The sequence below is a fragment of the Felis catus genome, chromosome C2, assembly GCF_018350175.1.
Source record: "Felis catus isolate Fca126 chromosome C2, F.catus_Fca126_mat1.0, whole genome shotgun sequence".
In the NCBI taxonomy this organism is placed as follows: Eukaryota; Metazoa; Chordata; class Mammalia; order Carnivora; family Felidae; genus Felis; species Felis catus.
The window spans coordinates 142,943,857-143,516,642 of NC_058376.1; the positions used below are offsets into that span (position 1 = coordinate 142,943,857).

General features: G+C 40.7%; 3 protein-coding genes, 3 long non-coding RNA genes, 1 other non-coding gene and 1 pseudogene across 48 annotated transcripts; 5 read left to right on the forward strand and 3 right to left on the reverse strand.

Annotated features, from left to right (window-relative positions):
• Positions 1–1,358: 1,358 nt before the first annotated feature.
• Positions 1,359–34,279, forward strand: LOC101086839 (zinc finger protein OZF-like). Its single transcript, XM_045037334.1, has 2 exons — positions 1,359–1,977; positions 34,175–34,279. Exons 1-2 carry the CDS (start codon positions 1,483–1,485, stop codon positions 34,277–34,279), a joined length of 600 nt encoding a protein of 199 aa, XP_044893269.1. The 5' UTR covers positions 1,359–1,482.
• Positions 34,280–74,358: 40,079 nt separating this feature from the next.
• On the reverse strand, positions 74,359–305,294 carry NEK10 (NIMA related kinase 10). Of its 21 annotated transcripts, XM_019810797.3 has the most exons (39): positions 304,201–305,289; positions 290,276–290,618; positions 286,935–287,045; positions 286,653–286,713; positions 280,925–281,055; positions 279,305–279,403; positions 270,303–270,387; positions 262,168–262,209; positions 260,775–260,853; positions 259,594–259,661; positions 257,843–257,922; positions 256,365–256,451; positions 253,442–253,666; positions 250,131–250,270; positions 247,824–247,885; positions 245,504–245,581; positions 243,621–243,685; positions 239,720–239,822; positions 239,481–239,609; positions 238,773–238,910; positions 235,265–235,310; positions 232,431–232,552; positions 232,191–232,293; positions 210,447–210,522; positions 169,452–169,581; positions 168,838–168,908; positions 157,417–157,630; positions 140,635–140,818; positions 140,441–140,527; positions 138,680–138,734; positions 127,970–128,007; positions 127,730–127,870; positions 109,014–109,043; positions 107,053–107,153; positions 97,044–97,154; positions 86,626–86,734; positions 84,642–84,694; positions 84,497–84,552; positions 74,359–80,407 (listed from the first exon to the last, which is right to left on the reverse strand). In XM_019810797.3, exons 3-39 carry the CDS (start codon positions 287,006–287,008, stop codon positions 80,359–80,361), a joined length of 3,522 nt encoding a protein of 1,173 aa, XP_019666356.3. In that variant the 5' UTR covers positions 287,009–287,045; positions 290,276–290,618; positions 304,201–305,289; the 3' UTR covers positions 74,359–80,358. The 21 variants fall into 21 exon arrangements, with proteins under 21 accessions (XP_019666356.3, XP_003992228.3, XP_044893641.1 ...); XM_003992179.6 differs by lacking the exon at positions 290,276–290,618 and having other exon boundaries at positions 304,201–305,288; XM_045037706.1 differs by lacking the exons at positions 290,276–290,618; positions 304,201–305,289 and adding an exon at positions 304,008–304,145.
• Positions 93,447–95,317, forward strand: LOC109491553. Its single transcript, XR_002144982.3, has 2 exons — positions 93,447–93,787; positions 94,950–95,317. It is a non-coding gene; the product is annotated as an uncharacterized LOC109491553 (long non-coding RNA).
• On the forward strand, positions 174,573–174,679 carry LOC111556419. The gene has a single exon (XR_002735900.2). It is a non-coding gene; the product is annotated as a U6 spliceosomal RNA (small nuclear RNA).
• On the reverse strand, positions 217,910–232,466 carry LOC109491551 (annotated as a pseudogene).
• LOC109491552 lies at positions 251,863–279,264 on the forward strand. 2 transcript variants are annotated; one of them, XR_002144980.3, is made up of 6 exons: positions 251,863–252,021; positions 255,424–255,652; positions 261,955–262,069; positions 273,468–273,704; positions 276,194–276,284; positions 276,670–279,264. It is a non-coding gene; the product is annotated as an uncharacterized LOC109491552 (long non-coding RNA). The 2 variants fall into 2 exon arrangements; XR_002144979.3 differs by lacking the exon at positions 261,955–262,069 and having other exon boundaries at positions 251,864–252,021.
• Positions 305,295–306,109: 815 nt separating the features above from the next.
• Positions 306,110–417,263, reverse strand: SLC4A7 (solute carrier family 4 member 7). Of its 21 annotated transcripts, none has more exons than XM_045037717.1 (27): positions 416,955–417,263; positions 375,076–375,157; positions 370,690–370,836; positions 364,050–364,188; positions 363,317–363,477; positions 361,697–361,846; positions 358,717–359,085; positions 352,704–352,819; positions 351,458–351,517; positions 350,562–350,719; positions 348,865–348,952; positions 346,975–347,121; positions 343,202–343,308; positions 340,839–341,013; positions 337,120–337,253; positions 335,699–335,944; positions 333,932–334,037; positions 331,654–331,815; positions 331,151–331,264; positions 328,102–328,263; positions 327,667–327,918; positions 324,259–324,327; positions 322,789–322,962; positions 317,853–317,984; positions 315,268–315,365; positions 312,253–312,360; positions 306,110–310,416 (listed from the first exon to the last, which is right to left on the reverse strand). In XM_045037717.1, exons 1-27 carry the CDS (start codon positions 417,000–417,002, stop codon positions 310,335–310,337), a joined length of 3,786 nt encoding a protein of 1,261 aa, XP_044893652.1. In that variant the 5' UTR covers positions 417,003–417,263; the 3' UTR covers positions 306,110–310,334. The 21 variants fall into 21 exon arrangements, with proteins under 21 accessions (XP_044893652.1, XP_044893649.1, XP_044893651.1 ...); XM_045037714.1 differs by having other exon boundaries at positions 361,658–361,846; XM_045037716.1 differs by lacking the exon at positions 416,955–417,263 and adding an exon at positions 412,328–412,386 and having other exon boundaries at positions 361,658–361,846.
• Positions 417,264–470,131: 52,868 nt separating this feature from the next.
• LOC102901468 lies at positions 470,132–478,704 on the forward strand. Its single transcript, XR_002745484.2, has 3 exons — positions 470,132–471,367; positions 474,969–475,148; positions 477,278–478,704. It is a non-coding gene; the product is annotated as an uncharacterized LOC102901468 (long non-coding RNA).
• The last annotated feature ends 94,082 nt before the right edge of the window (positions 478,705–572,786 follow it).

The following is a 572,786-nucleotide window of genomic DNA, read 5'->3' on the forward strand; positions in this document are numbered from 1 at the left end:
ATGTTTTGTCCCCCTCCCTGTCTTTATGTTATTTTTGCTTCCCTTCCCTTATATTCATCTGTTTTGTATCTTAAAGTCCTCATATGAGTGAAGTCATATGAGATTTGTCTTTTTATGACTGACTAATTTTGCTTAGCATAATACCCTCTAGTTCCATCCACATAGTTGCAAATGGCAAGATTTCATTCTTTTTGATTGCCGAGTAATCCTCTGTTGTATATATGTATATACCACATCTTCTTTATCCATTCATCTGTCGATAGACATTTGGGCTCTTTCATACTTTGGATATTGTTGATAGCGCTTAAAGCATACATACTTTTAATACATACCATGGTATTTATCTGAGGGGCAATCTGAATGAAATTTACCTTGTTCAGTCAGAATAATTGCTGTAAGCTTTATGATAAAAATCAGAAGAAAATGGCCTATGAGAGAGTCCGGCCCCTGGGTCCACGTGTTGCGAAAGTAGGAGGGCCGTTTCCTTGTGCATCCCTGGAAACTGCACCTTCTTCATCATTCAGAAGGCCGGGAGGCCCCAGGGCTCAGCCTGAGTTCTAGGGTGGTACTTTGGCCCCCAGCATTAATATTCTAGTGCTGTGTCATTTCCCCAATAGCAGGTTATAAACCGACTACACCATACGTGATCCTCTGTTGGAACAAGAAGACAAACTCTGGATGGTGGAGAACAAAGTGGAAAGAAAGTTTGTTCAGAAGAAGCCTGAGAAAACGATGAGCAGATAGAGAGGCAACAAGACTGGGGAGGCAAGTTGCATCCATCTCCAGTAAAGTACAGACTGAGGAAAAAAAGCAGTGAACTAAGAAAATTGGAAAGACACTTCCTCTGGTCTCATACCTTATATCTTTAAGGAAACACCTTTTTCAACTTACCTGGAAAGAGTTTGAAACACAATTTAGACTTAATCATGAGGGAAGTTGTGTAGGGGAGAATCATCAATTTAATTAGGAAATCCTTCCTCTGCTTGCTCCTTATGCTAATAACCCCCTTTAAATGTAAATCAGTGGGGAAATGTCTTCAGTTAAAACCATTTGAACCCATAGAAAACCCCTATGAAATTACTGAATGTGGCAAACTTTCACTCACATGTCACACCTCATTAAATGTGGAAGTCAGGCTTAAGAGAGACCCTGTACTAAGGAAGACTGAAGAGCCTTTAGCTAGATGACACATCTCTGAGCAGAAGAAAATGTTCACTGGAGAGAAACCAGTGAATACAACAAAACTTCGCTGGTTCTTAGAAAATTTGGACAGAAAGCTTTTAAATGTACTGAGTATGATAAAGTTTTCTGTCAAACGTCTCTCGAACTTTACCCCTTCCTCTGCATTTGAAAGGTCATACACACAGAATCCTTACAAATGTTAAGAAATATGGAAATCCCTTCAGCCAAAAGTAAATCCTAATTCATCAAAAAATTCATACTGGAGAGAAACCTTGTGAATGTGGGAAAGTTTCCATTCAGATGTCACACTTCAGTCAGCAGAAAACTTGTAGTGGGGAAAACCCCTTTGCCTGTAAGGTATGTGGGAAAGTCTTCAGCCACAAATCAAATCTTACTGAGCATGAACATTTTCATAATAGAGAGAAACCTTTTGAACGTAACGAATGTGGAAAAGCCTTTAGCCAGAAGCAATATGTTATTAAACGTCAGAACACCCACACTGGAGAGAAGCTTTTTGAATGTAATGAGTGTGGAAAATCCTTCAGCCTGAAGGAAAACCTTCTCACCCATCAGAAAATTCACACTGGGGAGATACCTTTTGAGTGTAAGGATTGTGGGAAAGCTTTCATTCAGAAGTCAAACCTCATCAGACACCAGAGAACTCACACGGGCGAGAAGCCTTTTGTATGTAAGGAATGTGGAAAAACCTGCAGTGGCAAATCTAACCTTACCGAGCATGAGAAGATTCATATTGGAGAGAAACCCTTTAAATGTAGTGAATGTGGGGGCGCCTGGGTGGCTCAGTCGGTTAAGCGTCCGACTTCAGCTCAGGTCACGACCTCACAGTCTGTGAGTTCGAGCCCCACGTTGGGCTCCGCGCTGACAGCTTGGAGCCTGGAGCCTGCTTCCGATTCTGTGTCTCCCTCTCTCTCTGCCCCTCCCCTGCTCACACTCTGTCTCTCTCTCTCAAAAATAAATAAACATTAAAAAAAATTTTTTAAAAAATGTAGTGAATGTGGAACAGCTTTTGGGCAGAAGAAGTACCTCATAAAACATCAAAACATTCACACTGGAGAGAAACCCTATGAATGTAATGAACGTGGAAAAGCCTTCTCTCAACGAACATCACTTATTGTATATGTGGGAATTCATTCAGGTGATAAACCTTACGAATGCAATGTATGCGGAAAAGCCTTCTCTCAAAGTTCATCTCTTACTGTGCATGTGAGAAGCCATACAGGTGAGAAACCCTATGGTTGTAAAGAATGTGGGACAGCTTTCTCTCAATTCTCAACCCTTGCTCTGCATTTGAGAATACACACAGGTAAGAAGCCTTATCAATGTAGTGAATGTGGGAAAGCTTGTAGCCAGAAGTCATACCATATCAGACACCAGAAAATTCATACTCATTAAAAACCCTATAAATACCTTAAAAATTGGAAAGTGTCATCAGGAGTTTAAACCTCATAGCACATCAGAAATGATCATCCTGAAAGAAGGTATCACAAATGAGGAAAACAAAAGCTAAAGACTTACTGGACACCATGGAATTTATCCTGAAGAGAAAGACATTTATATGATAAAAATCCTGCCCCCCCCCCAAAAAAAGCTGATGGCCTAGGTAATGCTGAAACTTTAGACACATTTCCACCAAACATGCTTCTTCTTGCTGTCTGCATTTATCTGGAGATCTTCACCAATGCAATCAAAAAATAAGTTTTAAGTATTGGAAAGGAAGAGACTTTTATGGTATTGATTTAGTAGAACAGAAGAGATTCTGGAAACACCTATGCATCCATTAAAATTTAGAATATGATAGAAATGGCAATAGGAGGTGAGAAGATAATGGGACTATGTAAAAAGTGATTTGGAGGTAATTTGTTCCCCAAAGAAAAAACAGACCATGAACTGTAAACAGAGGTAAGAGCCAAGAGGATAAAAACAAGAATAGAAGCTGTATACAGAAACGGTTATGACCTTCGGAGTAGGGAGACATCCCTTATAACGAGCTCAAAAATCCTCTGAATTTGTATGCTTAGGAAATATGTACCAGTGTGCTTCCTGTGGCATGATTTGTAGTTAGCCGTAAGTTGGAAACGACTTAAAGGCCCATCGGGAACAAAACGGAAAATACTTATGATGGAATACTGTATATCTGTAAAATTTAACAAATGAGATCTGTATGCATTACAGAGAAAGATCTCAAAAGTCATGTTGAAGGGGGAAAATGAAGTTGCAGAATAACACATATATTACAAAGCATTTCTGTAAATTTTAACTAAAACTTTACTCACGAAATTCAGTACTTTGTATTGGTAATTGATACATATATGTATGTATGTTTTTAAAATGTTTTTGAAATGGATTGGAAGGATACAGACCGAACTCTTGATAGTGGTTGCTTGTGAAGAGTGGAGCAGGGAAGGGGGTGAGGGTGGGAGGGATGGGATGGGGACTGTTTAAAGGGGGGGGGTGTTCATTTTTATATATAAATATCCATTTCTTTTAAGAACTAAAGACTGCAAGTAAATATCTCAAAATACTGGATAATTCTGATTGTGGTATATGGATATCTTGTCTTATTTTTTGTACTTTTCTGTATGTTTAAATTTTCTCAAAATTAGTAAGAATGGGGGTGAGGATGGGAACACGGTACCTATAGAAATCATGTTCTAATAGATTCATTCCCAATCAAGTACTAAACTTTTCATAGAAAATATTTCTAGAATTTTATCAATGATGAGTGGATGGACTTGCTCTCTATGTAATATGAAATTATCTATTTTATTAAAATTAAAAATGATCATATAATCCAAAAAAATGGCCTATGAGAACCATATTCAGATGTACAGTTGGCCCTTGATCACACAAAATAAAACATGACTGCTGGCCTCCAGAGATCTTCTCTGGTTCAGTCTACAGATGCAAGGCTGAAAATAGAGCTGTGTAGAGGCTAAGTGTTGGGGAAGGTCATAGAAAAGATGTGACCACACATCGACCCATGAACAGGACCCAGGCCATCAGAAGCTCCTCACTCCCTCTTCTGTCCTTGAAATGTGGGTTCTGTTTGCCTTTCCTACTCTCAGAGGCTGCTCCAAGGATGTAAGATATAGCCATGAAATGGGGTGTGGTGTTGAGAACACCTTCACGATGTACATGAACATGACTGAACCCAGTTAAGGCCTTTATGCAAACTTTAAAGGTTTGGCAGGCAGGTGTAGGGATCCCCTGTTTTGCTGTTGCCCAAGACAACATCATATGTAAGTTCCCTTTGCTTATTAAACCTGCCACCTACCCACCTGGAGTGGTCTGCCTTTTTCTTGGGGCTCTCCCTGCCCTCCACGCACAGGAGCTGGTTTCAGATTGTACTCAGGTAGCTCCCAAGGAGGTTACGGACCAACACTAAGGAGGGAGAGATTACAAGGAGGAAAAAAGAAGACAACAATTTGGAAACTGTGCTCAAGATGGCTTCTTGTCAACTCTTGCTGTTGTCAACTTCTGTGGGGGAAAAATGAGTTTTTAGGATATACTGCACACGCTACAAACCCCACTGGAGGGATGTCCTCCACGCCGGGACCAAAGGGCTGAATCAAGCAACTCCAGGTGCAAGAGATTATTAAAAAGATGTTCCCGCTTTTCCGAATGCTCTCATGGCAATTCCAGAACTACATCAACACTTTTTTTTCAGCATTTTGGGGGGTCTGATACTTCTCCAACCAGTTAGAGAAACATTTTTCAAACCCTAATCACATATGTGAGGGCCAAAGGGATGTTTTCTGGATACATGGCCATACATAGGAATTTTAAAAATGTATAAATATTTTATAGTCAAGCTGCAGAGCAAGAAGCAAAAAGACCAATATACCTTGGAAAAGCATTTAGCTTTATTTATAATTTAAAAAAATGGAAATGGAGACATTAGGATAGCCTCTTTCTCATAAAATTGGTAAAAAAATAAAAATACCAGTGATGGTGAGGATCATAGACAATGGTCATATTCATACAGCCCTGAGAGGGCAAAGTGGTACAATCTGTCTGGGGAGAGATGTGGAATTTGGCACTATTTATCAAATGCTTAAAAAATTCACGTACTCTTTGGATTCCAAATTCCATTTCTATGAAATGAATGTATCCTAAGAAAATAATTAAGGATGCATACAAGCATTGAGCTTCAAGAATATTCAGCACAGTATTTTTTTTTATAATAGCAGAAAGGCAGAACCTACGTTTTTAAAATTTACCAGTTCAGCAAAATATTGTAGATCCATATAATGGGATATGATTTTGTCCTTGAAAATTACACTGCAGATTTTTTTTACTGATATATACATGTTATATATATATATTATACACACACACACACACACACACACACACACACATATATATACTTGTAACACTTTTTTTTTTATACTTTTTTTTTTCAACGTTTATTTATTTTTGGGACAGAGAGAGACAGAGCATGAACGGGGGAGGGGCAGAGAGAGAGGGAGACACAGAATCGGAAACAGGCTCCAGGCTCTGAGCCATCAGCCCAGAGCCCGACACGGGGCTCAAACTCACGGACCGCGAGATCGTGACCTGGCTGAAGTCGGACGCTTAACCGACTGCGCCACCCAGGCGCCCCATGTAACATTTTTTTTAATGTGTATTTATTTTTGAGAGAGACAGAGAAAGCATGAGCAGGGGAGGAGCAGAGGGAGAGAGGGAGACACAGAACCCGAAGCAGGCTCCAGGCTCTGAGCTGTCGGCCCAGAGCCCAATGCAGGGCTGGAACTCACAAACCATGAAATTGTGACCTGAGTCAAAGCTGGACGCCTAACTGACAGAGCCACCTGGGTGCCCCTGTAGCATATTTTTTATTAAAAAAATGAGTTAAGAAATTATGACTTGGGGCACCTAGGTGGCTCCGTCAGTCAAGCATCTGACTCTTGATTTTGGCTCAGCTCATGGTCTTACAGTTAGTGGCATTGAACTCCACTGCACTGACAGTGTGGAGCCTATTTGGGATTCTCTCTTTCTCTCTCTCCTTCTCTCTCTACCCATCCCCTGCTCATTTACTTTGCGGGAGAGAGCGATCTCTCTCCCGCAAAATAAATAAATAAACATTTTTAAAAATTATGACTTTATTATGGTAAAACCCAGTGTAAAAGGTAAAAATGTGCACGAGGTTCTGCGGGGAACTCAGGAACACCTGGCTTTTGCCCTGACAAGTTTCCCTATTCCTTTCAGCTTTTCCAAAGAAGAGAAATACAAGGAACAGATTCAAATAGCAAACAGAGTAGTAGTTTCTTAGCTGCATCAGTGCCTGAGATGTCCATGAGACTTCTCAGTTAAAAGTAAACTGGGAACCTATGTGGGGCTCCTGTCTCCCACCACAGCCCAAAGCAGGGATTTCACCAAGACATGCATACAGAGAGTAAGAGGAGCCAATGAAAGGAAACTACCAGGGAACCACCTTTTAATTACAGTGAAGAGGCCCTTTAGTAGACATGGCCCCATGATTACTGTAGAATTTCATCAGTAAAATTACCATCCCTAGGGTGGAGGATTAGGGAGGGAGGTGGGTATGGAGATGGGATAAAAGACAGACCCAGAGCCACAACATCCTGTCCCTATGACATTGTTTCAATAATCTTCTGCTGCATAACAAGCCACTCCAAAGTGCAATCGCTGAAAACAATGACACTATTTCTCCCAATTCTGTGGGTTGACGGGGCTCTGATGTGTGGCTCTGCCCCACGCAGTGTAGCTGAGCTTACTCAGGCGGAGGCATTCAGCTAAGAGCTCAGCTGGTGCCAGAAACTCCAAGATGACCTCTCGTCCTCCAGGGTCTCGCTCCTCATTCGGCAGTGTTTGCCCGAACCTCTTAATGCACAGTGACTGACTTTAAAGAAAAGATTTTAGGAAAACAAACCCTGTTCTAAAAATGTGCCTGGGATTAGTTTTAGCCGGGTATGACATTCAGACAGAAATGATGGTCATGAAGGAAGAAGTTTAACAACATCCCTAGAAACAAGGGCAGGCGGAAGAGTGGTGGCTTGGTGTGTGATTTGGATAAAAAAGATTAGAAGTTGTGGACTCTGGATTGGTTGGTTGGTGCATCAAAGGTACACTTGCACGAGCCTGGAAGCTCAGTTGGTTAAGCGTCCGATTTCGGCTCAGGTCATGATCTCACGGTTGGCGAGTATGAGCCCCGAGGAGGGCTCTGCGCTGACATTGTAAAGCCTGTTTTGGATCCTCTCTCTCTCCCCTCCCCTGCTCTCTCTCTCTTTCTCTCTCTCTCTCTCTCCCTCTCTCTCAAAAATAAATAATGAAAACAAACATTTTTTTTAAAAAAGGTACACTTGCAGGGAAGTCATTTACTATCTCCAGATATTAGAGAGCCTGGGAGGGACCATGTCTCCAGGACAAAAGTCCCAAACTAAGAATAGGGAAATTAGAAAGTACAGTCTGTACAAGCCCCACAGGCAAGCTCTTGCCAAGCTTCTGCTTGCATCATGCTTGCTAGGATCCCACTGACAAAAGCAAATCACGTGATCAAGGCTATAGGAGAGGACGAAACAAGGGCACAGACATGGGAGATATTGCCCATTGAGGGCCATCACTGTAACAGCTACTGCATCAATACTTACAAATGAAAGGCGATTTGCCATGGTCAACAATGGTCACCCTTGGAGTCTAGACGTGTGTACTGTTTTGTCCTTTTAGCTAATTTTGTCCTTTTCACCTTATGGATTTTCCTATGTTCAACAATGAATATGCATTATTTTTGTAATAAGAGCAAAGCCAAAATTAATGAACAAAATAAATACTACTGTCTTACATAAGTTTTCCCAGAAGCAGAACCGAAGATGAGGATCCTTATGCCAAGCGGTTTAGTACCCCACCCCAAGAAAACCAACCACAAGGGGCTGAGAAGTGCAGGCTAGGGCAGGCAAAGGAGCTGAGCAACAATGTGATCTCAGCTGAAGAGCACTCGCAGCCCGAGACCACAAGGAGCTCTGCAGGATGAAAGTGCCATGGGTCTGTCTCTCCATGAAGCAAAGGGTCAGGCTTCGGTACTCCATTCCAGTGCATCAGCAGCCGTGGCTGCCCTTTGGCAGGAAGGCATAATCTCTTAGGCATCTCCTAGAAATATAGATCCCACCGGGTTGACAAGTCACAGCAGAAGGATGCTGCTGTCAGTCCTTATCAGGAAAGCCCAAAGAGGCTGAGGGACAGGTGCACTCACTCCATAAATGGGACCCAAACATCTACCATCACTACTCCAGCCTATTCCAAAGGGTTGCCTCTATAATGCCTCCATAACTGCCTCTAGCCACTGCCATATACTCCATATATGCTATCTAAACAGAAAGTAGATATCAAGTAATATATATCAGGTAAGTGAATGATAGATACGTGAAACACAGCATTTCCCTGTTATGTATATACCATGTATCCTTAAAGATGGCTTCAGAAAGTGGAAATTTAGAGAGTATACCAGGATATTATCGATAAAATATCTCTTTGAATAGCTCTGTAATTGTGATGATGAGGCAGATTTTGCTACACTTTCCAAAAAAAAGAAAAAATCTCCTCTGGGCTAAAATCATGCATGAGAAGTTTCAAGGGGGAAGGATCATTTTTTCTAAAGGTTACAGGCCTAAATTATAAACTCAAGTCAATAAGTTAGACGTCTAAAAATTCTAAAAATAGAGGCGGATAATAAGAGTGCTTTCTCAACCAAAACCACAACCTTCCCTCTGCTGCGCTCAGAGAAAGCAGCAGAAACTAATCTTTCTCCCCAAGTGGAAAAACGGGTAATAGAAATCCACCAGATGCCTTGAATTCTATGCACTGACAATGTATTTCCATCAATCTCATTTATTTTTGTCTGAAGTCTTATTTTCAGGTCATTACATTCAAACACCGAATCAGGCCATATTCACCAAGGTGCTCTGGGAGAAGGAAATGCCTTTTATTAGCAGGCACGCTTATTTTCTGGGTTTTACCATCAATGATGACAAGCTTCCACTGAAGAAGGGAGAGATGATGGCTCATAGAATCTTAAGCAAGCAATTTGATAGAGGTTCTCAGAAACATGGAGAAGTCTTAGGTATCTCTGTTAGGTGAAATATGGACAGGACAGAGAAGGCCTGGTCAAAAGGGTTCCAACTTCACCAAATGGAGAGATGGACAAAAAAATAAATAAAATAAAACAAAATAAAAGAAAGAAAGAAAGAAAGAAAGAAAGAAAGAAAGAAAGAAAGAAAGAAAGAAAGAAAGAAAATTAAAAAAAATAAAAATAAATAAAATAAAATAAAGTAAAATAAAATAAAATAAATGAGGGTTCTAGAACTATAGTGGTCCAAGTGAGATGGGGTTGGAAGCCAAAGTCCTGCCCACTTGGCTTCTTCCCAAGCCCTACCTGTCTTCAACAACTAACCTATATGATTGGTCAGAAAGAAACTGGAAGCCTGGAAAGAAAAAAAAGAAAGAAAGAAAATGCACACAGCTATACAGCCAGTTAGAGAGACAGCGAAAACTGCAATCCAGAAATATCAGGACCTTTCAATATCATTGTTAAACCTTTGATTAAATATAAGTTTATTCTTTTCAATATAGGTGATAACGTTTTAGACTTTTTAATAATTTTTTCGTATAAAGAAATGCACAGAACAATAGATAAATAAATCCTTTAACAGATTGTTTCTTGTTTGAACTTTGGATAATTCAACTGCCCTCATTCTTCTCATGTAAGATTTTCAGGGGGGCATACATCCAGCAAACTCAGTTTCCTGTTTTCAAGCTTCCAATTCTTGCTCAATCTCCCCTCCCTCATTCTTTTTTTTCCTTCTCCTTCTTTCCCTCAATCCCCTCCTCCTCCTCACACAATTAAAAGCTTGACAGATCAGTCCCTTCCCTTTATCACAGGGGCTCACCACAAGCCATCTGGTCCTGTGATTGCCAGGAAGGGCTGATGACATCTCTGGGAGATTCTGCAGGATAGCAGCAGTCTTTTGAAGATGCCACCTGCTCTTTCTATGCCTGGGAAGTTGAAGGAGATAGCACCACACGCTGACACTCCCTCTCCCTGAGAAGCTGGCTTTAGAAGAGGGGTGAGATCAGCAGGGGTCCCCTGATGGCGGCCTGCAAGCTGACTTCCCCCCAGGCAGGGGGCAAGCAAAAGAGAGTATTCTAAGTCCTGGGGGCTCCTCCCCTGGGTGTTTCCCATCATCCAGCTGGCAGGATGCAGCAGCTGCCAATGGACAGGAACAGCGTATTCTAGTTTCTGCTCCAAAACCAGAAGTTTCAAGCCAGTTCTAGTTATTTCACTTAGAATTCATTGGGTGAAATCCCATGAAATTGCCCATATCTGACTGCTCTTTTTTTTTTTTGAAAAAAAAAATTTTTTTAATGTTTGTTTGTTTTTGAGAGAGAGAGACAGAGCACGAGCAGGGGAGGGGCAGAGAGAGGGAGACACAGAATCCCAAGCAGGCTCCAGGCTCTGAGCTGTCAGCACAGAGCCCGACACGGGGCTCGAACCCACAAACCGTGAGATCATGACCTGAGCCGAAGTCGGCAGCTTAACTGACTTGAAACACCCAGGCGCCCCCAACTGCTTTGACTTACAAAATGGTCAAAGCTAATCTCATGTGGGTCTACCTAATCTATCCTGTATGGTATCTCCGAATGACAAGGAAATCATGGCAGAGAAAGAAAATCTTTGGGAGGCCTCCACTCATCATTTTGACTCCCTCACTCCCCTGCTCAGAAATATTCATTGTATCACTATTAACTCCACGATAAAGTTCACACATATCACAGTGGCGAGCAAAGCCCTCTGCAAGTCCTCAGTCTACCTATCAGTAGTATTCATTCCTACTTACCAGCTCCCACCCCCCCTTTTCTCTCCACCTTTTTAAACCTTTCTTTTCCTCCACCTCTTGAAGTTTCAATGAAAAGTCATAGAAGATTGCAGAAAGTTTCCAACTTTTCTCTCACTCATTTGCACATTCAGTTTAACTCGTTAGTCTTCCTTAAAGCAAATGATAACAGAAGACATAAGAACTATAATCAAAGTATGATGAAGCTGCTATTTGCTTCCAGAACCGAATATTCATTTAAAAGTGACATCACAAATTTAGGGGTGTCTGGGTGGCTCAGTTGGTTAAGCGTCCGACTCATGGTTTCAGCTCAGGTCATGATCTCACAGTTCGTGGGTTCCAGCCCCGCGTCCGGCTCTGTGCTGACAGCGTAGAGCCTGCTTGTGATCCTCTCTCTCCCTCTGTCTCTGTTCCTCCCCTGCCTGTGATCCCTCTCTCTCTCTCTTTCTCTCTCTCTCAAGATAAAGAAATAAACTTAAAAAAAATAAATAAATAAAATTGAAAAGACCATTTTGAGTTTCTGTTCAAATAGTAATACATTACTTGTTCTTCAACCAGTAAAATGCGAGATGTGACAGAAATAAATTTCGGTCAAGCACGTGCTTCTATGGGGTTGAGGAAACGGATGTGCATTTTCCAGGGTTACCATCACACGGAATCCCTGGGAGGAAAGAAAAAAACATGTTTGCCCAGTACCTTAGGTGAGGCACTCATGGTGGATCTTCCTCCAGGAGTTCCTTGGGGGATTGGTTTCACAGAAAATTGGTGTTTTTGGCATGGTGTCCTTCCATAATCGTGAAGAACTATCTGAATCATGAGCAAGACACTACTGACCCCCTTGCTAATACTCACGCTATGAGGTTACTGAGGCTGGTTGGGAACTGCAAACATGTCCACTACAGAGGCCCAGTGTCCTTGACTGGATCTCTTCCCAGAGCTTCTACGGACCACATTCCCTACGTCATACTCTGACCCTTACAATGGGCATGATTTTCTGGGCACATGATATATTTTCAGGGATGTTCAGAGAGGTTGAATCCAGGATTGATGAAAGCCTGTTTTCGTTTGGATTCCCCTATGCGCATGGGTCATGGCCCCCAAGACATAGATTCAAGTGCAAGTACTTTATCTGGGGGGTGATCCCAACAAACACCTGGAGGGGTGTGGAGAAATGAGACAGGTAAGGGAAAGAGCCAGAAAGTGTTCAATGTCAACGAATGTACCCCATGGGTAAATGGAGCTTAAATTGCTGAGGAACTCTGGGAGCAGTGTAGAACATGCTTCAGAGTTATCCCACTGGAGGGGCGCAAGGGAAATGGAATTTATACACCTACTCCCTCAGTCATCTGGGGAGAGCTGCTGAGAGAAATTGGGGAAATGGGAGATTCCACCGGCCTTCTGGCCACCTGGCAGAGAAAGACATGAAGCAAAATATCTGCTGGCAGTTGGAAGTTAAGGGGATGAGGGACAGGAGTTGACGGAGAGGTACTGACAGTGTCTGCTACAGAGCTAAAACTCAATTAAGGGAAAAAGAAAAGCAAATGCATCAGGAAAAACAAAGTGAGAAAGATGCTAATCGGTAAAAAAACAAACAAACAAAAAAACCGGTGTCAGAGAGTCTTAGAAGGCTACTCAATCCATTCCTAATTTCCAACCAAAGCCACCCATAAATTATACTGAAATGGTACTTGTGGAAAAAGAGGCACTATCCTCCAAGTCCTGGGTGAATATTTGAGGCTCCATCCCAAACCTTTCCAGTTAACTTCCCCACCGTCCAATTCACACCTGTTGTCTTTAGGTAGACCATCTCCTTACTGCCCAGTGGGCTCACGACGGGCTCACTGTGACCATCATACCTTTGCTCATGCTGCCCAGCCTGCCTGGACTTGTCTCCACATCATGAGAAGCTCCCTATTTTTAAGACCTAACTCGAACCTTCCTCTGCACAATGAGGTCCTACCAACACTGATTGCTCCCTTGTCCGCTTCCTTGCTCATTGCTGTGGTAGGCAGAATAATGGCCCCAAAGAAGTCCACACCCTGATTCTTAACATCGGTGAATATGTTACTTTACTTGGCTGAAGGGACTTTGTAGATGTGATTAACTTCAGGATTTTGAGATGGGGAGATAATTTTGGATTATCCAAGTGGACCCAATGTATAATCAAAAGATACCTTAAATGATAGAAGAGTCAGAGTCAAACAAAACAAAACAAAACAAAACAAAACAAAACAAAAGACAAAAAACAAAACCTGAGTATGTGACCCTATTTGGAAATAGGGTCATGGAACCTAAATTTATGTGACTGGTGTGCTTTTAAGAAAAGTAAAGATATACAAGAAGAAGGCCATTTGATGATGGAGGCAGAGATTAAAAGGATGCATGTAAAAAACAAGTAATGCCAAGGATTGTTGCCAATTCTAGAAGCTGAGAGATAGCTATGGAACAAATTGTCCCCACAGCCTTCAGGGAAAGCTTGGCCTTACCCAATGCCTTAATTTTGGACTCCTAGTCTCCAGAATTATGACAGAATGCACTTCTATTGTTTTAATTCACTTAGTTTGTACTTTAGTTAATAGTAGCTTTAGGAAACAAATCCACAACATTGTAGGTTTCCTATAAAGATTAAATGTAATAGTAGGTATAAAGTCCGTAGACCATACCTTTGTCATATTGGAATATTGGAGAAATGAATAAAGTACTGCACCAAAGATAGCCAAGGGGACTAAAACAAGCTCCGGTCTCCAGCTTAGAGACCCTCTTCTTGGTTCTTCTTGCCTTGTTTGCCAGGCGGCCAAAAACCCGCCACAGATATGGAAGCTGACAACTATCAATTACCCTTCCCCCTTCATTCGGAGCTCAGATCTTTGGAGAAACGGTCTCTGAGCCCGCCGGTGTTAAATAAATCTCGGATCCACCAAGATCTCCGAGTGCCACTGGTTTTTCCGCCAGGGTTCCAGCCTGGTTCCATAACAGGAAGTGTTAAATAACAGTAAGTAATCATCATTGCTTCATATTTACTAGCCTTATTATCATTAATTTTTAAAAACGTGGTTGAGTGACTACTGACACACTCTCTTAAGCATCTCATGTGCAGAGATCACATCTTATGCTTCCTCACTGATAATAAATCTTTAAAAATTTTTCAGTTTTGACTTTTAATATGATAGACATACCGAACTATAGCTCACATAACAGAGGCTCTTAAGGATCCTCAATAATTTAAAAAACTGTAAGAAGTCCTGCGAGCAAAATGCTTGAGAAATTCTGGAAGCGAGTCTTTAAAATTAGAGGCTTTATTTATCTTTAATTATTCAGGCAACTGGTCTTCACTCAATATATAGTCTTTGCACAAAATTGATAGCGCCAGCCATCTGGGAGGTTGGATTTGGATAGTGATAGTGCAAAAATTATTTTACGCTTTTTTTTAATGCTAATTTATTTTTGAGAGAGAGAGAGTGCAAGTGGAGGGAGAGACAGAGAGAGAGGGAGACAGAGGATCTGAAACAGGCTCCCTGCTGAGAGCAGCAAACCCGATCCAAGCAACAGTTTTGCTTTAGCCTTTCTAAACCTCATATTACCATCTCTTCGGCAAGAGATGTTTTGCCCTTAATTTCAGTGGTGTTGATAATGACGATGATGATGGCTTATTGACCCAGAAGGTATTGTATTTTGCATCGTATTTTTTTTCAATCACTTTTCCATCCTGTGACACTAGGAAGATTCTGTAATTTTATGATCACTTTCAGTTATTATAAGCTTAGATGTAGGACAGTTCAGTGTCTCCAGCTTAATCAGACATCTAATCTGTTTTCCTCTTTATGGAATATTCCCTTCATGCTCCACTCTCTTTGCTTAGGATTCTCTCTCCTATTCCACAGAGAAAAACCACAACACATCTCATTAGGCTAAAGAACTTTCTCAAATGTAAAGGTTTCTTTTTCCCTACCCTAGTCTTTTGATTTTTTTTATTCGTGTCTAATTTATTCACTGCTGGATCCCAGGCACTTATTACAGTACCTGTTACAGGATAGGTGCTCAATAGATATTTACTGAATCTGTAATTGATTGAGTATCCTAGACCAGGAAAGAGGTGGGACTGGCTCCGTTGCCCACACTTAGTAAGCCCTAGAAGGAATGTCAGGCCACCAATTCCTTTGCAGCTTCATTTGGATTATGGGGATAGAACCACCATCCCCCCGTATTATTTTACATCTTTCTCCTCAGGCTTTGGTTCTAGTTTCTAATCCTGGGGAAAATCAGGATTACTATTCTATTGCAATAATCCACTTAAAACAGCAACTCCTACTATTTACTCAGCACTACTGTGTCCCAGGCATTTTTCATACATTACCTTCATTTCTTACCAACGCTCTTGCGAGACAAGGATTATACTCTCCATTCTCAAATGAAGAAACTGAGTCAAGAGAATTTAGGAAATGCGTTCAAGGCCACAGCTAGGGAGTAGTAGAGCTGAGAAATTGGGAAAATCATGTCTCAACCTTTGGTGAGTCATTAGTTCTCAAAGTGATTACATGTGGAAATGAAAAGGGCCCTGTAAATTAATGAATAATTTAAGTGCACATTTTTATCCATACTTTTCATTTTATTTTATTCCTCTGCAGAGCCTTAATAACCATCTTACTTGTCCTAAAAAATAACACCAAATAAATTAATGAATATAAATAAGCTTCAATACTTCTGAAACACAACTATATTTGTATTTTCTGTCTCTCTCTCTTTCTCTCTCTCCCTCACTCTCTCCTTCTCTCCTATTCTCTCTCTCCCTCTCCCTCTTTCCTTCTCTTTCAGTTGAGAAGGATTAGTTTAAACATAATCTATGGTTCATGAAACGTGACCATCATTTATTCATCCATAGCCCTCTTTCAGTATTATATTTATTACTTTCTAAATATTATCTAATATAACACCTACAAAACCACCATCTAATAATGTAAAACCTACAACAGCATCTGTAACCAGTATCTACTTATATGTTTGTGCTCCTTCTATATCTCAACACCCTATCATATTTCAACTCTCAAAATAGTAACTCCATCCTGAACCTGTGATCATCACTCCCTTGCTTTTTGTTTCTTGTTTTTGGCTACATTCTCCAACAATAAAATGAAACAGAATACATTTTTCTACTTATGTGGTGGGTCCTTAAAACAATGAATTCACTGACCTACTAAATAACTATTTCCAGCCTTTCCTTTTCTGAAACCATACTGTTCTTTAAGAGTTAGAAGCAACCTTGGGGTGGGGTGGGGAGGGTGGGTGGGGCGGGATGGAATAAGAGTTAGAAGCAACCAAACTTTAAAATATCCAGTTAGGGCCGCCTGGATGGCTCAGTCAGTTAAGCATCCAACTTGGGGCCAGTTCGTGATCTTGCGGTTCGTGAGTTCGAGCCCCACATTGGGCTCTCTGCTGATAGGTCAGAGCCTGGAGCCTGCTTTGTATTCTGTGTCTCCCTCTCTCTCTGTCCCTCCCCCACTCATGCACTGTCTCTGTCTCTCAATATAATCAATAAACATTAAAAAGATAACAAAACTTCAAGTAAATTTTAAAACATAATAAAAATAAAATAAAATAACATATCCAGCTAGTCTTCCATAAAAGAAAAAGAATCACCATAATCTAGGCTTGAAATCTTAACATTATCTCTGTCTTCAACCTCTCCCTCACCTCCAAATTCTATTTTGACTCTTTATTAATATACGTTTTAGCCTTGGAGCAACCTAACTTGAATTTGGTGTCCCAATTCTACCGGGCTGCAGATTATTCTTTGGAGGAATCTTCTTAAGTGTCCAATTCTCTAGGTAAGAACAAAACTGCAAAGACACAGTCTTTGCAGAGAATAACAGGAAGCCATTTGGTTTCCATAAACAAAACCTTCTGAAGGAACACACCAAACGGGTCACCTGTGTGGGACAAAAGAACAATTGGACACACCTAATAGCCCCAGGGCAGAAACCAAAACAACCACACCCTTCAAGTGATCAGGTCCTTCAAGATTATGCATACAAAAAAGCAACTATGTAAGGAACCAGTTTCCTTCATATCCCAGGGTCACAGCGGTAAACACATTGATAACTGATAAATTGCTTGATAACCTACCTAAATAATAAACACCCTACTAATAGTAATCCTTTTCAGAATCCTGGGGCAATTGCATCTGTAGGGGAACAACCATGATTGGAAATGAGTAACCCTTAATGATTAAGAATGAAATAAAATTTAATTAAATTATTTCTAGGTGGTGGAGCGCTGGTTTAGACAGAGCACTCCTGAAGGCTAACACTCATTCTCAGGAGTACTGTCTTCAGTCAGTTTCCCTAAGTGGAGAAGTGGAGTCTGAGAGGGGTATTTGGCTGCAAACAATTAACTGAGGAAGTATTCTTAAGGGAAAAATGTTAAGACAGTGAGGGAAGCAGAACAAGAAAGGGAATGGATTGAAGCATGGGATTCAGTAAAGTCAAACTTGGCTGGACCAGTTCCACCACCAGGCAGGGGAGGGCTCTAGACCAGAGCATACAGGGCATCTCAGCAATGTCCCTGGCTGACAATCAAGCTAATTAACATATCCATCACCTCACACTGTGGTGTGTGTGTGTGTGTGTGTGTGTGTGTGTGTGTGTGTGTGTGTTGAGAACAATTTGGATCAACTCTCAGCAGATTTCAAGTACAGAAGGCAGGATCATGAACTAAAGTCACCATGCTCTACATTAGATCTCCAGAATTTATTAATCCCACATAACTGAAACTTTGTACCCTTGGATCAGCATCTCCCCATTTCCCCCATTCCTTAGCCAGTGGAGACTACCATTCTAGTCTCTGCTTCTGTGAGTTCAACTTCTTTAGATTCTACATATAAGTGAGATTATGTAGTATTTTTTAAATCTTTATTTATTTTTGAGAAAGAGACAGAGTGTGAGCAGGGGAGGAACAGAGAGAGAGGGAGACACAGAATCCGAAGCAGGCTCCAGGCCTTGAGCTGTCAGCACAGAGCCCGACATGGAGCTCGAACTCACAAACTGTGAGATCATGACCTGAGCCAGACGTTCACCGGAGCCTGAGCCACCCAGGCGTCCTTGAGATTATGTAGTATTATGTGCATGTCTTATTTTACTTAGCATAATGTACTTCAGGTTTATCGGTGTTGTTAAAAATGGCAGGACATCCTGAATACTATCCCTGTGTGTGTGTGTGTGTGTGTGTGTGTGTGTGTGTGTGTGTGTGTAGATAGATAGATAGATCTATATACTTCACATGTTATTATCCACTCATCTTCAACAGATATTTAGGTTGTTTCCATACCTTGGCTATTGTGAATAATGCTGCAGTAAACATGGGAGTGTGTGGAAAAAGAAATCCTTGTACACTATTGGTAGGTATGAAAATTGGGGTAGTCATTGTGGAAAACAGTATGGAGTTTCCTTTTAAAACATAAGAAAAAGGATAACACTCTTTTAAAAGTGCTCAACATTTGATCCAGCATTTCCACGTCTCAGAGTTTGCCCTCAAGAAGCAATTAAGAATGAGCAAAGATTGAGCCACAAGATTTATACATTAGTATTGTTTATAATGAAAGAAAAAAAAACCAAACAAACAACTTGGAAAAGTCTAAAGCCCAATCAGAGGGGACTTATTAACTAAATTGTAGTTCACTCACTTAAAGGAACACTAAAAATGGCCATTAAATGTTGTAGAGAAATATGAATTCACTTTAACGAATGATATTTAAGTTAATTTTTCAAAGTAAGTTACAAAAAAGAACAGCATGATATAATATCAGTTTTCTAAAAGAAATTGATAACATACAATAACTAATATATTGGCAAACCACGTACACCACACATATATAATATGTAATGTTACATTATTCACTAGACACCTGGGTGGACCAATAGCTCAGTAACTAGAGGTAGGTAGTAAGTACTAGGTAGTAGGTAGTAGGTAGGCAGGTAGTAGTAGGTCGATAGCTAGACAGCAAGCTAGAGAGCCTGGAAGGAAGTGTAGCAGAATTCTGATATTTTCTGGGATGCTGGAATGAATTACATGCCATAGTAATCTTTACCTTTTTGCTTACCTGTATTTTCTAAAATGAACTTATTTTACTTTTATAAAAAACATGTAGTGGTGAAAAATACACATTTCTTATAAGATATGTCTATCAATTATGAAGGTAGTCCTAAAAGATTGGCCCCACGATAGCCACAACTCAGCGAAGCTGCTCCTTCGAGTTACCGTCCCTAGTAGCTGTAGTTACCACAGACTTACTTATACAGCCTGTGTTGAGACTTCTCTGCACTTGGTCCCTTCCAACTCACCGCTTATGGATCTTAGAGCCTTGGTAAAGCCTGTAACTTCCCCACTCTTCTCTTTTGTTTATATACGCAAGGATTGTTCTCTCCAAATATGCCCCAGGCCATTTTGCTAATTTGCTACACTGTCCTCAACTTCCAGGTAACTTGACACAAAAGCACATCAGAACTCTTTCAAGTGGCAGTAGCCAAGGCTGGAGGACCCATGTTGTAGGCAATAAATTTCCCTTTCTCAGGGCTTCTTTCAATACCTCCTGCCCTACGCTTGTACCCCAATGTTTATAGCAGCACTCTCAACAATAGCCAAATTATGGAAAGAGCCTAAATGTCCATCAACTGATGAATGGATAAAGAAATTGTGGTTTATATACACAATGGAATACTACATGGCAATGAGAAAGAATGAAATATGGCCTTTTGTAGCAACGTGGATGGAACTGGAGAGTGTTATGTTAAGTGAAGTAAGTCATACAGAGAAAGACAGAGACCATAAGTTTTCACGCTTATGTGGATCCTGAGAAACTTAACAGAAGTCTATGGGGGGGGGGGGGAGGAAAAAAATAAAAAAAGGTTAGCGAGGGAGAGAGCCAAAGCATAAGAGACTCTTAAAAACTGAGAACAAACTGAGGGTTGATGGGGGGTGGGAGGGAGGGGAGGGTGGGTGACGGGTATGGAGGAGGGCACCTTTTGGGATGAGCACTGGGTGTTGTATGGAAACCAACTTGACAATAAATTTCATATTTAAAAAAAATACCTCCTGCCCTAGAAACTCCGCATGTTTACATTTCTGAATGGTACCATGTTGTGGGAAATGCTATATCATGATCTGATTGGCAATAGCCCTCATGAGGAAGAGTTATTCAACTCATGATAGATTTGCAGCAGATGTGAAAGAAAAGGAAAGGTCTGTTTTTTTAAGTACGTCAGCTATCATGAGATCATGTTTTTAAAACTATTAATAAGGAGAATATGGCATTCAAAGCATTAAAACATTGAGGTATCCTGGCATTCATGAAATTAAATCCATATGGTTATGATATAGTACTAAATTCCATTTGCAGCTATTTTATTAGGATTTTCAAATCAATATTTGTGAGATTAATCACTTCTTTTCTTGCTACCCTATTCAAGATACTTTTTTTTCTGTTTTCTGTTTAATCAGTGACTATTAATTTATGGGAAAAAATGGAAGGCTCTTTGTTTTAGGTCATAGAAGCAAAGACTGCAACAAAGATTCTGTGCAACCTATTTATTGAGCGATTTCTTCCAGAAGAAACCAGTGAGGCAAGGACGGAAGAAGATAGGGCAAAGGAAGAAGAAGTCATGCCACAGCCTCTATCTAATCCCACGGGGAGCTCCAGCATGTAAATGGTGTCACAGAGCTGTGCCACTTGAGGCAAGGGGTTAGGGTTTCTCCCTTCACCATAGTGTGCCATTTGCTGCAGGGTCCTCCAGAGAAATGAGCAGAACCTCTCAGGTATTTCTGGGTGAGTTGGCTGCCAGAGGCAGGGGGAGTTCTCCTGTGCAGAGTGCAAGTGTGAGGCGTTAGCAGTCAACAGTCACAGCAGCTCATGAATGAGTATTCTGGACACATCAGATCAAAGTGGAATACCAAAAGCATCTACTAAGTGTCTTTACTTTTCTGTGCTCTGGAATATTTGAGACATACTCAAAATAATCTGTCACTTAAGGGACTGAAGAATTTATTAACGGAAAAAGTATGAGATAAGTATTTATTGAGTGGAAAATCCTTTGACCACATTCCCAGTTGGGTCCCTGACAACTGGTCTACTTAGATTTTCTGTTTCTTCCAAAGTCAGCTTTGGTAATTTGTATTTTCTTTAGACAACCATTACTTCACTCAGGTTTTAAAAATGTTTATCACAAAGTTACACAATGTAAATTACCATAATTCTTTTGATTTGTTTCTTTAGTTGGGCCAATCTTCAAGTTATGGTGGCTGCAGTATGGCCCCTCTCCTTCTGATAATTTCTGTCCACTAAATTGAGGAAATGTCTGCTCTCTTTGGGGATGACTTTTTGATCCCGGAGAAAGTGTCTACTTCATTCCACTTCTGGAATTCATTTCTAAGTCCTGTTGTTTTCCTTTCCAATTCTCCTATATTCATTCTGGGTAAAGTGAGCAGAAAAGAAATGCCGTCTCCCTGAGGCTTGATTAGCAATGATGCTTGCATGTCAATGTGTAACAAAATGGACTGTATCCACTGTTCCAGTGTTTACTGTAATTCTCTTTTTTCCCAAGGCCTCAATTAGGCTGAAACTGGAGTGAATTAACAGCCTTCTTATTGTGCTCAGAAACCTCCTAAGGCTTTATTAAAAGAGGCAATGGCTTTATACTGTGTCAACTTATCTAAGCTGGAACATTTCCCCAAATACCCTGCCTGTGTGGTTCTAGGTTAGGATTGGCCACAGAGAAATTTCATTGAGATTTGAGAAGTGGAACTGTATCCACAGCAATTTTGTTAAGCTCTGAAGGTAGGTGTGTGGCTGGGTACTGATGCAGCTCATACACATTTCACTGGTCTGGCTTCTCTGGGTTCTACCAGATCTCCTCCTTCAGCTTCTCGCTAGTCTTGGACCACGTGTGTTTTCATCTCCATGGGGGGAGGGGGCTCAACATGAACATCTTCAGTAGGCCACCGTCTTCACTGGAATTATAGGAAGCGAGGGACAGACACGGCTACCAGCTCATCCTCGCAGGTTTCATTTTGCCCTTGGTCTCCACCACTACATTCAGTCTTCCCTTCTCAACTGTCTGCCCAGGACCAGACACAAAGGCACCCAGCTCCACCTAGAGCTCTTAATCAGCTTCCTAGACTAGTTAAGGTCTAATTCTATAGAATTTAGGGTGGGTATTTTCTTCTGCTTGGTCCCTGACTGATACAAACGATCAAGCTCATTAGCCTGGCTCCTCCTTACTGTAAGTTTAATTTTTGTCTGCAAACTACCTTAGAGCTCCTGAAAATATACTTATTCAGGGTAAATCCATAAATTTGTCAGCTGCTGAGCCCCACAGTGGACGTACTCTATCTAGGTTTAAGCTGAGATCTCCTTGCTATAAATATGGTTTCAACTAAAACCCACCACAGTGCAATGCAGGTATTATTCTTCAACTTTACAGATAGAAAAAACAAGGCTCAGAGGTTATGTATTTGGCTTAAAGTGACACAGCTGATAGGTAACAGAGCAGGGATTTACACTCAGGTCCAACCTGAATCTAGGCAGGAGCTATATCTTTCATGTATGTGCCAAATCAGTCAAGACAGAGCTAAGGCAAGGCAATCAAGGACAAAAATCCAGAAGTCCACTGGCCATAATTTCCCCTCTTCAGTTTACTTCTTTGAAGCTTCAGTGTCCTCTATCCTGCCTTTCCTCCCAAACCCTAACATTTTCCTGTAAGTGGTGTGAGCCTTAAAAATACCTTACATGGGCAGGCAACCAGGGTTTGGGCCATGCAGCCCTCTAGTTTCAGACACTTCTTGCCCCAAAGGGTATTAACTGGAAGTTCTATTCACCATTTTTCAACTCCACACAAGTTCCAATTGGCTCCTTGGCCCTTGTTCGTGGATTTTAAGTCATGCCTCCCTAATGTGACTTTTTGAGTGCTATACAGTTTTAGTACAGAAGGTGATTTTAAAGATAATTTTATATGAAACCTCCTTTTACAGGTGAGAATACTGAACTCAGAGAAGGAAAGTGACTCTTTCAAGATCACATCTTGTGATTTGCAGTTAATATTGAGGGGAAACCCATTGTCTCTGATTAGAAGCTAAGGGAAATGCCAAGGGCTACAGCCATGGACGTGACACGGGTTTAGCACCGTAAAAGCTAGATTATCCTACAAACTTCTGCAAAGGAGAACATCAAATGCCTTCGAGCCTTTTATACTGACTGAACAGAACATTTTGTTGTTGCCATACTTGGTTTAATCCCTCTGCCTCTAATACCCACAAGCAGTCCATTTTTTTTTTCCAGTGTCACAGCCAGCTGTGCTCTAACATTGCAACAAATTAAAAAGCAATTACCTCAATAATGGGTTAGTTGCTGAGTTTAATCACTCTGAAAAAGTACTTGGCTTTTCCATTTATGGAATAATAAAATGTTGCATTTCTGTGTGGTCCATCATTCAGAAGTCCATAAGAAGATCATGCTTTGGTGGTATAGACAGACATTAACAACAGAAAAGGAGAGGATGGATGGATGGAGCCCCAGTATCTACAAGAGGGAAGGAAGGCTGGTGACCAACAATATTCAGGGAGTTGATTTTACACTTACCTAGGTAAGAAGTAACAACAAACAAAGTGTATCTCATACCTTCAGTAGACAAAATCAAACGAATAAGATATAATCAGTATTTTTATAATCCATAGCCTCATCCTCTCTCTTTCCATCCACTAGGTTTTGTCCAATTTCTCCATTTCTTCCTAACTGTAGTGAAATTCCCTTCTAATTCTATTGAACTGCACCTTAAGCAGAAACTCCCTCACTCATTCTGTAGCTTTCTTAGAATCAGCCGACCTAGGCTGGGCTCAGCACTGCTCTACAAGTATCTCATCCTTTTCTCTGGACTAGTAATGAGTCCAAACATGTTCTTATGGAGAAGGCAGAGGCCCAAGAACAAAAGAAAAATGAATCTGCTTGAGACCTAGCCTTGGTCTGGACATCAGCATTTCTATTACATTTTATCGACCAAAGCAAGTCACGTGGCCAATCCCAAAGTCAAGAGGCAGAGTAGCACTCTTTGCCAACATCAGGAGGACACTGCAAAGTAACATGGCAAAGGACATGGATAAAGGGTGAGGTAAATAATTGGGACCAATAACACAAGCTATCACAGCAGGGTTTTCAGCATCCTATCCTAGAATCCCTTCCATTCTGTTCCTGGTGGTCTAAGAGGGAGATTCTTCATTCTCAAACCCACTCCACTGACTCTTTTTCTCTCTAGATCGCTCTGTTTTTAGTTGCCATTCTATCTTCTTTCCCTTCTCCCAAAGTAGCCTCATCTAATACTCCCAGAGGGAAAAGCCAACTTCATGAGACTGCCCCTGAAAACTCAAGTTCAAAGTATCTTGAGAGTTCATTTTTGATTCATTAACTAGAAGGAATAGGGATGTGTTTAGCTTTAAGTCTGGGCTTTTAATCTCTCTCCATCTTACCAGCCCTGCTTCTCTCTGTGTGGTTTTATTCTTTACACAGCCTCCTTCCATGTAGTAGGCAAGATGGCTGCTAGGAGCTCCAAAATAACATTCTCCAAGCCCAACACTCCTTCTTCCAAAGTGTACACATTAACCCTGGCAACATCTCTAATTAGCTCTGTTTGGGTCACTTGCTTATGCTTGTATCAATCACTGCAGCTAGGATAAAGGAATGATCTTATCAGCAAATCCTGATCATGTGCCCACCCTTGCAAAGAGTGGTAGGGGGCTTGTTACTATGACATCAACAGGACCATATGGCATGGGAGAGGGATTATTCATATGAGCCAAGAGAAGGATATTAGGAAAGTAAGCTGGCTAAACAAAAACTCTAGCTGGTGTGGTACATTAAAACTAGAGACTGAATAGAGCCTTGTTTGGGTTTATATCGTCCTTATTCTAAGTATAATGGGCTTTGCAGGATGGCTGCTATTAATGTGAGGAATAACCCCCTGTTTCCCAGTTCCTGTATCTACTTACCTACTTTTGCACACATGAAAACTTTCATTATGTAATTGGGAGAAGATAAAGGACACTATGAGAGAAGAAGAATTTAAGAAGAAAAACAATGATAAGTGGGATGAATATATAGAAATCTGTTAACCACTGGTTTCTTTTCATTGACTTTAGAGTCCCTTTTGTGAAAGGAGTTATTAAAGGGAAGTGCATCAAAGAGGACTTTTGATATTCTGGGTTTAAAGAGTTCTTTGGGGTCCAACTCAAGTGGAACAACTTTAGAAAGTATTACTCTTTTGTTCATTTAAAATCATTTTTACTGAGAAATAAAATGACATACATCACTGTATAAGTGTAGGGCATACAGCGTGATGGCTCGATTTACATATATAGTGAATTGATTACCAAAATAGATTCAGCTAACAAACATATTTTCATATGGACACAATAAAAAGAAAAAAAATGTTCTCCTCGTGATAACACCTCATAGGATTTACTCTCTTAAAAACCTCCCTATATGCCATCTAGCAATGTTTGCCATAGTCAACATGTTGTACCTTATATCCCTCACTTATTTGTCTTATAAGTGCAAATTTGTACCTGTTGACCAACTTTCTACAGTCCCCCCAACCTGCCCCATTTCTACTAAGTCTGATCTCTTTTTCTAGGAGTTTCTTTTCTCTTTTTCTTTCTTTTTTTTTTTAGATTCCACATATAAGTGAGATCATACAGTTTTTATCTTTAGTTCACTGTTTCTGATAATATAAACAAAAAGAGAAATAGAGAATGAAATTTAAAAACATTAACTGTATAATCCAAGTAATCCCAAATATCTTATTTAAGGTAACGTCATTACAAACCAAAAAGTATACATTTGGAAAAGAAAAGAACTTTTCCCTACATGTTTATTCTGTCATTTATTAGTTAATGACAGATTATATTTTTATATTCTTTAATGTATGTCTATATCAAATAGTGAGGTCAGATGTAAATATAGCCATAATAAAAGCAGCAAAGCTTTTTTTTTCTTCCCCAAACCCAAAATAAAACCAGAGTACCTAAATAGCAATATGAAAATCTACAAACAACATCTACAACAAAACTAAGTGGCAAGGTATCCCTTAAATACAACCAGGAAAACAAAGAAAAACAAAGAATGACAAGCCCAGTAGCAAAGACTATCCCTAGCACCCAGGTTGTTGACCAGACACAGAAATGTACAAAATGAGCCTAGAAAGTCCTACTGCAGAGTAAGGAAGATATCAAAGACTAGAGGGTTCACATGGAAACAGATTTGTGAACCAAACTGAAGAAGCTCCCACTGGCCAAATTTGGTACAGAGTGGGCTTCAGTAAAGATAAGAATTGCAAACTTATCAAATCATGTATTAATAATGATATAAAAATTGGTTGCTTTCAAAGGATTACAGAAACAAATTCATTGTTTTAAAAACTGACAAATAGGGGCATCTGGGTGGCTCAGTCTGTTAAGGGTCTGACTCTTGATTTTGGCTCAAGTCATGATCCAAGGGTCATGGGCTCATCAGACTTTGCACTGAGCATGGAGCCTACTTGAGATTCTCTCTCTCTCTCTCTCTCTCTCTCTCTCTCTCCCTGCCTTGCTCACATGTTCTCTTGTTCTCTCTCTTTCTAAAAAAAAAAAAAAGAAAAACTGGCAAATAAAGGGAGAAAATCAAGCATCTATTCTGTCATTCCTATGTGAACTGTACCACTAAGTGACCTCTACAACTCACAAATGGATCTAAGTATCAGCTCCTGCTAAAAGAAGAAATGATGCACCTCCTGATAAAAGAATACATTACCTAGAGTCTGGCCAAAGGGAGTGAAGCTGAGTCTGGTAAAACTTCATTTTATTTGCAGGAAATACACAGTTGAACTTCACCATCATTATACAATCCATAAAACCCACACTGTGCAAAACTCTACCAGTTAAATGGCCTAGGTTTTTTAGCAGATAAAATGCAAAGAAAACAAAAAGATAGAAGGAGAATCCTTAGATTAAAAAAATTTTTTTTTTAAGTTCTTAAACGTGAGCAAATTTAAACTATTATATCAAGGGATAAACATTTGAGAGATGAAACCATAAAGAAATGCAAGAAAGTTGTAATTCAAAAGTTAAGATGGTGCTTATTTTTTGGAAAGAGGGAAGGCCTAGAGTTGCACATGGATGCTTCCTGGGGTGCTAGCGACACTTTCTTTGTTGACCTGGGTAGTGATTTCACGGGTGTTTCCTTTATAATATTTTGATGACTTGTACATTTGTTTTCTGTGGTTGCCCTTCTATTTCTTTTATTTCTTTTTTGTTTTGTTTTATTTTTTTCAATGTTTATTTATTTTATTTTGAGAGACAGAGAGAGGCAGGGGAAAGGGGTGGAGAGAGGGAGAGAGAGAGAATCTCAAGGTGGCTCCGAGCTGTCAGTGCAGAGCCTGACGCAGGGCTTGATCTTACAAACCATTAGATCATGACCCGAGCTGAAATCAAGAGTCAGTCAGTCAGTCAACTTCCTGAGCCACCCAAGTGCCCTTTAAAATATAAATGGCAAATTACGAAACAATGAAGGGCAAAAAATAGAAGTGGGAAATAGTATGGTAAGCTTACCTTAAATTCAAGGCCATCTTTTAATTGGAACACCAAAGCCAATCACCCTGGGGCAAAAAAAAAAAGGAGACAGAATGTCACTCATGGACAAAGTTGAGACCCTAGAGATAACAAAGTGTCAGAGCAGATGCTACTGTCCAGAATCTACAACTTCCACCAGGCAAAACATGCTGACATTCTAGTCCCTAGACGAACAGAGAAAGTAATCATAAAAATGCTTTTAAAAATAAATTATCAATGAATGGAATCAAGGGGTTGAGGGGATTCGCAACTATAGATATCATATTCATAAAATGGGAAATAGAATCCACTAAATGCAAATGTACTTTGTTACCAACTTTTCTGGACTGCATTTTATCAGTCCTGAAGCCTTTGTCGTATACTTCCCTCTCATAGCAAACAATAGTGACTCCCTAGTAAGCCACTGAGTAACCTAGGAGCACCTGGGTGGCTCAGTTGGCTAAGCGTCCAACTCTTGGTTTCAGTTCAGGTCATGCTCTCACAATTCATGGGTTTGAGCCCCCCATCAGGTTCTGTGCTGACAGTATGGAGCCTGCTTGGAATGATTCTCTCTCTCCCTCTCTCTCAGTCCCTCTCCAGCTCTCTTTCTCTCTCTCTCTCTCAAAATAAATAAATAAACATTTAAAAAATTATAAACTGAGTCACCGAAATTGGCAATTCAATTTGTCTATTTTGAGACCCTCCAGGTTAGAAGGGGCTTATACATGATTCTTTCTTTTTTTAATTGAAATACATTTGACATACAATATTGTGTAAATTTATGGTGTACAAGATGTTGATCTGATACATTTACATATTGTAATAAAATTGCCATTTAGTGATAGCACCACTATCATGTGACAAAATCATCAGTTCTTTTTTGGAGTTATTCTTCATACTAAATCAGACAAAAGGAATGTAACTTGAGTTCTTGACACAGTGGGGTCTACCTTGACATTTCCAAAAGCAGAAGATGAAAAGCTTAGACCTGGATAATTGTGAGAGACTGAATTAGTGCACTAATTCTTCACCTATCTTTGTACCCACATCTTTTGCCAAGTCAATGAGGGGTTCCTCCTACTAGAGGTATTCTTCTACTTTCTCTCCCTCTCTTCATGTTGGCCTTAACCAAGAGAATGGCCAAGAAGTGTGCCATTTTCCATATGTTATGCTTCTCTAATTTTTCCTTCTCCTTTAATTCCTGACTGCAGACTAAAAGAGAGGACGAGGAGATCCAAGCTTTAGCAATAAAATTCATATATAAAATTCAGTTATCTATACATTGCAGCCTTCATCCCTGGCCTCCTACCTTTTATTTCTTTTCTCTCTTCCCAACTATGTGATTTTATGATTTGATCCCTCACGTGGCCTGCATGAGTGGAGTACATGCACTCCCCACATTGTCTTTTGCCTCTATTCCTAGATAAGGGTTGGAAGTGGGGTGGAGGGAAGGAAGAAAAGGGGGAAGAAAAACTTGTCACTGTTCGTGTTCCATTTTAAACTGCATCCCACCTACAACCTATTTTGTCATTTCGGAACCATCACTCTCACCTATGATTCATTTCTGCATGTTTTGTTATTCCCAATTTCGCAATCTCAAGACACTACAAAGAAATATGCCAGGCGATAAAGAAGATTCTCATAAGGAGAAAATGGATGCTGTCTTCCCCAACCCAACACATTACAAGGTAGTGAGATTGCCAACAATCCTCCTGGAGGCAAACAAACTGTCGCAAGAAGACATCCTCAAAGACTCCCTTTCATCCTGTGAATCAGGATGAAATGACAGATGCCTCGCATTCATCCTGGGAGTGTGGGGTTCTTCCCCAGAGAGGAACCACCGGCCATACAGGGCTGGATGACCAAGCATCACCACCACAAAAGAGAAAGAGTGGCCATGACAATGCTGCCACCTTCCACTGGAAATTTCTCTCCTCCCCTCTTTCTGGCTGGGTTACAGCCTTGTAGCTGCCATGGCTGGAGTTCACATGTCTGATGCTCCAGGGCAGTGAAATCTCATGAGTGGAATATTCCGTATCTTTGATGCAGGGAATTTTTTTGGATGATTACCTTTTCCAAACTGTGAACAAAAATTTGCATGACTACATCAGCGCTCCTAGGGATTGCCAAAGAGCCATTATAAGCCAATGTCTTTAAATCTGCCATTCAATTACCCCAGAAACATCTTCTGAGGGAATGAAGCTAAACATTGAGTGTGCGCTATTTACCATGTACTTACATACCTTACCTTTTATTCAATTCTCATAACATCCCGATAAAACACGTATTTTTATTTCCATTCTACTGATGAGGAGGATTAAGGGTCAAGGAGATTCAGTTACATTATTTAAGGTTATATAGTTTCTAAAAGGTGAAACTACTTGTGGGAAGAACAAGACAGCTCACCAATTGCACAGAGCTGTTGTGAAGAGAAGACGCACTATTTTAATATTCTTAAAGTTTATTTATTTTTGAGAGAAAGAGAGACAGAGCGCAAGTGGAAGAGAGGCAGAGAGAGAGGGAGACACAGAATCTGAAGTAGGCTCCAATCTCTAAGCTTTCAGCACAAGAGCCTGATGCAAGGCTCGAACTCGTGAACTGTGAGACCATGACCTGAGCCAAAGTCAGACACTTGACCTACTGAGCCACTCAGGCACCCCAAGAGAAGATGCATTATTTTATATGATGTCACATGGTGCTTAGGTATATAAGAAATGCTCATGCCCTCCTCCTTATCCCTCAGTGCTCTACTCATTCACCCATTCATTTATTCTTTCAACAAACTCATACTGAGTGCCTTCTCTGTCAGAGACTGTGCCAAGCACTGGGAGGTCCAACCCTCGAAAACAGATACAGAGATAAAAATGGGCTCGTCCTCAGATTACACACAATATGCTCGGTCCACTTGGCAGGAAGCCTCTTGATTAATAGGAATTTCACTCTTGTTCAAGTTACCAGATTAGACCCAAGATGGAGTCATTCATGCCAAGCTCCACATTAGCAAACCAAACTTAACAAATTTCTGTGCTCAGATCTTCCAGAAAAGGAAGGCCTGTTTAATCCAATCAGTACTTGCCTGCTAGCACAATTTACCTAATCTAGCTGCTAGACCTCCCTTTGCTCCATGTAAGGAAAGAAATTTCACTTTAACCAATCAGCAAATGCCCAGTATGACTCTCTTGTTCTTGCCCTCTGTGGTCTATCACTTTGTTAAGGTCTTTGAAGCTCCTTTCTATCTGCTAGGTTAAATGCTGCCTGATTCATGAATCACTGAATAAAAGCCTATCAGATCAGTAAGTTGTCTGCGGAAATTTTTCTTTTAGCACTCTAAATACTAACTGCATCATCTGCCAGACCATTTTATCACTGGGGATTCCTGATCACCCCCAACGTGGGTGCCAAGCCCCACTTTGTTTCCTTAGGCATCCACAGGCTCTGTTTCCTCCTGGGGAGAAGGTTGATGTGTTTTTTCGTAGGGAAATAGGTGGGCTCCAATCAAAGTCTCCACAGTTATCAGTTTATTATGTCATACTGACTTGGAAACTTTAATTTAAATTCACCTCTTGTCTACAATAATGCTGATGGGATTCAATCAAGCCAGATATTAGATCAAATCACAAGCTTGCTAACTTCTTAATTAGCAATTTGTGGCCACTGTGTATATAGAAGTCAAACCCTAATGACAACCATTTAAATTTCACTTTGCCTTACTCATTTTTAAGTGTTTAGGTCTTTTTGTTTTTACCTCCATGGCAAATTCTGCTGAAGCCCAGCATGGCTCTGAACCAAAAGGCTGATTTCAGCTACTCAGTTTATACTGCCCACATCCAGCATGGGGCTATACTCAAGTTCCATGCTCTCTTCAAAGTCTAAGATGCAGCCTCTGACCCAATGCCACTCTATCACAGTCTTGGGCCCGTAGAAAGCTCTTATTCATTTGTTCATTCATTCATTCAGTCAGTCAGTCAGTCAGTCAGTCACTCAGTCAATGAACAAGCCTTTCAGTGCATCCACTTGTCAGCTCTGTGCTAGGCTGTGAGTGTAGAAAGGATATACCTCTGCCCTCAAGGAATGTTCAATATAGGGAGGCAGAAGTCAACAGGCACTGGCCATTCAATGTGACAGGAACTACAGTAGGGAAAGTAAGGTGCTATAAGGACATGTAAGAGAGGGAGCTGACCCAACGGGGAGAGCAGAGTAGGCTTTCCCAAGGAAGTGACATTCCAATCCTGAAGGAAAATTTAGGATTAATCAGATAAGTGTTTGGAGAGGAAGAGACACCTGAGTGAAAATGGGGAACGGGATGAAATGTTTCAGGCAAAGGAAGATGTATACATGAAAGCTTCAAAGATAAAAAAGAGAATGGTACTCTGTAAAAATTTTTAAAAAAGAAAAGTTCAATATTTTTTAATAGAAGATAGCTCATAAGAGGAGAGTGGACAGGATAATTTTAGAAGGAAAGAAGACTTATTCAGATCTCCTTGCTTCATGTGAAGGAATTTGGACTTAATTATGAGCCAGGATCTCACCATAGAGCATGCTAAAATATCAATGTTTTTCCATATTCTACTTTTGGAAGCCTGGTTCAGTGCCCTCTGTCCATATGTCTAAAGCCAGTTCAGACAGTGGAGATTATTTCTAAAGATTTCAATTGAGGTCTTTATTAACCCCCTCTGGTAAAATTATAACTGTTATCCCTGCCTCCACCCCTCTGTATTCCATTACAATGATGTCTCCACCATCAAAGAGCTATACATTATGGTGGGGTGGATTAGACATGTGTTCTGTGTAACTCTTATGAGCCCAGATACATATGTGGTCCGGTTTCGGGATAGTGCCATGATTAAAGAAACAGAGTGAAGCAATTAAGTCAAAGTGTTTCTTGACTTAAACACTAAAACTAAACTTTCTCAAATACTGAGAACAAGATCTGAAGAGATCTTGTCTGTGCCAACAGATCTTCATTTTTCCAGATATCTAAGCCAAGCCTGGAGTAATTCTTGACTCCTCTTTTTCTCCTTATCCCACATCAGATCCACTGGCAAATCTTGTCAGCTCTACCTACATAAGTTATTCAGAATTTCAACCACTCCTCCCAACCTTGGTCCAAGCTACCATTATGTATCACCCAGATTATTGCAGTAGCCTCCTGACTAATCTCCACACCCGCCATCCTCACTGTACTGCAATCTATTCTCAGCACAGCAGCCAGAGTAAATCCTCTATGATGGAAGTCAGGTCAAGCTCCCCCTCTGAGCAAACTTTCCACCGGTGTCCCGTTTTAATGTCCTAGAGACCTCCCCCTTCCGTTCTTTCTTACCATTATTCATCGTCAAGCCATACTGTCCACTTCACTGTTCTTAATACACATACCACACTCCTGCCTCAGGGCCTTTTGGACTTTCTGTCTTGTTTGCTCAAAATACTCCCCCCCCTCCAGGTATAGACAGAGAGAAATCATTCTTTCAGGTATGCGCTCACATGTCAGTATATTGGTAAATACTACCTTGACCATTGTATGTAGAGTGGTATTTCTACCATAACTTCATCACGGAAGCCCTTATTGTTTTAATGTTATTTGTAGGGACCAAGGGCAATCTCCTTTAAAATGTGCCACTTTGGCATATTGAATATTTTAAATAAAAGTAACTTAAGAAACAGCCAATACAAAAAGAACACTCTGACTGCCTCCCTATCTTTGTTTCCAGAAAGTGAGAAATAAATCTGCCATGCGAAAGGCACTCTCCCTGTACCAGGGACGAAGAAGAGAGCCTTATGACCAAAGATAAGAAATAGAGAGCTGAGAAGGCTGTATAAACTCCTTATAACTTTTTACTAATTCACTGCCCCAGCACAAATTTTGTTTAGAATTCCTTACAAATAGACATTCCCTTTAAAGTTAAGTTTTCTTTGTCCCGCGAATTCCTCACAGATATGTTGTCTCCTTTGTTTAAAAAAAGTATAAAAATGGCCTGCCTTGGTCATTTCTTCGGGTCTTAATTTCATTATTGGGCTTCCATGTGTACATAAAAGAACTTTGGATTTTTTTCTACTGGAAAAACCTTATAACAGAGGAAGAATCTTACATAGAGGAAAATTTCTTCCTCCCCCACATACTTATTTTACTATATATATATATATATATATATATATATATATATATATATATGTGTGTGTGTGTGTGTGTGTGTTGCCATCTCTTAGAACTTCGTGAGGACAAGAACTTTGTTTTACTCACCACTATCACCTATGTCTGGATAAATGCTGGAAACATGGCTTAACAAAAATCCACAGAATAAATGAATGTGGTCCCCTGACCAGCAGCAGCATCCCTAGGGAACTAATAAGAAATACAAATATTCAAGCTGCACCCCAAACCTACTAAGTCCAACTCTGACGGTGAAGGCCAGGAATCTATATTCAATAATCTTCCAGGCAATTCTAATGCACAGAAAGTTTGAAAACCACTGCTCTTGCTAATACCTTCTACCTCCTACATACAGATAATGAAGTCTGAAAAGGCGAAATTACTTCCTGGGGTGGGAGCCCTGGATTACAACTACAAGTGTGTGATTCCCGAGACTGCCCACATAATCACGGCATTGTGATGGTTGCGTACAAGGTTACCTTCCTCTCGGAGAAATTTTTATATTCCCCTCATTGGAATATTTCCTACTCTGAAGACACAGTATGCACTTCCAAACAGTTGCCAGAATGAGGCAGAGACTAAGACCATGTCAGAAGCGAGCTCCCTGGAGGCACAATTATTTCTTAGAACTCCTGTCTGCCTCAAAGACGTGCTTTGCATTTTCAACCCGGGCAGCGGAAAGTCAAAGTCGCCACCTGCCTGCTCCTCCCGGACACCTATCTGGGCTCCTCTCATCACCAAACAAGCGCAAACACCACTGCCTCCTGGAAATTGGTTTTTAAGAGAAATGAATAAAAGGAGCTCTGTGAACTTGAAAGGCTTCAGCGGCAAAGCAGACCTCCGGCTTCGATGGTCTGCTCCTGTCTCGGCTGTCAGCCGGAAATGCTAACAGCTAGTCCAGGGAGAAGTCGCTGCTGAGATGTGCTGCAAAAGTACTCCGGGAAAAGCCAGAAGCCTCTCCTGCGGTCTGTGGCCTCCCAGCTGCCAGTGGTCAGCATGGCGTATCCCTTTAAGGTGCTTTCTGACAGCTTAATCCCCCTCATCTCCCCACTGCCCATCTCCCAGCCACCCTCTCCACATTTGCCTCCAGCCTTAGGCTATGCTCCTGTGGAATTTTAGTGAGAGGAGGCAGCCTAATGCGGAGCGGCCTCTCCCTGGAGATTCAAGAACCAGCAGGACAAATAAAGTTCAAGTTCTACCCTGTTGCTCTCACACAAGCCACCTGCTTCATTTCCTCCTTCAAATTCAGTCTCGCTTGGGATGTTTTCTGTCACATCAGGCAATCTCCTAAGGTGTAAAAATGCCGAGAAGAAATTGGCTGCATAGACCCAAGAATCTAATATCTTTTATTTAGCTAAATGCTAAGGCTGCCGCCTAGCAAATCAGGAGCGGAGAAGGCAGGTGGGGGTGCTGCTTGCCTCGACTATCGTCAGGCCTCAGCTAGAAGTGGCAAAGGTGTCTGCTCTTCAGCACTGAGCATCATGGCTGTCGACTCAGCCTCTGTTCCTGGGAGTGTGTCCACAAGAAAAACCTGTGACAACAGCCAGGGAAGCCTCGGCACAGCTAAACGTGCCGTTCCGGGTCCTGGAGGCACGTAGGAAAATGTCCATTGACCCAGGAACATGCATCCTGCAACCACTGGGTCTCAACCAAAGCAGCACCACGACTGCCTTTTGCCATGGAGAGTTTCTCGAAAATCAGCCACATAAGACATGGAATGAAACGAAATGAAATACATTAGTTAACATAAATTGTGTGCCAAACACTTTAAATATCTTACCTTTAATGCCACACTCTTCCGTTTCCTGAGAGGCTGAGGCACGTAAGCAAATGAGCATTACCTTGAACACTCACAGATTTGCTTTAACATTTTTTTAATGTTTATTTATTTTTGAGAGGGAGAGAGAGAGACAGAGGGCAAGAGGGGCGCAGAGACAGAGGGAGACACAGATTCTGAGTCAGGCTCCAGGCTCTGGGCTGTCAGCACAGAGCCCGACATGGGGCTCGAACCCATGAACCGGGAGATCATGACCGGAGTCAAAGCCGGACGCTTAACCAACTGAGCCACCCAGGCACCCCCAGATTTGCTTTTAAATGTTACCTCCAAAGCTTACTCATGCTATTACCTTGAGCAACTCAGTTAAAGTTACCGGCCCTCCATTTCCGGGGTGCCAAAGGGGCCACTGTGAGCAATGGATGGTTGGCATCTGACTGCAAACTGCAATCCCCTGGGGAGCTCCTAAAATACCAAGGCCTTGATCTGCAATGTGGCTCAGACACGGGGATTAGTGGCAAACTTTCCCAGGCGATTCTCACACAGTAGAGCTGAAGTACCACTGATTATAAGACATGAGATTATGGACGTCAGACCCTGACAGCTGCTTAATAAATGCGTCCACAACCGTGTTCACTGCTCATCGTCCCTTGAAGCAGAGAAAAGGCCCAGAAGGAGAGCAGAAACGCTCTAATTGTCTGACCATCTGACATGCAGTGTATTCACATCCAGGCAGAAACATTGACATTAAAACTGCTGGCTGCATGGGCTTGGAGGATTATCTGTAGATTTACGTTTTTTTCTAGGTCATCCGCCATATCCCGTGACAGGCAACTTGGCAGTGACTATCTTTAGCAGGAGAGCGTGTTATTGGACTTCAAGGTGATGTCAGTGAGATAACCATGAAGGATGATATACATGTAAGGAATTATTATTAGACCCAGTAAGGAACTGGGGACATGAATTTTCCCCTTGTGGGAATGCTGCAAATTCATGCCTCTCAAATTAGATATTGAATTAGCTTAAGCAATAAGAAGTTTAAATCCAGCCATGGTAACTCCTTATCTCCCAGCTGATATCATCCAATTACACTATTCTTCAGGTTGAGATAACTTCTCCCTAATTATAGAATCCTAATAGGGTTTGAAATATTATTCCTGCTCTGACGGATGACACCTGAAATTCTTCATTTTCTGTTCCAGCCTACACCAGTTCTCAATCCCTGGCTTCTCAGTTCTCCATCAAATGTAATACGCATTTTGAAAAACAAAACAAACCAAACAAACAAAAAAGCAGGTAACCTGAACATCACGGCATTGTGCTAACCCAAGGTCTCCCTAACTGCATGGCTCTCAAACAGAGAGACAAATACACTGGCAACGGTAACCAGGAATGAGAAACAAACTTAGTTTTCAAAACCCAGCTGTGAACAGGCTGAGCCAAAGAAAGCATTAGTCATACATTAACTTGAAAGTGCATTATTTAAACTGCACTTTGGTAATGTCCGATGGGTTTGTGATTTTTTTAATCGGATGAACTAACTTATGTTTGGTAATTGAAAGTAGATTTACATTCTAGTTCTCTGGGACAACATCTCTGCATTGACTATGCCCCAGCTTGGCTCGCTCCACAGATCACGCCCCAGGCCCATGTGTGTCTATATGGTAACAGACAAGGAGGTGGGATGCAAAGCGAATACAGATAGAAGATGAATCTTGAAGATGGATGGGCCAAAAGTGAAGGGCCTCACGGTGGCTCCGTGAACCAGGGTAATGCGAAACATGTCCATCTGAGAGCAGACCAGGAGAGAAAGCCCAGCCAGGGAGGGACTAGATGGTAAATGGGAATTCAGCCTGGTTCAAGGAGGCATAAATGAGTTGAAATGGACAATCATGTGGAGAAATCCTAGAAGAATACTAGCAGTAAGGGCACAGAGGCACACACAAGAGCCCATAATAAATTCTACCCAGTGCCTGCAGAATTAAGGAATGAATCATGTCTTCCCAATGGACATTTACCTCTCTTCTTCCCTCTTCTGGTAATCATAGCTCAGGAAGGATTGGGAACGGAACACACTGGGACTTCAGCAGCAAGGAATTTATGAACACACATGCCAGGACTAAATGGGAAAGGTCAGAGAAGATAGGCACAGCCCCCCAAAAGGCAGGTCCAGGAGAGTCAGTTGATTCATAATAAAAATAATATTCACAATAATAGGTGACATGCATCGATGCTGTGCTTACTACATTACATGCTTTATTCTCATTTAGAACTACCAATAACTCTACTTATAAAGTTAAGATTCTTTTGGCCAAGGGTGCCTGGGTGGCTCATTAAGCATTGGACTTTGACTCAGGTCATGATCTCACGGTTCATGATTTTGAGTCCTACATTGGCTGAGCTCAAGACCCACTTTGGGTAAAACAAGAGCCCTGCTTTGGGTGAACTCTGCTCCTCTCTCTCCCTCTCCCTCTCCCTCTCTCTCTCTCTCTCTCTCTCTCTCCCCCTGGCTCACTTGTGCCCTCTCTCTCTCTCTCTCTCTCAAAAAAGATCCATTTAGCTAAAAGAAATAAAACCTCTTACTCAAATGGACTTACCTAGGAAGTAAATCTATTCTCTCTATAAGAGGGAATCCAGTGGAAAGGAGACTTCAGGATTGGGTTGATCCCTGTGCTTCAACCGTGTCATGCAAGAAATAGGTGTCTACCCGTGTCCATGCTCTTATATCCTCAGTGTTGGTTGCATCACCAGAGGGTAGCAAGATGGCTACAGCAGCTTCAGGTTGTCACATCCAATATCCAGACAGAAAAGTGACTCTCCTCGTGGCTCTCAGGAGTCAGGGAACTGGCCACCAGCAGATTTCCCCTCAATTCTCCATGAACGTAACTAGGACATGTGCCCATTCATGAAGCCAGTGTTACAAAGCTCCCTTTCCCTGAGGATCAACGGAGGAAGGATGGAGACCAGAACAAAGCTGCAGTTCAGTTAGAAAGAGACAACGAAACCGTGCCTCCTACATTGAAACTGCTGTTATCCTCTGAAAGAGAAAATGAAGCCCAAGGAAAATTTAATAACCTTCCCAAGGTCACAAAGCTATCCAGAGGAAGAAGCAAGAAATATTCCAGGGAAGTCCGACTTCAAAGCCCGTACTTCAGACTTTTAGCCATACTGCTGTGTCGATGAGAGAGAGAAGAGGAAAGTTGAAGCCGAAAGAAACTACTCATGGATATCTGTCAGTAGTGTGGGAAAGCCAACACGTAATGCCCTAGAGTTTTTCAGCATTTGGTCCCTGGTCATCCGGATTCGAGCCAGTAGCTGGTCAAAGGGAGCACATCCAACCTCTTCAAATAATTGGGCAAAACGTGAGGCAGAGTATTAGCATTCCAGACATGTTCACAGGCTGAGACTCTGCAGGAGGACAGGGTAAGCTACCAGGGAGAGAGCCAGCACCCAGGGCCTCAAGATTGAGTCCAGGCCCTACTAGAACTGAAGGGAGCCTGAGGTGAGGTAGGACCTGGCTCAGGCAGGGGGTGAGGCTGCTGGACCAAGCACCCAGGGAGCTGGAAGCTGGCTGGAGCAGGCAGGAACTGATTCGAGTTTCACAGCCATAGCCAGTGTTAAAACCAGCAAAGTGGGGGAATCCACAGTCTGGAATGGACCTTGCAATCCCTTGGCACTTATGAAGTCCACAAGAAGCAACAGGCCCCACCTCCCATGGTGTCAGCCTCTAATAAGAGACAACCTATTAAATAGGTAAAACATCTACGATTGGAGTAATGGAAACAGAAGTAAGAAATAATGATGATGAGGTCAATGCAGGATTCTTTTCTCCCCAGCAGAAAGGCTGAGAATCGCTCAAACTGTATCCTGTATCTCAATGAAAGACACAAAGGCTTCCTTTAAGAATATGTTGGAGACTAACTAGAATCATCCTTGAAAACCACAGACAATATATTTATTCCACCTCAGGCCCCAGGTGGTTTCTGAATATGCTTTTTTTCTTACTGCTTCTCTCAGCTGTGAGGACCCTCCTCAAATTCTCTCTGTTCCTGGGTAGGAGATGTCTGAATGACCCACCTTAAAGCAACTTCTGAAGAGACAAAGGCAAAGACCCAAGGCTGCTTTCCAAGAATACTATTCCTATAAAAAAGGTTTTCATATTTCTCTTCTTGGGTAAAATCATTTATATTCAAATCACAGCAAAGCAGCATATGAAATGGGAAGTTGAGCGAGAGTCTGGCTAACTTAAGGTAACAAGGGTCCCAATTTCTATTCAATTACGTGGATCATTTGCAAACATCAGGGTGGGTGGGAAGTGATCTCTAAATGCTCTATGTAGTGCGTAGTTTTAAATTAACCAATGCATGATGCTCCTGCGGTCCATTCACTGCTGTCCTGTCCCCACTGTACACACAGCAACAAGGACTTCCTGTTCTATATGCTGCCCTCGGGGTAGGTTTGCCACAGCAAAAATGCAGAGAAAAAGAAAGGAAGGCTGCACAGCCTTGAATTTCAAAACGCACTTCTGAGGTCCTTGGCAAAGATAGTTGATTTTAAAAGAAAGGCTTTCTTCACAAGAACCTGGCTATTTTGAGTAGCAAAAGAAAAAAATGCTGTATGATCAATAATAGATTTGAGGATGAAGAGCTGTCTACCCCTATTCCATTAGAGGATCAGGAAGAGATCTGTGGGTGGGGTGGGGACACATGGAGGGTTGCATGGAGAGGCTTGAAGGGACAACATAACTAGTAACACAGTTGGTGTCACAAGATTCCTCAGAATCGGGCTGCAAGGAACACAGGTGCAGCACCAGGGAGCTCTCAGAAGTTGAGTCAGTGTTTATAGACCCTCTGATTGCCAGTGGAGAATGTTCTATACTGTTGCCTCTACCATCGCTAACTGTCTTCAGGTCATCAGTAAACAACATTCACCCACAGTGGCCAGTGAGCCTGTGGGTTCTCCAGCGAGAGTGATATCATTCGACCCTTCCCCAAATTACTACATGGGTCAGTTGACCCTTGTCAATGGTCCAGGGCAACCAGAAGCCCCATGGGTCTAAGGATAGAGGCTGGATGCCTAGAAAGTTGCTGATGGTGAAGATGGAAACACTAAAGTAGAAGAAGAGACTTGTTTGAGATCTTCCCCTTAAGGCCCTCCAATAGTGCAAGTGCCTGCCTTTCTTCATCTCCAACAGAGTTGGCTTACAGCATTGACCTATCTAGGTCAAGTTCACAGTATCACTTATAAACCCAAAATGTATTAACAATCTCTTAATAATGTCATAATAACTTCCTTCAGCTAATACATAATGATTTCCTTCAGCTAAGTGCTCACAGGATTTGACCTGAAGGACTGAGACTCCTGTTCCAGCACAAGAGGCAGGATGGAGACCCAACTTTCCAAAAGAAATCCTTATGGAGCTCAGCAGGCCACAGCCTTGGAAACTTCTTTTGAACTCTGGAGGCCTTGCCTGTCAGTGAGACAATACTGTCACCTCATAGCCTCAGCTTCCTCCTCTGTAAAATTAAGGGAATGAGGCAGATAGTCTCTACAATCACAGATTCTATAATTTCCAGAGTCCTTGGCTGGACTCCAACAGAAATCTTTCATTTTTTTCATTCCTGTCTCCAAGACTAAAAGCTGTAAAGCTAACAGGAAATCAACAACAGCAACAAAATCAAGAAATGCAGAGAAAAAGAAAACCACATCCATTCAAACAGCCTGATTCCTCCATCGGTCACTATTAAAGATGCTGCCAACAACTAGAGTGCCATTGACATTGGGTTTCCTTATCGCCTTGGAGACCCTGCCATCCTCTACCTAATTGATGGGCCCTATGAGAAACAGAGAAAACAGGAATATAAACTAGAGAGGAACTTTCTTTGCCAAGTTGTCACTGTAGGGTTGACAGATGAGCTTTCTTCTTGAATGTAGGCTATGCCTCAAATGTGAGATGAGCTTTTACTTCTGACTCCCTTTAGTTTGGTGCTCGTCTATGGTTTCTTGTGACTCTGGCAAATGATAGGACACCCCTAGGGTTTCTAAAGCCAGAGGTCATAAACAGGCTACCTGTGGACATGCTTTACATGCTAAATAGCCCACCTGGAGCCCCAGCATTTTTTTTTAATCGCTTGTAATTTATTTATTTATTTTTATTTTTTATTTTTTTTAATTTACATCCAAATTAGCTAGCATATAGTGCAAAACTGATTTCAGGAGTAGATTCCTTGGTGCCCCTTACCCATTTAGCCCATCCCCCTTCCCACAACCCCTCCAGTAACCCTCAGTTTGTTCTCCAACCTTAAAAGTCTCTCATGTTTTGTCCCCCTCCCTGTTTTTATATTATTTTTGTTTCCCTTCCCTTATGTTCATCTGTTTTGCCTCTTAAAGTCCTCATATGAGTGAAGTCATATGATTTTTGTTTTTCTCTGACTAATTTCACTTAGCATAATACCCCCCAGTTCCATCCACGTAGTTGCAAATAGCAAGATTTCATTCTTTTTGATTGCCAAGTAATACTCCATTGTATATATATACCACATCTTTATCCATTCATCCATTGACGGACATTTGGGCTCTTTCCATACTTTGGCTATTGTTGATAGTGCTGCTATAAACATGGGAGTGCATGTGTCCCTTCCAAACAGCACGTCTGTATCCCTTGGATAAATGCCTAGTAGTGCAAGTGCTGGGTCATAGGGTAGTTCTATTTTTAGTTTTTTGAGGAAACTTCATACTGTTTTCCAGAGTGGCTGCACCAGCTTGCATTGCCCCCAACAATGCAAAAGAGATCCTCCTTCTCAGCGTCCTCGCCAATATCTGTTGTTGCCTGAGTTATTAATGCTAGCCATTCTGACAGGTGTCAGGTGGTATCTCATTGTGGTTTTGATTTGTATTTCCCTGACAATGAGTGATGTTGAGCATTTTTTCATGTGTCGGTTGGCCATCTGGATGTCTTCTTTGGAGAAGTATCTATTCATGTCTTTTTCCCATTTCTTCACTGGATTATTTGTCTTCTGGGTGTTGAGTTTGATAAGTTCTTTATGGATTTTGGATACTAACCCTTTATCTGATATGTCATTTGCAAATGTCTTCTCCCATTCTGTTGGTTGCCTTTTAGTTTTGCTGATTATTTCCTTCTTTGTGCAGAAGCTTTTTATTTTGATGAGGTCCCAGTAGTTCATTTTTGCTTTTGTTTCCCTTGCCTCCAGAGGGAACTTGCTGCAGCCAAGATCAAAGAGGTTTTTGCCTGCTTTCTCCTGTAGGATTTTGATGGCTTCCTGTCTTATATTTATGTCTTTCATCCATTTTGAGTTTATTTTTGTGTATGGTGTAAGAAAGTGGCCCAGGTTCTTTCTTCTGCATGTCGCTGTCCAGTTTCCGCAGCACCACTTGCTGAAGAGACTGTCTTTTTTCCATTAGGTATTCTTTCCTGCTTTGTCAAAGATTAGTTGGCCATACATTTGTGGGTCCATTTATGGGTTCTCTATTCTGTTCCATTGATCAGTGTCTGTTCTTGTGGCAGTGCCATGCTGTTTTGATGATTACAGCTTTGTTGTATAGCTTGAAGTCTGAGATTTGATGCCTCCTGCTTTGGTTTTCTTTTTCAAGATCGCTTTGGCTATTTGGGGTCTTTTCTGGTTCCATACAAATTTTAGGATTATCTGTTCTAGCTCTGTGGTGTTATTTTGATAGGTATTGCATTGAATATGTAGATTGCTTTGGGTAGTATCAACATTTTAACAATATTTGTTCTTCATATCCAGGAGCATGGAATCTTTTTCCATTTTTTTTGTCTCTTCTTCAATTTCTTTCATAAGCTTTCTATAGTTTTCAGTGTATAGATTTTTCACCCTTTGGTTAGATTTATTCCTAGGTATTTTATGGTTTTTTGTACAACTGTAAATGGGATCGATTCCTTGATTTCTCTTTCTGTTGCTACATTGTTGGTGTATAGGAATGCAACAGAGTACTGTGCATTGATTTTATATCCTGCAACTTTGCTGAATTCATGAATCAATTCTAGCAGTTTTTTGGTGGACCCTTTAGGGTTTTCCATATAAAGTACCATGTCATCTGCGAAGAGTGAAAGTTTGACCCCCCCTCCTGGCCAATTGGGATGCCTTTTATTTCTTTGTGTTGTCTGATTGCAGAGGCTAAGACTTCCAATACCATGTTGAATAACAGTGGTGAGAGTGAACATCCCTGTCTTATTCCTGACCTTAGGGGGAAAGCTCTCAGTTTGTCCCCATTGAGGATGATATTAGCGTTGGCTCATTCATATGTGGCTTTTATGATCTCGAGCTATGCTCCTTCTATCCCTTCTTTCTTAAGGGTTTTTATCAAGAAAGGATGCTCTATTTTGTCAAATGCTTTCTCTGCATCTATTGAGAGGATCATATGGTTCTTGTCCTTTCTTTTATTGATGTGATGAATCACGTTAATTGTTTTGCGGATATTGAGCCAGCCCTGCATCCCAGGTATAAATCCCACTTGGTCGTGGTGAATAATTTTTTTAATGTATTTTTGGACCCAGTTGGCTAATATCTTGTGGAGGATTTTGGTATCCATGTTCATTAGGGAAATTGGTCTATAGTTCTCCTTTTTAGTGGGGTCTCTGTCTGGTTTTGGAATCAAGGAAATGCTGACTTCATAGGAAGAGTTTGGAAGTTTTCCTTCCATTTCTATTTTTTGGAACAGCTTCAAGAGAATAGGTGTTAACTCTTCCTTAAATGTTTGGTAGAATTGTCCTGGAAAGCCATCTGGCCCTGGACTATTGTTTTTGGCACATTTTTGATTACTAATTCGATTTCTTTACTGGTTATGGGTCTGTTCAAATTTTCTATTTCTTCCTGTTTCAGTTTTGGTAGTGTATATGTTTCTAGGAATTTGTCCATTTCTTCCAGAGTGCCCATTTTATTGGCATATAATTGCTCATAATATTCTCTTATTATTGTTTGTATTTCTGCTGTGTTGGTTGTGATCTCTCCTCTTTCATTTTTGATTTTATTTATTTGAGTCCTTTCCTATTTCTTTTTGATCAAACTGGCTAATGGTTTATCAATTTTGTTAATTCTTTCAAAGAACCAGCTTCTGGCTTAATTGATCTGTTCTGCTATTTTTTGTTTTTTGTTTTGTTTTGTTTGGTTTGGTTTCTATAGCATTACTTTCTGCTCTAATCTTTATTATTTCCTGTCTTCTGCTGGTTTTGCGTCTTATTTGCTATTCTTTTTCCAGCTCTTTAAAGCATAAGGGTAGGTTGTGTATCTGAGATCTTTCTTCCTTCTCTAGGAAGGCCTGGGTTGCTATATACTTCCCTCTCATGACTGCCTTTGCTGCATCCCAGGGGTTTTGGGTTGTGGTGTTATCATTTTCATTGACTTCCATCTACTTTTTAATTTCCTCTTTAACTTCTTGGTTAGCCCATTCATTCTTTAGTAGGATGTTCTTCAGTCTCCAAGTATTTGTTACCTTTCCAATTTTTTTTTTTTGTAGTTGATTTTGAGTTTCATAGCATTGTGGTCTGAAAATATGCACGGTATGATCTCGATCTCTTTGTACTCACTTAGGGCTGAATTGTGTCCCAGTATATGGTCTATTCTGGAGAATGTTCCATGTGCACTGGAGAAGAATGTATATTCTGCTGCTTTAGGATGAAATGTTCTGAATATATCTGTTAAGTCCATCTGGTCCAGTGTGTCATTCAAAGCCATTGTTTCTTTGTTGATTTTTTGATTAGATGATTGGTCCATTGCTGTAAGTGGGGTATTGAAGTCTCCTACTATTATGGTATTACTGTCGATGAGTTTCTTTACGTTTGTGATTAATTGATTTATATACTTGGGTACTCTCACATTTGGCGCATAAATGTTTACAATTGTTAGGTCTTCTTGGTGGATATACCCTTTAATTATGATATAATGCCCTTCTGCATCTCTTGATACAGTATTTTAAAGTCTAATTGTCTGATATAAGTATGGCCACTCCGGCTTTCTTTTGTTGACCATTAGCATGATAGATGGTTGGTTCTCCATCCCCTTATTTTCAATCTGAAGGTGTCTTTAGGTCTAAAGTGGGTCTCTTGTAAACAGCATATAGATGGATCTTGTTTTCTTATTCATTCTGTTACTCTATGTCTTTTGACTGGAGCATTGAGTCCATCGACATTTAGAGTGAGTACTGAATGATATGAATTTATTGCCATTATGATGCTTGTTGAGTTGGAGTTTCTGGTGATATTCTCTGGTCCTTTCTAATATTTGTTGCTTTTGGTATTTATTTATTCATTTATTTCTGTATATATTTGTTTTTTCATCTTTTCTGCCCTCAGGGAGTCCCCCTTAAAATTTCTTGCAGGGCTGGTTTAGTGGTCACAAACTCCTTTAATTTTTGTTTGTCTGGGAAACTTTTTATCTCTCCTTTTTTGAATGACAGCATTGCTGGATAAAGAATTCTTGGCTGCATATTTTTCTGATTCAGCACATTGAATATATCCTGCCACTCCTTTCTGGCCTGCCAAGTTTCTGTGGATAGTTTTGCTGCAAATCTGATCTGTCTTCCCTTGTAGGCTAGGGACTTTTTTTCCCTTGCTGCTTTCATGATTCTCTCCTTTCCTGAGTATTTTGTGGATTTGACTATGATATGCCTTGTTGATGGTCGGTTTTTGTTTAATTTAATGGGGTCCTCTGTGTTTCCTGGATTTTGATTTCTGTGTCTTTCCCCAGGTTAGGAAAGTTTTCTGCTGTGATTTGCTCACATAACCCTTCTACCTCTATTTCTGTCTCTTCCTTTTCTGGGACCCCAATGTTTCTGATGTTGTTCCTTTTTAATGAGTCACTGATTTCTCTAGTTCTTAAATCGTGCTCTTTGCCTTAATCTCTCTCTTTTTTTCTGCTTCATTGTTCTCTATAAGTTTGTCCTCCATATCACTGATTCTCTGTTCTGTCTCATCCATCATTGCTGCCATGGCATTCATCAGTGATTGCAGCTCAGTTATAGCATTTTTTCTTTCATTCTATTTTTTACTTCTTTTAACTCTGCAGAAAGGGATTCTAATCTATTTTCAACTCCAGCTAGTATTATTATCCTGATTGTAAATTCTGGTTCAGACTTCTTGCTTGTATCTGTGTTGGTTAAATCTCTGGCTGTTGTTTCTTCATGCTCTTTCTTTTGGGGTGAATTCCTTTGTTTTGTCATTTTGCAGGGAGGAAGGGAATTAATGAGGTAGAAAAATTAAAATTAAAAAAATATTATAATTAAAAATACACACACACACAAAACTAATAAATGATGCTAAATCCTAGGTGTGTTTTGGTCTGGCTGTTGAAAGTGGTTTGACAGATTACAGAAAAAAAAGAGGGGGGAATGAAATTGTTTGAGAATTTGAAAAAATGAATACACTGAAGTAGACTAAAATGAGATGATGGGAGTAAAATAGAATTTGAAAAAATTTACCCAAAAATAAAGAATATAGTAGGAAAAAATTAAAGAAAAATAATTTTATTAGTTTTTTTTAATGTTTAGTTAGTTTTGAGCGAGACAGAGACAGAATGCAAGTGGGTTAGGGGGAGAGAGAGGGAGGCATAGAATCCAAAGCAGGCTCCAGGCTTCGAGTTGTCAGCAAAGAGCCTGATGCGAGGCTCCAACTCACAAGCTGTGAGATCATGACCTGGGCCAAATTCAGACACTCAACCGACTGAGCCACCCAAGCTCCCCAAGAAAAATATTTTTAATAAAAATTAAAAATAAAAATGATTTTTTTCTTTCTGTATTCAAGAAAAAGGAAAGCAACAAAAAAGAGAAAAAGAAGAAAATAAAGAAGGAAATTGTTTGAAAATTTGAAAAAGTGAATATACTGTAGTAGACTAAAATAAAATGATGGATGTAAAATAGAATTTGAAAAAATTTACACAAAAGCAAAAAATATAGTAAAAAAAATTAAAGAAAAATATTTTTAATAGAAATTGAAAGTAAAAATTAAGTTTTTCTCTTTAAGCATTCAAGAAAAAGAAAAGAAATGAAAAAGAGAGAAAAGTAAAACAAATAAGAAAAAAAGGAAATCGTTTGAAAATTTGAAAAGGTGAATACACTGAAGTAGACTAAAATAAAAAGATAGAAGTAAGATAGAACTTGAAACAATTTACACAAAAGTAAAAATATAGTAAAAAAATTAAAGACAAATATTTTTAATAAAAGTTGAAAATAAAAATGAATGTTTTCTCTTTCTGTATTCGAGAAAAGGAAAAGAATTGTAAAAGAGGAAAGAAAAAAGAAAAAAAAAGAAAGAAAATTGAATAGATGAACCTGCTAACAGGTTGAAGTAGGACTGAAATTGCTTCATTTTCCCCTAGAAGTCAGACTATGAAGCACTTTATAGTCCATAAAGTAAGCAGGCGGTGAGAGGTGTCTTCTTGAAGAGCGAGGTTGGCTCAGTTGGGTGGGGCTCAGTGTAATGGCTCTGCTCTCCACTAGATGGCGCTGCTGGCCTACTGGGGCGGAGCATTGCGGCGCTGGTAGGTGCATATGCAGCCGTTAAAATGGCGTCACCCAGCCACCCAGGCTGTTCTCCTGGGTCAGCAATCGCGCACCCGTCCTCTGTCTTCTGCTTTCATCCACTCCCCGCTCTTTCACTCTCTGTGACCAGGCCCCAGGCAGTACCTCTCTCCCGAGTTTTGTCTCAGATGTGGCTGTTTTCCCTGGTGCCTTACTTCTGAAGGACTGTGGCTTCGACCTGTTCCGCCCCTCTGCGGGAGGGTCTCACCGAGCAGTGGCCGAATGAGCAAGGGCCCAATGCCAGCCGAACCCAGGAACGCTTGCTGGACCTGCTGCTGCCGGTGCCCCGAGACTACGGCCAGGTGCCACCCGCCCCAAAAAAAGTTCACGAGACGGTGTAGCAGCAGCGTTTCAGGGATTATGGAAAATCACAACACACATCTGGCACCAGGCTTCACCTTTAAGGACCTTGTTCCAGCACCAATGAATGTGGCCGCCTTCTGGGGTCTGCTGAGACCAGGTGGCTTCAACAGTCTCTACCAAATGTCCTTCCAGCAGTGAAACCGCTTTTCCCCGTGTGGCCTGAGAACCTCCCGGACCCCACTCTGCTCCTGGGGATTCGCCCTTCCCACCAGAGCACCACCAGGTATGGAGCCGCGGAGTTGCAGCCTTTGCGCTCCCCTTGTTTACAGTCTTAATGGAGTTTAAACCCTCTCCTTTCTCCTTTCTCCCTTTTTAGTTTAGTCCCTGCGGCTGTTTCCAATTTTCCACTTTCTCTCCAGCTGCTTGGGGGATGGGTGCTTTCCCCCGTATTCTTCCCACCCCCACCTCCAGCTCCGTCCTCTCTCCGCCCTTAAAAGCACCTCCCTTCCCGCGGCTTCTCGCTCCCCAAGTTCACCTCTCCGTGCCGCCTACCTGCTGAATTCTGTGGTTCAGGTTGTGCAGATTGTTGGGTTAATCCTCCAACCAGTTTTCTAGGTGTGCAGGATGGTTCAGTGTTGGTCTGGCTGTATTTCACGGACGCGAGACACACTAAGAACTTCCATGCTCTTCCGCCATCTTGGCTCCTCCCCCTCAGTATTTTTTTTTTAAATTAATTGCCAAAGCTTGCAAAAGAGAACAGGATCTGGCAATTTCACTGGGGCCCAATAGCAGCTTGCCCTTTTTGAGTACGTGGCTCCATTCTCCTCTGTCTCTACCCTGCTCACTTGCTGCTTGCCCTTGTAGGCATTTGAGTTTGTACATCCTGTCATGAAATCACACCTACAGAACAAAACCCATCTCCTCCAGAGTCCTAGAGGGTTCTAGACACTCACAAAATATGGTTGCTCAGATTCCTGGAAAGTTCTGCAGCTTCTCCATGATTGAGACAAAACTTCATTTAAGTGGGACTTGAAGCTCTTGGCACAGGAATGGTTGCAAATTTGTGCTCAGATTCCTCAAAATATTTGGTAAAAAGAAGCTCAATGGAGAGTGAAGCAAAGATTCCAAGACTTCCCTGTGAAGACTAGTCTCCAACCTTCTGTGATCTCTCATCCCCACTTTCTCCACAACCCTCCATCCAACTTGCTTTACATATCCACAGATTGTAGCTGATTACACTGTATTGTAATTATTTGATTAAAAATTAATCAACTATGCTAACCCCGGGGGCTTCTCCAAAGGAAGAATACCCTGAATCCTAAACACTTAGCCTAGGGCTCGGCACATAATAAGTGCTCAAGAATTGGGTCCTCGGGGCGCCTGGGTGGCTCAGTCGGTTAAGCGGCCGACTTCAGCCAGGTCACGATCTCGCGGTCCGTGAGTTCGAGCCCCGCGTCAGGCTCTGGGCTGATGGCTCAGAGCCTGGAGCCTGCTTCCAATTCTGTGTCTCCCTCTCTCTCTGCCCCTCCCCGTTCATGCTCTGTCTCTCTCTGTCTCAAAAATAAATTAAAAACGTTAAAAAAAAAAAAAGAATTGGGTCCTCAAACTGTCTAGGAGCTGCTTAGGCAGTTGTTCTAGTCATTGCCAAACCTTGAGGAGAGTCCAAGGACAGGACTCCATTGTACCGGGTCTTATGGCATCCACAGGACCGATGACAGCCAAATGATAGGCCTACTCATTCATGACCAGACTCTCCCAAGTCTCTCTGCCTAGTGTTTGAAGTCAATGATGACCACATTGGACATGAGTAACCCCCAAAGTTCTAGAAAAATCTATAAGTGGAGTAGGAAGAGATTACATAAAGATGTACTATTTTCTACTACAATGGGTAAGTAAGAGCTCAAGGGGGAAATGTGTGAAATAAACAATATGTAGCTAGATTTGTAGCCCAACATGATGAAGCAGCTAGAACCCCTTATGTGAATGTTCTCTCAGCATGGAACATACCTCTTTCTTGCCCCTTCCTGGGAGGAATGACACGGGGTCCAAGCTTCTTCCCAAAGGAGAGTGAAGAGAAGGCCTTTGTGGTGCAGTCGACTTGCTCCTTCCCATTAGAAATCTGAAACTGAGGGCTCCAGGTAAGGCCATTTTGCCTGGGCTTGGGGCAGTATTTCAGCTGAAGGGAAGTGTCAGGAGAACATAGAGTCGTAAGGCCCTCCCGACAGGAATCGGGGCCCATTCAGGACATTCAAACTGTGATGTGGGCCTGGTTTACCCTCGAATATATGGCTTTGGGTCTCTGCTTCCGCTCAGGGTCGCCTGGCAGCTCTGTGATCTCTAAAATGGATAAAGGAGAGGAGGAAGGAAGACAATCCATGTTTATTGCCCTCAACGTGTACCAGACACACCAGGATAGAGTGTTGTGCAGACTGTAATTCAAAGAGACCTTCTGGGGGTGCCTGGGTGGCTCAGTCAGTTAAGCACCAGATTCTTGATTTTGTCTCAGGTCATGATCTCACTGTTGTCAGACTGAACCCCGAGACCGGCTCTGTGCTGGGAATGGAACCTGCCTCGGATTCTCTCTCTCCTCTCTCTTCACCTCTCCCTGCTCACGGGTACTCTCTCTGTCTCTCTAAAACAACAACAAAAACAAAACCAAAGAGCGTTTCTGCCCTTCCCCTGCTTTAGGACTTTGACAAGCTTGGCTCAGGGGGTGGGGTGGGAGTACCTCTATCTGTTTCTCACTGTCCTCCCAAAACTAGCCAGCCAGGGAGAGAGAATTAGGGAAAGGGCAGCCGTATGGGGTCTTCTTGTGACCAGGCTTCAGGACCAGGTGATTCATTCTCATATCAATTATCATGAATCATGAATATGATACAATAAAAGTTTAGGCACTTGAATACAACAGTGAACAAAATAGACCTAAATCCCTGCCCTGGTAGAGCTTTCATTCCAGCAGGATCTGTGTCTCGGGATCTCTGGATTCTCAGAGGCTCTTGCTTCTGAGGCCACCACTTTAGGTGGGCAGTATATCTCCTCTTGCTACCTGCTTCCATGCCACATCAGCATCTGAAGGGAGGTCACCGGTATCTGGGGGGGAGAAGCTGGAGTGGCACGCTTTGAAAAATGAGCTCTGACCCGCTCCCTTTGCCCCAAATGCACGCAGCCTTCCTCTTTGTCTTGTGCTTCATGCTTCCTCCAGGAAAAGTGTCCCAGTCATTTCTCTTCACTTCAGGTGCTTGCTAGGAGGACGTTACATCCCAGGCCAAGGGGTATGCACCACGCTCCTGGAGAGGGTCCCTTGGTGTTCTGTCACTTGGCTTGAGGTGGGGGAGCGCCCTTCTGGTGCCTGAGTGGAGAGGAGACAATGCCACAGCTCGCCACTTTCTTCAAGGCGTACTCCTCTCAGGCCCTTTTAACTTTCACCTGTCACAGACTTCTTATCCGTGCTGACCCATCCTAACCACATGTGGCTCACTGAGCACCGGAAATGTGACTAGTTCAAACTGAGATACGCCATGAATGTAAAATTCAAACCCGATTTAGAAGACTTCGTTTCTAAGTGACAAAAAAACCAAAACAAACAAACAACCAGTAAAATATCTTCGTAATAACTTTTATATTGAATACATGTTGAAATGATCCTATTTGGGGAATAATATTGGATCAAATAAAATATATCATTAAAATGAGGTTTTTAAACTTTTTCAGCTGACTACTGGAAAACTTAAAATTACATAGGTAGCTCACGGGATATCTCTACTGGGTAGCATGCTTTGGGTGAATGATCTGGCTACTGGAGAGCTGGTTTCAGTCTCTTAGCCTGTCTTGCACGGATGGCCTTGCCCCTCAACAGAGAAGGTCCAGTATATGATGTCTAGTGTATTGTTCTAGGCCTCTGGGAGCCTAGAAATGCATTTCACACATTCGTTTCTCTGGAGAGAGGTGCAACAGCTTTCATCAGCTGCTTTAGGGGTCTGTCATGCTGTCTCTGGAAAAAAAAAAAAGTTAAGACTTCTCATTTAATATAATCCTAATGTATTCCAGGGACTAATGCATCACTGAGCATTGAAACCAGAAAATAAGAGAAACACATGCAGCTCCTTGGTCTGTAAGGCCAGTGGAATTCACAAGAGCTTGAAGAAAGGCAACTAAGCCTTGCCTGACATCCATATATAGCCTCCAGGACTGGAACTCTGTTTTTTCCTCTCATTGGGTGTATTTCAGAGTTTACAATCTTGGGATGCTAGGTTTCATTTCTTTTTTTTAATTATACTTTGTTGCATTTTTCCCACTAAAGTAGTCTACCTACAAATCCAAAAGACAGAGAAGTAGAAAAGGGAGGTAGGGGGGAATAGCAGTATCTATGGCCCTTGGAGTTAATTTTGGGGATCTTTCTCTTGGTTTCTATGAAAACTTGAGTAGAACAATTGATCTCTCTGAGCCTTTTTCCACCCATCTGTTAAATGTGGATAGCCAGGCTACATCAGATAATGTTTTTGAGAATTAAGAGAAATAATTAATTGGACGAACTTTCAAGATGTTATTTTCCTCATTCTGATCTCATCAACCACCACAAACACTGGTGATATTTTTGTATATTTCCTTCCAAATAATTTTCCAATAAATAAAAATGCGATGGTAATGAACAGAATACAGATACGACTTTTTGGCATGCTTTTTAAATTTCTAATTTGATAATTTTAGACTTAAAAAAAAATCACAAAAATTGTAGAGTTCCTATATACCATGCATCGAACTTTCCCTATTGTCAACATCTTACATAACCATAGCACAATTATAAAAATAATAAATTAACATTTGCACAATACTTTTAACTAAACCACAGATTTTATTTGGATTTCACAAGGCTTTTAACTAATGTCCCTTTTGCTTGTTTATCTCAGGATCCAATCTAGGATCCCACACTGCAAGTTGTTACCATGTTTCCTTAGTTTCCTTCAAATTGGTAATAGTTCTTCAGCAGCCCTTCTTTGTCATGAGCTTGACACTTTTGAAGAATACAGATCAGTTGATTAATCGTTTGGTAGAATATCCTTCAGTCTGGGTTTGCTTGGTGCTTTCTCATTATTAAAGTTATGCATTTGGGGCAAGAATACTGCGTAAGTGATAATGCCCTCCTCAATTGCATCAAAGTCTCATTACTGGTGACACCAACCTTGATAAAGTTATCACTATTTACTAAGCAATTGATACATGTCGTGGGGGGCAGATACTTTGAGACTATGAAAATGTTCTGTCTTTCCTCAGTCTTCTTTCAATCATTTTAACAACCAGCAGTGGATCTTTACTTTCCTGCAACAATCACCACTACGATGTTCTAATGACGATTACCTATTTTCTTCATTCTTTCTACATTTCTTTGTTGCAATGATTCTATAAAGGGGAGAGCTGCCTCTTCTCCCATATTTGTTCACTCAATATTATTTTATCTCTATGGACTCAGGGATCTTCATTTTATTATCTACCCTTGTTAATTATTGTTCAAATTGTTTCAGCTTTGGACATTGGGAGTTTGTTTCCTTTGGCTAAGCATGGCCTTTTAACATGTCCTCACCCTTTTTTGAACACTATCTTACTCCAGACTCCTGTTGTAGCCCACCCCCCTCCCCCAGGGGTTAAGGTATTTTATTTTGTTTTGTTTTCTGTTCTCTTGCCCCAGCTACAATGGGCTTTTACCAGTGACCTGGGGCAATGATTTCTGTTCCTCTCCCTCAAGATTAAGGATTTTATTCCATGTTGGAGAAAATAGGAAGGGAGCAGGGTCCTGGAGGAGTTTTGTGTCTCTCCTACAGCAGCTGCGTTTAGTCTCCCCTAGGTCTGCACCAGATGGAGGTTTTCTTGGGAACCTTCCATGTCTTCGCTGTGAACACCTGGTACGTTTGGAGAAAAGCCTGCAAGGGCTCCCTGTGTCTGCAACCCCTACAAGCTTCTTATTCTCCCACCAGCCCAGGCTCAGCTTCCACCATTTTGTCGACTATTCCAGATGAAATCCTGCAGGTGCCTGTCTCACGTCAGATTTTTAGGTATGTTGATTGCCTTGTGACTTAGCTATCTGGCAGGTTCCGGAAAAGCCAGGGTCTGCTATTCTACAACAATGCCTGCATTCTCGTTGCAGGGGTGGGCGTGATGTTCTTCCCCACTCCATTCCCAGTGGAAACTGGAGACCCAGCATGACTAAGGGCTTACACCCATTCTTGTTTGCACGTTTCCTTCCTCTCTGGGTCAGGGACCTGTCCTCATTAGCCTAAGCTTCCTGCTTTGGTAATCATCCCACAAACACGCACAGTTCCCCAAGAGCTATTAGGCAGAACTTTCTGTAATTATAAATTTGGTTAACCTTGGGACCCCTCTGTGATTCTTCAATGACTGCTTCTTGTTATGCCAGCCGAAGTCCAGGGAATCTAAGCATCACACTGTTAGCTCTCAGAGGAGGTGTTGGTGCAAACGGGGGCTGGAAGGAAAGCGCTAATGCATCCACCATGCTGGGATCAAGCAGGAGGCCGAGGAGGGGACGTCCATCCAAAATACTTGAGTTAGATATGTGACAGGTGCACACTAAGCAAGGGCCCATGTGGATTAGGATGGCATGGGTCTTGCCTCCTCCACCTCACAGTCTAACACGCAAACAAATAATCGCAAGGAATTGTGATAAATGCTGCACCAAAGGTGAAAATAGGAAGGAAAGCAATTACTACCCCCCACCCCCACCCCCAGGGAGTTCTCAGAAAGCCAGAGGGGAGGGAAAGCAGAACCTGAGGTAAAGATACAAAGGTTAGGTAATTTTGAAGGTGACTCCAAGAAACAGGTGAAGGGGAACGAGAGGGAAGGTGAGGTGATAAGGGACATGTTACAAGGTCAATTCTGCTGGAGAACCTCGGTGACTGTGTGCAGTATGCACCTGGCGTTATTCTGCCCCCAGAGCAATTGTGCTGGATACTGGTGACAGCTGCTGAGTCTGGGGACGGGGACAGAGACACCAGGTTAGCTTCCCTGTGCTGCCAGCCAATCTGGCCCATAGGCAGGATGGACTCTGTGGCCAGAGAGTGCTCTCAGGCAGAGTCACAGTGATCGGCTGTTGGAAGGCAGGTGGACATACACCAAAAAGAAAAAAAAAAAAAGGTGCTGAGGGGACACAGGAGGGCTGCTGACAGCCTTGGCTGTACGACGTGGCATTTGAATTGAACCTTGAAGGATGATGAGTAGCTCCAAAGGGAGGAAAACCCCCATGGGCGAGATGGAATGGGGGCAGCAGATAGTGAGAGACAACTTTGTTACAGTGTGATCAAGAAAATAGTTTAGGGGATACCATCAATGGAAAGGAGGTGGGAAAAACCAGTTGGTGGAGGACTTGGTGTTTACTCTGTGAGCAGCAAGAACCAGCAGAAAAGAGCAGGTGGGGGAGAAATGGAGAGCTGAGGAAATGGGGCATGATGAGGATCTGTTGTGATGTCTCCTCTCTTTCTCTCTCTCTCCCCATCTCTCTCTCTCTCTCTCCCAGACCTACTTCCACATACATTTTCAGATTGCTCTGTGTTGTGTCTTACCCCATTCTAGGGCTTGGATTTCAAAGGAAAATAGGCAAGGTCTGGTCCTGGAGGAGTTGATGTCACTGAGGTTTTCCTCTCCTGCCAACTTGGAAGGTGACCTGGATTTTGTTTCTTTTTTTCCCTTCAGAGGGAGCAGCATGCCTGGCTCAGGGTAGACCCTCGATATAGATTTGTGAGAGAATGAATTAAAGTTTGTCATCGTCCCTCAGCAATCAAGGCTGAAAAAAAAGAGCATCAAGGCCCAAATTTCACTCCCAACTCAGGCATACACTAGTTACAGGGAGATAGTGGATAAGAATAAGAACAGCTAATATTAATTGTTTTAGCATGCACAAGGAACTGTTTTGAGCATTTTACAAAGGTTAAAAGAATTTAAACTTAAAATGCCCTTATAAGTAAGGCATTACTATTCTTACCTTATAGACTTGGAAACTGAGGCAGTGAGAGGTTAAGTGGCTTGCTTAAGTGACAGAGTTGAGATTGGAACTGAAGTAGACTGGATCCAAAACACACACATTTGACTACTGTTTGTACTGCCTTCCTAACAAATGAGACAATGTATGTGATTATGACTTTCCCTGAGGCAAACTATAAAACAAACCCAGTGTCTAGTCGGGCCCTCTCCCACTCAGATGTCTTCTCACCATGGCAGCCCAGGTCCTAGTCCTAGACCTTGACCAACCCGTTAAAATGGATCAACCTTATTTGCCATACCCTTAAGATGCTACTTTCTAAATAAGGATTGCTAATCTAGTAAACCACCTATGCTTTCTCTCTCTCAGCTAATACCCCTGTTTAGACATTTGTCATTGATCTTTCTACCTGGATTGAACCCTAGAGGCCACACAAAATACAACTTTCATTTTACAAATGGGGACACGAAGCTTAGAAAAGTTGAGTGACTTACCAAAGGTCACACAGCAACGAGGCAGTTACTGGAAACTAACTTACTTACTTTCTTTCTTTCTCTCTCTCTCTCTTTCTTTCTTTCCTGAGTTTTTCTCAGTTCAGCATGTTCTTCTCTGCCTTCTCTACCTATCTAGAGCCTACTTCTCTTTGAAGTCCAGCTCAAATCCTACTGTGTCTTCGATGCCTTCTCAAATGTCTTACCAGAATTAACCTTCATCTCTTTGGGCTCCCACTTTATGTCATTCCCACAGCGTGGCAGCTGGTAAGCCGCTTGTGATAATGACAGCTGTTGACTGGGGACTCTTGGGGTAGGTGGGTGGGTGTTGTTAACAGCGTGGTCAGGGAAGGCCCACTCTTGATGCGATGCTTAAGAGAGGTTGGGAGGTAAGCCGTGACCCTAGGAGAGAAGCATTCAGGCAGGAGAACTGTAAGTGCCTAGGATGCAGGTGGCACCTGATGTCACATGTTCAAGGAGACCAGCATAACTGAAGTGGAAAAAGCCAGGCAGGAGAAATGGAGGAAATATGGAGAGGTAGAAAGAGTTCTCATCATTGGAGCTTAGGTCTTTACTCTGAAAGAGATGGAAACCTTTGGGGAATTTTGAGCAAACAAGTGACATGATCCGATTTATTTATTTTTTATAAAATCGCTCTGACTACCATGTGGTCACTCTGGTGGATGGTAGCAGTGGGTGGTGAAAGCCGAAGATCAGTAGAAGCTGTTGCAATAATTCATGTGAGAGATGGCTTGAGCCAGGACAGTAGAGGTGGAAATGATGCTATGGCATCAGATTCTGGATATATTTTGAAAATATAGCCAGTAGGGTTTGGTAAAGGGGGTCAGGATGTGAGAGAAAGAAAAAGGTACAGATTATTAAAAAGGTTTTAGCTTAGGAAACCAAAAGAATGGAAGTGATGTTTACTGAGATGGGAAAGACTTTGAGAGGAGGAAGTATATGACTGGCGGAAAAGCAGGATAACGGCAGGGGAGGGTTCAGGATGCACAGTAAATACTGGCATGGACCTAGTCAGCTGTATACATGAGCTTCAAGCTCAGAGGAGAGGCCCAAGCTAGATGCAAATTCAGGAGTCATCAATATACAGGCTTAGGGGTGGTATGTAAAGCAGGATGTGAGTGTAGAAAGACAAGAGAAGCTTTGCGAGCCCCGGGTGCTCCAACATTTAGAGATGGGGAGAGCAAGGAAGACCAGCTGAGATAGAGAAAGTGAACAAGCAGTTAGAAAATCAGAAGACCATGAAATTCCAGAATCCAGAAGAGAACTTTTCGAGCACGAAAGAGTGATCTACATGGAAGAGTCATTGGAGTTAGCAGCATGGCAGTCAGGGTGGCCTTGACGGGAACAGTTTTGTTGGTGTGATAGAGATGAGTGCCTGAGGGGCGGGAGTTCAGGAAATAATGAGAGGAGAGGAAAGGAAGTAGAAACAGTAACTGTAGACAACTTTCTCAAGAAGCTTTGCCACAAGAGGAACACAAACGATTTGGTAACTGGAGAATGAGTAGAAGAAAAGGACATTTTTTAATATATATTTTTTGAAATGGAAGAAATCATAGCATGTTTATATACATGGGATGATCCAGAAGAAAAGAAAGGCAAATGATGGAGAAGAGGGAGAAGACAGCTTCCTGGAGCAGTGTCTTTGAAGACATGCGAGGAGATGGATGTAGTAGGTAAGGGAGGGGTTGGTTTTGAGAGCAAGGGTACTTTAACCCTGGGAGGAGGATGGAGGGGGAGCGAGAGGCACCGCAAGGCTACATTTGGAGAAGGTGAGATAGTAAGAGGGAGTGAAAGAGCTTCTAGATGCCTAGCGGAAGATAAGTAAGGTGGTCAGACTGAGCGAAGATGGCAGAGGAGGTGCTCAAGTTGTGAAAGAGTGAAAATAAATGATAAGAAGAGTGAAATAAGTAACAATAGGAACAACAGGAGTTTGTGAGAGCAGAGGCCCTAGAACGATATGGCAGTACCCCTCAGTGGCGCTGAGGGCCCTTTCGAGTTTCACGAGACCAGCTAGCAGGACTGTGTGCTTTTCTCTGACCAGCTTCAGTGTCAGCTGTGGAAATGTGTTGTAGGATGACAGTCTGATGTAATCAGGGGAGGGGGCTGCCAGGTAATAAAGTTGGTCGTGAATGTAAGGAAGCAATTGTAATGACGATCCATAGAATCTATACTGGATAGGGAGGGAAATAAGGTTACGAGGGATATAAGAGATGGTAAAAATGTGGCAGGATCAATTGATTATAGCACCAGTGACGTCAAAGAAATGTTGAAAATGGGATGCGCTTCACACTACCCCAAAGTTCAGTGGCCTCAAACAACAATAATTATTCTCACTCATTTGGCTACAGGTCCAGTGGGGGTTGACTAATCCAGGCTGAGTTTGGCTGGGCCTGTCTCCAACCTACAGACTGAGCCAGGTTTGCTTCCTATCTTGCTCATTCTCCTAAGAACAGAAGGCTGTCCAGGACATGTTTTTCTCACAGAAATGGCAAAGCACAAGAGCTGAGTCCCCACCACACAAGTACGACTGCTTGCGACACGTGTGGTTACTATCCATAGACCAAAGTAAGTCATGTGATGGAGCCAGTATCAATGAGGGGGGGAACCACAGTAAAGAGCTTGATCTAATGATATCTCACATCCAACAAACCGGGAGGCTTAGGAAATTACCCATTATTTTTGCATAGGCCTAACTTCTCCTTAGGGTGACTGTTGAAGAAGAAAACATTCCCACTGAAGCCGGACTGAGCTTGAGAACAGCCAGATATTTTTCACGTCTTTGCTCGGCACACAACGTAGTAACTCCTCTGCCCAGTAAGAAATGCTGGACTGACATTCTCTAAGAATGGGATTTGTGAAGACAGGGAAGAAAATGCAACAGAGCACTGGAAACCCGAATCCAGAATATGATGACGTCACGGTCAGGAGGCGATGGGCACAAACAGCAGCATACAGCCATATAGCTTACACACTGCACACCCCCCTGAGTTGCCACTCACAGAGATGCCTATATGAGTGGAGCCTCTGACACTGAGGATGCATTCACAGTGGCCCTGAATATGAGTGGAGTATAAAATGGGAGGCTTGGAGAATCCTGATGTATTTTCACCATCCGTATGGTAGGTCAATTGTGGTTTATACATAAAACTTTTCAATCCATCACTGCATTTGCTCCTTATAACAATCCATTTTAGTGGTGAAAAAAAAAACAGACTTTGGGGTAGGGAGGCAGAGAAACAAAGCTAATAAGTAACAGAGTTGGGATATAATCCAGGTCTGTCTGTTTCTAAAGCCCAGGCACTTATCAATATGCTAGTATCTTCAACAATCTCTCCATATTTCAATGGACATTCACCAACAAACAGCAACAGCTCAACTAGCAAGCAAACAGACCAAATGCCCTGGATGAGCTCCCATCTCAGGACCCCACAGCAGTGAGCCTCAGACATGGAGTAGCTTGGACGGCTTTCCTATCTGCCTGATCACCCACCATCTCTCCTGGGAAGTGGACCGGACAAGGAACCGTATTTGAAGCAATTATAGGGTCAACATGGGGACAGCTGCTGTACTGAATCCCAAATTCCTCACAGCTCAAGATTCCTAATGGACAGTCTATCTGCAAGAATTCAAGGAGAAGCATTTATGTCCTTTAAGTAAACGAAGCCCTTTTTTATAAAAGCAAAAAAAAAAAAAAAAAAAAAAAAAAAAGGAAATGATTCCTCAAGCAATTCCTAATGAAATAGGACTTGTCTCTCTCTGTATTTAGTTTAAAAAAAAAAGTTTCTCTCCAGTCTAAATAAACGTTGACAGCTTCCCAGAAGCTTCCGCAGCCTGTTGAATAAACAGAGAACATTTGAATTAACATTTTGTAGCTCCCTTAGCATACAATAGTTGTTTTTTTTTAACTAAGAATGAAAAACAATTTTAATTTGATGATGTAATCCTTGGCTTCAGCAGCCCATGTTTCTCTATTCTTTCAACTGGGTTCCAGAAGGAAACTCAAGGAAGAAAAGAACAGGACTGAGGTGAATCTGAAACTGCACTTTTCAAATTTTAATGTGCATAAGAATACCCTGGGGATCTTATTATAATTCAGATTATGATTCTATAGGTCTCGATTATGGCATGAAATCCTGCACTTCTAACAAACTCAGATGATGCAATTGGTGCTGGCCCATGGACCACAGTTTGAGTAACGATGGCCTAAAATTTAGACTCTCAAGGATTCAACATGGCTACTCTTCAGGATGAGCCCTTGGTCTTGCCTTTTCCCTCTCTTCAGTGTCATCAAACAAGTGCATGCATATAGGCAGTATCTACCCCCGTCAATGCCATGATATTCTAAAGTCTCAGTGTTGCAAAACTTGGACTCCCCACTCAGATGCCTCTCAATTTGGCATGCTCATTTTCTTTACCACTCCCTATATTTGTTCCTCTCCCTTAGTACCTTGTCATGGCCAATAGCACCACCACTAAATTATTCAAGCCAGACACACATGAGTCCAGATTCTTTCCTTCCCACTTCTTTCTTTATCACTTATGTATCTGGGCATTTTTTAGTAATGAACTTTACAAAGGTGTAACTTACAGTCAATAAAATACACCTATTTAAAGATTACATTCCAATAAGTTTTGACAAATTATAAAATTATATTACCACCACCACAATCAAAACAGAAAAAAATCATCCCTTGAAATAGTTATCCTGTTTCTCTTTGAAGTTAATCAAACCCCACCCCAAACACCAGGTAACCACTGATCTATTTTCTATCACTATGGTACTGCTTTTCCTAGATTTTCCTGTAAATGGAATCATTGCAGTATGTACTCTTTTCTGACTTCTTTCACTTAGCATAATACTTGTGAGATTCATCCATGTTGTTGTATGTATCAGTGGTTTGGTCATTATTATAGCTGTCTAGAATTTCATTTTTATAACACTAGCTCTACTGATAGCCACTGAATGGCTGAGAATTTGCTACTTATTTAGCTATTTCTTTCTGTTGGGTCAGAAAAGAAAAAAGGAATGGAGCTGCTTGCTCCAGGATGAGCCACAGTGCAAGGCTGTCCCACACACAGTAAAAGATCACATACAAAATCACATAGATCACCTACAGAATCCAATCTGTTTGTTTAAATATTTAGTTTTGGGGAGGGACAGAGAGAGGGGAACCGAGGATCTGAAGCAGGCTCTGAGCTGCCAGGCTGCCAGCAGTGAGCCTGATGTGGGGCTCCAGCTCATGAACCGCAAAATCATGACCTGAGCTGAAGTCGGATGCTCAACCCACTGAGCCGCCCCGGTGCCCCTCAAATCGATTTTTTAAAGTGCGATCTTCTGTATTAATATTAGATGCATATGTGTGTGTGTGTGCAGCTGTGTGTAAGTGTATGTGAACACACATGCTTTTAGAGCCATAAAAAGAGACTGACAAATGTAGAGACAGGGAAAATACCCCCCTTTGTATCCTGCTGTCTCCATTAGCCTCCTCCCTCATCATTAGGAAAGATGGCGAACACTCTCCGTGAAATGCCCAGCATACCTCAGGTTACAAGTGGGGTTCTGAGGAACTTGAGGCTTAGATCCAATTCCAGGCAGCAGCATAAACACCACTTCAGACCCTGGCCAAAGTGGAACTGAAACAGAGATAACCTGACTGGTGAGACTCCAGCCATGACAGCCCCTCTCATCCCAGAAGAGGCATGTGTAGATGATAGCCCTTCAAGGTGCGACACAAACCATCCAATGAAACCGCACCAGTATCTCTGAGCTGCCTCCACAAGCTGGCTATTTAAGTGATGGTATTTCTGTGACGATTGCGACGTAGGTTGAGCTGCAGGACAAAACCACTGGCATGGAAAAGGGATGGATCATCTCTCAGTCCCTGTGGCCAGCAATTCCTCGGGCTGCAAATTTAGAGCATAGTAATGGAGTGTCTTGCTACCAAGCTGCATGAGGTGGCCCATGTGGTTTTTCAATCCTCTTGCTTTCTGAGCATAGTTTGTAGTTTTAGCAAGAGAAGCTATGGAAAGAGCAACATCTCCATTTTAGCAATTACTACCTTAGGAAAAGCTCCTCTGTCTACAAATGGAGAAAATATGACAATGGTTACCAAAATCCCTTAAGAGAAAGATTAAAAAATCCTTTAACTTAGTAAATTCCAATCCTCAGCAAGTTTCCTAATGGAAGGTTAAAAAAAAAAAAAAGGCAAATATTAGTGAATATGTTCAGCCCAGTGACGAATGAAATGGGAAAAAATCTAAATGCTGTTTCAAATAGGAAAGAACTTGCATGAACCTCGGAAGAAACAGGCTCAATCAATAGATATGATGATGCAGTGAAATATTGCTTAAATATTAAAAAGTGATGGTGTAGAGCAGGGATCAGGAAAGTTTTTCTGCAAAGCACCAATAGTAAATATTTTAGGCTTTGTGGGCCAGGTTGTATTTTTTGCAAATATCCAACTCTGACACTGTAGTTCAGAAGCAGCCAGAGAAAATACATAAATGAATGAGCGTGGCTGTGTTCCATTACATTTTATTTACAAATTCAGGCAGTGGGCAGGATCTGGCTGTCAGGCTACAGCCTGAAGAAACCTGGTATAGATGAGGGTTTTCTTGACATGTAAATGTGCCACTTATATTGATAAGTGAAAAAAAAAAAAACCTCTCAGGTTAGAAAATGTCCATTATCTTTAAAGAATAATAACAACAATGTATAAGCATTAAAAAAAGCTTTAAATGGCAAGATTATAAGTGTTTTACTTTTTTTCTCTTTGTGTATACTTTTTGTATTCCTTTTTTTTTTTTCCCCTGGGGGAAGAGGGATGTAAATCAGAAAAGGGTGTTCAAACCTAAAAATAAAAAGATAAAATCTTAGAGATACACTGTCCTGATATACAGATAACAGCGGCACTCTGAAAACCTTCCAGCTTTGGCAGCTGTCGTCCAAATCAGAAGCTGAAAATGTCACCTTGTCACCAGACACAGCACCAAGCCAACACGCATTAATGGAACAAGCCTAACCCAAGCCATTTGTAATTCAAGTATGGTTTTTTCAATACATGCTTCCAAATTCAGCCAGAAGGTTCTCCTCAAACTGTATTCTTCCATGAATTTGAAGTGGTGTGACATTGAACGAGTTTTATAACCTGCAGAGTAGAGCCCTAGGATGCCTCTCTCCAGGCTCATCCTGTAATAAAAGTCCATGATTCAGTGACTACATTGAGGGACCATTAGCTGTTCATGGGGAGCAGTTTCAGTCCTTGGATGCTTGTAAAATCTACAATGGTTATAATAGCTAGGACAATGAAACTTTGAGGTCAGATGTGGCCTGCTCAAAAAGTTGATGAATGTTTTGGGTTATCTCCTACAGCCAGCTGAATCATGGTCATGGGATGTGGACAGTTCCACGCATGACCTCAGGTGAGCTCAAGTTAATGGCAGGTTAAACCGAAATGGCTGCACAGGAACTCTAATTTAATCCCCTTGCTATTTAAGTTGGAAATAGAGTCCATTCCAGAGAGAAGAGATGAAATGTAATTTGTACGGGGTTTGGGTTTAAGAGCATAGGCAAAGTTGTTTCAGGTGATGTTTATAGGAAACTTACCATTAAATTTTACTTTAAAAAATATGCCCCCTGGGGTACCTGGGTGGCTCAATTGGTTAAGCGTCCGACTTTGGCTCAGGTCATGATCTCATGGTTCATGTGTTCGAGTCCCACATCGGGCTTTGTGCTGACAGCTCAGAGCCTGAAGCCTGCTTCAGATTCTGTAACTCCCTCTCTCTCTGGCCCTCCCTGCTCATGCAGTGTCTCTCTCTGTCTTTCAGAAAATAAATAAACATTAAAAAAATTTTTTAAATATATGCCCCCAGCTCAACATATCTGAGGAACCAAAGCTCTGTACAGCTCCTGTCTGAGGCGATAGTGCCTGTGGCCTATAGGAATACAGCAAAGGGAGGCATTTGGCTGGCAGGCAAGGAGGTAACCAATACATGAGCAGTCCTCACTTCCAGCAAGTTTCAGTTAAGGGCAAAGTGTTCATTTTGTGAAGAGCCGGAGTTCAGGGGTAGCAATGACAGCCCTAATGCTTCCACCAGTCGCCATTAGCCCCTCTCCAACAGCAGCCTCCTCTTTAGGCCTCTTGGGGACCTCTAATGAGCTCTTTCCAAGGCAAGATTACTATGATCCACAGAGAATGGGCTTTCAACTCACCTCTGTCAAATGGCTTACCTTTTACCTGCTGTGTTCCTCCTTCACAGCAAACTTCCCTACAAACTAGGCTGTGAGCTGAAAAATGAACTTTATGAGGGTTTGCTTTGTCCATCTTATTTGCTTTAACAAAGAAATCAAGCCAGGGGTGCCTGGGTGGTTCAGTCGGTTAGGCGTCCGACTTTGGTTCAGGTCATGATCTCACAGTTTGTGGGTTTGAGCCCCATGTCAGGCTCTGTGCTGACAGCTCAGAGCCTGGAGCCTGCTTCGGATTCTGTGTCTCCCTCTCTCTCTGTCCCTCCCCCACTCACGCTCTGTCTCTCTCTGTTTCTCAAAAATAAACAAATGTGAAAAAAAATCAAGCCAAAAAACAGTAAAAGGGGAAGAAAATAATAAAGATGAAATGTGGGGTGGGGGGGGGGCTCATCTCTAGTGGGATATCTTGGGCACTTTCCATTTTTTACCTGACTTGAGCTTTCGTAAGGTTGTTGGCAATCTACACATGACATGCTATAAATGGGGCATGTAGGTTACTGGTTACAAAAAAAAAAAAAAAAACAATAATTAGGCATCGTGTGTGTGTGCGCGTGTGTGTGTGTGCATGTGACTCTAAAGCCATGCTTATACAGGGGGACCTGGGTGGCGCCCGAGTTTGGCTCAGGTCATGATCCTCACAGGTTTGTGACTTTGAGCCCCACGTTGGGCTCTGTGCTGACAGCTTGGAGTTTGGAGTCTGGAGCCTGCTTCGGATTCTGTCTCTGTCTCTCTCTCTCCCACCATCTCCAGCTTGGGCTCTGTCCATCTCTCTCAAAAATAAATAAACATTAAAAAAAATTTTTAAGTGCATAATATACAGAGCATATGGGAAAACTGTGAGTTCAAAAAGAACAGTCGACAGTCTTAAAAATTCAAGTAATTGAAATGCTAACCTGAAGTTGGCTCTGTTTCCCTTAGGAAGAGACAAGGGAGACACCTCAAAAGCCATAAAACATGGATAAAGGGGAAACACACCAGGAAAGCCTCCATTGGCAAAGGCTTTAGCTTTTGACCCAATAAATGTCACTTATAAATAACTTGCCAACATTATGCTTCTCTTTTCTATCTAAACTAAAACTTCTGTTCAAAACTTTGATTCAGGTTTTCATTCATTTAACATTCAACAAATACTTACTGAGTTTCTATATTCCATATTATTGACTCCCATTCATGAAATGTCTGCAGGTATATCACACAGAAACTTCTTAAAAGCACAGAAGCCCAGGCCCCACCCCAGGCCTACTGAATCAGGACCTACCTTTTAATAAGACCCACAGGTAATTAGTATGCATGTTAAAGTTTTAGAAGCATGGGGAACATTTGTTGTATGAATAAATAAAAGGATGGACAAGCAGCTGACTCACAAAAGCTTCTCAATCAGGATGAGCCAGCTTTGCTGTGTTTACAGAGGGAAAATTCCCCCAGTGCCATAAGTCACATGAACAGGCTTAGCACCAAGCACACTGGAAACTGTGATGCCTGGTACAGAATTGGGCAGCGAAACAGGGAACGTTGGCCCTCTGTAGGCTGAAGGGCTAAAGGATGGTACCCAAATATCATTATCCAAGTTGACATTGAAAACTTGGGCTTGATGTGAATGTCATTATCCAAGGGGTCACTCTGGTGTTTGGTGAGTAGCAGGCTCTGTGTGGGGTTTCAGGTGGTAAATATATTTAGGATTCAGGCAAATGGGTTGGGGTGGAAGGCCAGGCCAGGGCCTGGGTTATAGTCAGGCAGATAACTCCTAAAGAGGGTTAGATGACAAGGCTGACAGAGGGCGTTAAGGGCCCTATCTGACACAAGTGACAGCCAGCAAGAACAATGCAAATCTCAGCAGCTACTGGTTGGGGAAGAGGTTTGGTGTGAATCTAAGCTTGCTGGTAACATACTGGCTGCCCTAGGCGGGACGGGACCAAGGCTCAGAAGGCCTAAACCTACAGGGTCACAAAGGTGCAAGCTAGGAGTACAGTTTGGGAAAAGGCTGAGGCCTGCTCTGGCCCAAAGGAGAAGAGTGGTGGAGAGAAACATGGGCAGCAGCACTGCATAGAAACCAACACACTCCTTTGGAGAACAAAAGAGCTGGGTATTATAGAGGAAATAACAGGTATTACAATAACAGAGCTGGAAACTGACCACAGGGAAGGATATGTCTATTTTTCCTTTTTCGCCGTTCCTACTTTGTCTACTATTACCCAGTGAGCTTTCTGACAAATGAAACACAAGAGCTATGCAGACAATTTTTCCCCAGGCTTCCCAATTCACTTTGATTATATTTCTTCCCTGCTAAAGTCTTTTGCTTAAGAGATGGTTTATCTAAGTGCCTGTGAGCAAACTGAGATGATGGAGTTGTGAGGCAGGAAAAGTTTGGCCAGAAATCTCTGTCAATGGTCAGACACAAATGCCTCCTGGTAAGACTAAGCCAAGTTCATAAACATCTACTTTTTGTCTGCCAAAAATCCAGTCCTCATTTGTCTTAGATTCTTCACTTCCCCGCTATCACTCTTGGATAACTGCTCCTTCCCACTGTCAAATCATGGTGTTCCATGGGCTCCTCTCCTCCGGTCTCCACAGATGGGCATCGAGTTTCCCTAGTCACAGTGATCAGCTCAAGGTCAGACACATGATCCAGGCCAAAGCCAATCAGCATATCCCATTATCCTCTCTTCTCTCAGCTTAAGTACTGAACCTGTTGCCCAAATTGGTCTACTGAGACTTAATTCCACAATTTTTGACAAACTGGTAAAGAAATCTTTCTGAAGGACTAGGAACTAGAAGGACATAATTTAACGTTAGGGGAACCACTGTGGGAAGAGAACCTGTGTGGAAGTAAAATTGGGATGGAGGAGAACAAAACTCAGAAATGAGTGGCCAAAGGTGTCTGGGTAGCTTAGTCGGTTGAGCATCTGACTTCGGCTCAGGTCATGATTTCACTGCTTGTGAGTTTGAGCCCCGCGTCACACTCTGTGCTGACAGCTTGAAGGCTGGAGCCTGCTTTGGATTCCGTGTCTCCATCTCTCTCTGCTTCTTCCCTGCTCTTGCTCTCTCTTTCTCTCTCAAAAATTAATAAACATTAAAAAAAATTTTTTTTTAAATGAGCGTCCAAGAGAGAGAGAAAGAGATTGAGAAAGAGCAAAACAGAGGGTTTTGCTGATACCTTCTGAGCCCTTGAATTTAGCAATGCCTAAAGCTTGTCCTATCCTGTATATTTCAATTAAATAAGCCAATAAGTTCCCTTTTACTCTTTGAACTAGTCGGTATTCTATCTCCTGTATTTAAGAGTTGAACAGGATGCTCAAGTATCAGCAGACCCTTCTGACACTGTCTCGCTGGAAAGGGTGTCTTCGGTGTTGGACATCCTTAAGGAGGCAGTGTTGGCTGGGGTGTTTTAAAAATAAGAAAACTTGTAAACTAGTCAGAAAGGCTATCCTTTAACCTCTGGGAAACTATAGGTTGATAAAACTGTTTTATTTACTTGATGTTTCCATGATTCACACATTATGGAACTATTTCTCATATGATAGCACTTTTAATCCTTATGGGAATACAGTAAGAAAAGCACTATTATCTCACAACATTGAGGTTCACAGCAGTGAAGTCATTCACCTTGGGTCATAGAGCCAGAAAATCTCTTTCACTTCATCTCTGAAAGGAAAACCTTTGGTCTGTTGTCTTTTTCTTTTCTTTTCTTTTTTAACCCACTGACTTTTAAAGACTACCCATTGATTTTTGAGCCTTTTAATTAGCAAGTATTACTTGGGAAACTGACAACAAGTCAAGAGGTTACATGAGCATGATCATCAAAGCACTTTATAGAAAGTTGGGTCCCACTGAAAACATTAAAAAGTGGGTTGAAGGGGCTCCTGGGTGGCTCAGTCAGTTAAGCATTCACCTTTGGCTCAGGTCATAATCTCATGGTTTGTGAGTTCTAGTCCTGAATGGATTGGACAGCGCAGGGCCCGCTTCCAATCCTCTGTCCCTCCTTCTCTCTGCCCCTCCCTGTCTTGTATGCACAGGAGCGCACTCTCTCTCTATCTCTCTCGAAAATAAATAAATATTTTAAAAAGTTGGGTTGGTCTGTGAGTATCCTGAGGTGGCTCAGGCTCCAGCAGTAGAACAATCATTGAAATGCTAGTGTGGTCTGCGTTCGTGCTTTTGTAAAGAATGAATAGATTTTTCCCCCCTATAACTACTTAAGGTATTCATCAGTAAGACATACAAAGCAGACACTAGGACCTAGAAGCAAAATGATACCATTAAATAAGGCATGTAGAGAATTTTTTAAATCTCATAAATGGAGTAATCTTATCTTGATGGTATAAACTAAGGGTTTTACTTGCTGAATTCTGGGATTCTAGGTTTTCTTGTTTTGTTTTGTTTTTTACCACTAGCTATTGGCTTCTTCACTTCCCTGAACCTTGTTTGTTTGTTTTTTCATTTCTACAATAATAATAGTTATAACCTTTTGCACAGTGGCTGTTAACGATGAATAGACATCTGGAAAGTGCTTTGCACAGTGCCTGCTATGCAGTAACCATTCAACCCATCTCTCCTGCCCCAGTACGAAGCACAGACTGTGAATTTTGAGGTGAGGATTTTAGAAATCACTCTCAGAAACTTACTGCTGTTGATAAATCTAGCACCTCTTTAAACTGATCTGATTACTGTTAAGTGAATGAAAGACTTTCTGATTCAGATATTACTGGTCAGCTTTTCATTGGTGTGTTTGGTTTTTTAATCCATGTAATTCGGTAAAAAATTTTAAAATAGAAATGCTAGTTAAAGATGAGGTCAGATTTTTATTTTAAAGTTAGCAATTCACCTCTATTGTTTCCGAGGAAAACAACAAAAACAAAAATCTATTGTGCTATAAATGCTCCTGAGGTTGCTATGGGGTCTACTGGATGAAGTGAGAAAACAAATAATATTTCCATGATACTTCATATCCCTTACAGTAAAAAATACACATTAAAATGTTTTTTAAAAATTAGGAGAAAGTGAAACAGAAGACAAGCTTTCACTAAATAATATCAACAGTATTGACTCTTCAAGTCATTGTGTTAGACTAAAATAGTTTCCTGTTAGACACAGTGTTAAATAGGGTTAGCATTTACCCAACACAGTCCAAATCTACAATAGGAAAAAAGGGAAAAATAATGAAATAGATGAGTAGATAGTTGGAATCATGGCCAACATAATGCTTCAACTGACCACTGAAAATGCTAACCAACAGGAAAAGGATTGGGAAGATTCTGTCCAACTTCTGGAGGGATTGGTGGGGTGGTGTATGTGTGTGTGTGTTTTGTGTGTGTGTGTGTGTGTGTGTGTGTGTGTGTGTCTGTGCACATGCAGACAGGAGGGGGAAGGACTGGTATAGGGAGTAGAAGGGGCCAGGAAAGCGTTCCTAGTGACAGTTCTCCTACTGAATCCTTCAGGAACTGGTAGTGAGTGGTCTTTTCCTCCTATCTGGCGCCCGGTGGGCAAGCAGACCGTGAAGAACCAGTATTTCACTATCGCCCCCTGCCTTTCTGCACCGCTGACTTTGGAAGACCCTTTCCAAACTGGAGCACCTGTTACCAAAATGCTAAGGATGCTACTGTTAAGGCCTAACCACGCAAGTATGAGAGGAACAAAATGGGACATGACCACCTTTGAAGACTGTCATAACAATTTTTTTCCAATGAAAATAGTTCCTAATGTGTCACGGAGAAGAGGTGCTGATAAGCATTTCAACAGAGTAGTTACTTGTTATGTAAGTCATGCTGAAAGCTACATGTTTGTCATCAGAATTCATTTTTTGGAAAGGCAGAAGATACGATCATCTAAGAGGTTCACAGTGGGATTCATAAGCAGAACTTGAAAGCATTTTAAAAATAAATTACCAGATACCAAGATGCTCTTTACCTTGGTTGAGGTTATTTGAAAAAAAAAACAAAACAAAACCAAAAAACAAATATTCTCAAAGGAAAACTGGTGAAGGACATAGAAGAAAACCATCCTTCTCTCTTAGAGACCAAATGAGAATCAGCTAGCCTTTCTTTCTAGACAGCGGTGGATTGCCCCTCTACCCGAGTTATTCTGTGTGTGGAAGACCTCTTACTCTCTGCCTAAGTTTCTCTCTACTTCCTGTGACTCCCTTTGTTGAAATTCTGACCTCATTTGATCTACAATAGAACAACAGAATTGCAGGGGCAGGGGCGGAGAGCGTAGGTGACTCCGTAGGGATGGGAAGGAATGCCTCCAAGCCATTTTAGGAGGCCAGGGAGGTGCCACAGCACTGTAAATCTGTCCTGTCTTCAAGCTGCTAACCCGTGTCATCCTACTGGCAGCCAGAGTACCCACTGGCCCCCTGTAGGGAGAGGAGGCCGGGAGAGTGCAGTCACCACGCCTAGTTTAATTCCTGCTTAGTGGGAATTCTACACTAGGACACCTCACAGTAACACCAACCATATCCTTGGGCACATGTACCTTTGGGAGATTGTCAATCCATGCTCCTCATCACAGAAATATTAAGCTAGTTTTAATTTACCAAGCCATTTATATTCTGCCATTGCCTTGCGTGGTCTTCCCTAGAAGCCTATCCAGAGACATGGGATGGATTTATCAGGAAATGTTGCCGGGAAAACTGATGAGTGGGGAGGTGAAGCAGGGACCGGAAGGAAGCCAGGCTAGGATACTTTACCGGACACAGTGACGCGGAGGGGGACAGGCTCAGTTCTGCCAGAGAAACAGTGAGACAGCGAAGGGCATACCTCAGAGCTGTCCCAGGCGGGGGAGAGGGCGCTGGAGGATTCGTTCCCCTGAGCCTCTCTGTAAGTGGTTAAGGCCAGCCTCTGGAGAATGAAGTTCTGGATGTTACCAGTGCCAGGAGACAAAGCCGGCTCCCGCAACCACAGGACGGTTCCCACCAAAGAGACACAGACGCGGACTGTCGGGAGGAGAAAGCGCACAGGAGGCCACATGCACAGAAATCGTCCAGGGTCTGTGGGTCTGGGCGGACACAGGCTGACATGGCTCCGAGCGCTTATGTCTATTGTGGTGTTTAATTTTTACATCAAGCCTAGGCCCAATAAGCTTTGAAAGTGCAATCTACTGGTACTTCCCTTACACGGACAGGGAAGCTAAGCCTTCAGGAGGTTAAGTCCTTGCTCCGAAGTCATCCAAATAGAAAATCATGGAGCTAGCATTCAAACCCAACTGCTTAATCATGTTTACCTTTTGCCTCGTGTGCAAATAAATTTAGGGAATTTGGGGCTTTAAGTGATTTGTTTCTTGAGCCTTGAACAATTCACAATATGTGTACCTATATCCTCATCGTGAAAATTACAACTGTTTTCCTGCATTATATAAACAACCTTTTTACACGTACCAAAGATGGTTAAAACATCTGCAGCAACACTGCATTGGCTCAAGAGATAAAACCAGTACACGAGCAAAATGAATTCATGCCATTTTGGTCTTTGTATAGTATGGTAGCAAATTAAATCTGCATGATAGGGGCAGCTTCATACAAAGCTTATATAAAGAGCAAAACAAATTATGTGCTCAATCTTGAAGAGGGGTGGAATCTTAAAATTTGGGCGACATTTTCATTTCTTCATTGCTTATGATATATTTTTTTTAAGATCGCAGCTTGTAGCTATATCCAGCTATACTCTATAATTCGCTTCTTTAATTCCTGTTCTCTGCCATAGAAACATAATCACCAAGAACAATCAATTTGTTCCCATTTGGTAAAGAACTGAAATGAGAAAAGCAGATCGCCCCGCACAGAGTTTGAAGGATGTGGTGTTCCCGAAAGCCTCCCTGGCTTCTAGAAGAACAATTTCCATTCCTGCTTCTCATGCCAGTGACTGAGGTTTGTGGGTCTGTTGGCTGGGTTAGATCTGGTCTTCAAATAGCCTGCTGGAGACATCTGAGTCCTGGGATGGGGACTGGAAATGTTCTGGAAGTCAGGTCCTATAGTCTGAGGTCATGTTCACTTCACATAATTCCTCTCCAGGTATGTTGATACTGTGATATTTCATATCCCGTGGCCCCAATTGTCCAGATCTCCCTATATCTGTGCCCTTTAGTGTTGCACTCCGTGGCAGACATACCCCTCAGGTGACCTCAGTGACCCATTTCCTTGTATAATCCCCTCCCTCTGAATGCAGGCTGTGTCTGTGACTTGTTTGTAATAACTAGAATCTGGGAAGGTGACAGGATGTCACTCTCCTAATTTGGTTCTGTTATAAAAACTCTCTTAGTTGACAACGGGGAGAGAAAGAGATCAACTCTGGCCAGCAGAAACGAGCTGCCTGGATGTGAACTGTCTATGGGCAGGGCCGTGGGGCAGGGGACCTCAGGTGACCTCTAGTTGCTGAGGACTGCAGTCCTACAAATACAAGGAACTGAAGTCGGCCAATAATCACATGATCTTGGAAGAGGATCCCAAGGTTTGAGTGACACCCAGCCCCCCTCCCACACTTTGATTCCAGCCTATGAGAGGACCCTGTTTAAAACATGCTCAAACTCCTGACCTACAGAAATTTCAAGACACAGAATTTCTGTTGTTTCTAACTGCTAAGTTGATAGCAATTTTTTCCACGCCAATAAAAACCTGATGTACCTCCCCACGCTAATGTCAGATTTGCCCATGTGATCTGCTTTGGCCAATAGGATTTGGGAAAATCTGATGCAGGTAGAGTCTCGACAAGGGGGTCACTGCTTTCCGCATTGGCTCTTGTTACTGCCGTAAAACACATCTGGACTAGGCTGCCATGGAGGAGAGCTGACCTTTCCCACTGGGTCCATCGGGACCATCCAGAACCAGGCAACCAGTCTGCTGACCAGGCAGGCACGAGGGAGCCCAGCAGAAGTCAGCCAAGCCCAGCTCAGATCAGCAGAACACCCAGCTGACCTACAGACTCACGAGAAATAATAAATGTTGTCATTTTAAGGCACTAAGTTTTGAAGTACTCACTATTCAACATGGGGGACAGCACATAGTTGCCACCAATTAAAGCGGCGGAACATATTTGAGCATAAACGTATATACGATCACCTTTTTGGAACTTTTTTTTTTAATCAAAAGGCTTCTAAGCATAAAGGAGAGATTTAGGAGAGCTGGTGAGGGAAAAGCAATGACCATTTGCTATAAACCCTTGACAAAAGAGAGATTCTTTTTCCATAAGATTGAAAATTCATTTTTAATTTTCTTTAGCATCTTACAGAGCATATTTAAGCAATAGCAAAAATAAAGGCCACTCGCATCTTTTATATAAATCTTTCATAGAGGCATGGCATTTCTCTTCTCTTCCAGGGCCCCCAACTTCGTTACTTCAGAGTCTCAGTACACTCACACCAGAGGTTTTGTTGGAGTTTGGGGAGGACGGAATCATGTGCAGAGAAAGAAGTCCATCATCCTTCTGCCTTCCCTACCACGTACCACCACAGAACTCCGAACATTCCCTCTAACAACGCGGGGCTCCCTGCAGGTAACCTTCTAACAGTCTGCTCTTCCGGTAGGAATGGGAGTGGAGGTAGGGCCAGACAGCAGAGAGGCCTGTGGGTGGGACTGGAACAGAAAAGGACCTGCTCCTAGAAGCTAAGGGGGAAAAAAGCAAATGAAAGGTACTTTCCCATTCTGTGGGCACTGAGGACCTGTGGTGGTCCAGAACACGGAAGCTCCAGGCCACATGACATTAGGGGCTGTACTTTTTCTCAGAGGACAGCTCTGTCCTTTTTGATCGCCACAGACTCACCACTGGGAACAACAGAATACAGGAAGCATTGTAACTCAGTTTTGATCCACTAAATGTCAGTACACAGAATGCACTTAAAAGATGGTCCTTTGGAGTGATTTTTGTTTCCCATTTTGGAAGAGCAACACGATGGCATCTTTCCGTAGCCTGATTATCAACTGGTTTGTTTGCAAACAACTGAAATACCTTGAAATGCTTCTTTCTGATCTAGCCAAGTGTAAATGTATTCAAATCTGCCTGCATTTATCTATAGAACATCCACACATATTTCTGGTAAACTTTATTTTGTCAAACGAAACAGGCCTAAGGCCATGGATGAAAGATGGGGAAGCAAACATGGTACCAGTGGCAGAGGGCAGAACCACAAGACAAAACTGTGTCCCTGAGGAGCCTAATGTCTTCAGAATGCTTCACAGGGACCCTGTCCTAAGGTCTGGACCAACACGTTACTAGGGAGCCTTAGGGGCCCATGTGCTACTCGCTGGGGTTTTCAGCTCACAGGTGACAGTGATCAGTCGATCAGTAACTGCACGTGGGGGAAGACACCTGATCCAGGAGACTCAGAGGCAGGAATCAGTGAAGCATCGGGAACTGCCTGGCCTCCTGCCAACCGCCCGCCATCCTGTGACTGGGCTGCTGGTAGATGCCGGGCTCTGGGACACCCCTTGCCTTCCACTTGCCCTGTGACTTCTCAGTTTTTATTTGTAGATTGTCCTACCTCTTTGAAAGAGTCATCTTTTATCCTTAACAAGTTAGGACTTCACTTCTGAGTACTTCTATTTATATGCCTCCCTCAATGCTATGTGGGGTTCATACAAATACTTCACACATTCCTTCTTGATATAAGGTATCCTTAAACCAGCTCCATTACCTTCCAAATTTACTGAAGTATGAGGTAAACATACTTGTATGAAGGGCAAGGAAAGCTAAAATTTAATAGCCATTCGTAAGCATTCTATTTCTTTCCAGAATTCTGACTCAAGTGGTGCTTGAAACGTAGAACTGAATCACGGATTAAGAATATTATTTTCTAAGTGACCTCTGCAGTCTGACTTACAGGTGCTCAGGCCTTAAAGCTTTGGTTCCTCTTGGTTTGTTATTCTAGTCCAAACCTCTCTCCGCTTGTTTTATGGGACCAGTTCATGACATGTTTGCAGAAACGTCAGCTCATTTTTCATTTGTGAGCTCACCAGATCAATTCCAAGCATCTGTCCAGACTTGCTGATTACCTGGTTTTCTATAAACAACAAAACTTCTATCTCTGTTCAGAGGAAACAAAGGGAAGCTACCCCCAAATGACAGCCTTTAAACAGTCACATATTAGCTGTAATGAATGCACTTCTGCTACCTCTAAATACAACTCCTGGGTACAGAGCAGGGCTTCATAGTATGAAATGGGAAAAAGAGGCCACTTGCTACAGGTTGAGGAATAATATTCAAGCTTCAATTGAGAAGAGAGTTCACTTTTAGGATAAAAATCAATGAATTTTTAAATTTAAAAATCGGTTCATTACTACATATATGTAGTAAAAAAAAAAAAAATCAAACATAGCTCACATCCCAACAATGCTGTTACACTCCTAGGGTGTGTGATCTTCATTTTGAAAACAACTGTTGCCCATGGACCCAGAGGACATGTAAATTTGCAATATCCATCAGTCACTCCGTCAAAATCATAAAATCCTTCCTGTCCCTGTTGCAGATCTCAAAGCAACATCACGGCAGGAATGTAATCAAGCATAACAGTCATATTTACAATATGCAATTTAACTGCAATGACACACACAAGAACCTCTTTATCGCAAAGTTTCCCTGAGACATTTGTGTCTTCCTATCAATATGAAAAATAGCGTCTAAGGGTAAGCAGCACACTTCAGTGGGAAAAATAATCTATCCCAAACCCTGTCCATTTCCGTCAAAGGATACTATCTGGAAGATATAAAGGTACATAAAATATACTTATTATCACATGTAGTTGTTGAACATGAAGAATTTCATGTTTTGATGGAATTTCACCCCCAAGAGACAAGGTCAGTACATGATAGCTGCATCTCCGCGGTGCCGAAGACGTGCTTCACCCTGATTCCTTTGCATTGCCTCTCCAGCTGATTTCTGTATTGTGAATACACACCATAGAAAAAGTGAAAGGCAAACAATAAAAGTACCTTACAAAGAAGTATTTCCCACCTTCCAATAGAAGCCGAAGCCATTTCTAAAGGAATCCCAACATATTTACTGCACATGGTCCCTCGTCATTCCAAAGAAGAGAGAGAAATAGCAATAAAAATATTTTGCGATTCAGCAAATCAACCAGAGGGATGTGGATTCTATGCATATTAATACTGACGGAATTGACTACACATTATTGCCCTCACACATCTTAGATATGAGTGGTGAAAAACTGATGCTCTTGCTGGAATTGCATGTAATCAACTGGTCCTGTATTTGTTTTTGATCATCAAAATTCATGGTATTTAATAAGTCATAGATGGTACCTCTAAGAAGACCTTGACTCCCATTCAGTTCCATCATTTGTGTTAACTTCATAACAGCATTTCTTAATTAGGGTCTGCTTTAGAATGCCCACGCTGTGCACACTGCCCGGTGCCACACAGGTGTCCACATTATACCCAAACAGCCTTTCTCTAGCAAGTTCCTGAAATTCGCCCATGAGCACTGGGTCCACTGTCCACGTTACTATTCCTTAGGGACCTCCAATTACATATCAAATATCTGGAAGAAGACAAGGTTAACAACCGGCAAGCACATGTACCTGCTGCAGTCACTTCCCTGAACATGGAACATTCTGGTTTTAAAAAGCAAATTCAGGTTTCAAGTGCACACGTGCAGAGTTGGTAGATCAAAACACAATTAACTGAGGCATGTGTGTATCCAAAGTGATCTGAAAAGTCTGATTCAGATTCTGTCCTATACAAATATTCAGTGACAGAGAGTTAGATGGGGATTTCATTGCACAACAAATAATTAACAATTATATACAAGAGAAAAAGAAAAAATTTAAATGTAATCAAGAAAAAACTATGAGGCCGATTACACTCAACAACTTCTTTGCACTACAATGCAGTTCAGAGTGAAAACAAAATGATCATTCTTGTTCTTTTGTGACGACAGGGGACTCCTGGTTGGAGAGTTAGAAAGTGAGGGCTTTTGAAAAGGTAACATCACTGTTGGGATGAGACTCCATACCCAAAAGGGATCCCTTCCCAGTGCCTAACTTTCTCTCGGAGGCCTGCCCTTGCACCAGGAGAATGTGGATCCAGTGACTGGTAGTTTAAGAAGGGAATCAAATAAAACACATTCATGACTTTGGCAAAAGAATGCATCTGTCAGCATAGAGGTGACAGGCCTAAAGCTGCTGTTGAACAGGACATCCGTGTGTTTATCTTTGTTAATCCGTCCTGGCTTCTAGAATAATAAATGCCACCTCTATGGTCTAAAAGAAATGGAAACATTTTGCTCCCTTTCTGGTCAATAAGGGCAACTGTATGCATTTGAAAACACCTTTAAATAAATCATTTCTTTTTTTTTTCTTTTTTCTTTTTTTTTACTAAGGTGTGACCTCTGACTACTCTTCTAAATGTTGTTGAGCATATATTATCATTTGAGAAAGAACTTTATTGTTCAAACTTTCACCCACAGCTTGGTTTCTTTCCAGGTGTTGGCTTCTATCACAATTACAATTTATGTCCCTGTAGGCCTGTGCCTCCTACACAGTGAGGAAAGGTGCCCATTCCATACAGGAACAGATATAAAAAATAATAGTGCAAGTTCAAATTCAGTTGGGATGGAAATAAAATTTTACCTGGGTAAGTCAACAAAATCATAGCATTTTAATTTTACACATAAATTTCACATATGGATGGAATTGGTTTGAAGGCTGAAACTGACATTTTTCATTACTGTAATTGCATCTGTTATTTAAAATTACAGTGTATTTGTAATCATTAATTTGGCTTAAAGACAAAGATTCGTTGGCAATTTTCAAAGGCATTAGTTAAAGGAGATTTGGATATCTTTTAAGTTTTGGATGTACAAATTGTAAAAATAGTATGGATTCACATTACGAGATTTTCCATACTATACAAAAGGTTCTTAGGTTTCAGTCACTGTAAAATATATTGAACTAAATCCTGTTCAATGATGCTAAAAATATATCAGTGTAAATAAAGATACCAGAACTCAGTGAGAAGTAAATAAAAAGCAGAATTCCAGCTTTCAGATGACTAATTACATAGAATTAGAATGCCCTTTAAGCAGTTAGAAGTGCAGTCTGACTTGGCAATAAGGGCACGTCTTGGTGATCCACCAGTGAACAGAAGCCAGTTGAAGAGATTTTAGCCCAATAAGAATCTAGAGAATTTTCATCGTAAAGTCTCCCTACAAAGGAACGAAACACTATTTGGCGTTCTGATTTCTTATGTTTTTAGGGATGTCTCGGTGAATAAAGAAGGGACTTAGATTTCGTGATATAGCTTATTTTCATTTCAAATTCTCAAATAATAAAAACTGTAAAACAATGGGGCTAATTTTAGGAAGAAGGGAATTAGAATAAGGAATATTGCATCTCTTTCATAGATTCCATGAAGTCTTCAAAGTGCTCTAAAAACACTATAAGTTTGATTAGCAGCAAAGCATTAGCCTAATCAAAACCTCTCCTCCCTCCCCCCTTCTATATGTATATAGACATTGTACAGCAATATATTCTATTAGTGTAGCTTACATCCGACAATTTGACAGTTATTCCCAGAGGCTGTGCAAGGTTACAAATACTGTCTACTGTCTTCAGACCACTAGCACCCAAGTGGTTAAGAGAGAACCAATCCTTTCCTTAAAACAACAACAACAAAAACAACAATAAAATTCAATCACCTATTTTGAATTTCTTTTAAAATAAAAAAAAATGGGGGAATACAGTGAATCACCCAATATATTATTACTCTGGGGCCTGTAATTTTCTCTCTCTAAAACTATTTTTATACATGGAAGGCTAGATGCCTTTAAACGTAGTTTCGGCAACTCTAAATATAAAATATTCCGTTGAAAAATATGACTTTGTGTGTGTGTGTTTGTTTTGTTTTCTCTTGCTTTTTAATGTGGAGGAAAAGTTCTGTGAGGAGCGAGTTTTCTTCCCACAGATGAATTTTGCAGCATTTTCTCCCAGCAGCACGCCGAGAGCCCTGTCCTCTCGTGCCTGCTGGATGCGAGGAGCAGAGCCTTCCCACACTGCTGCGGCCACGTAACCTAGCACAGGACCTCCAGAAAGAGGCCTTGCAGGTGCCATGGCAGCTCGGTCTTTTCTTTTCCACACCCTTCCAGCAGCTCCCAATCCCTGGGCATCTGGTTGAGCTGAAGTCCAGAACCTGAGCTTCAGTAGGAAAACCAAGTCTGTTCAAAATGCAGGGTTTTCATCTTTTGGTTGGGTGATTCTTGGTCCCCCATGGATAGGAGTGATATCTAGAAGATTCAAAAGTGCAAAGAGTTTGCTGTAGTCACACATATTTGATTTCACACATTCAATTTCAAAAGCAGTAGCTCAGGTGTGTGTGTGTGTGTGTGTGTGTGTGTGTGTGTGTGTGCGTGTGTGTATAAATCACCGTGAAGAAAAGATGATTCTAAAACAAAATAGGATGGGGGATTTTTAGAAAGTCACCTTTTTGCTGAAGTTCAGTGCTAACTGGATCTTTCTCAAATTATAAACTCAATTAGAAATGATAGCCCTTGAGAGAAGAAAATAAACACCCAAAGTAGCTTGTGCTTTTAAACATCTAATTTACATGTTACCGGTTCATTGGGGGAAAAAGCAATGCAAAGCGCAGATTTTTTTTTATCTTGCAAATTTTACTTCTCAATACAGATTGCATTGTGAAAAATGGTGATATGTGCCCCTAAGTATATAAGGATGATATGCTTGCCATTTATTCACTCACAGGATTCAAGCAGTTTTACTCTCACAAACAACAATGATAATATTAAGTCATGCTAAGCTGTCTCCTTCTGGTAAGTAAGCTAAATGTTTATGAATGTAAAATATAATTAATCATACATCCTGCAAATGATGAAGAATACAGTGTGCTTCAGGCTGGCCAAGCCTGTTTTGACCTCGTTTCATTTTCTTTACACTACTTTCTTCCTCTCAACTCATTCTACTTCCTCTTCCTGGAAGCCCAGAAATGAAGGATTCCCCATTTTGCTGAGGGCTCCTTGCTGCTATGTCTCTTTCTGTTACTATTTCCTTTCCCTACCACAGCATTTTGTGCCCAAGACGGTCTTCCTAACCAACTGTCCAAGCAGTCTCCCCTTTATTTAAACAGTTGCAGAAACTGTCCCTAGAGAGAGCTAAGAGATGGATTATGGCTTCATCCTGAGGCTGTCCGTCTGATAATGGTATCTCTCTATCCCTGACTAAATGGTCACTCTATGGCCGAAGCTAAAAGCATGCTATATCTTGGCTTCATGCTTTCACTGCTGACGTAAGTTTGAACTGACTGTCTGAAGTTGTAAACTTCGGTAATACAGAAACTATGTATGCACTTCTCGGGGTGGTGCTTGACCAAGATCACTAGTAACATTCTGCAATGATGATGACAATGGCAATGAGAGCAACAGCAGATCTGGGCAGGTGCTGGTGGCTTTCGGGGAGTTAAAGCAATGTTTCCCACTTCCAACCACATGTGAAAGATTGAAGAAACACTGGGCTAAACAAGGCCAACAGATTTCTTCCTTACAGCACATCTCAGACTCTGTGATATGGTAACGTGTGTCACCATCCTCTGAAAATGGAAAACTGTCCTTTCACAGTTTCCCAGATATGTTTGATCACAAAATTTTATTTTTCAGGGAACATCTATTAGCATCTGTGAGAATATTGGCTAGTCTATGGAACCAATTAAGGGAATACACTCCAGTGACTCTAAATACTAGTACAAAATAAATAGATAAATACATACATACATACTAGTACGTGTCCAGTGATATTTAGCATCCTCCATCCTCTGACTACAGAAAAATCATCACTGACATGGCTGATTTGATTCATATTTGGAATTATGTGTGTTTCCAGCTTGTGAACTATTAGGTGCTTCTAAGTGGAAGCTGACTTTCTGGGTAATTAATTTGGAACACCCATAAACAAGTAGTTTAGGCACAACCAGGGGTTCTTTTTACTAGTAAACTGTGAGGAGTCTTCCCTCAAGGTATACTCTATCATTGTTATTAGAAGATGAAAAGGGAATATCATGGCTGTAAGAATTTTTAAATGGCTGCTTCATTTTACTTTGGAGCATTTTAAGAATATTTTACGTATGTCCTATCCAACGTATGTTGCTTGAACTTGACCATTTAAGTCATGTCTCCATAGTCTATTCACTATTCTGAATAAAACTGTAAATAATTTTTGGTCTTTGTTACTAGGCATCTCATCATCTATTCATCGTAATAACAAAATGTGTGATGTCTTTTAATATAGGAGTGCATCTTTGAAAGTAGAAATAATGTTTGAATTTTTTAAAACTTAGTGACAGAACTTAAAAAGGATAAAAGAGAATTTAAAAATAAGACTACGACTAAATTTTTTAGGGAAAAAAAAGAGCTCTTGTAAGAGCTTCCCAACTTCCTTACACACCTGGTTTTTCATTGACATTTAGTTTATTTTCTGCCAAAGTATGAAGCCATTCATGGCCCGTGATCCTGAGTCTCTGAGAATATGTAGATAAATCATGACAAAAATGACTTTTGCCCCCACTCTAAGCCAAAGGCACTTAATATAATAAGGGGCTAAGAGTCAAGAACAAAGACACTCATTCTATTCATGGAAAGTTGGATGTACTCGACCCAAATTGAAAACGAAAATTCAAAATCTCTCCAAGGAAGGTGGGAGAAGAGTGATTATGAAGATGGTGATTTCTATTAATAATATACCTTTGGAAAATGAGAATTACTCATCATTTCTCTGTAGTTCTAAATCACAACAGAACTAAATCTACAAAGGTTGTATTTTGGAAATATGTTATCAAGCCAAAAGAACAAGCAGTTGAATAAACTTAACTGTGTGATTCATACGAACAACTTGTTGTAATAGGAAAACTAAAAACAAAACAAAACAAAAAGCTGGAGACTGAAATAACCTCAAAAAAGAATCTGATTTCCATATAATAACCTTCGCAGAATGCTCTCGAGGCCTCGTTCTCATACCATGGCTAATACCTTTAGAGATGACTTCTGGAATGATTGATTGATTTTAATATGAAATTTATTGTCAAATTGGTTTCCATACAACACCCAGTGCTCATCCCAATAGTGGAATGATTTAAATAGTGGTCACAAGATAGCTTCACCAGCTGGAAAGGAAGGCAGCTCTTTCAGGCATAAAAGGCCACTTTGAGAGAACAAACTAAAGCAACTTGGAGCCACGCAGAATGTGGATGTGGCTGCTTACGATCAATGTGATGGTCTGTTAGGAGGGGCTCCTTAGAAAAGTCAAGAGGCAACTCGGATGGCAGACACGGTGAGTGCCCACCTCCCCTCATCCACGCCACTTCACGGCGTGCCGGCCTACTTTCCGGCTGCCTGCACCTACGTTTCTTTTCCTGAAGATTTCTCTGGCCTCTGGAGTCTGCTCTGTCCACCTTTACAGAACGCCAGAAATGCCAGGGAACTAACATTCTCTGGGCAAAGGCCGCAAACAATGACGGATGGAAACTGGACGACAAATACCCGGGTTGCCTCAGCCCTTGAGTGGGATAACTGAGGTACATGTTCAGTACCAGCTCTCAGATTTCCCCAGCGGGATCAAGCCCCCATCAGCCACAAGGGTAAATTGCTTCAAAATGAAACCTTTATTGAATTATTTCTTCACTCCCCTACCAGCATTTCCTGGAATTGCCTCTCAAGTAAACTAACTGTAGTCAAACCTTTGTGCCCAACACTGTGCCCAACGGTAAATGACAGGAATCAGAACAGGACAAAAGTCAGAAAATAGTATATTTTTTAAAGCACCAATAGTGGTTATATTAGAAGATAATACATAGCTCCAGTAAACTGAGGTTTCTCACTTATGGTGATCAAGAGGCAATATATAACAAATTCCTTTCCCACCAACATATCTTAAATTCACCAGAAGTGATTCTTTGTTTAGTTGTATTCTCTCCCTCCCTCGCCCCTGCATTCTATACAAATGATGGGTAGATTTCAGTGATGGAAATCTGAGTTTACAGCTCTACTAGAATGGAACAAATGTTTAGTTAAAAAAAAAAAGCTTAGAAATGCCTTTCCATTTCATTATGTTTCTTATTTTTTAGGAGAGTAATTACCACTAAGCTATCACCCTTTCTTTTCAACACAGAAACAGCAGCTGCTTCCATACAAAAGATGGGCAACATATACTCTCCCCATGGTTGTATCTAGTCTAAGCCAAGAGATTTTACAGAAGTATTTAAAATGAAAGTTGAAAAAAAAAATCTCTGGTATCCAGGATAGAGAAATCAGATCTAACACCCAATGATCTCAACTGATTTGTCACATTTGAAAGAAAATTCCAGATCTCACCTGTTAGATTTAAAGTTGTAATAGCCACTTTCTTCTAGGACTTCTTCAATCACAGTCTGGAGTTGAAAAAAAAAAAAAAAATCAGGTTAGTATTGAGTTAAAAGCAACAAAATAAAATTGTTCAAAGGCACTGCAAAAACTTCACCTGCATCTGTTCATACGTTATTCCCTCCTCCAAATCAAAGCTGGTGCACAGACCTGAAATAGATAGATTATGGAAAGTCTGAACTCCGGTTCGTATTTTCTTGATTAGACTTTATTGGCGATTACAACTCAACTGTAGTGAAAACAGGGTGAATTTAGACACGAGGAAGAGGAGTACTTATAAGCACATTCCAAATTGTCTTGCTTCGAATATTCAAACTCTTTGTTTCTCTTCCTTTAATAACTGGCTGCTTTTGGGGCGACCACCACAAAATAATACGCAAATAGTACACAAAGGTATAGGGGCATCTCACAGGGTATAAATCGGGTAATTTAGTTAGAGGGGAGGGTGTGTGTGCACACTAAGGACAGGTGAGGAGTATTCCAAACGCGAACTACTTGATTGGTGAGTGTTCCAATCAAGAAATTCCCCTTAATCTACAAGCAAAACCAGTAAATATGTGCTAAAAAGAAAATGAATTCTTAGAGGGAGGCAGAATACACAGAGACAAGGAATACCTGGCCCTTTCCTATGACTGCCTAAAGGGAAATAGAATACATTTAGTGCCAGAAGGCAAGACTTTCTTGGATGTCTGTTCTAAGGATGATCTCCCAGCACCTCGCCCAACTGAGAGCCACCCGAGGCAACGCTGACCAGCTTCCACTGCAATCAATCAGCACTGGTGTGCTGGGAGGCGCGGGAGCTTCCCTCCACTTAGGGAAGACAAGAGGTGCTGGGTTGACGTTGAAGGGAGGCGTGGGGCTGAGTCTTGGCAGGTCGTCTTCAATGCTCTGCCTCCAGGGGTTCCCAAAGTGCCCGCAGCCTCTGCTGTCTGAGCTGGTGGCCAGCCTGCTGGGACGGGACTCGTCCGCTCCACCTTGGGGTGGCATGTCAAGCTGCCACAGGCCGCCCTGGGGATTTGCACCAGGACTCTCGGTTTCATCAGAGTTGCCGCTGTAAGAAGTCTGGCCCGCAGACTGACTGGCCTGCCCTGGGGGCACTTTTAAAAGCAAAAGACTTTCAACAACAGTTTATCTTGAGCTTATGGGTTTCTCAGGGAGTATTCTAAATGTAATTCTGCCTATGGGTTCGCTTCATCCCAGGGGTCCAAGACTTAAGGAAAGTTTGAGAATTCATATATGAGATGATTTGCCTAAATCGAGGAGTGAGGGCAGAGTGAGTCTCCCTCCCTTTAGCCATAATTCCTATCTATTTCAGAACTCAGTGATGTAACTCTAGTTTATAGGGACTTCAAACTTATTTAGGAACTCTAAAACCTCAGGGTAGCTTGAAAACCTCTTCTGAGAGTTCCATTATCATGAGAAGAATTACATTACGCTGAGCCCCTGCTAATGGCCAAGCACTTTTTATATGTTTACACTGGCCCTCACCATCACCCTAAAGTGCAAGTACCATTTTTACCCCCATTTTACAGGCAAGAAAACCGGGGCTCAAGGGGTCGAATAATTTGCCCAAGGTCAACTACTAAATGGTTAAGCTGAGATTCAAATATAGGTATCCAGGTTTTGAGAATCCACACCTTTCATCCCTAGGCTATGTGGCCTCCCTATGTGAGATTTATGCAAAAAAGAAAAAAATTTAAATATGTCTAATGTGGATTCTGCAGGTAAGTTTCAAATTTTCTCCATTTTAAATATCCAAACTCTTCACTTCTGCTTTTGGGCATTTGATTTTGCATCATCAGATAGCAAGAAGAAATAAAAGGAAATACAATTCACCCACACAGATTCTGCTGTTTGTTTATGGCATTAATAAATGATCAAGGAAGCTGCCACAGCAGGGTACAATAAATCTCAGGGAATTTCTATATTCCTACTGTATATCCTTTCCAACTATTGCCATAGATAATCAAAATAAGCTCTATCTTTCTTTTAAATTGAAGATAATCTTTTAAGGGTAAGCTGTTGATCCAAATAATAGATTTCTTTGTGAAAGCCAGATTTCCGGTGTTGCAGGCCATTACCTGTTGGGTCATCTAGGGACAGGCTGTTTCCACTTGATGAATGACGTAATAAATGGTAATCCACTGTGAAAAAGTTGGGCTCGATTGGTTCTGGAGATCCCTGAGATAACTGGAACAGAAAAGGCAAAGCCACATGTTATCCTGCACTCAGATGCAAATGATAGGAGATCACTTTCCCTACGTCTCCACAAGGAGAATTTAGTGCTGTGGTTTTCAATCCCTTGTAAATAGATAAAGGCACATCATCCTTTCAAAAGAACTTGTAAATTAGAGGCAGGCAAATTATAGCAGAAGCAAGGTAGACAATTCCCTGGTCACATGAAAAAGTAAAAACAACTCTGCACTTTTTAGTTTTATGAGAGCAAGATAAAAACGGATAGAAAAATAATGGCATGGGCTTGGAACATCAAAATGTTATTTGTATCAGGCCTATGAGGAATAACCTCCAGTTATTCAGCAGAACAATATGTTTAGCCCACATCATCATTGTTTTTCATGTATCTCTTTGAACAATGCCTTCTTGCTTGACCAACACAACCAAGTTTCTTAATACATTTTGCTAAATTATTGTTGCTTAATTTTAATCTCCAAATATGAATCCCCAACACTCTAAAGGAGAGAGTCATTCACTAAACGACAGAATTTATTAAGGTTCCAATTATTTAATGGTCTTCTATAAAGCTGAATTTTTTAAGCAGAATTTTAGGCTATAAATATTTCTCAACCTCCTTTCACCTTTAATTCCAACCAGCACTTGGGCTGGCCAAGTTTTCATGCCTGTGTTAATGTAACATATTAAAATGCCAATTCTTATTAATAAACCAGAAACAAATGGCACAATTTAGACTATGCAATAGTAGTTGCCTTGGATTCACATGCTCTGCTCAGGAATTAAAATACACCATTGTTCAATCACTTGAGAAAACTCGCAGTATTCATTAAAATTCAACAACTATGCCTACCCTGTGACCCAGCAATCACACTCTTAGGTATGAACACAAGAGAAATGAAGGACTTCTGTCCATCAAAAGAGGTACACAAGAATGTTCATAGCACCTTTGTTCATAATAACCCCAAACTGGAAAAACCCCAAATGTCTACAGACAGAAGGATGGGTAGATATATTGTGGTGTGCTTATCCAATGGGATTCTGCAAAGCACAAAAAAGAACAAACTATAGATACAAACCGTAACAGGAACAAGCATTGAGCAAAAGAAGCAAAAAGAAAACACAACGTATGACCTCTCGTATATGCATGTTCACAATCTGGCAAAGCTAACCAATGGTGATGAAGGTTAAGATAACAATTACATTGTGGCAGTGGATTTGACCAGGAAAAGGCAAGCAGGAACCTTCTTCAGCACAGGAAATGTTCTACATAGTGATGAGGGTGGTGGTCACATGGGTGAATGTGTAGGTAAAAGTTCATGGAGCTGGCCAGGTACCTCACTGTAGGCATTGTGCACTTTGTACCCTAATGAAAAACATTTTATATGAGCAACTGATAATTATTCCATCTAGTACTTTGGACACTATTAGTACAAATCATTTTTGTGTTTTCTAGTCTCCATGTTGCCAACAAATGTACTGTAGAAAAAACTAAGGTTCCACCCTTTTTTATTCTTGAAAATTTACTTTCTTTACTTCAGTGACAACTGATAAAACTAATAACCCATTTGTAAAGGGACAAGATCATAGGATTGTAACACATCGTAATGCAGGAGGATCAGATAGTCACATGCTTACTAATGCTCTCGTCAGTGCCATTAGGATGCCACAGAGGTAGCCCTGATCGCTCGGCGTTTCTCAGAGCCAAGCTAGTAGCTTGCTCCAACTAAGCTTAATACGTCTTGTAATGCTGCAAATGATTTCCTGGTATTGCCTTCCAAACGACTTCAGATGGGATTGTTTTTCATGTGATTGAGCATAGGAGTAATTTGGCTGCCTGAAGTGCTCATCCTAATTATAGAAGGCTTATTTAAGTCAACTTAATTATTTAGTAAACACCTTGGACTCCTCTTTCCCAGACGGGAAATGTTTAAAGCTGTACAGTGATATATGTGAATTGTGACCCAGAGAGATCAAGAGAGCCATTTTACAATGACAAAGGCAAGTTCTTTTCCTTGATGCAAACCTTGAAGAGAGGAGTACTTGAGATTTCCAGTGCCTTTCACATAAGCAGTGTCCTTTAGCTTAAGAGCTGCACATCCTCAGAGGGATGGGCCCATGGATGAAGGCAAGGGCTGAAATTCGGTTGAATCCCTTTTGTGTGTTTGAATCCCAGATACGTTTATTTTTATTCAAGAAACTTCTCGAAACTTCTTGCAGTTCAGTGTTTCGACCTACATATTCTTTCAGTGTATCGTTTTTGCCCCTCGCTGTGTGTCATGGTCTGAGCAGGTTTTGTAAAATAGAGATGAAAACCATCGAATCCCATATACCAATGGTCTATACCAATAGTTTATCAGCATCAGGCTGGGCAGCATGGAGGACATAGAAATGATGTGGCCTGCAATTCGGGTAATTAGGCTAATATACACGAACAAAACGGTGAAGGAATAAACACTGAAGTGTAAAATGAGGTGGGGAGTTCTAAGCTTCCAAAAAGAAGTATGCTTCAAGAAGACCAGCATGATTTTCAGAAGCTCTGGAGCAGAAACACTGGAGCCAAGTCTTGAAGGATAGATTTGGGTGGATGCAAGGAAGTGAAGCGGACATTCCAGGTGAGTAGAACTTGGGGGCAAAGGCTGGGCACTGCATACTACTAGCAAGGTGAATAAAGGGATGTGACATAAGTCCACATTATAGAGACGTGGGGATCTAGGCTGAAGAGAGGAAGGCAAGTGCCGCTCATTAATTCAGTGGGGATTTTCTACCAACTATTGTGTGCCACACACACAGATCCAAACAATGGAAACAACCAATGGTGGCCAAAAATTCTACCCTGGAGCTTACTGCCTAATTGGGGAGGAATATGTCTGTGAAACAACCACCTGGATATATGGGAAACTGCAACTGTGCTGAATGCATTAAAGGACAGATCTATGGTTCTAGGAGAACAGACAGATTTAAATTAGACGGGAAAGGTTTTCTGGAAAAAACGACACTTCTGCTGAGAGCTGAAAGAATCAGTGAGAATGAGTAAAGGATGGAAAAGGAAGATCTTTAAAGGCAGAAAAACAAGCATTTGCAAAGACTTAGGAGGAAGCTGCGTGGTAGACAGGCCTCAGACAGTGCCTGTGGCTGATGTAATTTCGACCACGAATGGCAAGAGAGTAGGAGATCAAGGTGGAGAGGTGGGCAGGGCTTGGACCAAACAGGACTGTCAATATGGTGGGTAGGATTTGGCAGTTTATGCTAAGAGCCCCTGAACAGTTTTCAGTGTGTAGGGTGTGTGTGTGTGTGTGTGTGTGTGTGTGTGTGGCATGATCAGATTCTGTTTTGAAAGGATCATTCTGGATGCAATGTGCACAGCAGTCTGCATGAGGCTGGTGATGCCAGGGTGGGTGCAGACCCAGAGGAAGGCTCCTGCAAATAATGCCAGCCTAGAAGCTGGGAGCCAGAGTTTACATGGTGAGGCAGGAAACTGGAGGCTATAAAGGTTTTTGAGTATGCCTTAAAAAAAAAAAAAAAAGCTAGTGTTTAGAAACTCTTAGTCCTGCAAGATGGGTTAGAGAACAGGGAGATCATCAGAGAAGCTGTGACACTAACACCAGGGAGAAGTGCTAAGAGCTTGGACTAGGTGTTAGCCAAGAGGAAGATCAAAAACCCTCACTAATAACACTAGTAGTGCCTACAGCCATTTACTGAGGACTTAAACATTCTAGACACATTGGATGTTCTATCTGGTTCTTACATCTACCTCTACGGTGGGCATTATCCCCGTTCCACAGATGGGGACACTGGGAAGGAATGTGCTCAAGGATCATAGCTAGCAAGCGGCAGAAGCAGGGCTAGAACCCAGGGCTGTAACGTCAAGGGGTGAGCAAAACCGCGTTATGTGAAGAAGATCCCGGGTGTTGATGACTCATAGGGCAAAAGAAATAACATGGAGCAGCCGAACATGACTGCAAGGCTTAAAGACTGAGGAAAAGGAAAACATGCTTCCAGCGATGGTGATGCAGATGGAGGGAGGAAGAGGAAGAGTCCGATTCTGGACACACGAGACAGGCAAGAAAATGCTCACCCCGTAGGTGGAATACGGATGCTACCACAGAATGTTCGAAGCAGCGGCCCCTACGACTGGCAGAGGCTCGGAGGTGGCCAGAGTCCTGGGCCATGTGGGCCCTTTTTTGCCTCTTGAGCATTCAGCTTAGAGGGGCACTGCCATCTCTGGCTTGTATGTCCTGTTGGGAAGAATGCTTCTGAAATGACGGAAAAGGGCTCTCCTGCCCTGAACAAACATCGACAGTTCTAAGGAGCAAATGACTGTACACACTTTGGAACTAGAGCCAAGTAAACATTAAAGAGAACAAACTGTGTCCCTGTTACCACCCTTCCTCCCCCCCCCCCCCCCAAACTCAACTGATTTTGAGCCAGGGCTGAGCAATTTTGGCTCGTCATTGTTCAAGTGAGAATATAGTACTTTTGGGGCAGAACCTAAATGAGAAGCAAAAAAAATGTAATCTTCATTAAATTCCCCAAACTATATCTTCTCTTCCATATCATAAAATAAGGGGATCTTTGCTGCAAAACAACTACACAAATTATTTGGAATCTAATGCACTGAGGTAGGACTCCGAAGGAAATGAAACAACATAAATGCAATGAGGTGCCAGAAATGAGAACATTTTTAAGGCACTAAATCACACGTCACTCACCAGCCCTCTCTGATCTTTCTCCCTTCAGATTTCCCTGTCCTCTTTGACTGAATTGTAACATGTTAAGACGGAACATACTGTCTTCTTTTTCGTCTTTTCTAACCTACAGCTCCTCTCTGGTCTTTTTTGTTAGGCTCTTACAGGCCACTCTGTTAACAGACACGTCCAGTATCTGGGCTCACTATTCTCTTACACTTCAGCACTCTCTCGCGGATGCACCTGTATCTTCTCACGGGTGGTCACTTTGCCACCCTCGCCCCTACTTCCCCCGGAAGCGGCCTTGCTGTTTACGTTTCCAACAAAGACTGTGTTTCTGACAAAGAATTCCAAAACTAAAAAAAAAAAGGCTGGAAAATCACCATCCTATGCTATTTACAACCAGGAGCTCATCCTCCCAGGACCTGAAGGTGGGACTGAGGGAGAAGATGAACGGGGCCCCGCCCCGCTGGGCGGGAGAACCCTGCCGTAGGCGCTTCTCCACTTGGTCCAAACAGGTCGGTGTTGGGCGCTGCTGATTTATGATGCCTCCATGGGGCCCTGACAGGGGCTACGCAAAAATAAGGTAATTATTATGTGCATAAGAAGCCATTAATTAAAGCATGAAGAGAGGGGCAACCTGCTAATTGGAAAAGAGCCAGAAACCTGGAGTTTAGGAGTTAGAGACTGCCAGCTACTGAATAAGGTAAGCTTGACCTTGCTGATCTGAGTTGAAGTACAGATTCAGAACCAAACAAATGTGTTCTCCTCTCCTTGCGTTTATTTATTTAAGAAAAAACGTTCTTCTTCTTTTTTTTTTTTTTTTTTTTCTGTAGAATCCCCCAGTCTGGATTTTGCTGATTATCCCCATGGTGTCTTTTAACATGTTCTCTTGTCCCACGTATTTGCTACCCATTTGTAGTATCTGGATGTAGAGCAGGGATTGGCAAACTTCTTTGGCAAAGATCAGGTAGGAAATATTTACAGATTTACAGGTCTTGCAGTCTCTGTCACAGCTACTGTGCCTACAAGGTGAATGCAACCATAGACAATATGTAAGTGAATGCATTGGTTGTGTTCCAATAAAACTTTATGTCCAAAAACAGGCAATACACCAGATTGGCCTGAGGACCACGGTTTGCCCACTTCCAATATACAGGCTTCCTCAGATGCAGATCCAGGTTTTTAGCAAATACACAGCCATTGGGAGGCGTATGCCTGGTGGCCCCTCTTTCTGTGACATTAGCAACCACTGGTAATCATGTCTAGGTCCATTATTTCATTACAGGCTGCAAAATGACAATATTTTTTATTCCTTTAGTTGTTATTAGCTGGAGTACTAGTATAATGAGAAACTTCCCCCTGATCAATTTAATTACCCTGGGATAGAATTCATAAGGGAACCACAGAATAAATGAATAAATGTTTGATTCTTTCCTTTTGCAAATAATTTTCAAAACAATGAGTTGGTTACTTAGCATCCTCCAAAGGTAACCAGTGAGGGATTTCTTATTTTACTATCATGAACTCTTAGATTGAAACTTTACTTAAGGCTTTCCATCCATTGCAGTTATTATCCTTACTGATGCTCTAATTATCCACTAGACAGCCAGCGGGAGCCTCTTTAAGTTGGCTCCTGAGTCCTTTTGACACATCCCCAGTAATCCTTGATGGCATCCTCACTATGCATTCTATTATGTCAAGACATTCCATTCTAATCTCATTCAGCTCCTGTTCTAGCCCTGCAATCACTCTATCTCCTAGGAGCCATGGGTGCTCAGGGAGCTCTCCGCTGCTTGCTTAGTTTCTAGACAATTTAGTGGAAATATTAGGAAATATGTATATATTTATTTATTTATTAATTTTTTTAATGTTTATTTATTATTGACAGAGAGAGACAACATGCGCAAAGGAGGGGCAGAGAGAGGAGGAGACCCAGAATCCGAAGCAGGCTCCAGGCTCTGAGCTGTCAGCACAGAGCCTGACGATGTGGGGCTCGAACCCACAAACCACAAGACCCTGACCTGAGCCGGAGTCAGATGCTTGACCGACTGAGCCACCCAGGTGCCCCGAAATATGGATATTTTTAAAAGAAAAGATTTATCATGAATTCATACTTATTCATATTGGTATTTCCAATTCTACATTATTAACTAGATAATATATAAATATTATCTATATATTATATTGATAATATGTAAATATTATCAATATAAATGTATATTGAATTAATATATTCTATCTTGTTTCTATTTCTTTCTCCCATGCTGAAAATCCTAGTTTCCCCAAACTCTATACAATCACATGCTGTATTCTCCTACAATTTTAGCCAAGATTGAGAAGACCGGACGGAAGATCCGCTGAAGTAAGTCATAAATAAAGAGCTTAGTTTCTTAGAAAAGGGCTTTTCCCACTTCTTCACTCTTTTATATATCCTGCTGGGTCTTAGGCCATTAATCAGAAGGCAGGCACAATCATCCCATAACTGTTCCTCAAGCTGGAGATGTAGAGGCCCTGGATTTCAGAACAGATTTCAGAGGGGAAGGTGGAAATCAAATGCGTTTTATATGCTATCACTGCTTGCTTCTTCCATGGCTCCGATGTAGGTGACTGTGTTAGTAGTCAAAGGCCAATTGGTCCCTCTACCGAGATCACATAGGGGATGAAAAATCCATTTCCGAACAAAAACTGTCACTAACAAAAGATTATACCAGAAAGGGTGAAAAACAGAGGTCACAAAGTTTTCTCATTTGTGTTTAGAGGAGGGCAGGAGGGCTTCTTTTTATATCCATATAAAAATATAAATATTAAATATATCAGCATATATCATATATTATATATATCAATAAATAGACTATATTATACACAACATACTTATCAATATAGAATATACTCTCTATTCAACGATCATACATTAAGCCCCATCATGTGCCAGGCTCTGTGCAAGACCACGGGCAATCAAAGATGGATACGACACACTCACTGCCTTTGGGAGAGACAGAAATGTAAGCCAGATAAAAAGCTCTTTAAACACAACAATGTGAGTAAACTAAAAAAGCACAGAGAAAAGGGAGATTGATTCTGTACAGGGAAAAGTGAGGGAGATTTTTATGGAGGAGCTGGCCTCTCAGTTCAGTGGTGGAGAATAGGAAGTGTATTAATATTCCAGGCAGATTTGTTTAGCGCACAGGAGAGGAGGCCTGCCTCCATGATCAGGAGCGCATACGCCGTGATGGAACGAACCACCACAAGCTTGTAGTGTCAGAGGGGACTATGGCATTCCTCACCGGAGAAATGTGCCTCTAAACAAAGTTGAGAAAAGGGATAAGTCTTTGAGTTCGTCCCCCCCTTCCCCTGCCACCCTGGGCTCCCTGAATGCCCTTGACCACCCCCATTAATCCCTTTGTATTCCCCAGACCAAGGGCAGAAGGTTAAGCGCTCTGAGAGAAGCCTCCACGGTACAGAGGAAGGCCTACAAGGTGGTGGGGTCGGTTTAACAAAAGAGCATCTTTTTTCTGTCTGGACAGAAAAGAAAGCCAGCAAGAAAGGGATGCAAACCAAAAATCTAAGTGACGGAAGAGAGAATACTCTGCTTTAAGGAAGGACATGCACTGGTGGAAAATCTCAACAATGGGGGTGGGGTGGGGGAGGGGAGGGAACCTTCGTGCAAGCCGTGATGCAGGCACTTTGATCTCTTAAAGCTGGGATTTCTGTTAAACTAAATTTGTATACAAAGTGGATTATTCTGCATATCATTTTAATAAGAATATGAAAACCTAGCAACATGTAATGTTTTCATGGGAGACTTGAGGCTCTGTCTTCCTAAAATACATTTATTGGTATTCGTGATGCAATATGTAAATATCATAAAAATAAATATCCACAGTCTCATCCACTTCTGTTTGATCTACTTGAGCTTTGTTTCTTGGCCTCATTTGCCAACACAGCCCATGAAAGAAATTGCGCTCTTGGATCTCTGATGAGGTAGGGTTTATGTTCTGTTTACCTGCTGCCGTGTCTGTTTTTCCATCTCCTGTTTGTGTGTCGGCAGACGCCGCTGATGTAAGGTAACAGAGCAAACACAGACTGTTTGCATTTCGTATCAAAGGGCCCATCATACTGCCTGAATAAGGAGTACATTTATGCTTAAGATTGGATCCATTAAAGGAAAAAGAAACTCTAAAGAAAAAGAGCATTGGCGCCATGATGGTTTCAAAGTTTAAGTGTAGGTAAAACTTTACAAATGTACGTATAAAATTGGAACAGGCCCAAACCGCTAGGGCCTGGGGTCTTTCGGGGACAGGAAAAGGGAAGCTTGTGACCAGCTCCAAGGGCTATATCGAAATGGCTACCGACCAGGACAGAGGGATTTCCTCTTCTCCAGTCGTGCTAATCAGGGATAGACAATTTTCTTTCCATCCGGTTGATTTAACCTTTTTGTGATTTAATATTCGTGGGTATAATTAGAAACATTTACTAACACCCAAGGTCTAGGGGAGAAACTTAAAAATACAGTTGGCTCTTGAACAACATGGGTTTGAGCTACATGGGTCCAAATATGTGGATTTCTCACAGTGCAGTGCTGTAAATGTATTTTCGCCTCCTTATGATTTTATTTCTAGCTTACTTTATTGTAAGAATACAGTATATAATATATAACTTCGAAAATGTGTTTTAATCCACTATTTATGCTATCGGCAAGTCTTTCAACAGTGGGCTATTAGTAATGAAGGTTTGGGAAAGTCACAAGTTATATATGGGTTTTCAACTGTGCAGGAGCAGGTGGTCAGTGTCCCTCCTCCCCAAGGTGGTTGGGGGTCAACAGTGGTTCATTCCACCCTCCTAGGTGATAAAAATCACAGCTTCACCCATTTAAATGACTTCTTTGGGTGGTACAGCTCAATTAAGGGGCTTCCTAGAGAATGTTCTAATAAAATATTACATTCTCTTAAAAAACAGAATTCTTTTTAAAAAGGCTAAAGTATATTTTTAATTAAAGATGTTTAATAACATTTATTCTTTGGAAAACATGTAATCATACTGAAGCAATTTTCTATTCGTCTTCTGAGATGATGGCCCCAGAAATAAAGGTGAGAAAATTAGAGGCAAAGATAACCTTGATTTAGTATCATAAGCAGTGCTGTGGTCTGAATGTTCGTGTCCCCTCAAATTTGTATGTTGAAACCTAACCCCCAAAGTGATGGTATTGACTCATTGTGAGGTAATTCGGTCACGAAGACAGAGCCCTCATGGAAGTGCTCTTATAAAAAAGTTCCCTTATAAAGAGGCCCCAGAGAGTTTCCTTGCCTCAATTGCCACGTGAGGATAGGAGAAGTCAAAAGTCTGCAACTGGGAAGAGGGCTTGTATCAAACATGACTGTGCTGGCACCTTGATATTGGGCAGTCAGTTTCCAGAACTGAGAGCAGTCTCTGCTGTTTATAAGCTCCCCGGTTTATGGTGTCTTTTTTATACAGCTTGGAAGGACCAAAACAAATAACGATAGTATCCTTTAATAGAAGATAGACTTTCAAAAGTACAAAGCAGAGAAGGTATAAAAATTTAACTCTTCCGATGTGTTTTTGTTAGCCAAAGAAGAATTCCCATATGTAGAATACGGTACCTTTTTAATTTCAGATTTCAAATTGCAAGGGTTACTCTGCTGGCTGAAGAGGGATTTCTTGAATCTCTCTATAACCCTTCTTTTCAAATTGTGGTGCAAAGCTGGAGGAAGCTGCATAAAATGAGAAAACAATTATTGTAAGCAAATTGTTAACACTGTACAGACGACTCCTGGAAGCATTTACTGAGGGTCAGTATAACAATACGAATTCAACAGGACTAAATAAGAATATAAATTTGACTCCAAATATCATGACAAGGTGTGATAATTTTTCATTCCGCAATCCAGAAGGAATATATTACTCCTCTCTCTTTCAAAAGGCTGCTTCCATTTATACTATTGTTCCTTCATTTTCTTGGTATTATTTTTCATATAAAACCTAAATTGCACATATAAATTGAATTTTGCAAAGAACAGACTTCACGAGGAAGGATGCATTCTGTCAGATGTTTACGTGCTGTGTCATGCCCAGAATTGTGCTAAACAACCTGACCAAGGTCCTAAAGGATCTGATGCTTTGTGTTTTATGTTTTGTGTTTTGTTTTTGTTTGTTTAGAGAGAGAGTGAGCACGAGCTGGGGAGAGGGGCAGAGGGAGAGAAAAAGAGAATCCTAAGCAGACTCCACCCTCAGTACGGAGCCCATCGCAGGGCTTGATCCCATGACCCTGGGATCCTGACCTGAGCTGACATCAAGAGTCGGATGCTCAACCGACTGAGCCACACAGGCGCTCCTGAAGGATCTGACACTTTGGAACAGGAAGCACATATCTGCACTACGAAGTCAGATGCCTGTCTGTGAGCGCTCCTGATATTCACATAGAGATCAGACTGTAGGGACCAATCTTGTCAAGAAGAAAAGAATGAATTAGTATACATTAGGGCTGTGCCAGGATGAGTTGGATTTAATAACTTAGTAGCAAGTCACTTTGAAATCTCTGAAAATATGGCACTTGGATGAAATTGGAGATTTCAAAACATTGATTTTGTAGAGATCTGCAGGTTGAATTTACACAAGGAAACCAAAGATCCTGAGAAGCACAGAGGGTTGAAGTAAAGTTTGGAAGAAGGATAATAGAGCAAAGAAATAGGGTCAGAATGATAAGTAGTCTCAGAGTGGAAATAACATTTGGTTTGTTTAAAATATGGAGGGGATTTGGAAGGAGAGGAAAAAGAATCATTAAGAAAAGAGATGGCTAAGTGGGAAGGAAGATGTAGTAGTAGGCGCTCTCAAGATTAAAAACAAAATAAAACAAATCCAGCCAACAAAAATACAAGAATAGAATTAAAGATTCAGGCCAAAAGGAGACAAATGTGGCAGTGGCAATTATTTACCCCCCCCCCCCCCGTTCCATTTTTCTATACTCTCTTACTGTTTAGGTTTGGTGCCACGTGACTCCTCTGGCCACTAAAAATGTGTCACTCCGAGGATGTGGCAATTCAAAGACGGCATCCTTCTCCTCCATCCCTGTCTGCCCTGGGCAAGGAGCTTGGCGTCCATCCGTTCCAGATGGCACAACCACAAGATGGAGGAGGGCCACCTGACCCGCCCAAATTTAGCTGAGTGAGAAATAAACCACTGCTGTGCCAAGCAAAGAGATTTCGGGTGTATCTGTTAGTGTAGTGTAACTTACCATATCCTGGCTACAAGGAATGTCCATTCATTCAAGTTACATGAAGCAGGGGAATGTATAAAAGGTAATAGAGAAATGAATGGGGTCAATGGGGGCTCACAACGGCTTCTTACACCCAGAGAAAAACTGTTCATCAGCCCAGACACAGCAGAATGTGGGACCCATTATGAAGCGCTGTAATGCCATAAACAGAAAAACAATGTAATTGAAAAATGTTTTAACAGCACCATCTGTAATTCTAGTCAATCCTTTGATTTTACTTGAGTCAAAGCAGGCTTAATTACAGAGGAACCAAGATTCTGCTGGAGGATCTGAAGTCCTTTAGTATACTCTGGAAGGTTCTGTAAGTTGACAGCATTGAATCCATAATGAGCTCTTTTTATTTCAGACCTAGAGCATTCTTGTACCTTGCTCCAGATGTAATTGAATCACTCTCCTTATCCCCAACAAATGGTCATAATTATTGTCCTTGTACACGGAATGAAAAGGGAAATAAATGTGGACAGAGAGAGAGGGAGAGGGTGAGGGAGAGAGAGAGAGAGAGAGAGAGAGAGAGAGGGAGAGGGTGAGGGAGAGAGAGAGAGAGAGAGAGAGAGAGGGAGAGGGTGAGGGAGAGAGAGAGAGAGGGAGAGAGATTTCTTGGCATTAATAAGCAAATGGTTGGAAGACAGATGAGAAGGAAAATGAGTATAAGTGATAACGTGTGCATGACAGATTAGCAAAAGTAATGAATTTAACTTAAGAGTGGGACCAGACAAAGAAGGGAAGGGTCCTGTGCACACCTTTCTAGCAAGGGGATTGGTTAGAGAGGAGTGGATGGGAGAAGTGCCTGGAGATACCTTTTTGGTTTTGAGAATTCCCTACCCTTACTTACCCACGGGAAGTTGCCACTTCCCTAAATCAAACACCAGAGGGCAGTGTTGGCCCAGGACCGTCTAGTTGTTGCCTTGCACTATTCCAATTGCCAAAGAGCGGCAAGCCTTTTGTGATCCACCTAATTGCACAGCGGACTTTTGAAGGTGTGAAGTACCAGTGGGTCCACAGGTTCCTTTGAAAGAGTCTAACCCCAGCACTGGCAGCTGTCACTACCGGATTGCTAATTCAAATAGTCTTAAAATCCTTGCTATTCATTTAACTTGATAAGCCTCTAATTAACTCAGAATTGCTTTTATTGCTCCTGATTGCTTGAATTAATTCTCATAAAAGCTTTCTTGAATGAGTTAACAGTCGACTTAAGATTCATACACGAGACAGTATTAGAAAACTATTTTACTTATTGGAATAATTATCACGATAGCCAGCACCCCATCTTTAAAATTTTCATGGAAGAATTTAAAATTTTGCACAGAATGATACAGAGTTCAATTGCTGAAGAAGTATACTATACTATATACAAGAACTATAATACTAAGAATAGAATATTAACACCTATGATTCTTATGTGCCAGTGACTATGATTACTCTTTTGTGTGCATTATGTCCCTTTTCTCCCCACAATAAACTTGTAAGGCAGCTACTGTGTTATAAGTAAGGAAATCAGAGCTTCAAGACATTATGTAACATGCATAATGACTGAGTTGGTGCCTCTTTTAACACAACCCTTATCCCAGAGCACACACACCACCACTGGTATTTCTACAGTGTAACACTTTACAAACACTCCACATACATTATTTCCTTCATTGCAATAGTCCCAGAAGCTACCGGAATCTTACTGATGGAGAAACTGATTCTAGAAAAGATGAGTCTCTCAATACCACACATCTAAGAGCTTATTTTTTGTTTTCACCATCCCAAAGTAACAACAGAAAAGATGAAATCTGATCTCTATGTTCTATACCAGAGTCTTGAACTTGCATGATGTAGGGATACTTCTTAAAGATACATTCTCTAGTGTCTCTAAGAATACCTAGTGCACACCAGCAATAATGGAGAGTGCCCCATTTGAAGTGACTTAAATAATATCTTTTCTGTAAAAACAAATTATTTTGATATACTACCGCCTAAAAGGAGATTTCCCTAAATGCTAACAAAAATTCAGAGATCATTATCAAAATAAAGGCACAAAATGTAAGCTTTCTCTTGGAATCCGCGAACCCTGAAAACACGAGTCCACTTGGATGCGTGGCTTTACCCTAAATCCGGTGTAATCTATCCCCCTTGCCATTAGGAACCAGGAGACCCAGATAAGAGACAGTAAGGAGGGTTCCAATTCCATCTACGACTATTGCTGAAAAGAGCAGTTTGTTCCACTGATGACAGCCAGAGTATAACTTCAGCTGAGGGACAGCTGTTCCCAGCCATAGTTTTTGTTCTATCGGCAACAATTGTGGTTGTTAAGATGGCAGTCTGAAGTTGGTCCACCTAACTGCCCGTCTGTGCTCTAGGAGACAGATGTTTGATTTTTAAAAGTTGCTATGTGCTGATTTTCAAAGCATTTCTTTAACCAAGTCATCGGATTCTGAGTACAGAATTAAATCCAAAGCATAAGTTGGCTGCATAGGTCTCAGCTAAGCAACAACACACAAAGACTCGTATTAAAAGGTAACGTATGTACCTTGGTCACCGTATGTGCCCGGAGATGGATTTTGGTTTCCAGCAATGGAAATGAACCACTGATTTTATTCTCAGCTGGCTGTCTTAAGATTACCATCTCAGTTTTGATAAAAGCAGATGTCAAATCAGTGAAGGCAGCGTAAGGATTTTAACATCCTGCCTTTTACAATAGTTGCTTTTAGATGATTTCCAAGATCTGTCTCCATGGAAACTGGATAGGAAAGGCCACCATCAGCCCAGAGTGTCCCCTGTAAGGTTATCTGCGGGTTGTCGGGAAGGGTGAGGTCCTGCAATTCAGGGCAGCTACCACAGGCGTAAGCCCACCACGGAGTCTGACTAGGAAATAAACATGGGGACAAGAAGAGTTGTTTGTTTGTTTGTGTGCTCGTTTGTTGATTCAGATTTACTTTGGAATTAGCAGACAGAGAAGACTGATCTTGGCCTTCCACCTGTAGCAAATAGGAAGGTATCATGTTCAGACTTGTTTTTATCTCCTTCATTTGAAAGGCATTGTCTTGGGCTGGCATGATAAGTTAAAGTTCCCCAAAAGGGAAACATTCCTTCCTATTTGTAATGTCATAAACTTTCAAGTATTCTGGAAATACATTTTAAAAACCGCAATGGTTACATCTGAACTTGTAGCAAGGAATGCCAGCTTGCCAAAAAATATGAAATCATTTGTTATGCTGAAGTGTGAGAGCATAATAATAAGATATTTATAATCATTTCATTCTTGCTTTAACATTACTTTGAAATCCAACAAAGAAATGGAACACATCCATCAAAATGTTTTTTATTATATAAAAATTAGCAAGACAGGCATATGGAAACTATATTTAAATTTCAAAGTATATTTTCTCTCAATTTAGTAGTTAAGCATTGAGGTAATCAATAAGCTATTTAAAGCTATTTCCTTAACACTAAAGAATGCTTCCCCGTATTTCTACATCAGCATTTAAATGGAAATGCATTTTTGAATATAATATCTTTACTCAATAGAGATATGGCAGATTATGTTTTGATTTATTAACCAATTTTCTACATCCCCCTCATATTTCCTTGTACCCCTTCACCCTCTTTCATTTAATCAGGTAGACAGTTCGGTGGGATTGCCTAAGGGAAAGGTTGACAGCAGAAAATGGAGGAAAAAAGTAATCAATTTCAGACTCTTGAGTCTCAAAAGGCTAGTCCTAAGAGTGATTGGAAGGAATAGCAGATTTGGGGGAAAACGTGACAGATAAGAGCCAGGCTAGGGAGAAGCCAAAGGGGAAGCAGTGAGAACTCAGAGGTGGGTAGGTCCCACAGAAGGGAGTCCCTTGCCTAGTCCCCCAGCCCAAGTGTGACAGTTGCCTACTTGTTGCCTCTCGGCTCCAAATTCACCCTTTGGTGCCCTGCATGTGACAGTGGAATTTCTCCCTTGCCAGGATGTTGGGCTCTGTCTGTAGAGAGAGAGCACTCGAGGGATGCTGGAGGAGAACGGTGCTTGACTTTCTGGTCCCAGTGATGCCCCCGCCTTGCCCCAGTCCTGCAGCACTGAGTGGTCAGCAGCCAAGGGGAAACCAGAGTGGTGCTTACCCCTAGACAGTTTCACTGGCACCAATCCTATAGGCAGCTTCCCAGAACGTTCCATGGAGCAGCACCTACCAGTGGGAAGCCTCCTCTGGTCCCATAGAGCGTATTTCCCAGCCCAAGCCCCACGTGCTGATTTCCAGCAAGTTCCATAGCATGACAGCTCAGCATGGATTACTTGCCCTAACCCCCCAGGGGAAGGCTTCCTGCAAATTTCTCTAGCACAGCATCTCAGTGGATTTCTCTGATCTTTCCGATGAGGTCTGGACCTGAGCCCAGGATGGGAGTGTCCTCTTTTCTTCCTTTCTTGGATGCTCTGCCTCAGCCCTATAAATAGTGACTTCCATAGCTGCTCTTCCTATATTCTTTAGATACTCTCTTCCCTTCCTTCTTAAATAATACTGTTACTATTAATAACTTTTAGTAATTCTTTATATTAAATCTTCCCTATTGAAATTACTGTGTGGTTTCTGTCTCCTAACTGGACCCTCACTGATAACAGATTAGGCTCCAGCAAGGTCCCAGAAGAAGGACCCATACAGATGGGAATTGGGACTTGGTTTGATTGTGCCCTTAGAACCGAGCCCAGTGCTGAATTTTGCCACAGGACACGGGACGCTGATAGCCCATGACATGCAGTGGCATCACAAATGATCAAGTATCACCATGATAAAGAGCCAACTGAAGGAAGTGCCCTGGAAGCTTGAGTGGCTGCTGCACTACGAAGTAGGAAGACCACAAGGACTGCGTTGTGGGATGGATTCTTCAAAGTGCATCAGAGCACTTAGGAAAAACAATGACAAGCTTGGGTCCTTGAACTCTTGGCTCACATCATAGTCTGAGCCCCAGAGAGATTCCATGATAGCCCTAAAAGAGCCTGTGATTTTCTTGCTACCATAGCACAGATACGGCTGATAATCAGATACAAATTTAATTGGGCAGGTTGCTAAATTGCAACGTCAGTTGAATGCCTACTTTGCTGAGTTTTTCATGTGAAAGTTAGAAAAAAGAATAGGATCCTAAAACTTGAAATAGGGACACTTTGTTGGATCCAGATAAAACGGACAGTCCTGTCACTCTGAGTCATTATTGCCAGCGGAAGTAGCTTGTCACTCTGTGTCTGAGGAGACCAGCCTTTTGCTTGAAAACTCTACACTAACCTCATCCGGGATAGATGAGGAGTGAGATCTTAAAAAGGAATGCTTATTTCTCCTAAGACCCACAACAATGAGGGTCAAGTCCATCACGTGGGTCATATCTTGACATGATGCAGGGGAACCGGTGCACACTATGACCCGGAAGGAAATAGCTTACCTGTCAGAATTGCAAGACTTTGCTACTTTGTACCAGCAGCAACGCAGGGAACATGTGTAGTAGATTCAAAGGGTTTTAGGCCCAGAAGGGTGAAACACGACACTAAGTCAGGCTGAATTCATTCATACGGGTGCTCTTACTAGAGAGTCCAGATTTAGTGTATTAGTTCCTGCAGCTGAAGGTAACTGCTTACTTGGTTGGCATGCTATACAACTCCAACTCAATGGTGACCTTCGTTTAATGTGGGTAAAATGCCAGAGCTACCCTGACATGTGGAGGAGGGAATCCAAAGGCTTGGGGACCTGCCATTTACCATGTGTGACCTGCACACTCACTCCCCAATTATGTTCAGCAAAAATACTCAGAAGCCACTCCTGTCACTAAGGTATGGAGAAGTACGTTAGAGACGGGAGCACCAGCATCCTTAAAAATCTCTATGGCTGCTTTCCTTTGTAGGCCAGGTACAACACTGAAAATATAGGATCCCAACGGGGATGATGTGATCCCAAAGAAGCAGAGGCCAAGGGACGCCTTTTACCCACCAGTGACAGTTGGAAGCATTTACCAGAAAGGGTGGGAGGAATGCACTGTTAATTAGAGTGCTTTGACCCCAGTGGTCTTTGATGGTGGCTCAGAATACTGGAGTATTCTTTAATCCAAATAACAGAAAAGAAACTCTGGGTCTGGTAGACAAAAATCTGACCTGATTTGCCGTCGCCACAGTGGACAGTCACAGCCTCTCATGCAATTTCTAGACCTAGGTCAATTTAAAGACCCAAAGCCCTTGATTAGGGGGGAATAGCTGGGACTCCTTTAGGAAGGGCCCAGAAACAATGATATAAGTATACACTATACATTTTCCTCCAAGTCTGAGGCCCAAAGAGACCTACAGCCATTTATTATCATAATGCCACCGTCATACACCAACCAGCATGGATTTTTGTTTGTTGGCTTGTTGGCTTGTTTTGTTTGTTTGATTTTGGGGAGAGAGTAAGTGTATTAGCCCAGTGTGACTTACAGTGGGCCCATTCGGTCCACCGACCTGGTGGCATTTCTCTTTAGTCCTCGAACATATAATTGGAATCGCTACGATTGGCAAGTGACAGAGTCATAAGATTGGCTCTCTGGATCTTAGACTGAGTAAATGTTTATATGTTTTGCTCATTGATACGTCACAAATGCATAGAACAGTGGCATCTGATAGTAGGCACCTAATAATTATATGTCAAATGAATGAATGAATGAACAAATGAACTGCATGAGACACGCAATCTTAGACTCCAAAATGCTAGTTACTTTCTCATCCATATGCCTACACGTCATCTACAAAAATTTCTTTTCTTATTAACATTAAGACCTTGGTTAGCTTTGGTAACTTTGTGTATATATGTATACACACACACAAGAAGAATTGACCAAAAACCAAATCAGAAACTATGAGCCTTATTCCAAAGAAAAAAAAGAAGAGGGTAGAAAGAAGAAGAAGAGAACAGAGAAGGAAATAAAAGAGAGAGAGAGGGAAAAAAAGAGCAACGGACTAACATACAAAATGGCAGGACACTTGTCTGTTGGTGTCTGGAACCGGTGGCTGTGCGGGTCTGGAGGCGAGGCCGTCTGGCTTGCCCAGTGTCAGTCTCACTCCATTAGATGCGCAGTTACCAGGCACGGACAGGCGGGGCTTGGTGTAAGGGGGTCCAGCCTCCACTGGACCCGCTGCGCTGTGCCCTGAAGCCCCACCGTGTCGGTGTTGGGGAGAAAATGGTGACACCCAATCTCTCCTCGCCACTGGGCGTCTCAAACCATGCTGCTCAGGCAGCCCTCACAGAGTAGTGGGGGGCAGTCAGCTTGCCCTGCTCCACAGTCTCCCGCACCCCCTAGGCGCTCAGAAGGGATTCAAAACCCAATGTCTTAAGGGATCGCACACCACGCAGACCTGGTTCTGGGGAAATGCCAATCAGCCCTGCTGATAAGGGGCCTTTGGCTGGCACCTGCAGGGTCTTTTGTTCTTGGGGGGGCAGTATACCCTCTTCTCACAGTACTCAGGGAGGGGACCGTTTTCTCCCAGCGCACTCCTGAGATCACTACCTCGACCCAGGGCTGGCTCCCCTCCCCTCCAGGCACACACACACTTAGCGGCTTCAGTCCGGAGAAAGTCATGCACTTTTGGAAACTCTGATCTTCAGCTCCTAAGGCTGTTTGCAAAGTAGAGACTGGCACTCTCCGTATTTCTCATTCTCCAGTCCGTGGTCCAGAGCGCTCTTTCTCTTGTCCTAACACAAAACTGCAATCCACAGCTTCTCTTTCTCTTCCTTTTGTCTCGCCACAGAAGGGGATCCCTCCCTCTGTGCCCACACTGTTTTGTCTCCCCCAATTTGCATACACGCACCACTGTCCCGCCAATCTGTCTCCCTCCATCTGTGGAGATTTTTTCTGTCACTCCGGAGATAGACTTTCTGGGTATTCCAAGTGTTCTGACCTCAATACTGCTGTGTGTGAGGGATAAGGGAAATCCTGGTCCCCCTGCTTCTCCACCATCTTGACTCCTCTGAGAGGTCCTAGTTTTAACCCAGCATCCTCAGGATTCCTCAGTGGGCACTAGTTTTTCTTTCCTGTAGCGAGGCTGTTCAAAACCCAGCCCTGTCCCCACTTTCACCCCCATAATGAAGGGCCATTTGTGTTGAAATTTATTTTTGGTGGGACACGGACAAAAGAGTAGGTTATGAGTCATAGGGGGAAACTGCCATATTTGCTTTTTATACCCTACAACCTTTCCAGCTCTAGCTCTGCCGCTAAGCCAAAGTGTTCCCAAATATATGCAGTTGGAGATAATAAAAATGAGCATTCGTTCCAATTTAAAATTCCACAAAGTAGTTCTTCAACGACATTACCATCAAACTTGTACTTAAGATGATAAGGAAATAAAATGCTAGCATACTGACCTGTGTGATGTAGATGATTTTGTGCAGCTGAATTAAGATCTGCTGAATAGGATCACTGATCTGTCGTACTTTCCTCTGGGACACAGCAATCCCTGCAGATGCTGTGGATGATAAATTCTGCAGTTAGTCAAGATCCTGGTTTTCTCTTTCAAAAATATTTAGTAGAAAATATTAGTAGAACTTGGGGTAAAATTCTGAAAAAATAATTAAGCTAAAATCTTGATCCTACCAATGAGATAATATTCAGAGACCTTGTAACACTTCCATATTTTACAATATGGTATGCACTTCTTCTTTTTACTTATATGACTTCTGAGTAACATAACAGTGTTACCTTTTATAACAATTAAAAATACTCCTGGAAATTTTGCCTGCAATTACACCAGGCTGCCACCAGGAGTCAGTGGTGCTTTGGATACTGTGGCCTTTGAAAAGCTGGGCTTCAGATATGTGCAGTTAACAGACTATCAGGCCTTTACATTTTAAAGTCATTATGCCCTTAATATCATATTTTAAAACTAATTTTAGTAAAACTACTAACACAAACACCGAATAGGCAATCTTACAGAGGAAAAAACACCCAGAAACAAACAAAAAAATACACAATTTGTAATAAGGGTTTAAAGGTTACTGTAACCCTTGATTATTACAAATTATAATGTTCACCTGGATGTTTCTCTAGCTCTAAATAAGACACATTGGTAACTTATCCTGACTTCTCATCATACTGCCACTCCACTTTCACAGTTTGAGGCTGGCTTCGTGTCAAACTGCATATGAGTGGCTTCCCCACCTTCATATATCATAGCCACAAGTAGTCCATTCTTAACTTTAAAACTCTTTAAAGAAATGGCCTTAACCTCTAGATGGGCCAGAAGGCCACCTCTGCCCCCTCTCACCCTCAGGTCCACATTGGAGAAAAAGAAAAACTGAAGAGACACTTCAGATATGTGGATATATATTATCCTCTCCACCTTCCCCAGGTTCCTCCTCCTCTTGCTCTCCCTCCCTCTGACCCATAGCATGATTGCTCCAATAATACTCTTGCCAATTACCCCTTTTAAAAGAAAAGCTCCAAAGTCCCTCTTTTCTTCCCTCCATACGACCTTGAGCCTCTATGAAATTAAATGTGAACATAATCATTGCTTTAGCAATAGCTAAAATTCTGAAAAATGAGTCTTATATAAATGCTTTCTGAGAAAGCTTGCATATTTTACCATAAAATTGTTTTCAAAACATTTGCAGAGAAAATTTAATGTGGTCATTAAAAGATTCAACCTATTTTATTATGAGCATGTGAAAATTTATATTTAGACACAAACACAAAAAAGAAAATAAACAGAACATTTAAAGAAATATTACTTTGTTTACAGGCATCTTTACTGAGTTAGTTGAGAAATTCTTATAAAAAATAATCTAATTGTAGTTTATCTGCATTTAATACCTTGACTAAGTGTTTGAAATTGAAAGGATCTATCTCCCCTAGGCAGTGTGTCTAACTCCTTTAAATCATCAATTACTTGACTATTAAGATGAGGTTTAACAAATTACCCTTAGGGTAAAAGTGTGAAGATAGGTCAGAAAGGTAGCTGTAAAATAGAACACACAAGGCTGGAGGTATCTGCTCCAGCCTACAGAGAGAGCCAAGTTTACATATGTCCTATTATTTTCTACAGTGGTGTTTCCTACAGAAATGATTCTTACAACATAGCTATTTGTTTTTCTAGACCAATACTGAAAACTACAGACCATGTAACGTGGCCAAGAGAAGGTTGTTACGGCAACATTACCTTCACATTTTCTGAAACTGGAGGGTTTGATTTTTTTGATCAACTATGTGCTGACTACTTTATGTTATTGATCTGTGGATATATTTCACAAGTTAAAATCTCACAGCGTGGCAGAGAGTTCTTAGACTGTGATGACATTTCGAGTGGGATATCACACGGGTTTGACTCTACCTTGCCACAAGAATGTGCTCATCTGTGGCCCTAAATACAAAAACAGAAATAGTTAGCTAGAATGCCTGTCTTCTGAACTACTCAGTTATGCAATGCAGCTTAACAATTTTTTCTTAAGACCTTTTGACCTCTGCTCCCTCCAACCCAGTAAATCTTTGACTTTTAAAAATAGTTTAGATTTATTCACCACAAAAATAAAGAATAACACATGCCCGATGTAAAGCAAGCAAAATGAACATAAAAACAACCTAGGCATTACATAAAAGGCTTGAGGTTTCCTGGAACCACCACCCCTCAGCGCCTCTCCAGAGCTGGATCAGCTGTACCTGATATCAGCTTCCAGTTACTTTTCTATCCATTTACATACATAACTGGGTCTTTCACAACAGTATTTTTCAAGGGTGATTGAATCCTGAAAACAGTTTAATGCGTCAAGACCAGCATTTTGATATATGGGATGGAATGAGATGGAATGAAATGGGACAGAATAGAAAAATCTCAGAGTGCATTGAACATAGTAGGTCCACTCAGTTGTGATATAAAACGTGTACTGTGTTGAGGTTCGCTTATTCCCAAAAGAGTCTGAAAGCTACCACTGTAGAAAATCTATAGTATTACTAATGTTTTCTTTCTTTCTTTTCATGTTTTCATGTTTTCATGAAACATGAAACATTTCTTTTCAATGTTTTCATAAATGATGACACCTTATAAGGTTGTGCTACATTTTTTCCCTCATGACTCTGTCTGTCATGGAGATTCTTTTTTCTCAACACACACAGTTCTAGCCCATTCTTTATAACCACTATTATATAGTACTACATGTTCAGCATACATCATAGTTACTTAGCCACTTCTGTCTGGAAGGGAACTTAATTTGCTTTCAGTCTCTCATGATTATAAATGATGTTGCAGCGAGCAAACGTGCGTGAGTACATTGCATAGAAGTACAAAAGGTCTTTTAGGGTAGATAAGCAGAAGTCAAATAGTTAGGCCCTTGGATATACGTGTTTCTTATTTTAACAAATACATATTTGAGTAGCTGAGTCAATTTTCACATTGACCAGAAGAGAATCAATTTTTTCTGCACCTTAATCAACACTACATATTATCAAACTTTTCAATTTCGCCAATCTGACTTTGTTTTATTTTGTGGCTATCTAAATGCTGGTGAGACTATTGGACTTCTTTGGTGAATTTCCTGTTTGTGTCCCATGCTTCTTTTTCTTATTGATTTGTAAATGCTCTTTATATAGACTGAATGCTAATCATTTTATTGTACCTTATATGTTAAGAGCATTTTTATCTAACCTGTTACTGCTTTTCAATTTCCCATCCTTATCACCTAGACTAAAGGTAATTTTTAGTCTTAGCTACCACCAGAACAGTCTCTCAGATACCTGCTGCTTCTGAAACATGGCAAGATTTACTGAAATACTTCAGCTAATCCTGGCAATGAGAACCAATTATTCCTCTGTTTCCACCTGATGAAATCCTCACAAGTTTTTATATTTCCTCGTGCCAAAATATATTTATTTAGCCCTTATTAATTTCAGGAAAACAACATGATAAAAGTTCAAATAGATAATTTTTAAAAATTTTTTATTATTTAAATATTAATAACTACCAAGTTTGTGGCAAATGTTAGCCATATCATTTTGAGTTTTAAAGCGTTCTCTCTCATCTTTCAGATTAGCACACTAAAAATACTTTGCTTCCTAACTATTCATCAAAAAAATGCAACACATATTTACATTGATAACTTTGTCCTGAGTATTTTTATTAAGATAATTTTCTCCTAAAAAATATCACAGAAGTAAGCATATTTCCATATCAGTCATACCTAGTATGCCTATGATTCGTATCTATAGGGTTCCTACTGCAAAAGATAGATAATATTCGGTACCGTTAAAATTTAAATAAAATCAAACTTTAAAATTGATTCCATTTTAATTTCCTTTTACAGTTTTGTTATAATAGTGAATTTAATTAGTGTTTTAAAACTTAGGATGAAACTTTAAAATTCCTTATGAAAGGCAATTAATTTAAAGGTAGCAGAAATTTTTAAAAGTAACTGTACTTGCTAGCTTACTCTGGTGAGAATGACCCCACACAGCAATTTTTCTTTCCTCAGGGGTGGTAAGTAGAAGGACTTGGAGGAAGACTAGTGCATGAACTTGGGCCAGACACTGGGAAGTGTTTTACATATGTAGTTTCATCTAGTCCTTCCAAACTTCTGAAGGGTAGTTGTTCTTATCCCATTTTATAGATACGGAGAGTAAGAGGAAAGAAACTGTCCAATAAGTCCCAGAGCAAGTGAAGGCCGGGGCATGAAATGAGGCGGGCTCTACGACACCACACTGACTCAGTCTACACAGGAGCTGAGGTGCCTCCAGTTCTCTTTCTGACTCATCACTAGGACACTTCCTCTGGTTACCTCAGATCTAAACTTATATTTACGCTCCTTCCCAGGCGTCAAGGACTATTCCTCTTCTTAAAAGGGTCACTGTTTTTAACATGATGTTCTACCTAGACCTTTGAACATTTAATTGATTAGGTATTTTTGGAAAGCATATACATGTAATAAACTGGAAGCATTAGGTCCTTGTAGTCTCTGCAGTGACTCTATCTGTTGTTGTTGTTTTTAATCTCATGGCACATTAAATGGTCAAATTCCGGGCCCTTTCTTGGTGCTTTGAGACTTGGTTTATGCTATATATCCAGTCTACTGAAACTACACTTCATAGCACAAGCCCTGAAACTGTTCATTACTACAAATTGAACAAAAGATGGATTACACTGTATTCTTCCAAGTTAACCAAGATATGGTAAATCTCCCTATTTGTCCGAACTCTCTCTGCTAAGAGTCAGGAATTTTTAAACAACCGGAGAAGAGAACATTTTGGGCAGGAGTTCCCTGAAGAAGCAAAGAATATTTTTGCTCCACGAATGGGACCAAAACATACATCAACTTCTCCGTGTTTGACCAAATGCTTTGTTGAAAGACAACGCAACCTTTTAAGTTTTAGTATAGCGGACAGATTTACTCTCACGTCTTTCCTTAACTGTTGTAAAATGAGACAAAGTAACTCAACTGTAGTCTAAATCTACAAATGCTCAATAATCTACCCCTATGGCCAGCAGTGTAGAAAGCACCAGAAGTTCCACAAAGGGTATGGCACTCACAAAGGCTTCAGGAAAGGTTCACCCAGAGTAACAGGATGGGAGATTGAGAGTTGATGCAAAAGTTTCATTTGAGAAGACCATGGAGAATTAGTAGGCACTCAATAAGCACAGGATATGGATTTGGTGTGCGGGAAGGCATACTTCAGTGGCAGCTTCTGAGTAGAAGAAAGTTTCAGCAAAGGACAGGAATCAGCTAAGCGAGAGCTGCACCTGGAGAGCAGCAAGGTGTCCAGTTTATCTAGTGTGAAGTATGATAAAAAGCTATAGTACTGAGTACAGCTAAAGAGGTAGCCAGGGACTGCATACGATGGTAAGGAGCCATAAGGGAGACTGTGTTTCAGAAAAGGTGATCTCATGAGAAGAAGCCCAGAGCTGAAGTCGGAAGGCCTGATTTGGAATAGCAATGTGATGACCATCTGCCCACGGGGAACAGGAGCCAAGGAGGCTGCTGAAGCTTGGGTCCCAGTCACTGAATGACATCCCACGGAAAGTGAGACGGAAGTGTGGGAGAAGATGACGACTAGCGGGCTCGGGCATGGAATCCTTCCCAACACAGACCAACGGTTCCACAAACAGGTAGAAATGATTAGGAAGAGACTTGACAGTCTGGACCTAGTCGCCCCCCTCCCTCATCCACCCTGTCCCACATCCTCTCACTTCCCCTGGTGAAATTTCCCACAGGACGGCAGGAAGCTGCATCAAAGTCTCAGCACCTTTCACCCTCTGGGTGATCAGGCTTCGTTCACTCCCTTTCACTTGAACCGTCAGAAACAAGCTGTGTAAAGGCCAGCTTTGAATCCCTTCCCTCTAGAATTCTGGCTTAGGGGAACCTGGGTGGCTCAGTGGGTTAAGCGTCTGACTCTTGATTTCAGCTCAGGTCATGATCTCATGGTTCGTGAGATTGAGCCCCACATTGGGCTTTGTGCTAATGGTGTGGAACCTGCTTTGGTTTCTCTGTCTCCCTCTCTCTCTGCCTCTCTCTCTCTCTCTCCTTCTCTGTCTCTCTCTTTCTATGACTAAATAAACAAACATTAAAAAAAAAATAATTCTGGCTTAATCACCTTTACAATAAGCTTCTCGCATCCCGTTCAGGTAATTTGCGCATGTGTGAGGATTAGAGCTTTCCTCACTTCCAAATTTGCTATCCCTTTAGTTACTTTTTCAAACTATAAGATACAATCTCAGGATTTTTAAACTTGATTTTTAAAATCTCAGGATTTTAAACTATATAATACACAAGGAGAATTCACTGCTGCATTATTTCCCACACTTTCTCTTGACTTCATGAGCCTCCTGTCATCAAGCAGCAGAGTGTGAGGCTAGCACTGTCCAAGGTGGGGTGGCCTAGGGCAACCAGGAACAGAGAGAGTACATTTCTGGGCTTTAAAAAGCGGGAGTCTAAGCAGGAGGCAGAGAGATTCAAAAGAATTGTTGCTGAGCAACCTTTCCTTCCCGCTCCTCAAAATAAGTCAAAGCTTCTCGAGGAGAGAGGACAGAAAGACAGAAGAAAAGAAGTCTCAGAAGAGACTCAAATTCCATCTCATTTTAGGCAGTCTGAGTGGTGGCAGGAGGAGGCGAGAGTTAGATGATGGAGCTCTCTTTAAGTTGGGGATTCAAGTGTGGTAGGGCTGGGTGCTCAGATTCCATGGGGAACTCTGAGAGCCCTAGGCATGAGATGTTCCCTGCACCACAGCAAGGGGCAGGTTGGGGCAGGAGAGATAGCTTCCCGGGGTGTCAGAGGCAAAGAGGTCTTGCTGACTTCCCAAGTCTCTAGCCCCAGAGAGGCAGGGAAGGATGGGCTGGCCCTTCCAATCTCGCGAGAAGGTAAGCTGACAAAATGAGAGAGTTTGCCCTATAGAGAACTTGCTGCCAATCTAGGGGACGTGGCCACAGAGGGAACTGTGGACCAGGGACTGGAAGTCAGATAGGGCTGTGCCACTACATTCTCTGGATGCCACATGGAAGTATAACCATACCCAACAATCAGCTCAGACACCGGCACAGGCGGTCTCAAAGCCCCAGTATCATGATGCCAAAAATACCACTCAGGCAAAAACAGAGAGAAGAGCGATCCTCAGTTTGTCCGATTTTAAGCTGACAAAGAAATACCAACATATTGAAACTTGCATTTAGGCTAATGGATTATGTTTTCTAATATGTGGAATGGGGCTCAGTATAAAAAATTAAGCTCAGTGTTGGGAAAATATAGAAAGTTAGATTTTTATTGCTCAATTTGTGGCCTAAAAACAGCATATGCATTCGGTCTAGTCCACACAGGCTGACTTTTTTCCATTGTCTTAGTTATTTCTTACACTATGCTACAACGACCACACAAGTCATGCTTGCTCCCTTTATTTGTCCTGGAGGGAACATTTTTTTAAAGTCAACTCTATTGATATAACCCGCAATTTTCAAGAAGAAAATATTGTGGTGTAAAAATATAGTCTATTTGGCACTATGGATGCAAAGGCTGATCAATCAAACTAAAAAAACAAAACAACACAACACAGAAAGAAAAGATGGGACCCCAACTCCCATTCAATTACCTCAACAAGAATTTATCACAGTCATGAAGAACAGGCAAAATGATCATTGTTTGGTTCTCTGACATCACGCTAGAGCATTTTCTAATAACTCCACTTGATCCTAATCTAATATTGTTGGGAAATGTCCCAGTATATTTAACTAATAATCCACACCAGTAAAGGTACAGGCAGTTTACAGCCTGTAGAGTTCATGATTAACCTGTAGAAATTGATATATTGGTATGACTTTATAGGCTGATCAAGAAGTTAATCACAAAAATATATAGTATTATTTCACCAGTCTTATGCTCAATTTAACAATGTTATTTCAGCTTTTCTTTCTTGACTACTCTATAAATCCCTGTTCTTCAAATGTTCTTGGAACCAGGTCTTTGATTCTCCATCTGGTTCCATCAATAATGGGTTAAATAAAACTAGGACACTTGCTAAAGAATAACTTCAAGCAGAACTATGCTTTTGCATTCCAATGCAGTAAAAAAACAATAAGTAGTTATATACATTTAAAGAAATTAACTAACACCTTGTCTAAAATGTCCCAAATAATCTATGGAACCCATAGTGAGGAATGTCAATTAAGAATGAGTGAGGTCTTGGCTATACAGGAGGGAAGGTGGTTGGCTCAGCTAGTAGAAAGCGTCTCTTGCCTCTTATTAACATTGGCTCCCCTGTCACTAACCACAATATTCAAATTATTTTAAGGGGATTGTAAACACCCTGAAACTATTTTTAAGTTCCATTAAAAAACATTAATAATAGCAGTTTAGAATTTGAGAGCCTTGCCTTTCTCCATTGAATCAATTATTTTGTACACTGCTACAATCCATCCACGCCACACTGAACTCCCATTATTCTTACTATAAAGCTGGTGTAGCTTTCTTCCCCCACCCTTCCACTTAGCCTTCCCCCCAGGGCAGAAACCCCCGGGACACGGTTGTGAGCTACCACTCAATAGCTGATTTGCAATTTGCACTTGGTCTTGGATTCTAGCCATGAATAACTTCTGTGAGACCTGAGTATCTCTTTGGAAAGATTTATCCTACAAAGAACATGAAAAAAATCAACATCTCCAGGAAGCATTCACCTGGGACCTGGTCCATACTCCCTCAGTGTCTCCCTTGGCAAGAAGAACTAGGAAGCAGACCACCACTGGTAAAAGAAACTTGTTGTCTCCCACCCCTTCCCCAATCTTAAATCTAACACTAAAATGTCATTGTTCCCCACTCTTTAAGTTATCATCAGAATATTTATGCAGTTGCTCTCAACAGCATTGCTCTCAAACAATGGCTTATACAGTGGTAGTCTGTATCAGTTACTCAAGAGGTAATTTTCAAGGGCCTGACCTCAGAGGAAGTACTCAAGACATATTCAAACTTTACTAAAGACGCTTACAATTTGGTTGGAAAATCTAACCAATATATCCAAATCCCAACAAACAATATAAAAAAAAGTATCTAATTATATGCCAAATTGTATGGTTTAGACTAGTATTATATAAATTGGATCGAAGTCTGGTGAGCACTTTTTTTTTTTATATGCTAAAGAATTGCCATGCAATAAAATCAGAGAAGGCATGTACTCAAAATCACTTTGGCAGTTGTAAAATTTAGTATTAATTACTTCATGTCAATAACTAACTTGAAAGCAAGCTTCTGAAGGTTGCTCAAAATAAGGACTGGAATATTAAGCCACACTCTCTGGAACATTTGGATGAAATATTGACTACTTAATTTAGATCTGACCTTTATGAACAAAAGACAAGTATAAAAATAGCTTCTCAGTCATCTAGTAAGAAAGCATAATTAAGAGCCCAGAAATCATGATGTGACAATTTCTATTCAGAATGCAGAGCATAAGAATTCCCATACATCAGCTCAGTGCCTGGCTGTTCGCTGCTGAGAAATGGGAAAACTGAGGAAGGGAGGGTGAAATATTAGTGTCAATCCAGTCAAATTAGGCCATATTCTTAGTTGACATTCCATTTGCACTTTAAATTTGGGTTTGACTGGCACTCCCCAGAATTTACATTTGACCCATGCTAACAGCATCCGTATTATTAAAACGTACTCTAGTACTTGACAAAGGATAGATTTCTCACAATAATAAATTGCGGTATAGTTTAATTTTCACAAATATATGATACCATTTTCCCTACCTCAAGAGGAAAGGTCTGTTTTTTATACACAACCTACCACATGCTTCTGCCCCATTCAAAATATCCTGTTGTTTGATTGATAGACAACAGAACTAAATGATTATTTTTAAAGAACTGAGTCTCCTAAGTCATGAGGCACTTGTACAGGATAATTTTACCTAGTAAGTAGATTGGATATGAAACTTTTCCAATTTTCTTTTCTTTCTATTGATTCTATCAAGGAATAAGTTTCAGTGTGGAACAAGTATGTCATCATCACCATTTTTCAGATTAACTAATGTTCTTTCATAACAAAGAAAGCAGACCTCAGGATAAGCAGACAACAATATCTATTTAGAATTTAATAATGTTGTTTTGCTTATATTTCATTATTTTTACAATTGCCATCTATTTATGGTGAGTGATTCTATACTGGTAGCAATAAATTATAGCAATAGTATAAACTCTCCTTTAATTAAATTTGATAAAGTGAATCAAATTAAAGAAACATATATTAGGAAAATAGTAGTACAGATGATACGCAGATATGGCCAAATTTGTGCATTGGTAATCTATCAGTGACTAAGGTTAGGGAAATAAAGCTAAAATATTTAACATGCTAAAAATGTTTGTTCATTCATTCAATCCATGTTAATGAGTATTAATATTTTCATTTATGCAATATAGAAATTCTTTTTTTAATGTGAAATTTATTGTCAAATTGGTTTCCATATAACACCCAGTGCTCATCCCAACAGGTGCCCTCCTCAATGCCCATCACCCACCCTTCCCTCCCTCCCAACCCCATCTACCCTCAGTTTATTCTCAGTTTTTAAGAGTCTCTTATGGCTTGCCTCCCTCCCTCTCTAACTTTTATTTTTCCCCTTCCCCTCCCCCATGCTCTTCTGTCAAGTTTCTCAGGATCCACATAAGAGTGAAAACATATGGTATCTGTCTTTCTCTGTATGACTTATTTCACTTAGCAATACACTCTCCAGTTCCATCCACGTTGCTACAAAAGGCCATATTTCATTCTTTCTCATTGCCACGTAGTATTCCATTGTGTATATAAACAATAATTTCTTTATCCATTCATCAGTTGATGGACATTTAGGATCTTTCCATAATTTGGCTATTGTTGAGAGTGCTGCTATAAACATTGGGGTACAAGTGCCCCTATGCATCAGTACTCCTGTATCCCTTAGGTAAATTCCTAGCAGTGCTATTGCTGGGTCATGAAGTAGATCTATTTTTAATTTTTTGAGGAACCTCCACACTGTTTTCCAGAGCGACTGCACCAGTTGCAATATAGAAATTCTTAAGTTTTCATTTCTTTTGGCAAAGAACATGTATATGTAATGTATATGTACATGTAATATGTATAAAATATGTATATAATAAATTATTTACCCAATCCAGTTAGTATTAAAAGACAGAACAAGAGGACTTTAATAGTGCTAACTTAAAATGGTTCCATGGTTATTTGTTCTACAGGAGTTTGAGGTGCATTAAATACTGCTGTAACACCACAGTATGAACCTAGAAGTTCACATTAGGAGTACCAGATATTTTTCATTGGGGGAGGGGCCAAGATGGCAGAGCAGCATGGAAGTTCTCTGTTTCTCTCATCACTGAAATGTAGCTAGAACAGCACCAAACCATTTTGCACACCTAGAAAACTGAGCTGAGGATTAACACAATAATCCACATAACTTGAGCCACAGAACTTGGCAGGTATACGGTGCACAGAGGTGAACTGGGAAAGAGAGAAGCCACGGAAAGTAGGGAGCTGTTTTTGCAGAGAGAGGACAGAGAAAGTTGGGGGGGGGGGGAGAGTAGAGGAAAAACACTCTCCCTGAAAGTAGCTGGAGAGAAAGAGAAAGAATGGAAACACCCACAAGTGACTGAACAAGAAAGGGAGAAAGGAGAAAGGAGAGGGTTTTAATACCATCAGGACTCTATAAACAGGGGACAGCAGAGTTGGAAATTCCATAGCTCAATACCTGGCAGTGATCTAGTGGGAAGGGTGAATCCCCAGGAGCAGGCAGCAGGGTCAGAGGGGTCTGGCCAGGCACACGGGGAGAAGCGGTTCCCCTGATAGGAGGGCATGTGGTAGAGGCCCTAGGGCCTCCCCACAGGCAAAGGTCCTAGCAGACCCCAGAGAACAGCCACGATTGTTGGTATTGGAACAAAGACACCAGGGTGTGGTGAAATCTGGTGCCAGTTGTGTGTTGTGATTTACCATAATCGCTGCACTGCTGCCACTGTGATCACATGAATTTCTTCTGAGGCAAGCCAGCACCCAGCCACAATCTCTGAGCCCCTGCAGCAGTGTGACTGCATGAATGTTCCCAGGGGCAAGCCGGCATCGGCCACTGCCCAGCGAGACCCTCCTCCAGAGGGTGGGGGAAGGTCCAAGTCGCAGGGCCTTCGGAAGTGAGGGGTTTGGAAACACAGCCCCATTTGAGATCAAATTTGGGAGGAAGGTGCTGCCTAGAAGTCTGACAGCTTGGATGCAGAGAATGTAGAAGCAGGGAGTGGACAGAAACCAGAGCAAAGGAGGGGTGCTCAATTGCCGGTTGGTGAGAACACAGAGTTCTGGTGCTAAGGACTGGGAAGCTGGGTAACACCATTTTCACCTCTCCTGCGCATGTGCATACGTGCACACACAAGACACATAGATCCACCCCAATAAGCTAAGCAGCGCCACCTAGTGGAGAATGGAGCCATTACACCAAGCCCCATCCAACTGCAACAACCAAGTCCTAAAAGCACCAACACAAGTCTCTCCACCTGCTTAGTGTACAGACTATAAAGTGCTGCATAGTTTTACTTTCTAGAGGAAACTCGATGTAATTTTATTCTGTTTGCTGGTGCATCTATTCATTTTTTTCTTTTTCTTATTCTTGGATACAGAAAGAAAAAAATAATATTTTTATTTTCCATTTTTATAAAAAAATTTTAATTTTTTACTATATGTTTTATTTTTTGTAATTTCTAAAATTCTATTTCACTTTCTTCATTTCATTTATTCTATTTTATTGTATACATTTTTTAAAATTTGCAAACATTTTCTTACCTTTTTTTTTTCTTTCCCTTTTTCTCTATGCTATAAAGCTTCCTTCAAAAAGCAGACCAAAACACACCTAGGATCTAGCTTAATTTATTTTCTTTTTGTGTTGTTTTAACTTTTTAATTTTAATTTTTTATTTTATTAATTCTTCTTCTTCCTCCAAAATGACAAAATGTAGGAATTCACTCCAAAAGAAAAAACAGGAAGAAATGACAGCCAGGGACTTAATCAACACAGATACAAGCAAGATATCTGAACTAGAATGTAGAATCATGTTAAAATGAATACTGGCTGGGGTTGAAAAAAGCATAGAATCCCTTTCAGCAGAGATAAAATAAGTAAAATCTAGTTAGGAAAGTGTTAAAAATGCTATAACTGAGCTGATGCCACAGCGGGAAGGATGGATGAAGCAGAGCAGCAAATCAATGATATAGAAGACAAAATTATGGAGAATAATGAAGCAGAAAAAGAGGGAAACTAAGGCAAAAGAGCATGATATAAGAATTAGAGAACTCAGTGACTCATTAAAAAGGAACAACATCTGAATCATAGGAGTCCCAGAAGATGAAGAGAGAGAAAAGGGGGTAGAAGGTTTATGTGAGGAAATCCTAGCAGAAAACTTTCCTAACCTGGGGAAAGACACAGACATCAAAATCCAAGAAGCACAGGGTTCCCATTAGATTCAATAAAAAACGACCATCAACAAGGCATATTATAGTCAAATTCATAAAATATACAGAAAAGGAAATAATTATAAAAGCAGCAAGGGAAAAAAATCCTTAACCTATAAGAGAAGACAGATCAGGTTTTCAGCAGACCTATCCACAGAAACTTGGAGGGCCAGAAAGGAGTGGCAGGATATATTTAACATACTGAATTAGAAAAATAGGCAGCCAAGAATTCTTTATCCAGCAAGGATGTCATTCAAAATTGAAAGAGAGATAAAGAGTTTTCCAGACAAACAAAAACTAAAGGAGTTCGTGACCACTAAACCAGCCCTGCAAGAAATTTTAAGAGGAACTCTCTAAGGGGAGAAAAAAGACCAAAAGCAACAAAGACTAGAAAGAACAAGGGAACACAACCACAAACTCCAACTCCACAATAGCAATAAATTCATATCTATCTTTCTATACTTACTCTAATGTCAATAGACTAAACACTGCAATCAAAAGACACAGGGTAACAGAATGGATAAGAAAACAAGATCCAGCGATACACTATTTACAAGAGACCCATTTTAGAGCTAACGGCACCTTTAGATTGAAAGTAAGAGGATGGAGAACCATCTATCACGCTAATGGTTGCCAAAAGAAAGCTGGAGTAGCCATACTTATATCAGATGATCTAGATTTTAAAATAAAGACTGTAACAAGGAATGAAGGAGGGCATTAGATCATAATTAAGGGGTCTATCCACCAAGAAGATTTAAAAATTGTAAACATTTATGCCCCCCAAGATAGGATAAATCCCAGTGTGGGATTTATTTATGCTCCAAAGGTGGGAGCACCCAAATATATAAAGCAATTAATCACAAACATAAAGAAACTCATTGATAATACTACCATAATAGTAGGGGACTTCAACACCCCACTTACAACAATGGGCAGATCATCTAAGCAGAAAACCAACAAGGACACAATGGCTTTGAATGACACACTGGACTGGATGGACTTAACAGATACATTCAGAACATTTCATCCTAAGCAGCGGAATACACATTCTTCTCCAGTGCACATGGAACGTTCTCCAGAATAGACCGCATACTGGGACACAAATCAGCCCTCAACAAGTACAAAAAGATCAAGATCATACTGTGCATATTTTCAGACCATAACACTATGAAACTTGAAATCAACCACAAGAAAAAATTTGGAAAGACAATGAATACTTGGAGATTAAAGAACATCCTACTAAGAAATGAATGGATTAGCCAAGAAATTAAAGAGGAAATTCAAAAGTACATGGAAGTCAATGAAAATGATAACACCACAGCCTAAAACCTCTGGGATGCAGCAAAGGCAGTCATGAGAGGGAAGTATATATAGCAATCCAGGCTTTCCTAAAGAAGGAAGAAAGGTCTCAGATACAAAACCTAACCTTGCACCTTAAAGTGCTGGAAAAAGAATAGCAAATAAAACCAAAAACTAGCAGAATACAGGAAATAATAAAGATCAGAGCAGAAATCCATGCTATCAAAGCAAAACAAAACAAAACAAAAACAGTAGAACAGATCAGTGAAACCAGAAGCTGGTTCTCTGAACGAATTAACAAAATTGATAAACCCCTAGCCAGTTTGATCAAAAAGAAAAAAGAGGGGCACCTGGGTGGCTCAGTTGGTTAAGCGGCCGACTTCGGCTCAGGTCACGATCTCACGGTCCGTGAGTTCGAGCCCTACGTCGGGCTCTGTTCTGAAGGCTCAGAGCCTGGAGCCTGTTTCAGATTCTGTGTCTCCCTCTCTCTGACCCTCCCCTCTCAAAAATAAATAAATGTTAAAAAAAAAATTAAAAAAAAAAAGAAAAAAGAAAGGACCCAAATAATTAAAATTAAGAATGAAAAAGGAAAGATCACAACCAACACTGCAGAAATACAAACAATAATACGAGAATATTATGAGCAATTATATGCCAATAAATTGGTCAATCTGGAAGAAATGGACAAATTCCTAGAAACATATACACTACAAAAACTGAAACAGGAAGAAATAGAAAATTTGAACAGACCCATTACCAGTAACAAAATTGAATTAGTAATCAACAATCTCCCAAAAAACAAGAGCCCAGGGCCGGATAGCTTTCCAAGGGAATTCTACCAAACATTTAAAGAATTAACACCTATTCTCTTGAAGCTGTTCCAAAAAATAGAAATGGAAGGAAAACTTCCAAACTCTTTCTATAAAGCCAGCATTACCTTGATTACCAAAACCAGACAGAGACCCCACTAAAAAGGAGAGCTATAGACCAATTTCCCTGATGAACATGGATGCAAAAATCCTCAACAAGATATTAGCCAACCAGCTCCATCAATACATTAAAAAAATTATTCACCATGACCAAGTGGGATTTATACCTGGGATGCAAGGCTCATTCAATATCTGCAAAACAATTAATGTGATACATCACACTAATAAAAGAAAGGACAAGAACCACATGATCCTCTCAATAGATGCAGAGAAAGCATTTGACAAAATACAGCATCTTTTCTTGATAAAAACCCTCAAGTAAGTAGGGATAGAAGGATCATACCTCAAGATCATAAAAGCCATATATGAAAGACCACCGCTAATATCATCCTCAATGGGGAAAAACTGAGCGCTTTCCCCCTAAGGTCAGGAACACGACAGGGATGTTCATTCTCACCACTATTATTCAACATAGTATTGGAAGTCTTAGTCTCAGCAATCAGACAACACAAAGAAATAAAAATCATCCAAATTGGCAAGGAGGAAGTCAAAATTCCACTCTTTGCAGATGACATGATACTCTATATGGAAAGATTCCAAAAGATTCCACCAACAAAACTGCTAGAACTGATCCGTGAATTCAGCAAAGTCGCAGCATATAAAATCAATGCACAGAAATTGATTGCATTTCTATACACCAATAATGAAGCAATAGAAAGAGAAATCAAGGAATCAATCCCATTTACAACTGTACCAAAAACCATAAAATACCTGGGAATAAACCTAACCAAAGAAGTAAAAAATCTATACACTGAAAATTATAGAAAGCTTATGAGAGAAAGTGAAGAAGACACACACAAAAAAAATGGAAAAATATTCCATGCTCATGAATCGGAAGAACAAATATTGTTAAAATGTCAATTCTACCCAAAGCAATCTACAAATTCAATGCAATCCCTATCAAAATAACACCAGCATTCTTCACAGAGCTAGAACAAACAATCCTAATTTTTTTATGGAACAGAAAAGGCCCCAAATGGCCAAAGCAATCCTGAAAAAGAAAACCAAAGCTGGAGGCATCACAATTCCAGACTTCAGGATGTATTACAAAGCTGTAACTATCAAGACAGTATGGTACTGATACAAAAATAGACACTCAGATCAATGGAAAGAATAGAGAACCCAGAAACAGACCCACAAATGTATGGCCAAGTAATCTTTGACAAAGCAGGAAAGAGGATCCAATGGAGTAAAGACAGTCTCTTCAGCAAATGGTGCTGGGAAAACTGGACAGTGACATGCAGAATGAACTTGGGCCACTTTCTGACACCACACACAAAAATAAACTCAAAATGGATGAACACACAAAAAACCCCCATAAAACAGGAAGCCATCAAAATCCTACAGGAGAAAGCAGGCAAAAACGTCTTTGACCTCAGCCACAGCAACTTCTTACTCAACACATCTCCAGAGGCAAGGGAAACAAAAGCAAAAATGAACTATTGGGACCTCATCAAGATAAAAAGCTTCAGCACGCTGAAGGAAACAATCAGCAAAACCAAAAAGCAACTGACAGAATGGGAGAAGATACTTGCAAATGACATATCAGATAAAGGGTTAGTATCCAAAATCTATAAAGAATTTATCAAACTCAACACCCAAAAAACAAATAATCCAGTGAAGAAATGGGTAAACGACATGAATAGATACTTTTCCAAAAAAGACATCCAGATGGCTAACAGACACATGAAAAAATGCTCAACACCACTTATCATCAGGGAAATATAAATCAAAATCACAATGAGATACCACCTCATACTAATCAAAATAGCTAAATTAACAACTCAGGCAATGACAGATGTTGGCGAGGATGTGGAGAAAGAGGAACCCTTTGCACTGCTGGTGGAAATGCAAACTGGTGCAGCCACTCTGGAAAACAGTATGGGGGTTCCTCAAAAACTAAAAATAAACTACCCTACGACCCAGCAATTTCACTATTAGGTATTTATTCAAAGGATACAGGTGTGCTGTTTCAAAGGGGCACATGCACCCCGATGTTCATAGCAATGCTATCGACAATAGCCAAGGTACGGAAAGAGCCCAAATGTCCATCTACAGATGAACAGATAAAGAAGATGTGGTGTCACACACACACACACACACACACACACACACACACACACACACACAATGGAGTATTACTCGACAATCAAGAAGAATGAAATCTTGCCATTTGCAACAACATGGGTGGAACTAGAGCATATTATGCTAAACGAATTTAGTCAGTCAGAGAAAGACAAGACCAGAGCTCTAACCCCTGAGCTATGGAGCCTCATCCTGAGAAAGACAAATATCATATGACTTCACTCATATGTAGAATTTAAGATACAAAACAGATGAACGTAAGGGAAGGGAAGCAAAAATAATATAAAAACAGGGAGGTGGACAAAACATAAGAGACTCTTAAATACAGAGAACAAACTGAGGGTTGATGGAGGGGTTGTGGGTGGGAGGATGGGCCAAATGGGCAAGGGACATTAAGGAAGACACTTGTTGGGATGAGCTCTGGGTGTTACATGTAGGGGATGAATCACTGGATTCTACTCCTGAAATCATTATTGCACTATATGCTAACTAACTTGGATGTAAATTAAGAAAACAACAACAAAAAAGGAGTACCAGATAGAAAAGATCATGTTATAATACAGTCACTTGGTACTCTAAAATCATAGTTCTCACCATTTTTTTCTTCCATAGCATATGGAAAATGATGTTTACATTCTAGACAGAGTCCTGGAAGCATACCAGGTTTTGACAAAATTCTTCCCGCCCTGACAACTTTTTCCAGAACATTTAGACAATACAGGCTGTGGCTGCTGGTTGTACATAATGTTCCTTTCATCCAAGCATGTTCCTTTCTATCCAAAAAAGCTAAATCAAACGTTAAGTGAAAATACATTAATACAATCTGCTTTGAAAAAATTAATCATCCACACATTTCAGTGTTTTGCCTATTCTGAGTAACGAATATTTAAGATATAACTTACAACTGCCCAGACCAATAGTGTCTCATGACACCGTGGTCTGAACTTATTTCCCTACTGTTGGAGAGCTCTATTTATGGCACCTTCTCTGGGGTGCCTGGGTGGCTCAGTCAGTTAAGGGGGCAACTCTTGATTTTGGCTCAGGTCATGATCTCCCGGTTTGTGGGATCGACGGTTTCTGCACTGACAGCACAGATCCTGCTTGGGATTCTCTGTCTCCCTCTCTCTCTATCCCTCCCCCACTCATTCTTTCTCTCTCTGTCTGTCTCTCTCTCTCAATATAAATAAAACAAACTTTAAAACAAAAACCAATCACCTTTTCATTCTCTGAGTTAGGCTAGAGACACAGAGAAAACAACTGGAATGGAGCATGACTTGCAGGTGAGGTGAGCTAAGTGGAGGGGGCTGGTACCAGTTGTTTGTGATCTGATAAAGCAAAAATAGTCCAAATTTACCCACAACGCTAAAAAGTATGACTTCTGATGTGTCTACAATATTAATAGAAACGTTGCCCTTTATGGGTGAACTTTTGTATTCACTGACAACACTGTAGTATATTGTTTTAAATAAGAAATATGTCAGTGAACTTTTAAAAACTGGATGGAACAACAGACTGTAAGTCTAAAAAATACAATATATTACATGTAAACTGCTATAATGTGATTAGTTTGTTTAAAGGTCAAGAGATCTGATCAATTTCATGGATATAAAATAAGCCTAAAACTGAGCCAATTCAACATGCCCTTTAGGAAAAGGAATTCCTATTATGAATCAGAACAGAATTGTGAATTGCTTACATAAATACGTGTTCTGCTCTTGCTATTATAAAATCAATCCACAACAATCATTTCAGCTTCACGATTATGTTACGTATGAACTTACCTTATGCCAGACAGCATGGTCAGCATGATAACTATGGACATCTTAATAACAAAACCACTTTTTTTTTTGCATCTATGCTGATGGTGTAAATGGCCCCAGACTGTCAATAACTCTTCCAAAGCAAATTTGATAAATGTGAAGACATGGACTAATGTTACCAAAAATCAATTCCCATCACTTATGTTCACCATAGGTGTTAACTCTACAAAAGAATGTGAGTTAAGGAAGCCAAAATGAAAACAGCATTAAGCAACAATTTCAAATTAACCAAAGTAGTAAATTAGAACTCAAGAGTCATACATGCATACATATGTTAAGAGCACAATTGCTATACTTTTTCCCTGAATTGTCCAGACTTAGCTAACAGTTTTACTACTACTGTTGTACTTTGGTCCTCTTTAATGGAAATTCAAAACATTAAGTGATACACTCACCCTCCCCCCCAAACCATTACTATAAACTTTTATGTTTTAAGAATCCATAATTTTTAAATTATTAACAAAAACAGGATACAGTATTGTTTTAATCAGATACAAATAGAAATAACTAAAAAGGACTATCTATGTCAGAATAAAGGAGCCAGACAAAGATAAATTTCACTCCTTTGTATCATATAGGCATAAAGCTTATAGAAACATGAATATAAAACAGTTACTATTTTTTGCTAGGAGGTATGCATTTTAAGCACAAATAGTTTAACTGGCTAACATCCCCACCAAAGCAGAAGTGTAAATTTTAGAAAAACAGCCTGTAATTATTTCAATCAAATAAGTGAACACAGAAAGCATTTTGATACTGTTAAATTGCCAAACTAATAATGGTGGACAAACAAACCAAATTCTCCTGCCGCTTGTATTAAAATTACCTCCCAAGCATCATTCAGACCCATTCAGTCCCAACTATAATTCTGTGTTCGCCCATCGTGTGCTTGACATCAACTTGATCTAATAAGTACTACCATGATCTCTGAGATTGCGAAGAATCACAGCGGGAAGGCTATGGGACTGCCACCCCGTCACTAACTCGGCCTCTAGCTCCTTAACGTGGGCCCTGAGCATGAGGGGTGGTACTTTCAGAAGCAGGTCAAGAGGCAGCAAAGCTGAAGAAATAAAAGGGGGAAAGATATGAAACTGTAACATAAATCATACTGAATATCAGGGAGGCATGTGTGATTTTGTTACTGCCAACACGAAATTACCTGGTCTTGGTCTGGATCCTATTCCACCAGTGAAGTCCCTGAAAACAGAATTAGGGGCCGTTACGAGGACTCATTCAACTTGGATTTGACTAACATTGACTGAAAGCCTATACCCCACTGTGCTTTACATTGTAAAAATTGAAAGAAGATTATTTTCCCTCAAGATGTTCTTGAGAGCTTAACAAACAGAAGACTAAGCCCATGCAAGCCCACAGCAGACCTGACATTTTACTGGCACATGGAAAAACCCTATCTCATCACAGTGGTTTAGAAACTCTCAGAATGATTAAGCTGGGGAGGGGCAGAGAGAGAGAAGGTCACAGAATCCAAAGCAGATTCCAGGCTCTGAGCTGTCAGCACAGGGCCCGATGAGGGGCTCAAACTTGTGAACTGCAAGATCATGACCTGAGCCGAAGCCGGCCGCTTAACCGACTGTGTCAACCAGGTGCCCCGGGATTTAAATACAAATAAACATGGTTAATAAATCTCTTACACCGACACTTTCATTTTAAGCATAGAATTCTTGATACATAAATGCAACACATACCTTAAGTTACGAAGCAAAACAAAACTGGCACTCATTTACCCACTGACCAGCTGACGTACTAGATTAATGGCAAAATCTTTGCATTTGATGGCAAGTTCCTTCCCTTCCTTTCCCGCTCCTAACTCCCCACCATACCAGCACTCTCCTGATCCCATTATTTTCTCTGTCCCTTTCCCAGCCCACGTTTTCAGAACCTGGAAAAGTCAGTGAAACTTGCCAGACTTGTACAGTTAATACACATCGCCTAGTTGTGGGAGAAGCGGCATGTTTAAAGAAAGAAAATGGGTAGCCCCCGCCCTCAGAAAGAGGGGCATAATCTCAGCAGTGTCCAAAATGGGCAGGATGCCTCCCGGCTGAGGAGCAGACCATCTGTTTCAGCACCTCATACCCTCACATCCATGACATACTTGCTCTATCACAGCAAGTGCCAATGAATAACCCTGCCCCTTAGCCTTCCGGGTGGGTCTAGCACAGCCCAACAGAAATATAATGCAAACCACAGACATAAGTCTAAATCTTCTGGTAGCCACATTTTTAAAAAGTAGAAATAAGTGACATTAATTTTCAGAACATATTTTGTTTAACCTTTATCTTTAAAATATTCTCATTTCAGCATGCACTAAATACAAAACTCATGAGATACTCGACATTCAGTTTTGTATTTAAATCAATATTAAAATGAAATTAAAAATTTCGTTCCTCTGTCACACCAGCTACATTTCAGCTGCTCAAGGGTCACACGTGGCCAGTGGCCTCCATATTCAACAGTGCATTCCAGAGTCACTGTCTTCACAGAAATTACGACTGAGGCTAACAGTCATGCCACATAGCTGCAAAGCCTGTGATACCTCTTGGACTATCCTAAATGGTGAATTAAAATGTAATTTGCAAGGGGCACCTGGGTGGCCCAGTCAGGTAAGCATCCGACTTCGGCTCAGGTCATGATCTCATGGCTCGTGAGTTCGAGCCCTGCGTTGGGGGCTCAGAGCCTGAAGCCTGCTTCAGATTTTGTGTCTCCCTGTCTCTGCCCCTCCCAGCTCATGCTGTCTCTCTCTCTCTCTCTTAAAAATGAATATTTTTTTAAAAATTAGAAAAAATGTAACGTGCAAAAATCTTTTATTCCTAAGGTTACAGGTACTTTTGATAGATCATAACCACTCACAGGTCGAGTTAACTAGATGAATCTTCCAGGTGTCCTGAAGAATCCAAAATTCCAAACATTTTTATATGTTAAAAAAATGGGCTAGTGATATATGTGAAATAGACTATCCTGACAATGCTGAGTTGCTGCCAACTTTGCTACTCCTTAATGTAATTCTAAATTCTTCTTTAGGGGATCTAAATGAACTTTAGGGGATCTTTAAAAATAAACATCACACATTCATTCAACAAATATTGATGAAGTGCCCACTACGTGTAGAAACTGTGCCAGACATTAGAGACGGGATGGTGAAAAGAAACAATCCTTAGCCTTGGAACTTACAAGATTACATAGGTATAGCAGAAAAACTGTTAATTTCTCTGCAAATCATATCATGGATCACAAGAAAGCATACTCATCTGAAATTGCCAAATAGAACAGACTAATTGTAGCCAGAAGGGACAACATTTAACTACACAATCGTTAGGTCCAGATGGACAAAAGATTGAAATTATGCAAAGCCTGAGGGAAGTCTGCCTCTAGGACTGGATTGAATGTTTATGCGCAATAGAACATTATGGCTGCAGATGATGGTTTCCCATGAGAGTGTAAGCTGGAAAACAGGCAGAGATGACTTAACACAAAGAGAACAGTCTAGAAATGTTTTCTGGTGAAAAGGCTTAATATAATGAAGCTTGTGTCCTCTGAAACTTTTAAAATGGGCATTGACTAATAGAACTTCAGGCTGATTAAAACAGAATTGCAGAGAAACGGAAGGTTTCAAAGGATTCCAAAAGGTCATGCCTCCAGCTCTCTTCAGATCCGGGGTGACTTCATCCAGAATTTATAACCTAAAGCAGAAATTGAAGCACTGCATCTGAGTGTTAGCCTACAACTTCCACCCCAAACCAATAACAGGTAAGGTGGAGATTGAAGGTTTAGCTTTGTAATTTTTTAAATCAACTTTCCGCTGAATGAATTCAAGTTCAGAGTAAATTACTGGGATACTTATTGTGTTTAGAGGAGTCCTGGCCGTAAAGAGATGGAGTTCTAGAATTTTATACCTTGTAAAACTGTTTCAAATACTTCTGAACCAAGGAAATATTTTCACACGCATAGGAGGCACATTACATAACTTAATTCAGTGGTGAAAAGTAGTCCATACTATTTGATGTGGGTAAAAAGAAGAAATATTTAACCTTCTGAAATGAGAAGGTTGACTTACAGTACTAAGATAACGCTGTGTGAAGCTACTGCAATCATACCATCTGAACTAACTAGGATTTTACCACTTAGAAGTCTCTTTCTGGTAGTGACATTCATAAACATGTCCTGTGTGAAAACACGGCATTATGCAGGATTGAGTTCTCCTGTTCAATATGGGCTTTTTTTTCACTTATCTATAATGTTAACAGAGGTGGTGTCACTACAGGAAAGGAGAATAGTGCCCCTGTGGCTCTCCATTCCTACTCCAATAACAGCCAGAAACAAACAAGCAATTAGCCAGAAAAGTTTAGAACTGACACAGAAAAGAAATAAAGTGGTCTTACTGATCATTGTTTCTGTGAGGCTGCTTGATTGTGACATTGGCAGATAGGCTAGGTTGATTCTGGCCAGTAGTGATCAAGTATTCAATTTAAGTAAAACAAGATATGGATTATGAAAAGGGCGAGTAGAGAACACCTACAAGTCAAAATAAGCAAGGCTTCTGCTAAAAGGAGGCAAAACCCATAGGTCCTGAGGTTCTACAAGAGTCTTTCTGGTCACATATATGATGCTGGATAGTCTCAAATGTCCACAACCATCTTTTATGTGACTCAAAGACTAACGCCAGGTGCACATCCTTGAGTACAAATTATGCATATCCTGATTTATCAAAGAAGTTGTGAACCAAAGGCATCTCCAAGACCGCAAACATCCAATATCTCAAACCAACCTGCCAACTACACCCTGTTGCCTTGGCAACAGGATGCAAGCAGGCATGGAGAAATCTTGTTGCCTGAGCAACAGAATCTTTAAGAAAAAAATAAAATGGGGACTTATGCTGTGACTATGGCAAAGGCTTGTAGGTTCAAGTCAATAGGTGGGATTTTAGTCCTATTCCAAAGAGAGATATAGAATTTATGCTAAGATAACAGTCATTCATCAATCAATTAACACGTATTTGGGGGCTGGCACCTATGCACAATACACTGCCACCTGGGAAATGCAAAGATGGACCCGGCATTGTCTGGTATGTGCCAGTGTACAATAATAAATATTAATTGAATGAATGAACGAATGTTCTTAAGAAAATCATAATACAATGACCAAAGCTTACTTTGTAGTCAGTGTATATAGTAGTTAGAGAAGTTGAAGGCCCTGTGTGCATTATCAAATTCCACTATACAAGATAATTTATAAATTGAAATAAAAGTTAGAATGCAGTGGATTCTATCTATCTATCTATCTATCTATCTATCTATCTATCTATCTATCTATGTACTGAGACTATAAAATCCAGATAGAAACTGGTAAAAGTCATGCCCATTCTTAATTCCTTCCTAACAAGTAGTAATGGAGGCAGGAATCACTGAAAATGATTAAAATTAGAAATTTCAAGAAAAAGTCCTAATTATTGAATTTGTGTTTTTCTTGACACAGACAGTAATTAATCCAGCTTTTGACTAACTATCAATGTTCGCAAAACATCAAACAATAAGGATAATTACTTAATATGATTATTTCAAAACAGGTAATGTTTTGTGACAGATGACTATAAAGAGTGAATTGCGCTCTTTTACTCTGTGCAATTTCAGAGATGTCCACATCAAAATAAAAGATGATTTCCACAAACACTATCATGCACTTCAACATTTCTCAATATATGTGTGCTGTTCAAATCTCTAAAACTGGGGACTTAAAAATGGTACAACCACTCTGGAAAACAGTTGGGCAGGCTTCTTTAGAAAGTTAAGCACCACCTACCATACGTTCCAGTCATTTCATTTCTAGATATTTACCCAAGATTTTTAAGAGTATGTATCCATATAAAGACACAAATGTTCATCACAGCTTTATCTGTAGCAGCCAAGTACTGGGACTCAAATGTCCAGTAACAGATGAATAGAAAACAAACCATGATATATCCATACAATGGGCTACTACTTAACAATAAAAAAGAATGAACTATTGATAGACTATGAAAACAATATGGACAGATCTCCAAATAATTATGCTGCCTAAAAGAAGCCAGACAAATAAGAGTATGTACTATATAACTCCATTTATATGAAAGTCTAAAATGCTAACTAATCTAGAGTGCAACAAGCAGCTCAATGGTTGCCTAGGGTGGGGAGTGAGGAGAAGTGAGGGTACAAACAGACATGACGACACTTTTACATGGATATGTTCTCTATCTTAATTGTTATTTCACAGGGATATGCATATTCAAAACTTACCAAATTGCACATTTTAAACATGTGCAGCTTATTTTGTGTGAATTATATCTCACTGAAGCTCTTAAAACAAAATAACTTTTCACAGTCTCATTCAAGAAAAGTTATTCAAATAGACCATCACATGACCTGTACATGTGTTAAAAGCAATATATAAAAAATATTCCATTAAGTTCACTTTTGTCTGCCTTCTGTTACTTATGAGACGGAAGCTAAATGTAAGTCAGTTCTAGTTATCTCATGGTTCGACATCTTCAAGAGAGCTAACTGGTTAGCCCTCAGTAGAGTATGAGTTTATCACAACCTAAGCAGCTATTTGGTGACACTCAGATTGATAAGCATTTATAGGAGTGTCCCAAGTGACACTCCTGTTCATGACTCTCCAATAACATGCAAAGAATGAAGATGTAAAATCAAATGTCTATTCTAGTAAGTCAAAAGCCTAAAAGCAAATTGTACTCAGTGAATATACATATAGTGTGAAGGACCTGTTCATCATTAGGAAATGTGGGTCATCTAGAAGCTCCCCATAGTCTACCTGTATAATGTCAAAAATGCTATACTGACATCTCCAGATTTTCTTGGGGTGGGGAGGGGTAGGAGAGCCCTGGGAATGGCTGCTGCCTGGATGGCATCCTACTGAGGGAGATTTCATGTCTGGAGATCTGAGAATGGAGATTTGGAGATTCACTTTCTCTTCATGAATGCTACAGTTCCAGAACTGAGGAATGGGGCTCTCTCCCCTGATATGGAACCTCAGCTTTGACTTTGGCTTCTAGGACTTTCGGTGATTTGGGGATGGGGGAGGAGATACGGGGAGGAATAGGTCAAGAAAAGGAGCCCACAGGAATTATTTGCTGGCTTCATGTCACTTCTGCTCAGTAGTTCATAGAACAAGTATATACTTCTAAGAGTTGAGAACTCATTCTCTCTTGGTCTTGCTATTAGAGTCTGGAAAAAATTTCGTAACTTGATGATGACTTGGCTCACCAGGATGCCTTCCAGTTCTAATATGATGTTTCCTCTCACCAGCCCTGACACCAGTATTTCTCTGAGGAGGCAGAAGCTGTCCCTCTAGTTCCATTTGCCTAGCTCCATTTGAAAGTCTATGGCAAATTATTAGGGAGGTACATTGGTCCTTCAACAGGCAATTGGCTTAAATCTGGTCCCTGATATCTGGGGTGATAGAATCTCAGAATTTATGCTCAAGTTTTCTCTCTGAGCTATTTAGCCAGGACCAAGTTTGAATTCTAAACTCTGTGGCTTTTTCTCAATGGTACCAATTCTGTTGTTTTAAGAGCCAATAAGGATCCCCAAGGGGGAGAGCTGCCCAAGGTCTCACTGTAACTGATCTACTGTTTCATATGTGACACAGAATACCCAAAAATCTCTGCAGGCTTGATTTTCTACTTATTTTTCTTCTACTTTATAGCTCTGCTATCTTCTTTTAGATTCTAACTTCTCATTTAGTAACTAAATATTTTCTATTATGTAGCGTTGCTATTTTCTTTTAGATTCTAACTTCTCATTTAGCTTCTAAATATTTTCTATTATGTAATTTGGCTATCTTCTTTTAGATTCTAACTTCTCATTTAGCTTCTAAATATTTTGCAGAATGGTTTCACATTTCACTTCAGTAAACCAAGAAACCCAGAAAAATCCTAAACAAATGAGATGGCAAATAACTTTACCTTTAATGTCTTTTAATTTAAAGAATTAGAAATACATTTTCAAATTGTCTCCTTTTAATTCAGAGAAGGCCTGGGGGTTACTTGCAAGGACGTCAAAAGTCATTAACTGTCTCTCCTCTTAGTTGGCATGAATCACAGGCTGTCTTTTGTCATTCATCTTCTTCTGAAGTCTGTCCTTGTCTCCCTGTTACACTCAGAGTTCCTTGAGGGAAGACAGCTCGTCTTAAACCGACCTGTGTTCCTGATGGCATGTTACACTGCACCACACACAGCACAGCTTTCAAATGTTACTTTAGCTCACGTCCTATTCACCTATGCACCTTCTGATGCATCAGCCTCAACATCTGCGCCATTTTCCATTTTCCACCTGTTGGCTTGGTCATTAACCTCAAGTTAAAAGGGTTAATGTAATTACACTCTGTAATATCCCTTTTTCGATGAGCTTCAGATTGAACGTCTCCTTTCTGTTGGTTCTAGTTTAGCCAATTCACTATAAAATCTTCAGATAATGACTAGTTTTAAAAGCCAGTTGAAGGGGCGCCTGGGTGGCGCAGTCGGTTAAGCGTCCAACTTCAGCCAGGTCACGATCTCGCGGTCGGTGAGTTCGAGCCCCGCGTCAGGCTCTGGGCTGATGGCTCAGAGCCTGGAGCCTGTTTCCGATTCTGTGTCTCCCTCTCTCTCTGCCCCTCCCCTGTTCATGCTCTGTCTCTCTCTGTCCCAAAAATAAATAAACGTTGAAAAAAAAAATTAAAAAAAAAAATAAAAGCCAGTTCAAGCTCTAAAATATATAGAACCTATGTTTCTTTTGTTTTTGAAGGTTTGGACTTAACTGGGCTCTTTCAAATAAGACAATTTTCCATGAATCCTTTTAGAAAAAAAGACCAGAATTATTTAACAACTTCAAGATGCCTAAATTCATCTGATTGGCAATTCCCATTTTAATATAAAATTCTTTTAATTGGGGAGTTAGACCCATATGTCATGAGGCATTTTTGTACTAAAATACTTGTTTTGCATGTATTTTATACATTTAAGCACATTTATATCATTGAATAAAGTATCCAATAATAGGAGGGAAAAAAAAAGCCTTTTAGGGATGTTCTTAAAAACATAAATAGTCACAAACCCGGTAATGGCTAGATTCCAGAGCGCGCTTGCTAGTTATGTTGTGGGAGAACTCGTTGGACATTTCCCTATGCAAATCAAATACTGTTCCAAGCAGTTGGCTAGATTTCCAGATCAGCTCACAAAAGTCTACTGAACTGGTGATGTGGCTAAGGTAGAAGCCCTGATACCGGAGTTGAGGAGGACATCCTACTCTGTGGTAGCATCAGACCCCCAGCTCTGCAGCCACATCTTCCAACCCTGTCCCCTCTCTTGCTGGGCCAACAAGCAAGAGCTCCCATGGCTCCAGGCTCCTGTGTGTGGCTTCCTTGTCTGTGGAAAGTGGGAGCAGAGGTGGTGGCTTAGGGACAAGAAGCCAGAAGGAAGGCAATTGGAGGGAACTGCAAGCCCAGCAAATTCCTTGGGCGATCCTCTATTTCAAGTCCCAAGTCCTCTAAATCCCCCATTCTGGTTCTCCTGGGGTTCGGGACTGTTTCTCTTTCCCCTGCCCTCTCCTTTACGTCTGACCATCACTTCTCGGCACATCGGCCCACTAAAAAAATGTGTAGGATTCCCTCAATGGCCCTTCCGGTGTTTTATGCACTCTGATAAGTTTTCCTTGGGTTTTTGTCACTAGCAAAACTAGAAATGAATTAGGAAATTAAAAGGCTTCGTGCTAACCCTTCCTGAGCCTTACTTGGAAAAAAAATAAGTAATTAGTGATGCTGTATCTTTGACTAAATAAAAAGTAGTTTTCTACACGAGCCCTCCTTTGCCCCCTAACTGAACCCTTCAGGATTTTGCAAGGCAGCTTCTTCATTCTGAAATTCATCTTCCCAGTGGACAGTAGTTCCATTCTGGCTGCCCAGTACCCACTGTGCTCCCTGCAGCAAGGACCTCCTGATGGAGCTGAGGTCCTCCTCAGCTCTCCCGGCAGCGGTAAATAGGATTCTGATTCAATCCAGGCCAACTGACTCTCTCTAGTAAGACACTGAGTCCTGAGAAAGGTGACACATGGGTGCCAAAAGCAAACTGGGAGATCCTTTATCCCAGCATCAGGGCCTTTCTGATTCTGCCAGCAGTGCCTCCTCCACAGACTTCAGGGGCTCATCTGGCTCTTATTCCTTCCTAAGTTTAGAACCTCTGGGTTTCTAATTACATGAGCACTGCCCTCCCCACCCCCCGCCATAAAGCCTTTTAATGAACCTCTGTTGCATGAGTCAACAAAAGTCAGGTTCATTTGCTGGCATCCAGAAAGCCCAGCTGAGAAAGCACACCATAGCCTTACCCTTTTGCCACATTGCATGCAGCCACGTCCCTAGCCAGGGTCACCCACAGTGCCACAGACCACTGACTGGAATCACCACCTACGCACTTATGCACAGGTAGCCTCAACTGGTGTCTCTGACTCAGAGCTGTCTGGCAGTCCTTCTGCCTGTCTCCACTCAGTTGTCTGCCCATCTTTATATTGGTTCTTCCCAGGTGACCACTCCTCAAATCTAGACCATCTTCACAGCAGTGACCTTGAAAATCATCTAGTAGACAGAAACCACCAAGTATAATCTTCTCTGCTTTTCTAGCTTAATTTTGTCTTTGCCCCCTTTTCTTCAGACACAGAGAAAGAGCTGTCCTTCATCTTTCCCGGACCCACTCTCTAGGCTCAAGCTACTCTGTGCCTGTGTCTTATCAATTCCTTTTCTCTCTTTATCTCTCCTTTCCACTGGCTGCCTCTCCTTAGTACCAGTCACCCTGAAGTCATCCTGATTCTAAAAAGGCCCCTTTTCACCAAAAGTCCCCTACCAGCTAACTACCTCGCTCACTCTTAGCTTTCTTCCCCCCATCACTGCCTCTGTAACTTCTAAACGCACCACAATCCCACTGCTGCCAACCTCACTCAATGCTATGGAAACTGCCCTCATGACAGTCACCAGGGACTTCACTAGGCCAAACCTAATGGTTTCGTTTTAGTTTTAGCCCAAAAGATAACTCTTGCAGAAACTGTTGATTATCCCCAAATAAGTTTCTTTTTCCCTTTGTTTTAAAGGGAAAAACATATTCATCCCCCAAACATATTCATCCCTCCCATAGGAGATGTGCTCCTATGATTACATTCTGGCCAATGGTATGTGAACAGAAGGGATGAGCACAATGTCGGGTCCTGTCCTTTCCACTTCCTGCTGGCTGGGGTGTGGATGTGATGTGGTCCACATTTGCCACATTCGCCATGAGGATGAGCCATATAGCCCACCTGAGGAGGTGGAAAAACAAGATATAAGGAGCCAGGGCTCCAGAGGAGCCCATAAAGCACAACCACCTGCTTTCCTGGTCCACCCCTGAGCTCCGAGAGGCTAACTGCTTAGCTGAAGGTCACAAAGCTAGAATTAAACCCTGACCCAAGCTTAGTACTCTTTTCCTAATGTTTATTTATTTATTTTGAGAGAGAGAGAGCGAGTGAGGGAGAGAGCGGGGGAGGGGCAGAGAGCAAGGGAGACAGAGGATCTGACGTGGGCCCTGCACTGACAGCAGAATCCGATGTGGGGCTCGAACTCAAGAACAGTGAGATCATGACCTGAGCTGAAGTTGGACGCTCAACCAACTGAGCCACATGGGCACCCCTAAGCTTAGTACTCTTTATGGTAGGCTGCTTGGTAAACCGTAATCACTGCTGGGAGGGTGGGCTCTCCACAGCCTCTAGTACCACATGTCCATGGCGATTTCTAGCCATCAGGTTTCACTTTAGCCACCAATAACTCAGCTCTGCAGAGTTCTGGGAGCTCAATGTGTACGTACCTTGTTTGGGATTGTCTTTCTCCTCCCGAGGCACTAAAACTTCTCTTTAAAATGCCTGGAACAAGAACATAAAAATATCTTTATATTTTCCCTCTACAAACCTTTTATTTATTTACCTATTTATTAATTAAAAAAAATGCTCCATCCTATAATATGAGCAATTTTACATACTCGTAAGATGGTCATCATTTATAAAAGCATCAGCTGAAATATAATGTTTCAAATTACTGTTTACTTAATGGGATTGTGCAAGGTCCTTTTTCCAAAGAAAAGGTACTAAAAAGACAACTCTGTTACTAATAGCTAATAAAGGAAAATAAAATATCCATGTCATAATTATCCTAAAGCCCTTGCCAAGACAGCTACAAATTGTCACATGCAAGTTTAAATGTTCAACTTTTCCTCCTTGCTTCCCCACTGACCACTGTTGCTACCCAGAATATAAAAAACTGAATTCATCTCCAAACAGCCAGTAATTAACTTCTTCTAGAATTTGCTACATATGAATGAATATTTTTCCTGTATAACATTCATGTTTTCCCAATCACATTATCAGGATATTATATCTAGCAGGCAGGAATTTGCAGGGAAAAATCAACGTTGGAAACTGAGATCGTTCCAGAAAATCTGGAACACGTAGTCACTATTTTGATGGACAATTAAATTCGGAAAGAAACAAAAAAAAAAAATGAAGCTCAATCCTTAGGGTTTAACTTTGATCCTTAGGGAGATTATTTTAAATCTTCTTTTGAGATTTTCATAGTATACTCCTTAATGAGAGAAATTTATTTGTACTAACTTTATTTCAAAATATTTCTATCCTGGAATGCCTGGGTGGCTCAGTCGGTTGAGAGTCTGACTTCAGCTCAGGTCATCATCTCACAGTTCACGAGTTCGAGTCTTGCGTTAGGCTTTGTGTTGACAGCTCAGAGCCTGGAGACTGCTTCAGATTCTGTCTCCCTTTCTCTCTGCCCCTCCCCTGCTCACACTTTGTGTGTCTCTCTCTCAAAAATAAATAAACATTAAAAAAATTCAAAATATTTCTATCCTAACTAATATGCCTTCAACTTACACTTTTAAAAGAATTATTCTTTCCTCTCCATATTCTATTTTAACTTCTCCTTTCTTTCAGTTTCAGATTTGTTGAATGGATTGAATCCTATCTTTCCTTACAAATTTTATCCAAATATATCTTTTCTTTTCTTTTCCATACCCCATACCCCAGACTATTTACTTTACTGTTTTAAAGTAAGAGGCAAAATTAACATATGGACTGAATTTATATAACATATTTTTCATAGTACTAAACAATTAAAATATTTATTCTACTTTAGTGTTTGAAATTATAATCTATCCCTTACATAACATAAATAAAATCATACAAAACTTAGTCTACTCCAAGACTAACTTCTTCTCCAGGTCTCTAACCCTTAGAGAACAGATTCACAAGAGGTCACTTCCATTATTCCTGTGGTTATTTAGTGTTTCTCCAAATTAGTTATCTCCACTCCGCAGTTACAAGCTGTATTTGCCGGTCGAAATAATAAAACTAACTATTCGTTTGACAGCTAAGGCAACAGCAGACCACAGTGCCGATTGGCCTCTGGGCCTGCCAGAAGGCTAGACAAACCTGTCCTAATTAGCACTGCACCTAGAATATAAACCGCTGCGTTACACATATGATGGCGGTCACCCGACTCCCAAGCGTGATTCCCAAACCGCGACCTACCGGCACCCCTCAAGCCGGCAAAGAAAACTTACTGAATGTAGATTCTTTCACAGGGCTCGAACTGGAGCTGCTGGAGTTGTCCGAAATGTCCAATTCCTCATCTAGCTCTGAGTACATGTCTGCACATGAACAGAAGAGTAACAGAACAAAGAAAGAGAGCAAATGAGCCTTGAAACAGACAACATTGAAGAGCGCATTCACGTGGCCACCACTTCACTAGAAATACCTTTGTCAATATTTTCCAAGTTGAAGGTCTCCTCGGACAGGATTTCATCACAGGCCCTGTCTTCATCCTTACCGCAGGGGGCCTGGAAGCCCTCGGGGGGCAGGTCTGCGCTTTCTGAAAGTTCGCTCTTCAGGCTGGTGCCTCCACTGCTACTGCTACTCAAGCTTGCCTTCTCAAAGGTGTCCTGCGAGGGAAATTCAACGCACAGCTGTCTTTTCTTCCTTCCTCCGCTAGGACCCAATGCTTATTAGAACATACATTAAAATGCGTGCTGAGCATATATATTTGTGCTAACGTACCACCGGTTATTCCATCTGCGCATTTGTGGCTGAATTCACTTAGTCCCTCTCTATAAAAAAATGCATCCCTGCAGGCTACCACGGGACAGACAAGAACAGAGGTGCCAAGATGCTCAATGACAAAGGTCTGTGCGATGCGGCAAAAGAAAATGCAGCGCTAAGGGAAAGATACGTATCAGTTAAGCGGAAATTACTGTCACCTTAACATTTGCCCTCTCAAACAAACATGGGAATAAAAGGTACAGCATAAGGAGAACAGTCAATGGTGTTGTCATAGCACTGGATCGTGACATGTGGTAGCTAGGCTTGTGGTGAGCAAAGCCTAAGGTAGGGAATTGCGGGTGTATACTACACTATCCCGTACTGTGTCTTATACCTGAAATTAATGTGAGCTCACGTGCCAGCTATACTTAGTAAAGTAAAACAATGCTACCAAATCTCAGCACCACAGTGGGCGAGTAGGACTTAGTTTTTTCAAATTTCAGGAAACTCTGCAGCAGTAGTGGATGCCGCCAGGCCATGGAGAGAGAAAGGCGCCGTCCTCTCAAAGGTGCAGAGGCTCCAGTGGTGACCAACACTTGCTCGAGACAGGTCCAAGGGTTTACTTTTGTTTTGTTTTGGATACTCTTTCTGAAATTGAATTGACACCCACAGCCACCAGAGGCAAGTTTCTAAACTCCATGGTGACAGAATTGAAGGTAAAGAAAATCTAAGATCATATGAGCGACGGGTGTTAGAAGTCTGCCTCCGAAAGCTCTCGCGTGTTTCTGTTCCCTAAACAAGACAAAACATGAAAAGAATAGCAAAGACATCTTGTGCAATGCAAACTGTCCCATCAATGTTATCTCTTTTTCCTAAGAGTTTTTTCACGGTACTTTCCTCAAGCTTCCACCAAGATGCTTGGAGATCTTTCTTGCTCTTTCTTGGAGCTAATGTGCAGTTGAAGCGTTTTCATTTTCTTTGTCGAGTCCTCCATCCAGTGACTGCTTTGTGACTCAGCATTGTTCCTTCCTGTTTTTTGGGTCTACTCCTGTCTACTACCTTAGAACCTAAAATGGAAAATGCTTCGGACACCCTTTGGATTGCTCATGTGTTCTCAGAAATCTTCCCCAAGCTTAAGACTCGTAAGGAGCTTCCAATGCCAGCCTCAGTGCTGCTGAAGCTCAGCCCGGACACCAAATTCAGGAGCTTCTTCTAAGGCTCACAACTTTCCTTCCGAACTCACTCAACCCCTTCCGTGTCTTCCTCCTTTTTCTGTCCCAACCCACAGATCCTTCTTCCTCCAACATCTTCAAGTGAAGTCAGAAATGTACACAGAAATAAATTTAGGGCTTTCACATCCTTATGACTTTTTATTAGAAATAAATCATTTACTGCCCTATTCTAAAGCCCACAACTGGATTTACGACCCTGTAGGGACTCTACACCCAAGATGTGTTGCTATCAATGTTTAAAAAATAAAGAGAGAGATAATTTTTGAGTTGACAAAACTCTATTGCATTGATGCAATTCGATGTCGGAATTCATATATCTCGAAAACTGGCAAAACTTCAGCAAAGGCTTTGTTTCTTTTTAGAACAGGCATGGAGAAGACATCAAAGGAAGACATGTTTTCTTCGGACAAATGAAGAGTGAAGAGAAGCTGTGAGTCCTGACACAGGTATCCCAGACTTGAGGAGTTTTGACTTGTAACCAATACCAAAGAACCAGGAACCAGATGGCTTGCAAATCAAGTCATTTGCAACCAGTAAAATTGCATCCGTAAGTAATTGGGTGTTTGCTCAACTTCTGAAAAAGGGGAATTCACATACTGAGAGAGATGCTTTTTCAAACTCTGTAAGAGGGGAAGCAATAAAGCGATAAAGCAATGTAGAATGTATAGTTTGTTTTAGTTTGAAAAAAAACCCCTCTGTTTCTGTAATCTCCTGCAGCAGTTTTGCTTCAAAAAAATCTATATAGTTCTTGAACTTGACATAAAAGATACGTCACTGTAGACACATTTTTCCCAAATGTGATTTCCAGACTTTTTCCTTGTGAATATTTGAGTACCCAACTCATTGCCAACTCACCCCTTGAAGAACTGGAGGCTATTTTAGTCCCTTTTGAATCCCTCCATGCCTTGCACGATGCTTTACACATAGCAAATGCTTAATAAGTAGTTGCTGTATTGAGACAGAAGGGAGAAAAGGGCCAGGGAAGTAGGTGAACTCCCCTACATGATAAGTAGGTTTTGTAACGTCTGTGTTTGTTTTCTGTTTGTTTGTTTTTTGTTTTTGTTTATCTTGCCTGTTTATCCAGAATCCTGGGTCAGAATCCATCGTGCTGTTTCTCTAAGAGCTGAAGAGACTATCTGGTGATACACCAATGAATAAGAGTGAATGCTTCCTTTCCTTTTTCCCCTTTGCATGTTTGAGAAGTTGTAAAGCTCGATTCATCTGTATTAGAGATGGCTGGCCCGGCAATGACAATCCGGCTCCTCTGTAACCCAGCAGGCCCTGGCTAAAGGCAGAAATGGTTAACTGTTTTTAACCTGAGAGTTGAGGCCATTAAGATGTTTTTGAAAGTTGCCTCCAGCAAGTACATAAACCTATTAAAGGGAGCTGGGGGGAGCAGGGAGGTGCAGCCTTGGGGGATGCAATTTGGCTGCTGTCATCTTTTTTACTTTTTGATTACTTAAGATTTTTCTAGGAATAGAAGAGGGAGTTAACTACATTTTTTTTTGGCATCTACATATCTCCCAGGAACGGATGGACACATTCTGTGCATCAATATGGCAGCAAGAAGAAGACAATGCAAATGAGACAATAAAATTATCACTGATATGGAAATCATCACCATTACTGGAGACACTTCCTGTCACAGTGCTGTTATAGGCACAATTATGTTTAGCTCGGTTTTGCTCATTATAATGTAATTTTTTATGTGTGCAGCACATTATAATACATTTTCAGTTGAATAGCAGTTCTAACAGTAACAGCCTGACATTGCCTAAATTAACTGCAACAGTAGGGAAAGAATTAAGAGAGCTATTTTATTAAAACTAGTGCAATTTTTTAAATTACCCAGAATGTTTTCTAAGGAGAGAGAAAAGCAAGAAATAAATATAAAACATAACACTAACTATATCCTATAGATGCTTTACTTTAGCACGATAAAGAATGTACTATTTCTTTTGTTCTAAAATAGTCACTCTATTTGAGCTATGTCTTTGCCTAGATTCTCCTATTTGTTTAGTTAATAACCATGACCTTAGACACATAAGTTCAGGGCTACCCACGGCTTGACAGCAATTCACCTGGCTGAGGTGATCTCTTTTTAATGGCAAACCACGTTCTATGCTTTTCATGGAGGATGGCACAAAGAAAGTCTAAATAGGAGACAGATCATTACCGCATATTATTGCGCATAAGTTCTTTCCCTTAATTTCAAAGTATTAAAAAAATCAGTCAGTGTGATCGAGAGGGCTGAAGGGGCCACACAGACCCAGGCCATAGCTGAGTGGACTGGCCACTTCAGCAGGTGTGGTGAGAGGCTCCTGTCCAGGACCTCACTCTGGGACACTTGGTTTTGCCATCACGGAGAGGTGGGCTGCAGGAGCAAGCTTGGAGCCTGGTCCCTTCCTACGGCAGCTGAGGATCTTTTAGCTTCAAAGTTGTTTGGTGGATACCCCTGTCTATTTTGTTTATGAAATCCTGAAGTATTTCCCTGCTCTTGTGTTCCACATATCAAGTAGAAGAGCAATACGTTCAAATTAAACCAGAAAAACCGGTGTGTAAGGTGCTGGAAATAACTAAATTTACAAATATTATATAATAAAGGAAAAATATTATCTTCAAGTTCAGATATTAATTATTTTTTATTTTGGACTTCTTAAAAATATTCATACAAAGCTAAATGTTTGGCTTTAATATAATTAAATGCATATAATTATGATCCTACTATTATCATGACATTCTCTTAATTAGAACTTCTTAAGAGCACAAGAACATACTAACGAACTATCACCAAACTAAGTAAATTAGAGAATGAATTAATTATAACAATTCAGTATAAAGTTCCACTATCAAATTTACCATGCTTGATAAAGTTTCACTGCCACCCCATAATTAATCTAGTATCAGTAATAGGTTCTCTGTGTTTTCTAATTCAAAGACAGGTTTTCTTTTTTTTTTAATTTTTTTTTCAACTTTTTTATTTATTTTTGGGACAGAGAGAGAGAGAGAGAGAGCATGAACGGGGGAGGGGCAGAGAGAGAGGGAGACACAGAATCGGAAGCAGGCTCCAGGCTCCAAGCCATCAGCCCAGAGCCTGACGTGGGGCTCGAACTCACAGACCGCGAGATCATGACCTGGGCTGAAGTCGGACGCTTAACCGACTGCGCCACCCAGGCGCCCCAAAGACAGGTTTTCTAGAAGTAATACTACTAATAAGGAAGAAGAGAAGAACAGTGCTATAGTCTGAAGGCATCTCTTATTAAAAATACCGAAGATTTAGTCTACATCAACATTTACTGACCACCCTTTTGTTTCAAAACTGCACATTACCAAAGGAAAAGAACTGAATGTATGTGTGAAAACTTCTGAAATCATTTCAAAGGAGGCCAAAAGCAGGTAATTCCATTTGACATATAGAAGAAGTCATGCACAGAGAATCAGCAAGTGGTCAAGTTTTAAGACATTCTAATTCGGATTGCTCAAAAACGAGAAATGCGGTTGAAAACCAGCACTGCTTACGGCATGAACACAGTATGGAATTAGACATGGGTGGTATCAGTATGAGTGAATTAGAATACAAATTAGAATTCTACTTACTGTTTCATTTTTAATATGGAATTACACAAAGAAATGTCTACCTCTTGTCAAAGCACACACTTAGTACCTGACATCAAAATACCAAACTGATTAAGTGCCAGTAAACAAAGAGTTAAAAATCAAGGAGAAGAGGGGCGCCTGGGTGGCGCAGTCGGTTAAGCGTCCGACTTCAGCCAGGTCACGATCTCGCGGTCCGTGAGTTCGAGCCCTGTGTCAGGCTCTGGGCTGATGGCTCAGAGCCTGGAGCCTGTTTCCGATTCTGTGTCTCCCTGTCTCTCTGCCCCTCACCCGTTCATGCTCTGTCTCTCTCTGTCCCCAAAATAAATAAACGTTGAAAAAAAAATTTTTTTTTAAAAATCAAGGAGAAGAATCACCATCATCTGTTACCAATCTCCCTGCTTCCGTTCTTAGCTTTCAGTAGTCAACTGGTACACAGCAACAGCTATATCATTTTAAAACATTATGTCACCCTTTGCTCAAAACGCACATCATTCAAGTCTATACCATGGACCACACCAGCCTTATCTCCTCCTCTCACCCCCTGCTTCACTCAATTCCAGCCACACAGGCCTCCTCGCTTGCCCCTTGAATTTGGCAGGTATGCCCCGCCTCCAAATATTTGGATTTGCTGTTCCCTCTGACATCAATGTTGTGCCTCCAGATATTTGCAAAGTTCACCCTTCTAATGTATTCAGGTTTCTGCTCAAACGTCATGTAGTTATAGAGCCTTTTCCTGACATCCCTATTTAAAATAGCCTGTCTTCGCACATCTACCAATCACTATCACTTTGATTTCTCACATTTTTGTCCATAGTACTTAAATGTATATTAATTTATTTATTATTTGTCTTTCTTTACTACGAAGATGGAGTTCTTTCACTATTCCGCTTACTGATAAAACACCAGGCTAGAATATTCCCCAGAGGAGAATAGATGCTCAATAAATTTTGATAAACAAATGAAATAAAAGACCGATTCTTCAAAGTACTGCAAAACTCTTCCCCATATTAAAACAGAAAGTAGAAATGAAAATAGCAGCATTAATAGTGTAGAGGAGGGCCTGGACGTGGCAATTTTGGAGACAGCTCTGGTTATAGAGGAGGAAGAGAAGGAAGTGGTGGTGGAGGACCTGGATATGGCAGCCTGGCAGGGGAGGGGTGGCTATGGAGGTGATTATGACAAGTGTGGAGGAGGAAATTACGGAAATGGAAATTACAATGATTTTGGAAATTATAACCAGCAACTTTCTAACCGTGGTCCCATGAAAAGTGGAAACCGTGGTGTTGTCAGGAACATGGGGGGACCATAGGGTGGAGGAAACTCTGGGCCTGGAGGCAGTAGAGGAAGTGGGGATATGGAGGGAGAAGCTGATATTGGGCTTCGTTGTGTAAATAGGAGAGGATGAGAGCCCAGAGGTAATGGAACAGTTTCAGGCTGTCAAAATAATAACGTTAAGGAAACTCTTATCTAAGTCATGCATAAATCTGCAGTGATATAGCAGAAGATACCAGAGCAGATGCAGAGAGCCATTTTGTGAATGCGCTGGATAATTTAATAACTTTACCTGGCTATGGAGGAAGGGGTTGGGGAAAAAATGCCTTCGGGACAGTTTCTGAGCTTTTCAATTGTTATTTCTTTCTAGTGGTTTTGTAAGTGTAGAAGCATTCCTTCTTTGATAATGTTAAACTTGTAGGTTTCAGGTAACATGTGAAACCTTTTTAAAGATTTTCCTCAAAGTTTCAAAAGCTATTAGCCAGGATCATGGTGTAATAAGACACAATGTTTTTCTTTAAAAAAAATTTAAGTGCATGTGTAGAGTTAAGAAGCTGTTGTACATTTATGATTTAATAAAATAATTCTAAAGGAAAACAAAATAGCAACATTATTTTTTTGAAGAAATCGACAAACTGATTCTAAAATTAATAAGTAAATATAACAGATCTAGAATGGCCAAATCAAATTTGACAAAGAAGAGCTAAATTGGAGCACTTATACAACCTAATTTCCAGACTTCTTAAAAAGCCAAAATAATCATGACTGTGTTGTATTGGCTGAAGAACAGATACACAGATTAATGCAACAGAACAGAGTTCAGAAATAAATCCACATATATAGTGTCAAACGATTTTCAAAAAAGACATGTAGTAAAGTCAGTGAGGAAGGATTAGGCATTTTAAGAAATGATGCTGGGGAAACTGGGCACCCATAAGGAAAAAAAATAAATTTCAATCTCTTCATTATTCTATGCATGAAGTTAAATCAAAATGGATCACGGACCTAAACATAAAATCTATAACCAGAAAGAATTTAAAAAACAAAAAAAACAGCCTATTTTTGCAATCTTCAGAGAGGCCACAATTTCTTTAACAGGATGCAAAAAGCACTAGCAACAATGAAAAACTAAATAAGTAAACAGGACTTGAACAAAATTAAAATTTAACAAAATTTCTGCTCATCAAAAAAATATCATTAAAACAGTCAAGTCATAGATTAGGAAAAACATTTGCAATACATATACATACATACATACAATACATAGTCATATATAGACTACTTAAAGAACTCCTAAAGTCAACAAAACAGACCTTCAGTAAAATAATGGCCAAAGATTCGAACAGATACTTCACACACACACACACACACACACACACACACACAGAGATATATAATTGATCAATAAGGAAATGTAAAAGTGTTCAACAGCCTTGGCTATCAAGAAAATGCAAACTAAAACCACAGAGAGGTACCCTTTTATTCCCAACACAATGGCTAAAGTCTAAAAGACTGAAAATACCAAATGTTTACAAGAATGTGGAACAGGTGAGCAAACCTCATATATTACTTCTAAAAATGCTAACCAGTACAATTTTGAAAAACTGCTTAGTAGTTTCTTTTAAAGTTAAACATACATCTACCTTATGACCCGGAAATTCTACTCCTAGGTATTTGTCGAAGAGAAATGAAAGTATCTCCATAAGAAGACTTATATAAGAAAATTCAGAGCAGTCTTATATAAAACCCCAAATCTGGAAACGACGTGGTGTTCATCAACAGGAGAACAAAATATGATACATTCATACAACATAATACTATCCAGCAACATAAATAACTGCCAAACACAACATCATGGATGAATCTCACAGACATTAGGTCATGTGAAAGAAACCAGATGCTAAAGCGTACATACTCTGCGATTTATATGAAGTCACACGATAGGGAAAAGTAATCCATAGTGTCAGAAATCATGGCAGTCTGTCCACGGGCAGGGAACTGCACGGCAAGGGGCATGAGGGAAATTTCTGAGGGGATGTAAATGTCGCGAGTCTGGTTTCAGGTGCAAGTTGACCTTGTGTCAAAAGTCATTAAACTAAGTGTAAATTATACTATATGTAAATTATATCTCAATAAACAAGGGGGGAGTTATGGTGTGGATGTAAGAATTGTGTGTATATTTGTCTGGGAGCCTAAAAGGCATTGCTTTATTTTTTTAACCCGTAACAAGTATAGAACATTTCCAAAACAAGTCATGATTTTTCCCGATAGTTCTTTCACTGCATCATTATTTGTTGCCTTTTCACAGCCTTGGGGGAAATTCAGCCAACAATTAACCAGACAATAAAAGCAAAGATGTTCACAAAAATATTGTCCTTTTAAAATACATCATTTTCTACATGGCTTAATTTAATCTCTTAGCAGAGGATTGCAGACACACGCCTTTAGTGGCGTACTCAGCAATTGTAAATGACATATGGTATAATAAAAATAAAACAACTCAGATAAATAAATAGCACAACGGTTTTTTAAATTTGCACTACGAAAATGAGAATCGGGTGCTCGCGTATCTGTTCAATTCTCAAGTGGTCAACTTTAAAGATATTTGAGAATTTAAGATAAACATCCAATGCCTCTTGATAAAATTTGCTAAGAACATATAGATATTGTATTAGAAAACTACAATAAGAATCCCAGAGTAAAGAAGTGAAATTATGAAGGGACTGTGGATTTAGAAATTAATCTATGCTGACAAGCACTCTACTAGCTGTTTCCCACACAAGGTAGATGGAATTTAGTACAATAATTATGTGTGCCATATGTCAGCAGTTTGACAATATGAGACGATCACATAAATCTTTTGTAATTCACCGAAAGTTTAGAGTAAATTTCTAGGACTCACTACAGGAACATTTACTCATCTTTTTTATTTTTTTTTAATGTTTATTCATTTTTGAGAGATAGTCAGTGTGGGTGAGGGAGGGGCACAGGGAGAGGGAGACACAGAATCCGAAGCAGGCTCCAGGCTCTGAGCTGTCAGCACAGAGCTCAATGCAGGACTCGAACTCATGAACTGTGAGATCATGATCTGAGCCAAACTCAGATGCTTAACCCACTGAGCCACCCAGGCACCCTAGGAACATTGACTCATCTTAAGCATGAGATAATTTATCAAGACCAAGTGTGATTTTTGAAAGATCATCTTGGTAGATACATAGAGGATGGTTAAGGGAGGGAGATGATTCTAGATAACTTGAGTAGAATGGATTCAATCATTTGGAAGGTCTTCAAAGCTGAGGCTTCTTTGCGATGAAAAAGAAATTCTCTCTGTGGACAGCAGTTTCAGTCCATGTCCAAGAGTTTCAACTTGCCCTTCCTGCCAGCCTACCCTGTGGATTATGGACTTACCTAGTCAGCCCCCACAATTGTATAATTCCTTGCAATAAATCTCTTCACATGTATCTCCTACTCGTTCTGCTTTATACACTGTGCGTAGGACTGTTCTGTATCCGACATAATATTAGCATCCCTGGCTGCTTCCCCTTAAGTACCAGTAGCGGTCAACATCATTGTGATAAACAAAATGGCTCTCCTGATGACCTCCTGTAGACAGTACAGAGGTGATATACTGAATCACTGCTAGGGATGAGGAAGAGAGTAGAGGCAAGAAAGCTGGATATCTCACCCTATGTGAGATAATGAGAATGAGAATTGTAAGGATAAGATGGATTTGTCAGACATTTCAGAAATAGATTTGATAAAAGATTGCTAATAAAATGGATGTAGGATTTGAGGGAGAGTGAGTTGAAGAAAATGTTCAGGTTTCAGGTAAGGTGATGAAGTGGAGAACATAACTGGGTTAAAGAAAGAGATTCCATTCACTGTGAGAATGGCTCAGCATAAGGTACTTATTAGACATAAGGGTAAATGTCCAGCCCCAAATCTATGTCTGTCATGTAGGAAAGGGTACGATCAGGCACACAGTTTTGGAGGTCTTCAGAAAATGGATGTGGAAGTTATGTTGTAAAACACATCCAATGTATTTCGCCTTCTTAGAATATATTGTGTACTTTTTCTCCCAGAGCCCTTATACTATGGAGACCAGACCATGAGGCTGCGGCTTACAAACCCAAGGAAAGGCCTAAATGAAGAACACGTGGGGAAAGAGAAGGTCATGGTGGAAGGGCAGTTTCTGGCAGTGTGGATGGGAAACAGGGAAGTCTTTCTGAAGCTCAAAAAAGGAGCCAGATGGGAGAATAGAAGATAAGTCAGGTTCAAGAATCCATGTTTTTCCTCCTCACATCCTTTCTAGCAGGAGTGAACATTGGGAGTAGAGCAGAGGGTGTGAGGGGGCAATTCAGGTTCGGCCAGAAAAGACTAGAAGCTTCAGAGAAGCTTCATGATCATCATAATGCTATATACCATGTAGTTGATAAGGGCATTTAGTAGAAGGCCCATGAGGGTAGATACCCTGTGTTCACTGTGGTATCCCCCACCCCTAGAATATTATCTGACACTAATAGGCACTCAGTAAATATTTGTTGAATGAATAATGGAATGACTGGCACCTGGGATAAAGGAGTAGGAAAGAAAAGAGAAGACGGGACTCATACTATGTCCCTTTACTCTCAGTTCCCCGTGGACTATGCCTGGCAGAGGTGCGAATCCAAAGCTCCCAGGCACCACAACGGGAACGTGGAAAATGGATGTGGAGCTTCCGGTGAGTCCACCAGGCTATCACTGCGTGGAGAGGAGCACAGAGAAAACAGTTCAAATCAGGGAGGCCACGGTAGGCCCCCCAAAGCTCTAGAGATAGGCTCACCTCATCTAAAGTCAGAGAGACCAAAAGAAGAAGGCAACATGCAGAGCCCCCTCCCACTGGTGTGAGGATGCCTGAGCAGTCTCCTGTACCCAGCTGCCATCTTGGGAGGGGGAAATGGTGAGGAGAACCCTTGAAATGGGAGACAAACTTTTAGACAAAAGCAGTTGATACATGTGACAATGGTCATATCCACCATTTTCTGCCACCGGCAGAAATAATATATATATGTTATATATATTATTATTATATATGTATTATGCCAAAATAATATATATTATAGAAAATAAGGTTCCCATTTTGGATAATTTTTACCCAAATTCATCTGAAATGGAAAACCATGGAACTGGATAAAACTCACTTAAGGGAAGAGCAAGAAGAGAAGCAGAACATAAAAATTTAAGAGTCCAGGGAGATATAATAAGAAAGAGTATTCAGAGATGTAGGATGGAAACCAGGACAGAGGAGTGTGGTTGAAACCACAGGAAGAAAAAAAAAAAGCTCAAGAAGGAGTTATGAACAAGAAGGAAGAATTAGCCCTCAGTTTGATAATTTGTTGTCAGTTATTCTGGAGAAGTTCAAGGCTTTCGTCCATACTAACCAGGATTAAATTCAAACATCATGACTAGGTATTCACAAACTTCTGCCATTTAGCACCAGTTTGCTTTCTCAGACTTTGCAAAGTATACATATCAAAATATGCACTATAAATCAGGAGATCCAACTTTCAGTGCTAGGACAAACTGGCACACTAGCTTGGTGACCTTGGGCAAGCCTCTTCTCTTGGTTTCTCTTTTCTAGCATAAAACAGTTCCACTTCTGGGGCACCTCGGTAGCTCAGTCGGTTAAGTATCGGACTTTGGCTCAGATCATGATCTCATTGTTGGTGAGTTTCAGCCCCACATCAGGCTCTGTGCTGACAGCTCAGAGCCTGGAGCCTGCTTCAGATTCTGTGTCTCCCTCACTCTCTGTCCCTCCCTGTCTCATGGTCTTTCCCCCTCTCTCAAAAATAAACAAACACTAAAAAATACTAAAGGGGCGCTTGGGTGGCTCAGTCGGTTGGGCCTCTGACTTCAGCTCAGGTCATGATCTCATGGTCCTCGAGTTTGAGCCCCACGTCGGACTCTGTGCTTACAGCTCGGAGCCTGGAGCCTGTTTCAGATTCTGTGTCTCCCTCTCTGTCTGCCCCTCCCTCACTCATGCTGTCTCTGTCTGTCTCAAAAATAAATAAACGTTAAAAAAAAATGAAAAAAAATACTAAAAACAAATACCATTTCTAAAATGTGATTAGTAGTCCTAAGTAAACCAAGCTGGTATATCCGGAGTTCATGTACTTTTGCTATTCTTTTCCATCCAGGAGTGACTTCTTACCTACTTTTCAAGGTCCAAACTTACCCTGCTTGCTTTGGAGTCTCCCTGAACTATATCAGCCATAGATCTCATTTGATATTTACCCAAATTTCCTCCATTTGATATTTACCCAAGTTGCATATGTGTCTTGGCTTCCCAGGTAGACCGTATAAGTCATTTCACAACGGGGACCACTCCTTATAATTATTTATAACCTTCATAGTACCAAGCACAATGTCTTACATTCAGAAGACATTCAACAGATCTTTGTTCTTCCACTGTTTTGTTAAATTTTTTAAAAAGTTTATTTATTTTTGAGAGAGAGAGAGAGAGAGAGAGAGAGAGAGAGAGAGAGAACACAAGCAGGGGAGGGGCAGAGAGAGAGGGAGACACAGAACACAGAATCCGGAGCAGGCTCCAGGCTCTGAGCTGTCAGCACAGAGCCCAGTGCTGGGCTCAAACCCATGAACCGTGAGATTATGACCTGAGCTGAAGTCAGACGCTTAACCAACTGAGCCACCTGGGGACCCCATGTTCTTCTATTATTAATTATAAACTGTAAGCACTTTCAATTTTTCTCTTTTTGTATTGTTCCCTGTTGCGTTTATGGATACAAAAATAGTTATCCAGACTGAATGAACTTACCATACTAGTAAAAAAATCGTTTAGCTATAAAACAGAGATGATGAAGATAAAAGTACCTGACAAATATCACTGGAAGAGGAGTGGTGAATCCCTGCAAAACTTACCCTTTAAAAACATGCTTCTTTCATGATTACCCTTTGGTCTCCCTGGTACGTTCAGCTCTGCTCCACTTGTACACATAGAAATACACTTTATTTACCAATGTTAACATTAGTCTAAAGCTGTATCCACAAAATCCCAATAATCTGAGTGAAACTGAAATTTTCTATTGATTATCCAGATTATTGTAGGCTGGGTTTTAACCCTCATCCTCGCATTTGCTGGTGAAGATCTAAGCAGTGCACTGTTTAGAAATGCCTGCAACCAATTTTTCTGCCTGTGACATAAGACAACGCCCAAAGGGCAGCTATTCTGCGTGTTTAACACGTTGTGCACAATGCCGAAACACCAATCATGATTTTGACTACTACAATGCCACAGTATGCTCTGTAGTACGATAGCTTTTATTATATATTTAAGTAAAAGTTACACCTCATTTTTCTCTGCTTGATTCTTATTGTTCTTGACCCTGTGCTCTCCTTGTGACCTGTTATTTTGAATTCTAAAAATTAGAAAGCTTATTCTTCAAAAAGAAAATATTGCTTCTCTTTCACAGGGTCTAAACCACAGTACACAGGGGTGGACATTATTATGAAGACTTCTCTGTCCTTTTGAAATATATATTAATACTCGTCTTTACCAGCCTATTATGAAAATTGCCATAATTAAGAACGAGCTAATGTGTGGAAAAGTAAGTAGCATACACCCCATGACATAAGAGCCCTTAATGTTTCTTATCAATTGTTTGCTTACCCACTAATTTGCAAAATCCAGCAATTCATAATGGATCTCCTTATCAGTGTTGAAAACTCATGAAGTTCTACCACACCCACTAATTTCTCTTTCCTTTGACTATTGCTTATCATTGGATTCTGTAATTATATTACTGATATTAACTGCTCTGGGAGGCATTCCACTACATTTGAAATGAAACGATCATAATCTATAACAATACTTAAGAAAAAAAGAGACATAAAATTCAATACCTATAATTTTCCCATCAGCAATGGTGTGGATGTAAGTTTTTTAAAAATAACAATTGGTACTTAGCAAGGATAATGCCAATTAGCTGCATGCTGTCTTTTGATGAAATATAATCATATTTCCTTCTCAGTTCTTTAATAAAGCTGCATTTCTCCTTTTAGTTAACCTTCAATAAATCCAGAAATGAAAACTTAACAATATGCATAAAATAGTGCAAAAGGAGAAGATATTTTATGGTTTTTTTAAAGTAGTAATATCAACTTTGCCTACAAGTAAAGCACTTCTCCACAGTCCCTAAGAGACTGAATGCTCCATGAGGACATTGAAGCTGGCTAGTAGCACGCGCTCAATAGATATATGTTAACTGCATGAAAACCACACACAGATTTAGTACTAACGGACTAAATGAGCAAGTTGCATCAAAAACTTTTTTTTTTTACATAATCACTGTTCATTTTATATAATTTTGTGCCACTTTTTAATTTGCATAGTTCATTCAAACACATTAACTTATTTGATCCTAGTGCCTTCTGCAATAGGTAATATTTTCCCCCTCTTTATGGATGCGTACAGAACCTCTAGAACCTCAAAACTCCCTCATCGATAATAGATCACTCCCTTTGTTTAACCTTGTTATGGCCGGAGAGCTAGATTTCTAGTTAAAATGGCCTTCCAAATACATACTGAAATATTGATAGATGAGATGATACGGTGTCTTGGGTTTGTTTCAGAATAACCTAGGGATGGCAGGGAGTGGGCAGTGGGGTGGGCATGAAGACAATATGTCATTGGCTCAAAGCAGCAAACTCTTGAAGCTGGAGGGCTGCTACACAAAGTGCTATCTTTACTTCAGTAAACGTATGAAATTTTCCACACTAAGAGTTTGAAAAAAAAAAAAAAGCCAAGGAGAAAAAGTAAATAAATAAAACAGTCATTCTCAAGGTGTTTTGCTAAAGATAAGAGGATTTTTGCTGTTAGATTTTAAACTAACTCCACCTACCCCCACATCAGCTACACGAATCTAATATAAAATGACTCTTTTATGTCCAACTGGAAATTGGCTAAGTAGCTTTGCAGTGCAGAACTTAATAGAAGGCCTCAAATACTTAAGATATATAGAAATGGCCAAATCTCTCACATTTTCGTTTACTGGGAACACTATACTCTGAATGCAACATGACATCCGTAGAATAGTTGCCTACTTTTTACAAAGTCAGGTAGTAAAATAACAAGAAAAGTGAGGTCTAACTCACTGTATATAAGATTTAACTGTGTTCAGCAAGAGCTATAACTCCAAGTTATATGCTCCTAATCATAAACCAAGGCCTTAGATAATCACCATGGATTGTTCTGTGAAATTACAGCTGGACTCAGCAAGGCAATAAGAATGAGCTTCTCCCCCCAGAAGAAAACTATATTGAACCTTCAAACACTAGATTCCAAGTATGTCAAGACAAACACACCAAACATTAGTGCTTTGCTTTTAATAGAAAGTAGTTTGATGGAAACTCTGTTATTCAAGAAATCAGAAAAAAAAGGAAAGAAAAGAAAGGAAAGGAAAAGAAAGGAAAGGAAAGGAAAAGAAAAGAAAAGAAAAGAAAAGAAAAGAAAAGAAAAGAAAAGAAAAGAAAAAAGAAACCCAGTTGTATCTTCTCTGAAATCAACTTTTTATATAATTTTCCCAGCTGAGGCAGAACAGTTCTTTAGGGTCCTGGAAAGGAATTCAATGAATAAGTACTCTGATCAAGAATGTTATTACGACCCTCTTTTCTTGGACCTCATGCCCAAGAGGGAAGGAAAGAACATCTACCAGGCTGCAGGGTCCCTTACGAGATCCCTGCTTGTGGGGAGCCCAGAGCACGAGCAAAGGACAGATCACGGGTCACAATGCAACAAAAGCTACGGGAAAGCAAGAGACAGCAACAAGAACATCACTGGTCACCTGCACATGTGGACATCTGTGGCTTTTCCCTTTTTCAAGCTATGCTTAGAAATAAACTTAAATATCAAAATAATTTAAAGGTTACTGGCAAGACAGATAAAAGGATATATTCTGATTTGAAGCATGGGAACATTATTACCACCACAAACAGTAATGAAAGCAATTACACTAATAAGACAAAATTTTAAGGCAATTGTTATTTCTTTCTCTGAATTAACACACAACATTTTCATCCATCTTCCCCAAATCAGATTGCTAAAGAAATAAAATACATGCATTCACTGCTACCTATACAAAGAGCATAATATAAACTTAAAGAATTGCTAAGAGATGCCTCTAATTAGGTGTATTTCTTTGGAAAATAATTTATATTGACTTATTTTAACTATAAGTGTAAGATCTAGAAAAGGATGCAAATATGTAACTATATAATAGTGAAACACTGCGTGTAGCAATTAATATTTTCCTAACTTAAGATAACCTTCCAGTAAGACAAGTCTGAACAACTTCAGACATCCTTATTAGAGTTTATCACGAATAGACTGAAAGATCTGCACTTACATGAGATAACAGGGCCAGCTCCTGGTGACATGTGACAGCATTCCGATTGGCTTCCATAAAGTACCTCTGCGTGCGCTTCCGCTCCCGTTCCAGCTTCTTCTCCAAAGCCAGCTGGGATGTAGATAAGTTGTCTAAATACTTCATCATGACATCTGATATCATCGAGCTGACTTCTACAATATCTGGGCGGGCTTCTGCATCAGGAGTGAGGCACCTAAGAGAACATAAACTAATTACAGCACTCTGGTCAATGTTGGGACCAAGGCCATGGGGTGTGGAGGTCAAAGTTAAACCCCACTGTGTGTCCACCATGGTGTCTGTACCCAAGAACACCTGAGATAAGATGGACATCAAGCATAGTTTTGAATCCATGACTTCTCAAAAGGTGTTTGGAATGTTTGGGAAGCCGAGGGAGGCAGCACTGTTCTCTTTGCAGTTGGGCTGAGAGGCAAGGGCTACAGGCTGAGCGTGAATTGTTCCTCAGGTCTCAGGACAGGTGGATACGGTCACCCACTTCTGTGTGAACTGGTTATTTTCTATAATCACTGCCAAGTCATCACTCAGTGAAACAAAGAGGGATCCCAAGAATGTAGGCCCTGATGACCACCCTGATGCACCAAACGAAAGGAAGGTTTTTAAGGGATCACAACTTATTGGCTTTTCCCAGCTGTACAGCAGCAATATCAACCCAACTTGATTAGTGTGAGCCTTAGAAAACATGAAGTCATAAAACTAAAATGCAATCCAGTTACTCAGAGGTTTAAGATGTCTGTAATATTTTTTTTAAGTAGCTAATGTGACACGTTGCATGTTAATATTTTCTGTGATTTGGAGGTCGGAAATGGCAACCAGCTTATTAAAGAGAGTATTATTTATGTCACAGCTAAACAGTAATACAAGGATATTCAAGACACCACGGAACCAGTTATCATGATCATTGTTAGCATGCTTTAAATACTTCTGGTACTCACTATGATATTTTAATTCAAATTCTCTAATTTCACTGAAGCCATGTTCTTCTTAATAAACTTTACTTTATTTGGACTTTGAGAAAAATACCTACTTTGCACATCTGTATTTGATTTAGCAACCTATAGTTCATACAACTTTCACCTATACTGATGTCTCCAGGAAATATTGGGGAACTATTTTATTTTTATTATTATTATTCACAACATAAAATAAGACTCTAACTTGTTAATTTGCTAATTACTCTTTTAGACTTGATTATGAGTAAAATATACATCTTTTAACTAGATTTTAAGACATTATCATCTCATACTTAATCTTTGTGTTATTTCTTGCTAAGGCAGTGGTCTTGCCCTCTGGTTATAGTGCAAAATCAAAGTGTGGTGCCCCAGCAGGGAGTGAGGAAATCAATCTCCCTTCCCATAGTCCAGCGTCCTAAATGATGGTAGACAGGAAACCCTCAAGAGACTTCAACCTCCATGCCCACATGACGTACTTGATACCTGAATTGGAGATGGGCAAGAGGCCCCACTGTGTCACCCACTCAGTGCACCATGATGCTACCAAAGGATGGCCTCATTTTTGCCTCACCCGAAGATGCCAGCAGGGCACATGCTGCACCCTGATCCTCTCCTTGTCTGCATCCACAAAGCAGAATACAGGATGTTGACACACCCAATCACCACACCAGGTAGAGAACAGTAGCAATGATGGGACAGGGACAGGGTCAGGAACAGGGAGCTGGAGGCGAGGTAGAGGCCAGGGCGTCAGGAGAAGATGGCTGAGAATCTATGTCAGAGAAGTAGGAAGTTGGAGGGACCACTTATGAACTGAGGCTCCCCGGCCTCAAACATACATGCCCCTTGCCTCCTCAGACTTAATTTCCAAAACATAAATTTAAAGATAAAATTATTAAGAATCTCATGACTTTTAATGCAGAGGCTTAAACACTAAGTGCAGGGCAGTTTTGAGTATGAGGCCATAGGCAGTGAGCATTGGTCATAGATCATCCCTGCTTAGATATTTCAGAGAATTCTTAAAAGTGAACAAATGCTGGGGCACCTGGGTAGCTCAGTCGGTTGAGCGTCTAACTATTGGTTTCAGCTCAGGTCACAATCTCACTGTTCAAGGGGATCGAGCCCCACATCAGGTTCTGCACTGATGGCAGGCAGACTACTTAGGATTCTCTCCCTCTCTGTCTGCCCCTTTCCTGTTCTCTCTCTCTCTCTCAAAATAAACAAATAAACATGAAAAAACAATTTTAAAAAAGAGTGAACAAGTGCTTCAGTGATTCTCCAATAAAATAAACAAAATTGTGTTGTAGCAAAAACCTAGGTCGTTCTACTCACCTCACCCCCTTTGTCCACACTCTGCTCTGAGAGACCAGATGGAAAGAATTAGAAAGATGTGATGTTCAGTTGTATGCATTTTGTGTTTCAAGAAACAAAGAGTTGAGGATTATGGTGGTGTGAGTTGTTCCCTTTGTCTCTCGCCTTCAATGTATAACCAGTAGGGCATCCATAAACCAACAAGGTTTCTTCTGCACAGCACACCAGGATGCTGGAGTGATCCATACATCCGTATAACTGAGGGTGAGTGGATCGGACTTCATGGAGGGGGTAGAACCAAGGATAAAGTGTCAGAACTGAGGGAGACTGAAATTCTAAAAAAGAACCAAACAGACATTCTGGGGCTGAACAACCCGACAAATGGGATGAAGAGTGCATTACAAAGCACTGTAAACACAACAGATCAGATGGAAGAGAGAATATGTGATCTGGAAGGTAGGAATCTGGAAATGATTCATGTGGAGGAGAAGAGAACTTCTATGTTTAAAATGACTTTTACAAAGTGAAGAAATCCTACGAGAGCTATCAGACTGCTTTAAGAGAGCCATCAAAAATAATGGGTATACCATAAGGAAAAGAGAAGAAGGGGGCAGAGAGGCAGTTAAAAAAATAATAGCTGAGAACTTCCCAAAGCTGGGGAAGGAACTAGACATAAAAGTCCACGAAGCTAATAAATCACCTTACTGTCTCAATGTAAAAAAAAACTTTAAGACACATTATAGTGAAGCTGTCAAAAGTCAAGGATAAGGAAAGAATCTTAAAGGCAGCTCGGGAAAAAGAGACTAACCTACAAAATAATTCCCATTAAACTATGAACAGATTTCTCTGCCGAAAATCTACAGGCCAGAAGAGAATGGAATGATTACTCAAAGTACTGAAATATAAAAATCTTAGGCAAGAAAACTATCCAGCAATGTTATCCTTCAGGCATGAAGGAGAAATAAAAGATTTCCCAAACAAAAGCTGAATGAGTCTACCACCACTAGACCTGCCTTACAGGACATGTTGAAAGGAGCTCTTCTGCCTTAAACAAAAAGACAGAAGTACCCAGATTTTCAAGTAAGGTGATAAATAGAATCACAAAATTGTACACAAAATTGTACTTCTATTTCAGAATAGGGTGTTAAACTATAACATAAAGGTTAAAGGATAAAAACATTAAAAAAAAAAACCTGTACATGCCAACAATTTAGTAGTAAACATATAGCATAAAAAGAGATAATTTGTGACAACAAAAATATAAAAATGGGAGAAGGAAAATGACAGAACCTGTATAGACAAATGAAGATTAGTTGTTATCAGCATAAAATGGACTATTTTATCTATGAGACGTTTTACATAAAGTTCATGGTAACCACAAAACAAAAATCTAGAGCAAAGACACAAAACCGCAAAAAAAGGGGAAACTAGGAAAATTATCATAGAAAGTTGCCAACCTAAAATGTAAACAGAAACACAAAGAAAAAGAAACAATAGAGATACAAAACAACCAGAAACTAAAAGACAAAATGGTAGTAGTAAGTCTCCATATACCAATAATCACTGTCAATATAAATGGATGAACTCACCAATCAAAAGGCACCGAATGTCTAGACAGATTAAAAAACAAGACCCAACCAAATGCTGCCTTCAGGAGACTCATCTCAGCTCCAAAGACAAACATAGATTCAAAGCGAAGGGGTAGAAATTGATACTCTAAGCAAATGGTAACTAAAGGAAAACAGATATAACCATACTTATATCAGACATAGTAGGCTTTAAGCCAAAAAATATAATGAGAGACAAAGAAGGTCATTATATAATGATAAAGGGGTCAATACACCAAGAAGATATAACAATAATAAATATACATTCTCCCAAGATCTTTGCATCAAAATATAGTAAGCAAATACTATCAGATCTTAAAGGAGAAATAGACAATGCAATAATAGTAGACCCCACTATCAGCAATGGATAGATCATCCAGAAACCAGCATTACCTTGATACCAAACCAGATGATAAAGACACCACAAGAAGAGAAAACTATAGAAAAATATCCCCGATGAATATAGGTGCAAAGATTCTCAACAAAATATTAACAAACAAAACTCAAGAATACACTAAAAGGAGAAAACACCATGGCGAAGCGGGATTTATCCCTGGGATACAAGGAAAGTTCAACACATACAAATCAATAAATGTAATTCGTCACATCAGTAAAATGAAAGATAAAAAACTACTTGATCTCAATACACACAGAAAAAGCATTTGTCAAAATATAGCATTCTTTTATGGTAAAAATCTTCAGCAGATTGGGTATAGAAGGAATATATCTCAACATTAAAAAGTCCACATACAACAAACCCACAGGTAACATTATACTCAACGGAGAAAACTTGAAAGTGTTTCCTCTGAGATCACAAGCAAGGCAAGGTTGCCCACTCTCATCATTCTATTCAGGATAGTATTGGAAAAGTCCTAACTAGAGCAATGAGGCAAGGCAAAGAAACAAACAACACCCAAATCAGGAAGAAAGAAGTAAGATTTTCTCTGTTTACAAATGATATCATCTTACATATAGAAAATCCCAAAGAGTCAATCAAAAAAAACTGTTGAAATTAATCAGTGATTTCAGGAAAGGGGCAGGTTACAAAATGAACTTACAGAAACCAGTGGGGATTCTTTTATACTGATGATAAAGCATTAGAAAAAGAAATAAAACTATCCAAATTGCAATAGCATCAAAAATAACAAAATACTTAGGAATAAATTTAACCAAGGAAGTGAAATATCTATACAACAAAACTACAAGACTTTGCTGAAAGAAATTGAAGAAGACACAAATAGATGGAAAGACATTTTGTGTTCATGCATCAAAAGAGTAAATATTGTTAAAATGGCCATACCACCAAAAGCCATCTACAGACTCAGTACAGTTCCCATAAAAATACCAAAGGCATTCTTCACAGAAATAGAAGGAACAATCCTGAGATTTGTGTGGAACCACAAAAGGCCCTGATTAGCCAAAGCAATCCTGAGAAAAAAAGAATAAAACTGGAGATAACACACATCCTGATTTTAAACTATACTATAAAACCCTACTAATAAAAACATTATCATCCTGGCATAAAAATAGACCCATAGACCAATGGAAGAGTATAGAGAGCCCCAAATTTAAATTCCAGAATATACATTCAACTAATATTTGACAACAGAGCCAAGAACACACACTGGAGGAAAGATAGTCTCTTCAACAAATGATTCTGGGAAAAGTGAAGAAATACATACAGAACAAAGAAATTGCCCCCCTATCTCACATCACTCACAAAAATTAACTCAAAATCAGAGACTTAACAAAGACCCGATACCATAAGACTCTTAGAAGGAAAGGAAGAAGCTCCTTGATATTGGTCTTGGCAATGATTTTTTTTTTTTTAACATGATGCCAAAAGTAAAAACAACAAAAGAAGTGACAAATGGGACTACGTCAAACTCAAAAGCTTCTTCCCAGCTTCTGCTCCTTAATTAACAAAATGAAACAGCAGTCTACAGAAGCAGAGAAAATTTTTACAAGCCACATATCAGATCTACATCAAGAACAAAACACAATTTAATAACAATAAAACAAATAACCTGATTAAATTGGGCAGAACTAAACAGATATTTTTCCAAAGAGGACATCAAAATAGCCAATAGGCACATGAAAAGATGCTCAACGTCACTAATCACCAAGAAGACGCAAAGAAAAACCATGATGATCTATCACCTTACACCTGTTAGAATGGTTATCATCAAGAAGACAAGAGATAAAAGGTGCTCGTGCGGATTTGGTGAGAAGGGAACACTAACACTGTTGGTGAGAATGTAAATTCCTCCAACCACTACAAAAAACCATATGGAGTTTCCTCAAAAAAAATAAAAAATGGATCTACCATACGATCCAGCAACTCCACTTCTGGGAGTACACCCAAAGGCACTGAAAATAGGATTTCAACAAGGTATCTGCACTCCCATATTTATTCACAAGAACCAAGATATGGAAACAACCCAAATGCCCATCATCATATGAATGAATAAAAGAGTTGGGTGTATATGTGCAATGGGACATTATTCAGCCATGAAAAAGGAAGATATCTTCCCATATTTGGCAGTAGAGATGGAACTTGAGCACATTATGCTAAGTGAGATGACTCAGAGAAAGACAAGTACTGTATGATATCACTTATATGGAATCTAGAAAAATCAAAGCTACAAAAAAATAGAAAGTAAATGGTGGTTATCAGGACATGAGGGGTAGGGGCTATAAGAATGATGGTAGCTAAGTGTACAAACTCGTGATGAGTAGTAAATAAGCATAGAGACCTAATGCACCGAATAATGAATATAGATAATAATACTGTACTGTAATTATATGATATGATAAATATTGCTTCAACAGCAATCATATTACAATATATCAAATATATACAATACATCATTATGGAGACATTGTACACCATAAATTTACAAAATGCAACATGTCATATTTACTTTGGGATGGGGGAAGAGAAAAAAAAACAGAGTTGGGGGGGTAATGTAAAGATCCCTTTGTCCTTAAAACTAGCTGAAAGCATTAACTTTGTTAGTCATCATGACCAGCTCTGAAACAAAGCACCAGACAGCTTATGCAACCAGGCACAGATCGAGAAATATAAGGCAATTGAAATATTTTGTGCATAAAAGGAAATGTTCTTCTTTTTAAAAAAGTAAACAGACAATACTCTCTTAACAGTGTACTGGAAGGTAAAAATAGTAATGTTGGTACTGGGCAGAGCAACAGAATGGATTTATTTTCTGCCCAAACTCTTCAGGGTTGCTAAGTTATCCTCCCAATGTAAAAGCCTACTAGGAAAGACAAGTTCCAGTGACAGAATGTGCTTGTATGCCATATGAACGGACAGGAAAAAGGAAAGATTCTACACATTAGAAACACAACTGCATGAACTCTACTTGAGACCGGGTGTAGACAGTGAAAATGAGATGGGAAAGCAGAAGGATAATATAATTGGAAACAACACCAAGTATGAAATTTAGAATGAGTCCAGTAAAGTTTCCCATTAATGGCTATTTTATATTCCAAAGGCTCTATCATGTTGTTGTTGATCAGCTCTGAGCCTAATTTGCTGAGTCATAAATGATTATTAAGACCGACTTTTACCTTTATATATTCCTTGCATCAATTTCCTAAAGAAAATAGGAAACTAAAAAAATAGAAAATTGAATTTGCTTCCTTATTCTTTTGGAACTTAATTTTTAAAGACTAAAAATCCAAAGCAAATTAAATATGTAATTGCATAAAATTCATGGCTGAATTTGGTTTTATGTATGTCAAATTTTGTAAAGATAAAACTTTGTGATGTGAACCCAGACAACGAGTCTCGAATAACTTAAATGAAGACCACATCTGCTACAGAATGCACACGTTAATGTATGATCAGTTACCAAATTAAAACTAAATCATCAGTTCTTACTTATTATAGCATCTCAGTGTTTTGAATTAAAAGTGTCCTTATGAACATTTCATCCCGAGTCCCCTGATGGTGATCATTCATCCTCTTAAACATTCTGGTGACAGGGAACTCACTCCCCACCCAGCAGCCTGCCTCACTATGGGCATCTCTAATCCTGACACATACTTGTTCTTTTTTTTTTAAGTTTATTTATTTATTTTGAGAGAGAGAGAGAGAGAGAGAGAGCACAAGAGAGTATGAGAAAGGGAGACGTAGAGAGACAGGGAGAGAGAGAATCCCCAGCAGGTTCCAACACCGTCAGTGCAAAGCTCAACGCAGGACTTGATCCCATGATCCATGAGATGATGACCTGAAACCAAGAGTCAGACACTTAACTGGCTGAGCCACCCGGATGCCCCCGGCACATACATCTAACGGTGAGCTGACCTGGGCCTCCTTGGAACTCCACTCCATGGTTGTGGCTCCACTTTTCTGAAGTCCAGAGAATAAACTCAGTTGTTTTCACATTTTTGGTGCCATTCCATTTTCACGCTTGTATCCCAAACTTGTTGACCCAACCTCCAACTCACCATGGGAACAGCCCCACTTCTCTCCATCAACACCACCACTATTTCAGTCAGATCCGCCATCATCTCTCGGGAGATAGCTAGATCCGCTTCCCTTCCCTCCCCCAATCCTTCCTGCCTATTCCCCACGGAGCAGCCAGCATGATCTTTCCTATAGAAGAAATTTTCGCTATATGCCAGCCTATAAATGACCTTAAATTTTCTCCTCAGTACTTGAGATAAAAATTCAAAGTCCTAGACGTGGCCTAGTTGATCTGGCCCCTGTCAGCCTCCCCAGGCCCTCAGCATTCTTTGGCTATTCTCTTCCTTACTTGACATGTTACCTCCAATTTCTTTTAGTTCCTCAAACTAATAAGCTCTATGGTCTATGAAATGTTTTCTCTACTCTGTTTACTATTTGAGAATTAATGGTTGTTTAGGTCTCGGATTACATGTTCTTTCTAAATAGAAACTTCCCCCAAGTCGCTAGACTAGGCCAAGTCCTTCTGGACTCTCTCATTGCTTCCTTTACCATTCTTCATCAAATTTATCAGAACTTATTTTAGATACCTACTCCCATAAATAGTAACACTAATATTATTAATAACAATACCTAATTTTACTGACGGTTCACTTGATGCTGGCACTGTGCGAAAAGCACTAGAAGCGTTATCCTATTTAGGCTTTGGAACCAGCCCAGGAGTAGTTACTATTGCTACCTGTACATCACAGATGAGAAAAGGGGTTGAATGGAAGAGTAGGGATTAAAATCCAGCTGATTCCAGGGGCACCTGGGTGGCTCAGTTGGGTAAGCAGCCAACTTCGGCTCAGGTCATGGTTTCACGGTTCGTGAGTTGGAGCCACAGAGTCAGGCTCTGTGCTAACAGCTCGGAGCCTGGAGCCTGCTTCAGATTCTGTGTCTCCCTCACTCTCTGCCCTTCCCCTGCTCCGTCTCTCTTTCTCTCTCAAAAATAAATAAACATTAAAAAATAGATCGATCGATCGATCAATCAATAAAATCCAGCTGATTGTAGAATCTATTGATGTTCTTAAACTTTACATGTAGTATTGGTATCTGACTCCTCCACTAACCTGTTAGCCCCAAGACACATGGATACCAGTAGCCAGGGAGCCTGTCAGAAGCAAATTATGGCCCAGTGCCACAAACTCAGAATGATGTCTCTGTACATTTTCTCTGCACCACCCCTCCCCTGGTCTTTATGGCACTCAAATACCTATGAAAAAGAGAAATTAAATGACTAAATCTGGTATTCTTGTCTTCACATCTCTGGAGACTTCTTGAATTTTTAAGGCACTTTCCAGAAAACAAATAGCAGATAATAGGATCAAATTGTGGAGACGAGCAATTTAAATACATTTGTCTGGATTCATTAGCAACAGGGCATGATCTAATATATGCAGAATTCAGATTATTCCGAAAGGGGTTTCAGCTCATTTCCCATAATATTAACAATGATAATTGCCAATATTGCTTAAGATTTACCATTTGCCAAGCTCTATGCTAAGTGATTTTCATAGTTACTTTGTATAATTATCACACCAGCCTGATGAGTTTGGTATTATTACAGCCCCCATTTTAACTGGATGAGGGAACAGAGATGCAGAAAGACGGTCCAATGTTTGTTCAGAGTCTACAGTTAGTGAAACTCAGCCCCAGCTGGGCCTGGGCCCCTTAACTGTAGGACAGCACTGTGCTGAACAAGGAAAGTTTCAATATGTAATCCTACAAACTGAGAGTACCTATTAATGTGAATGACAGGCTCAGAGGAGAAAGTGAAGGGAATACATCTCTTACATTCCATCAGAGGTGGTGCTAGGTGCTGGGGCAGGTACAGAACCAAGTTTAAAGGCAACTGGGCAGGAGAATGGACAGATATTCTATCTTGGGGGAGTCTGGGATTTCTATAATAATAATGAGGATTTGACTGAGCTTGATGGGGCAGATAAGTAGTCTTGAGCCAACTTAGGAGCATACATTCATATATAAATAACAGCCAGAAAACAAGTCATTTATTCATAGAACCAGTATTTGTTAAGGGCCTGTCTTGGCCTGTTAAGGGCACTGCTCTGGGCTCTGAAGAGCTATGAATGAGACTGGAGAAGACCCTGCTCCTGGAGAGTTTTCCTTCTGGTGGGGACAAGACAGACAATAAGGAAACAAGTCTGCACGGACCTGTCTAACATGTCAAGGGATGGGTGCCATGAGCTTTGTAAAGCAGGCAAGAGGGCCAGAGAGCAGAGAGGCTGTGGGGAGATCAGGCAGGCTCCCTGATGATGGCAAATAACATCAGAGACATGAATGAAATGGGGCCTATGCCATGCACATACCAGAGGGAAGAGAAGTCCAGGAAAAGGCAAGAGGGAGGACAAAGGTCCAGAGGCAGTCGCATGCCAGGACTCGCAGGGAGCTCCCTGTGGCTGCAGGGAGGGAGGGAGCACCAAGGGAGCAGAGGGAAAGTGGGACGGAAGGGTGACAGGTCAGCGGGGACAAGCCCTGTGAGGTCAGAACTTTGTGAATGCAACGGGAAATGACTTTCATTAAAATCCTACTATACTGCCGGCCGGAGCGCTTCTTTCTGACTTTCTTTGAAGAATTATTATACAACATGACATTACCAATTTAAAAATAGAAATGAAAAAGTGCTTGCAATTTTATCATTTTGCATGGCCTTTGCCAGTTTCCTATGTCCTTGTCTAGCCTTTTCTCACATCTGTGCATATATTTACAGTTTTTCTCAGAGTTACAAACAGCTTTACATCCTGTTTGCTTTACTTAGCTTCTTACTGTATTTGTTTTACGGCCTGATACAAAGCCCTCTGAATAATCATTCTGATGGCTGCATAATATTGCAAGTGCAGACATTACTTCCTCTTGGACACTTCAGTGGCTTCCAAATGGTCACCATTACTGATGATACACAAATATTTTTCTGTGTTTGGATTATGTGGCAGCCCTTCTTCTTCATGAATACGGACACAGTAAATTCGGAGAGATGCGAGGTCTTTCTTGACGATCCCTATCGGTTCAGAGTTGTGAGGATAATTACCTGCTGATGGTATCTGTCACTTTCTCAGAGTAGGTGCCTTCTGGCACTGGTTCATATACCGCCTGCACTATCTGCAAAACAGACAGACTAGTGTGATGGACATAAAGAGGCCACGAGTATCTACACTACTTGGCCACAACATGAAAGCTGCTCAATAAGCATTATGACCATGCACACATTTTAATCAGAAACAAAAACATCCCAACAAATAAAAAATTAACATCAAGTAAACAGTTCTCGAGCACACATTGTATTCTTCAAGCTGAGTTAAAGTTAGCCTCAGATTCATAATAAATGATGTGTAGGATAATATAATATGCCAATTGTAGGCAATCCAAACCACAATTAAAAATAAAAGACCAAAAGTAATTTGATAGATTTATTTGTATAATTTTCTATGATAAATGAAGACAATTATAGGGGGAAATGTGCCATAGCACATGATGTATATTTAGAAGAAAGGGGGGAAATAATGAACTGGATCACGTGGTTAATAAAACAATGTGCCTGCTTTTAATTGACATTTTCATAAAAACCACAAGTGATCTATTTAGGGAGAAAAGAAATGGCATTTTTAGCAACACAAGACCCTTCTGTCTCCCAACACTGCTTACTTTTGTAGCCAGGGAGAGCATGTTGGTGCTGTAGAAGGGAGGATTCAGAGTTGCCATCTGATAAAGGATGCAGCCTGCCGCCCAGACATCAGCCTTCTCCCCATACGGCTCGCTCTTCAGTACCTCAGGGCTGAATTAAAATAAGGTTGTTAACAGATACTGTAAAAGGCAGAAGAAATCAGCACAGAAAGAAGTCCAATTTTCAAGCAATAGTTGGAGATATGAGGGGAAAAAATGGAAACTCTTTATCACTAATTCAAATAAATATATTAAGAACTATCTTTGAATTCTCCCAGACTCAGATGAATCAAGAAGCACCATCAAGCAATTCCATTTTAAGCACTAAATATCAATGAACCATATAAATATTGCCCATTAAGTGCCTAAGGAAGTTATTTCCAGAAACAATCACCCCTCTGTGGTAGAAGGAATTGTTGGCTCCGGATCTTTACTATTCTGAAGATTTTGCACATCTCACCCTTACGACGGTCTCTTGGGAAGTGGTCATTACCCACCTCTGCCTTTGGTTTTGTTTTGTGTTGGTGTGGCCAGTCGAATATGGAAATGACAGTGAACCAGACCAGAGCCTTTGTCTTAGCAAATATTGAGTGCTTTCATTTGTCCTTTGAGGAGCTTCTGTCCATTACCAAGAGAAGAACATATCCCAGTGGCTGTTGTCCCACCAGCCTGGGTCCAGCATAAAATACACGGAGGAGATCTGCCCCAGACACTGCATAAACCTACAGCCTGAAGGAAGGAGAGCTTGCCCAGAAGACCCAGACCTATGAGTCTAACAATAAATGCTTATTGTTTTTTTTAATTTTTTTAATGTTTATTTATTTTTGAGAGAGAGAGACACACACACAGACAGAGCGCAAGTGGGAAGGGGCATAGAGAGAGGGAGACACAGAATCCAAAGCAGACTCCAGGCTCTGAGCTGTCAGCACAGAGCCCCAATGTGGGGCTCGAACCCACAAACTATGAGATCATGACCTGAGCTGAAGTCAGACGCTCAACCAACTGAGCCACTCAGATGCCCCAATAAATGCTTATTGTTGAATGCCACTGAAATATTTGTGATTTGTCATACAGCATTAGGATGGGATAACTGACTGATACAGCCCCTCCCATTGCTCTTCAACTCTAGCCTATAAAGTAGGAGGAAGACCATATTTAAATATGTTGCAGAAAATGACAACATCCAACCTGTTCATCTCTTCTGAAATCACATTTCCAATCTGGACATGGATGCTGTCAGCCTTTAAATGAATTTAAGGTGTGAGAGTTTATGGTTTTGACATTTTTTGAAGTAGAGGGGAGTGCAATTCTCCTGGATATTTTGGAGTAATAGAAGTCTCCTCTATCATATTTGTAGAGTGAAACTCAGGAAAGGGTTTAAAGCACTTAATACCCACACATCCTAAATTAAGTACTTTAGCAATTCACTTCTGTATGTATTTAGGACTGTGCTCAGCCCTCTACATAAACAGAGTAGGGATTAAGGGTTAGATTTGATGGTGGATTAAGGTATAAAGAAACTGATAAATTGATATTAGAACAACCAGAGTAGACATAAATCAATGTTGACTATTAAGAATATCCAAGGAGGGGCGCATGGGTGGCTTGGTCAGTTAAACGTCCGACTTCAGCTCAGGTCATGATCTCGCGGTCCGTGAGTTCAAGCCCCGTGTCGGGCCCTGTACTGACAGCTCAGAGTCTGGAGCCTGTTTCAGATTCTGTGTCTCCCTCTCTCTCTGCCCCTCCCCTGTTCATGCTCTGTCTCTCTCTGTCTCAAAAATAATAAATAAACGTTAAAAAAAATTAAAAAAAAATATCCAAGGAGTTGCTATTTTTGCGAGATTATGAAGAAGAATTCCTAGTTTTAGATTTATGTTATGTGCTTGCAGAGGAAGGTATGATTTCTAGGTCTCTCAGTTGGGCATTTTCATATTTGGTGTCTTTGAGCTCAATAGCATGAAAGTGGGGGAAATGGGAATGAAATTTTCAGGACTCTGCTGGTTCTAACTGTATAAAAAGTGTCTCCTGTTGTCACCTGTCAAAGTGACAAAGAAAATGCCTTAACAAGAAATAACGTCCTCCAGAGAAAAAAAATGTCCTTGGCCTCCCACAGAAAAATTTCTCACGTTTTAATCTACTGAGAAGTCAGAGGATTTGTTTCCTATTTCCAAAAGCTCATGAAGCAGATGCTACGAGTGTTCCACCCATTTCCCCTTAGACCCCTTTTCCATTTCCTGTTCCCGCTATGCGTTCACTCTCAACAGCCAGCATCTGTACTTCTTTGGAAAAAGCCTTCATTTGTTCTCAAAAAAACAATCACTCAACCTGGGGGAAAACACTTGTAGGAACAGAATTTACTCAGTTTATTGTTCTCATCATTCCATCTCCTCCTTCTCACTGGAGACCACAAACCCTGCTCATTCCAACAGGCATTCCCCTTTGCACTCTGGCTTTGCAGCTCCCAGCAGGGCGTGGGGTCTATTTCTCTACCCCTTAAAACTGCACTTGATGTGACTTGCTTTGGCCAAGAAGATACAAGCAAAAGTGATATAAGGAGAGGCTTAGAAAATACTCTTTGGGGCTTTCTCTCCCTTCCTGCCCTGGAGAATCCTATGACTACAACCAGGTGACTGAGCCCAGGTTTGCCTGCTGGATGATGGTAACGCGTGGCCCACTTACCTCCACCCACTACCCACAGCCAGCCTACCAACAAACCTGTGCGTGAAGCCACTGGAAACCAGGTGACCACACATACTGAGCCCAGCCAATACTCTAATCAGCAGTCCTCAGTGAGACCAGCCCAATTTGCCCAATGCACCAGTGTATTGATGCTTTTAAAACGTTTATTGTATTAGGCCACCAAGTTTTGAGGCAGTTTGTTGAAGTTAACTGCTATAATAGATCTCATCAGATTCTTAAAGCTGTGCATGAGCCCTTGAATCAATGCTGTGCGTGAGCCCCTGAAAAAAGACCGAGAATTCCTTTTCCAGAAAAGAATTAAGAAAGGGAAATGAAAGACAAGCAATACACCTGCCAACTCTCATATCACTTTGCTGCTGGGATAAACTTCAAATATCCTCTGAGGTAAGAGTTTCCTAATTACAACCAAAAGCAACGACAAATAGAACGCAGAGTCTGATTTCGAGAAGCCACAACAAAATGTTGTTATGGTCTCAGTTGTGTCCCCCAAGATTCATATGTCGAAGTCCCAATCCCACTACCTTGGAATGTGACCATATTTTACAATAAATTCTGTATGAGATGATCAAGTTAAGATGATGCCTCTAGGATGGGCCCTACTCCAGTCTGATTGGTGTCCTTCTCCCCATGAGTGCGCACAGACAGAACCACCACCATGTGAAGAGGCAACAAGAGGGTGGAATCCTGGCATCTGCAAGCCAGAGGAGACAGGCCTCAAAGGAAACTAAACTGGCCAACACTTTGATCCTGGACTCTCAGCCTTCACAACTGTGAGAAAAGAAATTTAAGCTGCCCAGTCTGTGGTATTTTGTTATGGCAGACTTAGGAAACTAATGCAGGTTCTATGAGAAAACCTACTTATGTGTTTTTCACCTTCAAAAGAACCCAGCCTTTTGGAAATATGGCTAAAGTCATTGATTCAATCACATCTTACCAATATCATATAAGTTTTTTGGTGATTATTATTTGAAACCCATTGTAAAATAATTTGCTGTCTTGTAATGATTTCCAATTTCTCCGTTTAAGGTGAGCCCACCTACATTTAGAAAAATACAGAGATTTATAGCTAGCAATGCTTCCTTTAAGAGAAAAAAAGCTAAATAGTATACACACACAATTTAAAACGGGTTTTCATTTTTCCGAACAAAAAGATTTTGCTGCATGTAAAAAATGGTCATTCCTAGATGATCCAATCATCTAAAATCTTTTAATGATCAAAGAAAACATAACTTAGACAATATTAAACAAACACAGGGGCTCTTCTGACAAAGATTAAAATATTTACAATTATGTGTGTTAAAATCACAGCCATGGTCAGTTATATGGCAATAAAAATGTATTTACTTTTACCATGTACAACATGGTGACTACAGTTAATCATAATGTACTATATACTTGAAATTTGCTAAAAGAGTAGATCACAAGTATTCTCGTCACACACACAAAGAGGTAACTATGTGAGGTGATGAATATGTTAATTAACCTGATTGTGGTAATTATTTCACAATGTGTAAATATATTGAAACATCACATGGTATACCTTAAATATATACAATTTTTACTTGTTAATACCTCAATAGTGCTGGAAAAAAATTTCAAGTGAAGTCAGGGATAGTAAAGAGTTAGGTGGATGGCAAGGAACAATGTGCATTTATTATAAATATTCTAATAAATAAGCAAACATAACTCATATAGACTGAGTAGCCTTTCAGATGGGGCTGGACACTAACCACTACCTCTGTTTTAGTAAGTCATAAATTCACAAATTGATAGTAAAAATGATGTAGAAGATAGATAAGGTTGAGAGGATGCTTAATTTTTTAAAAACAAACTTTTTGTTCAGATTTTAAAATTCCACTACTAGTCCTTCCCTGATATATGAACAATTAAGTTGCTAATTGCCAAGGATTTATTTCTATTTCTATTTTTAATTTTTTTTAATGTTTTTATTTATTTTTGAGACAGAGAGATACAGAGCATGAGCAGGGGAGGGACAGACAGAAAGGGAGACACGGAATCCAGGCTCCGAGCTGTCAGCACAGAGCCCGACGCGGGGCTCTAACTCGCGGAGTGTGAGATCATGACCTGAGCTGAGGTCAGACGCCCAACCGACTGAGCCACCCAGGCGCCCCGCCAAGGATTCTTATTTACTAAGTGAGCTAAACAAGAAGAGTATTGGACCTAGATGTCTTTTAATACATTTTAAAATATGAATATTTTTATAACTCTTAAGTAATTCAGTAATATGATAATTCATATAAGTTTGGAGGGGAGACTTTTTCCTTTAAATGGACCAAAGTAAATGAAGTTAGATAACAGATGTTAAAAGGTTTTATGTATAAATAAGTATATTCCTTTTTCCTGCAGTAGTCATACAGTCGTCTTTGTTAAGTTGGATCATTGGCACTTACTTTGTCAGCACGTATGTGAAAATTAGAATGATACAGTGAAGATTAGCCCGACATCTCCACAAGGACGTCATGCAAATCCGTGAAACATTCCATATTTTGGAAGCAGTGAGATGACAGGGAAAACTGTCATTAGGACTATTCATTGGGATTATACATTAGGACTATTCTCTAGTCAACAGAGTGATGTCCTATAGGAGTAAAGAGTGACAACTCTGACACTGCTACTCATGCAGTCTGGAATTAGCAGACGGCGAAAGCCAGACTTCTCACTGTTGGAGGGAGTCTACTGGTAAGCAAGGAAAAAGGGAGGTGTACTCTATCACAAGGCAATAAAACAGAGGTAGAGACAACACCGTGAACTTGTGTTTAGCCTATTATGGATACAGGTGATTGCATACAGAAATAGATAAAGATATGTGAATGTACACAGGTTAGTATACACATGTATCTCCTTGCTCTATTAGCTGAAAATGCTTGGAAATGACAATGCCCCAGTAGCAATGAGCACTCTTAGCACCAGATTTTGTATTTTTTTAATTGAACAGCAAAATAAATAAAAGAGTGTGTTATCCAGTTTGAGATGCCATAACAAAACGCTAAAGATGGGATGTCTAAGCAGGAATAAACAGGAATTTATTTCTCACAATTCAGAAAGCTGGGAAGTCTAAGATCAAGGTACTAGCCAGTCCTGTTTCCCAATAAGGGCCTTCTTCCTGGCCTGCAGATGGCCACCTTCCTGCTGTATCCTCCCATGGCTGGGTGGGGTTGGGGGAGGGGAAGATGGCATGGAGGGTGATTGATCTCCGGTGTTTCTTTAAAAAAATTTTTTTTTTTAATGTTTATTTATTTTTGTGAGAAAGAGTCAGAGAGTAAGCAGGGGAGGAACAGAGAGAGAAGGAGACACAGAATCTGAAGCAGGCTTCAGGCTCTGAGCTGTCAACACAAAGCCTGAGGAGAGGCTCGAACTCACTGATGGTGAGATCATGACCTGAGCCAAAGCCAGTTGCTTAACCAACTGAGCCACCCAGGTGCCCCTCTGGTGTTTCTTATAAAAGGATCGATCCCATCTTCCCGACCTCATCTAAACCTAATCACTTCACAAAGGCCCAACCCCAAACATCATCACAGGACCTTCAGGAAACAAACTAGTTTTCACCTAAAGCCAGGAGGTGAAGAGAAGAGATTAAGAGGAGACTGCTAATCTCAGAAGGCATTCCATGGGGCTGAAGTGGAAGAGCAGGGCAGAGGGGAAGGAATGATGGTCAATGAAAGAAGAGACCCAGGGCATGATCAGGGAGAACAGCATTCCCAGCTATTATCCCTGAAAGCCACGGCCCAGTTGTGTCCTTGACCCTAGTGTCTCCTGCTCTAGGCCACGCTCTCCACAGCCACTAAAGAGACCTTCCCATAATGGAAAGCTGATCCCTTCACCACTTCTGAGGGCCAGATCACATTCTGCCATTGCCCTGTGAGTCTAACCCATTAAAAACAGCAACAACAAAACATGTAAAATTCTTCCTTGATCCCAAGTCCTCCTGTAAGTACCACCGTTTTCCTCATTTCCAAGCAGTTTTTTGAAAGAGTAATTCCTGCTGGCCCTCTTCACTGCTTCAACACCATCCATCACTCAACCCAACGGTGGTCCAGCATCTATTCCTATCTTGCCATTGATACTTCTCCCTAGAACCCCAATGGGTTACTAATTGCCTCACTTGTTTTAGGTGACTTCCTTGCAGTTTCTGACACTACTGACTGAAACTTACTTGTTGAGATATATATTTTTTTCATTTATTCAATAAATAGTTACAAAGTACCTCCAAAGTACCAGGACTGTTCTACCTGCTTGGAATACATTAACTGTTTGGAATACTTGCCCTCATGAAGCTTACCTTCCAGTAAGAAGAGGCAGGGAAGATAAAAAACACAGCACAACACAATGATTAAAAAGTAAATTATATACTATTTTAGTAGGTGATAAATGCTATAGGAAATAGAAAACTTAGATTAGAATAAAGGAAGTTAGGAATGGATGTGGGGAGGCAGGTTGCAATATTAGAAAGGGTAGTCCCTTCCTGCCTCGCAGTTCCCATATAATGGCACTTCTTTCTTTCACCCATGTGTTAAATGCTGTTTTGCATCTCATTCTTCACTCTCTTTTTGGATAATTTCTTTCACACCCAAGGCTTCCATTGAAACCATATGGGAACAACTCCCAGATCTACTCACCATCCACATGCCCCTCAGGCACACACAGGGGGCCTGTAGTGTCTCTGTCACAAACCACTGATTCTTAGGGTTAAAGCGCTGAACTCTGAATGATTTGCCTAGTTTACAAATCAGAGCCGAGAACCCACCCATCCAAGGTCAACAGCCCTCATGCTTTTTTGAATTCCAAGGGCTATCTCTGAGGTATAGCAAAAGGGCCAAGACATCTCTGCAGATGCTGCTGTCAGGGAAATAGTCACCTCCAGGGAGCCATCTTATTTTTTTTTTTAATATATGAAATTTATTATCAAATTGGTTTCCATACAACACCCAGTGCTCATCCCAACAGATGCCCTCCTCAGTACCCATCACCCACCCTCCCCTCCCTCCCACCCCCCATCAGCCCTCAGTTTGTTCTCAGTTTTTAAGAGTCCCTTCAGGGAGCCATCTTAAACCCTGGGGCCTGTTTTCGTCATAATGCCTGGTGGGACCTGTGACTATCTTTGCCCTGATATTACCTCCTGAGGCAAACATTTCTTTTCATTTTTCTACTTCTGCCTCTACTTTCATTTATACTTCAAACAATCCTTTGGCTTTTAAAGATGTGTGTGTGCATATATGTGCATGGGAGCTTTTCCTTAATCTGAGAGACTCAGGGCTGACTACTCTGCATCCCATTGGACCTTTCCGATCTCAAGAGCCAATGTTTCCACAGCATCTGCCTTTTCAGATTTATCCCCAATTCTTGGTGTACCCACCATTATCATACTAGTGACCCACAGATAAACTTAACCTTCCAAATGCTAGTTCTTGCCCCAGAAGATAAACTTATGTGACAGCTGTGAGTTCATAAGAACAATCTCACATACAGCACTAATGAGCAGAAAGAAATACTAGAGCTGAAGCAGATTCATTTGTTGAAGGGTATATGAAATTGGAGAAGAAATTAGAATTTTTAGAGAAATCGAAAAACTATCATTGAGAAAGTATCTCATCAGCAATATAATGATGTAGCATCTTAGAAGTGGTGTTGGGAGACATCATAAAAGAAAATTTTGCCTAGCAAATGTTAGCAATTACTAATAAAAGAATGTTGAGAAGTTTGGGACACAGTTAAGGCTAAATTTTTAGAGATAGGTTTCTTTTATTGAAATAATTCGCCCAATATTATTTGCTTCAGTGGGTGAGGATAGAAAAAGGATTTTTGTATCACACTGCAATGTATTAATTCTGAGTCTATTAAAAAAGTACATTCTCAGGTTCTGGCTATCAAACTTTCATCTCCCTAGACTACCTGAAAGAAAAAGGAAAAAGAGAATTTGTCAATGTTAATGAAAAAGAAACAAAAATATACATTTTAAAAGAATACAAACTGGGGCGCCTGGGTGGCTCAGTCGGTTAAGCAGCTGACTTCGGCTCAGGTCATGATCTTGCGGTCCATGAGTTTGAGCCCCGCGTCAGGCTCGGTGCTGACAGCTCAGAGCCTGGAGCCTGTTTCAGATTCTGTGTCTCCCTCTCTCTGACCCTCCCCCATTCATGCTCTGTCTCTCTCTGTCTCAAAGATAAATAAACGGTCAAAAAAAAAATTTAAAAAAAAAAGAATACAAACTATCTGGGAACACAAGATCCACTATTTGCTCAATCCAGGAGACAAAAGTCCATATGAATTCATGAGGATAAAAATCTGACCTGAAGTGACATAATTAACTGTATAGCCCAGTAATTATAGTTTGTTGAGACTGAAAAGCAAATCATGCTCTATCTTAGAATGATTCAATATAGCAGTAATGGGATGGATAAAGTGCATGCAATCACACAAGTAAGTGCATATCTGTGTGTGTGTGTGTGTGTGTGTGTGTGTGTGTGTGTGTGCGCGCGCGCGCACATGCGCATGTGTTGTGCACATGTTGGGGCACATGTTTATGGTTTCAGGAGGTAGGTATAATATTTCTGATAAATATCTCAAAAAACAACCACTATGGTGGGATGGGAGTCAATGAAAATTAATAGAGATGAGGGGAGCTGGGAGAAGCCAGAGGGAATAAGTGCCTAGGCACATTTTCTGGAGAGAGTGAGCAATGTGATACTCAGATATTCAGTGAGATGAGCAGAGTTTAGCAAAAAGGACTCTAGGCAGAATGGTGAATGCAGTGGCAGGATCCATCCATGTTCTGAATTTTTTTCTGTGAGACCCTACTTATTAAGCACCTACAGGCATAGATAGAATATGGTCCAGTTTCACTAGACCACGGACGTGAAAGTGCATTCTGGTCCATCCAGTGCGTTCCCCACCACGGAAGGGTGAAAGAAGTGAGCTGGAGGAGAGGCAGAGAGCGGGGTGAGCTGCCACTAATGTGGGAGTTAAGGAAATAGGGAGAAGAGAGATTCCTCAGAACTAACTGGATGAGAGAAGGAGCATAAGGGAAGGGAAGACCCCTCATTTCCAGGCTCCCAAGTGTCTGGCCTGGATGATGGGGTGGGAATCAGTATCATTAACATAGATACAAGCGGATCAGGTGTGGGAGAAGAAACTGATCAATTTGGAATATATTAATTCATGCCTATGAGCCCCACAGTTGAGGAGAGCCAATGGGTAATACCATTCTGGATGTTAACAGTCTCTTAAAGTTTTATCTGTTGAGGTTATGTACCCTGGTATCATGGAAATGTTCTCAGCTCATAGAAGACTGCTGCCAGTAAGCAGGTAGTTACGCAGAACAGTTCCAAGATTGTTTTAAATACAAACTTCTTACAGAGAGAAAAGAGAATTAGACGACAGGTCAAGAACCACAGAAAAATATACTATGCCTGAAGAAAACTGGCCACACTTCGATCATAAATTTTAGGGCGTGCTGGCCCCTAGTTGCATCTAGGACTGGCAGATGTAACCAATAAAACTCCAGGATACTCAGTGGAATTTGGTTTACTAAAACGTGCAGTATTTGGGGACATATTTACACTAAAAATACAATATTTGAGACACAAACTGAAAAACTCTTTGTTTATCTGAAATTCACATTTTATTTGGCAATCCTGTGTTTTATCTGGCAACCCTAGTTGCAGTGTTACTTGCGTACTCTCCTTTGTTAGTGTTCAAGTAGTCCTTCTTATAGAAAGGCAAACAAAAAGCTATTTACATACTAAGTATGGTTTTCTTCACTTGCTTTATAAAAATAATGAAAGCAGTGTACTTTTATGGGATATTGGGGACATTTCTCAAAAGGCATCACATTTCTCTCATGTTGCATAGACACATGTATTAATGGTTTTAACACCAGTGAAATCGATGATTAAAAAGTTCTTTTAAATATAAGCAGCATCTTAAAGTACAAAACACATATGAATATCTGAAATGTTAAATCCAGGCCCAATTTTTACAACAATGAGCGTATCTTATCTGTAAGTGATTTAGTTAAATAATAAATACACTGGACTATGATTCATCCATAGTAGCCTCATTAGTTCCAAGGTCAAGGTAGGCCATGACCAGTTTCTAGATGCCAAACCTTCATATTGGCTCACCTGCCTCCTGTGGATTGCATTCAGGGAGATGTATGATTCAGACCTTCAGTAACATCTTCTAAACTAGAGTGCCAAGACACTCACTGGAAGAATTATCAATATATTTTCCATTAACGAGTAGGAGATGACTTTTAAAACTAAAACTGACCCATCATTTCACTGATTAATGCAGTACTTCTTTAAACTGGGAAAGCATTTATATGTAATATGGATAAAACTCATGATAGTAAAAAGAATAGATTGATGCTGTCTTATGCAAAATAGGACCTGTGAATATCATTGTGGACATCAATCTGCTTTAATTGATGTGTTGTGTTAACTGGAAAATGAAAAGTTAAGTTAGATTCAATTTTCATCTGCCCACTAGGATCAGTGGACATTGCCCAGGTGGCACAATTGATTTCAGATCATTTTATATGACACTGCAATTAATTCTTTAGGATCTGTCCATGAGATAATATATATGCAAGTGTCATGAAGAATTCTATGTGCTATACAAATGCAAAGTGCCGCCACCACCACCACCACCACCACCACCATCATCATCATCACTGTCATTATTATTTATATAGAGAAATCTGGCACCTTTCATGAGGATTATTATAATAAGTGGCTTAGAAAACAACAGGCATCCCAACGGACATGGTAGTGAAGATGGGACCATCATATTTCTGAATCCTGAAGACAGATGTCTGACTGGACAACTACACAAAACAAGTATTTGACCTTTGACCTGTTGAAGTCAAAGATTGGCCAAGGACTTTCACCACACTCAGTGAAAAAGATTGGTAGTGCTGACCGTGCTGTCAAGCTATGTTTTCGACAGGTCGATCTGAAAAAAGTATGCGTGAGCTCGAAACACTAGTGGCTGCCTACTCTCACACGGTCTCACCTATGCCAACCTCCCTCCAGATCTTTGCTCCTCATTCATGGCAACACTTACCTAGGGTGTTCACTCCCTTCACCACCAAGCAATGTCACCCTTTCACATACAGATCAAGCTCTCCCTATCGCATGAAATCTTCTCTTACCAAGTCAGCAAACATAGATGGCCTGACACTAAATCGTAGCAGCACCACAGCCCATACTCTTCCCTAATCACACTTGCATCTACTAAATAAATATGAATGGAACACCTACTCTGTGCCAGGAACTACTGCAGATGTTGGGACACAGCATGAAACACACCAAAAAATTCCTGGCCTCACGGGAGTTTCTGTTATACCAAGGGAGGCAACTAACTAACCTATAACTAAATAAATAAAAACATACTAAGTGCTATGGAGAAGCTAGATTCGTTATTTAGAGTAAAAGTAGATTTCATGAGTTAATTAGCATTTAATTGTTCTGTGGCATCAAGCACCTATTTGACCTTTGGAAGGTCTCGAATTTCTCATCTCTGTAAGAAAGGGAGATTTGTGAGATCTATTCTTAGTTTAAAATGCTGTGTCCATCAATTAAAGTTTAAAAACATCTTGATGACATATATATTTATACAGTGTTGTAACAAAACTAAAATTTATTTTTCAGTATGACCTAAATTCTGAGGATAGAATCAACATTACGTTCAAAATTAGATCACTTGCTACTCAAAAGCAAATCTGTGAGCAAATAAACAGTTTTTGATGATACATTACTTTTGCTACACAAGTAAAGCCTGTTTTTTGCTTAAGATTTTTAAACAAAACAAAGGTTTTTTTATTCCAAAAGGCAACTAGCACATATTTCAAGTCATTTGTAAGAACTCATTATTTCTTTTTCATTGTAGATGTCTTAGGACTGAATCCTCACTGTATTTCCTCACAAAATGCTGGGCAAATAGATCCTAAATCCGTAATCTGATGTGGCTGAGGAAGAAAAGAAAAGTATTCTTCTTTCACCTCTAAAACAGAAGCTCTATAGCTCTGTATATACGAAAAACTTTTGCCAAGGCCTCTGGCAGCCTTCTCACCATGGATTTCACTCTGTCTCCCTGCTCCTGGTAAGTAAATCATTTGCTAAACCCCAACAAAGAAAGCTATCAGTGAAACCAGATTCAGTGTGATTTGGGGAGTACAGAAAAGCCTCCACCCACGGCATCTTCCCTGAGGCTGATGTCTGCATCTCACAATAAGTGATCTCTTCTTTTATGTTAAACACTGAAGATGTTCCCAGGAAATTGATGAGGAGAAATTAGAAAAGATTAAAACACAGGGAATCAATGGCCAGAGTATTGACAGACTGGTTGACGATGACAAAGAATTCCAAACAGAGTCATTACGTATTCAATGCAAGAACAAGAAATAATAAATGTGACCGAGAGCCACAACAAAAATGATCATTGACAATACTAATATGAAACAAAGGAAACACTTGGGATGAGCAAATAAAAAAGTATTTAGTTCAATGACAGCCACTTGTCACTGATGAAAGGTACAACTGAAAATAAAGATTCATGAACCATAGCATATTTGCAGTAAAATGCATAAACATAAACAAAATAGAATGTTTTAGAAATATAAAGACCACTAATATGGAATGATGTGAGCCCCAAAAGGAGAAGAGGAGTAAAGAAGAAAGAGATTTTAAAGGGCAAGGGAGAAAGAATGAAGCCACTTTTTACAACTGTTCCTGGCTGACTGTAACCTTGACATGACAAAAGAAATTATTTTCCTTAATACTTGGTTTTGCTGACATTCTGGTCTGCCATAATTGATTACTGTCTCTATTAACCTGACTAAAATTAAAGTTTAAAATAAAAGCAATCGTCCACTGTATGACTCCAAGATTTCTGTGTAAAAGTTCAAGAATGAGGGTCAATTTTTACCACCGTTTTATCTGCACTGAATTGCTAGTTTCCCTCCTGTAAGCAAGGAGCTAAATGGTCTACCCAAACGTTTCTTTTTCAAGTCAGTGAAATGCAAGGTAAGCAGCTTCATACTTTAATTAGAAGCATTAGCCTTTAAAATCTCCACATTCCCAACTTCCAACACCACGGAAATTAATTTTAACAATCTGAAAGTTTATAAAAATAATCCTTTCTTCTCTCTTTTAAATACAATAGCTGCAGGCTTTCAAAACAGAAAGAAATAAAGCACTTCATTCAGTACCAAATTTATTGTGTTCCATTTAGGAATTAACTGTTATCTGTGTGGTCCATGGGATGCCAGCTCTTTATGGAGAAAATAAATCAATTTTGCAATGAACCTGGTGTGGCTGAATGGAATGACATCTTGACACCATGGGACTGTGGAAAATTAGCTATCTTCTTTGTGCTTTGTTTATTTCCCAATACAACAGGAAAATGACCTGTCAAGTATGTTAGAAAGATTGCCAGATGCAACATATTTTAAAAATAAGGCACAGGGATACCATAGTCACTCAAGTAATTTCTACTCCGCCCTTTTCTTCAAATGTTAGCAGTTTAAATTGGAGAAAGGGAGAAACAGAAAAAGTGAAATAAGGATTGTACTTTGCTTTGTGTACCACATTTAGAGATTGTCACCTTAATTTATTGTACCAACACTGGAAGATTCAGTGGTTTTAAATTGATAACTCAATTTCTTTCTTTTTTCAAATGTATGAAAACTATAAACTAACAAGCATACCAATGGGTTCATTGTCTAAGAAAAGAAACAGGTCATACACAAAAGGAGGGTTCTTGATAGTCAATGAAAACACAAAGAATTCCAGACGGAGTCATTACAAATTCAATGCAACAGCAAGAAATAATAAATGTGACTGAGAGCCACAACAAAAATGATAATTTACAATACTAATATGAAACAGAGGAAACACTTGGGATGAGCAAATAAAAAAGTATTTAGTTCAATGACAGCCACTTGTCACGGATGAAAGGTACAATTGAAAATAAAGATTTATGCACCATAACATATTTACAGTAAAATGCATAAACATAAACAAAATAGAATGTTTTAGAAATATAAAGACCACTATTATGGAATGATGTGTGCTCCCCTAAAATTTATACGTTGAGATACTAATCCCCAATGGGATGGTATTAAGAGGGGGGCCTTTGGGAGACGGTTAGATCATGAATGCAGAGCTCGCATGAAGGGGATTGAATGAGACTAGTGTCCTTTTAAAAGAAACCCCAGAAAGCTCTCTTGCCCCTTCAACATACATTGGACACAGTGAGAAGACAGCCCTCGGTGAACCAGGAAGCAAGCCTCACCAGACACCAAATCTGCCAGTACCTTGATCTTGGATTTTGTAGCCTCTACAAGTGCGAGAAATAAATTTCTGTTGTTTATAAACCACCCAGTCCATGGCATTCTGTTATAAGCCTGAACTGAGGTAGACATCCACTCAATTAAAGAACAAACAAAACACACAATAGCAGTAGGAGATTTTTACACACCAATTTATCATTGACCTAAATTAGGATATAGAAGATCTGAATAATTTGCCAATAAATATAGTTGGATAAACATCTATTGAGCTCTGTGGCCTAAAAATAAAACACATGTTCTTCAAAGAATATATAAAGCTTGCATAAACTTAACTACATGTCATGTGTAACAGACTGACCATTCTCTTGGTAACTTGTCAACAAAATACTTTTACTCATAAGCATGCCCTTGTGTACTCCTTTCATACAATATTTCTGGGCTTGGCCATGTGACTGGCTTTAACCAATGAGATATTAGCAAGTGTTATGCTAACAGATGGTGGGTGAATGCTTGTATATGGAGGCTTTATTTTGTAACTCTAACTCTTGAGACACTCCCTCTCAGCTCTCAACCACCATAATGTAGGAGATGAAGCCTGATCTAGCCATGTAAAGAGAACACATGGAAGTAAACCAAGGACTCAGCCAATAGCCCAGGTAAGTTCCTAGCAAATGACCATCATTGCTATCATTGGAAGAGATTTCTCCCACCCTAGTTGAGCTGCTCACTTGGCTACCCTTCAAAAAGACCTGGCCAAATTGCAGAATTTGAGCAAATAACTATTGTATCAATCCACCAATTTGGGGGTGAATGATTATCTGAATCATTAAGGTATAAAGAATTTCTTAACTTATTCTGAAAAACTGTAACTATGTAAGGTATATTCTATGACATAATAAAATCAAATAAAAAAATAATCTTCAAAGAAAAAGCCCCAAAACACTGAGATATAAAAAAAAAATTTATAAGTTACTTATACGTGAAAGAGATCAAATTTTAAAAATGATTTAGGAATGGGGCGCCTGGGTGGCTCAGTCGGTTGAGCGTCCAACTTCAGCTCAGGTCATGATCTCTCGGTTTGTGAGTTCGGGCCCCACGTCGGGCTCTGTGCTGGCCGCTCGGAGCCTGGAGCCTCCTTCGGATTCTGTGTCTCCTCCTCTCTCTGCCCCTCCCCTGCTCATGCTCTGTCTCTCTGTCTCTCAATAATAAATAAACGTTAAAAAAATGATTTAGGAAATAAAGACAATGAGAATGATACATATAAAAACTAATAAAATCAATACACTTAAAATGATTGAAGTTATACAAAGTATGTTCTCCAACCATGCTGGAATGAAATTAGGCAGCATTAAGAGAAGGAACTGGGGAATCCATAAATCTGTGAAAATTAAACAACACATTCCTAAATAAACAATAAAGAAATTAAAGGGTAATTGGAAAATACTCTGAGATGAATGAAAACAAAAATACAACATAGAAAAAACAAATGGGATGTCCCTATATCAGTGCTTACAGGGGAATTTATAGCTGTAAATGCCCATACTATGAGAAGAAATCTTAAAAATATTTCCTAGCCTACTACCTTAAGAAACTAGAAAAAGAAGAGCAAACTAAAAACCCCAAACAAGCAGAAAGAAGGTAGTAAAAAAATTAATGCAGAAATAAGTAAAATAGAGAATAGAAAAGAAATAAAAACCAAAGTTGGTTCTTTTAGAAATCAACAAAATTGACAACCTTTAACCTTTAGCTAGACTGACAAAAAAAAAAAGAGAGAGAGAGAGAGAGAGCTCAAATTGCTAAAATTAGTAATGAAAGAGGGGATTAGAAATGAAAAAAGGAATTGACCTTATAGAAGTAAAATAATAATAATAATAATAATAATAATAAATAAGGGAATACTAAGAACAATTGTACCAAATTAGATGGCCTAGAGGGAAAGGAAGAGTTACTAGAAACATACAAAAATACCAAAAATACCAAAACTGAATGAAAGAGAAAAAGAAAATCTGAATAGACCAATAACAAAAAATTAAACTAATAACCAAAAAACTACCCACAAGGAAAAGCCAGGACCAGATGACTTCACTGGTGAATTCTATAATTGTAAGGAAGGAACAGTGATCCTTCGCAAAGTGTACCAAGAAATAGAAAAGGAAGAAACACTGTAACTCGTTCAATGAGGACAGTATTACTATGATACCAAAACCAAAGACCTAACAAGAGAAGAAAACTATAGGCCAATATCTCTTATGAATATAGACATCAAAACTTCAACAAAATACCACCACACTGAACCTAACAACATATAAAAAGGATTCTACACCATGACCAAGTGGGATTTCTCCCAGAAATCAAGATTGATTCAAAATATGAAAATCAATCAATGTAATATACTACATTGACAGAGTGAGAGAAATCATCTCAATAGATGCAGAAAAAGCATTTGACAAAATCCAACTCTCTTTCATGATAAAAGCACTCAACAAGCTAGGAACAGAAGGAAACTTCCCTACCTAATAAAAGGCATCTATACAATCCTCAAGCAACACCATACTTAATGATAAAAACCAAAAGAGTGCCCCCATAACTGTAAATACAAACATATTTGAAAAAAAAAACAGAATGTTTCCTGATGCAAAGATAACTTTCCAATGCCTCCCCCCCCCATTCTTTTTAGTGCATTTACCTTAGAAAACTTGTCATTGTGAATTCCTTCTCTGTCCCTCGAAGATGTACCTAAATAAGCCTCTTGGTCAGTTTTACAACCAGGAGTCTTTTTCTTAAGGATCTGGGAGCCATCTCTTTGAATGTAATCATCAAGGAGTTCAGAGCCCCTACCCCTGGTTTCCATGGGAGGGTAGGAGTCTAACTTCAGCTAGCACCTGGTTCCAAGTTACAAATCTACCTCCGGTCATAAAGATATGAGTAATTTGTTTTTCTTTTGGATAAAGGCAATTAGCAAACACAGGTGGCCACCCCAACTACCAAGTGAATGTAGGATGAACTATGTGTGACAAATGCTGTTGTCAAGTCCTCTTACTTAAAGACTAGTTTTCATTTATTTGGGGAACATGTATGTATTGGGTTGCATCTGCTTAGTTTTACCATTCTATCTGTACATGCTCTTTAGCGAATACCTGTGATGTAGATCCCATTCTGGTTCAATGCTTATTCAATAATAAAACAGTTTTATTTTTCTTTAACTTCTGTGGAGAGTTTGTCTGGGTTGGCAGGAGACTTTCTTTTTAGTTTATACTTCCCTAACATCTCCTAAGATCAGGAACAAGACAAGGATGTCTGCTGTTATAATTTCTATTAAAAACTGTACTGGAGTTTCTAGCCAGGGCAATTAGGCAGGAAAAGAAAATAAAAGGCATTCACACTCAAAAAAAAAGAAGGAGAAAAACTATTTCTATTCACAGATGACATAATATTGTATGTAGAAAATCTTAGGAAATATACAAAAACAATTACAGCTAAGGCTGCATGATATAAGATCAATATACAAAAATCAATTATATTTCTATACACTAGCAATGAACAATCCAAGATTAAATTAAGAAAACAATTTCATTTAAAAGGGCATCATAAAAGAATAATATACTTAAGAATAAAAATAACAAAAGAAATGCACCACTACTTGTACACTGCAAATCATAAAAACATTGTTGAAACAAAGAAGACCTAAATAAAGGGAAATACATCTTGTGTTCAAAGATTGGAAGACTCAATATTGCTAAGATAGCTGAATTAATTTTCCCTTGTTGCTGCAACAACTTACCACAAACTTAATGGTTTAAAACACAAATGTATTATCTTCCAGTTCTAGATGGTTCCAGAATAATTCTGCTAGGCTAAAATCAAAGCTTTGATAAAGCTTATTCTTTTCTGAGGGCTCTTTCCTTGAATTTCCCAGTTTGTAAAGACTACCACCAATCCTTGACTTATGGTCCCTTCCATTTTCAAAGCTAGCAATAGCCTGTTCAGTCTTTTTCTTCTAATATGAAATTTATTGAAAAATTGGTTTCCATAGAACACCCAGTACTCATCCCAACAGGTGCCCTCCTGAATACCATCACCCACCCTCCTTTCCCTCCCACCCCCCATCAACCCTCAGTTTGTTCTCAGTTTTTAAGAGTCTCTTATGTTTTGGCTCCCTCCCTCTCTAACCTTTTTTTTTTTCCTTCCCCTCCCCCATGGTCTTCTGTTAAGATTCTCAGGATCCACATAAGAGTGAAACCATATGGTATCTGTCTTTCTCTGTATGACTTATTTCACTTAAGCATCACACACTTCAGTTCCATCCATGTTGCTACAAAAGGCCATATTTCATTCTTTCTTATTGCCACGTAGAAGAACCTAAATGTCCATCAACTGGTGAAAGGATAAAGAAATTGTGGTTTATATACCCAGTAGAATACTACGTGGCAATGAGCCAGTTCAGTCTTTGACACAGCACATCACTCTGACACTCTTCTGCTTCTGTTTTGTATTTAAAGGCATCATTACATTGGGAACCCACCTCCATCTGCTTATTCCCCTTTACCATGTAACAACATATTCACAGGTTCCAGGGATTATATCAGGATTGTGAATATCTTGGGGCAGAAGGTAGGGTATGGGGGAGTTCATTTTTCTGCTTATCACAATGGGAACATTCACAAAGTCGATGTACAGATTCAACCCAGCTGGGGTTTTTTGCAGAAATTGACAAGCTGATCCTAAAATTCATGGAAACACACAGGACACAGAACAGTCAAAACAATCTTGAAAAATAAGAACAAAGACAACTCACACTTCCTGATTTCAAAACTTAATACAAAGCTACAGTAATCAAGACTGTGTGACAGGCCTAAGGGTGGCATATTTCTGGGAGTTCAGAAATAAATCTTTATGTTTATGGTCAATTGATTTTTTATAACAATGCCAAGACAATGAGTGGGGAAAGGATAGTCTTTTAAACAAATAGTGCTGGGACAACCAGATATCCACATGCAGAAGCATTAACTTAAAACCCTATCTCACATCATATATAAAAATTAACTCTAATGTATCATAGACTTAAACATAAGAATTAAAACTATAAAGCTATTAGAAGAAAATATAGATATAGGTCTTAATGACCTTGAATTAGGCAATGATTTCTCAGATAAGATACTTAAGCACAGCAACCAAATCAATAAGTTGGGTTTCATGAAAACTAAAAACTTTTGTGCTTCAAAGAACACTATCAAGAGAGTGAAAAAATAATCCACAGAATGGGAGAAAAATATTTGTAAAGCATATACCTAATAAAGGCCTGGTATGCAGATTAAGTAAGAATCCTTATGAATCAATAATAACAAAAGTAATCCAATTTAAAAATGGGCCAAAAAAAAAAAGTTGTTCAACATCATTAATCACAAGGAAATGCAAATCAAAACCACAGTGAGGTAATACATCACATTCACTAGGATGACTAGAGTCAAAAAGACAAATAATAATAAGTGCTGCTGATGATAAGGAGAGATTGGAATCCTCATATATTGTCGGTGGGAATATAAAATAGTGCAAACACTTTGGAAAACATTTTAGCAGTTAGCCAAAGAGTTAAACATAGTTACCATATTGAGGAGTAGGACTCCAAACTGTGCCAAAATCCTGTGTGTGATCCTTCAGGTCTGACCATGGGCAGTTGCCAGGCTTTGACTAGCAGATCTCAGGAAGGGGAAGTTGCCCTCCCCACACCAGACATAGTGCATTGCCAGTGTGTTACAGTTCCCAGAGGGAGTTGCAGTCAAGAACTGAGCCCACCCCACAGCCCCAACCAGCCATGTTCATATGCACGGCTGCATTTCTAGCCCAGGCACCTCCATTCGGAGGCCTCTTCCTTACCAGAGGCCTTAAATGGGGCACTTTCCTACGGGCTTCGGCTGAGACCACCTGATGGGGGGCCTTGGCTGAGGCAGGGCTGTCAGCTACTGGCAACATTTCTACATACTACCAATGAATAGCTCCACACATCGTAAATGTCTAAAAACATGGAAGAATATACAACAACTTCAGGTAGTGGTTACTTCTGGGGAGGACAGAGAAATAGAGTTGAGAAAGGCCTCCAACTGAATCCATAACATTATTTCTTTTTTTTTCCTCCATTTTTTTGAGGTGGGGGGGGGACAGAGAGAGAGGAGAGAGAGTCCCAAGTAGGCTCTGTGCTGTCAGCACAGGGCTCGAACTCACAAACTGTGAGATCATGACCTGAGCAAAATCAAGAGTCAGACACTTAACCAACTGAGCCACTCAGGTGCCCCTAACATTATCTCTTTAAAGATTTTTTTTCTTAAATAAATATAACAAATTTATTAAAATTTGATGTGCATATATAGGCACTTATTAATGTTTGAAATATTTCATAGTAAAAGATGAGAAGAAATACTGAAATAATAGCACTAGATGGTAGGGTTCGGGGTGATTATAATTTTTTCTTGATATATTTATGTATTTTTCAAGTTTTTCCAACCAAATAAATTTCTTTTATAATAGTAACAAAAAACACATGTTTTTCAAAAACATATCACTACCAATAAGTTTACTTAAGCAGAGAACTTTAAAAAATGAGTAGTAGGGGTGCCTGGCTTGTTCAGTTAGTACAGCATGCAACACTTGAACTCAGGGTCATACTTTTGAGCTCCATGTTGTGTGTAGAAATTACTTTTAAAAAATAGTTTAAAAATGAACCAGCATTAAAATCTCATTTTGGTGTAAAAGTCTCTATGGACATATGTTAACAGTTCAGGGCTGAGAAATGCTTTAAAAAAAATGTAAGCCAAAATTAGTATCAATTAGTATATATAAATAACTTCTACAACTCAACACCCCAAAATCAAATAATCCAATTAAAAAATGGGCAGGAGATATGAACAGACTTTTCTCCAAAGAAGACATACAGATGGCCAACAGACACACGAAATGATACTCATCATCACTCATCATCCGGGAAATGCAAATCAAAACTACAATAAGATTTCACCTCATACTCATCAGAGAGGCTAAAATCAACAATACAAGAAACAAGTGTTGGCAAGGATGTGGAAAAAAAAGGAATCCTAATGCACTGTTGGTGGGGATGCACACTGGTGCAGCCACTGTGTAAAACAGTGTGGAGCTTCCTTAAAAAGCTAAAAATTGAACTACCCTACAATCCAGTAATCACACTACTGGGTATTTACCCAAAAAATACAAAAACACGCATTCAAAGGGATACATGCACCCCTATGTTTATTGCAGCATTATTTACATTAGTCAAACTATAGAAGCAACCCAAGCAATTCATTGGTAGATGAATGGATAAAGAACAGGTGAGATACACACACACACACACACACACACACACACACACACACACACACAGTGGAATATTATTCAGCCATAAAAAAGAATGTAATCTTGCCATTTGCAACAATATGGATGGAGTTAGAGAGTGTAATGCTAAGTGAAATAAGTCAACCATAGAAGGACAAATATCATTTGATTTCGCTCATATGTGTAATTTAAGAAACAAAACAAATGATCAAAGGAAAGGAGAGAGTGAGAGAGGGGGAAACCAAGAAACAGAATCTTAACTACAGAGAACAATCTGGTGGTTACCAGGTGGGACGTGGGTGGGAGGCGGGTAAAATGAGTGAAGGGAATTAAGAGTACACTTATTATGATGAGCACTGAGTAATGAATAGAATTGTTGAGTCACTGTATTATACACCTGAAACTAATATAACACTGTATGTTAACTATAATGGAACCAAAAAAAAAAAAAAAAAAACTTAAAAAAAAATACAAGTCAAAATTTAAAAGCTGAAATTTACACATATCCAAATTATAAGTGCTAGTCAGGAACTGAAATGCAAATAATTACAGTTATAATAGTTATTCCCTATTCCTGTCAGTTAAGATCCTTTTGAAAACATGACCTTAAATAAACCAGGATTATCTGAATGTGTTTATTCAAACTACTACTTGTAAATTACTCTGCATAGACCTATAGTTAATGATTAATAGTTTTTTTTCTCTTTTTTAGAGCTGGAACATCTAATTCAATAGTTTATAAAGATCTTCTAGCACACTTTCTTCTTATTAAATTATGTGCAAATGCCCAATGAATAGAAGAGATCAAAACAAAGGCCCTGTGTTTGAAGTAGGAGGCTGAGTCCTGAGTTGCTGCTTGCTCCACAGATAATGGCCCCCTCTCACACCCACTTTAAACTCTCTCCATCAATGGCTCCTTCCCCTCTGAACAGCAACATCCTTTATTTCCTGGTTTCTAACCACCACCACCCGTTCACATTTTTCCACAGCACAGTTTTCTCTACTGGCTGTTGCCAAAGTTCGACCTGCCACTGTTTATCACTGTCCTCCCTGAGGTCTTACATTAGCCCTTACCACTCCCCTGAAATCCATCTGTCTATCTGCAAATCCAAGGGATATTGTTCTTCAGGTTTCCCTCTGAAATCACTCTTGGTAATCACTGCCTATCTACAGATCCAAGGGATACCCTTCAGTTCTTTCCACTGAGTCATGATTTCACCATACAAAAATGACAATTTTCAGTACTTGGTTTTTCTACATCTTCTGTAGAAAGGGATGCTGTTGACCTTGGAAAAGCATTGTGTTCCTTCTCAGAAACTTTCTCATGTCTTGTTTGACACTATTTCCTCTTGGCTTTCCTTCTTCCACCTCCTTTCTGCAAACTCCCTCCAGTTCTCCCCCAAGGCTTTCTCTCTCAGTGCCTACCCCCTAAATGTTGTGGCTCCTCAAGATCTTGCTCAGCACTTGTCTGTTTCAGCATCCCACCCAGATGCTGATGACTCTGTGTCTCCTCACCAGCCATGAACTCTCTCCTGAGGCTCCTCAAACATATTTTGGGTTATTTATTGGACATGATAGCCTTACAGCCTCAACAGCAACTCAAACTCAACGTTTTCAAAACTAAATTATTCATTTCCCCTTCTTTGAAAATTCATCCCTATGTCTTCCCTAACCACGTAGATGCTACTGTGGATTGAATTGTGTCCCCAAAAAGATGTGTTGAAGTCGTAACTCCTGGTACCTGTGAATGTAATCTTATTTGGAAATAGGGTCTTTTCAGATATAATCAAGATGAGGTTATACTTGATTAGGATGGGCTCTAGTCCAATATGACTAGGGTCTTGATAAGAGAAAGCACAGACACAAACATAGGTGCCCAGGAAGAATGTCGTAAGCTGATGGAGGCAGAATTTAGAGTGATGTGTCTACACATACGCCCATTCCCAGATCTGTCCTGTCCTCCTGGACCCTCATCATCTTGTTCACTACAGAGCTCCATTTCCTAACACTGATAGCTGTCTAGTAACCCAGAGTGAGGACTGGCCTCTGTCATGAATTCCCTCATGGCAGTCTTGGGGAAAGCTACAGGCATTTCTGCACCCCAGCCTCAGCCAACTGCTCTATGGGAGACTGGCAGGATACCACTGACCTCGCAACACTTCCAATGGGGTAGAGGAGCACAATGCAGAAGCATGGAGAAATTAAGTCCTGTAGATATCTTTGACCAATGAGAGACAGGAGATTGATTATTCTCACTTCTTCCCCCAGTGGACTCCTTTAATACACAGATGTTTCTCAAGATCTGTCCAGAGACATCCCACATGACCAAGTAACTGGCTGTTTCCTAGTGAAGCTCTGGCCAGTTGGGATTACCACCAATCCCAACTGGGATTGGGATTACCACCTCCCATTCCCAATAGAGAGCCAGCATTTATGCTCCATTTTCTATGGAACCCAGGGCAAGACAGCAAGTTGTTTAAATCTCATGTTTCCCATCTAAGAGTAGAGATAATGGTCCTCCTCAAAAGACCACTAAAAGTATATGACACGATGCCTGAAATAGTAAGTGCTCAAAAAAATGTTACTTATAAATACAAGATCCATTACCATTTTTTGCATTCCTCTCTCACTTTGGTGAAGATGAAATTGGAGAAGTGTGCATTTGATGTCTCCTCTTTTCTTTAATTTTTACTGTGCTCCTTAAAAACTGTTACTACTACACCTGTGCCACAGAGGCACAAAAGCTCATTTATGCCAGAAAAGGCACTTGTTAAAGGCCATTAAGAAGCTTACAGAGTCTCTGGGGGGACCCCAGGGTCAGCCTCGGGGACTGTAGAGTGAGGAACAACACCGCTGGCACAGTTAGCACCACTGACACAGGGCTACGGTCACCAGGATCCCAACATCACAGTCTTCCACCACCACCTCTGCCCTCACTCCAAATGGGACTCTGCCCAGCAGGTGCCCTCTCCCATTTTCACTTGCAAATCTAAGACTTGCTGAGGTTATCTGAGTGATGGAGTCTGAGCCATGTGGTAGTCAATTGCTATAGCAGCAAGGAAGGCTAAGCAAACACTTTTCTGGTGACTTACTTAAGGAGAGGATACTCATAAGGTGGGACATTCTCCAAATATAGAACGTGTGTTCAAAAGTCATCTGGACAGCCAGAAAATATGATAAATACCCACTCTGTATTTGTTTGAGGAATTGTTGCAAACCAAATAAAATATAATTGCAAATAAAAAAGAAAGGTAGAAAAAGAAAAGAGGAGCTGGGGAGCAATCTACCTATGGAGGGAATTCTTGTAAAGGATATGTTGTGTCCAATAGTCCAGGATGCTCGGGCCTGGGGGTGAGCACTAGCCATTTTGGGAGCGGACCTAACGGCTGCTGCTGGGGTCACAGACACACTGGGATGCCTCAGGCAAAGTGAGCTAAATGCGTTGACTCTGGGTGAACCCATTCCAGCTCTCAGCCAACTTCACAGAGGAACTAAAACTCAAAGTGAACAGAAGCAAATTCCACTTCAGCTCAATGTTATTCATCAACCATGAGTTAGAAATCTTGAAAGAGAACGTTACTTGGTCAACAAATATCTGAAACATTAAGATGATAGGGTTTTTATCCACAGAAGGAAAGATGTATGAAAAAATGAAAATGAAAATATTGAACCAAGAAAACAAATCACTTCTATCAAGTATATCCATCCATTGTACCACTAATTAATCTTATCACCCAACATGGAATCCTAAAATTATGGTCTATTTTTTTTCTCCTCTGTTACATACACATAAAATAAGTCACCAAGGATTTTAAGTTTTCCTTTGAAATTTATATACTACTTTCCCTTTTTTAAAAGACTTGATCTTTTTAGAGCCGGTTTAGGTCCATAACAAAATTGAAAGAAAGGTATGGAGAATTCCCATTTACCCCCTGCCCCCAGATCCCCTTTCTCTTTAATTTCCATTAACAGCAGGTCCAAAACAGCTCACACCTGGACAATCACAAAGCCTTACTCCTTTAAGTGCTTTCACTCATTCATTCACTGAACAAATATTTACTGAGCACCTAATATATGCCAAGTCCTCCCTTTCAGAATTTTGCTGTAAAAGAAAAGAGGAAAGTGGGTGAGTAACTGAAGAGAAAGAGAAGGCTTTTTGTTTTAAAGATGGGGAAAATGACAGTATGCTAGCAAACTGGTAGGAATGAGTCAGTGGAAGCAGAGAAATTAATACTGCAGAATCGAGAGGGGAGCATCCTGGAGTGGTGCCCTGCAGGAAATGGAAGAACCACGGAAGCAGAGTCACATGAGTGCAGGGCCATTAGAGGGACACAGGAGCAGGTAGGCGGGAAGGCACGGAGGCAGAGCTAGTAGAAGTGCTCTTCTGACGGCTCCTGCCCTCTCGGCAAAGTAGGGCACAGGGGTGCCAGAGCGCTGGGTGCTCTATGTAAGAGCGGAATCACTGGGTTCTACTCCTGAAGCCAAGACTACAGTGTCTGTTAAATAACTTGAGTTTAAATAAAAGAAAACAAAAGTTGAAATTCCTCCCTCTTGCTGTGAATCCGTATCTTAGTCAAACGCCTCATCACACGCTCCAGCACACGCGTTTCCCGTTTCTCCAGGCTCCTGAGGCCCCTGCAGCTCCCTGTGTCTTTCTCCAGGCCTGCTCTGCTGCTCCCCACCGACACAGCAGCAGAGGGTTCACGCCAAACACTCGATTCCATCAAAACACAGATTGTTTCTCCTTAATTCATTAGCACAGAACTTGAAAATATATATTACTAAGTAGGTGATACCCACAAGCAAGGAAACAAAATTTTATTCGTATGACTAGAGCCTAAACAGAAAATAATGAAAATCTTTCATGAATTGTATATGAACAGATTAGGAGGAAAGGCCCTGTGAATTAGAGAAGGTACCATAAACACGCCTACTTGCCAGTGGCCAACAAGTTGGTGGAAAGCTTAGTCAAAAAGCATTCAGTCAAGGGGCGACCGGGTGGCTCAGTCAGTTGAGCGTCCCACTTCGGCTCAGGTCATGATCTCACAGTTCCTGAGTTCGAGCCCCACATCAGACTCACCTCTATCAGCACAGAGACCCCTTCAGATCTTCTGTCTCCCTCTCTCTCTGCCCCTCCCCCACTTGTTCTCTCTCTCTCTCTCTCTCTCTCTCTCTCTCTCTCTCCCTGTCTCACTCTCTCAAAAATGAACATTAAAAAAAAATTCAGTTAAGCCTGCTGTAGTTTAAATTCTGAAACTCATACATATAAAGTCCTAAGAACTTCTAGCTAGCTATTCTTATTTTAATGGTCAAGAAAAACTCTGGTGAAAAATGAAATTTCTTTTAAGAAAATGAAAAATTAGTCACTAATGAATTTTCCCAGTTACTGGATTTTCTACATATTGATAATTATTTTGCTATAAAAATTTCTGTGCCTTCTTATTTCTAATTGATTTGCAGCCAATTATATACGCCCTGTGTGATATGAATTAGGGAGAAGCTGGAAATAATTTTTAATGACTAAAAAAGGAGACTGGTTGACTAATTTATGATTTATCCAGATAATAGAACATAGCGTGGATATAAAACTAAAGGTACAAAAACAGCATTCATTAACATCCGTGTGTGTGTGTGTGTGTGTGTGTGCGTGTGTATTTGTGTAGAAAAGGATTTAGTATTTGAAATTGCCACACAAAGTTGTTTTTGTGAGTTTTTTCCCACCTTTGGATTAGCAGGATTATGAATGTTCCTGATAGGATTTCTTTTGTTGTTGTTGTTGTTGTTTTCTGCAATGAGAATATACTGCTTTTATAATAAGGAAACAACAGAAGAAACTGTAATAAAAAAGTTTTGAACTTTTGGGGGCTTAGAGGCTTTGCTGTTCTTTGTTTTGTTTATCTTTCTTTGTCATCCTTTAATTGTTAATTCACTTTTAGTCCATGATACCAGATTTGGCAAAATATCAGATATTTCTGTTTTTATCATAATATACATATACTATTGGTAACCTATCTTTTCACCTAACAGTATACCGTGGATATGCTTTTAGGTCAACAAATTCATTACTATAATACCACTTACCATTATTTACCTAATCAACCTAACCAGCCCCACATTTCACTGTTCAGTACCCACACTACCTGAAAATAACCTAGAAATAAGATATCAAATACACAGGGGAAAGAAGAGAAATTAAAAATAAGTAAAAACGTTTATGTATCTAAAAACAATATAAGCATTTCTGAAAATTACAATAGATTTTAAAAATCAGTGATGAGAAATGTTCATTTAAAGTAATTTCATTATCTGTTTACATTGTCACCACAACCAATTTATTTTCAATCAAATTCTTTGCAAATTACCTGAAACCCAACTGATATAGGAAAGCTCCAGGATTGGTAGGGAGGGTAACCATGGGGAAAGAGGAAGGCGAGAGAAGGCTGACTGGAAAATCTTTTAGGTACATTTACAATTTTAATTTGCTTCATCAGTAAATGAAGTCAGTAAATGAAATGAAGTAAAACCAGCCCGTATGTGGAAAAAATGCATATATTTGAGCTAAAAATGCAGCACTGAAATTACACTTTAAAAAAGGAACTTGGATTCCTCCTAGTCAGACGAATCCATGTGGCTTTCCTAAGACATTAGAAAATGTTTAGTATGGGCAGATTTTCGTGTGGAGTATCTAGAAGCCTGAATTGAAGGTTTAGAGCTATTAAGAAAGAAAGAAGAAATTTAAAAGAAAAGACTTAGAATCTTTCATTCTATGAGGAACTGTTAAATGGTGGGTAGTGATCAGCTGCTTTGCATGGTCACTCAAATCCAGAAAGAATTTCAAGTCTTAAGAAAAGGACTTCAATTAGACATAAGAACACTTGGGGTTTTGGCTTTCTGGGTACAGAAAATGTCAAAACCCAAAACAATGAAAAGAATTTATAAATCACCTTCCTTGGAGACTTTTTCCCCCTTAACCTGTCATGAAGATGGTGAAAAATGAACCAGATAAACACTTGTTAGGTCTCTGCTTCAAGAAAGAACACAAATTAAATGTTCTTTTTCAGGTTTCTCTAATCCTATTGCCTTTATGGTATCTATTAGGAGGACCATAATGAGAACCAATTAACTGTAAATACAGTGAGGAGTCTGGGCAATTAAACGAATGGATTACATTCATTCACCCAGCGATTACACTCCAGCCATCAAATTATCAAGCACTGCCTACTTTGAGTCACAAACAGAAATTAGATTCAGACCCAACAGCCTTGAAATTTCTCATTGTACACTGACTGCCATTTGCTTGTCTCTAATGATGTTTAAAAAAATAGCTAGCATATCGGTTGACATCACACATTTTGTATTTGTAGTCAAGGCAAGTATCACTAGCTTTTAAAATTCAAGTTCATAACTAAATAAAGTAATTATGGTAATTCTGCAAAGAAGGATAATACAATCTCTCAATTATAGTATATAATTATACAAATGCCTTCCTCTAAATATAAAATCGCATAAAAATTTATAGTCTTGCTCCTTCACAAAAGACTGATTTTTAAAAAGTAGTCAAACAACTTCCAAGTAAACTTCAGACAGTCTTTATTCAAGCTAGTAGACACTCTCACAGAAGATTCCTATCTGCTTCTGATTTACATCTCTTACTTTCACATCTATTTTCAAATAATCATTACATCATCAATGTCACATTGCCGTCTTATTTACAAAGCCCAGAACTATAGGGAGGCAGAAAGTCTCTCCGGGTGAGACTGTGAAAAAAAAAATTTTTTTTTTCTCACCTCCATCTAACTATGAGGAAAATCTAAAACCAGTTGTCAGGGACTTTTTTAAATTTTATCTTCTTAATGTTTGTTTTATTTTTGAGAGAGAATTTGTGAGCGGGGAAGGGGCAGAGAGAGAGGGAGAACAGAATCAGAAGCAGGCTCCAGGCTCCGAGCTGTCAGCACAGAGCCTGACATAGGGCTCCAACTCGTGAACCGTGAAATCATGACCTGAGCTGAAGCTGGGCGCTTAACTGACTGAGCCACCCAGGCGCCCCTGGGACTTCTTTATAATGACTTCCAACTATTGACATAGAAGACTGTGTCCAGGGCACCTGGGTGGCTCGTCTGTTAAGCATCCAACTTTTGATTTTAGTTCAAGTCATTGTCTCACAGTTCGTAAGTTTGAGCCCCACATCAAGCTCTGTGCTGATGGCATGGAACCTGCTTAGGATTCTCTATTTCCCTCTCTCTCTCCACCCCTCCCCTGCTCTCACTCACGCTCTCTGGCTCTCTCAAAATAAATAAATAAACTTAAAAGAAGAAGAAGAAGACTACATCCAGGAAGAGTTGGGAAAATTTTAGATTTGCTCAAAGAACCAAAAGAGGATCAAATATGCTTCTGCCTGGCTTGCACAAAGATTTTGAGGCCACGCTGCAAGTGTACTTCTCATGCATTTAGAGCATTTTCCCTTGTGAGTCAAAGAAGGTTCTGTAGGTATCTTGCCTACTCCCCTTCACCCTTACTTCTTCAGAGCATACTGGCCTGAATTCTAACAATTTGCACATGTGAGGATTTTTCTTAACCCCCTAGACCTTCTCTGGCAGTGGCACAAAAGGCCTGAAGCCTCAGTGAATTACCCAGGAACAGCCCTTAACAATGGTGGTTATGAGCTACTATAATCACCCCACTCTCTCCTTTTGAGTGGGATCGCTAGTAATTCATTTAAAATGACCTCCAGTTGCCCAGTGGTGACCTGTCCCAAGAAACTCTTTGCTGCCTTCCCTTCCTTGTCTCACTTCCCCACTCCTCCACTCTTGTTTCCCAGGACCCCCTCCGTAACAAACCACTTGCACATGAACCCTTGTCTCAGAGTGTGCCCTGAGGCAACCTGGACTGAGTCAAGTGAAAGGCGTGTAGCAACGGTAGGCAACTAGAAGGTTTTCATTGAAAGTCTTCCGTACATGCAAGGAAAGCAAAGTTGTAGCTGGGTTTTAAGGAAAATGGAATCTAGGGGCTGGACATTGCTAGAAATTTCCCTCCTGTTCTCTACAAGTGTTGGCCTCTTTCTCTCAGATGGACCTCCACCACGGCCACAAACATGGCCACCAAACATTCCAGGGCCTTTCACATCTCAGCTTCACCTCTTCACTGAGTCCCAGTTGAACACATTCTCAGGGAAGAATTCTAATTGGATCAGCTTCAATGAAGAGAACCCCCCCCCCTCCCCGCCCCACTGCCATTTTCCCAACAGGGTCAGGAATGCTGGGAGTGGCCCACCTTATTGGAGAAGCACCAAGTCTGGGCAGCCCAAATAGGCCGGAGAGGTAAGATCTCTAAAGCCATGGGAATTGCTAAACCACTTGGAGCGGTCTTGGGAGTGGATTGGGGAAAAGTTTTTTTCCTAAAGAATAAAGCTGTTGCTCCCAGCATAGAAACAGCTGCTATTTATTGAATCCCTGCTATACTCAGGATGCTAGTGCTATCTACTAACTCACTCTATTTTTCTACCTACCTATGTATCTATCATCTATCTTTTCAATCCTCACAACAAACTGTTGAAGTGGAAACTATCATTATTGCCACCAGCTCCACCATTTCAGATAAGGAAACTGAAACCCAGAAATAGTACATTACTTGCCCTAATTCAAACAGGAAGGCATAGAGCCAGGATGAAACCCAGGCTGTCCAGCCTAGAGTCTGCACTATGTCATTGGGTCCTAAGACAGGACAGCCCTGCAGGCCAACCCAATGACATCTCACTACTACTGTCACTGCTGCTAGTTGGAGCACAGTTTATGAAATGTATGGATGAAGCAGCCTTTGTTATAAAAATTGAAAAATAAATTTAGAATAAACAAGGTTAGAGGATCTGGGTAGACAGAGAGGCAAATGCTTTACGGAGAATAGATAAGGTTCTCCTGAAACCCTAGAGCACTAAGATGAGATTAAGTAATACACATATATATAAAATCTTCAAAATTTACCCACCAAATATGTGGATCCTGCAAGTATCCATTTCTGTGAAAAGGAAGTTTTGAAATGGCCAAGTGTTACCAATGTGTATCCAAGTTACCTACAGCTCACATTTTCAAATCTTTACTTTATAATTTTATTATAGGCCATAATAGTGTCACAGATTGACAGTTTATTGCAAAGGCAGCCTGAATTTCAAGACCTTGGACTTGTAACTATCACCTTACTGTTTTAGAGAAGAAAATATCTGCCACTTCAAAAGAGGTTTTCTTTTATTGGCATTGTGCTATAGCCTCTCCTAGGATTGTGCGGGCATTCTGAAATCCGAGATTAAAAATAAATAATTAAATTTAAGTTTAAAAGGTAATAATTGTCAAGAGTATTACTATTAGCTAAATAAGTTATGAAATAAATTGATGTAAAAGGATATATGATTGGTAAGGGATATACGACCATACCGATCCTATATCATAAGAATTATTCATAAGAATAAAACAGGTTGAATGTAGCACTGCAAAATAACTAAAATGTTTCTTTATTTTTAAGTTTATATATGTATTTTGAGAGAGAGAGTATGTGGGACAGGCAGAGAGAGAGAGGGGCAGAGAGAGAGAGAATTGAAAGCAGGCTCCACACTGTCTCCACAGAGCCCGACACGGGGCTCAAACTCATGAACCATGAGTTCATGACCTGAATGGAAACCAAGAGTTGGACACTTAACCAACTGAGCCAAACAGGCACCCCTAAGATGTTTTGATTCCTTTACCTCCGATATGATAATTTGGCCTTCATATTTCCCCCTTGTTTAAATCCTCTGACTTCCCCCATAGTTTCCTTTCTCTGTTTACCCTCATCACTGTTTTCTCTTCCTCCCTTCTGACCATTTGATGTCAGCCACTTCCAAGCAAGTCCTGTCATAGTGTCTGTATGGGAGGAAAATATAGGTCACTTTGCATGAACCCTGCATAGTGCATAGACCATGGCACAATCATCACACAGAGAAGTATAATGCCTAGTGCCCACTACCCCACCTTAGGCCCGTTCCTCAAGTTCTGCAGCACTGGTAGGTCCCTGTCCTACCCATGGCTTCTGTACTGTCCCTGGGGACCTTCTCTGTGCACCTGACAGAGGCTCATATAAGCACTGTGTGGCTTACTAGTCCTTGATCCTTCTACTCGTGGGTGTGTGTGTGTGTGTGTGTGTGTGTGTGTGTGTGTCCCCAAATTAAGTTGAATTCTCCCCATGGGAAAGGACTAAGTTATCTTCTCCTGGCAAGTGCTGGGATATCTATATAAAAAACAGGTGAAGTGATAAACACACATGGCTCCCTTCCTCAGTTTCACTCTGTGGATCTTCTGGAAAACAGTATTTCCATTAAGTAACTGCCATGCGGAGAGATATCCAGTGGCTCTATAATGCCAACAGGAAAATTCCAGGTCCCTCGCTATACCAACATAAATCCCAACCCATCCAAACCACAGCTCCTGCTCTCCCATAAATATGCTGAGCCTGTTAAGAATTGAACTGAAGGATTTCATTTTCACACTCTGGAGATGTACCAATGCTTGAGGTACAGAAAAATGAATTGTATTGTAGTGTATTGTATGGAGGGAATAAAGGTATTGACAATGCCATGGCAGTGGTGTGGCCCTATTCTACTAATGCCTCATCCTCAGGTATGCTGGGCCAAACCCTGGAGTTAGTGTCTCAGCTATCGGTTTAATGCCTCTTAGCTCCTAATGCGCCCTTCAATAAGCAATGGCATTCCTTTAAGTATTTCTCCTATATAGTGTTAAGCTTTCTCAGCAGATAGTGTTAGAGGAACATTGCAGGTGTAAGAGGCTTCCTGCAATTTCCATCATGGGCCAGGGGTAGGCAGTATAGGCATGAGATGATCTAGGGGAGCCCTCTTGAAATGCCACTCTATCACAGGCACATAAACAAAGGGCCACCTGGACCAGATTCAAAGGGCCCTCGCCTAGAGTCAACACCCACTGTCAGATACGTGAGGCCATCTTGGACCTTCTGGACAAGACAATACTTCAATTGAATGCATCCACATAAGTGAGCCCAATGGAACCAACAGAGGAACTGCATAGAACACCCACACAAACTGTTGTTAAGCAATTACATTTTGGGAGGATTTGTTCTGTAACAGTAGATAAGCAAAATATACATTTTCCCATCATCAAATAATTCATCTAATTCCTTAATTATCCAATAAATGAAGTTGTGTTTAAGTACAGGAGGGCATTTCTTTTGGTCAAACCACCTTTCCCCTTCAGAAAAAAATATTACAGTAAGACATCGGGCCATCCTGTAATCCCTCTCACATCTACTTTCAATAGGAAATGTGGAATATTCTACATAACTTGGATATCAAGTGTTTAAAATGACAAACTAGAAAAATAATTCAGGCACACGTAGGTAAAGAAATTCACTGTATTGTTTACAGACCTGTGTATACTTGTAAAAATAAAGACTGAAGATACGGGATTTGGAATTACTAGTTGATGAAGGAGCAAGGACTTCCACTGACAAAATCAATCATCAGAGAACTCCCTTTCTTGCTTTTTGTGCTGCTGGGGAGTTCAGAACAAATTAGACCCTCAAAAATCCATAATATACATCTCCTTATGCATCTATATTCAAACTCCTAATCTAGGCCACGCCAGTGTTTCACATTGCCACAGACATACAACATGCGAACTAGCCGTATCCTAACTGGATACTCTTAAGGTATCGTTTTCCATTTATACATTTCCTGTGATGTCAATGGAATCAAAGACACTAATATACAAAGGCATAAATGTTCTTAATTTGCATTTTTTTTTCTTTTCTAGAAACTCCATAACTATTCAGTTAGGATTCAGAATGTCTCTGGATATTAAATCTGTTATCAGTATTCAAGACTCATCTAAAATTGTTTAGAAGTGTTGAGTGATGAGAAAACAACCGTGGAAGTTAGAAAAAAAATGTAAAACAAGAATTTTTAATATTCAGTTCAGAGTAAAACCTGGCAAATACTACATGCGCGATGAGGGCTAACTGCCAGGTATACATTCTAGTGGACAAATCACAACATTCCTAAAGCGGCCATGAGTCGTGTACAGTATCTCTCCTTCCTGCCAATGAGTTCAGTCTACCGGTGGCTGACCAGTTATCAAGCAGCACAGCAGAGTGCTTAGGAACACACATTCCTGCAGTCAGGCTGTCTGAACTTAAATCCAGGCTTTTCCACTTCCTGGCTGTGATGTTGGGCAGGATCATTCAACTTCCCCAGAGATTACTTAAGATAGTCGCTTTATGTTAAAGGAGGCTGGAAGATTAAATAACTTAATATTTACAGAGCCTTACAACAGTGCCTGTCACTTAGTAAATTCCATTCAAGTGTTAGATAAGTAAAAATAAGTAAAAATATGTAGTTGGCGACACGATGCTAAACACTATGGGGTGGAACACCATTACTAGTGCTCTCTGGTAGTTTCTATTCAGTAGCTTCCATTTAAATTAATGAGACCTTGTGACCTACTCCATTGAGTCTTAAGATGTATTTAGAGTTTTAATTGTATAATTAAATCCTGAATTGGATCAAAATTCACTCCTACCTTACCTAAGCAGATAATAAAATAGTCCTCTCTCTCTCTCTTTCTCTCTCTTTCTCTCTCTCGTGTGTGTGTGTGTGTGTGTGTATTTATAGAGTCTTGGAGGGTCTGTGGGCAGAAAAGAGGGATATTATTCAGGTATATCTTATCCTGCTAGGGCACAGAGAAGCCATAAACAAAAGCAATTACAGGTAAAAGTATCCCCACAACTCACCTGCTCAAGGTCCCACTATGGAAAATTCTGTTCCTCCAGGTTCCCTGTCTTTGCATGCTAAACACATACTCCTTCCCTCTCACACTCCTCAGCTGCTTGGGCCTGGCTGCTAGAAAAATCCCGGCCTCTCCTAGCAACCAAAGCAGCCATTCAGGGAGCAAATATAGAGACAGGGAGGGAAAAGGAGCTATAAATAAACACAGCATAAGTAATTCTTCCCTATTGTGATTATTACGAAATGAATCCGATTCTTAGACACAATACAATATACATATTCAAATGAACACCATCCTTTCAAATTTTAGAGTAACGGTTCCAAGCACTCAGTGTATACCACCTCACTTAATCTGATGATAAGCACTAGAAGGTAAGTAATAATCCTAGATTACAGATGAGGAAACTGAGGCACAGAAAAGTTCAATAATTTATAACTCTTATAACAGCAGACCCAGGACTTAAACCCAGGCAGTCTGATTCGAGAGCCTAAGATCTTAATAATGGCCCTACCAACCTGCCTTTCTACATTGTCTTTCCAATTATGCTCTTATTTTCTTAAAATTCCTCTTTTGCAATTTCCCTCAGGACCAATTTATCAGTTATAGAAGAATACTCGTCTCAATAATTTACAATCATTCTACATTTTTTTAGTGATAATATCCTAGCAATCCCATTGTTTACTGTTCCAGAAACTATACAAGATATATGGATAAATAAATAGAAAAAAATACAACAGACCCTGGCATTAAGGTACTCACTGTTTCAAACTAAAAATGTTCCCTTTATGATGGGGGGTGGGAGGGAGGGGAGGGTAGGTGATGGGCATTGAAGAGGGCATCTTTTGGGATGAGCACTGGGTGTTGTATGGAAACCAATTTGACAATAAATTTCATATATTAAAAAATAATAATAAAAAATAAAAATGTTCCCTTTAGCCTTCACGAAGGCAAAAGTCAGAAAAATTCAAAGATGTGTTAGTGCTTTAGACCCTAATAAAAATGCACATGGATTTTTAACCATATTAAAATACAGAATGTGGGATATGTGTGTGTGTATGTGTATATATATATATATATATATATATATATATATATATATAATGGAATATTATTCAGCCATTAAAAGGAAGGAAATCCTGCCATTTGCAACAACCTGAATGAACAAAGAGGATATTATGCTAAGTAAAACCAGACAGACAAGGACCAAAAAAAAAAAAAAAGCTGAGAGTAGAATGGTGACTGCCCAGGGCTGGGGGGGGGGGGGGGGGGGGGGGGGGGGGAGATGGGCAGATGCATGTCAAAGGCTACAAACTTTCAGTTCTGAGAAGAATGAGTTCTGAGGCTCTAAAGTACCACATGGTGTCTGTGATTAATAAGACAGTATTGTTTGCTTGGAAGTTGCTAAGAGTAGACCTTGAGCATTCTAACGAGAACACAACAGAAACACAGTTTAACTAATAGATGGATGTGTTAATGATCCTGATCTTAATAATCATCCCACAACATATACATAAAGCCAATCACTGTGCTGTATGCTTTAAATATATACAACTCTATTGGTCAATTTTTCCCAATTACTTAATAAAGTTTTAAAAAAGACATTTTCAGACAAACCCAAAACAGGATGACTTATTTTCATTTTAATAATTCAAAATATTTATTAGGATTCTATCAGTCTACTCCCCCAGGCCCCAAGGAAACAACAGTGAACAAAAGAGACAACAGCCCTACTGTCATGGATTTCATGTACTGGGAGAGACTGATTAAAATAATAATAACGATTAAAATTAAACTAATTAAACTAATAACATAATGTCAGATAGAAGCAGGTGCTGTGAAAATATAAAGCAAAATAAAGGGACTCCTTCAGAGTCTGAAGGAGGCTGCCGTTTGGGATTGGTGATCAGGAAAACCTCTCTACAGAAGCAACATTTTTTTTTTAATTTTTTTTTCAACGTTTATTTATTTTTGGGACAGAGAGAGAGACAGAGCATGAACGGGGGAGGGTCAGAGAGAGAGGGAGACACAGAATCGGAAACAGGCTCCAGGCTCCGAGCCATCAGCCCAGAGCCCGACGAGGGGCTCGAACTCACGGACCGCGAGATCGTGACCTGGCTGAAGTCGGACGCTTAACCGACTGCGCCACCCAGGCGCCCCAGCAGAAGCAACATTTAAGCAGATACCGGAAGTAAGGAAGTAAGCTCTGTAGCTACCTGGAGAAACAGAAACCGTGTAGGAGCATTTTGAAGATCTGAAGGAACAGCAAAGTGGGAGAGTGATAGAAGATTGAAATTTTGGTAAAGTGGAAAGGAGCAGTTTTCTTTTTGTTTCAAGTACAGTTCATAACTATGCAAATACTAGATCACTCGTACAGTAAATACTTCTTGTGAGCCTATAAAATACCAGACTCTGGGCTCAGTGCTGGGGATAGCGGTGAACAAAATCACCCGGGTCTATCACAAAATAAACGAAAAGTTCAACCATATGAAGGCAAAGTGCATGGAGTATGTAGACCAGGGGAAACCTGCTCTGGCTGGGGTCGGGGGTGGGGGTGGTTACCTAAGGAGACTACATTCCAGCTGAGTCTTGGAGGATGAGAAAGAATTAACCAGATGGCCAGTGGGAAAAAGAGTATTCCAGGCAGTGGGAGCAGCATTTGCTAAAGCCCTGTGGTCAGTGGGAACACATAGGCAACAGCTAGAGATCCACCGAGTGAGGTCCAGGCTAAAGTAAAGCTGATGACTTGGCAGAGGCTACAGTGTGCAGGGTCGTGGGCTTGTAGTCATACTGAGGACTTGGCCTTTAAATCATGGGCAACTGGAAGCTACTGAAGTGTTTTAAGCCATTTAAGAGTTTCAGAGTTCTGGGTACATTACAGCATTTTTAAGAATGAAAGAGGTGCAGTCAATAGTTGGGTGTGCTTTACTTTGTCTCTGCTTGCCCAGGTTTACACACAGGTTTATTTTGATCCATCCAATGGAAACGTCCCCAGCTTTCTCTTAAATTATCTAATGTTATAATGTTAGTGAAATTAAGCTAAGCAATAAAGTCTCAAAGAATTCCCATTCCAAGAGCAGTCAAAGTTTTCTGTTTACATTAGCTCACACTTGCTTATCATCCAGAAGTCCCAAACAAGTGTTGCATGAAGAACGAGCCTAAAATGTTTCTCAGAGCTTCAAACTCTAACATCTGCTCTGAAAATGCAATTGAAGATAGGGTGCAGTCTTGGACTCTGGAACTGAAGTAAGACATACAGATACATATCGGAACCAAAGACCATATTTGGGGATTATTTTCCACGAGAAGGATAACAATGACCCTGCCTCATAATGAATCAAATCAGAGGAAGGAAAGGGGCTTTTATTGACCTTGTGTTCCAGCACAATCAGTCCAGTGTGCACAAACCATTTATCTAGCAGCTGACATACAGCATAAAGAATGCTCTGAGGCACCTCCTACCAGAGTTGATAAACAGAACTTTCTTCCATTAAATAAGGTAATATCTGAGGAAGCAAAGGCAAAAGGAAAGGGCAAACACCAGGGGCACATCAGACTCGTGGAACTCTCAGGACCCTGCAGGGCAGGGACAGACATCCCCCGTCCACGTTAATAGGCTCAGAGAAGCTCAGGATTGCACCAAGATTACAGAATTTGGAGGGAAACACCCTGGGGATGGCTAAAGAGACAATTCTTTAAAAGGCAGGGAGGTATGAGACTCAGAGCAGGGACCATAAAATATATCTGCTTTATTTCTGTCCAGTTCACAAATTCAGAAAATGAGGATATGGAAAATTCAAAAGGAATTGCACATGTCAAGCAATTTATTAAGAGACGTCTTAACTTTGGAACAATTACAACTTGAGAGAATAGTGGCCAGCAGCGTCAGAACCCTGGCCAGAACGCTCACACTCTTCTGAACATTTCTGTAGGAAAGGGCTTTTTCAAATGAGACTGTTACTTACAGAGAATTTCCACCCTCCCTTGAGAAGATTTATTCTGAATTGTATCCCCAGGAATCAATTGCACAACAACAGATTAGATTAAAAAAAGAAGATGGAAGTGTCTTGATTGCTTGACCTGTTGAATAAGATTTAAGACTATTTCCCTGAATCTGTTAGGTCTACGGACTACTTTATCTGTTTATTAATTTCAAAAGATTCATGAACAAATGATATGTGATCAACAAAAGAAAATTCTTACTTCCTAATAATTAAAGAATGGTAAAGGAACCCTCGAAGCACATTAAATAAGTTACAAGGGTCTTAATTCATCAAAATATAAACATTCATTTCCCCAAGAAGCAAACAGCTTTATAAACATATGTCTAAGTATATATATATATATGTCATCATTTATTCATTCACATAATAAACTTTATTCAGCACCCATTAGTAGCTAGATGCTGGGATATGTATTAGGACACAAAAAACCTTTCTCCTGCCTTTGGATGTTTACAGGCAAAGAGAAAAAAACATTCATTTTTCAAGTAAGTGCAATACAATATTCCAAGTGTCATGATGAGTAGCAAGTCTACTAGGTCATTCACAGATTCATAAACAAAAATTGCACACCCACTATATGCCAAGGATCATTTGGATTTACAAATAATAAAAGCAGTCCCCGTGAGGGGCAGAGTCACCTTAGAGGAAAGATAATTTTTTGTTGTTGTTTCAAATGTACATAATGACGTATAATTGTGTACATGTGTATTATCTGGGTAATTGAGCTGAACATTAAATAAGCTTCTTTTCCTAAAGGCATCTTTCCTTTGCAAGCCAAGACATGAAACTAAAGCCTAAATCAGTTAAGTATGATGTTTGAGAACCATAAAATAATTGTCCTTACCAGGAATACAGGATTGTTCCAACAACAGATGTTAGTTTACTGTTTTCTTGTTTTTGCTTTGCCAGCCCAAAGTCAGCTATAATTCACAAAAAAAAAAAAAAGCAATGTTATTATACTTTCCCTAAATTACCATGGTTTCTTAGCTTTTGGCATTCTGTACAATAACTATTAAAGTTCACAACAGAAAGCTTTTTTATAACCTTCTGTCAAAATGCCCCATGTGTCAATCTTCCATACCACTCTCAGCTTTAATTAATAACCTACATACAATAGGTCATTGCACTATATACTTTGTTTTCTTTTTAATTTTTTAAAGTTTATTGATTTATTTTGAGAGAGAGAAAAAGTACACGTGGGGAGGCCAGAGAAAGGGGGAGAGAGAGAATCCCAAACAGGATCCAATCTGACAGTGTGGAGTCCAATGCAGGGCTCAAATTCACAAACCACAAGATCACGACCTGAGCCAAGACCAAGAGTCAGAGGCTTAACCAGCTGAACCACCCAGGCACCCCATTGCATTGTATACTTTGAAATAATGAGATATATCAGTAAAACACTAAAATAAGTCTTGCTGACTAAAAAATAGGGCAAAGTACTTATTGAGCTGATGATGCCACCTTTTAGGTTATCTTTGTAATTTTCAAACAAACAAAGTGAATCTAATATTTTGGCATATGCCAGGCATCACCTCATCTGGAAGAAAGAAAGAAAGAAAGAGAGGAAGGAAGGAAGGAAGGAAGGAAGGAAGGAAGGAAGGAAGGAAGGAAGGAAGGAAGGAGGGAAGGAAGCTAAAATAAAAAATAATATAAGCTTGAATAACCACCATGAAGATCTGAAAAATCTGGTACTAAATGGCATCAAACTGTATTAAGCCATAGTAAATAATGATATTAAGAATCACCTCAATATATGTATATATCAACAAAGGATTTTGATTTTTTTGATTAACTTAGAACACCAAATATTTATATTTCATATTAGCACTAGCTGTACTTTGCAATGCACCTTTAGATACTTTTTGAAACCACTCAACAACTTAGGTCAAAGAGATACTCTTCGTAGCCTCACTATACAGACTTACTAACATTCCGAGAGACTTATTTACCAGGATTACACAAAAAAGTGCTGAACCAGGGCAAGAATTCAAGTTGCTACGCCTAATAAGATTTGATGTTCACAATACCACTTTGTACAGTGCATCCAATGCTGATGGAATTTCACTGCAGTGAACTTGAATGAGAGTGTTTGATAATGTATCTATACCAATAGGTCAGGTCTTTCAGGTTGAAAATATCCTAAAGTAGTTAGACTTCAAACTAACAATAATTGACATTATTAATAACAATGTCCATTTACTAAACAACAACTTTGAAATAACACAAATTTTGCTGCTTACATGAATTGTCTAATTTAATACTAATAGTAGCCCTGAAAGATAGGTATTTTTATAGTTAGTACAGCTTAGCACTTAAAAGCAGTAACCCAGGAACCGGACAGTCTCAATTCCAATCCTGGCTCTATTATGTGCTACCAGAGTAACCCTGGTCAAGTTACTGAATCTCCCTTTGTGGTAGCTTGCTTACCTGTAAAATAAGGATTATAATAGCATAAACACCCAAATAAACAAGGAAGAAGTCAAACTTTCACTATTTGCAGATGACATGACATTCTATGCAGAAAACCTGAAAGACTCCACCAAAAAATTTGCTAGAACTAATACATAAATTCAGCAAAGTCATAGGATATAAAATCAATGTACAGAAATCTGTTGCAATTCTATATACCAACAATGAAGCAGCAAAAAAAATAAATCAAGAAATCAATCCCATTTACAATTGCATCAAAACCAATATGGTACCTAGGAATAAACCTAACCAAAGGGGTAAAAGATCTGGATGGTAATGAAAACTATAGAATACTTATGAAAGAAATTGAAGGGGACACAGAGAAATGGGAAAAAATTCCATGGAAGAACATTATTGAAATGTCTATACTACCCAAAGTAATCTACACATTTAATGCAATCCCTATCAAAATATCACCGCATTTTCCACAAAGCTAGAACAAATAATCCTAAAATTTGTATGTAACCCCTAAAGGCCATGAATAACCAAAGCAATCCTGAAAAAGAAAAGAAAAGCAGAAGGCACCATGATTCCAGACCTCAAGCTATATTACAAAGCTGTAGTCATCAAGACAGTATGGTACTGGCATAAAAACAGACACATAGATCAGTGGAACAGAATAGAAAACCCAAAAATGAATCCACAAATGTATGGCCAACTAATCTTTGACAACTAATTCTTTGGCAGGAAAGAATATCCAATGGAAAAAAGACAGTCTCTTCAAAAAATGGTGTTGGCAAAACTGGACGGCAACCTGCAGAAGAATGAAACTGGACCACTTTCTAATACCATACACAAAAGTAAACTCAAAATGGAGGAAAGACCTAAATGTGAGCCAGGAAACCATCAAAATCCTAAAGGAGAACACAGGCAGCAACCTCTTTGACTTCAGCAGCAGCAGCTTCTTACTAGACACATAGCTAGAGGCAAAGGAAACAAAAGCAAACATGAACTATTGGGACCTCATCAAGATAAAAAGCTTCTGCACAGTGAAGGAAACAACCAGCAAAACTAAAAGGTAGCCTATGGAATGGGAGAAGAATTATATATTGGATAAAGCGTTAGTATCCAAAATCTGTAACGAACCTATCAAACTCAACACCCAAAAAACAAATAATCCAGTTAAGAAATGGGCAGAGGACATGAATAGACATTTTTCCAAAGAAGACATCCAGATGGCTAACAGACACATGAAAAGATGCTCAACATCACTCATCATCAGGGAAACCAAATCAAAACCATGATGAGATATCACCTCACATCTAACAGAATGGCTAAAATTAACAACACAGGAAACAACAGATATTGGTGAGGATGCAGAGAAAGGAGGAACCCTCTTATACTGTTGGTGGGAATGCAAACTGGTGCATCCACTCTGGGAAATAGTATGGAGTTCCTCAAAAAGTTAAAAATAGATCTACCCTACGACCCAGCAATTGCACTACTAGTATTTACCCAAAGGATTAAAAAAATACAGTTTCAAAGGGATACATGCTGCCTGATGTTTATAGCAGTATTATCAACAATAGCCAAACTATGGAAAGAATCCAGTGTCCATCGACTGATGAATGAATAAAGAAGATGTATATACATATACAATATACTACTACTCAGACATCAAAAAGAATGAAATCTTGCCATTTCCAATGACATGGATGGAGCTAGAATATATTGTGCTAAGTGAAATAAATCAGTCAGAGAAAGACAAACCCCATGTGATTTTCCTCATATGTAGAATTTAAGAAACAATACAGATGAACATATGGGAAGGGGAAAAGAAAAGAGAGGAAAGCAAACCATAAGAGACTCTGAATGATAGAGAACAAACTGAGTGTTGATGGAGAGAGATGGGTGCGGGTTGGGCTAAATGAATGATGGGTATTCAGGAGGGCACTTATTATGATGAGCACTGGGTATTATATGTAAGGATGAATCATTAAGTTCTACTCCTGAAACCAATATTACACTATACGCTAACTAACTAGAATTTAAATAAAAATTTGAAAAAAATAGCATAAATAGTAGTAAGTAGTATAGTACAATAGTAAAATTTGGATAAATTAACATATGTAAGTATAGGATGATAAAGGATTGAACAACTGATACATATCATGATTCAATCTTCATAGCCACTAATTTATAAATTAGGAAACTGAGATTCAGTTTACTCAGAGATTAAGTAACTTACTTATGGTCTCACCAGGAGAAATTAACAGTCAGATGTGAATCAGGCTTATCAAAATCATAAAATCCTTATCAAAACATTATACTGCCAACAAAGAAAAATTAGGCCCAGATCATTTCAAACATTTAAGAAATAAGTATCAATTCTGCACAAACTCAACTAGAAAATACAAGAGGAAAGAACACTTCCCAACTCATTTTGTAAAGCCAACGTTACTCAGAAACCAAAGCCAAAGACATTACAAGAAAAGAAAAATGCAGAATGCTATTCCCCATGAAAATAGACACAAAAAAATCAACAAAATATAGGCAAATAAAATCTAGACATAGATAAAAAGAATAAATACATAGGGACCATTATGCCAGAAATACATGCGTGATTCAACATTTAAAAATCAATCAGTACAGTTCACCAAATCAATACAATAAAGAAGGAAAATCATATGACCATATGTATAGAAAGGATTTGATAGGAGTGCCTGGGTGGCTCAGTCGGTTGAGCGTCCGACTTGGCTCAGGTCATGATCTCACAGTCCGTGAGTTCGAGCCCCGCCTGGCTCTGTGCTGACAGCTCGGAGCCCGGAGCCTGTTTCAGATTCTGTGTCTCCCTCTCTCTCTGAACCTCCCCTGTTCATGCTCTATCTCTCTCTATCTCAAAAGTAAATAAACATTAAAAAATTTTTTTTAAAAAAGGATTTGATAAAATTCAACATCTATTGTTTTCAACAAAGTATAAATAGATGTTCATTTCCTTAACCTGATAAAGGGCATCTACAAAAAAGTACAGCTAACTTTCTACTTAATGCTAAAAGATTAAATATGTTTCCTTTAAGTTCAAAAACAAGGCTGGATGTCAACAAGATTTGTTGTGGTGATCATTTTACAATACATACAAGCACCAGGTTATTATGTTGTACACCTGAAAGTAATATCATGGTGTATGTCAATTATATCTATTAAAAAAACAAACAAATAAAAGATGTGGCAATCTTGGGGCACCTGAGTAGCTCAGTCAGGTAAGTGTCTGACTTCGGCTCAGGCCATTATCTCACAGTTTGTGGGTTCGAGCCCCATGTCGGGCTCTGTGCTGACAGCTGGGAGCCTGGAGCCTGCTTCGGATTCTATGTTTCCCTCTCTGCCCCTCTCCTGCTCATGCTCACGCAATCTCTCTCTCTCTCTCAGAAATAAACATTAAAAAATTTAAATGAAAAAGATGTGGCAATCTTATTAATATGTTGACGTAGATGTTGGAGAGAGTGTCACAATAGCACTTTTTAATGTGCCCTTGATAACTGAATTTTTAAAATAAAGCAAAAACATTTCTGTTTTCTGTTTCCTTCTGAAGATGGAGACAAAGAAGAAGAAAACAGAGACGGAGATGAAAAAGAAGAAAAACGAGGAGGGGGAGAAGAGGAGGGGGAAACATACTAGTACAGTGACAGAGACACAAATATCTAAGAATAATATGACAAAAGATGTGAAAAATCTATGCAGGGAAAATTATAAAATTTTGTTACAGAGTCATTAATGAAGGCTAAAATTAATGGAAACTCCAAGTTCAAGAATTGGAATTCTCAATGTTATAGCGATGCCATTCTTCTTAAACTAATTTATGCAATTCCAGTGAAATGCCTCCAAATATTTTGGGTAGGATTTCACAAATTAAGTGTAAAATTAGTGTACTTAATAAAAATAGAAGAGACCAAAAGGAGCCATGGATTTTGATTAAAAGACAACACAGTTTCCTACAAGATATTAAAAATTATTTGAAGGTATTGTAATTAAGACAAGGTAGTATTAACTCAAGGTACAAGAAAAGAAAGAAAACAGAAAAAAAAAAGAGAGAAGAAAAGAAACTAAGGCAAGAATGTCTGCTCTCACCATTCTTATTCAAGAGTATACTACAAGTACAAGTAAGTACGATATTTGCATGCAAATTCTTGCAAACAGAATTTTTAATTTCTCTTTAATTCCTTGGAGTGAGATTCGTGGGTGATACAATAAAAATGTTACGTTTTTTAAAAACCATCAAACCAAAATATTTTCCAATGTTTTCTCACCAGAAATGTATGAATTCTAGTTGCTTCTACATCTTCACCGGCATTTCGTGTTGTCAGGTTTGTTTATTTCTTTATGTTTGTTTATTTATTTACTTTTTTTTTTACATGTATATATTTTTAAGTAAGCTCTAGGTCCAACATGGGGCTTGAACGAATGACCCTGAGATCAAGAGTTGCATGCCCAGGGGCCGCTGGGTGAAGCCTACTTCAAACCAAACCAAAAGTTGCTTGTTCTACCAACTGAGCCACCCAGGGGCCCCTTGGTTTTTTGTTTTTAATTAGCACTCTAGTAAGTATGTAGTGATAGCTAAGTATAGCTTTAATTTCCACTTCCCTAATAACTAACAGTGCGTAACATATTTCATGTACTTATTTGCCATCTGTGTATCTTTAGTGAAGTACTGTTCAGCAGTTGGCCCGTTTTTTGACTGGGTTGGTTGTTTTCTTATGATTGAGTTTGGATACAAATTCTCCATCAGGTACTTATACCTTCATCAGGTACTTACACACATCAGGTAACTGATTTGTAAATATTTTCTCCCAGTCTGAAGCTTGTCTTCATTCTCTTAATAATATCTTTCATACAACAGAAGTTTTAAACTTTGATAAAATTCAATTAATTTTTTTTTCTTTTATATATTACGGTTTTGAGTTTGTAGTTACGAAATATGTGCCTAAGCCATGTAAAACAGTCCAGGCTCGTCTGCAGAAAAGGCCCAGCTACAGAAGAGCAGCCTGGAGGGTGAGAGGCCCAGTTCCAGCCCACTTGCCAGGCAAGTGAATGAGCCTTTTTGGCTCTGAGTCAAGGCTTCAGATGCAGCCAGGGCTGACAGCTCTACTGGAATCTCATGAGAGCCCCTGAGCCGGAACCACCCAGCTAAGCTGCTCCTGGATTCCTGTTTTTCAGAAATGGTGAGAAAATAAATGTTTGTTGTTTTAAGCCATTAAATGTTGCAGCAATTTATTACACAGGAATGAAAAATCAATACAACTGCTACCACTCTAGGCCAAACCACCATGAACACTCATGTAGGGTCCCGAACAATACCTCCTGAACAGATTCCTGCTTCCATGGCTTCTTCCAAAACACAAATCTCCATGCCACAGCCAAAATGATCTTGGAAGAACCAAGAGCAGATACCACTACTCACAAAGTTAAAGTTCTACAGTATTTGTGATAGAACAGTAAAGTTCTATCAGTATTTATTCTGATAAATACTAAGAATAAAAGCCAAACTCCTACCAGGTACATAAGACCATATATTATCCAGGTTTTCAGAAATGTCTTTCTTGACCATACGACCCGTGAATATGTCCCCTTCTTTAATACTCTTCTATTACATTTGTTTGATTAATGAATTTGATTATCTGAAATTATTTTTTACATTATACTGCCATTTAAAATCTTTAATTGGAACGCCTGGGTGGCTCAGTTCGTTAAGCATCCAACTCTTGATTTCAGCTCAGGTCGTGATCTCACGATTCGTGAATCTAAGCCCGGCATCAGGCACACTGCTGACAGTGTGGAGCCTGCTTGGGATTCTCTCTCCTTCTCGCTCTGTCCCTCTCCTACTCATGCTGGCGCTCTCTCTCTCTCTCTCTCTCTCTCTCTCTCTCTCTCTCTCAAACAAAAAAAATTGTTTTAAGTATTTAAAAAGTAAAATAAAATCTTTAATCAAATTTCATCAAAGATTACCAGCCATATTACATGCCATGATTAGCTTTCTATAAACAACTTTGCTTTCTGTATACAAATCAGTGTCAATAAAATACAAAATAAAACACATCCTAGGCAAAGAACTTTATTAACCTTGCTTCAAACCTTATTCCCAGGCTTCTTTAGTTTAATTAACTGCAAAGAATGGATTGTGTATATGCAAACACTGAAAAGAGCGGCAGTGTCCAAGGGGCTTGGGCTTAAAAATATTAGAGATCTAGATTTTATCAGATCCTGGACAAAATTTTAAAAAAGCAGTCACAATGTCAAATAGCAGCTCCTGATAACTTCTTCAAGTTTTAGCTTCTTCAGAAGTTGACTCCATTCAGTTTGCTTCCTGCTTGGAAGCTTCATCTAACTTCTCCACAAGATCTGGAGCCTCATCACCATCAACGTCTCCGGCAGTGAGTGGTGCTTTCCCATCCACAGATCGTGTAGGCAGAGCTTTAGCCAGTCTGCTTAACTAGTCAGACTGTCTGCACCACGTCTGTTTGAGCTGCTGGGCAGTATTTCGGTCAGCTGCTTTGTCTCAGCACGACCTGTGAACGGTGAAGTGTTCACTGCCAGGGATCCCTGAACTTTAGGCTTGTTAAAAAGCGGATCCCTGTTCCTTGGTTTGTGAATATGTTCGCCTCTTCAATACCAGAGATATTGTTTACCCCTACTTCTTTTCTTTTTTCTTTTCTTTTTTTTTTTTTTTTTTTAGTGTCTATTTATTTTTGAGACAGAGACAGAGACAGAGAGTGAGCAGGGGAGGAGCAGAGAGAGAGAGGGAGACACAGAACCTGAAGCAGACTCCAGGCCCCGAGCTGTCAGCACAGAGCCCAACGTGGGGCTCGAACTCACAAACCGTGGGATCATGACCTGAGCTGAAGTCGGACAACCAACTGACTGAGCCACCCAGGTGCCCCGTTTACCCCTTACTTCTTTAAGGAGAACTGAAATTTTTTATCATCTGCTGTAGCCATTGTATGAACCACCTTCTTCTTTCCGGGAGCAGTTCCTTCCCCACCAAGTGCACTTGTGCTTGCGGTTTGGCGAGTTTCTCCTGGTTCATGATATTTTCTTTCATCTTGTTAGAGCAGAAATGGGACCATAAGGGAGACCAGGGTCAGCATTTCTATTTTTGTGTATTTCATATTCCCTTATGTATTTAGGGTCTATCATTTCTAACCAGTACACAAGATCCATACTTTGTGTTGTTTATCACCATATATTGACAGATACATATCTTTTGATACATATATAGATATACAGTTGAGCCTTGAACAATGCGAGGGCTGGGGTACTGACCCCCAGCACAGTAAAAATTCCATGTATAACTTTTGACTTCTCCAAGACCTTACTAATAGCCAACTGTTGACCAGAAGCCTTATAACATAAACTATCAACTAATACACACTATGTATTATAGTGTGTATGTATTATATGTATTATATGTATTATATGTATTATATACCATATTATATGTATTATATACCATATTCTTACAATAAAGTAAAGGTAGACCCCAAAAAATGTTACTAAGAACATAGTAAGGAAGAAAAAAATACATTTACAACACCGTACTCTATTTATTTAAAAAAAAAATCCATGATAAGTGGACCCACACAGTTTAAACCCATGGTGTTCAAGGGTAAACTGTATATCCATGTCTGTCTGTCTGTCTGTCTATCTATCTATCTACCTATCATCCATCTATCTAAATATCTATCTATCTATCTATCTATCATCCATCTATCTAAATACCTATCTAAATATGTATCTATCCTCTCAGTCCAGTAGGAGGAATGAGAAATAGTAGAGGGCTAAGTTTTATGAAGTGTTCTAAGACTATCCACAAGTTAGATGGCTTGCTGTAATCTTCCCGTTCCTCTACTGTGTACTGGAGAAAATTAGTAGAAATAGTACAGTATATCAATATTTTTAGGAGCTCACTATAATTCTAGCACACAGAGACTTTATGAAATTATAATCTAAAATAATACTTTGACTTTTAGTTCCAGTGCTACATAGAAATTATCTTCTTTTTATAAAAATGCCATTGATTTTGAAAGGCCAAAACTAAGGAGTGGTATTCACAAAGATTCTACCCACTCCATGTATTGTAGATAATGGCAGAAACTCAGATGGCTCTCTGAAAACACACAGATGGTTGACAAGTATTCATGAAGAAAACAAAAGCTAATATTGTTTGGCCATTTGGAAAATTTTCGTAGTAGCAGTAATGTTTCTATTACTTGTCCTACATTTGTGGTCATATTTGGAGTAGAGGAAAAGGATTTATTTCAGAAACTGTGGTCATAAAAGCATTCATGTGCTATCATAGAAATTCAAAATGGCAACATCTTACGTGCAGCACATTATACCGCAGAAAGGGGTACAGCAATCTCTCCCTTGATAGAATGAACGATACAGAAAATGCTAAAACTGTAGCCTGTTTGCACTACAGCCTTGCTGTCAACGTCCAGAGAGAAAAGGTGTGCGGTCTCTGGTTGAGTCCCTCAATTCTTGCTCGGTCGTTTACGATCTATGTGACATTGGACCCATAACTCAACTACTCAGTTTTCTCAAAAAGAGCTTATGAAACTTACCCTTTGCAAGGGGTTGCTCCAACAACCTGACAACAGGTAAGATGTATTTTGTAAAATAGTACAGATGTAAGGCATTCCCATCCCCCTCCACAGGCTCCCCCCACCACCCGTGTCAGCAGTGGCCAAATTCACAGCCACACCACTTCATCCCCAGCTCTAGGTGGCACCTGGCCCTTCGCACCCCAGACCGAGCTTATCGTTCACGGTCATCTGGGATATCCCAAGTAGAGATGGCATCTTATCTTCCCCATTTTCTTGGCCTGAAAGCTCTGCCTTGTCTCTTTTGCCCCTATGTTCATCGACTCCTCAGCTCTTGTATCTGAACCTTTCTTTTGAGTCTGCGACCACAGTTTAAATGTGCCAGGAGCCTAGGCCCTCCCTCTTCCTACAAGAACCTAGGTGCAGCTCATCAGGAAACTTTTCCTTCTAATCCATTCCACAGATTATTTAACAATGGAACAATCTACCAACCCCTGTCTTCATCACAGCAAGCCCCCATATAAGTACCAGAACATCTCCTGATTGTTACTGTTTATAAAGTTTCCAGCTGCTCTATGCCTTCAAGACTACCCATTTATTCACTGATTCACATATTTGTCCATAAGTACACACTAATTATCTACTGCGTGTCACGTACTGGGATAGGTACTAAAGATAAGATAGTATCCAGATCAGAAATTATGTATGTTGACATAGCCCATAGGGACCCATGGTACAGATACACAATTAACAAAGAATCACACATATAAATTTATAATTCTGACAAGGTCACTAAAAATCAGGTAGATATACGATGTTATGAGAGAGTAACATAGGAGACACAGGTGATCAGGAAAAACTGTGACAAAATGGTGACTGAGTGAATAGAAGACAGAGGACAGGAGTTAACTAGGTAAGAGAAAGTGGAGAAAGCCATATAGCAGAGGAACCTGCATATGCAAAGTTCCTGTGATCAAGGAAACACGATCCATTAAGGAACTGAGAGAAGGTCCTGTGATCAAGGCAGCATGGTCCACTGAAGAACTGAAAAAAGGCCAGGTTGGCTAGAGGACAGACCATCAAGGATATGGCCAGATGATGCAAGACCCTGCAGGCCACGTTCAGATGGCGGACTGCCCAACTTAAAATGCTCACCTCAACAAAACTATTGGATTCGTCCTTACACAGTACTCGATTATGAGCACCCCACGCACTCAAGGATGCCTTTTTCTTTACCTGAAATGATCTTTCTAAGGGAATATTATAAAGCGGGTTGGCAACGAGGTGAACACTAGAGCCAGACGTGGTTCAACCCTGGCACTGCCAACCTATTAGTTGGGTGAATTGAGCAAGTCTTCTATCCTCTCCAACTCTTCCCATTATCTGTGAATATGGGAATGTGCCTCGGATATTGGAAGAGGTAATGAACATGTAACCTTCATCCCATAGTAAAAGCTTAAGAGATGTAGCTGTGGGTGGTTACTCCTTTCCTTCAAAGCACAGCTAAAAATTCTACCATGATAAAAGTATCTTCTCGGAGTACAAAAAAAAAAAAAACCATGAACGACTGTGACAATTTCAGGAAATGATCAGTTGAAATATCTGTAGTGCCAGGCAATGACAGAGGCGTCTACTTGAGCATAACTGTATAATAGGCCAGAGAGATGTCCACCTCGCAACCCCCTCTCATCTATCTCTCTACTCTTTCCTCCCGACCTAGTAAATGAAGGCCAGCTTCTAACTTCCACAGCAACGGGATCATCAGTAACATCCTCTCTGTGCGGGGCTCTGGGGGGGGATGAGAAGAAGGTTCCCAGAAAGATGCTCAACAAACCCCTGTCTCATTGGCACTTCCTCCTCTGAAGGCCACTCACATTTCTAATCCTTGCCCTCCAGACCCCTCCTTGACCTTCTTACAAGTGAAGTTCAGCTGTTATTAATATTATTTCTACTTCAACAAGTGGAATTCTAATCAAGTCTAAAACAGAACTTCCTAAACAAGGGAAAAGGGGAGGTTTAATGCTGGTGTACAGTGAGTTCTTCCACTGGGCCACCGACTCTTCCAAAGCTTCTGCCCCCAGTGCAGGCCCTTCCCTGGATGAGGCAGAGTGAAAGTGTTTCTCTTTCTCAACAGCATCATTATTTGATTGATTTTTATTGATAGAGGTATTATAACAAAGAGCTCTGGGATGACAAATTCAATTTCTGGTACAAAAGTACTTTCTGAATTCTAGGGAACCCCATTTCTTTGGTACACACACATATCATTTCACACTGTAGGATATCTATCAGTAGACTAGAATCTTGGAGACACTAGTGTCCTTACTAAGTATGGGCTCTTCTAAAATCATTTTTCAATGTGGGGTTCGTTCTGGTTATCATTACTTGGAATAATGAATGAAACTTTAAACACACAGTTCTAATATTAAATAGGAATGCTAGGGGTCAGATTCTGATAAAAACAGGAAGTCAGGCCTTTGCTCACATGCTCTCTCTCTCTCTCGCTCTCTCTCTCTCTCTCTCTCTCTCTCTCTCTCTCACACACACACACACACACACACACACACACACACACACACACACAGAGTTTATGACAGGACTATAGAGTCCAAAAGTCTCCAATGGTTTCAGTACCCTTACGAGGCTGGGCAGACTGATCAGATGTGTAGTACCATGTACTGTTGAACTAGTCTCTAAAATAGGCACTCCCACCTACTCACCATGCTGCTTCAGAGAACACGCTTTGGGAAAACTCACAGAATGAAAATAACACGTCCAGAACACATCAGATTCTACCCTATACATTAAAATTTTCTTGGAGAACTAAATCATAACCCAATATGCCCATATGAAAACATACACTAAAATAAACTTTACTATCCTTGGTCTCTGATGTTTTTATAGGCCTTATAAACCCAACATTGGGAAAATTTTAGTTCCATTTTTTCCCTAAGATGGTAAGATTCGATGCCTCCTTATTCCCTCATGCAGTTGATTATGATGAGTTCATCTCACCAGAAGAGCATAACAATCATCTGGTCAGGACCAGGACTTTCAGGACCCTGCGCGAACTTTCTTGGGACTGCCATTCTCATCTTTTCCTCAAAGCCAACTGCTGTTCCAATCTCAGGATTACAGAATGACCCACTGGTGGTATGAGAATCTTAAAATTTTTTTTAGAAATTATATTTGACTGAATTTGCTTCACTATTTCCTTATTTCACATGACCTAGCAGCAATATACGGAACCCGGTGGGCTTGACAGAAAATATTCTTGCTTTCTCAGTGACATGAAGGCAATTTGCTGGCTAAGAGAAATTCCAGAAATCGTGTAGCCACCTTACTACACAGGTGCTATGTGGGTATGCAACACAAGTGACTCAACATTCTGTAGTCTTGTAAGAACACTCAAAGCTCTGTGCTGGCTTAAACTCAAATAGATACTGGTTAATGAGAAGTACTGTATCTGGTTAATGAGAAGTACACTACACAACAGGTTCAAAGCAAGACAGGTCAAGAGATCTACAAAAGCCACAAACAGTCTTTTATGTGCCTATTTCATGAGAAGATTTTAGAAGTATAGGAGATAATAAGCATATGAGGGCTTTGATTTCCCTATCAGCAGTGCAATGCTAATTCATTTTTTCCTATAATGACATAGATTTCTCAGCAGCAGTTGAGCCAACGAATAACAATTAAATCCTCTAATCCCCTAGAAAACAATTAAAATGCCAAGATCCTAGCAATACAAGACACATCTAATTTGATTTCCCAAACTTTGTTGGAATTCAAGAAAGTAAAGATTTTCCTTTCATGCTTTGCTGAGATGCTAGTGTGAGCTGCTTGTCCCTTTCCCCATTTTATACCTGATTTTCACCTTAATCCTCAGTCCCTCTTATACTGAACACTCTTCCCACAAAATCTCAGCTGTCAGATCAAGATCTCAAACCCAGGTATCTTCCCTAATCATTACTTTTTATTTGTAACTGACTTGTAAATATTTCTACATGGGGCTGTTTTAGTCTGTTTGCTCATTCATTCATTCATGTATCCATTTATTCAAAAAATATTATAGGGGCCCCTGAGTGGCTCAGTCAGTTAGGCGGCCGACTTCGGCTCAGGTCATGATCTCTCGGTCCGTGAGTTCGAGCCCCGCGTCGGGCTCTGGGCTGACAGCTCAGAGCCTGGAGCCTGTTTCAAATTCTGTGTCTCCCTCTCTCTGACCCTCCCCTGTTCATGCTCCGTCTCTCCCTGTCTCAAAAATAAATAAAACGTTAAAAAAAAATTTAAAAAAATATTATAAAGTGCCTTCTGAGAAACAAAGTCAGGAAAACCAGTTTCCCTTACCTCAAGGTGGGAATGGCAATCAACCACTGCCCTATGTGCTGTGAGAAAGGCAAGCCTGGTATACTACACTAAGGTGCCCAGAAGCAGAATGTATCAGATGGGGACATCAAAGACTCCACCTGAGGAATGGTATTTGAATTGAGTAGCAGAGGGCAATGTAGGCAGACAGAGTGCCATGTTGGAAGTCACAGCGATATAAAACCGCAGCCTGGTCTGTTCAGGAAAGAGCAATTTGTCCCATGAGGCCAGAGAAGGCAAAGGTGAGACCATGAAGAAAGGACTTTGGGTGCCCTAAGGAGCCTAAACATTATCTTAAATGTTATAGGGAGCCACCTGAAGGACTTTAACCAGGAAAGGATACGAGCAGATTGCTAACACAGTGTGTCCAAAACCTTACACCTGAAATCCCCTCACCCAGTTCTCGCCAGTGGCATCAAATCTCCACAAAGTCAGACTCTTTCTCACTGTTCTCACACGGAATCTTTTAAGTTCTGGGTCCCAATTAACTGCTGAATCCAATCCTTCTGCCATATCATCTTCTCCTGCTGCCATAAGTAAAACCTATATCACATCTTTCCTGGACAAATGCAACAGTCTTTGGTGGCAAACACTGTGGACCAGCTCTCAAAAAGCCGTTAGCCCTTTCTCCCTTTCTATCTCCAACTGTAGAGGCTGAAAGCTCACCTAGATGGTCACTCTTATGGCTAAGGGTGGTCACATGACTCGGCTTTGGCCAACACAATGTAAGACATGTAATGGGGACCTTCTACGAAAGATTTTCTTTAATGATAAAAGGAGATAGCCGTAGCCGAGTAGCTGCCATCCTACTTCCTGTCTGAATTTGATAATGATGCTGAGAGCTCTGGCCAATCTGCTGAGGATAATGGAGAGAAAAGACAGAAATTCCTAGATCATGGATGACCTCCTTGAACTATTTTTTTAAAGTGTTTATTTATTTTTCAGAGAGACAGAGACAGAGCATGAGCAGGGGAAGGGCAGAGAGAGAGGGAGACACAGAATATGAAGCAGGCTCCAGGCTCCGAGCTGTCAGCACAGAGCCCGACACGGGGCTGAAACTTGAGTTGTGAGATCACGACCTGAGCCGAAGTTGGATGTTTAACAGACTGAGCCACCCAGGCGCCCCATCTCCTTGAACTATTAAATCAGCACTAGAATCGCCCACCTCCAGACCCCTTGTTACAAAATTACGTGTCCATTTGGCACAAGCCATTGTTGGTCTGGCCTTTTGCATCCAAACAGATCTTAACTGACACATCTCCTCAACTGGGGAATCTGTTTCCAATCTTTCCTTATGGTACCCCTTACCTACATTACAATTATCCTCCACATCCCATCTGATCACATAATTTCTAGCCTGAAAGTTTCCAAAGTCTCTGACCAAATGTCAGTGTTCAAGCTCCTCACCCACCCAAGTTTCTATTGTCTTGACATATTGAACATCCTGCTAATCCGTAAGTGCACCGTACTGCTTCAGGTCTCTCACCCTTTGCATTTGCTCTACTCCCTGCCTGGAATGCTTTCCTACTCCACTCCTCACCTGAAGGCTCCACAGGCAGAGTCGTCACATTTTCCCCTGTGCCTGATAGTTGTGATAGACTATAGAACTGTATAGATATTAGTATATATTATTGTATACTAATTGTATATATATATTAGTATATATACAATTCTGTAGTAAACAATTATAAAATAATTATATAGTAAACAATATATTATATATTTCTATATACAATTATATGTAATTGTAGACTATATATTTTTTTCCAATTCTCTTGGAAGGAGGAATACGCCTTCACCCTTTCAAACTTGACTTGCTTTGACCAATGAAATCAAGGCAGAAATTTTAAGAGCTGAGGTACGGTTGCTATGCCTTTTCTTCCCCGCCTCTGCAACGTGGAAACAGGTATAGAGGCGCTTTTAGCCAGCCTGGGTCTCTGAGCACAGCTCCCTTAGTGACCTACGGTGCATACACAGTATGTGCTGAGACAGAAACCTTGCTGTTTTGAGCCAGCCAGTGTGGACAAACGTTTTCTTCCTTCCTTCCTTCCTTCCTTCCTTCCTTCCTTCCTTCCTTCCTTCCTTCCTCCCTCCCTCCCTCCCTCCCTTCCTTCCTTTCTTCCTTCTTTTCGTTGTTTCTTTTTTTTTGGTAGCTATATTGGATTATAGCTATTAATTTATATATTTTATATATTTTATAAGGTTATTAATTTATTTGTTTTAAGTAATCCCTCCACCCAACGTGGGACTCACACTCACGACCCTGAGATCAAGAGGGGTATGCTTTTCCAACTGAGCCAGCCAGGCGCCCCAAGGACACACTTTTCCTGTAAAGGACCAGATAACACATACTTAAGGCTTTAAGAGCCACACATGGTCTTGGTCACAAGTTCTTTGGTTTTTCAACAGCCATCTAAAAATATAAAAACCATCATTAGCTCACAGGACATACAAAACCAGGCCACAGGTGGATTTGTCACACAGCCAGTGGCTTGCCATTGTTTTAAGCTGCTGAGACTTGCAGGTCAGCTTGTTACTGCAGCATAATATGACCTATCCCAACCAATATACTACTATTCTGCATAGACAGCTTTCTGGTCTTTATCACCCTGTGATGCAACTATGAGCTCCACAAAGATAGTAACTACGTCTGCCATGCTTCTCTTGTTCACAGCCAGATGCGGCAGCTCAGGAGTTAACTGCTGAATGAAGAACTCAACGTCTCTCCCATAAGACTGTGAGTTCAAGGAACAGAGGACACGGCTTTCATCTAACATCCACCCCGACATGCCTGGCATATGATGGCATTTGATAAGCGCTCGAGTCGTTGATAAATGTTCCACTGAATCAAGTGTTTTTTTTGTTGTTGTCATTACAGTAGCAACAACCAAATATCATTTGGGAAACATGGGGAAATGTGCACAGCCCTTTTGGTTGTGGGATGAACATGTGACCTCTTGAGTCATGCACTAAAGCCCATGTATAAAATCTATTAGCATAGTTGACTGAGTTTTATTTCTTCCTTTTTTCTTTTCTTTTCTTTTCTTTTCTTTTTTTTTTTTAATTTGGACTCAGGGAAGAAAATGGGAGCATTAGGGGCTTACACTAAAATGTGAGTATTTGAAAAGGTCAAGAAAAGGTGGGTCTACAAGCCAGTTCACTCCCAGAAGATCCCCTCCTTCTGAGCCATTCTATGATGGTACAGTATGGGTTTTACTTGACAAGTGGCAGCACTTAGGGCCGACCTTGACTATGCTTTGCCCCGCGTGCCACTGAGGCAGGTCTGTTCCCTCATATGGCATCCGAAGGTTGCAAATAAATGCAGAGGCAAGAACTGGGCATGTTTCACAGGACAAGTCATTAAAATATAGTCTTTTAAATGGAAATATATTTAGACATTAAAATTAGACAACATTTGTAAAACCACACATAGCTAAATATTAGTATAATAAGAGAAAGTTAATACTTTCTTCTCTGCTGCCTTATGAAGGCAAATTCCCAGCTAGTGTGCTTACTACAAATAATTGCACACCAACCTCAATCTTAAAACAGCTAATTCATCTACATTAAGAAAAAGAGAGAGGTTCCTGGGTGGTTCAGTTGGTTAAGCGTCCAACTTTCGCCCAGGTCATGATCTCGAGCCCCGCGTCAGGATCTGTGCTGATAGCTCAGAGCCTGGAGCCTATTCAGATTCTGTGTCTACCTCTGTCTCAGTCCCTCCCCCACTCACCCCTGTCTATGTTTCTCTTTCTTTCCCTCTCAAAAACTAAACATTAAAAAAATTTTTTTTAAAGAATTTTTTTAAAAAATTCTTTAAAAATTTTTAAAATTTTTTAAAAAAGAAAAAGAGAGTAATTTTATCTTTTCTAAAGATTTTCTTCTGCTTATATTTTCAATATATTTTGTCTCATGCATCTTAAACATCTCTTGCCAATTCTGTGTTTTCCTGGGAGTAAATAAGCCTTCTAGCACAAGAAAAGAGAAACGTAAAATATTCCAAGGCTGCCCCTTTGTGGTGACATACTTTCACACATACCACAGCCTATTTTTATAGGCTTTATGAATTGCAGCTTTATTTCAACCTCCCAAAATATGGGCATCTTCTACATTTGGTTTCAAATTAATGCTATACATTTTTTTTTTAATCTTTATCTTTGAGAAAGAGAGAGAGAGGAGAGACAGAGTGTGAGTCGGGGAGGGGCAGAGAGAGAGAGGGAGACACAGAATCTGAAGCAGGCTCCAGGCTCTGGGCTGAGCTGTCAGCACAGAGCCCGATGCGGGGTTCGAACTCACAGAGTGTGAGATCATCATGAGCTGAGCTGAAGTCAGCCGCTTAACTGACGGAGCCACTCAGGCACTCAGTCTGGTGGTATTATAAGTAAGTAAATAAGTAATGCCTTCAAATTTGGAAGGAAAATGACTTCCATCTGAGAATACTACACCCACCAAACTACCAAGAGTACAAGGGTCCCATAAAAATATTTGTGAATGCAAGCATCCAAAAATTATAAAATCCCAAACATTCTTTTTTTTAGGAAAGTACTGGAAGATACACTTCAGCAGAACAGGAGTGATGAATCTCTAAATTCTACACCTGAAACTAATATTACACTGTATGTTAGCTAACTGGAATTTAAATAAAAATTTGAAAAAGAAAAAATAAATAAATACAAAGCAAGGGAAAAACACAGGATATAAGAGAGACTCCAATTAGAAAAGGAACAAATGTAAGTTTCAGGACAATGGCCGTGCAGCAGACCTAAATTCAAATCCAATCTACATTTGCACCCAATCTATAGGAATTGGGTGTCCAAGAAAACAGAGTTAAAAGTAACTGCCCTGTGTGACCACATGAAAATAGTACAGAGAGGGCTTTTATAATCCTTTTAGAAGACGTGGGAAGAAGAAATAATAGGTATGTAGAAAAAGAAAACAAACAAAAAAGAAGACGATTATTAACTCCAAGAAAAACAAAAAAGGTCTATGAGAAAGGAAAGGTGATCAACACTGAACAATAATTGTACAGTAATAATAATGTCAACACTGAATATTGACTTAACGCCAAATTGTGCAATAACTATATTGGAAGGATAGATCAGGAAAAAAAGGAAATAAGAAAACTAAATCTTCAACTATCACAATAGAAAATCAAATGTCAGAAGAAGCTAAAGAGAATTAAAAGTGATCATTTTAGGAAAGCAGAACTGGGGATTGCAAAAAAAGGTGTTTCTTTATAGAATTTTTAGCACTTCTATTTTTATTTTTTAGCACTATTTTATTTTGTCAAGTATTTTGATGTGCAGTACTGATTACAGAAAATAAATATAAAAATTAATAAGTTAAGTTTAGATAGAAAATCAAGCTACAATAAAAGAGTAACCTCGGGGCGCCTGGGTGGCTCAGTCAATTAAGCGTCCGACTTCGGCTCAGGTCATGATTTCATGGTTCGTGAGTTCGAGCCCCGCATCGGGCCCTGTGCTGACAGCACAGAGCCTGGAGCCTGCTTGGGATTCTGTGTCTCCCTCTCTCTCTCTGCTCATCCCCTACTCATGCTCTGTCTCTCTCTCTCAAATATAAATAAAAATTTTTAAAATGAAAAAAAAAAAAAGAGTAACCTCAACATCTTTAAATGTAACCAAAGGAAATAATTGCAGCTGATCTTAGTAAGAAAATAAAGTGCAGCATTGGCCAATACTCAGAAACATGGCCTGAATAGCCATCAGAGACACCATATACCAACACAGAACAAATCTGTTCAATCCTATTTAATAACATATAGATATAATAAATTTGATTTTTAATAATTCTCATTAACTTATAAATTAAAATAGCTATATGCTTACAAATAGGTAAAATTATTAAAGAAACACAAGGCTAATTTAGAAATAGAAAAAAAGTAAAAGCTCATAAGTTTTTAAGATAAGTAAATATTTTATATTGAAATTATAATTAATTTCAAATGATTAAGCAAATGTGTGTCCAAGATGAAGATTCACAATTCTTTGGTCTCATTTTATATTTCACAAAGTACTGGCTTGGAAATATTTCCAAGTAACTTTGCATTGGAAGTTATCTATAGAGTTTCTGTTTGGGGCTGCTTTTTATATTTTAAACTAAGATATGATGCTCTACTATAAAAATCTGGACAATAGATCTAAGTATTGTTACTGGAGACACATGGTTACGGTAAAAGTGTACATTTGGAATTGACCTTATGAGGAATTAGATTCTTCTAAAACTAAGAGAATCAGCTTTAAAATGCTATAATGTGTCTCTCACATCAATAACATTCAGGGAAGTGATCTCCAGAGCTGAGTGCCTAAGGCAACCCATTGGAGGGCCCCCCCCAAAATATTGAAATCTGTGATTTTTTAGTGCACCCCTTTATATTTTATTTGTAGACTTATATACATTATGTCAAATAATTGTACAGTGCTATGTGTATAGAATTTATAAGTGAGCATATTACACTTTGGCAGTGTATTACAAAAAAATGTTTTACCGATGGAATGTCATGAGCAAAAAGTATTCAGAGACCACTGATTTAGACATGTGTAGCCCTACTTAGAGTTGGTGAACGATTCATAGTCTATGAGAGGAACACAACTATTCACGACTGAAAAGCAGGAGAAAGCTGATGGATCAGTCAGGCTGAAAAGTGACTTTTAAGCTACGATTGAGAATTATACAGTTGTGGAGATAATTATACAATTTTATCTAACATTAGACCTACCTGCTTCAGTTGAAACTATTTTGATAAAAACTGATGCTGAAATATACAAATGTCTCGAATTTTCACAGCCTTTGATATGTACACTTGTCACCCATTTAGCACAGTCTCCGTTAAGAGTTCAAAACAATGCACTCACATGAAGTAGAGAAAAAACCTAGAAACCACTGAATTGGGAAGTAAATCCTGAAGCATCCTACCAGTACTTTATTCTCTCACATGGGAAAAATGCAACTCAATCAAGAACTACACCGGTGACGTCCAGTTTAGTAGCCCCTCGTCACATAGGAATGTTTGCCTCAATGAAAACTTAATAGAATTTAAGATTCACATCTTCAGTCACACGAGCCACATTTCAAATGCCCCAAAGCCCCACACTGCACAGTGCAGATACAGAACATTCCCTTAAGTCCAGAAACTTCTATCGAACAACTCTGTTCTTGAATCATATTCAGGAGTTCTTAAAAACTTTGAAGATTCTTATACTTACTCACTGTTACTTTGTCCTTATCCCCCAACATAATGTTGTTTGGCGTTAGATCTCTGTGGACAATCCTCTTTTCCTTGTGTAAGTACCGAAGAGCTAAGCACAGCTTGAAGCAGCAAATAAAAAACAAATTTTATTTCCCCAAATACACACGTAACCGCTGATGATTACTACACACATCTCTAAGAAATCAGCTCAGAAATTCGCTGTTGTTTTAAAAAAGTAATGAAAATGAAAGTGTACCTGTATAAATATTTTCCATAGTCTTTCTTCAATAAAATGATGCTGTTTTTCCTTCAAAGAACTGAAATGCTCTCCAAGAGGGGCCCCTTCTATCAGCTCCATAACTATATACAACCTATCATCTATGAGAAAACAAGGGAAATACAACAGAAATTTAAATTCAGTATATTTAGAAAAATGCATATGAATTAGAATCTGAGCTTCCCAGTGTGTATGCAGGGCACGGCACTGAAGGAATTAGAGAGGGGCTAAGATCCACTCAGCCCTGGGGGCGATGGGGGTGAGGGGCTCTCCAGGCAGCTAGAGCCCAGCGACAGTCTCTTCCGGCTACAGGCTACCTCCCAGCATAAGTTTACGCTGGCAAAAATGATCATTTTCGACACACACCAAGATGTGGAATGACTGGGAGGTGCTAAAGAGAACGAGTAAATGATGCCAAGCCCAGGAGCCTTTCCTGAAGAACGTTCCTCTCAGTAGTTTAAAATTTTACCCTTAAATCATGTCAGACATTCAGAAAATTGTATTTTTGAAGCGGACTGTTGCCTAGCCTCATTGATGTACCTGACAGAATTTCGCACTGGAATCGTGCCACGGTCTTGCAATGACACAGCTGAAAACACAACCCATGATGGAAATTTCTGTGATGCCCCCTCTAGAGCAGAGAGAGAGCTGGACTGCCAGGGGTTTTATCTTAGGGCGACTGGGAACCTCGTAACAGTGCTCATCTCCTTACCTTGGGTGCCAAGAAACAAAGTAAATTCTACTTTCTCCTCCAAAACCGATATGAAACTATTAACAATGTAGTGATATGCGTAATCTGTGGTGTTTTGGATACATATAAAATATGTAGGTACACAATATTTACAGAAATGAAATCGCACGATACATGTGCCACCACTTAATACTTTTTCATTCAACAGCCCGACATATCTGTGCACACAGATCCGTGCCTTCTTTCTGCTGCCTTCATAGTATTCCACAACACAGAGGGATCATCGTTTACTCTCCTAGAGGTAGACATTTGTATTGTTTTCCATTCTTCATTATCCCAAGAAGCACTCAGTGTATGTACTCATCTTACCCCTAGCATAACTTTTCCTCTCTTCTATTAATTGACTTTCTTTTTTTATTGAAGTATAATTAACGTACAAGGTTGTATTAGTTCTGAGTGTGCCGTGTCTATACATTACTCGGGGTACTCTGAATTCCCTTCCCCCGTCTCACCCATCCCCCATCCCTTAGCTTCATTTTTAATTTGCTACCTTTTAGTTCCTTTTCTCACAATTCCCTAATCTCTTTGATCATATTTTAGGTATTTTTAAGCCACTTCCAATTCTTTTCGGAAGATGTCAGGTTGTAAAAGTTGTATTTTTTTTTCTAATTTAAGATAAGTTGTGTCACTTCAGTAGTTCAAGTCAGAAGCCAATCTTGACCTCTAATGGGATGTGTGCTAAATTGTAAGAAATGACTCTAATATCAAGAATTCTATTATCAGGGGGCCAGGATTTACTGGACAGTTTCAGCACTGCGTTCCTTTGACTCATCCAGGGGGAGGGAGATGGACAAAATCATAAAATGCCACAGTACACGATAGGTTTGCATAATAATAGCACTTACAAAGAGGCAATGAGGAAGTCCCAACCACTGCTTTGTACATCCTTCCTCCAAATGATTTACTTTTAAACCTCATATGCGATGCACATCATCAAGGTTTATCAGTACTTTCATTGTTTCAGTCAAAGGTCCTGCATTGTTTTAAACCTGTAAGTGAATTTGGCTTTACCTCAACCTTTCGCACCGATGACCTGCCTGCAGAATCAGTCAGGGATCCATTGCCACCTTGTGGCCATTATCGGAACTTCAAGTAAAAGAAATCTCAAAAGACGTAGCCCCTCTGAATTTATTTGGGGGCGTGAAAAATGTCATCTAAGCCAACAAAACAATTTTTCATCTTGTCTTGAATAAGCCATGATTCTTAAGTTCTCTCATTGTTCTTAAGCTTCTTAAGCTTCTCTCATTTTTTTAAACGTTTATTTATTTTTGAGCGAGACAGAGACAGAAACAGAGACAGAGAATCCCAAGCAAGCTCCGCACTGTCAGCACAGAGATGGATGTGGGGCTGGAACTCATGAACTGTGAGGTGGTGACCCGAGGCCGAGATCTTGACCTAGGCCAAAATCAAGGGTGGGACACTTAACCGACTGAGTCACCCAGAGGCACCCCCTACTTTGCTTCTCACCTGATCCTACTAAGGTTTTGTGTGTGTGAGAGAGAAAATAGCCCAAATAACTGTTTGCTTTGTTCATGTGGTGTCTTTCAGGCAGGAGTCTAAGTCCTTTATAGCTGTATCTTTAGGTCATTGATTATACCACTGTTTCACTGATGAAGAAAGAGATGCACAAGGTCTTCCACAAATTGAGAAAATAGTTAAAAAAAAGAATTGATTAAGCTTATTTTGTGACATTCTAGTGGAAAAGTATATAATATAGAAACTTTTCCTTAATTAGAAATATCATGAAGTGCTCCTGGGGGACTCAGTCAGTTAAGTGTCTAACTGCAGCTCAGGTCATGATCTTGTGGTTTGTGAGTTCGAGCCCCACATCGGGCTCTGTGCTGACAGCTGGGAGCCTGGAGCCTGCTTTGGATTCTGTGTCTCCTTCTCTCTCTGCCCCTCCCCCACTCAAGCTCTGTCTCTCTCTCTCTGTCTCTCAAAAAAATAAACATAAAATATACACATATATATATACATATATATATGTGTGTATACACACACACACACACACACACACACACACACACACACCTACACATGTATCATGAAAACTCATACTTACTTTCCAGAAATGTTTTGTAATAGCGTACAACATTGGGATGATAGAGCTAGAAGAAAATAAATAACAAACATTACATTACTTCAATATATAAACTTGTTTTCACAATTTAGTTGGACTTCATATTTAAAAACAACAAGAAAATTACTGTATTTACATTTATCTATAAAATTAAGCATTTTAAGATATCATCTAACTGAGATTTGAGATTTTTTGGGATTCTTTTTCTTTGCTACCTACAAAACTAATCTGAAAATAGCCATCTCCCATTAGAGCCTTTTATCAAATAAAAAAAACTGATGGTGTTTTATCACCTAATTTAACATTTTAGGTAAATTTTAGAACTCAAAGTAACCTGAAGAATTCATTTAGCTCTCCCCATCCCAACACCACGCACACACTGCATTGAGAAGAAACAGAAATGAAGGAATTTGTGTTGAATATGTATACCATTGTTCCTTACCACTCCTTACCACTTAAATATTTATATATACTGTTTGTTTCTATTTACATTTTGTGTCTTTCTATGCTCTCCAAACTGGTTAGTATGAAACTGAAATAATCTAAGACTTACTAACTCCATTTAAATGATAATAGTTGGCAAGGACACCCTTCTTGGCCAAAATTTGGTGTCTTTCTATGCTCTCCAAACTGGTTAGTATGAAACTGGAATAATCTAAGACTTACTAACTCCATTTAAATGATAGTAGTTGGCAAGGACACCCTTCTTGGCCAAAATTTGGTCAGGTTTCTCTAAGCCCTCTTCTTGACTAGGCCTCATTCTTGCCCTGCTTTGTTTCGTCAAGAATCCTGCCAAGTCAGGTTAGCAAGAATCTCCCCACTCCTGATATCCAATCAAGTTCCTCATCACCCCATCTTTGATAGCTTAGGGAGTTCTTTTGAGTAATTTTCCATCTATTCACCCCCCTCACCTGGCCTGTTGGTTGTAAATACTAGCTATTGCTGTTGTATTTGGAGTTGAGCTCAATCTCTCTCCCCTGCTGCCATAGTTTGACTTCTATCTCAATAGTCTTGAGTGAAGTCTTCCTGGCCACTTTCAAGAAGCTTTCAGTGCAATTTCTCTCTTGTTATTGTAATGTTTATTTATGTATTCTGAGAGAGAAAGTGTGCAGGGGAGGGGCAGAGAGAGAGGGAGAGAAAGAATCCCAAGCAGGCTCCACAGTGTCAGCTCAGAGCCCGATGTGGGGCTCGACCCCACAACAGTGAGATCATGACCCGAGCCAAAATAAAGAGTTGGTTGTTAAACCAACCGAGCCACCCAGATGCCCCTACAATTTCTCTCTGATGTAGGTTTACCTCAGGATATCACATGAAAATTCTGCTTTTTCGAAACTTTCATTTTCTACAAGTATGCTAAAATGTTTATAGTTGCTTTTTTATAATTTAAGTGTCTAGGCAAACTGAAATTTCTTTTATCTCAGAATTGTTGACATTTCATTTCATTTCACTTACAAATGGCTTGCGTTTCTTTTTTTTTTTTTTTAATTTTTTTTTTCAACGTTTATTTATTTTTGGGACAGAGAGAGACAGAGCATGAACGGGGGAGAGGCAGAGAGAAAGGGAGACACAGAATCGGAAACAGACTCCAGGCTCCGAGCCATCAGCCCAGAGCCTGACGCGGGGCTCGAACTCGCGGACCGCGAGATCGTGACCTGGTTGAAGTCGGACGCTTAACCGACTGCGCCACCCCGGCGCCCCATGGCTTACGTTTCTTTTTGGTCTTTCTTCTTGCTTTTTTGAAGTGGAATCTCGTAACTGTCCACCAAACTCCTACCCGCCCAATCCTCCAATGCAATTGAGTTCTAGTGGAACATGGCTTCCCACGAGATTGTATCTCTCAGCCTCTCCTGTAGCCATGAGAGGGACTATCACTAAGTTCGCACCAAGGGTATGTAAGGGGAAACGTGTGCTCCTGGGTCTGAGTCCTAAAGGTTGGGAATGCCCCGACCCTCACACTCTTCCTCTTCCCTCTTTGGATGTGAATATGCCTGTGGTAGTTTCAACCCTACAGATGAAGACAATGAATGCCCTAGGAGGCAGCAGCACAGTAAGAGAGGAAGGGCCAACATCCCCCAGATGACTGCGTGGAACGGAGAACATTCCCAACCTGGTCCACTCACTCTGGATTGTTACATCAAAAAGAAATAGCCCGTTGCATCTTGAGACCTCTCGTTTAAGCCAATGTATTGTGGAGCCTCTTTCTTACTGCAGCTTAGTCTTAATCTTAAAAAATATACTCTCCTTCTCTAGTTCCATTTCTGTCACTTCTGTCTGCTATCCCCTCTTCCTTTTAGGACTCAGGGTTATTTACTATCCTTTCCATTGGTTCAGTCCTCTGGTAAGCGTGCAACTGTACAATTTTGAGTTATCTCAAAGTCCAAACACGTGCCTCTTAAATGTCCCCGCCCAGACATTTTCTTTTCTTAGGAAGTGTGCTAAAACAACATCTGCCTCATCAACTCTCCAGTGGCCAGCAGATTTTAAACAATAAGGGGCCAGGTAAGCAAAAGAGTCATATTCTGGACCCTAGCTCACTGGCCGGGGCTGTATCCAGATCGGAGTTCAAATGACGATACTAAATCAGCTTACAGCACAAGCCACGCTCCAGCCTTGTGCTAGAGTGAGAGAGCACACTGTCAAAGGTGAAGGTGCCCTCAACACGAGCAAACACTGGCTTCTTAAAATCCAGTCTGTTAATGATAGTATTTACTGTAATTTGTGAACTGGAGAAGAACTACAGATTTCAGTGAATAAAGATCATATATATTTAATGATCTTTAAGTCCCAGCACAGACACTATACAAATTTAACTCATGGAGAACACAACGCAGTGAAGCTGGTGGTTCTCCACAGGAGTTATAAATGAACAGTATCCACGATGAATGTATAAATAAGGAAAGCTGAAAAAGAAACCCATGTATTCTTGGATCACAAAATCCAACCTCACTTCTCTTCTGACATGTTTATTCTTTCTCCCCAAACACACCTTCATAATGATAGTTAATTGAGTTGTTACATTATGTCAGAATATTCAACTCATACCAATAAATAATAACCCATCTTGGAAATCTACTTTTAGATTTAATAAGCTGTATTTGAAGAATGTTAACAGCTTGATTCCACTTGACAAAAGTCAGGGAACTGTTAGTCATATGCTTATGCATGTAACTAAGTAACCAAATATTCTCTACTCTAATGAGAAGGAAACGGATATGCTTGCAATTTAAAAAAAGAAGGATGTTTCATATATGAGGCATTCTCTTGTAAACTCAGTCATTCTGCACCCCAAACCTTGATATAAACTCCAGAAAGTCTTTCTGTGGTTCAATGTCAAGCCTCAGGAAAAAAATCTAACTAAAATGTTACCACTTCAATGCCAATTATTTTAAACAGAACCAGTTCTTAAATAGCATGGACAAGAATAGCACAAGAACTCTACTGATGACATTTAGGTAAGGTACATATCTTCATAAACAAGAAAAGCACTTACCTGCTCTTTAATTATGGTTAATTCAGAAACAATATTCTTTACACTGCTGTCTCGATCTTTTTTATCCTTTCCAAATGCTGGGTTATGTAAATTGACCTCTTTCATTGCCAAAAGATTTTGACCACTACGCTTTCTAACCTAAAATAAGACCAAAAAATAAAATAAAATAAAATAAAATAAAATAAAATAAAATAAAATAAAATAAAACAAAATAAAAATAATAATAAAGTGGGGGTACAAAGAGGGGGAAAAGAGATAGATTAATAAGTCACATGATTCAACCAAGGAATCTAAATAATCTAAATAAGCAACAGAACTTTTACAATTTTATTTGTATGTACCCTAAACTCAGTTCAAAAACGTGGTTCTCTCCTGGGCGGTCTGCACCATTCAGTAGGATTTTACCGGGAACCTATCGAAAACTCTGGTGTGAATTTAGAGAAAGTGTCATGCACTAGGACGAGCCATTTTTACTATTTTTTGGTGAGACATTAATAATGGCTCTTGTCTTCAAAGACCAGTGGCCAATTTCTAGAGCTGAGAGCTGTACTGAGATAATATCAGTACAGCTATCTGATGGGCAAAAATCTAATTTGCGTATCTATTTTCCAATAATGAGGGCGCCAATCCGGTTGCATGGGTGTGTGCAAGTGGGATATCTGGTTTGCTTGGGAAGGTCAGAGAAGTGTTCTCCAAGGGCAATGTCACCTTGTAAACACAGCCGAAAGCCCCACTTCCAAGATGATCCAGAACTGCATAGTTGCCTATGTATTTCAAAGGAGCTTTATTCTGATTAATGCTTTCGATATTTTCAGCAATTTGCTTCAGTTCATCATCCTAACCAAAAAAAAAAAAAAAAAAAAAAAAAAACATGGAAATGGGCACTATAATAATTTGCATACTGCCCACACAGCAGCCTGCCCAAGTATTTGAAACTCAGGACTTACCACTAACAAATTCAACTTGGATACCAATTCTTCATAAGCGCTGATATCACGAACATAATGTCCTATATCGATGAAGATCTCAAACAGGTCGGTGGGAAAAAGCCTACAGGGAAAATGCACACACATACACTTCATGTAGGTCTTGGTAACTGTTCCTCATTCCTTCCCTTTGGGAGCTAACCCATTCACAGATTCATTACATTAAGCAAATTTAACTTCCTTAGGATATCAACAAAGCGGGGCAAATAGTACTCACCAGCAAATCTCACAAAAATGAACTAGAACTACAGTTCTTAAGGGATAAGGAAAAGCCACCAGAGAGGAAAGTTTCTAGAGATACAACACTGTGCTTACAATTGACAATACTGGGCTGTACACTTGAAAATTTGTTAAGAGAGCAGATCTCACGTTATGATACAGGTTATACAAAGACCTTATTTGTGAGATATTTAGGGGTGCAGGCATTAAACATTTGGGGAAGGAATGTTTATGGGGTGTTTATGGAGTGCTGAACACTTACATAAATGCCATTTGATTCAGTCCTCATGTTAACCCTAGGAGGTAAATACTAACCCCATTGTTAAATGTTTCATGAAAATAAAATAAAAATACAGGTAAATGAAAAAAAAAAATGGAGAGATTTATGCATCCTTTCCAACGTACTGGTTTCAAGGGCTTAGTAAAATCTTTTAAGTCCACAAAAATGAAGGGTTTAGGGCCTTGAAATAAAAGGTTATAATAATTTTACTCACTTTTCTTCCCTCGAATTCAAGGATCATTTGTAAATAAAGTAACAACATAAAATGTTCCAACGCTTCTGAACAAAAGGCATTATATTAACGTAAGCTCTTATTTCTGTTCTGCCGTTTAACAATAGAATCCTAGTAAGAACTTGGGCCTATGATTTTGGCCAGCCTGCCCGATACAATGCCAGGCAGACCACACATGTAGGTGACTGTTTTCTTCCCAAGGGGGTGATGTTTCTGTCACGCTCACCAGCACAGCCTCCTGAGCCAAGAACACCCAGCCCTTTCCCCTTCAAATGAGCACCTACCCTATGAAAGACATCCAGACAAATACTTTTTCTATGGATTAAGAGCAAAGGATTAGACCAACTTTGGCATTTCTGAATGCATAAGAACAGGCATATATTTTGATGTCATCCATTTAAAATGTTAACTCAACAAGATACTAGCAAATCGAATGCAACAGCATATCAAAAGAATTATTCACCATGATCAAGTGGGATTCGTTCCTGGGCTGCGGGGCTGGTTCAACATTCGCAAATCAATCAATGTGATACATCACATTAATAAAAGAAAAGATAAGAACCATATGGTCCTGTCAACCGATACAGAAAAAGCATTTGACAAAATTCAGCATCCTTTTTTAATAAAAACCCTCAAGAAAGTCGGGATAGAAGGAACATATTTAAACATCATAAAAGCCATTTATGAAAAGCCCACAGATAATATCATCCTCAGTGAGGAAAAACTGAGAGCTTTTCCCCTGAGATCAGGAACACGACAGGGATGTCCACTCTCACCGCTGTTGTTTAACATAGTGTTGGAAGTTCTAGCATCAGAAATCAGACAACAAAAGGAAATCAAAGGCATCAAAATTGGCAAAGATGAAGTCAAGCTTTCACTTTTTGCAGATGACATGATATCATACATGGAAAACCCGACAGACTCCACCAAAAGTCTGCTAGAACTGATACATAATTCAACAAAGTTGCAGGATACAAAATCAATGTACAGAAATCGGTTGCATTCTTATACACTGATATTGAAGCAACAGAGACAAATAAACAAACTTATCCCATTCATAACTGCACCAAGAATCCTAAAATACCTAGGAATAAACCTAACCAAAGATGTAAAAGATCTGTATGCTGAAAACTATAGAAAGGAAATTGAAGAAGACACAAAGAAATGGAAAAACATTCCGTGCTCATGGAATAAATATTGTTAAAATGTCAATACTACCCAAAGCAATCTACACAATCAATGCAATCCCAATCAAAATTGCACCAGCATTCTTCTCGAAGCTAGAACAAGCAATCCTAAAATTTGTATGGAACCATAAAAGACTCTGAATAGCCAAAGTAATATTGAAGGAGAAGACCAAAGTGGGAGGCATCACAATCCCAGACTTTAGCCTCTACTACAAAGCTGTAATCATCAAGACAGCATGGTATTGGCACAAAAACAGACACATAGACCAATGGAATAGAATAGAAAACCCAGAACTAGACCCACAAACGTATGACCAACTAATCTTTGACAAAGCAGGAAAGAATATCCAAAGGAAAAAAGACAGTCTCTTTAACAAATGGTGCTGGGAGAACTGGACAGCAACATGCAGAAGGATGAAACTAGACCACTTTCTCACACCATTCACAAAAATAAACTCAAAATGGATAAAGGACCTCAATGTGAGACAGGAAACCATCAAAACCCTAGAGGAGAAAGCAGGAAAAAACCTCTCTGACCTCAGCCGCAGCAGTTTCTTACTTGACACATCTCCAAAGGCAAGGGAATTAAAAGCAAAAATGAACTATTGGGACCTCATGAAGATAAAAAGCTTCTGCACTGCAAAGGAAACAATCAACAAAACTAAAAGGCAACTGACAGAAAGGGAAAAGATATTTCCAAATGACGTATCAGATAAAGGGCTAATATCCAAAATCTATAAAGAACTCACCAAACTCCACACCCGAAAAACAAATAATCCAGTGAAGAAATGGCCAGAAAACATGAATAGACACTTCTCTAAAGAAGATATCCAGATGGCCAACAGGCACATGAAAAGATGCTCAACGTCGCTTCTCATCAGGAAAATACAAATCAAAACCACACTTAGATATCACCTCACGCCAGTCAGAGTGGCCAAAATGAACAAATCAGGAGACTATAGATGCTGGAGAGGATGTGGAGAAACGGGAACCCTCTCGCACTGTTGGTGGGAATACAAACTGGTGCAGCCGCTCTGGAAAACAGTGTAGAGGTTCCTCAAAAAATTAAAAATAGATGTACCCTATGACCCAGCAATAGCACTGCTAGGAATCTACCCAAGGGATACAGGAGTGCTGCTGCATAGGGGCACTTGTACCCCAATGTTTATAGGAGCACTTTCATCAATAGCCAAATTATGGAAAGAGCCTAAATGTCCATCAACTGATGAATGGATAAAGAAATTGTGGTTTATATACACAATGGAATACTACTTGGCAATGAGAAAGAATGAAATATGGCCCTTTGTAGCAACGTGGATGGAACTGGAGAGTGTCATGCTAAGTGAAATAAGTCATACAGAGAAAGACAGATACCATATGTTTTCACTCCTATGTGGATCCTGAGAAACTTAACAGAAGACCATGGAGGAGGAGAAGGAAAAAAAAAAAAAAGAGGTTAAAGAGGGAGGGAGCCAAAGCATAAGAGACTCTTAAAAACTGAGAACAAACTGAGGGTTGATGGGGGGTGGGAGGGAGGAGAAAGTGAGTGATGGGCATTGAGGAGGGCACCTGTTGGGATGAGCACTGGGTGTTGTATGGAAACCAATTTGACAATAATTTTCATATTAAAAAATAATAAAATAAAACATTAATGTCCCCCAAAAAAAAGAAAAAAGGAAAACTAAAACCCACAGCAGTCACAGTAATTAAGAAAAGTTGGATTGATAGAGTGATTGATTCCTTCTCTTTCTTCCGCATTTACTTCACTTTCAGTGTTAAGATATCACTAGGGTAATTCTGTCTTATCTCTGGATTCTAGAAAATCTGAAAACACATGTTCTACGTACTGACTCATTCCTCTCTTACTGTCTGCATCTAAATCAGGTGTGGGCAAACAGGTCGATCTCATGACCGCTGGTCACTTAAATTTCTCTAAGCTCATACCTTTTAAAGAGTGGTCTGTTTCTTTCCATACTGAATAGAAACCTCAAAGCTCTGAACGCGTAACACTGGAAAATAAAAGGATATGGGATTCTTAAATGGTAGCTCGACAAATGAAAACATTTCCAGGATAACATTATCATGAACTAAACATTACAGGGGCTTTACTGTGAGTGAGCGGCTGGCCTACATGGGAGCCAAAGTTTAGGACTGAAAATGAAATCCATCAATACCTGGGGTAAGTCTCATGCTTTAAGAAAGCATTTATGGTGTAGAACGCTATGACGCTGGCCTTGTTTCACTCAGGACTTGTCATTAATTCCTTTCTAGAAAGTACAAAATGAACAGAGACCAGAAATAAAATTCCTACTCTGAGAAAACCAAACATCCAAAGATTTTCAGGAGCTCAAGGTTTATTTTGTTTCTAGCCTGCTATGTATGCCTCGATATTTATATGGCTTCTATGAGAAAATAAACACTCGAAATGATGACATATAAAAATAGCCACAGGCACACTGGACTCAAACTTGACAAATTGGTCTCTTGAGTAAAGAGTCTTAAGCGTTCCCCAAATAGAACAATCTACAGTAACTCCCGAGAACACTCAGAAAGAGGCCTGTGAGACTTCACCAAAGAAAAATAAATGTCTAAATGTCTGACGGTGTGCAATGCCAAGAAAAAAACCACAGAGCCCCCGGCCTGCAGTTGGGCCTGTATAATAGGCCACCACTGGGGTGATCGAGGTCTGCTGAACTCGAACGTGGAATCCTTCATAAAATTAGTGGTCTGAATACAGAAGGGTGACAAATAAACTTGCCCAGAGAAGCCAGGCAGACAACACAATGATGTTAAAGAGCCTGGTGGAGGGCAGTGGAGGCAGTGAGAAAGGAGGACACAAATGTTCCTCAAAAACCATTTCAATTTGAAGTTTTAAAAACCCTCTCCTGGCTTAACAAAATGCATCTGCACGATGGGTTTGATTTAATCTGCTGTCCAACATCACGTCCACACGCCTGTGGTGCACCAAGGAAATTAAGTCCTGCTCCTGTCCGTCGTCACGGGTAGCTCTCTTCTGCCTGCCAGCCCACAGATACCACCAAGAATTCTCTGCTAGTCTTGACTGTCATTCTGGGTGGGAGCTCTTCAGTCAGAATGGGGGCAAACGTGGTGTCTTATGTCCTTTTCTAAATGGCATGGGGGGAATACGAGCTGCAAGTACTTTAAACCGGATTTTATCTTTCTGGTGCCTTCGAGGACACTGTCCCCTGACGCACACAGGACCCTGCAGTAACGTGCCCCCTTCTTACCCGCACGCGAGGCCTCATGCCCCTCCCCTGAGCACGCACCCCAGCCCCACCCAGCAGCCTAAGCACACTCTAAGCTGCCAGGCCCTCGCACTTTGCACACGGGGTTCCCTCTGTGCAGAATGCCTTTCCACCCTGTAGCAGATGCCATGGCTGCCCCACTCATATCTCCTTATTGACTTAGCAAGTCTCTTCTCATCCACCAAGATCCATTTCACAGGCCTTCCTTTGTAAAGGTGAAGTGTTACTGACTGTGGTCCATGCTTAAAGATGGAATATCGATTTCCTCTTACAATTTTCCGACATGTAAGCAAGTATTCCATATTTTGAAAAAATAGAACTTACTGATAAGCAAAGAAATACATAAATAAAATCACCTAATTCACCTCCCACCCCAGAGAAACTACTGTTAAGCCTTTTATATTGTTTTCACAGCATTGGTTTTCATGCCAGCCTCCCTCACCAGATATTTTTCCCTCACGGTCAGTACAGAGACCAGTGCTAAAAATTACAGATTGTACTATTAAAGTTTCCCCAGATTTCAGTAACTTGATATTAAAGAACAATGGACATGCTTATTACCTGTAACAGATTAGTTTTTGCTGCATTCTTTTGTTTGTTTGGTAAAATTAACTTTGCTATTGTATATATACCATTTTCCTGGAAGAATAAAAGAGCCATGTTATCAGTGACAGTGACAATGCCATAAAGAAACACAAGCACAAAGACGCAACTAAACAATCTCAAAAATTAATATTAGAGAAGAAATATTAGTATAATTTTGGAACTTTGTGTAAACTTATAGGGGAATATTAAATATGTCAACGTAGCACCAAACACTGGAGCCACAATCTTAAAATTTCAGCTGTCTTTAAAGTCATAAATAATAAAGCATGTCAATCTAAAGTAATTTAAATACTTCATTTTTTAATGTTTATTTATTTATTTTGAGAGAGAGAGGGATAGAGAGTGAGCAAGGGAGAGGCAGAGAAAGGGAGAGAGAGCATCCCAAGCAGGGTCCACACTGTTAGCATAGAGCCCAACACAGGGTTCAGTCCCATGAACCACGAGATCATGACCTGAGCCAAAACCAAGAGTTGGACGCTTAACCAACTGAGCCATCCAGGCTCCCCTTAAATATTTTAAAAACAAAGAATAGGGGATAAAAAGGCACACAGTAAAGGGATACAAATATCTTTATACTTTGCATTTTAAATATCTGATTATGAAATACAATTTCTCCCTTTATAGTTTGGTAGTTAAACAATACACATAGATAAATCATTGTAGAAAAGAAAATGGAAAAAATAAAAGAAACAAGAGTAATAGATTTAAAAAATGAAGGTTATGCATGAAAAGCCTGAAGTATAGAAAGTGATCCTTTTATACTCTAATACAAATATACACATGGCAGAATGAACAAAAAGTGCTAACTTTCTGCTACCTTTCGATTATCTATTAAATATTTAATTTACTGAACTCTGTTATATGGGGGCACTTACATTATAACTGTGAAGAGCTCTACCTGCCTTAATGCATTTGGTCTTTATAGCTATTCTGTGAATTTGTCTATAATTTCCCTGCTTTATATATGACAAAACCAACTATTAGAGAGGCCGAGTCATTTTTTTTCCAGTGGCCAAGCCACCAGGTAACGATATTAGGAACGGAACCTCAATGTGACCAAGTCCATATGCCCTGCTCCCCCGCGGCCTCCTGGTTTGCTGAGTTTCCCCTCGGGACTCTGAGCATCGGTGATCTGATCTCTTACTACCTCTCATGTATTTTGAAGATGAAGTCGGGTAGTGTATACTACTGTATATGTAGTGGACTGATTAATGAATCAAGCTTCGTGAAACTGGTTTCTGGGCAATAAACATTTTGTTGGCGTGTGTTTCAGTCACCTCTAGCTGAACAACCTGACGTACTCTTAGTTCAAGTGACCACCATCCTCAACTCATAGCGTCCTATATACCCAGAATTACAGCGGTTTAAAATAGCTTTTATTTAAAAAATAATTTTTTTAACGTTTGTTTATTTATTTATTTATTTATTTATTTATTTATTTTGGGACAGAGAGAGACAGAGCATGAACGGGGGAGGGGCAGAGAGAGAGGGAGACACAGAATCGGAAACAGGCTCCAGGCTCCGAGCCATCAGCCCAGAGCCTGACGCGGGGCTCGAACTCACGGACTGCGAGATCGTGACCTGGCTGAAGTCGGACGCTTAACCGACTGCGCCACCCAGGCGCCCCCGTTTATTTATTTTTGAGACAGAGAGAGACAGAGCATGAACGGGGGAGGGTCAGAGAGAGGGAGACACAGAATCTGAAACAGGCTCCAGGCTCCGAGCTGTCAGCACAGAGCCCCACACGGGGCTCGAACTCACGGACCGTGAGATCATGACCTGAGCCGAAGTCGGACGCTTAACCGACCGAGCCACCCAGGCGCCCCTAAAATAGCTTTTATAAAAAAGATAAAGAAAATGAAAAAGATCGCACACAACGTAGGGAATAAGCATGAGAGATGAAATACAGAGCAGTTCTTTCAAACCCAAGTGAGTTAAAGGAGGAAGGATAAGAATATAATGTGGAATTTTCGGGGCGCCTGGCTGGCTCCGTCGGCGGAGCGTGGGACTTGATCTCAGGGTTGTGAGTTTGAGCCCCACGATGGGTGTGGAGATGACTTAAAAACAAAATCTTAAAAAAGAAATAGTAAATACAAAATTAAAAGGAATCTAAAATGGAGTTCTAGAACTTAAATAAGACATATCAAAATACTTGAAAACCACAGCATGGGATCGCAAAAGCTGTGTTCTGGGGATACAGAGTTTGCCCTGAGGTGTGGTCCGCGAGTGGTGCGGGTGGGGTCTGCAGCCGGACCCTGGAGAGCAGCGTTCTCACCTGGACCACCTGATGGGCGTTGGTGTCGTTCAGCACCAGCTCGGTGAGCGCAGCACAGCAGGCTGGAAGGAAAACCACCAAATGATCGCGTCCGTCGTCACTGACTGCACCGGACACTGTTACTTCGATATTCTACCGCCGCGGGGAATTCTGTTAGCGGACTCACTCCTCAGAAAACAGTACCTTTCCCTCAGGCACGGCCCTGGGGGAAGGGCAGCTGACTTTCAGGGGTGCCTAACTCTGCTCTCCATGTAATTCATGTGCATGTACACGCCACAGCCGCCTTTTACTGAGCACTTACTGTGTACCAGGAGGCGGCTCCATTATGATCCCCAGTGCCCAGCGTGTGCCTGGCACATAGCAGGTGCTCAATAAATACCTCTACAATGGTTGACTAAATGAGAACTTTAAATACATTATCCAAATTAACCCTTATAATCCGAGTATGTACTATGATTACCGTTTTGATTGATGAGAAAACAGGCTCACAAAGATTGACAGACCAGGCCACAGAACTCGGTAATTGCCAGGGGCCAGAAGTCCAAGTGCGGTGTGTCAGATGTTAAATCCCACGCCCTGAGCACTACCCCTCCCGCCTCCTTATAGCCACCATGGCAGCCTTCCGAGACGTTCTGTACTGAACTGCTTCTTGTCTACCAAAAATATGCTGACCCTACAGCACCATTTATGCGACCCTCGTGCTAGCCCTGCACTGGGCGACAGGCATTCTGTATATCCTCGTATCATTCTACGATAACCCTCTAACACTGATATCATGGTGACCGCCACTCTTTCACATGAGCAAAACTGAAGTCTGCAGAGGTGAAGGCACCTGTCCAAGGCCACGTGGCCATCAAAGTGGGTCGAGCAAAAACTCAGACCCTACTTCTAAGCACTTATGTTTTTAACTTTAAAAACTTTTCCCTTTTATTGGAGTATAAAACAAGCTGTATGAAGTAGCTATATCTTAAGTGTACAGTCTGGTGAGATACTGCATATCTACATGCCTTGTAACTACTGCCGTTATGATGAATAAATAGGATAGGATACTTCCAGCTCCCAAGGCCCCCCCGTGCCCCTTCCCAGGTAATAATCTGCCTACCACCAAACATGGGGGTAACTGCCCCTCTGACCTCTAGCACCATGGATCTCATCCACTTTTTTTTTTTAATTTTTTTTTTCAACGTTTAATTATTTGTGGGACAGAGAGAGACAGAGCATGAATGGGGGAGGGGCAGAGAGAGAGGGAGACACAGAATCGGAAACAGGCTCCAGGCTCTGAGCCATCAGCCCAGAGCCTGATGCGGGGCTCGAACCCACGGACCGCGAGATCGTGACCTGGCTGAAGTCGGACGCTTACCCGACTGCGCCACCCAGGCGCCCCTCTCATCCACTTTTTGAGAGAGGCCTAGAAATCCCAGGAACTCTGATGGCAGCTCGATTACATTTCCTGGGGAGACTTCAAACAGGAAACCCCCAGCAAGTGCCCTTATACTGAGATGGAGGCCTTCAGAATAAGCAAAAACGGCAATTCGAGGAGCAGATCCTATTTCCCTGACTTCATATGCCTGTGAAGAAACATCCCCAGTCCTCAGGAGGAAATACTAGGGAGCACAGAACACCTGCCTTTCTCCTACCCCCTCTCGTCCTCCCCATGACACATCTGTTCTCCTCTTGGGACCTGCCTGCCCTCCTGCTGACCCACCAGTGCCTCTCTGCTCCCCTCCTTAACCACCCCAAGGCACCCAGCTTGATCAGCAGCACCGAAGCCCCGCTTGTCGCAAAGGCCAGGTGCCCTTGTGTGAACCTTGTTCGGGGCTGTGCCAAACTGCCAAGAGTGTGCGCGTACATTCTTGCTTCTGCTTTTGTGTGGCGAGAGAGGCTCTGTCCTCTCTTTAGGAGCTCACGTGGAATAAGGAAGGCATTCCCTTGCCCCCAGGGAACGAGTATGTGCATTGTACAGTCTCCCTTAAGGAGGGTGCTCTGAGATCTAGAAAGTATAGGAACCATGATTCTGGCCACATAGCAAGCTGAATTCTCTACTCCAGCTTTACCGATAATAAAGCTAATATTCTGCTCTCTTTATAACTGACTTCTATGCTGACTTCTCAATGTGTTCAGAATGTGGAAGGGAGAGAAAAGTTTGTGGCATCACTAACCTGCAAGCCCCACACAAGTACCAGGAAGTTTCAGACTTCTACATGGATTGTGCCTAATTAATATTATCACACTAGTTTTATAACAGAATAATAAAACAATATGCTAACCAGTATCAAGTAGTGTAAGATAATACTATTACAGAAGTACCTGCTTGAAGAGAAAAAGTATTTTCTTGTATTTCCCGAGGGCTTAGGTCTTCTGACAGATGAAGCTGCTGGATCCTGCCTGCCGCATTTGCACTCGACAGGCTGCCGATGGAAGAACGATCAGAAACAAAATTTCTGTCTCTGAAAACGAAAAGTTAATGCACAATTTATCAATTTTCCTTCATGGTCAGTGCTTTGTGGGTCCTGTTTAAGAAATGTTTGCCTCTCCCAGGTAGTGAAGTTTTCTCCTGTGTTATCTTTATTGTTTCACCTTCTAATCTACCTAGAATGGATTTCTGAGTGTGGTGTGAAGTAAGGGTTCTTTTCTCTTCCTTCCTTCCCCTTTTTCTTTCTTCATTTCCTTCCTTCCTTCCTTCCTTCCTTCCTTCCTTCCTTCCTTCCTTCCTCCCTCCCCTCACTCCTTCCTTCCTCCCTCCTTCCATCCCTCCCTCCCTCCCTCCTTCCTTCCCTCCCTCCCTCCTGCCTTCCTCCCCTCCCTCCTTCCTTCCTCCCTCCTTCCTTCCTTCCTTCCCTCCCTCCCTCCTTCTCCCCCTTCCTTCCATCCTTCCTTTCCTCCTCCCCTAATGGTTACTGAACTGACTCAGCACTATTCATTGAAAAGACTGTCACTTCCCCACTGCTCCACATGTCCACCTTTGTTTTTCAACTCTATTCTGCTGCTATCAATACACCTGACTACATTTCAGTCTTCATCATTCTGAGTTTTCTTTTTCCAAGAAATTCCAATCTTATTTTGGTAAAGGTCTCTTCTATTACATCTTTGAATTTTTTTTATTCCTTCTGCTTTATTCTTTAACCCAGGATATCAAGTATCCACAAGTTCAAAACTCATCTTCTGCAAACCATATCCTTCTTTCTCTGATGGTTCTCATTCCTTTGACTTTTTCCTCCACATTATGTGCAATTTTTTTCAAGCTTGCCCTTCCTTGTACTAATTCCAGTTTCTGTCTGGTACTCTGATGAACATCTCAGTTCTGTGGATTATTCAGTCCTTGCCTTTTCCCTAGCTCGGCAATCTCTCTCCTCCCCTTTCTGTTGTCCTAGCATCTCATCTTTAATCTCGGGTCATAAATGTCATGTTCCGTTTAACATCTTTGATAAAATAAAGCTTTTGTTTTTCTGTTTACTCAAGGTAACATCTTCTACAATAGATTCTTCATGTCTTTTACCTGTTTCGTTCTTTTTTGTTGTATGTGAATACCATATTTTTTTCATTTACTTATTTTTTACGGCAGCAGCTCAATCTGGATTTCTTTGTGCCTAAATCTAACAAACATAGAGTCTCCTTGGCTTCCCTCCGTGTCATCAGAGCCCACTAGTGCCTTTCCTTCAACTAGCATTGAGAAGGTAATGGAGCTAGGTGTATGGACAGTCACAACTGGTGACCTTACCTGTCAACAAAATTATGTTAAAACTCAAATTTTAGAGATCACTCCCCCTACTCGAGTATACAGCCTTTTAGGAACCACTCTTGAGTTTAGGATTGTAGGTGAATGGGCATGAACAGGCTTTCTGGAAACTGCCTTGACAACAATCCCTGTTCATACTCAAGCCGGCAGACAATCTGGCAACCTCCACCCCCTGTACCCGCCCCAGGCAGCTCCGGGGCAGGCACAAGCTCTGAAAGGACAGTGTTTACCCAGCTGGGGTAATAAATTCTCCCAGAGCACTGAGACATATTTAACGTAGAATGAGTGTTGACATATGTCATTTTCCCAGGGAAGAGTTTTCTAACGTTGCACCATCGAAATGGACTGGCAAAATGACTCTCCAGACATGGATGAACTCTTTTCTATTAAGGATGGTTACATCTTGAGCAAAAGAGGAAAACTGCTGCCTTGTATTAAACTGAATTCTAAGTGGTAAAAAAGGTAGGTTTTATCTTTGACGTATTGCTTAACCAGGTAGAAATTCGCTTTATCATCAAGGAAAATAAGTGCTCTCTGAGAGGGTGGTCCATAGCTATTGCACTAGGCGTACTGGTGAATCATAATGCCCACCACTACCATCCGCATTCTACACACACAAACAAAAAAATAAAAAACTTTTGCTAAACGTCCAAGGAGCTAGCTTATTATGCCACAGTACAAATGGGAGATTTATAATTTATACTATAAATTGAGATATTCCTATGATATTCGTAGAAGTGAGTACACTGTCAACAGTTTCTATTTTTTTTCCTTTGTTTTGGTAATGACAGAAATCATTAACAAAGCTGTTGTTCACATCTCTGTAGTCTGTTCTTATACTTGGAAACGTCCTCACAGAAAATGAAGTTGACAACATGGAGTTCCATAATATCCCTAGAGGTACAACAGGCGCAAAGTCTGAATAATACTGATTTGATAATATCTGGTCGTATTAAGAATAAGTCATTCTGCTTTTATTAGAGTGAGCTTTATTTATGTACTGCGGATTACAAGTGTGATTCCTTTCAGGCAGACGTGCTCCTTTTCAACTTTGATTCTGTATCTATAAGGCTGAATTATGCCTTATGATAATTGTAGGTACTAGAACTTTCCCACCGACATACCAAAAGATATCCTTATGCATTATTTCAATATATCTAATACACGCTTATTGCCACATACTTCAAGAAAATTTCAATTTTAAACTATTTTAACCAACCATTCCTTCTCCGCGCTCAAGTCTTGGGTGTCATTAGAATTCTACTTTTGAACGACAGATAAGGTGCTAACCCACCTTCAGGCAAGAAAGATCAGAGAGGAAAGAAGGGCAACTGGACCAGGGTCAGCACATGCTAATCATTTGATAAATAATGTCTTCTCCCCTTTTAGCTAAGGGTTATTCCTCTATTCTCTCATTGCAGGTTTTCTTTCTCTTTGTAGATGAATGACATATACGCAGATGCAGACATCTTAGGAAAATAGCAAATTCAAAGGAACATTACTGTATTTGTTGGGATTACAATACGCATAGAGCACGTCAAGAAAAAGGGGGCAAGATAAATGTTTTCTTCAGGTTCTTGGGTTTCCATTCAATCTACATTTGCAGACTGATGGCCTTCTATATTCCTGGTACGGAACTGGAGGCTTGTGATTCAAAGATAAATATTTGAGGGCTCCCAAGAAGCTTAAAAGATGCATGCCCCTGATATTGAGCTCACGCACGTCTGTGACAAGGATAAATGGCTGTCCACGACAGCAATGGCCAAGGAGCAGGAGGAAGTTAGCTGGTAATGTGCCAATGTACCAATTGTGCCCTTGGATGGTAGGCTCCCCGGCCCTCAGTGACTAGGGCAGAGTAGGCCAAAGGCCCCCTCTGACTCACCCTCGTAAAATATGAAGAAGCTGCTTGATGCCTCCCCAAATGCGAATTTCCACACTGGTCTCAGGATCCTCACAAACCTGAACCAGAATCCAGACAACACTCCAGAGCAGCTTCAGGTGGTCCGAGTGGAGCAGGCTGAGGAGGACGGGTACCCCCTCATAGAGCTTCACCTGTTCCTTTACCTGGGGTTCGGCACAAAGTAGGCGCAGTAACTCTGCGGTTAATCTGAAAGGGGAGGGGGAGGAGGAGAATGAGAACCCCGGCACGGCGGGTTATTGACTTCACATTTAGACTAGAGCCATCATCACTGCATCCCTGTAACATTTTCCAAGTCACAGGTCAACATATGTTTTCTGTAAGGGGCTGGATTGCAGGCCAGTGTTTTATGCTTTGCCAGCCACCCAACCGAGCCAATCTATGCAAAAGCAGCCACAGACAATACATAAAAACACAAGGGCATGGCTATGTTCCAATAAACCTTTATTTACAAAAATGGGCAGGGAGCCAAATTTAGCCTGCAGGTCAGAGTTCGCTGACCCGCTGTTCTAAGTCAGAGCCTCACTCTGAGCCCACTGGTCTGGCTAAAAACCTACTAACCAGCAAATAGATACCGCGTATCATACAATAAGACCGGCATTGTGCTCAAGACAAAAGAAATAAAAGCCCCACCCAAGTCTTCAGAAACTTACTAGGTGGTTACAAAAACAAGACATTAACACAAATGGCAAAAACAAAACGAGAAACAACAACAACAACCCTACAATGCAAGGAAAGTAAACGCAAAGTGCCCAGTGAGTATCTGTACAGTAAAATAAAGATAATGATAGCATGTGACGGTGGGTTCAGCTGAGCTCTGAAACATGATGATGATGCACGTTTCATAGAGCCATCCTTAACCCTAAACACTCTCGCTGGACAGCGGCATCCTTTCCCGTGCTTCAAACACCTGCTCTGTCCTGGCACCGTGAGCCGGGCCCAGGCATCACTCTCAACCTCCAGAAGTTCTAGCCACATGGCAGTCCACCATGTGTGTCACCCCACTGGGTCTCAGCTCAAAGTCATTATCCTCCTCTTCATGTTGGCTCTTCCTCTTATGTGCCCAGTGTTGATTCATGAAACTACAGCCTTTTCAATTTCCCAAATCAGAAGACGGAATCATCCAAGACGCTTGCTTCTCCTTTCCTAATCTGCCCCCGCCAATCAAGAGCCTTCAGGGCCCCCTATTTCCTGGGCAACTGCCGAGATTCATTCTCTTACAAGTCATGTAGCTGGCTAACCCCGCCGCTCCTCCCATTCTTGCGATCCTTGATTGTGTCCAAGACATAAGCCCCTCTGTCACTCGCCTCTCCAATCTTCTCATGCCCACACGACTCTACAGTTCCTTTCCCCTGAGCCAATTTCTCACAGCTCCAATCCCTCCCAAACTTTTGTGCTCTGACATTCAGAGCATATGTTTTTCGGCAAATAGTATTCCTCATCTCCTCGAACTTTCCACACCAGACGTTCCCTCCTTGTTCTAAGTGGAGCTCATTGTGTGGCTACATTCCCCACGTCACACACCCTACATGCTGCCACCAGAGTAATCTTCCCCCAAAATGAATCTGATCGTGCTTAAAATCTTCCTGGGAGTCCCCATAATGTTCACAGATAAAAACCACACTCTTATTCGGCACAAAGAGCCCACGGTGGCCTGGCTAAAGGCATCTTGCTGCTTCCTCTATAAAATATGGAAATTGACAGGGTTATTGTGCCGATCAAATGAGTTAACACACAAAAGCACTTAGAGCAGGGCCTGGCATATAGAAAGCTGGATAAAAATTAGCTATATTTTTAACTCAAGATTAACTGTCTAGTTTTCTGGCACTTTCCCTCTTGCACTCTGTTCCAGCTGTGCCCAACCATGCACTGCCTCGAACAAAGACCATTTCATGCCTCCATGTGGGAGCTCATTCTGTTTTCACTTGTTCTCTCCCTTTGCCTAGATAACTCCGTCTTCCTTCCGGAAACTTGGCATGACCCCTGGCTCTGACTGGGAGCTTCTCCTCTCTGTTCCCACGGTGTCCTGTGAACCCATCAACCACACCACTTACAGCACAATGGTGAAACCACTGACCAGCATGCCCGTCCTCTCTCCCACACTATACACTCTATCCTATTCATCTCTGGCATTCTAACATCTGGGCAGAGCCTGTTTCCTAGCAATGGGCTCAGGTAAGCAACTCTGTAAGTATAGTTTGGAAAAGAGGGTGAAACTGAGAAGAAAGATTCAAGGCGGTTTACTATGGTTACGTGTCAGGACTTCATTATTTGATGTCTGTTACCTGCTTTACTTCTTGAGAAAATTATGACTTACTTAACTAAGTATCAGATAATGTAGGTTGCAACTCCATTTAAAAACTACCCAATAACTATCTGGATACAGTAATTCTTCAGAGCAATATGTAAGTTCAAGTGAAAATGAATGCATTTTCGGTTCTGTTTAGAGTTATAATAACAGGTGGTCATGAAACAAGTCAGTAGCTATCTTAATGTATTTTACTTGACTTAAGCAAAATAGATTTTAGCGATCTAATAATTTATTCAACATATAATCTGAAATTACTATAAATAGAGCCACCTCAGAGTTTCTTCCTTAAAGGCACAGGATGTAAAAAAAAAAAAAAATCAATAAACAAAAATATTAAGGATGTAATTGTAAGACTTATATAATTTGATTCTTTGCCCAGATCTAGAAGTGGTGCAAAACCAAAGATAAATCAATACACCCTCTCTGCTCTAGTTTATTTATAAAAATTTTAAGAGAAAATAAATGTCAAGGTGACTCATAACTTCAGTTAACAATGTAAATAACAGGACATCATAAAAATGATTATAATAATTTTCATCAACTATGGTATTGTCTTTTCCCTATTAGCAATCCTACCTTTTGGAAAGCAAGTCATATTCATGTAAAATCATCAGCAGATTTTCTACAATGTTGAGTTCACTTATCTTCTCCCTGCATTCTGGACTACAAATTAAAAACTATTAGTAATTACTAAAGACATACTTTACCATATCCATTTATCTAATACTCCAGTTCTCATATTATCTCAGGAGGAGAAACAAAAAGCAATATAGCTCCATGGGCTAGGGCTACATCAAATTCCCACATTCAATAAATGTCATATGTCATAAATTCAAATTTGTTTAATGACAGTATGATGATAACATAATTCCCTTTCTCCAAAAAGAATCATATGCTGTTCATAAAAAAGTAATAATGGGCATTATTCACAGTAGCCAAGATATAAAAATGACCTATACAGGTGTGTGTGTGTGTGTGTGTGTGTGTGTGTGTGTGTGTGTATGTAACGTATATAATTGAATATTATTGTCTGTCTATAAAAAGGAACAAAATTCTGCCATTTGTGACAGCATGGATAAACCTGGAAGGAATTATGCTAAGTAAAGTAAGCCAGACTGAGAAAGGTAACTACTATATGATATCAGTGATACATGGAAAATAAAACAAAAATTAAAGACCTGATGACACAGAAACAGAGATTGAAATGGTGAATAGTTGCCAGATGCAACTAGCTAGAAGGAGGGGGAAATACAGGTTAAAGGGTACAAACTTACAGTAATGAAAAGAATGAATACTGAAGATGTAATGTAGATCATGGACACTATAGTTAGTAGTGTGATATTGTACACTTGACAGCTGATGAGAGCAGATTTCAAGTGTAATTACTACACACACACACACACAGAGTTAAGGAGGTGATGTGATGAGTGTATTAATTGTCGTGAGCGTGATAATCATTCCATATATATAAGGTATATCAAATCATCATGTTGTGCACTTTAAACGTATGTAATGAGAGTAGTCAATTATTCCTTATAAAGTTTAAAAAAATAAAAAGAAAAAAGCATTGATCCACTTATTGGCATAAAAATATATTTAAAGCACTTTTACTTAAATTGATCATGATATCTATAAAGGGAACATGCTACCCAGAATTGTATTAAGGGTAAAAATGTTTGAAAATGTTTTAGATGTTAAAATAAATACATAGGAGAGAATGTTTTTTAAGGTTGGGGAGATTTAGTTGTCAAAGAAAAATTGTGGTAATTTTGAAAGTGGAAGTTATCTGAGGGTTGGATAAAAGACTAGGTAAGTATTTCCGGTTAGGAAAAAATGAAAAAAAAATTTAAACTGGGATTTTCCTTTCCATCTTAAGTTTTAAAATGATACTTTTTCGTCCGGGATCCTCTTCTATATATTAATGCTATTCCATGCTTATTTTTCACAAATTATAACTAAGTAGGTAAGCAACTAGAGAAACTGATCTATTTTCCGTCTCTCCCACCTAAACTGCTACAGCAGTGAAACTGAAAAGTACAGTAAAATACACTTACCTTTCAGCTAAACTAGCCAGAGCCAGAAGGGCACCCAGCAAAACATTAGTATCTCGGGCACCAAGTAAATTTACTAATGTCTGAAAAATGAAGTAAAAGAAAGTTTCATTGCGTAAGTGCTACAAGCTTCTTGGGTGGTATAATGTTTCTTTCAAAGATCATTGAGCTTAACCTCAAGAGGAGTTTTATTAAACATTCACCACACCCAGCTCTTCCAGGGGGTAGGGCCCCTTCCTGCTTTGAGACTCAAGACAAGTTCCTTGTAGCCATTCCTTACCCAGGGCAGGAAGCCAAAGCCACCAAGCTACACGGCCAAAGGTCTCACTCTTCCCTCTATTTTCATGTGCTCAGGAGGTCTGCTCTGCCTCTTCTGATCTCTCCCCAAGGAGAAGTAGAGAGAGTAATAATAGAAACCACAATACTGGTAGCAACCAGTCATCGGGAGCTCATTCTGAACCAGGCTTTACGGTAGCCTCTTTCCAAACTAAGGAACTATTTTTCACCAAAGTATTGAAAACTCCCCCCCCCCAAACTAAGTAAGGTATATCAACATTAGCAAGCACTCCATTTGCCTCTGAGATTTCTAACTGATGTTGAAAGAGCATGAATCGATGCTTCCAGGCATCATCCTAAGTAACATGACTTAGCTGCAAGTCTGTACATTATCAGTTGCCTCTTCTGAGGTCCCCTTCCCCAGAGACTTTTAGAACTCAGAGTCCCCCAAAAGTACACCCCCAAACACACTGCAGGCCAGTGTAAGCCGTGCAACAACTGATGAGGAGATTTGGGTTTCTTTTATGCCAATTTTTCCCCTTTATGATTTCATTCGTGTTTTTATGAAGCTATCATTATCTCCATTTCTCTCATCCCCTCCTCTTATTCTTCTCTCACTTTTTTCTCTATCTTCTAATAGAATGTTCCCCAAACTTCAGTCCCTGACATATCCCTTCCACAATTTTTGGCATATCCTCCTTAACGCTACTCAAAATGTTCCTTAAATTCTCAGTGATAGTATCGGTGAAATACATGTGGCTATCAAAATGAAAAGTGTTGACTTGTATATCACCCAGAATCATCTCCTACACAATGGGCAGCATGTGTGAACACATTTTAGGCAACCTTGCTCTGGTACATGCTAGGAAGTAACCTCCTGGGATATGACAACTCAACAGATTATTAGAACTTGGCTGTAGGCAGCTCCCACCTAAACAGTTTTACTATAAATATAAATTTAGTCTGTTTTAATTAAACCTGCATTCATTTATCTTGAAATACATATTCGATCCAGATGCCTGTAATACTATGCCATCTGATTACAAAGTTGAACCATATGAAATTGGCATATAGACATGACAATTTCATACGGTTCAAACAAATATAACCCCATGTGCCATATGGAATGTATTTAGATGTGTACATACGCTTTATTTGTTTACTTGTTAACACACACCTAGGGTAAGTTTATATATATAGCCAGGGTTTCTCAAGCAACATTTAAATAAAACAATGAACTTGGTTGTTCTTAAGTGGCATAGGAAAAAGAAAAAAAAGAGTTTCAGGAAACCTGTATGTTATTTCCATATATGCTCCTTAGACTAATAAAGAATATAAAAGGGTTGGCAGAGATGTACAATTCTAGGGTAGATTTTGTGAACTATAATTATAAGAAACTTGATCGTGGGGCTCTCAAATTCAGCAGCAATCCACTGACATATGGAGCTGAAGTGTTCACTCCTTCTGGGACGGCTCACCTTGTGGGCTCCACTTGTGGTGACCCATTCTCTTTGGTCTTTGACAGCAGCAAGTTTTTGAAAAATATCTATAAAGAAAGGAAATAGCTGAAAGAGGGATTCGGTGCTTAAAGGCAGCAGTATTCATAGAAACTCAGGTCTGAATTACCGGAAGGGCAAGCAGAGAAAGGGCAAATGGGAAGACAGATGACACAAAAGAAACAATGGAGGGAGAAGGAACAGAGTTTTTTGGTTTCTTTTTTTTTTAATTCTGAGAATTACCTCTTAAGCTCAACTAATAATTATCATATATTAGTATTATAACAATAAATATGGAGACAACAAAAAAGGCAAACATCTCCTTCCCCTTAAGGTCCTCAACAGGGTCCTCTAAAAGTTCAAAGTGAAACCTACTCTTCAAAGATTCCCCCCTATAAAGATTTCAAGTATAAAGAGGAGGGGGGAGGCCAGTGAAGGTGATGGCCACAGCAAGGTTCCCCAGCTGAAGAGAACAGCTGTTCTCAAAGAAACTTCCTGGTGCCGAGGGCTTGTGACATACTCTCTTCTCCCTTTAACTGAGAATCAGTGTGCTGCCGTGGAAACAAACACTGTAAATTAGACCATTCACACAAAGAAAATGGGCCAGCACCCAACAACAACAGGGGGCCTACAGATCGTCAAACCTGGAGAGGATGGAAGGTGGGGCCTTCCAAAGAGAGAAGATTGAGTGCCACACCCACAGACCAATGATTTCACATTATCATCATTACAGCAGGGTCTTTTTCTTTCTTTTTTTATGCGCACAATGTTTTAAATTTTATGAGGTAGGTATTATTAGTATTAACCCAATTTTATAGATGAAAACTGAATAGCCTATGACATTTTAATAGACATCAAAGAAAGCAAAAAATATTTTTACCCAAATCTGCCATTATGGAAGTCTCTGTTGCATTAAAGTAGGCCTGTACTCACTGAAAATCTTCCACCCGAAACTGGGCTTTTCAAGGTAAGAGTTGTGATCTGAAATTTTCCTTCCGGGTATATTTTGCCACTAAATAGAACTACTGACATAGACTCTCAATACCATGACTGTAGATGGGTAGACTCATAAGTATTCCAAGTACCCTTTTTCCTGCTGAAAAGACCATCCTGCTCATTCTAGCAAATCGGGAAAGTTGCTGTGTCCCTGCGACAACACTTACATGTCATGTTGACCAGCTTGTCCACACTGTGCTGGTCTTCCCCATAGCTGAGGTACTCATTGGCCACGATCTCCATGTACTGCAGGAGGGACCAAACCAACAAGAGAGCAGATGAAGGACAAGATGTGTACTTCTGAAAATGAGCTGTAGATGGCACAACAGATACACCAAATAATACTCGGGTCCCTGGGCCAGGTTCACTTAAGGGCAAAAGGTAGCTTGAGTTTCTAGATTCTTCACCTTCTCTTGCATGTCCTGAATTTCAGGGAGGGACCATGGAAAGATTATGTAAACTCTCAAAAGTCCTCAAATGACTCGTAACTAAATGAGTTCGTGGTGTAATTTGCCTCCAAATACCACACATATGCGTGTATATGTATATGTATATGTATATGTATATGTATATGTATACACACACACACACACACACACACAACCATCATACCCCATATACCAATAATCAGAATAAAATGGGTAGGGGGTAGTCTGATAATCCCTCACTGTAGATAATTGATTATAATAAGAAATAGGCTCAGAGTAACACATATAGATTTCTAATATTACAAGGGAAATGAAGGTGGATAAGAGGATCCTTTAGAATATGATTTTATGAAAGACTATGTCATTAAATGAGGTAAGCCCCCAGCCAATTAAAAATAAAAACTAGACATGATGTAGCAATTTCCTAGGAATGAAAATATAATAAAATAAGATAGGTTTAGCATTGAACTGCCATTAAATTTAATCTTCCATTAATATGGAATGAGTTTGCAGGGCCATTGGTTTATTATGAAAATCATTCTTTCTGTACATGCCATAGGTTTTAGGAGAATGGGCTGTTCCAACCCAATGCCCTGCCTAGAAAATTTTGTTTTATCATACTAATATTTAACTGGCTCAACATATACAGTTACCTGTTTGCCTTCCCTCAGTAGCTACAAAAGCAGAAAACTAAGTGAAGTTAAAACCATTCCTCACATTGTCATGTATTTGGAAATATTTCAGTGAGCACGAGAATTCTTTTTTTGTGGAAAAATGATAAGCATCTTCATAACCAATTATTTTCTCCCCTCATCTGGTATGTGCAATGCTGAGGATTTGGTCTGCCAGCCAACACCTATTTCTTTTCATTACTAATTAAAGACATGTGACCTTTTATAGAACTTTCTTGTTTCGGCAGGCTGGGTAAAATCACCTGGAACAAAATGTCATGGGTCCCTTCCTGCTCTGTGAGTATCCTGCCATTCGCACACTTATCCACCCTGCCTGCTCCTCCCCTTGGCCGGCAGCCTAAGGTAGGAAAGCCATCTGCTGTCACACACCTACGTAATCCTCGCCCCGAGCCATGGCGTGAAATGGAAAGGCAAGACGAGCCACCACAAAGGAATCTTACCTGCGCTAGGTTTTCAATCCCGCCCAAGCTATGGAGTATCTCCTAATAAAACAAAACAACAGAACATACACAAAAGATGAGGGTGGAGGGCAAGGTTATTTTACATGCAATTTCTTGATTAAATCATGAGACATAATTATTTTTTGAAGGTCCACATTCTAACATAAATTCAATGTTTGTTATTTGTACCACATTTAAGACAAACTCTTAATAAGACCTTCAGCCTGACTCCTCATTCTTTCTATTTCCTCTCATGTCATCATAAAATATTACAGCTGGAAAGGGCTGTTAGATACCGTTCCCTTCACCCTCCTCACATTGCAGATTAGGACAACTAAGACCCAGAAAGGTAAGCCACTTTGCCTAAGTGACCAGCCTGGATAGGAATGGAATCCAGCATCACCAAGTTCCCAGGACCTTCCTGTGGGCCTCTGCCTAGTGTGGTCCACAGACAGCAGCATCAGCCTTACAGAGCAGCTAGTAAGGAGTGTAGAATCTCCTGCCGAATTACACTCTGAATCTCCACAGATTCCCAGGTAATCCACAAACAGTAAAAGTTGGCAAGCATTGCTCTATGGGACTCCTCCTTAAAATGGAGAGGATAATGGTCTTATTAAACCCTGACTCTAAACAGAGGTAAGCATAATCATCGTAAGCGTCTCCTGATGCAGGTCTTTAAATCCAATTCCCAGTAAGAAGGCATTTCACAAAACTATTCTAAAAGTGGTAATTGGGGGAGACCGGGGTGTGAGGCTGCAGGTGTGAGAGGGGCCAGCTTGGAACTCTACTAACAGCAAATGCTCTCCTATCATCCATATTGACATTCATCTTCAGGCAAATGTGTTTCAAGTGGCCCTAACCTGTTTGTTTATACTGGCATCTCTTTCCTTAACATGCCTACAAGGAAGTCGTTTGAAATACAAATATTAGCCATCATTCCAGTTCTGTTGGACGTGCATGGTGATGAGTGCTCAAGTGTGGGGAAGAACAATCTAGTTCCACCATGAAGCCAACTGAGTGGGCAGGCTGAACAAAAGGCTCAGATTCTTCAGGCCTCCTTGTCAAGGTTTCCTTATTCGATGTGAAGTGAATTTGGAAACACTAAACATACCCATGTTTCAATTAACTATGAAGCCACACTTATAACTCAATTTAAAATAGTTTTGTGGGGTGCCTGGGTGGCTCAGCTGGTTGAGCATCCACCTCTTGATTTTGGCTCAGGTCATAATCCCAGGGTTGTGGATTCGAGCCCCACACTGGGCTCCACACTGAACGTCGAGCCTGCTTAAGATTCTCCCTCTCCTTCTCCCTTCTGTCCCTCCCCCACTCATGTGCCCTCTCTTTCTCTTTCTCTAAAAAAAAAAAAAAAAAAAAAAAGTAGTTCTGTGACTGCCTACTAATTTGAATTTTCATCATTGTTTTTACTGTAGAAGAGCTACAATTAAAAAACAGAAGAATATTGTACACATTATTCCTAGTTATGGCAGAATATTTTATACATGTAAAAATAACACATAAAACTCCTTATGTTTGTTCAACATTTTTTTTTTCATTCTTATTACATAAAAGCCCCGTGTTAGGCTCTGAAGGGGACACAAATATGCAGTGAAGATGACCGAGGCCTACTGCACTGAGCTTTAGGCAAGCATACGCTAGATATACAAGTAACTGGCACTCAAGACAGAATTTGGTAAGCGTTATAAAACACTTATACATGAAGTGCTATGATGCTCCAGGAGGAACACATAACATCCTGCTGAGAGGACTAAGGAAAATGTCATAAGGATGGCAGCCCCTGAAAGGGCATAGAAGGTTGGATAGAGTTGCTGAGAAGAAATTGGGGAAAACCAGGGAGATTTGGACAGTAGGTCCAAAGGTGCACGGAAGTTGTGCAGAAAGAACATCAGGAGAAGCACTTCTGTGATTCCATGAAGGGCATTACTGGGAATAATGTCAGGAAAGCCAGGTGGGACCAAACTGTGGGAGGGCTTAGATGTGAGCCTGAATGTGACCTCTGTCATGAGGGCCATGACAGCTGATGAAAATGTGTGAACGAGGGATGATTAGAATCAGCTCTGAGGGGGCACCTGGGTGGCTCAGTTGGTTGAGCGTCCAACTTCGGCTCAAGTCATGATCTCATGGTTCATGAGTTTGAGCCCCGCATCGGACCTGCTGCTGTCAGCCTGTCAGCACAGAGCCTGCTACAGATCCTCTGTTCCCTTCTCTCTGTGCCCCTCCCCAGCTCATGCTCTCTGACGAAGAAAGAAAGAAAGAAAGAAAGAAAGAAAGAAAGAAAGAAAGAAAGAAAGAAAGAAAGAAAGAAAGAAAGAAAGAAGCTGTGGGGACTTCCTTCTGGTTTTTGAATGAACCAGAAAGGGAAAGAATGCCACCTAGAAGCCCAGTTGGTTGGCGGTGACAGTGGGAAGGAGAATGGAGAGGCAGAGATAGTCTGTGAAGTGGTGTGATCAAGTAAACATGAAGACATGCTAGAAGAAAGGGAACAAAGTAGAAGACGTCACCTATTTGAGCCTGGGGACTAAGGGGTGGCAGATACTAACAGACATAAGGAAGGAGACGGGAAGAGTCTAGTGTAGGTTAGAGAAGACTCGATTTGGGACATACTGAGCTACTGATGGGATATTCACTTGAGAAAAGTACAAAAGACCATGGAAAATGACGTGAGAGCAAAAGATTGAAATCTGGGAGTTGTTGACTTGAAGGCTTGGAAGTGAAAAGACACCACGGGAGAGAATAATGTTTAAATGATTGGTCATGGTCATGGTCGTTTTTAAGTTTTTACCTTGACAAGTAACATATCAATCCAATAATTAGAATTAACAATTTGGGACTAAGTCCCAAACTCTGTTCTGGGAATAACCCTTTTATTCTGTGCAGTGGGTAGCATTAGACATTCTATTTAAAAAATAGTAATAATTTCATGGCCAAATTCAAATCAGCTTGTAAAATAATACTTTAAACAGAGTTTGACAATTGGTTTTATCATAGGGCCCCTCAGAGCTTTGAACACCCCGCCATGCATTATAAGACTCCAATGGGAGAACTGAGTGCAGTTTTTCCCAAACATCATTAATTGAAGCACATGTCTTTTCACTGAATAAGTATTAACTCCTGTGGATCACCATTGGAGAAGCACTGTTATGACGTATAGGAAAGAGAGAGAGGGTCTGTCACTCTCTGAGAATGTTGTTGTTACATACTCAAAAATTTGCCCTTCATTTACAAAATAAACACTCCCCGCTTCGGCCCCCCATGCTCCTATGGAGACTGGAGCAAGGCTAGGAGATTGCTCACAGAATCAGGGTCCTCCCTATATTTCGTTTGGTCATACCAATGGAATTGCTCTAACCTGAGAGTGTCAGCTGCAGCAAACCAAAACCACAAGTTACGCATGCGCATACCTGGGCTTAATGGTTCTGACTACTAACCTGAGAAGCAAATATGACCGCACACTTGGATGACAGCAACACCTCCCGAGTGCCCTGTCAGATCTCAGCATTTTCTCCCTGCTCACAAGCCACAGAGTCACAAGACTGGCTGCTGTACTTCTGAACCTAATGACCTGGAGAAAGTCCCCAAGTCAATCTGACCTTCAGTCCTATGTGCCGTATGTGAACAAATGTCCTTGTTCTCTTCCGAGGTTTTCCTTTTTTTAAAAAAGTGATACAATAATATAATACAGATAAAGAGTATGTTCTTTAAAAAGGGAGCACAGTGCAACACCAAAATAGATGTCGTTATGCACCACTATTTTTGCAATGGCCGAAGATGTCAGTGACGTTGGATGCTCTCATCCTACACCTAATCAGCAACCAAATCAATGTCGAGCACACTGCAGTGAGCCCTTAACAGTGAATCACAAATGTGATCACTTTACTCCTCTGCTTAAACTCAACAGTGGTTCCACACTGCTCATTTCTGGGTCTTGATTTTAGGCCCCTCTATGGGCTGGCATCTTATCTTTCCAGATGGAATAGCAGTACTCTTGAAAACCTTGGTAGGTTCTATTTGTAGGGGATAAGTAAGAAGAAAATACAAGAGATGTTTTAAAGTTTCCTACCTTGGAGTCTGGAAGCAAGGTAGCGCCATTAAAAAGATTAAGAGTTGCTTCTGAAGGTTCAAGGTGAGAGGAAGGATCAAAGAGCTCCATTTTAAAGTTACTGAGTGGAATGCACCACCACAGTGCTTCTCAAACTCTTTGGTCTCTGTTCCTTCACACTCTTAGAAATTACTGAGAACCTCAAGGAGTTCTGTTTATGTGGGGTATATCTACTTATCATATTACAAGTTAAAAGTGCGAACATTTTAAAACACAGGAGGAGTAGACAAGCACATGTTCCGTCAGCCATCAGAGCTGTGACATTTTCATGCATCCCACAGCCTCTGGAGAACGCCACTGCATATATGTAAGACAGTGAGTGTGCAAAGTCAAACAACACCGTGGCATTATTTTTAAGATATTTTTGGCCTGGTAGAATCCCTGAAAGGGTTTCCGAGATCCATAAGCCGTCCCCAAATCGCACTTTGAGAACCATTACACTATTGTGTCATCCAGATGGCCGTCCAAAATACTCCTGGAAATTTGTGACTTTCATGAAGAGAAAAGTTGGAGACTGGAGGTATGTACTTGTGAGCAAAAAAACAACAATGCCAACAACGATAGTTGAAGCCAAGAGCATGGGAGATAGGGGAGAAGATGATGAAAGAAAAGAACTTTGGATGGGGCGCCTGGGTTGCTCAGTCGGTTAAGCCTCTGGCTCTTGGTTTTGGCTCAGGTCACCATCTCGCAGTTCGTGGGATCAAGCCCCGAGTTGTTGGGCTCTTTGCTGATAGTACAGAGCCTACCTGGGATTATCTCTATCCCTCTCTTTCTGCCCCTCCCCTGCTCGCTCTCTCTCTCTTTCTCTCTCTCAAAATAAATAAACTTGAAAAAATAAAGAACTTTGGGAAGGTTAACATTTAGGAAGGCAGGGTCAAGAAAAAGAGCAGTAATACAGAAAAACACAAAGTGCTAAGGAAGAGCTATGGCCTCCTGGGAGCGGTGGAGACAAACAGAAAATGCAGTGAAGCCTGTGGGCTGCTAAGAGAGTTGAGAAATGCAGGTGCTGGGATAAGGTCACTCAGCCTGCCCATCTTTTTACTGTGGTTGCTAAGATAATTGTACTTAGGAGCTTTTAAGATTTTCACTTCATCCTCGATAAGCAATGTACTATGGCTTCACAGTAAAGTCCAGGTGGCCATTTCTCTGTATCCTGCTTGGGGTTCCTACCATACTTGAAACCTCAGACCACGTGTCTCCCTTTAATTGCAAACAACCCTAAGCACTCCATATTTTCAAAATGGCTTCTCTTTCATTCCTTCCAGTTTTTTTTCTTGCTGGAGTCTCCATTAAGCATATACTAAAGTCTCTGGCAGGCAAGATCCAATCTCTGAGCTACCAGTTTGCAACCTCTGGATCAAGGGATGCTGACTGAAACATGGCTTCCAGGGAGAACCCTGTTCACAAGAATTCAGTATGAAAGCAATACAGCCCATCAGTTCTGACAGAGAGGAAGTGCGTTCAAGAGATATAGCCTGGCCTCTCAAGAAATGTAGTAATGAAGGGAAGGTGAAGATTCGAAGGGACATCTGGGTCCAGGAGAGGACATTTTCACAATAATAGAAAATAGAAAGGGAGACACTGACATAGAAATGAAGAGAATAGATAGATGGGTAAGCCTTGGCAAGGAGGAGGGATATTTCTTCTGAGACAAGAAGAACATAAAGCTTCAAGGTAACCCTAATATTTCAAGCAACAAAGAAGAGATAATAAGAGAGTTCCCAGTGGAATGGCTTTGGTTTTCCCAGAAAGCAGACAATGCTGTAATTTGGTGAGGATGACAGGGTCAGGAGGGGATCGGAGTATGAGAAGCGGACAGGGTTTGGAACAGCCACTGTGGATCCTGCGGCATAGACTCAACAAGCGAGGAAAGGAATGCCTAGCAAGGATGAAGGCTCGCTGAGATTAACTGGCATAAATTACAGTAAACCCCAGCAAAGCTTTGTGACTTCGGCCAACAATTCTTGGCAACTCAAGATGTTCAACAACCGCCTGAGCACACGCTCTTCTTTGTGGAAAGAGTGCCAGGAGGAGATATTCAGAGAGAATACCCTTCTATGGAAAGACTAGAAATCGGGGAAGGACTTCATTTTAATATGTGTTTAGTCACAAAATCCCATAAACAATGAGGTCACTGAATTCTTTCCTGGAGAGAGCAGGGCAATCAACCGTGTCCCGATCCATCAAGAACTAGACTAAGAAAGGCAATACCTTGATGGAGATCAGCAGAGTAGGACACAACGGTCATCAATTTTCTAAACAAACAGAAAATCTCTGAGGCAAATACTTTGCTAACTTCCATAAGTCAGAAAATTAGAGCCCCTGCTAAAAACCTACCTTCATGAGAGTGAAAGGAGACGTTATTAATAATTAAGTGGGAACAAGGAACACATACTGGGACTGACCCGGGCAAAATGGAACACGTGGTCCACCGTTATGACATACGCTGCACACAGAATTGCAAACGGCCCTTCAGAAATACATGGAATGCATAGTTCTGTACGGCTGGTCATGGGGAAAAAAAAAGGATGCTGTCTTCCCAAAAAAATCTCTGAGCAACCAGGACAGAAAGCCATTTGGAGAATGCCCTGAGTCACGCAGTCAAAGGGCTCACTAAACTATAATAGCACAAGGCCAGCTTAGAATACAGAACGAAGAAGTGGTGATTCGTCTAACGGAAACAGGTGGCACCACCATGAATCCTAGAAGACTCAAATCAGAGCGGGCTCTGTAGCTGACTAGTACGAAACGCTTTTTTTAAGTGCCAAGGTTGGAAAAGATAGTTATTGGGGTAATGAAGAGAAACGCATTCCGACGCCAACAATTCATCAGTAAAACCAAATCCAAAGTAAAAGATCTTTGGAGTGGCCTGAGCTTCCTAGTAGCTCATCAGGACAGGGTGTAAAAGGAGATGCTTCTTAGGGGGGAAAAAATCTGTGAAAACACGGAAGCGCGTATTTAGAATAGGAACGTTCTAAATATTTAACATTGGCAAGCAGTAACAATAATGACTAAATAAGCGATCTTGAGGCTTTGGAACAGTGGTTCTCAAACTGTGGTCCCCTGACAAGAAGCATCAGCTTTACCTGGGAACTTACTAGAAGAGCAGATTTTCCAGCCCTCCCCAAACCTACTGAACGACCAGCTGTGGGGATGGCCCCTAGCGATCTGCAGGTCGTCCACGTGTTTCTGACGCACACAGATGTTTGAGAACTGCTGCTTTATGGAAGCAGCTGTCTACCAGCCGATACTAGAAGAAATAATTTTGAAGGTCTGGGTGAAATGTTAGGGAAGCTTGTTTTTTAGAGCCTCACTGCTAAAGCACCAAGTCCTTGCTGTGCAACGTGTGGGCCATGGACCAGTGACATTGGCATCCTCTGGAAGCTTCACAGAAACGCAGAGACTCGGGCCTCAGTGTGTACCTGCTGAGTCAGAATCAGTGTTTACAAGATTCCCAGTGGATTCCTGTGCACGTTAAAATTTAAGAAACACTAAACTAGAGGCAGCAGCACACTCAAGTAACTAGTGAGAGGGGGGAAAGTTTCTCGGCCTCACAACCCTCATCGGAGACCAGCAGCAGGTCCCGTGCTCACCTCCAACTTAGATGTGGGCAAGGGCCTGGACTCTGGAGCAGCTGCTAAAACTGCAGGCTCTGCCTTTCCCACGGGCTGCCTCGGGAACTCCCTGAGAAGGCCCCCACTTGTCACTGCTGACTTTGACCTAGGGAGCTGCTTAGCCTTGAACACACTCAAAGGTGTGGCCTGAACTGCCAATGGTTTAAACATACACCAGAAGTCCCATCCACTTAATACCATAGTTAATACAGCAGAAACATACAGATTTGTTTGTCCCTATTAAATTATTTCTCATATCTTTTTAAATAGCAGTTGAGATACCTCCTAAATTTGAAAGCTATTGAGTTGTGAGACAGAAAAAAAAAAAAAAAAGCTAACATGATCCCAGATCTTTACTTCATCTTCATAACAAGTAAAAACTACCTTTATTTTTTCCAACCAACCTGATAACATGGATCCCTCATTAGTAGTCTCAGACAGATTAATACTCTCAGAAAGTGAATAGATGGGGCTCGATTAACCCACTCTCTGAAAGAAGAAAACAAGAGAAAGCATGTTTGCCCGTGATGAAGAGGCCAGTGTGACAGTTCATGAACAACACAAAACAGTGCAGGACAATAAGGGACACACAAAGGAAAAGCATTAGTTTATTTCGAGCATAATCTACAACAAGGACTATTATTTGGTACCTGAACACTTAATCCATGTTAGTGTGAAATGCATAAAAACTGCCATCATCATTTGGTTTGTACTGCCCTTGCTGACTGAGGGGCAGCGCCTGACCAAAAGAAATAGCTAAAATTTCCAATAATTAAATTTGACTTAACAAGAACTTATGCCCTAATAACCTAGGATCCATTTGAAAAAATTATACGCATACATTTTAAGAAAAATATTTTTATTTCATTCTTAAGCACATTTACTTACTAATGGTGTGTGTGCTCCTGTAAACAGTAAACAAATTCTCAAGCCTTGTGATCAGATTGGATACCACCACCTTCTCCTCTTCCACCTGCTTTTCACCTCGTACTTGCTTTTTGTCATAACAGCCATGGAAAACCCAGCTTCAGAAACATACACCATCATCAAAAGGAAGGTAGCCCAATCTTAATATGGAAATCATACAGCACCTTGAGTAGTTGGCACTGTATCTGACAGATATTGCATAGCGTTCTTCTCCTTGAAAATTTCAAACACTCCATGATACCCTGGGGGTTCTCTGTAGCCTCCAGGGCACTTTGGTGGGCAGTTTGGGGAACACCGTGAAAAAGCATTTCCTTGGATCAGTTTCCCCAGAAGCAGACCCTGAGACGAAGGTTGGTGTACAGGTGAATGGCTAAGGATGTAATCTCAGGGGAGACCATGGAGAGTGGGGAGCACGAAGGAGAAGGGGAAAGATAAGCACGGGCACCCTCTCAGGCAACACTGTCTCACACGGTCCTCTAAGCTAGCCCAACAGTGGCGCTTGGTGCAAATGTTAACAAAACACTAAAACAAAAAGTGTCTGTTATTCCATAGTTAGCCAAGAAAAACTGAGGAAGATAAGGAAAGCTGTTCCAGACTAGAAGCCACATAACTTCTCCCACCCCCACAGCTGGTTAGTTATGCACCCAGCAAGGTTAGGATACTTTAAAGATCTGCCCCTCGGTCAAGTGGAACATTTGTTTAAGCTGTGGTCCCAAGCCAACCTTTGCCTGGCCTGCCTCATATTAATCCTTAGCACTGGTGGTAGAATACAGCTTCACCTCCTCCACGGTCCTGAGAAATTCAGCTCTGCTCCCAAACCCGCACATCTCAAACCTGAGTGCATGAGACCGACCCTCCTCAAAGGCAGGACGAACATCTACAGTCACTGCCACTGGAGGTGTCACGCCCCACCCTACCTCCTTCCGCTCCACCCCAAACCCCTCACTATTCCTTCCAGAAGGAAGTTGGCAAATATGCTTTTCCCATGTTCTTATATTCCCGGGGATGTCTGAGAGCTCCTGATAGGTTAGAGCACCCCCCATCCCCCCCACCCCACCTCACAGAGGCCTGGCTGCAGACAGAGGCCGAACAAGACGTCCCAAAAGCATCACTGGCTGAGAACTGCTCTCCCCGCCATCACCAGGGCTCTGGGCAGGAGCTGCCCACCACACCCGCCGTCAAACCCTGGCCCTCCTCTCGCCCAGGCACCATGACAGCGACACCTTTGCTACGGAGGCAAAGCTCAGTTTCTGAGAATAAAGGCAGGACTCAACCCATGCCGGTGCCGCCAGCCAGGCACAGTTAGCCAAGGCCGTGCCATCGTTCATCCCGACTTCCCTGCATTGAGGAAAATACTGCAAATTTGAAATGCGCTTTGAATTTAAAACAATCACCTATGGGGACACTTATTCTGAGACTCCTATTTCAGACAGAATACCTCTAATCTTTATAAATAGGGAGAGGGCACATGACTACTTTCCCCTTCAGGTGCTGGGGTCAGCTAAAGATAGCACGGAGCCTGAACTGGAGTGCAGAGATCCGACATCCCAAAGACCTAAAAGAAAGAATGATCAAGTTGCAACAGTTGCTAAAAACCTAATGAGGTTTAATGCTGATTGCTTTTCATTATTTAAGAGGAAAAGCCATGAGACATTTCAAGAGGTGATTCAAGCTACAAATATGTGTGCACTGGTATTTTTCCTGTTAACTATATACAATCTTCATGAGGAAAAGTCATGACGTTTGCAACGTTTTTCATATTAAAATAAATACAACAAGCTTTTTTCCCCCTATTTCCTCCCCCCTGTAAAAAAGAAAAAAAAAATATGCCAGGATAGGCTTTTTAAACTTATTATTATTGAAGGAGTAGAAATAAATGAAGAGTTCCAGAAAAGTCTGAGTTAAAGGTTCTGTTCCAAGCAAATGGCATTTTTTGTTTTGCAATTTTGGGACTAAAGCCCAAAGCTATTAATATTTCTACGTGATTCTGGCCTCTGCTGTTATAAATGTAAATAGAATTCCTGGTGTCTGAGTCCTCTGGCTTCTGCTCTCTGAGCGCTGACCTCTGAAGGAGCAGTTGTTCCTTCCTTGGCTCCCAGCCCCTAACCCCCCACAAGGACGCAGCACATGGGATGGAGCCCTGGTATTCAAGAGGAATGGCGTGTCCTGTAAGATGATATATATCTCTGTTTGCCAAGAGGTGGGGGACTAGGAAAAACACGACTTAGTGCAACCAGAGAATTACAGAGAATAATAGCGGCAGGCCATAAAGACGGGCGCTCTCATTGTATTGAGCCAGCAACTGCAGCCCGGAGGAACCCAGAGGCTGGCCCAAGGCTGCACAGGAGAGCAGAGCTGGGGCCTGACTCCTGGGTCCCTCCCCGCCCCAGCACCGACTCCAGGTCTCACAGGCGGGGGTGACTGCAGAGACAGTGACTCTCCAACACGTACACTGTGGGAGCAGGAATGTTCAGCACAGCAGCCGGGGGTCCTCTGGGGCAGCTCTGAAAAAGCTGTCTGTCTGCAAAGACAGCGTTTCCCTGGAGGGTATGTCCCAATATAGCCGCCGCACAGCAGCGGATTCATGAGCGGGCAAATATTTATCCCCTCTTGTGACTGAACTTTTGCCACTTCTTTCACAGGACTATTAATACAGAACAGCGTGATCAGCTCCCACGGCCTTTGCCCATGACCACCTGCCACATCGCTTTCAGCATCACGCTCCGCTTTCAGTACAAAACGGGAAGGAAAAGTGGCACGGGCAACACAGCAACTGAAATGTGGTCGCAGGGCCTTCACCGTCTTGCACAGTGGAAGAAACCTGTGTGTGATGTGAAAGCTCCATGTAAAAAGCAGTCACGAAGCTGCGGTATTGGAAGGTAAATACCACACAGGACAGCCAAATGGTCTGAGGTCAGCTGAACCCAGGGGCGGATGCACAAGCCAGAGGTTCACCCTAGTCCTCATTCGTACCACGCTTCGCTCTCTTTCTCACTCAGAATAAGTGGCATCTTCATGGTGAGGTGTCATTTAAACTGCCCCTTCCATTAATACACAAAACGACAACAACAACAACACTTTCACCTCTGGCTCAAAATTTAAGAGTGGATAAATTCAATCAAGCCTGTTTCAAAATAAACATTATCTCGCATTCATACAACAGAGCCCTGTATTCTTTTTGGAGGGGGAGAGATGTTAGAAAAGTAAAATTCACATCCAAATAGCCGTGGTAAGACTTAGAAGAAAAAAAAGTATGCGTGAAGAAATTAACTACAAATGAATATTCAAGGCATCTTTACCGGCTTATTCCAGTATTCATAGCGGGTCTTTCTTCTTCCTTTGTGTTTCCCACTAAATTTAGCCCCAAATATGCAACCAACCAGAAGTCCATCCAATGGGTTATGCCAGTCCCTAAAGTCAGAGAGATATTGAGCAGAAGGGACTGCCTATATGTGTTTCTTCTACACGGTTGATGGAAGTTTCAGAGGTAGAATGGTTTCAAATATTTACTCATCACCTACTGGTAGCCAGGCATGGTTACATGCCCAGGGTAAGGCAAAGGACAAAACCGTGCACTTGTGTTCATGGAGCTGACCTTCTAAAGGGAGAAGGGCAATAATAAAAACAAACAAATAAAACTTTATATGAGGTGGTGTACAATGGAGGACAAGAAAGTTTAAGGGTTTAGACAGTCCAGGGGATACTATTTTAGGGAAGTCAGAGAAGGGTTCTCTGGGCAGATTAGCATCCAAGTGAAGTGAGGAGTGAGTCTAGGTCAGAACAGCAGAAGAGTTAAGTATATAGTCCCTGAGCAGGAGTGTGATTGTTTGTGCAAGCAATAGTAAGGAAGTCCGTCGGGCTGAAGCAAAGTGAGCCAAGACAAAGTATTAGGAGTTGAAGTCGGAGAGATGGCAGGAGTCAGATCTGCAGGTCTTTGTAGAATAAGAATAGGGACTTTGGAATGTTTATTCTGGAAAGCCACTAAAAGGCTCCAAGCAGAGAACTAATATGATCCAACAGATTTTTGAAAGGATCCTTTAGGTGGCAGTATTGAGAACAGTATAGGGAATCGGGGATCAAAGCAGGGAACCAAGTAAACTTACTGCAATTGTCCAAGTAAGAGATGATGGCAGTTTGGACCAGGCAATAGGTGGGGAAGAATAAAGCTGAGGGAGGGCAAGTTGAGCAAGAAAAATCAAAAGTCCTGTTTTAGGCATGTTAGCTTCAAGATCTCCAAAGAAGAAAAAGTCCGCTAATCACTATGTAAAACAAAAGATGAATTGAGAGTAATTATATACAACTTATAAGGCACAGTCTGTCAGAGCAAAGCTCTCCAAGTGTTTGGGGATCGGCTGATTTTAGCCATGGAAATGTGGTCTCTGGACTGTATCTGGAAGTCACTGCCTGGCTCTCAGAAGGTCATGTACTAATGGGAAACTGTCATTTATTGGTTTGGCCACGTTAAAATTTGTTCCAGTGGTTGCATGTGGCCCAAGAACAAGCAGTGCTTTCCTGGGAAGGCTAGAACATTTCAATTTCATACCTGGTAGATATCCAAGTGATTGATTTTTGCAATCTATTTCCAAAATACGCCACATTTACAGTAGATATTTCAGAAAACGGGATGTAAAATAATAAGGACACCAACTTGTTCTTATTAGAAAAGTGATTGCATTTTTGGAGCAAAAAAGTCATGCTAAACGGACCAGGTGGTTCAGGTTTAACTGAGATGGCAGAACCTGGTATATATACTTACTTCCTCAAAAGTTGCAATATTCTGGCAATTGTAGAATAATCATACCAGGAAGGGACCAGCTCAGTGAACCCACTTTAAAATAACACCAAACATATTAAATAGCAGGGAGCAAGTTGCAATGAAAATCTTATCTTAAAAAATAAACTAAGATATATTTTATTTTACATTTCACAAAATTTAAGTTATAACCGCAACTCTGCCCTAATAACTAGAACAAAGCAAAAATGGATTCTGCTGACATTTTGGGGCACACTTTTTCTGACCAATCACATAACATGATCCAACATCCTTGAATTCACTTTTGACTTCGGCAACATAAAGAGGTTCATTTTTGCAAATATATTAGAAAGAGTCATCAATTTTTCCTAAGGGCCTCTCCTAACCTTTGGGGTCCAAATGTACTTTTTTGAAGTCCCACCTTGTCATTGTCCTCGTTAATACCCCTTCTTCAATTTGTCAGTGGTCTAATTATGCTGGCGCCTCATTAGCCAGATTCTAACAGTTCAGCACTATAATTATTTTTTTAGTATCATCAGGATATTCTACATCTTTAGCCACATTTGCAAGTTCATTTCACAAGAAAAACTATGTTATATTTGCACTGTATTACAGGATCTGCACATCATCTGGCAATCAGCAAGGAATGGACCAACAAAGAGGGAGCTCAGAGGAACAGACACACAGAAGAGATCCTTGAGTAGAGGTCAATTTTATAAGTAGTTAATTAGAGGATATGCCAATGTTGTGACAACTTTTACTTTCCTATGCAACCTCATAACAACCTGGTCTTGGATACCCAGCACCCTTTGTACTTTCTTGGACAGGCAGGTGAAATGGAAAGGGGGTGGATTTATTTTCTAACTAGACCCTCCAATAGATGACATTATGGCTGAATGAAAAGTTGGAAGATCAAAACTTGCTTTTGTACTCTGCCATGAGTCAAGATTTGTGACCATGTGTAACCAGGAGTAACCTCAGCTTCAGGGATGCTACTTTCACTTGCCCTCTGAGATGTACCACGAGGCGTCTGCAGTGCTTACTGTGTTACCTTATCTCACCCTGGATTAACAACTCCCATCTCATTTCAGATGCCGCCTCGCAATCTTCACTTCTGAGAACAAGGGAGTAATCATAGGCCAATCTTGGGAAATGCACCCAGAAAGGAAGTATCTAGAAGTATGGTTTAGAGGAAGACTGCAGTGGGGAAGAATGAAATAGAACAACAATAAGAACAGCATCACTGGGGCATAAACTGACAGAAGACGTGGAAGGGCTCACACTCCACACGTGACACAAAATTCCAATCAGCTATATCCTCAGGGTAAAACTGAATGGCATAACATCCTGAATGTGTCCGATCTCGTCTACAGCCTGAATTGGACCAAAGACCAAAGTCCACACCCCTCAATCTCCCCCAGTCTTTAGTTGTAATAATATAAATAGTTTATATCCACCATATTTTCCCTTGTATCGGGATAGTGGATAATTGTTTTGCTGACCAGAGTAGATGCTGAGTCCCTAGAGGAAAGGGATCATGTGTTTTATTCATCTTTGTATTTTCACTCTCTCTTCCTTCCCCAATGCTTATTCCCTCTCTTCCTTGCACACAGTAGATATACAAATGTATTCAAATGCATTGAATCCAAGCTTTCCAGCCAACATTAAATCTGATGTTGGCAAAGAAATAGGATAGGAAGCTATACCAGAAAAGTCCCTGAGATGTAATTCTTCTGTAAGTCTAAATTTAGAGGGGGGTGGGGGGGAGGAGGTAATTCTGACTATCTTAGCAAGGTCATATGGGGTGAGGAACAATGGAAGACCTTTACACTTAAGCCATCTTTGACCCAACCTTGCTTTTAGAATAGAACTGAACGTAACAATCCATCAGCAGCCAAAGGATGACATAAAAGGATGCCCTTGATGTTCAACATTCCTAAATTCCTTCTCGTACTATGAAGGCAAAGAGATCTATAATCATCTCTTCCTAGTTTGAAGATTTCCAGGGACTACTCATGTTGCAAGCCAGTAATTCCATCCAATCTAAGATGCCTCATTAATCACTAAGAATTTGAAAAGGTCCTGACAAGAGATCTCTTAACTTCAGAATTGTTAAGATCTTTTCAACTGTTGGACGCCAACCCTTGCCCAATTAGTTTCCCTGACAATTTCTGCATCTAGTGCCCTCAGAGTGGGGACACAGTGACATCTCTCACATCTTTAATTCTGGAAGTATTCTTCCTTCCTCAAAGTACTGACCCAATAAATGGTCTCTGAGACATCCGTTGAAGAGTCCATGATAGCCGTCTTCACAATGAATTAAAGAACGTCATTTCCTAATACCATTTCAGGCATAATTATTCTGCTACTAACCATCGTTGTACTCTGTTCGAGCTCAGGGAGAAAACAGTCCAGGGCAATTTCAGGGCCTTTGTAGTGTTCATTAATCTTTCAACAATCTGAGCATACTGTCAAGAACTGAGCAGGGACCCGATTCCATAGCCATGATAAAGATTTTAGGCTTTTTGTATCATCTGAACCAGTCCTATAATCCTCTGCTTAAATCAGGTACAAAGACATAATAGATGCAGTCCCAATCCTGGATTGCTTTAAACTAAACAAATGTATTTGCCAGCCACTGTCCAACCCTTGAATATTTAATACCAAATAAGCCCCTTCTAAAGATCAAATCGTTAGGCTGCCACTTAGGCATGTTTTGTAGCTGATTCATCATGGAGGACCCACCGGGATACTGTTCTATTTAAAGTCAGCTATTGCACTGGACCAAGCCAAAGTCTTATCTTGCTCAAGGCATTAAATTCTTAGTATTTCTCCTATTTTCCAACAGGAGTAATTTTTTCCCATCTCACTGGGGCAGAATTCAGATATCTCAATCGAGTCACAAAGCGATGCAGAAGATTCACGGTTCTTTATAGGCATCCTTTCAGCCGCTGCTTGTCAGGAGAGAGCCTGGGCCTCCAGGGAAGAGTAGAAGGCAAGGTCCTATCCATGTAACAATGCTGGGAGCCACCTTCATAACTAGCAGCAGCATAACCAGCTCTCACTTCAAGCAGCCCAGAATGAATAGAAAATTCAGTCCTGACTACAATCCAGCACTAGTCAATGGCTCACCGAAGACGCCTGATGTTTGTGAGACAGAAAGAGGTCTTGCTAACCCTTCCCCATAGTTCCAACACTGCACTTGTGTTAAGACAATGAAGATCAATAGAGGGAACATTTAACTTGGTCCCGAGAAGAAATATCATCATTGGGCTGTACTGGGGGGGTACACATTCATCCTTTCCCCAAGGTCAAAGCTGGGGCAGCCCATTTAATCAGTCCTTGTATCAACTGAAAAAGTGTACCATGAGGATGTTGGCCAGGGGGTTACGCAGTGTCTGTTTCATAAGGACCCTGGAAATAAACTCCTGAGTATCCAAACTCATAGTAAGAAAAATAAGAAAAACAGTGTAACATGGGTGTTTTCCCATTTTACCTCATCTGTCACAAAATTTGGCAAAATTCAGTATTTAATCAGAGTGATTTTAATGAGATCACTTGCAATGCCTATTCATTTGCCTCCTTCTAAATGATATTTGTTCTGTTTTATCCTTTAAGTATGTTGTATCCAATCTCATAAACTGCTTCAAACCATATGCTAAAAATAATATATATAAGATATGCCATTCATGTGTAAATTGTTGGTCTTTTCTGCGACAGTCTTACCTGCATATGAGTCTATTTTTCACCAAGGCTGTAAAGATCTCCTGAAATAGTTTATGCTGTGGATGTTTACTGAAGTTTCTCTCATTCTTGTAGTTTATACTGAGATTAAACAAACAGAAAAGCATTTTGTAATAAAAATTATTTAGCCTGTCTCAAAGTTAGCAATGCAGGCAAAGATCATCTATATTCATGCAAATATTGAAGGATTCTCAGGATTTAACACATTATTAAAGGCACATGTCCACTGTTAAAAAAGGATTAAATTATAAAGCTAATAAAGATTATAATCAAGCATATATATTTCATTTTACCATTTAACTAAAGGATTCCCTATAAACACTTAATAGCTAAACTTGTTCAGAAGGAGGAAAAGGGTATGCAAAGAGAAAGAATGATTGGTGCATATTATCTAGACACTGCATTAGGCTGTAAACAAGTTTCTGTGGTTGTTGATTGTTTGCATATGGCGTGTGTGTGTGTGTGTGTGTTTAACAAAGTCTGGAGATACCCCATTTTCGGCTTCTTTTTTCTGATATTACAACCCATTAAAGAGGTTATAAATACTACTTTAAATTATAAATTCCACTTTAAAACTGGGAGAGGATAAGAGATAATGCACAAAATGGTGGCACTGCTACAAAATATATGTTATTTTTGTGCATATTAAAATAGACCAATTTTAAGATCTAAGCCAATAATCTGGAATTACATGAACACATCACCTCAAAGGCAAGTACTATAGCCTTATGTTGTCATTTGTACTGTTCTTCCTTTGCAGTCTTTCACTGGTCATTGGACAGCGTGTCCCTACCCTAGCCAGGTGAGGGCATTCTTAGTACATGGATACCAGTAGACTGAATATGTAAGCATTTTTAAAGAATTTAGTGTTCCTCACTAAATATAAACCATTTACTGTCGTATGCCTTTTGTAGACTATTAAATTCATTGCCATAAAATGACAGGGAGAAGAAATCTAGGTCAAATAAATAAATGATCATTCTAGAATATTCATGTTGATATTTCATACCATTCATTATTTACACAGCACTTAGTGCCCGATGACCTCAGCACATTGTAAAGCCGAGAGACCCAGCTCCTGGAAGGGGAGTGGCCCACAAAAATGTGCAACTTCTGGCAGGTCTAAATGGTGACAGGACAGATGAATGTGGGTTGCCAGTTTCAATGTTAAAGGTGAGGTATAATCCCTTCAACTGAAAACCTCAGTTGCTTTGACAACCACAGTCCTTAGCCACCATATCTGTTCAGAGCAACGGCTTCTTTTATGCCTCCTCATTGCTGGCAAGGTATGGACAGACCAAATGCTGAAGACAAAGCCTGGAATCAGCTGAGCCAGGCCAACAACTTGGAACCATTTCCTCATAGAACAAATGCCAGAGGTGTCTCAGCAAGGTGTCCTGAAACTCCCACGTCGGTTCTACCTAAAGCCACTAAGCTGTTATTTACACACTATTTCTGGGAATGGTTTAAACACTGAAATTATTAAGAATCCCCATGGTAAATTCTGAAACACTTGTAAATTTTAGCTCCCGTGACAAACAAACAAAGTTTTGGGCTAATTAGAATAGGTTGTTGAAGGCAGGGGAGATACTGGATTCTTACCTAAAATTTTCAAGTTCAACAGCTTCTGTGGACTCATGCCACTGACCTCGGGTTCTGTGTCCACCCACCTTGATGGCAGGCTCAGACTTCGTCATGCTATTTTGGGCACTATCGAAGTTAATGGCTGGAAGCTACAGAAATAGAAGCACGGAGCCCGTGAGGATAACAATCCAGCACAGAATAAACAAAGTAACAAAATGGGGGAAGGGGTAATTGGAGGCCGAATAAAGGGAATGAGTTTTTTCCCAAAACAATAATTAACATGATAGCCAAGTCAAATTTAGGGGTTTTCCAAGATTTAAACATCTTTGACTTAAACATTGATTCTTTCTGCCTTATGCTGTTTTATTTTTCTTCATTGCTTGTAACGCCACCTGTCATATCTTACAGTTATTAATGTATTTTCAGTCTCCCTTGATTATAACAGCAGCTCAACATGAACCAAACTTGCTCATCTCAGGGCACCTGGGGTTTCAGTCGGTTGAGCGTCCGACTCTTGGTTTAGGCTCGGGTCATGATCTCACAGCCAGGAGATTGAGCCCCAAGTCAGGCTCTGCACACAGAGAGCGGAACCTTCTTGGGATTCTCTCTCTCCCTCTCTCTCTCTCTGCCCCTCCCCTGCTTGCACGCATGCTCTCTCTCTGAAAATAAATTAACTTAAAAACAACAGCAGCAACAACAAGAACAACTAGGGGCACCTGAGTGGCTGAGTCGGTTGAATGTCCGACTTCGGCTCAGGTCATGATCTCGCAGTTTGTGGGTTCGAGCCCCACATCAGGCTCTGTGCTGACAGCTCAGAGCCTGGAGCCTGCTTGGATTCTGTGTCTCCATCTCTCTCTGCCTGTCTCTCTCTCACTCTCTCTCTCAAATAAACATTAAAAATTTTTTTCAACATGTAGGGGGGTAGTTCTGGGGAATCCCCAGCTCATGCTGTGAGGACAAACAGCCCTGTGGAGAGAAGCCTCCCACCCACAAACAGCACCCATTGCCAGCTATGTGAATGAGCCACCTTGGAAGCGGTGCCCCAGTTGATGTTGAAAGAATCACGGCTAGTGGGCACCCGGTGGCAGAAACCTGAACCAGAACCATCCAGGCTAACTGCTCTGAATTCATGACCTGCAGAATAGGTAAGACACAGTAAACGATCGTTGTTTTAAACAACTAAGTTTTGGAATGATTTGCTATGCAGTACTGAAAAATAAATCCACCACAGAATAAACTACGAATCTGCCAGTCCATATGATACAAATAAATAAATAAACAAAACATGCCAGAGAAATATAAAACCGTGCCCCACATTCTGGCCGCATTAAACCAGTCACTTGTCCCAGAAACTACCGTAGTGTTTGACCACTCCATGCCTGGGCATGTGCTGCAGACTGATTCCTGATCACCTTTCAGGGCTCAGCTCAGCCTCCTGGTGAGCACCCGCCTGAGCCTTCCCGGCAGAGCTGTTCACTCCGTCCCTGGTGGCGTTACTGTGTGGACCTCGCTTATAGCACCTATCATGCCTGATACCCACCTCTGCCTTCAAGGTCAGAGTCCCGTGGGGTGGGGGAGGGCTAAGCCAGCACGAGAAGAGGCTGCAAGTTGAGTGAACCAGGGTTTGTTGTGGCAGAAAGTAAGGGAGAGACAGGGTGGGCCACGGACCAGGATGCCAAGAGTATTTCAGAGTATTCCAGACAGACTTTTACAGGCTGCAAGACAGAGGACATCTGTGTGTACTCCAGAAAATGAGAGGTACCTGAGCAGCCTGACTAGCATGAGCGGAAAGAAGAAAGACTACAGGATGAAGCACAGAACTTTCCTAAAAATTTGACTGTGTCACTTCTGCTTGGAAATGTCAATATTCCCTGTTGCTTATGGGCTCATACAAAATCGCAGATGGGCCTTCAGACACTGCCCAATTTCTTCTAGTATTATGTATCACTCCTTCCAATAGAAACATCCAGTCACCATTTTACTTAAATGCTTGTTATTTTCCTTGCTTCAGATACCTGATTATTCTACTCATTTCACCAATAATACCTTTCCACCAATTCCACTGATGGAAAACCAGCCCATTTCTTCAAGAACCATCTCCTTCCCTGTGATCTGAGCCAAAAGTGGCCTCCTTATGCCTGTCAAAATCCATACACCTACTGTCTGCACCCTACATTCAGGATTCTGTCTTGCCTGGTCACATCTATAAATGTCTTTTCCATACCTTATCTCTCAGAACACGAACACTGTGCCTTATACCTTTTCTTTCCACAGTATTTATCAAAACTTCTTCTATTTCGGGGCAATTAACTAGTCTGTAATTTGTTTGTTCCTCATTTGTTCTTTCTTCTATCTTTTTTACTTACTGCAAACCGATTTCTCAGCTCCCCGTGGCCTTGAATGTAGGGGGGAAAAATCTGAATTCCAGCTCTTGGCAGATCACTTCAATATTTGTGAAAACCTCTGGTGAAATCTCCAACCAACTTTGTCATTTCACTTTGCTTCAATAACCCTGGGGCAATTCCTTTCCTTGAATGATTTGTTTTACCAGGTTAGGATTATTGTAACCTTGTTATGACGAAGGGGGCTCCTCTGTCCCCTCAGTGTGTCTCTGTCCCCAGTTCTGTCACACTGTGGGACTGTCCCACAAAACAGCAAACTCTAATGTGGTTAAGCAAGACACACAGAGATACACAGAGCAGTCAAGACAAAGAACGAAAGTAGAACATTGGGACACAAGGAAACAACAGGGAAGTGACTTGGCTCATTAGAGATTCAAATAAAGGACACTCAGTTCTTTGCAATTCTCTGCCTAAACCGCAAAGCAAATTTCCTCTGCAACAGATTAATTGGCCATTTTTGGTCTATTTGCAAATAACAGGCCAGGTCTTGTTAGAACAGAAATTCAGGTGAGTGAGCCTTAATCCCAAATTACCCTTTTCAAATTGACTGCTAAAAATCTCAGAGCCAAACGTGTGGCCCACTTGCTTATTTCGATGGGCATTTCTGCCTCACTAACTACTTTGTCCCTGACCCTTGTTCTTCTTTCTTCTTTGGTCTTGGCTTCAATTTATCATAAATTGTCATACTTTATGTATATCCATAAACCCCCTTACTTCCTTCTCTCACAAACAAGATATAAACAAATGCTGGATTTGTTCTTTCCAATTATCATTCTTCTCCATATTATTTTACTATAAAGAGAAGAGGGTGTTCAGAATAACATTTATCATTGCTAAATTAAATAGAATTAGGAATGAATTTTGAGAACCTCAGGACCTTCATATTAGTGAGGACATTTTCATTTTTTCTTAGAACCATCTACTTTCTGAATAATTCAAGGATTACAAATATGCATTTTTGTACATATGAAACAGCTGACAAAAAGCTATGCCATGTGAACTTGTCAGACAACAGACTGCAAATTCTAAAGTTTGTTAAAGAAGAAGAAACTATTAAATTCACTTTAGTTAACCCCTCCAAGTGTTAACAAGGAAGTGGTGTTGAAAGGGGATACAATAGATCTAGTCAGCATGAACTTCAAAGTTGGAAGATTAGAGGCAAAAACAAAAGGAAAAAAAAAAAAAAGAGACACCACTGGTGTTTCTTTTACCCTGGCCATATGGTTATACATGCTCATGATGTAACTCAATTTTTAGCCACCATTCAATATGAAAAAAACTGACCAAGAACTCACTGAACGAAGACTACAGTAAACCAGAGGCAAAGTCAAAGTTGCTGGCATTGAGAAATATACAGTCCGGTCTGGAAATAAGACACGTAGACAAGTGTTTCCAAAATGAGGAAGACTCTAAGGCTACAACTGTGGGCGGGAAAAGGTGCTTTGGGAAGACAGAGATCACTTCGAGAATGCAAGATAAAAGAAAGCTTGTTTGCAGAAGTGGTGTCATTAGATTTGGGTCTTAGAAATAGATAAGATATTTTAAGAAAGAAATTTGGGAGAAGGACAAATTTGGGAGAAGGGATTGCAAAAGCAATAAATAGAAGTCTCTGACATCATGGTTACATCTTAGGATGGACAGGGAGAAAGAATGGGAACTACAATCAAAACCATATGCTGAGTCACCTTGCTTACCTTCTAAAAAAGAATGGATGTGATGTGGGGCAATTGTCCGTGAAGGCTTGTGAGCAGCAAGCCAGGGAGATTCTTTTAGCAGAGTAGGGATAGACAAAGAGAAAGAGTGACTGCTGACACAGCTGGATGGGAAGAAATTGCTCCTGGGGGCCATAGCACGAAATAACAGAGAAGGATTGATAGGTGAAAAGGTATTTCACAACCGTGTTTACTCCGAATCAAAGATTATCCAACTATTTTTTGAACTGGAATCTCATTTCCCAAGTCATTTAAAAGACAACTCAGTGGGGAGAGGCATATATTGCGAAGATGTAGTGTGTGGGCCCAGACCTGTATTCCAGCCATCAGCTGGCGGTATGATCTCGAGAAAGTCACTTAATTCTTTGTGCCTCAGTTTCCTATTCTGCGAAAGCAGAAGTCGTGGTCACTCAACGGGGCGATGCAAATAAAGCACCAGACACATGGTAAACGTTCCCTAAACAGGATCTATACTATTTGGCCTTCATATGCCATCAATTCACTAGAAAGTCATCCTTGACTGTAAATAACTAGATGAAAATGTTGTGGTTCTCTGTTAGTTTGATGGATATAACAAAATCCATCAAGATTCCTACTATACAAGAGTTCTTCAACAAATTTATTTAGACAAGTGTGACATAGTAGACTTTGGTGCCAGGTCACTGGGATTCAAGAACCATCCCTACCATTAGAGGTGCTAACTAAGTGTCTGCTGTTGTCATTATTATTAGCATTGCTGTGCTGTTCTCCAAATCTTCACAGAGAGCCTCTAATCTCATGATTCTCCAAAGTCTTACAGAAGTAAAACCAAAAAGAAAAGTTTAAAGATAAATTCAAGCAGAGGTACCATTCTTTCTCCGTCTGATAAAAATATAAAAAAGCTGGGGCACCTGGGTGGCTCAGTCGGTTAAGCGTCGACTTTGGCTCAGGTCATGATCTCATAGTTTGTGGGTTCAAGGCCCACATCAGGCTCTGTGCTGACAACTCGGAGCCCAGAGCCTGCTTTGGATTCTGTGTCTCCCTCTCTCTCTGCTCCTCCCCCACTCATGCTCTGTCTCTCTCAAAAATAAATAAATATACATTTAAAAAATTAAACATATATATATATATATACATATATATATATATATATATATATGTATATATATATATATAAGCTATCAGAAAAATAGCCAAATTGACTCTTTCCCCTCTGAATTTTCAGTGAGATAAAATTTGCAGCAAACATCAAGAGTCGTGCTCTAGGAACTGGGTAGCATGAGGTGGGGTGGAGGGGAGAAGAAAGAAAATTCAGTAATTTGTGTTTTGGAAAACATCAAGTTCCCAAAACTCCAAAGAGTCAAATGGTAGGCATTCAATAGAACAGTATACTGTTTCTAGACTGAAGAGCTTTGATAATTAGGACACATGGCAATAAACAGAAAATAAAGAGAAGAAGAATGAAAAGGCTGTGGATGCTGAATTCTGGCAGGACTGAACCAGGTATGAGAGAAACAGCCAGATAAAGAAAAACAAAACATATAAAAGAACAAAGAAAAATAGATACACTGTTCATAAAAATGTTAAATTAATCCCTTTGGAAACATGTGAGTTCTCTTTTATCAATGCATGCACATCCTTTGAACATACTACCTGTTGTTTGCTTGATTGAACGTTCAAAAGGCAACGAAGTCTTTTAAGATCTGAATAGTCCCTAGGAGAAAGAATAACAGTGTCAACCAACCAAAGATTCCAGGTGAACTAGTGGCACCCACCGATGGTGTTGCCCTTCCGAGGCCTGCCTGTAGAGACTGAAATGTATCCATTTCCTTTAAACCTCTAGAAATGAGCAAACCTTTCAGTAAACACCATAACCCAGAGTAGCCCTTGTCAAAGGTCTACTCTGTTTCTCAAATAGACTCAGTAAGGGGTTACCTGGTGGTGACTCCTTGTTGTTTTTTTTCAGTTGATTTTTCTGTGGTCTTCGCCTTTTTGTCTTGATCAGGCATTGTAAAACATCAATGCCCCAGAATTAACATGGCATTCCTTTCAAAATAAACCAGAGGGGAATACTTTAGTTGGAGTCTGTGCTCCAAAATATTCTCAGGCGAAAGTCACTTTATAATACTTAAGTAGGTAAAAGCTAACATTTATTTCTAACACAACAATAAAAATGTTCATATGAATAGCATTTATTATTTATCTTTCAAAGGCCTTCAGATACATTTAGGGCATAGTTTATAGGTATAGTAGCCCATAAGCCTCTGTTTTCTGAGTCATTCTCGGTTTCAAATATTCTGACCCACTGTCTCAACAAATATACGTTTCTGCTTGTCAGGAAAAGTGCCCCCATTAGGGGTTTCCAAAAATATACATCTATAAGCAAATACCTGAAGCCCAACTAATGTTTTTATGCCATCCTACTTGTCTTTCTCGACAAGTATCCTTAACTATATGCTGCTAATTCAAGGAGTTCGTCTCCATCATAGGTGATCCTTCTAAGAGCCTGGAAAAAGCCCCAGCCATTTGCAAATAAGTGTTACAGTGTCAGAGGTAATACACAAAATTTCACTGGATTTCCAGAATTCCTAAATCTTTCAAACTGCCACCCCAGGTGAGTCAACTGTAGTCAATGAGAACTCAGCAAGAATTGGGTCAGTCCTGCACAGCCCCTGCACTCACTCAAACATCCTGTCAAAAGCAAGCCAACAGGCCCAAAATGGAGTCACTTATGTTAAGCCCCAGGTCACCAAACTTAATTATATTTTCAGCACTCCCAGGTATGAAAATTTAAACTAGCCAATCAGGAATCACCACATCAGCATTAATTAAATAATCTGCCTGATAAACTCATGCTATACCTTTAAAGAAAAGTAACCTTGCAATACCCAATCCACTTTTTGACCAGTGTAACTTCCTTGTTCTTGCTCCCTTCTGCCTGTAAAACTCCTAAGAGTTCCTTTCGATTTGCAAGAGTGGATGCTGTCCAATTCATGAATCACTGAATAAAGTTAATAAGATCCTTTTTTTTCCAGCTGAGAAATGCATTTGTTTGTTTGTTTGTTTGTTTGTTTGTTTGTTTCAGGAGTAGAATTTAGTGATTCATCACGTATATATACCACCCAATACTCATCCCAACAAGTGCCCACCTTAATGCCCATCACCCATTTAGCCCATCTCCCCACCCACCTCCCCTCCAGCAACGTTCAGTTTGTTCTCTATCTTTAAAATTTACTCAATTGAAGTTTGTTTTTAAACAATCTGGACAGTGAGACTGGCCAGCCTGGGAATACAACCCAATAGGCATTTCAATCTTCTAGATAAGTTTTGCTGTCATCATGGTCACTTTTCCCAGGATAAATTTTAATACTGTTTCCCACATCCCCTCAAAAGGTAAGTAAGGAATAGTACAGATTACTTAACCAACGAACAGAAGGCAACTTATTTGTTTGCTCTTTTTTCCTTAATCAATTTCTGATTCAATTTTTTAATTTCCAGAATAGAAACAAAAAGTTGAAGATACCCATGCTTTCAATTACATAGCAAATACAAAATTAAATATACTATCAGTTTAATTTGATTAGATGTGAAATTTTCCAACTATGCTTTAATGCCACAGCTTGACTTCAGTGTTATTTTCAGGCATGAAAAAGCATGTGTTACTGTCTTATAATCGCATGCCTCCATGTATTGTGAAATCGATGGTCAAAATCCAAGTGTTTCAGAGATATTTAAAGCAAAAAGGAATGTGCCAATGGGTGTTTCACTGCAACAGAATGAAGCAAAACTTCAGTTAAATGTGCAAAGACAGTTTAAGGATTTAAAAATTATTTTTCCAGTATAGTTGTCATATTTATGACAGAGTTGAGCGGGAATTAAGAGTTGGGGACCAAGGCTCTCTTCACAGATGCACACCAACAAAAGCGCAATATAATATTTTAGAATTGTGCTTAGGATATAACACCACAGACTCATACAATCAATAAATATTTACTGAACATTTACCATGTCCAATCTCCGACTAAAAACTGCTAAAGATAAAACAGGTTACCACAGGCATACTATTCTACCATAAGCACATAAAATCCCACTTCATGACTTCAAAATATGTTTTGTGATGGATTCAGATAGAGATTTGATTTCACTTTCCTCTAAAAAAAGAAAGAAGAAGGAAGGGAAGGAGGGCGGGAGGAGGAGAGAGTGGAAGAAAGGAAGAATGGATGACAGATAATCTGTAAATAATTTCTAAAAGCCCGAGATCCAAGTGCTTTTTATATAGAGATATGAAAATGCTCCCAAATGTTCTAAAATAAATGGAAATCCAGTCAAAATGAATAGCATCTGATTTTACTTTTCCCTCCCGGGCACAGGGAACATTCCACACTGGCCTGCTGGCTTCCAAGTCCCGTGCAAACCATAGCTACAGACTGTGTTAGAAGTAGGAAACGAAAGCCACAAAGATTAGCACATGAAAACGTGTGGAAAAGCTCACAGGCTGCTTCTGCCAGCCTCGGAGAGCGTAACTATCCAGATCATACCCCGCTAAACACCCCGCCTTATTCCCTTGTTTAATCTCCATAATTTGATTGACCTGGTGTGTGAACAGGAAATAATCATCTAATAGTTTTATCAATTTAAGATTAAAGTCTACTCTGTGAGCTGGAAGAGTGAGAATAGATAAGTCTCTGGAAACGTTTCACTTAATTAAGCAGTAAACAAATCCACCGGAATCGGTAGAAACAGACAATTGCCTTAGGATAAAAAAACAAAATCCTTTCCACTTGATGGCTGGTGAAATGGAAAGTATTCTGAAGAAAACTTTGAGAAGTTGAGAATGCTGAACTATTTCCTCTAACCCCATTTTAAATGAACAAAAATGATCACGTTACGCCGACGGTTATAATCCAAACCTGGGGATGGCGGGGAGGGCAGTTTACATCAAGTCGAGACAATTTATTGGGGAAGGGTCCTCCGGAAAGATCAAGCAAGGGTGCTCCCCAAAGCCAGAGCTCTCCAGAGGGCAGCCTAGCATGGTTCCACGGGGAGCTCTGGAGTAGAGATTATACCAGTCACTGGTTAAGGGTCCCTGGAGAAGGTCTTAACCGCCACCCATACACTTCTGTCTGGGGGTAAAGAGACTCCAGGAGCTTGGGGGGAGTCTCCCCAAAAGGAGACACAGGAACTGGCTATAAGAAGCAAAGGAACACTGAAGTCAACACCCCGACACACCACCGGTCCCAGGGATGCGACAGGCTCCGTCCGGGTGGGATACTCACCTCGTCCCCGTGATCACCAACCACAACGGAAGGGCTGTGGGTGACGACGGCACGAGAATCTCGCTGTGGACGCACACTCAGCACAGCCTCACGTTTCCCTCTTCTGCTCGACCTTGTCCGTGACTTTCACTTCTCCGATCCTTCCACCCTCTCTCCCTCTCGCTCACTGCACTTCAGCCCTGCGGGCCTTCTCCCTGGCTCACGAAGGTGGCAATCTCACCCCTGCCTGAAAGCCTCGGCACTTGCCACTTGCTGTTCCTCTCTCATTCTCAGGCTGGCTTCTTTGTGTCATTCGGGTCTCTGCTCAGATGTCCCCTCGGTGGTGCGGGCTCCTCTGACAAACCTGTACAACATATTCACCCCCAGAGACTCATCCTTACCACATCCACTCTGTTTCCTCTCCTTCTGCAGCTCGTCAGTGTTGGAAATCTTCTGGTCCATTTCCCGGTATCCTTGCACCCCACCATAAGCCCCATGTGAGTGGAGATCGTGTCTGTCTTATCCCCAAGTACATCCCCACACGCCAAATAGCAAATGGCGTGATACAAGCACAGTACAAAAGCTCAGAAAACATTTGGGTCATAATGTGTAAGGAGTGGCTAAGGTATCTTTCGCAAAGTGCATGAATTATTTGCTTTTTAACAATTATTTTAGGATCGTAGGATAACAACCTCCTTGAACCTCCCAAGCCTGGCACTCCTCCTCAGTGTCCTAGGGCAGCTTGGACTCCCCACATCGCAAATCTGTGCACAAAATATTGCAGTTGCCTGATTCCCCCATAAAGCAGGAATTGGACCTCCCTTATTTTTTTTATTTTTTTTCATGTTTATCCATTTTTGAGAGAGAGAGAAAGAGAGAGAGCACAAGAGGGGGAAGGGCAGAGAGAGAGGGCAACACAGAATCTGAAGTAGGCTCCAGGCTCTGAGCTGTCAGCACAGAGCCTGACGTGGGGCTCGAACCCATGAACTGTGAGATCATGACCTGAGCTGAAGTCGGACACTTAACCGACTGAACCACCCAGGTGCCCCTGAACCTCCCTTATTCACCACACACAAGGAAGGCAAACAACAAATATTTACTGTATAAAAAAATTTAATGGATCAATGGATAATAGAACTATTTCAAAAACAAACCTGTGTCATTACTCGTTTAATTCAAAAATCTTTCATAAATCTTCCTCATAAATCAAATCAACTGATGAATATTTGTAATGTTATAAAAGTCTTGAACACACTGAGGAATTATCTCAATTATTTAGTCTTCAGGAGGAAAACTGGAGTTTTATGTAAGATAATATTCATGAACAGTGCTTTTTAAACAACTTATTAGGTTTTTTCAAATTCGTAAATCTATCGTGGACCAATACTGTTGGTCCATATCCTGTTCAGCAAAGTAAGCCCGCTGATCATGTGCTTAAATATCGCAGCATTGTTGAACTGCTGTAAACATTTCTAAACACTCTCAATTTTGTACTTGTCTCCTGGTGGACCAGTAACATACCAGTCTGAAGACCACCTGAATAGCCTAGAAATCTGAAGTCTCTCCTTCCAAAGAGCAATCTTGATTTCACAGCAATCCTAGATAGATGACTGTCTGAGAACCACTGCCCCAAGGGTAGAGCCGGAGAGGACCTGAGTAGCTGTGGATTCCAGGACAGCTAGGAGAGAGCGAGAGTGAGCCCGGGGAAAGGAGAAACAAGGCCAAGAAGACTGAACGTGGGCTCCCCACTTAAAACCAGAGCGGTCCCACCTCTCTGGGGCTCTGTATACAGTTTCATTTGAGAAAAGGATTCCACTGCTAAAAAAAAAAAAAAAAAAAAAAAAAAAAAAAAAAAAAAAAAAAAAATTGAAACCCACGCATTTTCTGACATTTATTTTACAGAGGAGACGAGGCCAAAGAGATTACAAGACTTGCTACATAAACACTTGTGTTCAGGTGGATTTTCCTTTGATTCTGAGTGGGAAAACTGAAATTTAGTATTTTTTTTCTTAAAAAAAAAAAAGGGAGGGGGCACAGAAGTGAAAGATTATACATAAAATCCTAGTGCATATTACTTTCAGTATTTTTCCTTTTGCCCATTTCAGTCATGGGACCCAAATACTATCTCAGAGGGAGGAGAAATGATCTCTCCATGCCTCACAGGATCGCCAAATGAGTTTGATGTTTACAGTCCTAGTCAAGTACAGACATAATCACAGTACTGACTCACTGTTGAATTTTTTAATCCATTTCAAAGAGACTCTCAAAAGTAATTCCTATCTTCTATTGTCGTTTGAAATGTGGGTTAATGCTAAAAGAAGTCCCCAGAGAAACACACCTCATTTGCTCGTGATCTCTTGGTAATTGCAGGGTAAACACATATAACAGAGAAAGAAATCCGGGCTATGGTAAAATCACCTGACTGACTGTAATTAATCTAAACTGTACAATATAAACCCACTGACTAAATAATGTGGTGGGTATTTGTGATATGGTTTTCAGATTCTCTACCCGGAAATTCTTTTTTATTCCACAGTTGACTTAACTGTTCAGAAGATCCTTAAATGGCCTCATCTTTACTAAAGATAAAACAGAAAAGTCATTTGATTCATTATGGAAAATAGCTCCAAATCCCACTAAAACCTTTTTTCTTATTAATCACTTAGGCTGCATCTTTGGAAATACCACACTTTATTTACTACATTTACTAATGGTTAAGATAAAAACAGCACTTGGAAAGTAATAACAGTAAGAGAGTTTAACATGACTCCAGTTAATTACCACTTGGGCTACATCAGGTTTATTATTTTGAAAAAGCACTAAAATAAATTGTTATAATGCTTACCACAAAAGGAACTTATAACTTCCTTGTACCAACACAAGGGAGTCCTTATTTCCTTTGATGAATGACAGTTAACCTCCGTATCAGATTACAAATTGCAGTTCTGTCTGTGCTCAAGTAGACATTAAAGAAACTGAGAAAACTTTCTGCCCCGTAACTAGTGGCAGTGAAAAAGAGACATCATTTCTCTAAGTCCTTTACTGTGGCATTTTTTTTTCTCAATATTCCTTTAATAGTGGCTCTTTGAAAACAAAGTGGTTAAAATAAGATACAATTTATGTAAAGAATTTTAACCAGAAATAATAAAACTGTGTTAAAATGAATTCGTTGGGTGTTAATTTCTTAATCTTGATCATGCCACGGTGATGCAAGAGGCTAACACTGAGGGAGGCTGAGGGAGGGGTGTAAGGGAACTCACTGTACTAATTTTGCAGCTTTTATGTAAATCTAAAATTATTTCAAAATAAACAAACTGCATCGGCCACTTGAGCAGTTTAGCTCATTAAAAGTGCTGTGAGAATAGAGAAAGTGTTTTCTTTTTACAAAGAATAATAGCCCTTAATCTCACAGAGCTATAGTGCTTGGTCTTTCCAAATTGGTTGTGTTTTAAAAAACTATTCTGTACAGAAAGTGTCATGTTAAATTGGTCAAATGACTGGAAAATAAAACACACACACACACTCTCTCTCTCTCTCTCTCTCTCTCTCTCTCTCTTTTTGAAAGTAAAGTGATCAAAAAGTCAAGGAACTCCTATAAGAAATGTGACTTGCTTATACCTGTTACAGCTGAAAAAGAGTCTGCTTCTCTAAACCATAGTCTTGATTTTATCCGTTATATCACATTGTTATTGTTCTTCAATGGGAAACACGTGTGGAGTTAGCAGAACAGAAACAGTCATATGAAAAACCTTAAAGAACATCTAGTGTGGGGGTTTCTGACACCTTCCAGGCCCTGGAACAGAATGTAAGTGAATGGCAGGTATAGAGGAGATCATACATAGGGCCTCAGTCAGAACTGAGAAAGCGTACACCCTCCCTTAAAGGGATTCAAACTCACATTAAAAATGAAGCAAAACAATACTCCTGCACAGGACAAATAAAACAGACCGGTCATCAGTTGAAGATCGTGATTCAGTGCACCTTGTTTAATACATGAGGAAACTGAGGCCCAGAGAGGAAAAAGGTGTCCAAGGCCACAGAGCACCTTTAAAAGTAGAACACAGCCCAGTTTACCTACAGGGCCTAAATCCTAATGGCAAGCTCCGGGTAGATGGGAAGGGGATGACTTGTTGACATTGGCCCTGAGCCGAGGGCAAAGGGTGATCTAATAACAACTGATGCTTGCATAACTTCACCTCCTGGACCCTGGGGTGCTTGCAAACATCTATTCATTCCTCCTTGCTCACTCATGTGAAATAGGTAGGCGGTGTATTTTAATATTATCATATGGAGGAAAACAAAGACACAGTTGCTACAGAACCTCCTTTGGCAGGAGTATGTCGCCAGCCAAGGGCAGGTATTATCATGGCCTTGCTCCTGAGTCAGTAGAATTGACACCTTCCTTGTGCAGAGAGTTTATACTTTAAACAATTTTCTGTTTTCTATTTAAACAAGCACTTGGAGGTACAAAGAATAAGAAAATTCCAATTGTATTCTAGCCGTCTCCCACTCATTCCCACAAATATTTATTGACCATCTGCTGTGTGTTAGTCTCTTTTTTAAGACTCTGCCTTCATTTTCCTCTGGCCAATACTGACCTAAGTTGGACTGTGCTAAGTCCAACTTAGCCTAAGTTGGTGATGCTCCCAAAATCAACTAGAATATGTGGCCACAGGTACCGTTATCATTTTCTTTTTCCAAGCTTTAGTCCCAAACTCACACCATTCTTGCTAAAGGGAAACATCTGCAGATAGGAATATAGCTTTTATGGACCCCCTCCACTACCACTGCCTAATGATGCCTGTGGTATGTCTGTTCACGCCTCATGTGGCTGCTTACCCAAACCTGCTCAAGACATAGCTTATCGTGCACCTGTGTTAAATGAAATCTGAGGCCCATATGTTAAGTGGTGGTATTGAAAAGGCAAAAAAGGTCCAGATGATATGAAGGGAACATTTTTATTAACCAGTCAATGAAAGTAACTTAAGTAGCACACCAAACTTCTCTTTTCTTACTGACCCCAAACATAGCAAGATTACATTCTATTCTCTGTTTCTGTGTGAGAAAGGGGACAATGATATTCACTCATTCCTTCAAAAGGTGATTATTGATCCCCTCATCTATGCCAAGCCCTGAAGCTACTGCACTGAATGAGACATGGTCAAAAATGTCTTACCCCCTAAGTCAGCCATCATGGTAACAAGTCACGATAATAAATGAGTCACGGTGGTAATAAGTCAATATGGATTCAGCCCAACCCCCTGGACCTTTTCAGGGTAAAGAGAACACTGAGTTAACACATCCATGTTCCTAACACTAGGCAGCACTGCAAGAAACTATAGGTACTTTTAAGCCATGAAATAGAATTAAATTTCATCCAGTAACACCCTATTTTAAGTGCATTTTATTATCTCTCATGCTCTGACTGTGCATACGACATCACTGGGCACTGCAAAAACAACCTATCCACACCTCAGTGTGTGTGTGAAATCACAAATATGTAGTTTAGGCAGTAGAAAACTACTGATATCGGGTCTTAAAAAAACAAACAAAAACAGGATAGTTTCTTATGGTACAGACTAATACATGGGATCAAATAAGAACACAAGAAATGTCAAAAAGCAGGGGAAATTGACTTCCAAAGGAGACTATGAATTGAATGAATTCAGGAGAAAGAAAGATCACTGTGGGCTGAAACGTTATGGAAAGGTTCATGAACTGGGGACTTGAAGAAGGCCCAGGAAAATGGGTAGGGCTTGGGAAGAACTTTCCAAGGGAGTGAATGAATAAAGGGATGGAGGCAAAATCCTAGGAGTGGTTTGGGGAGACAGTGAGTAGAAGTCGAACTGGGGCTGAGGAATGTGGACCGAGGTGGAAGATGGTACACGAACGAGCGGCAGCCTCTAAGTCTATAGCCAACGCATGGAACAAAACAGTCACAAAAAAGTCTCAGAGCACGGCCCTTTGGGTGCACCTCAGAAAAATGGCACTTTCCTCTTCCTCACCCCCTCAGTCGTTTGGCCACTACATCCTATTTTTCTGCTATTTCTAATATGGTCCCGATCTATTCACTTCCTTCCACCCTCAGAGCCAACACCCTAGTCTACCTCATCACTCGCCTGAACTACAGCGATCCATTCCTAAACGGTCCCTCCACTTCCATTTATTCTCTCTACCCAACAACACAAAACCTGATCTCCACACAGCAACCAAAGCACCCTTCATATGGTGCAGCTCTGACCAATTAAGCCTTTGTGTGCCTCCCATCTCTCTGGGGGTAACCACAAAAATTAACAAGGCCAACAAGGTGTTCCAAGAGATGATGCCTCTGCCCCCGCTAGCCAGCTCCACTCATACCTGGTCTCTGAAACCCTGCTCCAGACCTGATTCTCCTGGACACCCCAGGATCTCTACTCCTGGACCCAAGTAGCAGATTGCTATGTGAAGGCCTGGAAGCCTTATCTGCCATGTCTCAACTCAAGTGTCCATTCTTTAAGGTACTTTTCATTGACCTCCTTGATGGGGACACAGCTTCACCAGGCACCGCCTTGCAGTTCTTAATGAAAGGGTAGATTCAGGCAATAATTCAATAAATACACATGTCTGTCTCCTCTAGTTACACTAAACTAGTCAGAGAGAGGGATAGGGATTTGCTCATCCCCAGCATCCAGCACTGCTGGTTTATAAGAAAAGAAGTATTCAATGGATGATTGATGAAGGAATGAATGAGTGAATGAATGAATGAAAAAGTCCCAAGTGAAACATGATTGCGCAGCTCCAAGTATAACTGGTGTGTCATTGTTGAAACATAGAGAATAAAGGTAATGGGAAAAAAATTATCAGCAAACAATAAGTTTGCCCCAGCTGACCAGATCCAGTTGTTACAGAACGTTGGTTTGACAAAAATCGCATCATAAACACAAGGAAGCCACAAAGCAGATAAGATACTCATGTCAAACATGGGCTACCTCAAGTATACGTGAACAGGACAATAAAATTTCCTGAAGAAAAGACGAGTATTCACATTTACGTCTAGTGTAGCGTATACGTGCACACTATATCACTCTGTGGTCTCCACTGAGGAGACTTCACAGGTTTGAGAGTGTGAATTCCTTTGGCTGCACCTCTGAGACGTAGTCAAAAGGGGCAATGGTGGTGGACGAGACCTGGTTTCCATGCGCCTGTGGCATGGCCCCGGAAGTCCCTGGGCCTCTCTAATTATGAGCTTCCTCCTTTACCATGAAACAGAAACAACAATATCCCCATTATAAAGTGGTAGTTGTAACTAAATGAAATAAAGCAAAACCCCTTTAACACTGTCAATAGCTGTAGAAATATAAGTAATTGTTATTATGATAGCTGTTTATAAATACTATCGTGGGTAATATTACTATTACTTCAATTTGAAGAGCCTGTTGTACTAATTTTATTTTTTTTTATTTTTTTTGTAATGTTTATTTTTGAGAGAGAGAGAGAGAGAGAGAGAGAGAGAACAAGCAGGAGAGGGGCAGAGAGAGAGGGAGGCACAGAATCTGAAGCAGGCTCCAGGGTCTGAGCTGTCAGCATGGAGCCCAACTTGGGGCTCGAACTCACGTACTGTGAGATCATGACCCGAGTGGAAGTCGGACCCTTAACCGACTGAGCCACCCAGGCACCCCCTGTCATACTAATTTTAAATCATTTGTCTATATTCACTGGCTTTGATTCATTGATGACGAATAGTAGACACAAAATGAGAAAAAAAAAAAAGCTTTATTTTCAAAGTCACAAGTAGTCTTGATTTTAATTTTTTAAACCTAATATTATTCAAGGTTTACTATCATAATAAGTACTTTGATGTATTCAATTCATTTAATCTTCAAAACAATCCTGGGGCACCTGGGTGGCTCAGTCAGTCAAGCGTCTGACTTCGGCTCTGGTCATGATCTCGGGTTCATGAGTTTGAATCCCACATCCGGCTCTGCACTGACCGTATGGGGCCTGGAGTCTGCTTCGGATTCTGTGTCTCTCACTCTCTCTCTCAAAAATAAATAAACATTTAAAAATATACATATTTTAAGAAATGATCCTAAGTGGTAGGTAGTGTTGTTGAATCTCCAACTTACAGATGGAGAAACTGAGGCACTGAGAAGTAACTTGGCCAAGATCTCATATGTAATAAAACAATGATGACAAGAGCAAATGTTTACATGGTGCTTAGCCCGTGCCAGTGCTATTCTAAGTGCTTTCCGTAATGTTAACTAATCCAAGTCTCCTAACAAACCTGGAGGGCAGCTACCACTATTGTCCCCTTTCACGGATGACGTTACTGAGACCCACAGAGGTTAAGGAATGTGTCCATGTTACACAGCTGGTAAGTGGCAGAATAGGAATTTATAGCCAGGGAGAGCCTTCCCTGTGAATCTAATGCTGTACTAACTCTCATTTATTGGTGGCATTTATCCAGCGCTCTATCTGCCTAAGTGAATTTTCTTTTTTCTTTTTTTTTTAATTTTTTTTTTCAACGTTTATTTATTTTTGGGACAGAGAGAGACAGAGCATGAACGGGGGAGGGGCAGAGAGAGAGGGAGACACAGAATCCGAAACAGGCTCCAGGCTCTGAGCCATCAGCCCAGAGCCCGACGCGGGGCTCGAACTCACGGACCGCGAGATCGTGACATGGCTGAAGTCGGATGCTTAACCGACTGCGCCACCCAGGCGCCCCAATGCCTAAGTGAATTTTCTAGAGAAATGTTTACCACTGTAATAAAACAACATTACTTCGTACACACGTCCCTGAAATTAACAATTCCCTGTCCTTCATGAAAAATACACTGAATACTGTGTGTTTCCTGACAGCCCAGGGACAATATTATGGCTGCTGTGCTTTATCCATTCTTCCTCTAGTTGTTATTTTAATTTTCATACAAGGGTTTTTTTTTTTTAATTTTCTTTTCCAGATATGAGCCAGTTAATTGTCATTTTGTCACTTTGACTTTGCTGAGGGTCAGTTATAATTATCCCCAATGTAAGATTTAATACGTTCTGAGTTGATGCTAAATCGATCGACTTGAGTGTATGACCTTTATTATGACTATAGAAATTTTGGCTGAGATGAGCGTAAGCCTTACCTCTAGGTAAGTATGAGTAATTATGAGAAACCATCTACTTTCTTCAGCGCTCATTTTCATCGTTTCTTCAATCATCAGACATGTCAGCCAGATTCATGAGTGTCTTTAAAGCTCATTTTCCTCTGGAAGACCAAGTCTCTCAAAAATGTGAGACCCGTTTGCAAATCCAAGCCTGTCCCCGGGCTGACACTTTCTATCCCCTTACCCTACTTTATTTTTACCTCTTTACTTGTCTCTCTCTCTCCCAAGTAGAATGAAATACAAATAGCTACATTTACATGGTACTTCCTACGGACGTGCCACAGTTCTAAGAAATCTGCCGGTACTGATTCGTGTAATAAAACAACGCCATTTGACAGGAGACTGAGATGCAAAGGTGAAGTGACTTGCCAGAGGTCCCATATCCAGCAGTGAGGGAGCTGGGATTTGAACCCAGGCAATCTGACTCCAGAGTCTGTGCCCTACGGGCCCTGCTCTACTACCCCCGAGAACATAAATTCTAAAGGAACAGTGTCACTGCGCAATTCCCAGATGCTCAACAAACGTTCATTAACTGTTTGAATGACCTTCTAGCTCCTCTCCCTGTCCAAGTGCTCAACTCAGGTCACTCTGACTTTAGTCTCAAAAATGGACTGGCTCTGAAAGTCAGAGTAACATTCCAGGCCCTTTTTCACCTACTCAAGACTTGACTGGTTAGTTTCTTTCGACCCACCCTTATCTGACATGACACCCTGGACACCTCAGATGGTGACTGTTCATTGAATGAATGAGTGTCTTACCTGTAACGGAGCTGTTGACAATACACAAAAGTTTGTGACCAAGTAGGAGGATGTCCTAGAAATTGCACTTGAATGAATTAAAAGATTGATTTATAACTTCTGTGGGCTGGCTGTGGAAATTTCACTATTCTTACCTTCAGTGTGTTATGTTTTCTTCTTTGTTAAGACATTTTTAGGGCAGTTTTAGGTTTACAACAAATCTGAGAGGAAGGTACAGAGATTTCTCATATACTTCCTGCCCCCACACCTGCATCGCCTCTCATATTAACAATATCACTCACCACAATGGTACATTTTTAAAATTTTTTAAATATTTATTTATTTTTGAGACAGAGAGAGACAGAGCATGAGCAGGGTAGGGGCAGAGAGAGAAGGAGACACAGAATCTGAAACAGGCGTCAGGCTCTGAGCTGTCAGCACAGAGCCCGACGTAGGGCTTGAACTCATGGACTGAACGGTGAGATCATGACCTGAGCTAGACTGAGCCATCCAGACACCCCCTGAATGGTACATTTTATACCAATTTATGAGTTTGAGGCCCACGTTGGGCTCTGTGCTGATGGCTCAGAACCTGCTGCCTGCTTTGGATTCTGTGTCTCCCTCTCTCTCTTTGCCCCTCCCCCGCTCATGCTCGCGTGCTCTCTCTCTGTCTCTCTCTCAAAAATAAATAAAAACGTTAAAAATTTTAAAAAATAAAAAATAAAATAAAGATGACTTAAATATATATATATTTTAATGTTTATTTTTGAGAGAGACAGAGCACAAGTGGGGGAGGAGAAGAGAGAGATGTTTATTCATTTTATCTCTCTCTCAAAAATAAACAAACATTAAAAAAAAACAGAACAATTTTTATACCAAGAATGAACTACATTGGTACATGATGATCACCCAAAGTCCACAGTTTACCTTAGGGTTCACTCTTCGTGTTGTACATACTATGGGTTTGGACAAATATATAATGACATGTATCCATCAGTCTAATATCATATAGTCTTTTCACTGCCCTAAAAATCCTCTGTTCTGTCTATTCATTTCTCCCCAACCCCCAAGCCCTGGCAACCACTGATCTTTTTTACTGTCTCCAAAATTCTGCCTTTTCCAGAATGTCATATTGTGGAAATCATACAACATGTAGCCTTTTCAGATTAGCTTCTTTTACTTAGTAATAAAGTGTTCCTCCACTTAAAGTTCCTCCATGATTTTTCAAGGCTTCATAGTTCATTCCTTTTTAGTGCTGGATAATATTCCATTGTCTGGTTGTATCATGGTTTATCCATTTACCCACTAAAATGCAAATATTGGCAATTGTGAATAAAGCTGCTGCAAACATCCATGTAAATATTTCAATTTTGTAAATATGTGAAAATTTACTAAGTATAAGGCACTGTGCACTTGATAGGAAGTATGCACATTTAATCTTTAAGACAATCCTATGAAATATGTGCTATTATCAGCCCACTGTACAGATAAAGAAGCTGACTGGGGCCCCTGGGTGGCTGAGTTCCATTAAGCATCCAACTCTTGGGGTGCCTGGGTAGCTCAGTCAGTGAAGTGTCCAACTTCAGCTCAGGTTATGATCTCACAGTTCACAAGTTCAAGCCCTGCATCAGGCTCTGTGCTGGTGCTGACAGCTCAGAGCCTGGGACCTGCTTCAGGTTCTGTGTCTCCCTCTCTCTCTGTTCCTCCCCCACTCATGCGCGCGCGCTCTCTCTCTCTTTCTCTCTCTCTCTCTCTTTCAAAAATAAAGAAACATTAAAAAAAAAAAAAAAAGCATCTCACTCTTGATTTCGACTCAGGTCACAATCTCACAGGTTGTGAATTTGAGCTCCGCATCGGGCTCTGTGATGACAGCTCGGAGCCTGGACCCTGCTTCACATTCTGTGTCTCCCCCTCTCTCTCTGCCCCTCCCCTGTTCTCTCTTTCTCTGTCTCTTTCTCTCAAAAATATTTATTTTTACACAAACTTTAAAAAAAAAAAGAAGAAGAAGAAGAAGCTTGTAAGAGGTTAAGTAATTTGCTGTGGGCCACTGAACTAAAATGCTGAAGCCTGGATTCAATTCCTTGTATCTCTGACTCCAAAGCTTATCTCTTACAACCTATGCTGTAGTCCCTATTTCCCATTTGAAACATACACCATACAATAATAGCGACCATCCTAATGATTATGAAAGACTGTGAGTTGAAACAGTTTCCAATCACCAAGGGTCTTAAAATCTAAGTAAAACCTATCAGCTCAACTTTCGTATTTGGTACACAAAAGCTTCATTGGCCAGAAATCATTTCTGACTTTTCATAGGGATGTCACGAAGAACGGTGCCTTCTCATTTTAGGGATTCATTCACTTACCCAGTCTTTGTTGAGCCCCCACTCTGTGCATGGGGCTGAGAGAGAGACAACAGTGCTGAGTAAGACAGGCAGAGCCCCTGGCCTCGCAGAGAGGGTCTAGAGAAGGGAGCAGAAAAGTAACGAGGCAACACACAGAGAAAGATTGGGGAGCAAGTGAGAACGGGGTTGGGGAGGCTGCAAAAATTGGATGGAGTCCACCGTGAGCAGTGTGAACAAGAGGTGCAATTGCCACACATGGGAGAGAACATGGTGTGTTCTGGGAACGGACAAGACAGAATGGCTGATGGAAGGCCTGACTAAAGAGGCTGCCGTAGGATAATGGAGGGTCTTTGCAGGAAGCGAGCTGGCCTCACGTTATTTAGAAAGGTCACTCTAACACTCATGGGGAAAACGGATTAGATAGGGCCAGGCTGGAAGCGGGAAAGATGGGACCGCTGCTGAACTTAACCAAGGGACTGGTGAGAATACAGTGAGCATGTTGATGGTGATGTGGGAATTGGTTTGGCAGCTATTTAGAAGATACACCCTTGGGGCGCCTGGGTGGTTCAGAGGATTGGGCCTCGGACTCCGGATTTCAGCTCAGATCATGATTTCCTGGTTCGTGAGATAGAGCCCCGCATCAGACTCTGTGCTGAGTGTGGAGTCTGCTTGGGATTCTCGCTCCTCTCTCTCTGCCCACAACCCCCCCCCCCCCGCCCACTCACTCTCTAAATAAATAAATAAATAAATAAATAAATAAATAAATAAATAAATGTGTTTTTTTTTTTAAATTTTTTTTTCAGCGTTTATTTTTATTTTTGGGACAGAGAGAGACAGAGCATGAACGGGGGAGGGGCAGAGAGAGAGGGAGACACAGAATCGGAAACACGCTCCAGGCTCTGAGCCATCAGCCCAGAGCCCGACGCGGGGCTCGAACTCCCGGACCGCGAGATCGTGACCTGGCTGAAGTCGGACGCTTAACCGACTGCGCCACCCAGGCGCCCCAATAAGTGTTTTTTTAAAAAGGGTACAGACTTGATCATTGATGGAAATGCGAAAGAAGAGGTGATGTCAAAGATACTGCCCAGAATGGGATTTTGGTAATTGAACGGATAGGGCTGCCCAAGATAGGGAATCCAAGGGTGAGGCAGGCTGGTGGGAGTGGAGGGAGGTGGCTTTTAGGGTTACACACGTGTGGAGTTAACTGGCAGCTGGATTTGGGGGTCTGGGCCTTAATGGAGCAGCCCAGGGCTGGAGATGAAGGGGGGCAGGCATGTGAGGCCTGAAGGCATGGAAGCGGACAGGCTCGCCCCACGCGGCGTAGAAAAGCAGAGGGGCAAAGCAGCATCACAGAAGGGGAAGGCGGAAAAGCGGCACCCATATAAGCCTTTCATGAATGAGGCGGCAGGCGTATCGGGAAAGATCGCAAGACACACACTCGGGCGCCACGTAACCAAAATAACTCCTTCCTGGAGCTGGACGGGCCATCCAACACCGTTGATGCACTTGCCCGCCATCCCCCCGCCCGACACCAACCCACCTGCTAGGAGACGGGCTCTCGGAGGCTCGCCTACCCGCGACAGCCCGCTCTCTCGGCCCCGAGCCCAAGGCGAGTGGAGCTTGACGCCCGGAGGCTTCGGGGCTGCTCCTCAAGGACCTGCGGGCCTCTCCTTGGAGACCCTGCCTCAAACCGCGCGCCGGCGCAGAGGAACGCCCGCTCCCGCCCCACTCACCGCGCCTGAGGGAGCGTCCCTCCTGTAGGCCAATTTCTAAGTCCTCTTCCTCATCGTCCCTGCTGCTGCCACCGGCGGCTCCGGATCGGGGGGTGGCCCGCCCCGCCCACCGCCGGTCCCCTCCACCCGGGGGACTGCACCGCCGGCCGCACCGTTGGCACAATCAAATCCCGCTTTAGGCCACCAACCGGCGCCGGCTGAGCCAATGCCGACACCTCTTCTTCCGCTGCGCCGGTGCGCCTCGGCCAATCAGGAACAGCCGTGCGCGGCGTACCGAGCGCCATGGCGACGGGTGACACCTGCCCCAGGGTTACCGTAGCAACCATGGAACGCGCAGGTTCTAGCCCCAAGGCTGCAAGCTGGAGAGAGCAGCCAGTCACCGGGACCGAGAGCTACTAGCCTGGGGACAGGCTTCCTCAACTCGGTGGATTTTCCTGGACTTGGCGTGCCCAACCTTTTGCATTTGAAGTAAAATGGGTCAAGTAAAATGGGAAAAGAGCTGCTTCATCTTAGTTTCAAGAAGTGCTATGGACGAAAACCAATTCTCTCCCAAAGCAAAGGGTAGGTTAGTTTGAAAGGATCAACACTACATGCTTTGCATACGGCGGGGACACATTCTTGGCTACTCGAGTGCACTGCACACTTCAGGCAATGAGAATAGGGTGTTGTGAAAATAAAAGGGACCTGGCATTCAAGATATCTGTGCCGCTCACCTAGCATAGGCACGTCTCTTCACCTTTTGTGAAGGTCTGAAGCTTCTTGGGGAAAAATCAAAAACAAAAACAAAAACCAATGTCATTAAAGCTTTCAAAAGATGATTCCCATTATCAAGCTTTAAAAAATGAAAAATATTCAGTGCTCCTCTTACACACACTATTTCACTATTCCACCACATCGTCTGGTAGTCATTATTTTTCATTCTAGTTTAGAAGTGTGAAATGGAGATGTAAGTTTCTTAAGCTGCCCGGCTGGTTACTGGCACAGCTGGCTAAGTGACGCAGGCAGGGTAGAACCTACATGATTCTACACAGTTCTGTGCAGTAGTACCTATACAGTTTGAATCCAGAGCCCAATTTTATCCACAGTGACGCTCCATATTTCTTCAAATATAAGACCTATTCAATCTCATGTTAATATTGCTCAAAATGACCAATGAGTCAATTAGTGCAGTGACTACATCTCCCAAAACTTAATATTTAAAAAAAAAAAAATTAAGTTTGTTTTGAGAGAGAGCGAGCAGGGGAGGGGCAGAGATGGAGAGAGAGAATTCCAAGCTGTGCTGACAGCACAGAGCCGAATGAAGGGCTCGACCTCATGAACCGTGAGATCATGACCTGAGCCAAAACCAAGAGTCGGATGCTTAATGGACTTAGCCACCCAGGCGCCCCCAAAATGCTCATGCGCTGAGCATGGAGCCTGCTTAAGATGTGCGCACTCTCTCTCTCTCCCCCTCTCTTTCTCCCTCTCCCCACCCCCACCACTCATGCCCTCTCTGAAATAATTTTTTCAAAAATTTTAAGTAAAAAAATTTTTTAAATCATAATTAGCCATTAAAAATAAACAAAAACCTCCAAGTCTTCAGTCTGAGAGAGTTCAGAATTTACACACTCACTGCACATCATGAAATGTGACGTGTGTTAATTCCACATCATATTGCAAAATTCTAAGCAGATGTGTCTTAAATAATGAACCAGTCTATTCTTAAAGGGATTTAATTTTAATATTTCTTAATAGCAAAAAGCTGTTGTGAAACACATAATATTTCGTTTCATCTTCTTTTCTGTCTCCTTACTGAAATATATGAATATTAGGAAGCAGGAAACAGAAATCACCTATTTTTCCTTCACCCCCATCCCTCCACATGAAGAAGCTACGCAGCAATTCTAATAAACAAAGTACAAAGACAATATCCAACAACTAATTCAGTAGACTTTTATTGCTCTTTCAACTTCAATAACATCTCTAAAAAATAGTTTTCTTCTAACAATTATGAAACAAATTTGAAAGGCAGGATCATTCACATTATAGACTTGGTAGAGACTTGTACTTCATATAAATGAAAAATACCCAGTTCTACGTTTTAAATGTTTGATTTACCTTGGATTTTATTACAAAAGAAAATATTATCATTGTAATTATAAAAGTCATAAAAATTAGAACTGTACTGTGAAATTATACCAAGCTATCAAATATTATATAAATGAACAATAAAATTCAATTTCTATTTATTTAAACATAGTAAACATTAGAAGATAACTCCCCTACAAAACAAACAAAACACCCCAAACTTTTAATATTAAAGCAACAAAAGAAAAGCCACAACACAAAAATCAATGCACAAAAATCTGATTAAAAAAACCACTGGGGTTTAACAATTGCTACAAGTCAACTGTAGAAGTCGGTATGTGCTAATTAAATTAAAGTTTAAAAATGATCTGTAGATGATTCCATTTCCAACTATATGTTTTCCTATTATTGATACTTATATTACTTTTTGATATGATAGGAAAAAAAACCCGACTTTACATTAACATTGTCAAATTTTGAATTCTGAACACTATTTTAAATTTTCAATGTCCTTACAATCTTTAAGCTTACTTTCTAAAACATAAATAATTGTTGGACTAAACCAAAAGACACTTCACATATCTGTACTGTGTATGATAACAATGATGTAATCTACATAAATAAAATTCAGAACATTAAGTTATTTGATTTAATCATGTTTGAATCACAACGTTATATCAATGGCTTACACATCCAAAATCTGAGCACTTTAAAACGGGATTCACATGTCCAAACTGTTGAGCGCATTTACAGAACTGATGTCCGTGATATGATCCTCGAAAGACAGCAAGCTCCGGTGTAATACCTCAGTTTCAGACACCATTTTACGTTTTACAGGAATTTGGAACCTGTCTTTGTGAAAGGAAAAACTTGGAAAGCTATTATATACATACATAAAGTACGAGGAAGAAACAGAAATGCTGTTTGGATGGAGAAAGCAAAAGTTAATCTTTCTGAATGGTAAAGAAATCTGCTTTATAAACACATGCATTAGCACATAAATTTTGTCCTACATGTTTTACAAAGACTTGGCAAATGTGAACATTGATACGCCACAGCTTTTTTCAACAACTTAAGAGATTTAAGATTTTTAACATCATTTGCGTGCGTGCACACACACACACATACACACACACACACACACACACACACACCCATTAGAAAGTTTGTATGCTTCACTTCAACATACCTAATATTATTAGAGAACATACAGAATCATCCTTTTATCATAAGGAAGTTAGCTCACTGTTTTCTCAAAAGCTGCTATTTTAGAGTGAAATAGCATTCAAAAGAAAGTAAATTTCAGATGGTCAACATCAGGATTTATTATAGTCTCTGTAAACAGACATCTATAAATAAATAAAACAGGGTGGAGAGAAGAGAATCCTGAGGTGGCTCTGTAGCCAGGATATTCAGTAGCACTAAGTTCCATCCTGGAAACCAAGGCATCTAAGAAAGTGCAGGGCTGTTTATATTAACTTATTTTGTAAATGGAATATGTACAGGTTTAATTATTTTGCACCTTGAGGTAAATCAGTACATTGCAATTACTACTGCTCATTTACACCTATTTAAGGCAACATTTAAAAATCAATATATGTAGTAAATTATATTTTTCACTTGTCTTGCAATGAACACTATCCACGATCGCTATTTTTCAAAAACAGTGGAAAAATATCATAACCACGTAAAACAAGCAGTTAATTACTTAATAAACACGAGTTACCTTTGCTCTTCAATGGAGTAGTCATATCAGATCATTTTGTAAGTCAAGTAGTCAAAAGAAAGCAGAAACCATTGACAATTAGAAACATAGCAAAAACATTTTGAGTGCAACGTATTTTGCAAGTCATGGTTTTTCTGGCACTGGACTATCACTATACATAATTAAATAAAATTACAGAAACACTATGATGCCAGGTAGTTTTCAGTTTAAAATTTAAAACCCCTTCCTGTAAAATAAGAACATTTGTGAACCCTATGGTGTCCAGACACAAAGAAATGATGTGAGGAAATCCCCCTTGTTCAGGTCCATCAGGGGAGTTTACAAAATGTAGCAGCAAATACTGGGGTCTTTGGAAATGATTATGCTGCTGTGGATAAACAGGAATCATTTCAGTGCAAGCTCACGAAGAATAACAAGCACCATGGGTAATAACTCAATTATCGATTGCCAACAGAGTCTAAAACTCTTCGGCAGGCAGTACCAAATGATGCCGGCTGTGTTTTCTAAAGAAACGTAGCTACATTTCCAAATTCCCATGTGAAGCAGAAGTCAAATCCCTTATTTTAACTAGAATCTGACAATATGGTCTCAGATGGGAAATGACATCTGAGTTATTAGTAAGTAGTTTAGAATGGATGAAAAACACTTCAGAATTGCTAAAATATCAGCTTTTGGCATTCCTCATGATCCTCTATAAGATCAACTTTTCATACTTTTGTACCTTAATTACAAATGATTAAAGGGAGCACTGGAATTTCATTAAAATTTTCATCTTAATATTCATGTCACAATTTTGCTATTTCTCTCTGTGGCTTCTCAATACTCATTTGGTTTTTGTAAATTATCCTCTTGCCAAATCAGTTTCACAACCCCATTCATCCAGTCCTACAGGCTTAACAAGAACAACATTTATTTATTTCATGTAGAGCTAAGAGTATATAAAAGATGGCTAAAAAGATGTGCTAGAAGTTAAAAAGGCAGCTCAGAAAAGCAAAAACAACAATACTAACACAAACTAGAAAGAATGCCATCAATCTGAGCTATACATAAAATGTCTAAATTCCTTTTAAAATACAAATATGGCAGTGCTTTATATCAAAGATGTAAAATCTGTCAACTGCTTTCAGATAATAAACCATAAATGCAAGTGAGCACCAACTATTTACATTAACAATTTAAATTACTCTGTATTTGTTATCTTTTCAAATGTTTATATAATATTTAAGTATATCAATTAAAATAAATAAAATATTTTAAAATGCAATCACATAACAATCTATTAAATAGTATCTATACAACAGAAAGAATAACAACGTAAACAAGAAAATGAAAGGTAATTCTTTAGAATAAAGTAATACTGATCATAAACCCATTAAGAGAATTCTGACTCCTGATTATTTCCTCATATTACTTGTAATAGAAAAATAATCAAGGACCTGAACCTGATATAAACTAAACCACATTTTAAGTAAAAGACAGCAAAGGCAGAGAACAGAGTGGGCATTCTGGGCTCTGATAAAGCATTAGGATTCAGAAAATATTTCTACAAAGGCAACAAAGTTTAACTATTATAAATTTGCATTTTATAGCTTCTAAAATCCATAAAGTTATGACTGCTATAGGTTAAATTATAAAATCACCTGCAATTTTACTTGTCTATCGGAATATAAACCTAAATGTGGAGTTTTAAGATTTAAAATAAATTTTAAAAACATAAATGTCAAAACTATAGTTCTTAGCTAGAAAATTTCTATTGTTCCACCTTTATAGCCAAGAAATCTCCACTGCTTATGAAACATACAGATTATCTGCATAAATGAAACACACATGCAGAGAAGCCGTGACATGTTACATTTGTCCCACAACACTGGCATAAAGACTCCCTGTTCTTCCCATAAAGAACGAACAGAAGTGAAATAATATGCAAAAATTTTTAGTAACTCAAGTAAAAATTATAAATATATGGACAAAGTACGTCACTTAAGGTTGGTATGAATTACCACTGATGGACAAAGAGATTTCAAGGAAAGCAGATTGAATGCATTTCCCCACATCTTTCTACCGCAGAACACAAAATGTTTTTCCAACAAAATAAATATTTGAAGAGTTAAGAACCATGTACCTCATTTCTAAGAGACTATTTCATCATATACACAGTCTCCATGGTGTTCCTAGCAAACTTCAGACACTACCTCAAAAACTCAGTAGTCACGCATTAAATAGCATGACATACAATATTGTTATATATAGTGACATGAAATACACACATTTTATATATATACATATAATAAAATATATATATAGCTATATAGCTATATATATAGTTCCTCTTGGTTCAATTCTATAATGAAGTTTCAGCATCCATGTATTTCTTTGTTGGTTCATCTTCAAAATTTATTTTCACACTGACAGGCTTTTCAGGGCTATTTAAAACAAAGAATGAGAATAAATGATTTTGAAATGGATACATACTACATTCTAAACACGGCCAACACTTAGCATCCATAATCACCCTTTTGAGATGACTATAAATACTATATACTAATGACTTGTTATTTGTTACTTTATTGCTTTCTTTTCGTATCAGTAAATTTGATTGGAAAGACAAATATTAAAAATTCTTAGATTTTTTTTCAATGGATATGTTTGCCACTGAAATTAATGTTTTTCTTACAAGTGAAGAGGAGTTTCTTAAAATGGGTCATTTTACGACTAAGTTTATTAGTTTTACTTTATAAATAAACAGTTGTAGCATGTGACATTTCACTGACAAATCCATTAAAAAAAGTGATCTTTGCTAATATAGATAAGCATCAAATAACTTTCTGCAAAATGTAACACATTTACAAACTTTCTCTTCCCAAATTTGGTTCACAAATATAAGATCAGAACACATCTATTTTATATTTTCAAGTTACTATCAAATACAGTGATTCCATGTACACAGATTTAATTGACTAACTCATAAATGAAAATACACTGTGGTTTGCTGCCTTCTCCAGATAAGACTGAAGAAGGACCCCCAAACATTTTTCTGTTAAATGACATAACCCGAACACTGTCTTTCTTTCCCTTTGATTTTGACTTGAGGAACAACCTGAATGAAAGGCAGAAATATAAAAGATACAATAATATTATTGTAAGGTCTTTACATTTATCAAAATAATCTCAGCCACGAGTGCTGACAAGGTGTGAAAATTAAGAGTAAAAAGAATATCAAGCTAAATTCTAGCTGCATGGAATATACAAAATGACAGAGTTAAACTTAAAAACTTTTAAGATCAAAGACAGAAGGAAATAGTCCAGCTTAGAGAATCAGAACTCAAGAAATGATTAAAAAAAAAAAAAAAAAAAAAAAAAAGGATAGAGATTAAGTAGGAGCAAAGCTCTAAGAAGAGGTAAGGAAGGAATGAACAAAACCTAACCAATGATTATCAAAAGACAGTGGCCAGAAAGATAATAGCTAATGAGGAACAGCTAGTGATTGTTTGTCTGGAAAAGTTTTGATTGGATATCCAAGCAGAATACACCGACACAAAACGAGTCTGGTACAAAGTGACACAGAATACCTGCTGAGTATGAACGACTGAGTACACTGCTGGATAACACCTCATTTCTCCACAGACCCAAGGGAATCAAGTACCCTTGGGCACCTAACAAAAAATCTAAGGAAGGAGGTATGAAATAGTTATGCAGTCCATGCTCCCTTATAAAACTGAATGACCGTTATATCCATGGATTAAATTTCTTCCAACTATCTTCTAGGGAAACATTTACCTCACCTGAAGAAATGGCAGGCTAAAACAAAACAAGACAAAACCAAACAAGGAAAACAATCATGTCTGTCTTTTTGCTTGGACCATCAGAAAGAATGACTGAGGGAGCATCCAATTATAGAATTTATGTAACCCCTAATAATTATCTTTCTGTACATGGTTTCCGATCTTTTATATACTCATTCCATATTACCATAGGTGATATTCACTTTTATTCTAAAATGGCTCAAATTCTTTTTGGAAATAGGCAACCATGAGTTTAAAAAAATAACTTCTTTGGCACTTATATCTGATTTCCAGTATTCAGCGAAATGACGGATAGACAGATGAAAGGAAGAAGGAAAGAAGAGAAGGCTGGTTTTGTTAAGAGAATAAAACTTATGCAGATTGAGTTAAATGTAATGGTTTTATTAAATAGCTATCTAGGCAGAAGTCAACTGAAAATCGGCTACGGTTAGAAAATGCGTAAATAGTTACAGCTACCTCGTGTTAGGCCTGGTTACTTTGGCATTCTCAGTATTCATGGAAAGTGCCTTCCATTGTGCAGTTTTGGCCATTTCATCTGATATGTTAACAACTGAGGGATCAACACTAAAGAACAAATATACTTTTTGGTTAGTATTCAGTACTTGCAAAAGCATTAATATTGTCGCTCTTGACTATATAATATTTGTCTTCAACTTAAAACTGAGAAAGCTCTTTGTCTTGCACTTAAACCAAGGTCTAGAAAAACATCAGAATTATGTAGTTCTGTTATAAAGATATCACGAAGCATTGTATCTTTCTGCATAATCAAAGCTAGGAGTTAAGATTATAAATTGGCAATGATGCCCAAAGATGATCATCTTGGCTCTAAACGTATTACTGAAATAACATAAAAGACTACATTAATGTGCTTGTAAATATAAAAAATATAGCCTCAACACAATTAGAAAACTTTCATACCTGGCAAAAATCTCAATCTAATCAAATAAATATCCCCAGTTAAAGAAAGAAAAATTGAGATTATTATTTTTTTAAAAAAACTGATTTTTAATAGCTTTTAAAAAAACCTTTAAGAATAATGGTTGAAAAGACAATCAAAATCAAAATCAAAAGAACGAAATACTGTCCTTTCATTGGAAGAGAAAAATGTAACCATTCCATGTCTTTATAAAATATTGCAACATTCCTTTGAGATGAATCCAATAATGATCATATCCATAAATAATCTGGGGCTCGAGGTTATCAGTCACAAGTCACAGGAAAGTGCTATGAAGTTATTAAAAATATATCTGCAAGCCCTTTTTCTTCACCAAAAAGTAACATTTCATGCATAGAAGTGACAAACACAAATGTCAAATTAGACCTTAAATTCACAATGTGATGGCAGCTATGTGATAAATGACTAAACAGCAGTCCTTTAGAAAAGTGCTAGCTTTGTTCACACTTTAAATCCAATATCGTTTAAAATAATAAGACTGCAGGGGCGCCTGGGTGGCTCAGTGGATTAAGGGTCCAACTCTTGATTTTGAGTCAGGTCATGATCTCAAGCCCTATGTCAGGCTCCAAGCTGAGCATAGAGGCTGCTTGGGATTCTCTTTCCCCCTGCCCTTCCCCCACTCACACTCTGTGTGTGTCTCTCTCTCAAATAAATAAACATTAAGAAAATAAATAAATAAACTTTATTTAAATAAATAAACGAAGAAATAAGACTGCAGAGAAGTGTAACATGGTCCTTAAAGAATCTCTAGGAAAAGGTGCTTTACCAAGTCAATTTTTTTAAGGTGCAAAAAATTTGAAGGTCCAAATTCACAATGGCAGAGCCATTCCAACTTGAAACTACCTACTGTGACTAAACATTTCTTTGGTTTGTTGCCAACTTCAAATAACTGAAGAGAGACATTCCTGAAGCACTTTCTAGCTTCAAAATGTCCTCCTCTAAGAACTTTCCCATTACTAAAAATTAAGACTTTTCTGAAGACAGTACATGTTTTGTTATCCCCCAAAATAAAACTACATGGGGAAAAAAATCAATTCCTTTCATGTTTAATGGAGTTTTGCAGTTTCCAAATGTTTTCCTGCATTACCTCATTTGATTTTCATGGCAGGTAATCCAAAGCTACTTAAGACTATAAAATATGACAGATAAACAGATAAGCCGATTTCTGGCATTCCTGGTGACCAAATTTTAAGCAAAGCAGCATTTATCATGGCCTGTGCCATCACTTAAAGAGACAAAAGTGTATGTACAGATAACCATCCTTTTTGTTAAATATCAGACAGTGTAAGTACAGATTCCACTTAAATTTGTCAAGGCCCGTGTATAATCATACTGAGAAAGGGATAATGCAGACTAGAGAGACTAAGTGGCAAGTAATTTCAGCAAATTGATGAGTCACTAATAACCATCATGGCAGCTCCTATAGTCTTAAGTCCAACAAAATTAATACACTAATTCATTGAACAAATATTTACAGAACCCAGCAAAGCAGAGCACTACAGCTGCGTATATCAAGACATCTATACTTGGCATTTAATTTAAAGAACATAAGAAAGATTTGAGGGAAAATCATAAAAGGTGACACAGACTACTTAATACCAACAATGAAAATTAACAGTAAAAATTATAGAGGGAACATTACTTATGAATTCATCTATCAAAACGAATCAACATGTACAAGTCTAAATACAACATCTATAAAAACTATAAAGATTAATTAAAAATGAAAAAAATCTGAAGTTAATAAATACCAACAAACCTTTTCTATTAAACGGAACCTATATACATTCTATACCTGACTTTTCTACTATCAAGCGCTAATCAGAAATAGAATAAATGTGGAACCAGAAATCAGATATGTGCATAAATAATATAGACTTTTATTCTTTAAAACTACAAAAAAGTACACAGAGTTTAAAGACAGAATTTACCACCATCTTTGGTTCTTAAATTTACATATAAACCACTAAAATCATACATTATAAACTATGTATGAAACGCAACCTGTCCATGACATGAGCCCTCACTGACAATAGTCAAAAGTCACACCTTTGCAAAGTAGGAGAGTTCCAGGGCCTCTACACATAGTCAAAATTTGGAAGGTTATCAGACAATGGATTACCAATGTTTATCTTTCAGCACACGCTGACACAGCCCCAATAAAGGACAGAAGGGAAAAACCTATACTGCTGAGAGAATGGGACTATTCTGAGTTTTGTGTTCTGACTTTAAACTTCATTAAAACAGAAGGAGTAACACAAGACAAGTAGCTCCTGTCTGCTTGGCATGTGGGTTGGTTTAATGTTCTGGTCTAAGTCTGGCCTATCACCTGCGAAGGGAAGGGCCTTGCGACTCCCTTTCGAATTCACGCAGCCCCCGGTTAGTTGATATGCTGGATGCCAGTTTTGTCATCTTTTTAAAAATAAAGATCGCTACTTTAATGAAGCATTACACGGTTTATTCATGTACTTGAAGTGTATACAAAATACATTTTACAAGATAAAGTTTTATCTCACCTATATTTCAGGGCTTTAACCGGAATCTGTAAGAGACTTCCTCCTTCAAATGGAAGGTGCACAGTGTCGTCATCAGCTTGAAGCATCCGTTCAGCTTCCTTCAGGGCACATACACAAAAAGATTACTTTTCCCAGAATATTTCCAGGAGGGCCAATTAATATGTAACATCTTCAAGAACTGGAAACCCAAACTGACAATATTATTGAAATATAACATATTTGCCATGGCTGGAAGTCCTTTTACTATTAGAAACATACACTTATGGCACAATAGAACACAACCATTTGGAAAGACTAAATTGTAAATGCTTATAACGTTCATTTAAGTTTAACCATTAATACTATTTTAAAAATAGATTTAGCTACATAAGTTTTATTATCAATTATTAGCACAGAACAAGAGATAAAATTCTGTGAAACCTCATTACAATACACTGTAAGCAAAACCTCATTTGTAAAGGAAGGGTTTCTAGATCTCAGCAATACTGACAGGGCCAAACAGTTCTCTGTAGTAAGGAGCAGTCCTTACTAGGACTAGTAAGTAAGTAACACTAGTCCTGGTGTTAAGTAGCATCCTAGGCCTCCACTTACTGGATGCCCCTCCAATTCTGACAATGAAAAATTTCTCAAACATTGAAATATGACCCCGGAGGAGAAATGTCACCCCAGATGGAGAGCAACTTCTATTGGAGACATGACCCAAAATCATGACGTCATCATCACTGGGGGCAGGGCTGGATGGACTGGGAGAGCATTCACACTCTTCTTCTTAACAACAGAAATCCCACTATTTGAAGGTGGCAATACGCCCAGCTTTTAAAATGTCAGCGTTATGGGGCGCCTGGGTGACTCAGTCGGTTAAGTGTCCGATTTCGGCTCAGGTCACGATCCCACAGTTTGTGAGTTTGAGCCCCGCAAAGGGCTCTGTGCGGACAGCTCGGAGCCTGGAGCTTGCTTCGGATTCTGTGTCTCCCTCTCTCTCTGCCCCTCCCCTGCTCGCGCTCTCTCTCTCTCTTTCTCTCAAAAATAAACAGTAAAAAAAAATAATTAAAAAGTCATCATCAAAAAAACCCCCAAAACCCAAAGCTCAATTTCCCAGCATCCCTTGCAACTCCATGTGGCCATGAGATGCACAAATAACTTACTGGATGACAGTTCTGGAGAGACTCCTTAAAACAGGACAGTAAGGGGAGGGCAGGTTTTGCTTTCTCACCCTATCCCCCCTTCTCCTTCCTGCCAGTCTCTCATGCTAATATGACAGCTCCGGCTCGGAATCCATTTCGACCTAGGAGGGGATGCTCAGTACGGAAACGGTGCTGAGGACGGCACAGCGCAGCCCAGGAGCGCCCAGACAACACGGTGCAACTGTCACATTAGCTCACCCCTCTTCTAAGACTTCTTCTACCTGAGCCCAGGAGCTCTTTGTGTTTAAGCCCCCTGTACTTTTGTCTCCTGTTATACACACTGACCCTTATTCCGACTTAATACAGAAAATAATACGCAGGCAATTTTAACCTAAGTATTTCATAAATAAATTCTACCGTACTTGAAAATTCACCAAAAGCTCATCAACATTTGCACATATAATATAGTTTTAAAGGAAACAAGAATCTTTAAAAAATTTTGGAGACTCCATTCAAATCAGTATTTCCAATTAGTATCCTGATTAAAGAGTCATGATTTTTCTTAAAAAAGTAATCATAAAGCCAGCAATTCTGCCATAAATCAGCACTGCATAATTAATTCAAACTATGAAAAAAATACCAACAAGCCTTAAACATATTTGTCCATGAAGTTTAATAAACGCATTTTTGTAAATACTACACAATATAAGGTATATACTACGTTGCTTTCTCTCAAAAATTAGGTGGAAAAAGTAATTTTGAGTTTAATTGTACTTTTCGTACAATGATATTTAAAGTCCTTTTTGTCATTATGTAGATGTCAGATTAAAATGTTAAAATTTAAATGTACGCTAAAATGTACTTATGAATTTAAGATTTCTGTTACCTACGTTTTAACACTGCTAAATTCTGTCACTGTTAATTAAGTACACATGGGATATGTAATTTTTATTTATTTATTTATTTTTAACGTTTATTTATTTTTGAGACAGAGAGAGACAGAGCATGAACGGGGGAGGGTCAGAGAGAGAGGGAGACACAGAATCCGAAACAGGCTCCAGGCTCTGAGCCGTCAGCACAGAGCCCGACACGGGGCTAGAGATCACAGACCGCGAAATCATGACCTGAGCCGAAGTCGGCCGCTTAACCAACTGAGGCACCCAGGTGCCCCTAGATACGTAATTTTTAAAAGGCTGGTTTTGGGTCAGGGCTTTGAGGGGGCAAGTTGGTAAAATGGGTAAGAACTTATGTTTGGGACGAGTTACCTACTAACCTCCCTCTGCCTCAGTTTCCTTATAGGTAATCTGGGAATGACAAAAGTACCTACACTTCATAATGATAAGGTTCTTAGGAGGATTAAAGGAGCTGATTCCTGTAAAGTGACCATAAGAGTGCCTGCTACTTGGTACGAAGTATTAAGCAACAATGAATAGTGTAAATTTAAAACTCTGGTCTTATTACCTCTTTCTCTTTTTTCTTTTTGTCATCTTCTTTCTTTTTCTTACTTTCTGGCATGAGATCATCAAGCCAACTAAGTTCTCTCTTTGTGAAACACAGATCCATGAGTTTGCGTACAAAAACTAATGCGAGAACCTTAAAAAAGTGGAGGAGAGAATATTAACTAAAAATTAACTATATCGTTTGAAGAGAAAAAAAGTATCAAATGATAAATAACCAAAAAGTGATGCATATATTTTATTTAAAAATCATTTCATATACCATCTTATTTCAAAGAAAGTGAGTTACCTATTTATCTTTCAAACTTCCTGCTCAAAGAAAAGATATTAAAAATACCATTTTTAATATTTTCCTATATAAATCGTTTGCACTCTGCATAAAATTAGAAAGCAAATTAAGCATACATAGTATCTTCACAGTAAAACAAGATTATTAATTTTTATGACTTTAAATTATACACGTTATATAGATAGATACAATTTTAAAAATCTCCTAAGCAATGCATTAGTGAATCCATTTCCCAATATTAGGTTTAAACTTCTCAATTATATAATGTGCTTTCCTTTATTTATTTATTTAAAAAAAGATTTTTTTAATCGTTGTTTATTTTTGAGAGAGAGACTGTGAGCAGGGGAGGAGCAGAGAGAGAGACAGAATCTGAAGCAGGCTCCAGGCCCCGAGCTGTCAGCACAGAGCCCGACGTGGGACTCAAACCCACGAACCACGAGATCATGATCTGAGCTGAAGTCGGACGCTCAACCGACTGAGCCACCCAGGTGCCCCTAATGTGCTTTCCTTTAACTGCTACTAAGGTTGAAGAAACGTTTGCAAATGTTCATTGACCATTTGGACTTCTTCCCTTTCTTCTTACCATCTTCCTTATTACTGTCTTTTCCCTGTTTTTCAATTGCTTTTTTATGACTTTTATTCATGAATTCGTAAGACCTCTGTGTAGTTTAGATAAAGGCATTTTATTCGCCTTATGTGTTGCAAATACTTTCTCCCAGTTCACAATACGATTTTACTTACTACATTCATAAAAAACACTTAATTATCATGTGGTTAAACAGATATTTCTTCCTTTTACAGTTGGGTTTCCCTATCTTGAGAAGTTATCCTCAATCACTGGACTATACAATATTCTTCAAAATCTTCTACTACATTTTAACACTTACGTCTTGAATTCATTTATGGTTTCTTTCTGAGTAAGGTAGTGAGTAAGGAAGCAACCTTAGCTCTCCATTCAGAGTCAAATCATCCAAGACTATATACTACATTTTCCCATGTAGATGAGTTATCACCTTTAATGAAATGTCCCACTTATGGTATTCAAGTGGTAAATTCTCACATATATTCTCATAAATTCTATTTTTCTGATTTATGTCTACGCCCATGTCAATTCCATACTATGTTAGCTGCCCTCACCTGAAAGCAAATTTTAAACATTTAGTTATCACAACAGTATGGTAGCAGCATAGGAACAATCAAGTCCCTCCCTCGCCCCAGACCCCGCCAGGAATTCTTAATTATCTTTGTTTTGTTATTCCTCTGGTATTTATTACATCTTTACTTTTTTATTAATATGCAACTTACATTAAAATAGAAAAATATCACATGTACAGTTTGATGCTTTTGACACATGTACATATTTGTGAAACCTACACCCGAACAACACACAGAACACTTCTACCATCCATGTTGTTATCTGTGACTCTGGCATTTATTTTTCTCCATAAGCTTTAAAATTACCCAGTTCACACTGACAACAACTTCCCCACATACACACAAACACATGCAAATAAACTCACGCAACTCATTCCTGAAGTGACATCTTTACAATACTAAGAATGCAAAATAAAGAGCATGGTATATCTTCCTATTTGCTTGGGTCTTAATTTTATGTACTTCCACATTTTATGGGTTGAATTGTGTCCCGCATGAAAGATGCATTGAAATCCTAACCCCCTGTACCTCAGAACGTGACTTTATTTGGAAATAGGGTTGCTGCAGATATAATTAAGAGGTCATACTGGAGTAGGGTGGGCTCCTAATACAGTATGTCCAGTGTCCTCAAAAATGGTCTTATAAAGACACAGTGATACACAGAACACATGACAACGAAGGCAGTTTGGAGTTAGGCAGTTGCAACACGCAGAAGGCCAAAGATTTTCAACAAACTGCCAGAAGAGGCAAAAAGGATTGCCTCACAGGTTTTAGAGGGCCCCATCCACACCTTGATTTCAGACTTCTAGGATCCACAGCTACCATATAATACATTTCTTTGGTTAAGCCAATGGTTTTCTGGTAACCACCTGCCCTAACAAAATTCTTATTAATTCTATTAGAGCTTTTAGTCTTTTTTTTTTTAATTTGAGTCGTTTGAGTTAGTAAGTATAAAATCACATTACTGACAAATAATGTTATCTCTTCTTTTTGCCAATTATTATATTATTCTTATATCATAGTAAGAACCTTCAATTCATATCAAATAATAATAATAGCTGACTTCCCTATATTAAAACTCATTTATAAATTTTTATTCACAGTGATTGCATTTTATAAAAAGTCTTTTTACCTTTAATTATGTTGATAATTCTTGCTTGCTGCTCAAGTATCCCAGTCTATTTAAACATCATATATTACTTATAGAAACACTATAAATGTATTTATTTGTTAATATCTTCAGATTTTTTACACTTATATTGGTAACTGAGAAGTCACCATCGTTCTTTCATACTTTATTGGGCTTTGGTATTAAGACCTTGCTAGTGTTTCATGACCAAAAAATGCAGAAGTTTCCATCTTTTCCTTTGGTTTAGAATAATTTTTTTTTAAATTTTTTTTTTCAACGTTTATTTATTTTTGGGACAGAGAGAGACAGAGCATGAACGGGGGAGGGGCAGAGAGAGAGGGAGACACAGAATCGGAAACAGGCTCCAGGCTGAGCCGTCAGCCCAGAGCCCGACGCGGGGCTCAAACTCACGGACCGCGAGATCGTGACCTGGCTGAAGTCGGACGCTTAACCGACTGCGCCACCCAGGTGCCCCTGGTTTAGAATAATTTAAGAAGTACTGAAACTAACTGTTCTTTAAAACTCTGCTGTTAACCCATCTGGGGCCCAGGATCCAAGAGCAGATCTTTAACCATTTTCCCAGTCTTGTGTGCAATTGACTTCTACATATCCATAGATTTTATACTTCTCTTTGGGTTAACTCCCAGAAATGTATGTACAGAACGGAACTAATCCATTTCCTCTAGATCAGTGGTAGGTAAACCACAGCCCTTGGGTAAATCTGGCTCTACCTGTTTTGTATGGACTATGACCTAAGAATAGTTTGTAAAGATGAACATTTGAAATTGATTTGATAATAGGGAACACTAACTTTGAACCTCATTAAATGACAGAAAAATTATCCCAAATGAGAAAGAATTTCATTTTTCTCATTAGTAGTCTTTTATTTAAAAAAACTGGACAATTATTTTTAGATTTCAACAATAAGAAACTGTGGACATTTCTCTCCTGTTATAGAAGTGCCTATATATCTTATGACCCACAAAGCTGAAGATAATTTACTATCTGACCCTTTACAGAAATAGTTTGTCAACCTCTACTCTGAATGTTCAAACTTATTCCTATAGATTCATGTAGCATTTTCTTAAAGCCCCTCATATCTCCTCCATAGCTATGGTTATGCATCTCTTCTCTCTCTTAATCTTGTATATTTTGCTCTTTTTTTCTTCTTTACTCAAGCTTGGAAGGAATTTATTTATTATCGATATTTACAAATAAAAAAATTGGTTGCGTTTAAGTTCTTCTTTAATAATATATATAGTGAAGGGTATACATTTTTCTACAACTTTAGGTATATCTTAGATGTATCTCACAGACTTTGTTATAAGTTCTCCATTGAAATACCCACAATGTTTAACTCAATTTTCTACCCAGGGATTATTTCAGCATTTAATTTCTAAATACTTAAAATATCTTTAGTGTTTTTCAATATTCATTTGCAATGTAATTTATCTGTGATCAGGAAATATTACCTGGATAATTTTTAAGCTTTTTAATTTTTTAAGATTTTCTTTGTGGCCATGTACTAACCAATGTTTACACAGTATTTACAAAAGGATGAATATTCCCCATTTGCAAAATGTGATATTCTATGATAATTTAGTGAACAATACTGTCTTATTAATATGATCTAAAAAAATTTTTTTTAACTTCTAGATCTAGAAGTACATCTAGAAAGATGTACTGAAACATCCTATAAAAGAAATATGTTGTTTTGGTTGCTTTGCTTTTTGTACCTGGCTATCATCTTCGTTCCATAAACATCTTAAATTCTGAGTGTTATTTAAAAAAACAAAACAGGGGGCGCCTGGTGGCTCAGTCGGTTAAGTGACCGACTTCAGCTCAGGTCATGATCTCTCAGTTTGTGAGTTCGAGCCCCACGCCGTGCTCTGCGCTGACAGCTTAGACCCTGGAGCCCACTTTGGATCCTGTGTCTCCCTCTCTCTGCCCTTCCCCCGCTCACACTCTGTCCCTCTTTCCTTCAAAAGTAAATAAACACTAAAAAAAAAATGTTTTTTTAATTAAAAAAAAAAAACCAGCATTCTACAGCCCAAGGACTAAAAAAACAAAACAAACAAACTTTAGAAAATAACAAGCGAATTCGGTTTCTAAAGTGACTGGTTTAATAGCTAGAAAGGGCCAATTCATATTTAAAAACACCTATGGTGCTTAAAATGGGCTATTCTCTTTCTCATATGTAAATATTACTAATACATTACTACATTATATTACTAATACAAATGTTAGTAAAATAATTACTGTGTTCAACAGAATTAATGATTAATACATAAATAAGTAAATTGATATGTAATTATTATAAATAGTGACAAAGTCTGAAAAAAACAAACAAAAACCAAACAACCTTACCATCATGGGAAAAACTACCGCAGCGGCTGAAGCTTTTATCACCCACAAAAGAACCAGACAAGTAAGCTGAATGACCGTGAAGATATGGACCTTCCAGAGAGGCACGTAGCGAAGGTATATCAGATCGGGCTGATGCTTAGCAGGCATTCCAAATAATTTTATACGGTCAAAGAACTACGTATTGAATGGAGAACAAAACAAAGCAAGACAATTATTCAACAAAAATATCATTTCTGTTACTTAGGAAAAGAAATTACATTCAACCTTAAGAGTTTTGTGATTTAAACTAGAACTTCCTTGATATGTTCTGAGAGTATAGGAGAAGTTTCAGTACAGAAGCCCTGGACCCAGCAGGGTGGAATGGGGAAAGGGTATCAACAATCATTTTGAACTAACAGAATTAATTGAATGAGAAAACTCAAACCAAAGTGTCTTAATTTGGAGGATTAAAATATTTAGATAAATGTATCTGCTATAAGCAAATATGCAAGTCATTTAATCTCTTTGAACTTGTTTTCTAATATGTACAATAAAGGTAACAATTTTCAAGGCTCTTTCCGACTCTAACATAATCAAGTCTATGAATACAGCCTGAAGTACAATCACCAATTTTTTACCCATTGGAAAGAAAGCTATGAGCAAATTCCTTGGTCTTTTGGAGCTTTAATTTCCTCATTTATAAATTAGGAGTAAGACCAGACCTATCTACCTCACAAAATTGTTGTAAAGCTGGGGGGAGGCAAGTGAGTTAATGAGATCATTTCTTGACCAGTGGAGGAGGAGATCCAGGACTACTGAAAAAAATAAGATGCTGCTGGCAACTTCAGACAACATGCTTTTCATGATAGGAGGTGGGCATGTGGTACTAACAGGGCTTTATGAGCTAAATGTTTTACACAAAGACTGAATTCAAATCTTTAAATTTTATCAGGTTTGTTTTCCAGGAAGTATTATAAACAAGACAGAGTACGAAAAGCACTGGGTTCCAGTCTTGGTTCTTCTGTTGCTCAGTTAGTTAAGAACCTTCAGGGAGTCCCTCTATTTGTGTTTTCTAGTTGGCAAAATTAGTATTTCTTCCTTTCCTACATCCCAGTGTTGTTCCGAGAATCACAGATAATAAGACCCACCAGGCTTTACAAACTGTCTCGCACCATACAAACTGCCAGGATTACCATTCTAGTCCTCGACATCCTCCCTCTCACTATACTAATCTTCATCAATAGTTACAAGGCCTTTCATTGGCTTCAATTAAAAATAGGCAAGGACCATATCAGTTCATGACCTCATTCTTGAGGGGAAAATGTGTCGTAAGCAATAATCACTTGGAAAATGTGGATCTGAAGTCACCAGTTAACCTGCCCCCCAAAATATCAGAGTTGAGAATACATCACTACCATCATGAAAACAATCTTTGTAAACTTAAAGTATTTTTAAGCCTTTCAACAAAATCATTAAGTACTTCAGACTTGCCTGGATTCCTTTTAATGAGGAAACTCCCATGTAAAGGAAAACGCCATATAGGACAGGCATAGGAATAAACTGCAAGTAAAACAACCACAGTTAGAATAAGAACTCATGCTACTCAAACAATTTCACAATAATAAATACACAAAAACATAGTGAGTACCTATGCACACAGAATTAAAAGATCTTTCAGAGGTAAGACCTAACTCTTCTAGAAATAAGGAAAATGCTAGTAAACGGTAGCAACCTTGAAAAACCGTTGGGTCTTCTGCATGTTTCTTCCGGAAACGGGAGTATGTTCAGTGGTTAAGAGCATGAGCACTACAATTGGACTGCTTGGTTTAAAAAGCCAGTTAACCTCTTCTGGAGCCTTAACCTCTCTATGCTTTATTTCTGCAACCGACTGCATTAAGATGAAAGGATTTCAAGTACTAAAATACTCAGAAAAGCACTTGGTGAGTACTGATCACTCACAAAGCATTAGCCAGGAATTAAAATAAAAACTTGCTTTAAAAAACTAAAAATTAAAAAAGGCAGGAGTTATTATTATTGCTATCACTTCCATATAGTAACTATTATACGACAGTACCGTTTACTGATATAATAATTGAACTCCACCCCCAAAAGACAGTCCGTATTACTCTGGCAGTTAGAGGCATCCCCAACTGACTACCTGCCGTGCCTAGGCACCCTACAGCAAAGCCATTAACAGGCTCCAGTCATCTACTCAAAAACCACAAGCAGCACTCTCACCAAGAGAGAGGCCTGTAAAGAAAAAAGACCTAACAGCTACAGAGGAAAACCACATTCACTTTACTGAACAACCAAGTATTTCCTTCCTAAGAAATGTGGGAGGAAAAAGTACTTCAGAAAGAGAAGAAAACAAGTTAAAAATCTAATAAGTACTAATAAATCCTCAGGAAATTTCAGGAAAATATTTTATCCATAAAGCAACTTCAGAATGCCAGGAAAAATAAATGATCAGAATGAAAGAGGGAAATCTAAAGATATAATTATCAAAATAATTAAAATTAATTTTGTAATGATTTTGATGAGACTAAAGAGATCAATCTAAGGAAAACAGGAAATTTTCATTAACAGTGAGGTGGCAGGACAGGAATGTGAGAACATATCCAGGTCTAGTATCTACCTAAGTGAAGTTGAAGAAATACCTAAAGAGAGAAGACAAAATAAACGGGAATTGGCAGAAAATTCCCGTAAGTTTCCAGAGAACAATGGCCCATCGAAAGACAAGCAGGATAAATGAAAGTCTTCTATCCATCTATTTACCTAAGTAACCAAGTGAAATTTCAGTACACCAGGAGTAAAAAGGAAATTGTGGTAACTTCTAGAAAGGAAAAAAGTGCCTCTGAAGTTACAAAAAACAAAGAGATATCACACATATTATTCGGACCACTGATCTATAGGAAAAGATAATCTCAAAAAAAATTTTTTTGAACACTGAAATGCATGTCTATCAGTCAAATATGAGAATAATTTGAAACAAGCAAGAACTCTGAAAGTTTACCACCCATGGCATCACACAGGAAAAAAAAATTACTCCAGGAATTCCTTTAGCAATACAAAGAAGAAATGTAAGAAAAAGTGGCAATTTTCTTTTTCAAAGGGAAGTTAACAGACACTAAGAAAACACTGGGTCCTAAGGCTTGGGCGCAGCAGCAGCAGATTAGTGAAATAGGCTTATTTCTGTCTCCACGCAGGGAGATCACACACTGCTTAGTTCTCAGTGAACATATATATCATACCATCATAATGCTGATTATGTGTTCCCAGAAGGTTTACATTTTTATAATTTAACGTACAGGGAAAAAAAAAGCATGGACAGTTTAACTGTAATTACAGCAGAGAAAGTAAATGTTAGTAACCATTACAATAAAGCTAAAAACAGAATCAACCCAATGCAGGTGACAGTTGGGAGAGCAGGTAGTGGACACTGAAGTGTGCTAAATCCTCATGAAACATCCACTCCTAGGTGACAGACTCCCAGGCTTTTTGGTCTCAGAACCCCCTTTATGTTCTTAACAGGTACTGTGGACATGCTCCCCCCCCAAACACTTTTGCTTTTGTGAACTCCAAGAGGTCCCTGGACTAAACTTTTGAGATTCACTGTCTTATAGGTAAAGAGATTCAGTATAAAAATAATAAAGTAAAAAGTAAAATTATGAAAGTAGGTAAAACTAGAATGTTTGTAGCCACCAAAATAAGAAATAGAGAAGTTAAAAAGAGTTTACCTCTGGAGAGCGGCTTTTAGAAAGTGAGGGAAAACTGGGAGACTAACTTTTCATGTTAGAGCTTTCTTGCTGTTCTATTTGAAATTTTTTGCCTATATGCAGTCAATACTTAAAAAATTTAAAAGGCAACCTACCTTAATAGGGGACAATATCCCCATAAGAGGTACTAAGTATTCCTCCTCTTATGCCAAGTACTTCTAACAATACACTTACACTAGGCAGTAACTGCCCATTTACCTGTTTCACCAACTAACTAGACTGCCAAGGTCTTAAAAGCAGACAGTAATGTATCCTGTTTATTATTATTTCCCTAGTCCTAATAGCACAGTAAGTACTCAACAAATATTTGGTGAATTAATTGGTTACTAGAAAGTTCATGAAATGAAGGCCAAAGAATTCTAGTATTTAACTTTTTTTTTTTTTTTTAGTTAATATGGTAACATACATATATGCTCTAAGTTTCTGCCCTAATGTATAAATGTACACAACTCTTAACTAAATAATTTTCTTTGCAATAAAAATAACTACAACACCAAGGGAAAAAAATGGAATTGAGTTCATCCATAATAAACAGAAAATTACAGATTAGGTACTTCACTACACTTGCTATTGTTATTGTTACATTTCTTAATCACTAGATTCAATAAGATATATACAGTAAAAGTCAGATATAAGTAAAAGATATTTAACATAAAGTTTAATTTCTTGCATGCTTCATTTATATTAGTGGTTTTTGTTTTTCTAACGAGTGCTACTACCTCTATTTCGTTTAGTTTATCAGAAATAACGCACTTATTTAACAGCAATATTATTTTCATATTTTGGTCAAAGAATTGTTTCATCCATGTTTCAATATTACTTCCTTTAAGATGCCTATAAAATTCTCTGGGTATATTCTTCTTTTAGATCATAAGCTACATGGACTAACTCCTTCCAAAACTCTATAGTCCTTAATACTATCCTTTTACAATATTTCTAAAATGGATGCATCTAACACTGAAATGCCTACTGTACTCAATACCAGTTGCCAAAATATTATTTCCTAAATAAGTTCCAGAAAATGAAACTAATTTTAGCTATTTTAATGTTCCATTTTCACACAACCACATATACACTTTGTAACAAAGAAGATTTTAAAACACTGCGGTGAAGAGATTTTTACCTTTAGCACTGAAGTCATGAACACAGACAGGCCCATGAGAATAAAAATCATTAGCCCTGTAACTCGTTGTTCACGAATTCCCAAAAACTTGGGTTGTTCCCCTGGAGCAGAACATTCAGATTCAACTTTTAAGCTGTTGACATGACTTATTGACAACACTGTTGCAGCCACAAACCACGGAAGTCCCATGATAGAGCAGACGCCCAACATAACACCAACCATGAGCAAATCAAGGTGATAGCCAGCTCCTTTCTGGAAAGTGAAACGAACATGAATACTTGTAAGTCTAAACTGTTCTTTTGGGTTAAAGGACTAGACTACTTCATAAAGAGAGAAAAAATAATTTCCTTCCACCTCACATCTTTCAATTTTCTAGTTATTATGTAAACACCTCAAACTCTTGAAATAACACCTGACACAAAATGTAAAAATTACCTTCAATTTGTGCTCCTTTCTGTTTATGATGACAGCTGTAATCTGTTGATCCATAAAGATGAGAATGGTACAAAGCAGAGCTGGGATAGCGGCTATTAACAAAGTCCACCAAGGATTTTCTCCCAACGGGCTTATGATCCAGCCCCTACTTGGATCAGTAGGCTGTTAAAAAATTAAAGATGAATAGAAAGAAAGAAGTTTCCTCCTACTGCACAAATTTCCACATCATAGGTTGTGTCTATTCCAAAAAATGCCAAGGAATCAAAAAAGGACTAAATTAAATCTTGGGACATATGAGGGAATTACTTGCAAAGACGGCCACAAGAATGCTTCCCATCCCTCGATGCAAGTCGCTAGTCCAAGTAATCAGTCTTTCCATCTAGAGGTGGGATCCATTTCCTCCCCTGGGACCTAGGATGTCTCTATGGTTTACTTCAGCCAACAAAATAAAGCCAAAGTGAAATGTGTGATTTCTGAGTCTTGATCTCAAGGGACCTTGCAGCTTCTTCTCTAACTCTCTTGGAAGCCTGAGATCAAGCTGTTGAGTAAGCCTGGATAAGTCTTCTTGAGGATGAGAGACAATAAAGTGAGAGAGAGATGGGAGCCAACTACCCCAGCTGTTTCAGCCATCTGAATGGAGTATATTGCCCCATCAAGGCAATGGATGACTGCAGCCACACAAAAGATCCCAAACCAAGAGACCCTACTCTACCCTACTAGGTGTAAGTACCAAGTGCCACAGATTTATGAACAAATGAGGGATTGTTGTTTTAAAGGCTTAATGTTCGGGGAAGTTTGTTATAGACAAATAGGTAAGAGAAGCAGAGTGTCACTTCAACAGGCTCCTAACCTACTTCAAATAAAGTGAGGTCCACCTACTGCCTAGATCAACCCCTAAACTAAACTGCTTTGAAGATCTTGCAGACTAGTGATCTCAGCAGGGTCAGTACTAAATCAGAACTGGGGCCTCAGGACATACTTTTCCAAAGCATCTACTGACAAAAACCTGGCACTTTATTAGACACAAATACATTTTGATGCTGAAACATAACATCTGTTTCATAATAAAAATTTTAAAAGATCTGAAGAGAGTTTTAGTTTTCTTGGAGGACATTGGATATATTGAAATCTAAAAGTGTTTTCACTACCTAAACTTCACCTTAAGCCTGTTTTTTCTTCATGAAAACATTTGTCAACACATAGAGGAAATTCAATATTTTCAAATGCAGGTATTCTAATTTTCCCACACTGATACACATTAAACTGCTTAATATTCAATACTGTACCTGAATAAAAATATTTTACCTATACAATGCACAATTCTTAAGTGTTCCTTGATTTATTTCCCCAATGCATCTTATGACCCTTGAAATCAGTTTGCTACTGGAAAGCTAGATCATTGAACGGATAACAAAAATATATTTAGGAATGAAAATAAGGCACTGTGCCCAGGATTGCAGGAAATTACATCAATATTTCGAACCAGTATTAATTTACAGTTACATTTATTTCTAAGACTTGGTAAAAATAAAATGAGTTCCATATACTCATCTCTTAATTAAGGCCTAAAATCTTTAGTGGTTCAATAGCTATGCTTTTAAACAAAGGTATCCAAATTTTATTATATACTTTCAACAGCAAAATTTTAAAAATTTGAATAAAATTGAGTATATCCAATGGCTCTATACGCATCTATGTGTTATGTTACTAATGGTGCTCCATAGTAAAATTCATATAGTAAATACTATAAAGCTAATTTTCTCTTATTTTTAAATAAAAATATAAGGAGACCTTCTATATAATTTTAGTGGATCATTTTCCACCCATGCACTTGTACTTTGGAGGCCACTCGTTTTAAAAATAATTCTTTCCTCCAGTGAAAGAAAAAACAGACTAAAATTATATTCACTGTATTCCTTATTTCTAATCCCCTTTAAATCTTCTATCTTTAAAAGAAGTCATATAATTTGCTATAAATATAAACATAACCAGTGACACAAATACTCAACTATAAGAAAACCCCAGAAACTTCAAAAGTTACCAACTCCTACTTAGATAGGGAAACGATTCTTGGATGCTGTAATACACTTGTGGTCTGTTATGTACAACATAACTACAGTCGGCCGATGAAAGCAAAGGGTTTCTAATTGGTCAGCTAAGTATCATTTTTCTCCTTGAAGAATACATTTGATTCTCTCCTGATTTTGCTGGAAAACGATACATGCAGAATTCCATTTCGTTATCAGATTCACCACCCTTCTAGAAATTTAGCTAGAATCTCTTTGTTACACTTTTAAATTCAAGTTTCAGTCACTTCCTTATAAAGAAATGAAGAATGTTTCTTCTGCCTGGAAAACACATCACAAACTCCAGCTATGACTGCAGGGTCAAAGTTTTTAAATGACTCCCAACTATTTACCATTAATATTTTCATTCATTTTCCCTCATGGGACTAACTTGGATACCTTCTTGCCTGTTTCCTAAGTAGATTCATTTGTCTCTTCTCATCTTGTCATTTTTTTTTTTTTCAACGTTTATTTATTTTTGGGACAGAGAGAGACAGAGCATGAACGGGGGAGGGGCAGAGAGAGAGGGAGACACAGAATCCGAAACAGGCTCCAGGCTCTGAGCCATCAGCCCAGAGCCTGACGCGGGGCTCGAACTCACAGACCGCGAGATCGTTCATCTTGTCATTTTTTATGTATGTGAGAAATATATATATTTTTTTATAAAGTGTCCCACTTTAAGAGGCACCTGGGTGGCTGAGTCAGTTGAGCATCCGACTTCAGCTCAGGTGATGATCTCATGGTTCATGGGTTCGAGCCCCACATTGGGCTCTGTGCTGACAGCTCAGAGCCTGGAGCCTGCTTCAGATTCTGTCTGTCTCTCTCTCTCTCTCTCTCTCTCTCTCTCTTTCTCTTTCTCTGCCTCTCCCCTGCTTACACTCTGTCCCTCTCTCTCTCTCAAAAATAAACAGACATTAAAAAAAATTTTTTTTAAATAATCTGGTATTCCCATGTAACAAATAACCAAATGTTTTAATCCTTACCTCAAATTTTTCAGGAACATGAAGTTTAGGAGATGGAACTCCTACAAGGTAGTCAATTGCAACCATTATTACTATTGTGAGAAATACAGCAAAGTCACTGATTGTCGATCGCACCTATGTTAAAAGGATCAAGTTAAAATAAACACAGAAAAACTGTGTGTCCTTTCTAAATAATTCATATCTTTCACATTAAAATATGCCACTAGAAAGTGTCAATAAGGTTTTTAATTAGTAATAATGTGTCAATGAAGTACATTTATTTCTAGTATACTTTCAAAAAGATAAAAGACACATTTCACAACTAACCTACCATCCCTCATGGTACCATGATCTTCCTACTATTAGTTCAGACATGTAATATGCATCTTTCTCTAGAATTGCTTTACACCTATTTGACATCAAGTATTAACCTCAAACAACTTATTACAGTTTTGAAATAAACCAGAGAAACAAAAACTAAAAACATGAATATTACCAGAACTCCAAAATCACATCCCAATTACCTTGGTAGGAAAATACCGCTTGGTCTTAAATTGCTTGAGGAATGAAGACAGAAAAAATGTTGTGAAAAATAAGATGACACTCCAAAAGAGCACATCTGGAATATAAGGTCCATGAAGACCACAGGCTGACCCTACAAACACACCATGAAAGGTTTTACATTCCTGGGGGGAGGGGGGGGGGAGGGAAGGAGGAAAAAATAGAAAAAGGAGAGAATAAGATTCTCAGATACCTAATAAATTACTAATGAACTCTATTGACTCTAAGATGCTAGTGACTGAAGACATGCCATTATTTTATATTTTACTTAGGAAGAAAAAACACTGCCAAGTCAACTTTAACACATCATCAACCGTAAGACATACCCTGAGTTCAGAGATGCTATAGTTTGAAAAATATACGAATCTTAAATCACTGAACGAAAATACAGTATTTTGCCAAGTTACATCACACAGTCCTTTCTTTCAACTCCACATACTCTTTAGTGAAAGCTTCAGAGTGAATAGTAATTTCTGAACACTTTGTATGCATTCTTGATGGTCCACAAGTTTACTATCTTTCCTTTACTTGTAAACAAGTTTCTTAAAACAAAAGTGCCAAGTTCAAATGAGGAATAAAAAGTTGTTGGGCTTTTCTGACTTCACTCAAGACTCAGGATTAAAGCATGGGACTAGGAGCAGTAAATCAATCATTCAAACAGTATTTCCATTAAAAAAAAAATCAATAATTTAATGATACAGCATAATATAAATGCAATAATAGAAATATTTTGACCAGATTTTCCTTTTGGGGAAAAATAATAACTCAAAGGCAACCAGAGATTAAAAAGGACATATGCCTCTAACGTCATTTTTCTCTTACTTATATTCTAATGAGACTTGTTTTAACGACACAACTCAGGTTTACCAAGAGAAAAATAGTCTCAGGTTCCATTATTCTCAATTTCTATGTGCTGAAATGAGTAAAGCCTCAAATTTACAATATGGCTCACAAAAATAAAAGCTAAAAGTACAAAAAAAAAACAAAAAATCAAAAAACAAAACCCAGGCCTTTTGAATATTAAGACACAGCAAAAAGACCTGTGTCTATAATATCAAGACCTCCTATTCACCATGGAATGAGATTTTTTTTTTAAACAAATCACTTTCATTTGAGCAACTCTGTTAACTCTACCTCTTTCATAGCAAAAATGACTTTTTAAATAGAAAGCAGTCAAGCATGAATCTAAGTTGATTACTGATATATAATGCTTTAAGTCAGCAGTGTCCAACAGAACTTTCTATGATGATGGTTCAATGTCTCCACTGGCCAACGTAGCAGTCAGCAGTCACACAAGGTGACCGAGTACTTGAAATGTGGCTAGTGCAACTGAGAATTGAACCTTAATTAAATGTATTTAACTTCAATTTAAATAGATACACGTGGCCAATGGCTACTATACTGCACCATAGAGACATAAATTATCAATGAGATAAAATTTCAGATATCCTTCCAATGATATAGTTAGGAGTTATATTTAGTGAGAAAAAAATGGCCTATAATTGCTTATATAAAATTGCTTATATGATATAAAAAGCACCACAGAAACTCAGAGGATCTTGGTTTTGATATTGCTACAATCACTTTATGACTTAATCTCAAATGCCAATCTGGGAAGTGCCCAAAACAGATATTCTACAGCTAGGACAATATGCCCCAACAGAATATAAGAACACGTAATAGTATTCAGTACACAGTAGGTGCTCATTACATGTTTTTTGTCCTTCTTCCCTCCTGAGGCGCTTAAGTTACGTTAGTCTCTACAAGTCTCTACAAGTCTCTGAACAAGGTTTAGTTTGACACTGAGGCATGAGGAAAGCACTCAGGATCTTCTAAACAAGCTGTTCATGGAGCAGATGAACTGATACAGAGCAAGCAGGACAAGAAGATGTGGGCTGTTCTAAACTGCCAACTCCAGTATGTGCAACCACAGTCATAGCAAACACTTCCCGTGAATTTATCAATCTACGTGGAACGAGAAACCAGAAGTATGTTCACATCTTTTTAATAATTATACCTTGGAAGTCATATTTAGTCCGTTTTTATCCCCCTTACCAGGTTCATTCTTTGCAGCCTACTGTGTGATACATAAAACTGTGGTAACTCCTATCTGGTCAACACAACACTGTGTTCTGAAAACATACCATAACTACTAATCAAGAAGAAAATGTAGGTCTACTCAGAAAAAGCTAAAGAACTAGGTTATTATTTGCAAAATCCTTTATCTCATAATGTACTCACAGAAACAGTGAGATTCTCCCAGGAAATATCATGTGCTGTTAAATTCTTTTCCTTCCACACCTTGAGGGTTTCATTGCTAGGGTTGGAGGGTTCAACACATACACATCTGAGAAATGAGAACAGGGTAAAATTTTAAGGATCCTACATTTCATGTTTAGATTGTATTATATCAATCACCTAATGTGGTAGCTTTTAATCTAACTTTTCTCCCCATGTTGCAACGCATGGAGACTACAAAGTGGAAACACATCAGAAACAATGGAACAGACGAGGTTTGCCTTATATACATAAAATGTAACAAATACAAATATCAATACAATGATATTTTAAAGAGTATCTTAATGAAACTTGTTAGATGTATTCCTTGGGGGGGGGGGGGGGGGGCAGTGCTATTTTCTTTTAAGACCTGACAAGATACTACCATATTTAGTAAGGCCACTCTACTAAATCTTACCTACTTGACCCCCACGGGAGCAGCTCTGCCTCCCCAGGCACACATAAACGAAGCACAAAGCTCTCAATACAGAGATACTCCTATTTCCGCTTTGTACTCTGACAAGCCCTACCTACTCATGCTCATCCTTTATGGATCTTAAGTTTCATTCTTAAAGAAATAAATGAAAAACAATTTTTCATCAGGATAGAACTAGGAAAGTCATAAGGAGATCGGAAAGTTCAGTTTATCTCCCCAGAACTCACTTGCCTAAAGAAAAACTAGAAACACACACACACACACACACACACACACACACACACACACACACAAGCAAAGAAATCTCTAACTGTGGATTTAAAAAATAAAAAGGAGAAATACACAGGAATATTTCCAATTAGATTATCAGCTGTTTAAGAACAGGCAAGAGGCTGGACGTTGGATTCATTCCATGCTCTATCATTTCCTAGCTGTGTTTGACCCAAGGCAAGTTTTAACCTCCATGAGGCTGTTTCTTCATACACAAAAGGGGCTAGGATATGAATAACTAAGTCAAATGTGATATGAATTATGCAACAGCACTACACAGTTGTACCCCAGTATTTTGGTAACCACTTTCTCCTTGCAAGTCAATCAAATGCAGGATCACATTTATACTAAATGCTATATGCTACAGACAGCAAATACAGGCATCTACCTAGATATGTCAGACTTTTAATTGAATATATCTGTCAACCTTCTGTAACTATTATGATCACTTTTCAAATCCTATCTTATTCCAGAGTCTTAAAAGATGTTCAATTCATGCTTTTCTTATCACAAAGCAAACGGTCCACCAAACAGCATCAGAGTGTACTGAAATTACACCGTAAAAATAACTTCAAATAAAAATGATCAGACTTCAAAAATGTTAATGAAAATGCAAACTACGAGGAATATAAAAATCTCTGCGTCCTACATTCAGGACTTGGTTACAGAATACTAGATGGAACACAAGATCTAACAAAATTGCTTGATTCAAATATACAGTGCTTAGTTGCCAAAGAATTGCATTTAAATTGACTGATCCAATTCAAACAGAAGACCAAAAATACACACATTTGAGAAAGTTGTTTCTGGAAATAAAAATGACTGAATTTGTTCAACTATTTATGTTCCTACTGAGTGCGTTGGTCAAGTCTCATCTGTAACAAACAAGTCAACCTCCACATGGCTAGTTGGGTAAGTTACAGCTAGATATACCATGAGCATCACATGCAAAATAATGCTTTTAGGCTCAGACATTGCTGCAAAAAATACATTCTAATAATATTGGGGAAAACAGAAACACTTACGAGTAGCTGGTCAGTTTATCTAAGTTGTTGTGCATATTAAATGCATATATTTCTCCTAAGTGGAAGAGCTTCTCCAAAGCCTCGTAGATGAATATGATGCAAATAAGAGCTGCAAAAGCCTCCTCTGTAAATCGAGTGATATAGCACACAAGGCTGCTCGCATCTGTTGCAACCAAAACAATGCACAAGAAGGAAGTCCACAGACCAATACTGGTTCTTAAAGACAGATAGGAAAGCTGATAATCTCTGTTTAGGGAAAAAATGTGATATGATCAACATACACACACAGCAGTGTATATCTGTAATTAAGATTTTCACAACAAGCAATAACAAGAGTCTAAAAACATAAGCTTCCTAAAAAGAGTAAATTACAGAATAACAATAATGACTAAAGAAAGCCCTCGGTATGTCTCTGCTGCAACTGAAGATAACAGAATTATAACAGCTTACTTATATAAAAGATTTACAGTGGAAATCCGCTAGGCAATCAGTATTTCAAAAACAAAGACCACACTTTAGAAATCAGTTCTGAGGAGTAGAAGACAGACGTGCAGTCTACAGAACTACATGGGACTCTCTAAAGACCCGGAAGCTCTACGCTAACATGGTAACCACACCCCGTCCCCTCCACAGCCATCACTAACATCTCCTCTGCCACCAGTATCGCCACAGAAAGTGACTTCATTTTGTAAATTCAATTTCAAATAAGAAATTACTTTAAGACCACAGAGTCCAGAACACTTCAGGTCATTGCATTCTGTCTTAGTCTGTGCAGCTGGCATGCCAGATTGGAATCAGAATCAGCTTGTTCAGTGAAGACGCAATCAGAACAAGATGAGTCAGATGAATCAGCTATTTTAATAGGATCAAGTGGTTTCAGGCTAAAATATTCAATGGCATTTATCTCCCAAAAGGAATAGTATTGGCCATGTCAAATTCCAACTCTACCAGCTACAGTACCCAGAACTGATTCCCACACTGTGAACCCTGCCAATGGAAACTGACATCTCACTCCGGCAACTAAAATTCATTCTGCTAAATAGACCTGATTGGCAAAGTCAGCTACAGCCTCCAAGATCCACCTCTTTTTAAAATTCCTTTAAAAGACCAACATACCAGCTAATCAACAATTAGATTAACTCCTTCTTGCTGGGTTGATGCTTGCCAGCACAAAGGATTTTTATTGCACAAGTGATTTGTTGACCAGGACTCAAATCCACTGATTTTATACACACGGTGACGGGGTTGGTACAATAGCAGTGATGGGAGGAGGGTCAACCACACAGTAGCCCCCAAATACTGAAAATATATATACTGTCTTTTTCAGCTACTAAATATATAATGCACTTAACTAAAGTTAATAAACAACATAATTATACACATATGTAGACACATGTGATAAGTAAATAACTATTACGTACCTGCAGAACTTAAATAAAATTTTTTCAAACACTAAAACTGGACCTGTGCTCCCCAATATTGTTAGAGGTTGCCCAGCAAACAACGAATAGGCAATCCCAGTTAATGATGCTCCAAAAAGAGACTCTATTGCACTCTGTTTAAGGAAAAAAGAAATGAATAGAAGTAATACATCATAAACATTATCTCTGACCTACTGAAACACACATAAGACATCTGAAAAATAAAAACACAAATCAAGTAGTTAAACACACAAAGCAGACACAACTTTTGATTCTTAAATTTCTATTTTAAATATGGACAATTACAAATACATCTCAAATACATAGGGAAAACTGCTTTGTTTTCATATTAAAAGTGAGCTTTTGCAATCAACCTTTATACAGAACTCAGTATTGTGGGAGGCAGGAGGGAGGAGTAAACGGAAGAGAAGCCTAGATTCTAACTCTATCTATAGGTATTTTATCTCTTAAGACTGTAGGGAGTACAAATACACTTGTTATTGTGCATATTTTTATATGTCTGAAATAATTCATTAAAAAAATAGGAAACATTAAATACTCGATATGGTGTGCTACAAGAAAAGACTCCTTCAGACAGGTAAGTCAGAAATTAACAACTGATCCTATCAGTCGCAAAATGATTTCTAAAGAGCAATTTTCCACACGTTTCAAAGAAATTACTCTTATATGATAGGCTTAACCAACAGACATCAAAAATAAAATGCTTTTAACATAAAATAGATGGAATATCTCCTTTAATAACTCAGAGCAACCATTCAATGAAGAAGTATGTGACTACTAAAGCTAGGTAAAAAAAAAAAAGGTAAAATAAGAAAATCAAAGACTCAAGAAAGTGTAAATCAAAGCTAGTACGTCAGCCTCTACCAATAGGACATCTTAACTCATTAGTTAATTAGATGATAAGGGGTACAGGCTATGCCACTAGACACAGGGGAGGGATCAGAAAGAAAAGAACAGTTCATCACTCACAACATCAAGGTCAACTGGAATGCACTATCAAGAAAGGGGAAAGCCCATCATAGTTGGGAAAGGCAAGGAAAAGAAGCTCATGAGAAGCACCCCGCCTGGACGTGGGAGGCAGCACAGCAGCAGAAGAGCAGGGCTTCAGAACCAGATTGGAGCAGACGACCCTTTACAACCAGATGCTAAGCCACTGGCATTATTCAAACTTTTCGAGCCCAACCCTACTCATTTTTCAGCAGGAGCGGTAAGAGCCGGGGGAACTTAATGAAGCGGTGTTTGAGAAAACACCTAGCCAGCCTACCGGCTGACACACAGAATGCACTCAATAAATGGCAGCGATTCTTATCAGCAGAAATAACAGCATCTTCCAAAATCAAAATCACAAAATAACAGTATGCAGTAAAAGTATTATTCAACTATTAGTATAAAATAGTACCAAACTCACATACATCGGCCAAAACAAAGGGCCCGTATTAACTGCTAAGCCACTATAAAATACTTGGTTCAATCAGAATACGCATATTTAGGAATGAATTGAAGCAGAGCTCAAGGCAAAGGAAAAAAATGTCTACAGGGTGTCGAGAGAGAGCAAAAAACCGAGAAGAGAAGCAAGCAGATGGCAAATAAAGAAATGCTAGCTGGGGGCAAACAGGCACCGAATAATAGTTTCCCTTCCCAACATGGTGTTAAAAAGGCAGAACCTGTCGCAGGAAGCCCTTCCTTTCACCACTGTGTCCACCACTCCTCTCCCAAGCCCTTTACTGGCACATTCACTAGTTCCTTCACCCAGATCTAGTCTTATCCTCATTTGTAAATGGTTTTTATGTTCATTCCCAAGCAGAACGGTCTCTCTCCCTAAGAAACCAGACCCTACCACACTGCCTTCCTCTGGCCACAATCAGAAGCCTTCATCTTACCCACCAGAAGCCCTAACAGTGTCTTCCCTGTACCTCTCCACTGCACAGCAGTGACCGCTCCATGCTAATCTTTCTTCTTTCTCAGAGCCTCTAGTTTGGCTTTTGCAAACTTCCATCATCCTGATTCCTCTTTTCAAGTTCTGGTGGTGCTGTGTCTCATCTGCTGGGCCATTTTCCTCCGCAGTCTCATTCCTCCTCCGGTCCACAAACGTAACTCCGTACTTTTCCCTCTCCCCTCACTATGAATGATCTCCCCTGTCACCGTCACCTATTCCCAACCTTTATTCCTGCTCCTTACAAACTTGCTCCACTGTACAAACTCTGGAATTGTACCTCCTACTTGACGTTCCGACAAAGCACCTGAAAACAAACGCATCATCTCTGTATCACTTTCCTCGGTAATACTCCGGATTTCCCACTGTGGTCCTTCCACCTGCTACAGCTCCCCCCTGATCTCATTCACATGTGCCACAGCACACCATGACGTATTCCCTAGGTACACACTACCGTATCTTCTTGTCTTGTTAGGATCCTTGAGGACAGAAGACACATGCTCATCTGACACTTGTCTATGTCCCCCCCGATGCCTACAGCACCATCACAGGCACAGGGTATATTAAACAGCAGGATGAGAAAGGCAGGCAGTGCAGGAAAGTCCAAAAGCAAAGCGGCATTGTTTCCATGATGGTAACAGGTAAGACACATTTCCAGGGGGACCAGCAGGGTTACATGTATATTTTGCAACAACGCATAAAAAGCAACTTATTAAAAACAGATTTCCTCGATAAAATGATTGAGGGGTAAAAGAATCTAAATAACCAAAAATAAATTGAGTTCAAAGGAAATTTTAGTTGTCAAATTTGTCTCACGTTCAGATCACGAAATAGTTTAACTGAATAATGATCAATTAGCTTCTGGCTATTTTTTTCACCTTTTATCTGGAAAAAATGAATTTCCTCCTAAGAGTAAATGTAATTAAATAAAATACACTTAAGAACTGCAAATCATCTCATTTAAATTCCATTAAAATTTAAACAAACAAACAAAAAGTCTTTTTCAACATTTTACAAGGCACTGGATACTCTTATCATGCCTCCCACAGCCCCTCATACAGCATTACCAAGAACAAAAAGTCATAAAAACTTTCATTTTAGTCATATCAAAATACGGATGCAGTTTTCAGTTACACTTTCCAATTAAAACGTTGGCTACTTTTACACAATTTTAGTAACAGCAAAATAAACAACACTAGAAATCCACCATTTTTCTACAACTTGCAAAGGCTACTTATCTAGTCTGGGCCTACCCACCAGGGCTGATGAGTTAACATTAATCCCAGGGCTCTAACTAATCCCATGATGCCTTACAGGATATGAAGTAGCCCCACTGGTAAATTCACCCACCCTTGACCCACCCAGAACCAGTTCAATTTGTCTCCCACCACCAACCCTTCCCCACACCCCACAACAAAGACAATACAAGCCTTTTACTCAGTTTATAAAACCATTCATCCAGCAGGCCAGGATCAACTTTGTTTTTTCTTTTTCTTGTTTTCTTTCTTTTTTTTTTTTTCTTTCTTTTTTCTTTTTCTTTTTTTTTTTTTTTTTTTTTTTTTACCTCAACTGTGCATCTTCTCCTGCTCAAATGGCTTCCCCATGTTTTCCATAGCAATTACCCTTGGGGGAAGTCTGCTTTGGGACAGGTTAATCATGCTGTGGGTAGACTCTTCAAATAAAAGTAGGAATAGTGAGACAAATGCACACAGACACTTGCCTCTGAAGAGCTAAGAGCCTGGCCACTACCAATCTTTGTACTCACTATTCTGCCTTCTGTAGCTTCTCCAAGCAGCCCTCCAAAAGTGATTACAGGAGACATACAGGCACAGTATAGGAAAAGAATCGAGGCCAGGCACTGTAGACTTAATGCATCCTTGAAGTCACTCAAGAAAAAAGGTGCTTTCCTTTTGATGTCAAGTATCAAACCACCAAAAAGCCTAAATAGGTGAGATGAAACTCGTCAAACTGTACACTAGAGGCTTCTAGCTAGTTCAAACTAAATCTATGGGCTACATAAAACTGCTGGTGCCTAGTGTTTTGTCAACAGAAATTAATATCCTAGCTAAATCACGATATAAATTACAGAAGATACACTCATTTAATCTCATCCACTGACAGAGGAAAGGCAGATCTCATTACGTTAAAAGACACATAAACATCTGTATTTTATGGACTATATACTGAGAAGACTGCAGGCAAATGATTTTATATGAGTAAATGTAATTTCACACACAAATGTACAAGAAAATATACAATAAAAATAAATAAAACCTAACAGTCCATTCAAGAAAATATGCATAAGCAATTCTATCAGTTAGTATCTACATTATAAATCTTAAAGGCAAGTGTCAGAAATACCAGGAAGGCAATTATAATATAAACCGTAAGTCCTCAAATACCCTTTACTATGAATCCAGTATGCTGTGCTTAGACTCAGTAGCGAATTGAATAATTTTAATTACTTTTAAAATTACTACTTCAATCACATAAATATTTCTGGTCCAGGTAAAAAGCCTAAAAAATTAATGCAGGGTATTTAATTTACTGGATATGTACTCAAGTTCACGTGCATGTGGAGAAAACTAAGGTTTAAATTGGTAAATTTAAAATGTGTATTTGCACATTAGAGCCTCAGCATTTCAATGTAGGTGTTTTTTTGTCTTTTTTTTTTTTTTTTTTTTAATTTAACTTTTGGATACATCTAACTTGAAAGCACTCTACTAAAATATAAGCCTCAGTGAGGGGCAGGGACTTTTCCTTGTTCACTGCCATTATCACCAGTATCTAGAACACTGCCCAGGACATAGTAGGTACTCAGTAAATAGTAACAAATCAGTAATTCAAAAAGGTTTTGTGACTCATAAAACATACATTCTGCAGAAAATACACCAAAAAAGTAATCTTAAGCTTTAAAATGTTTTGGATGTTTCAAGGTTTACCATTCTACCTTTTTAAAAGTTAATATTGCAAACTAAATACTAAATACACACTGACAAGTTGACAGAAGTTACTGTGTAAATAATCTGACAGCGGGGGAAATCAACTTGCAATAAAAAAAGGTGTCAATGATCATGTCGAAAATGAAACCACATCATCAAATCAACAACTGATCAACAGTTTATATGAGGCTCTCATGTGACAGACTGTGAAATCAGTGGGGGCCTGACTTGGTATTTCTCACTGACTAACCCGATCTCAGCCTGAAGTCCGAGGAAGTAACAGTAACTGCTAGTGTTCGGGGATACTTGCAGAGACTAATATTTGACCATGAACAAATTGTGTGTTCAAGTTTCTCTAAATTTTATGTTCAGTATGCCAGTTGTTCTTTTTCTCTGATAGCGTCCTTTAGGCATATGTCATCAATACCCCTAATAATGTGGCTGTTATCAAGTATCCTGATGTCTTAAACAAATATGGAAGGTTCAAAATCTTAGTTTCACAGCCACCACCCGTGGACAACAGTATCAATATCCACATGCTTTTTTCTACAGTATGGAAATACCGTAACATTTCTCTATTCTACAAAATATTTTCAGACAATGTTTGCACCTAGCAATATTTCTATTTTTTATTCCCCAAATTAACACCTTCAACAGTTTTTCTAACTAGGTGTCCAGGGATCATTACCATGGTTTCATTAGCTTTGCTGTCTCATTTTACACTATCTCATGATACAATGTTCACTTAAGAGTTTTAAATCTATGCACACACACACAAACTATTGGTTGTAATTCCTCTCTGTTCCCATAATTCTGTAACTTTATACAGAGAATTTTAATAGCACTCCACACCTTCTTCAAGAACCTTCTGAATGGGTAATGTAAATTACACTATATTCTATGTAACTGCTCAATATTCTTATCGTATGGGCCATAATATTTTCATTTTAAATTAAAGGCTGATATAAAGAATCCAAGCATCTACTAGTAAAATTATTTTTAAATAATTTTCCTCAACAAAATACACTTATATAATAATGCATTTTAAATATAGAAAAAAAAAAAAAAACACTGTACAAGATTAACTTCCATATACTTGCAAAGAAAAAGACTTTTTATGCCTTCTTCATCAAATCAACCCCTAGTCCTCAAAAGACACCCACACTGAATCAGTATTTGTACCCACCGTCCGGTCCTTTGCAGCTCAGGCCCGGCATGATGACCGGCCTCATTAGGTGTCTCACCCGAGCTGGGGGCAGATCCATTGGGAAATACAGGAATCTTCCTCTTTTCCTGAATTTCACAAAAAACACATTTTCAGAATTCTGTTTTCAAAAAGTTCAGATGGCACTCCTGAATTAGAGGGAACAGGAGATCTTATATTGATTGCATTATCTAATCAATACCCTTGGAAATAATGATACCTCATATAAACGTCCACTTGAAATGAACTGCACATTAGAACAGTTATGTAATATTTGTCTCCATTAACATTTCAACTTTATGACTGATTGGCTTTTTATATTTTGTATCCTAAACCAAATATACTATATACAACACATTCATACCCACCATCTCAAATTGTCACTCAGTAATAGGAAAATAAATATCCAAAAGCATCTCTCTAACCAGAATATTTAAAATATTGCTCATACTAATGAAAAATACACTTTATGTTAATAAAAAAGTAAATGCCATTTTCCTTTTACCACAATACTTCCCTGAAGATGAAAGTAGCACAAGAGTTGTCTTTTAAAAACACGTTTTCATAAAAATCAATTTCCTATTACATTATATTATTACTAATTCAAGACTTGCGTGAGTGATAAAGGCTCCCCCTCCCTTCACTTGAAGATCAAGGAAGTAACTTCTAATCTGTTACCTCCAGAGGTCAGCGGTCAATGGGCTGTGTGTGACACAGCTGTGAGAAGGAAAGAAGGACAGGGGAAGGGTGTCCATCCCAGGAGACCCCCTTGGTCAAAAACCCTGGGTGAGCTACAAACTTACACTACTTGGTTTATATGTTCGACATTTATAGCGTAGCAAGACTTATCTATAATCATAGGATTAGCGCTTGAAAATGTCAAAATTAAAACTAAATTACATCTTAGCTCAAAGGGGAAAGAAGAGTACAAAACTACAGAATTCCTAAAAAACAAAAGAAATGGAAAACACTACATAACACAATCCGTGGGATATAGCAAAACCATCATTCAAGAAAATTGAGCATTTATATTAAGAAAAACAAAAGGATACAAATACATGAATTAAACATCCAGCTCAGGAAATATGAAAACAGATTCTTTCCTGAAGTGAAAGTAATGAAATGAAACCACTAAAAGCAGAAACGGAGTTAGAAAACAAAACGCTTCTTTAAAAAAGGAGAACTGAAACAAGCTGTAAAAGCTGCTCTATTTCAGAAACAGGATAAACCATTAGCTAACACACAGTTAAAGATATGGCAAGGAGGCAGCTTCAAACTGAAGGAAATTTTGTACACACACACACACACACACACACACACACACACGTACGTACATACACCACCCTATGCAAATAAATTAAAAACCTTAAAGAAATGGGTAATACAAAGGAACACATAATTTCCCCAAAACTGAAACCAGAAAAACAGGAAATAGGCAATTTTCTAGGAAAATATAATACTGACCCCAGAAAACAGAGAAAGCTTACACAAACCAATCACTGCAGAAGAAACAAGCAAGTTGTAAAGTCCACCATACAACAAAATACTCAGGCTCAGAAAATTTTCCAAAGGAATTCTTCCAGACTTTTAGAACCAAATTACTCTAGCTATTTAAAGTTTTAAAAAAACAGGGAAGGGAAAATTTACAGATATGAAATAAATAGAAGAAAGATATGAAAGCCAGAAGACTGCACAAAAAACTACGGACCAATCTACTTACAGTGATGCAAACAACTTAAAATATTAGATGTAGGCGACCAGCATTCTGAAGCCAAATTTGGGTTCATTCAACGCAAGAGTGTTTTCAAATTAAAGAACCTATTAATATGGTCTACCACAATAAATGATCAAAGGTCATACAATCATCTCCAGAGATGCTACAAAGCCATTTGAAAAATTTAACATCCACTTACATTAAAAACTTCAATGAAACAGACTTTAATTGGATTCTTTCTGAGCATGATAAAATGTGTATTTTGGCTTCAATGTCAGTAACTTAATGAAAGAAACATTAGGGACACTAACTACAATTGGGAACAAATTAAGAAATGCCCATTTAAAGTCAACTGCCACTCAACATTACTAGAGATTTCAGCCAATACAATCAGACAACAGAAAATACACTAGAGCTGTAAGGAGAAAAGGAGAGATCAAAATATCTGACTGCAGATGACATGGCTGAAAAACTATTACATACAATGAAAGAACTCAGAAAGGGAGGAGAATAAAAAAGAAATACTCAGTAACAAAGAGCCTTTATATATAAAAGTAACAAAGTGAAGATATAACAGAACAAAACCTCATTTACAATACAGACCTTAAAGATAAAATGCCCAGAATACATTCACCAAGTATATAAAGTGTAGATAAAGGAGAATTTTATGGCATTCCTTAAGGACACAGAAACTAACTTGAAATCGGAAAACAAGTAGGGGGAAACATACCATGTTCTTGAATGACTCAATGTTAAAAGATGTCAACTCTCCCTCAGTTCATTTACAAATTTAACTGCCATCACAGTTTTTTAGAAATCAGGTTTTAGCTCTGGAAATTAAAAGCTCATTTTAAAGCTTACATAGAAAAATAAATCTACAAAGACAGCCAAGAAAATTCAGGAAAGCAAGAGTAACACAAGGGTCAAGAATGAATCTAGACCTACTGGATATTAAAATATGCCAAAAAGCCTCAGAAATTAAAGTATGGAATTGGTCCATGAACAGAGAGACCAATGGAATGGAAAAGAAATTCCAGAAGGACTTGAAAGCAAAGGGAAATTTACAAAACGATAAGGCAACAACACCAATCAAGGGGAGTAATGCTCAACTTTTTAATAAACTGGAACAAACTGGCAGCAATGTAGGTAAAAGATAAAGCTAGATGCATATTCCACATGATACACCACAATAAACTCCAAAGGATCAACAAATGATTTAAATGTTAAGAAAAGGTATGGTTTTTGTGTGTTTTGGGAGCAGGGTGGTTGCAATGAGCAAAATATATCCAGGAATATTCGATTTCACTAATTATAGCAATGTAAATGAAAACCACTTTAAAATACCTGACATAGTAGGATAAAGATTCCTATCCACCTGACAAGTATCCAAAAGTTTGATAACACGCTGTTAGCGAGGCTGTAGGGAAAGAGGCATTCATCACTGTGGGTGTCCAAAACAGCACAACCCAGTAAGAAGGGATTCTGGTAATATCTACTAAAATTATAAAAAAGGTTCCACGTGAGCCAGCAATCCTATTTCTGGGAACCGACACTACAGATACACCTGCACAAGACTAAATTGGCATACAAATATTGTGATACGGCTTAGAAAAGGAAAAGACTGAAGACAACCTGAGCCCAGGAACAGCATAAACTATAGTATATCCATAAATGAAATAAAACAGAGCTGTGAGAAAAATAAGACATATTTCTGTGATGTCTTCTGATCCACATCTCCAGGATATACTGTTATACTAAAAAAAAAAGCAAGGTGCAGAACAGGACATATGGTATGTTGGTAAGAAAGGAGGAAACAGGGCTATATTTGCATCCCCTTGGACTGAATACAAACTAGAAGGACAATGATGCTCCACGGGAGGTGGGTACAGGGGTAAGAAGGTAAAGGGAACATGACAGGGACACAACCGCTCTGAGTGTACCCGTTTACACAGTTTTGATTTGTGAATCATAAAAATGTATAACCTATCCAAAGATATTTTAACTAGGACAAAGCAACTCACAGGGTTGTGTGCAATCTTACCTGAGAAGGAACACTTTTTGGTGGCTCTATGCGTATGGAAGGGTCCCACTCTCCTGGAGGTAGGACAGTTACTTGATCTAAAAATTCATCAATTCCAGATAAGAGGTCGTTTCTGTCTTTTGCTTTATAGGCTACATCATGAAAAATCTACAGAAAAAAAAAATTGAGTGAAAGGATTTTAAAGAAGAAAGAAAATTCTACATATAGTAAACCTACTCTAGATATTACAAGTAAATCTGAAACAAAGGTAATTAATTACCTAAACTCTTATCCCAGGCAGGTCTCCATTCCACCCAGGGTAACAACCATAAAAAGTAACCCACTAATTGCATTATCAGATGAATTAATAACAATCAACCAACAAAAGAAAAGAGTGATGCATTAAGACAGAACACCTTTTTTAAAAAGAGTATTCTGGATGAGAAATGGTTACTAGTCATTACAGAATAAAATAATACTGTAGCATGTCATTTCGATTTCTATGACATTTTAGGGTCATTTATCCTAAGAAATGAGCATGGATCTGCAAAATATTTTACTTAAAAAGTCAGGTACTTGATCACTTATATTTACTGTCTGCCTACCATTTGCTGGGCACAATTTTAAGCACTGTGGATAGTGCACTGGACATAGATAAGGCAAAGTCCCTGCATTCAGAACTCTTTGTTTTTCCCCAGGAGGAAAGACAGCAAAACAAGTAATTACCTAAGTATGTAACTGCAAGTAATAATAAATACTCTGATAAAAATAAAGCAGCGTTAAGGAAAGAAAGTTGATGGAGAAGAAAAGGGTGACCGAGGAAAGTCTAAGAGGAAGTAACACTCTGGGAGAAATCTGAATGAGATGAGACAAAAACCATGCAAATGGTGGGATGGGATGATGGAAGGACACTTGGGCAAAGGGAAGAGCAACTGTATTTGTTCAGAGGCAGAAATGAGCATAAATCATCAGAACTAATAGGAAGCTAATGTGGCCAGAAAAAAAATGGGGAAGGAAGGGTGAGTAGTGGTAGTAGGATAAAAGTTTCAAGAAATATGCGGAGGCTTGATCAGGGAAACCCTTTGAAGACAATGGTCAAGAATTAAATATAAACATACATATATAGCAAGATACATCTGGATATTAACGATATATTCAAATCTGCATGTTATTAGCAGTGTAGAGGAAAATACTGTAAGAGAAAGATCCATAAAGTCCATGTTAATTGCCAACGAAAAAAGGGTGAGAGCGTCCAAGCCAGAGAAATGGCCGTGGAGATGGAAAGGAGATGGCAGACTAAATGCAAAACACATTGAGGTAAATCAGTAGAATCTGGTGACTAAGTGGTTGAGACAGGACAGAGAAAGGAGGTCAGGTTCAGATATGTGGAATTTCAGATGCTTTAGGGACATAAGGCAGACATGTCTAACACCTGATTACAAAACTCTCCCCCAAAGAGAAACAAAAGTCCTGGTCAATATAGGCCAAGCTCAATGAAGGGGTTCAAAAATGGGAGAGAGAAATTATGGAGAAAAAAAGCAGGAAAAGGGGAAAAGACAAAGTCCTGAGCAAAACCCAAATAAATGATATCCTGAAATTCAAGATGGAGAAAATTTCAAGAAGGTAGTCAATAATCTCAGATGTGGAGGGGCTGGGGGACAAAGAGTATCCAGTGATCTTGACAGAAAGGTCTTGAAGATCTTACCAAAGGTAAATGGTTGAAGAGTGAATAAAAGAGTACAAACAGCAAGGACAATTTTTTAAGCTTCACTATGAACAAAAAGAGAACTGTAATTGACATATATGTTTTACATTCAGTGTCCATTTCGAAAGGATTGAAATTCCACTTCAAAGGGATTTTATATTATATACCACGTAAACAGTGTCCACCTCATAGGGCATTTTAATTACCTCATCTGTCATGAGAGTGGCTATTGATCTTCCAATTTCATGGTACTGTGGTGCCTTGCCTGCTGGACCCAATAACAGAAACAAAAACCTAAAGAAACATTAAAATACACAGACTTAAATACAAATAACACAAACCTAAACACAGGCAGTCATAAAGAAATCATTCCAATGTAAGCACGGAAACCACATTCAGCCCTCTTTTCCATCCCCGCACACCAATCACCAGAAAAAAAAAATGACAACAACTCTACTCACACTAAAGCAGATGTCAAAACTAGGCAAGGCACTCATAAACTTTCTACCGACCTCCTGCTCCCCATCCTCCTTACGGTAAACGAGTGATTCAAGAATTGAGTGTTCTACATTACAAGTTCCCATTCCCTTTACCCTTTTGAATTTGAGTAAATAATTTGATCTGATCTGTACTGAAAAAAAGGTAAATGAGTAAATTGAGTAAATACCAATCCTATTAAATACTTACAAGTAAGGTTTGCCTAGTAAATTCAGTGTGTACAAATAAACAGTCACAACCCCTCAAACCACAGTCTGGATAAAGACTCTAATGAGTAAATAAGGGACTATGGAAAGAAAAATAATTTTTATGTATAGCTCCACAAATTTAACATCAAACCTCACATTTTATTTTTTTATTTATTTGTAAGTGTCTAAATAAAAAAGCATTTAGCTGCCTACCACATCCTCATGAACACCACAGTAAAATATTAATATTCACACTTGTCCAAATTGGAAGCATTCACCTTCTTGCTTTATGAGAATTTAAGTGTGAATCTATGGAATTATTTTTTCTCACTTACCTTAACACTGCACCACTAATGCAACTCAGGAAAGCATACTAAAAATAGGCACACGTATTCCAATCAAATGGCAATTAATTCTTCATATTTAATATTATATGAATGATTTTTTAAAGATTTTAAAAATTACTCTTATTTACAATTAAGTTTATAATTAAATCGGTTAACTAACAAATTGATCATCCTCTATAACACAACTTGCTAATTCTTATGGATATTCCCCCTTTTTAAATTACATATATTGAACAGAAAATTTTGGTCAGGTCAGAACAAAGCATTTTGCTTAATTCAGAGGTACTTATCAATCATCAATGAGGGAGTAATCATATCCTCATTCTATAAATGAAAAATTAAGTCAGACTTGACCTTTCCGGATTCAACTCCATTCTGACTCCACAGGGCATAATACATCTGTCTGAACCTGAGCCATTGTCTTTTAAACCAAAGCTCCTAAAACACCAAACTTCTTATAAAGGTACAAATGCTAAGTATTATTTTTTTAAATGTTTATTTATTTATTTTGAGAAAGAGAGAGACAGAGTGCAGGGGAGGCGCACAGAGAGAGTATCCCAAGCAGGCTCCCCACTGTCAGCCCAGAGCCCGACACAGGCCTCGATCTCACGACCTGAGATCACGACCCGAACTGCAATCAAAAGTCAGACACCTAACCGACTGAGCCACCCAGGCGCCCCCAGCTAAGTATTTTTCAAAGGATGCTTTCTTTTTGTTTTTGTTTTTTTTTAATTCCAGAAAGAAAGAGAACTCTTTTATGCTCTACTAGTCAAAGCATCCAGTGCAATGAAAATATTAATTAAAGTAAGCTTTTATCCCTTTTATCAATAGATAAAACTTTTCAGATTTTGGACATGCTGAGAACATTACCTGGTAGGAACAGGGACCTCAGTCAACCCCGAGAGGAGAACAGCAGGGGCCAGTCTCACAAATGCAATTATAGGTCTTTCCAAAAAGTCTACTTCTCCCACCAGAACATTGGATGCCTCGGCTCCTGAAGGAATTTTTCTCATGAAATTCATATCAACCTATTGACAAATAAGTAATAATTAAAAATCAAATCTGCATGGCATTTATAACTATTTTGAGGGAAATAAGAAAGAAAAAAAATGCTTTCAAGACTACTATTTGCTAATCAAAACTGGTGATCTAATGGATAAACACCAAAATCCCCACCCATGTAAAGAATGGAGTAGACAAATACAAAAAAGCAAGCAAAACACATCTATCAAACAATGCTCCCAACCGTTTTAATTGTCATAATCTTTACTACTTCAGAGATCTAAGTTATCAAACATACAAACTAGAGAAAATTTTCAGTGATTATAGCACTATTCATTAAAAACTACTAAGGACAAAAATACAGCTCACAAACTAACAGTGGTTCATGAAATTATACACAGTGCTAAAAAATATTCATTTCATGATTATTTTTACTTAATCTTAGAAATGAATTAGCCCCTTTGTATTTTATACATATTTTTTATAAGTACTTTTTATTTTAGAGCGTTCTGTGTATTCCCCAGTATTTTCATTAAGTGGAAAAAGTTCTTTTTATTTTTATTTAAAACTAAAATAAATAGCCATTTATCGCTATAGACATAGGACAGTGCTATAACATCAAATTTAGTCGTCTGTGTATAATTACAAAGAAAAGGCTATAAACAGAATATCAAAGTATGGGAATTTCATTTATATGCAGTTTCACACACATCACTAAACAACCACTTACAGGGCTATCTATTAAAAACAAAAGCAGCACTTACAGCGGGCCTCTTGAGTCCCACACCCAGTGTGCCACAACTACAGTGCCAGGAGGCAGACTCCTGCCCGACAGGAGACAAGGTGTACACAAGGATAGGCCAAGTAAAGAAAAGTAAAACTGTGACAGAGGAACAAAAATAAACGGCACCTGCCATGTCTAGAGGAGATCTATAATGTAAGTTACATTTAATCCATTTAACAAGGATAAACTGCAGTATAGTTACGGAACACTCCTCACTCATTTGAAGCAACAGAAGCACCAGTCAAAATATGATCAAGTTAGACCGGAAGAATTAAAAATACGGTAGCCTTTCTGCATAAGTTAATGTACCTTATGCAAGGCCTTTTGTAATTTTAGAACTGGTAGCTCAAGCAAAGCTACAATGCAAACCATCATTTGCACTCCTCTTCTGCAAAATGCGATTTACAGGTTTTGCACCATAAAATAAAAAGCCTAAGAAAAATGAATCTTACTTGAAATAATCGTATTTAATTAAAAGTCTTAAATTGGATACAACAATGTTAACATAGAGAGCATCTTATAGCAAGCAAACTGATACTATCAAAAAATTGTAACAGCCACACAGAATCAACGATTCAGAAGCAGTACTCAGAGAGTATGCTTTATAGTCCACTGTAATTTGAACTTGGGAGTTTCTTGCCCTGCTCTTTTGAAATTTTGAAGTTTTCTTTTTCTATTTCATCTAAATACGCATCTACCAAAACAAAAAATCATAGTTCAGATAGGGGAGTTGTTTTTAAATCCATGCCTTTACCTACCCATGGGCAAACGCCGATTATGTCTCCCAGGGACATTCCAGAAAGTACTGACACCCTAAGACAGTAATTCTGGGATCTTATTACGGCCAAGAAAAGGCTGAATCGCCAGTGCTATAACATCATTCCCAAAATTAATCTTTCCAGTGGGGGGCAGCCCCAGAACAAATGAGTGTAACTCAAAAGGTACTGAAGTTTCATCTATGGGTAGGTATAGATGGAAATCCCATATTATTCAGATAGTCTTTTGTCAACATTCCTGAAACTAGTAAACAAAGTCATTCAAACGCTCTTGGACTATTACCCTTCTCATAATTTCTGAACCTAAGTTACATATCACAAGCATCACATGCAGGCTTATAAACCCCAATCTATTAAAAAATTATCATAATCAGCGCTAATAAAGCCACATTGCCAGTGATTTTCTCAATAAGGATGATTATGAAGATTTACAGAGAGCAACAGAATTACCTTGCTGAAGTCAACAGTACTATTTTCTCTGCTTCCTCCACTTCCATTACCTTTAATTTCTCCACTTTTACTATTATCCAAGTTTCCAGGTGCAGACTGTGGAGAGGCCAAAACACCTGAATTTGAATTTAAGAACAACAACAACAAAATCCAAATTAGTAAGGAGGAAATTCACTTTCTAAATGGACTCTGCTCATATCCTGAAAGTGATAATTTATCAAAAGCAAATGTGCAAGGTTAAAAAAAAAAAAAAAAAAAGTGCCAGGTGTTAGTACCATACGAGCAAGACCAGAGTAAAATTTTAAGCAACAATGAGGCTGTTTATTTTAACATTTAAAATAACTGGAATGTACGAAAACGGTGGTCTTTTGCCAATAAGAAAAAAAAATGTGAGTAGGTGAGGAGCACAGAAGATGGAAGATCTGGGTCAGCTCACACTACGAGTACCTGGGGAACGCGCTTCTAACACATCTGACATACATGCGAGTCGCACTGCATGTGGCACACTGACGTGAGTGACATCGTTTACTTTCTGAGAAACCCTAGATGCGACTCAGAAATCCACCATAACAACTTCCTCAACAATTTCATTTCTCAGGTAGTATTTATGTGCTGCCTCCTGCCATTATTCCTAAGAAACAGAACTTGGGAAGATAGTAGCAATGTTTTTACAATATAAATAACAAAGACTAAGGGTTTTATAGTCAAACATATCTGTGTTGAAATAAGCACTCTCTGGGGCACTTGGGTGGCTCAGTCTGCTAAGAGTCTGACTCTGGCTCAGGTTATGATCTCACAGTTTGTGGGTTCGAGCCCCACCATCGGGCTCTGTGCTGTCGGTTCAGAGCCTGGAGCCTGTTTTGGATTCTGTGTCTCCTCTCTCCACCCCTCCCCCGCTCGCACTCTGTCTCTCAAAAAATGAACATTTAAAAAAATTAAAAAAAAAAAAAAAAGAAAGCAGCACTCTCTGCCACTTGGTAGCCATGTGACTTCAACTCACTAAAACTAAGACTCAGACAAACCTGTAAAATTAGCTTGTTTGGATTACAAACAGTAGATAAATGTGCAATCATTAGAATGCTCACTTCAAGTAACATTCAGCAGCAATATTTCACAATAAAATAACCTAAAAATAACCTGTAGCCTATACCCAATCATTACCACTATGAATTTTGCAAAAAGTTCCAATCTCAGTATTTATCAAGTACGTAACACAGATTTCTACCATTAAATGTATCTCATTTTTTCAAAAACACCCAGGATATTCTAGTTCAAGAATATATAATCTTGCCCCAAACACAGAGTACCACAGGAGAAAAGGTGCTGGAGTGAATTACAACAGACTTGACTTAACTTTAACTCTGCCACTCACCACAATCCAGTGATCCACAGAAATCCAGTTAAGCAGTTTGTGCTTAAATCCTATAAACTTTAAAGTCAGTATTAGTGAAGCGCCTGAACTGTAAGCACATGGGCTACATCTGATGCATCTAATGGAATTTTCATTTTTCTGAAACACACTGTAACTAATAACTGAAACCAAGTCATCTGAGCCTACTGCTTAACCTCAATGACCAAAGACGTTTCTTGATACCCCCTTCTCTGTCACAGAATGTTGCCGTGACCCAAAACCGTAAGTATAAAAAGCATATGCAAACTATTGGGGCGCCTGACTGGCTCAGCAGGTGGAGTGTGTGATGCTTGATCTTGGGGATGTGGGTTCCAGCTCCCCACTCAGTGTAGAGATTATTTAAAAATAAAACCTTAAAAAAAAGGCATATGCAAACTATTTAGCTAGATGCTCTGGAAGTGTTAAACAATTCTGAAATAAACACTAGTTCCTAAAACTTAGCTCCTTTCTCACCACCTTAGCTTAGCCAAGTTATTATGATCCCTCTTCTTTGACCTTCGTCTCTAAACTTCCAGAACAAGGTCCATTCCTCTATTAATTCCTTTATTAAAATACACTGCCCAAGTGGAGAAAAAAAAGCTGACTCGTAGTTTTCAGTGGCTTCCACTGACTTCCATACAGGAAAATGAAGACTATCATTAAGGCCTTGGCGGCAGCTGCACATAAACATCAGTACATATACTTCTAACTACTAAATGTATTATATCCACAGATGCATAATCAAAAGAAAACATGTGCAATTCCCCAGAATTGCCTCAGCCACCGTCTTCCGGAGAGAAGAGCAGGATAAGACCATGGGGGGAACGTAAGGACACAGCGGGAAGGGGAAGAAGAAATGAGGAGGAACCCATACTGATAAAGCCAGAACATGATCCGAAGTCATTCGGCTAGGTTAACCTGGTCATCCGGAACCTATTAAAATGGGCATGCCAAGTACAAGTTAGAGCTGTTCACCATGATCATGTCTACATGGTCCTTCACAGTCTCAGCTAAGATAAAGCTGTTTCCTCAATCAGTAAAGGAAGTCTCCCCGTCTGTGCAGTAAATTTCTGGTGCTCAGGATTACATGAGTAAATTCCCCAAAGTTAAAAATATCATTAGCGCAGATAGACTGAATTTCTTTGTATTTTCTTAAAAGAAGAAGCAATGTATGTACATATAAAATCAATACTCGGATTTAAAAATCATAGTTTGGTAAATCTATTATTTTGCCCTTACATTTTTTTCTCACAACAGCATATCTAACTAGAGAAAGATAAATCAAAGATATCAGATATCAGAGTCTTCTGTCACTAAAGGTTTGAAAATAAAAGTAGTTGGGGGAGGGGGGGGCGCCTGGGGGGCTCAGCTGGTGAAACATGCTGACATCTCAGAGCCTGGAGCCTGCTTAGGATTCTGTGTCTCCGTCTCTCTTTCTGTCCCTCCCCTGCTCATGCTGTTTCTCTCTCAAAAATAAACATTTAAAAAACTTAAAAAGAAAAAAAAAGGAGTTGGAGCAGAGGTGCTCAAAGTGAGAAGGTTTTGTCCGCCGGGACACATCTGGCAAGATGTAGGGACATTTTTGGTCGTCACAACTAGGGAGTGTAACTGGCGGCTAGTGAACAGAGGCCCGTGATGGTGTCAGACATCCTACACTGCACAGGACAGCCCCTTATGACAAAGGCATGTCCAGCCCAAAATGTCAATAGCGCCACGGCTGAAAGTCAGAAGACTGTTGCAAATACTACAAAACAGCTTAACTCTTTTACATGTAGTTAGTCTCTAAAATGGAACTGTTAGGAAAATAACTTCGTTCCCTGTCCAAAATGATACTGAGGCCACCTTCCTCCTGTAACATAACATCAGACTTCAAGGACACTCAACCAGAGTTTCTAGGTGCTTGAAGCACCAAAGGCAATTAAACAAGGGAATAACATATAGCTGTCCCTATTATTTTAATTACATACCTTCTATAGATGTCTTCAAACAGTAATTAGGAGCTTTTTCTTACCTTTAGAAATTCCCTCTTTTCCCTCCATTCTAATTTATTTTCTTTAAATCTCATGGCATACTTTTAGCAAAGGAGGAAAAGCAGCTTAATAATGTTCCTCGATTTTCAGGTAATTGCTACTTTTATCCTGTTAACAATATGGCCTAACAAGCCACTGTGAACTCATATGTCACCTCCTAGTTACTATAGAGAATTTATAGCTCCTCATAGAAGCTGGTAAAACAAGAAATGCTGAGTGTTAATGCCTAGATACAGGTAAAAACAAATGCAAGGAATTAACTTTAAAATCACTTTTGTTCAAGGTGCCTGGGTGGCTCAGTCAGTTAAGCATCTGACTCTTGATTTTGGCTCAGGTCATGATCTCATGGTTTGTGAGATCGAGCCCTGCATGAGGCTCTGCACTGACAGTGTCCATGGAATCTGCTGGTTCCTTGAAATTAAAAGTGCTGATAAACATTTTTTGAAAGAAATTTATTTATTTATTTATTTATTTATTTATTTATGTATGTATGTATGTATTTATTTATGTATTTATGTATTTATTTATTTAGAGAGAAAGACAGACAGCACAAGCAGGGGAGGGGCAGAGAGAGAGGGAAACACAGAATCTGAGGCAGACTCCAGGCTCTAAGCTGTCAGCACAGAGCCCAATGTGGGGCTCGAACTCACAGACTGTGAGATCATGACCTGAGCCGAAGTCAGATGGTTAATCAGTTGATTAACCATCAGTTGAGCCACCCAGGTGCCCCCCCAAAATTTTATTTTTTTAAAAAAGCAGTGCCTGGGAGGCTCAGTTGGTTAAGCGTCCAACTTCGGCTCAGGTCAGGTCATGATCTCACGGTTCATGAGTTCGAGCCCCGCACTGGGCTCTGTGCTGACAGCTCAGAGCCTGGAGCCTGCTTCAGAGTCTACGTCTCGCTCTCTCTCTGCCCCTCCCCACTCGCACTCTGTCTCTGTCTCTCAAAAATAAAAAAAAGTCAAAAAAGATTTTTTTAAGGAAAAATAAAATAAAAAAGAGTGCTAATTATTTCCAAGTAAATAATTCTAGTTATTTCTTTCTTTTTGTTCAGTTCCCTCATTATATATTTTCCATGAAGTACCAAAATCTGCAATGAAATATTATAGATCTGAGTTCAATTCCTTGTTCTGGTCATTTATGGTATGATCTGAATACCTTTAATGTCTTTGTTTTCTTCATTTGTAAAACAGGGATGAACCTCATCAAATTGTTAGAATTATAAATACGATATATTTATATCATTATGCCACTGTGTGTGGAACAATATTAAACAATAGTAGCTGTAACTGTCATCATAATTAATGTTACAATGATTTATCCACCTTACTTCCATCTTTTTATTTCTAAAAGTATATACATTTTGGCAACTACAATGAATGAGCCTTGATGAAACACACTGGGTATGTTTGGGGAAATTCAATACAGAGAAGTCTGTCATCTAGTGGTAGGACCATGAGGATTTTGTCGGAGGACTTAGGCTTGTCACTTACTAGTTGCATGACTCGGGAAGTTATTTAACTTTTCTGAGTCTGAAGTCTCTGAAGATGGGTGTATCCACCTAACTTACACCACTTTGCCTAGACATTAAGTAGGCCAATATAATAAACGTAAGCTATCAGTGAAGTGTTAGGTGTTCTCAGTATTATGGAAAAATGCAGTAATTAATACCTGTGTGGTGAAAACCAGTAGCTCGCATTCCTATGTCACACGCTTAGCTGTCAGTAAGAAGTAGTTACTAAAGAAGACTTCTTTATATAAACTGGGTGGAAAGATATAGATGTTTAAACATATGTATAACCAATATATTACAGAGAGCCAATATTACCATAATATATAACCGTAGATGAATTATGCCCCTTTTACCCACTAAGAAATAATTTTTCTAATTCACAGACAAAAAGAGATCCTCGCTACGACTACAGGATTGCTATAGCCACGACTACGGGTCCTGAAAATTTCAAGGTGAATTTGGATTAAAGATAGATATGGCATTCAACAGAGAACAATTAAAGTCTATTCCAAATATAAAACTAGCCTTAAAATCATGATGATTCCTTCCAGGTAGCCACTGGAGAACTTCAATCTTCTCAGAGACAAAAAGAGGAAGAGAACATTCGATCCTATTTGTGTCAGGAAGGTTAAAATACACTGCACTCTTTGGATAAAAGCACGGAACAGTAGATTAAGAGGCATATCGCCTCATGCAACTTATGTCCGACATGCGTTCATCACATCATGAATGAAGCGCACAAGAAGAAAAGCCACCGTTTTTTAAAAATCACGGCAAATCGAAAGATCGCTTCTAAAAATTCCTACGTTTTTCTGAACTATCCAAATGCCCTGACCCGTAAAACGTCTGAAAATTCTTGAAAGGGCTACATTATGTGTATCTTCTTTGGAGTCGCTTTGGAGGTTAAAATTTTCTAAGAATTACGCTCCCTTCTACCATACGCTATAAGAAAAACAAACCATGCACAAGTCAAAGTTGTAAGCATGAGGTACATTTGCTGCTAAAGCTCCGTGCTGAGAGGCATTCCGCGTGCAAGAGAGGCAGCGGCAGGGGGCACCGCACACGGAGGGTGTGAATAGTTGCCTGGAGTCATGCCAACATTGTCCTCAGCCTTCTGCTCCTGGCCTGTGGGCGCTGCCGAGTCTTCCTCGGGCGGATGAATTACTACTGTGGGGACAGCATCACTGGCAGGTGAGACCAGCAGCTCTGGGGCCTGAGGCTGACTCTGCTGGGAACTTCTGGAGGTCGGGCGACTGACGCTAGGGCTGGAAGGAGGGCTGTGCTGAGGGGTGGGTACTGGGGTTGGACACCTTGAGCCTGCAGGGCTTCCAGCTCTTGAAGAAGGAAGAAGATGACTGAGAAGAAGGGAGAAAGGCGACTCTCCTCTCAGGGAAAGGTTTGAGGCGGACAGGCCTGTTCGCAAAGAGTGGCGGGAGGCTGACAGGCCTTCCCCTGAGACAAAACAAATAAATGAAACACGATGAAGTTCGCTGCAGAAGGCAAATTGAGACACACACACATACACACACACACACACACACTCACACTCACAAAATCAATTTACAATGTAAACTGCAAGCTCCGAAGCCCCAAATTTGAAATCCATGCTATCAGAGTTAGCATGGCAATGAGATTTCTAAATGTGAGAAAGTCACTGAAAAGTTGCTGAAATTACCATTCATTCTCTGAAGGTGTATCCAAAAAAACAAAACAAAAAATACAAAACAATGCAAATGACAGACTGGGCAGGGGAATATTCTGTTAGTAATTACAATGCCCAATCATATAGCTTTAAAAAAAAAATAATATCAATGCAAAGTTGACAAATAATAAACAGCAAATGAGAATACGATTTAAGAATAATCCAAGAAATAAAACCCTAAACAAAACTTACAAGTACTGATAGCTTATATTCAGTGTATTTTTCCTAAACTGTACTGAACTGCTACAGACAATTATCTGTCACAATAAAAGTCGACATTAGCTAATAACTCTTAACTTAAAGTTGATATCAAATTTTCGTATTAGTAGAGCATCATCTACTGGTAGTGCTCCCAGGTAAAATTCTAAAACATAAGACAAATTATAGGAATTTTTTAAAAATAAAAATATAGTGTCGATTTGAAAGGATATTCTTGCGCTCTCTAAAGATATTAACACATGTCCTGAAATATGCCTCCATTTCTAATACAGCAGATAAAATTAAATAATACAATTGTTTAATCCAGCTAGATAATAAAGTATTTTTCACCAACAATGGCAATAACGAAATAAGTCTAGCATATTTCCAAAGGTCATATATATTTATATTTCAAACACCTCGTGTTCTATGACATGTACCTTAGTAAAATAACACTGATTTTAGGAAAAATATGGTATGACAGACAATCCCATATGATCTAAGTTATCAAAGCCAAATACTCAAGAGATCTCAAGACATATGAATCAACAAACCACCACCATTTAGTTTAAAACAAAAGCTACATGCAGAAAAACTGTTAGCTTACAGCTATAACACAACAAAATAACAGAATGTCCATGCTAAAACGGCATTTAAAAGAAAACAGCCATTGTGTTACGATTAAAAGGAACCAAATGACAATCAGGGAATCATCAGGAACCATCCACATGAGCAAAAAAGATTCAATAGGGTCTCTCTGAGTAAATGAACTCATTTCCCAAAAGTTGAGAGTATACACTACATGAAAGATGAAAACGAGAGGTAAAATGTGACACAGGTGGCTTGCTTTAAAATTACACTTACGCCCCGAAGTAAGTGTAATTATTTCTTTTATTCTTAGGGTCACTTACGTATACAGAGGCATAACCTTAAACAGATTAAAAAGAGTTCTAATGGTCAAACGCTCAGAAGATGGTCTGGAGTATGTTTACACTGAGCTGCAAAAGACGATTACTGTCAAACTTCAGATGTATTAAATCCCATCACCAATGGCTGTTTGGAGAACACTTAAAAGCCATACTATTACTGCCGGGACAGAAAGGAGGAGCAGAAAGACACTGTGGCCCATCTTGCACTCCTCTTCACTCTAATCCTTTTAGGCCTTGAGTAATGGCAGCAGCTAGAGGCAAGAATGACCCTCATAAGCAACTCCAACCCTTTGTATGTAGCTTTTGCAGAGTCACTGTCTTCAGAGCTCTCTTCTGAGAGCCAAAATAGAACCCCAGGGCTGTATTCTTCTACTTTAAAAAGAGGGAGGCAAAGCCTCCGGGCGCTCCAGTCTTAAAACAGGGACAGAGGTAACCGGCTACAAGAACACTGCTGTATCCCCACATGACCACTACCAGACCACGAGTGAGGGCGGAGAGCTGGAACATGTGGGTCCGTGCCACTCTCAGAGGTTAGGAGGACATCGGGGAGGTCATCCCTAGCATAAGAACAAAACATCCATAAAAACTTGCACAAACTGTACAAATAAAGGGCAGTGAAATCATCAAAACAATGCCAGAACACTTGTTTCTGTGCAGCAAATAAAGTAAACTCAGGAAACAAAGAGAAAAATCACTATGAAAAACTCGAATACAGATAATAAAAGTTTAAACCCAAGACTTGGAATTTTAAGAAGATTAACCTTACAGATCATAATTTATGCCTCCTTCATTTATTATACGAGAATTCTTGACAAAAACAAAAAAGCAAAATAAATAGGAAGAAGGAATTCAGGATTAGCTATAGTGAGAGTGTTCTGTATGTCACCAATACTTAAATGTGCCATTTTAACTAGAGTGAATTTTAAATTTTTTCATCTAAACGATTTCTACAGATTAATGGTCACGTTGTCAAGAATGGTATTTTAGAAATGATATGTTTTAAATACAAAGATAACATTATTTTTTAAAAAGAATAAAAGGGATACTAAAATGGATACACTAAAAGGGATACTAAAGGGATACACAGAATTATCTGTAAGAAATATCTTTCTTCTCCCAAATGCTAACTGTACTAGACTGGAATGCTGTTAGAGCGGAAGGGTTAGCGAAAATTGGATGCCACAACTTATCTCACCATTCCTTTCAAGCAAGTGAGGGTCAGAATGTTTCTTGCCTATATCTGCAAAAGATCGCACAAGGGGAATCCGACTGGTGAATCTTTTCTCATTCTGATGATGATGTCTCTTCAAAAGAGCTTCTCTGACATTTTCTCTTATGGACTCATCCAGTTGGCCAGAGGCTATCATGTTGTCCAATACCATATCTATTGAAAGAAAAATAAATAGATAGCAGCCATTGTTACTAAAGAAGCTAACCCTTGGATGACTGTAACACAGAGTAAGCAATAATTTGTAAGTGGAACCTTACTGAAAAATACGATCTTTAAATAGTTCTAGAAAGTATTATTCTCTTCTGATATTGTATAATGTACATGTAAGATAAATATGAACCTTATCTAAGGAAAATAAACAAGTTACAAGGAGACCCTTATTTTAATAAGTCCTGTTATTTATTTATAAAGGGGACCTTTATAAAGGGGCCACACTAATAGCTTCCCTGTAGTTGCAAGTGCTTTCCTGCTATGGACACAATAAATTCTATTAAAGTGAATATTCAATAATACTGGCTTCCTAAAACATGAAGGTATTTTATTGCTTCACTTCATATTTTTCATCAAAACTATAGATGGATATCTGGACTCCTTCATTCAGTAATTAACTATCTGCCTATTATGTGTTGGAAATATAGCATTTAACTAAGCAGATCAAGTTTCTGCTCTCACTCCTCCAGAGGTAGAAATACCAGTGAGCAAATGAAAAGGTAAAATATCATGAAGTAATAAATTCTAGGAAGATGAGTACATCGGGGTGTGAAGGGGGTGGGGGGAATTGATGTAATGCCATATGATACATTATTGTAGGGGCTGGATTATTTTTATAACTGTATTTGTAACTACTTTTAACCTATAAATAAATAAATATATATCTTTTTTTTTTTTTTAAACAGTGCCACTAATTTGAGATAAAGAGTCAAGTTTTGAAACCTGTAAAAGTCCTCTAACAGAAAACTGGAATCAACCTACCTAGCAGGTAAACTGTAACATTAACACAATGACTAGAGACTGGCATACAAGTGGACCCTGGATTATAAAACATTACATTGTAAATAATGAAAATATTACATTGTATTATGCGATTACTGCAAAGCCAAAGTAAATGTCTCCTACTCAAGAAATCTGTACATTCACAGGGAACTGACTTTGATATGAAATTCATACCTCTCTATACTTTCTAGACCTTTCTTCCTTTTCTTCCTCCTCCTTAGATTACTTTCTTTTTCCTTGTACCACCTGTTCCTTGTTCCCATGTGTTCAGTCTAAAAATAGGTAATACATTTAATGTACTCGTGGATCCTCCCCAGATACCTTTGTCCAAAACTTGAAGAAACAAAAGCTCTTTTCTCTACATTTCCCGGAACAGACCGCATATCCCACTTATGGCACTAGTCACTTTCTTGCTGGTACTGTAGGTGGGACTGTCTAACTCAATCTCCTAAACTCCATTAAAGACAAAAGGTGTTCTTTATATGTGTACTCCTCATGTGGTCCCACACAGGATGGAAACTCAACACAGAGCTATTAAATCAAGGGTCTAAAATTCCACCACATTTCCCTAACTTAAATACCCCTAATTGCAGTGCAAATTAAATATTAAAAAAGGCAGACTACTATAACCTGCTATTTCATCTAGAGTGCTTGCTCTCATATCCAGCATGACTGTTCCATTTAAGATGCAACTTCTGAGTTCAAAAAGACTATGCAAAGAGAGAGTTGCCACATAAGGTTTACTCCACCGGTCACCGCCATCTTCAACATCCTCTTCAAATTTCAGCCATCTGAAATGTGTAACACATAAAAAATATTTTATAAATAATGAGGATTATAAATAATGAAATCCTTATTATTTGCTTCTTTTAGTATGAAACACATAAACCTGTTCTTTTAAAGATAAACAAAGATCACCACCAACAACCACAAAGTTTGGCTACAGACACATCTCTGCAAATCAAACTAATAGTCCACAGTATCTATCCTCCCAGGTTACCTTACAGCTCCTCCTCCTACTCTATCGCAACAGTGACCCGCTGTGGAATTTCCATAGTTTCCACTTCTAATTCTCTTTGAAACTGAAAATATGCAGCAGGATCATGACTTTTTCAAATGTATTTCTCTAGTCAAAGACATTAGAAAGTACAATTAACATAATTGCCTTCTGTGCTGTATTAAAGTATTCCTTAAGAAAACGAATTTTGAGAATTAAGAGATACACTGAAGATGTAACTTCTAGACACGAGGAAATTCTCTGCTCGGTATTTCAAAGCACCAGGTAGCTCATAAATTCATTATATTTACATTACAAGAAGAAATCAAGAAAAGCCAACTAAATACTGAGACTCAGTATTACTACCTGGCGGTTTCTTTCCATTCGTACTCTTCTCCATCTCTGTAACACAGTTCATCCATTTCCGTAAAGAGGTCATGCGGAATGTGCTCTTCATCATCATCTTCAGTGCCAAGAATGAACTGAACTCTTTGGGATGGTGTGTCTTAACAAAAGAATTTAAATACGCTCAGAAATTGCCACAATTCATTCAAAGATAAACTCAGTTTGAAAGTGACATGTTTTTGTGATAAATAAATAAGTAAATAAATAAATAAACTCTTTTATTAAAATACTATAAATTTTGAAGGAAACGAGGACCAACAATCTGGAAATAAGAGTCTCACACAGAGGTCACCTCCACAGACAAAAAAAGAAAAACTGTATGGTAAAAATAAACAAATGAGGGATACCTGGCTGGCTCAGCTGGTAGAGCATTTGACCCCTGAATCTCAGGGCTGTAAGTTCAAGTTGCACGTTGGGTTTAGAGATTACTTAAAAATAAAATCTTTAAAAAAAGATAAACAAGTGAAACTAATCTTATAACTGATGTAAAAACAAATAAAAAAAAGCAACTTCCAAAACCATGGAACACTGTGCTCAAAGACAGGACTTTTTTCTCACTCAAAATACAAGAACATGCTGGAGAAAACAGAATTTGTAAAAATATCTAATATGTAGCTAAATTCAAGAGTGAAAAAGGAAAATCTCCAAGGTCCAAAAAATGATGAGAAAAAGCAAAGCTAGGGGTCTACAGAAAGTGGCCTTTCCTGCTATCGTAGAGAAGTAAAACTCTTGTCAGCTGAGGTTAGGGAGGCAGGACAAGTCACTGTTAAGAAACAGATACCGCACTTGTGGCATCTGAATTTAAACTACACGGTACAGGCTCTCAAGAGAAATCAGTATAAATCCTAGTCCAGGACAGTTGAAAGCCCTGTGGCCACCAAACAACCAAAAGCACCAATTGAAAACAAAACCGAATCCTGCTGAATAAGAGACAGGAAGTCAAACTCAAAATTTACACCAAAGTAAACAAAACCTCCAGGCACTTACACGTGCAATGAACAGGTTAAAGAGTAGAAGGAATTCACATAGGAAAAGACAGATCTGAAGAAATTAGACAGACTGCATCGATGACAAATAAAAAGATGGGAAACAGAAGGTTCAGAGATGTAGAGAACAGAGTAAGAAAATCGACCAGGGGGCACCTGGGTAGTGCAGTGGGTTACGCTCTTGGTTTCACCTCAGGTTCATGGGTCTGAGCCCTACATCACATTCTATGCTGGAGCCAGGGCCTGCTTGGGATTCTCTCTCCCTCTCTCTCTCTCTCTCTCTCCCTCCCTCCCTGCTCACACTCTCTCTCTCAAAACAAATAAACTTGAAAACGAAAAAGAAAAAGAGAAAGAGAAAGAAAAAGACAATCAAACAGGAAGAACCCCAGAATGAAGAAAACACAAAGAATGGGGAAAAAGCAATAAAAACTGTAATAGAAAATTTTCCAGTATGTATATCACATGGATCTTCATATAAAAGGACTACCCTTGGACCTATGCAGGACAAACTAAAACATACTGTGACTGAAGTTACTGATGTTTTGAAATTTTCAACATTTTTAGGTCTTGCAATTCCTTCATCAGATTTATCCCCAAGCAGTATTTCTGGTGCTACTGTAAGTGGCAATTTCTGGCTGTTCTTTGCTACTAGAGAAATATATGGAAGATAATTGATTTTGTAGAGTGCAACCTTCCTAAACGCACATAGTTCTGTAGTTTCATAGACTGCTCAGGATTTACTAGATACAAGATCCTGTATGTGTAAATAAAACAGCTTTACTTCTTCCTTTGCAAGCTGTAGGCCTTTAATTTCTTTCTTGCCTTATTACACAGGCTAGGTCCTCCAGTACTATGTTCTGTAGAAGCAGCACAGAACAACCTTGCCTCTCTCTCTCCAAATCAGAAGGAGAAAGCACTACATCTCTTCAGCACTAAACGTGACATTAAAGAAGTTTCTTTAATAGATGCTCTGTATCGGTCTGAGGAAGTTTTCTCTTATTCCTTGTTTGCTGAGAGTTTTATCATAAATGAGGATGGAATTTTGTCAAAGGCTTTTTCTGCACCTACTGAGATAATTATATGGCTTTTCTCCTTTATAGTATAAATATGATTATTTATATTGATAGTTAAACTTTACACCAACTCTGCTTTTCCACAGGTTATCACACTAATTTCCTATTGCTGTTGTAACAAATTACCACAAGCCTGGTGGCATAAACACAAATTTATTCTCTTATATATAATTCTGGAGTCTTACAGTACTAACATCATGGGCCTGGTTCCTTCTGCAGGCTCTAGGGGAAAATCCATTTCCTTACCTTTTCTCGCTTCTGGAAGCTGCCTACATTTTTTGGGTCTGAACACTTCCCCCTTACTACAATCACTTGCTTCTGTGGTCACATCCACTACTTCTTTGATCTTTGGACTGCCTCTTAGTAAGGACCCCTGTGACTGTAACTGGCCAACCTGTATTATCCACTATAACTTCCCTATCTCAAAATCCTTAACTTAATCACATCTGTAAATTCAAATTTGCTGTAAGATTAACATTCACAAGTTCCAGGCATTAGGAATTGGGACATCTTGGTAGGCATTATTCCCCCTAACACAGTCATAGTATCCTCTTTAGATACTGCTGTATAAAATATGTTTTTAGTTTGTTAAGAATTTCTGAAACTACATTCATGGGAAATACTTAGTTTGTAATTTCATTTTCTTATAATATCTGTATCTAATTTCTGTATCAAGGTAATGCTGGGTTCATAAAAATGAATTAGGAAGTGTTCCTTCATCTTCAATTGTCTGGAAGTCTGTGTAATTTCTTCCTTACATGTTTGATGGAATTCATCCATGAGCTCTGTGGGAGTAAATTTCCACTGCTGAACTGTTTTAGACTACAAATTTAATTTCTTTATACATATAGGGTAATTTAGGTTATCAATTTTTAGTAGCTTTTATTCTTAACGAATTTCCCCATCTCATCTACATTATCAATTTTGTTGGCATAACATCATCCATAATATTCCCTCATTAGTCTTTTAATATCTGTAGTGTATGTACAGAAATATTCTGCTACTGGTAATTTATATCTTTTTTTTTTTTTCCTCCTAATCACTTTAGCTACAAGTTTATCAATTTTACTGGTTTTTTCAAAGAATCAGATTTCAGTCTGATTTCTGCTATTGTTTTTCTGAGTTTTATTTTATTTATTTCTGCTTTGGTTTATATTTTCCCTTTGTTTTCCTTACTTTGGTTTACTATGCTCTATGTTTTCTCTTAGTTTCTTAAGTTAGAAATGTAAGTCACTCATTTCAGATCTTCCTTTTCTAATATAAGGGTTAAGTGCTATAAATATTCCTCTATGCATTGCTTTGGCTGCATCTAACAATTCTCAATACATATGGGCAGTCTAACTTTGCACAGTACCATGCTAAAGGAACCTGCACATCAGAAGCATGTTCTCACTTCACAAGATTTTATCTCAATTATTGCCAGTACTGTGTTTTATTTTTATGAGTTCAAAATATTTCCTAATTTCTGCTGTGACTGCTTTTAACACATGGGTTATTGAGAAGCATCCTGTTTAATTTCCAAACATCTGGGGATTTTTCTTGATGTTATTGTAGTTTAATTCTACTGTGGTCAGAGAATACACTTTCAATCTTTTAAATGTATTAAGACTTGTTTATGGGCTAGAATATTCTGCTTTTCTTGGGTGGAGGGCTCAATGAATGTGAATATCAATCCATCTGATAATGTTATTTAGGTATTCTATATCCTTATTGATTTTTTAACTTGTTCTATCCATTACTGACAAAAGAAAGTTGAAATCTACAACCTTATAAATGTATCCAACAACAATACATTTGTCTATCTTTTCAATTTTATCAGTTTTGCTTCATGTATTTTGAAGCTTTTACTACATGCATATTCATTTAAGATTGTTACACCCCGGTTTCAGCGATTTAATTTTTATGTGCCTTTGTGGGGTTCTCTTCATATTTCTTCTTAACTGATATTGGTCTACAAATTATTGATGCTCTATTCACTCTAGGCTTTTCTGTTTCACTTTGGGGTAGTTTCTATCACTATTGTCTTCAAAATCACTGATCCTTTTTTTCTGTTGAGTCAAATCCTCTGTTAATCTTACCTAGGGTATTTTTAATTTAAGATACCTTATCTTTCATCTCTAGAAGTTCCATTTGGGCTTTCTTACATTTCCAAATTCTCTGTTCATCACAGTTACATCTTCCTGTATCTTCTTGAACATTCAAAGTAAACAGTGTAGTTGCTTTAACATGCTGTTTTCTAATTCTATCAATTCTGTCATTTCTGGATCTGTTTCTACTGATTTATTTCTCTTGGTTATGGCTCATATCTTCCTATTTTTCATATTTCAAGTAATCTGTAGATATCAGATAGTGTGAACTTTACATGTTTAAGTGCTAGATTTTACAGTATTTCTTTTAGTAGTATTATACTTTGTTCTGGCAAAGACCTTTAATTTAATTTAATTCTTTCAAGACCTGCTTTAAAAATTTTTGGAGATCTACTGCAGTTTTTAGTGCAAAACTAATTAAGACCTGCTATTATGGCAATACCCTTCTGAGAACTCTACACAATGCCCTGTATGTCAAGGTCTTTCCACTCTGACTGATGGGAACACACCCTATTCCCAGTCTTACGTGAAATCCAAGAACTAGTTAGCCTACTGCCTTCTGATGGTTACTTCTCAGGCCTCAAGTAGTTTCCTTTGGCTTAAACTAGTACTCCACCAAAGATTCAAAGAATCCTTCTTCAACCTTTGGAACCGTCTCTGTGTATAGCTCTCTATTCTCTGGCACTCCACACCTGACTAGCTTCTTTGGCCTTCCCAAATTCCAAACTCCATCTCAACTCTGAGAGCCTTCAGGGAAGGTTCTGTTCCAGATTCCCTTCCTGTGCTGTGGCCTGGAAAAACTGTCTCTAGGTAATATGCTCAGACAAGCACAAGGCTCATCTTGCTTCCCCTCTCTCAGAGGTCAGAGTCCCATACTGCCTGTTGTCCAATGTCTGCAAATTACTGTTTTATATATGTACTATCTTTTAGTACAGCTTTTTAAGAGATTCCCATCACACTTAGTCTCTCTAAGCTGAAGTGTCTCCATCTACACACTGAAAACAATATCTGTCTTTTAAAAAGTACTGAAAGGATTAAAAAAGATGTGGTATATATATATACAATGGAACATTATTGGGCCATAAAAAAGAATGAAATTTTGCCATTTGCAATGACATGGATGGAGTCAGAGTATAATGCTAAGTGAAATAAGTCAATCAAAGACAAATACCGTATGATTTCACTCATAGGTGGAATTTAAGAAACAAAACAAGCAAAGGGAAAAAGAGAGACAGAGAGACAAACCAAGAAACTGACTCTTAGTTACAGAGAACAAACTGATGGTCACCAGAAGGGAAAGGATTAGGGGGATGAGTTAGATATGATGAGGATTAAGGAGTGTATTTGTCATGATAAAGACTGGGTAATGTGTGGAACTGAATCATTATATCACACACCTGGAACTAGAGTAACACTGCATGTTAACTAACTGGAATTAAAATAAAAACGAAAAATAAATAAAATTAGATTAAAAGTGCAGAGAGGATTAAATCAAAGGGTGTATGTCAAGAGCTTGGTGGAATGCTTAGCACAGAATTGGCAAGGCATAACGTACATGCTGTAGCTGTATTACACATAGGCATCGTTCCCTCTTCTTCACAAAAATGGTCCTTTGGCATAGCACACAAGTGCCTACAGGGTACTGCTCACGTAACTTTTCTAGAATGCTCATAGGACCCGTGTAGAGATGGCCATGTAGGCCCATGATGTCCTAAAAAAATAATGATGCCTTCGATGTCCACTACCTGCAATGTCTTAAGAGTCCTCCTCAGGCTGCACAGCTGTTTTTTCTGGCTCTCACCATACGCATTTCTCAGGGCCACTTAAATCAGTACCATTAATATTTATTATAACTTTCTCTTTCCTCTACACTATGCCTTTTTTTTTTTCCTGATTTCCTGTCTATTGGCACTTCTATATTTGTCTACTTTCAAACAAAAATCTTGTCCTTTCATAGACAATACTATCAACTCAGAGCACTCTTATTTGCACAGATAACCGAGTAGTTCAGCTTAGTGGATGAAATTTTCTAGCCAAAAAATGTATTTAAAAATGAAAAAAAAATTTAATCTTGTCCAGGAGCCTGAAGATTCCAGATATTTGTTCCCTGCATATATAAATGATGAGATAGGTAATAGAGAAAAGAAATAAATCCCCATCAAACTGAAGTGTACATGTCAAGACTCAACTATTATGATTCCAAAGCTGGAATACAATGAAGAAAACAAAGTCCCTTCCTTTTTTCACTTCTCCTAAGTAGACCTTAGCCTATAAACTAAGTATCTTTCTTGTAGAAAAAATATTACTTCAATTAGTATTCTTCAAGACTTATAAAATATGTATGTCTAAATTACAGCAGACATAAAATTTAAGAAAGAAAATATTCCACTTTTTTGACAAAGCTTTCCAGGAGAGAATTTTCAAGTGTTAACAGAGAACTACTGTCTTCTCTTACCATAGGAAGGAGACTCCCGTCCATCTTCTTTATCTGATTCTTTATCTTTTCTCCTCCGGTGGTGATGTTTGTGTCCCCGGTGCCTGTGACGCCGACGACTCTCTTTACTAAACGGGACGTGAACACCAATATAAACAGCTCGATGACCTAGCCAAAAGTTCAGAAACATTACTGGTTTTCCAAAAGGGACAAAGGTAATATACACAATAGTATACCAAATTTTGCTTTGATAAAAAAGAATTATATATAAGTTCATGTAATTAACAGTGTTATTTCCTGTTATTTTATTTTACAGAGCACTAAACAGAATGTTACATCATGGGTTAACACCACTGACTGATAAACATACTAGATAAACAGGTTACTTGTGTAAGCATTAGTTTGCAAGGCTAAAAACATATTTTGAGAAAGATATCATACTATGCAGACATAAATTTATTCCATCTACATTTAATGTCAACCCTAGGTGATAGAGATTCTTAAGAGATATGTCTTAATGATAATACTTTATTATCAATATTCACAAATGGACATTTATAAATATTTATTAAAGTTTTGAAAATCCCAAATCAGTAAGGTCCAAATTCCTGAAAGCTACATTAAATGTAAATGGTCCAAATATTCCAATTAAAGGGCATGAATTGTCAGATGGGGGGGGGGGGGGGCAGTACTATAAGGCTATCATATGCTTCTGGAATATAAAGGGCCACTGCTGATGCTGCATTATTCTGAGTTTGTATTGTAACCAAGAAAACAGTTATAAAAGGCAGTCTCTGCTTTTGCCCACTAAATAAAACTTAATCAGGGAACTAGGACAGCTAGCAGCACTATATCAAATACTGAGGCATGAAATTGATTTCTTAAATAGTTTAAGTAAAGTTCCTATCTAAGCTGTGTGAAGTGAAAGGGGTGGTGGGCTACAAATTTAACTAACTTGCAACCATGCAAAAGCCTTCTGACACACAGCTGCTATTTGCCATTATGTACATTTAAAAATTAACACGCTAAAATATGAATAGTCAAGGACACTCTTTTCCTAACAAATTTCATTAAAATGGCCAGAAAATAAATACTTCAAGAAACTCAAGATCTTCATCTTTACATGAGATTTGAATATATAGCCAACCCTCATTATCTGTGAATTCTTTATTTTCCAGTTTGCCAACTTGCTAAAATTTATTTGTAACCCCAAAATCAATACTCCTAGCAATTCTGCAGTCATTTACAAATATCCAGAGTAGCAAAAAATGTGAATTGCCCAAAACACACATACCCAGCTAAGTTTGAAAAAGGTGACACTCTTGATTTGTTTCAGTTACCAATATATTACTATCAATAAACTAAATAATCACATTCAAAGTAAAAGAGAACTAGACCTATAGAAATACAATGAATTAAAATTATCTGCTTAAACATCTTCCAGGACCTAGTACTCTGCCTAATATATGGTAGGCCCTAGATTTAAAAAAAAAAAAAAAAAAAAAATTGTAGAAATTAACTACCAATTTTTTTTAATGTTACCAGAGAATCCCAAAATTAAAAATCATTTATATAGCACTGGGGTGGGGTGGGGGGGGGGGGAAGCAATGATGAAAATGTTCTGGAATTAGTGTGATGATGGCTACGCAATACAGTGAACATACTCTAAAATATTAATTACACACTTTATTTTTTTAATGTTTATGTATTTATTTTGAAAGAGAGTGAGAGAAGGAATGAGCACAAGCAGGGGAAGGGTACAGAGACAGATGGAGACAGAGAATCCCAAGAAGGCTCCAGGCTCAGCCTAGACCCCGACCATGAGATCATGACCTGAGCTGAAATCATGAGCTGGATGCAGGGGTGCCTGGGTGGTTCAGTCAGTTGAGCGTCTGACTTTGGCTTGGGTCATGATCTCGTGGTTTGTGGGTTCAAGCCCCGAGCTGGGCTCTGTGCTGACAGCTCAGAGCCTGGAGCCTGCTTCAGATTCTGTGTCTCCCTCTATCTCTCTGCCCCCACCCCCACCCCACATACACTCTGTCTCTTTCTCCTTCAAAAATAAATAAACATAAAAAAAAAAAAAAAGAGTTGGACACTTAACCACCTGAACCACCCAGTCACCACTAATTTATACACTGTAAGATGATAAAATTTACGTTAAATAAATTGTACTTAAGTAAAAAAAAAATTATAACAAAACTCATGATTACTATCTAATTTTAGTGAAACTATTTTCTTTTGAACACTATGGAAAAATGTCAATTAAAGAGTCACATTCTCATCACTGTGCCCTAGGAATTACAAAGTTGTACTCAAATTAGTATTAATGGGTTCTGGCACATAGCTCCAGGACACCAAAGTGAAAATAAATTATAGGAGTTTCCAATTTAGAAAGAATAGATAAACGGGAATATGCCAGAATCCGAAGATTGGGAGCTCAAGCCTTATCGTTTATTTGGCTCTTATTATCACCCTTGGTGTCCTCTGTTATAACTTTTTCTTTCCTTTTTCTTTAACCTTTAACTTTATTCTGTCAAAGACCTATTCAGACAAACTCTGAGATAAACTTAATCTCTCCCTCAAACTTGACACTGAAATTTTGATACGTACAAGGTGCGTAAAGCTAAAGGCTCTGGGATAAACAAGGGAAGCAAAAGAACAAACATATAGCTAAGTCTGCTCTTCACGTTCTGGGTCACACATATTTGAGGGGTGACATTAAATGCTAAACGATAGATTCACCACACATTTTAATTGATAAAATTATTGCTAAACATTTCAACTGCCCTAGTCCCTGGAATTCACAAAATCTAACCCTAAACTTATAGATAGCAGAGGTTCCTTCTAGAAGCCCTAGTAAGCCTAGACTTTCAAAGTCAATTTTAGGGGCGTCTGGGTGGCTCATTTGATTGAGTGTCCGACTTCAGCTTAGGTCATGATCTCACAACTCATGGGTTTGAGCCCCACGTAGGGCTCTATGCTGACAGCTCAGAGCCTGGAGCCTGCTTCAAATTCTGTGTTTCCTTCTCTGCCCCTCCCCTGCTCATGCTCTGTCTCTCTCTCTCTCTCTCTCTCTCTTTCAAAAATTAATAAACATTAAAAAATAAAAAATAAAGTCAATTTTAATAAACAGGGCTTTCTTTCATCTCATAATATGGAGAAGACTTATTTGCCTCTTTCCATGTCCTTTTTAAGAGCAACAGATTAAGGCCCCCATATGGTACCAGCTTTCACAAAAAGCTGTAACTTAAAAATGTAGTTCCCAAAAAGATCCCAAAATAAATCTATCAAAACATTTGCCACAAACACCACCCTAACCAAGTATTCAAGGTTAACGTCACCAGTAGGTCACGTTGATATGCGTCCTCTGACATGATACCTTGAGAAGAGCACATCACTTCTGTGGTTTGTTCCCCAAATATCTATCATCTCAGTCTGTTCATATAACATTAGACAAACCCAAACTTAGAGACATTCTCTAATCACTACCCTTCAAATATGCTGAGGTCATGAAAAACAAGGAGAGACCAAGAAACCATCCTAGAGAAGACCAAGGAGATGGGACAACTACATGTACTACCAGATCCTGAACTGTTCAACTGGATCCTGGAACAGAAAATGCACATCAGTACAAAAACTGGTGAAATCCGAATAAAATCTGTACTCTACTTAACAGAAATATACCAATATCTTTCTTCATTTTCATTAACTTATGATGGTCATGCTAAAATTTAAAAAAGCTGGGTGAAGGGTATACAGGAACACTCTGTACTATCTTTGCAACTCTTCTGTAAATCCAAAATTATTTCAAAAGGAAAAAAAAAAAAAAAGAAACCATTTGCCAAGACTTGTTCCTGGAAGACAGACTAGCAAATAATTCATTTGCTCCATAATTCTATGCTGAGGTTATTACAGCACTTCAAAAGGCTGATGTAACAGACCTAGAATATGAACGTCTAGATGACAACTAGTGATAACTGTAGCTTATTAGTCTGGCACTCTAGTTTGCTAAAAACACATATTACGTAGCTTGCTAGAAATGAAAAAAAAAAAAAAAAAAGAATCAACTGATTTTGCAACTGTGGAATTTCAATTTCCCAAGGCAAGTAATGGTAACCACCAATGAAGTCTGAAAACCATAGATTCTGAAATCTACGTTATCTCAATACTTTCAACAAAGATAATCAAGGAAAGTTCTATTAACAGATATGAGTATGGTTACATGGGTGTTTGCTGTATTATCCCTTAAACTATATTTAGAAAAGCATTAAAACATTCTCCCAAATTGTATGCTCTACCTCACAAAAACGAAAAGTTCCACAAATAGCAGGTAAAGTTTAAAGAACAGTAACAAACTTTCATTAGTAATTTATCCTGCTATACACAAGGTATTTTAAACAAACTTACTTTCTAGTTCTTCTTTTTCAAACTTGGTGTTCACAGTTGAGCTGGTTTTGCCAAGATCCACAATGGCTTCTTCATCAGGACCCTAAAATGAAATTATTCTCATTTACTCATGACATCAATATACACCAAGGACCTTCTACTAATAGGGGCATTATTTGAAATAGTTAAAAAACAGATAACAGACTACCTTCCTCGCAAAGAACCTCGCAAATAATTCAATTCTTATTATAGCTAACTACATTCTTTTTAAATTATTCCTCTAGGCTTTTCTCCCCCCCCCCCCCATCCACAGAAGATTATTTCAAAATTTCTTGGTAAGAATTGAGGTGACAATTTTTCACTGGTCCTTCTATGGCAGTTTACTAAGTAACTGGTATGTATATTCACTTCAACAGAAAGACCATCCAGATCAGAAATGAGAGAAAACTGGGGCTGAGGGGTGACCCTTAGATATCAATATGGAATGTTTTCTTTATTGTTCTTTGCTCTTAGGTCCTCTAGTTAAAAGTGAACACTGAATGCAGCTATACTGGGTTGTATTATGGTTCCACATAAAATGATCAAAAATGAGTCTATAGATTAAATATGTAGCACCACTTCCACTTGCAAATTAATCAAGAGCCAGTCAAAATTAGAAGAACTTTTCATTTCTCTGCAAAGAAAAAGCTGTGACAAAATTTAACCTTTAAGGAGATCCTAACTTTGAGTTGTCTAAGTCTACCTTCATATTTGTTCCCTTCCTCAGTTCAACAAAAAGAAACATCTATATTGCAAAATATTGCAGAGACTGTTTTTAAGAGAATACAATTTTAGCTTTAACTTCCCTTCTGAAGCTTCTAACTTAACTTTGAAAGAAACGTTATGACGCTCGAGATTCTGTGCCACAGACAGAGACAGATGAGCAAATGCCCTTCCCTCAAAAAGTCTTCAGTTTGAGCTGTAGCCCTCCCTGGACCCTGGCCCGGCATGGGTCAACTGCAGCCGTGCAAGGAAATATTCGGCCTGGCCAACGTTTCCCAACGCTCGGAGGCCTTGCACCTTGTCTAACACGACTACCACAGAGGCACCCAGACTGGGCGGGCAAGGAGGACGCCACCACTTGCAGTTCCTCAGCAAAGTCTATTCCATTTTAATACTAGAGAACAGTGTACAAGGAGGCAACAGTGGACAAGGACTCTGCTATGTCCAACCAAGCCTGGGACCAGGGAGACACGCTGAAGGAAGACTTTCAAGAGTTTGCAAAGATATGCCAAGGATCTGAGGAAGAGCTGGCCGATACTGAACAAGCCCGGCTGAACTTCGAGAGGAACATGGGGCAGCCCACAGAATCTGTAATGCATACGCGGCCCACTGAGTAACCCAGGATACGAAACGTCGTTCAGCAAACCAATCACACCGGAGAGGGCCCAGCCTATGATGCTTTTGCCAAAGAATCAAAGCAAAAGATGAACGCAAGGAAAAGGTCAGGGAAGAGGCTAAAGACCCAGAAATGACCTGGAAGGGGCTGGGGGCTTGATGAAGACACAGGTGGATACCCTGGATCCAGTTGTTCAAAGCAGGCAAAAGGACGGGCAACAGGAAATGGACACTGTTCTGACTCAGATGGAATCGAAGTATTACAAACCTTCCAAAAGCAGGAGTAAAGAGCTTTCAAGAAAGAAAATGAATCTAATTCATTCTCTTTGAAGGTCCTTATGCTATGATTGGTACTTTTGCAGGCAACAGAGACCACTGGAGTTATAGAAGAGAATTAAATAATAATAATAATAATAATAATAATAATAATAATAGCAACATTAATTACAACATTAATGGTCCACTGAGTATTACTTTTCAAGAATACTTTTTTATCCATCCAATTATAGTACTTTTCAAGTTTTGCAAGACACATTTTCAGCCATTCCCATTTTTATGGGTGATCTTATAGTCCAGGATTTCCTCTAACACTCAGAATAAACCAGAAAGAACCGTTGACACAGTTAGCTTCTAACCACTGTCAATGTCCAAGCATAAACTGAAAGACTACTTTAAGAAAGAATCAAATAGGAGGTTGGTTAAAATGATCTTCTGAAATCTCCTCCTACTTCTGATCTACAATATCACACTTTTGTGTATACCTTTTTTCAATGTATACACTAGATTCATACACAACTGTTCCTTATTATCTAAACTCTGTGTCTAAGTTCTCTTATCTGAAAATTCAGAAACTGAAACAATTTGATTAAGTTTTTAAACAAATCCCCTGCTACCCAAACCCTCAATTATATGCTTCCCAAAACTTCCCCGAAACCCAGAAACAGTACATTAAGGCAATGCAGATCTTGATATCCAAACTTACTTTCTGAAGGTTAGATATCCAAATATATAATCAGATAGATTTGGCTATCAAGAGGTTGTTGTATAGGACTTTGAAGGACCGGTGTTCAATTTAATACAGAAAACTCAGAGAAGCTAAACGACTTACTAAGGTTCCATATCTAAAGGAGTGGGAAGCAGGCTGTGTAGACTCCAAGATATTTTCATATAATGGACTAACAAAGAAGACCAAAAACAAACACGATTTACGGTTCTTCAAACTGCCTCACAACAATCATACACCCTTAGTAATGAGGAAAGGCTAGAGTAGAAAGCATAGGAACACACACACACACACACACACACACACACACACACACACAGTACAAGAAAGAGTAGTTAGTAATTACCACCCATTAAGCATGTCACACTCTAAAATTTGTAGCTCTCCTCCAGTGATTTCATGCCCAGGTACAAAACACAAGCAGTCTCCTAAAGGACAATTATCCAAGAGGTAGCATACTGTGTATTCTTAAAGGGATTAACTGCTCCCATTCCAAACTTTCATTAGCAGGAACAATTGCCAAGATAGAAAGCTAGGAAGCAAAACATTTTTCTCTTACCCCTAACCAAAAAAAACCTATTTTCTTTCTACACAGATACACTTACATGTTTAGATGTATTACCAACACGATCAGCTAACACTCAAAAATAGCTTAAGTTGGACACCTAAACATCTATCATACAAAAATCCTTCCAATATGTCCAAAAAGTGGCATGTTGAAAAAAGGGTGCCATCAGCATATCCCCTCCTGACCCACCCAGCTTTGCTCCCGTTCCATAGTGTCAGTGAAGCCTTAACTAAGTCACTTAACTTAAAGCCAGGTAAGAAGATCATTTTATTGTGACTGGGCTTTCAACAAGAATGTTTTCATGTGGAACTTGCAGAACAAACTAAAGTTCAAACTTTTAAAGTCTAAAAATTTACAATACTAGTTCTGTAAAGACAGGGTTGGGGGGAGGGTTCGTCTGCATTTCTCCCTTCTCTTAAAAATGTCTCGTAGCTTTTCGACAGCTGTGCAACATGAAGCAAAAAGGCAACCTGCTATAATGCATTTACATTAAGGAAGCCACACAAATTGGTCATCTTGACATATTACGAGTAATACAACAAAGTATTCAGGCTGCATAAGGCTAAATACTGAAAATCGCTAAGAACAAAGCCATCAATGCTCCAAGGGGGTAATACATTTCTGAATTAAATAGACTGCATTTTAAATCCTATCATTTTAGGATAATGCTTCAAATATATAACAAAGTATGTTAATATACCGTATAAACTACATTTGTGTTAACACATATACAAAAAAATGCACGTACGTAATAAATCTTCGGAAGGCTAACTTTGAAACTGCTAACACTGTCTCACACTAATGATTAGGAAAGCAATTACACACACATGTAGTGTGTAGATTTTTTTTGTTACAAACATGTTTTAGTCATTTAAAAAGAGAATGAATTCAAATTTCTATCTGTTAAAATATCACTTATTTTTACAGTAGCATCTAGAAAAAAACTCTTCCTCATTTTTTAACTCCAAGAATATAGTGGAAAACTAAAACCAGTAACAGCAAAGAGCAACCCCTGACATCAAAATGTTCTTAACATCAGATAAGTGACATAGGCCGATGCCTATGAAGTCTTCCTAAAAAGAAATAATGCTAAGGCATTGAGAAAATTCAAATACACGGAAGAATTAAAAAAGCACCCAAAGTATGTCAATGTAAGACTGACTCACTCTAATCTTAAAAAAATTATTTTGCCTGAATGTCGAATTTCTATCCCATTTCTGTTTATAAAATAAGGTAACTATTCAGAGTACCAGTGTTCCATAATAAAGAAGACAATAAATTTAAGAATTAGCCATAAAAGATCATAATGAAAATTTAAATTCTCTATGTATGAAAGGACACATGCACAAGGTTATTTATTTATTGCAGCTTATAACGGGAAAAGACTGGACACAACCCAAGAGTCCCTTAATAGAGGTATGGCTACACACCAATGGAATACCAAGCTACTGGGGGGAAGAAAAAAAAAAACGAGGACAGTCTATGTACGGGCATGAAAAAATGTCTAAGATCTATTATAAAATGAAATAGATAGAGAACAATATATATGGTCTGCCACTTTCTGTGTAAGAAAACCCTCAGAATAGGAACATCTGATTTTGCATAACGAAACACTGGGAAGGACATACAAGAAAAAGAAAAACTTATTACCCATGGCAGTAGAGACAGACTTCTGAATTCATTATTGTTTACATTGCTTTGATTTATTTTAACTGTGTGAATACAGAGGCTTAAGTACACCATGTTCTGAAAGTCATTTACCTATCTATCTTGGTGCACGATGGGAGGAGATACTACATGAAAATGCCAAGCACAGGGCATAACCCACCCAAAAGGCTCCCATTTTTACTGAACTAAATGAGGAAACTATTCTGTGTTTCTACAAAAAATGCTTCCCTAGATTAGATAAGCCTTATGAGTTAGAAACAAATATCTATTAGTTTCCTAATTAAAAGTGAAGTGAAGGCTTAAAATGTATCCTGAACAGGATTATGGTCATATAGAATTATTCACAGGAAATGCCTACATAAGTATCTAGGAGAAAATGCCAAGATGCTGCAACTAACTTTCATAACAATATAAAACTATTACTTTAAGGGATTGCAGCGGGGGGCGGGGGGCGAGGGCGGGGGGGGGGGGGCGGCGGCACCTGGGTGGCTCAGTGGGTTAAGTGTCCAACTTCAGCTCAGGTCATGATCTCATAGTTTGTGAGTTCAAGCCCCACGTCGGGCTCTGTGCTGACAGCTCGGAGCCTGGAGTCTGCTTCCGATTCCATGTTTCCCTCTCTCTCTGCTCCTCTCCCACTTACTCTCTCTCCCTCCCTCAAAAACAAATAAACATTAAACAAAATTTTTTAAGAGATTTTTTTTAACATACTGTAAATTCAGACATACCTAAAGAACTTGTTAAAATTCACCTGCCGTTGCTCTACATTAGACATGCTGATTCAGGAGGCTGAGATGAAGAACGAGTCTGTCTATGTATAATGACCTCCTTATGTGATTCTGATGCACACCGAAGTTTGAATACCACGTCCTTGGGTTATGATTCAGACTGAAGTCCTACATATTTAAACTGCTCTTCACTAAAGACTGCTTCGTGCCCTTAATCATTTTAGTAGGCCTGCCTGGGACCACTGCCAGCTTCATTTACATGGTTTTGATCCTTCAGAAAATGAAAAGTACATTCCAATTCACAATACTGTAAAATTATTATACACTTTCATTGTAATACACAGAACCCCAAATCTATTAGTAGAGTTCTAAAAGTTGATTTGTATGTTAGAAGATTACCCCCAAAATGTGCAAGGTAATTTACCAAAGTATATATAAATAACAATGTTGTCCCCCAAAATACAAATTTCCTCCAAATAATTCCAATTCCCAACCATATCCCCAACTACCACCAAGAGGTGAACTTAATTAGAAAATTTTAAATTTATGGCCAAAAAGCTTAAGAGTAAGGCAAATAATCTTTCCTAATCCAGTTAAAGGGAGATCAATAATCAATGACCACCATTTCATAAAATAAAAAGCCAAAGAATGATATTCATAGTTTCTAAAGAACTCATTTAGTATTTTTTAATCCATTAATTACTCTAAAAAAAAAAAAGCAGGAAAGAAATAAAAGGTATATGGGAAATTATTGCAAATTTAAAATTGCAAATATTATTTTTATTTTTTTAATGTTTATTAATTTGAGAGAGAGAGCGAGCGTGCACATGCAAGCAGGGGAGGAGCAGAGAGAGGGAGACAGAGAATCCCAAGTAGGCTCTGCGCGGTCATAACAGAGCCCAAAGCAGGCATCAATCTCACGAACCCCGAGATCATGACCTCAGCCAAAATCAAGAGTCAGACACTTAACACACTTAACTGACTGAGCCACCCAGGCGCCTGTAACTAAAAATTTTAAACTCAGGCAATCATGCAATCCCCACAGGAAAAAAAAAAAAAAAGAAAAGAAAATTTTGAAGCCTTGAGAAAAATGCTTTGTCCCCAGACACAGGAGGAACTGGGCAGATTCAAACACTGTCACAAAAAGCCTTCAGAAATTTATTTCAAATACCACCGTTAAAACTAAAGACAATGAGTTTTAAAAGAAAAATTTCAAAGGAAAAAAGTAAAGAAATGGAAGAATGTAGGGGCGCCTGGGTGGCTCGGTCGGTTAAGTGTCCGACTTCGGCTCAGGTCATGATCTTACAGTCCGTGAGTTCGAGCCCCGCGTCGGGCTCTGTGCTGACAGCTCAGAGCCTGGAGCCTGCTTCCAATTCTGTATCTCCCTCTCTCTCTGCCCCTCCCCTGTTCATGCTCTGTCTCTCTCTGTCTCAAAAATAAGTAAACGTTAAAAAAAAAAAAATTAAAAAAAAAAGAAATGGAAGAATGTAAGAGTAAGAAAACTGAAAGAGGTATGGGGCAATAAAAACTGGCAATTAATGGCCTCCAACAGTAAAGAGGATCACTGGAGACACTCCACTGTCACACGCTTCATTACAAGGCACAAGAGTCATGGGCAAATGGAAAGCCTCATCAGGGTTCTACTTGAAATTATAAATCACAAATATTTGTTACTTTATTTCTACGAGGAGATGCATTCATTCCAAGTTCTAATTCAGTACATCACACCAAAAAAAACATACAGAAATCGCTTATTTTAGGGTTATCAAATATGTATATAGTTATTGACAGAAATAAGCATAGTAACAAAATCCATTTCCAAAACAGGTTTTTAAAGAAACGATGTAGACTTCATTGGTGGTATAAATGCATAGAAAGGCACAGGCATTCTGCACCAAAGGGAAGAAACCATGCACACACAAAGATCCAATAGATGTTTTTCAGCAAAAGAAGGCCCAGTAGGTTTCCTATCATGATTCCCCATCTTCAGTCAGCATGGGGTTCTCATTACCTAGGTATTTTTAGAGTTCCATTGCATTTTTCTAGTGAAAACCCAACAGGAGACAGGCAGGAAATCCCTCAGCAATATGGTCTGTTTGCCTCTTCTTCCCCTGGATAATACCCCTGGATCCCCATAAATCCAACAGATGATGAAAGAAATCTCATCCATTTAAAGACTAGCAATTAAGGAACTCATCCATTCATTCAACAAATATTTAGTGAGTGTATACTGTGTGCCAAGCATTATGCCAGGTACCAGGGATATATCAGAGAATGAAAAGCTAATACAGTCAAATGTCCAGCTCAACAATTACTTCATAGCTGCGTGGCTCCCAGTGATGAGAAATCCAGAGGTAAATGAATTGTCTTTTCCGTTCCTAATGAATATATGAGACCTCATAGGTATCGACAGGTTTTACTTTTTTGGTTCAATTTTCTGATTTTATATGTACATTTTACACACACACACACATGCACGTGCACACACACACGCACAAAGCTTAAGTGACTTAAGATCACACTGAGCTGGTCAAAGAACTAAAATTAAACGCCAGGTCTCTAGTCCCAATTAGATGGGTTCTTTATCCACTAGACAACAGACCAAGGTCACTAAAACATATGTTGAGGACACACAGTACTTTTTCTTTACACCATTTCTCAAAACTTATAATCACATATTTGTGTAACTGCTTCTTTGGCTTTCTTTACATGTTTATGCAACTACTCATTTAACTTCTTTCTACTATCTTCCAGTAGAAAAATAAGTTCCAAGATGTGGGAAATCGTGTCTGTTTTCCTCACCACTATATCCTAACATTGAGCAGGACTCTTAGTTAAGTTCTCTAATAAATACCTGAATGTCGAGTATGTTTCAAAGGACAAGACACTCGGCTAAAAATTTATACTGGATTCACTCAAAAACTCCTTACGAACACAATTAAAGCTCAAACATACAAAGGTACTCAATATTTTGAAATTTAGTAAATTGGTTTAAAAACAAAAAAGCCCATCATCGACACATGATAAAACCTAAATTCAATTCACAAGCAGGAATTCGCAGCATAATCAAACAAATGAGGTTTTATTTGAAACAGATTTTATAACTACATAACACATTTCACTAATTCTTCGCCTAAGTCATTTTCCTACCTGCAAAAGCAAAATCTGTGATGTGTATTTTCTTGGCCAAATGATCAAAAGTCAAACTTTAACATGTCAAAGGCATAATATTGAGGAAAAAAGAAAGGCAAAGATTAACAATATATTCATAAATCTAGTCACATCCTTTTTTGACACTTGAGATTTACAAAATCTGTTATTAAAACAGCATCAGAAGATGCCTACCACAAATTAATCTCTTTCCCAACAGCCTGGCCAAAAATAATTTTTAAAAGCCTTATTCAAGTGATATTAACTGATCAAAAACCAAATTTTATAGAATAATAAAGATGCTACAATCATTGCTAACTTTTCACAAGGAGTTACTCTTTTCAGCAGATGACTTCCACAGCCAAGGACACAGAGGATGATACTATTCTAAGCCAGTGCTAATAAGCCTGACATTTCTTCAAGCTTCACTATTAAACTAAAAAAGCCAAATCTGTTTGTAAATAAAACACAAGATCACAACTAGATACATACAGGTAACTTCTTCTCCAGGCGAAATCTTTCCATGGTAACGTATAAATGCCTTGTCTTTGACAACGTAATGCTGTTAAGTCCCTTGAAGATTCCAGGGACAGTGAGTACATATCTGATTTAGGTCACTGTGCTTTGCACAGATGAACTCTTCTAAGTTGCTCTCATGGTACAGCCAATCACAGTCTTCTACGTTACCTAATCTTCCAAGCTAATAACTTATACAGGGTCACAGAAGAGACTCCGAGTATAATACACACATTTAGTTGTAACTGAAAACACCAAAAGAGAAACAAAGCAATCAGTTTTCAACGGAAACCTTTCTGCAAGGTTAGTTCGAAAGACAACATACTCTAAAGCTATATGGGGATGACTGGAGGGAGGGAAGGAAAAACTCCCAACAACATTGCTGGTTAAATCTAGCCCTTTCACTTAATTTCAGTTAAGACCCAAAGATGTTTTCATCGAAAAAAAGTCTTATCATTACCACATTTATGCCAACTTGGTGTAACTATATTAATAGCAAGACGAGGAAATCATATTATGGTTTATAATTATTCTAACCAAAATGAAGTATTCATATGGATAACAGCTAAATGAGAAAAAAGGAAATGAGAAGCACTGCTCCAACTTTCAGACTCAAAATCTTACACTCTAAAAATGACAGAAGACCTCAAAGGGCCTTTGTTTACACGTTTAACACCTGTGTTCATCATAGTGGAAGTAAAACTGAGAAAGCTTTAAAATATTTAAATTCAACTTAAAACAATAAAATCATTGCATGTTAACGTAAATAACATTATTGAAACATAATCATTTCTAAAAATAAAATATTTAGTGAGAAAAAAGGCTTTTACATTTTTGGTCATCTCTAGTATCTGACTTATTAGAAGACAACTAGATTTTCACATCCACTTCTCTAATCGAGGATACGATTTATTTGATTGAATTATATAAAAAATCCCGGGTTGGGGAGCCTGGGTGGCTCAGTCGCTTAGGCGTCCAACTCTTCATTTCCGCTCAAGCACCATCTTGCAGTTCATGAGATCGATCCTCGTGTCACACTCTGCATGGACAGCACGGGGTCAGCCTGGGATTCTCTCTCTCCTCTCTGCTCCTCCCCTACTCGCTCGTATGTGTGTGTGTGTCTGTGTGTGCACGCACGTGTATGTGTGTGCATGCACGCGAGCTCTCTCTCAAAATACACAGCTAAAAAAAAAAAAAAAATTCCTGGTTCACATAATACTGTTGGAAAGGGGAAGAGTGTTTTAATATTCTTTTCAAGTAAGGTGGATATTCCTCTTTGATACCTATCACCAAACTTAAGAACTAGTCTTTTTTTCCTTATTTATTTGTTTGTTTGTTTATTTATAAGTAAGCTTTACACCCAAGGTAGAGATCAGGACCCTGAAATTGAGTCACATGGCTCTACTGAGCCAGCCAGGCATCCCAAAAGTAGTCACTGCTTAAATGTCAGTTTGCAAGGTGGAATCTAAAACAATTTCAAATGATGGGTCACCTGGGTGGCTCAATCAGTTAAGCGACCAACTTCGGCTCAGGTCACGATCTCGCGGTCCGTGAGTTCGAGCCCCGCGTCGGGCTCTGTGCTGACAGCTCAGAGCCTGGAGCCTGGAGCCTGTTTCAGATTCTGTGTCTCCCTCTCTCTCTGCACCTCCCCCTCTCACACTCTGTCTCTCTTAAAAATAAAGAAATATATTAAAACAAATAAAACAAATGAATGTTGTTACACATTGTATACTGAAATCCACTGGTCTATCATGCACTTTGAATGGCTCACCCATTTGCAAAATATGTTTTCACTGGGTACTAGAAACTTTCCAAACTTCACATTTCATTATGCAATTTTTTAAAAAATTACACTTGTTAATATCAGCAATCTTAACAGAGACATTCAACTACTAAGAAACTGACAAGGTCAGGCTGGCAGACACGTTTTCCAAATTTCCTTTTTTATCATGAAAGCTAGATTTATTATCACTGGTAACAAATATTACCAGCTGTTTTTCCTGAAGTGGCAGGTTCACTCATTTCATAGCTTTTTAAAGAAATATCTGCCAAATGTGAAGTCTGAATAAACCACAGTTTAGTCTGCAGTTTTTCTTTCAAGTAAAAAGGCAGCTAGTTTGAACTCACATTTCAAGCAATCACACCAGTGTTTTTTACTCCAGACAATTACTGGTACTTCAGTATGTAGCAGAAAGTGTTTTCATGCATACTTCCTATTTTCTCATTCAGAATATTAAAGCAGTGTGCACTCAAAGGTTCAGATTTACTAAAATAGTGCTTCATCAGGACATCCTTAAGTGAAAAATTCATTTCCCTTTTTAAACAGAGAATGCCTCCCAGTGCGGTTTGGTACCTCTGCCTTGTGTTGGGCTAAGAGACCCATCATTTCACTCATCATTGTGTCTGCACCATCAGTACAAATTCCAAAACAGTGGAAAAAGCAAATAATGTCTTAGCACTACTATAAAAATAGTTTTGACCTTACAGATCCCCTGATCTCAGGGACTGGCAGGGGTCCACGGACAGCACTGCTGAAGCACTGCAAAAGGCTTTATGTTTAAAATATAGAATTAAAGACTGTGGGTGAGGGGGCACCTGGCTGGCTCGGTCTGTGCAGCATGTGACTCTTGGTCTTGGGGTCATGAGTTGAAGCCCCACACGGAGCACAGCGTTGACTTAAAAACAGATAAGTAAATAACGAATAAGTAAATAAAGTGTTGTGAGTGGATTATATTCTTTTTAGTTTCTCTATGATGTTTGTGTAACATTTTATTTATTTTCTTAAGAATTGTAAAAAGTTTTTTTTTTAATATTTTTTTATTTTTGAGAGAGAAAAAGAGAACAGAAGCCAGGGAGGGACAGAGAGAGGGGAACAGAGGATCTGAAGCAGGCTCTGTACTGACAGCAACAGCCCTAGGACTCGAACTCACGAACTGTGAGATCATGACCTGAGCTGAAGTCGGACACTTACCCAGTTGAGTCACCCAGGCGCCCCCAAAAAACATTTTAAAGAACGAAGACTAAAAAGTATCATTCTGTTATTCTGGGTTTCTAGAAAATAATAAAAATACTTATTGAGCACCTATTATGTGCCAAAACTATGCTAAACACAATTGCATATATCCTATTTTTCTATAGCACATTTAACCTTCAGATATTTCATTAAATCCTCCCAACTCTAACTAAAGCTCAGAGATGTTAAATTACTTCTGCAAAGTCACAGATCTGGTAAGCAGTAGGTTTAGGATTCAAAACTAGTCTTTCTCGGCCCATGCTTTTCCTCTACTCCAACTATGTATGCATAAGGAAGGGGCGCCTGGGTGGCTCAGTTGGTTAAGTGTCCGACTTCAGCTCAGGTCATGATCTCACACTCTGTGAATTTGGGCCCCGCGTCAGGCTCTGTGCTGACAGCTCAGAGCCTGGAGCCTGTTTCAGATTCGGTGTCTCCCTCTCTCTCTGCCCCTTCCCCACTCATGCTCTCTCTCTGTCTCAAAAATAAATAAAAACATTAAAAAAAAAAAAAAAAAAGAAATGTAAGGAAAAAAATTTCCAACCAGAAATGATTAAAACAAAATTCTAACTGAACATGAATGAAAAAATGTCTACCAAATTCACATAAAATATAATCTCAAATTAAACACATTCTTTTTGGGTAGACACATTTGCTCCCCGGTACCATCAAAGTCTTTACTTTAACAAAGCAAATAAATGGCATTTTCTATAGAAATATCTATTTCCCAAAATGTAATCTTAAATTCACTGAAGACCTATACCAGATTAAGAATTAGAAGCCCCGGGGCGCCTGGGTGGCGCAGTCAGTTAAGCGTCCGACTTCAGCCAGGTCACGATCTCGCGGTCCGTGGGTTCGAGCCCCGCGTCAGGCTCTGGGCTGATGGCTCAGAGCCTGGAGCCTGTTTCCGATTCTGTGTCTCCCTCTCTCTCTGCCCCTCCCCCGTTCATGCTCTGTCTCTCTCTGTCCCAAAAATAAATAAATGTTGAAAAAAAAAAAAAAAGAATTAGAAGCCCCAATGGCATCAAGTTACACGAAAGCATATAATTTATCATATTTTTTTTTTAATTTTTTTTAATGTTTATTTATTTTTGAGACAGAGAGAGACAGAGCATGAACGGGGGAGGGTTAGAGAGAGAGGGAGACACAGAATCTGAAACAGGCCCCGGGCTCTGAGCTGTCAGCACAGAGCCCGATGCGGGGCTCGAACTCACAGACCGTGAGATCATGACCCGAGCTGAAGTCGGACGCTCAACCGACTGAGCCACCCAGGCGCCCCTATCATATTTTAAAAATATTCAACCTTTATGTGATTTATACTTGGCAAGTAAACATAAATTTTAAAAAAGCAAATAGAAATCAGAAAAACTGATTTCAAAAATTCTCAATACATCACACCCAGAATAAAAAGCATCTGCAAACAATCAGGTTCAATACCAATTCCTACAATAGCTCTTGAAATTTACCTCCTATAGAAAATCTTGGCCCTCCCCCCTAGTATTTAAGAGCTTAAAACCCTGGTCAGGCATAGGTCTCCCCCAACTGGATTATAAACCCCTGAGCACAGGGATTTAGGTAGAAGAAGGGGGAGGAGGATGGGCAGGGGAAGAGAAAAGGAAGGTTAAGAGCTCGCAGGGAGACAAGAAGGAATCACATACATAGATTTTTAATTTCCAAAACTGCAAAACAAAATTAACTCTTCATCAAAATACAAAAGATTCATTTCTCCAACATGCTCCCTGTTGTGATGGTATCCTGGCCACTACTAAAGCCAATATTCAAATTAAATGTTAAAAAGCAAGTTTACAGATTAAATAGAAAGGTAAAGTTTTATTCCACTACTCTCGATAAAAAGCTATTAACTCAATATATAAGCTCAGGAATTTTAACCTGGCTATTTCTTTAAAGATTTTTCAGTTTTATGTAATAGCAATCCTTATTTTTTAAGGTGATCTACTGAGATATGGTCGACATGTAGAAATCTGTACATATGAAATACATACAACTTGATGAGTTTGGGAATAAACACACACCCATAAAACCACCACCACCACCAAGGCCAAAGACTTGCCTGTCACCTCCCCAATTTATTACTACTACCACTACTATTATTATTATTATTATTATTATTATTATTATTATTATGTGTTTATGTGTGGTAAGAACACTTGTCTTAGTCTGTTAAAAAAATGTAAGTATATAATACAGTATTGTTAGCTGCATGCTGTTACTGTGTAGTATTAACACATATCCAGAACTTAATCATCTTGTGTAACTGAAACTTTGTACCCTTTGACCATCACCCCCCTCATTTCGTCCTGGCAATCATCCATTCTACTCTCCACTTCTATAAGTCTGCAATAAGTGAGATCCCACTGTATTTGTTATTCTGTATCAGGCTTCTTTCATTTAGCCATACACTTATGTAAATCAAAACAGTCTCCTTTATTCCCTTGTTCTCTCTGCTCCATTTTCAACCTTGTCTCCATTTCTGTAATGCAAACAGAAGTATATATATGCCTACAAAAAAAGGTAGCCACGTTACAAGTCACTGTTATGTACATAACAATTTAAAAATACATCCTAAAGATTTTTCGGTATGAGTACACAGCAACTACATTTTGAAGTAAACTATTAAATTAACCTGTATGTGGTGGAAGAAATCAAGTCTTAACACAAGACTCCCCAGAGAAGTATTCCTCGCACACCACAGCCACTCACCAGACAGAGGTACTTTCTGTTTCCATCTTGTAACTGTTCTCTCATAACGAGAGTCGCCATCATAACTTTAAATAATATCTCGTTTGAGGCAGTATCTGCTAATTTTACAAAAAGAAAAACAAGGATTTTTCACACACCACTCCCCTGACATACACACATACACACACACGCACACCTTTTTCATGTATAACCTCTTCAATATGTTTTGAATTAGATTTTTATTTTTATATCAAGACTGATTAACATTTACATTCTGTGCAATATTTATAATAAGCCTTCTAAGCTGTGTCCTCTGGTGAATTCTAAAATTTTGAAATCCATGTTAAAAAACATTTAGAGTATAAGGATCACTTAAACATTACTATCTAGTTCCAGAATCAAGATTTATGATCGGACCATTAGAAAATGTCACTAAACCTCTGACATTCAAGAAACTCGAAAGTATTAAAGTAGATCTCTTTCAATGTGACTTCAATATAATGAGAATAAAAAGAATCTGCCTAAAAATGATATTATTGACTAGATACCAAAAGCAATCCTTAAAATTCAAAATATTGAAGACTTCAGTCTTTATACAAGTCATAAGATTCCACTATCTCTAAGATAATCGATTCCCAATAAAATCATGAAAAAAGTTGGGGGAGGGGGAGCACTTTGCCTAACATTCCAGTATACTATAAAAATATGATAATGAAGACTATGGTATCAGCACAGAAATAACAGATATATTAAATATTTTGTAAGACAAAAGAGAGTCATGAAACAGAAAGGAATGCATTTATTAAATGCAAAGACTTCCTCGGTTTTCCATTTTGTTGAAATACAGCTGTCTACAGCAAACCAGAGGTAAAAATTAATTCTAGGTGGATTAAAGATAATTAGAAGGGTAGGGGTGCCTGGGTGGCTCAGTCGGTTGAGTGTCCGACTTCAGCTCAGGTCATGATCTCACAGCTCGTGAATTCGAGCCCTGAATCAGGCTCTGTGCTGACAGGTCAGAGCCTGGAGCCTGCTTTGGATTCTGTGTCTCCCTCTTTCTCTCTGCCCCTAACCCACTCACATTCTGTCTCTGTCTCTCTCAAAAATAAATAAACATGAAAAAAAAAATTTTTAAGATAATTAGAAGGATAATATCTAAAATTTAAAACAGTATTTTATATTATTGGAGTTAGGATATATTCTTAGGCAAGATGAGAAATCTAGAAGCCATAAAGAAAAAGACTGACACAGATTTATTTCACTCTATTAAAAAAAAAAAATCAGGGGTGTCTGGGTGGCTCAGTCAGTTAAGTGTTCGACTTCAGCTCAGGTCATGATCTCGTGGTCCATGAGTTCAAGCCCTGCGTCGGGCTCTGTGCTGACAGCTCAGAGCCTGGAGCCTGCTTCGGATTCTGTGTCTCCCTCTGTCTCTCTGCCCCTCCCGTGCTCAAGCTCTGTCTGTCTGTCTCTCTCTCTCTCTCTCAAAACTAAACAAACATTAAAAAAAAATCAAACATTTCTCTAAAGCAAAGAACATCACAAAGAGACAAGGTAGAACACAAGGAAATACATGTAGACATGACAGACATGGCATTAAATATCTCTAATACCAGAAACTTCTTGATGTAAAAAAAGAAGTAAAAGGAATATGAAAATGGACAAAGAATATGAACCAAGTAATTCCCTTAAGAGAAAATACAAATGACCAATAACTATATGATAAGATAGACACTCTCACTAGTTAAGCAAATTTTACTCATCAGATTAGCAAAAAAAAAAAAAATTGTAATTAGCATCTACAGCTGATGAAGGTAAAGAGACAGACATTCTCATAATTCTCAGTGGGAATATAAATTTCTCAACTTATATTTTTGGAGAATAAGCTAGCAAGAATCCATTTTATCTTAATCTTTAAGAATATTCTTTGTGCAGCAATATAACTTCTGAGTATCTACCCCACAGAAATAAAAGCACCAGAATATTTAGATAAGGTCAAGCATGCTTACTGTTCAAACTAGCAAAAACAAAACACAACCTGAAAGTAAACAAACAGAAATAGTTAATTACCATTACATGGTAGTAGAATATAAAGAATGAGACAGAACTAGGAGGTTGTACTCAATAAATATCAATTAATATGTTAAGAAAATAGCAAACTGCAGAATTATTATGTTTAATATGATCACATTTTCATGTTCTACAAAGGGTAAAACATATTTGTGAGTAACTGTTTCCATGAACATAGACAAAGTATAGGGGATAATACATTGGTCTGTTTCAACAAAGATCATGGTTCTCTAAAGATGTTAAGTATACAGTATATAGTATAAGTATATAGCATAAAATTTAATACCAAAGATAAACATTAAAAAGTCACTAAAAATGAAAAATTATCAGTTTAGTCAATTCTTCAAAACTATGACCAATTCATGTTTTAATAAATACAACTTTGATACGAAGGCAAGTAACATTATGAAAGCATATTTCACAAGGTCAGAAGACGGTTCAAGATTTTCCTCAACACATTCCCATTTTTTTTTTTAATTTTTTTTTAACGTTTATTTATTTTTGAGACAGAGAGACAGAGCATGAACAGGGGAGGGTCAGAAAGAGAGAGGGAGACACAGAATCTGAAACAGGCTCCAGGCTCTGAGCTGTCAGCACAGAGCCCAACGCGGGGCCTGAACTCACGAACCGCGAGATCATGACCTGAGCCGAAGTCAGACGCTTAACCGACTGAGCCACCCAGGCGCCCCACCATTTTTTTTTTTTTTTAATGAATTTGTAGTTAAGAGTCTGTTTCTTGGTTTGCCTCTCTTTTTTATTCCTTTGCTCATTTGTGATGGGTTATCAGGTGGGAGGTGGGTGGGAGGTGGGTGGGAGAATGGGTAAAAAAGGGGATGGGGATTAAGGAAAACACTTGTGGTGAGCACAGGGTCTTGTATGGAAGTGCTGAATCACTGTATCGTACACCTGAAACTAATACTGCACTGTATGTTAACTATACTAGAATTTAAATAGAAACTTAAAAAAAAAGAATACATTTGTAGGCACAGTGGGAAGAAACTAGCATTTTCTCAGCATCATGGTCAGAAAATTACATAATCACATAAACTGATTTTTTTATCTTAAATTCAGGAAAAAATAATACAAAAACAGAATTCTAATTGTGAATTTTAATCAGTCAAAGGGGAAAAAAATCTAGAAACGTTAAGTGTGGTGTAGAATTGTACAGGAATCAAAATGATTTTAAAAACATGAAATCTGCATTTAAGGTCCCTTTACAAATGTGAAGTCACTTTTCCAGTACAGCAGTCCCCTGACCAGCGGGGGATTCGTTCCAACACCCCCAGGGGATGCCTGAAACCGCGGATGGTACCAAATCCTGTATATGTCCTTCCTGTGCATATAGCTATGTATAACTTACATACACAGGACATTAACAACAATGATAAAATAGAACAATCAGAACTACACACTATAATAAGTTATATGAATGCAGTCTGTCCCCCTCAAAGTATCTCACGGTACTCACCCTTCTTCTTGGGATGATGTGAGATGATAAAATGCCCCCATGAGGAGATGAAGTGAGGTGCATGACAGAGGCACTATGATGTGTGTTAGGCTGCACTGGCCTTGTGACAACAGTCAGAAGGAGGATCATCTGCTTCTAGACCTCCCTCATGGCAAGTGAAACTACAGACGGGGCAAGGACGACCACAGAGGAACACAATACAGGCGTGATGGCTAACGATGTAAAGGATGCTGCTGACATAAAGCAAAGGACCCAGTGAAGTTTTATCCACCCAGGAAAAAGGGGGGGGGGGGGCTGCATTTTTTCTTAATTAAAAGAAAAACATGTTTTAAATTCTTTAACTTAAATTGCCACATTCTCATATTTTCCTAAACTCTTAAAAAAAAGAGACGTGGGAAGAACAATCTCCCTTAACAGCAATGGACAGGAATTTAGTTGTATTTCTTACTACACATAGACCTACACTGGGGTCATTACTAGCTTGTTTGGTATCAGAGGACAAAAGTAACAGATATTATTTATTAAAACTTTCTCTATGCCTTACATGCATTCTTTCATTTACTACCCTAAACGTTTCTAGGAGGAGGTATTACTATCCCAAATACATAAAAGAAGAAACTTAGGCTCTAAAAAGTTAAGTCATTTTCCCAAGGTCCCACCAGGTACACTGGAAGAAGGTAAAATTTTAAATCACATCCATTTGCCTCCAGGGAGATGCACTTTTCAGAGAGCCACTTACAAGCCTTACTTTCAATCCTCACAAGAACTCTGCAAGGTGACACAGCTGATCATTTTCCGATCCAGGGCCATCTGACTTCAAAGCCTATGCTCTTTCCACCAGGCCACACACCTTCCCCAAAGTTGAGCTACATATGGTTTTATTTGTTCTACATATAACTTTAGTTGCTTCTATGCCTCATTTAGGGAATTGTAAGTAAAATGTACTGAATCACAAAAACACTCACCTAATTACTTTGAAATACTACTTTAAATCTATCAGAAATTTGGTAACAGCCATAAAATAACTACGATCAAAAGCAAAAACTTTAACACAATAAATTAGCATCAGTATTATAATAAAGTTATGGGGATATTATTTTACTTTGGTTTCCCATAGATAAATGTGAACCGAAGAGCCAAGAAAAGAAAAAACCCTCCAAAACAAATGAAAACATGCCTCATTTTAAAACATGTTTCAGAGGGAAGCATAGTGAGTCCACACCCTTCACCATTGCTAAATACCACAGCTGAGTTCACATGGCTTAATTTGGGCAACCAATTCAGTTTTCACCAAGGATCCGGCTTTATCAACGTATAAGATCACCATCTGGTGGCGATCGTCAGACATGCAGGATGTCCAATGATAATGGAGAGTTCACGTTTCAGGCAGGAAATTCAGGGTTTGAAAAAACTTCTGTGGGAGCTGCTTTAAGAAGCCTGAACATTATTAACGTCATTCAGATCAGACGGTACAGAGCTACTGAATAAATTGTTCCATTTATACATTAGAATATTTAGGAAATGACAGCTATATTTTTTATATGGGCATTTTACAATGCATACTGAATAATCAATGTGTTATAGTGAAGCAGACTTACAGTCTTTCTTTTTTTTAATTTCTTTAGTTTTACAGAGAGCGCACATGAGTGGAGGAGAGACAGAGAGAGGTGGGGGAGAGAGAAAATCCCAACCAGGCTTCACACTGTCAGTATACAGCCCGAGGCAGGGCTTGATCTCACGAACTGTGAGAACATGGCCTGAGCCAAAATCAAGAGTTGGATGCTTAACTGACTGAGCCACTCAGGCAACCCTACGGTCATTTTTTTTTTTAATGTTTACTTATTTTTGAGAGAAAGAGACACAGAGTGCGAGCTGGGAAGGGGCAGAAAGAGAGGGAGACACAGAATCCGAAGCAGGCTCCAGGCTCTGAGCTGTCAGCACGGAGTCCAACGCGGGGCTCAAACTCACGAACTGTGAGATCATGACCTAAGCCGAAGTCAGATGCTTAACCAACTGAGCCACCCAGCACCTCCCCCACCCACACACAGTCATTTTTTTTTTTAAGTATTTCAAATACCTATAGCCTTTCAGGAATTTTGTTTTTAAAAATATTTTGAGATTCATCTACAATTTCATGAGAATTAAAGAACTGAAGAATCTAGTTCACAAATATATTTCACTATAAAGTAAAAATTGTTTTATCAAAAAACTTTCTGGGGTACCTGGCTGGCTCAGTCGGTGGAACATGTGACTCTTGATCTCCGGGTCATGAGTTCAAGCCTCATGTTGGGTGCTGAGATTACTCAAATAAATAAATCTTAAAAAAAAAAAAAAAACTTTCAAGAAAAAAATACATCATTATAAAAAGTAGCAACTGTTCTTGGGAAAGCATCTTTTTCTCAGTTAATACTTCACATGTAAATGCTAGGGATGAAGGAGATGTAGTTCAATTCATATTTGCACTAAGAAAATACTCATTTAGGGGCGCCTGGGTGGCGCAGTCGGTTAAGCGTCCGACTTCAGCCAGGTCACGATCTCGCCGTCCGTGAGTTCGAGCCCCGCGTCGGGCTCTGGGCTGATGGCTCAGAGCCTGGAGCCTGTTTCCGATTCTGTGTCTCCCTCTCTCTCTGCCCCTCCCCCGTTCATGCTCTGTCTCTCTCTGTCCCAAAAATAAATAAACGTTGAAAAAAAAAAATTAAAAAAAAAAAAAAGAAAATACTCATTATTTATAGTACTCCTAAATGTCAATTACAAAGAATTTTTCATTCTTGTAGGTCTCATCTTGGACTACCATTAGGAAAACATACCTATGAAATTAAATAGTATGATTGGTAAGAATTAAAATGTAACTAAAACTGGTTTAAATACAGTACAATTACCAAAGTCAAAATGCAGATTAATGTAGTAAACTCAGATATATTTACACACAGGCTTTTGGTAGAAATGATCTCCTCTCTCACTTCCCCTAAGGCATTCAAAAACCAGTGCTTAACTCCAAAATCGTGTCTCTTTTGAACCTTGTAACCTTTTTTTGGCTCTATGATCCTTGACTCCAGACAACAGAGCTTCTCAACTTGGGCACCACTGACATTTGGGGCTGGATGCTTCTTTGTTGTGGGGGAGGTCCCGTGCACTGCAGGCTGTTCAGTTGCATATCTGCCTTCTTCTCCCTACTAGGTGCCAGTAGCACACAAACCCCCTCTCCCCAGTTGCGATAAGCAAAAATGTCTCCGGGAACGCCAGAGGTCCTAAGGGACGAAACACACCCCAACACGCAGACCCACTGAGGAACCGCTGCTCCAGAAACACCTGAGAGCTAACTACTTATCTCTAGTATTTTAAGATCAGTAAAACAAACAAAATCTACCAGCTTCTTCTTCAGAAGTCAGCATGGATGCCCACCGAGGCGAACATAAAGTGAAGCCTTCATCCTTATATAAAAGTTGCATTTAGCAACGAACTCTACAGACAGAAATGCATCTTGAGCTTGAAGGGTTTTACTGAAAGGTACTTGTTCTCAGTGTACAGGAATCCCAAGGATGTCATATGGATAATTTTACTGTATACACTACCCCTACTCTAGTTTTAATAATAGTAGCTCTTAGAGAAATAAAGGCAGGATGGAAATCTTTTTACATATGTGTACCTTTAAGACATTGTAAAACAAGTCCTCAGGCCTTACTTATTCACCTATAAACCTTCCCCTTTCAAAGTGGTTTCTGAAATACAGAGCATCTCTACATTAACTCCTCCAATCGACTGAATGAATCCACTAGAAAAATCATCACAACCTGTCCCTGTATGCATTTCACCACAAGGGAGTTATCTGGTTAATCTGGTAAATTAAAAGTCATAGACTCAACCTTGCTTAGAAGGATCCAGACTAGAGACTGTCAGTTTGACAACAAAAAACTGGGGAAATTGAAGCAGATGAGGACAAAAGACACAAGTGACTTCAAGGGGCACCTCATAAAGAAGCCACGTGTCAGAGATGAGGAAGAGGAAGATTAGAGAGGTTGTGCTCTGAAGCCATCTTCCCTTTCTGAAGCTTGCGTTCAGCTTTTCCTGGATCCCAGCAAAAACTCTACATACTTGCAATAAAGATCTCTTTAACTGTAGCAAGTTTAAATAGATTTCTGATCCCAGGCAACCAAAAGAATCCTGCCTGGAATATTCAAAACCATTCTATTTGTTTTCACTTACTAAGGTAAAACAGTAGTAGTTTAAAAATCTAAGATTAAAAGTTGCCAAATTTAATTGTTGTGCAGATAAACTAGCAAATTCTAACCATTACAACAAATGGTTGTTGCTATGTCCTCTGATACTAGTTCTTTTATGGATTGAAGATAATATTTATCTTCCAAATGGCCCAAATTTGAATGAAATTAATTCATCAGGCAATTATCCTCAAGTTGAAAAGCACATCATCTAACTTTAAGTATTTTCAGCAACTAACTCAATTGAATTCAAACAAATGGTCATTTTATTTCACGTTCTTCCAATATTTTCCATATTTGTTCTCTAACAGAAGACACATTTTTTAACATTTATTTATCTTTGAGAGAGAGAGACAGAGAGAGGGTGCAGGTGAGGGGCAGAGAGAGAGGGAGACAGAGAATCCAAAGCAGGCTCCAGGCTCTGAGCTGTCAGCACAGAGTCCGACGCAGGGCTCGAACTCATGAACTGTGAGATCATGGCCTGAGCCAAAGTCGGATGCTTAACTGACTGAGCCACCCAGGCATCCCAGAAGACACATTTTTATCTGAAAAAAAATAAATAAATAAAGGTTTCTTCCAATAGTAACTCACTTTATGCTTACAAAAGGCAAGGAAGTAAAGAAAAATGACTTGGGTCATCAAGGAGCATGACAGATCAAAGACTGGGTTTGGGTTTACCTCTTCTCCCTCCCAAAATTCACTAACTTGATAGTAATTTTTAATTTTTTTAATGTTTATTTATTTTTTGAGACAGAGAGAGTGCAACCCAGGGAGGGGCAGAGGGAGAGGGAGAGAGAAATCCCAAGCAGGCTCCGTGCTGTCAGTGCAAAGCCCCACACGGGACTCAAACTCATGAACTGTAAGATCACAGCCTGAGCCAAAACCAAAAGCTGGAAGGAAGCTTAACCGAGTCACCCAGGTGCCCCGATACTAATTTTTTAAAAGATAAACTGACAAGTACAAAGAGAAAGAAGAAACTACAACAAACAAGAAACATGGTATCTTTGGAAGACAAAAAGTACATGTTGCAGTGGTCAGAGTATCTGGAAAATAACAGCAACATTAGAACATGTGGCCAAGGAAGAAATAAGTAGGACTCGGAAAGCAAAATCATGTTTAAATAATGAAACACTGCATAAAATTTCATTAATGAAAATGACTTACATATATTTGAGAAACAGCTTCTAATTAATGACCTAATCCAGCAAATTATCTCCATAAATTACATTAGATATAAAATTAACACTAAATACTACGGAAAACAGTGCCTATATATACGTGATGCAGCCCGTCAACAAGTTTACTCTGGCTACAGATAAAACATTAATTACATTAATGAATATAGATTCTAGACTCAGATTACCTCAATTCAAATCCCAGCTCTACTACTCGCTAGGCAAAACTGGACAAATTACTTAATCTCACTGAATCTCAGTGTCCTCTGTCTGTAGTATGTATTACAACTGATAAATTACAACAATGTAACAAGATAATGAAGGTAATGAGCTCAGAAAAGTTCCTGGCACAAAACAATTAAATATTAGGTATTAGAACCATCCTATCATGTGACCGTCTTCACTGGTCATCCTATGTTAATTTTACATTTTATATTTAAGTGAAATTGAATTTATTCTTTACGTCACCACTATTTCCCACCTAATTTTAAGCTCCTTGAAAATATAATTTTCTTCACACAGAATTATTAACTTTGTATGTGTACAACAGATCCTTACTGGTAAAAACGAAATACTCCTTTCTAGACAGGTTTGATACAAGTCACATAGGGCTTTTTTATCTTTTTTTTTTTTTTTTTTTGCTTTCATTTAAAAACATGGATATTTTGAAAGGTTTAAAAAAAAAACTGGTTTCAGCATAGGTAAGGCACTTACTGTCACTTGTCTTTCCAGGTGTTAATGGTTTCATACTCACTTAAATGGCGACTTAAGTCATGAATCCTAGGAGACAGAGGAGGCAGTCAATAATGTAGCCAGCAGACAGTATTCAAACCTAAATCTAAGAAAATGGGAGCGCCATCCTTTAGATCAAGGGTTTCTTCAATGCAAATGATTTTCCATTCATTTTATACAAATTTGCATCTTACTGAAAGCACTATTGTAACTATCCAAAATGCCCGTACATTATTAAGAAATTCTCCATTTGGATATGTGATTTTAAGTGTATCTTTTCACTACCTCAATCATTTGGATATCTATGTATTTTTTTCAGAGATTTTAATATCTATCCTTATACTACAAGATACTTTCATTTATTCCTTTATTCGCTTAATTATCTAACAGATATTTACTGAGTGCCTACTATGTGTCGGGAACTATGCTAGGAGTAGGGATTTAATATACCCAGACCCAGAGATGAGAAAGTCCAGTGTGTTCAAATAACTAAACGAATTTGACAATGGTTGAAATACAAGAAAGAGGAAAGAGCAGACAAGGCAGAAAAAAGGTAGAGAAAGGGAAACAGGCCAGACCTTCCAGGGCACAGATAAGTTTTAGATTCATCCTTAGAGCAAGAGGCTTTAAAAAGGGAACTATAATCACTGGTACCAAGATCCCCTAGCAAGGTGACAATGTAGAAACTGGTGACAAAGACTCTCTCCTTTGACCAAACTTGAATCAGGCTTCTCTGAGCAGACCTTGGGTTCCCTCTCTGTCCTTGTAGAATCCAGTTTGAGTGAGAATCCTGACAAATGAGTTTAATGAAAATCCCTCATCCTTGGCGTCTGACCACCTTGGATACCTGACCACCCTGTCCTCCTCCCTCCCAGATTCTGCCGAGTCGGTCTAATAAGGACCCCCTTACCTCTGCTGTTTCCTCTTAGTAACTTTCCACCCACTGATCCCCATCCCTGCTTCTTGGATTTAAATGCCTCTTGTCCTCATTAGACTCAGGGTTGGGTCCAATCTCTCTTCTCCACTGTATGGCCACTACACCCGTATCAGGATAGTCTCCCTTAAATACAGTCTGCTTTACCTTCTTTAGCAAGCGTCGAAACTTTTTCTTTAACACTGGAAGCCAACTGGAAAGATACTACATTATTACAGGCAAAAGAAGACAGAGGCCTGAACTGCAATGATCAAAGGAAGTTTGGAGAAAGGAGACTAGAGATAGGATGCTGAATCCACTGGATTTGGGGTTTGGGCGGACGGAAAGAAAAGTCATGACAATGCTCCCATTTTCAAATGTGAGTCAAATTTGCCATTCATTGATAAGAAACACAGAAGAAAAGGTTTTCTAAGTCCTATGTAAGACACCACAAGGTCTAGCTGAGCTGTCCAACAAGACACAGTGGATGAAGCTCCTTCTGGTTTCCTCTACTGTCTCTGTGAAGAAAGCAGCACTATTTACTAAGACTGAGGGGGCAAGAGGATACATTCTGGAGAGAGCAAGAACGTTTGATGTGCCCACTGTACAGAACAGGAGATAATCAGACATGGGAGTATCTTCTATGTTTCATGAGGAACCAGAGGAAAGAAGCAGAATGTATAGGAGTACCCATCTATAAAGCTGTGTAATTTAACTTTTCCAGCTGTTCTGAGTATCTCCAGCACAGGTAAGCTGACTGAGGATTAGGAATTTACCAAAATATTAAAAACCAAGAGATAAATGATGATAAATGTCCTCAAACAACAAAACGGAGGCAGAAGATATGGGTCATGGATTCTAAACTGGATAGGAAGTGCAGGCAATAGACAGAAACAGAAAACAAACCAAAAATGAAAGGTAGATTAAGAGCCTCAAGGTTCACAGAATAAGAATTACGGGAATATATCACATTAATGACACTGTAAAATAGAAACTAACATAAATTCCTACATTGGGTCCACTGAAAACTTCTCTAACAGTCGTCAAAAGCTCAAACATTGGCGAGGCTTGAATACCTTGTAAAGGAACTCAGTCCTAGAACAGCTTTAGAGGACCTCTCATAAGATAGTCATGCCTAAACACACTTAACTTCATCAAGAGCCTAAACTTCAACTATATGAAAATTTATATGAAAATTTTCACTACAGCCACCTTTCCAGTTAAAACTCAACACACAGGGTGTGCCTACATGACTCAGTTGGTTAAGTGTCCAGCTCTTGGTTTCAGCTCAAGTCATGATCTCACAGTTCATGAGTTCAAGCCCTGAGCTGGGCTTGCTGACAGTGTGGAGCCTGCTTGGAACTCTCTCTCCCTCTCCCTCTGCCCCTCGCCTGTGCACGCTCGTGCACTCTCTCTCTTTCTGTCTCTCAAAAAAATAAACTTTAAAAAAATAAACTCAACACACAGGTCAATAAGTAAATCACTGCTAAGGTGTCAACATGATGATCCAGTGAAAAAATGACCATTTTGTCTAGTCCTTGCACAATAATTTAACTCTTTTAGAGATATCTTTATTAAAATATCTTTATTAAATGTCTTTAAATCTTTATTATAGGGGCACCTGGCTGCACATGCAACTCTTGATCTCAGGGTTGAGTTTAAGACCCATGTTGGGCATAGAGATTTCTTTAAAAAATAAATTACAGCTTATCAAATAGAATCAGACTCATGCCTCCCTACATCAATGGATTTGGTTCCTATTGAAACAAATGGACTCTCCTTCAGATCCCTCTCCAAAAAAACCTAAGTCTATAAGGATTATCCTGTACACAAATAATACCTGTTTTCCTCCAAGCCTTCTCAAAGTATGTGTATTTGCATACACATAAAACCTAAAAATCACAGTTTAATGTCATTAAGCGGTGCATGCTTCTCATCTTGCTTCTTATAAAATCCTAAAGCAGTTAATGCGTAGCACTAAGGAACTGATTCAGTTGCTAAGGTATTGAAGGTAAGATTTTCTCCATGGAGTTTCCATACAAGTCCTTTCTAAATGATCATCTCATTAACAATAATATAACATCTCAGGTACATGTAGGTCAAACTGACTAAACGAAAGTCTTTCTATTTACATATCATAAACATTTATATATTTTACTTATTTGTTTATTTGTATGTGTGTGTGTGTATATATACACATACATACATACATACAGGCACTTCTTTCTCATTATGCCTCATTTATTGTACATGGAACCAGAAGCTAAATTCTTCAGTATAAAACCTTTTGATGTAGCTTTAACTTAGACATCAAATAAGTGTTTAATCTGGACATTTATTTGGATTTGTTAAAATTTTAAATGAAAAAACAATACATGTGTATGTACATATGTATATATAAATCTCAAAAGAATGTAATGAAATGTTAATCTTATAAAAACAGATTTCCAATTTTTTTTCTTAACAGTAACCCCTGGAAATATAGTACACACATTATCTGTTTACATCCATGTATGTATATGTAACAAAAGTTTCACAAAATAATTATTTTTCCAACTGTACTGTCTGGTATTTTCTACTTTTTTTTTTAATGCTTGTGATAATATAATACATTATTTTTACAAACCAGTAATAAATCATAACAGCTTGGAAAACAGTGAGAAGATACAGAGAATGAATATTCTGACATTAAATATCCTTCCTATATTTTATTTAATCATACCTACTTTAGAAGCTGGACAAGCAGAGGCTACTCAGGGTTTTAGCTTCATAACTATTTTGAATAATGGAGGACAACGTAAAAAAGGGTAAAAATTAACATTTTAATTCACCATCTACACCATGAGTAAAAAGTTTTGATTAAAGGCCCTAGTCCTATGATCTAAAATACAATGGTCAAGTTCATTTATTTCAGACAACACACTAAAGCAAAAGCTGTTTACTCCAGATTCAAGGCATTAAACACTAAACAAACACTAATCAACAGGTCCCACCAAAATTAGCCTATCAATGTTCATTTGTTTTGATGTATTGTTATTCTCATGAGGCAGTTTGAAAAATAAGGCTGAAATGGTATCATTTTTTGTCTCTCTACAAAAATTTTTCTCAATGAACATGATTTACTTCTCCCATCAGATACCTCTACCTATTGTAGAGGCAGGAAAATGCAGCAACCCCCAATGATCTGAGATTCAGTGCCACCAAATTAGAAATCTCAAACTGCCCCTAACTGTTTGAAGTTCACAACGGGAAGTGAGGAGGCACTGGCACCATAAGTATAAAACAATCCCTCGTGGCTAATCCACTCAATATTCACCACTTAACCTTTCAAACCCATTTATTGCTAACTCTATGCAATTAGGACATGATAGCAAAATTAATTAACATCTAAATACTGAGTATTAAATACAATTATGTACAACATGCAATTTGTATTTTTCAATTGTGATCTAAAATGATGAAATTTAACCTGAAAATTCTTTCCCTCACTCCCTTTATGACCTTATCTCCCACCTCTCCCTAACACACTTCCAATATGATTCTAATTCTGGGTGAGCCCACACGTTGCTATAACAACTATGTTATTATAGTAAAATACTGTTTTGGCTTTTAATCAATAAAATTATTTATCTATATCTTACCTCTATCAAAACTGGTTTTTTTTTTCTTGAAAGAAAGCGAGCACGTGAGCTGAGGAGGGGCAGAGGGAGAGAGAATCCCAAGCAAGCTCCACATTCAGCGCAGAGCCCCACGTGGGGTTTGATCTTATGACTATGAGATCATGACCTGAGCCAAAATCAAGAGTTGGACACTTAACCGACTGAGCCATCCAGGCACTAAAACTGTTTTTAAAAAAGATTTGAAGTAGCTTGAAAAATGGAGGTAAGAAAACATCAATCTCAAAACAAAACAAAACAAAAAATGCAACTGACAATGGTCTATGACCTCCTTTTTTTTTTTTTTTTTTTTTAATATTTATTTACTTTTGAGAGACAGAGACAGAGACAGAGCACCAGCAGGGGAGGGGCAGAGAGAAGGAGACACAGAACCCAAAGCAGGCTCCAGGCTCTGAGGTATCAGCACAGAGCCCAACCCCATGAGCCTGAAGTCAGATGTTTAACCAACTGAGCCACCACGTGCCCCCTTACATGACCTCCTTAAAACAAACTGCATTACCTTAAAATTCCTACAATAAGGACCTTTTGAGAAATCACATTTTTGTGGTAGAATGGTATCTTGACTAATATAACCCATTAAAATTCAATGCTACAGGTAATCTGAAAATTCCTAAATATCTCTAAATTGTTTAGTGATCCAATGGTTCAGATTAACACATACTCATGTATATGAGAGTGTATGTGTACCTATATATGTACATGTGTACATATATATGCAAAATTCAGAAGCCTCACTTTATCCATTAAGTACACTTGTACTTAAATAATTCTTGTTATTTCAGATTACAGAAAAAATATAAATGACAATTAAATTTAAGATGAAACTATAAACTCATAAAATTTCTTGTCACTGAGCCTTAGCAGAATAACAATTAGGAACTATCATACCTACTCTGCCAAGCAGTGTGCTAAATTCTTCTATACTGCAATACCCTACAGACTAAATTCTGAAAATCTAACACTAATAAGATACAACAAGACCTCCTGAAAACAGAATTAAGCAATCTAGTAACCTCAACTATCTATAACAAGCCAAGAATCAGAAGACCATCTGAAGAGGCAAGATTTGTATATCACAGAGTGACACAATACAAAACCCTTCTCCTCCCCACCCACATTTAAATGACTCTGTGACTTCCTCTGTTATCTTTAAAACACGTTAAGAAATTCAATGACAAAAGAAAATAATTAAAATAAGATTTTAACAGACCACAACAGCCTAATACTAGTGATCAGTACTCATTTTTAAAAGGAGACACACATATCACATTTCAAATGTTCTCTCAAATGGTTAAAATTATTTAAATCAAAAAATCGTATTATGCTTTAAACGTCTAAACGTTTTGTCAAAATATCTTAAGTTTGGTGCTTAAGGCAATAAACCACCACCTAACCTGTGAGGTAGCAGAACAAAATATATACTAGTCTCTGTCCCTGGTTCCTGGCACAGAGCTCCTAAATCCCTCATAATCTTGTAAGTGATAAGGGCACCAGAGGCATCTTTCGTTCTAACATTTGGTCTCTGTCTCTGGTTCCTGACACAGAAGTCTTAAATCCCTTGGAATTTCCTGCATGACAGTAGGGTCTTTTGTTCTAACGAGGTAACTCTTGGTGGCTCCTGGATGGGGGCTGGTCACCAGAAAGCCCAAGCCATGATGAGAGGCTTGGAATTCAGCCCCAACCCACTCTCCAGAGTGGGGAGAGAAGCTGGAAATGGAGTTAATGATTGTCATGCCAACACGATGAAGCCTCCATAAAACTCCCCAAGTACAGGGTCTGGAGAGTTTCTGGGTGGCCAAACACGTGGGTGGAGGTGCCGGGAGAGCGGCAGTGGCACTCTTAATGGACAGAAGCTCCACCAGCCCTTGCCGCACCCCTCGCTCTATGCATCTCCTCCATCTGGATGTTCATCTGGGTCCTCTACCATATACCCTTTCAGAATAATCTGGCAAAAGTGAACAAACTTTTCCTGAGTTCTGTAAGCTGCTCTAGCAAGTCAGTGGAATCCAAGAAGGGGTCATGGGAACCTCCACCGTATAGCTGATCGGTCAGAAGGACAGGTGACAACCTGGACTGGCAACTGACATCAGAAGGGGCAGCTGTGAGTCAGAGTGCTTAACTTGTGGGGTCTGATGCTATCTCCCGGTAGACAGTGCCAGAATGGAGTTAAATTGTAACACCCAGCTAGGGCCACAGCATTGACCGGTAGGAGGAACCCCCCCCCCCCAAGACACACACACATCTGTCGTCAGAAGTGTTGTAAGTGTGGCAGTCATGTGAGAGAAAAGGAAAAATACAGGAAGAGGACTGAGTTTTTCCCAATACATAATTCCTTCCCACAGAGCTATCTAGAAGATCTCAGTGCCAGAAGTTAAGGATAGTTAAGACTTTGTTTTCTATTTCTTCAATCAATATGGAGACTAATTCTTTTAGAATTCTGTTACATGAGACATTTCATAAAAATATACGATGGTTACTAATTACAAGTTTCCACAGGCACATTCAGCATTTTATGCACACTATATGCTTTTCCCTGATCCTGAAGAAGCCCTGTAAGTATTATAATTTCAATTTTATAGATGAGAAAAATGGGATTCAAAGATGTTAGTTGCCCAAGGCCACCTGGTGGCAGATGATGATGTATGGGAACCCGACGTGTGTCTCAAACCCAAGCGTGTACTTGTCACACCTGGGTCTAAGGTTAGGCTACATCCAAATTTTACTTTGTCTTAAAAATAAGGCTTGGGACTTGTGGTTATTTCGTGAATTTCCTATTGCTGAATAAAAACAGTTCAATAAGCTAAAATGTAAGACCACATAAAGGCCAATTTTGGTCTGAATGAATCCCTTATTCCTAACAAAAGGGAGGCCAACTGCCCAGATTTAAACAGGCTCACAGCAGAACCTTATCCTGAGGATACTGCTAATGGTACGCGCATAAATGGATAAAGAAACTCCTCCTCAACGTGTTAGAAGGTCATCTGGGAACAATTATAAACAAAACAAAACTAAGTACAGAATATTACTGAAAGGACTCTATTGAGCCAGGGCACTGGCCAGTTATGGCACCTGTGCAAACACGGATGCACAGACTGGGAAGTCAGGAAGGTGGACTGGGAAGTCAGGAAGGCGGGGTCCAGGAAGGAAGGCGTGGACTGGGAAGTCAGGAAGGTGGGATCCAGGAAGGAAGAAAGCCCACAAACCACAAAATCATAAAACTTAAAGCAAATGAACAGAACAAAAATTCTTTTATGTAAGTAATAATTCTAAAGAATTTAGAGAAACAGCACAATTTCGAACCAATATATATAGCAGCTGACATTGTATCTGGGCTTGAAGATCCCTTTTCTTGCTACTGGTCCTTTTGTAATTGTATACATGAAATGTCACAGATTTTCATAAAGCAAATGTTACGCAAGTGTTACTATACAAGTAAAATACCAATGCACTCTTTTCCAACAATCCATTTAAATGTATTTAGAACTTGTGAAAATATACTGAGCCATAAAATTTTCATTTTAACGTGCTTAACACTCACTTGCCTGAAATTGTATCTCAGGGTAAAAAAATATTAAGTACTCTTACTCTGGGATCACTCCAAACTGTATTTATTCAATATCTCCACCCCCCCCACCCCCATCCACCACAACAGAACAAAGGCAAAAAACATTTTCTTCTACTGGCAAAGTAAGCCTTTTGCTTCATGGTAACACCACCAGACAGAAGCTATATAATTTCTTAACTGACTGATTGAACAACTCACTAGGAACATATTCAGCTTCAAATCTTAGGAGTTCATGACATTATCCTTATATTCATTCATTGAACAGTCACTGAACATTTTCTACACGTTAAACCACAGAACAGACCTAATTGTGGGAAGAGACCTAAAGGAGGATTCATTCAACAATGATCCAGAAAAATTCAGATTTCCTGAATCTGGAGGCAAAGAGGCAAATTTCTTTTAAATACTTAATTTCTATAATATTAGCAACAAATTCACAAAAGTTACAGTAATAAAAGCTGTTAACTCGGCTCAATTATCTAAGGCTTTCAAAGTATCATACATGTAAAATGATCTAATGTGATTAATGTTAAATGGCATTGACAAACAGGGATCACAGATTACTCTAGAATAATGAGATACGGAACACGAGCGATTTCGCATCAACCATGAGTTCAAATCTCAGCTTAGCCTCCTACTAATTGTATGGACTGGGAAATTTCAGAAAATCTCTCTGCCCAGGAGTTCCCATCTGTAAGAGGGATAATAAATGATTAAAAGATGCCTAATAAGAAGCACGGCTCAAAGCAGGCTTTCTCTAAAGAGTCAGTTACCTGTTCTTCCCTTGCCCCCAGAGCAAAGGACAAAACCCCCAAGTCCTCGATTAGCGATTCCCAACGTGAGAATCACAGCATTCCTCCTCCTTATCCAGCGTGCCCACTGGAAGAGGTTTCATTATTCCATCTCAGGTGCTGGGAAGTCTAGGAATGCCACGGAGGTTTACACTCAAATAGAAAAATACTTTCAAGAGAAGAAAAGATTCTCTTTTCCAAGTTACTGACTTCTAAAACCTGGCTCAACAGAAGAGCCCCCAGGGTGGCTCAGTCGGTTAAGCATCTGACTCTTGGTTTTGGCTCAGGTCATGATCTCAGGGTTCCTGGGACTGAACCTGGCATCGGGCTCTGTGCTGACAGCACCGACCCTGCTTAGGATTCTCTCTCTCTCTCCCTCTCTCTTTGCCCCTCTCTTGCTCCTCCTCCTCTCTCTCTCTCTCTCAAAATAAATAAACTTTTAAAAAGTTTTAAAAAAATGAAAAACCTAGCTAAACAGAAATCACTTTAGTCTTATTTTTAACTAGCTTTTTTAACTAATTAAAATTAGTTAATTAGTGAATTAATCAATCCAGCCTGAGGATCAACACTTCCCACGTGAGGAAGGCACAGTCATAGTGTTGTCCTCCCACAGCACTTCCAGGTCACACAGCTCTGTGGGGAAGCAGCTGTACCACTCAGCGTAAATGGTGCCTTCTGGAGCAAAACCAGGAAAACAGCATGAATGGTGCCCCCTGCCACTGCACCACTGTAATCTCAACAATTCATTGTAATTAGTCTGGGTGATTTTTTTTTTTTTTTTAACGTTTATGATCCTCGATTGAAGGTAAGTATAAAAATTGCAAAGGAAAATTCTAAGTTTAAAAATATATACAACCAAACAGCTCTTTTCCTATGCCTAAGGCATTTCGTGTATAACAGCATCCTCAGTGTCTTCCCACTGGCTTCTACTGGCTCTTCCACAGTCTAAGTCCCTGGACAGAAATGAGGTGAAAGTGAGAGGACAATCAGGACATCGGTAACATGCAAACCCAAAGGTGCCAAAGGACTCGGACATTCGGTAACACCAGCAGGCATGTAGCATGTGATTTTACCGAGTCGTGTGTTCACGACTCCCTTTCTAAGTTAAAGTTAAGCAGTTCATAACATATTAGACTATATCAAGCCATAGGTCTCTCACGAAATATGTTAACCCATGACATAAAGTGACATAAGAAACCATCCCCTCTTTTACCGAATAGCTACTATGTTTGCGAGGTTCAAAATCCAAAATTACATAGAAAGGGACACACTGGTTTTGTTCCTACCCCTGCCTCAGGTCCTGTTCCCTCATACTCTCTATGGCAACCATTTCTTGTTAGTTTTTTTATTTACCTTTCCAGTGTATTTATAAAAATCCTAGTAAATACAACTATACGTTCTTATTATCCCCCTTAAAGAAAAGGTGCTGTATAGTGCCCTCTGTCCCTCACGTTGCTTCTTTCCATCAATTTATCCTAGAGATCTGCCACATCAGTACAAAGACATCTTCCCCCCCACCTTTTTTTTAAGAGCCGTAGTACCCTACTCTGTGGATATACCATAATGTATTCAACCAGACCCTATCAGGTTGCTTCCAAAACATCTTCTTAAGTGATACTTTTTTTTTTTTTTTCAAATCTCTCCTGCCACTGTAACCAAGTGAATTATCCCTCTCACAGGACTTGTTTTCTTAGACCTGTAATAAAACAGATGAGTGACCTACTGTTCATATTTTGTAATAACCATCAGAAATTTCCACTTCACATGGCTGCATTCTCTCCCCAAAGTTTAATGTATTTATTAGAGGATTTCACAGAGCCTTTAATATACCATTATGCATTATGAATCTCCAAAATGTATACTGTGTGACATTTCCCAAACTTATCTGGCTACAGAGTAGTTCTTTGGCCAAACCTGCCATAGATGAAGTATTCCACAAAACAAACTTTAGCAAATACCGGGGCATATATAATTACTGTCATCTATTTAAACAAAATGTAAGACTACTATGAACGTTAAAGAAACCGGCTAAGCCAATTTTTAGACTACGTATTCCTTAGCTATTTTTTGGATTATAAACCCCTTTGAGATCTCGATGTAAAGCTACCTGATCCTTGCCTACAAAGAATGCATACAAGCATAAAATTTTCCAGTGTCTGGGAATTCATGGACCACAGTCCCCATGGTCTTATCTATTTTAAAAGTAATTTTGAATAGAAGTGCTATATTATCTGTGGCCTCACTGATATTTCAAATGCTAGGACAGAACCCAGAGCTAATGAAAAAACAGCACAGAATTCACCACGAAGTGTACCTTGATGTAAAGCAAATAAAGCACCCTCAAAAGGGATCATGTTTAACAATTAATGATATCACACAAAGTAAATCCTATTAAATAACTGTGGAAACGGTTACGAGGGGTTGTAGTCTTATTTTTACACAGGTGGCTCCCATTTTAAACAAATACATTAGATTCTTACAGGATTAAGAAAGTTGGTCTTGGGGCGCCTGGGTGGCTCAGTCGGTTAAGCGGCCGACTTCGGCTCAGGTCATGATCTCACGGTCCGTGGGTTCGAGCCCCGCGTCGGGCTCTGTGCTGACAGCTCAGAACTTGGAGCCTGTTTCGGATTCTGTGTCTCCCTCTCTCTCTGCCCCTTCCCCCACTCGCGCTCTGTCTCTCTCTGTCTCAAAAATAAAATGTTAAAAAAAAAAAGTTTAAAAAAAAAAAGAAAGTTGGTCTTTAATTCATTTTGTACAATATGATCTCAAGATCAAGGATTTTCAGAATGAAATGCATTTCACATTAGACAGCAGTATCTACCAGAAATACAATTCTGCTGCAGATCTGAATGTGACAATGTGAATGCCCAGGGGAGGAAAAAATTCCAGGAGTTTTAAATGTAGAACAAAAAATCCCCAAGCATGATTACAGTCTAGCAGGTGAAATGATTAGGAGAGAGAGAGAAGTATTAAATCGAAAACTGACAAACGCAGGACTACCACATCTGATTTGGGACTGGTACCCCACAGGAGGGCAAAAGGGCAGAAGGGCATTCCAAGGAGAGGGCCAGTGGGGGCTGAAGCCCAGACCAGGCTCCTCTCATGGAGCCTTGTGCTGAAGTTTGAATCTGCTTACAAGGGGCATCTGTTGTAATTCAAACAAAGAGTTCAGTAATACCCTTCTTCCCTCTCTTCCCAGACAACTTCCTTCCCCCCAAAACCCCATCCACCCATGGCAAACATTAAAAAGTACTACAGTTTTTAAAAAGGAAAGATGTTTTCTAGATCATGATGGTATCCCAGCAGCCAAACTATAATAGAATGGAAATTTCTAATTTAAATTCTTATCAAAAATGGTATTTTTTTATTTTTCAGAGAGAGAGAAAGAGAGAGAGAGAGAGAGAGAGAGCACGCGTATGTGAGCGGGGGAGAGGGGCAGAGGGAGAGAGAGAGACAGAAAGAATCTCAGGTAGGCTCCAAGCTCAGTGCAGAGCCCAACACAGGGCTGAATCCCACCACCTTGGGATGATGACCTGAGCAGAAATCAAGAGTCGGACGGTCAACCGACTGAGCCACCCAGGTGCTCCCTAAAATTTGTTGCTTGACAGAACTTTTTTTTTTTTTAATGAAAACATCTCCAATACTTCCATGGAACTCAACGGGAATACAGTCTATTATATATGAATTTGCTTTATTCCTATCTTTGTTGAGTACATCAATTCCCAAGGTAAGAATCTGTGTATCTTCAGTATTTTTCCAGAATAAAGAATGGTATCAAGCTGAAAACACTCTATATATAAAAGAACATGCAACAAACATACAAGCACCAAGTGTTAATTATATGCTACGGCAAATTCTGAGAAAGAGATTATACGTATCATGTTTACCCTTCTCATGCTCTTCTGAGAAACCATTCCACACTCTTGTCTATGATATAAAATAAAGTATAGCCACCTTACACATGTGAATCCACTTCCAAAGGTACATCCAATTCCCAAGTTCCTAGTCAGAGATGATACAGAATTCAACAGCTTCTCCAAATCGGGCAATCTAACAAAAAAGAAGCAGTATAGTCCAGGAATATAGAAAGAGAAGACAATTCTACACTGACATGTGAACAAAATGAAAACCAAATGACACTAATATACATATTCCCTACAAAAGAAAAAGAAATAGGTAAAATATTAAAGTATTTTTCCTACTTCATTATGAAAGGCAGACTACGCTTTACCCTTCACTTGGATATTATTCAAAAAAAAACAAAAACAAAAAACCCTGCTTAAACTTACTAAAATCCAAGCTATGGCTTAATAAAAATTAAAATATTTAAAAATATCCTCTTTGGAGTAAATATGAAAATCTGCTTGGAATAGCGCATCTAGAGCCTTTCTGCACTGGCAAATCAGCTCCAGATAAAAATGCACATTTCCATCATAATCACATTATCTTCATAAACCAAGCATTGACAAAAAGTTTTGGCCACTCTCATCCTCCATCAGTCATTTAAAAATGTCTAGCCCAGGGAGGCAAAGAGTCACTAATTTCGAAACCTAGCACTACTCCAGGCTAAGTCCTCTGCCCTCAGGAAGACTTAACAGCAACACTACCAAACACTATCTTAGCACCATGCCAACCATAGACCCCTTCACGGTTTATCATCATAGTTACAAATAATCATCAAAGTCTCCCCAAGTTATGTAATTCAATGAGTATCACTCAACAAAATACATGAAGTTGCTTGCTAAACAAAAACAGAGGCAAACTTCATTACAAGCTAGAACACTGGAATAGCTACCTGCTTTGTACAGGAACCAAGTTCTCTTGTTTCAAAAGGAGGTTTAAAAAGGGGCGGGGGAGTGAGTTGCTGCACCCTTACACATACATACACAGATCTTTATTACTAATACGTGCTTACTGCAAAATTTGAAATACTGTATCCATAAAACTGGTAACTATAGGAGACTCCACAATCAATAAGAGAAAGCTACAATATGAATCAAAAACCACACTGCCTAATGTGTAACACTAACCCTTAGACTCACCTGTATGTTCCTTTATGTAAATGGCCCATTTTGTGAACTGCAGATTCTATCCACTTTAACATCATATTTGTGATGAAATATAGTAAGAAAGAAGGGGAAGGAAAGAGGAAGAAAAACAACCCATTACAGGATGTTGACAAGTTTAACTACTAAGGCTTTAGAATATATTGGTTCATACCCACATACCACTAAAATAAACCAGGTTCCTCTAACAACAGGTTACTTTGGCTTTCGATTTTAACCTACTCAAGTAACAGGAGTCTAGTGTAACAAAATATTCTAATTTTCATACCCTAAGCTCCCTTAGAAGAAAACCTGTGTACTTCTCGGTCTCAATTACCAAATAAAGCAATTCTTCAATCCAACTCAATTGTCCTACAGCTTAATTTGAATGGATGAGATTTCCTATCTCTCCCTTTATTACAACTCCATAGATTGTGGTGCAGAGAAACAAACCAACTACAGGCCGAAAGGTAACGAAAATTCTGATAATACGCGTGGGGTACATATGATCTCTAGAGCCATCAATACCTAACCACAGATCCCAAAGGGTATGCTTACTTACAGACCTACCGAAAAAACCTTCTACTTGCCAATCACCACTGAATTCATCCTGGTTTGTTAGTAGCTTTTATTTATTCTAATGACTACTTTTTTAAAAGTGTCTCTAATGGACTCAGGAAAATGTTTTAACTGGCACTCACAAATGGAATTAGCAGGAATGCAAATGGCTATCACTGTGTTCACTAACACACGCCAAAGTAAACTCAATGAGGTCAGGATTCTGTCCACCTTGTGTGCCCATACCCCAGTGCCTGGCACCTAGGAGGTATCACAATACCCATGAAATGAATGAAATTGTGTACCAACAAAATTCATGGAGCAGCCTGAAAATTTCAGTGGTAACAGGACTGTATTAAATAATGTACTGCCTAAAAGAACGAACAATTGTCAAAACTTGGGAACCTTCTAACCAGTGCTGTCTGTTGTAACAGAGTATTTAACCTATATGAGAAAATACGACTGATGGTTCAAGCCAATTCCAAAGAGAAGCCTGCAATACGTTTTTGTAATAAAGCAAACAAAAGTTGCATTTTTATAAGATAAATGACTTTCCTCCTATCCCAAAACCATGATCAATGAAAATTACAGAATTTTAGAAGCAGAAGAAACCTGAGAGCCGAAATTATGGAACAGATGAACTTGGTTCAGAGTCATATATACTGCCACCAATTTATTCAAAAATTTTGCATAATCACATACCCAAGATAGCATTTGATGAATATTAATTTTATTCTACTTTTTTGGCTATGCTAAGTAGTTGCCAGTTGGAGAAGTAATGACTGATGAGTATCATACTCTTCCATTCTTCTGACTTTATTTACCAGGGGAAAACTGATGAGAAAATATAACTTTATTGATACAAATAGTTCCTCTCTTCCCAGTTTTCAAGTTACAGTGTTCGTACTCCATAAACCACAGTTCTACGGTTCTCTCATTCTATTTTTAGACTGTGTGATAGTTTATTACATTTGATTTCTATTACTGACTTGTATGTTTACTGTGGCCAAGTCTTATTTTCCCAAAGATTTAGAAAGTATACCCTTCCAAAGTGCTCCCCTGCCATGCCTTTATTAAGTGCTTGATAATTTCTTTGTCATTCATTTGGATGTAAGTTTCATTAGTGCAGAGTTGGTTCTGTCTTGTTGGATATTACACAATAGGTTCTAAGTGTTATTACAATGAGGAATGAATGAATGATTTGGAAGGCAATAGCATTATCATGCCTTTTTTTTTTTTTTTAACGTTTATTGATTTTAGACAGAGAGAGACACAGTGCAAGCTGGGCAGGGGCAGAGACAGAGGAAGACACAGAATCTGAAACAGGCTAAAGGCTCTGAGCTGTCAGCACAGAGCCTGATTCGGGGCTCAAACACAGGAACCATGGGGTCATGACCTGAACTGAAGTCGGAGGCTTAACAGACTGAGCTACCCAGATGCCCCTAGCATGCTTCTTTTGATAGCTAAGCAGCCAATATCTGAGAAGACATCATAATTTCTATCCAGTTTTATGAAAACTAGAATGTTCTTTAACTGCTCTAAGCTGAAAATTTGCAAACAAATCTAAGAACAGACAACACTGTATTTGATACACATTAGCAGAGAAAGTGCTAAAAGAAAGAAAGAAAGAAAGACCTCCAAAATGCAGTTTATTCAAATGTCACACAAAGAATTACGGAAGATTCCTTAGAACGAGTTTCCAGTATTCCATTACCACCACTGTGACTTGATCCTCCCCAAAACCACTGCTAAATGACTTCACTGTCTGGAGACTCCCTTTTCCTCCATGATTTGAGAATTTGTAAGTGAACATACTGAAGTAATAATCAACGACTACTCTCCAGGGCCTTACAATAATCTTTAAAAAAAGATTGGGGGGGGGGGGGCGGCTGGTTAAAAACGCGAATAAAAACACACAAAAAGCAATTTTCCTGTTAGTTGTGAAAGACTGGAAAATTTTCACTGCATCCTTCCCTCCTCTGCTGGTCAGAGAGTAAGAATTGGAAGCGGAAAATTTACAACACTTCCATGCCGTTTGAGTCAGGAACTACGAAGAGAGAGGAGAATCACAAGTGTGGGGACACATGTATTCTACATGAGAGCAGGAAGTCAGTTTGTCGAGCATGGGCCGCCCGTCCAGCATCCTAAATGGGAACGCCGGCCTTCTGCAAGCCCACCCCCAGTCCCCTCTAACCCTGAAGCGAAAGCCACCGGGATACGGGATTTTGCTAGGCTGATTTAAAAAGGAGCAGCTCGCAGAGCTCAGGACACTTTCCTCTTTCTATTTGGCCTGCGGCAGGAGGCTACTCCCCTGGTTCTCGCCAAAAGAGGAGGCGGACCAGGCAGAGTCAGCAGCGAAAAGCAGCCTTGGCTGCGAAGGCAGCTCGTCCACGCGGCCGGAGAACTCACCGAACAAAAGCACACCGCGCGGACCGGGTGGGGAGACGCGCAAGAAGGGAAAAGATCCACCCCAACTCTTCACCACTGCCTGGGGCTAGAAACAGGTGGAGCCGCGCTTAGAGGGAGAAGAAAGATGGGTTTTCGAGGGGCTAATCTGAACTCCAGCGCCAAGGCAACCGGAACCGAGACCCCCGCCGGGGAGCACGCCCGGGAATAAGGGAGGCGAGCGCTGCGGAGAGAAAGGAAGAGATGGTCGGGGTCAAGGGCTGACGGACGGCCCCGCAGGGCGCCGAGGATGCGGGTGGCGAGGATGCCCGCGGCGCGCTGCCGGCTGCCCCCACTCGGGCCTCCTGGGCGCCGCCGCCGCCGCCGCCCCCTCGCCCCCGCGCCCCGGGCGGCCACACAAAGGGGATGGCGAGGCGCGCCGGCTGCGGGGCGGCGGAGGGGCGCCGGGCCCGGGACGAGGTGGCCGGACCGCGACGGCCGCCGCGCCCCCGCCTTTGTCTGCCTCGTTCCGCGCTCCCCCCACCCCCGCCGAGCAGCCCTGCCGCCCGCGGCGCCCTCACCCCGCTCATTACCCGGGTGAGTAGCGGTCTCATCTGCTCGCCGGCCCCATCCGCCTCCATGGCCCGCCGGCCAGCCCGCGGCGGCCGCTACGGAGCTGCCCCGCGCGGTCCGCCCGCCGCCGCCGCCGCTGCCGCCGCCGCCGCCGCCGCCGAGACCCGGGCGCGCGAAGGGAAACGAACGTGCGTCCGTGAGCGAGGCGCGCGCGTGGGGAGAGCCGTGCGCGGGAGACGCGGGGCGGCGGGTGCGCGCGGCGGCCGCAGGGCTGGCTCTCGCCGGAGGAGCGAGGCCGCGGCGTGGAACGTGGAGCGAGAACTGAGCGAGCGGGAGGACGAGGCGGGGGAGGAGGAGTGAGCCGCGTAGGGCCCGGGGGCGGGGCCGCAGGCCGTGACGCGCGCGGCGCCCGGGGCCCGCCCCGACACGCCCCCTCCCCGCCTCCCTCGTCACGCCCCCTGCCAGTCTGGCACCGCCAGCCCGCTGTGCGCGCCTGCGGGCCCCGCCGCGAGGCCACCCGGAGACGGGGCGGGAGGGAAGCGGGACGGGCGTCCGTCCCAGCCAATCGGCGGCTCGCGGCGTTCCGCGTGCACCGCCACCGCCACCGCCGCCCCGCCTCCTCAGGAGGCTCCGCCCCTCTTTGTAAAATCGTAACTGACCCAAACAGATTGTCTAACTCGTTCTGCAGGTGCGAGATTCGCCTGAGGTTTCGAAGTGCGGTGGAGGGTTACCGTGGCCCCTACCTCCTAACCAGGTTCCTTACAGAGTCGCAGGAGGGTAGGAGGATGGCTCCCTTTTCCAGGACGCTCACGGGAACCCCAAAGGAGCTAACGGGTCTTCACGACTCCTCCAAGTTGTTTTTTTTAATCTCTCAATTCTGTAGGTGTGAACCCCAACTCTGAAAACAGTATCCTCGCGTGCTTGCCCCCTTGACCAGGCACCACAGGGGCTCCCACACTCTTGAGTCCACCCTCAAATATCCACACCTCGAGGTCGGCTCTCAAATATCTACACCCTCACTGGGAAGGATGATGGGATCGGCCGCACAGGGTCACGGGTGGGTTAAGTGTATTTCTATCCGCAAACGTGCCTGACACTTAGCATGCTTCTTATGAGCATCACTGTTCACAAGCTTATCGTGAATGTTTTTAAAAGATAACAAAATGTTAGCTGAGAGGAGCGACATCAATGCTTTGGAGGGAAACTGTATGTTACACCGGGTCTGGAGCACACGTCGTCCTATCCGTCTCTAGCAGTAAAAGCCCTTTGTCAGAAAGTTAAGGATGCTGCATGCCTCGTCCTTGTTTGGGTCCTAGTCCCCTTTTGTTCTCAATTTCCCAGAGTTACTTCAAGGCTAGCACACATTATTCACTTACTTGTATAAGAGCGTATGTGTTTCTATTAATAATAGCTACCGTTTAAAGAGGCCAGCAATTAGAGACTGCGATGTTTTGTAAACATGGTTCATCTCCAATCCTCACAACACTACAAAATACGTTTTATTATCCCCATTTTACAGGTGAGGAAGCAGAGGCTCATAAAGATAGCTAACTTTAGGTCCTGGTCAGTAGACCTGCTCTTTCAGTTGCGCTATTCCAATGCCCCATTAAAGATAGATGAACAACAGTAAGAAAAGGGGAAGAAAAGGTGCAACGAGAATGAAACAAGGAATATGGAGAAAGAGAGAGAAAGACATTCTTTAAAAAGCACCTCCTAAAATTGTTGAAGGCATCAGTCACTTGTACCCATCACTCTCTAAGGTGAATGGATTCATATTGAAGAATTAGTTCTGGACTCTCCTACAATGTAGCCATAAAACTGTAATTAGTGTGCGCAGAATACCCTCCACCCCCCTTCTCTGCCTTGTTTTTCTGTACAGCACTTACCCTCTTATAACACTTTGTATGTTTTATGTTTTATTATGCTTTGTCTATACACATACATTAACATAGTAATGTGTGTTCCATGTATGCTCCATGCAAACAATGAAAGCAGTGATTTTTTTTTTTGTCTGTTTGCTGTTAAATTCCTAGTGCACCTGGAAGAGTGCTTGGCCTTTGTAAACTCTCTGTTAATTGAATGAAGTGGAGGTGGAGGGGAAGGGGGGCATCCGTTAAGACCCAAGAGCATCCTGGGTGACAGCTGAGGTTGTGGTCAAAGTAGTAACAGGAACAAAGTAGGAACCAAGACCCTTGGTGCCAGAGTTGAAAGAGCTAAGTAGTCAATTTCAAGAAGGCTTGAACATATATACTCAGGAGACCATGCTAGAAAAATTGAGTTTCTCCCCACCCATCTTGCAAAAGGAAAAAATAAGCCCGTGGTTTATTTAATCCACAATTGTTTTTTGAGTGACTTCTGTTTTCCATTTCTCACTTGGTCCCAACTGCTAAAACAATAATGTAGTAAAAGTCTGAATTATAGAATTTATTACTCTCAACTTCCCACTTAATTCTGGCTTGGCCGGGGTTCATCCTGAGGTGATGGCTGTAGTGAGTAAAGAAGGTAATGTGTTAAAATTACGTTCATCAAATGTAAATGACTATGAAATGCTCCAAGGTGCTGAAAGGCAAATTATTATCTGAAGTCTTTTAAATATTCATCCAAAATATAGCACAGGGACACAACTGCTAAACAAAAGTGAATGTGAACCTAAATCCATCACTAACAATGAATTCGTAGCACCTAAAATTAATGACATTCAGCTATAGCCCAGGACACTTCCTGGGTTCCTGAAACAGTAGGTAATAGTAGCAGGGTCCTGGATGCAAACTCTTGGCAAGAGCTTCACCTTGAGGAGCGAATAATCTCCTCCCAACGGCTCTCGAAAAGTCAGAGCATATTTTGTAAAGACAAATAGCAGCTTCTTTGTCATTTTGAAAAGCCTGGAACCATCCTTAACCTTTAACAGAAGATCCTTTGACAGTTATGTATCACTTCATTGCCTCTTCTTGGTCATAGCTGAGATCTAAATGTTCCCAAGCAGCTGATCTTATAAGGAAAACTAAATTCTTTGGAATAGTGTTTACAAGATCACCGGGGCAGCTGCAATGGGAGAAAGACAAAAGGAAGATGATTGAAAAAAATTGTGGCTCTTCTGATAAATTTAAAAGCCAAAACAAAGGGGTTGCCTGGGTGGCTCAGGCAGTTGAATGTCTGACTCTTGATTTCAGCTCAGGTCATGATTGATCTCAGGGTTGTGAGATCTAGCCCCTCGTCAGGCTCCACACTGAGCTTTGGAACCTGCTTAAGATTCTCTCTCCTTCTCTCTCTGCCCCATCCCCCACTTTCTCCCTCTCTAAACAACAGCAACGAAAACTGAAAGACCTAATCCCTGGTTTCATGGAGTTCAAGATGAAAGACATCAATATGTAGACAAATGCGAACAATGCAGTGTGTGCAGCTCTAATGCAGTCACGGGAATCTCAATGGGAAACAATGGGATCAACTTTTTTTTAAGTCTGTTTATTTTGAGAGAGAGAACGTGCCCAAGTGGGAGAGGGGCAGAGAGAGATGGAGAGAGAGAATCCCAAGCGGGCTCCTCACTGCCAGCCCGGAGCCCGATGCATGGCTCAAACCCTGGAACCTGGACATCATGACCTGAGGAGACATCAAGAGTCAGAGGCTCAACCAACGGAGCCACCCAGGCAGGCGCCCCCAGAATGGGATGCTTTTTTGAGGCAGGAGAGGAATGAGGACTACCAGTTGTGGGGAAAGGCCATATGTGAAGGTGTTTGGAAAAGTTAAAGATAGTAGACTTAAACTGAGTTATGAATGATAATGGTAAAACTTGATCACATTGGGGAGAGGGGGAGGAAAGAGAGCATTACAAGCAGAGGTAACAGCAGGATCAAGGGCACTGGAAGAAAACATCAGAAACAGACTCATAAATACAAAGAACCAACTGGTGGTTGCCAGAGGGGATGGGAGAAATAGGTGAGGGGATCAAGAGGTAGAAAGTTGCAGTCATAAAATAAGTAAGGCATAAGGGTGAAGGGTACAGCACAGTCAATAATATTGTAATAACATTTTACGATCTGTTAAAAAAACAAAATTCAGCTGAGTAAACCTGAAGATCTAAATGGCCTTATTAAAGGATTCATGAATCTGGCAGCGTCCCATCCAGCATGTGGAGGGAGGCTCTGAGGAGTTGCACCAAATGGAAGGTTTTAATAGAAAGCAGCGTGGAGCAAGAACGCTAGAGGCAAAAGAAAAGAATGGATTGTTTTAGGCAAGATCACCTTCCCTTATGGGGAAGGCAAGGGGTCTTATCGTGAAGATTACTTCGTCTTCCTGTAGGGGATGGAGAGGGTCCAAGTGACAGATTACCTCGTTGACACGGATCAGAAAATTCCTGACTGACTGGTTAAAACTACATTTCTGGGGGCTATTGAAACTTCAACTGGATTAGGTAGTAAGCCCCTGTTTGGTGACTTGGCCTGGCCCAAGTGACACCATTTTGGACCGATGGTTTTCTTTTTGGCAGGTGGCAGATGGTCACTTCACTGAATCGTGGTGAGCATTGGGAGCATATAATTGTCAATTCACTATGGTGTGCACTTGAAACTAATATAACATCGTATGTCAACTCTACTTCGATAATAAACATTTTAGAAAAGATCAAGGTGATTGATCCGAAGAAGCAGGGTAACCAAGTGCTGAAGCATCCCTTCTCACCCAGGCAGATTCCCTGGACGGGTTCCCTTTGTTCTCATTCTCTGTGTTTTTAGGCAAGTGACTTCATATGGCCAGCCTCCTTTTTGAGACTGTAAATTGGAGATAATCGTGGTATTATCCTCATGGGTTTGCAATGACGAAAATGAAATGAGGCCATCTAGCACAACACCGAACGTATAGGACAATGAGAATACCGCCTGATACCGTAATGATGGCTACATGTCATTATACATTTGTCTAAACCCAAAGAACGGCCACCACCAAGAGTGAATTGAAATGCGATCTATGAACTTTGGATGATTATGATGTGTCAGTGTATGTTCATCGGTTGTATGTAACAAATGTATCCCTCCGGTGGACACTGCTGATCATAGAGGAGGCTATGCTTGTACGGGGGCACAGGGTATAGGTAAAATCTCTGTACCTTCCCTCAGTTTTGCTGTGAACCTAAAACTGCGCTAAAAGAAATAGTCATTAAAAAGATCCTGGGGTGCCTGGGTGGCTCAGTTGGTTATGCATCCAACTTCGTCTGAGGTCATGATCTCATGGTTTGTGGGTTTAAGCCCTGCATCAGGCTCTGTGCTGACAGCTCAGAGCCTGGAGCCTGCTTCAGATTCTGTGTCTCCCTCTCTCTCTATACCTACCCTGTTTGCACTCCGTCTCTCTCTCTCTTTCTCTCAAAAATAAACATTAAAAAAATAAAAAAGAACTTGGTCATCATTATAGGGCGCCTGGGTGGCTCAGTCAGTAAAGCATGCAACTTTGGCTCAAGTCATGATTTCGCGGTTTGTGAGTTCGAGCCCCAAGTCAAGCTCTATGTGGACAGCTCAGAGCCTGGAGCCTGCTTCAGATTCTGTGTCTCCCTCTCTCTCTGCCCCTCCCCTGTTCACACGCTCTCTCTTTCTCAAAAATAAATAAACATTAAAAAAGTCCTAAAGAACAAAGTTTAAGTTGGTGCCACAGGAAAAAGGTTAAAAGCATTTTAATCTGCTTTCACTAATAAAAATGGTAGGTAAAGTATATGTTCAGGTATGTCCATTGATACATTATTGATAGAAAAAACTTGGCAATAATATGTCAATGATGGAATGATGGGGAATTGGTTAAATATATTTTGGTACTCCAAATGATGAAATACGATTCAGCACCAAAATAATGAGTTATATAAGTGTGCCAATAAGGAATGGGCTTCAAGATATATTATTAATATTAAGTTACCAAAAAAAAAAAATGCAAAGTAAGTGGGTATGCTACGATGCTTTGTGTAAGAAAAAAACCCAATTATATATTTACATCAATATATCTATTTCCTCTTGGAAACATATACCAAACTATTTGTATGCCCACTTCTGATTATTTTATGCACATGTATACTCAGAAGGAACTACGATTATTGTACAAGTACAATTATGTTGAAGTCTGTAAGCCCTATCATGATCAAATAACATAGCAAGTTAAGAACTGAATTCTATACTGACTAACACTCAGCTCCTTGTTTCTTTAACAATGCTGATTTTTTCCAAGTCGGTTCGAAGTCATTGGTCACCACCTAGTTTGCTCAGACATTAGGTGAAATACTATAATCTACCATTGAGTAGCAGGTGGCAAGTAAGTACAGAATAGTATCCATTGGCACTTGAGATGGGCCAGCAAACTTCTTTTAAAGATTGTTACACACTTGGACTTAGTGTTCTTTAAAAGTCAGAGTCCATTTTGGTAACACCTAGGTACACTTGGGTGTGGCTTATGTTTTGGTTGCTTTCCAAGGACCATTCCTCCTAGTACTTGGGCTACGGAAGCACTGGAAGATTCTTGCTCATTTTTTTTTTTTTTCTTCTTAGCACCACTCTTTACATATGGTTAAATTTCCATAAACACATACCCCTTTTATGAAAGCAATCCCTTCGACCAGGTCCATGACTGAAACCACAACGAATTTTGGAAAAGGACTGATCTGAGCCAAAGGGGAAATCTAAAATCTCAAGGCCCCAGGGTGCCTGGGTGGCTCAGGTGGTGAGCATCTGATTCTTGATTTTGACTCAGGTCATGATCCCAGGGTAGTGACATCAATCCCCCTGTTGGGCTCTGTGCTGATTCTCTCTCTCTTCCTCTCCCCCGCTCAGGCTCTCTCTCTCTCTAAAATAAAAATATAAAATAAAACAAACGAATAAATAATAAAATCCCAAGGTCCTATCTTGAGAAAGGTTTAAAAAACATATAAGGAGGCAGAGATGGAAGAAAACAGTTGTTGCCATGGATGGAATCAAATTTCGTAAAAGGTTACCATGCACTAATGGATTTTTTTTTAAGATTTTATTTTTAAGTAACCTCTACACCCAACGTGGGCTCAAACGCACAACCCCGAGATCAAAAGTTGCACACCTCAATGACTGAGCCAGCCAGCCATCCCATACCATGCATTAATATTAATATAAGTACTTGGGTTGGTTTAGATCAACTTGGAATATTCATGATCATCCCATTTTATGATAATCTAAAACTGACAGGAAAAAGGAGACTTAATTTCTGCCTAACATTGCACATATCACTTAACGTCTCTGGACTTCTGTTCCCTCATCTGTCAAATGGGGATAATTGAGGCCACAATCCTTTACCCCCACTTGCAAACTCCATAAATCTCTGAGAAACTAAATGATTTTTGTAGCTCATTTGGCTGCAAAAACCTAACCCAAACTGCAATGTAATGTTTATAGTCTTTCTCTCCTTATTGTGAATATCCATTTGTCTCATTGCCTACATAATGTGTCTGATAACGGGACGATGTCCCAGACCCTGTTTAAGGGTGTTTCATAGCATACGCAATTGGCATTATGTCATTTGTCTAAATTCTGAAAACTTCTCAAATCTAAAATACCTGGCCCTAACGGTTTCAAATAAAGGATTGCACATCTAGAATACTTGTTCTGTTTATTTCAAAGATGTAGCAAAAGCCAAATAAGGTGATAGGTAATAAAATACTTGGACAGAATGAGTGTTGTATCTTTTTTTTAACCATAGAGAGCCCTGGAGATCCTACGTTTTAGAACTTCTTCAGTACGGATGATCTCGCCTCCTATGCTAGAAGCAGCTTTGAGCTTCTGCCTGTCTTACAGTTTCTCCCGTTCCACTTTCATGCTGTCCCTCTCCGTAACAATCTCTCCTAAAAACAGCTCTCTATGATTAGGGGTTCATTTCCCAACCAGGACCAGTCTGGATATCTCTTACTGTTCTGTAGTTTTGCTAAATTCAGACTGTTAATGAAGTGCCATTAGACAGTGGAAAGAAATCAAATCAAATGGAAATTTAAGCCCTTGGGGTGCTTCCAAATGCTATCTAGACATCCTGGGGACTTCTGCAATCTTTACTGCTTGAAGCCAGAAGCCAGCATATGGTAACCTGTGCCAGTATGTGAAAGAGTAGATCTACTTTCTTCCTCTCTCTCTCTCTCTCTCTCTCTCTCTCTCTCTCTCTCACACACACACACACACACACACACACACACACACACAAACAACATAAGCTGTAGTCTTATAAATTATGGTCCTAATCAAATAAATCATGATTCCTTTCTTGCACCAACTGATTCATTTGGTGGAAAACAGCCATTTCATCACATGTCGCTGGGCACACTAACCCACATGACAACTCCACTTAAATAACTGTGTCCTGTAACTTGGGGTCAATGAGGACTGAAAAGTAGTAAGCTTTCCTTTTACTTGTTTTTCATAGCTGAGATCCATTGAGGCATTACAGTTGAAAGCTGAGAATGGGAAGGGAAAGAAGAAAAAGATATTTTACGAAGTATGAAGCTACAAGCACCAGCGTTTCCTCTTTTCCTAAAGACAGTTAATGGGAAAAAGCACCAAGAATTTGGAAATGTTTCCACTGGAGGGCTGAGTATATATCCCCTATAAATGATAATACTAACATTATCATTTACCAATGACTCACTAGCGAATATCTCCTATTTATTTATTTATTTATTTATTTATTTATTTATTTATTTTAGAGAGAGATAGCATGAGCAGGGGGAGAGAGGCAAACGGAGAGAGAGAGAATTTCAAGCCGGTTCCATGCTCAGTGCAGAGCCCGATACAGGGCTTGAACCCATGACTCCAGGATCATGACCTGAGCCAAAATCAGGAGTCGCACACTCAACCAACTGAGCCACCCAAGGGCCCCCATATGTCCTCTTTCAATGCCAATTTACAATAATGCTTATAATATGAGTAGAGACAAGACCATGGTTTCACTGATAAGCTGCCCTTTGTATATAAAGATGGAATGACTATTCATCATCAGGAACATATATTCTACAAGACTTTGGTACAATAGCAGAGGTAGGTTGATAAGGTTCTTTCCACATCCTACTTATGATATTCATTTGTGAAACTATGTTGTCAGAGTTAGGAATACAAGTCTAGGATCACAGAGCACAAGGAGTCTAACTGGTGTATCCATAAATCACAGCCATTTCCTAGTGCTTATGGGTCCCAGTGGATCCATCTAGTCAAGGGTACTTTCTAGCCTCTCCCTCTAAAAACACCCTCTGGGCCTAAATTGGTACAATCTTCCTGAAAAGCAATTTGGCAACATGTATTAACAATCTCAAAAAACAGCATGTCCTTCAACCCAGTAATATCATGACTAGGAATGTCTTGAAAGATGGATCATAAATATGGACATATATTTAATTATGTACAAAGAGGTTCATGCCAATGTTATGAAATGTTAGGTTATATATATGAAAGTGAAAAAAACCACCTAAAATTGAACAATGAAAACATTTTTAAATAAATGCTTGCATATCTACGTGATGGAATGCAATATACTCATGAAGACATTCTAAATTTTAAGGGAAATATGCTCATTGTATAAAGTTTTGTTAGGAGATCTGGATACAAACTTGACATAAGTATAACCCTAATTATAGCTACTTATCAATGAATGATCAATTGAAAGTAACATATTAAAAATTAACAATAAAATGATTAAAAGGAAATAGACTAAAATGCCGATAGTTATTATTACTGGGCAGTAGGAATACAGGTGATTTTTAAATTTTATTCTTTTTAGGTTTCTACAAATTTCTACAATGAATAAATTACTTTTATACTAAGAAAAAAACCCTGTAAACATTTTTCAGGCAAAATAGTCTACATGAGAAATTTTTGCAGTGGCTTATAATAAGAATACTGGAAAGTTAAATACTACTTTAAAAAAGCCGATGGGAATGCAAGCTGGTGCAGCCACTCTGGAAAACAGTATGGAGCTTCCTCAAAAAACTAAAAACAGAACTACCCTACAACCCAGCAACTGCACTACTAGGCATTTGTCCAAGGGATACAGGTGTGCTGTTTCGAAGGGACACATGCACCCCCATGTTTATAGCAGCACTATCAACAATAGCCAAAGTATGGAAAGAGCCCAAATGTCCATCAATGGATGAATGGGTAAAGAAGATGTGGTGTGTGTGTGTGTATGTATATATATATACATACACACACACACACACACACACACACACACACACACACACACAATGGAGTATTATTTGGCAACCAAAAAGAATGAAATGTTGCCATTTGCAACTACATGGATGGAACTGGAGGGTATTATGCTAAGTAAAATTAGCCAGTCAGAGAAAGACAAATATCATATGATTTCACTGATATGAGGACTTTAAGAGACAAAACAGATGAACATAAGGGAAGGGAAACAAAAATAATATAAAAACAGGGAGGGGGACAAAACATAAGAGACTCATAAATATGGAGAACAAACAGAGGGTTACTGGAAGGGGGTGGGAGGGGGGGATGGGCTAAATGGGTAAGGGGCATTAAAGAATCTACTCCTGAAATCATTGTTGCACTATATGGTAACTAATTCGGATATAAATTTAAAAAAATAAAATTAAAAAAAAAAAGCCAAACAGTAGTTTGTAGTAAGTAAATAGTAGTAACTAAAACTAAACACTGTAATTACAGTACAAGAATATTCATAACATATTAAGAGGGATCACGTCTTTCATTGAGACCAAGGCAAAAATTCAATGGGTTAAACTAAAGCCTTCCATGAGGTCTATGGAGTATGCTGTGAGGGTCCAAAAGGAGAAGAATGTTAAGTTTTTAGAGTAAATATTCTCAATGGCATCATTTCTGGATAAATATATATATATATATACATTTTTTTTAACAGAGAGAAAGAAAACAAAGAAGTTTCAGAAAGTCTCATGTCCAGGAAACTAAACCCAGTCCGTAGAGAGAGTACTCATTGCCTAGCAACCTAATGAGGGTTTCATAAAGGTGGCATTTAAGTCCATAGGTCATCAGCATCAGCAAACACAAGTTTGACATGGAAGTTTTCTGCCAATTATGACAACAAATCTTCAAAGACCTGCCTAATAATCCTTCTTCAGAATGAAAGCTTCTAAGATTACTGCCTGGTTGGAAGCTAGAGTTTTTGTCTTTGTTTTAAATTCTATGAGACCAGGGTTTCCCAACTTTGCTTGTGCCTAAGTATCATCCGGAGCACTTGTGAAATATGCAGATTTCCCTAGAGATTACAATTCAGCAGGTCCTGGATGGAACCAAGTATTCCCTAATTTTCCCGAGGGTCCTGGATGATTCTTCCAACCAGGAAATTTGAGAAATCTGATGACAAACTTTCATTTCCCTTCTAGCACTTCTGGCTCATTCTAGTAACATGCTGCCCTTACCTGTTCCCTGACTCGTATCACCAAACAGTAAATTCCATGAGAGCAGAAAGTCACCCCCGGAAACCTCCAAGAACCAGTACGGTGTGTGGTACATATGATTAGGAGCTGAGTAAATATTTCTTGAACCAACCAATCAACAAATCAAAATTTCTTTTGTTGTAGCAAATAAGAGCCCAGTTGAAGTCTGGGTCATCCTCCAGCTTGTAGCAAAAGCTGTGCCCCTGGAAAGCACAATGTAAATGTAGAATATGCTCTGGCAGGTACCTTTTGTTGCCTTAAGGAGAGTGCCCACGCAAAACTGGAAGAATATTGCAAAAGAGTGCATGCTGCCTACCAGGCACATTAAGACATCAAGTTCATAAAGAAAACAAATATCCTCTCCATATCTACCTATCTCTCTAGATAATATCTGTTATTTAGGCAAGCATATTGCATGCTGATCTGATATGGAAAAACAACAACAACACAAGACTTCACTCCCCGGCTCCTTTGAGGTCACTCACTCCGGGGGAAGTGATTGCCAAGCAGGTCAGGGGTTCCACTTTCTCATAATATTTAGGCTCACTGATTCCTTTAAGGCCAAAGGATGTTATAGAAATCTGGGGTCTGCAAAGTGGCCCCTCAAAGAAACCTATTCTCTGGTCTTTAAAAAGATTAAATTCCAGATGGCTTCCGAACATTCACTGGATGACATGTCGCATCCGTGTAGATACATAGAGCATACGATAGGCCTGCTGTGAGAGTACAGTAAACCTTTGCATACGCAGCCATGAACAAGGGTCTCTAAAATGCTCATGGACTCCATTTGCCAGGACAAAACTAATTCTGGTGAGTGAAATCCATGGAGTTTTCCGGTTGTAGCCTCCCTACTCCACGATGGCCACCAGCCCCAGATGCACTTCCAAGGACATGCCACCCAGCCCTCGCTTTGGGCCATCCTATCTATAGAAGCCTGCGACTACTGTGACCTGGGCTTCAGATGCCTTAAGTCACCATGGCTCCACTCCTGACTCGTGGCTAAGCCTTCACCAGCCATTCACACTCAAACCCATCAAAAAGGCCCAGACGAGGGGTAGCAAATGAATTACCCACACACCGGATCTGACCAGCCACTTGTTATTATAATTAAAGTTTTATTGGAAGACAGTCATGCCCATCCATTTATGTATGGTCTACCACTGAGTTTGGCATTACAACAGCCTTGAGCAGTTGTGACAGAGATCATCTGACCCACAAAGCCCTAAATATCTACTGTCTGCCCCTTTAGAGAAAAAGTTTGCCTGTTCCTGGCCTAGATGCATAAGGCCAGATAACAATAATTATTGTAATAAAAATCTTAATGTGGCATTTACCATATGCTAGGTAGTATTCTAAGGTCTTTGCGTATGTTAATTTATTTAGTCCCCACTACAATTCTATGAGGAAACCAAGGCACAAGGAGGTTAAGATAACACTGCTAATAAGGGCCAGCTTACATAGGAAAGGTATTATAAAATAAGTAGGTTATCACTGGGTTCCAAAGATGATGAACAAAACCATAATTTAGAAGTTGTAACAAAGCAGCGAACAATTCATGGTAAAGATCGTAAGAACAATGTCATCATAGAAGCAGGTTATTAATAATAACCACATTCAGATCACCTGCAAATTCCTTTTGCATGCAAAACTAGATGAAAAAGTATGTTTAAGAAAATAAAAAAAATAGAAATTACCAAAAACAATACTTTCTTGGAAAAAAATGTATTAATTCCAGAGCTTCTACATTTATTTATTTATTTATTTTATTATTTGTTTATTTATTTATTTACCCAGAGCTTCTATGTGTAAATCGTAATTGCTGCTTCAAGATAGTCACTGGGGCAGGATTGGGGCGGGGCGGGGGGGTGGTGCCCCAGTGGCTCAGTTGGTTGAGGTTGAGCGTCCCACTTCCGCTCAGGTCATGCTCTCGCAGTTCCTGAGTTCAAGCCCCACATTGGCTCACTGTTGTCATCCCGGAGACCTCTTTGGATCCCCTGTCCCCCACTCTCTCTCTGCCCCTCCTTGCTTGTTCTAACTCTCTCTCTCTCTCTGTCTCTCAAAATAAATAAATAAACTTTAAAAAAAAATTAGCAAGTCAAATCCAGCAATATGTAAAAAGGATAATATATCATGACCAAGTGGGATTATCCCAAGACTGCTAGGTTGAGTTGACATTTAAACATCAGTCAATGTAAATTTATGACATTAATAGAATAAAAGAGAAAAATTGTATAACCATTTTAGTAGATGCGTAAAAAGCATTTGAAAAAAATACTCATTTAGAGTGCCTGGATGGCTCAGTTGGTTAAGCATCTCGTGACTCTTGATCTCAGGTCCTGATCTCATGGTACCGGATCTCTGGGAGCTCACGAGCCTACTTGGGATTCTCTGTCTCCCTCTCTCTCTGTCCCTCCCCCACTTGCTCTCTCTAGCTCTCTCAAAACCAATAAATATTAAAAGAAATAAATAAAACATTTTAATAAAAAGGAAGTAGTCACCTTGGGATACTCTTCATTTACTAAAAGTAATTCAAAATGGTTTTGAAATTTATATTTGGGAATTATCTTCAGAATCGGTTTACTCACATAAGAAACCCAATGTTTCTAATTTATGGTTGCATAGTTGTAAAGTTGATTTTAGTCCCAAGAGCTCCCAAGTGGTTACTATGTAGTTTTATGGTCCACTGTACTCAGCAGATGTTGTCCCTGGAGACTTTTGCTTCCTTAGAAAATAAATCCACAACAAAGCAATTCTAAGGGTAAAGATGTTCTGCAACCTTATCTAAATAGTTCACTGCTGCACACAAGAACCTGGCACATAGTAACTACTCAAAAAATAATTGCTGAACAAATGAGTGACTTTCTCAGAAAGAAGTTCCAAAAAGTTTTAGGAAATGACCACCCCGTTGGAAAATCTCTCTGGGTAATTGCTTGGGGGGAAAAAATATGCATTTGGTTCATCAAATTTCTTTGATTCAGCTATTCAACAAATATTCGTTGAGAGCCAGGAGTAGCGAAATAATCTAAAGGGCCTAGTGAAAAATGAAGATGCAAAATCCCTTGTTCCAGAAGCAGGGGGAAAAAGTGTTTTCTTTTCTCTGTGGACTTCTTCTCAACCTGCCATTGTGTTTTTTATTTGCTACTCAGCATTGTGCTCATTTGGACGCCTGGGTGCTCACAGAGAGTGCCGAGCCTCACAGGCACCACAGACTCTGTGCTTGACTCCACATGTGGGCACGAGAATCCAACCAATCCCTCATTGTTCTGCACCAAGCCTGGTGTGGGAAGGGAAATGGGGGAGGCGGTGGCGGGGGGGGGGGGGGGGCAGTGGTCACTGGGTACAGCAGGGAACATCCCAGGGAGTGAGACCAGGGTTCCAAAACACAAACCCAAAGACAAATGGTTAAAAAATTCAAGGGGTGACCTGACTGGCTCAGTAGGTGGAGTGTGCAACTCTTGATCTTGGAGTTGTGGGTTTGAGCCCCACATTGGGTGTAGAGATTACTTAAAAATAAAATCTTAAAAAAAAAAAAAGTTCAAGACAGCAACTGATGGGTATTAAAACCGAAACTCCCTCCCAAGTGCCAGTGAAGCTGGCCCAATTAAGAAACCACTGTGTTCTGGGCAGTAAGTCTACAGCATGAACAAGACAAAGGCTGCCTGTCCCACGGACCTTTCTGTCTAACAGAGAGAACAGACAAGGAAAGAGGAAACTACCTGCAGTGTATAAGAACATCGATGTGAGTACTGGTAACTTCAGTCTGGCAGTCAAGGAAGGAATTCCAAAGACAGAGACTGCTAAGTGAGACCTAATGTATAGAAAAAATAAAACCAGAAGTAGAGTGCAGACAGACACTTGGAAAGCTAGGGGTGGAGAGCATGGGGGCACCCCAGAACCTGAAGAGGTTGGCGAGAGTGGGAACACATGACTCAGGGCTGGCAAGTGGGGGTTGGGGGCTTTCTGAGAACAATGGGGAGCCATTTCGAGGGATTAAGAACTGTGATCAGAACTGTGTTATGTAAAGTCACTCAGGTTGCAATGGGAAGAAGAAAAGTTTCAAGTAGGAAGAAGAAAAATTCCAAAGGGCAGGACGTTTGGTAGGGAGAGCAGTCAGGCAGGATCAAAGGAGAAGAAGCAGAGAACAGTTTGGAGATATGGGAGGCACTAGACATCTACAGGGGCTCACACTGGGATGAGAACGATCTATGATTCCAAAGATTGAGGCATACAGAACTCGTTTCAATATCCATGGGAAAGCTGGGGACCAGAGGCATCAAACAGAACAGCAGGCTGAGCCTGCATTGAGCGTGTCTCTTTAGGAAGCCTAAACCAGATCAGCAACAGGCTCCCACCCCTCACTGTTCTAGAACTGTCACACAGCACTGAGGCCTGCCACTTGCTCTGGAGCCCATGATCAGCATTCATTCTACACTCTTCATTACAGAAGAACTTACTCTGCAAAGCAAATATAGTACCCCTGAGGAATGTTATCTGAGCAATCCACGAATGGACCAGAGGTAAAATATGAAGACAGATGTTTCAGCCTCTTGGAAAAACCACAAGATGTATGCCTGTGCTTAATCCTTAGGCCTCTGCACAAAGGATAGCACCATGCGCTGATGAGTGTTGGGAAGATGGTATCCTAACACACTCAATGTGCCCTTTTTTGAGTACTTTTTGAGTACATGAATTGTCTACCGTATTTTAGGAGTCGCCAGCTTGTCTATCAGGTGCAATAAAAGTGATTGATAGTTGGGGCGCCTGGGTGGCGCAGTCGTTAAGCGCCCGACTTCAGCCAGGTCACGATCTCGCGGTCCGTGAGTTTGAGCCCCACGTCGGGCTCTGGGCTGATGGCTCAGAGCCTGGAGCCTGTTTCGGATTCTGTGTCTCCCTCTCTCTCTGCCCCTCCCCCGTTCATGCTCTGTCTCTCTCTGTCCCAAAAATAAATAAAAAACGTTGAAAAAAAAATTAAGAAAAAAAAGTGATTGATAGTTTCGAAAGTCATTTTGCAGTCGTGAATCCAATTTGCTGAGCAGTTTAGTTTGGCAAGGGCTGTAGGAGGTTAAGAGCTGGTGGGAGGAGCTTGCCGGACACAGTGAAGTTCAGGAAACACAGCTCTCAAGATCTCCTTCCTGACCTTGAGAAGGTTAGCATGGAGTTGGGAAAGTCGTAGGAAACCATTGAGGGTAGAATTTTAACAACTGCTGAATAATATGGTGTGAGATAGAAGCGGTCTAATATTTAATGAGAGAAGGGCTATCAGCACCATTAATTTCTCACAGGATATCAGACCACTGTTTCATTTCTTGTTGGATTATAATCAATTGCTTTCATGCCTTCTGTGTTAAATACCAGTAAGTTCTGGAAGGACTGCCAACATGGCCTACTCATTTTCACCTCCCTCTCAGCATTCTGTACATTGTACATAAGCTATGTGAAGATTTGTTAAATAAATGAGTTAACTAAACATCTTCCTCTTTGGTAATATGATCCTGGCTGATTTTTTTTTTTTTTTTTTTTTCAGATTAAATTTGGGAGGCATTTTCTTCGTTAAAACATAAGAGGATGTTCAGGGTCAGGATTTCTTGTTCTGGGGTTTATTGTGTGTATTGGGAGCCACAGAATTGCTCTTCAGCTCCCTGTGGGAGGAAAGACTAGAGCTGTCCGTGATCACACAACAGTAATCTGAGTCAAGGATATGAAACAAGCCCTTCAGGAAGTGAGCTGATTAAATGTTATTTCCTCAGATATGAGGTTAATAAACAAAATTTAGTTAAAGAATGAAAACACTTTAGATTCTTATGTTCCCTAAAGGGGTAGAAAGAATTGATATCCCGTCATAAAAATAAACCAGGACCAGGGGAAATTTTTCTCATTTTCCCCATCCCGTTGTCTTATCGTTCATGCTTTATGCCCACCGTGACGTTAAAACCAAGAACTTTTCTCTTTTCTTTCCCCTTTTGTTGGGGGGTAAATACCAGCTGGAGCTTTGTGAGCAGTGAGTAATCCACCTGGCACAGGACCAAGGTAATAGCCACCTGAAAACTTTCCACTCTGCTATTATTCTCCAGCTCAGGAGTCTTATGGTCCAAATGAATGAACCGCGGAAGCTGTCCTCACGGACTCTCACTCACAGGACTTTTCCTAGGCATTGGCCTGGTCAAGCCACCGTCAGCTCTCAGTCTCTCCCCTGTGCCTAGCCCATGCCCAAATGTTGGATCTCAGAATGATTTCCTCTTGTTTGGGTTCTCTCTCTCCTGGCCACAGCTTGGCACATCCTCGGTGATGGAAACCAACTTTAATTTCATAAAAAGAAAAATATATTTAGGACCATCAGTGTAGCAGGGGCCACAATGACAGGTTTCTGCATATATCTCTATATCTATGTCTATATTTCTGCACAGGTGCTATACTCAGGGTTAATTTGTAGGCTACCTCTCTGTCCCCGAGGCCACTTCCTTAAGCCCAGAGAGGCTGCTCACCTGGCACAAAGCAAGCCTGAAGTTTAGGAGAATCAATCTGCCCAGGAGCAGCCATTACTCGTGACCAAATTCTTATCATGAACTCCAAAGCCAAATATACATAATTTTTGAGTCACCCATGGGATGATTAAAAGTTAATTCATGGGGTGCCTGGGTGGCTCAGTTGCTTAAGCGTCCGACTTCGGCTCAGGTCATGATCTCACTATTTCCAAGTTTAAGCCCCCCGTCGGGCTCTGTGCTGACAGCTCAGGGCCTGGAGCCTGTGTCAGATTCTGTGTCTCCCTCTCTCTCTCTGTCCTTCCCCCACTCATGCTCTGTCTCTCTCTCCAAAATAAATACACATTAAAAAAAATTTTTTTAAGTTAATAACTCATAAATAAGCCAAGACTCAAACTGGCGAAACTTAACAGCATCAATATTCATCAAACTTGCTTTTTCATGTTCTGAAAGTGTTCTTCTGACTGAATGACCTCTGCTGGTAAGTAGTTGAACAGAATGCATTTCCAGTCATTTTAATGTGCTTTGAAGGTTATGGTACAAGCCTCTGAATCATGATTCACAGGTGCTTTCCATAACTATTTCTGATGTACCAAGTGACCTTAGCCATTTTAATGCCTACATTCAACTGGAATGCGCTGTGTTGCGAAATCATAGTCAGTACCTGGAACTGGTGCTAAGGTTATTTTTTATTTCATTGCATTTTTTTCTATTCTTTATTTTCTTTTTTCCCCAAATACTGATTTATTGGTTTTTCTTCTCTTCCCTTTTTATTCACTTTTCTCCCTCTGTTTATTTCTATCCTGTCACCGTTCTCTTTTTCTGACATGATGATGTAATCACGCATAATGTGTATACAGTGGCTGCTGTGTGCCCAACCGATCCTTCTGGGATCAAGGAACTCACAGCTCTGGCTCAGGCATATTGGCTGCGAATGGCTCACAACTCAGTTCCTCTTCGGGGAATTGTCCTGAGCTGAAGGAAACTACCTTGCCCCAGGTTATACTCTGCCCCGGGGACAACCAGCATCCAAAAATGTTCAGACCAGTTGTCTCAGTTTGGAGCAACTCTGAAGAATCATTCCAGCTCCCAAGCTCAACGTAGGATAGCTGAGGCCTCTTTGCAACTGGACTGTGGTTCACCTCTCCTTTTGCGTTTCCTTCTGTTTTCTTACTCTCCGCCGGTATTGTTCCCGGAGACACCCTCTAATGAAACTTCTGTCCGAAAATGTAAGAGTCTCAGAGTCTGTTTCCCAGGAACCTGACCCCTGACACTTCCCAATGAAATTAGAAGATCAAGAGGGATTAAAAATGTGTTCATTTAAATTGACTATCATTTGTATACTCTGCCTAGTATATATAAGATGGTGTCACAAAACTTACCAGGTGCCAGTATATATTTCTATGTATCACTACTTAAAATGTATAGAAAAATAAAATGCAGAGGTTGGGTTGAACCATAGAAAACATACAGCTGACATACAAAAGGAGCTCAACACATATTTCCTGAATTTTGACTCAGCTTTCTTATAATAAAAAATGATTTACACTTGTCTCATTATTCACTGCTTCAAAGATTGTGTTTTTAATTGTAAATAATTGTGTTTTTAATAAAAAGGTCTACATTTGGGGGCACCCGGCTGGCTCAGTTTGTAGAGCATGTGACTCTTGATCTCAGAGTTGTAAGTTCTAACCCCACATGGGGTATAGAGATTACTTTAAAAAAATTTTTAAAAATTATTTTAATGGTTCACATTTAAAAAAAGTTTGGGGTACCTTGGTGGCTCAGTGGGTTAAGCGTCTGACTTTTTTTTTCTTCTATTTCAGAGAGAGAGCATGTGCTTGAGTGAGTGGGGGAGAGGGGCAGAGGGAGAGAATCTTAAGCAGGCTCCACACTCTGCAAAGCCCACCACAGAGCTCCATCCCAAGATCCTGGGATCATAACCTGAGCCAAAATCAAGAGTCAGATGCTCAACCAACTGAGCCACCCAGGTGCCCCAAGTGTCTGGCTCTTGATCTCAGCTCAGGTCTTAAACTCAGGGTCGTGAGTTCACCCCTCGCATTGGGCTCCGTGCTGGGTGCAAAGCCTACTTTTAAAAAAAAAAAAGGTTCATATTTTAATCTGTATACAGGTCAATAAAACAGTTTAAAATAAATTATTTCTTGTGGTGCCTGGCTTGATCTCTGGATTGTAAGTTCGAGCCCCGTGTTGGGTACAGCGATTACTTAATAATGAAATCTCACTGGGCGGGGGGGGGGGCTGGGTGCCTCGGTTGGTTAAGCGTCCACCTGTTGATTTAGGCTCAGATCACGATCCCAAGGTTGTGAGACTGAGCGCCGCGACAGAACGGAGCCTGCTTGAGACACTCTCTCTGCCCCTCTTCTGCAGGTTCTCTCTCTTTCTTTCTCTCTCAAAATAAATATAAATAAACATTTAAAAAATAAGTAAATAAAATCTTACAAACAAATAAAATTATTTCTTTAACTGCAGAATAAGGTTGGCTCCTGCTACCAGGCTGGCTGTTCGTGCTGTAAACAAAGTTCATTCTATTGAATGAGAATTTCACAACCTAGCATCCTCAAAAGTAATCCACCGTGGTCCCTAATGAGCAGCCGCCTTCTCACCATCCTTGTGATGGAAGTAATTCAAATATCCTGAACGCTCCTTAGGCTCTCCTCCATTCATCACCACACTTCTTCTCCTCAACTAGCCTCCCCTAACACTCCCCTTCTCATCCTCGGAGAATTTATGAAAATCTTCCCTGACAACTGTTTCCAAATTCAATCATATTTGTGGGGTGGGTGAGGGTAGAGGTGAGGGACAAAGTTTAAAGAGGAGATTTTACTACCAATTAATTAATTAAAACCAAAACAAAAGTAGGAAGTGAGCCAATGACAAACGAAAAATGAGAAACAGGAACAAGAGGGAACTCATTTTTGCATACCCAGACACAGAGCCTTTGTGCAGCTTAAGGAAGATAAGCAAATACCAAGCTTCTCAATCCAGGCTGGGGGGGGGGGGGTGCGGGTCTTAAAGGTGCCACCTGGGTGACTGCTAGAGCCAGTCAATGGAAGTCCACCTTCTTCAGCTCTCCTTGGAGCCCCTAATACTTAATATCTAATAGTAATTCTAATCTTTCAGGGATAGTTGTACCCCTGCACCAAAGCAGGCCCCGCAGTGAAGCACTCTGTCTCTCCAAGACAGGATAGATGGCCTCTTAGGAGCTGACTGGAGAATTAAGTCCGTCTTTCCTCCCTCCCCCTTCCCCTTCTAATGAAGCAGTCACATTGTTTGGGAAGGTTTCTGAGATCATTATCTGGATGCCTGATCACTCTGACACCACTACTCTGGGCACTAGAATTTCAATCACCAAGTCCTGTGAAACTTAACCAGTTCATTTTCTTAACATTTCGTCAACAAACGGAATACGCTCTTTCCATAAAATGACAGTTGAGAACAAAATTCATTTCTCTTGACCCACCACACAAGAAAACAGTGAATCTTCCGTTTCAACATTCAAGCCAGAGATCAGACTTTTATTTGAAGAAGATGACAACTTTGTGGCTAATGGTATTCTTTTTGTACTTACTCACTCTTCCAGATGAACGACAAAGAATAATTGGTCATTCTGAAGATGGCTTCGCAAGAGAAGAGCTTACAACCCATATTGTATTTTTTTTTTTTTAGTTCAGAAAGGACATTCCAGAGGGAAAATGTGATCAGGTTTATATGAGTCAAATGAAACCATCTGAGTAGGAGGCTTTTACTTTGTAGCATAAATGGTTAACTCAGGCGTGTCTACACGTAGAAGAGCCAAATTATAATTAAGAAACTTTGGTGAACATCATTACACTAGATATTATCAGTGTTTACCAGTAGTGTCTGCTCATATTTACAAATCACTTTTTAATGTTCATGAAAGTATCTTACTTCAATTATTTATAACTACTCATATAGCATGGGTGGATAATCTTTTTTTTAAATTACTGGCTATATCCCCTAAAGCAAAATCAACCTTGTAATTAATTTAGAGTTGTTTTTCCTTAAAGAAATATTAAGCATCAAAATCACTTTCTTTCCAGCCAAGCAAAGAAAACAAAAAAGTACGTAATCTTTACAGAAATGCGTTACAACATATTTTATTTCCACATTGTGGCCAGGTAAGAAGAAAGGGAACGAGCAAGAAGAGAAAGAAGAGGTGGGAGGTGGGAACAAAGGGTGGAAAATAGAGACAGAGACAGAGAGGTGAGTAGACATGGCACCCTCCAGGCACCCCCATAGATTCTTCTTTTAAATTGTATATATTTTTTGTTTATTTTTTAGGTAAACTCTAAACCCAACATGGGCTTGAACTCATGACCGCGAGATCAAGAGTTGCATGCTCCACAGACTGAGCCAGTCAGGCGCCCCATAGATTCTTCTTTTTTTTACTCAACATATAATTTCCATACCATCAAATTAGCTTTTTCAAAGTGTACAGTTCAATGAGCGTCCAACTCTTGATTTCAGCTCAGGTCATCATCCCATGGTCATGGGATGAGTCCTCCATTGGGGTCCATACTGATGGTGGAGTCTGCTTAAAATTCTGTCTCTCCCCCTTCTCTTTCTCTCTCTCTCTCTCTCTCTCTCTCTGTCTCCCTCTCTTTCCCTCACTTTTCCCCTCTCCCTGCTCTCTCTAAAATAATTAAAAAATAAGAAAAATAAAAGTGTACTGTTGAGGGCATTTGGTAAATTTACAAGGTTACACATCCATCATTAACTCAAGAATTTTTCATCATCCCTAAAAGAAACTGCACACACATTAGCAGTCATTCCCCATTCCCTCCTTCTGCCAGCCTCTGGAAACTAAAAATTTCCTTTGTATCTCTATTAATTTATATGTCCTGGGAATTTCATATAAATGAAATCTTATAATATGTGGCCTTTTGTGTGTGTTGCCTCTCATTTAGCACGTATTTAAGGTATGTATTGTACATTGTAGAGTACTTTATCCTTTTTCATAGGTGAATAATACTCCATTGTATGGATATATCACATCTCTTTATCCATTTGTCAGTTGATGGACATTTGAATTGTTTCCATTTCTTAGCTATTATGATAATGATGCTTTGAACATTGTTGTACCAGTTTTTGTGTGAATATCTGTTTTCAATTTTCTTGGGTTTGTGCTTGGGAATGGGATTGCTATGTGACATAATAACTCTGCATGTAACCTTTGGAGGAATTACCAAACTATTTTCAAAAACAGCTGTACCATTTCATTCAAACCAACAATCTGTAAGTGTTCCAAATTCTTTATAATCTCATCAACACTTGTTAATGTCCAACTTGTTGATTATAGTCATTCTAGTGGGTGTTAAGTAGTTCTCATTGTGTTGTAGATTTGCATTTCTCTAGTGACTAATGAGTTGAACATCTTTTTATGTGTTTAATGGTCATTTGTATATGTTATTTGAAAAGCCTTCTTTCTTTCTTTCTTTCTTTCTTTCTTTCTTTCTTTCTTTCTTTCTGAGACAGAGTGTGTGTGCATGAGCGGGAGAGAAGGGAAGAAGGAGAGAGAGAGAATCTTAAGCAGGCTCCATGCACATCGTGGAGCATGATACAGAGCTCATTCTCACAACCCTGGTATCATGTCCTGAGCTGAAATCAAGAGTCAGACACTCAACTGACTAAGCCACGTAGGTGCCTTGAAGAAATTTCTGACCCTGACTCGGTTTTTAATTAGGTTATCTGTCTTTTTTATGATTGAGTTATAGGTGTTCTTCATATATTCTGGATACCACACCCCTATCAGATATGTGATCTGCAAAAATTCTAACCACTCTGGAGGCTGTCTCATCACTTCTTGATGCATAAAAGTTTTTAATTTTTATAAAGTCCCATTTATTTATGTTTTTTTGGATTAGGCTTTATGTGCCGTATCTAAGAAATTGTTGCCTAATCCGAGGTCATGAAAATTTACACCTATGCTTCCTCTAAGAGTTTTATAGATTTAGCTCTTATATTTAGGTCTTTGATTTCTTTTGAATTAATCGTTGTATATGGCATGAAATAGATGGCCAAATACATTCTTCTGCACATGGATACCAGGTGATCTAGCACCATTTGTTGAACTGGACTATTCTTTTCCCACTGACTTTTCTTGGCACTGTAGTGATTTACTCATTCCATGTAGGTTATCTCATTTGTTGACAATTGTTTATAGTATTCCCTTATACTCTTTTTTATTTCTGAAAGGCTGGTAATAACATCACCTCTTTCATTCTTGGTTTTAGTATTCTGAGTCCTCCCCTTTTTTTCTGTGTCAGCCTGGCTAAATTTTTAAAAGTTTGCTGATACTTTTGAAGAGCCAAATTTTACATTTTTAACATTCCCTTCATTGTTCTATTCTCTGTTTCATTTATTTCTGTTGTAATCTTTATCATTTTCTTCCTTCTGCTTGTTTTGGATTTAGGTTAATCTCTTTCTAGTTCCTTAAGGCAGAAGGGCAGGTTATTGATTTAATAGCTTTCCTTTTTTAAAATGTTATGTTTAAAGTTTATTTTAGAGAGAGAGCATGAGAAGGGGAGAGGGGCAGAGAGAGAGAATCCCAAGCAGGCTCCACGCTCAACATGGAGCCCGACAAGAGGCTCAATCGATCCACAGCCCTGGGATCATGACCTGAACTGAATCAAGAGCCAGACGCTCAACCGACTGAGCCACCCAGGCGCCCTGCTTTACTCTTTCTTAAACTTTATTTTTAATGTTTATTTATTTTTGAGAGAGAGACAGTCAGAGCATGAGCAGGGGAGGGGCAGAGAGAGAGGGAGACACCGAATCTGAAGTAGACTTCAGGCTCCAAGCTGACAGCACAGAGCCCAACATAGGGCTTGAACCCACCAACTGGGAGATCATGATCTGAGCCAAAGTCGGACACTTAACTGACTGAGCCACCCAGGCACCCTTGCTCTTTTTTAATATAAGCATTTCAAACTATAAATTTCCCTCTAGGTATACCATAAATTATGGTATTCTGTGTTTTTGTTTTCATTTATCTAAAACTATTCCTAATTTCTCATATGATTTTTTTTCTTTTATCCATTATTTATAAGCATATTGATTTCCAACAGACTAATTTATAGACGGGAATTTCCAAAATTTCTTCCATTATTATTTTCTAACTTCATTTCATTGTATTCAGGAAACATACTTTGTGTGATTTCAATCCTTTCAAATGTTTTGAGACTCCTTCTATGGCTTCATATATTGGTCTCTCTTGGAATATATTCCATGTTCCCTTGAAAAGATGTGTTTGTAGTATTTTGGGGTGTTCTATAAATGTCTGTTCTGTCAGGCTGGTTCACGGTATTGTTTAAATGTTCTGTTTCCATTGTGATCTTCTGTCCAGTTGTTCTATCCATTATTGAAAGTAGGATTTTGATGTCTCCCATTATTACTATTGAATTTTCTATTTTTGCTTACATTTTTGCTTTTTTGCTTCGTGAATTTGGGGACAATTAGGTACATTTAAGTTTCTAATTATTATATCTTCTTGATGCATTGACCCTTTTATCATTATAAAATGTCCAAAAAAGGACATTGTTTTTAGTAACAATTGTTTTAGTAACAATTGTATCTTAAAGTCTATTTTGTCTGATATTCATATAGCTACTCTTGTTTTCTTTTGGTTACACTTTGAATGGTATGTCTTTTTCTATCATTTTACTATTAACTTATTTGTGTCTTGAATCTAAAGGTTGCTGCTTCTAGACAGACTATACTTGGATCATTTTAAAATGGCCATTCTACCAATGTCTTCCTATTAATGGGAGTGTTTAATCATTTACATTTAATGTCATTAATGATAAGATAGGATTTACACTTTCCAGTTTGCTATTTGTTTTCTACAGGTCTCATGTCTTTTTTCTCTTATTGTGTCGCTGCCTTCTTTTGTTAATGTCAGGTTCTATCACTATTAGTAATGCTAGTCTGAATCATTCACAACTAAGAAACATCAACTACCTCAAAGTTACCAGGTGACTTTAAATCTCTTTTGAGATATTGATTATTCTTCACTATTCTGATAAAACCAATTCATGAGAAAGATATCATGGTATGGTTTTGAGTTTAGTCACTGCTTACTTGAAAACTTCAACATATTATCAATAATAATAAGATATTTTTGAAGAGTTTTGTTTTGTGTCTTAAATCCTTTCATTATTCACTCACATACAAGATATTAAGAGCCAGCTTCATACCAAGCAATGATTTAAGCTTGGGAAAACAACAGAGAATGAGATAGATAAGGTCCTTGTCCTCATGAAGTTTGAGTTCTAGTGGGAGAGACAGTCCATGAATAAGTGAATAAGTACATTGTAAAATATCTAGAGAGATAAGGGCTAGGAAAAAAATAAGGTAGGGGAAATATGTACAGATGCATAGCGGAGGGGCTATTTTAGATTAGGGGATTCTGAGAAGTGCTCTCTGAGGAAGTGACATTAGAACAGATACCTAAATGAAAAGAAAGTTTACGTCATAAGCATCTGCTGGGGCAGTGTTTGAGGTGGATAAGATAACAAATGCAAAGACGCTCAGGCCGAGGTGTGCTTGGTTCAGGAGCAACAGATTCCCATTTGGCTGAAGAGAAATAAACAAGGGAAGACCGGCAAAAAATGAAGCAAGTGAGGTAGCCAGTGATTATACACGCATGATCTTATAGGCTTTATTCTAAGCCAGGAGAGAGTTGTAAGCAAGAGAATGACATTATGAGTTTTACATTTTCAAAGGATCATTCTGGCTGCTACATGGAGAATAAACTGTAGGAGGGCATGTATGGAAGTTGCGATACCACTGTGGTGGACGCACCTTAAGCTGACCTCGAATGTGAGTCGTGCTCTTGTCTGGGACTCTCCCCTGAATGTACACAGAACCTATAACTTGGTTCTAATGAACAAAATATGACAAATCTGATGCCACTGTCTTCATTGTTACATTTCCTAAGACTTCATCTTAGCAGACTGGAATGTGAGATCTGCTCTTGACTATATTTAGGAAGCAAACCGCCTATGGCCTAAGGAGTGGGCCTTGTGTCAGGGAACTACGAGAGACCTCTAGGACCTGCGGGCAGTCCCCAGCCAGGAGCCAGTAAGAAACCGGCTCTCAGTTCTATAACCGCAAGGAACTGAATTTTGCCAATGGATTGTGTGAACTCGGAGGTGGATTCCAGATAAGAATGCAGCCTGCCAACATCTTGATTAGACTGTTAGACCCTGAGCAGAGTATCCAGTTATTTCCACACTCCTAATCCATGGAAACAGTGACACATAAATGTGTGTGGTTTTAAGTCACCCACTTTGTGGTAATTTGTCACACAGCAACTGAAAACCAACACAACCAACCAAGATGTTTTTGTAGTAGTCTAGGCAAGAGATGATGGTGACCTGGATCTGGCTAGTAGTCATGGAGATAGGGAGGAATGGTCTGATTTGGGATGTATTTTGAACATAGAGTATAGACTTTTTCCCAGTAACATTTACCAATAGGTTGGATATGGTATGTGCGAGAAAGAGAAATCCAAGATGACTCCAAGAACGGCTCCAAAAATATAAGTATTCGGTGTATAAAAATCAACCAGCTTATACTTTGCCCATCTTATAAATAAAATCTGATCAGTCCTTGTGGACATGCTATAGGACCTCTTCCAGGAATGTACTCCACTCTTTTCTAAGCCAGGCTGGTTCTACTCACACTTCAAGTTTTAACTGAAATGATTCTTTTCAGTAAAACCCCCATCAGGCAGGATAGTTGCTTAATTTTTTGTTCTCCGTCTTAGTTTGCGCTGCTGTAACATAGTTCCATAGACTGGGTGGCTTATAAGCAACAGAAATTTATTTCTTAAAGTTTTAGAGACTCAGAACTCCAAGGTCAAGGCACTGGCAGATGTGGTGTGTGGTCTATAGATAGTTGTCTTCTTGCTGTGTCCTTACATGGGAGAAGTAGCAGGGGAATAGGATGTCTTTTATAACTCATGAGGACTCCACCTCATGACCTAATCACCTCCAAACACCCCACATCCAACTACCAAATCCCCACTGGGGTTCAGATTTCCACATATGAATTTTGGAGGACACAAACATTCAGTCTATAGCATTTCCCTAACACATTATTCAAAAATCTCTAATCTTTCTCATGAACTGTGATTTATGTTTATACCTCAATCTCTTACATAAGGCAGATATCTCACGTTTTTCATCTTTATATTCCAAAAGGCTAGGACAGAGTCTAGTACATCTGGGAAATATTCAAAAGGTTGATGAATGAATTTTTGCAGTTATTTTGCAAATATATGATATCCACTATTTTCTATCTGATCTCCTCTCATATCAATGTAGTTCATGTCACTATATGATCAACTAAAGCAGAAAAGATGTGTACTCCTATAATACCTGTGTAATAAATAGATTGTGGTGTGCTCATTTGACAGTGTTAACCACCTTAATAATATGACTCATATAACATGTACAGGATCTGTATGTGTGCATGGACTTCTGTGTGTGTGTGTGTGTACGAGGGAAAGAGAGAGAGACAGAGACAGAGACAGAGAAAAAGGAATCTGTAAGCTGAAAATAATTTTTAAATCCTATTTGAATTTCAGATACCTTCTTGATTTCTTTTTTTCTACCCTTGTAAAAGGATGAAAGTAAAGTTTTTGTAAAGACTTTAGAGAGTGATATTTCGACTATTCAAGAATGTGGAAAAGGGATAAGATAGATGCTGAGTCCCTTTAAAAAAGGAAAGGAATGTTCCAATATAAAAAAATATGGCATTCATGGGCTACAGTTTGTTCAAACACACCGAGGTGAATTTCCAGGCTTCAATCCAATTGTATGATGCATTCGGGAGCCCTGTGCCTGCTCATAAAAATGTCTCAGATCAAAGACATAGAAAATTGTTCAGGAGCTTTAACTCTCCCGAGCACAGCAATGTTGGCCAACCATTTAATTTTGGGACCAGAAGTTCACTATTGAAGCTGATAGACAATTATAGTTTCTCTAAGTCCAGAAAACACACACACACACACACACACACACACACACACACACACACCTCCTAAGAGGACAAGTAGCCTAAGAGGATTGGGAGAGCCTCTCTGTGTCAATTTACCTCTTGCCCTAAAGTGTTCACTTTCCAACTCTTATTCTGGAACACTCAAACTCTCCAATAAATCATAAATACATAATTACTGTCACTTGTGAAACTTTTTGGCAACAAGACTTATGACCTGAAGCATGATAGAATTGTTGTCTCTCCAGTTAAAAATGAAGCTCAAACCCATTACTTTGGTTAGAGTCATTCACAGATTGGAACCAAATCTGAAATGCCAAGCCCAGAAGAAAGCCAGACCTAAAAGCAACTGAAAGGGTTTTCCATGGACAAAATCAAGAAGCAGAACAAATTTAGGCTGCTCAAAAGGTCACTCAATTTAAACTTAGTTCTTAGACAAGGATGGAATACCAGTTGATAAAGACCTTTACCAGTATGGGTTAAAGTGCCTTTACCAATACAGGTTAAAGCCACCTAAGAGATACTACCAAATGGTAAGTCTCAACATTTGATCTATGAATACCTTGTAAACATTCACACAACTGTCATTGCTGACATGGATAAGAATTGGAAATTACTTTTGGAAACACATTTAGTACATTCATTAAGCCCTTTATAGCTCTCTCAGTGACTCTGCTATAAATAATGCCATTTAAAATACGCATGCTTGTGAAGAGGTGTGGAGGGGAATCAGTAAGTAAAGGAATATTTGTTTTGTGGTTACAAAAGCATCTTTCAGAGCCAGAAAACATATACAAAACTTTTCTTTTCAAGAAAATCATGTAACTTCCAGATTAAAAATAAATAAAAACAAAACACCCAACACTGAAAATCAGTAACCCAACATGGCTAAAACAGTGAACAACGCCAAACTGCCCAGAGTTTCCATGAAGACATTTATACGCAGAAAGGGGATATTTCGAAGACTGTTTTCCTGTTGATCTTCAAGTCAGGAAACCAGGCCTACACAGCCTTAACATGTTATTTGCGTTTACTAACCGTTAAATTTCAAATCATTATCTTGCCCAGAAATTATCATATTTTTTTAAGATTATTTTTTTCAATAATCTCTACACCCAATGTAGGGCTCAAACTCACAACCTCAAAATCAAGAGTTGCACGGTCTATCGGCTAAGCCATCCATGTGCCCCCCCCCCCCCGCCAGCAATTATCATCTTGCCTCATAATTTGCTCTAGTGAAACTGAAATATCATGACCACCTTTTTTTTTTTTTTTTTTAAGTTTTAGGTTTAAGTTGGCCAAAATGAGATAATGGAAAGACCAACGGATTTGAACACAGAGAGTATAGGTTTAAATCATGTAGTAACTGTGATATCAGGTCTCATTTTTCTCATCTGTAACATGGGGATGTCTTCTTATTTTTTGAGACATGTTGAAAGTAATGAGAATCTAAGGGTTTCTATACAAAGATGGTAGATTAAACACATTCTTCCTAAAACCCAAATGCAACAACAATACAAGTAATTTTATAAGGCATAAATCCACAATGGTGGAGCAGGGAAGGAAACCATAGCAACAGAATTTTGAAGACAAGAAGAGAGACAACTGGTGGTCAAACTGGCAAACCCAAGAAAGCTGAATCTTAAGCCAACAGTGGGGAACTCTAACTTCAGATTCATTACATGTTTCCAGAATTGGGGCACCTGGGTGGGTGGCTCAGTTGGTTAAGCATGCAACTCTTGATCTCAGTTCAGGTCTTGATCTCAGGGTCGTGAATTCAAGCCCCATGTTGGGCTCCGCACCGGGCATGAAGCCTACCAAAAAAAATTCAGGAATTGATGAACCCCTATGAACGTGGGGTGGAGGTTTTTAAGGTAATATTGACAAAGGAGGACTGATTGAAGGATGTTTGAAAAGTAGTTGCGTCCCTATATCCCTTCTCCCACTTCACGTGCTTGGGCAAGCTGCCTATCTCCTACCCTGGCAGAAGTCTGGAAGTTTATTCTCTGGAAAGAGTAAATCACAGGGTCTCTTTATTTGGGTAATATCAGGCACAGAAGAGCAGACAGGGTCCATGACAAAACCAAGATTCAGTGAAGGAATTAACAGTATTCTAAGACATTCCTCCTCACCAATCCAACTCTCCACCCCAGCAACTTTGGTAATCAGACATGTACCCTCCTCTGAGCAGGAGATTGAAGGAGTCTTCCTTGGAGAAAACTGACCACCTTAAAAGACCCAAATACATTGACCTCAGAGGCTCTCTAACCTAGAGCATCACACATATCCAGAGCTTCCAACCAGCTTTAGAGTTCCCCACTATGAAGCATAAGTGGAAAAATCATTGACTACCAACATCCAAGATAAATCTCTAATATAAAAAACACAGAAAATAACAACAACACATCATGGGGGGAAAGCCATTCAGGGGAAACACACTATGCAGAAAAGAGAAAACTTCAAATTAATATTATTAGCATCCTTAGATAAGAAACTATGTTATATCCATGAAATATGAAGGAGATGCTATTTAAGAGAGAAAACAAACAAAATTTAAAAAGCTTTTAGAAAACAATACTGTTATAGAAGAAATGAAAAACTCAATAGAAAAATTAAAAAATCAATTTAAGAAAAACTCCCAGAAGGTGGAACTAAAATACAGAGGTGGAAAATAGAAAATAAAACATAATAAACAAAGATAAGTCATGGACATACAACAACTAAGTAATACAATTTCCAGAGGGAGAGAACATAAGAAATGATGAGAGGATCTTGTCAAAGAAATAATTTAAGGATGTATCCCAGAAGTAAAGGACACTAATTCCCCAACTGAGAAGTCCCTCTAAAAGCCAGGACAGACAATGAAAATAAATGAAAATAAAGCCAGGACAATGAAAATAAAATAAATGAAAACAAACTCATGCCGACACCTATTATTGTGAAATTTCATAATAGAGCAGAGATGATCCCAAAATCTTTCAGAATGTAAAAATAAGTAATATAAGTTGGTTTTCAGAATGGCATTGGATTTCCCACAGAAGCCTAAAACCTAGAAGATGATGAATCAACACCTTCGAAATTCTGAAAGAAAATTAGTTCCAGTCTAAAATTCTGTACCTAAGCAAACCATTAATCAACTACAAAGCTAGAATATACACGCTACTGATTACACAAAGCCTCAAATGATTTTCTTCCCATACAACTTACTCAGAAAGCTACTGGAAGGGGGACACCTGGGTGGTTCAGTCAGTTAAGCGTTCGACTCCTGATACCAGCTTGGGTTATGATCTCACAGTTCATGGGATTGAGCCCCCAGTCAGGCTCTGTGCTGACAACGTGGAGCCTGCTTGGGATTCTCTCTTGCTCCCCCTCTTTCTGCCCCTCCCCCAATTGCTCTGTCTCTCTCTCAAAAAAATAAAATAAAATAAAATAAACATTAAAAAAATTAAGAAATAGTTTTAAAAAAGAAAGCTACCAGAGGATATGTCCCGCTAAAATGAGGGAGTAAACCAGGAAAGAGGAATACACGAGATTCAAGATGCCGGAAACCCAACACAGGAGAGAGGTGAAGAGAATCCCTTCAATGATGATGAAGGGAGCTCCTAGAACATCAGCTCTCTCAATTCTAGAGCACAATCCGTCATATACAAATGGCACCACCGGCATTCACTCTAAAAAACAAAAACAACCCAAAACAGTTGAATTTGACGGATTATCTGATACACTTGAACACAATCTTAGAAGATGGGGGACAATCTGAAGATAAATTAACCTAAGGTACATAAAAAAAATTAAGCAAATAAAAAATGAGATAACTATTCAATCCAAAAAAAAGCAAGAAATGTATTCAAGGGAGGAAAACTGATCACCACCTTGCATGGCTCAGCTATGATAATAATACATGATTAACTAAATATTAACCAAAATCTACGCATTGATTAGGATGTCAGAGAAGAAATGTTTGTGTGTGTGGCAGAGGCAGAGTGAGAGAGTTAACTCCTTACCTTTGGCATTAGGAAGTCAACAGATTATCGCTAAGAAATAGCAAGGGAAGCCTGTTATCCGGACATATGGGACAATATTAGAAAACCAGCTGGAAGGGTAAATATGTTTGCCGTTGGGGAGTGTGGATTGGGAAGGGGAAGGGGTAAAAGTAAAGGATTGCTATTTGCCATAGTAAGCCTCATTCAACTTTTTTTTTTTATTATTATTATTTATTTTTGGGACAGAGAGAGACAGAGCATGAACGGGGGAGGGGCAGAGAGAGAGGGAGACACAGAATCGGAAACAGGCTCCAGGCTCTGAGCCATCAGCCCAGAGCCTGACGCGGGGCTCGAACTCACGGGCCGCGAGATCGTGACCTGGCTGACCTGGCTGAAGTCGGACGCTTAACCGACTGCGCCACCCAGGCGCCCCTCATTCAACTTTTAAAACAACGTACATACACAACTTTGAGAAAAATTAACACTCGTGAAAAAAAAAAAGATTAAATGCCACAGTCGTGCCTCAAAATCGTCTCTTTTAGAGTACCCGGTTTGTAATTAACTGCTAAGAATTTTTTAATTTGTTTAAAATAAGAGTAAGAAGATGAGGTGGTTTGCCACGGTTCTTTCACACAAGAAATCAGTGACCCAGAATGTGGAATCTAGGAGCACGTTGCCTAGGAGTACATGACAATATCCCAACTTTTGCAATCACATGGACTTCATTCGGTAGTAACTCAGGCACAGTAACGGATCAGTGATTGATTTGTCCTCATTGGCCCAGCAAGTCTGTTGAAACACAAATCAGCGAAGCAATCTAAGCAAAAACCTTATGTGCAACGTGTGATGTGTAGTAAATGCACTCACTTGGCCCAAAGGGAAGTAGGAGATAGGTCAGAATTATGACACAATTTAATGAGATAGCTCCATGAAATGGATCCAATTCTCACTCTCAGGTTATCCCGAGTGGCTTTCAACCTTAACTGCGCACTAGATTCACTTGGGGAGCTTTAAAAACTCTTGGTGCCCCCAGCATCCCAGACCAGTTAAGTCAGGATCTTCTTCAAAGTACCTCAAATGATGCCCATATGTAGTGAAGGTAGAGAACCATGGCCCTATGGTGTGAATTCATGCGACTGGGCCATCTGCCATTCCCTGAATCCATCAAATCCCAGGGTAAGGTAGAGACACGCATGCTCAACGGGGAAAGTTGGGTATCCCTCCCTGTATCAGATCCAACGTGTACTTCTTAATCCCACACTCAATTGGCACACTAGGTTGAACATGACTTCTAGGTCATCTTAGGGCATGTATTCTCAACAGGGTATCATCTTCTCCCCCCTGAGCCCCCTCACCAGAAGAGGAGCTCTGATTGGTCGAAATCTGAGACACTGATAGGCAGTGGGCCTTGCAGGCAGAGACCAGGTTCCATCCTTTCCCCGTTATTTCTAGGGTCCAGCAAAGTGGACCGTTTTTTGTTTCTAGGCCACTGGCCTTCACAGGTGGGTTCAGGCACACTGGCCTCTTCTGTTTCAGCATCTCTACCCTGTGAGAGAATCGTGAGAATCCAGTGAATGAGGAGCAGGGCGCTGACTTGGTCCCCTTGGGCTGCCACAGGCGAAAGAACAGGCGTCTATTTCTCACAGCTCTGGAGGTTGGAAGTCTGAGGTCAGGGCGCCAGCATGTTTTGGGTTCTGGTGACAACGTTCTTCTTGACTTGCAGAATGCTACGTTCCTGCTGTGTCCTCACATGACCTCTCCTTTGTGCACAGTGGAGAGGGAGCACGGGGAAGAGGTCAGCCAGAGAGAAAGAGAGACAGAGAGGGAGGGAGGCAGGGAGGGTTCTCTAATCCCATCATGAAGGTCCCACCCTTATGACCTCATCTCCACCTAATTATCTCCCAAATACCACGAAATTAGGGATTTAACACAGGTGGGGGGGGGGCGCGGGGCACAAACATTTAGTCCATAACAGGTGTGTGGGGCTTCAGGCCTGACCCTTGCCCTCCAGCCCAGTCTTCCAGAGGCTGTCAAACTTTTGACTAAGTCAATAAATGGAAATGTATTTTATTCCTCATCCAGTCATTGATCTTTGTGTGGGCTTTTTCTCCGTTCAGACACCTAAGAGACTGAATGATAAAATTGAAGCTCTGACTCCTTTACTAGAAGCACTCAAATACCACTGATAGGGAAATCCTGATGAGCTGGTCCCTCTACTACCCCGATGGATTAAGGAAGCAGCTGAATGCTCTCCTTTCTTCTCCCTAATCAATTAGTATCCCCGTTTCAAACACAGGGCAGGGTACGATGCCAAGCATTAGAGGAGACCAAGAAGACTCTCTCCTAGCTCACAAAGCAGGGGTGAAATCCAAAATATTTAAGAGTGGCAGAGGCATAGGCAATGACTACTTACAAGTCAATATAAGAGTATTTCAATATACTAGCCACATGCACGGTAAGACCAGTGCGGTACAACTAGATTTTAGCCTTGCCCCAAGCACTTATGAGTGCAAAGCTGCGTGTGCGTTAATGAATTCCGGAATGAACTGAGGAATGCAAGGTATGGAAGCCAAGCCAGGCTGGGGCCTCCTTTCTCTTCACTTTCTCCTTTCTGTACTGACCTTCGGATTCCTCCTCCCGGCGATCCAGCCACAGAGGGGTGCCCTGCCTGGAGGCAGGGCCCAGAGTTGGTTATAAACCTGAATCAGCCTTTCCACCAGACAGGCCCTGGCTTGGGAAATAGAGAAGTGAAAAGAAAAAAAAAAAAAAAAAAAAGGTCCTCCACGCGGCTGGAGACGGGGAGGGTCACAAGCAGAGTAAAGAGGAGGCTCGATTCAAGTTGCCTCGAATTACATCTGTCCACACATGCATGCAAAATGGTGCTTAAAAAATAAATGAGGTTAATTTCTCTTTACGGGTTCCCTTTCATCTCAGGGTTTCAAAGCACTTTGCCACAAAAGATCCCCATCTTCACTCAGTTTTTAATCCAAATATAAACGGAGGGCCCTAAGGGTTAAGGTTTGGTAAAGCCCTTTGAACTTTTGAAAGAAAAAGCACTAAAGAAAACAAAAAGTATTTTATGATTATACGATCCAAGTGGCAACCAAGGACCACACAGCCAGCAAACTCTCCGTCGGAAGAAAGGCCACGCCTCCGCTCCAGTGACAAGCTTGCTAATTAAAATCACAATTAAACCCAGCAGGGAAGATGGAGGGCAGGGACTTAAACGCCCTTGCCTGGAAACGGCAACACTCACGACTGACTCACACGGGATACTTCAGATTTTCTCCAACAGGCATTTGGAAAAAAAGCAAAGAGATCCCAGTCCAGGCTGCCCTCCATCTACTGACCCAGTAAACTCCACGTCTGGGTCGGTGACACATCCCTGACTCGCTGCCACCTCAGCAGAGTCCCCGTGCGGGAGGAGCCAGGAACCAGCTTGGCTTCCTGTGGATGGAAATGTTGTTTGCATATGCATTTTTTCAGCAAAGGAAAGTCTCAGAATCTCCCCAGTTCCAGCATCTGAGTCATTAGTGGGTGTTTGTTTTTTGGGTTCTGGGTTTGAGTCACCACCCTTCCTGCTGCCGGTCTTTCTCTATCCAGGGGGAGCGATCGAAAAGAGAGAAATATCTGTGGTGGTAAGAGCGGGCACCCGAAAGTGGGTCGGCTGGCAATTGTATCCGCGGTTAGTTTTAAAGATCATTCTTCTCTCTGTAAACAAGCATATAACATTTATAAATAACAGTGGGAAAGAGGAAGGAGGAGGAAGGAAGGGAAATAAATCTATAAAGGATGTGATTGAGGTAAGCGGAAGTAGAGTCTAGTCAAAGTAAAAATAGGCAACTGCCTGTTTGTCAGCTGCAGGAGGGACGGGGCTGCTGAAGTTGACCAATCTCTATGCCAGCAGCTCTCTGGCGTCTTTCCCCATTGGCCTGGCAGTGTGGCTGAGGAGGGAGGGGGTGGCGTGGGTAGGTGGGCTACCAACATCACCCAACAGTTCTGGAATCTGAAAGACCGCCTTGGCTTTGAAAGGATATCTTCCCGATGTCCCTCTCTTCAGTGCTATGCCTGGCACCATTCATTCCTGGAAGGGACCTCAAGACCACCCAGAATGCTCCAACAGGAATGCTCTACAAAGTCCTAGTGCCATGCCGGGACCAGGAGCCAAAAAACACCAGCTTGAAAAAAGTGATCAGACAGTTCGGTTTGCCCTAACAGCTAGTTTTTATTTTGCTGATATTGGCCAGCAGATCAAGCCATTTAAGATGGCTGGAAAGAAATAAAGGTGATCATTAAGCAACAACAACAACAATAACAAATAAACAGGTTTTGAGCTTGTCCAGACTTGACCCAGGGAAGGGGTCTGACCACAGGCATTGCGGGTTCCCTTTCAGAAAGCAGAGACCGCAAGTGAAAAGAGCTTCAACTTCTCAACTGCTTTGAGTTTGTGTTGTTGAATCAAGACTTGGCCTTTTGTATGTAGTTGGAGGCTGGATACTATGTTTTTGTTTTTGTTTTGTTTTGTTTTGTTTTGTTTTTTGAGAAAGAGAGCATGAGAGAGGAGGGGCAGAAAGAGAGGGACAGAGGATCTGAAGTGGGCTCTGTGCTGATAGCTGTGAGCCCCATGGGGAGCTCAAACTCATCAACTGGGAGATCATGACCTGAGCCAAAGTTGGCCTCAACCAACAGAGCCACCCAGGCGCCCCTGGATACTATGTTTTATTTCAAGTGTATATAATTAAAATGTATCTGGATGCCACACATTCTTGCTGCATTAGGGACTTTACAAAGCTCAGAAAAACAGAGCCCCTGCCCCACTAGCATTCCAAATGGTAGTGAACCTACACAAATCCTTGGCAGAAGTGTCGAGATAAGGAAAACTAACTCTGCTGTCATTCTAGGCTGAGTCACAAAGGAAGGAGGAAGTATTATTTGATTCAAAACATTCTCATTTGGGGGAGAAAAATATAATGCTCATCACCACCAAATGGAAAACAAAGGTTGTAAACTTGGAGCTGTTTTCCCGGGGACCTTGACATTTTAAAATAAAAGCCTTCATTGTTTACAGAATACTTTTTACATTAATGTGTCAGTTTCTTGTTTTTTAAAGATAATTATCTGTGGCTATTACAGAACTTCCTGAACTACCCATTTTCTGTGGGCACATGCTTGAAAGATGCCTGGGGCCTATTCCAAAACAAAACAAATTAAAACACACTCCTGATTGTAACATTCTGTTTAACTCATTATTCATGACATCGCTTTAAAAATTCTCTCAAAAAAGTGAAGACCTGGGATTTGACTCTGGAGTTATTTCACTGTTTCTGAATAATTCTGCTCTTAACCTGCTCAGTCTTGGGTACCACTCCTTGAAAAAGTGACTGATGAGAGAGATGTCCTCAAATCTTACAACAATCCGTCAAATAGCTTCTGTATCCAAACTGAGCTAGCAGAGCAGCTGAGTATATCCAAGAAGTAGGCTCTTAGGGATCACGTCTTTCCTGTTATCCTGATTCTGGGCCTACAGATTATCAATATAGGTTCCACACCTGACCCAAGTCAAACCCATGGCAGTGCTACCTTGGAATTTGTCAAACTGAAGTGTGAAAAAGAACCCCATATACTCTCAACGACACCATGAGATGTGCAATTTGGAGGTATAAGGCTTCTTTGCATACAGAGGAAGCCAGTCTCCAGAGACAAAAAGAAAAAAAAAAAAAAAAAAAAGAGCTCACACCTAGAAAGTGCTGCCTGCATTTGAATTTTTAGTTCCAATTGTCCCTAAGATTACTTAGCTTGTCTTAAAGCATAAGCCATCCCAGAATCCTTAAAAAAAAAACAAAAAACAAAAAACAAAAAACAAAAAACATCTCCACTACCTTTCCCTGTCCCCAAGCTACTTAGGTTTCTAACACACCAAAAAGTCCTATTAAATATAGTGATCCAGTTGATTGTGAAAAATAAATAACTGTTGCCAGGTGGGTTGTTTTTTTTTTTTTTTTTTTTGAGGAAAAAAAAAATCCAAGGAACTCTACAGAGATATTTATCAACGTTGTTAGGAATCTTTCAAGGGACGTCCGGGTGGCTCTGTGGGTGAAGCATGCCATTCTTGGTTTCGGCTCCGGTCGTGATCTCACAGTGCGTGAGATCGAGCCCTACATCAGGCTCTGTGCTGACAGTGTGGAGCCTTCTTGAGATTCCCTTTCTCTCCCTCTCTATCTCTGGCCCTCCCCCTCCCCCACGTGCACTGTCTCTCTCTCAAAACAAATAAATAACCAAACAAGAAAAGAATCTTCCAAGCACACATGTAGGATACAAGACCCTTACAGGCTACAGGGGTTACACCTCCTCCCTTCTAGGAGCTGAAAGGCTTGTCTGAGATATAATTAGTATTGTTTCCATGGGAACTAATGTTTCTTGCTACTGTGCATTCCCGGCCCCCCCACCCCCGCCCCCCTGCCCGCCTCCCAACAGGAGCTACACAAGGCAAGGATCTTGATTTTGTTCACTGACGTACCCAAACACCAGAACAGGGCTTGGCACATAGTAGGCCCTCAAGAAAGATTTACTGGGTGGATGAACTAACCTTTGCCTGTGCTCTGATCCTGCTAGGTATGTTAGGCTCTTCAAGGGTGCTAAGCTCAGAGATGGGAGGAACAACGAAGTTGAAAGGAGGGAAGACAGGCACTAAGATACTGGAAACAAAAAGCAACCCTAAAGGTCAAAAGGGAACTGTTTTTAAATTGAACAGTTTGGAAAACTTGCCAACATCTCTGTTTCAGCAACTGATCAACAGGTGAAGCAAATGCATCTCTCTCCATCCCACCTTTATTTCATCTGTTTCTCTATTTTACTTACTGCTGGTTATACCATCACATATTCTTTCCTTCCTTTAGCAACAGGATCCCTTCAGTTTTAGCTAAGCAACTGGCATCCCAAACAAGAACCACATCTTCCAGCCTCCCTTGCAGCTAGATAAGACCATGTGACTCAGTTTTGACCAGTAGGATATTAGCAGAAGGGAATGGGTTTTAATTCTGAATTGTGCCTTGAGAAGGCATGGGTACGCTTACCCCTTAAACCTTTTCTTTTCTTCCCATTGACTGTGATAAAAGTATGATGGCAGCACATTGGGGAAGGTCATCAAAAAGACATGACTGCTGGCTGATACGTGAGCTGGACCTGGGCACTTGGAGACTCACCCCCTTCCCCCCATTCTTGGAATACGGGTTCCATTTGCCTCTCCCACTCCCAGAGGCTGCTCCAAGGACACAGCCTTGAGATAGCAGGGTGATGTTGAGAACACCTGCACAGTATACATGGCTGAACCCAGCGATGAACTTTCAAGATATGGCGGGCAGGTGGGAGAATCCATTCGCCATGCTGCTGCCCAGTACAAGCTTCGTATATAAGTTCCCTTTACTCGTTAAATCTGCCACCTACTAACCTGCCTCTTTCTTCCATCTCTCCCTGCCCTTCACATACGGAGGCTGGTTTCAGATTATAGCCAGGAAGTTCCTGAGAGGGTTGCAAACTGACACAGAATCCAGACTAGCCATTTTAGACGACCAGATGGAAGCTTTGTGCCAAGGATGATAGAATAATATGGTAGTTAAGGTTGATGGCATCATGGGTGTGCCATATTAACCCCAGACAGCTCACATTTGAACAGTTAACACGAAGGAAAAGTAATCGTCTGTTTTATTTAAGACACTTCTATGCTTGGGTCTTTGTTATTATTCTCTAAGCTGTACTAAGATAACTTTGTTATTATTCTACTAAGCTGTAGAGTACTAATATACTGACACAGTCAAAATGAATCTGACCTGGAACTTTCCCTGTCTTCAACTGGCTCACACCACATTTATGTCCTTCAAAGTTTTTATTTTTAATTCTTTTTTTAAAGTTTATTATTGTTTTTTTTTAATTAATCTCCACATCTACCACCGGGCTCGAAATCAGGACCCCCAAGATCAAGAGTCACACGTTCTTCCGACTGAGCCAGCTAGGCGCTCCTGTCCTTCAAGTTTTTGACAAAGTTATTCTATGTACTCTATCACTATTTCCACTCATATATGCAACCTATATTGTCACGAATTCTTAGCTCTCATTCCTGTTGTGGATTCCCAAGGAATACCAGTCTTCAAAATGAAGTCGGAGTGATCAGAACTGGTTGCTTGAATCCTATAAATCCCGAACCATGTTGCCCAATCATTCTGAGTCAGTAGCTTGAAGTACATCATGAACTTGATCACTCACTATTTTCAGAGAGGTCGGTCTCTACAGCAAGATGAATTTTCCTTAAGGAAAGAGAGCCTGTCTCTGCATTCCCAGATCCCACCCGGGCAGTGCTTAGCACAGAGTGGAACAATTGTCAAGGGCACCATAAATACCCTAAGCCTCTATAGATATTATTATCTGCACAACTTATCTGGGACTTATACCCAACCACAGATTGCCAGTCACAGTCCATCATAATCATTGGCCAATAGTAACATGCAAAGATACCAACAAAACAGGATCATCTATGCTAAGTTCTGGATGAATGACAGACAAGAGGGCATCATTGGAGTCCATGGGAAGGAAAGGATCGGTTCAGCACAAGCTGGCCCCTGCTCTAGATGTCTAGACGCCAGACAGCAAATACTCACAGGAAGGAAGAGGAATGAGCTAGGATTCTGTGAGGTGAAAGAGACTGCCCAACTCCCTAAGCAGGTGCCAGCAAGGGAATTGCAAGACAGTTTCAAAGGACAGAGCTTCAGTTGTCAGACTCCAGGCAGCAGGCAAGCTTGTTTCTGGCCCTTGTTGCTGGGTTGAACTGGCTACAGATCTTAAACCTCATTGAAGAGAAAGGCTGAGGTGGCATTGACCTTTTGCTTGGTTCATGCCCTGATCTTTGAGGCATGGGGAGGCCTATAATTAGATAAACACCAAGTAGAGAGGAAGTTAAGATCCCCTTGGGAAGGAGAGATAGATACAGCTTTTTATTTTATTATTTTTTTAAGATTTTATTTGTAAGTAATTGCTATACCTAACCTGGGGCTCGATCTTAAAACCCCAAGATCAAGAGTCGAATGGTCTATCAGCTGAGCTAGCCAAGCAGCCCGATACAACTGTTTAGAAGAGGGAGCTTAATCCAGGTCCTGAATTAAGGGCAAACGTTAGGAAACAGGAATAGTCTGGAGTTTGAAGGTGGGGAAGGGGGGTGGGCAGAATGAACGGTAGCTTAGAGTCAGGAAAATGCGTACCTTGCTCAGTGAGAGTTGATAGCTGATGTAGCAGGTGCAATGGGCATATTTTTGTGGGGTTTCTTGTTCATTTGTTTGACTTCCTTTGCTTTCAGGAATCGTTCCTCCATGTTTCTTCGCGATTCTGATTTTTTGGTCAGTCACAGGGCTCCACCTACCACCTGACAGTCTGTCCAATCAGGGCACTCTATACCCCTGGATTGGAACAGAGAACTTCTCTGAGGAAGCACGTGAACTAAGCAGAGCCAATCAGAGTCCTCTGGGGAGATTAATAAGGGTGCAAGAGAAGAAGGGATAATTTTCCCTTTTCTGCGATTGCTAGTTATGCATTTACAGTGTAATGCATTTACAGTGTAAATGTAGCTTTGCTATGGGCATCACTGTCGTTACAGAGAAGGTTGCCTAAGAATTAAGTCAACTTGGAAGGATAAAGAGCCATGAGGGGAGGAAAGGAGTTCCCGAGGGCAGAGTTTGAATCCTCGGAGCCAACTGGGCCTGAAGCAAAACTTTCCTCCCACATTGGACTTTCCAGTTACAGGAGCCAAACAATTCCTTGTGTGTTTCTGCTATGTTGCATTTCTGTCACCTGCAGCTGAAAGAAACCTAATACTGGGTTAACCGAAGATAAGATTAGAAAGTAGTTACACTTGTGTTACGGTGGGGGCCCTGAATGCTTGAAAAAACTTGAAAACGACAAGATGAGCCATTGAAATTAGGAGGCTGTTCAGGTCGTATTCTGGGGTCTGTTCAGTGGAGGGGGCACACCCTAGAGCTGCTTCAAGTCCCAGCAGTGTTTTCTCAACTGCGGAATGGGAGTAATCTCATGTACTTCGCTGGGGGGCTGTGAGAAATACATTATGTAATATATGAAGCACCTAATACATTGTCTGGTACATTTGAAGCATGATAACCCTTCCTATGGTGATAGTGGTGGTGGTAATGGTGATAGAAAATGCAGGAGGAACAAGAGGAAGGGAAGGAGGAGGGGGGATGGAGGGGGGTGCTGTTCTTGGAATAGGTCATCAGGAGTGGAAATGAATAAGAAGGATGGTGATGAGAGCCACTTTCAACCATCAGCAGGACTATATGCAGTCTGGAAGTGTGAAGAGAGTGAAAGGGAAAAGTCTGTTATGATCCCAGGTTAAAATACCTGTTGAACTGACTGATTCTTGAACTTTTTCTTCTTTTGCATTCATACCATGAAAAATAGGAAAGGGGCGCCTGGGTGGCTCAGTTGGTTAAGCGTCAGACTTTGGCTCAGGTCATGATCTCACAGTCTGTGAGTTGGAGCCCCACATCGGGCTCTGTGCTGACAGCTCAGGGCCTGGAGCCTGCTTCAGATTCTGTGTCTCCCTCTCTGTCTCTGCCCCTCCCCCACTTGCCCTCAGTCTCTCTCTCTGTCCTCTCTCTCTCTTAAAAATAAAATAATCCCCCCCCAAAAAAAGTTTAAAAAAATAGGAAAAACAACAATAAAACAACTCTGTGTGTGTGTGTGTGTGTGTGTGTGTGTGTGTGTAGATGTGCTTGCATATGGGAGGTAGTGAAAGCTAAAAAGACTCCATTGAGTATTCTTCCTATCCTGTGCCCACTGCAGAATTTGCAGGGTCCTGTGCAAAATGAAAATTCAGGTTCTTTGTTCAATAAATCAAGAAAACAGGTTTTTTTTCTTTCCTTTTCTTCTATGGTGTTTTTCTGATCTGTCTTGGTATTTTTGTTACTTGTTCGGTTTTGCTATTTAGAGTCACATTATCGCAGATATAGGGATACTTAGAGTGCCAGCACAAATCCTCCAGACTCCTGGGCCTTGCCCTGCAACTTGGCTGGTGCTTGACCTTGGTCCTTCCCACACTTGTGCCCAGGCCCCATGCCAGGAGCGGAGGGCAGCAGTAGTCACTGGGCAGGGGTACAGGGATAGGCAGACAAAAACAGGAGACGGGGAGGTGATGAGAGATGGGACTTTGGGTGGGTTGAGGTTCCAAAACTTCACACATGCTGCAATGTCCCATTGGGCTTCAGTTAGAAAATACAAATAGGGATGCCTAGGTGGCTCAGTCGGTTAAGCGTCTGACTTCAGCTCAGGTCATGATCTCACAGTGCGTGGGTTCTAGCCCCGCATCAGGCTAAGTGCTGACAGCTCAGAGCCTGGAGCCTGTTTCAGATTCTGTGTCTCCCCCTCTCTCTGTCTCTCCCCCGCTCATGCTGTTTCTCTCTGTCTCTTAAAAATGAATAAAAATGTTAAAAAAAATTAAAAAAAAAGAAAATGCAAATAAAAGATATGATTATCAGGGAGACTGACTTGTTCAGTAAGTATAGTGTGGGACTCTTGATTTCGGGGTTGTGAGCTCAAGATCCATGTTGAGTACAGAGATTACTTAAAAATAAAATCTCTTTTTAAGAACAGATAAGATTATCAAATATTTCTTTTTTCTTTTTTTTTTTTTTGATTATCAAATATTTCTAATTGACGGCCATAGACCAAAAACTCCAAGCATGTGGTCCTCTTCTATGATAGTTAATTTTATACATCAACTTGACTGGGCCATGGGGTGCCCAGATATTTGGCCAAACGTGATTCTATGAGTTTCTGTGAGGGTGTTTTTGGATGAAATTAATATTTAAATCAGTAGACTAAGTTGAGCAGACTGCCTTCTCTAATATGGATGGAACTCATCCAATCAACTGAATAAAACAAAAAGGCTGACTCTTTTCCAAGTAAGAGTTTTTCCTGCTTTCAGATTCACACTGAAACATCAGTTCTTTCTGGCTTTTGGACTGACATTATTGGCCCTCCTACTTCGCAGGCATTTAGACTCCGACTGAAACTAAACTATCAACTTTCCTGGATCTGAAGCTTCCTGACTTACCCAACAGATTTTGGGATTTGCCAGCCTCCATAATCCCATGAGCCAATTCCTTATAGTAAATACCCCCCTCCATATATATCTACTTCTTTGGAGAACCCCAATACACTTTTGGGGTACAGGGCTGTGTGACTACACCGGTCACATATCCATGAAGCTGGCCTTGGTCCTACTTTCCCCACTTGCTACCACCATCCCACACAAAGATAGAGGAGGAAATTGATCAGTAGGGAGAAGAAACAGCCTTCGTTCTAATGAGCTATCAGTAACGTCTTGCTATTATAATAAAGTACAAACGAATTTTTAATATCTGATAATAAAGGTTTAGACTCTCTAAGTTAGCATACAAATTTCCAGTGTTCCTAGATCACAGATTGAAACCGATCGAGGCAGAGGAATATTAATTTCATATGCCACAGGGTGAGAATTCAGAGGTAGTAACTGAACCAAGGTCCATCCTTCGTGTAGTGAGCTCAGCTCCTCCCCCTGTGTGCGATCAACAGTACGTTTTGTGCTGTAGGATGACGAGGCCTTAGCCAAAAGCCTGGGGCCAGATGTCCGAACTTCAGAATTATCTTGGAATTTTATAAAAGTAATACAGTGTAAGCACTGTATATTATTTACACTCACAGCAGACTCTGGGACAGCACTCTGTGCTAAAATACATTCACATTTCTGAAGTAAAACACGTGAATATTTATACTAGTTGGCCAAAGACTATAAATAGCCTCATGTCAGTCTAGGTAAGATTTAGCTTTCAAATGAGTTCAGGTGAGGTCAGATTTTGCTGCCAAATGAGTTACAAAAACTCAGTTTGTAGAGCTTTCTGGAGTTTGGAAATGCAGGTCAGAGTTAGTGAATTCGTAGTTCCTGTTTCCATGGTTGGCCTCACCTGCCATTCACATCCACATTCTTCAAAGAAATCAGAACAAAATGAGAGGGGGGAGAGCTTGTGGGGAGAGCATCCTGTGTTACAGAAGAATGGCCAAGAGGAAGGCTTAGGGTTTAGCCTTGCAATTGCTTTCCACACCCTGTGGCCCCGCCACCTGAGAGCTACATGAGCCTAGGAAATGAATCAGAACCAAGGTGGAGGAGACAAAAATCCCCACAACCTCTCCTGGAGTTGTTCCTTCATGCACTGTCACACACCCACGGAGCCTTCCTCCTAAGGCGTCCCAATGGCGGCTGCCAGCCCTTGGGGCCCTGCACTGGGAAAAATCATCCAGCTCTTTAAAAAACATTCATGTCTGTCAACTAAGGGGCTGGTTGTATTCACGCTAGGGACACAAGCTTTAAGAGACCGCCTCCAACATCCAGTCACAGGAAAATCATTCGGAAGCATTGTCTTCAAATACATGGGGTGGGGAGTTACCTGTGACTATCACAGACACGGCTAACTTCCCGCCCCATGTTTTCTCAGTGTATCTCTGTCGTGTTTTAAAATATAGCTAGGGGCCTTATTAACGTTTTATGATGCCATCTTAGAAATTCTCAGGCCATTGTGTAAACATTGTTTGAGGTTTTCTTTAGAGGATGTAATTTCCAAGCGGTTGAATGTTGCTCCTGTTAAAGGTAAAGGCAGGCTTTAACCACAGGGACCCTTCTGTGTGGCCGTGCCTCCTCATCCATCTTGGAATCTTACCTACCCTCGAAGGCCCAGGACCAATACCATCGTGTCTGACAAAAACCAGGAACAGAGTCTTACCTGGTTCCTCCAGCTGAGCTCTTACATCTGAGTTCTCACTGAACATTTCAGGGTGTCTTATGTAGCATCACTTTTCATCTTGCCAAATTATATCTTATCCCTAAATAAGACTGTTTTTGTTTTTGTTTCTCTGGAAAGCACTAATTTCTACATCTGGAACTGTTCCTAGGACAAAACCTCCAATGGAAGCAAATACTTAACGATCTTCTTAATAAATGAATAATTTTGCCTTAAATTCATTTTCCTTGTGGCAATCTAGGTTAAAAATTCCTAGTAACCTAACAATTTTCGCATGTTCCAGCAAATGCTGAAAAAATATACTAAATGGTGTAATCAACTGTGTATTAAGGATTTTTCCCTTCATTGTTACCAATATCTTGTTATGCTACTGTTTGTTGTTATATATACTTGTGCACTTAACTTTATCAGTATTTGTTTCCTTATTAGTTCACTAAGAACATACATTCTTTTTTTTCTTTAATTTTTAACATTTATTTATTATTGAGAGACAGAGAGAGAGACAGAGCATGAGCATGGGAGGGATGGAGAGAGGGGGAAACACAGAATCTGAAGCAGGCTCCAGGCTCTGAGCTGTCAGCACAGAGCCCGACGCGGGGCTCGAACTCACAAACCATGAGATCATGACCTGAGCCGAAGTCCAATGCTTCACCGACTGAGCCACCCAGGCGCACCACTAAGAACATAAATTCTTTCTTAAAAAGGATCTAAGAATCTCTGAAAAAATATTGGTGAAACTGGATTGGAAAGATATAGTGTATTATGTTTAAAAATCAGATTACTCATTAATTACTCAACACCAGTCACTACTGATTGTGCAATAATGAAAGTAAAATTTAAAAGCAAAGAGACTCAAAATGGAGTCAGTGAATTAGACTATGAATGGAATGTGTAAAAGAATTAGGATTTAGCAATTTTAAGGGTCACCGCTGTCCCTAGGAATTTAACTAACCACAGTGTTCACAACAATAGAGTATGTAAAGGAATGCACGTTATACTGGTTCACGTTAAGCCAGGGCTTTGAAGTGCTGAAATTCAAGGGAGAAAGCTACATAATCCCCATTGCTTAAAGAAAGAGAGAGAGAAAGGATTTATTCATCACCAGCTGCATGATCATTCAGTATATTGACATGCTAAGGTAGTAAATAATCTAAGATGGTTTGTTGAAATTAGTACATTTATCTCTCAGACATGCAGAAAGAGGTATTGAAATTAGCAAAGAAGGGTGCCAGATAAAATATAGAATGCTTGGTTAGATTTGAATTTCAGATAAACAACAGATAATTTTTTTTAGTATAAGTCTGTCCCAGATATTTCATGGATAGTTGGGACTGATGTCTCAGTTTTGATGTTTTGTCACCTTTTTTTTTTTTTTATGTTTATTTATTGTTTTTAAGAGAGAGAGAGAAACAGAGCATGAGTGGGGGAGGGGCAGAGAGAGACAGAGACACAGAATCTGAGAATCGGAAGCAGGATCCAGGCTCTGGGTTGTCAGCACAGAGCCTGATGCGGGGCTCGAACCCACAAGCCAAGCTGTGAGATCATGACCCTAGCTGAAGTCGAACGCTCACTGATTGAGCCACCCAGGCGCCCCTGTTTTGTCACCTTCTGATGTCAGAATTCATTCATTCATTTACTGGTTCAGCACTGACTTATTGAGGGCCTTACTCAATGATGAGTACTATGGAAAGCATTGACCACACAGTGGTGAGCAAAACAGACATGATCTTCCGCATATTGTCCCTGAAGTCTAGGAGACTGATATAGACAAGTGAGAAGACAATCACTCTACGGGGCACCTGCCTGGCTCAGTCAGGAGAACAAGTGACTCTTGATTTTGGGGTCATGAGTTCAAGTCCCACGTTGGGTGTAGAGATTACATAAATAAAAATAAACTTAAAAAATAGGAAATCACTGTGTAATGTGATAAATGCCATGATTCACAGTTTATTAGAGGGGCTGATAGTGCAGCCTCGGGTCAGAAAAAGACTCCCAGAAGAAGTGATATCTAGACGAGGCCAAAGGCAAGAATGTTGGGAAAGCAGAGGCTTATCAGAGACTACCTACCACACAGGCAAGGCTTGGGGGACAAGAGACATCATGGAACACTCAAAAAACTGAAAACTCCAGTGTCTAGTGTGGTTGAACCATAGACCAGAGGCTGGGGGTGGTGAGAAACGGGACTAAAGAGGTATGTCACGGCCAGATCACCATGGGCCTTACTTAAGCCCGACTGAACGGTCCATGCAGCAAAAAGACATAGTCATATTTACAAATTAGAAAGCTCCCACCGGCAGGAGAAGAGAGAATAGGCTGAAAGGGAGGACGGTGTGATCGTGGGCTAGGGAATGGGTGTGGAGAGAAAGGGATACCAAGAGGTAGTTGGGAGGTCACTCCAAGATGGTCTTGATCTTTGGAAAGGTGCAATATCTTTGAGCCTCTTCTTTGCCTTTGCTTTGATGTTGCATATTATATAACAAGGCCCTACTAGCTCAGCTTGGCAGGGCAGTTTTGTCTCAGCTATTGCTCTCTTGCCAACAAGAGAGAAATACGTGTCTCATAAAGGGATGATGAGCCAGATGTGTAATTACGTGTATTAACATGTTTATTAACGTGTACATAATCTACCCCCAGTGCGGTTTGGATTGACCTGGAGGCACTGGAGAACCAGCCCGGAAGTGGACACTTTGTCAGGGCTGTGGACAGAAATGACCAAGGGCCTTACTTGACTAGCTGCCTAAGGTCACCAGTTATATAGCCTATCCATACAGACAGCTCGTATGAGTAGAGGAATATGCTTTAGCTTTTTTTTTTTTCATGAGGATGAGCTGTGCCCAAACATGATGAACGAATTAATGCAAAAGGGAAATCAAAAAGAGTGGTCAATGATATGCAAAAGAATCACGACCAGAGGTGAGCGTGGGTGAATGGGAAAGAGGAAGAAGTAATCCATGGCATCAACTAGAACAAATAAGCAAACACAAGTAAGCAAATAAGTCACAGTTACTCTTTACTGAAAGTGGACTGTGCACCGTAAACAGTATACATGTCCTTTAATTTAATTCTCACAAATGTGCTAAGGAATTCATTGTTTTTCTTATTTTCCAGATGAGGAAAATTGTGGCTCAGTATATTTAAGTAACTCTCCCAAGATCACACAGTGTGCGGGTGCTGGGACCAATATTTGTACCCTCTGGGATGCAATAGGCTCTGGTGTGGCATGAGAGAAAAGATACTTTTCTCGTGGAGTGGCATGAGATGATATTTCAGAGTCACCCTTCCATGCGGAACAGAACAATAAGAACAGTTCACAGGCACCGTTAAGTTCATGGAATGTTGGGATCTCCCTGCCTGGAGGTCCAAAAGCATCCATGCATAGAACCGACAAGGCTAACAGAGATACATACTAGACGTTATTCAAGATTCAATACATCCACCTATTACTTCTTAGTTCTATGGGTTTAGACGAACACAGGTGATTTAGCCGAGAAAGAATAAGTTACTGCTGCTTAATTTATGAATAGTTAGAGAAGAGCAACATTCATTTGCAGCCAGTCCTAGGAGCTGTGGTCACCAAGATCAAGTCATGTCGGACTAATCTCATTTCCACCTTATGTTGATGCTGTTCTGCTGAGCTAGAAGATCAGGGGCATGCCATGGAACTACTCAATTTTGATTTCATCCAAGTTCTTAGAAAAACTCTTTCTGATATCCTTGTGAAGCAGTGTGAGAACGGTAAGCTGAATCCTAGCTCCACTGAATAGAGGTGTGGCAACTGGAAAAAATTACAGCCTGAGAGTATCATGACTTGGGTGTACGTAGTGATATACTATAGGGCATCATACTTAGACTTGCCTTTTTCAATATATTTTGGATGACTGGGAGAATGTGATCTATCTTTTGAGCTTCAGTGTCATAGTAAAGTAACTGCTGGAAATCTTCATAGGGATATCCAAGGCAACTCAACCTAAAATGTCCAAAAGTGACATCATAATCTTCTCTCTCAGACTTGCCTCTCTCTGTTCCTCCCTAACTCAGCTAATAGACTGCCATATTAGTCAAGTGTCTTAGCTGCAAGTGCTTGAACTCACCTTGAACTAGCTTAGGTAACAAAGGGAAAACATTGTCTCAGGAAATCCAAGGAAAATTGTATAAACAAATTGTTGGGAAGGACAGGGATGCAAATGGGCCCCAGGAACAACTGAAGCCAGGGTCTCAAACATTATAGAACTTTCCTCTCTGGGAGTACCTGGGTGGCTCAGCCAGTTAAGTGTCTGACTCTCGATTTTGGCTTAGATCACAGTTCATGGGATCAAGTCCCAAGTCAGGCTCAGTGCTGATAGCGTGGAGCCTGCTTGGGATTCTCTCTCTCTCTCTCTCTCTCTCTCTCTCTCTCTCTCTCTTCCTCTCTCTCTCTCTCTCTCTCTCTTTCTCTCCCCCCCCCCCAAATAAATAAATAAACAGGGGCACCTGGGTGGCTCAGTTGGATAAGTGTCCAACTTCGGCTCAGGTCATGATCTCACGGCTCATGAGTTCGAGCCCCGCATCGGGCTCTGTGCTGACAGCTCAGAGCCTGGAGCCTGCTTCCGATTCTGTGTCTCCTTCTCTCTCTCTCTCTCCCTCTGCCCTTCTCCCGCTTGTACTCTGTGTCTCTCTCTCAAAAGTAAACATTTAAAAAACAAATAAATAAATAAACAAATAAATAATAAATAAATAAATAAAATATATATTTAAAAAAAAAACACTCCTCTCTGTTTCTCTTCGCCTTTTGGTTTCATTTTCTTTTGCTTCGGACCAACTCTATATGGTAGAAAATATGGCTGCCAGCTCCATCATTTATATCTTGAAGCATTCTCTTAGTTCAGGCTACTATAACAAAATACCATAGACTGGGTGGCTTAAATAACAAACAACCTGTGAGAAACATCTTCCCAGTAAGCTGGGAAGGCCAAAATCAAGGCTGTGTCTGGTGAGTACCTACTTCTGGCTTGTAGACAGTTACCTCCTTACTGTATGGGAAGTACATGGCTGTGAGAGAGCTGATTTCTCTCATGTCACTTCTTATAAGGGACCCAATCCCATTAATGAGGTCTCCTTTCTCATGACTTAGTAATTTTCCAAAGGCCCACCTCCAAATACCATCATGTTGGGGATTAGGCTGCAATATATAAATTATATCAATTGGGGGAGGGGGGGCGGTCACAAAACGTTCAGTCCATGGAAAACTTCTATCTCTGAAAAGGACAGACTAAAGCTTGCTTTGGTTCCAAGTTCAAAAGTCTGGACAAGCACTCTGATTGGTTTGGTTCGAATCAGTTGCCCTCCTCTGTATCCATTAACTGCTGTTAGTGGGTTGGGGTTCTGTGATTGTCACAGGGGAGGTGTCCTTCTAGACCTATCAGTTAAGGCCGTGGGCTCAAAATTATGGGAAAAATGGTATCTCCCTTAAAGTAAATTGCTAACAGTTCTCAGAAGAAAGGGTGTAATTTTTTTCCTCAGTAAAAAGTCATAGGTGCCCACTATCGTTGTGAGAAATCTGTCCGTTGGAATCGTTGAATGTTATCCTGGACTCCTCTCCCTCTTGAACTTCCCCAATCAGTCAACCAATCCCCAAATGTATCAAATTTGCCCCCTCCTGGTTTTTCCAACTAAGTTCCACTTTCTTACTTTAAATCCTGTTCATTTTTTTGCCTGAAAAATGGTGGTAGGTTTTTGGTGGCACTGTCTCCTATCTTCACCATACCTCGTATAAACATCAAAATGAACTTCCTAAAACACAATCTGGTCACACTTGCAAGATTCTCCACCACTCAGTGAATAAAGTTCCAAACCTCACGTTTAATGTGTGGTCCTTCTAAGCTTGAGGCCTCTTCTGCTCCTAATTTATTCGCATGCCAGGATTTCAATTTGCTTCTTCTGGAAATTCACCCAGATGTCTCACTCCAAAACACAAGGAAGAGGGGCCCCTGGGTGGCTCAGTCAGTGAAGCATGTGACTCTTGATTTTGCCTCGGGTCATGATCTCACGGCTTGTGAGATGGTGTCCTGCCTCGCCGGCTCCGTGCTGACAGCGCAGAGCCTGTTGGGATTTTCTCTCTCTCTCCCCCTCCCTCCCTGCCCCTCCCCCACTCGTGCTCTTTTTCTCTCTTTCAAAATAAATTAAAAAAACCATTTGTTTTAATCTTAAAAAAGAAAAACAAGGAACATCCACTCAACTGCGGAATGAGACAGCTCTGAAGACGTCTTTTTTTCTGCTGTTGATGGGGAACTGATGTTACACAGAACCTAAGGAGGAAGTAGATAGGGAGCCGCTCTGGTTTGAACTTTAGTTTTACAGACGAAATACGGAGTCTGAGCAGAATAAAGTTGCTTCGTGCGCTGATGATCAAGAGCCTAAGTCCTCTGATTCACATTCCAGTGCCCCAAATCCAGATGGAAGTGAAAACAAACCTGACGAACAGAAGGGCCAACAGGGGAGGAAGGGAATACAATCCTAGGGAAAAAAGATCCAGAAAAGAAGGAAGGGCTTTCATTTTCTGGAATCATCCCTAACCCCAAAATGTAAAAGAAAACAAGAGAAGCTGATAAAGTCTAGGGAGAAGGGGGACGTGTCGCTACACACAGGAAGCGGAGTCATAAGAAAAGGGGAAAAAGGAGCAATGGTTAGCTTAAGAAATCATTTCCTTAGAATGGGCTGGATTCAGGTCCAGGAATAAAGGGCCCAGATGGTTTTAATGATCAAACTCTGCCTCTTGCTTTCATCCGGCTGCAGCAGGAACTGTCACCAGTGAAGGGCCATATCCTGTCAGTGGGTGGCCTCACGAGCTCCCACTGGTGCCTTGGAAGTTGTTCACTGAGGCTGAGATACTTTGCCAACCCCCAAACCTCGCACCGGGAAGCCTGCCTACCCACCCCCAGGACTGCTCTGGTATTCAGCAATCTGGTGGAATGTGTGAGGGGAGTAATTCTCTCAGTCTTGGACGTCTCTTGGTCCTGTCCTTCATTCACTTTAACATATAATTCATGTTGGAATATGATTTCTGGATCATCCTAACCTCCTTGATAAAGCAAAGAATCGTCAGCGTTTGTGAGAAATACAAAAATACCGGTCAACCTGAGGCCCCAAAGGATACTTTGAACGTATTTGACTATGAGGAAAATAATTGCTAAGATTCACCTAGAAATAATTCTCTTTTCTTCTTGTTGCCTTCCCTCAACAGAAGCTGAACTATTGAGAGATCACGATGTTGAGGTTACCTCCAAATAAGGGAGTATTCACAAAAATTTTACCCCTTGATAGCAAAGCAGAAAAGTCACCCCAGTTCAGAAGAAAATCACTGGCCTCCCGTAGACTGACCCAAACTCCTTTTCCAACACTTGAGTTAACACCAGTATCATGAGACCCCAGTCTGTGTTCTTCTTTTTGTTAGTTTGGAAAGAATGACTAATCCCTGTATACTATTCTTGGACTGTTATTTTGGCCAGTTTAGGAGGAATGGATGAATACTAATAACATCCGACGTTTATAGCACGTTCAGAGTTTATAAAGCCTTTTTCCATTGACTCCTCACAGCAGTTCCCAGCTGAAGTGACTTGACCTGGCTCATCTGTGACCAAGCGATGAAGCTAAGATATAAACATGAGTCTTCTGAATCCAGCCTTCAGTTTTAACTGTGCACTAGACAGGGTAAGTAATGGTGGCCGTAACCAGCAGCCTTCACCTTCCAGTGGTGCAGTGCAGAAAAGTTGCCTCCTGTTCACAGCAGTGTGGGCTGGAGGGGGTGGGGATTCTGTTTCATCTAGTCGTGCGGAGATTCATGTTCAGGCCACCTGTGCATCACGGTTTTCCACACGTGGTCTCCAAAGCCACGGGAGAGGGAGAGGGAAGGGGAGAGGGCACACGGGAGATTTTGACGGGCCAGGCCTGCAAGTGGAGAACATCACTTCCGCCCAGGTCCTTTTGTCCAGAACGTCATCTTAGCAAGGGAGGCTGAAATGTAATTCAGCTGTTCACCCAGGCTCACAAGCCTCAGGAAAGTGTATCTGAGAGCTTTGCCCTTAGAACTTTGGTTTATCAGGCTTCCACAAAGTCTGTTTTGTTGGGGAGGCCATGTTGAATACTCTCTGGAAGTGACTTATTTGTTTTTCCTTTCCAGAGTCTTTTCCTCCTTTAAACTCCCCAAATTTCTGTCTATTCCTATTCACTTTCAGCCCTTCCCCAGAGGCTGCTTTGAGATCAGTTCAGTTCTCGTTTTGTTTAACTCTTCACCTGTGTATTTCTCTTTACCCTCACGAATCATAAGTTCTTTGTTGTTTTAAATGTTTAAATGTTAAATGTCTTTTAAATGTTTATTTATTTTTGAGAGAGACAGAGTATGAGCGGGAGAGGGGCAGAGAGAGAGAGAGAGAGAGAGAGGGAGACACAGAAGCCAAAGCAGGCTCCAGGCTCTGAGCTGTCAGCACAGAGCCCAACGCGGGGCTCGAACTCACGAACCGTGAGATCATGACCTGGGCTGAAGTCGGACGCTTAACCGACTGAGCCACCCAGGCGCCCCTCATAAGTTCTTTGAAGACAAAAACGTGTCTACTAGCACAATACTGTGAGATACATTCCCTCCAATCTCCTTCAGCAACCTTCTGCTTTCATCTAAAAAAACTCAGTGCTGCCCTACCATGTACGAGATGCTCTTGGAGCCATAGGGAGAAGCAAAGAGGAGTTAGCCCTGGGGTCTTAAGAAGCTTATGAACAAGACTAATGTGAAACTGCTACAAGGCTTGTAGAAATACAAGGCATGCTAAGGAAACACAGAGGGAAGAGACTGATTTTGAATTGAGGGGAAGGGGACTTGAAGGACCTCACTGAAGAGTTAGGAATCATTCTAGAAGTAGCTAGCAGTTACGGAGTTGTTACTCTGTTCCAGGGCCTGCCCTGCAGTGCCTTACATGTACTATTTCATTTCCATCTCATTACAACCTCGTGAGACGGCACTAGCATTGGTCCCGTTAGCCAGACTGGGACACTGAAAAATGTGTGATAAGGGACATCATTGGGACAACTGGTGAAATGTCAATACAGACTGTAGATTAGATAGATAATGGCATTGTATGAATGCTACTTTTCTTGATTTTGGTAGCGTTTTGTGATGATACAGGAGAATATTTTTGTTCAGAGGAAAGTCACCCCGAAGTATTTAGGAAGAAAGGGGCATGATACACACTTACTCTCAAATCCTTCAGAAAATAGTTATAATTGCGTGTGTCAATATGTGGGTGCACACGCGCGTGTGTTTGTGTGTGCGGAGAGAGAGGGAAAGAGAGGCAGGGGAAGCAGGGGAGAGAATGTCAAAAGCAATGTGGCAGAACATTAACAATTGGTGAATGCGGATGACGGGTATACTGGAGGTTTTGTGCCACACTTGAAATTTTCTGCAGGTTTAAAAGTTTTGCAAAGTGCAAGCGACAAGAGAAAAGACAGAAAACTCACAGAGAGCAATTCAGTGAATTGCCCAGCTCATACAGCTTGTGAATCGTGGGAAGCGGTCTCCTCCAGAATCCGCTAGCTTTACTGCCCGGGCACCGCGAAGGATGCATATCCTCTGTGTCTACTCATTTGTCTGGCACCGCCCACCTCCTCAATCCCATTGCAGCTGCCCAGGACCAACGAGGCACTTCCCTTGAAGTGGAAAAGGTTTGCCATCTGGCTGGCACCTGCTGCTGGTCAGGCAGACACTCTTGTGTCCCTGCTTCTGGATTTGGATGAAACATCCTGCTGCGGGACATGGGACGGAGAGACGGGAGACAATGATGCATCCAGGAGTGGCCCTATGGGGCCAACTGCCACCAAGGGGAAGCTGGAGAGAAGCTTGCCCCTCCTCTCTGTCTCCTGTGGCTGTGGACGACTTCAGGGTGAGAGAAGTTCCATGTGCAGAGCAGACACACACGCATGACAACCTGTGTTCAACGCAGTAGAGCATCAGGTCATATTGCTTCACATCCTCCCTTGGCCCACTGCACTTTCCCCATCCCTGCTGCCTTGGATCTGTGCCTCCCCAGTGTAGTGTGAGCACTTTAATCCTTGCCTTGGGCTCTGTTTTCTACAATGGGGCGGGGGGAGGGCTAGAAAAATAATTATGCAACAGTGCTCCTCATTTGAGCTGGGTCCCGAAGATGGGTCAGAGCCTGACAGGCAGAAGGATGAGAAAAAGACATTACAAGTAGAAGGAGTGGGCTGCAGGAAAGCACAAAGGATAGTGGGAAATCATGGGGTTGGGCAGGGGAGTGCAGACAATGAAATTAAGATGTAATAGAAGGTGGTGGGCGTGGATGCCTGCTGTAGAATTGTTGCTGTTTTTTTTTGTAAGCAGGCTTCATACCCAATGTAGGGCTTGAACTCATGACCCGGAGATTAAGACCTGAGGTGAGATCAAAAGCTGGACGCTTAACTGACTGAGCCACCCCAATGCCCCTACCTGCTGTAGAGTTCAAACATCGTTTTGTAGGCACCAGAGTGAACCATGATGACTCTTCAAGGTACGATGGATAAAATAATTGTAACAACAACAACAACAACTAATGTTTATTAAGCACATACTATTTGCTAGCCTTTGCACTAAGCATTTTTCGTAAATTATTTTCCTTAATCCTAGCCATAGTCCTATGAGATGGGTACTAATTATTATTTCCTAAGACGTAGAAAGGTTAATAAATTTGCTCAAGGTCACCCAGATTTTGAACTCCATATTGCATGCTCTTTGCCACCAGAGCTGGGTTTAGAGACATAACTTCAGGGGAGGCATGGAGGACTGGTTGGTGGTAGAGACTTTAGAAATAGAGCTGCTCTGGGGTGCCTGGATGGCTCGGTTGGTGAAACGCCCAACCTTAGCTCAGCTCATGATCTCGCGGTCAAGGGGTTCAAGCCCCGCCTCCAGTTCTGTGCTGACAGCTCAGAGCCTGGAGCCTGCTTCAGATTCTATGTCTCCGTCTCTCTTTCCCGCTCCCCTGCCTGTGCTCCAGCTCTCTCACTCTCAAAAGTAAATAAACATAAACAATTAAAAAGAAAAAAAAGAAGTAGAGTTGCTCTGAGTTGAGGATTCTGCCAACTTTCACAAAAAAGAAGCAGGGAGGAGGCGTAAAACACACCTTTCCTCCTCCACACGCAGTTTTTCCATTTATTCATTCATGGTAATAGTTACAACACAAGGGACCCTGATCTTAAAGCTGGGGATGGACCTTGCGAATTAGTGAGGGAGGTACAAATTAATCCAAGAATCACGCATCTATCATTGCAGACTACCATGTGCTCTGGAGGAAAAGCCCAGGGAGTGAAGAGGGCATATTCCAGGCATGGTCTAGCTTGGCAGACACGGATCCCACTTCGGAAAGTAATCCCTCTGCTGAGAGGCTGGGGAGCTAATGAAAAGCAGCCAGCCAATGGAAACATGGCATGTGCTAACATCTTCTGAAATTTAGTAAGTCTGCAATACGCTCCTGATTGCTTCCGACCCCTAAATCTCCTCCGGTGGTTCTCATCTTTTTTTTTTTTTTTTTTTTTTTTTTAATTTTTTTTTCAACGTTTATTTATTTTTGGGACAGAGAGAGACAGAGCATGAACGGGGGAGGGACAGAGAGAGAGGGAGACACAGAATCGGAAACAGGCTCCAGGCTCCGAGCCATCAGCCCAGAGCCCGACGCGGGGCTCGAACTCACAGACCGCGAGATCGTGACCTGGCTGAAGTCGGACGCTTAACCGACTGCGCCACCCAGGCGCCCCTCATCTTTGTTAATGAAAATGCCATCTTCCGAGTTGCCTGAGGCTAGAGCATCTTTGACTCCTGTTTCTCAGGACTCAGATGGAACTCACCAGCAGGCGCCCCTGCCTTCATCGTTGACATGCGCTCGGGGTACCATTGTTGCAGGGGTTTTTACCTTAATACCCGGGATTCATTGTCTCTCCGCTTCGAAGAATGAGAAGGTGGACACAGTGAAATGAGCAGCGGGCAGAAGTTTCTTAGAGCATAAGGTTATGAAGTGAGAATAGTATGGAAGCTCTTCTTACACAGAGGGGGCATTTGAAAGTGAATGCCCCCGACAACAGGCAAGGGTCTTTCTTTTATGGGCTTAGGTTGGCCCCTTTTCCTTCCCCCTCATTCCTTCTCCAGTTCGACCCTTATCGGCTTGAGAACTGTAAACGTCTAATCCTTCCTTTTTGATTGGCTCCTTTCCATTGTACGAGGGGTGGTCTATGGTCAAACTGTTCCTTGTGGGTCATGCATTTTATGGTCTACTTATTTTTAGTCAGGTCTTTTGCGGGTCAAATTCCTGAGGGAAACCTGAGGGGGAGTAGGTAGTTGTCCGTCCCATTCTCAAGAGGAACTTTATGCCTGAGGGAGTTTGCTTGAGGCCTGCCCTTCCCAGAAGAAATGTTTTAAAATCAGCGTTTTTTTGCCAAGCAGGGACCTTCAAGTCCTAGCCTCTCCCTTTCTGCCCACTGAATGCTATCTTTTCCTATCATACCATCACTTCCCACCATCACAACTGCTACCGCCCTGGTCCAGTCCAATCCATGCTTGATCTGTCAGCGGGACCATTGTGATAGCCTCCTTCACTGCCTTCCTTGCTTCTGCTCTTGCTCCCCATAGTCTATTCTCAACAGATCTCAACAGATCTTGTTAAAATGTCAACCACATCATGTCCCCTGTGCCCAGGACCCTCCACCAACTCCCCAGGTCAGAGGAAAAATCCAAATTCTCACAGTGACCCACAAGGCTCGTGGAAATTCCAGGCCCTTCCCCAATGGCTCTGCTCACCTCTGGGGCCCCTCCTGAAAGTCCTGTCTTTTTCTTTTGCACTACTCCAGCCATGGCAGCCTGCTCGCTGTTCTTAACAGCCAGACTCAAACCTCTGTCCTTCCTAGTCGGTCTGCCTGGAAATCCTTGCCCCACCCCCACCCTATAGCACTTCCCATCCCCCTTCCTGTACCACAGCAAACCTCACCACAGTACAGACTGTGTCTTCTAATCAGTTCTTTTGTTTATGGTCTGCACCCCACCACCTGTAGAACGTAAGCACTGTTGTGCTAACGCATTGCTGTGATGCTGGCATTGACACGGCAGACGGTAAGTAGTTGTCAAAAAGATTAAGAACTTTTGAGGGCTTTTGGCAAGGCCCTTTGCCACTGCAGAAGCTCAAGAGGAAAAGGAGAGGAGATCCTCCTGGAAGCCTAGGGCCCCCATGGATTTCCTCGGGTGTCAGGAAGGCCCCTGGATGCCTCACCTCCGGGGTAGACATTGTGATGCATACCTCAGATCCCACTTCAGGATGGGAAGTCTTATGCTCTCAGCTCAGCCCCTGCCGGGGATTGCCTCAGCTGAGGAGAGCTGCCTCTCCCAACATGGCGTCTCTCTCCCACAGCCATCCAAACCCACTGCTGACTGGCGTGGGGTGTAAAGGCCCTGCCCCCTTGGCCCAGTCCAGAACTCTGAAGGATCCTCCCATCTTCAGAACTCCCTGTGAGGTTGGCTGAGGCCCTCATTGGACCTGCATGACTGCTCTCCCTCCCCCCCTAGCTGACTGCGCTTCATTTCCTTCCTCTCCACAGATGTGGATCACAGGAGCCCTCCCCTGTCAGCCTCTGGCACAGTAACTCCATCTCACAGCGAATTTCCCAGAAGACCCAGTCTGTGACACTCCCGCCCCCCCCCCCAAATCAAGACGCCTCTCTGTTTCAGATACTGAGACTCACAAATAGTGACCCTTCGTCATTACAGGCAAAAACAGACTGTCTCCTGGAAAAGACAATTGGCTTCATGAGGGCCAAGCGGTCATTCACTTCTGAACTCACAAAATCAATGGCACGCCATTAAGGAGAAAATCCGAAGGATCTCCAAGAAGCTCTGAAGAAAGGGGATGTCATCACTGGGACTTTGGGAATTTAGTGCCATGCTCAAGTAACATAGCCGCTTTTAAGTGGGACCTCCTGAAGCTAGTTCATACCCCTTTATGAGGATGATGGGAAGGCTGTGGTCTTCTCTGTACCATGACTTCCCAAAATAATGAGGGTTAACGGAGTCTAGCTTTCAGGAAGACTCGGGTAGGGAGAGGTCAAAGGGAGCACTCACAGACGGCTGGGCATATTTCTGTGTTGTTTCAACACATCAGGAGCAAGAATTAAGTTACTCGTCCAACACAAATGAACAAAATATGTAAAGACCGTAAAATAAAACTCATGCTTTCTTAACGTCTTTGCAGCTGGAGGACACAGGAATCACCCTACTGACAGCATGTCTGGTGATCTCTAATCCAGGCCCTGCTGCCTGCTGCTGCTCTCTTCAAAAACAAATCTACGCAGGTCTTTGAACCATCCTAGATGCCGCTTCAAGATACTTTTGGCTGATTACGTAAGGACCAAACTCCTCACTGCAATACTGAACATCTTTCACAATCAAACCAAAAGTAAACACTGCGGGCTCCATTCTAATTCTTGGGACATTTTCCCTCCTCCCTGCCCCCACCTTTCAGAATCACTTTCTGTTCCGGAGAGAAGCTGGGCCCTTCCCAGCTCTTTGTTTTTGCATTTGCTAATTCCCCTTTCCCTTTTCCTCAGTTCCGCCCCAGCTTCAATGTCACCTGTCTGTCAACCTCTGAGTCTCCCCGACTCCAGCCATAATGCATTGCTTCCACCTTTGCTGTCACGCAGCACGTCGTCCGATCGCTGCTCTGACTTGTCTTTTTTTTACAATAGGAATTGTAAATTACAATAGGAATATAAGCTTATGTGCTGATGTTGTAAGATATAAAAGTACACAGAGTAGCAAATATGAATCCCTTCCCCCAAGTTTTGATTATTCAGAAGTTCGTTGGTGGGGGGTCGGAGAGGTACACAGGTGGCCATGACTTTATTCTGCGTGCCATTTAATATCTGAATATTTCTTTAAAAATTTTTTTAAATTTATTTTTGAGAGAGAGAGAGAGAGAGCACGCAAGCACGAGCCGGACAGGGGAAGAGAGAGAGGGGAACAGAGGATTCCAAGTGGGCTCCTGGCTGACAGCAGAGAGCGCGATGTGGGGCTCAAAGTGAGATCATGACCGGAGCTGAGGTTGGACACTTAACCGACTGAGCCCCCTAGGTGCCCCTAATATCTGAATATTTCATTAAAAAGTGACAGTCTTTCCTTTTCTTTGGCACTCATCATCTGCCAGAAGTACTTTTAACAGTTCATGGTGTAACGGTCTTTCTAGACTTTTGCTGCTTTCAAACATGTAAATCGTCACGTTTACCAGTGCAGTGATGGTTTATTCAAATAGAATCATACTGTTCCTATTGTTCTATAATTTTTTCATTAATAGACGAGTGGTTTCAGGTTGCAAGGAAATTGAGCAGATAGTACAGAGAATTCCCATTTACTTCCCCTCCCTACCATGGCTTCCCCTATTATTACCATCTTGTGTGGTTCCTACGGTAAAATTGAGGAGCGGTTATTGATATATTACTAACTGGCGTCCATAGTTAACATTAGGGTTCGCCCTCCCTGTTGGGTTCTCTGGGTTTCCAGATACATGATGTCACATATCCACCATTACATAGCATACAGAATAGTTTCACCCTCCCTAAGGACCCACCATGCTCTACCCATTCATCCCTACCCACCCCACCCCCACCCCCACCCACCTCAGCCACTGGCAACCACCCATCTTCTCTCTGTATTTGCACTTTTACCTTTTCCAGAATGTCAAAAGGTTGGAATCACACAGCACATTTTCTTTTCAGACTGCCTCCTGTCACTGGGCGATATACATTTTAGGCTTTTCCGTGTCTTTTTGAGGCTATAGTTTACCTTTCTAATTGACATGTTCCCCCCATATCCTTACATGCTCATGTACCTTTTTCTCTTCAACAGCTACCTACGTATCTCTTGGTACGATTGTAAAAACTTCCTTATCTTTTTCCTTCTCAAGGGACATGTGGGTTTCTCAAGTTTTTTAATTGCATATTTACATATCTTTGACTCCCCATAAACTTTGTACTCCATAACCAATAAAACATGGTGTTCAATAAACAGCGTTGCTTCTGTTCACAAAGAAGAACTGTAAACACAGGAAAAGGGTGGGTGGTGGTAACTCAAAGCAAGAAGAGGGAAGGTCCCATAGGGTCCCATAAGTAGTGGCAGAGGGGCTCAGGGGAGGGAGGGGGTAGCAGGCTGGGAAAAAGCTGGGCCACAAAGACTTAACAGAGGAAGCAGGTTTACAACTGAGTCTTAAAAGGGTAGGGAGGGAGGGGCACCTGGGTGGCTCGGTCAGTTAAACATTTGACTCTTGATTTCAGCTCAGGTCATGATCTCACAGTTCCTGAGATGGAGCCCCACATCAGGCTCTGCACTGACTGCCCGGAGCCTGCTTGGGATTCTCTCTCTCTCTCCCTCTCTGCCCCTCCCCTACTGATATGTGCACACTCTCTCTCTCTCAAATGAACAAACTTTAAAAAAAAATGGTGGGTAGGGGTTAGGAAGACAGGGGGGATTTTCATCTTTTTTATTTCTAAAATCAAGAAGCAATCTCAGGGGGGCTCCTGGCTGGCTCAGTTGCAATAGTGTGCAACTCTTGATCTCAGGGTTGTAAGTTCGAAGGCCATATTGGGTGTAGAGATTACTAGAAAGAAAATAATAATAAACTTAAAAAAAAAAAGCAACCTCAGTATGCTTGGGCTGGCATCACTGCCCAGCAGCCTGGGGGCCTGGACATATGCCCACCTTGACTGCTGCCGCCTCCCCAGCTGCCTGGCCTGGAGAGCACGTGAAGGAAAGACAGAATGGTTTTCCTAAGAACATCGTGTGTATGGTATGACTTCCAGGCAGGCCCTGGCCAAAAAAGGCAAGGAGGACTGGCCTCCAGGAGTTCTTGTTCCAAAAATATTCTTTGCTTGTGGAAACCAAGGAAATGTGGAAAGACTCACGGGCCGATGGCCTGACCACTCCTGGGGCTGCATCTCATAACATTTCTGACCTCTCTGGTATAGAATGCGTCAGGGTGCGGTCCATCTCCCCCTTCCACACAGACTATTCTCATGCTTGAGAGCCACATCTTCACCACCTTAATTTCTCCTGTGGCACCTACCACCCAGAGGAACTCCTGGTGTTTGTTGCTAAATGACTATCTGAACCAATAGTGTTAGGAGCTACCACTCCTACTTTGGGCTCCCCCAGAAGCATACCCTGAAACGAAGATTCCAGTGAGAGTAGTTTATTTGGGAAGTGACTCGGGGACAGCCATAGGGGAGTGGGAAGTGAGATGGGGAAGGGAAGGCAGCCAATAAGTCATTAAGCACGCTATTTCTGTGGACATCTAGAGCCTAATCTCCCAGGGAAACTCTGGGAAAAGGTGCAAAACACGTCCTGGGAATTATCCTACAAGATGGCAAGATGGCTGAGATATTTATATGCCGACTCCTAAGAGTCACTGGTGGAGGGAGGCTCCTGGGGGTATAATAATTTGCAGCCCTTCAAGCCTGCCGTACACAGGATGACAGGGCGACCTTCTACAGTTCCAGAAAAGTCTCTCAGGCTCTGAGGGGCAGAAGCCGGAAGGTGGAAGTCAGCCAGAGCACACTGATACAGCAAACCCAATGGGCCACAAGTGGGGGGACATCTGCTACACCACCTTTTAGGAAAAATATTCACAAGAGAACTGAATCGCCTCTACAGATTTGTGACAAGTGGTTGCCCCCACGCCCACCCCCAAATCTGAAGTGACAGGAAACTTAGCACATCCTGGGGGGGGGGGAGCTACTTCAGTGTCAGCAACCCCAATGTTAGAAGCGCTTCCCCATTCGTTCTAAATCTCCCCATCTATAAATATGCCACAGGCTGCTAGCAGAGCCCTCCCTAGCTACTCGGAACATAAGCATGTTCCTTATGTCCACCCTTCAAATATCTGAAGATAATCACAACAGTCCCTCTGTGTATCCATGGTTCCCTCTCTTTTAAACTTCTCCCACCCCTTTAGCGTATTCCTTACGACGTGGCTTTGAACCTCTCACCATCCCTCCTACACTCGCCTAAGCAAAATTTAAAAAATAAATAAATAAAAGCAAATAAATGATTTGAAGACCAGGCACAAAGTTACTCTCACATGTGGCAATCTCCTCAACCCATGTTTTAAAAATCTATGGGCAGGGCACCTGGGTGACTCAATCAATTGAGCATCCAACTCCCCATCTGGGCACAGGTCATGATCAAGCCCCACGTTGGGCTTTGCGCTGTCAGTGCTAAACCTGCTTGGGATTCTCTCTCTCCCTCTCTCTCTGCCCCTCCCCAATTTGCATGCTCTCTCTCTCTCTCTCTCTCTCTCTCTCTCTCAAAATAAAAAAACTTAAAAACAATTTTTTTTTTAATTCTATGGGCATGTGACTCAAGCCAGGCCCATTTGTCAATTAAATGAAAGAAAGCAAGGAGCATCTCTTTCCTTTGTGACTGACAGTTGGAAGGTTAGTGTGAGCGTGGACCCACCAGGAGCCACTGTAGAAAGCCTAATAATGGAAGCATCAAGAGGACAACTGAGAATGAGGAGAAAGGGTGGGGCCAGATGACATCACTTGAGTCCCTAGATCTGGCAGAACCTGAAGCCTATAATCTTTAGACTTTTTCGTTGTGGGATCAATAAATCAATCTCAGTCTCCCCACCCTACTCCCCTTCTTTCCCTCCCACCCTCCTTTTTAAGCAAGTTTGAGTTGAGATTTATTACTTACAATGGAACAACCAGAAGAATCCTAACAAATTTGGACTCTTCTCCCGTGATACTATGCAGCCTACATTTTGGTATAGACACACACACACACACACACACACACACACACACATACACGTGACAAACAGACACACAATCATTGGTTTTTGTAGAGCACTTTGTAAAGCACCCTCAGCCCCTTTTGCCCCGACAGACCTCCGAGAGAAGACAGATAGGCATAAAATTGCTATAGTCATTTTTATAAATATGGAAACTGAAACAGAGACGCTAAGTGACTTATCTAAGACCACCCAGGCAGCCAGTGGCTGGTAGACCAGGTATAAGAACCCAGATCTGCAAGGTCATAGGCCAATGTTCTTTCCACTGTATCTTGCTGGAGTCTGGGTTCCTGACCCATCTAGGTGCTCATCGAGCTATGTGACCAGCCTCATAAGTTCATCTCTTTGGGCTTCAATTTGCCATCTTTATTGTATGGGGTTGGCAACTGTGATTTCTAAGGGGCCTCCCCAAACTTGCCTTCTGGTGGGCTATGATTTTGCTCTGTAATCGTGCTTAGGACTGGCTGGGATGGCTCTAAATCAAAGACCTTGAGGAGAGGACATCCCATCAATCAGAGACTCAGCACACACCCTCGCGCGCACTCCTGTCGGATGACATTGAGGTTTCCGATGGTTCTGTTCTGAGTAGAAGCAAACATAACAACCCAAGAGTAACAAAATAATTGTGTAGACGCCCTGTATCCCATCTGGTCTATTCCTGTTCAGAAAAAAAAAAAACAGTGCCATGTGCTCTAATCTTTTTGTTTCTCAATCCTCAAACAAAATGAAATAAAGCAGGCTTTGTGTTGCTGCATTCCCCCTGACAATGAGGGAGTGTGCCCTGAACTGCCAATCCCCCCCACCGCACTTGTATGGCTTTGCATTAAGGATTGAGGGGCAGGGGCGCTGAGAAGCCTGCCTTCTTCGGCTCCTCGCTCCTCGGGGTGGACACAAGGTTCCGACACAGCTCCAAGGCCATCCATGTGCTCTCCCAGCTTATGGCTTCTCAAGACCGCAGGCAGGGAAGCAGTATGATCACACGCTGATATATTAATGAGAATGTAAAATCCACTCAAAGTTCCTGTTTGTTGTGGGCACCTCCGTGGCCTTCATTTGCTTTGCAGATTCTCTTCACCTTTCTTGGACTTTCCTTCTTCCTGGAGACCATTTTAAAAGATTTCTAAAAGAAAGGTCGTTTGCCTTGCCGTATTTTGCTGGACCCCGACACAGTCCCTCTCGGCAACCTGCAACCTGGTGGCTTGTGAGAGAGTCGGGATCCCTGTGCCCCACAGGACATTTCTTAGGGGGAAACTGCCCTCCTCCCCAGGCGGCTCCCCCTCATAATCTTTGTTCCAGGAGCTTTGTGTGAAAGGGAGACGCTTTGTCCTGACAAGTCAGCTCATGTTCTGTACTCTGTTCTTTGGAAAATTAATATTACACTGTCACGTGATCACCCTTTAGTGGCCCAGATGTTATTTCAGAATTCAGAATTAGTTTTAGCCAGGAAGACTTTGCACCTTCGCTGGTGCGAGGGCGAAGTGAGCTTAGAGGAAGGGAGAGCGTAGTTCGAAAGTCAGAGGCCCACGAAACAACAGCAAAGCCTCACTTATCATAAGGTGGGACGCAGTCCCCTGCTTGAAGGAAGAGAGGCACGTGGTGTAATTCTTACTTTCTCAGGACTTAGAGGTTTCTGGATTGGCCAATTATTGAAGTCCGAGCTGCTTCAGAGAGAGTCTCAGTGACAGACCTATATTTTGAATAATATGCATCTAAAACAGAGTGATAAACCTCTAAAACAGATTCCCTGCGGCACAAGCTCACAAAAGCCCAGCCCTATCTTTTAAGCTTTGGACCTTCTAGTTAGGTGCAGGGCAATCCCTTGATATGGACATCAGATACTTCATTCTTGGACCACTGGGAAAGTAAAGACCAAGGGGATTCATGGAGTACATAACCCTCAAAAAGCAGTGCCTCCTATTAAATTCTACGTAACCACAACACCAGCTCGCTGTTCCCTGATCAGGCATACAGCCAGCTTTGTTTAAGTCTCCTGAAATAACTTCCTGGTCTGATCAACCTTGCCAACCCTTTAGGGGCCAACTCAAACCCCATTATCACTTCTCTCATGAGGACATTGTCGATGACCTCTCTCTGGCCACAGCCCACAGTTTTAAGCTATCCTCCTTCCTCCTTTGCAGTCAGAATCGAATTCAAGGCTCCCCATTCCCCAGCCTTGTTCTCGGTCTATAATTTTTTTTAAGCCTTGTTCTCGGTCTATAATTGTTTTTAAGCTTATTTTATTTTATTTTATTTTATTTTAGAGAGACAGAGACAGTGCGAGTGGGGGGAGGGGCAGAGAGGGGGGCGGGGAAAGAGAGAATCTCAAACAGGGTCCCCACTGTCAGTGCAGAGCCCGAAGCGGGGCTCGAACCCACGAAGCCGTGAGATCATGACCTAAGCTGAAACCAAGAGTCAGGTGCTTAACCGACTGAGCTGCCCAGGTGCCCCTCTTGGTCTATAATTTGAAGCTGTTTGCTTCTTCTTCTCTCTTCCTCTTCTTCTTAGCTTGTTTCTCATCTCTGGGGCTCTGGTTCTTGTGTCTCTTCCCCTGTATCTAGCTTCACACCTGTCCCCTGGATCTGATACTGATTTGGCTTCTCTGGAAATGACCAGAGTTCTCTTCTTTGGCTCTAGTATTGGCACTTGCCTTTTGGATTTTATCTGCTAATGGAAGATCTGGGTGTGTCCCCTGACTCATCACCGCAATGCTGAGACCTATGATCAGCTGGTCTCTGGTTCTGTCCAAAGGAAACTGGACAACCATAGCAAGTAAGGATCTTTTTCCCTATGACTAAATGCCTTTCTGGGGTGGGCAGTGAGGCAGAGCACAGGTCATAGAACAGGCAAGACCTATACTCATAGCAGTTAGATGTACCAGAATTTGAATTCCAGCTTGCTCTTGGCTTCATTTACTTATGATACCAACTTGGGCCAGTAAGGAACCTCTGTGAGTCTCAGTTTCTTCATTTCTCATGAAGTGGGGATAGTAACAATAGTACCTACTTGGCAGGATTGATGTGAAGATTAACTGAGCAGTAGAGTGGAACTTTGAAATACTAACTAAATCTTTTTGGATCACTACAAACTCTTCTACCTGGTCCTAAGGTGGTGTGTGTGTGTGTGTGTGTGTGTGTGATGATGAATCTTCAGGGAGCCTTGAGGATTGGTGTGTCAGCACAGCACCTGGCACAAGGCAGACAACAATGTTACCCTAGAATGGAAAACCAATAGAGGATTGAGAATCAACAGATGGAGGACCAATCCTTCCAGCTCAGAAAAGCAGGTTGTAGCCAAGGGCAGTTGCTTATGCTTACTTTACAGATTTTCCAGGGTTTAAGTCTGCTGAGTTCGAGACTCAGATTTTCAGAGGAGAAGTTGGTCTGTTATATCTGAGTGGAAGAGCCTAGCCTTTAGATGGATCTAAGGACACATTGGTGAGGCCCAAATTTTCTAGATGCTATTTGTTTCTGAACACTGGGACATGCCATCTTTAGTGTTATCATCCTTCCAAATCCAGTTTTTCCCTGAGGTTTGAGCAGAGCTCCTGACTGAAAGACCCAAACAACTTAAAGTTTGTGTCTGCACTAGTGGTCCGCAAATTAAGGCCTAGGGGCCAAATCCAGCCCACTGACAGTACTTGTAAATAAAACTGCATTAGAGCACAGCCACACCATTCATTTGTACATTGTCTAATGGCCACTTTCTCAATATAATGGCAGAGTTGAGTAGTAGTGTCAGAGACCAAAGAGCCTGCAAAGCCTGAAACACTTACTATCCGGCCCTTAGAAAATATTTGCTGACCGCTGCTCTGCATCATACATGTTAAGACCTCAAAATGTCCACATATAACGATGTATCCTCTTTTCTGTTTCCCACTCTAAATTTCATCTCTGTTACAAGAAGTATGATCTTGAGGGCAAAGACCATTCATCCATTTCTTTTCTTTTTAAGTTTATTTATTTATTTTGAGAGAGAGTGTGAGTGCGAGAGGAGCAGAGAGAGAAGGAGAGCAAGAATCCCCAACAGGCTCCACGCCACCAGCACAGAGCCCAATGTGGGGCTCGAACTCACCAACTGTGAGATCATGACCTAGGCTGAGATCAAGAGTCAGATGCTTAACCGACTGAGCCACCCAGGCACCCTTCCTATAGATACTTCTTAATAAGCCACTCGAGGCCTTCCACCAACTGCTCCTGCAACCTTAAACCCCTTCAGTTTCCTGCATTTCCTCACCTTTCTAGTTTAGGCAAGTCAATGAATCTTCCTGCCTTTTCCTCAGTACATCTCTCTCTACCCAGCTGACTTCTCCCGTATTATCTCAGGCTCCTTATCTCTCACTATGTCTTTCCTGATATTCCAGTCAGAAAGCATCTCTGCCTTTTTTTTGAACTCTGTCAATGGACTTTATCTGGTTCCTGAGTGCCATAGAGACTGCTTCATTCTTTAGATACTGAGTTTCCCCAAACAAGCAGTTAGAGCCTGGAGGGCAGGCACTGTGTCTTGTGGAGTTGTCTATTGTCTCCCCCCTTCCTTCCTTCACAAACTATTGCCTTCTTAACAGAGGCTGCCGTGGGGGTGGGTAGGTCCTGGCTGACCATCATACAAATTTGGACTTCCCTGCTTATGTAAAATAGTGCCCACGAGAATCGGTTTGCATGTTGTTGCTTTGCATGGTGGGGGAGGGTCATTCCAAGAGGAAGTTTAGTGCACGGAGGTAGAGAGGATGGCGTGATGTTTGCTGCCAAAGCTGGGCCCAGGGATTTGTTTGGGCTCTGGGGAGAGAAGGAGCTATTGCAAAAGCAGAGGGAGCAGATTCTTTTGTAGCTCACAGCGCATTAACCATACTGCTCTGGGGCCAGATGATGATGTGGCATGGAGTTCAGGATCCCTCTCCTCATTTCTTTATAAATGCAGTATGGTTGTTAAAGGAAGGACTAAAAGAAATACACTTTTTTTTTTTTCCTGAAGGTTTTCAGCTTTAAGAGAACTGGTAGATAGCACCCTAGCCTAGGGTTCAGATTTTCACCAAAGTCTTCTTTGATGAAGCCTATAAATTTTCCTTATTATTCAGATATGATGAGGCCAACAGATCAGGAGACAACTGCTGTTGGAAAGATGGCTTATTACTTATAGTTTCTGAAAGGAGCGGCCATGGCATGTCCCACAGGGCCACTGGGAAAGCACTAGAGTCAGTTAGGAGGCAGAGGGAGAGGTGGGAAAGGACAGAAAGAGCCTTTATTGTGGTTTCCATGGGAAGGAATAGTGAGGCAGGGCCAGATGATTTAGGACTATCAAGTCTGAATAATTTTAGCTAGTGCTGGGGTGTCGGGGCTATCTCTAGTTGCCTGGTACCTGGCCCTGGGGTGACTGGGGTAGGGGGATCATGACCCCCAGTGTGAGAGCCCAATAAAAGAGGGAGTGGGGTACGGGTTCTGAATTGGTTAGTTTGCATATGCATGCTTATAGGTTTGCATAAGGCGTGCTTATAGGTGAGTCCTTTACTATCTTTAGGAACTGGCAGGCCCTAGAGGGGCAGTCCTTCCATGCTCAGCAAGATGCCAAGATGTCAAAGCAACAGAAAATCAAGGATAATGGTCTCAACAATCACGGTTATGGTTAAGGACTGTGTTAGTTTGCTATAATAAAATATCACAGACGGGGTGGCTGAAACAACAGAAATGTATTTTCTCACAGTTCTGAGGGCTGGAACTCCAAGATCAAGGTGTTGGCAGGGTTGATTTTATTCTGAAGACTCCTTGGCTTGCACATGGCTGCCTTCTCACTGTGTCCTCACATGGTCTCTTCTCTCCATATCCCTGGTGTCGCCTTACGTGTCCCACTTTCCTCTTATAAGGACATCAATCAGACTGGAATAGGGATGACCCTAATGGCCTCGTTTTAAATTAATCACCTCTTTAAACACCCTATCTCCAAATACAGTCACATTCTGAGGTACTGTGGCTTAGGTCTCTAACGTACGAATTGTGGAGGCTTCAACAATTCTGTCCATGACAGGAGCATTGCTCAAGTAGCCTGTGGGATTGTTGGAGCCGAAGGACATCAGAGGGCTGTCAGTGAGGAGACCCTTGAGGACCCCCTGAGACTAAAGGGCATGGGTTTGGGAGAGGGAGACACAGGTGAGGACTATGAACCAAGGAAGTTTGAGGAAACACATAAGTATTATTTAGCTCTATGAGCTTTGGGAGTCCTAATGAATTTGTAGTACTCAGACAGTTGCACTGTGAAAAGATTATCAACATATCCATATGGAAACAAAATTCCATCAATATCAAAAGCCAATGTCCACAACCCCAGGGAGTCAATCCTTCTGTAAAGAGCACAGCAAAAAACAAACAAACAAACACAAAAAAGAGCACAGCGATCAGGGGCGCCTGGGTGGCTCAGCTGGTTAACCATCCAACTTTGGCTCAGGTCATGATCTCACAGTTTGTGAGTTGGAGCCCCGCGTCAGGCTCTGGGCTTGCAGCTCAGAGCCTGGAGCCTGCTTCAGATTCTGTGTCTCCCTCTCTCTGCCCCTCCCTTGCTTGTGCTTTGTCTCTCTCTCTCTCTCAAAAATAAATAGACATTAAAAAGAAAAAAAAAGAGCACAGCAATAACATTTACTCGTATGAACAGTTAATGTCCTGACAATACAGAATCTGGGTCTGCTTTTTCACAACAAAATTTCACTCAAATCTCCCAGGGAAAAGTATCATCAACCGACTTGAATGTCCGAAAGAAAGAACGCAGTGTCCAGTTTTGAAAAGTTCACTGGAGAAAAAATTGGTCATTTAACTTCCTTCTTCTATCTCCTTCTTGTGAGAGTCTGGTACAAGCTACCTTGCCCCTTTTTCTAGCTTGTGCCTGTGCGTGTGCGCGTGTATATATATATATATATATATATATATATATATATACACACACATGTATGTATACATACACATGTATATATGTGTATATACACATGTATATATACATACATGTGTGTGTATATATATATATATACATATATATATATATACATGCACGCACACACACACACACACACACACACACAGCTGTTCTCCTCACACCCTCAACATCCACTCTTCTAGCCAGCCACATTTCTTCCCTCACTAACTACCATGCAGGGCTCTGCAGAAATCTTTCTATTCCCTCTGCTGTCTGCTTGAGACGCAGGTTGGAAACAGCTGGCAAGAGCCAGGGTACTTGCCTCTCCACTCTTCTGCATGCCTGCTCCTTCGCACAGGAAGCATAACACCTTTATTCCTAGAAGACTCTCCTTACCTGAAAAAAATAAAAATAAAAAAAAGAGCATGGATCAGGAACTCTGGCCCCAGCTTTTAAGGAGGCGGGGCCCCGGATGTGTTTGTTGATTACCACAGTGTTTTCGGCATTATCAAAATTAACCAACCCGCAGGCCTGGTGGGGGCAGGTTTAGACAACACTCGCTGAAAGGCTCTGTATCGATCAAAGGTGTTGGTTGCAGGCAGGCAAAAAGAGGACTTCCTCCGTTGAAAGGTATCAAGAAGTGGTCCACAGGGTTGACCAGAAGTGGGTCGAAGGTGGCAGGGTGGGGAACAAACCTTGGGGGACAGGTAGGAACTGAGGGGCTTCAGAAACTGTCGCGGGAACACTTTGGCTAGGGTGCTCCTCCTCCGGCTGAATGCCACCCCGCAGCGGGACACGACTGCAAGAACGGCCACCAATGCATAGCGTCATGTGCAGGTGAACACCAGCAGTTCCTGTGCTTTTGCACTACACTCTGCAGACTCAAAGTGCCAAGAGGCGTCATCTGATCGTTTAGGAAAGTCTAGTCCCCTTGCACGAATCCTTACCGCTGGTGGCAAGAGAAATGGAGGATGACCCCCCACCTCTAATTTTAGATAAAGGAGGGGAACCGTGCCCCGTAATGACAGGCGTATTGATGGATTCCTCCAAAATAAGAAGGGAGGTTGAATGTTGAAATAAAAAAATTTGATCAATGTGCACCACAGCTATGATTGCACCTAGGAACATTAGAAAGCCGTGTCAATAAAAGAACATCGAATCTAGGATTTTGTCTGTGCACCAGCTCCCTGGTTGATGAGGCAAAAATTGCTACCCATCCACTGAAAATCTGTGCTCTTGTTTTCATACAACAGAACTCTCAAAGGGATGTGACTTCCGATCTAGGGACTGTATTTCCAAACATTGTTTACAATGAGGCACAATCAAGTGACCCAGTTACAGTGAGTAGACTGTGTAAGTTATACAGCCTCAGTTTATAAACATTCTCCACTAGTGATTCTCCATGCTCTTTCCCTCCCTGGCTGTGTAGAATGAAGATGGCTTTTGTGTTAAAGATGACAGAACCTGTGGGGCGCCTGTGGGACTCAGTCGGTTGAGCGTCTGACTTTGGCTCAGGTCACGATCTCACGGTTCGTGAGTTTGAGCCCTGCGTCCAGCTCTGTGCCGCCAGCTGGGAGCCTGGAGCTTGCTTTGGATTCTGTGTCTCCCTCTCTCTCTGCCCCTCCCCCGCTCACATTCGGTCTCTCTCAAAAATAAGTAAACATTAAAAAAAATTGAAAACGATGACAGATCCTCTGACAACTTGGCCCCTAAATGACTTCAAGGTGGAAGGTTCCCTCGCTAACCTATTCATCTGTCCAGTGATTTTACATGAACAAGAAATAAGTTTTGTCTGGGTTTGGGTCATAATACATTGTTAGGTACTAATACACATAACTTGTTTCTCTGTCTGGTCTACGTGAGACATAGAATGAACACAGGCTTTAGAACGAGACAGACCTAAGTTCAAATCCATGCTCCACTAATTAATTTCCTGGGAGCCCTTTCTTTGTCCCTGTTTTATAAAATGAGGTTAACAGTATCTATCACAAAGGGTAGATGTAAGTAAGGATTAAATGAAATGTCGAAAGCAAAATTGCTAGCATGGTGATCTGCACACAGTAGGTACTTTACAGGTGATACTGTGAGCTGAATATGGTGCATATGGTAGGAAGAGATGTATAAACTGGAAATTAGGAGACTAGTGCCACTCCAGGACTGCTGCTCTCTGTGTAACCTTGGGGACATCCTTTCGCCTCCCTGAACCTTTCTTTGCTTATCTATAAAGCAATGACGTTAAATGACACCTGGGGTTTTCACACTGCTCCCTATGGAAACTCTTGGTTTTGCAACATTGCTCAGGGACCCTTCAAGGAGGAGTTGAATAGAGCCAAGCAGACTCTAGTCCCTGCCTCCCTTCCAAACAGAGAAGCTCTGATTTGGTTTTTTGACATACTGGATTTCCAGAAGAGTTTATGTGAACAGAAAATATCACTGCTTTTGTGAAATAATTAAATATATGTGTACTCCAAGGTCTTCAAAATCCTTCCCTACGCCCATACTCTGGGATCCTGGGAGGATCTGACAATGATGGCTTAGCCCACCAAGTCGTCTTGGGAGAGGTTTATCCTTCCTGCCCGGATCTGACCAGTTTGCAAGAAGCCAAGGGCCCCCTGTCATTTCCAAGACTGCCCGGGCATAAAAGTGCTCAGGTGGGGCAGAATCATGACTATGAATAAGAGCTAAAAATGCAACCAACAGGTACAGTGCCTGGCCCCGGGACCTAAGAGAAGGGTGGGTGCCCACTGTTCGGGCTGGAAAATGCTGAAGTCAAGTACATGAGTGGGCACGCCCTTTCTGACCAGTAAGCTGAGGATAAGAAGGAAGACAGGCTTATAGGCTCACAGAGCTCCACCAAGGAGAAAGTAGCTGGCTCGGGGTCAGGGCCTCAGCATTCCAATATGGCTTTCTTTTCCAACACACCATAAGAAGTGTGGCCTCTAACACACATACGCCACAGAAAGGGAGGTTGGCCAAAGGCTACATATTTTGCTAGCATTATGACTTTTCGGCCACTAAGTTCACAAGTATTTATTATGTTCAATGTGTTGGATGCAGTTTTAGCTGCTGGGGGGTAAAGACAAATCCTTATATTCCACGTTCCAGGATGGGGAGACAACATAAATAACTGTTAAATAAAGGGGACAGATAATAAAGGGGGTGTTATTTTAGAGAAGTTAGAGAAGTTCTTTTGTTTCTTTTAATGTTTATTTTTATTTAAAACAATTTTTTTTTACAGTTTTTTATTTTTGAGAGACAGAGTGAGACAGAGCACAAGCAGGGGAGGGGCAGAGAGAGGAGACAGAGAATCCGAAGCAGGCTCCAGGCTCTGAGCTGTGAGCACAGAGCCCGAGGCGAGGCTGGAACCCACGAACCGTGAGATCATGACCTGAGCCGAAGTCGGTCACCTCACCGACGGAGCCACCCAGGCGCCCCTTTTAATGGTTACTTTTGAGAGAGAGACAGAGAGAGAGCGCACACGAGCTTGCAAGTGGGGGAGGGGCAGAGAGAGGGACAGAGAGAACTCCAAGTAGGCTCCACGCCGTCAGTGCAGAGCCCTACCCGGGGCTTGATCTCATGAACCACAAGATCACGACCCCAGCTGAGATCAAGAGTCCAACACTGAACTGGGTGAGCTGCCCAGGCACCCCTAGAGAGGTTCTTTTGATGAGAGGTTGAGGTTTGGGCTGAGACAATGAAGGGAGTAGCCTCTCTGGGGACAAGTGGCTCAGGCAGGGGGCCAAGTAGCCCTAAAGGCAGTGCAGCCAGGAGAGCAGAGCACTGCCTGGGGTAAACAAGGAAGAGTGGCAGGAGCAGTGTCATGAGGTGGGAGCCAAGGGGTTATGTCACTTCGAGCCCCGTGGTCCACTGAAAGGGATTTGGAACTTATTCTGGAGCCATTTAAAGATTGCGAGCCAAGGAGTGACTTCATTCTTAAAAGGGTCGCCCTGGGCAATGCATCAGCTGCATCGAGGCAAAGGTGGAATGAGAGTGGGCAGTCGGGAGTAAAAGAATAACTTAGGCAGGACATGGTGGTAACAGCAGCGGAGGGGTGCCCGGCGGTGGGGTTCCGATGCGTGCAGAGGGTGGAACAGGGATCTCAACCTAGTGATCGGGACGCAGCCACCACCTTCGGTCTTACTAGGCGTGCTTCTGCAATCCCATCCTCTTCCTCCACTCAGGAGAGAATCTTCCCTCTTGGGCAAAGAAAGGAGGAAAAAAAAAGCAAAGCAAAGAGGCAGAACACAGGATTAGGTAGGAGTAAGAACACTAAAAGTAGATATAAAGACAACAGAGGAACAAAAATAGAAGGGGCATGAAAACCAACAAAAGAAAAAAAAAAAAGCAAGAAGGAGAAAGAGATGTGCTCCATTCTTCCAGCTTTTTCTTCTGTTTCCTTCTCTGCTCAGAGCAGAAAAGTAAAAGAAAGGTCAATTGCCTCTCCAGGCAAAGCCCTCTTGGAAAATACTGGTAACCGTTTTGTTCTCGGTGGACGTGTGCACAATGCCAGGCTGAAGGAGCAGAAATAAATTTCTGTCAAGAGAAATGAAAACCAGTGCTGGAAGGTGAGCCACAAGCTTCGAGATCTAAATTCAACCCATCATCACTTCTGATAACACCCAAGTCCGTAATAGGTGCTGGCCCAGAACACTATTTTCCCTGCCATCTTCCAGAAAAGAAAAACCTCATTTCCAAAGAGAGAGCAATTCCCCGTCCCTCCTAGGTCCCCTTCAAAACTGTAGAGCTCATTTTATGAAGTGTTTCATGAAGTCACTGTACCCTTGGGGGTAACCAGAAACCATTGTTTTTACAAGGGGGAAGAAAAGCAACCGACGTCCCATTGCGCCGGAGAATATAATCATATCCCCTTGCCAGCGTGGGTGAGAACATTCCCTGACCATTGTAGCTTTTGATACTGTCAGTGAAGGAAATGTTGGTCATAAATCCAGATGAAAGATTACAGGAGCCATTTCCACCTCGGAGCGTTGCAATGTGTTTAAGTGTTTAACATGATCTTAAAATGCAATAACCACCTTCCTCTAATTGAATCTTCAGTTTTCAGCTGTCAGCACAGATGCACTAAGTTGGTAAACGGCAAAAGGAAAAAAATAAAGAAGTGGTTGTGCAGAGACCAAAGGTACTTTCATTTCCCTCGAAGCCAGGCTTAATCAACAGTTGCAAAGAGGCACACAGCAGTCTGTACGAAATTTTGCCGGAAGGAATTAAACTGAAAAAGAGTCTTTTCCCCTTTAGAGGCTGCAAAGTTCCAACCGGGACATCTTATGTAACAGATCCTCTTCTCTACTGTGAGCATGCGATCTATTTATGCAACTTCCTTCAATAAATGAAAACCCAAAACAAGGGCAGGGCAAATCCAACGTTGTCAACTTCAATTGCTCTCAAATATTTTCTGCACTCTCTCCCTCTTTGTTCCTTATTCTCTCCATACCCTTCCCTTTTCTTGTCCGACCAAACCCCAAACTCCCAGAGGCATTTTCAGGTCGATCTACAAAGGGATGGTTGCTACAACGTCTATGGCTTCAAGCCTGCTTTCACCTTCCACCAAAACTCAGTTAACAAGAGTTCTTTTCCAGCCTGAAATTTTGAATTAAGTTTTCTTGTCTTCACTTCCTCAGAAGGACAGGATGTTAATGGCTCATGGTCTACTAGGAAAAGCTTTGATCTGAGCTGAGGAGGGGGCTTTTGAAGACCAGTGGCCTGCATCAATTCTAAAAATTACAGACGGTGGGGTCTTCTCCACTATTTGAACTAAGGTGTTCCCTCTCTCTGTCTCTCTCTCTGTCTCTCTCTCTGTCTCTCTCTCTGTCTCTCTCTCTCTCACACACACACACACACACACACACACACACACACACACACAGAGTCTACCAGGAGAAAGCCTTTATCAGTAACTTTGACTCTGGAAACTAAGCAACTATCATTTCAGCAGGGATCTCCTTAGAAGTTCAAGGTCAATAGGCAGGTGGCTGCCTCTTACAAATTAAGTGTTGCAGTAGCTTCTTGTTTTTATCTCCTGGAGTAGAATCCAGCTGAGTACATTAGATGTAAGAACAAAGCCCAGGAACCATGGACTTTGAATCATCACTTCCTAGATAGCCCACTCTCATATCTCAGAAATCAACTGGTAACAACAGCTAAGCAATGTAGGGAAGCCATGGGAAGGAATCACTGATGACGTCAGAAGAAAGGGCTTCTGGGTGGCATGTCAGCATTGGAAGAATAGAGCCACTTAATTACACTACAAATTAAATTGCATTTGATTGCATTAATTCATATAATGAGTAATACTAGACTCCCATTGCTTTTGTCATCTTTTTTAGGATTTTTATTTTTAAGTAATCTCTACACCCAGCATGGGGCTCGAACTTACAACCCTAAGACCGAGAGTTGTGCGCTCCACTGACTTAGCCAGCCAGGTGCCCCAGTTTTGAAATTTTTAAACATCTTACCCTTTCTCATCCTCCTCCCTACCTGCCTGAACTATTTTTTCTTAACTGAAGCATTCCTCAGGGACAAAAACATGTAAGGGACCCCCAGAGAGGTGAAAATCTCAAAAGACAAAAAATGGCATTACTGAAAATTAATATTCCACGTGAAAGGACACTTGCGTGAGATTATTTTGAAAATACCATCATTTAAATGTGGTTCCTTCACAATTTGAAAATAACACAAGCTTGTTTCAAAGTGAGGACATACCTCTTCACTGAAAAAAGCTAGCTCACTTTTGGGAGCAGCCAGTAAACATTATACGGTCTTTTTTTGCTGAGAAATATGTGGTTTCCATTTTTCTTCGGCAGCATTCTTTATTTTTTACTCAGATGTCAAATATATATTGATCATGTGCTCAGTTGAAGGCTAGTATGTTCAATAATGCAAAAAATGTATTTATAAATACATTTTTATTAATGTATAAAATGTAATATTCTATGCATTTTACTATGTATTAGTCTATGTATAACATGTAATATACATGTGTAGGTACTATGTATAAATAAATATATAGATATTGGCATAACCCAACAGAAAGCTTAGAATAGTTACGCCTTTTGAACCACAAAGATATTACGAGAGAATATACATGTTTCTACCAACTCAAGTATTTCCATGATACTTCTGACAGGTATTGCTCATTGAGTGATCCAACCCTCATTCATACCTCTTTTCCTTGTCACTTTCTTGTCACTAGATACTTGCTTTCTCAGCTTCCCTTGCTGTTGGAGAGACAACTGGTCAAATTCTGCCCAGAAAGGCATAATGACAAACTTTCCGGGGAGATCAGAGCCAAGTTTTGTTTTCCCAGCAAAAGGCTAGATGGTGTTAGCACGATACCTTTTGTTTTTCTTCTTCCTTGAATGGTGGCTGTGATGCCTTGAAATACAGTAGCTATCTTGTTCCTGTAGAATGATGAACGTGAATGAAGGCAATGAACTAAAGATGGCAGGGCATAAAGCAAGAAAGAGAGATCCTGGGCCCTAGGTATTATTCGGCTATCCCACCAACTATTTTCTTTCAGCACGCACCCAACAGCATTCTTGACTGACGTGAAGTCTATAAGCCCTAGACAGACACTGAAATGTAACAAAAACTCAAGAGCCCAGGTGAATACAAGTAATGGCAAGAAGGAAAGTGACAGATAAGAGGACAGGAAAAGTAGTCGAGCATTGTCTAACCCAAAAGAGCCTGAGGGAATCTCATAGCACTTTGATCTGACCTTCTTTTAAGAGTTAAAATAAGATTGGAAAAAAGAGTCTTTGAAATACTGCACCTCACCAATGGGAACAATCTGAGAAATTAGCCAAGTAGTGTATTTATTTATTATTCATTTATTTATTTATTAAAGAATATTTTTTAATGCTTATTTATTTTTAAGAGAGAGAGAGAGAGAGAGAGAGACAACAGGAGAAGGGCAGAGAGAGAGGAAGACACAGAATCTCAACCAGGCTCCCGGCTCTAAGCTGTCAGCACAGATCCTGATGTGGGGCTCAAACCTATGGACCGGACCACGAGATCATGACCTGAGTTGAAGTGGGACACTTGACTGACTGAGCCACCCAGGCGCCCCTAAATTAGCCAAGTAGTTTAAAAGCAGAACAAAAACAAGCCTGATGAACCACTATTCAGAAATTTGCTTAGAGGAGAATGGGGCAAACAGGAAGAGAGAGCAGAAAGGAGGGAGGAAGAGAAGAAGAAGGGATCGTCTTTGTCACATCACAGGCCCCCAGCTGGAGAGACGCCTGCTACTGGGTAGATGTTGGTGCCTCACCTATATCCACTTTTTGTGCATACTACATTTTTTTCTGCACGCAGACTCCCAGGGTGCTTTCACTCACAACCGTCAGAACCTGGGTCTCTTGGTCAGAGGACTGTCCTTAGTTCCAGACCTCCCTTTGGAGGTCTGATGGGCACACAGGAGGTCTGACGGGCACAAGGGTATAAGCACTTCAGCTCCCTCCTCTCCAAGACAACTACCTTCTCCAGGGTTCTCCTGAAGCTATGAAGCAGTCCTTGGTGACGATGCTTGATACTCCCCTGCTGACCAGCTTCCTTCTATTCCCCTTCAAACCTCCCCACCGTCTTCCTGTTTCATCCCAGGAATTCTTCCTAATCAAGCACTTTCGTGTAAATCTTGGTCCCTGGATCTGCTTGCAGTGACCGCTACCTAAAACCTCTTTTCTGTGGGTTATAAATAAAATTGCTCACCTGAGGCCAGAAGAGCAACAAAGCAAAAGAAGTTAGGCAGACAGCGAGTCAAAAAAGAAAATGGGGAGAGTTTTGCCAAAAGTCAGAAATATGAGCCATAGTTCTCTGGGCCACGGTCGCTAGAGTGAGGCAGCGGTATTTTCCACAAAAGTACAAAACAAGTTTGATATCCTTGCTAAACATTAAGCCATTTGTAACACTTGACCGCCTAAATCTCATATTGCTTATAGTTAGTAAGGGGGGCTGGGCAGCAAAGAAGGGAGACTGGGAAACTACCACAGCACAGCTGGGACGTGTTCCTCAGCCTGGCCCTGGCCCTCTTCCTTCCAAGGAGAAATGGAGAGGAGATGCGGAGCTCTCTCTCTCTTGGTTTACGAATTTTCCCATCCTAGGTGGGTGACTAGTTGCCGGGTTGAATTACACAGTGGTGTTATCTTTCCTGTTGAGCAGCTAGTCTCCACTGACTTCAGCTCCAACCTCACACAAGAAAACCAGACCATGGCTCAGACTACCTGGCGATTCATGTATCTCCATGCCTCACCCTGGGTGCTGCCTTTTGGGTAATTTTAGCTAGAAGATACCAGTCATTCATCACGGAGCCAACTGGGTTACATCAGACAACTAAAGGTTCAGCTTCTGAGGTTCTGGGAGGACTGGATTTCACATAAAGATGAAAACGTTTTCTTCTTCTCCTTCGTCTCCTCCTTCTCCTTCTCCTTCTCCTTCTCCTTCTCCTTCTCCTTCTTCATTTTTAATTAAATAAAGAATCTGAGAACCAACAGACCAAGGGAAATAGGAAACTATTGTATACAACGTGAATATCAGTGTGTCTAACAGGTTCATTCCTAATTCACCACTCTAGAAAGAAAATATTATGCTTTCTTGACAAAAATGAACAGTTTCTAGAAAATGTTCACCTCAGAGTGAAGAACAGCACCTTTAGTAACTCATAATGCTAACTGACCAAGTAGGTATCACCAGAATTCAACAGACATTCCCAAATTCAATGATATATTGAATTTACTAAATTACTAAAATAAGAACCATATTTAGCATTAAAAAAAAAACGAGTAGAATGATTCAACAGAAAAGAGATGAACTTGGACCTTTCCGTAAGGTTTTATCAAATGTACTTTTAGCCCAATGATGACAGCTTGTGATTAGTCCACAAGATAAATTAATTTTAAAATGCATTATATTAAGGAGATAAGACCAGGTTGAGTAAGGTCAAAAGTTTACTTTTTATGGCCATAGTAGGTCACTTTACTTGTTGTACTTGTTATTTTTTCGTGGAAGTGTAAAAACATTTGCAGTTTGGTAGGTTTTGACAAATGTATATACCCACGTAACCATCACCAAGATAATGATTGAAAAAAATTTTTGTGCCCCAGCAAGTGTCCCCTGTCCCTTTCCAGTGTCCCTCAGCCTCCCAGGGTGACCTCTCTTGATTTCTATCACCTGTTTTCAGTCTTTTCCTCGGCATAATGTAATTGTGATTCATCCACATTGCTGTATGGAATGCTAATTTGTTCATTTTTCTTGCTCAGTAGTACTATCCGGTTGTACAAATTCGCTGCAATGCATTTTACCTATCCGCTTGTTGATGGACATTTGGGTTGTTTCCAGTATTTGGTTATTATGAGTAAGGTTGCTATGGACATGCTCATACAGGTTTTGGTGTTTTGTTTTGTTTTGTTTTGTTTTGTTTTTGTAGACGTTTTCAATTCTCTTGGGTAATATCTAGAAGTCGAATTTTTCATTGTAGGGTAGGATTGGCCTTCACTTTATAGGGAACTTCCGACGGTTTTCCCAAGCGGTTGTACTATCTTCCACTTCTCCCAGCAACACAGAAAGGTCCCGGTTGCGCCACATCCTTGGCAAGATTTCCTAACGATGATCTTTCCCAGTTTAGCTACAGAATGGATACTATGGATAGAAATCATTTTGAAATAACAAAACAGACTCGGATCTCAGTCTGACGGTCCCTCCCAACTTGCCGTGAGCTCTTACCACGTTTGCGGTTTATGCCCGTATCACATCCGTTGCACACAAACCAAAACACGAAGCTGCCTCGAGCGTTAACAAGCTGTGCATATTGCACTAGAGAAACCAGCGCGTCTGTTTCCCCAAACACTTTAATCGCATCTCCCAGCACGGGTAGGGTTTGCGGCCTGCGCCGCGCACCAGGCAGGCTCCGCTGCTCCGAGCTGATGGTCCGTCCCGCAGGGAGGACCCACGATCGCGAGGGGAGCCTGGCGGCCGGGTGCGTGGCTGCGAGCCACGCTGTCAGTCCTCCCGGGCCGGCAGCTTCAGCTGGGTCACGCCTTCCGCCCCTGGTCCTGCCTTCGGCAAGGATAGGCCCGCGGCCCTGGCGGTGCCTCTCTCTCCACCTGGAGCCCCCTCCGCGAACCCGGCCTCCCGCTCACACGCCGGCCTGCGCCCAGGCCCCTCGCACCGGAGGATCGCCCCCTTCCTTGTCCGGGGCCCCCTGCGGCTCCTCCGCCCGGGAGGTGCTCCGGAGCACCGTGCACAGGCCACTGGCGCAGCGCCCCAGCTTCCTGGCATCGCGGCAAGTGGCCACCTCGGAGGACGTGACGCCGCCTCGAGTGACTGGCTCTTGGCTCGGGTGGCCACCGATGCGTGGCATTTCCCCGCCGCAGGAAATGACTCAGGAGCGGGTGTGAGACCACATTATGGACAGCAGTCCAGGACAAGGGGATTTTCTGGGAGCTTTCGGGAAGGAATTTTTTCTTGCTCTCATCAAAGCGCTCCTAGAAACCGCTTATCTCGTTCTGAATACAAAAGAGGGAGGCTGAAGGACTAGCGGCGGCCGTAAAGCGGAACGGACACACCAGGGCTTCACGGAAATAAACCTTGATGGCACTGCTAAGCCGAAGGAAAAAACAGCTCGAAACCTCATTTGCCTCTGGACTCTGCTCAAGGGAGTCTTGACGTTACCTGCATGGGTCAAGACACTTTGATCTCAAACCTAATAATGCCTGTGATCTAACGGAGGAACCAATGTGGAAACCAAGCTCACGTTCCATCCCTAGCGCCGGTCCTGGGCCAGTCCGCAAAGCCACCTAAGTTTGCCTCTAGGGCAATCCAAGCATCTCTCACCTTTCTGCTGGTTTTCTATTGAAACTCTGCTTCCTTTCCTCTCTCTGCCACTCCTCCGTCTGCTCCCATCTACTAGCCTTGTTTCTCCTTCTCTCTCTTATTTAAAGCAAACGAAAAATACTACACTCCTACTACTACTACTACTACTAGTAATAATAAACAAAGCAAAGTTCAAAGTGCACCATCTCAATGTACTCTGGAAAAAAAAGGGGGGGGGGTGCGGATCCTGATTCACAGTAAAGTATTGGTGACTGATATATTTCCATGTAATAGAAGTAAAGCTACAACATAGTCCAACGATCCTGATAATGGTGGGGTTGCTAACACCGTCCGTAGCAAATCAATGGGCGATGCCACTCTTGAAGCCTTTTCCATTGATTGAGCTGTGAAAGTAGCTACCATTTACACCTCCACAGTTCGTCTGTCTGCCACTCCACCTCCTGTAGTTTTCATTTTAGGCCTGTCCGATGGCAGCATCTGGAAGAAGGCCATGACATCCCCATCCTACCGAGATTGTAGGAGCTAAAAATAACAAAGGAAGTGAGCAACTGGAAAGCATCCCATCATTAAATATTCAGGAAGCAGAGCGTATCTGATTGTGTCACCTCAGAAAGTCTCTGCCCTTCAGAGACTACAGGATCGGGGCTGGGTATAACAGCGGGGTGAGAGAAACACAGACAACTGTGTCCTTCACTTCTTACACTTGACTTGATCCACTTTTCCTATATTAGAATTTTAACTTCTTAACCCTCCAACATGTCCCCCATTCTCACATTTTGACCTCCGCACGATTAGCCCCTAGTTTCCTTCTCCCTTTGTTTATTTTATTTTTTTTATTTAAAAATTTTTATTTTTTCAACGTTTATTTATTTTTGGGACAGAGAGAGACAGAGCATGAACGGGCGAGGGGCAGAGAGAGAGGGAGACACAGAATCGGAAACAGGCTCCAGGCTCCGAGCCATCAGCCCAGAGCCCGACGCGGGGCTCGAACTCTGGGACCGCGAGATAGTGACCTGGCTGAAGTCGGACGCTTAACCGACTGCGCCACCCAGGCGCCCCTTTCTCCCTTTGTTTAGATGGTCCGGTTCCTTGGTCAACCAGAGTGTTACACGCTCACATTCTTGGGATGGATGTTTGTCTTATAAAAATGTACAAAATGTGAAGCCTACTTACCTTCCAGGGTTATGGATCACCCAGTGAAGACCTCATATCTCAGGAACTTTAGGACCTGGTCCTATCCATTTCTCTAGACTGAGCCGGCCTCGTGCTTTGGCCACATCCTTCTCAATTCTGTCCGCTCACTTTGGTTAGATTTCCAAATCCCCAGGGGTTCGTAAAGCCTGAAGGGGTTTGATTCCACATTAGCTACGTACCCAAAAGATATCAGATCTCTTCACGTCTTCTTCAGCATCCAACACTACTGCCTCAGAGAAGACTCCTTTTTACCTCTGCTGTGTGCTTTGCATAAGCTATGGAACTAAGACCACGTGTCTTTGAGCCTGGGTGATTGGGCCACCTTCTTGGTCAGGAAACCTTCCTTACGGTGTAGTAAAATCTCCCTCAAGCCTTTATAGCCACATAGAGTGAGCAGTCGCCGGGGACTGTGGTTTATCATAGCCTCGGAGTGAACGCAGCAGAACCAGCTACAGGATGCCACAGCATCTAGTTGATAATGGAAAATTCAGATCCGGGCAGATGGACGTCGTGCTTGGAGGAAATGCTATCATGTGACCAAAGTTCCTGCTCTGAGGAGAGAACATACAGATGTTCACATACCCGAGAAGTCCAAGTGGCTAGCACAGCACTTTATCATCTCCCGTCCTTCACAATCTTAAAGCCATAGCACAGGCCACCCAAAGGAAACGAGGCTCGTGAGCGAGGAAAGAAGCTTTCTTGCTCTTTCTAAGCAATACGTTTCCTTTCTTTATACATTCGACAACCGTGGGGCCGGAGGAGAATGGTATTTGTTTAGTTCCTGTTTTAAAAAAATGTATCTGTTTAAAGTCCAGTTAGTTAACATATGGTATTATTTAGTTCTTATTCATAATGACCTTCACCTTTAGGTGAGGCAAATATGTCATTGTAACCTTACTGTGATTTCAACAGAACATTTCATACCTCCTAAAAGGTTTTGGTATTTAAACACATTTGAGTAAGAAAAAAATAAATTTCTCCCTCCCTTCCTTCCTTCCCTCCTTCCTTCCTGCTTTCCCTTGCTGCTTCCTTGTATCCTCAGCCAAGACTCCTTAGGTGGCACAGAAAGACTGGGGTTATTCTCCAAAGATAAAGTTCAATTGCACAAGCATCTGTTGGGATCTTACTCTGTACTGAGGCAGGTCCTGTACGCACATAAGAATGAACTTAACAGAAATATGCCCTTAAGAAACATGAAGCTTAAGGGGTGCCTGGATGGCTCAGTTGGTTAAGCATCGACTCTTGGTTTGGGCTCAGGTCACAATCTCACAGTCTCACAGTCTGCGGGATCGAGCCCCACGTCAGGCTCTGCACTGACAGCACAGAGCCTGCTTGGGATTCTCTCTCTCCCTCTCTCTCTCTCTGCCCCTGCCCTCACTTGTTCTCTCTCTCTCTGTCAAAATAAATAAACATTAAAGTTAAAAAAAAAACGTGAAGTTTAAGGACAAAAACAAATGGATCACCAATGACTGTAATATAAAGGAGAGGAATAAAAATGTGACCACAGTGGCATGAGCACTCAAAGAGGGGAGACTGTCATGTAAGGCACGAGATCTTGAAAGAAGGAGGGATTTGAGACCAACAGAGATGTGGAGCAGAGTTAGACACACACGAGTTTTGAATAGATTCACTGGTCAGTTCATATCATCCTTTGGTCATGAACATTGAATTTGACTGCTCATAGGTATTGGCAAGTATTTGGGCATCAACTTCACGCCTGAGTGGTCAATTTTCCTCATATTTTATAAAGAAGCAACTATATATATATATATATATATATATATATATATACATATTTTTTGTTTGTTTCTTTGTTTTTATTTTTAAGTAATCTCTAAGCCCAACGTGAGGCTCAAACTCATGACCCTGAGATCAAGAGTCACATGCTCTACCGGCTGAGCTAGTCAGGTGTCCCAAAACTGTCTAATTTTTAAGAGCAAGTTTTAAGGGGAACCCAGATGTTCTTCAGACCCCCTCAGAAACCTGGCTTGGGATTGTGGCAGCACAGTAATTTGGCCTATTTGTAAAATCCAACTCTGGGAACTTGATGAGAAAACAAAGTGTAAAGAGATATCCACCACGGTGGTATGATGGATGAAATTTGTTTGCTATACTTGGCCTGAACTTTGAAAAAAATGCAAGAGCAACCTTTTGTGGCTGTGGATATGACTGTTTTGATCAGAATTACTAAAACCTCTCTGACTAGAATGATCGTATTTAAAAAAAAAAGTTTTATTTATTTATTTAGAGAGAGAGCACAAGCAAGGGAGGGGCAGAGAGAGAAAGGGAGAGAGAGAATACCAAGTAAACTCTGAGCTAATCAGCACAGAGCCTGACGCAGGGCTCGATCTCACGAACTGTGAGATCATGACCTGAGCCAAAATCAAGAGTCGGATGCTTCAATCGACTGAGCCACCCAGGTGCCCTGAATGATCATATTTTTGAAAATGAAAAAAGTCTCATCACTAGATCCTGGGAAGCCTGGATTCTTTTTCTATTACTAATTCTGACACGTCAAAACAGGGTACTCCAATTCCCCTTCATTTTCCCCATTATTTTACACATCACGGGGTAACAAAGTTACTAAAGGGGAGTGCTAAAAACGTGTAGACATGTCACACAGATAGGCTCTTTTCTACCAGTTACGGTCAGTGTCTTCTTCGCCTACGTGATACTTGGAAGAAAGTAAGGCTCCAGCTCCAGACGCAAAGGCAATGGGGACAACGCAGGCTCAGAAATGCAGTCAGTGGACCAAACCCTGCAATGGTATGGACACCAGAAAGATGGTGGTAATCTGAGGGTTGATGCGTGTGTGGGCGGGGGAGGGATGGGGATGGGCACTAAGGATGGCACTTGCCCGGATGAGCCCTGGGTGTTGTATGTAAGTAACCAATCACTGGATTCTACTCCTGAAGCCAAGACTGTGCTGTATGTTAACTAACTTAAGAATAAATAATTTTTTAAAAAAGTATATTATGAGGAAAGGTTAAAAAAAGAGAGAGAGAGAGAGAGAGATGATGGTAGTGAGAGATTGCCAGACAGGTTTGCAAAATACAAGGAGCCAAAATTGATCAATGTCAGAAATACCAGTCAAACAGAAACCAAGAAGGGACATTGTCAGAGAGGTGGGTGGGCATGACACCAGAAGACACACAACGGGACGTCCCTTCTCTGTTACTGTTCTCTGGACAGTAGGTCTCAACCGGGGGTGGTTTTGTTTCCCAGAGGACAAGTGGCCCTGTGTGGAGATATTTTTGGTTATTACAGCTTGTTGGGGTGGGTACTGCGACTGGCAACTCCTGAGCAGTGGCCAGAGGCACTGCTAAACGTCTTACACTACACAGGATAGCCCTTCCCGGAAAGAATTCTCTGGCCTAAAGTGTCCATAATGCCAAGCACGAGCAACCCTGCTCTAGGGAGGAGGTGATCACAAGGGTCACTGCTCCATCATATTTATGGCTGTTTTTCTGATGATAAAAAGTAATCGATCACGTGTAAAAATATTATGTATTTAATCTGGGACATTTTATCAATACATCAAATAAAGTGTTATCACCACCCCATCAATTATGCCATAGAAGTTCATAGTCTGTTTTTTCACCCCGACGGCCAGAGGTTACCAACTCAAATGTCAAATGCACTTCGGCTGATGTGTAATGCCAAAGTGCCTGATAAAGTCCGAACTTTCCCTAATTGCTGAAACCGACAGGAAATGGTCTGACATTATTTTTATAGAAAAAAAAAATAATAATTGTGGCCAAACTCTTTCCAGGAAAGGGCGATCTAACGTTGTTGAAGGGAGAGCAACAGTTCTTGACATGTCGAAGTAAAATGAAATTTGTTTCAGATGAAGAGCTGGGGCCTTGGGAGCCTGCACCTGGCCTAGACGCAACGGCACCCACTGCGGGGCGGCGAAAGGCGCTGCAATCAGCAGCAAGATCCGGAGTGCCGTTACGAGAAAATTGCAGGAATTAGGAGCTGATGGAGATGAAAAGCGTCCTGATTACATTATGGGGCTGGAGGCTGAGACAAGTCAGGGTGACAAAGGACGTCCTGCGTGAAGGAACAACTTGGCTCGCCTCCGTGTGTTTCCAGCTGTCTGCAGCCCAAACCGACACGTCGACGTCACCTCTGAAACCAGGATGTGGAGTGGCTGGGAGGTTCGGCTGATACCAGGTTGAAGGGCACAGATTTACTTGGGAGATGGCCTGCCGAGATTTAAATCCTTCGTTTCCGCTTACTTACCGGCTCTGGGATGGGAGCAAATCCCCTGATCACGTGCTTCCTCTGTGAAATGGACCCTTTGGTTGTTGTGGGGTTTGCGGGAGACATGGTTGGCATCTTGCCATACCTCCCAACATCCCTTTAGTGTTTTCGGCATCCTTTCTCTGGCTTCTCTGCACGTCAGCTTCCGCCTGCGCATTAACACCTACAAATGGCTTTGGGGGACTTCCTCAGCCTCCCGGAGATGCTCACCTGCAGGGGCAGAGAACTGGAAGGACCTTGGGGTTTTCTTTACCCTGGTCCTTAGCCCAGGACTGTCAGGGGTCTCAATATGAAAGAAAGCCCAGCCATCAAGTCCTGAGGCGTAATTTACACTGCAGTGCTCCCCTGTGGGATCAGAGCTGAGGGAATGTACCAGAAATTGCACCCACTTTTCTCTTTCGACCTGCTTCCCCCACTCCCTCAAGGGTCAAGGACCACTGCTCTTAATAAACCACTTGCCTTTGAATCTTGTCTCAGGAAACTTAAATGAGCTAATACACATAAATTACTTGGGACAATGGCAGTGTGTAATGAGAGATTAATAAACGATAACAGATATTCCACATATGATTCTTTTCTTCACTTTTAAAAAAGGTTTATTTATTTACTTTTGAGAGAGAGGGAGAGCACAAGTGGGGGAGGCACAGAGAGAGAGAGAGAGAGAGAGGGAGACACAGAATCTGAAGCTGGCTGCAGGCTCCGAGCTGGCAGCACAGAGCCCGACGCAGGGCTTGAACCCATAAACCGTGAAATCATGACCTGAGCTGAAGTCGGACGCTTAAACAACTGAGCCATCCGGGCGTCGCCGAGTCTTATTATTAGATGCTGACTCTGTGCCAATACCGTGTCACTTACACTCCATTGTGTCATTTTATCCTATCCAAATCTGTACTTCCTTCATGAGAGAAGGAAAAGCCAGAAAAGTAAGCCAAGCCTAAGCAAGCAGGAAACAAATGAGGACTCCATACCAGGGTAAGAATTCTGCATCCAAAGAATTGCAGAACAGATGCGGGGGTCAAGAGGCAGCAGCCAGTCCCAAACACTGGTGGAGTTCACAGCCTGAATTTAGAAATGGGATGAGGTACGAGAGAGTCAGTGTGTGGGCTGGTCAATCCTGGTAACAACCTGTCCAGTTGAAGTGATTTTCTGACAGAAGGGAAACAGAGTCCCAAGAGGTAAATTACCTGTAGAGGGTGGTGCAGCGGGGGAGGCCACATCTGCTCTGCCGCGTCCCCTTCCTGGCCACGGGCTCCTGGCTTCCCCTGAGCGTGTCAGACAGAGGGGAAGGCAGGACACTGCTAATGTCCTTAAACCCAAATGAACGGCACTCATGAAGGAAGCCCAGAGGTGGCAAGTCTCCATCCGTCTCTGTCTCATCAGGAGGCCACTCTCTGTAAGACACGTGGAAATTATTTACGAAAAATCGTAAAAGGTATGATTTTTTTTTTTACTTTTTCCCGGCTTTCTCCGAACTCTCCCCATCTGCCTAAAGACAAACCCTCTGAGAGGAGCTCCGTTGTCACAGATCCCTTCCATGGGAGTGTCTTCCCAAGGCAGGACTGAGTCTTGTTGCAGAGGAGGGGACCAGAGGTTGAGCCCACAGGGTCAGAAACCATCCTGTCTCCCGTCTGTTCTTCTGCGGGCCCGTTCATCTTTCATAAACATCCTTTACTCTCCCCTGGAAGGCCTATGTCCTCCGCCCCTCCCCCACCAGGCTACTTTTAACCTGAATTCTAATCAAGCCACCCAGGGAGTTACTCAGTTTTCCTGGGTATGTCCACTCGTGTAGATAAGGTACACACATTGATAAAGTTCAGATTGTTTTTCTCATGTTAATCTTTTATTATGGGACCAGCAGATAAGAAGTCAGAAACAGAGAGAGAAAACGATCTTTTTTCCATTACAATGGCATGCCCACACAGCTAGGTGACCTGTTCCCTGAAGGGAAGGCCTCCTCGCTCTGTTTTCTGCTTTTTGAAACGCCCTCTAGTATCTGACACTGGGCCTTCTACATGGCGGGTCCTCAACATTAGTCAACTGATTCATGTTTCACTGTAGGGGTTTATCCGATAGAAACAGAACTGGAAAAAAAGCAAAAAAGCCAATGCGAATTAGCAGTGTTCAATTACAATGTGATAATCACAAACCACATTTCACCAGCCCCATCTCCAGCTATTTGCTAACTTTTCTTTGTCCCTCTTAGTATTTCAAACAGGGTGGTTGTGTTTCCCCCGCCCCCCAACCCAGAGAGTTGACTTATTTATTTATTTATTTTCAACGTCTATTCATTTTTGAGAAGGATTGAGAGAGTACACACAGGGAAGGAGCAGAGAGAGTGAGAGAGAATCCCAAGTTCAATGTAGGGCTCGAACTCACGAACTGTGAGATCATGTTCTAAGCCAAAGTCGGACGCTTAACTGACTGAGCCACCCAGACACCCCTTGACATTGTTATCAAATTTAGTTATTTACTCCATAAACATAGTCTATCCCTCCACTTATGTAGGTTTTTTTTTATTTAAAAAAATTTTTTTTTCAATGTTTTTTAATTTATTTTTGGGACAGAGAGAGACAGAGCATGAGCGGGGGAGGGCAGAGAGAGAGAGAGACACAGAATCAGAAACAGGCTCCAGGCTCTGAGCCATCAGCCCAGAGCCCGACGCGGGGCTCGAACCCACGGACCGCAAGATCGTGACCTGGCTGAAGTCGGACGCCTAACCGACTGCGCCACCCAGGCGCCCCTATAGGTTTTAATTCATTTCCATTATCAACGTTTTGTGGTTTTCATTGTGGAGGTCTTACAAGTCTTTTATTAGATTACTGGGTGTTTGGTACATTTTAAAATTATTTTATATTATTTTATTTTTCATCATGATAAGTGTACCTTTTGATCCCCATCCTTTACTTAACCCATCTCCCCACCCACCTCCCCTCTGGTAACCACCAGTTTGCTCTCTATAGTTAAGAGTCTGTTTCTTGGTTTCTCTCTCTCTCTCTCCCCCTTTCTTTTTTTTCCCTTTGTTCATTTGTTTTGTTTCTTAAATTCCATATATGAGTGAGATCATATGGTATTTGTCTTTCTCTGACTTATTTTGCTCAGCGGTAACTCCCTGGCTCTGTGTTGTTGCAAAGGCAAGATTTCATTCTTTTTTATGGCTGACTAATATTCCATTGTATAAATATACCACATCTTCTTTATCCATTCATCTATTGATGGACACTTGGGCTGCTTCCATAGTTTGCCTATTGTAGATAATGCTGCAATAAACATAGAGGTGCATGCATCCCTTTGAATTAGTGTTTTTGTATTTTGGGGGTAAATACCCAGTAATGCAATTCCTGGATTATAAGGTACTTTTATTTTTAATGTTTTGTGGAACCCCCATAGAGTTTTCTGCCATGGCTGCACCCAAATGCGTTCCCGCTGACAGTGCAAGAGGGTTCCTTTTTCTCCACATCCTCACCAACACTTGCTGTTTCTTGTATTGTTGATTTTAGTCATTCTGACAGGTGTCAGGTGATACGTCATTGTAGTTTTGATTTGTATTTACCTGATGGTAAGTCATGTCGAGTTCCTTTCTATGTGTCTGTTGGCTATCTGGATATCTTCTTTGGAAAAATGCTTATTCAGGTCCTCTGCCCATTTTTAACTGGATTGTTTGGCGGGGGATGTTGTATCAGTTCTTTAAATGTGTTGGATACAAACTCTTCAGATGGAGTTTTTTCTTTTCTTCCTCTCTCCTCAGTGTTTGCGTGGTTGCTGTGGGGAGACAACATCTCCCACCTCCCTCCCCCCAATAACCTAAGTGTGTAGGTGGAATATTGTTTCTGCCTGGGGACAAATAAGTAGAACATGATATGTTAGAGAAAACAGTGAGGTGGCAATGGCTATTGAGTGAATATTTGCACCCTCCCCCGCCGACCCCCCATATCCATATGTTGACGCCTAGTCCTCAGTGTGTTGGTATTAGGAGGTGGGGCCTTTGGGAGGTGGTTGGGTCATAGGGGCAGGGTCCTCATAAATGAGATTAGTGCCCTTGTAAAAGAGACCCCAGAGGGCTTCTTGCTTCTGCCATGAGAGGCCACAGTGAATAAACTGCTGTCTCTGAACCAGGACGTAGGCCCTCACCAGAACTCAACCATGCCGGCATCAGACCCTCCCACACTCCAGAACAGTGAGCAATCAGTTTCTGTTGTTTATAGGCCACCCGGCGTATGGTATTTTCCGGCAGCAGTCTGAATGGACCCACATGGTGGTCAGTGTCTTTTCCATGCTTTTGCCGTGCCTCTACCCAGTTGTGAGGTCCTGTCTGGGACCCGGCGAAATGAAGAGATCAGGCTATCCAAGAGATCTGCGTGATCCAAGAAATAGCACTAGCCGCATATGGCTATTTAAATTTAAATTAGTTACAATGAAATAAAGTTAAAAATTCAGTTTCTCAGTCACACTGGCCACAGTTGAAGGGCTCAAGAGCCACCTGTATCTAGTGGTTACCACACTAGACAGTGCAGGTATGGAACGTCCCCATCCTTGCCAACTCTTCTGAATAGCACCAGACTAATGGGCTCACAGGTCTTTTCTAGCCCCAAGACTCAATGACTCCACACCTCGGGTAAGGAAACAAGTTCACCGTAGACTGAAAATATGAGTAAATGAATTTAATCTCTGCATGATTGAATATAATTGTGGGAAGAGAAGCAAAATGGCCATGTATTATTAAGAGGTCTAGACTCACTAAAAACAAAACAAAACAAAAGTCACGAGGTACGACTGATGTGAAGAGCTTTATTCCGGCTGGAATGACCTTGAAAGCAAGAACATTTAAATCGAACATGGAACCGCCAATATCCTGGCGGGGCAAGGGGGAGATGTAACGTTTCATGGCTGCAGCGAATGGTGTTTGGCTGCTTCTCCCAGGCCCCATATCGACATAGCCGTGGCCAGTTTATCAATGTGTCCCTAGCTGGCTGTTGCTAGAGACAGGAGCGACTCCTCTGAGGCAGCACCCAGTAATGCTGTCCAAGACCAGCCATCACCCAGGCCAGAAAATCCCCTTTGATTCTGAAGTCATATGTGCCCTCTGTTATCTGGGGCAGGGTTTCTTTTTCTTTTTTTTTCTTTCCTTTTTCTTTTTTAAAAAAATTTTTGAGGAGAAAGAGAGAGCATGAGCAAGGGAGAGGGGCAGAGGGAGAGAGAGAGAGTCTTAAGCAGGGTCTGCGAAGAGCCCAAAGCAGGGCTTGATCCCAGGACCCCGGGATCGTGACCCGAGCCAAAAATCAAGAGTCAGAAGCTCAACCAACTGAGCCACCCATGTGCCCCTGAAGCAGGGTTTCTTAAACAAAATGTGGTGACACGGTCCCGTCATGATCATCTGTGACAAGAGTTGGCAGTATGTTACTGTTAAAGTGTGAATGTTTGCATCTATTGACTTTATTGCAATGTTATTTACCAAGAATTGTTGTGATATTATTGTGAATTATTGTGGTATTATTTACTAAGAATAGCAATTGGTATTTGTCGTTTGTGATATTAAGTATGATGTCCCAGGGACTGTGCTCAATAACGTACATCTCGTAGCTCATTCATTTCTCAAAACAACCTTAAAAGTGACTGTGGGTCTATTTCACCACCGCCCCACTCTAAGGAAGAGGTACCGGCCCATCAGATGGGCGCCACACCTCTCCTAATCCTCCTGGTGTCCACAAGCCCCACCTCCACCAGTAGTGGGGCAGCTCGTCAGTGTTATGGTTGGTGTGGAATGTGTCACAGGAGCACCACATACATTGAGGCCAGAGAGGCATCACTTCTGCTGAATGATGCCTGGACAGAATAGCGTCTTTGCTGCCTGCTGAGGCCGGGCTGTCTTGCCTGGATGGCTGGTGCAGCTACTCAGCACAGGCAGTACTTCTCACTGGAGTGGAAGCTGGAGGCACCGTGGCACTAAGTACCCACTCAGCTTCTTGGTGCCAGCAGCAGAGAATGCTCACGCTGGCCGGTGGAGCCTGGAAGACTCTGGGTCTCTCCATGGACCCTCTAGATCTGGTTCTTCTATCTCGAGACCCACTGACCTATTCCTCTGAGCCAGAGCAGTGGTGAAACTTACCCACATGAAGTCTCATTTCATAAGGCTGTTTTGAGGAATGCAGGAGGTATGAGATATATCTCATTTTGCACTGTGCTTGGCATGTAGTAAAGATTCGACAACCAGCCCCCATTATTAGGATGATCACCACCATTGTTGGTAACGGTCATCGTACAGGTAACAATGACACTGATAACGCAAACATTGGCATTTTATTGTTAGTAACTCGTTCTTTGTAACTCAAGAATCTGTCTAGTCCGTCTGTATGAGTGTTGTGGAAAAGCTGAGATAAAGATTTGCTCTGACCAATCATCCCTTCCTCCCTGCCCTGAGCTCAGCCCACACCCAAAGCATATATTTTCAATTACATTTTGCAGATGTGGAAACTGACGCTCAGAGATATTAAGAGCGTTGTCCAAATGGAAACCCTAGGAACATTACCCTTACAGTCTGTATTTCCACAACACTTTCTTGAACGGGAAAGAAAGAGATAAGGGTGGGTGACACCTAAGCCCATAGGTGAAGACCACTCATGGCAGTGTGTTGGGCATGAGGATTTCATTAGTCCTGTGTGTCACGGACTGATTCTAAAGAATCAGTTTTCTGGAAATGTAACGTGTCACTATCGAGAATGGCTCACAGTGTTTCACTGTGTTTCACTAACGAGGATGGCTCACAGCAACGACGTGGTGTTGCTGCTGGCTGAGGTTGAAAAAAATTCAACCAGCCAGCCAGCCAGCCATGTAGTCAAGAAAGACAATGACATAAGATCAGCGTGGCCCATCTCTGGAATCCAGTTGTTTGCTTTGCTCTAAATAAACCTAGCTTCAAAAGCCACAACCAGACAGAATTCTTTTAATGGCTAGAGGAATGTGAAGTTAGGATCTGTGACAATTACCTGAAAAATGCCCTCTCAGGCTGGAAGGCCAGTCTGGGCTTTGGGCTTCCATAGTCCTTTAGAGAAGGACCTTGGGTCACCTCCAGAATCATTTCTGGAGCGTAGGCTTGGTCCCAGGGCTCATTCTTCATTCTGACATTTTCATTATGTTGTTTGCATCGCTTTTATTAATGGATTGGCCAAGGGCTACTTTGCTTGTCACTAAGGCCAGGGTGATAAAGTTCAGCTTTCATGTTTGTAAAGTGTACATTCCTTGTAAGCTTGAAAAGAGCTGTAGGGCGGGGTTTCCTCAAGACTTAGCAGAATGTAGAACTTACTTAACAGCTTCAACTCCAGGGTCAACACACCAGGGTACAAGTTCAGGGCCACTGCCTCTTGTCTGTGTGGTGTGGGACAGGTCATTCAATCTCCCTTAGGCCTCAGTTCTCCCATTTGTCAAATTAGAACAAGAGTTTCCATCTTGCAGGAGGGCTGGGAGGATTCCATGAGCAAAGGTCCTTGAGGTGTTGAGGTTTGACCTTGACGTTTGCGTCCTCAAACATTCAAATAGCCAGTTGTCAGCACATTTAACAACTGGCACGGGGAAGGCCTGGGCTCATCCGGATGGATGCCCTTAGAGCCAGCGTTCATGCTGACTGGTCGATACTTCTGCTGTTTCAGTCGTTAAGCATTTTGTATATCATTTGCGGTATTGATCATTCAATAAATGTTAACTCTGGTTATTAGTGTTGCTGTTCTCACAAGGAGGAGAATCAGAAATTCACAGGGCAGAGTGTTCCGCACAATTTGTACCCACACACTGTGTGTTGTATTCCTGAGTCTCCCATCCCCACCTCCTCCTTGTTGCCAGGAGGAAATGGCGTCACCATAGCAAACAGCATTCATGTGTCATCCGTCAAATGAGGAACTGGTCAGTGTTTCACCTACACTGAAGCAGAAGAGAAGAATCCTTTGCTTCCACAGCTGAAGGCTTCCAAGCACACAGAACACCATTAGGACAAAGCGATCGTGTACCTTCAGCAGAGAGAGGCACTTTTTCCAACCCCTTTCGTGCAGAGTGGAAAAACAGTGAGACCGAGAACACAGGAGACAGAATGAGCATGTGAGGACACAGAGATGAAAGTGATGGTTACTCCCATTTATTAGAACAAAAGCAGAAATAATAAACCGTGTCACTTTGTGTTCAAATAATGAACCCATTTATGGAAGTCTTACGACGATCTGGCATGGGGTGTGAGATGATTTCCTCCATCATTTGCACCAAAAATGTGGTGTCCAAAATACATACCTTTTTTCTTCTAAATTATTTAGGTAATCTCCACACCCACCGTGGGGCTCGAACTTATGACACTGAGGTCAAGAGTCGCCTGCTCTTCCGACGGAAGCAGCCAGGTGGCCCTAAATTACACAAATCTTTTCATTTTCCCCCACAAGGTTTCTTAGGTTGTCTGATTTATTCAGAGTATTGAACAATTGCTTTTGGTGTTATGTCATTCTTTTTTTTTTTTTTAATGTTTTATTTTATTATTGAAAGAGGGTGTGCGTGGGGGAGAGGCAGAGAGAGAAGGAGACAGGATCTAAAGCAGGCTCTGCCCTGACTGCAGCGAGGCCGATGTGGGGCTTGAACTCACGAACTGTGAGATCATGACCTGAGCTGAAGTCAGAGTCTTAACTGACTGAGCCACCCAGACGCTCCCGTCCTATGTCATTCTTAAACACGAGCTCTCTGAAGGACTCCAAAAGTATGCACAGGCACAGGTGATGTAAAATAAGATAAATTGCATTAGATGGAAATGAAATCTTACTTTCCCTAAGGACGCTAAAAAGGATCATTTTACACTTTCTCCGTGAGGTTGGGACTGGTGGAGATACTCATGCCCATTCACAGAGAAGGACAGGAAATTAGGGCATTAAAAATAGCTCAGTTGTAGTAGGATTTTCAAGTTCCTGATGTCCCAGATTTTTATATTTGAACTGGATAGTTGATTATCGTACTTGAATTTATAGCTATTTGCCCTGGAATGGAGCTAAAATTCATCATTGACAGTCTACTAATATAAAGCTGTTTGTCTTAACAAACAAAGAGGGTAACCCAGGTTTTCAGGCAGGTATAAACTGTGGCAGACAGACCCTAGCATGGCTCCGTGTTTATGCCCTGCATAGCCTTCTCCCCTTGAGTGTGGGAGAAACAGATTACTTGCTTCTAACCAATAGAATATGACAAAGCTGATGTGATGTCCCTTCTGTGGTTGTGTTGTGATATGTATATCGCCATTCCTGCTGGCATGCCTCAGAGACTGTCTCTCTATTGTTGGCTTTAGTAAGCCGCCATGAGGTAGAGAGCCATGCGGAAAGGCACTGAGGATGGCCTCTGGGAGCTGAGCACAGCCCCGGCCTGACAGCCAGCAAGGAAACAGAGACCTCAGGCCCACAAATGAATTCTGCCAACAACCTGGAGGAGCTTGGCCGTGGATCTTTTCCCCATCAAGCCTCTTATGAGCTTGCATGTGAATTGCAATGTGGTACACACCCTGAAAAAGAGAACCCAGCCAAACTATACCCAAACTTCTACAGTTATCATATGGGTGATGTTTTATGATCATTCGTTATATAGCAACAGATAATTAATACATAAACTTTCATCAGTCAGCAAGTACCGATGATCTCCTCTGGGTGCCCAGCACTGTAGCAAAACAGGATGGTGGTTACGAAAGAAACATAGGACCCGGGTCCTGCTCAGAATCTAGTTGGAAGCAGAAAATTCTGGGTGGATGGAGGGGGCAGCACAGTTCATGAATTCCCCTGAATCTCTCAGAGGAAGAGACAGACGACCAAAAACAAACACAGAGAGGCAGCGTCCACAGTGAAACTGCACGGTGCGTCTCCTCACAAACCCCAAACGTGTAGACGAAGACAAACTACCCAATGCCTCAAGACCCATGTGGGATGAGGAACTGCCTGAGATGGAACAGAGGTTAGGCAGCTGGGCTTGAGACAGCCCCTAAGTCACCAACATGCACTCACAAGAAAGCACAGTTGGGTCAGTCTGAGAATAGCCACGACACCCGGAAGGTGGTTCTGCAAGGTCCATTGTGGGTGTGCCTGCCGGGAGATGCTAACGCGGTAGGGCTTGACAGTGCTGGAGCCACCTGGGCCCTGGACAACCTCAAAACTAACAGACAGGAGCTCCCTGCCAAAGCAAAGCCCTGAAGTAAGGAGAAACTGCTGGACGTGGAATCCAAGCTGAGGACTAGGACAGAAGGGGCAAAGGGAAAAATGAGGTCCCAATATTGGTAGGGAAGGAAGCAGCCCAGATATGAGTCAGTCTCAGAGAGTTTGGGGCGCCTGGGTGGCTCAGTCGGTTAAGCGTCCGACTTCGGCTCAGGTCATGATCTCGTCGTCCGTTGAGTTCGAGCCCCGCGTCGGGCTCTGTGCTGACAGCTCGGAGTCTGGAGCCTGCTTTGGATTCTGTGTCTCCCTCTCTCTGTGCCCCATCCCTGCTCATGCTCTGTCTCTGTCTGTCTGCCTCTCTCTCTCTCTCTAAAATAAATAAACATTTTAAAAAATTTAAAAAGTAAAGAAAGTTTGCGGACACACACACACACACACAGAGTTTCTTCTCACTTTATGAAAACAACAGGACAGTTCTAGAACCCTGAATTTAGAAAAGCTCCTGGCCATCCTTCTTTCCCAAACACAAAGGAACGTTTATTTCACTTAAAAAGTTACAAACAGAAAAAAACCATGATATATTCCTATATAAAACGACTCATCTTGTGCCAAGAACACATGGCCACAAAATAGATGAAAACTCATATTTAAAAATGAGCTAAAATGTAGCAAGAAAATCATAGAAATTCTGAAAGAGGAGCGTAAATCAGAACTGGAAAGTCTCAGCCATGAAGCAACCAGGGAAAAGGACTCTTTGAAAACAATGGTGACTTAACATAGGCGAGAATTACAAATAAAAGAAAAAAATCATTTCATAAAGAAAGACTAAAAAGCAACACAGGAGAAATAGGCCCAATAGATAACACCTACAGAAAAAGAAGGGCAAAAGAGATAAAAACAAAGTAAATAAATGAAGAGATTTCTGTTTCTGATTCTGATAGCGTAACTTGAACTACACTCACGCTCCCACTATTAACGATCATAAAACTGCACAAAATATAAGAAGAAAATGTTTCCGGCATTAGATAAGAAGCAATGTAAACCTGGGAATCCTTTTTTAAAATTTTGTTGAAACTCAAGTTAGTTAACATATAGTGTAATAATGGTTTCAGGAATAGAATTTAGTGATTCATCACTTACATATATCCCAGTATATGTTGGGCCCATCCCAACAAGTGTCCTCCTTGATGCCCATCACCCATTTAGCCCACCCCCCCACCCCTGCCCCTCCAGCAACTCTCAGTTACTTCTCTGTATTGATAAGTCTCTTATGATTTGCCTCCCTCTCTGTTTTTATCTTATTTTTCCTTCCCTCCCACTATGTTCATCTGTTTTGTTTCTTAAATTCCACATATGAGTGAAATCATATGGTATTTCTTTCTCTAGCTTATTTCTTTTCTTTTTTTTCATTTTTTAAAATATTTATTTATTTATTTAAAAAATTTTTTTTAATCTTTATTTATTTTTGAAGGAGGGACAGAGTGTGAGCAGGGGAGGAGCAGAGAGAGAGGGAGACACAGAATCCAAAGCAGGCTCCAGCCTCTGGGCTATCAGCACAGACCCTGATGCAGGGCTCGGAATCAATCACGAGATCATGACCTGAGCTGAAGTCGAACGCTTAACCCACTGAGCCACCCAGGCGCCCCTGACTGACTTATTTCTAAGCCTGAGAGCCCTGAAAAACAGGGACGCTTATGAAGCAAGCTCTATGGTTGTCCCAGCTCTGCTTAGGGAAAATGTCCTGATCCTGGTACAGCAAGATAAAGTCCACGAAGCATGAGGCAGGGAAGATAGAGTCCCGTTTCACTGAGGTTAAAGATATATCTAGGGTCACCTAAAGAGACTAGATTATATGCTGGATTAAAAAGCAAGATTGTAAAAGACTGAAACTTTATAGATTACATTCTCTGTCAACAACAGAATTAAATTAGAAATCAAAACAAGATATCTAGAAAATTTGCCAATGTAATAAATTAGAGATTTCTCAATAATTCTTGAGTCAAAGCAAAAATGCCAAGGAATATTAGAAAATATTTGCAAAGGAATGATAATTAAAAACAATATCGCAACATTTGTAGGTTACAGCTAAAGCAGTTCTTAGAGGCTAAAGTTTTATTTATTTATTTATTTTTTAATTTTTTTTTGAACGTTTATTTATTTTTGAGACAGAGAGAGACAGAGCATGAACGGGGGAGGGTCAGAGAGAGGACGACACAGAATCTGAAACAGGCTCCAGGCGCTGAGCTGTCAGCACAGAGCCCGACTCGGGACTCGAACTCACGGACCGTGAGATCATGACCTGAGCCAAACTCGGCCGCTTAACCGACTGAGCCACCCAGGCACCCTGAGGCTGAAGTTTTAAATGCCGATATTACCAAGGAAGAAAGTTTAAAATCAAGTATTTAAATTTCCATCTTAGTAATCTAGTGAAGAATATTAATTACGCATAGAGAAAGAAAAAAATGAAGCTACTCTTTATCTACCGCATTGGATGTTTCTTTTTTCTTTTTTCTTTTTTTATCTCACCAATGTGAGAATGCAGCTTTCAATGAAAAGGTTTAAGCGAAGAACAGAAATAGATGAGATAGAAAACAAAGAAAACCCCCAAATTTTAAAATCTTAAAGTTGGTTATTTGAATAAATAATTAAAGTGGATAAGCCCCTAGTGAGAAAGAGAGAGAAAACAAAAATTATCTGTATGAGGAATGAAAGAGGGAATTATCTTTATAGATCCTACAAATACCAAAAAGATAATGAGGGAATATTAGCAAAAACTTTACATTAAGAAATTTAATAACTTCATTGAAATATACAAATTTCTTGAAAAGCTCAAGTCACCAAAACGGAACAATAAGAAAAAAGGAAATTTGAATAGCTCTGTATGTATGTGTTAATGGAACACAACACTTTAAAATCTTTCCACAGAGTGCTCTAGAATGAAATTCTATCAGACATTTATGGAAGAAATAATAGCAACATATATAAATTTGTTTAGAAGATAGAAGTTAATGCATCTATCTCGTTCTTAGACCAGTATAACTCTTAATCAAAATCGACAAAGACATTATAGGAAAATTACTGACCCCCTAATAACAATATGTGGAAAAATGGTAAAAAATTTTAGCACGTTGGGGTGCCTGGGTGGCTCAGTTGGTGAAACGTCCGGCAACTCTTGATTTCGGCTCAGGTCACAATTTCATGGTACCTGGACTCGAGCCCTGTGTCGGGCTCTGCACTGATGGTGTGAAACCTGCTTGGGATTCTCTCTCTTTCCTTCTCTCTCTGTCCCCCCTCCTCTCGTGTTCTCTCTCTCAAAATAAATAAATAAACTTAAAAAAAATCCGTGCATTGATCACTTCTAAAAACTATTCTTTTATGATAAGATCTCTCAGTAAATTCAAAATCAAAGACAAATTCCTAAATTCAGTAACCAGATTATTTAAAAAGCCTACAGCTAATAATATACTTAATGACGAAAGAGTAAATGCTTTCCCTCTAAGATTGGAAGCAAAGCAAAAGCTGTCCATTCCTACCATTTCTAGTCAACATAGGACGGGAGGTTCTAGCCAGAAACATAACGCAAGAAATAAAAATTTGGGGGCAGTTGGCCCAGTAGAGCTTGTGACTTTTGATCTCAGGGTCATGAGTTGGAGCCCCATCTTGGGCGTGGAGGCTACTTTTAGATAAATAAATAAATAAATAAGTATAATGTCAGCTTGCACCATGACTATTTACATAGAAAATCCTTGGCAAGCTATTAAAAATACTAGAATTAGGGGCTCCAGGGTGGCTCAGTCGGTTAAGCGTTCGACTTCGGCTCAGGTCATGATCTCGCAGTCTGTGAGTTCTAGCCCCGCATTGGGCTCTGTGCTGACAGCTGGGAGCCTGGAGCCTGCTTTGGATTCTGTGTCTCCTACTCTCTCTGCCCCTCCCCCACTTGTGCTCTGTCTCTCTCTATCAAAAATAAATAAAATATTTAAAAAAATTTTAAAAATACTAGAATTAATATTGGAATTTATCAAGGTTTTAAGATACAGGGTCAACTGAATTTGTATATGCTAGCAACAAATAATTAGAAAATGAATTTTAAAATACATTATTTATAGTATTTACAATAGCATCAAATGATAAATTACTTCAGGATACATTTATTGACAGATGTGGAAAATCTTTACATTGAAAACTACTAAGCATTGTTGAGAAAAATTAAGGAAGATTTAAATACGTCAAAGGACATTATCTGTGGACTGGAAGAAGTCCAGTGTCACTAAATTGTCCTATAAAGTCAATGCGTTTCCAAAACCAGCAGTTTTGTTTTTTTTTAAGGTAATCACAAGCGTATTCTAAAATTTATGTGAAAACACAAAGGATCTAAAAATCATAGAAAAAAAAAATTGGAAGATAACAAGTAGGATGAGGTGATGGCTTTGCAATGTGTCAACTTGGCTGTGCTGAACTACATGCCCCAGAATTCCCTTCACTGTATGTTTCCAGGGCCTCACGGACATTTTTTGTGGCTAAGATCTGGAGAGCAGAAGCCAAGCAGCAGGCATGTCGGAAGGTGGGGGTAGGCATGTTTTGTAGCGAGTGCACACTGTCGTTTATCCACCGGATTGTGTGGTTGGCGTGGGCAGCAGCCAGCCCTGCACCTTCTCCTGGGTCTTCCTGTGGCTTCTCTGAATCCTGGGCCACGTCTATGAAGATTGTAGGCGGTGAGAACTGACCTAGAGTTCTAACTCATGTTTGTGGATTCCAACTTTACGTCTGTCTTCCTTTCCTGACTGCCTGCCTGCCCTCGGACTCCAAGCTCCAGTGTCTGAGACTTAGATAACAGTCTTACAGAGATTGTTCAACCAGCTAGTGCAACTGCTCACAATCAAATCCTTGTAACAAATCCTTATTAATGACATATGATCTGCAAATGGTTCTAACTGAACCCCAATGCAGAGAAGTTATACCAAATGATCTCAACGCTCACTATAAAACCTGTTATTCGTGTAACGGTACGTAAAGATACATACACCAATGGAACAAAACAGAAAGTCCTATAGTTGACTGATTTTTGATAAAGGGAGTAATGCAACTCAATGGCAGAAGAGATTGTCTTGTTAACAAATCCTGCTGGTGGGGCGCCTGGGTGGCTCAGTCTGTTATAAGCATCTGACTTTGGCTCAGGTCATGATATCACAGTTCGTGAGTTCGAGCCCTGCATTGGGCTCTGTGCTGACAGCTCAGAGCCTGGAACCTGCTTTGGATTCTGTGTCTCCCTCTCTTTGTCCTTCCGCCACTTGCGCTGTCCCTCTCTGTCTCTCAAAAAAATGTATAAATGTTTAAAAAAATTAAAAACAACAATGAATGCTGCTAGAATAACTAGATATCTATAAGGAAACAAAAATTACCTTCCACCTGTACATCACACCACAGGCACAATTTTGTTCAAAATGGACCATACATCAAAGCATGAGAGTAAAGCTATACAAATTCTAGAAGAAAACATAAGATGAAAATCTTTGTGAACTCGAGATAGGGAAAGTGTTTTTAGAGAGAACACAAAAAGTATTACATACAAAAGAAAAAATAATAAGGTTGCATTCATTGAAATTGAAACTTTCTTTTCAAAAGTATCATTAAGAAAATAAAAAATGAAAAAGTAGGGGCACCTGGGTGGCTCAGTCGGTGAAGCGGTGACTCTTGATTTTGGCTCAAGTCATGATCTCATGGTCGTGAGACTGAGCCTTATATCAGCTTCCTTGTTGGGCATGGAGCCTGCTTAAGATTCTCTCTCTCCCTCTCCCTCCAACCCTCCCCCAGTCATCCTTTCTCTCTCCCTCTCAAACATAAAATAAAGTAACATAACATAAAATCTAAATGTAAACTAAATTAAAATAAAATAGGTTCCAGAGAACCAGCTCTCCTCTTCCTTAAAAAAAAAAAGAAAAGAAAGGATGCCTGGGTGGGTCAGTCGGTTAAGCCTCTGACTTTGGCTCAGGTCATGATCTCATGGTACATGGGTTAAAGCCCTGCGTCAGGCTCTGTGCTGACAGCGCAGAGCTTGCTTGGGATTTTCTCTCTCTCCCTCTCTCTCTGCCCCCTCCCCTGCTCACACTGTCTCTGTCTCTCTCAAAATAAATAAATAAATAAACTTCAAAATTAAAAAAAAAGAAAAGAAAAGAAAAAGTAAGCCATAGGGATGGAGAAAATATTCACAATGCCTATATCTGACAGAGGATTTGTAGACAGAATATATAAAGAACTTTCACCACTCAGTCATAAGAGACAAACACCCAACTGAAAAATAGCCAAGTCAAAACAAATGTAATTTAAAAAAAAACTTTCTTTCTTCCAGGTGTTTGTTGTCTGGTTTTTATTCTAATGAGGTAAGAAATTGGTCAGTTTTAAGTAAGGAAATTATACAATCTGATGATTTACATAAATCAACTTCTTTCTATTCCCTATAACTCCTAGTCCTGGCACATTATTCAAAAATTAGCAAATTAGTTCATCACTATTTTAAAAAGCATCAAAGACCTTAAACAGAGACTTCACACACCGACACAAACATATATGTGCCCAAATGGCACATGTTAAAGTGTTCATAAAAGAAATGAAAATTAAAACCGCTATGAGATTTTCTTCATCCTGAGTATAATAGCTAAAATCCGATGCCAACATCTGATAATATGAAATGTTGGCACGAATATGGAGTGACTGAAAGGCTCGGGATTTTTTTTTTAATTAAGAGTGTTAGAAAACAGTACTTTGGAAAGCATTTCAAATATCTTATGAAGTTAGAACTTTATGCATTTGCCAAATCATCCAGCAATTGTATTTCTAGGTATTTATCAAAGAGAAATGAAAATACTTGATCAGTAATAGATTTATATGCACAGCTTTATTCATAATAGTCCCAAACTAGAAACAATCGAAGGTAACATCAACAGGTAAATGGAAAAGCAAATTATAGGGGCGCCTGGGTGGCGCAGTCGGTTAAGCGTCCGACTTCAGCCAGGTCACGATCTCGCGGTCCGTGAGTTCCAGCCCCGCATCGGGCTCTGGGCTGATGGCTCGGAGCCTGGAGCCTGTTTCGGATTCTGTGTCTCCCTCTCTCTCTGCCCCTCCCCCGTTCATGCTCTGTCTCTGTCCCAAAAATAAATAAACGTTGAAAAAAAAATTAAAAAACAAACAAACAAAAAAAAGAAAAGCAAATTATAATACAATTATACATTGGAGTACTACTTGGCAATAAAAATGAATACATTATTGATGCATCATGGATGAATCTCAAAAATACACTGAACAGAAAAGCGTCATCAAAAGAGTATATATATTGTTTGTGTTTATATGAACTTCTATAGGAGTCAAAACCAATGTATAGTGATATGAGTCAGATCAGTGATTGCCTGAGAGAAAGAGGGAAGAGAGTACAGGGAACTTTTTTTAGAGAATGATGGAAATTTTCTGTATCTTGATTGGAGTGATGCTTGCGTAAGTGTAAACTTTGCCAAAAGTCTTTACCTGTATGCTTAAAATGTGTGAATTTTGTTGTATATTAGTTACACCTCAATAAAGCTGATTTAAAAGAAATTTCTATTTCTTAGGTCTGTCCACTGAAAAGGCCTAGCAACAGTGATCAACCCATTGCCAATGGATACCCTAGCACTTTGACTATGATGCCTTGGAAAATCACTAATTCCAATCAGGAATATGTACATTTCCAGATGCAGAATGAACCTACGGCATTTTGTCTTGCCATAAAGCAAGGTAGTTGTAAAGACTACCAGCATTGTCAAAAAAAAAAAAAAATGGTGCAGCCACTGTAAGAAAACAGTATGGAGATTCCTCAAAAAACTAAAAATAGAACTACCCTACGACCCAGCAATTGCACTACTAGGCATTTATCCAAGGGATACAGGTGTGCTGTTTCGAAGGGACACATGCACCCCCATGTTTATAGCAGCACTATCAACAATAGCCAAAGTATGCAAAGAGCCCAAATGTCCATCGATGGATGAATGGATAAAGAAGATGTGGTATATATATACAATGGAGTATTACTTGGCAATCAAAAGGAATGAAATCTTGCCATTTGCAACTACGTGGATGGAACTGGAGGGTATTATGCTAAGTGAAATTAGTCAGTCAGAGAAAGACAAAAATCATATGACTTCACTCATATGAGGACTTTAAGAGACAAAACAGATGAACATAAGGGAAGGGAAACAAACATAATATAAAAATAGGGAGGGGGACAAAACAGAAGAGACTCATAAATATGGAGAACAAACTGAGGGTTGCTGGAGGGGTTGTGGGAGGAGGGATGGGCTAAATGGGTAAGGGGCATTAAGGAATCTACTCCTGAAATCATTGCTTCACTATAGACTAATTTGGATGTAAATGTTAAAAAACCAAAAATAAAGTTAAATTACAAAAAACAAAGACTACCAGCATTGTCTTAAAAAAGCAAATGTCACACTAAATCTCCAAAGATATAGCAAATTAAGCATCAGTAGTAAGTTAAAACTCTCAGATATGTTTAAATCCACAAGTTCATTACAATACTTAAAGAACATCAAATCTACTAGCTGAATCCCTCTGGAGATACTAGAGGACCACTTCCTTATTATTTTTTTAAATGGCAAATAAAAAAATAAAATGTTTATCCTACCTTTACTGAGCAAAAAATGACCAAATAGTTGATATAGGAAGTTACTCTTTATAGAAAAATTGCAGCTAATAAATAAAGAATGAGTGATAGAGTTAGAATACTACCATTTGAATTACTAGATGTAGGCAATGATCATTAAGAGTCGATAACATCACAAAAAGAGAGAAAGCCAGACATTCCATACCTCCCAGGAGAAATACACAGCACTATCTATGGCACAATTTTGCCAAAATAACAATAATTGAATCTAAGCCTGATTAAGCCTCCTGAGCTGACTATGCATTTATGGGAGATACAAGGCATAGAGAAATGTGTTAAAGGACACCACAGGGATGTAGTAACAAAATTCAGACTGGGGGAAAGTTCAAGTCAAACCACTCAAGTTACTTCTACAGAAAAATTGCAAGGAGAAAAAATAAGAGGAAGATGTTGGAGGAATCTATAGGTTAAGAAATGAAACAAATCAAGCAATCACAATATATGGGCATTATTTTGATCCAGAATGAAATAAATAAAGTGTAAATAGAGTATGTAAAACAAAAATGTGAACACTGGATATTTGATTATATTAAGGGATTCTTGTTAATTTGCCCAAGCTTAGAAAATGGTGTCATGTTAGGGGAGCATTAAGATATTAACAAATGAAGTGATAGAATGTGTGGAATTTGCCTCAAAATAAGCAGGAGTGGGGGGACTGGGTGGGTTATAGGTGAAATAAGTTTGGAAATATATTGATTATTGTTAGAGATGGGTTATAGGTACATTTGATTTATTAAGCTACTGTCTATGTTTTGTATATATTTAAGAATTTCCATCACAAAAAGTGGAAAGAAAAACAATCGGTTTGGGGATGGAAGGGAAAAAATGGACACATGCGGAGCTATTAGCAACATGCCAAACAGATGTTGGGACCTATATATAGGCTCAAAACAGCAAATTTTTATCCCCTAGACTATGTTACAACAAAGGGATGAGTGGTTTTAAATTCTAGCCCTTATAAGTCTCTGTCATGGGTCTCTGGCTCAATGATTTTATTCTGAACAGTAAGTATTCATGGGAAATTGTATATTAATCTGGAACCACTGAAATCAATACTAGGTTGAAATTTACAGATTATCAAGTGGTGAAGCTGTTTTAAAAGCAATGCAGAGATTCAACAAAGGTGTAGTAATTATTCCTCTCTTGCCTCCTAAACATTGGCTGTTTATTATAGAGAAGTGAGTTTAAAACAAGATCACTTTTTTTTTTTTTTATTTTTTAAAGCGATTCAGTGATTCCAATGAGGAAATCGCACATGTAAGCGATGTACTATGACGTGAAGAGCTACCTGTAGCTTGGAATATATTTTCTAGAGATAGCCCCATAAGGGATTTCAGAAAGGACTTATTTGGAAGTGAAGGCTTAGCTTGAAGGAAAGATGATATCATCTAGACACTGCAATTAATGACTCAAAATGTATCCCTAGTGATGACTAAGAAATTCAGTTGCAATGAAGTTTTAAATAAAACTGTCTCATGAAATGTGAGATAAGACCAAAAGGAAGTATTTCCAAATCAAGGTAGGATTTTACACAAAAAGCTATTTTTAAAACTTCTGTGTTGTTTACGTGAGTAAATTAAACATGGTAAGCAGACACCTGACTATTTTAGCTACATCACCAAAACCTGATGAATTTAAGTTGGTCTAATCGCTTTCTTTTGGTAGGGGTGGTTTCTCTTTGGAGAAATGAGTGAATGTTCCCACTTGGGGCTACCTGTGTCCCAGCACGTTTGGCAAATTAACTCTGCCGGAGCTCGGAATAGAGATAAATGCCGGTGGTTGCAGTCAGGGAAGGACTCGTGAAAAAAAGGTGGGATTAAAAGGGGTAGGGTCTGTAGTAGTGGAGTGGAGAGCTTTCCAGATGTGGAAGGAGAAGTGAATAAAGACACACTAACAAGAGAAAATGTGACCCGGGGCTGTCACCGAAGTAATGGCTGGAAAAGGAAAAGGTTGGCTAGCACGGAGGGCCCAGGCAGAGGAAAATTAATAATAAGTTATACGTGTGGAGCGAGGCCAGCTTGTGGAAGACCTTTATAGTCAGCCACAGGGCTTTGGGTAAATTCAGACAGAATGACCCTCTTATTACAGAAAGGGCTCCAATGGGGCTTTCAGGGGCCCTCGGCACTTTCATCTTTACGGGCTTCTTTCCTTCATAAAAGACACAAAAGAATTCTATTTTATGACGACATTCACATAAAGATTAATGCAATCCAGGCTGAATTTATTATTACATTCATATCATTATAGCTAGTTTCTCTTCTTATTTTAAAAGAAATTAAAATTAAAACATTTTTACAGTCCCCTAAAGGTATCGTGGGCCTTAGACATTGTGCCTGCTTCGTCTGGTAGATAAGTTGGCCCTAATTAATGTTCGCTCGGGTGGGTTTTAAATACGTTACAGAGATTTTGTGGTTGCAGAATTGTTACGGCCATTTCATATATGTGGACCAACCATTTTCTGTATGTGGAGAGGTAGATCTCACCTGGATCACAAAACGCTCCCAAGTGGGCAAAGCTGGCTCAGGAAGGATGAGATCATTTGTTGTGTCTACCATTTGGCCATGGCCGTGAAACAGCTCCTCACCCCCACCCCCACCCTGGCTAACTGGGAAGCAGAACTTAGTGGGAGAATGTAGGGTGTCTGAAAGGTTTCTATCTGGGCCTAGCTATTGGGGAAACAGCTCCTGGGACACTAGAAATAAGATGATGCTCATCAAAATGGAAGTTTGATTTCGAAAGGAAAATTAGATCATCTTCTAAGTAAGTTATACAGGGCTTTGGGACTGGAGTGTATTGCCTTAAGATTAGATACTTGAATCTGATCCCCATGATGTCCTTTAGAATTTCTATCACACTTCCTTTTGTGCTGAGTATAACCCCCTCCCCCCCCCAAAAAGGGGGGGTGCTTTGGGCCATTCTCAGGTAAGGGTTTTAAAGTGGAAACAGAGAACCCTTTGGGACTGGTATGCTATTGCAGCGGAGATCACAAAGACTGCCCAGAGAATGGGGGAAATTAGCGGGAGACTGCATGTTTACTGGGTCAACAGAGCTATTCCAGAAAAGTCAACTAGTCAATACTTCCCCCCCAGAAACTGCTGGAATGCCTGCATCTCTTTCCCTTTAAGGGAAGTTGATTGATCCCTTCCTGAAACCACCGGGGCTGTACCCAAGAAACATTTATCTGCCAGTGGCATATAGGAGGGGCTGGGAGAGACAGATTTACCTGCAGGACCAATAAAGTTAGAGGTTAGAGGGTGGGGTGGCTAGAATTGAGGGTAGGGTGGGGAGGAAAGTGTAGACTACTCAAGGGTGGAACTCTGGGACAACTAGAATATATATTTTAACAAAATCTCCACAAGATTTGCCCATATATTTGAAATTTAGGAAGCACTGGGCTAGGATGTTAGCTGAGAGAGAGGGAAGGGTAGATTTGAAAAGCATAGGAAAGTAACAAGGAGCAGACTTTGGTATCTTGATATTTTTGGACATAGGGTTGATTCAAATATTACTCCAAGAATACAAATTTGGGAGATTAAAGAAAACAAGTAATTTCCCAACACTCATTTGCCTACAGATAATTGACGGTCTAATTAAAATCTGTATCCATTAATTAAACCACTGTGAGATCACATGTTTTGTTTACCTAGTTTGATGTACCCATTAGCATTATTTTTAAGCATTCAAGAATAATTAAATTGTCTTAGCACAAACTCTGTTGTGCTAATTCATGCCCACTTCCTTCTTCCTTATTTAATCTGTGTTCCCTTTCTTTCTTTCTTTCTCTCTCTCTCTCCCTCCCTCCCTCCCCCCTCTTTCTTTCTTTCTTTCTTTCTTTCTTTCTTTCTTTCTTTCTTTCTTTCTCTAGGCTTTGCACTCAGTGCAGAGACTAATGTGGGGCTTGAAGTCATGACCCTGAGATCAAGACCTGAGATGAGATCAAGACCTGAGATGAGATCAAGAGTCAGACGCTTAACCAATTGAGCCACCGAGATGCCCTGTGGCTTTTCTTTCTATGCATTTGTTAAATGTAACTTTGGACATTGCTCATTGTTGGGGCCATTGCAAGCAAGGTGCCGGCCAGATTTCTCAGTGTGCAACGTATTCAATTACAATTAGACAACATGAGCCTTATACATGTCCTCCAAATATGAGCCCCTAGGATGTTACTTAATTTAGAGGATGAGTAAGAATGGTCTGGCACTCGGGAACTATGATAGGTAGGGGTATACTGGTCTTCACGGGTATCTTGTTCAGAGTACAGGAGTACTAAACTGAGGGACTCTGGAATCCTTTGTTGGGTGAAAGAATGAAGAAAAGAAGGGAAAGGCATTGCATCTGTAAGTGGAAAGAGCACTCTCTTGGTATTTGTATGCCAGCCATATATCCAGAAGCTGACAGTTTCAGCGATTCACCCAGTTGTTTTGACTACATGATACCAGCGTCCCGGATATTTGCAAATATCCTATAATTGAATACCTCTTCCATTTTCATGTCATCATTTTCTTTCACCATGTAGGCACTGTTGCACCTTCTCCTCCATATGCAGGGGGGAAATTACCAGTGAACACGATCCATCCATTATCACCTAGCTACTTCCAAATTAGAAATTCTGATTCAGACCGAGGCAAACTGTTCTCTGAATCTTTTTCTCCCTGGACCAAAGGAAAGAATACAATTCTTTTCTGTCTGCTACAGCTGGGAGATGCTAAAAGCGACACACGTTGCTTTTCATAATACGGGTGATCTATTCCTCAAGACAAAGAAGTATCTCAGATGAATTTCAGCGCCCAGGATGCTGGGAGGTTCGGGTTGGTGTCTCGGGAAACAATTGCAAAGCGAATTCAGCGGCCTACAGCTTACTTTACCATAACTGGGTAACTAGCTGTGCTTCCCAGACGTGATTGTTTCCCATCTCAGGTTCCAAACTTGAAGACTTCCAGCTAGATCTGGTCTGCAGACATGTTTAGTTTGGACTACCCAGTGTTTTTATAAAATTTCAGCCAAAATTTAAAAATAGGGAAATGATACTTTCCTTGTTTGACAACGATCAGCTGGAACGGGCTAGTGAGTACCCCCGGGTGCTACAGTCCCCGCCATTCCCAATCATTTCCCTGACTTTGAAGTTAAGAGCCTATGAAATAAGAGACAGAGACAGAGAGATATAGATATAGATATAAAGTTATAGATACATTGGTCTCTGCCTCTGGTTCCTGGCACAGAGCTTCTAAATCCCTTGTAATTTCCTGGGTGATAAGAGCATCTTTTTTTCCCAATGAGGTGACTGTTGGCGGGGATCCAGGATAGGGGCTGGTCACCAGAAAGACCAAGCCGTGATTAGAAACTTGGGACTTTTAGCCCTGCCCCCACTCCGGAGAGTGGGAGGAGGGCTGGGAAAGGGATTAATAATCCCTCATGTCTACATGATATAACCTCCATAAAAAATGCCAAAGTATGGGATTTGGAGAGCTTCCTGCTTGGTGAACACATCTACACGCTGGTAGGGTCCCCAACTGCATGAGGACAGAGGCTTGTGCGACTGGGACCCTTCCAGACCTCACCTTATGTATCTCTTCATGTGGCTTTTCATTTGTATCCTTTAATCATACCTTATGTTGTAGAATAAACGGTAAATGTGTTTCTGTACGTTTTGCGAGCTGTTCTTGCAAATAGTTGAATCCAAGGGGGAGGGTCATGGGAACCTCTGATTTGCAGCCAAGTTGAACATAAGTTGTGGGTAACCTGAGGACCTACCACTTGGTGATTAACATCTGAAGCAGGGGGCAGACTCATGGGCCTAAGCCCTTAACCTGTGCGGTCTGCCTTAACTCCAGTTAGTGTCAGAATTGAGTTGGCTTGTAGGACACCCAGCTGGTCTCATAGAGAATTACTTGGTATTTTCAGGGAGGAAAAAAAAAAAAAATCCACACCTCTGGTGTCAGAAGTGTGAGTGTGGGAGTAGCATGAGTGTAAAGGAGAAACATAAGTGAATTTTCCTATTCACTGCTGGTTTTCATTTATTGATCTTTGTACTTGCTGTTATTTTTCTCGAAGTAGAGAATTACTTATCTGGGTTCATGTCTTTATTAAGAGTGAAATAGTAGGGTGCCTGGATGGCTCAGTCAGTTTAGCATCCGACTCTTGACTTTGGCTCAGGTCATGATCCCTAGGTCATAGGATCCAGCCCCACGTCAGGCTCAGCACTGACCGTGGAGCCTACTTAAGATTCTCTCTCTCTATCCCTCTGCCCTTCTTTCTAAAATATATATATTTCTATTTCTATTTCTATTTCTATATATATACATATAAGAGTCAAATAGCAAGAGATAGATCATGATTCAAGGAAAATGGGAGTGCACACATTTCTTTTTGGACTTCAGGAATATTCCTGCATGTTCAATATGCAGACCGTATGTGTGTGTTGAAAGATAGTTTAAGACCCTGGTGACAGCCTGGACCCTGGGGTCAGTTGAGTGGATGACTCCTTCCACTCCCAGATTTGGAAAGGAGTGCCTAAGTTGCCAGTGATAAAACCAACATAAGTTTGCAAAACCGCATGACACAGTGCATGAGATGTTTCAACAGATATGCACCTTGAACTGAAGGAGCCAGAGCTCCTGTTGAGTGGTGTTGTATAGGAAGTGTCATAGTCTTCTCATTCTTGCCTTTCCAGGGGAGAAACCTATTCTCAGCTCAGACTTCAACCAGGAAATAACTCTTCATGTCAAAGGCAGCCGAATAAAGATCGCTCCCACCTTCCTGCAGATGTTAATACAGCACACTAAATGAGATTACTGTCTTAGTTTGGGTTGCTTGTAACAGAGTATCATAGATGAGTGGTTTATAAACAACAGAAATTTATTTGTCCCAGTTCTGGTGCTAGAAGTTTGCTACAGGGTGCCAGCACAGTCGGGTACTGGTCAGAGCCCTCTTCTGGGTTGCGGTTGGCTGACTTCTCATAGTATCCTCACCTGGCAGAGAGCAGAGAAAGGAACCAAGTTCCTCCAGACTCTTACAGGGACTCTAATCTCATCATGCGGGCTTCATCCTCATGACTTCATCTAATCCTTATTACCTCCCAAAGGCCCCACCTCCTAATGCCATCATCTGGGAGGAGGTGGGTAGAGGGTAGGATTTCAACATATGAAGTTCGTGGGGACACAAATCTTTAGTCCATAACACTGACCCCTGCCCAGGTTAAAGAGCAGACCTGCGGCACCTTGCAGACAGAGGACAATGAGTAGAATAGCAGCCCAAATTTCCAGAGCACATGTACAGGTTCCCATCTGTGAAGAAAGCAAGACAAAGATCATAAAATTCAAACTGTAAATGCATGAACAGATCTGAGTATTAGGTTGTTGTAGAGTGAACAGACAGAAGACAATTAGAGCCCTGAAGAAGAAAAATCCAGACCATAGCAGAAGAAAGGTGACTCCCTCAACTAAGACCTCTTGTCTACCCCTTAACCCTCAACAATAATTCTTGAGCAGAAGGAGCCAGAAATCGCTACAGATTGTTCTTGATGGGATGCCTGGCAGAGCAGAAACTATATTCTTCTTCTTCTTCTTCTTCTTCTTCTTCTTCTTCTTCTTCTTCTTTTGTTATTTTGAGAGAGAGTGGGGACAGGGCAGTGAAAAATAGCCAGTTTTTTAGTGTTCAGGGAAGAGTCTCTTTTCAGGAATTCTTAGGAGCAAAGGAAGGCGAGAGGTGTCCATTGCTCTGCGACCCTCGCCCCTTACAGAGCTGTCCTCCAAGGGAAAGGTAGGAAAAGTTTGTAGGCAACAAGACAGATTGAGAAGCCCCAGTTCTTACTTTTTGAGATTCAACACCTTGAGAATCTCTCTTCAGTTGAGAGGTCCACTGACAGCTGCCATCAGGTAAAAGCCTCAAAAAGGAACTCCCCATGAGGGAATAGAATGTCGGGAATGGTAACCTATGTCCACGGCAGAAAGAAGTAGGAGAGGGTCTCGGGGAGGGTGACTAGTGGCACAGCATACGGCTGGGTCAGATAGCCAGGAGGAGGGGCACACCTTAGGAATTATGTGAAACACATGAAGGTTAATTAAAAGAGCTGTAGGGGCGCCTGGGTGGCGCAGTCGGTTAAGCGTCCGACTTCAGCCAGGTCACGATCTCGCGGTCCGTGAGTTCGAGCCCCGCGTCAGGCTCTGGGCTGATGGCTCAGAGCCTGGAGCCTGTTTCCGATTCTGTGTCTCCCTTTCTCTCTGCCCCTCCCCTGTTCATGCTCTGTCTCTCTCTGTCCCCAAAAAAATAAATAAACATTGAAAAAAATAAAAAATAAAAGAGCTGTAATCTTGACTCAGTCTTGAGTTGGGGCTCTACTGGCTCAGGCATCATTGGACCGGTAAGAGTCTCACTGTCATAGGGGATGCACGTCCCTTAGCCTGTGTGGGATCAGACTCAACAGCCGCTTGGTGACTGGCATCTGAAGTGGAGGACAGTTCCATGGGGATAAGCCCTTAACCTGTGCTGAATTCTCATTGTAGCCTCACATGGCAATCAAGGCAACAGTGGTAAGAGACCCTGTGGTCCTTTTCAGCTCTCTCCCCAACTTTGGTTTGAGTAAGTCTCTGAGGTTCTTAGACAATTCGAGGAGCGGGGAGCTGGTCCTTGAGAGATATGCTGTGCTTCTTGATAATATCAGTAGGCTTGAATTCACTTGGGCTGATCAATCAAGCCATAAGAGTTACCTGGTCTAGGCAAAACATAAAGACCAAATGCATACGGTTTTCACCCCATCGCGTCGATTCAGTCTTTCTTTATTAAACCACTGGCTGTTTTCATGTGACTTTGAGTCAAAGGAGAAGCGATACCTGACAAGGGAGACCTTACTGAACCCTTGTAGATGTGACTCTGGGGATGAAGCAGGTGATTAGACCTGCCTTGCGAATTTCTGCTTTGATGAGGTTATTTCCATCTGGATACACAGCATGGTTCACTTGCGCATGTGTATGAGGCGGGAGTGGGGAGGAGGCCGAAGACGAGTGGCGATGGTAAAGAAATCTATTTACCTTCCATAAGGCCACTTGGCTGCCAGAGGGTGGCAACAATTACTGGCAACAGGTACATTGCTTGCACCTACTCAAGGCCAGCCCTGAGCAAGGCTGTTGTGTGTGTGTTGGGGTGGGGGGGAGGGTGCCAGCCCCATGGAAATGGGTTTCAAGGCACAGAAGTCAACACAGGAGTGGGGACTGACTCCTCTCAATCCCCCACCTTAAACAGCGGGAGAACTGGGCTCGGGGAACACACCCGTCGGTCAGTTGCACCTGGGGGCGTTTCAGCATGTTCCAAGGTATAAGAATCAAGTTAGCACATACCAGCACAGCTTGAAATGGTAGATAATAAGCATTAATCTCCCTAATAAATTCATTAGTCAGCTGTACGGTCTTGAAAGAGGTTTGTACACTCAGATCATAAATTAAGTCCTGGTTAGGCATTAACCTTCTCTGGCTTTGCTCTGCAAATCTCCCAGTAGCTCTAATGGGATCAAAAGTTATTTGAGCCTTCCATAAGACCTGTTTTCCTTTGCCTAATTACACTGATACAAAGCTTTAGAGAATATCTTTATGGTATAGTTTAAAAAAAAAAAGTAATGCCTAATCTAACTTCTATGGGCATATTTGTTGGAAAAAAGAGTAATGTAATGTAATGTAAACAGTCATTCAGGATCCTGTTTCTGGGAGCAAATATTCCCCAGGTCACCTTTGTAGGCAGTTTAGAAGAGCTATCCATCACTCACATGATACTTCTTTCATGTGGGCTCCGTTCACGCTTCGGGCAGCTGCTTCTTGGTCCATAAAGCCATCCCTCTGGCCAGGTGTCTTTTTCTCTGGCTGTTCCAACCCATATTTCTAGGGTGTAGTGCAATATCTCCCTTAGAGGGTATTTTTTATGGGATATTTTTTAAAGTCAATTCTACCCAATGTGGGGCTCAAACTCATGACCTCGAGATCAAGATCAATTGCTATACTGACTGAGGCAGCCAGGCACCCTATAGGGTATTTTTAAGCTTAATTATACATTACCTAGCCAACACTTTGCAGTCCCTGTATGTAGAGCACTCTGGACTAGCAAAGCTGAGAGAGATACCAGGAACTCTTGGCAGGATGGCTTTTCTGCCATGACTCTGCCAATTACTCCTCTCCCTCACCTCCTAGTCTCATTTTTCTTCCCCTCCGCCTTGTGCTGCCTGCCTGAGGAAATCCTACTTTTGATCCCTTGTTCTGTCACTTCTTCACCCTGAATCACTGCATGTATGTTCAGAATGCCCATCTCTCTTGGTCCTCCACTACCTCGATCACTAACCCTTATCCCTTCAAACTCTGCCATCAACCTCTGCTATTTACTGAAACCTTTCCAGATGCTCCCTTGTACTTTACCGTTCCCTCATGTACCTCCCTCATTAATCAGCCTCGGGAGATACAGGTCTTCTGCATAACAAGAGTTTTAGAACCCTAAAATATTTCAGAATGTAAATCTTCCAGGCCGCTGATATCCACCACCAATGAGCAAATGGGACCAAAACCGGAGCACTGAGCATCTTCATGACAGGCATGATTCTGGGTGCCTGGGGATATGGAGGTAGACAAAACAAAAAATATTACTACCTCCTAAAGCTCACATCCTGGTGGTACAACCTATTGGCTTGTGTTTAACTGGTGACTGTTGCCAAAACATGGAGATTTTTACTGAAGCTCCTCGAGAGCAAACACAGCAAGAGTTTGTACTTATAAACATACGTTTAAAAAACTTAAGGTAAAAAGGTGGGGGTTTTTCCAGCGTGTTTTTATGTATCCCTGATGACAGCACAAGTACAGGTGTTCTGTTGAGAATGTAACAGTCAACAAAAGGAAGATCAACAAATGTTTAGATCATTAATTGTATCCTGCTGAAGTATATGCCCTTCCAATAAATTTTTTTAAGTTTATTTATTTATATTTTTTTTGAGAGAAAGAGAGAGTGAGAGCATAAGGGGGCAGGGGCAGAGAGGAAGGGAGAGAGAGAGAATCCCAAGAAGGCTCTGTGCTGTCAGTGCAAAGCCTGATGTGGGGCTTGAACCCACGAGATCATGACCTGAGCTGAAATCAAGAGTCAGATGCTTAACCAACTGAGCCACCCAGGCACTGCTCCAATAAATGATTTTTAAAAGTAATCTTTATGCTCAATGTGGGACTCAAATTCATGACCCTGAGATCAGGTTCTACTGGCTGGGCCAGCCAGGTGCCTCTTCTAATGAATTTGTCATAGAAGCTAAGGTCCCTTGCACCTCTTATTTCACAAATACATTTATCTATGCATTTATTATTCATTTAAAATTTTTTTCTGTGTATTTATTTTTCCATATTATGAATGCAAAAGGTAAGTTTTTAAAGGCAGACGACAGAGGAGAGTGTGGGTATATTTTCAGTTCTTTGGTATGCTAGTTGCATGAACTCAGAGGTCATAGTCAAATACTTAAGAATACTTACAGCTGGGCCCTGACCACTTAGAACAAGTATGGCCTTAGCAGCATGTATCCGCTGAATGTAAGTCCCTGGGTGATCCCAGGAAACCATCTCCTCTGAACTAAAGGGGAATAAGTGAAATTAAATAGGCATGTATTAGTAGTGTGCAAACATGAGCCCCAAAGTGTTTTTTGTTTGTTGACTTTTGGCCAACCCAGCGTTACTGAAAATGAGAAAGAGTGTGCATTCCCTCGTTGCCACGGGCATCCCTGCTCTTTATTGTATACTCATAGTTGCTTTTCATGGATTTATACCCAGTCATGATAACTGCCTGGCCCATGATGGCCTCTGAGTTTGCAGGCCCTGAAATGGAAGCTTTTCTACATCCTCCATTCGGCTCTGATATCCCTGCTTCTAGTTCTTTCTCACTGCCTGCTTAGTGCTGTGCTGTTTAAACAGGAGACAGCAAGTGCCATGGGAGACGAGTTAAATATATGCCTTTCAGATGCCTCTTAAGCTTCACCTTCTATCCTCCCAACGATTCTGGTTCTGAGTTCAATTTTATTGGTGAGAGAGGCAGTGACAAATGTTTAAACATATTTGAAAGGCGAAACCCAGACAGTGAAAGCAAGCACAGAAACTTCTGCCCCTTCCTCATCCATCCAGAGAACTTTAACTTCCTCACGATTGGTGAGACAGGGCTGTTTCTGGTTGGTTGCACCACCCGTTGGTCTCGGACAGGAGGCAGGATCCGACTGCCTTGTGCGATCTTAATGAATTACTGGTCTTGTTTGGTTCACTTCTTAGGGTACAGTTTTGTGGGCTGGGGATGAAAAGAGAAATAGGAACATTTTCAGTTTCATATCAGTTAGAACCCTGTTGTCATGGCCTGAGCTGCCATACTGGGGCAGCCCAAGGTCACCTGCAAATTTAAAACATGCTTCTCAAAGTGTGTTCCCTGAGCCACCTGAACAGTACATTAAAATGCAGGTTCCCGTCAAAGCTCTGCCCCAAATCCCTCTGACCTGCCGCAGAGTTTTTCTGCAGTGTTGATGGATGGTTCCCTGCCTTGATTTCTCCACTCTTCTGCCCGTGGGCTTTCTCTGGCTTCAGAGCAGTATGCCAGTGACAGGGAATTCATGCTCAGTAAGACGACCCTCAGCCAAGAAGGGAAAGGCGTCAGATTAAGTACCCCAGCTTCTCCACCCTTTGGTAGGGCAACTCTAACGCATGTTCTTCATGGTCCTTTTGAGGGTCCCCAGTGAGACTGAGCCCTGACTACCCGTGGCAACAACCAGCTCATTGATGCGCAGTGTCCCCTCCCTCGCTTTCTTGCTTACTTGTTTCTGCCTCTGGAACCCTCGGTCCAATAAATTGCCTACATCTAGGGTTCCCTTTGGGGGACTCAGATTAAGGAGCCTCACCAGACAAGACGTGGGAGCGTCATAGCGGGTCAGAGACTTTGGAGCCAACTGCTGGGTGCACATCCAGGCTCTGCTACTAAGTAGTTAACAACTAGTTAGCTAGATATCGACCACTCTGAGCCTCAATTTCCTCATCTGCGAAATAGGAATCACAATAGCAGCTACCTCATACAGTTGTTGTGAGGGTTAAATCAGTTCATACAAGTAAAGTGCTTATGATAGTGCCTGGCACAGGTAAATGCATGATAAATGCTTGCTGTTATTATTATCTAATAAATCAACATTTCTTGGGTGGGGCCCAGAAACATGCTTTTTAAATAAGCTCACCAGGTGCTTGTCATGCACTATAAAATTTGAGAACCGCTGAACTAGAGACACGCCCCTTGGCATTCCTCAAAGAAAACATTTGAGGGAGCCTATTCTATCCCAGCAGATAAGCAGCCAAACATCTTTTTGCACGAGAAGCCTCGAGAAACAATAAAAAGCGGTAAGGGCGCCCGGGCGGCTCAGTCGGTTAAGCGTCCGACTTCCGCTCCAGTCATGATCTCATGGTTCATGAGTTCAAGCCCCATGTTGGGCTCTGTATGGCCAGCGTGGAGCTCACTTGGGATTCTCTCTGTCTCTGTCTCTGTCTGTCTCTCTCTCTGTGTCTCTCTCCCCCCTCTCTCTAGCCTTCCCCCACTTGTGCTTTCTCTCTCTTTCAAAATGAATAAATAAACTTAAAAAAAAAATACAGTTCTCAGGTTCCAACCCCAGATCTACTGAATTTTGAAGTCCAGAGGTAGACCTGGCAATCTGTGATGTCATAAGCACTACACGGGATTCTCATGCAGGCTAAAATTGGAGAACCACTGACCTAAATAAAGGGAATTCTTGAAAACTTCTCCATTTGTTGCCAGTGAGATACAAAAGGCAGAATTTTTTCATAAGTATTTCTTTCAGTCAGATACTAGCAAATGTAGTCTTTTAAAAAAAATGAAATATTGAGGCACCTGGCTGGCTCAGGCAGAAAAGCAAGTGACTCTTGATCTTGGGGTCGTGAGTTTGAGCCCCACGTTGTGTGTAGAGATTACTTGAATATTAAGTAAATAAAACCTTTAAAAAAATGAAATCTCAACTCTGCTTAGTAATTTAATCCTGCTTAGTAATAATTGTGACTAATGGGGCCCAAAGGTAAAACGTCCAAGGGTTATGCAGTCAGCTTTGCAGGAACACTCCTGAGTTTTGCAATACTAGGAATATTAGAAAAATATAATTGTTTATTCATAAGAAGTCCTAAATATTTCTTGCATCTGGCTGGGAAAGGGATCTCACAGGTAACTTTCTGGCGTTTGGGCCCTCTGATCCAGAAACAGTATAGAACAACAAAAAAATGGAAGAAACAGTAACTTAGGAAACTTTTTGTTCACATTCAAGAGAAAAATTACCTTTAAAAGGCAGAAAGAGAGTGAAATGAATGTTTGCTTTACTTAAATTGGTTCTCCTTCTGGTACCCACTGGGACTTAATAAATATGGGTTAATTACACCTCTTTTTATCCATCTCTGACTTTTGGGCTCATTTTCTGACTCATAAGTAAAAGAATTGTGTGGGGGGAAACTGATTTTTTTCAGGTTATTTCTGGCACATTTTAGAGGAGCTCTACTGTTTGAGTGTTATCTCATTTAATCCTCCGTTATCCCTAAGATACATCATCAATCTCATTTTACAGATGAAGAAACTGAGGCACGGAAAAGTTAAACAACTTGTCTGAGGTCACATATAATGAGGAGGATTCAAATCCAGGCAGCCCGAGTCTTCATCTACTGCTGCTAAATAGTGAAATACAAGATAGAGATTATTAACGAACCATTTCTTTCAATAGCAGAAATAATTGGAACAGTTATAAAATCCTAGGAAAGATTTGACATCTTTTTTAAATTTCAGAGTCATTTTAGATTTATAGAAAATTTGCAAAAATACAGAAAGCCCCAAATATCCTTCACCCGTCTTCTTCCATTGTGAACATCTAACCTCGACACATTTAACAAAAACAAGAAATTAATGCTATTCACTCAGCTACAGACTTTATTCCAATTTTACCAGTTTCCCCAGATCTAATCCTGAATACCGTGTTGCATTTAGCTCTCCTGCCTCCCCAGTTTTCTCCCATTCATGAGAGTTTCTCAGTCTTTCCTTGATGTCTATAATCTCGACAGTTTTGAAGAGATACCTCTCAGTTTGGGTTTGTCTGACAAGTTTTTGCAGAACAAGACTGGGGAACTGAGTTTGGAGGAAGAAAACCAGAGAGGTGAAGCGACCTCCCATTATATTAGAGAGAGTATGATATCAGTACAACATGTCACCAGCGATCTTAACCTTGATCACTTGGTTAAGGGGATGGGTGCCAGGCTTTGTCACTGCAATGTTACCAACTTCCCCTTTCCATACTCTTTTCATTGCAAGCAAATAACCGGATTTTGTTGTTGTTGTTGTTTGTTTGTTTGTTTGCTTAAAACTTTTTTTTAAAGTTTATTCATTTTGAGAGAGACAGAGCAAGCGGGCGGGGGGGGTGGGGTGGGGGGGAAGAGGGCAGAGAGAGAGGGAGAAATAGAATCCCGAGCAGGCTCCGTGCTGTCATACTGGAGCACTGGGCTTGAACTCAGAAAACGTGAGATCATGACCTGAGCCAAAACCAAGAGACAGACGCTTAACCAACTGAGCCACTCAGGCGCCTGGAAGTGAATCACTGTTAAGTACAGCTCACGCTCAAGGAAAGAGGAATTAAGTTTCACTTTCTACCGTGGGGAGTGTCTACATTTATTAATTGGAATTCTTTTGCATAGAAGATCTGCCCCTTCCCCTTCATTTACTTATTTATTCAATCATTTATTTACATCAATATGTAGTCAGGGATATTTAGTTTATTCCTCGTGTTATAACCCAATATTGTAATTATTTATTTTCTTGCTAAAAACGTTCCAGCATTGGCCACTGGGAGAGATGTCAGGTTGGCCCCTACGTCCTTCTGACATGCTCAGTTCCTTTTTGTGTGAGAGGTGGGGGAGGGGAGAATTTGTTCCTTTATGAACCTACGAGATGTTCATTTGCCCTGTCCCCGCCCTTTCTCCAGGCAGCCTTGGCTCTTTTCTTTGGACAATGGCCTTTAGAGACCAAGACCTTGGCACTGTTCTGTTCCTCGCTGCTGGGTGTCATTACTTCCAGGCCCTGTCGGCTGGCAGAGTGAGCCCTTTTACGTGTCCCTACTAAGCCACGTACACACACATACCTGTATTTATTTCTGCATCTAACCTTCTGCATGTATATGTATTAAAATAGGTGTTAAAGTCAAAACAATACATACGTATATATTAAATATATATCAACATACATATCTTAAAATACACATACATTTATCCTGCTATCTCCTATTCTTCTCCAATCTAACGCACGTTCTGGCCTCCACTTCTTTTCTGACGGTACTTCCTTCCTTGATCAACCCTGGTACACACTGCTAATCCCCTGCCCTGCAAGAAACAAATTTAGCAACCGGAGCACGGTGTTGGTGCAGAATTCTTTGGCCTTGCATCTTACAGTGCCCAAAGTACCGTCTTCAAAAGCTCCTTTCATGTTTGCTCAGCTCCTGTTCCCTTCCTTTTTAGGTGCGGTTGTAGCTTAGACTTGCGATACAATTAAATTCATTTGTCACAGTTAACCTTCCATTCTGGGACGTAATAGATTTTTATAGTCCATTTACACAAGGGTTTGTTGAATGTTAGGACTCCTAGAAACCGTATAATGGCTTTGTATGTTTTTAGTGTATTTTAGCGTACGTATGTATGTAAGGCTCTGTATATCATTGTCCAAATGGATAAAAATATCCGCAAATACAGGAAAGCAAGGATAAAATAAGTCACCAGGGAATCTATTGCCTGGAAATAACCATGGCCAAACGTTTAGGATACTTTTAGACTCTTTTAGATAGTAAATGACAAGGGCATTGTGCAACTCATATTGTTTTGGACTTGCATGTTTCTCTTAGTATATCATGAACTTGAGAGTATTCTGATATTCAACAACACAAATTAAAGAAAAAAAAAAGCTTTTCTCCCCCTTTCCCCAGGAATTTCGGATTAGTAGTTAGAGATGCCGGCAAATGCTAATATATCCCTACCAGTAAACAACTGGGAGTTCTCCTGGCAATGGGAACTGCTTAATACAATGTGTGCAAACATTAATTGATGGTGTGAATTAAGAATAGAATCCCTGTGTTAAAGATGTCATACACGCAGTGCAATCAAGGAAAGCATTTAACCAGATTTGTTCATGAATTCCGTTGTGTGCCGTTGAATAGCTAATTTATAACTGCATTAGTCTGTAAAATAATCCATTAATAAAATTGGAAGTAAAATTGGGCATAGATTCATTATCTCAGTCAGTTGTGGATGCTCACTAAAGAATATTTCCCCTGCAAATGAGGTGCAGACCTCATTACCATGCTCAGTAGAATGGGGACCACGTCTCTGTCCTTTATTCTTCCTGCGCTGAGTAATGTTCCAGCAATGCATCTAATTCATTAAAGTTAGTGGAAAACTTGAGTGCCTGCTTAATCTTCTTTGGTGTTAATTAGTGTTGTCATTGGCTTAAAAAAAAATGTTTCATAATTTACTGAATTGAAAAATCAATTGCTTATCAGCTTTGTAAAGGTAACTGCATTTTCTGCTAGTAGTTTGGCCTTTGTGGAGAAAAAGCTGGGCCCTTGCGTCATCTTTGCTTTTCAGAACCTTTGCTTTCCCACTGCTGTTTGGACTCATTCAAAGTTGGAGTAAAATACCCAGAGACTCCATCCAGGGACTACTGTTTGGATTAGATTCCAGAAAAATCAAGAAAATCCACAACCAAATGGGAAAAGAGTGAAGAGCCTGAAGCAAAGTATTCATTCAACCCACCAACCAGCCAATCGGGCATCATTGAATCAGGACTGACAGTGTGCTAGGCACTGTAAATATAGAGTTAAAGATTTGGGGTGTCATGGCTGTAAGAAAGAGGGGGACAAAGGGAAGAGGAAGTGGAGGATTGGAGGAGCTGGCCCTGCATGTACTCCGACCCTGGGGGGACCGAGGACCCGATGCTGGGAGCCCAGGCTAGCAGGGGCAGCCACAGCAAGGCCCAGAGCGAGGCAGACAGTGCTGAAGATATGACCCTCAACCGTTCTGGAACCAGCCTCAAGCCCTAGCCGTTGCCCTTGCCTGCCTCTGAGGTCCTGGTGGAGAGGCCAAGTGTCCACTGTCCAGGAGGTGATCATCTGCCCATATTGTCTCCCAGAAGGTGACCAAAATATTCATGGGGACAAAATACAAGATAGACGAGAGCCACAAGTTCTCACTGGTGACGGTGATGGAGGACACAGCCTGGTTGTCTGGCAAATCACTCCCAACCCCCAAGAGCTCAGCAACCGCCTGCAGACCTAGAGAGAGCCTCCTGCTCTCTCTAGAGAGAATGAATCTATGCCCAATTTTACCTCCCGTGTTCAAACTGGAAGGCGTTTCAGCCTCATCCAGAAGAAAACTGAGCTTCTAGTCGCTGAGAACTTGCTGACAATTCCTCCCGGATGTGGTTTGCACCATCCTGTCCACAGTCATTTGTCCGGCCAGCCACTGGTCAACCTGCAGGAACGTGAAGAAAACGTTCCAGTGCCTGTTTCTTCCTCAACGTTGTTTATATCCACAACGGCTCTGATGAGGAAGAGAAGACGTGCCGGAAACACGTTTGTCTTCCTGCTCAGTCTGGATACCAAGGCACCAGTCACAAGTATGAAGCGGGACTGACCAGACCAGTCCTTGAGCTGCACAACTGCATGGTCAAGCTCTTGGCTCATACGCCGCAGTGCCCCTGCCAGACCTAGGCATCCTGTGGCCCTGCTGGAGAAGCGCTGAGACCGAGGCCACTGTCTGAATACCCCCATACAGCTTCATCTTCTTGTACAGTATAGTCCTTTGCCTAGAGTGCCGGTTCTCAAAACAGGCTCTGTGGGACCCCTGGGAGGGTTGTTCCAGGAGGCATCCGGGGCCCCTGGAGGACTCCAGAAGGAAATCTAAGATTCCAGGAAGGATTCCAAGGGATTCTGGGCACCCATTCCCTTCCCTATGTCTCCCAGCCCACACTTGATTACCAGTTTGTCAGTTGCAATTTGTTTCTTCCCTGTGTGATTCTGTCATCAAAATAAAACTTTAAGTCTCCCCGGGGTGCCTGGGCGGCTCAGTAGGTTAAGTGTTGGACTTTGATTTCTGCTCAGGTCACGATCTCACAGTTCATGAGTTTGAGCCCGGCTCGGGGCTCTACGCTGACAGTGCAGAGCCTGCTTGAGATTCTCTCTCTGCCTCTCTGTCTGCTGCTCCCCGACTCAAACGCTCTCTCTCAAAATAAATGAACAAACTTAAAAAAAAAAAAGTAAGTCTCCCCAATTCAGGTCTACAACAACAACAACAGATCTAAGGTCTGGTCTAAGGTTGAGAAGTGCCTGGGAAAGTGAGAACCCTCTCATAGCACTGATGGCAATGCAAATTAATATATAATTAATATATATATTCATATATAATATAATTAATAATATCTAATATAATAAGTTAATGAAGGGTGGTGGAAATTTGACAGTATCTGTTGGTACTTAACGTGTATATACTCTATTACCCAACAAGTCCAAATCAAAGAATAGATCCCATGAAATACTGTTGACCCTTATTATTCGTGAATTCTGTATTTGCAAATTTGCCTACTCACTACCATGAATTTGTAGCTGCTACATCGTTACTCATGACACTTTCACGGTCATCCATGGACATAGGCAGAGCAGCAGAAACTTTGAGGCAAGAATGGATTGTATGTCTACCTACAGATGTGAGAAAAAAAAATCCATGTTCATTCAGTTCTTTCCGCAAACATGTTGAAAATAGCAACATAGGCTTTTGGAGTTCATCTCAGATGCAAACAGAAAAGGAACTTGCCCTTGCAGAGGTTACATTCTTGCTGAGGGAAGATCATTGCAGAATTGTTTGAGAAAACAGAAAGATTAGGAAAAAACCTCAATGTCCAAAAGGAGGTGACTGACGGCTGATAACCCCAGCAATCCCCCCCTCCTAGGTACATCTCAAGAGAAACGAGGTGCGTGTCCAAAAAAAGGAATGTACGAGAGAATTCTTAGCAGCCTTATCTGTAATAAAAGGCTGGTCAAATCATGGTACATACATACAAGGAAATGTGCCCGCGGAAGTCCGGGAGCAATCGCTGACTGAAAAAGTTTAGCCCAAATTTATGAAAATGTATAGTTATATTGACGTTCACACACACACTCACACATTTGTAGAGAACAACTCGGATGATTTTTACAAGGGCTTTTTCTTGGTAGTGGGATTTGAGAAAACGTGCCGTTTTAAGTTATATCTTTCTGTACTGTTTCAATTTTTAAAATATCGTATATGAGAATACGATAGCAGGGCCCCTTATTATTACAAATCTGCAGTCCATGCTTTCAAGGATTCATAGGCGTTACCAGCTCACCACCTGCAGGGCTTTCTCAGAGGGTCACACACTTGTCCACATTTGTCCTCCAGGGAGTCCTGACTTTCCTGGTCTTTGGCCTGATAGTAGAGAGCGGGAGCCCGCACATGTCCAGTGCCTCACCCCTTCCCCGCAAACCTCAGAAGGTGAAGCTCCCTTCAAGCTGTGTTCATGGGCTGACCTTGGCCTCTCTCAGGAGCCACCACCCCGGTAGCAAAATTAGCCAACCGTCACTGTCTTTTCCTCGAGCTCCCTACTCCCCTACCAAAGGAACACCTCCACTCGGTTTCCTTTTAGTGTTGGGAAATAATACGAGAGCGGCTGTGTTCTCCAGTTCCACAGCCAGCAAACCCAAGCCCCAGATGCGAATAGCTGTGTTGGGGGAGACATGGTGCTCCCCTCTGCATTCCAGCACCAGATAAGAAAGGATGGCCTCTGAGACACCTGTGACCATCCAGGTCCAAGTGGTCCCAGAGTTCTTTGCCGTCATCTTTTTAGCTGTCTTGTTAAAGACTCTTTGTTCTTGTGTGTGCGTGTTGCAGGGGGGGAAGGGGGTGGGGTGGCTTGTTTAATGCTACTAGACTCAAACACTCTTCCAATCACGAAAGGGGGGTTTTGTTGAAAAGAAATGAGGCATGGCTCACGGCGTAAATGGACAGCATACTCACATTCGTTTGTGCTGACCGTATGCTTAAAATGCCTGCTTAGTTATTTAGTCAACATTGACACAGCAGCCTGGCATCCAAGGTCCGCATTCTGAGACACGCTGGCACTATTTTTGAAGCAAAGGTAGGGGCCCTGAGAGAGCGCGCTGCACCTCATATGGTCTGTGGGGCATTAACAGTCACGACTGTAAGGTCTTTATGCCCCACCTGCTTTGTCTCAGGCAAATGCCCTCTCTAGCCTCGCCAGTCCCCCATGTGGGGTACAGGGCTTATCCTCAGGCACAACACTAAATCTCAGGGGATTCTTGAGCACTCGTTCTCGAACTTGTTACATGCTCTAATCACCTGGGACGTTTTAAGAAATAATGGAGCCCGCGTCCTTCCTCAAGATAATCTGATTCAACTGGTGTGGGTGTGGTCTGGGCATCTGGATTTTTTTAAAACTCCCCAGATGACTATAATATGCAGCAATGTTTGGGAACCACGGTCCGGGAGGGCACTGTGTGGCACCAGATTATGTGTGGGGGGGACACATCGGCTTCTCAGAGGTACTTTTTTTTTTTTTGTAAGTTCATGTATTTATTTTGAGAGAGACAGAGACAGTGCAAATGATGGAAGGGGAGAGAGAGAGAGAGGAGAAAGAAAATCCCCAGCAGGCTCCGAGCTGCCAGCGCGGAGCCCGACACAGGGCTCGAACCCACTAAGCCGTGAGATCAGGACCTGAGCCGAAACCAAGAGTCAGAGGCTTGACCGACTGAGCCACCCAGGCGCCCCTCAGAGGTACTTCCAACCCGACTGATGAAAATCCCTGATTCAGAGACCTAGATACAGTGAAAGGAGCAGCTTCTCACAACCGTGCTGTTTATACACAGAGACAGAGGGACCGCACAGGGCAAGTGACTCCGGCCGCAGAACAGCCACAGCCAAGCTGCCCTTCACCTTCTATCAGGCGATCCCAAGGATGCACCTGACAGGGAATAATAGGACGCTATGCCACGTCGCAAGTGACTGAAGCGAGTGTGCTTTGGGGTGCCGTGGAGCTCATCCACGACTCCAACCAGGGCGCAAAATAATCAGAGGGAATGCCTTCCAAGACACGTTCCCTACGCTTTGTGTATTGGTGTCAACCCAATCTTTCATTTGTCACAGCTGATGCCTCTTAATACGGCGGAGATGCATTGAGCACCGAGACGCAGGCTGGACCTCGGGCCGAGAAGCATTCCCGCGTGGAAAAGGAAGACCTTGCTTTCATCACGTCGATCCAGACCTACCCCCCCCCCCAACCCGCCCACCTCCCAGCACCTCTTCAATTCGGCCTTCCAAGCAACCGAAGGATCCTCAGGGCAGCAGCTGTAGGCTTAAATTAGCAGATACCGTGTTATACCTGAAGCCGGGTTTGCCACGACGTCAAAGACGCATCTGCAGATCTCCAAATGTAGTCACCGTTCTAAGGCGGCGAGCCATTTTGTTTACTGGTGCAAAAGCAGTTTCCTGGGGGCAAGGAAAGCAAGATTTTTTACTTACGCCCCCCCCCCCCCCCACTCCAGTTGGCCAATCCCTCATCGCTTCAAGCTGAAGCAACACTTCGCTCCTCCTGCGGTTTCATCTCATTTCCAGCACTCCACCCGATACGTCACTAATCCTCAGGACTGCCTACATCAGCAATAAGGTGCAGGGGCGCCTGGGTGGCGCAGTCGGTTAAGCGTCCGACTTCAGCCAGGTCACGATCTCGCGGTCCGGGAGTTCGAGCCCCGCGTCGGGCTCTGGGCTGATGGCTCGGAGCCTGGAGCCTGTTTCCGAGTCTGTGTCTCCCTCTCTCTCTGCCCCTCCCCCGTTCATGCTCTGTCTCTCTCTGTCCCAAAAATAAATAAACGTTGAAAAAAAATAAATAAATAAATAAAATAAGGTGCAAAGGTTTTCTCAAACAGGCAGTTTTAGACCGGATACCATCCTAAACCCGGAGGCCTAAATGTAGTTCAAGGGTCATGAAGGAGAGAAAAACAAATCCAAATGGACCTTCTTGGACCCTAGAGGTCGCAGTGGAGACAAAGGTGATTTTAATGGAGTTTTGACCGCAAGAAGAAACCCTTGAACATAACCCCCTTGAACGTAACCTTTCCTCCCACGTTTTCCTCAGTAAGGAAACGGTGAGTACTTGAAGTTCTTGACTTTTACCCTTAGAATATCCTCTCAGGTGTGGTTCACTTTGTCTGGAAGTCTCTCTGGAGAGCGCCGATTATAATTAGAACTTTTCCTCAGAGTTCATGGAGAAATGCCATTTGATCCGATACGGTCATGAAGGACTCGGTTTAGAAGTACAATAAAAATGTTAAAACTTCAAGCAAAATTTCCCCCAGTCCCCATAACTTCCTTATGTTCTTAAAACCACTCTTGCTGTTTTCTGTTGAACAGCTTCAGGGAATGAGGCCCTTGGCCTAATGTCTATTATCATTTGGTCAAGAAACGAGAATGTACTTTCTGGCTCGATTCCCTTCTCCTTGACTTCTCGGATGACTTCTGGCAAGAATGGGGAAGGGCCTTCTTTTTTGGGAAAAGGACACCAAGACTGTTCACAACCAGATCTAAAGAGTCAAAAGATCTGACCCACAAAGGGCAGGAGCTATTTCCTGAAGGTGAGGCAAAGGGGAGAATAGGAAGTGGGGGGTACAAGATGTCGCTGGCCCTTGGCTTTGATCAGTTAAGGAAGCACTGGCTGCCGACACCAGGAACAGATGAAGACTGATCCTGCCTGACCACCCTTGCTGCCCGGCTCCCACCGCCAGCCCAGGAACTTATTTTTCCTGTCACAGCAGGCCAATACACCCTGTATCATATCTGAAAGAGTCAGAAGACACTGGATTTGGAGCTTTCCAAAAGCCACGTTCAAGGTTAAAGTCTTAAACCCTCCAGCAGCTGAATGGCTGTTGGAGATCCCCATCCATCAGAAACATTAGGGACCTGTCAGGGGTGGGGCTGGCTTTCCAACTTTTTCCATAAGACAATTTCAATGCACGAATCCAAAATTCTCTGCCCCATCACTCAGCACCTTGTTCCTGGTGAACACATCACATAGCAGACTTCCCGGGTTCTAAGTCATTATTGCTATTTCCATCCCCCTCAAAAGGAGGTGGAGTGCTGACTTCCAGTGTTTTCCAGGACACTGGGCAGCTGTGCTGTGCATGGCCCTGAGGTACCTACAGCGCATCACCACTGGGTTCAGGAGACTTGGCTGATGACCTTCAGGCTGCCGGGCAAGGTACAACGTCACTGGGTGCCTGGAACCCTCACTTGGCTTCTGAGGGTTAACCCAAAATATGGAATTATATAGAAAGTTAGGCCTAGGGCCATTTTTGAGCCTAAGCAAGCTGCCTTCCCGTGGATCATTGAGTAAATAAGCTCAGAGCGATTAAGTGACTGGGTGGACCAGTTTCACAAAGCTGTTGCCAATGTCAGCCCACGACCCCGGATTTCCTGACCTCTGGACCAGAGAGCTGTATTACCTTTGGTTTTCTTAACGAGACACTCAGGTTGGCACTAATGGACAGTCTGCCTCAGTCTGGCTGTGTTCTTGCTCCCCAGATGCCCCCTTGCTTTCCTTCATCTTGCTGCTTCCCACTCTTCCTTCAAAACTCAGCTCCTTAAGTCTTCTCTGGCCCCAAGTGTGAGAGGGGACCGTCTAGGTGACCCTCTGTGTTCCCTACATGCAGAACAGTCACAACATTGCCCTGGAACCACCCCCCCCCCCAACCCCACCCCCACTAATCTATAAATTCCTTAAGGGTGAAGGTAATGACTGCTTTGATTTGTACAAAAACAATGCCCAATACAGTGTCTGATGCATGTTGGGGGCTCATTCCTGTCTGGTGAATGGCAATTTGAGCAATATTATCATCAGTGCATGACACAGTCCAGGTACGTTGTGATGATAATAAGCTTTACTTCTGTAATCTTATAGTCCACATCCATGGCAATGACAATAGGTTATTTAAAAGACAAATAAAAACACACAAGTGTGTTAAGCAAGGTCCTGGTATTGTAAAAGGCCATTTTCCAGATGAGGATGGGGAAGGGGGAGTCAACAGAGGAGCTGAGATTGTATAACAATTTAGTAGTCAGACCTGACTTTCAAGCGCCTGATAAGGAACCCATGGTCTTGTCACTCAGACAAGAAAGGATTTCTCAGTGGAGTCTGTCCCTTAGAAAGCAAGAAGAGTGTGGGTTTCCCTCGTCCTGTACCCACTGTCTCCCATTATCTGAGCTGGCCAAGGTTAAAGTATAACCAAACAGCTAAGACCTCTTAGGTTATTATCGCTGGAAACATCAGCTCGGGAGGCAGAAATGCGCCCAAAGACTCCTTGGATGTGAGACCTGTGACTCATGGTGTGCCTATTACAACTATGTCAGGTGGTGGATGGAAAAGAAGAAGGCTTCCCTTCCTGGCTCAGATCAGAGGAAATTGTTGGCTTCTCACAGCCCTCTGCCTCTTCGCTGAGATTAACTCAATCCGGGCAACTGGAAAAGAAATGTTGTCTAGATTGTTGTTAATAATAAGCATTTGGGCGCCTGGGTGGCTCAGTCGGTTAAGTGTCTGACTTCAGCTCAGGTCAAGATCTCACGGTTTCTGAGTTCGAGCCCTGCCCTGGGCTCTGTGCTGACAGCTCAGGGCCTGGAGCCTGTTTTAGATTCTGTGTCTCCCTCTCTCTCTGCCCCTCCCCTGCTCACACTCTGTCTCTCAAAAATAAATAGATGTTAAAAAAAAGAAAAAATTTAAAAAATAATAAGCATTTGTTACAACTTATTAATTACATAGCAGTTAATACTAATAGTAGTTATTCATTTCTAGTATCTATTTCTACGTCCGACTTAGGGTGGAGGTGGAGAATAAGGCTCAGAAAGAATAGTGGGGAGGAGCTTTGAGAATGAATGGACACCCTCTGCTCATTCTTGTCAATTCTGCAGCCTGGAAGCCTAAAGCCTGAGAGTCCACTAAGTGCCACAGCCTCCTGCTGGCCACAAGCTACAGTGACATCATTGAACTTCCCTTGAAGACCCAATCTGGAGGCAGAGTCCTTAGAATTAGAGAGCTTGAAGGAACAGGAGCGTTGGGGACCATGGAATGGGGATGTGATGTCACTTACAAAGCTCGCCCCATTTATTACAGCCAGAGCCTGAAATGGACAGAGCCGGGCGCTCTTAGAGTCTCTAAAACCACAAATTGTTGATAGAAAGTGTGCACCTGCCTGTATACTGTTGAGTGCTTTCTTGGAGAATCAGGATGGCTGTAAGAAGCAGCTTAAAGGTTTAGAACTTGTCCTAAAACTTTATGAAGTCCTAACACCCTACTTTTTCTTTCCAAAATAAAATGTCCTGTTTTATTAACAAGCAAAATATGATAAAAATCTAACTCATGTGGTAATAACTTGTGTAGGAACATCAACCATCTGAAGTATATGTGGGAGCTGGGAAGTGAGTAGAAAAAATTCTAGGCATTGTGGTCGAACACAAGAAACTTTGTTAATCTCTTACCCAGAGTTAAGTAATTCTAAAAAGCTTCATTATATGGTTTTCTAGCCCCAACAAGATCAGAAGAAGGGAATTAACAAAGAAAATGTTAGTACCATTGGAGTTAAGCATACTGCCACAGGGAAAAAAAACAGTAATGACAAAAAACTCTAAGAATCCAGCCCCACAACTAGAGGACAGCCCTACACAGCTCCCTAACCCTGGAGCTGGGAGTGGACCCGGATCCTCGTAGGATCTGAACCTTATACAGCTTAAGGGACTTTCCTGAAGAAAAAGAATACAAATAAGTAATGCACAAGTAGATTGAAAAGTGAGTATTTATTTCAGATAGGAAAACACACACACACCAAGTTGCCAGAGTTCTGTGGATTTAGGCTCCCCTTTTCTGAGATTTCTTGGCAGTTGACCAGAAATGTTTACATGCAAATATTTCCTTATTGCAATCTTGCCTCCCTCCCCACTTCAAACATGCTTGGCTGGAGCTCACATTCCCAGGCCTGTGATAATGCGGGTCCTGACACTTACATTTCATTACCTTCCCTCTACCAGAGAGAACATGAGTTCCCTTCCCCTCAAATGGATGACCCTGAAACCCACGGGAGAGGTAAATTCATATGCAGCTTATCTTGTTTTTAAAAAAGTCTGAGAAGTACACGTTTTTTAAAAGAACAGTCTTTTATTTATTTTTCTTTTATTTTTAATGTTTATTTTTGAGAGAGAGAGAGAGAGAGAGAGAGAGAGAGACTGAGTGCAAGTCAGGAAGGGGCAGAGAGAGAGAGAAGGAGACACAGAATCTGAAGCAGACTCCAGGCTCCGAGCTGTCAGCACAGAGCCCGACCCAGGGCTCAGACTGACAAACCATGAGATCATGACCCGAGCCAAAGTCAGAAGCTTAACCAACTGAGCCACCCGGGAGCCCTGGTATTTTTTTTTTTTTTTAATTTTATTTTTTGCCCAACGTGAGGCTTGAACTCACGACCCTGAGATCAAGAGTCACGTGCTCTACCAGCCAGGCGCCCCTGGGAAGTACACATTTTAATATTTCCTCTAAAAAGTGTAGGAATTTTTCTCCTTTATTTTTTTTTTATTTAGAAAATTATCATACAATAAAATTGACTCTTGGCAATGTGTATAGTTCTGAGAATTTTAACACATGTATGGATTCATGTAATTACCACCCCCATCAGGATGCAGGACAGATCCCTTTATCACCTGAAAAAAACTTCCTGGTGCAAAAGTGTATAAATGTAAAGACAATATTGAAAGAAGTCATTTCCGTTAGCTGTGACACTCATTGCTACGAAATACTCCACTCTTCCCAGATGACGGCCTGAGGAGGTTGTACTATGACGAGGGTCTATGTCATGTTGGACAGATTGCAAGTGCGATTCAGGAACGCCGTCTGGACTCTTTTTTAGATACTTTTTTCCACGTGGTCAAAGTTTAACATCTCCTTTTTTGATCAAACCTTTCCAAATTATTTGTGTCCTGTTTTTAGTTACTAACTTCTTTCTGAAGCTATTATCTTAAGAAGTACCACGTTCTCCGACGAAATCAAACCAGGAGCTCCAAGCTTTGGCCACGGAAAGAGAACGCCCAGACTGGAACAAAGGTGGGTGAACCGCGCCCCCGGGACGGGGGCCCCCTCTGCCAGCATACTTTTGCTGTTGTCTCGCTTCGAACCCACCTGGCCATCATCATGGTGGCCTCAAGGCGCTCTGATCCATCTGTGCCAGTCTGACCCAACTGTAAAAACCCTGTTCTCATGGACTCCCTAATTAAATTTTAAAAGGGTATAATCAATACCACAACCACCACAACAAAAACAACAACAAACAGGAAAAAAATGTGTAGGTAAAAAAAAAAAAAAAAAGAAAAAGAAAGCGTGAACCATACAATGAGCTGGTTTCTGTTCCTCTGGCTGATGGGTTTTATCCGAGTTCACCAGGCTAGGTCGCTGCACACGTCCAAAGAATCCTGCCCACGCCAGGGCAATAATAACATGGCAGAGGTTTCCGAATTTGGGCTCTGAACGGAAATTGCCCACGTTCAAATCCACACTCTACCGCTTACTGGTTTGTGACTTTGGAGCATGACTTAAGCTCTCTGTGCCCCAGCTTCCCCTCCGGTATTACTAGGATGCACTTCGTGGTGTTATTGTGGAGAATATATAAAATAATACCTGATAACCATTTAGGTTAGAATCCGGCACAGTTAGAGGTTTCTTTTCTTTTAAGTTTTTGATTTATTTTGAGAGAGAGAGAGAGAGAGAGAGAGAGAGAGAGAAGGAGCAGAAAGAGAGGGGGAGAGAGAGAATCCCAAGCAGGCTCTATGCTGTCTTAATCTCACAAACCTCCAGATCATGCCCTGAGCGGAAATCGAGTCAGACGCTTAACCAACTGAGCCACCCAGGCATCCTGACACAGTTAGTGTTTGACAAATGGTTGCTGTTATCTTACCTGGGGACATTGATCTCAGTTGAGGTTCTGAAGGGTGGGTCGCTCCTCAGATGACTGACCATGCAGACAACCCCTTCCCCCCCAACCCCCTGCCCATCCCATCTATTTACAGGAGGCAGGCTTCTCTCTGGTCTAATGTTATTGTCGCCACAGAACAAATGTAGCATCCAATCTAGGCTTACAGAGCTACAGGAAGAGGATTGTTCTCCAATAAGTTTCTATGCCTCTTGACCTTTTTTGGTAGTGATTCACCTAACCGCTCATTATCAGTTTCCCTAATTCCTTACAGAAATAGTTTCTTCTGAACTTCACTGCACCGCATGTTTCCCAACTCATGGCCTGAAAAGAACGTGGAAGTTTTCTCTGGTCAATGATGGATAGCCAGAGGTAGTGAGCAACACACATACCTGAGAACAGAGAACGAAGAAGTGAGCCCCCAAGTATCTGCCTCTGGAGCCTCTGGAACAGGTCACAAAGTCCTGAGCTCTAGATGAAGCCACTGCCCCCTCTTGGCAAAGGGAAGCCTGGAAATGACAAGGTTTTTATTACTCCTTTCTTTAAAACAAGATCTGACATCTGTAAACGAGAGGACTACCGCAAAGCAAAACAAAAAACAAGGAGCACTTGGCTGTCAGTAGAGCGTGTGACTCTCGCCATCAGTGTTGGAAGTTTGTGCCCCACGTTGGGTGTGGAGTCTGCTTAAAAATAAATACATAAAGGGGCACCTGGGTGACTCAGTCGGTTAAGCGGCCGACTCCAGCTCAGGTCATGATCTCGCGGTCCGTGAGTTCAAGCCCCGCGTCGGGCACTGTGCTGACAGCTCGGAGCCTGGAGCCTGTTTCAGATTCTGTGTCTCCCTCTGTCTGACCCTCCCCCGTTCATGCTCTGTCTCTCTCCGTCTCAAAAATAAATAAACATTAAAAAAAAAATTAAAAAATAAATAAATAAATACATAAAACAAAACAGACGTCTAGGTTGTTTTTTGGTTTTTGTTTTTCTGGTGCCATAAAATCTTCATCTACTCAGGAAACAACTTTCTGATGACATACTTATGTCACAGGATGGGACTGGGGGCCACGTGTGACGTTCCCCCCCCCCCCCCCCCGTTTTCCCAGAATTGTGAATACGGGTCATCGCTGGAAACAAAATTCACCAGGGAGCCCAGGGTCTCACCCCAGAGAACCCGCAGAAGCTGGGGCCGACTGCCTCCTTCCCAGACTTGCCAGGAGGGGCCGCCTTAGCAGGACCACCTCCTCCATCCAACGCACCCCAGTCCGCACAAGAGGGACCTGAGGAGACAGGAGGGGTCACCTTTTGGGGTGGAGAGGGGAGGAGCGTTTGCAAAGTGAAGCTATTTGCCTTTCCTCCTCCTGCTTCCCGAGCGCAGAGGAACTTAAGAGAATCGCCTGTGATGGTTGAAGCCATTCGGCATTCTATTCTTCATGTAGCCACCACACTTGCCAACCTGCTTGAGTGCCACCAGGACCGGGGAAGCGAATGTGGGAGCGGGGCAGTGTGGCGGGGGCCTTCAGGCGTCCACACTCGCCATCCTGTACCGCAGCCCGCATTCCCAGCTCCCAAGAGGGAAGAAAGAGGCCCCTGCGTGCCCAAATGCCCAAGGGAAGGCAGACGAGATGTGTGGCCACCGCCTTGCCTGAGACTACCACAGCCTGGGCAAGGGGGTGCTCTCATGTCTGACCAATGCTGCCACAAGCCGGGAGTCTGCCAGACAAAACGACTGGATTTCCACAGGGATCACTCACGCCTCGGAGAGCTACTCAGACGCGCCCCCCTGTCAGCAGGGCCCATCGGCGCTCACGGAGAAGAGTGAGGGCAAAGGCTCAAAAGCCCCCCAACCCCAACCCCCCACCCCCATTTCACTCCTAGCTCGTAGACCCAAGTCTAGTCTACGGGGGATGGTTGAAAACGAGGAGAACTCGTGTTCTCAGAAATGAGACTGAAGTTTTAAACGAGTAAGACGAAATTTAAACACGAAAGTGGGTTGTTTGACAAAGTAAGAGGCCTTATTGTTAGCTGGGGGACTTACTCCAGCCCCGTCCGTTGAAATGATGGGGAAAACATGTCATGATTGGAATTCTTCAATATACCAGGTACTCATACATTCTTGCTCCGTTCCCAGTCACTGACTAGACAGAAAGTAATTTCTAATAAAGTTACAGTTTCCGAAAAAGCCAAAAAAGGGAATATATAATATATATGTGTGTGTCTGTATATATATATATATATATATATATATATATATATATATATATATGTAAGTATTTTATAACAAAACCTGCTGGCTGAGAACAGCACCAGGAACATAATATGTAACTCAGAACTTCCAGCAGCCATATGACACTCATTATCCATTAGTAGAAAAAAAAAGCCGGCGGGGGGGGGGGGGGTGCGGCACGCTGGGTGGCTCAGTCAGTTAAGGCATCCGACTTCGGCTCAGGTCACAATCTCGCAGTTCGTGAGTTCGAGCCCCGCATCGGGCTCTGTGCTGACAACTCAGAGCCTGAGGCTGCTTCGGATTCTGTGTCTCCCTCTCTCTCTGCTCCTCCCCCCATTCACTCTTTCTCTCTGTCTCTCAAAAATAAACATTAAACACACACAAAAATTTTTTTAATAAGTCCCGTTCATGAGGAGAAGTAAAACAAACTTTTCCTGGGCCCCGAGTTCTCAGAATTTATCATCAGACTCTCGCTTATTGTAAGGAAGTTTCCCTACCGTTGTTTTTCACAGGAAATGCAAAGACGTTTCCCATGTGCCTTTGGTGCAAGACCCTGTAAACAGCAGTCTTGAGAACAATGTCAGAGGAGCAAGTCCTTCCCAGGAGCCTCCAACCCACAACTGACAACAACACACCTATGGCTTGTTTCTGGCTCAACAGGAACGGTATTTTCCTCCCAGAGGAGCTCTTAAGCACCAAAGGAGCTTCCTCTCACTAATCCCCGAAGCATTTCTACAGCAGGAGAACAGGAGATCAAGGGTAGGCTCCCGCTATTTTAAAAACCACTTAATAAGGTGACTTGGGGTCACCGGGCCCACGCCTCCCCTCTTCCACCACCTCACATCTTAAGGACACAAAATCCCCACAGGAAAGCAAGTTCTAGAAACTCAGAACAGCAGCATGACACGAAGAGGCAGGGGCACAGTCGTGTGGAGATGCCACAGAGTGTCCCTGTGCTGCCTCCCACCAGTCATGGCCAGGGAGGGAGCAGAGACCTAAACAGAGAAATAGGTCTTCCTTCACCTATGAGGCGGTCACCTCCCGAGAAACCCATCGTAAATTGAAAATACCCTAAGTCGAAACGCATTTACTGCTCCTAAAACTAGCAAATGTCATGGCTTAGCCCAGCCGAACTTCAGCGCGCACAGAGCACTTACGTTAGCCTACAGTTGGGCAAAATCATCTCCCACAAAGTCTTCTTGATAATCAAGTGTTGACTATCTCATGCAATTTGGCGAATACCGCGCTGAAAGTGACAAGCAGAACGGTTATGGACACAGAAGGGTTGTCAGTGTCCCTACCTGTTGTCGCCCCTTGGGTTGTGTGGCCCACTGGGAGCCGCACCGGCCGTGCTGCTCGGCATCATCAGAGAGGATCTGACCGCATAGTGCCAGCCCAGAAGGAGACGCAGATTCAAGACTCACAGTTTCGACTGAGCACATGTCACTTCCACGACGTCGTAAAATGGGAAGATGACGAGCCGTGAGTCAGGGACCGTCTGTAGTGGCTCACACTGATGCTGTTCTTGTGGATGGTTACCATGGGAACCTGCCTCTCTGCTCCAATGCTCAGACTCTTTCAGTATCAGTATCACATCCTTATGTTCTACAGGCCAGAGTAGAAATACTAGAAAGTGGATGCGCCGAGGGGGACAGGTCACGACTGGCGAGGGACGTGAAGCAAATAGACCGCTAGAGGATCAGGGCAGATGTCGCCTGCTCTATTGGAGGTCTCAAGAGAGAGGCAGAAGACGGGTGGGGCTTTAGACGCAGGCCCTACTCTATGTCCTGCAACAAATCCGTTCATTCATTCATTCATTCATCCTTTCATTTTTTCATTTATTTATACACTTGCTCCTCCTCACATTAAACTAAATTTTATGGAGCACCAACTGTACTCCAGGTACTCTTCTGGACATTGGATATGTGAAGACAAATAAGATACAGTCCGCACACTGAGGGAGCTTGTAGTCCACAAGGGAGACACACACACACACATGCACATGCACACACTCAATTAGCCATAAGATAGTGTTAGTACAAAAAATATATGTAAGATACCATAGAATTAAAAAAACTGAGAGCAATTATTGCTTAGGTTGGCATAAGGAGCTGGTCAGGGAAAGCTGCATTGAGAGGTTAATAGTTGAGTGGGGTCTTGAGCGAAAAGTTTGTGAAATGGACTGAAAGGTGGAATGTGGTCCAGGCAGGGCACAACACAAGCACACGCTGTGAGTTCCACATGTGATGTACTCGAAAACTACCAACAGTAATAGAACTTACAGGACACCCAGCTTCTGTTCTGTCACGGTGACTCAACAGGCTAAGTACTGCTATGCCATTTTACAGGTAAAGTGACTGAGGCACAGAGAGGTAAAAATCACTTGCCCGAGGTCACACTGGTATTGACATGGGTGGTAGAGCCATGCTTCTGGCTCCAAAGCCCATGCTCCTAACCTTGGTGTCCTGCTCATCCAACTGCTCTGGAAAGGCCAGACCGCAGGACACATGGGAAGGGGAAGGAAAAAGACGCAAGACCTTGAGGAGCAAAGCTCAGGGCTCGATCGTGATGTCCTCAAGGGCCATTTGAAAAAGCTTGAAGTTGGGATGTGGGGGTCATGAGAAGCAGTCACAGATTTTGAAGCTGCAAAAGGTCCTAATGAGAATTACATTATGATGGTGATTTGGGAATCCATGCGTGGGGTAGAATGGAGGCGAAACAGCCTGAAGATTTCAATGGTGAGGAGGAAGAGAGAAGGAGGAGAGCATGTGTCGTTTAAAACAGGCAAGACCCGGGGTGGGCACCAGGGTGGCTCAGTCCGTTAAGCGATTGACTTTGGCTCGGGTCACGATCTCACGATCTCACGGTCTCACAGTACGGGGAACCACGCTGGGGTCAGTGCTGTGAGCGTGGAGCCTGCTTTGGATCCCCTGTCCCTTTCTCTCTGCCCCTCCCTCTCTCCCTCACTCTCTCTCTCTCTCCCCCTCAAAAAGAAATAAACATTTTTTAAAAATCCTAAAACAGGCAACATCCATGTCATCTGGTTCATCGCGGTGCCTGGTATACAATAGGCATCCGGTAAACGTCGGTTAAATGAATGTTTCCAAGTTGTCTTAGTTGGCTCTCCCTGGAAGCGGACCCTGAAATCAGGATTCCCGAGCAAGTAGTTTATTTAAGAGGCGCAAGGAGCACCCGTAGAAATTGAGAAGTGAGTCTACAGCCGCACCACCCAGGATGCACCCAATCTCAGCTGATCTCTGAAGCCAAGCAGGGTTGGGCCTGGTTAATACTTGCACGGGAGAAAGTGGGAAATGAGATAGGGAAGGAAGGCAGCCAACGGGAAGCACATTCACCAAGGCCGCTACCATTGTGGGCAACAGGAGCGTAACCCTGGGGGGCAACTTTGGGAGTCAGTACAACACACGCACCTTAGCCATCCCATGAGAAGAGTGGGGGAGTTGGGATATTCACACGCCAGTCCCATCAGTTCGTAGTTGAGGCTTGCTCTTGGGGGATGTTCACTTCCTGGCACCAGAACAGAGTTGCGTGTGGTTGGGGAGGACGTGCACCCAGAAATCACTGGGACACGCTGACCATCACGTGCATGCTTGCGAATAGGGGTGAGGGGGGCAGAAATCAATCTAGGGCCCGCGTGGAAAGGGAGTAGAAGCTGAACTGTGAGATAGCATTTCTCCTATGAGAACTTTCCCCTTGAGATCCTTACCCTCACTAGGACATAGACATGTTTTTCTTTCTCCGTGAGAGATTGTGTTCTCAGTTGTGGGAACACTTGCATTTTATGACTTGGGTGAGACCCTTGAATTTTATGACTTGGGTGAGTGCCAGAAAATTTACTACACAGTATGGGTGGCTTCTGATTATATCATTCAAAGCGGAAAGCTGGAAATTCTATCAAGCAATATTTATATCAGAGCTTGAGTAAGTAGAAGAGAAGGACGAGGAGGAGGGGGGTGTGTGGAGAGGGTTATGGGGAGAGAAAAATCATCTGCTAAAACTAGCAAGCCCCAAACCCGGTGCTGGTATCTGACTGTGCAACAACACTTAGAAGAGCACTTACAGTTTCTAAGCCAACAGAACCAGAAACTAACATGAGATTTTGTTTCCCAGCCATGAAGCATTTATCTGAGAAACAACATCCCTTCCCATGCCCATCCTTCTCCCTCACCTTGGTAACCCCCTCACCTTCTCACCCCACCAAGATCTGGTCTATGTGTTCTATCACAATCACGTTCTATGAAGGTAGGTCTCTATGGATTCTTCAATTTGAACACATAAAAACTAGTAATTCCCAAACTTGGAACACTTGTGTGTCTGCTCCCGCAGGGGATCAAAGGAAACAAACCCACAGAGTCTGTTCAGTTGTGCACAATCCAGGGGGTTTTGTTTCAAAGCCTGCTCCTAGGGCTACCTCAGTGGCTGATGCCATGGCTATGTGGCTAGACCATTAAATTAAAAGAATTTATTGGGATGCCTGGGTGGCTCAGTCGGTTGAGCATCCGACGTCAGCTCAGGTCATGATCTCACAGTTTGTGAGTTCGAGCCCCGCGTCGGGCTCTGTGCTGACAGCTCGGAGCCTGGAGCCTATTTCCGATTCTGTGTCTCCTCTCTTTCTGTTCCTCCCCCACTTGCACTCTCTCTCTCTCTTTCTCAAAAATAAATAAACATTAAAAAAAAAAAGGATTTCTTGAGTACCCCAGAATATATGATACTGTCAATGGACTTTTCAAACCTTAAGGCCATCTTGCAAGTAACTCTTGTACCCAACTTCTCCATGGCAGAAAGCAGGTGACAAACCCACTGAGTGAAGACAGGTCAGCACTTCAGACATACAGAGGGAGACTTGAGTTCTTTTTTTTAATTTTTTTATTTTGTTAATGTTTATTTGAGAGAGAGAGAGAGAGAGAGAGAGAGAGAGAGAGAGAGGCAGAGCGCGAGCAGGGGAGGGGCAGAAAGAGAGGGAGACACAGAATCCGAAGCAGCCTCCAGGCTCCCAGCTGTCAGCACAGCCCCACACAGGGCTCGAACTCACTGACGGTGAGATCGTGACCTGAACTGAAGTCTGACACTTAAGCGACTGAGCCACCCAGGCGCCCCCAAAGGAGACTTGAGCTCTTAGTATGGCTCCTTTAGTCAGCACATCCCTCCTTTGGCAAATTAAAACTTCCTCTAACAGTCTCGTTAAAAAAAATAAAAAAAATTACAGCCGGCATTGAAGCAAACACAAGCGGACTGACCTAACAAGCCAATATCAAATGTGAACCTGTCAAAACAGAGACAAATTAAAAGCACGTGTAGACCACAGCGCCACAGGCCGTTTGCATACCTTCAGCACGCTCAAGCCACTCTCCAGACATCGCCTCATTTACTCTTTCAGCCTCGGGAGAGAGGACAGTTCTGGCAAGTTCAGAATATCTCCCGTCCTTGGATGGGACAGGAAAGTAGGGCTGATGGTGGAAATTTTGAGAAGCACAGGGGGATTGTCAGACCCCCAGGAATCGCACCCACTAAGGTAAATGCAAGAACAAAGAAGACACGGGTGTCATCTGAGGGCAGCCGGTGAGAGAGAGGGCCTTTTACGGAGCAGGGTATCAAACAGAGCCCATTAGGCCTGGCAAGACTCGTTAAGGAGAGCTTCAGACGGGCCACTGACTCCAGGGAGGCAGCTCCAGTGTGGTCCAGGGTGGCTCGTCCTCCCCGAGGCTGCGGCCGCCACCAAGATGGTGATGGAAGGTGGGGGATCCGTCTGTCGGTGTCTTCAAGGGCCCTTGGGAGCAAAGCCATGGTGCTCGGCCGGGTGTGCACAAAGAGTGTGGTTCTGATCTGCGGCCAGGACACGGCAGAGGCCTCGCAGATCCCCCATCGCCGCGCGAGGCAACCTGTAGAAACAGGCAGGTGACGACCCTCCTCTCCCCGGATGAGTAGGCTCTACCACCCATATTTCTCTCTAGTTTGGTTCTACCCATTAGCAAAAAATAAATGAACGAGGGGTGATGATGTAAGAAGAGTGTATAAAGGCGCCTGGGTGGCTCAGTCGGTTAAGGGTCTGACTCTTGGTTTCGGCTCAGCTCATGATCTCACGGTTTGTGGATTCGAGCCCTGCGTCAGGTTCTGTGATGGCGGCACGGAGCCTGCTTGGGCTTCTCTCTCTCCCTCTCTCTCTGCCCCTGCCCCACTTGTGCTGTGTCTGTCTCTCTCAAACAAATATATAAACTTAAAAAAAAAAAAAAGGTGTGTAAAAGTCAGACTGCCTGGGTGCAAATCAGGCTATGTCACTATGGTCACTATCTTAGTCAGGTAACCCCTCTGTGCCTCAGTTTCCTCATCTGTGCAATCTGGATTTTACTGGAATCTTGTGAGGCTTCAAAGATGACAGAGACAAAGAATTTAGTATAATACTTCTCAGTAAGTGAGAACTATTATCATGGTAGTAATAAGTCATACCTACGTAGGAACAAAACTGATGTGGGAAATTAAAATCTATGTATAAGGGATGTCGGGGGGGGGGGGGAAGATTGTGGTAGTAAGTGATGGTTATTATATCAGCCCAAGGTAGACAAATAACATGGTTACTTTGAGCTCTCAGCTTCCTAGAATTTAAGGGAAAAGGGAGTCAGTCATTAAGACTAAATTATTCTTATGTTATTAAATACAAAATTGATACATCATTCATTCTCAATAGATGTGTTCTGGAATGCAGAAGGAACACTAACCCTCCTCCTTCCTCAGCCTGCTTCTCTCCCTTCCCTTTCCTGAGGGAACCGCCTTAATTAAACTTTCAGGAGCATCACCACGTCAAGCCCTGCTTCTAGGGGACCTGACCTAAGACACCCCTGTGACAAGGGACCCACGATTTACTCTAGAGCCGTCTCATCAATGCCGGTTAAGCCTTCATAATTTTTTGCCACAATTTCTTTGTGATCCCTCGTGAATGGATATTAGATGAGTGTATGCAGGACTTCGTAGCATCGCTGCCTGTGATCGTGCTGGTCTAGATAAGAGGTCTGAATTTAAAATTTTTATTTTCTCGGATAAATTGTATTTGCCTTATGTGCACTTTCAGTAAATTCCACGAAGGCAGGAACACTCTTGTCTACCTCCTCCCATCTTACTGTGTGTGCTCACGTAAAGAATAGCTTGACTGTCTGAATTTTGAGGACGACAGTTATATAGCAGATTTCGTGGCAAGAACAGGTGCAGAGCATTTCTAAGAGTGATTGTGGGGAGAGGTATTTCCAGTTGCCTTTCTCTCGATTTGTCACGACCACCCCAACCGCTGTGGGTGGGTGTGCTGGTGTGTCTGATCAGGACTGCTGAGGCCTGCAAGGAAGGCTCTCGTTTGGGGAACAACAAAGATCTGTCTGAAGTGAGAGAGAAAATTGAGAGTCACTCTCAGAAGAAGATAATTAGGTAACACCACGAGAGATACTGTCATTACGCGAAGAACTGCAGAAGTTATGGGCCTCTTGAAGGAGACTGATAGTTTAGCATTTGAAAAATTACTTACAGGGGTGCCTGGGTGGCTCATTCAGTTCAGTGCCCGACTCTTGATTTTGGATGAGGTCGTGATTTCATGGTTCGTGAGATTGAGCCCCACGTTGGGCTGTGCGCTGACAGCACAGAGACTGCTTGGGATTTTCTCTCCCTCTCTCTCTCTCAAAATAAATACACTTTGAAAAAAAAAAAGAAAAATTAATTACACATTGGGGAGATTTTTGCCCACTAAGTGATATCAATGTGGCCCAAAAGGAAAATTTTATGGTCCCCAAATGAGTTTGTAACTTCATATTCACCCCTTCTTTATTCTTCATATATCTTTAGTGAAGGTTCTCATACATCACTAGCAGGAGTAATAACTGGTAGAATCTGATGGAAAATAACGTGGAAAAGTCTATCAAGTTATATAATGTAATATGTATACTGGTCCCAGAAATTCCGATTTTAAGAATGTATCCTGTGAGTGATGTAACATATACACACTGGTATTCTATGCAAGATTGATTATAATAGAAAAAGGCAGGAAATGACCTAAATTTTCATCATTGAGGAACCAGTTAAATATATCTACATAAAGAAATGCAGCTTCCAAAAAAAAAAAAGATGAAAAACCCTCAATGAATTGATACAGATAGATTTTTAAGACTGCTACATTTTTATTATTTTTTATTTTTTTAAGTTTATTCATTTTGAGAGAGAGAGAGAGTACACATTTGGGAATGAGGATGAGTGGAGAGGGGGTGGAGAGAGAGGGAGGGAGAGAGAGAATCCCAAGCAGGCTCTGGGCTGTCAGCGCAGAGCCCGAGGAGTGGCTCGAACTCACAAACCATAAGATCGTGACCTGAGCCGAAACCAAGAGTCAGACGCTTGACCAACTGAGCCAGCCAGGGGTCCCAAGACTGTTTTATTTTTAAAAAGCAACATATAGAACAGTATGTAGGCCCAGATACCATTTACATAGGAAAGAAAAGGAGGGGAGCCTGGCTGGCTCAGTCAGTAGAGCATAGGACTCTTGATCTTGGGGTAATGAGTTCAAGCCCCATGTTGCGTATGGAACATATTTAAACAAAATAGATAAATATATAGCAAAGAAAAGGAACAAGAAACATAGATCTTATATGCACGCACATGAATGAAAAATCTTTGGAAATAATAAACTAATAACAGTCATTTCCTTACTTCAAGTTAGTAAGAAAATTGGGCAGAGAGGCCCCATGATGGAAGGCTTTCTCTGCAATACTTTTTATATTTGATTTTTGAACTATGCTTCATGAATTTCTATTTAAAGATTCTTTAAAAAAATTATTTATTTTAAGAGAGAGCACAAGCGGGAGGGGCAGACAGAGAGAGGGAGAGGGAGAATCCTAAGCAGGCTCCGTGCTGTCAGCACAGAGGTTTGATCTCATGAGTACGAGATCATGACCTGACCCCAAATCAAGAGTCAGCATTTAACTGACTGAGCTACCCAGGCACCTCTAATGTATTTCCATTTAAAGACAAATAAGGGCTCCTGGGTGACTCCATCGGTTTTTGCATCGGACTTCGGCTCAGGTCATGATCTCACAGTTCATTGAGTTCGAGCCCCGCATTGGGCTCACTGCTGTCAGTGCAGAACCTTCTTGGGATCATCTGTACTGCCCCCCTCCCCATGCTTCTCCCCCACTTGCCCTCTCCCCCTCTCAAAAACAAATAAGACATTTTTAAAAATGGGGAACAAAGACAAATAAATGTATAATGCTTATGATATGCAGAGGGCTTTGATCATCACACAGCTCCGCTTTCTAGGAGTTTCTAACCCAGCTGATGAGATAGAAGGTTACCAGTAATCATAACATAGTGCTAAAATTGCTGTCTCACTGATATACCACATTTCACCAAATATAAAACACCATTAATTTTAAGTCACAAATTATATAATATGATATGATTATATATTATTATATCATATTATACTATATCATATCATATCACATTATATTATTATAGGAAAAGAAAGAACATGGCCAATTAAACTATGGCATAGTGCTTTGTTTTCATTTAGAATTTTCATTTTGTACTTAATGAAAGACCTCTTATAAATACTCATGTATGCATTGATTTTTATCATACATCACTCTTGCATGATATATGATGTACAAGAAAAAGTGAAATGAATTTGTTAAATAATCCTTAGAACTTTTTCTTATTACAGTCTAACTCTTCCAAATCTTTTTCACACAGTATTGTTCTTTGCCCTATCAAAGGCTTTGGTGATACAGCATTTTTGGAAAGTGTTCCACTGATGTTTCCAGAATTTTCTTCTGAGATGCTGAAAACTTATCTGCAAATTTTGATGCACACATCCGGACAAACATAACTGTATCATGAGTGCTACACAGACAATAGTGATTGTAACACGAGTCTAGATTCCAGAAGCATTGAAATGTGAGAGAGAAAACAGTGCTCCTTATAACTGCTTAAATGTAGGAGACGAAAAATTTCAAGACAGAAGAAAAACCTGGGCTATCATGGAAAACTCCTATGGGGGGCAGAATTGAGGCAGGTGTTCAAAGAATGAGAGAGATTATGGAGTAAGAGATGAGCAGGGTGAACAAGTCATGTAAGAAAAATAGCCTGGAAAGAAAATGGAAATTGCATCTGGGGGAGGGAAAGAAGACCATGTGGCAGGTGAAAGGAAGAAATGGAGGTTAAGGGCACATAGGGGAGACTGAGACCAGACTGTGGTGCCCTGAACGGCAGGCTAAGAGGCTCAGACTTTATCCTACGGGAAGATAGGGACCATGCATACAGCTGGGGACGCAACACCAGCATTTGAAAGAGCCATCAATACTGGAGACTTGGAAGCCGTCATTTGGAGTAGATGACATTAGCCAGGGACGAGTCCAGAAACTTGCCTGGGCTGAAGAAGGGGTGGGTGGGGGGTGGGGGACAAACAGAGCATCAGAAGAAAACAGAAAAAAGACAGAGAGAATCTTGGGCCATAGAATTTTAGTGCCTGGCAGACTGTTGAAGACTAGTTAATATTTTCCAATTTGCAGATAAACAGAATTTCCTAGAGGGCACATTATAGCTTGCAAGTGGCAGATCCAGGACCAAAACCTGGGTGCTATGATTTCCTGAGCCTCGCTCCTCCTAACGGAGCATCACAGCAAGCAGCAGAGGAACCAGCTTCAAGGAGACAAGTAGTCAACAAAGTCAAGTGATCGCAAGCAGGAAAGAGAACTAAGCCTAAAGAGGCTACTGATTTGACCTCTGCAGACTCCTGATGACCTTCAACTCTCGACCTTTGGGAGTGGTCGGGGTTAGATCAAAGAAAGGGGGATGTTTGTCAATCAGAGACACCATCAGGATAAAACATCATTTTTCAACATTTCCTTTCAAAGGGTTCAGTACGCTTCACAAAAGGACTCTAGATTCAATATTATCATTTCCCGGAAATCCTTCAAAATAATGGGACATGTTGTCCTATGGGCAAGACAAAAACAAAATATTTACAGGTGGCAGCCACACAGATTTTTCAAATCTAGCCTTGTGACTCCGTGTAAAGAATCCATTGTTTTCTTACAAATAGAAATGAACTAAGAAAGATGTTAGTCAATAATAGTCTTGCCTGTGGGTTTCCAAAATTGCATCTCTATGGAACTTTCTTTTCTGTGTAGGTAATCATCAAATATTGCTTTCTTATACATCTGCAACACTAGACATAGTACATTAGCACACCCGAGGTGAGTTCCTTTTAAGTGAACAAAAAATCATGTCTACCACAAAAAAAAAAAAAAAAAAAAAAAAGTCATCTTGCTAAGTCGGTTATTACTGGCACCATAGTAAGTCCCTTAATGTCTCAGGGTGACAGTTTTATCTTAGGAACATCCTCACTAACACTTGAGAAAATTTGAATCAAAGCAGTGAGATGGCATTTCACATTGGCAAATACATATTTGATTGACAGAATGTAAAATATTAACAATATGTAGAGAATTGGGACTCTAGCTGAGAAAAATTATTACAGCTTTTTTTTTTATGGCAGCTTACTAGTATCTACTAAAACCAAACATGAACACTCCCTATGACTTAGACACTTTCCATATCTATCTCCAGAACAATTTAAGCGCATACACAAGGAGACATGTTCAAGGATATTTGCAATGGTTTTCTTTATAATGGTGAAAAATTAGAAACAACCCATTTGTCCATAAACTGAAGGCTGGCTAAATGTATACATTGTAAAAATATCAGTAGATCTAAAAAGCACACGGCATACGGAAATAGCAAGTGGGAAATAGATACATTTAGTATAATATCATTGATCTAAATGTACATTGAATAATACTCTCAAGTTTCTATGGCCATACGGACAGGTATATGTGTGTGCACAGGGAAATATTTGGGAGGCACACTCCAAAACTTGGAACAGACTTGACCAGGGAAAAGGGGGGATAAAATACCAGGACTGGGCGTTAGGCATGGGGGAGGAAGGAGAATTTTAGCTTTATTTAAAATGATTGCCTTTTTTTGGGGCACCTGGGTGGCGCAGTCGGTTAAGCGTCCAACTTCAGCCAGGTCACGATCTCGCGGTCCGTGAGTTCGAGCCCCGCGTCAGGCTCTGGGCTGATGGCTCGGAGCCTGGAGCCTGTTTCCGATTCTGTGTCTCCCTCTCTCTCTGCCCCTCCCCCGTTCATGCTCTGTCTCTCTCTGTCCCAAAAATAAATTTTAAAAAGTTGAAAAAAAATTTAAAATGGTTGCCTTTTTTAAAAAGGAAAATATATTTAAATTATTTTTTTAATAATTATTTTGAGATAGAGTGCGTGTGTGCACATGGGAAAGCAAGCAAGGGAGGGGCAGAGAGAGAGGGAGAGAGAGAGAATCCCAAGCAGGTTCTGTGCTGTCAGTGCAGAGCTCAACATGAGGCTCGATCTCACAAATCGTGAGTTCATAACCTGAGCAGAAGTCAAGAGCTGGAAGCTTAACAGACTGAGCCAGCCAGGTGCCCCAAATTTAAATTATTTTTTAAGAAAAGAAAAGCTTGTGAAATGTGTCAAAACCTCTGATTCATTTAAGAAGCTTCAATGGGGTGGCATTTTGTTGGTGTGGCCTGGGACTAAAATGAATATTAAAAACATTTTTTCTACATTTGCATATATCTAGCACTTATCTGCCACTGTCTGGTCGAGATGGTAAAGACTTCCAAAATATTTTCTGTTCAAAACAAAGCTTGAAAACAGAAACTAAAAATAAACATGAGGTTCCTTTCAACCCTGACATAGTTTTGGGTCTATAAGATACACGTTACTACAGTTAAAGGCTTGAGGAACAAATTGCTTGGGGTCTAAAACAGCAGACTGGTGCATTTGCTAAGTTTCCAGGACCCTAATGATACAGTTGCTAGTGTAGCTTTAGACATCTTTCATCAAAGCCAAGACTTCAGAACAAAAGAGAACATGGCTCATTGCCAGAATGCATTTGCCAAGTCGCAATTTGCAAGCACAATTCAGCTCATTTGCACTTTTTTGTGGATCCTGAGTGTTTCTGTATTAAGAAATAATAGAACAACGACATTGTCCCTTGGCTGGAGAGAGTTATGATTTTGGTCGCTACCAACCTTAGGGACAAAAATATCCAGAACTATATGTAGATTCCCATCTCTTATCGGGTTGCACACTTCTCTGGTGACCTCCTAAGAGGTTTCCCCTCTGGGATACACCATGAATGCCAAAGTATTATTTGATCTCAATCATTTGGTCAAACAAGCATTCATAGCTAGAAGGACATAGTGCGGTCCTAATTTCATGCATGAGAATTTTCTAATGCTCCTTCCTCTGAGGGCCTGAAGGAATCATCAGATGGATCTCCTATCAATAAAAAAGTAGAACAGACCCTCACTGTCTGAGATCTAGAGTCAAATATTGGGGACAGGTCATGGTCAGGAACCTCTGATATTCATATAAAGGAATTATGAAACTCAAGAAGGGAGTTGCCAACAGATTGCTAATGGATGAGATGACAGGGGACATCTGTTGTTGTGTTTGTCTGCCCAGCCACCATCCCTTCCTCGTGGCAGTGGCAACCCGATTTCCCCTCTCCCACTCTCAGTTCATGAGGCACAGGTTGGACTATTCCCACCACCTGGCTCTAGGGGTGAGCACGTGGCTCAGATCTGGCCACTGGAGAATTCCATGCCGCTGGTCGTGGTACCTGACTCATGGATGGATGGTTGACCCCAGCCAGGCTAATAAGAATCCCGAAAGTTTTGCTAGCCCTGCTGGGGGAAAGATGCATACGTTGTGCTGGTAGAATTAAATTCTGGACCCCAAGTAGCCCTATCTATGAAGGGTGCCTACCTGAAACTAAAGCCAACACTTGGAAGGATAGGGCCAAAGAGATAGCCACGGTGTGTTGTGGCAGCTCTGAGAACTGAAGTCAGCGCGATGCCTTGAACTTGTCAGCTTATGTGGGTTATTGTGGTTTTGTTTGTCATTTGAGTGGGGTTCTTCTGGTCCCTGGCAGCCGAAAGAACTTTGATAACACCGGTAATACAGTGTATTTAGTGTCTTGTGAAACAAGCCTGCACAGATGTTGCACCTCTATACTGCTTCTCTGATTCCTAATGTGTCTCCAAATTCCCGTCAAAATAGTGTTTTGTTCTTATTCTAAGCCTTCTAGAATTCCACCGGGCCTTGGTGAATCCTTCCTCATCTGAGTTCCTGACGTCCTCGTTACTGTCAATTATTATCCTTGTTTGTTTCTAGCATATTCACATATCCTCTCTCTCCCTATTGATTATAATGGATCTCAAGGTTAAGAACCACATGTAACGCCCCTCCTTATCTCAGTGACTTGTTCAGGTTAAGGCCTAAGTACATGTTTGTCGAGGGTACATATAAAGGGCTGTGCATCCGTGATCCAGCTTTGTTGTTTCATCTCAACTACCCCCCAACGTGTACACATACCCCCGCCCAAACATGCATATACCGTATGCGTGCATCCCCCAATGTGCATGTACTTTGAAGTCACGGAAGCAGACTGCGTTCTACCTTGCGGATTGCCTCGAAGGCCTGTTTGGGAGAGGACGATTGTAGCAGCTGGGGTCCTCACGACTCAGTAACGGCTTGACTACTGTGACAGAAAGGCTGGCTTTCTCCACCCCCGTCCCGACTGAAATCCAAAGGCGTGAGGAGGGAGAGAACAAGTTGAAGGCAAAGGAGAATCCGCGTGAGTAACACCCAACCTGAAGGAGGGCCAGTGCCGTGAGCCAGCGCCGGAGGAAAAACAGTGAAATGAAGATTTGCTGCATCATAAGTACATGTTAGAGCAAACACACAGATTCACCAGGCCCAGGCCCTGAACCAAACTGTACAGGACTTGTAAGGAACAAGATCTGGGTGGGCGAGAACTTTAAGAGCCACACAAAATATGACTCAGGCCTTGGCTCTGCCCCTCGGGCGTTTCCAACTCTCTGACCTCGGTTTCGTCATCACTCCTGCTGGGTAGCATGGAAAAGGCCTGTGCAGAGGTAGGCATATTTTCCTTCCCTTTCTTCCAGCTTCTCCGCCAGTGGTATGAAAGTCACAGAAGGTAACCTCTACCACAGAGAGAAAATGAGTTTTAAAAATGTTTTAAAGGGGGCGCCTGGGTGGCTCCGTCAGAAGCGTCTGACTCTGGGTCTCAGCTCAGGTCTCGATCTCAGGGTCGTGAGGTCAAGCCCCCGCATTGGGCTCCGTGTTGGGGGTGAAGTCTACTTACAAAAATAATTGATTAATTGATTGATTAAAGCGTTTTATTTTTTTTTTCAAAAATTTTTTTCAACATGTATTTATTTTTGGGACAGAGAGAGACAGAGCATGAACGGGGGAGGGGCAGAGAGAGAGAGGGAGACACAGAATCGGAAACAGGCTCCAGGCTCTGAGCCATCAGCCCAGAGCCCGACGCGGGGCTCGAACTCACGGACCGCGAGATCGTGACCTGGCTGAAGTCGGACGCTTAACCGACTGCGCCACCCAGGCGCCCCGATTAAAGTGTTTTAAAGGAAACAGTTAACGAGTGGGAGCGCTCAAGGTCTAGAAGTCACTGACCACAGAGTTTCACAAGGCATAAGGGAATAGCCACCCTTTCCTGAGAATGAGAATATGCCAAGCACCACACTAAGCACTTTGCAAATGTCCTTTCACCCAGCCCTTTCCTCAGCTCTTCCTTGGATCCTTTCAAAATTCTGATTTTGCAGATGGGGAGACTGAGGCTTGGAGAGAGTAAGCAGCTGTTCTAAGCTAGCAGCAGTCCTGGAATGGAAGATGCTCATACTCCATCCAGTTAACCTCGCCACAGTGTTAACTGTAAGCATTTACTTTGTGAAGCAAATGGTACCCGGAGAAACAGCTTTTCTCTTTTCTTGGCAGAAAACCTTGGGGAAGA

What these genes read in the sequence shown, in the direction of transcription:
- LOC101086839 (XM_045037334.1), top strand. Translation starts at nt 1,483, where the DNA reads ATGTCACACTTCAGTCAGCAGAAAACTTGTAGTGGGGAAAACCCCTTT. An exon ending in GTGAATGTGGGGGCGCCTGG is followed by an intron (nt 1,978 to 34,174) that starts GTGGCTCAGTCG and finishes TCCTACATACAG; the next exon opens with ATAATGAAGTCTGAAAAGGC.
- SLC4A7 (XM_045037714.1), bottom strand. Translation starts at nt 417,002, where the DNA reads ATGGAGGCGGATGGGGCCGGCGAGCAGATGAGACCGCTACTCACCCGG. An exon ending in GTACTGTTGACTTCAGCAAG is followed by an intron (nt 351,518 to 352,703) that starts GTAATTCTGTTG and finishes CCTGTCGGGCAG; the next exon opens with GAGTCTGCCTCCTGGCACTG. An exon ending in GAGCTGCAAAGGACCGGACG is followed by an intron (nt 341,014 to 343,201) that starts GTGGGTACAAAT and finishes TCACCTATTTAG; the next exon opens with GCTTTTTGGTGGTTTGATAC.
- NEK10 (XM_019810797.3), bottom strand. Translation starts at nt 287,008, where the DNA reads ATGCCTGATCAAGACAAAAAGGCGAAGACCACAGAAAAATCAACTGAA. An exon ending in CAACAAGGAGTCACCACCAG is followed by an intron (nt 286,714 to 286,934) that starts GTAACCCCTTAC and finishes TCTTTCTCCTAG; the next exon opens with GGACTATTCAGATCTTAAAA. An exon ending in GGAACAATCCTGTATTCCTG is followed by an intron (nt 169,582 to 210,446) that starts GTAAGGACAATT and finishes ATTTTAATTCAG; the next exon opens with CCCTGAGGTACTGAAGAGCG.